Below are 576,716 nucleotides of genomic sequence, written 5' to 3' on the forward strand. Positions count from 1 at the left end.
GAAAGTCCCATACAGGATAAATCCAAGGAGAAACATGTCAAGACACATATTAATCAAACTATCAATATTTAAATACAAAGAAAAAAATTAAAATCAGCAAGGGAAAAACAACAAATAACATTCAAGGGAATCCCCATAAGATTAACAGCTGATCTTTCAGCAGAAGCTCTGCAAGCCAGAAGGGAGTGGCAGGAGATATTTAAAGTGATGAAAGGGAAAAACCTACAACCAAGATTACTCTACCCAGCAAGAATCTCATTCACATTCGAGGGAGAAATTAAAACCTTTAGAGACATGCAAAAGTTAAGAGAATTCAGCACCACAAAACCAGCTTTACAACAAATACCAAAGGAACTTCTCTAGGTACAAAACACAAGAGAAGGAAAAGACCTACAATAACAAACCCAAAACAATTAAGAAAATGGTAATAGGAACATACATATCGATAATTACATTAAATCTAAATGGATTAAATGCTCCAACCAAAAGACATAGACTGGCTGAATGGATACAAAAACAAGACCCATATACATGCTGTCTACAAGAGACCCACTTCAGACCTAGGGGCACATAGAGACTGAAAGTGACAGGATGGGAAAAGATATTCCATTCAAGTGGAAATCAAAAGAAAGCTGGAATAGCAATTCTTATATCAGATAAAATAGACTTTACAATAAAGACTATTACAGGAGACAAAGAAGGACACTACATATTGATCAAGGGATCAATCCAAGAAGAAAATATAACAATTGTAAATATTTGTGCACCCAACATAGGAACACTTCAATATATAAGGCAAATGCTAACAGCCAAAAAAGGGGAAATTGACAGTAACACAATCATAGTAGGGGATTTTAACACCCCCCTTTCACCAATGGACTGATCATCCAACATGAAAATAAATAAGGAAATACAAGCTTTAAATGATACATTAAACAAGATGGACCTAACTGATATTTTTAGGACATTCCATCCAAAGACAACAGAATACAGTTTCTTCTCAAGTGCTCATGGAACATTCCCCAGGATAGATCATATCTTAGGTTAGAAGTCAAGCCTTGGTAAATTTAAGAAAATTGAAATCATATCAAGTATCTTTTCTGACCACAACACTATGAGACTAGATATCAATTACAGGAAAAAATATGTAAAAAATACAAACACATGGAGGCTAAACAATACACTACTAAATAACCAAGAGATCACTGAAGAAATCAAAGAGGATATCAAAAAATACCTAGTAACAAATGAAAATGAAAACACGACAACCCAAAACCTCTGGGATGCAGCAAAAGCAGTTCTAAGGGGGAAGTTTATAGTAATATAATCCTACCTCAAGAAACAAGAAAAATCTCAAACAACTTAACCTTACACCTAATTCAATTAGAGTAAGAAGAACAAAAAAACCACAAAGTTAGCAGAAGGGAAGAAATCATAAAGAACAGATCAGAAATAAATGAAAAAGAAATGAAGGAAACGAGCAAATATCAATAAAAGTGAAAGTTGGTTCTTTGAGGAGATAAACAAAATTGATAAACCTTAGCCAGAGACATCAGGAGAAAAAGGGAGAACACTCTAATCAATAGAATTAGAAATGAAAAAGGGTAAGTAACTACTGACACTACAGAAATACAGAGGATCATGAGAGATTACTACAAACAACTATATGCCAATAAAATGGAGAACCTGGAAGAAATGGACAAATTCTTAGAAAAGCACAACCTTCTGAGACTGAACCAGGAAGAAATAGAAAATATAAACAGACCAACCACAAGCACTGGAATTGAGACTGTGAAGAAAAATCTTCCAACAAACAAGAGCTCAGGCCCAGATGGCTTCACAGGCAAATTCTGTCAAACATTTAGAGAAGAGCTAACACCTATCCTTCTCAAAATCTTCCAAAATATAGCAGAGGGAGGAACCCTCCCAAACTCATTCTTCGAGGCCACCATCACCCTGGTGCCAAACCCAGACAAAGATGTCACAAAAAAAGAAAACTACAGGCCAATATCACTGATGAACATAGATGCAAAAATCCTCAATAAAATACTCACAAAGGGAATGCAGCAGCACATTAAAAGGGTCATATACAATGATTAAGTGGGCTTTATCCCAGGAATGCAATGATTCTTCAATATACGCAAATGAATCAATGTGATACACTGTATTAACAAATTGAAAGATAAAAACCGGATCAAAAACAGGATCATCTCAGTAGATGCAGAAAAAGCTTTAGGCAAGATTCAACTCCCATTTATGATAAAACCCCTCCAGAATGTAGGCATAGAGGGAACTTAGCTCAACATAATAAGGCCATATATGACAAACCCACAGCCAACATTGTTCTCAATGGTGAAAAACTGAAAGCATTTCCACTAAGATCAGGAGCAAGACAAGGTTGCCCACTCTCACCACTATTATTCACCAAAATTTTGGAAGTTTTATCCACAGCAATCAGAGAAGAAAAAGAAAAGGAATCCAAATCAGAAAAGAAGAAGTAAAACTGTCCCTTTTGGCAGATGACATGATACTATACATACAGAACCCTAAGGATGCTACCAGAAAACTACTAGAGCTAATCAATGAATTTTGTAAAGTAGCAGGATACAAAATTAATGCACAATGATATATTACATTAATGATGAAAAATCTGAAAGAGAAATTAAGGAAACACTCCAATTTACCATTGCAACAAAAAGAGTAAAATACCTAGGACTAAACCTACCTAAGGAGACAAAAGACCTCTATGCAGATAACTATAAGACACTGATGAAACAAAATAAAGATGATACAAACAGATGGAGAGATATACCATGTTCTTGGATTGGAAGAACCAACACTGTGAAAATGACTCTCGTACCGAAAGCAATCTACAGATTCAATGCAATTCCTATCAAACTACTGCTTGCATTTTTCACAGAACTAGAACAAAAAATTTCAGAAGTTGTATGGAAACACAAAAGACCTCGAATAGCCAAAGTAATCTTGAAAAGAAAAGCAGAGCTGGGGGAATCAGGCTCTAAGACTTAGGCTATACTACAAAGCTACAGTAATCAAGACAGTATGGTACTGGTACAAAAACATAAATACAGATCACTGGAACAGGATAGAAAGCCCAGAGATAAACCCATGCACATATGGTCACCATATTTTTGATAAAGGAGGCAAGAATATACAATAGAGAAAAGACAGCCTCTTCTTAAGTGGTCCTTGGAAAACTGGACTGCTACATGTAAAAGAATGAAATTAGTACACAACCTGACACCATACACAAAAGTAAACTCAAAATAGATTAAAGACCTAAATGTAAGGCCAGACACTATAAAACTCTTTGAGGAAAACATAGGCAGGACATTCTATGACATAAATCACAGCAAGATCCTTTTTGACCCACCTCCTACAGAAATGGAAATAAAAACAGAAAGAAGCAAGTGGGACCTAATGAAACTTAAAACCTTTTGCACAGCAAAGGAAACCAGAAACAAGATGAAAAGACAGCCCTCAGAATGGGAGAATATATTTGCAAATGAAGCCACTGACAATGGATTAATCTCCAAAATTTACAGGCCACTCATGCAGCTCAATATCAAATAAGCAAACAAACCAATCGGGAAATGGTAAGAAGACCTAAATAGACATTTCTCCAAAGAAGATATACAGATTGCTAACAAACACATGAAAGAATGCTCAACATCACTAATCATTAGAGAAATGCAAACCAAAACTACAATGAAATATCACCTCACACCGGTCAGAATGTCCATCATCAAAAAATCTACAAACAATAAATGCTGGAGAGGGTGTGGAGAAAAGGGAACCCTCTTGCCCTGCTGGTGGGAATGTGAATTGGTACAGCCACTATGGAGAACAGTATGGAGGTTCCTTAGGAAACTAAAAACAGAACTACCATATGACCCAGCAATCCCACTACTGGGCATATACCCTGAGAAAATCATAATTCAAAAAGAGTCATGTACCACAATGTTCATTGCAGTACTCTTTACAATAGCCAAGACATGGAAGCAACCTAAGTGTCCATTGACAGATGAATGGATAAAGAAGATGTGGCTCATATATACAATGGAATATTACTTAGCCATAAAAAGAAAATAAATTGAGTTATTTGTAGTGAGATGGATGGCCCTAGAGTCTGTCATACAGAGTGAAGTAAGTCAGAAAGAGAAAAACAAATACTGTATGCTAACACATATATATGGAATCTAAAAGAAATAAAAAGGTTCTGAAGAACCTAGGGGTAGGACAGGAATAAAGATGCAGACTTAGAGAATGGACTTGAGGACACAGGGAGGGGGAAGGGTGAGCTGGGACGAAGTGAGAGAGTGTCATTTACATATATATACATTACCAAATGTAAAATAGATAGCTAGTGGGACACAGCCGCATAGCATAGGGAGATCAGCTTGATGCTTTGTGACCACCTAGAGTGGTGGGATAAGGGAGGGTGGGAGGGAGACGCAAGATGGAGGAGATATGGGGATATATATGTATACGTATAGTTGATTCACTTTGTTATACAACAGAAACTAACACAACAATGCAAAGCAATTATAGTCCAATGAAGAAGATAAAAATACATAACTAAATTAATTAATTAATAAAAGAGACTGAAGCAGAAAAAAAATCTACCACTAACATCATATTTAATGCTGTGATCCTTGCAGTTTTCCCACTGAGATCAGGAACAAGGCAAGGATGTTACCATTCACAACTACTTTTCAACTACACACTTAAAGTCCAAACTAATGCAATAAGAAAAATAATTAATAGGTATTCCTAGATTGGTAAGGAAGAAATAAGACTGTTCACAGATGACATGATTTTCTATGTTGAAAATTGAAAAGAATTGCCAAAAACTTTCTGGAACTAATAAGCAGTTATAGCAAAGTTGCAGGAAACAAGGTTAATATACCAAAGTAAATTGCTTTCCTATATCCCAGCAGTGAACAACTGGAATTTGAAATTAAAAACATAATACCATATACGTTAGCATCCCCCAAAAGTAAATACCTAGGAAGAAATCTAATAAAATATGTATAATGTCTGTAAGAAGAAAACTACAAAACTCTGATAAAAGAAATCAAAGAATAAATGTAGAACGAGTCAATGTTTATGGATAGGAAAACTCAATATTGTGAAGATATCAGTTCTTCCTACCTTGATCTATGGATTCAATGCAATTCTTTTTTTTTTTTTTTTTGGCTGCTTTGGGTCTTCGTTGCTTCGCATGGGCTTCCTCTAGTTGCGGCAAGCGGGAGCTACTCTTCATTGTGGTATGTGGGCTTCTCTTGTTGCAGAGCACGTGCTCTAGGTTCATGGGCTTCAGTAATTGTGGCACATGGGCTCAGTAGCTGTGGCACATGGGCTTAATTGCTCCGTGGCATCTTCCTGGACCAGAGCTCGAATGCATGTCCCCTGCATTGACAGGAGGATTCTTAACCACGGAGCCACCAGGGAAGTCCCTCAATGCAATTCTAATCAAATCCCAGCAAGTTATTTTGTGGATATTGACAAACTGACCCTAAAGTTTATATAGAATGGTAAAAGACCCAGCATAGCCAACACAGTATTAAAGGAGAAGAACAAAGTTGGAGGACTAACATTACCTGGCTTCAAGAATTCCTATAAGATACAGTGATTGAGAAAGTGTGCTATTGGTGAAAGAATGGACAGATAGATCAATTGAACATAATATAAAGCCCAGAAATAGCCCCCACACAAATACAGGCAACTGGTCTTTTACAAAAGAGCAAAGGTAATATAATGGAGAAAAGATAGTCTTTTCAACAAATTGTACTGGAACAACTGGACCATCCACATGCAAAAAAAAAAAAAAAAGAATCTAGACAAATCCTTACATCCCTCACAAAATTAACTCAAAATGGTTCATATATCTAAATGTAAAATGCAAATCTATAAAAATCCTAGAGATAACATAGGAGAAAATCTAGACCTTGAGTTTTAGGTATAACACCAAAAGATGATCCATAAAATAAGAATTGATAAATTGGACGTCATTGAAATTAAAATTTTTTCTGCTCTGTGAAAGACACTGTGAAGAGAATGAAAAGATAAACCAAAGACTGGGAGAATATATGCAAAAGACATGTCTGATAAGCAACTGTTATCCAAAATATACAAAGTATCCTTAAAACTCAACAATAAAAGCCATCAACCTGATTTTAAAATAGGCCAAAAACTTTAATAGATACCTCACCAAAGAAGGTATACAGATGACAAATAAGCATGTGAAAAGATATTCAATATCATATGTCACTAGGGAAATGCAAATTAAAGCAATGAAATACCATTTCATACCTGTTAAAATGGCCAAAATCCAGAACCACTGACAACACCTAAAGCTGAAGAGGACAGAGAACAGTAGGAATTTTCATGCACTGCTGGAGGGAATGCAAAATAGAGCGGCCACTTTGGAATACAGTTTGGTGGTCTCTTACAGAAAACCAAATATACTCTTACCATGTGATTTGGCAATTACACTCCTTGGTATTTACCCAAAGGAGTTGAAAACATGTCCACACAATATCCTGCACACAGGTGTTCATAGCAGTTTTATAATTGCCAAAACTTTGAAGCAATCTAGATGTCCTTACAAAGTGAATGGACAAATAAACTATGGTGCATACAATGGAATATTATTTAGTGCTGCGAAAAAATAGCTATCAAGCCATGAAAAAAAGGAGGAACCTTAAAGGCATATTTTTGAATGAAATAAGCAAGTCTGAAAAGGCTATGTAATGTAGGATTCCAGCTATATGACATCCTGGAAAAGGCAAAACTATGGAGACAGGGAAAAGAGTAGTCTTTGCCAGGGGATAGTGAGGAGGGAGGGATAAATAGATGGAGCACAGACAATTTTTAGGGCAGTGAAAGTACTCTGTATGATCCTGTGATAGTGAATACATATCATTATACATTTGTCCAAACTCAGAGAATGTACAACACCAAGAATGAACCCTAGTGTAAACTATGGACATTAGCTAATAATGATGTGTCAATGTAGGTTCATCAAATGTGACAAAAGTACCACTCTGGTGGGGATGTTGATAATGAGGGAGGCTATGCATGTGCTGGGACAGGGAGTTTATGGAAAATCTCTATACCTTCCACTCAATTTTGATGTGAACCTAAAACTCTAAAAAATTAAGTCTCTTTTTAAAACAATTAGGGAGCAAAGTCATTGGGATGGTAGTCAAAGAAAGACTATGGCAGGGGTCAGCAAACGTTTTCTGTAAAGGGCCAAGTATGGTCTTTATTGCACATTATTCTTTGTTTTTTGACAATTCCCTAAAAATGTAAAAACAATCGCCCACTGATTGCCTTAAAAATCAGTTGGCAGTTTGGATTAGGTCATAGCTTGCTGGTCTCTGAACTGTGTAATTAGAAACATTGGTCTTTCAGAAAACGTTCTGAATGCTAACTTTGCAAATAGATAAAATGTTTTTGAGTACCTCCTGGTTTAACAAATAATACATTAGAAATGTATATTCTAGTTAAAATGGTATTGTTAAGGGATGCATTGTCCACCTCCCTGAACACCCCCGACATAGCAATGCTAGACAAAATATTTTAAATATATATTTAAAGTATCTAGATGCTACATCACTATGACACTGAGCAAAAGGAGAGAGGAGTCTTACCCAAGAAGAGGAAAACAAAACTTCATGAAAGATGGCTGATAAACTCAGTAAACAGGTGAATTGTCATTCAAAGAAATACAATTACTAAGGCAATCTTCCAAAACAGATTTTCAAAACAAGTGTCTTTGAAATCCTAAAAGGGATATAGGAATAAGTAATATTTACAAAATAAGATAAAGGAATCATGAAATACAGACAGATGTGACTCAAGAATAGGGAAAACTAAAAAAAAAAAAAAAAATAGGGAAAACTAAAAAGAACCAATTAGAGATTCTGGAATTGAAAATTATTGTCATGTTTTAATTAATAGGTGAACATAACTAAAGAGATAATATATTGGAAAACCTAGAACAAAACACTGAAATTTGGGGAAAAAAGTGAAAATAAATTAAAGACCCAGATCAGAAAATAGATTTGAGAAATTCTAACCTATGTTCCAAAAATAAGAAATATAGCCATGGGAAAGAGTCTAGATTTGAAGAAATGAGAGTGTATTCTGAGTTGACGAAAGACATAGATCCTCAAATAGATAGTGACCTAAGTGGTAAATATGAGAAATAAAAATTCAGTCCTATATACACTATAGTGATACCACCACCATGTATGACACTTTCGCATGAAATAGGAAGCAGTACCTTCTGGCAGGTGCTGTCCATTAATTTCGTGATTTGGCTGAGTAGCTCGTGGCCTAGTTTTTGTCTTCACTTGATCCCTTGGCCACATTCCTCTGTGCAGGGCAAGAATTATAGAACTGTACATGGTATGACAGTAGGTGAAAAATAGAAGAATCTAATTAAAAGTTGTCTTATAGATTTCCTACAAAGTAGCAACACTTATGCTGACTGTAGCGTTTTTCTCCACATGTGTGTGATAATGCATGCTAGAAGGCAATAGAATAAACTCTTTAAATGCAGAGGAAAAAGGATTCACACCCTGAGGCACTATACAGCACTAAATTATCCTTCAAGAGTAAGGATGGGGCTTCCCTGGTGGTGCACTGGTTGAGAGTCCACCTGCCGATGCAGGGGACATGGGTTCGTGCCCCGGTCCGGAAGGATCCCACATACCGCGGAGCAGCTAGACCCATGAGCCATGGCCACTGAGCCTGCACATCCAGAGCCTGTGCTCCACAACAGGAGAGGCCACAACAATGAGAGGCCCGCGTACCGCGAAAAAAAAAAAAAGATTAAGGATGAAATAGTTTGGGACAAAATCTAATAGGATTTACCTCTTACAGATTCTTGCTGAGAGAACTACAAAAGGATGGATTCCAGCAAGAGAAAAAGTGAATCTAAGGAATGGAGTGGGATATAAGTAATAGTGGTGAGTACAAAATAGTAGTAAAATGTGTGCATTTAATTCTAATGTAACACACAGTGATTTTATTGAAAAAAGAATGTTAAATTTAGGTCAGCTGAATTTACTTCAATTGGATACTGCTCTCTGCCTATGGTTTCAACTATTTTCAATATAGTGACTCACTCATTTTCAACAATTAAGTGTCCATTTCTCCTGCTAACTGACTACCACTACACTAAGAAAAGGTAAACAGTTGTTATTTCAATAATACAAGGGAAAAAAACAAAGTATTTTTCTTTGTAACCCCTGAGTAAGCTCCCCTAGTGCTTATAAAAGTGCCTATCATGTAAAAGGTACTCAAAAATATTGATTGAATGAATAAATGTATTCTCCCTTATATTTTAAGAATAGTTTCCAGCACTTAGTAAGATTAGTTATTGGCACAGAGATTCATATCCTTGATTTGTTTTTCTCAAAAGACAGTGATAAAAATCACTGTGATTTAAAACACGTTACAAAGTCTACATTTTTAAGAACTAATGGCAAGCTTCAAAGAATAATTTTGGTGGAGATGGTTTTCTGGGTGTTCTATTTTAGGTCTTGAATAGATTAATCTTAGGTTAAAAAATAGTTGTTTTTTAAATTTAATTTATTTATTTTATACAGCAGGTTCTTATTATCTATTTTATACATGTTAGTATATGTATGTCAATCCCAATCTCCCAATTCATCCCACCACCAACACCCCATTTGAGCAACAAAGAAGACTGGTTCTTGGTTGGAAAGGAGATACGTGTTTTTAAAGTTCTTCATGAAGTATTCTTTCATGATATGTCACCCAGTTATTTTTATATGGAACAGGCAGACAAGCTTCTCACCATCATCCCGGAAGCAATTTCTGTGTCCAGGCTGTGTTGCTGCCCTAGTATTCATTTAGGGCAATCTCAAAGATGGGCTGGCAGCTCCAACCTGGTGGTAAAATCATCACCTTGGCAGATTACTGGTCATTTCCTTACACTTTTGCTCCATACTCAGCTTGCCAGTCAGTAGTTGGGTACCTTTAAAGCACCAGCACTAATAGTCAAGGTTCCTCACCTAATTTTCTGATTACCTTAGAAAGAAATGGCTTTTGTCCATATTCTCATGGCCGCCAAGCTATGTGAGGCATTTATGTTAAAAGCCAGACTTTTCATGAAGCAGCTGGTTCAAGTACCAAAATATGCATGTTTTGGTATTTCTTGGTGAGTGAGCTATGAAAAAGTCCGGGTCTTGTATATGTTGTGTTGTTGTTTCATCTGGAGTTTTTGATTCTTAAAACTGGTGATGTGGCTACCTGCTGAGATTGAGCTGCCACAGAGAGCATGTATTTGGACTCAACTATTTAACCACTTAGGGCATCAGGATGAAAGCCACAGCTCATAATCCACATTGAAGTCCCTTCTGCTTTCATGCCTTCTGTCTTTCAGACTACTAACAACTAGTTAGCATCCATTGATTTTTGCAAAAATAAAACATAAACCTAATAAATATCTAATCAGTTTTTGCTCTCTTTTGCTACCTATTTAAAAGAAAATTTATAATTTAGATCAAGAGTTAAAGAAATATAAATACAATTCAACTGAGAGCATCCATTTGATATTAACACTTTCCCAGTCTTGGGTAGAAAAGTACCCTGATTTATTGGAATAAAAAGATTTCCAAAGACACATAGTGAGGAGTTTGGTGCTTTGGGGCTTCAGAAAAACTTGTTTAGAGAAAATTTTTTATGGAAATGCTTTTATTTACATTTTCAAACTCATTTCTTTGAAATTATTAGAGAGAGGGGACCATGTCCATTTTCCTTTAACTGTATTTTTCAATGTTTCAATAAAGCATATAGTATATATTTTTCACATATAATAAAATTAATGGTTATTTTGACAGTAAGACAGAAGGCTCACTGAGCATTTGAAAACAGCCATGATAAGTAGGGAAGTATATTATTCAGAATCCATGTAGTTGATAGAAACCAGAGTAATTTTAACAAGAAAATTTAATATAAAGAATGGTCATCCGGGAATTGGACATCTGATAAAGGGAACACTAAGGTTTCACAGACCGTCCCTAGAACTGAGAAAATTAAGGGAAGAGATTAGAATTATCAAAAATTTAGAATCTTGGCTGAGGGACTCACAGAGCTTGGGCTCAGACTTCTGAGGAGAGGGTGTGGCTGAGCCAAGTTAGTGCCTCAGGAATGCCACAGAGATGCTGCACAGGACTGGGAACCAGACTTTTAAGGAGGAGATACCAACTGGCTTCTGCAGATGGGGCTAGTGAGAAGCCACAGTGATGTTGGTTCTGCCAGTGTTGGAAAAAATGCAACTGGAATCAGCTGCACTTACTGGAATAACCAACCACTGCCAGGTGTATCTTTGTTGGATGGTGATGAACGTAACAGGAATCAAAACAGGAAGAGGAAATAACCTAGAAGGACAGTATCCTTTTTCTCTTCTGTTGTCTACTCTCTCTCTAGTGCCCCCTATTGTCAGAGCCTAATGGCGATCCCGCTAGCCAAAGAGAAATAGTTTGCAGAGTCCCAGCCCCGGAATCGCAAAAAGTGAAGCTAAGAAACGATAGTTTAATAATGAGCACAGGAGAAGCTAAGAAACGATAGTTTAATAATGAGCACAGGAGAAAATAAAATAAAACTGACTTGTCTTGCTTGCCATCTCTATGATTATTTCATGAAAAATAAGTTTAATACTTTTAGCCTTCATATTTTAGGTAAAAATAATCATTTTTGAGAAAGTATTTTTCTTGCTCAATTAACTTAATGGAGTCTGCAAAGAAATTAGTTGGATAAAGATGGTTGGCTCAACATATGCATGTGCTTTCCCACATTTCTTAAAATAGCTGAAGAGGTATTTTTAAAAATAATCTTAATTATATTAAAAATAATAATAATAATTCACGACAGAAAGAAAGCAGAGGGGGGGAAAAAGAAAGCTGATGAATTTGAAAAGGCACATCAACAAAGAAAGCATAATGTCACTGCAGATGTGGGAGTGGTTCCCAGGGAGCTGCAACCCAAAAATCAATGAATATGAGAAGCAGGTAAGGTTTCTGGGACATTGGGATGAGTAATAGGGTAATTTCTTTATGAAGAGGAAAACCAGTCAGTCCCCGCCTTTTATCTCCAAAGGTGCTGAGCAGTGGGCAAAAGGAGTTTGCTGTCAAGATAAAGTGATGTGTGTAGGCTGTGAGGCCAGTGAGGGAGTCCCTTGCATGGCTAGTGACCCCTGGAAGGGGCATAGTGTCAGAGAGTAGAAGACCAGCTACAAACTCACCTACAAAACATGCCCTGCCCTCTTCCCACAAACACCTGAGGTAACTATCTAAGAAAGGAACAGGTCAAACAGTGACTCTGGAATACAAAGATGAACAGACAGTCAAGAATTGCATGAGGAAATCTGTCACTATGGAAGTCACCAAATTCACCAAATAGATGACTTTAGACCTGAAACTTTAATTATTAGAATAAACAAAAGTTAAACTATAATCGTTATTGAAGAGATGATATAACATCTATTTTTTAATTTGAAACATTTACTATAGATATTCCAAAATATGAACAAAGTATAAGCATATGTATATCGACTCATCCATTCCAGGAAGAATTGTAAAAAGACTTTGGGTTACAAGCAGATACACCTGCATTTGAACTCTGACTGCCCATTAATATATGTGTGATATTAAAATCTTGAAAATGACAGTCTGTTATAACATCTATTTGTAAAAAGCCATTATCAGAAGAAAAATGATTATCTTGGTAATTATAAATCATTGTTAATTTTAAAATAATCTTAATTGTTTTGTAAAACAGTAATTCATGACAGAAAGCAGGTGGGGGAAAAAGGAAGCAGATGAATTTAATTCATACAGAACAACACGGAATCAACAGTATTTATACCAATATAAATATCTTGGTAGAAATTTTAAGATCTCATTAGTTAGCTTAAAGGCAGAATAGACACAGCTAAAGAATGAATTAATATTGGGGTGCTTGTATCATTACATAAGTTAGAGTTTTCTTTTTTTCCAGATATATGCCCAGGAGTGGGATTACAGGATCATATAGTAACTCTAGTTTTTTTTCCCCTCCATTTAAGAAACCTCCATAACTGTTCTCCATGGTGGCTGTAGCAATTTACATTCCCATCAACAGTATAGGAGGGTTCTCTTTTCTCCACACCCTCTCCAGCATTTATTATTTGTAGACTTTTTGATCATAACCATTCTGACTAGTGCGAGGTGATACCTTATTGTGGTTTTGATTTACATTTCTCTAATAATGAGTGCTGTTGAGCATCTTTTCATGTGGCTGTTGGCCATCTGTATATCTTCTTTGGAGAAATGTCTATTCAGGTCTTCTGCCCATTTTTTGACTGAGTTGTTTTTTTGATATTGAGTTGTAAGAGCTCTTTGTATATTTTGGATACTGACCCCTTGTTGGTTGCATCTTTTGCAAATATTTTCTTCCATTCCATAGGTTATTTTTTCGTTTTTCTGATGGTTTCCTTTGCTGTGCAAAAGCTTTTAAGTTTGATTAGGTCCTATTTGTTTATTTTTGATTTTATTTCTTTTACCATGGGAGATAGATCTAAGAAGATATTGCTATGATTTATGTCCAAGAATGTTTTGCCTATGTTCACTTCTAGGAGTTTTATGGTGTCATGTCTTATATTTAGATATTTAAATCATTTTGAGTTTATTTTTGTATATAGTGTGAGGAAGTGTTCCAGTTTCATTGATTTACGTGTAGCTGTTGAGCTTTCCCAACACCACTTGTTGAAGGGGCTGTCTTTTCTCCATTGTATAGTCTTGCCTCCTTTGACATAGATTAATTGAATGTAGGTATGTGGGTTTATTTCTGGTCCCTCTATTCTGTTCCATTGATCTATATGTCTGCTTTTGTGCCAGCACGATGCTGTATTGATTCTTGTAGCTTTGTAGTATTGTCTGAAGTCTGCGAGGGTCATGCCTCCAGCTTTGTTCTTTTCCCTCAGGATTGCTTTGCCAATTCTTGGTCTTTGGTGGTTGCATATAAATGCTAAGATAATTTGTTCTAGTTCTGTGAAAAATGTCATGGGTAATTTGATAATGATTGCATTAAATATGTAGATTGCTTTGGTAGTATGGCCATTTTAACAATATTAATTCTTCCAGTCTAAGAGCATGGGATACCTTTCTGTTTCTTTGAAAGTATTACCGTAAGTACATTAATGCTTTAATAGGCTTAGTAGAAAAACATTCAAATTTGGAATCAGAAATAAAGAGTATGAAACTTAGTTCTTTCACTCTTAGCTGTATAATACTCTGTTTGGATTAAACTCCACATACCTCTTTCCTTTTTGTAAATGAGGATTATAATCCCTAACTTGCAAGGTTACGTGTGAAGAGTAAATATAAAACATGTAAATGTGAGGTACACATGAGGGGTATATATGAAGCATAGTCCTTGGAACACAGTAGATGGGTATTTGTTGATTTTTCATTATCTCAGTAAACATTGAGTGCTTGCTCTGTGCCAGACAATTATGACGATTATTATGATGAAAAAGTCCCAAGCCTTAGAATTTTCACTGATAGATGTTTGTAATTTGGGGAAGGATAAAAACAAGGATAAAAAATAAGCATTTTCCTTTACGTGATTAAGAGGTTTGAAGCTCTGGTACACACTATGTTGGAGTAAAAGACATCTCCAGTCTTAAGATGTCTTTTTAATTTATTTGAGATCAAATTCTATTTCATTAAAAAATTATTAAACATAGAGTCTCCTCTTGTTATAAGCCTCAAAATAAATTGAAGAATATATGAATTACTTTTGAGGTCTTGTTAGGTGAAGTAAGCAAAATCTATTTATATAAAGTTTATTAGCATGTGGAGTACAAGAGAAAATCTTGAATATTACATTTACCAAAACAGTATAATAAAACTACATTTTATGACTGCATTTCAGATTTTAAAAATGTTGTCAACCAAACTCATTTAAAAATCAGTCAGCTTAAAATGTATAAACTTTAACTGTCTATCTAATTACTTGAAATAAAATCATGGTGTTCTATTCTGCTTCTTAGGTAGAATGTTTTCTTTTAACAAAACATAGACCAAATAGCAGTATAATGTCTGAAATTTAAGTTTTGGTAATTTACTTTATGTTGCTCCATTTCTGTTACGTAAAATGAACTTTCTTCTTACTCAGCTCCTTACTTGGAAAGTGTATAATCATGATTTTTCACACTGTGTCCTCTTTATTATTTAATTAGGGGCTCAGAAATTTCAGAATGTTGTCAATCATATAGAAGAAAAAAGTGATTTTGGGGTTTATGTAATTTAAGCTTTATATTATAACTTTCTCTTTTGACCCATAAAATCTGTCATTTATATTTTCTCTTTATAAGTATTATGATTTTTTTTACTTTAAAAAATAAAAGACAATAACAGCAAAAAATCATTTTAATTTATATCATAAAAAATATTCATGGCATACTGCCTAATGCCCCTAATATTTAAAAAACATTAGAATAGATTATTTCTGGATATAACAAAACAGCTCGAAGAGAAATTAATTTGATTTCCTTAATTATTTCAATTATTACAATTATTATTTAATTAGTTTAATTAAATAAGAGAAAAGGTAAATCTTCAAAAACATAAGGTTGCCTAGAAGTAAAAGAAAAAATTCACTGATCCCTTTTCAGTACTTCAGATAAACCTATTTTCCTTTATATTACTCAGTGTTCATTTTCACAAGGATTCATAACAATAATGATGATTTCTTTTTAGAATTTTGATTCCTGGAAAATGTGAACTACTTGCTTGTTTTCTTCTCTCATCTGCTAAGATTTCTGCCATCACTTTTTGCACTTCCTTTTTAGCTTTTGTTGTCTAGGAGCTCTCCACTGAACTTAGTATTCAAACACAGCAATTATATTCTCACTGACATAGTTACCTCCTCCTTTTTCCTAAAAGGCCCTTGCTTTTTATCTTTATGTTAATTTCCTAGTGTACTCATGCATTTCACATGTAAATTTCTGAAATTCTTTTAAATGTTATAAATTCATAAATGGCTTTTCCTTAAAAATTCTATTTGTGATTATTTGATGTAGCAGATGAAGAAATGGAAGTGACAGTTAAATCTACACACACACACACACACACACACACACACACACACACAGAGTTTTTATTAAACAAAGCAAAGATAACCTTGTTTAAGTTTACTCACTGGAAAAAAATATTATTATTGTGGTGCTACTGAGAAAAATGGAAGCAACTGGATCATTGAAAACATTTGGCAGTCTGGGGAAGATGGGACAGAGAGAAATAAGGCTCCATTTTAAAGCCAGAGACAAAGGGGGAGAGTATAGGCTGAAAGAGGACTGAGTCCCTGGAATGAACTTGAGTTTGCACTGAGTACATCCTCACAGCTGGAGCACACCTCACAAAATTTTTCTCTTTTTACTTGCGTTGAATACCAGGTATTTTAGATAGATACCACATAGACTTCCGTTAGAGTCTATCTGTTAAAACAAATAGACTTAAAAGTGAAAAATATCTCAAACACAATAGAAGTTAAAAGTTAAGATATTGTGTTTCTTTTGAGATTGATTGGCAGTTAATTTTGTCCTTTAAATGTATTTACAAACAGAATTATGAAAGGTAAATTTAACACTAAAGTAGGATTCTTCATGTCCAAGGGATATTAATAAAGGTAGACCCAAGGATTGGTAGTGTCCTTATTTTAAATTTACCTGGAGAAACTGGTTTATTCTTTGATTTTCAGTCTCTTATTACATACTTGATAGATGACATTATGATCAATTCTGCTGACAGTGACCCCCAGGGTCACATTTATTAGCCTTCTAATTCTAGTGTTTTTCTAATCCAAGTGTAAATTAAGTTTGCCAGTTATGTTTAAAAACTGTGACAGCTAATTAAGAGAAAACTTAGGTTGAGTTGGTTGGCTGAATTTCGTGTAAATAGGAAAGGTGAATCCTCCAGAGCCCTGTTCATCACTGGATGGCTTAATCACTTATCCTATTCTCCAATTTCTAACTTCCCATGAAACTCCTTATTTTTCTGTTAAACTCTTCTACTTGGCATTAGTCTGTTACAGGTACACAGATCCATAGGATAATTGGATTCAAGACTACTAGCATCTGAATTGGCAAAAATATGTTTAAATGAATTGAATTCAAAGTATTGAATTCAAGGCTTCCCTGGTTACGCAGTGGTTGAGAGTCCGCCTGCCAATGCAGGGGACACGGGTTCATGCCCCCGTCCGGGAAGATCCCACATGCTGCGGAGCGGCTGGGCCCGTGAGCCATGGCTACTGAGCCTGCACGTCCGGAGCCTGTGTTCCGCAGCGGGAGAGGCCACAACAGTGAGAGGCCCACGTACCACGAAAAAAAATGTATTGAATTCAGTTAAAACACGTAATTCTATTCCACTGATTTCATTTTTTTTTTTTTTTTTACTTTTAAGACTTGTACTGATATCCCGATGATAAGTAATGTTGCAAAAATTGTGAGAGCCCCACTAACTTTATATTGCCACTGAGAATATCTGTGATTTGGCCACACTTTTCATTGTTTTGAGTAGAAATAGAACATGGCACATTGGAGTAAATTTTTAAGGTAAGAGCCTCCATGGAATAGAGAACTGATGGTCTTGCCTGAATTGGAAATAGAACACACGTCATCAATCCTATTTATTCTGCAGTTATTACATTAAATTTAATTCTAAATAAATGTTATAAAAATGTATAAAATTAATGGTCCATCTTAAATCATGCAGCATTTCCTTCTCTTCCTTTATAAATTATTAAAAATTTCATTAAAAAAAGAAAACTAAATAGTTACTGGTAACCATCAATAATCTTTCCAAATTTGCATATTGCCTTCCAATATGTTCCCATACCTCTTCCCTCTTGCGTCTCCCTCCCTCACACCCTCCCTATCCCACCCCTCTAGGAGCTGATCTCACTGTGCTATGCGGCTGCTTCCCACTAGCTAGCTATTTTACATTTGGTAGTGTATATATGTCCATGCCACTCTCTCACTTTCCAGCTTATCCTTCCCCCTCCCCATATCTTCAAGTCCATTCTTGAGTAGGTCTGCGTCTTTATTACTATCTTACCCCTAGGTTCTTCATGACATTTTTTTTTCTTAAATTCCATATATATGTGTTAGCATACGGTATTTGTCTTTCTCTTTCTGACTTACTTCACTCTGTATGACAGACTCTAGGTCCATCGACCTCATTACAGATAGCTCAATTTCGTTTCTTTTTATGGCTGGTAATATTCCATTGTATATATGTGCAATACCTTCTTTATCCATTCATCTGAAGATGGGCACTTAGGTTGTTTCCATCTCCTGGCTACTGTAAATAGAGCTGCAATGAACATTTTGGTACATGACTCTTTTTGAATTATGGTTTTCTCAAGGTATATGCCCAGTAGTGGGATTGCTGGGTCATATGGTAGTTCTATTTGTAGTTTTTTAAGGAACCTCCATACTGTTCTCCATAGTGGCTGTACCAATTCACATTCCCACCAGCAGTGCAAGAGTGTTCCCTTTTCTCCACACCCTCTCCAGCATTTATGGTTTGTAGATTTTTTGATGATGGCCATTCTGACTGATGTGAGAAGATATCTCATTGTAGTTTTGATTTACATTTCTCTAATGATTAATGATGTTGAGCATTCTTTCATGTGTTTGTTGACAGTCTGTATATCTTCTTTGGAGAAATGTCTATTTAGGTCTTCTGCCCATTTTTGGATTGGGTTGTTTGTTTTTCTGATATGGAGGTGCATGAGCTGCTTGTAAATTTTGGAGATTAATCCTTTGTCAGATGCTTCATTTGCAAATATTTTCTACCATTCTGAGGGTTGTCTTTTCATCTTGTTTACGGTTTCCTTTGCTGTGCAAAAGCTTTGAAGTTTCATTAGGTTCCATTTGTTTATTTTTGTTTTTATTTCCATTTCTGTAGGAGGTGGGTCAAAAAGGATCTTGCTGTGATTTATGTCATAGAGTGTTCTGCCTATGTTTTCCTCTAAGAGTTTGATAGTTTCTGGCCTTACATTTAGGTCTTTAATCCATTTTGAGCTTATCTTTTGTGTATGGTGTTAGGGAGTGATCTAATCTCATACTTTTACATGTACCTGTCCAGTTTTCCCAGCACAACTCATTGAAGAGGCTGTCCTTTCTCCACTGTACATTCCTGCCTCCTTTATCAAAGATAAGGTGACCATATGTGCGTGGGTTTATCTCTGGTCTTTCTATCCTGTTCCATTGATCTATATTTCTGTTTTTGTGCCAGTACCATACTCTCTTGGTTACTGTAGCTTTGTAGTATAGTCTGAAGTCAGGGAGCCTGATTCCTCCAACTCCGTTTTTCATTCTCAAGATTGCTTTGGCTATTTGGGGTCTTTTGTGTTTCCATACAAATTGTGAAATTTTTTGTTCTAGTTCTGTGAAAAATGCCAGTGGTAGTTTGATAGGGATTGCATTGAATCTGTAGATTGCTTTCGGTAGTACAGTCATTTTCACAATGTTGACTCTTCCAATCTAAGAACATGGTATATCTCTCTATCTATTTGTATCCTCTTTAATTTCTTTCATCAGTGTCTTATAATTTTCTACATAGAGGTCATTTGTCTCCTTAGGTAGGTTTATTCCTAGATATTTTATTCTTTTTGTAGCAGTGGTAAATGGGAGTGTTTTCTTGATTTCATTTTCAGATTTTTCATCATTAGTGTATAGGAATGCTAGAGATTTCTGTGCATTAATTTTGTATCCTGCTACTTTACCAAATTCGTTGATTAGCTCTAGTAGTAATCTGGTAGCATCTTTAGGATTCTCTATGTATAGTATCATGTCATCTGCAAACAGTGACAGCTTTACTTCTTCTTTTCTGATTTGGATTCCTTTTATTTCCTTTTCTTCTCTGATTGCTGTGGCTAGAACTTCCAAAACTATGTTGAATAATAGTGGTGAGAGTGGGCAACCTTGTCTTGTTCCTGATCTTAGTGGAAATGCTTTCAGTTTTTCACCATTGAGGACGATGTTGGCTGTGGGTTTCTCATATATGGCCTTTATTATGTTGAGGAAAGTTCCCTCTGTGTCTACTTTCTGGAGGGTTTTTATCATAAATGGGTGTTGAATTTTGTCAAAAGCTTTCTCTGCATCTATTGAGATGATCATATGGTTTTTCTCCTTCAATTTGTTAATATGGTGTATCACGATTGATTTGCATATAGTGAAGAATCTTTCCATTCCTGGGATAAAGCCCACTTGATCATGGTGTATGATCCTTTTAATGTGCTGTTGGCTTCTGTTTTCTAGTATTTTGTTGAGGATTTTTGCATCTATGTTCATCAGTGATATTGGCCTGTAGTTTTCTTTCCTTGTGACATCTTTTTCTGGTTTTGGTATCAGGGTGATGGTGGCCTCGTAAAATGAGTTTGAGAGTTTTCCTCCCTCTGCTGTATTTTGGAAGAGTTTGAGAAGGATAGGTGTTAGCTCTTCTCTAAATGTTTGATAGAATTCGCCTGTGAAGCCATCTGGTCCTGGGCTTTTGTTTGTTCAAAGATTTTTAATCACAGTTTCAATTTCAGTGCTTGTGATTGGTCTGTTCATATTTTCTATTTCTTCCTGATTCAGTCTTGGCAGGTTGTGCATTTCTAAGAATTTGTCCATGTCTTCCAGGTTGTCCATTTTATTGGCATAGAGTTGCTTGTAGTATTCTCTCATGATCTTTTGTATTTCTGAAGTGTCAGTTGTTACTTCTCCTTTTTCATTTCTAATTCTATTGATTTGAGTTTTCTCCCTTATTTTCTTGCTGAGCCTGGCTAATCGTTTATCAATTTGTTAATCTTTTTAAAGAGCCAGCTTTTCATTTCATTGATCTTTGCTATCGTTTCCTTCATTTCTTTTTCATTTATTTCTGATCTGATCTTTATGATTTCTTTCCTTCTGCTAATTTTGGGGGTTTTTTTGTTCTTCTTTCTCTAATTGCTTTAGGTGCAAGTTTAGGTTGTTTATTTGAGATGTTTCCTGTTTCTTAGGGTGGGATTGTATTGCTATAAACTTCCCTCTTAGAACTGCTTTTGCTGCATCCCATAGGTTTTGCATTGTTGTGTCTCCATTGTCATTTGTTTCTAGGTATTTTTTGATTTCCTCAGTGATCACTTCCTTATTAAGTACTGTATTGTTTAGCCTCTATGTGTTTGTATTTTTTACAGATCTTTTCCTGTAATTGATATCTAGTCTCATAGCATTGTGGTCAGAAAAGATACTTAATACAATTTCAATTTTCTTAAATTTACCAAGGCTTGGTTGGTGACCCAAAATGTGATTTATCCTGGAGAATGTTCCATGAGTACTTGAGAAAAATGTGTATTCTGTTGCTTTGGGGTGGAATGTCCTATAAATATCAATTAAGTCCATCTTATTTAATGTATCATTTAACGCTTGTGTTTCCTTATTTATTTTCATTTTGGGTGATCTGTCCATTGGTGAAAGTGGGGTGTTAAAGTCCCCTACTATGAATGTTTTACTGTCAATTTCCCCTTTTATGGCTGTTAGTATTTGCCTTATGTATTGAGGTGCTCCTATGTTGGGTGCATAAATATTTTCAATTGTTATATCTTCTTTGTGGATTGGTCCCTTGATCATTATGTAATGTCCTTCTTCGTCTCTTGTAATAGTCTTTATTTTAATGTCTATTTTGTCTGATATGAGAATTGCTACTCCAGCTTTCTTTTGGTTTCCATTTGCATGGAATATCTTTTTCCATCCCCTTACTTTCAGTCTGTATGTGTCTCTAGGTCTGAAGTGAGTCTCTTGTAGACAGCATATATTTGTTGAAGTTTTTAATAAAGAATTCCTGTTGAATTATTGTCTCTAGGTTAAAAAGTCATGGTCTTTAATCCTGTGATGTCACATAGTTGTATCTTAAGGCCAATTCTAATAAATTGATAGTTAGGGCTCAGAACACTGTGCTGAGAAGGATTCTGAGTCTTCATAAAATCTCAGCAGGTGATTGATTAGCAGTGATGTTCACAGAGGCAGGAGGGTGTTTTGAAGGAGAAAGTATTTATTACTTATTTTTAGAGGTGTTTTTTATATAATATTCTTAACAAATACAAAAATAATTTAGTTTTTTGCCTTTTAAACCTGGTTTTACTGTTTAAAATAGTCCTTTTCTTATGGTGCTGGGCAATTTTGAATTCTTGATTATGCTCTGTTTCTGGGTCAATTGGAGTACCTCTTCATGTACCTTAACATACAAATACTAGATATTATGATCACTCACATGTCTGAGAATAGGTTTCTGCCTTAGTGCATGAAAAACAGATTTCATAGATTTTTTAAAATTAGGCCACAGTCTTATTTTATCATTATTTGCATGTTTCTTTCCTTGACTCATAGTCTATACAATGGTTAAAATATTTGGAGTCAGGCTGGTTTGAGTCCTTTGTGGAAAAACACTTTCTTTTTTCTGAACTAACATATGCAGAATTTATTTCTTCATTCTTATAGCTTTAAAAGTATCAGAATTCCCTTTTTTTCTTATAGTTCAACAATTTATCAATAGGTATAGTTTAATCAGTCTTATTAGAACACAGTGAGACTTTTCAGTTTGCTCAGAAAATATTGATTGTGCTTTTCTCTGACTGCTTTTGTTCTGATCCTTCTGTTCTCTCCTTTAAGAAAATTACTTGTTTGCCTGCTTTGCTCTGTTTCACATCCTCTACCTCAGTCATCTTCTTTTGTATTTAATTTTGTCCCATTCTTCTGAGTTCTGAGAAGTCTCTTGAGTTTTTTATACAGTTACCTGATATACACCTTTTTAGAATTGACACTTCTTGCTACAACACAAATTTTAACTTGTCTATAGCATTATTTTTTAACAATTCATCCTATTTCATTCATTTGACTTTTTGCCTCAACCAGTTATTTATAATAGCCTCCTTTTATTTAATAGCAGCCATGTCTCTTGAATTTTACTGAATATGTCAAACAGTTCCTGGAATTTTTCTTCTGATTTCTACTCGAAATTATTTTCAGAAGTGTCATTTATCTTCTGAATCATTACCTTATTTGACAATATATTTCATAGGTCACATGTCATTTTTTTCTCACTCTCATACTCAAATAATGTAAGTTCAGAATTTTCAACAAACAGAGAAGACTGACCTTGGTCTTGCGCTTTGTCCACAGGTGTGATAGAACGTTTCTATTCTCAGATAAACAAATTGGGTTGAGGAGCAGACAAAGTAGTGTCTACTTAAATTGTAAGATTCTGTCAGATTTTCATATAGTATACTCTCTTTTGCCCAGGTGCCCCTTTTCTTTCTTCCCCAAGGCCTTGTTATTGCTACGATATTGAATGAATGCAGTATATCAAACAGAACAGTTTCCAGAAGAATTAGAGCATTTCTTTATTCAGAGATTCTTCACCCAATAAGACATTGTTCTGAGAAACACTGACCAAAAATGCACTGTGCTACTTACTTCACTGTTGTCAGGAATCTGCAGTCTCAGTTGTATGTGTGTGAGAGGGGAGGGAGGAAGGGTGGCCAAGGAAGCATTCTACCTACCCGGAGGGGTGGTAGCTAGGTATTGGAGCAGGACAGCTGCCAACCTAGTGAATAGTGGGCCTTCCTGGAACTAATGAGCAAAGATGGTCAAGCGCGTCAGCCTCTTCCACTCTTTTTTATGATAATTTTTATATCATGAAGCAGTTCAGAACATTTCATGAGCTAAAGCCTTGAAAGGATTTTCTCAATCTAGATTTTCACTCAGTCAGTTAAACATATTTATGTCACACATGGGGGCAATGGAAAAACTGCTTCAAGTTTCATTTCATTAACTTCTATGTAAATATCAATATTTTTTGAACACTTTATTTTCTAATCTTCTCCCATATGAGAGCAAAGGAGGACACCCAGGACATCATTTCAAAGTCACCCTTCTTCACCCTTCCCTCCCCCAAGGAAATTGAGCTCTGTCTTTCATCAACACATGATTAACCTAACTACAATTCCAAACAAAATAGCACAGTTACTTTCCTGAGCATGTTTATAAAATATGCAAATCCAACTTGTCCTTTGCTTCATTATTGCATTCATTATTTAGTTTCACTATAAAACATTTGAGGGTAAGAAAGGATAATTAATGCAATTAAGTTTCCATGGTTTAAAAATTTCCTAATTTTAATAAATATTTTAATGGAACTCTAGCACAAAAATGAAGATAAAATTCATTACCTTTATTATCACAGCACCAAATAGAACAAAATAATTATTCTGAAACTCAAAATATGCTATAAATGAACATTGATTATTTAATAGACAGCCACTACACTATACCTATAGATTACCAACGTATGCACATTTTCTTTTTCTATGTTTCTGGATGGACAGTTTAAGGAAAGTGGGAGGAATGAGGCTTAGCTAGTTCTTTTTAAAGGACTTACATCTGTATTATCAGATTATAGCATGCCTGAAACATCACTGACTATGCATCTCAATTTTCTTTTCCTTTTGGTCTACTTTGAGATTAAAATTTAACCAACATTTTTTTTGAAAATGTTTAAGTATCAGACCCTATACTAATAATTTTTTTCATTTCCTAATGCTCATGTCAGCGAGGAAGAAATTTTCCTGTACCCTTCTATGTTCTTCTAGCAGGTATAAAAATTAAATTGACATGAGACATATTAACAGAAGAAAAATCAAACAAAAGTTTAATGACATGTATACATAGGAGAGACCCAGGGAAACTAAGTAAGTTGCCAAGATGGCCAAAGCCCTCACCTTAAATACCATCTTCAGCTAAAGGCAAAAGAAAATGTTGCAGATAGTGGTTTGGGACTTCAAAGGGGTGGAAGGCAATTCACATGAAGATAGAAAAACAAATTCTTGGTAAATAAATGTCTACTGGGCCATGCAGAGACAGTAAGACACAGAATGGACTCTGATCTCTAGGCCCTGCTGAGTTTCCCCCACCACTTTAGCCCATATTCTTTGCAGATACCTCTGGTGATAACTCTATTCTGGAAACAGGCCTGGAATCTATCTAAATTCTTTAGACAGTTAAGGGGGAGGTAAAAAGAAAAACTTTCTGAGTCTTCTGTTTCTTAAAAATTATCAGCTTGAATTAATCCTCATGCCAAAGAGACACATTTTGGGGTGGAAAATTTTTCTCCCCTGCACTCACAACAACCAGTGGGGAATCTGGGGTATGAAAACTGGTTAGTCAATGTGCTCAAGATTACCCACCTGGTCAGAGGGGAAACCTAGGCAGAGTGGAAGTACACTATGCTAGTGTTCAGGATGTGAAATGAGAAGTGTGGAGTGCATTCAAAGACTGTTTAAACTATTCTGGTGCCATTTTATCCTCCTTAGGTGAAGTGTATGTTTGTATGTTAACATCCATAATTGAATGGATCATATATATTTTTCTCCTCCTTGAGGCATGAATGTCCATTGTTAATCTTTTTTTTTTTTGCTCTACATGGGCCTCTCACTGTTGTGGCCTGTCCCGTTGCGGAGCACAGGCTCCAGACGCGCAGGCTCAGCGGCCATGGCTCACGGGCCCAGCTGCTCCACGGCATGTGAGATCTTCCCAGACTGGGGCACGAACCCGTGCCCCCTACATTGGCAGGCGGACTCTCAACCACTGCGCCACCAGGGAAGCCCTATTGTTATTCTTAAATTGGCTATCATTTACCATTTGTACTCTTTAGGTCACCTAGAATAGTTCTTTATCTGTCTTTCCAAAAGCTACTGATATTATCAGATAATTGCTAATTTTCCCTTCAATATTTAAACCAAGAGTAGCTAAATGTGTGTTTGGTATCCTTATGGAGGGATAGGGAAGCAAGTTTTGCTTCCTTTTTTGTCCTAAAATCCATTGGAGTCCTTTAACATTATTTTTTTCCTTTAGACCTAAGTCCCAGAATTGAATTCAAATCACAGTCCTGGTTGAAGTCACATGCTCATTGTTGGTCCACATCTATCCGTCTAACTATCTAAAAATAATAAGCACATGTGAACACAAAACATAAGCCAAAGCTAAGACCTTGGAAATAATGACTGGCATCTAACCGTATTCCCTCCATTCCTTTGTCTCTGTTAATCCAGGCTAAATATTATCCTTCCTTTCTATATGTGAAAGCTGTATCTATTGCTTCCATGTATATTACACATAGTCATTTACACACACATACAGAATACACACAAACACACTTATTTGTTGTTTAAACTTATGAGAAAGAATATCATACTATATGTAGTTTTTGGGGGGAATTAATTTTTTAAAATATTACATTTTCAAGATTCATCTGTATTTTCTATGATACTATAGTTTGTTCATTTTAACTTCTTTGAAATGTACCACATCATAGTCATCAACTCTCCAATGGAAGATTACTATTCAAAATAGGTTCTTTCAATAGTGAACAGTGCTGCTAAAATATTCTTGAATGGGAATTCTGTTGTAAATATGCATGTATTTCTCTTGGGAATATATTCATAGAATTGAAATGTCTGGGTCCCAGGAATTATGTGGCTCGTCTCTAGGATATAACGTCAGACTCATTTCCATATGCCTGCAGCACTTCCCATTTCCATTTAAAAATTTTTATTGGTACCTTGGATATATACAAACATTGATGGGTCTTTTGATAAATATGCAACCAGTGAATATTCATGGAGCATCAACAGGTAGTTAGTGGGCTGGACTTCACCCTTGAGGCAAACCAGTAAATCATCATCACAACCCCTCTTCTCAAAAATTTTACCATCTGGTAGAATTCAGCCTTCATTTTATGATGTGTGTTGAAAAAATCACACACACACACACACACACACACACACACACACAGACACACAGAGAAATAGCCCTGTTTTGGCTATGTGTAAGAAAGAACATGGGCAAGACATATAAGCTCCTAGAACTTCTGCAAATTGAGGGAGCTGGGCTAGATTAGTACCTTTCAAACTGTGTCCCATGACGACCTTGCTCTGTATGTCTATGAAAGTGTGGATGTTGGAGATTTTTTGGTAGCTGAAGGTGGAGGTAGGGGAGGGGAATAAGAGATAAGGCTGGGACTCTAGGAGATCCATCAGCACTGCTAACAAAGCAGATTCACTTTCATCTCTAAGTTTTTTGTATTTTATGTGATGAAGTTTTTCTGTTGATAAGATAAATCAAAAGTTTGAAACATGCTGAAATAGGTGATCTCTTAAGTTCCATTCTGCCCTAATGTCCTGTGGTTATGCATTGTATTATTTAGGACAAATGATGCTAGCTGCTACAACTGATAAAGCCCCAGATCTCAATGGCTTAGTCAACACAGATTTATTTTTAACTCACACATAGCATGCTATGGGTTGGCAGAGGCTTTCCTTCATCAGGTGACTGAGGGACACTCTCTCAGTCTTGTGATGCTGTGCTCTCACCCCGTGGCCTCTTAGGTTGTAGCAGCATAGGAAGAGAAGAATGGAGGAAGTACACCCAGCTTTAACTGACTCTGCTCAGAAGTGACATTTGAGTTCACAGCCCATTGGCTAAACCAAGTCACATGGCCCCAACTTTACCCCCAAAACAGCCTGGAACATGTGGGGGAACACATGGGATATTTGGTACACAGTAACTCTAGCTCACGTACCAAGTGCAAGAAGCATAATTCAGATGCAAAATGGCAGGTGATCAGAGTCAGGGTGACATACAGTTAAATAGTGGAGATTTTCTCAGTAAGGTACTTTGTTATCCTCAAATAAGATATTCTTTTCAAAAGATTTCCAATGTGGTCTCCTGTTTTCTGGAAAATATACAGTGTTCCTCTGAGAGCCCATAATTTTCTTGCTTTTAGGGTTGAAAGATAAAATACAAAACTTGGGTTATTGGTCTTTATTGTACTAAAATTCAATTTTAAAAAAAAAGCAATTTCTGGGCTCTACCAGAGGGAGTAGGTACAGCAGTGCATCAGCCCAAGCAATCTGTTTCCTTCTATGCAGATCAAAATGCATGGCCCTTTCCTCATGAAGCATGTGCCTGTTTTTTTCTGTGTTGCTCTGAGATGAAGGAGAACACGGAGTACAAACTGTCTTTCTGACCATGATGTTGTGACTTTATTTTATTTTTGAGCTTGACGATATTGCCTTTATCATCCTGTTCTGCATCTCATCTCTCAGTGGTACAGCATGCTTGATGTGGATCACTTTCTCAAACAACAGACTTAACTTTGATGTTGCTGATGATCAGGAGAGGTTCAAAGATTGCATCAGAAGTGTGTAAATTATTTCAGGAAAGGACCACTGCTGAGTTACTGTGCTCTTTGGAGGGTGATTCTGGTGACTCTGAGCAACAGTTGAGCACAATGAAAAGAAGCCTATGCCTGGTGTGAGGGTATAGCTGACAGGAGGACTGGGAAAATAGTTCACTTAGAGAAGCAAAGATAAAATTATAAACAGAGTGATGTAGGAAATGGCTGACATTAGGGGACATGCTTCAGCTGCCTGATTAAAAAGCAAAAAACAAAACAAAACACTGAAGACTATGAGAAGGAAGAGGGGGGAAATTAACTGGTGTGAGGGAGAGAGGCCAGAGAGGAGATGCTTATTGAAATATTTAGAGAAATATCTTTAAGAGCTTAAACAATTAGTCCTGCAAAGGAAATGACCATTTTGTTTCCTAACCTTATTTTAAAATGTTGCCTAACTGGGGCAAAGCAGATATGGGGACAAAGAAAATGGGATAGGACCTTGTTTTTCTTCCTGTCAGTTGACGGAGCACTCGACAAAGGAGCAAATAAAGCTTCTTGTTTGGGTTCAACAATTTGGATCATTTGGTTGTTTGTCCTATTGCTTCCTGTGTTTACTCGAATCCAAGTAAGAAAGGTGGTTCTTTGCAGTGTGAGCTAATGAAGCAACTCCCCAGTGGTTTTCTGGTAGGATTTTGCTCTTCCCAACAATGTCCTTTACCAGTTTTCTTGAGAAAACCTTTTGAGATCTTCACTTAATGTCCCAGGTATTAAAGCCTTTGAATCATCAGCTGTAAACACCAAACAGACAATGGCCATAGGAGATTTAGAAAGATAATTAGAAATCTAAACTTTTTGGCACATTAGACTGAGATAAATTTATAGCTGAATTCTGACTGAACATTTTTCAGATGTTTGGATTGTGGCTTGGAAGAAAGGTATTGTAAATTCTTAATGGAAAGGAAAAGAAACAAAAACCTACAGTGACATGTAGTGTCAACCACATAACAACAGTTCACAAATATGTCTACTTAGGTCACAGATGACCAAAGGAGGTTTCACTTTGGACAGGAGTAAACAGGAGATGAGCAAGCTTCTATCCAGAGTCCTTTATTGGTATAAAAACACCTTTAAATCCCAGTCTTCAACCACTGCAGCTTACAAGTACAGGACCCCAAAAGGAAGGATTCACTAAAAATAACTACAAGATGAATGTAGTTAATGTTGAATTTCAATGACACCTGACAAACCTAACCTCAGTGGTTGGTCCACTGATATATAAGCACACATGAGGATGCTCCTGAGTGCTGAGTGATGTGGTCATGCAAATCCATCATGAAAAGGCAGCTTCTTAAGAAGCTTCATTCATATCTACTTAGGGCTGTCCCCAAATTCCAGAATTTCCTGAAAATCTGAAGGGGAAGTCAAAGTGACTGCACCATTTTTCTTTTGGAGCAGGTAGTAAACAGAGTCCAGACAGTACCCTGAGTAGAATAATTGGACCTAATAGCGAGAAAGATTTTTTGCTTGTTTCTTTAACAAAGAGAGAGAGAGGGAGAAAAGGAAGTGTGTGGATTTCTCCAGACACTGGTCCAGACATATTTCCTTGCTCAAGTTCTGGACTACAGCAGCAGTTTCTTGGTTTTATATTTATGTCTTTGATTATGCTATCTTCAGCTTTGCTCATTGAGTCTAATACCTCAAGTTATGGGTCCCTAAAGTTGTAAATTCAAATTCATATAGTGGATTGCTTATCACTTAAAATGGTGCTTTCATTTTGGAGCTCCTAAAACTGCTAGATTATTCTGTAACTTAATGATAATTATGCTGGTGAAACCCTTAAATAAAATAAAGCCAAAAGTGTTAATGGCTGTCAAATTACTCAGCATAAAAGCCAAGAAATAATGGGTTTACAATGCATTAAGTGTTTCAAAAGAATTGTCAATTAAAACACTCAGCCAGCTGCAAACAAATTCATCAGACAAAAGCAGGTACTGATAAAATATTTAAATCCTTAAAATAATAAAGGAAGATAAAGGTGTCAAAGTTGATGAAAATAATTATCCCATGGTAAAAGCAGGGTCATTTTCTTCCTTAATCAAAAACTCTGATCCTACAGTCACTCTAGATGCATTTGGTATGCAGGTGAGAGAAGTAGAGAGGAATTTGGGTGTCTGGTCAGACTTAAAGTAGCCCGAATGTTAGCAGGATTATTGATGGATGTGATATCTCTGTAGCCTCATAATAAAACACCTTATATTTGTTCAGCATTTTGTACTTCACCAAATACTTTCACATATATTATTTCACTTAATCTTCTCAAGACTTGTTACTAGCAAGAAGTTCAGAGAAGAAAGATGAATTGCCCAAGTTTACATGGAGACTATATCAAAAGTCAATTTTCTAATTTCTCGCACAGCATGCTTTCAGCCACAGTATAGCTGTCTTTTTGGTTAAGGCAGCTCTGATGAGCTCCTTGCCTGTTTGCTCTAGTGCAACTTATGACTGCAAAATAACAATATAAGCAATTTTCTTGACAAATTTCAATATTCTTTCTCAAAAAAATGAAAGAAAAAAAACCCCACAGAGCTGCCTGAGATGATGTAGTTCAAGCCGTTCATTTCACAGATGAGGAAAGCAAGGTCCAGAATGGCTAAGCAATTGGCCATTGATCATGTTGGAGAAGAGTTGAAGAGTTGGGAATGAACCAACATGCCTTACATACAAAGCCAGGGAGTGTTCTTTCTGCTCTCCTGGGATGCCTCCACCTTGCTCATCTCCCCTCTTGCTCATGCAACCTCCGCTAAAACTCACGGAGAACTCACTCTGAAGGTCAAGTAAGTTATTGTGGCCTCACACCCCTCAGGGATATTGAGGCATACAAACAGATTTCTTAAAATAGAAACGACTTCTTGCTGCATGAGGGTGGGCTCCGGGCTTCGGTGCAGCACCGTGATTTTGATTTCTGGTTTTCTCTGATCTGTTGGTTGAATTGTCCCTGATTTGAATTCCTGCCTTCATGAATGTGAGTAGCTCCTCTATAAAATTGTCTCAGTAAATCCTCATGTATTTTGAGATAAAAGTGTATCTAATACTAAAGAGGCCAAGAAATGCTGTCTTTTTAAAATTTACACTCATAAAAAACACTTACTAAATGTAATTTAGGGTGGTTATATATCCTGTTTGATAAAATTATTGTGATTGCTTTAGGCAGCAAGAGTGGTCTCAACTTTAAGGTAGAGATAAAATGTGTTTTTGAAATTTTAGAAGAGAAACAATGTCAGGGTCGTTTTCATGTCTATGAACTTCTACCTATTGTAATGATGTATTTTGGGCTCTGAACTGAATTGTTTATAGAATAGAATAAATCACTGAGAAACCAGAAAGGCTGTCCAGTGATCAATAATTATGCCAAGTTAAATTAACATTATCATCATATGAAACTAAAAAAATCTAACATTTTGTATTATATGACTGAGTCTTGTATATTTTAAGGCTGATTAAACCGGAGAGCATTTGTGATCATCGTAATCCAAAGCTATTTCCAAAGCCAGTTGGTTTTTAACTTTCAAATGAAGAACACAATGTTACTTTTACTTCATTGATAAGCCTCATTGAATAATGACTTTATCATCTAAATAATTTAATAGGAATTTCTAAAATCTAAATTGATAAATTATTGGAATGCTTTTAATTGATAAAGAAGAAAATAACACCTTTGTTGGAATATACTTTCCCTTATCTGCCTCATCATTCTGAGAACAAAAAATCAAACAAAACTTATGTTATCTGGAAATGCTAAGATTACATCACTGGCTAATGAGTAGTATCACTGATGGGGACTAAAGGAGTAAGAAAGAGCCAGTGCTGGCCCTGCCTGCAAGGGACAGTTCCCTACACCTGCCTGATTCTCTTGTGATTCACTTGAGGGATGAATCTCGGTCATCGTCTGCCTATCAACATTCCCAAAGGTCCATTTAGACTAAAAGACATCAACAAGGCACTATAAAGTTTATTTACATTCAAACTCTGGCTCTGTTATTGGCAAGCACCAAAAAGCTAGCAGAATGCTGAAAATAAGGCCCAAATTGTCCTCCTGTATAACTTCTGAAGACTTTTTAATAAAGGACCAAGATTGCAAAGAGATTTAGGATTCTCTTCCAAGTAAACGGTTGAATACTTAGATCAACTGCAAAACGTCATTAACTCATCTGATCTTTTTCAGTACATTGAACTTGCTAAGAACACGCTAACACAGGCCTTTCCATGATGGGATTTGGCAGGCTATTTTGAGTTCTTATTGGAGTGTAGAGGTAATTCTTCTCCACTGTGCTCCAGCAAGAATGTCTGGAGCAATGTCTCCAGCTGTGGTGCAGGTGTATAGAAAGGATAGTGACTTGATGGCCATGGGGGTAGGTATAGGACGTCTCAGCTCATCTGTACACTGTACCCACTCCAGTTTTCATAAGGGACTGGTAACATAAGCTTGATCAAAACACAGTGTCCTGGTCTGGAAAAGAGGGGCAAAAGGAAAAAGAAAAAAGAGGGCCAATAAAGTATTTGTCATATAGATATCCTCATGACCAGTGGTCCCCAACCATTTTGGCACCATAAACCAGTTTCATGGAAGACAATTTTTCCATGAACTGGGGGCTTAGGGCTAGTTTCGGGATGATTCAAGCGCATTACATTTATTGTGCACTTTATTTCTATTGTTATTACATTGTAATATATAATGAAATAATTATACAACTCACCATAATACAGAATAACTGGGAGCCCTGAGCTTGTCTTCACTTGCCACTCACTGATAGGGTTTTGATATGAGTCTGCAAGCAATTGATTTATTATGGTCTCTGTGCAGTCAAGCCTCTCTACTAATGATAATCTGTATTTGCAGCCGCTCCCCAGTTTTAGCATAACTGGCTCAGCTCCACCTCAGATCATCAGGCATTAGATTCTCATAAGAAACGTGTAACCTGGATCCCTTGCATGTGCAGTTCACAGTAGGGTTCATGCTCCTTTGAGAATCTAATGCGGCCGTCAATCTGATAGGAGGCAGAGCTCAGGCGGTAATGCAAGTGATGGGGAGCGGCCTTAAATACAGATGAAGCTTTGCACACTCACCCGCCACTCACCTCCTGCTGTGCAGCCTGGTTCCTAACAGGCCACGGACCGGTACCAGTGCATGGCCCGGGGTTTGGGGACCTCTGCTCTAGACTAAGGAAAAGGAGCCTATAAATTAAAACAGCAAACTATACAAACAGTACTCACTTTGCACAGTAGTGCAGGACTATAATAATGACTGTGTAATCTGAAAATATACAAAATGATCTTAATAATCAATGGGAAAAATTAGACTGTCCCACGACCTTTAAAAATTTTCGTCAAAACATTAAAAAAATTTCTTACTGTTGGAGAAAAATGAAAAAAAAATAGAAAAACTAATATTTAGTACACTGTAATTTAAAACATTAGAAACATTGAGAATTAAAGTGTTTCAATTCCCTGTATAAAATTTGTTAAGAATAATTTGAACAGTACTTGCCACCTTGTTCTCATCAAATACCTTAATATATGGAACAGCATGTATTCTATGTCTTGTCACACTCCTTTCTAATCATGGATTAGCTTCCAATATTTTATTCTTTGCAAGTGTCACGGGATTGTTCCAAGGCTTCCTTTAATGTGAAGGTTTTTGCTCGTATCACTTCTTCTAAAACATCTTCATTCTTTCGGCTATAAATTCATCTTCACCCAGTTTCTCTGGCTGCATATCAGACTCTCTTGAATGTTGGCACTGCCACCATTCCTATGATCAGCTATTTCTTCTATGACCCCATTTATTTTCTATGCCAAATTCACTTCCTGAGTTACCACTTTTTGTTTCTTTGCTGTGATTTCATCTTTGTTGATCATTTGTTTCCCTCTGTTGATTACCATTTTTGTAAAATGTCATGTGGGTTTATCACTGGGGGGACAAATAAGCAGTGCAACTACATGCTTTGCTGTCTGTGTGTGAACTGAATAACAGATAGGCAGTAACCAATCAGGGATAGGATTTGGAAAAAGAATTCTGTTTGTGGACCGAAGAGCTAGCATCAAAGTTTGTATCTGTGGGGGCTTCCCTGGTGGCACAGTGGTTGAGATCCCGCCTGCTGATGCAGGGGACACGGGTTTGTGCCCCGGTCCGGGAGGATCCCACATGCCGTGGAGCAGCTAGGCCCGTGAGCCATGGCCGCTGAGCCTGCGCGTCTGGAGCCTGTGCTCCGCAATGGGAGAGGCCACAACAGTGAGAGGCCACAACAGTGAGAGGCCCACAGAATGCAAAAAAAAAAAAAAAAAAGTTTGTATCTGTGTACTTTCTCCTAGTTAATATATGGTGGTAACTGAAATTTAAACCCTGTCGTTTTGGAGGCTGGTGTTATTTAACTAAAGCATGGTAACGGAAATGCATGCATGTCTGAACCATGCAAAGTGAAGACCTCTTGCATTACCCTGTAATGTTCATAAAATATATTGGGATTGAGAATGACCCATTACAACAAAGAATAACCATCATGGCAGGGAGCACACTGGGGCACATTGGAGCCCTGGAGAGAAACAATTGCTTGAGTAGCACACAGACTAGTCCATATCTGTCCTGCAGAAGAAGCTGGGAGGGGGCATCTTTCTTGGTAGAAATCAGCTGGACATTGTCCCAGCATAGACATCACCAAAGGAAGAAAGAGAGAGGATGTGAAGAAAATTGCAGACCCTAATCAATACCTGAGAGGGCAGTGTTTGTAAGCACAGGTGAGATGATCCTTTGGAACATCCTAAATCAAGTGTGTGGAGGTCTCTTGTGAAGGTGGATCTCAAAGATCCTGCAGTGGCAGCTGGGGGTAGAGCCAGAGAAAACTAGTTTCTGGCATTGTGACCCAATTGTCCACATCTATTGGTATAGTGAGAGCAATATGATTCCTGATGTCTTGCTTTGGGAGTGCTTAAGAGCCATAGAGAAAGTCTAATCTTAAAAGAATACACTTGAGGTATCTTGGAGGGTGTCTTTGGAGAGCCTCTAAGGGTCTTTTGACTCCTAAATGAGATTTTCTCAATTGGAAAAGAGAAATTTTTAGTTACCTGTTGAGGAATCAAGTGGCTGTCCCAGGCCATAAATACAGAGACAATTCTAGAAAAAGTAGCAAGGGTGTGTAGGGAACTTTCTGGAAAAGGTATTTTGAGAAACCACCTGTCAGCTGCCTCTAGAGAACCATATTTCTATTCATTAACCTCTCAGACGTATAAAAATTAAGCAGGAAGGAAGTACCTTTGAACTTCACCTAATAGTTTAAGTATTGCTCATCTGTGATGTTCACAAAAATTGCCAGTTTTGTGTAAAATCTTATGGGCCCTATGCGCAGCAATTGCTGCAGTGTCTGTTACTGTGGACATTCACTATTATGGCAGTTTTGCTTTATGAACTGGACCACAAAGTGTGAGTAGAATGTTCGCTCTTATCTAAGGGGTAAGGGCAGGAGGTACTTAACACTTAACTATCTAAAAGAGAGCTTGTACAGCTCTGGTGAATTTCAGTGGCTCCAAACTGCATTCCCTAAACCTTCTGTACCAGTTCATACCTTTATAAATATCTGTCCGAGATGGGTTTCTTCCTCTCAACCGAGAACAGGCACTGGCTAGGTTGGATTGCTGCTATGTTATGCTGGAGTGGGCCAAAGGTAACATTCTGGGCTTCCTTCTGAAGCAGCAGGGGCTGGGAGAATCAGGAAGAGGTGGGTAGATGAGGCCAGGTGCACTTCCTGGGATGGTGATGGATGAGTTAAGCAGGAGATTCCTGTGTAAGGTTCAAGATGCCAGGATTCAAAAGAGAACAAGATGCTGGTGCCAGGAGCCAATGTGGCTTTGTTCAGTGCTTTTGTGCAAGCCATTCCCAGGAAAGCTTGGGATGGAGAGTTTCATTGCCTCATTACCTAGTGGCAGTAACTCATCTCAGGAGTGGAAAATTCCAACACAAACATGCACTCGGGTAGATTCTCTATGGCAACATACTTTAGTATTACCACCTCACCCTCCTTTCCATCTAACTCCCAGGCCAAGCTTAGGTTCTGAAGAGGAGGAAGAACCTCCTTCTACCTTCTTAGGGTCTTCAGTTGGGCCTAACAATTAAACTGATATATGACAAATTAACAGGAGAAAAACATACAAATTTTATTTCATATTTGTACTTGTACATGGGGGTCTTCAGAGGCAAATGAAGACCCAGAGAAGCTCTTAGGCCCATAAACTTATATACCATTTTATACAAAAAATGGCAAATTGTGGGGATGCAACAAGACAAATGAACTTGGGCTAGGGGCAGTAAATTGTGGGACAGTGATTAGGAAATATATGAGGGAAACTAACAGAAGATAAGGCTTATTTTAGTAGGTTTGTTTGTAAAGGTCATTTTGCCATTGACTTCCAGGCTCTGCTGATAAGAATGTGCTTTTCTCCGTGGTATAGGGAGGGCACCTTTCTCATGGGAAACTTTATAACCTGCTTTGAGGTGGGATTGGGGAGAGCAGAGAGTTCTTCCTGCATCTGCTCTTTCTCAAGTGCTTTCAGCTCAGAATGATCAATATGCCAAAGGGGTGTAGTTTAAGGTGGCATGTTCTGAATTTCTTCAGTTCCAAATTCCATCATGGGGCAGTCATGGTTCATCCCTCCAGTGTGAACACAGCAGAGGTGCTGCCAAAGGGCCACACCCTCCTCCCCCACCCCCATGGCAGTAAAAGGATCAGGTCCAGATCCTCAAAGAGTGATCTTTTTCTCAGTTAGGTTTGATGCTAGGACAGCTGTAAGCGTCCTACTGGGCACATAATGCTAATTTGCATATCGTAGAAAATATAAGTGTTTTGTAAACTCAGGTGACTCAGGAGACTGTGAGCCAGTGGGGAGATGTGCCCACAGAGTTGGTACAATGATACCTACTTTGCGGGGTGTTGAAATGGTAAAATGATGGTTTTTTTATAAGTCATTCCAAAAATATCTGACTTCTGGGCCTGCCATAGACCTGCAAAATCAGAAGCTCGTGGTGAAGTCCCCACAGACTCTATTTTTAACAGGGGATGGGTGAGACTTTGGTATGTTTGGCTCAGAGTGGGTTGCTTGGCCAGCACTCAGGGACTACTAGAATTTCTTAAGGTACCTGGCACCCTACCTGGCATATAAATGGTAGCTATTGATGCTACTGTTATTCTTATCATTATTCAGTTCAGTAAAGAAAAACAATATTCCAACCCTAAGAATTAGCCAAAAATAGAATGGGTTGCCATTGAAGGTGCTACTATCACTGTCATGGAAACTGAGATATGAATGGGTCTATAGCTTGGTGGTTAAGAGCATAATCTCTGGAGCCAGAGTGCATAGGTTTGAATGCTAACTTTTCCACTTATTAGTTCCTTAACCTTGGACAGGTGACAGTGATTCAGTTCCCTCATCTGTAAGTCAGAGATAGTAAATAGTATCTATGTTCATCATATAGTTGTAAGAATGACCATGTATCAAATTTAAAAAAGCATGTTTAAACAATATTTTACTATCTCTGAAATTAGAGTACACTATATAATCAATGGCGTGTCATAATATAACCCATGGCATTATTCTTTCTTTCTTGGTGGCACACAACATGATTCTTCTTACAATTAACAGTAGCTTAGATTTAATCAAATATGGTAAATTATCTCCTCCATGGAAATTGCTAACAACAGTGTTGACACATAACGAGCACTCAAAAGGGTAGTTACTATTGATTTAATTGAGATTTTTCAGGAGAGGATTACGTTTCTAGTGGGTACCTGGATTTGGTAATATTTACCTCTTCCAAGCTTAATTGGAAGCCCTGGTGTGCTTCTCTCAGTATAATTATTTTCAGAATTCAGTATTGTCTTTATGTTTTCCACTTGAGACTCTGGACTTTCCCTTTCCTTTTGCTTTCCATCTTGATTTAGAGCAGGTCTCTAGGCTCTTCACCAGTTGGATTACTGCTGTGGAAGGTTCACCATGCTTTCTTCATTATTTGGGTTGGGTTGTAGTTGTTTTACTTGAGGGTCTTAGTGTTAGACCTTATTGTATAATACCACTCTTTGTTTCGTCCATATTCTTACATGGACAGGAAAGGGAAATGAACATAACAGGCTCAAAGTAAGTCAGATACACATGGTTTCAGCTTGAGAATGGGTGTTATCCTAATAATGATATTAAGAAAACTCCTCCCCATCCTCAGTAGAATGCTGACCAAAAGTAGTTCCACCACGAAATGGTACCTATAGTACCTCTTTTTTTTTTTTTTTTTTTTTTTTGCGGTACGCGGGCCTCTCACTGTTGTGGCCTCTCCCGTTGCAGAGCACAGGCTCCGGAAGCGCAGGCTCAGAGGCCATGGCTCACGGGCCCAGCCGCTCCGCGGCATGTGGGATCTTCCCGGACCGGGGCACGAACCCGTGTCCCCTGCATCGGCAGGCAGACTCTCAACCACTGCGCCACCAGGGAAGCCCTATAGTACCTCTTTTAATTTATCTCACTTAGAACTGGCAAGGCTAATGCAAGGTTTAGTAATTTTTGCAATATTACATTTAATATAAATGGATACTTGACCAACTTCCAAAAGAATATGTGAGGTAGATGATGATAAAAGGTAAGGCACTTATGGATCAAGGAGCTCAGAGTCTATCTGAAGGAAGCGGAGGGAATAGATGTTTCTAGGCACTTTTGTGAAAAATTGTGTTGCTTATGCAATCCGTTAGGCTTTATTTCCTGGCAGCTAAAGCACAAAAATAAGTGTACATAATTTTGTAGTCTCTGTTACCAAACAGAGAATGTTACTGAATTTATTTACAGAAAAGAAAACATCATCCTGGAAATTAAAGTCAAGCAAGTATTTATCAGGTTGATTTCTGATCATGGAGGGATATACTGTACATTACCTAAAGAAACTATTTCCGATAATTTTACTGGCTCTATGAAAATAAATATATTATTAACAAATACATTTAAGTTGCTCCCATTAACCTATAAGTTACAGAAGGCACTCTGAAAAGAGTCACAGCATGTAGTGACCATTTAAATGAATCATTCAAACTGGAATACTTTTGCGAGTAAAAGGGGCGCTGTTGATAATTATTCCAGGAAAGCAGATGAAAACCAGGACTGTCCTGGCAAAAACTGAAATGTGTGGTCACCCCAGTAGAGGGTTTCCATGCCATCTCTTTAAGATCTAAGTTGGTAGGAAAATTTTAAGAGTACAAGGCAACAGAGACAAAGTTGTTGCATGAAAAAAAGCATGAGGAAAGTGTAGACAATCAGAATAGCAGGACATTATGTGAGTCCTGCTGATGATTCTTAGTTAATGAAACCTAGACATTTATTTTAAGTCTGAAGCTTGAAGAGCTATGGACAACGTTTGTGGAGGACACAGACATGGTACCCTGAAAATTCTTTGCAGATTCCCAAAAGAAATTTTTCACTGACAATATTATAATAGATTCAGATTTACAGAAATCAATCGAGCTATTAAAATAGGCATAAGTTGGAGTTAGGCTGAATGAATAAAAACCTAAACAGTTAAGGATTTTTAAAACATTTCCTAGCTTCCAAAAAAAATGAATGGGAGGCATTTTATTTTGTTTTTCAGCAAGAGGTATGCAAAGCTGATTCTCTGCAAAAATGTAATGGATCTGACTTCAAAGAGAAGAACTGCAGGTAAGATTGCAAATGCTGGAATTTAGTACCCCACTTTTCATGACATAGGTATGGCTTAGTGTCTTGGCGACTTAGAATACATGTAAGGTTCGCCTTACGTGAGCTTTTCTGATAACTCAAATAGAGTTGCCTGGATTCCCTGGTTCCTTGTGCTTTTCATGGTGCTGTATAAAGTTAAAGATGTACATTTCTAGTAAGATCCTGGTATGAGTCTAGGAAAATTGGGAGCAATCTTTTAGTGACAGTGTGAATCTGTATCTTCATTTTCTTTAGTTTTGTAAAGAGAATAGAAATACCAAGTCTAGTGTGAGCATTTTGGGTGAAGCTTTAGTCAAAGGGATATTATATTATAAACAAGCTCCACTGTTGTTTTAACGGATGCCTTTCCCCAAAGGCAGCATAGTTCTCTGTTATCTTAGCAGGTTTGGATTTAGGACTGGGGAACTTGCTAGAGCTGCTTCATCACCACTGGCGTATTGTTGGGTTTCTCCGCCCACACAGAGCCTCTGGAGAATTGGAAGAGTCTCTTTTCTTGAGGAGCAGAGAGAGAGCTGGCTTAGTGTTGCACTCATTTTCAAAGGTTCTCTGAGACCAGAGGTTTAGAAATGAAAGCCTGCTATATCTGCTTTGATGTGTAAGAAAAAAATTAGAGACATTTCCAGTACTTGGATGAAAATGTCAGCTGATAATATGAAAAGGTAGAGTGCACAGGGCATATCTTGGTAAGTCTGATAAAAATGGCATCCAGGAGATGGCTGGTAATTGGATGCTATAAATGTTATAATGAAGTCTGTGCCCCCTGAAGGAATGCAGGCAAAAGTCTGTGAAATGCACAAGCAGGATTTAGAGTGAGCCAGGCCATGGTCTATTTTGGGCCACACTTTGGGCCACACTTAGAGCCACGTGGGTGTGACCGAGTTGCTGCTACTGCCTGAGTTTCAGCCTGGTACTAATTGAAAGGTGCTGAATACTTCTCTCCAGCTCTCCGGAGACCATTCCTTGCCCATCCACAGGGCAGAATAGATTATGATTCCCTGACCACAAAAACTAAGCAGGTTAACTCTGGCTTTAAGGTTTTAAGGACGTATCCAGCCAGATGCTGCCTAAGATGCTGATGTGGTTTGATCGGCAAGCCACATTAGCACCAATATTTAAAAATAGAGTGATTTAAAACAAAAATATATAGACTTCTAAATTATCTGAATAATTGAAAGCTCCTGTAATACCAGTTCCACATTGCATCCTGGTAATGATCAACTAGACTCCTTGTAGAAGTGGGGCAAGTACTCTCTGGATGCCTTTTTTCAACACAGCTGTTGTGCTAGTTGCCTTTACAACCTGCCTTCTTCTCCCATTTTTTGTTGCCTGCTTAGCCTTTTTAAACGTTTTATTTTGTAACCCTGATCAAGACTAATGGGAAGTCACCATGGCTTAATGGAAGGCTCAAAGGCTCACAAACACAGAGAGATCTCAATTTGAATCTTTCTATAACATTTATTAGGTGGATAATTTTGAACAAATAACTTCTGAGTCTCAGTTTATATATTTGCAAAATGGGAGTATTAATGCCTACCGTGAAAGGTTTTTTTGTGGAGTCAAGAAAATATACAGTAAAAAAAATTTTTTAAGATAATTAAAATGTATAGATATAGTGTAGTGCCTGGCACAAAGCAATAGCAAATAAAAACTAGTTGTTATTATTTGTTTCTTTCTACACTGTTGTTTAATAAAACAAATCCATTAAGTCTTTGATAATGTTCAAAACACTCAAAAATAAAATAGCTGTGCAGTAGATATGGTAACATGTGCATTCTACCTGTTGCTGTTATATTTTGCATCTTCTCACAAAAACTACATTGTGCTTATTGGTTATTTTAGGGTTTTTTCTCAGAAAATATAGATTCCTTTACTTTTTCTTGACTCAGCATTTATTTTTTTTATATTTAACAGGAGAAGTAGAATAATATAATAATATAGTTTATTTGTGGATTATATGATTTTTCTGTTTCTTATAATACTTAAAAATATTTGTCTTTAACATGTATTTCTTTATACTCTGAGTTGGGTTGTAAAACAAATGCAACAAAAGTCAAGACAAGAAAAAAAAGAGTAATATAATAGAATGGAGGGAAATCACTATGAAGGGACCCCCTCAGATGAGATGGAAGGTTGAAGTGACAGAGACTTTCCTTCTGCATTTTCTCACAACTGAGGCAATAAGGGAACTTCATCGGGAGAGGGAATAGCTATCATGTTGCAGATACTAGGATAGGTGGCTCTGTATTTGTGTGGATAGATTCCTTCTTGTTTTCTTATACAACCATCAGTTATTATACACGAAGGAGCCCACAATGGAGGAGAAAAGGGCAATGAGGGCTTTAGTTTGATCCCATATGAGGAATTATTTTCTCCTTAACTAACAGAGTAAAACAACTGAACAATAAGAATTCGTAGTTTGTGGAAGTAAGCATCCCAGGAAATGCCTCCTAAATTATTATTCTCTGTTTTTATTAGGCTTGATTGCCAGATCAAGTTCATCCTGAAATAGGTTGGTGTGTTTTCATTGTGGGGGAGGGGGTGTGTGTGTGTGTGAGAGAGAGAGAGAGAGAGAGAGAGAGAAAGGGAGAGATGGATGGATGGATGGGGTGGGGAGAGAAAGAGAAATGGTGAGATGACAAGATGATGTGATGATGTATGTGGATGGCCATGTAAGAGGAGGCTAGGATTGAAGAGAGAAGTGAGCAGCCAGGGCTGTCAGTCTTGCTGATGCCCCCTGACCCATCCCACCACTTCAACAAGCAACTTTGCTGTCACATGCATCTCTTTTATAAGCAGAGCCTTTCCCCTGGCTTGTTAAAAATGACTTTCATCCCAAAGAGCCCTGCTTCTCTTTGGGAGGTAGTATTTTCTGTACACCTCCAGTAGTCAATAGGATCCTTTCAATATTTGCTCAAAGAGGAAACTAGAGGTTTTACACTTTTTGTTTTTTTCCTTAGCCAAACTTCAATGACTGCCTTCCATTCCATCTGGGATGCTGGGGCAATAGACCTAGATATTTTTGGTAGTGACTTTAACCCCTAAAAAATAAGGAGTGTCTGGAATTAATAATTAGAAGGGAGATGAGGCTGCCTTATGGAATGTGTATTCATTGGGAGGAGCAAAGCACCTGGTAAAGTTCCCAGTGAGACTGGAACTAGCTTCCTATCTGAGCAGAGCAGAAGCAGAGAAAAGAGGTGTCATGGGTAAATCGGAGAACTTTTATCTGGATTGCTCACATGAAACTTACAGATATAAACACTGATGATGCAGTCTTTTTCAGTTGTGGGAAAGATTTTATAAATGATACTTTAAGAGGAAGAAGAGATCTCTATTTTCACTCTCGTCTCTTATCATTATAACAATTTCATCTCTATCCTATTTGTACCATGGGCTTTTACAGCTTATGAATCTTTTATAATTATTTTTCAGAAAGAGTTTCATGCTTTTATTAGATAGTTGGATGCTTATTACATCTTTAGTGAGTCCTTATTATGCAATTAATCTGTGAGTCTTGGCACTCTGCTTTAAGGATCTTATTATTTAATAAACAAATGCATAGACGTGTATGTCATCAACATTGTCATTGAGGAAGGCTCAGCAAGAGAAACTTGACAGCACACAGAGATTTTACTTAATTATAAAGTTTTTTTTAACATCTTTATTGGAGTAGAATTGCTTTGCATTGTTGTGTTAGTTGCTGCTGTATAACAAAGTGAATCAGTTATACGTATGCATAGATCCCCATAGCCCCTTCCTCTTGTGTCTCCCTCCCACCCGCCCTATCCCACCCCTCTAGGTGGTCACAAAGCACCGAGCTGATCTCCCTGTGCTATGCAGCTGCTTCCCACTAGCTAGCTATTTTACATTTGGTAGTGTATATATATCAATGCCACTCTCTTATGCCATCCCGGTTTGCCTTTCCCCCTCCCCACGTCCTCAAGTCCATTCTCTACGTCTGTGTCTTTATTCCCGTCTTGCCCCTAGGTTCTTCAGAACTCTTTTTTCTTTTTTTTGATTCCATATATATGTGTTAGCATACGGTATTTGTTTTTCTCTTTCTGACTTACTTCACTCTACATGACATACTCTAGTTTCATCCAAATTACTACAAATAACTCAATTTCATTTCTTTTTATGGTTGAGTAATATTCCACTGTATATATGTGCCACATCTTCTTTATCCATTCATCTGTCAATGTTCACTTAGGTTGCTTCCATGTCCTGGCTATTGTAAATACTACTGCAATGAGCATTGTAGTAAATGAATCTTTTTGAATTATGGTTGTATCAGGGTATATGCCCAAGAGTGGGATTACTGGGTCATATAGTAGTTCTATTTTTAGTTTTTTAAGGAACCTCCATACTCTTCTCCATAGCGGCTGTATCAATTTATATTCCCACAAACACTTCAAGAGGGTTCCCCTTTCTCCACACCCTCTCCAGCATTTATTGTTTGTAGATATTTTGATGATGGCCATTCTGACAAATGTGAGGTGATACCTCATTGTAGCTTTGATTTGCATTTCTCTAATGATTAGTGATGTTGAGCATCCTTTCATGTGTTTGTTGGCCATCTGTATATCTTCTTTGGAGAAATGTCTATTTAGGTCTTCTGCCCATTTTTGGATTGGGTTGTTTGTTTTCTTGGTATTGAGCTGCATGAGCTGAGTGTATACTTTGGAGATCAGTGCTTTGTCCTTTGCTTCATTTGCAAATGTTTTCTCCCATTCTAAGGGTTGTCCTTTCATCTTGTTTATGGTTTCCTTTGCTGTGCAAAATGTTTTAAGTTTCATTAGGTCCCATTTGTTTATTTTTGTTTTTATCTCCATTTCTCTAGGAGGTGGGTCAAAAAGGATCTTGCTGTGATTTATGTCATAGAGTGTTCTGCCTAAGTTTTCCTCTAAGAGTTTTATAGTGTCTAGCTTACATTTAGGTCTTTAATCCATTTTGAGTTTATTTTTGTGTATGGTGTTAGGGAGTGTTCTAATTTAATTCTTTTACATGTAGCTCTCCAATTTTCCCAGGACCACTTGCTGAAGAGGCTGTCTTTTCTCCGTTGTATATTCTTGCCTCCTTTATCAAAGATAAGCTTACCATATGTGCATGGGTATATTTCTGGGCTTTCTATCCTGTTCCATTGATCTATATTTCTGTTTTTTTGTGCCAGTATCATACTGTCTTGATTATTGTAGCTTTGTAGTATAGTCTGAAGTCTGGGAGTCTGATTCTTCCATATCTGTGTCTCAAGATTGCTTTGGCTATTCGGGGTCTTTTGTGTTTCCATACGAATTGTGAAATTTTTTGTTCTAGTTCTGTGAAAAATGCCAATGATAGTTTGATAGAGATTGCATTGAATCTGTAGGTTGCTTTGGGTAGTATAGTCATTTTCACAGTGTTGATTCTTCCAATCCAAGAACACGGTATATCTCTCCATCTGTTTGTATCATCTTTAAATTCTTTCATCAGTGTCTTATAGCTTTCTGCATACAGGTCTTTTGACTCCTTAGGTAGGTTTATTCCTAGATATTTTATTCTTTTTGTTCCAGTGGTAAATGGGAGTGTTTCCGTAATTTCTCTTTCAGATTTTTCATCATTAGCATATAGGAATGCAAGAGATTTCTGTGCATTAATTTTGCATCCTGCTACTTTACCAGATTCATTTATTAGCTCTAGTAGTTTTCTGGTGGCATCTTTAGGATTCTCTCTATATATTATCATGTCATCTGCAAACAGTGACAGCTTTACTTCTTCTTTTCAATTTGGATTCCTTTTATTTCTTTTTCTTCTCTGATTGCTGTGGGTAAAACTTCCAAAACTATGTTGAATAATAGTGGTGAGAGTGGACAACATTGTCTTGTTCCTGATCTTAGTGGAAAGGCTTTCAGTTTTTCACATTTGAGAATGATATTGGCTGTGGGTTTATCATATATGGTATTTATTATGTTGAGGTAAGTTCCCTCTATGCCTACTTTCTGGAGGGTTTTTATCATAAGTGGGTGTTGAATTTTGTTGAAAGCTTTTTCTGCATCTATTGAGATGATCATATGGTTTTTCTCCTTCAGTTTGTTAATATGGTTTATCACACTGATTGATTCGTATATAGTGAAGCATCCTTGCATTTCTGGGATAAACCCTACTTATCACAGTGTATGATCCTTTTAATGTGCTGTTGGATTCTATGTGCTAGTATTTTGTTGAGGATTTTTGCATCTATGTTCATCAGTGATATTGGCATGTAGTTTTCTTTCTGACATCTTTGGCTGGTTTCAGTATCAGGGTGATGGTGGCCTCATAGAATGAATTTGGGAGTGTTCCTCCCTCTGCTATATTTTGGAAGACTTTGAGAAGGATAGGTGTTAGCTCTGCTCTAAATGTTTGATAGAATTTGCCTGTGAAGCCATCTGGTCCTGGGCTTTTAATTTTTGGAAGATTTTTCATCACAGTCTTAATTTCAGTGCTTGTGATTAGTCTGTTTATATTTTCTATTCCTTCCTGGTTCAGTCTCAGAAGGTTGTGCGTCTCTAAGAATTTGATAGTTTCTTCCAGGTTGTCCATTTTATTGGCATATAGTTGCTTATAGTAATCTCTCATGATCCTTTGTATTTCTGCAGTGTCAGTTGTTACTTCTCCTTTTTTGTTGCTAATTCTATTGATTTGAGTCTTTCCCTTTTTTTCTTGATGAGCCTGGCTAATGGTTTATCAATTTTGTTTATCTTCTCAAAGAACCAGATTTTAGTTTTATTGGTCTTTGCTATTGTTTCCTTCATTTCGTTTTCATTTATTTCTGTTCTGATCTTTATGATTTCTTTCCTTCTGCTAACTTTGGGGATTTTTTTTTTTTTTTTGGTTCTTCTTTCTCTAATTGCTTTAGGTGTAAGGTTAGGTTGTTTAGTTGAGATGTTTCTTGTTTCTTGAGGTAGAATTCTATTGCTATATACTTCCCTCTTATAACTGCTTTTGCTGCATCCCATATGTTGTGGGTTGTCGTCTTTTCATTGTCATTTGTTTCTAGCTATTTTAAAATTTCCTCTTTGGTTTCTTCAGTGATCTTTGGTTATTAAGTAGTGTACTGTTTAGCCTCCATGTGTTTGTATTTTTTAGAGATTTTTTCCTGTAATTGATATCTAGTCTCATAGCATTGTGATCAGAAAAGATACTTGATAGTATTTCAATGTTCTTAAATTTACCAAGGCTTGATTTGTGACCCAAGATATGACCTATCCTGGAGAATGTTCCATGAGCACTTGCTAAGAAAGTGTATTCTGTTGTTTTTGGGTGGAATGTCCTATAAATATCACTTAAGTCCATCTTGTTTAATGTATCATTTAAAGATTGCATCTCCTTATTTATTTTCATTTTGGTTGATCTGTCCATTGGTGAAAGTGGGGTGTTAAAGTCCCCTACTATGATTGTGTTACTGTTAATTTCCCCTTTTATGGCTGTTAGCATTTGCCTTATGTACTGAGGTGCTCCTATGTTGGGTGCATAAATATTTACAGTTGTTATATCTTCTTCTTGGATTGATCCCTTGATCATTATATTGTGTCCTTCATTGTCTTTTGTAATAGTCTTTATTTTAAAGTGTATTTTGTCTGATATGAGAATTGCTATTCCAGCTTTCTTTGGCTTTCCATTTGCATGGAATATCTTTTTCCATCCCATCACTTTCAGTCTGTATGTGTCCCTAGGTCTGAAGTGGGTCTCTTGTAGATAGCATATATATGGGTCTTGTTTTTGTATCCATTCAACCAGTCTATGTCTTTTGGTTGGAACATTTAAAAACCATTTAGATTTAAGGTAATTATTGATATGTATGTTCCTATTACCATTTTCTTAATTGTTTTGGGTTAGTTTTTGTAGGTCTTTTCCTTCTCTTGTGTTTCCTGCCTAGAGAAGTTCCTTTAGCATTTGCTGTAAAGCTGGTTTGGGGGTGCTGAATTCTCTTAGCTTTTGCTTGTCTGTAAAGGTTTTCATTTCTCCATAGAATCCGAATGAGATCCTTGCTGGGTAAAGTAATCTTGGTTTTAGGTTTTCCCCTTTCATCACTTTAATTATGTCCTGTCACTCCCTTCTGGCTTGCAGACTTTCTGCTGAAAGATCAGCTGTTAACCTTATGGGGATTCCCTTGTATGTTATTTGGTGCTTTTCCCTTGCTGCTTTTAATATTTTTTCTTTGTATTTAATTTTTTGATAGTTTGATTAATATGTGTCTTGGCATGTTTCTCCTTGGATTTTCCTGTATGAGACTCTCTGTGCTCCTGGACTTGATTAACTATTTCCTTTCCCATATTAGGGAAGTTTTCCACTATAATCTCTTCAAATATTTTCTCAGACCCTTTCTTTCTCTCTTCTTCTTCTGGGACCCCTATAATTCGAATGTTGGTGCATTTAATGTTGCCCCAGATGTCTCTGAGACTGTCCTCAATTCTTTTCATTCTTTTTTCTTTATTCTGCTCTGAAGTAGTTGTTTCCCCTATTTTATCTTCCAGGTCACTTATCCATTCTTCTGCCTCAGTTATTCTGCCATTGATTCCTTCTAGAGAATTTTTAATTTCATTTATTGTGTTTTCATCATTGTTTGTTTGCTCTTTAGTTCTTCTAGGTTCTTTTTAAACGTCTCTTGTGTTTTCTCCATTCTGTTTCCAAGATTTTGGATCATCTTTACTATCATTACTCTGAATTCTTTTTCACGTAAACTGCCTATTTCTTCTTCATTTCTTTGGTCTGGTGGGTTTTTACGTTGCTCCTTCATCTGCTGTGTCTTCTCATTTTGCTTACCTTATTGTGTTTGGGGGTCTCCTTTTCACAGGCTGCAGGTTTGTAGTTCCTGTTGTTTTTGGTGTCTGTCCCCAGTGGCTAAGGTTGTTTCACTGTGTTGTGTACACTTCCTGGTGGAGGGGACTAGTGCCTGTGGTCCGGTGGATGAGGCTGGACCTTTTCTTTCTGGTGCAGCCCAATTTTTTAATGAAAAAAAATTCGCCCATCTTTTTTCAGCACTACAGTGGATTGAGTCTGGTGAAGTTCTCCACATTTTTATGAGGATAAAATACTATTAAGACATGTTTTGTGAAAATATGGCTCCTTTCTTGTCCATATAATTGACGTAATGTGTTGCTCAAGTTTGCACTCTCAGTAGAATTGGGAAGTAAACCGGTCCATTAACGTTACTCCTTTTCTTCCAGTTGTAACACACAGTTCCAGGGTAGAATAGTAACTTCTGGCTAAGCGAGGCCTCTTTGGGGTAGTGGCAGATTTTTACAAGTTTCTCTCCCCTCTCATTCTCCCAGATGGCAATGCTGCAGGCGGCATCTTGCATGTTATCTCGAGGCCTGGGTCTCTGTCCTAGGGAAACTACTGGACATGCTGGGCTCATGCAGCATTTGGACCCCACCGGGGTCTCCCAGGAGCAAGGGGTGACTTCTAGGGTTTCTCCTAACCAGTCAGATGGCCCCAAACTGACTCTGATGCTCCCAGGCTTCCCATTGCCACACACCACCACGCACAACACTGGTCACCTTATCTTTGATAAAGGAGGCAAGAATATACAATGGAGAGAAGATAACCTCTTCAATAAGTGGTGCTGGGAAAACTGGACAGCTACATGTAAAAGAATTAAATTAGAACACTCCCTAATACCATACACAAAAATAAACTCAAAATGGATTAAAGACCTAAATGTAAGGCCAGACACTATAAAACTCTTAGAGGAAAACATAGGCAGGACACTCTATGCCATAAATCACAGCAAGATCCTTTTTGACCCACCTCCTAGAGTAATGGAAATAAAAACAAAAATAAACAAATGGGACCTAATGAAAATTAAAAACTTTGGCACAGCAAAAGAAACCATAAACAAGATGAAAAGACAACCCTCAGAATGGGAGAAAATATTTTCAGATGAAGCAACTGACAAAGGATTAATCTCCAAAATTTACAAGCAGTCCATGCAGCTCAATATCAGAAAAACAAGCAACCCAATCCAAAAATGGGCAGAAGACCTAAATAGACATTTCTCCAAAGAAGATATACAGATGGCCAACAAACACATGAAAGGATGCTCAACATCACTAATCATTAGAGAAATGCAAATCAAAGCTACAATGAGGTATCACCTCACATTTGTCAGAATGGCCATCATCAAAAAATCTAGAAACAATAAATGCTGGAGAGGATGTGGAGAAAAGGGAACACTCTTGCCCTGCTGCTGGGAATGTAAATTGGTACAGCCACTATGGAGAACAGTATGGAGGTTCCTTAAAAAACTAAAAATAGAACTACCATACGACCCAGCAATCCCACTATAGGGCATAAACCCTGAGAAAACCATAATTCAATAGGAGTCACGTACCACAATGTTCATTGCAGCTCTATTTACAATAGCCAGTACATGGAAGCAGTCTAATTGTCCATCAATAGATGAATGGATAAAGAAGATGTGGCACATATATACAATGGAATATTACTCAGCCATAAAAAGAAACAAAATTGGGTTATTTGTAGTGAGGTGGATGGACCTAGAGTCTGTCATACAGAGTGAAGTAAGTCAGAAAGAGAAAAACAAATACCATATGCTAATACATATATATGGAATCTGAAAAAAAAAATGGTTCTGAAGAACCTAGGGGCAGGACAGGAATAAAGACACAGACGTAGAGAATGGACTTGAGGACATAGGGAGGGGAAGGGTAAGGTGGGACAAAGTGAGAGAGTGACATGGACATATATACACTACCAAATGTAAAATAGATAGCTAGTGGGAAGCAGCTGCATAGCACTGGGAGATCACCTCCGTGCTTTGTGACCACCTAGAGAGGTGGGATGGGGGGGTGGGAGGGAGACGCAAGAGGGAGGACATAAGGGGATATATGTATATGTATAGCTGATTCACTTTGTTATAAAACAGAAGCTAACACACCATTGTAAAGCAATTATACTCCAATAAAGATGTTAAAAAAAAGGAAAGATACTGAGTAGTTCCCTGAGCGCTACAGTATGTCCTTGCTGATAGTAGTGTGTATATATATGTTAATCCCAAACTCCTAGGTTTTTTTTGTTTGTTTGTTTGTTTTTTCGGCACGCGGGCCTCTCACTGTTGTGGCCTCTCCCGTTGTGGAGCACAGGCTCCGGACGCGCAGGCTCAGTGGCCGTGGCTCACGAGCCCAGCCGCTCCGCGGCATGTGGGATCTTCCCGGACCGGGGCACAAACCCATGTTCCCTGCCTCGGCAGGCAGACTCTCAACCACTGCCCCACCAGGGAAGCCCACTCCTAGCTTTTTAAAGTGCCCTTTTAAACATGTAATTCAGGTCATGCCACTACCCTGATTACAGTCCTCCAGTTGCATTCCGTTATGCTTAGGTTAGAATCCAAACTCCATCCCATGCCTCCAGCATTCTCCATGTCCCAGCTCCTGCCCATTCTTCTAAACCCACCTCTGCCACTCTCTTTGTGGCTTATGATTGATTATCTAACCACATAGCACCTCCATTCCCTGAACACCTGGAGCGCGATCCTACCTTAGATCCCTTGAAGCAGCTATGTGGAATCATCTTGTCCCAATTGTCTCAAGACTGGATCCTTTTTTAAAAAATTATTCAAATGTCAGTGTAAAAAAACTATCATGTCCTCAAAAAGGTACTCCTGAATCGCCCAATTTCAGTAGATCTGTTATCTTTATCAATTCAGCATGTATGATTTTTTATAGGACTTACCACACTTAATTTTCTTGTTTATTTGTTGTCACTCTGTCCCTCCTCTACATTAGAATATAATATCATGAAAATAGAGATCCTGTCTAGTTGCTTGACTCCTTTAATGGTGGCATTTAATAAATATGTGAAAAAAAAAAAAAGCAAGGAGTCCCTAGGAATGGAACAGGTATAGAATTTTGAGTTCACAGTCAGTAAAGATTATCCAAACGCTAGATAACTGATTGATGGAAATAATGTACAGGGTTTTTATTTAATTGTTCAACTAATATTTATTGATCATTTGTTATATGTCAGTCACTGTGAAAGGCACATGGTTATACAAAGAAGAGAACATCAGTGACTGCCTGTGCCTGCCCTCCAGGAGTTTACAGTCCAGAGAGGAGGAAGATATGTGAACAAGACCTTACAGGTGCAATGCAATGTGGTACTAGAGCCATACACACGGTGCAATGCCAACTAAAACTGGACTGAAAGAGACAGGGTATAGGGAAACTCATCTGACTCTTGAAAGAAAAAGAGGAATTTTCCCAATAGATTAGGTGTTAAGAAAGCTTTCTAAGTAAGACGGCAATATAAAGAGAGCATGGTATGTTCTAGAAAGTGTAAAGAGCTTACTATGGCCTTAATGAAGGATATGCAGAGGTGGAGGGAAGAGAAACACATGATGAGAGACAAGACAGTGAGAGGTAGGTAGGAGCCAGATCAGGAAAGGCCTTGTAATGTTTCTGGAAGGAGTTTGGATTTTATCTGGTAGACAGAGAGGAGCCATTATACAATGATCAGATTTTCATTCTGGAAAGATGACCAGAGCAGTAGGGGAATAGTTGCAGAAGGCTGGGATCGGAGGCAGTTTGGAGTTATTTTAACAGATCAGAGATGGTAGAGGCATAAATAGAATCATTTGGAGGACATGGGCATACATAGAAGAAATTTAGCAGGTAATAAAACCAGGGTTTAGGTTGGCTTCCAACTCTGTGATTCAGAAGTTGTTCAATGTTTTAGCAAAGAAAATAAAATCTACATGTCATCCTTGCTTCCTTTTTTTCTCTCCCAGCCCACATCCAGTTCTTCAGCATGTCTTTTCAGTTCTACCTCAGAAGTTATCCTAAATTTCTCCCTTTACGTTATCTTTACTCCTACCACCCTACTCCAGGCTGTCACCAAAATAGGTACCTTTTGTCTTAACTGCAGTAGTTCCTAATTGTCACCTTCTTTCCATTCTAGTCCCCCAGTGGTCCATTCTCCACACAGCAGCTGGAGAGTCGTTCTGAAAGGTAGATCAGACCATGTCACTCCCCCACTAACAATTTTACTTCACATTTAGCGTTAAATCCTAGAGCCTTTCCCTGGTCTGAGATGCAGAGTCTTTGCCTCCTTCTCTGCCCTAATCTCAAAATTAATCTGCAAGTCAGCCTCGTCAGCTTTTCCCATTTCCTTTGTCTGCATTGTTCTTTTTCCAGATCTTTTCATAGTCTTACCTCTTCTTGTCAATCAGGTCTTAACTTAAACCCTGCTACTCCTGAGTATCTATAATTCTTTGGGTGTGTATAAATTTATATGTGCAGATATTAAATGTCATTTCTCATTGTCATGTAAGATCTTTAAAAGCAAGAATCTTGAGTATCTTATCGAGTACTCAACACAGTGCCTGGAACATAGTAGAATGTGAGTAAACATTTTTGAGAATGAATGAATAAATGAAAGAAAAGAGCCTTTCTTGATGCCTTTAGCTCCCTTCTTCCTGAGAGCAATTTAGGGGAATCCCTCTGCCTTCTTTGTCTGGTTTGCCTTCTTCTTCCAGCCTGAAGTCTCCTCTTACAGCTGAGTGTTCCAGGAGATGCAGGTGGCTTTTGTTTGCAAATGGAAAACTGGCAGTCCTCCCACCTTTCTGTGTTTACAGTGTTTGCATGGAGCGAGGCAGGCCACAGATCTGCTCTAAGCCCGGAGCAGAAGGAGGGGGGGAAGAGAGGGAGATTGTTTTCCTTCAAGACCATGTGGCTTAAGTCTACAACCATGACAACACCACAACCCTGCACTGTTGATTTTCCCAACGTGGTCATGCTAACTGTGATTTAGTTTTCTTTGTTTTTGTTTTTTTAAATTTATTTATGGCTGTGTTGGGTCTTCGTTTCTGTCTTCGTTTCTGTGCGAGGGCTTTCTCCAGTTGCGGTGAGCGGGGGCCACTCTTCATCGCGGTGCACGGGCCTCTCACTGTTGCAGCCTCTCGTTGCGGACCACAGGCTCCTGATGCGCAGGCTCAGTAGTTGTGGCTCACAGGCCCAGCTGCTCCGCGGCATGTGGGCTCTTTCCAGACCAGGGCTCGGACCCATGTCCCCTGCATTAGCAGGCGGACTCTCAACCACTATGCCACCAAGGAAGCCCTGTGATTTAGTTTTAAATAGTTCAGTATAGACGTGTGGTCAACGTAGTGTGTGTAAATTAATAACACAATCTCAGGTGTTTTGTTAACACTGGAAGTGCCCCATCCAGGGATCCAACTCTCCAAAGATGTCTAGAAAAATGATTCTAACATCATTATTTAGAACTATATATCTGATGATTCATGGATTAACAGCAGTGATAATAGTATTGCTTTTTATTGGTGAAATGAGTAATAGTGTTCAAAACTTTCAGTTGGCTAGAAAGATGACACAAGCATGCCCTTTCATGATGAAAGCAAGGACCTGAAGTACCTGCCCCACCATGAACGATGCATCCAGCAAGCCCAGCAGCCCAGCATAGCATGCCAGGTGCAGACCTCAGTTTTTCCTAGTCCTGGCGTCCACTGTCCCTTAATGCAGATCCCGGGCATGTGATTCAGGGAGAAAGCAGGCTGATTTCACAATCAGAATATTGTGTGCTGGCCTCAGAGTGAAGCTTTCTCATATAAAGTACTAATGAGGGCAACCAAAAGGCAGAGAACCCAAGCATCACTGAACTTTCGCGGGCAGGATGCATAACGTGTTTGCACCGGCTTCCTAAGAAATGTTTGTGCTGGTGGTAGGGTTTTCTCTGAGAATCATTTCTAATGCAATTTAGTCATGAGGTTGTTGGGAAGCGGGCAGATAACTCCACTTGTGCATTGTCAGAAGCTGTCTACATTTACTAAAGAGTCTGTTCCTTGTGAATGGTGACATAGGTTGCTTCAGAGGACGTGCCCGGCTCTCTCACATCACCCAGAGACCAGTGGTCCACAGGCTTGACTGAGCGGGGCAGCTGCCATTCAAGAGAGGGCCCGGGGAGAACTGGGCATATGGTGCCTATTGCCTTGCCTGGTCACTGATTAACCGCACATTTAGAAACCTTGCCTGTGAAAACTAGGGGAGGCTGGTTCAAAACAAGCACAGTGCTGTGTACCACAGTGTCACACATTTAAATCCTCATGGTGACACGGCTTTTATTACAAGAGATCTCAGTGTGGGGCTTCAGCGATACATAGACCAAACTTCAGGAGATTTGTGTCTCAGTTTGTAATTTCCTGGTGTCACCAACTTGCTAATGTTGATCTCTGCTTTCCAGTTTGACTTCATTTCTATGCTCGTCCAGTTTTCCTGAACCAGAATTCTCTCATTGCACCATTTCTCAAACTTCTCTGTTCAGGAAAGCAGCCTCCTTCTATTAATAGCTCAACTAGTTTTCTTCTTAGTTGATCCTGAGAAAGTACAAATTTTTAGTATCCTCAGACTGTAGAAAGGGAGAATTATATCTAAAGACCAGCCACTTAGCAAATTCATGTTTTGGTTCATTAAAGCAAATTACAGTTAAAATACAAAAATGTCATATGACCTCTCAAGTTTATATAAGCCTTACCAACATTTTTTAAGAGAGTCAATTTAGCAGAGTGGATAAGAACGACTGTCTGGGAGTGAATCCTGGCTCTGAAACTGACTAGCTGAATGATCTTGGGAAATTTACTTTGCTGTGCTGCAGTTTCCTTACCTGTACAATTGCAAAAATAGTTATAATTTCTTAATGGGGTTGGCTTAATTAAATTTGGTAAGGCCTGAGAAGTGCTTAAAATACTGGCCAAAACTTGTTTTTTAAAAAATTAACTATTATCTGTATTATCAAGGCCATCCTCAATGATAACTTCGATAAACAGGAACTTTGTTGTAATGGAAAAATTGAAAGGATCCTATTTGCAGCATATCCACCCACCAGCTCTGTGACCTTGAAAAGTGATTTGACCTTTCTAGGCTCAGTCCTCTTGTTTATAAAGAAAGGGATTGACCCAGATAATTTCCAAGTTTTCCTGTAATACTAAAATGTTATGATTCTATGACATCGTTCTCCACTCTGAACTTTAAAGAAAATGCTTTAAAGGAGAGTCTCAAAAAGAAGTAATAAAAGCATAAATGGAAAGGAGAGATTGTGTTTAAATGTCTTTTCACTTGGAGTGAGAACAACTGGGTCCAGGCCTGGCCACTTAGTTGTCCTTTCTAATCCACCCCACCTCTTGCTTTTTATTTTTCCTTTTGGTCTGATCTGGCTTTTGACAAGCATGTTGGTAGTAATATGAAAAGAATAAAAAGAAAAGCTTTGATTGAGGATAAACAGTTTGCAGGTGGGTTTGATGTGAGTGGGGGTCAGGGTGGTGGAGATGGGGTGTGTGTAGGCAGACATCTTATCCCAAGAAGCCAGAGAGAAAATCCATGTCCAGAGAAAGTAAATACATGAAGTCAGGCCAGTGGTCTTACTAGAAAGGGACCAACTCCTGTACCTCATGGGATTGGGAATGAGAAAGCTGTTATTTATTTTCTTGTTGTGTTAAAAATATGTAACACATGGTAGACAAGAGTTATTCTGGTATAACAAAGAGCTCTCTTTCACCCTATGATGAACCTATGGATTGGGTTGCCCTCTTCACCTGAGTTCTTGTCTTGCAGCCTTTCCAACTCAGCTCTGCCTCGGTGGCCAGTGCTATCTAAAACCAGGCTCCTTCCTGTCCCAGCAAGACAACTCTATTTCTGATTCTTACAGTCCACTTAAAACATGGGCAATAGATCTGAACAGACATTTTTCCAAAGAAGACACGGCCAAAAGGTGCATAAAAAGATGTTCAACATCATTAATCATCGGGGAAACACAAATCAGAACCACAAGATATTACCTCACACCTGTTAGAGTGACTGTTTATGAAAAGACAAGAAATAGGGAGTTTTGGCAAGGATATGGAGAAAAGGGATCCCTTGTGTACTGCTGGTGGGAAGGTAAATTTGTGCAACCTCTATATAAAGCAGAGAAACCTCAAAAATTTTTAATTTTTAAACCTCAAAAAAAAAATTTTGAGCAGAGAAACCTCAAAAAAATTTAAACCTCAAAAAATTAAATACAACTACCATAGATCCAGCAATTCTGCTCCTGGGTATTTATCCAAAGAAGATTAAAACACTAATTCAAAAAGATACCCGCACTCCCATGTTCATTGCAGTGTTATTTACAATAGCCGACATATGGAAACAAGCTAAGTGTTTGTTGGACAGATGAATGGATAAAGGAATTGTGCATATATATATATATATATATATATATATAAAAATATGTGCAATGGGATATTATTGAGCTATAAAAAATAATGAAATCTTGCCATTTGTGACAACATGGATGGACCCCTTAGGCATTATGCTATGTGAAATAGACAGAAATATAAACACTCTATGATCTCTCTTATATGTAGAATCTAAACAACAACAATAAAACAAGCTAAGTTCATAGATTCAAAGAACAGATTGATGGTTATAGGAGGTAGGGAGGGGTAGGAGAAATAGGTGAACTGTTTTTATTTTATATTTTCAGTTTAAATAAAGTTAATAAATTTTTTTAAATCTTTGCTTATAAAGTACAAACTATTCCATTTTTAGGTTTTATCTCATATGGGGAAATCCTCCCTTTTCTGAAAAGTGATTCTATTTGCTAAAATACTAAGTGATAAAATAATAAAATGGCCAATTTGATCAGCACCTTACAGACTGTGCATTTACCCCTTCCTCTCGCAGAGGAGTTGGAAACTCTAGAGAGATTCTTCTCAGCAAAGGGACTGTTGTCCAAACTGTGCATGAGGTGCATGAGCTCCAGGAGGGGATGCTCAGTCAGATCCCCGCATTCATCCTGAGCTTGACCCAAAGGCAAGCAGGGTCCTCTGAGCTTCTACTCTCTCAGGGGCATGACGAGAATGTTCCCCACCCCACAGCTGTGTAGTGTAATTTAATGAGAAAAATGAGACACTGTCTGTGAACCTGAGTTATGGACAGAAAACATCCTTCCAATTAGGTGATTATTTCAAGCTCCCAGCTAACTAGGCCTTAATGACCTATTTATAGTTGGAAACAGTTCATCTTTCCTCCAAGAGCTGGAAGTCTCCATCTTTTCATCATCTCTATAACCCTATGCATTTTTTCTTACTTAAAACGTCCTTAACAATACTCATTCTCTGACTTTTTCTGTATATAAATTGTAATATGTGCTTTTCATTATCATCTTTCATGAGCCATAATTCCAGTACTTCTGAGCTTTCCTTTTCACAGCACTTAGTTTGTACACGTATGAAACGTGAGGTAAATGACAGAAGTCAACTGATCTCTTTATATAAAGCTAAATTTCATAAAATATAAATTTAAGTGTTGTGATGCTTTTGTCAGAAACTGAATTGAATAACAGCAACAGTTTTTTGTTGCTGTTTAATGAGGAAGTATATGTGAACTTGACTTATGCATTAGAAAACATCCTTCCAATTAGGTAATTATTTTAAGCTCCCTCCTAAATATGCCTTAATGATCAGCTCTACCTTTATAGTTGGAAATAATTCATCTTTTGATGCTGCTGTTGAAAGGAAACAGGGGATTACTTCTTCCCTATTGACAGCACAGGGGAAGCCCCTCTCTTGGTGTCAGTGTATCTTTGTCCATCGTGGTTCTAGTCCTCTTGCCAAACATGGAAAGAATACTCCAGATGATTATTTTGGAATATTAACAATTTTAAGAGCCACAGACTGCAAAGAGTTGGCCTCATAAGTAAAGTGTAAAGAGCACTGTAGGTCTGGATTGGGAGGAAGCTAGCATGTTGCTGGTAGCATTACCATACCATGCATGAATCGTACCACACAAATGGCACCATTAACAGCAGCATTCCACCCAGGGGACCCCATATACCTCTTTGCTCTGTAGGTCATATGCCCTTGCCCTCTAGACTCAGGAACTGCCCTGCTAAAGACGAAAGGGGCAAGTACCCTTAGGGACATAAACACGTCAGATGGATTCTACCTACTGCTTGAAAACCTAACTCCACCCATGAGTTATTTAATGAGAATTTATCTTCTCATTGTATTTACCATTTGATATTTAGTGTCATTTTGTGGAAAGAACGTGGGACTAAGTAACTTTTAACTAGAGCTTGTAGAGAGCTTTCAGGGGACCAAGCATTTTCTTAGGCATCGTTTCCTTTAACTTTCACATTATCCCTGTGAGGAAGGTTCTATTTTTATAATGAGCAAATTGAAATTCAGAGTAAGTAACTTTTCTGTGTTCTCAAACTAGTCATTCATCAAGCCATCTGTAAAATATATTCAGAAAACAAACCTCTTATTCACTAAATTTTAGAATTGTGATTTTTGTGGAAGATTCTATTACAAAATTAACCAATGTTACACATGTTGTATTAGGGTTCTCCAGAGAAACGGAACCAATAGTATGTGTATGTAATATGCGCGTATGTGTGTGTGGAGAGAGAGAGATTTATTATAAGGAATTGGCTTTCACCATTATAGAGGCTCAGAAGTCCCAAGACCTGCAGTTGGCAGTGAGAGAGCAGAGCAGACATGTAGTTCCTGTTTGTGTCTGAAAGCCTGAGAACTGGGAGAGCCAGCAGTATACATTCTATTCCAAAAGCCAGCAGGCTTGAGACCCAAGAAGAGCCAGTGTTTCAGTGTAAATCTTAAGACCAGAGTCCTAGCTCTAGGCAGTCAGGCAAGAGGAGTTCCATCTTACTCAGTATTTTTGTTCTATGCATGCTTTCAACTGACTGGATGAGTCCCACCCACATTAGGGAGAACAATCTGCTTTACTCAGTCTACCAATTCAAATGTTAATTTCATCCACAGACACACCCAGAATAATATTTGACCAAATGTCTGAACGTTCCATGGCCAGTCAAGTTGACACATAACATTAACAGTCACACCTGTGGTATATGGTTCTTTGGCAGTCGGCACTGGTGTTTGTTGACTACCTACGCTGTGCTCAGCTCCCTGCCACTGGAAAAGACTGAAGCAGAGCAAAGCACACTGTATCTACCCTGGAGGAATTGGAGAAAACAGGGCTGATCTCATCATAAAATGGTCTTTGGGCCTCTAGAGACGTGCTGCCCATTAAAATTAGAGGGTAAGCCACAAACACGAGCCATGAGTATGATTTTAGATTTTCTAGCAGCTACATGTTAAAAAGGTAAATTTCTTTTTAATTAATTAATTAATTTATTTTTGTCTGTGTTGGGTGTTCGTTGCTGTGCGCAGGCTTTCTCTAGTTGTGGCGAGCCAGGGCTACTCTGTTGCAGCGTGCAGGCTTCTCATTGCAGTGGCTTCTTTTGTTGCGGAGCACAGGTTCTAGGCACGTGGGCTTCAGTAGTTGCGGCGTGCGGGTTTAGTTGCTCTGCGGCACGTGGGATCTTCCCGGATCAGGTCTCGTACCCATGTCCCCTGCATTGGCAGGCAGATTCTTAACCACTGCACCACCAGGGAAACCCAAAAAGGTAAATTTTAAAACTATATTTTATTTTACCCAGGATTCCAAAATGTTATGATTATAATATGTAATCAACATGAAAATTATTGGGATATTTTACACTCTATTTTTTGAACTGAGTTTTGAACAGTGTGTATTTTGCAGATACAGCACATCTCAATTCAGACCAGCCACAGTTCAAGTGCTCTGTAGCCACATAAGACTGGGCTGCTGAACAGGCAGTGCATCCACAGTGTCTGCTGTGAATGCTCCGTCTCATATATCTTATCACACTGTGTTATGGTCTGAGAACCAAGTAACTGAGAGTTTGGGGAAAGAACCTATTTGGAGGATTTGCTATAACACAAGGGAGGTCTAAATGATATTTCTCAGGACAAGCTGTCTAGGAAAATCAGACCTGGATCATCACCAGTTACTCTAGATCCACCAACTGTCAGAACTACATGGTTACAAGGTTATCTACTTTTTCTGAACCAGAATAGACCGGTTCTTGGCCAGCCTGCTCCTAGATATTACTTCTTATTCTGCATTACTCAAGTCACTTCCCTCCCAAGTCACATTTACTGTCCCATGCCAAATGAGCAACTCCTTGGGCCTGGGAGAGTATAGACTGGTGTAGAAAAGAATAAGCCAAATCACACTTTCCGTGAGTTTCTTATACTGCAAAACAGCCAAGGGTGAGAATACTCTAGTATCATAAGATTTTGCTAACTGATTCCCATCAAATGTACATAATATGCATTCCTCGCACTTACACTTCCCACCAGCAGCCCCCCTTTAAATAAAGATCTGTAGTTTCCCCTGAGGATGCCTTATACATCCCCACATCATACCTTTAAGGTAATATGAGAATTCCGTTTCTGGTCCACCTCTCTCCTTGTCCCGTTTGGGTTACTGCTATCAAGATGCTACCCAAGCACTCTTCCCTCTTTCTTTCTTAATGAGGCTTTCCCAGGCATACTTTCATGTGAAGGCTTCTCTGTGTCTATTTGCCACCCACCCCCATTCTTTACAGGCTGAGTCTTTTCCAGCTCATGGAACTGCCCTTGGTGATGGTTTTTTTTTTTTTTTTTTTTTTTTGCGGTACGCGGGCCTCTCACCGCCGCGGCCCCTCCTGCCGCGGAGCACAGGCCCCGGATGCGCAGGCTCAGCGGTCATGGCTCACGGGCCCAGCCGCTCTGCAGCATGTGGGATCTCCCCAGACCGGGGCGTGAACCCGTGTCCCCTGCATCGGCAGGTGGACTCTCAAACACTGCACCACCAGGGAAGCCCGGTGATGGTATTTTTATGTGTGTATCAGTTTGAGGGTGGACGATGTCACTGATATTACATATCAAGGGAAAAATCACCTCAACTCTCAAGAAACCAGGACCCCCCAAAAGTAGTAGCTGACCCTGAATTTTGAGATAGAACAGATTTAGAACCCAGTGCTCATTGTTCTATAGTGGTGATTTTCTTAGAACATAATATTGATTAATAAAGCAGAGAATAAGTTTGGTTTTTTAAATCCCCTTTGTCCTCTTAGATAAAAATTATTTTATTTTCCCTGAGAAAACAGGATTCCCTAAGTAGTGATTAAATGGTTTTCCCCTTGGGAGAAAAAGGAATTTCATATCCTGTTAATATTATAAAGTCAATTGTTATTAATATTATTAAAGTCAGACTAAGTTATATAAATTGTAGCTAATTTGGGCACTTGGATTTAGATGTAAGGTTTTGAGTCAATTTATAGTTATTTTTTCTTGATGTGGGAAACCAGTGTTTCTTTTTCTCTCTTCAGAAGGTTTGATGACCATTGTTTCTTTGTGGGAGAATGTTACATCCTTTGCAAGGAGCTCTCTCCCAGGCTGTGCCAGAATACCTGAAATACCACTTCCCTCTGACCCCACCCTCAGTACTTCCTACTTGACGCTTCCCAGATCACCTCGTTTGCTCCCTAAATTGCACGTTGTGTACGCTGGCACTCACCAAAACTCATGCATCTTGCCAAACCGCCTAAGCCAAATCAGAGGAAAACGCGAAGAACTGATGAACAGAGAAAAATGTCTAGTCCAATGAGCCAATTCATTTATTGTGCATTCGCTTGCCTTTCTTCATTTTTCTAATTTCTGTCACCAGCTTTTATTATTCATGTACATCTTTATGGTTATTATCCTTTCTATGTAGAATTTCTAGAATTGGATTCCAGTTCTCCTTTCCTAAAATTATCCAGTGTCTTATACAAAAAACAAGAAAAATGGACCATAGAGCTGCAAAGCTAAATGTGATAGCATCTCTTGACTTCTCCCTTACCAGCCTTTTATTTCTACAGTTTGGGCTCCATAGGTTCATATGAAACCACCTTTGTGCAAAGACAAACTTGACTCCTTTTACTTTTCCACAGGAGGGGTCAGGGCTTGTGTACGTGATGCTTGAACCAAAAGAGCAGAGGCAGTGGGTCATGATCGGTGGTGCCTCCTGGGGAGCTGGGGACTTAAAAGACCAGAACCACTCTGCAGAATCTAGCCTGAGGTTCTAAGACCAGGTCTCAGGGGTCATTCCTCTGCCAGATAGAATCAGTTGATCTAGTCCCAGCCAAGCAGCTCTTGTTGATGGTGCTGCCAAACCAGACGACACTGGCTTATTTTAGTTTTACTATCTCAGAGCTCAAGGTGAGGAATTCAACTCAAGGACATGAATGCAGCACAGAAAGGCTGTTCCCATTGGCTAGGCGGAAGGTGCAGAATAGAAAGGAGAGGCAAGTCATCCTCTCTCAGTCTTCCAGCCGTCTGTGGGGTTCTCTACGGATCCCCAGACACTGGAGGCACACAGGACCCTCCAATTGACAAGGTTTGCCCTCGTGTCACAAGCCCATCCATAAAGCTTTGAAAACTTTACGGGCTTCTCTTACAAGCTCTTTTTTTTTTTTTTTTTTTTTGCGGTACGCGCGTCTCTCACTGCTGTGGCCTCTCCCATTGCGGAGCACAGGCCCCGGACGCGCAGACTCAGCGGCCATGGCTCACGGGCCCAGCCGCTCCGCAGCATGCGTGATCCTCCCGGACCGGGGCACGAACCCGTGTCCCCTGCATCGGCAGGCAGACTCCCAACCACTGCGCCACCAGGGAAGCCCCAACAAGCTCTTTTTTTAAAGATATAACTGCATGTACAGAATACTCTCTTTTCCTTAATATGTCTCTTCTTGTCATTCAGGTTTTTCCGAGGAATGGGAAGGCATATTCTACACATACACAAACTGGATCTCAAATACTCAGTTTTCTGCTCATGTTTTCTGATTATTTTGTATTGTCTGTGACTATATGACTGAAAGTTATGGCCTACACTTAACCACATAAGGTTCTCTAAAGGCATTTAGCATGATATAAGTTTCAATTAATTATTCTAGTCTCCTTTCCTAACCTCCAAACCAACTCTATCAGCTTCACACATGGACTTTGCTGAAGGGGACACACTTTCTCTCCAGTTCTTAGCTCAGACTTTTTTACTTGCTAGCTGATTGATGAAGTCACAAGTTTTCTCCCAGTGGTTCTTAACTCTTTTTTTTATGCAGGTCACAGACCCACTCTAGATCTGCTGAATGTTATACACCCACTCCTCATATAACTGCACATGCAAACAAATTCATACTTGCAGGTTATTATGACTCTGTGATCTCTATCCATGAACCCCAGGTCCATCCATGAACCCCAGGGCTAGGATCTGGTGACTGTAAGAAAGTCTTACCTCCCAGTGAAAATGAAAATCTGCCCAACATATGGCAAAATATAAAGAGACAATTTTCATAGTGGAAAATAATTTGATTGCTTCAGATCTTATTTTAGCAACAGTGAAAGTAATAATTCTTATTATTTAATCAGTCTGGATAGGAATATCCACATATTAATTTAACTAAAGAAGAAAAAGAATAAAACTGAAGGTCAGTATTAGACTTTTCCATAATGGCATATGTAGAAGTTATTTTTCTGGTTAATTTTGATTCACTTTCCCCCCTGCGTAACTCTAGGCTGTTCATAAGAAACATGTTAATCGACCAGGAATTAAATGGCTCTTCTTTGGCCTTAATATTTTGAGTGTTTCTGCTATTTTAAAAGCGTCTGATCCAAACAATTTTACCCTGCAACTTACTTTTTATTTCTATTGAGACAGGAAACAGTTTATAGTAATTGTTGGCTATGTGAAGGGTCATAATAATCATATGAGCTCTTATTCAAATTGTAAGGTACTTCCGTTGTCTCATAACTTCAAGCAAATCAGCCTGTGCAGAGCAGTTTGCTTTAGCTATATAACATGTTGAAAATATGGATAATAACCCTTACGTTTACATCAAATTTTAGTCTTCGAGACAAGAATATGATAACATATTATAAAAACTGATTTATTTGGCCTCAGCATTCTCTGGTCTTACTAATACATTTGAAACCACTAATACAAAAACAGTTCATGTGTATGAAGCTGAAGCACAATGGGAATCATTCAGTTATATTCACAAATGTTGTATATGTGTCATGTTTTACTCCCAGTATTTGAAAGTTGGCAATTTATGTTTGCTAGATCTGATAAGCCTGTACTCAGAACACTTTGTAACAGGTTTACTATTAAATAAATTGCATAGACAGTGTAAAAACTTAAAAATACAGAAAAACACAAGGAAGGAAATTAAAAGTACCAATAATCCTATCCTCAGGGTCTATATATAATGAGAGTGGTTTCTGTCCATAGGGAAGTTTAACCTCTATCATGATAGCAGGAATTTTTAATCTTCAGTCATCTATCATGTTGTCTTATGCTTTATCCTTTTCATTGGAATGTGATCATCCTTTTCTAATTCCTGTTTTTTAAAAAATATGGACTACTTTCTGGATTGTATATATGATGTGTAAGACCATTATTATTTAAAGTCAATATAGCATATTGGATAGCAGTTTGGACTTCCAAGTCACCAGTTTTCCCATAATTGGCCTTGGCACTTCGACGCTGTGTGAACTCGAGCAAGTTGCATCTCCCCTTTGTCTCAACTTTATATCCTATAAAATGGGGACAGTTGTCATACCAATGTCATAAGGAGGAACAATTATCCTAATAGGGGGTGCATGAATAAATACATGTGAAGTTCTTAGTGCAGTATCTGGTATTTAATAAATAACTATTATGCCAACTACTACTGGGAATGTTTGTGGTACTTTTGAATAAAAGCTTTTGTTTTTTCTCATCATAAGTTTTTTTAATGCTTATTATAAACAATACTTACATGTGCAAATTAGGAAGAGAAAATACCTTCTTCTAAATAGTTGCTTTCTCCCATCCTCTATCTACCATCAATAGTTTATAGTGTTAAATTTTTGCTATAGCTATAATTACAATTATATATGCATACATGTATGTATGCAAATCCACATAATTTATATAGATAATTTTTAAAGAGATCATACTAAATGTTCTGTTCTATAAAATCTTGAATTTTTCGCTTGATAAATGCCAGAAACCTTTGCATGTTAATATGAGTAAATATTCTCTTCATAAATGTTTTGCACATTTTTCCTGTAATTTAAAGATTCATTTGTATCCTAAAATTTTATTGCTGCTATGAAGAAAAGCTATTAATATTGGTATTTTTGTCTTATATCAGGTTCCCTTAGTGGATTTTCCTGTTTGTTTTCTTAGTTTTATTCAGTTTATTCTTTGGATTCTCTAGATAGATATTATATCAAGAGCAAAAAATAGAATTATGTCTGATCTTTTCTAATACTTTTCATTCCTTTTTCTTACTGCATTGGCCAAAATTGCCATTACATGTTGAATAATTATAAATGCTATCTTCCTTATTACACTCTTGACTTTACTAGGAAGGCTCCATTAAATGCTAAGTTTGTTTGCTAAAACCTTAGAATCATTTTGGTTTCTCTCTTTCTTTCATAATTTACATTCAATCTATTAGCAAATCCAATTGGAAATACCCTCAAAATTATACTCCAGTTACTTTAAAATATCTCTACTACTACTCCCTAGACCAAGTCACTATGATTTTTTGCCCGACACTGCAGTAGCCTGGTAAGAGGTCTATCGGTATCTGTCTTTCCTTCTTTACAATCTATTGTCCCTAAACAGTCAGAATGATCTTTTGAAAATGTAAAGCTAATGTTGTCAATGCTATGGTTAAAACTTTCCAGGCATTGTAATCATCTTTAGAATAAATTCCAAATTTCTGCAAGGTTTCTACATGATCTGACCCCTGACAACCTCTCCAGGCTTATTTCCTAAAACTCTTATCTGTCCCCATTCTGTTCTCAGTCTTGCTAAACTGGCCTTTCTGTTGTTCCTCAAACACACCAACCAGCCTTTCTGCCTCCAGTCCCTTATACTTGATATTTCCCTCCTTATGGAATATTCTATACCCTGATATTCCTGTACCTCCTTCCTCACTTTGTATACATCCATGCTCTAATACCCCCTTAGAGAAATATTTTTCTGAGCACCTTATCTGCAGTAGCATCTCATTAATTGTTCTCTTTGTCCTTTTACTCAGGTTTTAATTGTCTTCCTAACAATTAAAAACACCTGATGTTGTATTACACGCTACCTTATTTGTTTATTGTTGTTTCTGCTGTAAGGATATAGGCAGTTTGGAAGTCTGTCTATATTTTGCTTGTTGCTTTAATCCTCCATGATTATAGTGCCTTGGACATAGTAGTTACTCAATGCATGCTATTTTTAGGATGGATCAATCAATGGTTACAATACTTCCCAAATGCCCCTCATGGAAAGTGACATTTACCTTGGCATTTTAAAGACTCTGAGAAGTCTGAAAATTCTGTTTAACCTTGTTTAAGGCCTTCCTGTTTTACATAATGTTTGAACATGATAAGCTGTTTCCCAATATATTGCTAGTAAGAGCTTATAGAATATTGCTCTGTTGAACCTAGGCTTGGGAACCCCACTATGTTGTTCTCACTCTTTCTCTGTTTTTATGATATCATATCCTCATCAGATTTTGGGATAAGAGTCTTTCCAGCTTTAAAATTAAGTGGAAATTTTAAGTTTATACTTATGATCTGAAACAGCTAACATTGAAATAAAATCATTAATTATTTCCTTGAAGTCTTGAGAGAAATTTAATGTATCTGGATCTGATATCAATACTCAGGGTTATAATTTTGACAGTCTTCTGTGTTTTTCTAAGACCCATTACAATTTTATACCTCTTTATAACTTATTCAATTTACATATTTTTTTCTGGAAATTCACTGACTTAATATGGATTATCTAGTTTAGGTGCCATAATTTTTATTTAATATTCTCATATTTTTAAACCCTTTGTGTATGTGCTTTTATAGTATGTTTACCAATCCAAATGTTTATATGTCTATGTTTTTCAATATTTATCAAATTTTGGTCCTTTGGTAAATATGCCAGAGTTTATATGTTGTATCAGTCTCTATTACTTGGTTTTATTTATTTTAATGCAACTATTTATTTCTTTTGATGGTAAAGAGACTTGGTTCTAATACATTTTTTCTCCTTTCTCATGGTCTAATCAATTCCCCTATGAGGGAAATTTGTTTTTACTTTAGTTGAATTATAGCAAAAAATAAAAAGCTCTAGAAGTCTGTGCTTCAGAATGTATTGAGATTCCCACACAATAGAGCAAGCTGTCTTGTAAACTTTCATTTTATAAATGTTCCAGAGAGTGTATAGAACACAAGTTTTATTTATATTTATAATCAAGCCAGATAATTGTGTTATCTATGTCCTCTTTAATTTTTGATGGTACTTTAAATTATTAGAACAACCATATTGATTGTCCTTTTATTTCTACCAATTTTTGATTTATACATTCTTATGCTGTGTTAACTGAAGCGTAAAACCTTATGGCTATTATATCAACTTTGTGAGATATTTGCATCTACGGTCATGACTGAAGCTAGCCTGGATTTTTGTTCCTTTTGTACTACTTTTGTTGAGTTTTGGTAACAAGGTTTATGTTAGTCTTATAAAAGAAGACGGAGCCCAGGAGAGGCATATCTTCTTTTTCCTATTCTCTAAAAGACTTTGTGTAAGATTAGATTTTTTTAAATACCTTTGATAGAACTTGCTGGAGAAGCCATGTGAACCCATAGGTTTCTTTGTGGGAAAGTTTTATTGGACTTAATAAATGGATTCAATTTAATTTCTAATTACATTTTTGTGAATAAATATTTATGCTTACTTCATACTTCCAATATCAGCCTGTGTTGCTTCTATGAATTTAATCTATTACTCTTTGCATTCAAGATTTTCTTGTTTGTCTTTATTTTCTACAGCTTCACTCTGATGTATCTAGTTATGGATTTGCTTTTACTCATCCTATAAGTATTTTTTTTAAGTTTATTGAATAAGTACTGTTTTCTTTCATCAGTCTGAATTCAAATATCAGTTCACTTTATACACTGCTTCTTTCCTATTTTTCTAGAACTCAAATTAATGTATGTTAGACTATGTCTTTTAATGTCTCTTATCCTGGCCAATGTGTCTCATATTTTTGTCTCCCTACACTTCATTCCAGCTGTTTTCTTCTAATCTATGTTCTAGTTTATTAATTTTCTCTTTAGTGGTGTTAAACCCATCTACTGAGTTCTTAATTTTATTATTGTGTTGTTCATTCAGTTCTACAACTTCCAGTTAATTTTCAAATCTTTAGTGTCACGTTTTACTTTTTCCAATTGCTTATTATAATACTTAAATTCAGCTTATATCTTATTGATCATAGTAACTATAACTACATTACTTTATACATCTGGTAATTCATAAATAGGGATTTTGTTTCTGTTTATGGTTTGTGTTGATTTTAACTATCACCATCTTTCTTTGTGTTGTATAGTCTTTTATTGTTTGCTGAAATTTTTATTTGAAAAATTATTTGGGGGAAATAATTTGAGACAGAATATATCTTCAACCAGAGAAGAATTTGCTTTTAAATGACAGGTACCTAAGAGTGAGAGCAGTCTTGGATCAAGGCTTAGGGATTTTCTGCACTACCTCGTTGACCTGCCAGAGTGCCCTAACTTAAGAGTACAACCCCTAAGTGTCCCTACCATAAATAGAGTATATGCTACATTAGGTTTATACCTTTGGTGGGCACTAAATTCAGACTCATCCTTTCAGCTCCTGAAATTTCCATGAAAGATCTACTTGCCTTTAAGCCCTTAACCCCAGAATACGCAAATTGGTATAAAAGTGACAGCCAGGGAAGAGGGAATATTCTTCAGGGTGTTGACTCCTGACACCTTCAGCACCCTAAACCTTGCTCCCTTCTCAATTTCAGGAACTCCGCCTCTCAGATGCTTCACCTATATAGGTGAGTGTCCCTGGAAAGAAGGTCTCTAGTCAATCTCTTTTTGTGTTATCTTCTCAACAAGAAATTCCGTAATATCTTGTTGGGTCTTTGATGTTAATTAAAATCTTTTCTGGCTTTTTCACCAAATGGTTTAGTGGTCTTCAACAAAGTGGTAGTGCAGATGACCTAGTCTGCCATCATCACAAGTGGAAGCCTCTGTGTATGCTTATGTGTGTGTGTGTGTATAATAATTAGATTTCTTTTAAAAACTCATTTCTAGTACCAGTCTATTTCAGTACAAGATGTTTCTCCTGGTGGCAACTCGTTATTCTCCTTTTACATTGTGAGTTTCCATCATGTCTGATGATTTTTCATTGGTCACTCATATTGAAAGATCTAGACAGTTGAGTACTGGAGACTGATGAAGTCTCCATTTGCAGTCCTGTTGCCTTCATCACTATAGTTTGAAGCATTGCTGGGTGTATTGGATGAAAATAGGTAGGCATGCCCCATTGTGAGACAGTGTATTCACTGCATAGATTTATGGATGAACTTCACCCCCACACTTTGGACAGTTATACCAGCAGTGGGCAGAGAAGTGACATTTTCCATGTTCAGCACTAACTTGCATTATAAGAGATAAGTTGGTATTTCCCTGTATATTGTTTTCAAACTTATGGTTTCCACAGTCCTTTGAAGACTGTTAAGAGCATGGGCACTGAAGCCACACTACCTGAGTTCTGACTTATTAGTTATGTAATCTGGGTAAAGTAATTTATTCTCTCTATATTTCATTTTTCTAATCACTTAAGTGGGATAATAATAGTACCTACCTAATTGAGTTACTATGAGAAGTAAATGAATTAATATATGTAAAACAATTAGAGCAATGCATGGCATTTAAGTAGTAAATGCTCAATAAATGTTGACTATTACCATGTCCACATGTAAGCTTTTAACGCATAGGTTTAAAACTCCTTTTCCTTTATTTTCCATTGCTAGATATCATGACTTATGTGAGATCATTCCAAATATTTATTACAAAACTTTTCCATCCAACTCTTTTGCTGTTATGTAAAACTCCTTTTCTTTATCAATGTCTAAAACAGACCAAAATATTTAACTTCCTTAGACAATTAGAGTAACCTGAGCACCACAATTCTAGATCTTTCTAGATAACAGAAAAATTTCTGGTTTTAATTTACAATTTGATGTCAAATTATTATATTCTAAAATATTCTCTTCAAATTTCTTTATTGTTAGCTTTTGTTAATAAAGTTACATTTAATCAATTAGATACTTGGCACTTGGAAGTTTTGCTGTTCAAAAGAAATGATCTCATTTTGGCATCTAAAACAAAGGATATAATTTGTAGTAAGTAGGGCTTTCCTTGTCTTCTGATGGTAAGAACGTTGAAGCCTGGTAACTTTAAATAACTTATTTAGTTAGAAGCAAATAAATGTGTTAAAAACTCTAGTTGAAAATGTAGACAACATCCATAATCAGATGAGTCATTTCACCAGAGAAGGGAATTATAAGACATAACCAGATGGAAATGCTAGAAATTACATAAGGACGTAATTAAGGTTAAATGAGGTCATAATGGTAGGGGCTCTGATTAAATAGGATTAGTATCTTTATAAGACACAAGAGAGTGGTGTCTTATCTACATGTACATGCACTATGAAAGCCCATGTGAAGACATAGTGAGAAGGAAGTTGTCTACAAGCCAGGCAGAGAGCCCTCACCAGGACCTGAACTGGCCAGCACCTTGATCTGGGACTTTTAGCTTCCAGAACTGTGGGAAAAATAAATTTCTGTTGTTTAAGCCACCCAAGACTTTCTGTTGTTGTTGTTGTTATGGCAGCCTGAGCAGACTCACACAGTTGGGTAGAAGTTATAGATAATTCCAATTAGGAGAGAAAATCTGAACAAATGCATGGAAGAAAGGATAAGGGTAGTCTGTGAAGGTACGTGCAAGTGGATTAGCATTGCTAGAACATTGAAACAAGACTGTGATAAATGAGGAAGAATGGCAATAATGAATAAATAATAATAAATAAATTAGATCATTTCATACAAGTCCTTAAATTCCATACTAAGGAACGTGGATTTTGTCCTAAAAAGCAGATGAGATTTAAGTAGTGAATTCACAAGATGACATTTATGGGATTTTTAAAATTATTTTTAATCAACAGCTGTAGGTCACGTGAATGATGAATTTTTTGTGAACATAAATTAAGGGAGAGGAGATCATTAGGAAGTGTTCTAGTCTTCCAGATAACAAATGATAAAGGCTTAAACTACTACACTGGAGGTAAAGATGGAAAGAGCTGAAATGGATCTAAATACTCTTGTGTATGTAAAATAACATCTCAGTGTTCTCCTTGAGGTAAAATTTAAGAGAAAGAGAGATGTAAGGGATTTTTTGCAGGCAGAGTTGGATCCCAGTTTTTAAGGGCCTGAAGCATAAACAATTTAAGGGATCCTCTTTAGGGAAAACAATGCAAAATTATAAAATAAAAATCCCCCTCCAATTTGACTCCATGATAAATTCATCTCCACTGGCAGATTTTATGCTTGAATGTCAGGGTAGATCTTGTGCCATCAACTCTGCTAACATTCATAAGGAAAGGGTACAGTTAAGGAGGAAGACAGTGAATGGGTTTAGTTTTGGTCATCCCCATGTAGACATCAGAAGCAGTTAGAAATGTTTGAAAGTATGCCAATATAATAGTCTGAATTTTTTGAAATCTGAATTTCAAGAATAAGTATACTAATTTAGGAGTAATCAGAGAATAAGTAGAAGTTAAAACTAAGAAAAAGAATTAGATCATCTTGAGAAGATATGAAGACTGATTTAAAAAAACGGGTACGAAATTCTGAGGAGCACTAACATTGTAGTGTGGGCAGAGACTCAATGAAAGAAAAGTAACATTTTAGTTCGATGGTCTAGATAATAGACCACTGAACAACAGCAGTGGTGAAGGGAATTTGAGGGGAGGAATGTTGTTTCAGAGATTTTAGTTGACAAAGAAGACTAGAACAACAATTTGACAATGGAGGATGAAAAAGAAGAGTGGGATAAGGATGATAATGAGTTTGAAGTGCTTGGGCAAGTTGAGTAGATGAAATTGCCTTTTACTAATATGGGAAGTCAGAAGAACAGATTTAGAAAATATGAAAAATTTTGAAATGACTTCAGAATGTCAGAGATGTCTATTAGCAGTTGAAAATACATCCAACAGTTGCTGGCTTTGAGCTAGATATTATCCTTGTCTTTATTTTCCAAAGTAAAGGGAAAAAGTTCCAAAATATTGTATCACTTGTCTAGTGTTATATGTTAACCGGTGCTCCCATAAGAAGGTGACCTCAGAATCATCAGTCAATCCGTGGTATTCTAAGATTTGAGTGGGGACAGTTACTCCAAGAATATTTGGAAGATGCCCACAGACAGAATCCTAGAGAATACTAAGGGTCAAGAGAATAGAGGATAAAAGCCAACCTAAGAGCCTTTGCTCTCTATTCCTCTCTTCCATCACTTATGGCAAGCACCAAGTTGCTTTCTGTCTCTAGATTTACATATTCTGGATATTTTATACAAATGATATTATACAATATGTGACCTATCGAGTCTGGCTTCTTTTACTTAGCATAAAATTTTTGAAGTTTAGCCAAGTTGTACCATGTATCACTATTTCTTTTTAATGACTGAATAATATTCTGTTCTGTGTCTATACCACAATTTATTTATCTATTCATCTATTGATGGACATATGGGTTGTTTCCACCTTTTAGTTAGTAAAATAGGGCAACCGTGAGCATGTAAACATTATTTGTTTGGATACCTGTTTTCAATTATTTGGGGTATATACCTAGGAGAATTGTTGGTTCATGTAACAATTCTTTGTTTAATTTTTTGAGGATTCACCAAATGATTTCCACAGTGAGTGAACCATTTTACATTTCCACCAGTAATGTATGAGTTTTCTAATTTCTTCACATCCTTGCCAACACTTCTTATATCTGTTTGCTTGTTTATTTGATAACCACCCTTGTGGGTGTAAGGTGGTATCTCATTATGGTTTTGATTTGCATTTCCCTTATGACTAATGATGTTGAGCATCTTTTCATGTGCTTGTCAGCCATTTGTATATCTACTTTGGAGAAATTTCTATTCAAGTCTTTGTTCATTGTTTTAGTTGGCTTGTTTTTCTTTTTGTTATTGAATTGTACATGTTTTTTGTATTTTGAAGACTAAACCCTTGTCAGATATGTGATTTGTAAATATTTTCACCCAATCTGTAGTTTGTTTTTTCACTTTCTTGATAATGTCCTTTGATGCACAAAGCAATTAAATTGATGAAGTACAGTTTATCTATTTTTTTTCTTTTGTTGTTTGTGTTTTGGCGTCAATCTAAGAATCTATTGCCAAACCAAGGTCATAAAGACTTACTCCTAGGGACGTCCCTGGCAAGCCAATGGTTAAGACTCCATGCTTCCAATACAGGGGCCATGGGTTTGATCCCTGGTCAGGGAACTAAGATCCCACATGCCGTGTGGCCAAAAAAAAAAAAAGAAAAAAATTTTTTTTCTAAGAGTTATATGACTTTAGTTGTTAATTTAGGTCACTGATTCATTTTTAGTTAATTTTTATATATAGTATGGGGAAGGGGTCCAACTTCTTTCTTTTACATGTAGATATTACTATACAGTTATCCTATTACCATTTGTTGAAAAGACTGTCCCTGTCCCCATTAAATTATCTTGGTACCCTTGTTGAAAATTACTTGGCCAAAGAGTAAGGATTTATTTATAGACTCTCAGTTCTGTTTCATTGGTTTATATATTTATGCTTATTATAGAACCACACTGTTTTGATTACTTTAGCTTTGTAATAAGTCTTGAAATAAGGAGTGAATCCTCCAAATTTGTTCTTTTTTAAGATTGTTTTGACTATTTAACCAGTTTCAAGATTAACTTGAAATTTCATATGAATTTAAGAATTAGCTTTTCTATTTCTGTGAAAAAGGCTGACGGAATTTTGAGAGAATTGCTTTGAATCTGTAGATCACTTTGGGTAATATTGCTATCTTAACAATATTAACTCTTCAAATTCATGAATATAGGTTATCTTTCCATTTGCTTAGATTTTTAAAAAAGAAAATTTCCTTCAACTTTCTTATAGTTTTCAGTGTAAAAGTGTTTCACGTCTTTGGCTAAGTTTATTCCTAGGTTTTTTATTCTTTTGAATACTACTGTAAATAGAATTATTTTCTTAATTTCCTTTTTGGATTATACATTGCTGGTGTATAAAACACACCTGATATTTTGTGTTGATCTTGTATCCTGCAACTTGTCGAATTTGTTTATTATTCATAAGGATATTGGCTCATAGTTTTCTTATCTTGTGATATTTTTCTCTGGCTTTGGTATCAGGGTAATACAGGCCTCACAGAATGAGTTAGGATGTATTCCTTCCTGCTCTATTATTTTGGAATAGTTTGAGAAAGATGGATGTTAATTCTTCTTTATATGTTTGATAAGAATCACTAGTGAAGCTCAGTCCTGGACTTTTCCCTGTTGGACGGTTGATTACTGATAAAAATCTCTTGATGTAGGTGTATTCAGATTTTCTATTCTTCTCAAATCAGTTTTGATAATTTTTGTATTTCTAGAAAATTTTATTTCTCTAGGTAATCTAATTTGTTTGTGTACAATTGTTTATAGTATTCTCTTGTAATCCCTTTTATTTCTGTAAAGTCAGTAGTAATATTCCCACTTTCATTTCTGATTTTAGTTTTGTGCATCTCTCTTCTATTTTTAGAAGTAAGTCTAGCTAAAAGTTTCTCAATTGTTGATCTTTTTTAAGAATCAATTTTTGGTTTCATTGATTCTATTATTTTGCTATTCTTTACTCCATTGATCTCTATTCTTACCTTTATCATTTACTTCCTTCTGCCAGCTTTGACTTTAGTTTGCCCTTCTTTTTCTAATTCCTTAAGGTATAAAGTTAGATTATTGATTTGAGAATGTTTCTTTTTGTTAATGTTGGCATTTACAGCTATAAATTTCTTTCTGATCACTGCTTTTGCAGCATTCCATAAATTTTGGTAATGTATTTTTGTTTTCCTTTGTCTCTATTTTCTGATTTTTCTTGTGATTACTTCTTTGACCGATTGGTTATTTGAGTGTGCTTTTTAATTTCTGCATACTTATGAATTTTCCAGTTTTCTTTCTGTTATTGACTTCATTCTATCGCTTTTAGAAAAGATAATTTGTATGATTTCAACCTTTTAAATTTATTGAGATTTGTTTTCTGGCTCTATCCTGGAGAATGCTTCATGTGCACTTGAGAAGAATGTGCATTCTGTTATAACCATGTTTCTGTGCATAAAATAAGATATATTGGGTTATAATGGAAAACAGTTCAGTTATTATCTTCAAATGTTATTGTATAGAAATATGTGGGATTTTTAATTAAAACAGTGAATAAGGTACCATAATCTCAAAGTAGTAATGCATATAAACAATATTTTAAGATACCTACTTAATCTAATGTGATATAAAAATATCTATCATTTGGTGACAAAGTTGGAGGTTCTTTTTTACATCTTTATTGGAGTATAATTGCTTAATAATGGTGTGTTAGTTTCTACTTTATAAAAAAGTGAATCAGTTATACATATACATATGTTCCCATATCTCCTCCCTCTTGCATCTCCCTCCCTCCCACCCTCCCTATCCCACCTATCCAGGTGGTCACAAAGCACCGAGCTGATCTCCCTGTGCTATGCAGCTACTTCCCACTAGCTATTTTACGTTTTGTAGTGTATATATGTGCATGCCACTCTCTCACTTTGTCACAACTTACCCTTCCCTCTCCCCATATCCTCAAGTCCATTCTCTAGTAGGTCTGTGTCTTTATTCCCGTCTTACCCCTAGGTTATTCATGGCATTTTTTTTCTTAGATTCCATATATATGTGTTAGCATATGGTATTTGTCTTTCTCTTTCTGACTTACTTCACTCTGTATGACAGACTCTAGGTCCATCCACCTCACTACAAATAACTCAATTTCGTTTCTTTTTATGGCTAATATTCCATTGTATATATGTGCCACATCTTCTTTATCCATTCATCCAACGATGGACACTTAGGTTGTTTCCATCTCCCGGCTATTGTAAATAGAGCTGCAATGAACATTTTGGTACATGACTCTTTGAATTATGGTTTTCTCAGGGTATATGCCCAGTAGTGGGATTGCTAGGTCATATGGTATTTCTATTTGTAGTTTTTAAAGGAACCTCCATACTGTTCTCCATAGTGGCTGTACCAATTCACATTCCCACCAGCAGTGCAAGAGTGTTCCCTGTTCTCACACCCTCTCCATCATTTATTGTTTCTAGATTTTTTGATGATGGCCATTCTGACGGGTGTGAGATGATATCTCATTGTAGTTTTGATTTGCATTTCTCTAATGATTAATAATCTTGAGCATTCTTTCATGTGTTTGTTGGCAATCTGTATATCTTCTTTGGAAAAATGTCTGTTTACGTCTTCTGCCCATTTTTGGATTGGGTTGTTTGTTTTTTTTGTTATTGAGCTGCACGAGCTGCTTGTAAATTTTGGAGTTTAATCCTTTGTCAGTTGCTTCATTTGCAAATATTTTCTACCATTCTGAGGGTTGTCTTTTGGTCTTGTTTATGGTTTTCTTTGCTGTGCAAAAGCTTTTAAGTTTCATTATGTCCCATTTGATTATTTCTGTTTTTATTTCCATTTCTCTAGGAGGTGGGTCAGAAAGGATCTTGCTGTGATTTATGTCATAGAGTGTTCTGCTTATGTTTTCCTCTAAGAGTTTGATACTTTCTGGCCTCACATTTAGGTCTTTAATCCATTTTGAGCTTATTTTTGTGTATGGTGTTAGGGAGTGATCTAATCTCATACTTTTACATGTACCTGTCCAGTTTTCCCAGCACCACTTATTGCAGAGGCTGTCTTTTCTCCATTGTACATTCCTGCCTCCTTTATCAAAGATTAATTGACCATATGTGCGTGGGTTTATCTCTGGGCTTTCTATCCTTTTCCATTGATCTATATTTCTGTTTTTGTGCCAGTACCATACTGTCTTGATTACTGTAGCTTTGTAGTATAGTCTGAAGTCAGGAAACCTGATTCCCCCAGCTCCGTTTTTCTTTCTCAAGATTGCTTTGGCTATTTGGGGTCTTTTGTGTTTCCATACAAATTGTGAAGTTTTTCGTTCTAGTTCTGTGAAAAATGCCAGTGGTAGTTTGATAGGGATTGCATTGAATCTGTATATTGTTTGGGTAGTAGAGTCATTTTCACAATGTTGATTCTTCCAATCCAAGAACACAGTATATCTCTCCACCTATTTGTATCATCTTTAATTTCTTTCATCGGTGTCTTATACATACATGTATAATACATACATACATGTATGTCTTCTGCATACAGGTCTTTTGTCTCCTTAGGTAGGTTTATTCCTAGTTATTTTATTCTTTTTGTTGCAATGGTAAATGGGAGTATTTTCTTGATTTCACTCTCAGATTTTTCATCATTAGTGTATAAGAATGCCAGATATTTCTGTGCATTAATTTTGTATCCTGCTACTTTACCAAATTCATTGATTAGCTCTAGTAGGTTTCTGGTAGCATCTTTAGGATTCGCTATGTATAGTATCATGTCATCTGCAAACAGTGACAGCTTTACTTCTTCTTTTCTGATTTGGATTCCTTTTATTTCCTTTTCTTCTCTGATTGCTGTGGCTAAAACTTCCAAAACTATGTTGAATGAGAGTGGTGAGAGTGGGCAACCTTGTCTTGTTCCTGATCTTAGTGGAAATGCTTTCAGTTTTTCACCATTGAGGACGATGTTGGCTATGGGTTTGTCATATATGGCCTTTATTATGTTGAGGAAAGTTCCCTCTATGCCTGCTTTCTTCAGGGTTTTTATCATAAATGGGTGTTGAATTTTGTCAAAAGCTTTCTCTGCATCTATTGAGATGATCACATGGTTTTTCTCCTTCAATTTGTTAATATGGTGTATCACGTTGATTGATTTGCGTATATTGAAGAATCCTTGCATTCCTGGAATAAACCCCACTTGATCATGGTGTATGAACCTTTTAATGTGCTGTTGGATTCTCTTTGCTAGTATTTTTTTGAGGATTTTTGCATCTGTGTTCATCAGTGATATTGGCCTATAGTTTTCTTTCTTTGTGACATGCTTTTCTGGTTGTGGTATCAGGGTGATGGTGGCCTTGTAGAATGAGTTTGGGAGTGTTCCTCCCGCTGCTATATTTTGGAAGAGTTTGAGAAGGATAGGTGTTAGCTCTTTTCTAAATGTTTGATAGAATTCGCCTGTGAAGCCACCTGGTCCTGGGCTTTTGTTTGTTGGAAAATTTTTAATCACAGTCTCAATTTCAGTGCTTGTGATTGGTCTGTTCATATTTTCTATTTCATTCTGATTCAGTCTTGGCAGGTTGTGCCTTTCTAAGAATTTGTCCATTTCTTCCAGGTTGTCCATTTTATTGGCATAGAGTTGCTTGTAGTAATCTCTCATGATCTTTTGTATTTCTGAAGTGTCACTTGTTACTTCTCATTTTTCATTTCTAATTCTATTGATTTGAGTCTTCTCCCTTTTTTTCTTGATGAGTCTGGCCAAAGGTTTATCAATTTTGTTGGTCTTCTTAAAGAACCAGCTATTAGCTTTATTGATCTTTGCTATTGTTTCCTTCATTTCTTTTTCATTTATTTCTGATCTGATTTTTATGATTTCTTTCCTTCTGCTAACTTTGGGGATTTTTTGTTTCTCTTTCTCTAATTGCTTTAAGTGCAAGGTTGTTTATTCGAGATGTTTTCTGTTTCTTAAGGTAGAATTGTATTGCTCTAAAGTTCCCTCTTAGAACTGCTTTTGCTGCATCCCATAGGTTTTGGGTCATCGTGTCTCCATTGTCATTTGTTTCTAGGTATTTTTTGATTTCCTCTTTGATTTCTTCAATGGTCACTTCGTTATTAGTGTATTGTTTAGCCTCCATGTGTTTGTATTTTTTACAGATCTTTTCCTCTAATTGATATCTAGTCTCATAGCGTTGTGGTCAGAAAAGATACCTGATACAATTTCAATTTTCTTAAATTTACCAAGGCATGATTTGTGACCCTGGATATGATCTATCCTGGAGAATGTTCCATGAGCACTTGAGAAAAATGTGTATTCTGTTGTTTTTTGATGGAATGTCCTATAAATATCAATTAAGTCAATCTTGTTTAATGTATCATTTAAAGCTTGTGTTTCCTTATTTATTTTCATTTTGGATGATCTGTCCATGGGTGAAAGTGGGGTGTTAAAGTCCCCTGCTATGAATGTGTTACTGTCGATTTCCCCTTTTATGGCTGTTAGTATTTGCCTTATGTATTGAGGTGCTCCTATGTTGGGTGCATAAATGTTTACAATTGTTATGTCTTCTTCTTGGATCAATCCCTTGATCATTATGTAGTGTCCTTCTTTGTTTCTTCTAATAGTCTTTATTTTAAAGTCTATTTTGTCTGATATGAGAATTGCTACTCCAGCTTTCTTTTGGCTTCCATTTCCATGGAATATCTTTTACCATCCCCTTACTTCCAGTCTGTATGTGTCTCTAGGTCTGAAGTGGGTCTCTTGTAGACAGCATATATATGGGTCTTGTTTTTGTATCCATTCAGCCAATCTGTGTCTTTTGGTGGGAGCATTTAATCCATTTACATTTAAGGTAATTATCGAAATGTATGTTCCTATTCCCATTTTCTTAATTGTTTTGTGTTTGTTATTGTAGGTCTTTTCCTTCTCTTGTATTTCTTCCCTAGAGAAGTTCCTTTAGCATTTGTTGTAAAGCTGGTTTTGTGGTGCTGAACTCTCTCAGCTTTTGCTTGTCTGTAAATGTTTTAACTTCTCCATGAAATCTGAATGAGATCCTTGCTGGGTAGAGTAATCTTGGTTGTAGCTTTTTCTCCTTCATCACTTTCAATATGTCCTGCCAGTCCCTTCTGGCTTGAAGAGTTTCTGCTGAATGATCAGCTGTTAACCTTATGGGGATTCTGTTATGTGTTATTTGTTGTTTTTCCCTTGCTGCTTTTAATATGTTTTCTTTGTATTTAATTTTTGACAGTTTGATTAATATGTGTCTTGGCGTGTTTCTTCTTGGATTTATCCTGTATGGGACTCTCTGTGCTTCCTGGACTTGATTAACTATTTCCTTTCCCATATTAGGGAAGTTTTCAACTGTAATCTCTTCAAATATTTTCTCAGTCCCTTTCTCTTCCTCTTCTGGGACCCCTATAATTCGAATGTTGGTGCGTTTAATGTTGTCCCAGAGGTCTCTGAGACTGTCCTCAGTTCTTTTCATTTTTTTTTTTTTTTTTCGTTTTTCTGCTCTGCAGTAGTTATTTCCACTATTTTATCTTCCAGGTCACTTATCCATTCTTCTGCCTCAGTTATTCTGCTATTGATCCCATCTACAGTATTTTTCTTTTCATTTATTGTGTTGTTCATTGTTGTTTGTTTCATCTTTAGTTCTTCTAGGTCCTTGTTAAATGTTTCTTACATTTTGTCTCTTCTATTTCCAAGATTTTGGATCATCTTTACTATCATTATTCTGAATTCTTTTTCAAGTAGACTGCCTGTTTCCTCTTCATTTGTTAGGTCTGTTGGGTTTTTATCTTGCTCCTTCATCTTCTGTGTGTTTTTCTGTCTTTTCATTTTGATTATCTTACTGTGTTTGGGGTCTCCTTTTTGCAGGCTGCAGGTTCGTAGTTCTCATTGTTTTTGGTGTCTGTCCCCAGTGGCTAAAGCTGGTTCAGTCGGTTGTGTAGGTTTCCTGGTGGAGGGGTCTAGTGCCTTTGTTCTGGTGGATGAGGTTGGATCTTGTCTTTCTGGTGGGCAGGTCCACGTCTGGTGGTGTGTTTTGGGGTGTCTGTGTACTTATTAGGCTTTTAGGCAGCCTCTCTGCTAATGGGTGGGGTTGTGTTCCTGTCTTGCTAGTTGTTTGCATAGGGTGTCCAGCACTGTAGCTTGCTGGTCGTTGAGTGAAGCTAAGTGCTGGTGTTGAGATGGAGATCTCTGGGAGATTTTTGCCGTTTGATATTATGTGGAGCTGGGAGGTCTCTTATGGACCAGTGTCCTGAAGTTAGCTCTCCCACCTCAGAGGCACAGCCCTGACTCCTGGCTGAAGCACCAAGAGCCCTTCATCCACACGGCTCAGAATAAGAGGGAGAAAAAGTAGAAAGAAAGGAAGAAAGGAAGAAAGAAAGAAAGAAAGGAGGGAAGGAGGGAAGGAAGGGAAGAAAGAAAGGAAGAAGAAAGAAAAGATAAAATAAAAAATAATTATTAAGAAAAAAAATTTTTAAGTAAAAAAGAAAAAAAGAAAAAGGACGGATAGAACCCTAGGAGAAATGGTGAAAGCAAAGCTATACAGACAACATCTCACACAGAAGAATACACATACACACTCACAAAAGAGGAAAAGGGGAAAGAATAATAAATCTTGCTCTGAAAGTCCACCTCCTCAATTTGGGATGATTCGTTGTCTATTCAGGTATTCCACAGATGCAGGGTACATCAAGTTGATTGTGGAGATTTAATCCGCTGCTCCTGAGGCTGCTGGGAGAGATTTCCCTTTCTCTTCTTTGTTCTCACAGCTCCCAGGGGCTCAGCTTTGGATCTGGCCCTGCCTCTGCATGTAGGTCGCCGGAGGGCGTCTTTTCTTCGCTCAGACAGGATGGGGTTAAAGGAGCAGCTGACTCGGGGGCTCTGGCTCACTCAGGCCAGGGGGAGGGAGGGGTGCGGATGCGGGTCGAGCCTGCTGCATCAGAGGCCTGTGTGACGTTGCACCAGCCTGAGGCGCGCCGTGCGTTCTCCCGGGGGAGTTGTCCCTGGGTCACGAGATCCTGGCAGTGGCGGGCTGCACAGGCTCCTTGGAGGGGAGGTGTGGAGTGTGACCTGTGCTCGCACACAGGCTTCTTGGTGGCGGCAGCAGCAGCCTTAGCATCTCATGCCCGTCTCTGGGATCCGCGCTTTTAGCCGCGGCTCGCGCCTGTCTCTGGAGCTCCTTTAAGCAGCGCTCTTAATCCCCTCTCTTCACGCACCAGGAAACAAAGAGGGAAGAAAAAGTCTCTTGCCTCTTCTTCAGGTCCAGACTTTTCCCCTGACTCCCTCCTGGCTAGCCGTGGCGCACTAACCCCTGCAGGCTGTGTTCATGCCGCCAACCCCAGTCCTCTCCCTGCGCTCTGAGGAAGCCCGAGCCTCAGCTCCCAGCCCCGCCCGCCCCGGCGGGTGAGCAGACAAGCCTCTCGGGCTGGTGAGTGCCGGTCGGCACCAATCCTCTGTGTGGGAATCTCTGCGCTTTTCCCGCCGCACCCCTGTTGCTGTGCTCTCCTCCGCGTCTCTGAAGATTTCCCCCTTCGCCATCCGCTGTCTCCGCCCGTGAAGGGGCTTCCTAGTGTGTGGAAGCCTTTCCTCCTTCACAGCTGCCTCCCACTGGTGCAGGTCCCGTCCCTATCCTTTTGTCTCTGTTTATTCTTTTTTCTTTTGCCCTACCCAGTTACGTGGGGAGTTTCTTGCCTTTTGGGAGGTCTGAGGTCTTCTGCCAGCGTTCAGTAGGTGTTCTGTAGGAGTTGTTCCACGTGTAGATGTATTTCTGGTGTATCTGTGGGGAGGAAGGTGATCTCCCCGTCTTACTCTTCCGCCATCTTCCCCCTCTTTCCAGGCTGCATTTCTATCAAGTTGTAAGTTCTTAGTGTCTTTAGTAATTAAAGGAAATAACATATTTCAGTTAAAGTTTAGTGTAAATAAAGATGCCACTTTTTTCTCACTGAAGCTCATAGACATACTGAATTCTAGCCGCAGACCCTCTGGAGGCCTAAGGACCCTAGATGAAGAACTCTCATTTAATGGGTTTTTCTTCAATTTCAAAAACACTGCTCTAAGCCATTGGGTAAACTCTTTTTCTGGGGTTAAAGGAAGGAAAATGGGCAACCCCACATAGCCCCTACCACAAGTCATCCCCATCCTAGAGAAGAGCCTTACTGTTCCCTTCTGGTGATATCTTGTCCCAAAATGGAATAAAATCCCGGTGTCCTGATGGAAGGAAAAGGCTGAAACTCTTGTCTCTGCTGCTGACGTCATTGCTTACACTTATAAAATAGCTTTGGGCACAAATCCTTAGGCATTTAGTAAGACTAGAAAAAAAAAGTCTCATTTGTGAGGCTTAATTAGTATTAGCAGCACCAAGAGGTCTCTGTAGAAATGGCCTTGGGTAAGAGCAAATTAGTGTTTTTAATTATTATCGTTAAAAATGAATATTTACAGGAAATTGGGCTGAAGGCCATCTGGCCCAAGCACATTCCTAAAGAAGGCCATGAAACACTAAAGGGGTGGAGGGGGGAGCGTGGTGCAGAGTGGATAGAACTATTTATAGCATCTCAAGGCTCTAGTTTAAGTCATCAACTGGAAAGGACGTTTAAAAGTTAAAGTAAGCATCAAGAGACTCAACCGTTTCTTTTTAAGAAATATTTTCATACCTTAACATTAAAATGTGGTGATATATATTTCCTTCCTTCCCCCATGTATATAATCTTTGTTATTTCTTTTAATTGAGAGGTGTAAAGTAAGCCTGTTAGACATTATTCTGTTTACATGTGGCCTTGGCAGGTCCATTTATTTCAATGTCTCTCTGTGAATAATATTCCATCCTTAGTTACCTCCTTGGTGTTATACTGAGGAAAGAGTTAGTATTGATGTAATTGTGCACTCTTTGGATTCTTTTTAAACATAACTAATTCATTATTTCACTGATACAAAACTCTGTTTTAAATATAGGATTGAATTGTAAGGTGTTAACTTTATTAAGTCATTTCTTTTACCTACATTTCTTAATTGCTATAAAAATATTATTTGCTTATAAAAACAAGTCATAAAAAAATGATTAGATATTATTCTTTACCGGTCATGACAGATTGACAAAAGAATACTGTAAGACCTAATGATAGTGAGAGTTTGGTGAAAGAGGACTCCCTTCTACTTTGCTGTTGGGCAAGTAAATTGCTGCAACACTTTTGGGAAGTAAATTGCAATTTACCTCAAGAACCTTAAAATATATGATTAGACTTCATAATTCCACATTTGAGAATTTATCCTGGAAAAAAATCATAAATACAAAATATCTTTCTGTGCAAATATATTCACCACAGCATTATTTATGAAATTAAAAATTAAGGCAATCTAAATATTACATAATAGAGGTTGGGTTACATACAGGATGTAATATATGGCCATTAAAAATAATATATATTAAGTGTTTCTAATAACATGGAAAATGTTCAAGAAGTTGTGCAGTATAGAACAACGAGGTGTGTTAGTACAGTGATAAAAGCATAAGCGCTTAGCTATGTATTTGGGCAAATTGTCTCAGTTTTCTTATATGTAAAATGGGAATGATAGAACTGTGAAATGATGGTAGCTCCTTTGTACAATGACCATGAAGATTAGGAGTTAGTATGTTACCTAGTTATGTCCACTGCTTAAACAGCACCTAGCACAGAGTCAGTGCTCCACAGATACTAGCTCCTGTTATTATCATCATTACTGCCAGCTTATTACAGTAGATTCAGGGAAAGAAGCCAGTAGACACCAGCAAAGATACAGGTTCTTTAATGTGGCAAAAGATCCCACTTACTACACAGAGACGGCTCTGCTGGTTAAGAGACTCAGAAATACTCTCTGTCAGAGGGCCAGGCTTCCCTTGCCTTCCACCTCCATAAAGACCAATTTCGACCAGCTCACCAAACCCAAACCATGGTAGTAATCCCAGCATACTCCTAAGTGATCACCAGATGATCAAAAGTTGAATTTGGGTTCGTTTTCCAGGTATATCTTCCCCCTAGTACGCCCAGGCTTTGGGGCTGTGCAGCTTATTCCTGCGATTACATATTAAGTGAATAAACCAAGAAGAAAAATCATGATATCAAATATCATCATAAATATGCTATAAGAAATAATCCTGAATAGAAACCAAGGATCAAATCAAAGAAACCAAAATGTATCCAGAAGTTGGTCTTGGGTAGTAAGATCATGGGTGACTTACTTTGTTCTCTTTCAGATTTTCTGTTTTCTAAAATTTTTATAATTTGAAGATACCGTATGTAAGCTGAGAGGAATGATAGTAGTAAAGCTTTTGTATCATGTGTGATACCTCTATTTTGTGGACTCACTTCAGGTGTACAGTGTTTTTCATGGAGAATTTCTGTAATAGGCTGGTAACATGTAGCCAATCCACATTTGGCCAATATCAGTATAAATTAGAGTGCTTTCAGCTGAAAGTATCAGAAACATCTAGTCAAACCTGAATAACCAGAGGGAAGTTATTAGGAATAATCCAAAGGGTGAAGGTTAATTTAATGGCTTAAAAATGTCATCAAAAAGTCCTTCCCTCTCTCTCATTCTTTTTTGTCTTGTTTTCTTGCTCTTTCTTTCTATCTCTGCTTCCATGAGGATGGTTTTATCCTAAGGCTGCCTCCTCTGTATTTGTCAGCAGCGACCAAGGCTACAGCCCTCTTCATTCACACAAACAGAAATGTCCTGATTGGACCAACTTAAGTCACATGGTCATTCCTGAACCAGTAACTTGGCCTGGAAGAATGTCATGTACTCGTTGGCTTAGGCCTGAGTTTCATCCTTATTCCTGAATCAATACTGAGCCAAAGGAGATAGAATTATCCTGATTCATTCAGAATGCAGTCAAAATTTGCTTACTTAGTAAGTTCTTACTTTCAAATGTTTAAAAAAAATTTTAGAAAAGGTGAAAAGCTAAAACACAGACGTTGTGAGGCTGTCTTCAGACCTACTCAGTCATTACTCTATACACAAGGCCATGTTGGAAAGTAACCTCTGCCATGAAGCTTTCAGTTTCCCTGGTTATATTCTGAAAAGCCTGGTGGTGATTTAGCGAAACATGGGCTTTTGTTGTCCACCCCATTGCCTTTACTCAGCCCTCCTACTCTCTTCACACTCAACATTCCTTCTCCTTCTTACATCGCCATTAATTCTCTCTCTAATATTTTATATTGGGATAAACTTTATGACCTCTTTCTTGGGCTTTGGCTCTTGGTTTCCAAGTAAAGTTTTGAAAATTCCCCAACTTTTTCACTCTCTTGCTCAGCCTCTTGCATTTAAAAGTGACTTTCAGAACTGTTGTCTCTACTATAGGTTTTTAAAAGTCTAATTTGGAGTTCAAAAGCCTGGAAATCCACTCTTTGTTCTCATTGAGTTCTTTTATGTCTTTTTTCCCTGGAGCCATAGATTTCAGTCTCCAAGTCTAATTTTAATTGCAGAAGGGCTTTAGGGCAAAATACAGGCTTAAAGCAATTACACTGAGGAATATTTCAAAACGTTGTCTTGCTGCCGTAATAAATGCCAAGAATCATGCAGACATTAAACACTATAGGGGTTCAAAGAGAAGAAAAAATAAGTTCTAGCAAGGGAAATCAGATATTATTCATGAAAGTAGTGGGAATTGAGCTAATTCTTGAAGAATGAGTAGAAGTTTGATAAGACGAAAAAAGAAACGCAGTTATTTTTGGTGGCTTGCCTTTGCTGTAGTGGATTATATAGTGCACGATTCTCTATGATGAGCTTCTCCTTTAGTAAAGATCAGGCAGGAATTGATCCATATATTTGTAGGTATAATTATTGGTTACATATATCATTTCCCTCAAAAGACTACTTGTTTTAGCCTGCCATAACAAAATAGTAGACTGTGTAACCTATAAACCATAGAAATTTATTTCTCAGAGTTCTGGAGTTTAGGAAGTCCAAGATCAAGGTGCCAGCAGATTTAGTTTCTGGTGAGGGCTTGCTTCCTGATTCATAGAAGGCTGTCTTCTCATTGTGTCCTCGTGAGGTGGATGGGGTGGGGGAACTCTCTGGGGTCTCTTTTATAAGGGCACTAATTCCAATCATGAGGGCTTGATCTCAGACTCTCATAACCTCATCACCTCCCAAAGAGCCCTGCCCCCATCTCCAAATGTCATCACTTTGAGGGTTAGGTTTCAACATATGAATTTTGAAGGGACACAAATAATCTATAGCAGCACTTCACATAATTCTCATCACTTTCAGAAAGCATAAAGCACACATATGCCTTTCTAAGTTAACTTTCCTAAATTTCATGCCTCCTGTTGTTATCCAGTACAGTTTGTATGATTGTATTGGACTGCACCAGTACCTCTCAAAATGGGGGTCATAAGTGTCAACCAAAAAACGTAGAAGAATACTAATAAGTAAAGAGTTTTTTGGAGGTCTTAAGAACTATGATTCTGGAGACACAGATTCAGGTAAAACCAAAAGAGTGTTCCAGGGAAGAGAAAGAGAGGTTTATAAAGGCAAAAGCTATGAGCCTGTACTCTGACACAAGAAAGGAAATATTTGTCCTTAAGGGATTGCTCTCATGAGTTGTTTTACAGTAAAGATCTGATAAGTATTATGAGTTTCTGGAACACTGGGCAGATGCTCTGGATGCCTGCGTTAATACCATAAGTGGTCAAAAGGTTAGATTCCATCTGGCCTGAGAAATGCGTAAGCCATACTTCCTCAGTGGCCCCCAGACCCCATTTTAGAGAGCTCTCTTAGCTATACAGACTCCATTTTGATTTTACCGTCAGACTCCATTTTGATTTTATCGTCACAAAAGAGATCTTTTTTCATTTTTCCTTTAGGTGATAATGTTAAAAAAAAAAAGAAAAAACCGAAAGGTAAATTTTCTATTTTTAAATTTTCTATTTTTCCATTGTGATGGAAAAACTTCTATAAGAAGTAAAATTTTAGTTCTTAGTGTTTTGGTCTGTTTTTATTTATTTGCTCTGCTTTCAAACTAGGATGTATGGACTGTTTTTGAGAGTTCTTACATTACTATGTAAATAAGTTCCCTACTGAGTACCTTCTACCTGGAACTGTACTTACTGATTCCTAGAGTTGAAATTTTCAGCTTTACTGCAATTATTAGCCCTATAACCTTGGACATTTATTTAACCCCTCTCTGTTTCCTCATCTGTAACATGGGAATGATAAACCTTATCTTACTGTTACTTGCAAGGATTAAATGAGAAAATTATGTAAAACCTGGTAGCTACTTTCATTATGATTAGAATTATTTGATAGCTCAAGTGAAATTTCTATATTGTCATTTCCCTCATCCTATGTCTGCTGAGGGCATTTTCTTGGGCCTTTTCTCCATTTACAAAAAGCTCTCTTGTAACCTATTTCTACTCTAATGCTAGTGCCACGAAAGACCCTTGTAGTGTACATGGGCTTGCCCTTCTCCTGGTCTTCTTTGTGGTCCCACTTTCTGAGAGATTGGAACTGTTTCCAGCTCCTCACACACCACGTTTTTTTCACAGCCTCCTCCTAAGACATCTGCATTGAGCTCTGAGGAAAAGGCCGGTGCAGGAGCCAAGCTGACACAACTTGACATTGGCTGCAGTAAACACTCCCCAGCCTGACAGGGCTCTGAGCCCTCTTTAGCCTCTTGACTGAGAAGTTATTCTGTAGAAGCCTACAGAAGAGGATAAAACTGATCTCCTTCATGTGGGACAGTTTCTAGCCCACAGAGTGATAAAGTTTTTATGCTGGGGTGAAAGCAGATTTACTTCTTTGACCAAAGCAATTTAACAAAGAAGATGCGTTATACAACTAGTAAATGTAAATCAGTTTACATATTGATATATTATCTCAAACACTCCCTTCAAAAAGTCCTGGTGACGGATGTATTACTATTTTAGATCTGAAAATACTGGTACTCAGCATTAGGTAGCACCCCCAAAAAATTACAATCCATATCTGTCAAGTTTCAAAGCTTTCCACCTTCCTAAGAATTGGAGAGTGTTTTTTGGAACTGCTTTAGGTAGAGGGCAAGCTGCTGATTGAAAATGCTCTTAGCTGGGAGCTGATGTCTCTCACAGCCACTTCTTTTTGTACTATTGAACTTGTTATCATGCTTGAACTTGCATAGTTATTGCGTTCGTTTGTAAGTAACTTATATCTCCCACTGAAAGGTAAATTCCTTGTGGATTGAGATCTTGTCTATATTTCTTTACATATATAGACAGTGAACATTTGTTCCAAAAACATTTATTTAAAACCTACTACATTCAAAACACCATATTAGATATGTAAAGAAATATAGACAGTGTATTTCTATATATAGACAGTGAACATTTGTTTATTCCAAAATATTTATTTAGAACCTACTACATTCAAAGTACCATGTTAGATAGATGCTACTGTAGACAAAATATAAAAACATGAGGTCGCTACTCACAAGGAAATTCTTCATCTAATAGTAGGGAAACTAAGATAATTGGAATAAGAGTTAAAACAGAAGAGGATGATAGGTCTTAACTTTTGGAAGTAGTTAGAAAAATGAGAATGGATGGTTGGCAAAAGAAAGAAAGACAAAGCAAATGGCAGGATACAAATAGATTTTTTTTTCATTTTATTTATTTGACATCACATTCCTCTGAGAGAAAAGGCAGTAAGAGGAGGGTTTTCTAGGTCTTTGATTCCACTTTGCATCTGAGAGTTCTGAGACCATTAGACTAAAGCAGAGCATTCTGGAGGATTTGGTGCATTCTGGCATGAGGTCATTGTAGACAGTTTACAACCAAGCCTGGACTTGGAACAAGGTGTGTCTGAGGCTGCTTGATAGCACAACTGCCATAAGAATGTTAAATAAGTTACCAAAGCACGTGCCACTCTGCATTTCAGGGGCTACATTAGTTAGACTCAGAAGGTGAGTGATGACACAGGCAAGCCCCTATGGAAGTTCAAATGTAAGAGACAAGACTTTGTGTGGAAAGGACTAGAAGAGGCCCCATAGATGGTAACATGAGGGCAGGTAGAACAATCTTAGCAAAGTACAGAGGCAGTAAACTTGGACATATGTCAATGTGCCGAAACCAATTTGCCAAAAAGTCAATTCAGTTTGGCATACCAGCTATTGGGCAAGTTGACTTTTGGCGAATTGGCTTGCTTCTGGAAATCTTGGAGCATGTATAAAAAAGGAAAAGAGATGAACGAAACAGTATTTATTTCTCTCATACTAGGTGTTGAACACTGTGCTCTGTGCTTTGTATATATCATCTTATTTCACCTTTTCAGCAAGGCTTTATGGTACATATTAATTATACTAATTTTTCAGAATAGAAAAACTGAACATCATAGAATATAGAGGGTAAAAGTTTGTCTAAAGATCTCCCAGTCACTTAGTTGAAGACCTACTACTGAACACAGATTTTCTTGGTTTTAACACCCTTTAGTTTCTGCTTCAACACACAGCCCAAGTTAGTGCTGAAGTAGACTTTGGGGAGGGAAATTGGTGGAAATAGCTCTATAGGCAGAGGCTAGAGCTTGAATATCAAACCTGAGAACTGGGAACCATTGATTCACTAGAAGAAAGAGAGTGACAGTACCTTATTTGTGCTGGAAGAAAATTAATCTTATAATCAGTGTATACAGTGTCAGAGAGACACTTAAAAGCCTGTTACAATAGATCCTATAAGAAATAAGAGCCTAAATAGGATTACAATGAAAATTGGTAAAATCAAACAGATTTAAGAGAGGTGGAATAGCAAGTCAATAGAAATTAGGGATTTATAGTAGGGCACTAGAAAAAGAGAGGAGATTGTGACAAAAGTATTGTTATTGAATGAAGTTTGAAAGCCATTTTGAAGTGCACACTCATGAGGAAGGATGATGTATTATATTGTTGACATTGAGAAATTGAGGTATCAATTGAATACACAAGCAGAGAAGTCCTTCTGGTAGATGGAAATTTGTGACTTGCCCTTGGAGAAAGTTTTGGCTGAGATGTGATTTAGGAGTCGGTTTACATTAAAAAGAAGGTGATGAGAAACAGTGCCAAGTACTGTTAGATATTTTATTTTGAATCAAATTACTTAGGAAGGAAAGTACAGTTAGAATAGTCAGGGGCTGAGAACTAAGCCTCTAAGTACCTTTGATCAATGAAGAGGATCCCTAGAGGGAGAAACAGAAGAGAACACTGAGTTTCAGAGGACAGTGGCAACAAAGGAGGAAGGGGTCTATCAATAGAATCAACAGTTCAGAGAGCTCAAGGAAACGAAGATGAACACCATTTAATACTTTAATAAATGAAAAAGTCACTGGTAACCTTTAAAAAGTAATATGATGTAGAATGATGGCCAGGAACACTATATGACCAGATGTTAGGGATTGAGGGGAGGATTAGCTGTGGGGAAGGAGGGTCAACCAAAGTACACTCATCTTTCAAGAAGGTGAAAATAAAAGAGCAGGAATCTAGAGGCAAAGAAAAGTCTAATGTAGAGCAGAAACCTGAGAAGGTAGTCTACAGAGTAGAATCACGTGGAAAGGAGTAATTGAAGATAAAAGGCAGAGAAGGGATGCTTGATGGAGCAAGTTCCTGAAGGGTATGGAAGGTAATAGGATTGACAGTACAAATGGGAAACTTGATCTTTGGACATGAGACAAAACTCTGCCATTTGAGAAAATAAAAATTGTACGTTGGATTGCAGTATTTAGAAAATTTTGGAGATGGGAAATGAGGGTGCCTACCTAATGTCTTGGGCAATTTGACCATAAACAGAGCCAAGGACAAAGGTTGTTTGCAGGTATACTATTTGGAATGTGATGCCAGGAATAAAGATAGAGGGGAGATAAGATAGGAAGGAAAGGGAACAAATACAAAGATGCATAATCAGGTTGGCCACCACTGCTCAGTCCTGCGGAACTTTCAGAGGAGATTTGTGTAGTGATCAAAGAAATACCCCCATTGACCTCATGGGTGTTAACTCCTCCACACCCCTAGTTTGTATATGTGTGAGTATTAGTTGGGTTTCCACTCGTTGGCATCAGAAGCCCCAGAGCAGGACATAAAAGGATACAGGTAAGATGAGGCCATAGAACACTGTGCAAAGCTGTGTAGACCTGATCTCCATGGTGCTGGGGCTGAGGGAAAGCGAAGTAGTGCATGAGAGACATTCAGTATAGTTCAGCCCTCTCTTTACTCGAATCCTCTCATGGCCAACATCAAGACCTCTTTAAGATCTGTCACAGAATCTTATTTAAGGTGGTAGCCAGCCTCAATCTCTACAAACTTCATACCTTAGAGTCAGTGAAACAGCACTAGTGATTGTAAGGCTATAATTGATATTAATCATCACCCTGGGCTATTCCACACATTCTCTGTTTCTCTAACCCTAAATCATCAGTTCAGCCGATCTAGGTTGCTTGTAGTGAAGTAACCCAAACCTTTATTTCCAGGGTATCTAAGCCCTTGGTTGCCTTGTCAAGTTCAGGCTGTGGTTGCTACAGTTGGCTGTTCGCTATTATCACCATGCAAGGAAGAAATAAAAACCACATTGAATCCTCTGTGCTCCAGACATACCCTCCAATCCTAACTCCAAATGCTAAGCAGGGAAAGTTATCCCACCAGCATAGTAATCCCTTTCTTTGCCCACTGGTCTATTGATATTAGAAACCCAGAGTAACCAGGTGTTAGTCAAAATTTCAATTTCAGTGAATCCTTACCATATTCCTTGGTGAAAACTTTCCCCTACATGCTACTGGGAATCAGGACTCTAATCCACAGAACTTAAGTTTTCTGAATGTGAAGCATATACACTACAGGTAGGTCACAGGGATCATGGTAAATGGGGCAAGTTCTTTGCTGGATTTGTGTATTCTGACTGTTGGGTACACATTTGCGTTTATCAGCTGTTGGTTCTCTCAATCTCTCTCTAAATGTATATGTGTGTATATATGTGTGTGTGTATATGTATATAAATGTGTGTGTATATATATGTGTGTATACATATATGTGTGTGTATATGCATATATGTATGTGTATATATATGTGTGTATATATATGTGTGTATATGTGTATATATATATGTGTGTATATGTGTATATATATATGTGTGTATATATATGTGTGTGTATGTATATATGGGTGTGTGTATATGTATATATATGTGTGTGTGTATATATATGTGTGTGTGTGTGTGTGTGTGTATATGTGTGTGTGTGTGTATGTATGCATTTTATCTTAGAGCCTAATCATAGCTTCTCTGGTGCCAAGGAGTGGAAACCCAGTCAGTGTACATGAGCAGGAGCAGTAGCTAATGTGAGACTAAGCTTGGTGAGCAGTAGCTTAGTGAGATGGAATGACCCAGACAGGGCTAGCCTCCATCTTGTCTATCATATCCCTGTCATTCATGAGTCCACTGGGACATCATTGGAGTATCTGAAAAAATATGCTGTTTGGCATGTAAAAGGCATGTTCTCTGGCAGACATTAAGAGAGAAGAACGAAAATCCATTCTTCTCCCATAGGTCCATCTATGTACTTATTCTCCAGAATTTCTTATCTCCAATTCTCTGATAATATTCATTCCAGGCCCCTGAGCAACCAACACAACCATTTGCCATTGCCCAGGAGGCCATACATATCCATACTCAAGCTACATTTTTCACAAACAAAATGAAAACCAAGTATACTGATCAAAGCTCTACCCACTGGAAGAATTTCCCTTCATCACTGTCCTTTAGAGCCACCACAGAAAGACGATATAGACAACGGCAGTCTGTTTTCAGCTGGTGCTAGTATATTGAGCCAACCAGTCTGTGAAGCAGGCTTGAGACTTTCTGCTTCCATCAGTTAGTCGCATGGAATTTCTCATGGGGCCATTGGCGTGAGTTGTTGGAGAAAAGTTGGTGCAACAGAGGCAGATGCCATGGGAGTCTGGGCCATCTTATCATGAAATGTTTTTAGGCCTTTTGGACCTATTGGATCTAACCTTGAATGTACCCTTTTTTACCATACAGTTGATTGTTATTGAGCCTGCCCATACTTAGGATTTTGGTGAATTTTATGAAACCAGCTTGTGATGGAACTTTGGTCATACAGTCACTTGGTGGTTCATAATCAAATGCTGCATCTCAACTAGGGACAAAGGGCATGCCAGAAGCTGTATGGTACCTTCAAAATCCAGAGAGACCAACCAAGTGGTATGCCTGTTTCTTAGTATAAGGGTTTTGTCTTTTACCTTAGAGAGTATGTCCCACCATGCCACAGACCATTAGACTCTTGAAGTATTGACCAAAGTAGCAGATCCTGATTTTTTGTGAGATTGTATCTGTCAGGGTATAATCATAAGATAAAAACCCAAAGTTTAACATCAAGCATTAACTATAACAGGAGAATGACTATCAAGATTTAAAGAAAACTCTAAAGGCTACCCTAGGATTGAGAGAGAATATGCAAGGAAGGAACTAACTTACCTGGAGGTCCCCTCCCCAAGGCTGGGGTTCAAATTGTGAAATACATGTGGTTGCAGCCCACTGGATGGCAGAGAATTCACTGCTTTGCCTGGGCAAATTGGAAATATCTCTTCAGGATGCTGGCAGATCAATGCTAATGGGTGGGCTGACAGAGGAAGTCGAGGCATCAGCGGCTTGCTCAACAGCAAGGTAGTATAAGGCCCAGCGTGCTTGTGTCCACATCTAGAGGGCATCAGCCAGGTCGTCCTTGGGCCAGGGCTCGTGCTGCAAGCTCCTCAAAGGATTGTGTGCTCTGAGCTTGAAGCTATGGCAAAGCATCTCTGGATGTCTCCATGCATGCATTTCTGCTAGCTGCAGAATAGGAGTAAGAAGCATCAAAACAGCGCACCTGAACCAAAAAAAAGCCCCTTTCTCTGCAATGTCTCTCAAGTGCCCTCTATTGACAAAGATTAATATTATACTCACTGCAAAGGGAGTGTAAGTTCCCAAATATTCCCACAGAAGTAGTTCACAAAAGGTGGATTTGGAGCTGAGGTAATAAACTTGTAACTGTCAGAGGGATTCAATCCCCATGCTTTGGCATGCATGTTTCTATTAGGATAATTGTTGTATCCTGATCGTCAGGTCTAATAACATGATGTCATCAATATATTGAAACAGCATGATCTTCTGTGGTAAGTCAAGGTGAACAAGGTCTCTACAGCTTGTATTGTGTCAAAGAGTGGTCATAGTTCTGGAGCCAAACAGTGAATGTAAACTGTTATCTTTACTACATAAAAGCAAACTACTTCTGATATCCTTACTGATGGGATGAAGAAGGATGCATTCACCATATAGGCTTCACCTATGAAGATCTATGGCTGTATGCCCTGTTCCAGAGTCTGTATTTATCCTCCCAGTAGCATACCTCATTCAGCACAGCAGCTCTGATTAGGGCTACAATTTGGTTGACTTTATGGGTGCCCACTCTCATGCCTCATACTACAACTGCTTTTGCAGGGGACAAGCAGATAAATTGAATGGGACTATATGGGGGATATTTTCATCCTTTGAGTCTTTGACAGTTATCCTAATCTCTGCAATTCCTCCTGGAATATGCTATTATTTCCATTTACTATTATGACAGGAGGTAGTTGTTGAGGCTTACATTTGACTGCTGCTACAAAAATGATTCATATTTCACTGGTTAGAGAACCATAACAGGGGTTCTCCTAGCTACTAATCATTGGTAGCCCAATTTATATACCTAGGGCCCAGGAAAATAACCACAGGATTGGTCTGAGAACCCAACGAAGGTGTACTTGGGGCAGAAATACATTTAGCACCAAGGGACTGTGATGATGTTTTGGTACCCCTAGTGTCAGTGGTAGACTCTGTGTCCAGTGATCCTTGAAAAGTCTGAATACTATCTTTTCTCCAGTGCAGTTACCAGTAAATGGCTGTAGATACATTAGGAGAAGGACAATGGGAATATTTATTGTACACATTTCTGGTGACACCGCAGGATTATCCCATCAGTCATTGGGTGGTGGGTCTGTTAATTGATTTAGATCTGGAGACTGGATAAGGAATCACAATTTGTTCCACTGTAGCAATTGACGTCAGAGTTCTGCTTGCTGGTTCCTGATTTTAAAAAAGGAAGTAACATTCGTCACTGTTTATGTACATATTGCTCCCGGCAATGCTAGGTCCTATGGGTCTGATAGGCACTCTGGCCTTCTTGCCCATTGTGGAAATTACGTCAACTTCTGACGGTTAAATGCCACCCACCTTACTTCTGTCTTTCTAGAATCCTGTCATCCTCACTGGTATTATGAAACTCAGTCCCGTGGTAGAACCTCTTTCTGTAAATTCTGTCCTATAGAGAGCAGCCACCACTGTGGTTTTCAAAGATATCAGTGTTTCCTCACTAGTGCGTTTTTATTGCCTTAATGAAGGGACTGTTCTGGAAAAATAGTCAAGGGATGAGTTCTCTGATTATATATCAACATAATCAATACATTCAACATTTCTACCTCCTCAAGCATCTAACCTCCATACTCTACCAAGACAACTTCAGCATCTCCACATCATTTACTCTAGGCCATCATTCAGGCCAGTCTTCAAGGAGCAATCCTAGTAGCATATCAGGAGTGGATCTATGAGGGCCTGCAAGGACATTGACCATCGGTCATATTCCTCCTCATATCCCCTATTCAGGTTTATTCCTCCCCATACCACAGTCCAAAATCCTCATGTTCCATACCCACATATAGTTTGCTCATACCTCCTGGTACATATTAGCTGATTCCTTCATTGTATAAGTATCTCCTTCTGGAGAAGAAACTGTATTTCCTCTGTCAGGCTTGGTTAACACTTTCTCCTACCCCATCCTAATCTATCACATCTGAGAATAATTCTGATGCCACTGCATACTAGGTATTACCACGACCCCTGCTTACCACCAACAATGGGTCCTTACTGCTATTTGTCTGTTAAGGGGTCCAATTCCAAAATCCCATCATAACATTTTTCTCCAGCCAGTCCTGGTAGCAACCATTTTATCCTTGGTCCCCCTGAAAGGTGAGCTTGAGATGAAGGCTTGAATGCAGGTAGTTTATTTGGGAAGTGATCCTGGAGTTAGGGACTTGGGAAGAGAAGCAGAGAAGGAGAGAAAGATATACAATATCACACTAGCAAGTTGGCCACATTGCAGATGACTGATGCTTGAGCCTGAATTCATCAAGAATAGCCTCATGTTCATGAACTCCCCTGAAATTCTAGGTTACATATATGTGAGTATCAAGTGTATTCCCACAAATGTCCTACATGCCAGTATCAGAGAACTCCTGGAATAGGAAGTGAGACCACACTGTTTGAGCTGAGGTGTTGTCATGGCATGAGTGAAGGCGGTCAAAGCCAACATGGGCCATGTGGTAATAATAATGGCTCTAGTAAGAGCTGGGGCTGAAAGGATGTGAAATGATGCACAAGAGGTATCCAAATCACTAAGGGAGAACACAGCAACGGCTCACACCAAGATGGATGAATGAATTATTACTATGGATGGAAGGACTAAATAAAAAATAAACAAATCCCTATTTCTCTGCTTCATGTCTTGACATACAGAACGAAAACTTAATGCTACATTATTCCCTTTCTGAAAGGGAAAGTGAAATTTTGCCAATAATTGTAATTTATAGAAAATTTGTTTTAATGTTCTAACAACTCTTTGTCGAAATTGGTTATTGTACAGCTATCTTTACTCCAGGACTCCAGTTGAAAGAAACTCGAATGTTTATTCTAACACTTGGTTTAGGCCTAAAGGGCTGAAAATTAAATTAATCTTGATGTCTGATTTATTTTCTTACCATTAGTAAACTAGTTGCAAATATATTTAATTTAGGGCATGTCAACACTTGTACTCATTCACTTGTGTCCATTTAAGAGTCTGCATATTACCTTTAAAATACTTTATATGGGCCAACAGTTTTCCCTGAGGCAGACAAAATTAGGGCAGTAGGTTTCAGAGAAAAATAGCAATTCAAAGTTAAAATCAGGGTCCATAACATAACATAACTAGACACAGTCATCAAAGGCAAGTCCAGCTTTCAGCTTAATCGTTCATGGGAAGCTGTGTAATAATACAACATTGGGGTTTTTAGACTGGCTTTTCCTTCTTACAAGATCGTATGTAACTCAGGACATACGACTGTATATTTAAAGTGACCTTGTGTCTCTGCATGGAGTGCATTAGTTAGGCATCGGTAAATTTCCTCCTCAAAAGATAACTGCACTGACTAGAGATGACTTAGCCCAGATATATTTGTGGTCATTGAAATAAGAGATAAAAATAGAGGTAAAATTGCCTTTGGTTTACCGTCTCGTTTGTGGATTCTGGAAATTAACGTGACTCTATTAGCAACAACTGATTTATAAAATAAGAATCTCGGCAGTTTAATAGCCATGACCGTGAATGTGGGATCTATCCAGTGAGAGGCTGCTTTTGGCCAGCACCCCTTGGCAGACACTTCTTCATTTAGAGCTGAATGAAAATTAAAATTTTCCTTTCAAGAAGTTTATTTTCTCCGCCTTTGGCAGGCTCCATCTCTCCCGGAAAATCATTCTCATGTCATCTCTATCCACGTTGTGCCCTGCCTTGATATGAAGATGATTTTCTCTCGTTTTGCTTTGTTTTATGATGGTTTAGGAGTCAAGCATGCAGAGTACCTAGCACACAGCCAGATGTTTACTAGGTGCTCAGTTTCTTATTGTTGTAACTAAGAAGGTCTTTCTGCATGCATTAGGAATGGACCTTTGGTTCCGTTTTCAGTGAAATCCACTTAATCTGAATTTCCAAATTCTTGCTCTACCATTTATCATGTTGATACATCGAACCACTTAGTTACAATTTCCCTGAGCCTCCGTTCCTCACCTCTAAGTGGGAAAAGTCATACCATCTCACAAGGTGCTATGAGGTTCAATAAGATGCTAAATGCTGTAACCACAATGCTTTGAATTCTGTGACGTGCAGTACACACAATAGCTATTAACGTTGAGAGGAAAAGAAATCCAGATCTCACAATGAATTATTTCCCTTTGTTATCTACTCCTATTTATATCAGTAAATCAGGGACCCACTCCTAGAAAGTGATACAAATGAATGGAAAGGAAGATCTTAGGAACTGACCCACTATGAAAATAGTATCCCTGGCTTTCTCAGACCCAGGGGGAGTAGGACCATTGACATGCTAATTCACAGGAGGGGGGCTGAACCAGCCCTCTCAGTGCTTCTTGGCCTGAGTTTCTGGCACAGTCTCTCCTCTTCCTGCTGCTGGCTCTTTGAACAGGCTGTCCAGGCATTTTAAGTTTGTCAACCAGTGCAATGAACTGCTTCTTCTTAAAATAACTCAAATCATTTGATTTGGCTTGCCACTAGGCCTTTTCCCCCTGGATTCATTCTGTAGAAACAGAAGGAGAAGATGTAAATGTCCACACAGACCAGGCCTAGTTCCATCTTCTGTTCTGTACAAACCCCCATATGGTCAAGAACCCAAGTGTTGCCCTTTTCCAAAACAGCTATCCTGCCCAAAATTCTTAGCACTAATGCCTAAGGCCTTCTAAGGATCGAATGGAACCCCTGGAAAATTTATATTTGCTGAGGTATGTAAGCTATCCTCGTGTAAATTCCTGTAGGGGTTAAGCCCTAATGATTGAGGAAGATATAAAATGGAAAAATCAGACATAACTGGAGAGGACTGCATTTGACATAAGTCCCTGGCGATCTCCCAGTTTTCAAGGCAATGTTTATTTTATATGTGGTGCTTTTCAAAGTAATGCCTTGAATGTTATAGCTATGTAACATGCTAATTTTCTCAGTAACATATGTAGCTCAAAGAAGATCTGTGATAAGACTGAAAAACACAAGTTGTCAGTAATTGCAAAGTGCCTGGTTAATTATATTTTGAGCTAGAAACATTTTTTTCTGATTCGCTCTACTGATATTACATTTATAAGCTACCCTGCCTCTCTGGAATCTTGTTTTGATCTCTATAGAAAAGTGTATACTAGCCTGAGTTGCTTTTATATGTTTCTTTTGTTTTTGTTCATATGGCTTCCATTTGCATTGCTCCTATATAGTTAGCTTCATCATTCAAACATTTATTCTGAAATTCAATAGGATTTTCACTTTCCTTCTGCCAGGGCACTAAATGTTCTCAATTCTTTTAAATTAAAACAGACCTTCTCATTCGAAAGGGAACCTTCCCAAGGCCTTCAAGAATCCTCAATGGATTCATTTCAAGGAATATTTCATTCCTCCCCTCCACAAAACATTAGCTATAACTGAAAACTTTAACTGAACTCTTCAGACCCTGAACAATTCTGGATATATGAGCTTAAGTCATTTGTATGTATATAGCTTTAAAGACTAAAATAAACCCAACCCTTTACTACATTATCATCGTTTGCTAGTAACGTAAATCAGCAAAACTGCCTCAGTGGTGATAAAATGTGCTGAGGTGTGGATAAGGGTGAAGAGGAAGACCAAATGTATTACACAGAAGTGTGAAGTAAGTCACAGCAGCTCGGGAAGGTGACCCTGAGTCCTGGGGTGTATTTGCTAGATATCAGAGAAGACGGTCTGCCCTCAGACTCTTTAGATTCCAAAATTACTTCTTCCTTCCTGGTTATGCACATTTGCAAAAGGCATCTTCCTTTAATAGGTGTCCATTCCTCTCTTCAACTCTGAAGACATGTTTTTGCAGCTAAGCGGCCCTCTCCTATTAATTTCGCAGCATAGAACACTTCCGAAAACAATTCCTAAATTTTACTCATGGGAAAGGTCAGCCTGGTTGTCTTACTGGTTGCTTCATAGAAGTACTTGTACGGGCTTTTGGCTTATTCGAATATCACTGTTCAGTTAAATTTTTTTTAACATAACCAGATAACAATTTATTTCATTTTGATAAACATTTCGTTTCTCATTTGCACGGCGCACAGCCCTTCCTTAAATGGTTCCATGGACCACTTTTTCTGTTTCTACAGTACTTATGTAGTTGTTCCTGCTGTGTAGATCTGAGCTACCTTCTGATACAGTTTTTTTTCATGAAAACACTTTATTTTTAGGACAGTGTTATGTTTATAGAAAAATTGAGCAGAAAGAGTTCCTATGTGCCTCCTCTTCCCCACACAGTTTTGCTAGGATCATCTTGCATGGCTGTAGTACATTTATTATAATTGATGAACCACTATCGATACATTATTATTAGCTGAAGTCCATAGTTTGCACTAGGGTTTACATTTTGTGTAGTTCAGTCCTATGGCTCTCGACAAGTGCGCAATATCATACGTCCAACGTTACAGTATCATACAGAATATCTTCACTGCTCTAAAAATGCCCTGTACTCCACCTATCTGTCCCTTTCCCTCACCCCTTCCCCCACCCCAGCAACTCCTGGCAACCATTGATCTTTTTGCCATCTTTATAGTGTTGCCTTTTCTAATACTGTTCACTGCTCAAAAGTACTTTATTTTCTGGCTGAGAACCATGCCTTGGGCCTACGTTATTCCCCTCATTTTCATCACTGAACAAGCAGAAGATTTTCTTTACAAGAAGGATATGAATTTTACCACCAAAACGTATTGCCAAGGTAGCAAAGGTATAGAACAAAAATGACCAGCCTGAGCTATCAGTATTTAGAGACCACCTAGGCCTAGTAAACTTGCTAAGTGACTCCTTCTTGCATATTAAGCTTTGAAGCCTGAGAGTCAAGTTTATTCCTTAACAAAATGATAAATTGCTACGTGGCATGGACCTTCAGGTGCTCTAGGGAGGCCTCAAAATCCTGAGGGTTAAATCCACGAGTGCCAAAAATAAACTGAAACCAGCAGGCTGGAGCGTGACACCAAGGCTGGTTTCTAGCAAGATCACACAAGTTTGATTGCTGGCCTGTACCCCTGCAGCTAAGCTTGATTTCTAAGATGCTAAATCAATGGAATTAAAAGGTCTCAGGGACCCCAACTAGACCTCTTACAACAGGAAGAAATAGGAATCAGAATGCTCTCAACAAAGCTTCACTGCTCTCAACTCTCTTTGCCTCAAGAAGGCATGAACACCTACCGTTCTCCTGTCTCCTTGTATGTTGTGTGGTGGGTTACATTTCTCAAAAACTGTTGTACCCGGTGAATCCAATTAATTCCAGCAACACTCTCACCAGTTACAGGCCCCTAATAATCTGAGTTCTTTAGGTATCTGGTGGAATACAGTGCCAGCATTTATTTTACAGAACTGTCAAAAGACAAAATGAATGCATTCCATGGTACACAACTAAAATAAACAGCTTTATACAATGCCACCCATGGAAAGCAGAAACTTTTTTAATATATCTCTCCCTTCTATGTCTAAAAAAATGGGTCTTTTTTTCATTATTTATGATTCATCTCATATTTTATTGCTTCTTCCGGGGTTTAGATGGTTTAAAAATGAAATATTTTGCTAGATTTTCACCTTTTGTGAAGTAAGAAACACTGATTTAACATAGACTCCAATAGTTGTCAGCTCCCATTACTGCAAATTCAGAGACCCATTCACATTTCTTTATTGTATTGGGTTTGGGCTAATCAAATATTTTGATTGTTGGAATGTGTTTCTTGAAATAAAGTAACCCTGTTAAGACATCTAATAAGGTGATATCTAGAAAGATGTAATAGAAATACATGAAGAACACTTACGAGTTCTTTAGGTGCTTGGTAGAGGAGCTTTCCTGTGGAGTAATTTTATGGGAATATTCCAATCCTAGAAGTGAGGGTTATCTAAGACTCGCAGATACATAGAGAAGGGAAGTTGGCAGGAACCAGGTATTACTCTGAGAGTGTGATTTGGAGGGAGACAAGAAAACCATTCGGCCTTGTCCTTATATACCAAGGGCCTCAAATTGACAGGCTGTCTCCAAATAAGTTGACGCACACAGGAGCGAGAAACACTGCCATCACTGAAAGACGTTCTTCACATACCTTATGTAACTTGTCATTTTTGGAATCTTTTTTAGCTTCTCTTCATCAGGAGGCCCCAAAATGGAAGTGGCCATGAGTTCTCCTAACTTACAGAAGGTGTGATATGGTACCTTACAGAATTTACAGGTCTGGATTATGATACATTCTTCTTTAGCAATAAATGGTTTTTTTTCCATTGACAGCCTGTGCAGGGTCCCAAGATGTAAGACAAACAGAAGCAGAACTGCTCTCTTAAAATCAGAGGTCACCTGAGCCTCCTCCTGGCCCTCGAGGTAGCACCAAAGATACCTCTGAGGAAACTTAAGACTTCAGAAAACAAGACTTGGAAACCTCTAGGTTGGCTTAACCCCCTTGATTTACAGATACCAAAATCTAGGCTCAGAGAGATTAGGTATGCTGTTGAAGATTGCCCATCTGGGGGGGGGGAAGTATATCTCCAGATACACGATGGAGCACTTTTTCCCCAGTAGGAATTGCTGAAAAAGAAGGGAGTAGTTTCACTTTGATCCCATGTTATTCTGAGTTCAGAAGGCCAGGGTCCTCAGGAATGATGGTGTATGGTAAGCTTTAACCTGGGCCCAGAGAGAAATCCTTATAGAAATCATACCACAACCAATGATGTTAAAACACATGTGTGTAGAAATATTTAACACATATTACTGTCTAGGTCAACCATTTAAGACATGCTCCAATGAAGTCATAGCATTGAGGCTTGTATGTATAATTTATAAATATGCTCATATTCACACAGGAGTGTAGTAATCACACCTGAGTTCATATACACACATGCACAAAATAAAAGTCAGGGAAAGGAGCAGGGCAGGGTGCTCTCTCTGAATCATTGCATTTGCTTAGTAAATGTTTATGTAATAAATTCCAGGTTCTGGGCTCATGCTAAAGCCCTTTGAGACCAGCAAATGCCTTTCAGAGGGGATTTTCAGAAGTGGCCTCCTTGCAACCTCTTCCAAGATCATTTCTTTTTTTTTTTTTTTTCACTTGCTGCATTCTGTCATCTCTCTTCCTAGTGAGTCTCGATTGATTCTGCTGCTACCATCACTTTCTGCTTTTGAGACAGAGCCCCTTGAGATCTTGTAGAAATAAAAAGAAAATAGAGGCTTCTCTGGACTGCAGAAATTTGGAATTACTGATTTTTTTTTTTTCCAGCAAGCCAGCTGTGTAATATCTCAACTCCAGCTTAAAGGAATACACTTTTTACAAAGCTTACATCACCTGGCCTTCAGGCTGAGTGAAGTGTTGCGAGCGCCACACTTCTCAATTCACTTTCAGTTAAGCAATCCCCTTCCAAGGTAATTTTGATTTTAGAAATCCAAGCCCCTTAATTAAAAGATCCCAAATGGTTCAAGCCAATTTTATTCCATCATTGTTGAAAGCTTGCAACTATAGCAAAAATCATCTCTTCTCCCTTAGACTGTAATTGTTGAGCTCAAACCTGTGTTGACTTGAATTAACCTTTTTCTGACTTTGATTCTTCTTGGGGTTTTACTTTCGTATCTGATACCCACTCTTCTCTCCTGGTTTTGGCTTTAGCTGTCTTATGGTGGTGTTGACCACTCTGCCTTTCTGTGAGGTGTGTGCTGTAGCAAGTCTTCGAGGGAACAGGAATTTTGGAGATTATCTCATTGCTAATGCCATTTTTCAAATGAGAAGTAGGGGCTCAGGGAAATAAAGTGCTTTATACAGTCAGGAGGCTACTGGTGGTATCAGTGGTATGGAGTTGAAGTGATGAGAAAGGCAGCAAGAAGCAGATCTCATGTCAAAGAACTGAGGTGACCATTCAGAACACAAAGGAGAAATACCAGTAGAAATGAGTACTAGTAGCTATTGTACTCAATTCCCCAATAATCACATATTGAGCAAAATGAACATGATGTGTTGCCAAGGAACTGCCCACCATGGCCAGTGTGCCTGCCGAACTTCACAGCGAATGTGACCATGAAATGGGTTGTAAGACACTGAGGAAAACAGAAAAGGGACCAAGAAGGGCCAGAGCTAATGGGCATACCAAAGCCACAGACCAACAGAACACCTGGATATTTGCTACCCTGTATTAGAACTAGAAATCGATGTGTACCCCCTAAGCTTTTAGTTCCATCTCTGCATTGCTGCAATCAGCACTATAGTGCTCATTGGTTGCTGCCCAGCACCTGGCAGTGTCCTGCTCATTACCTGCCTTCTCTTCAATTGCACTGATTATGTTTCTACTCTCTAGAATGCTTCTTAATTTAGATTCCTTTTTGCTTGGGCAAGATAAAGCTGTGTTTTGAGGAAAAGGCAATACAATTTAAAGACAGGTTCTCTAAGTGCCCTATCAGCAGAGGTTGCCTAGAATTCATGTTAGAATATTTGAAGTCCATTGCCAAATTCTTGTCTTCACTCATTTTTTGTTTGATGTTCTCAAGTAACTTCTTTCCTAGTAAAATCCGAAGGATGGCCCCTTATGTAGCTATCTGTAAAGTACATATTTTGTTTAATGGGTATATTTATAATCCCAGATCTGAAAGAGCTGAGACTTCAAACAATACATAAACTATAGTTATAGTTTACTATATTATCATACAATATATATATAATTACATACTTATAATAATAATTGTAATTTAATATAATGCTGGATTGTATGAGAATATAGAATTATATGTGATAATTTTTTATTGAGGTATAGTTGATTTACAATGTTGTGTTAATTTCTGCTGTACAGCAAAGTGATTCAGTTATACATATATATACATTCTTTTTTTAATATTCTTTTCCATTATGGTTTATCATAGGGTATTGAGTATAGTTCCCTGTGCTATACAGTGGAACCTTGTTGTTTATCCATTCTATATATAATAGCTTATATCTGCTAACTCCAACCTCCCCCTCCACTCATCCCCCAACCCCCATCCCCCTTGGCAAACACAAGCCTGTTCTCTATGTTCCTGAGACTGTTTCTGTTTTGTAGATAGGTTCATTTGTGTCATATTTTAGATTCCACATATAGGTGATATCATATGTGTTTGCCTTTCTCTTTCTGACTTACTTCACTTAGTATGATAATCTCTAGTTGCATCCATGTTGCTGCAGATGGCATTATTTTGTCCTTTTTATGGGTGAGTAGTATTCCGTTGTATATTTGTACCACATCTTCTTTCTTCATTCATCTGTCAGTGGACATTTAGGTTGTTTCCATGTCTTGGCTATTGTGAATAGTGCTGCTCTGAACATAGCAGTGCATGTATATTTTTGAATTATAGTTTTGCCTGGATGTATGCCCTGGAGTGGGATTGTTGGATTATATGATAATTCTATTTTTAGTTTTCTGAGGAACCTCCATACTGTTTTCCATAGTGGCTGTACCAACTTACATTCCCACCAACAGGGAATGTTGGTAGGAGGGTTCCCTTTTCTCCACACCCTCTCCAGCATTTGATACTTCTAGAATTTTAAATGATGGCCATTCTGACCAGTGTGAGGTGGTACCTCACTGTAGTTTTGATTTGCATTTCTCTAATAATTAGCAATGTTGAGCATCTTTTCATGTGCCTCTTGGCCATCTGTATGTCTTCTTTGGAGAAATGTCTATTTAGGTCTTCTGCCCATTTTTGGATTGGGTTGTTTGTTTTTTTGTTGTTGAGTTGTGTGAGCTGTTTATATATTTTGGAAATTAAGCCCTTGTTGGTCTCGTCGTTTGCAAATATTTTCTCCCATTCTGTAGGTTGTCTTTTCATTTTGTTTATTGTTTCCTTTGCTGTGCAAAAACTTATAAGTTTGATTAGGTCCCATTTGTTTATTTTTGTTCTTATTTCTGTTGCCTTGGGAGACTGACCTAAGAAAACATTGGTACGATTTATGTCAGAGAATGTTTTGCCTATGTTCTCTTCCAGGAGCTTTATGGTGTCATGTGATAATTCTTATAATTATTACATGTCAGTTGTTATACCATATTACTATTCACTGTTTGTTAGGCACTAGAATTACATTATTTATGTAATATAATTTTACTCAATGTTCACTGACTAAATTTAGACACTATGGGTAAAATCATAGTTAGGTTTTAAATTCCCTTCCTTCATAAACCCTTTTTCATACTCCCTGGAATGTGTTCCTTCCATTTCCATTATAAGCATGTGATATTTCAGTGTTTTAGTTGTGTTCTATTTAACCATTCTCGTTGAACAATTTAAGTGTTAGAACTGAAAGATACATGGAGAACCAGGATTTAACTGTGGGTAAACTGATGTGCAAAGATATTGAGGCATTAGTCATGCCATCCTAACTTTTATCATTCTAGTCTTCATTGCTTTCTACCCTACCATGTGCAGACTTTGGAGATATATTCAGAAATCCTTACTCCCTCCCATAGTTGACTTGCCAAATATAGGGAACACAAGACTCCTTGTCTGGAGAAGATGAAGATGGGAAAATGTTTGCAAACCCTCAATATAAAATAAGAAAAGAGGACAACAGTGGGGGCAAACTGCACTTCTGTGGTTTGGAAAAGCAAGAGTTTCCCAGCAAGCAACTCAATACTAAAGAAGGTAACTAGGATCAAGGTGCATTGAAAGCACTGCTCTGTGCAACGATGTGGGGAAACAGAGGTGTACCAACTGGGACAGGAGCTGGGGAGGAACTTTATGGGTTCAGCTGGAGACTATGTCACCCCATCAGGGACTTGTGCAATATAGGGGACCCTGTGAAGTGGGTATCCCCTCTAGTGAACCTCATGAAAAAGTTGTATTTCAGTGCTTGCCTTGACAGAGGATATTTGACACCTAAGAGAACTGAGAGAGGCAGCATCAGCTGAACAAACAAACAACAACAACAACAAAACTCTGCTCCTTTACTTTTACTGTCTCCCACTTCATACCTTCTCTTAAAAGAGTGGGGAAGGAGATGCATCAAGGATGGAGAGGAACAGACCATGCCCCCCCCCCGACTTCCAATCCTGGCTATGGAATCACTGGTTGGGCCAGATCTGGTGGGAAGGGAGAAGCTTGGAATTGGATGAATTCTTTATAACGTTCTATTTAAATATGACTCAGTTTTTTTTAACCCTAATATTCTATAGTACTCAGAAAAGGTATGGGATCTGAGAGATCATCCAGATTTAAGGAAGGACAGGAATTATTTAAAAGAAGTGGTAGGGAAATAAAGCTCTTACCTGATTTCACCCTATGAAGTTAACCCATTCAGTACATCAGTTACATGATTACCCTTGAATCTTTTCTTCCTTTATGATTACTCGTTCATTTTGGGGGGTGTGGGGGAAATGGGGAACTGTTTCTACATTTGTGTTAACACTTCCATTCAAGAAGAAGACTGTGGAGTATCATTGTTGACCATTTTCTCCATAATTCCCATGAGCTTCAAAGAGGGAAAGAGGTTGGGATGGAAATGGGAGGTCTTTCTCTGAGCTCTGTGTCAAGGGAAACATTAGATTTCTTCCTTTGACTAATAACCAGGAGAAAGATGGAAAGTTTCTATAAGCAGATTATATGTATCACAATTATCACATAGAAACATTACAGAGTGAGATAGAGGATGGGTTGGTACAAAGGGTCTTTGGTTTGAATTTCTTTTAAAAAAAGGGAAAATGATGGCATTTTGGTATGATAATGGAACATTGAGTAAGGTATTATAAAACATTATATTTTATAAGGTTTGATTTAGGAGCAAGAAATAATTGTGTTATGTTACATTTTGTTTAACCTGAATGCAGCTTAAGTCAGACTTTTTCCTGACTGTATAAAGATTTATTTACAGCGAACAAGAAATATAATAACCATAGCAGAGTAGATATTTTCATGTGAAACAATGACTTTCTATCCAGCAGCTCATCTCAGATTTAAATATATTTATGGGTCTAAAAAGATTCCTCTTTATCTCTCTGAGCTTCAGCCTATATTCTAAATTGCTGTGTATGAGAGAGTAGATTTCAACTATGAATTTCCACTGTGTTGAGGCAAATGGCCAAATGATGACAGCAGGGCAGCAGCAAAGGCTGAGTCTGAGCTGCATGGAAACCTACCTACGTAGTGTCTTCTTACTTACCCTTGCAGGGCCCTTCAGGGAAATACCTCACCCCCTTAGGAAAGCTCCCTGTCAGGGAACTCAGGGTGTACACAGCAATGAAGAGGGGCTGGAAGCCCCATCCCACCAAAGAGAACATAGTAGGAGCCTGACTGTGGAAGAGGTCAGTGGACTTCTCTGCCTTCCCACCCAGAATGTAGTCTTGCTGGTGAAGGTCACCCTTAATATACTTTATTTTCCCTATTCTTGTGAAAGTAAGGGAGGAGAGTTTTGTTCTGTCTTTGTTTGTTTGTTTAGCTGATGCTGCCTCTCTCAGTTCTCTTAGGTGTCAAACATCCTCTGTCATGGCAAGCATTGAAATGCAACTTTTTCATGAGGTTCACTAGAGGGGACACCCACTTCACAGGGTCCCCTATATTGTACAAGTCCCTGATGGGGTGACATAGTCTCCAGCTGAACCCGTAAAGTTCCTCCCCAGCTCCTGTCCCAGTTGGTGCATCTCTATTTCCCCACGTCTTTGCATAGAGCAGTTCTTTCAGTGCACCTTGATCCTAGCTACCTTCTTTAGTATTGAGTTGCTTGCTGGGAAACTCTTGCTTTTCCAAACCACAGAAGTGCAGTTTGCCCCCACTGTTGTCCTCTTTCCTTATCTTATATTGAGGGATGTTTCAAACATTTTCCCACCTTCATCTTCTCCAGGTGAGGAGTCTTGTGTTCATATGTGCTCCCAAACTGCAAGACCCCTGAGCTCTGCCAAGAACTCTGTTATGCTCCTCTTCTCTGGTGGCAGCATGGGTAGGCCTACTGTTTCTATGGGGACTTTGGTGCAAGTTGGGGGATGAATGAAATAAGATTTTCCTCTTCTGGAAAACAACTGTTCTTTCTGAGTAGCTGTGTTGCCTCACTTGACTTGGTGGCAAGGAATTAAAAGCACAGGGCAGGAAGGGTAAATGCCACAATGTTTTCAACTATGAAAGATCCTTCATGAAGTTTCCTCTCTGTAATAGATCTCTTGCCTTCTCTTATATCAACTCTTAGGTCTGATTGTCACTGGAAGTTTTATAGAGGTTTGTAGAGAGTTATCTAGCTTCTCCCTTCAGAATATGATAGAATTTATTGCCCCCTGTTTCCTCAGCTTAGAGGCTTTAAATGAAATTCTAAGACAACTGGAAGTCCCATTCGATATCCTGTTACGATAAAACCCACAATTAAGCTGAAATGACATGAAGACTTAACAGTTTGAATTTCCCATTTCTTGGCTGTATTTCAAAATTAGTTTATTTGTAGAACCCGCTGTAGTATGAGGTACTTACCAGAGAATGATAGAATGTTGGTTCTTGAAGGAACTTTGAAATTTTCTTAGTTCAGTCACTCCACTTAGCATTTAACATAACTGAAAAAAAGAGATGTTAAATAGCTTAATTAAAGGCCAAAAATGTAGGTTTAGTAGGTTAAAAGAACTTTTTCAAGTTTTGGAATTTTTAAAATCATCATTCAACTAAACACCAGGACTTTTCTTAATGTAATCTCCAAGTTCCACTTGGAGGCTGAATTTTCAAAATTTGCTGGAAACGTAAATCTCATGTAGTCATATCCATTTATTTGGCAAGTCAGATTTGACTCCAGGACAGCAGAATATCTTATAGATGCTTGAGGCCACAGCTAAACATGTGAGAGACTTTGAGAGTGAAGGAGACAGGCTTGAGGAGCACCTTGGTGATCTTGTGCAATTCCTCCTTTGTTACTTCCTTGAGAGATTGAGTATACTTGAGATTTTGATGGTAATGTGTTTAAACACAATAAAAAAATAAAATTACTATTCTTCTTTTAAATGAGTCCATGCATAGACTGGACAATGAGGAACCCAGCTTACATTAAGGTTACCTAATTATTAAGCCACCGTTAACAGTACATCTCATTAAGAAGCTGCAAAGGATAGTGGTTAAGAGCATAGGCTCTGGAGTCATACTTCCTAGGTTTAAACCTGTATTTGCTACTAACCAGCTATAAAATTCTAGCAGAGTTGCTTGAAGTCTGTGTGCCAGAGTTTTCTTATCTACCAGTTGGAATTAATAGGTGTACTCATCTCATTTTGGTACCATCATAAGCACCAGATGCTGCATCTCCCTTGAGTTAATAGTTAGAGTTCAACCACTTAAGCTTAAATCATTAAAGATAATAAAAATGAAAGTTAACTTGGTAAGCAAAATATTTATTTTGTCATTTATGGTATAAATTACATTAACTTAATGAACATTAATGTTGCATTCACTGTATGATATTTTGTGACTTGTTCTTCCTGTCTGGATAACGTGACAGAAAATATGTTGAGCATCGGGAATAAATATCATGATATTAATATATCAACAGATTTAATCAGTTAATCAGTGAGATCTGAAAGCACGTTGTGTACTATAAAGCCCTATAAAATATAAACAATAATTATTATCATAAACCCAATCTTGCTAGAATCCAAATTAACCTGTTAACAGGTGTTCATTGAGTATGAGCTAAAATGCAATGCATGAAGATGATTGCTAATTTGATCAACTTTTTGTCAACTTCATTAAAGAATAACTTTTATTATGATATATTCTTCACATGCTGTACCAAGGCCCATGAAATGTGAAGTAAGTACTATGTAGTAGGCAAAATTATGGCCCCCTAAAGATGTTCATGTCCTAATTCCTATGAGGAAAAAAAAAAGGTCTTTTCAGATGTGATTAAGGTTAAGCACCTTAAGATATGGAGGCTGATCTGAATTATCACATAGGACTAACCTAATCCCTTGAGTCCTTACAATGAAAAACCTTCTTTGGCTGTGGTCAGAGTCAGATGCAGATGTGAGTATGGAAGAAGGGTCAGAAATATTCAATGTTGCTGGCTTTGAAGTTGGAGGAAGAGTGTCAAAGCCAAAGGATACCGTGGCCTCTAGGAGCTGGAAAAGGGAAAGAAACAGATTCTCCCCGAAAGCTGCCACAAAGGAACATAGCCCAGAGAAACCCATGTCAGATTTCTCACCTACAGAACTGTACAGTAAGATGATAGAGTAGTTTTCAGCCACTAAGCACGTGATAATTTGTTACAGCAGCAATATAAACTAATACAGACTTTGCTACCTAGAAGAAGGATGGTGCTGTATCAAATAACTGAAATGTGGTGGTGGCTTTGGAATTGGGCATTGGGCAGAGGCTGGAAGAATTTTGAAAAGCATGATAGAAAAAGCCTGGATTGTCTTGAATAGGCTGTCAGTGGGAATTTGGATGTTGACTCAGCTAGTGAGGACTCAGAAATGAGGAACATGGTAAAGAATACATGAATTGCCTTAAAGAATACTTAAATTCTTGTGAAAGTAGTGTTGTAGTAATATGGAAGGGAAGGTAACTAACTATTAGTGAGAGCTCAGAACGAAATGAGGAACTTTTATTAGAAATGGAAGAAGAGGGGATCCTTGATATGTGGTGGCAGAAACCTTAGCAGAATTGTGTCCTTTAGGTATGTAGAAAGCATATTTTGTAAATGATGAAGTTGGCTCTTTACCTGAGGAGGTTTTCAAATAAAATGTTGAAGGTGCAGCCTGGTTTCTTCTTGCTACCTACAGTACAATGAAAGAAGAGAGATAAATTGAGGGGATGAACAGAACCAGGGTGTGATGATTTGGGAAATTCTTAGCCTATACAGTTTTCAAAAGGTGCTAAAAATAAGAGATTCAATATCGGGAAAGTGTACTCTAAAGAAAAAACCAAGGGTATTGCTGTACAGCCTTTGCTAATAATTCAGAAAATATTGAGATTAAGAAATACCCTCATTCAAACCAGGAACATTTAGGAAGCTTAAGGGCATCGACCCTCAGCCATCTCAGCAAAAGCCTATAACAAAGATGGGATTATCTAGAAAAGACCTGCAGATAAGCCTGACTGTGGAGTGAAGTGCTGTGACATACACAGGCATCCTTGGGCCACTTGCTAGACTCCACAGTGCCCCAAAGGAGAGAAATGAGAAGGGCCCCTGTGGGTCTGGATATGGGCCTGGGCCTTTCCCCCCTGGACTTGCCGCCCCAGCTAGTTCTTTGTATCCAAGAGGAGGGAGTATATGGAAAATTTCCATGAGCACTTCTGGTTCTTGGAACCCACATAAGTCTTAGAGAAGTACTGCATACAAATATGATCTAATACTTTCAGTGAGGTCTGGAACAGCAGTCTGTGGTCAAGCATATGTTTTATTTATTTTGCGGGGTGGGGGAGGGTACAGAAAATGCATGAATTCTCATAATAGTGAAGTAAATCAAGATTATAAGTAAATTCAATTCCAGTGTTGCCACCAAATGTATTATGAAGAAAAACTTTCAGCTTTCAGAATTTGGAAGATTTGGGAATTGCAGAGCAAGAGAGAGCAAGTGAGAGAGAGAGAGAGAGGGTGTGTGTGTGTGTGTGTGTGTGTGTGTGTGTGTGTGTGTAGAAAGAAAGAGGGTGAGAATGGGAGAGGAATAAAGAGAGAGAGAGAGAAAAAAAGCAGAGATAGATATTCAGCCATACTGAGAAATCAAAGCGAGTGTTTTGGGGTGAAGTATTAATTCTGTCTAAGAGAGTCTGAACTGGACCCAAAACAGTGGGTAGAGTTTTATAGAGGGGCCATGGGAGGTAAGGGAACATTCTAGGTAAAAGAAGCAATATGGACAAAGTAGCCAAAGACTGAAAGTGAGAGGTACACTCTGAGGGCAATGAGAAGAATGATGTGGCTGGACCGTGGGTACTCAACAGAGAATGGTAGGAGAGAGAGCTCCTGCCAGACTGGGAAGGCAAAAGAGTGTGTGCTTTATTCTGCACCAACATAAGCCATCAGAGGCTTCCAGGAAGAGAGTACCATGGCCAGGTCTTCCTGCGGCCCTGTGGTAAAGCATGGGTGCATCTAGAAAACTGTGCTTCTCCACAATTTCTCTGAAAGCCCATGAGAGACCAAACCTTGCCATACCATGCCTAGAATCCTTGATGCCCTCTGGTCCAAGTTCAGCTCTCTTCCTACATCAGGTTGCCTTCACAGCCTTCTGGCCTCACTAGGTATCCCAACAAAGAATCTTTAAGGATGAGATTTCATTCTTAAATAAATTACATTTTTTAAATCTATTGTGTACTCCAAGTCCTTGGTCCTGTTCTTGCCTTTCCATTTGGCAAGTTTCCTCCTGGCTGTAGCAGCCATTTCTTCCTGGGTCCCACCAAATTCTGTTCTGTTAGCAACAGTGGACTCTGACTTGGAACAGAGAAAAGATGCTGTTTACAAGCTTAGGGAACATACTGCCAAGGTGAAATATTCTCCTTCCTCTACCTAGTTCCTCCCACCCAATACTGTTCAAAATATAGAGGAATTAAGAGGGCAAGAGCAAATTACACACACACACACACACACACACACACACACACACACACAAATATAAGTTAGAGGTGAGGTGGGATGAAAGCAGGAAAGAAATGAAAACAGTGTGTTGTGCTGTCAATAAAATGGCACCTTTTCCCTGCAATCAAATGAAAACAATTCTTGATTTTGATACTATGAGAAGATACTATGAGAGATATTAATGATCCCAGCATTCACCCTACAAGACACATTTTGAACAGTCATTTGAAATAAACTCTTGGTGAGTACTAAAGCATCACTGGTTTTAATTTTCTCATCTGTCTCTTGAATTAGATGTTTGAAAGTTGGTCCTATTTCAGATTGTTGTATGCAGGAGCAGAGTCCCACAGCTCCCAGAACCAAGGTGTCCTTCTGAATGTCCTTCACTTCACAATGGGATTTGAGTAAACATTTTTGGTGAAGTGCTTTTTGATCTATTAACACAGCTACCATAATTACATCACTTCAAAGCACAGGCAAAAGTCACAAATCTATCCTGAAAGAAAATAATTATCTTAAATTGATTTTAACTATATTGTAAGAGCCGAGGAGTAACTGTCCCACACAAATAAATAAAATTGTGTAGGGCACAGAAGCTTGGAATTAGAAAAATTATTAAAATTTAGATCAAACTAAATTTATAGAATCAACAGGGTGATTTTCTGATATTGGCAGTGAGTTGGTCATAATTGTCATTTAAAGAGTCTCCATCCATGCTTTCTTTTTGTGACTTCTCTTGGACCAACAGTGAGACAGAACTTGGGCAAAGATGTCTTCATTATTCACTTCCCAAAGGAGAGTTCAGCTGGTTCAGTTTTATAAATCAAAATGGTATATGAAAATGTAATAAGGGCAAGTAGTTCGTACTCTCGTAATTTTAATTACCTTCTAAAAATACTGTTACCTGAATCAGCCAATCTGTTGCTTGACCTCTGACTCTACTTTCACTAGAAAACCTATGGATATTACTTATTGAAGGGGCAAGTGGCCTTCTATAAAGATGTAGATCCTAAAGACTTTGAGCACTTAATGTATGGCGTGTGTTTCATCGAGACTCATCCTGATTGCTGTGGGAGCTCTTAGAACCTTTTATTCTGTACCACTGTCAATGTTTTAGTCAATTTGTGGTTGGCTTTTATTTATATTTTTTGGTGAGTCTCCAGTCTAACCACAATTTTAATCATGTTATATGCTCTTACTAAAATTTATAACCCCCGGATGTGCCAGCTGTGGTTGAATCATTCATGAGACTCTACCCTGGGTCATGCTAGGTGAATCCTTTAATGGACCTGTCATTAGTTGTCATACTGCAGGGTCTGAGACAAATTCTCCAGCAGCACAGTACCATGGGTTAAGGAATAGACTTTACTGAGGGCAGGAGAAACTGATGAAGACATGAAGTAGCAAGAAAATGGGAGGTACACCACCCCCACTACCCTGCCACCTTCTCACCATCCCAGGATGCTTTGCTGGGACAGTTTATGTTCCTGTTCTTTCCCCCCTCCCATTCTCTTTTATGATGGTTCAAGTACTAATGCAACTTTGCTATTGAGGGATAAACAGAGATCTTGATGCCATGTTTGAGGGACAGCTGTTTCGAGATGTGGTTTTGGAAACCAGCTGCCCAGTGCCTGGTCACTTTGGGGCCTACCTTGCAGACCCCTTCTTCAAAAAAGAAGTCACTGTTCTGTGGGAAACTGAGCTTTGGAGCAGCCCCTCCTATAGGAAGAACACTGCCCCCAACTCATCTTAGCTAGGTCATTGTAAGCAGTGCCAAATGGACACCAGGGGTCAGTTTCTGATGCTACAGATAATTGCACCTCACACTGCCAGCCCTAGGATAGCAAATGCCACAAGACATTCAACAACAGTCCCTTCAGCTGGCCAAAAAAGAATATACTTCTATCTCATACATTCCTTAATTATATTCCTATATCCTCAACGCATGCCTGCCCTCATCATTGCATACTTAGAAAGTTCCAATAGCCTTATAGCCAATCTTTGTGTCTATATTTCCTTTCCTGTCTTCCCAGTTAACTTCTTTCTGTAGCCTAAATAGCCCTTCTGACTTTCCTCTCCATGGATACTAATAGTGTCCATCCATCCCTGAATGTCCTTGGCACTTTACACCCATCTACTGTTGCAGGATGCCGAGCCCCCTGCCAAGTTTAGCTCCCTCAAGAATCTGGAATCTCCAGAAGCTCTCCCCATGTCTTCTCCTGCCTGCCGATACTGCTCTGCTAAGCGTGGTGGGGCCCTAATATTTCTCTGTCCTGCTCATTAGGATGCCATCATTTCTCCTGATGTTCTGTGGAGCATAGTATTTCTCTGCAGGCAGCAGCCCTGAACTCCCTTGTGAGAAGCACCCTCTGTGGAGTTTTGCAACAGAGAAGGGAAAATGTACTCTGTCCCCTGTGGGCCCTGCTCTCTTACACGGCTCCAAGGCTCCATTGTGTTACAGAGCATGTTGGTGCTACCTACGTTGGTACTATGTACAATTCATTCTCCTATTAGGAACTTGACCTTTATCTAGTTGCCTGCAATTGACGTGAATTCTAGCATGAGCTACAAAACTGATGCTGTACTCAGATTCTTCCATCTTCTCAGCTAAGCAGTGGCCTTTCATCAGGCTTATTGTGCCCAGTTCAGGCACTTCAAGAGGTCCCAAGTGTCCCAGGCCACTCTTTATCAACACTCTTACCCACCCAGCACCCCTTATCCACATTCTCTCTCTCTCTCTCTCTCGCTCTCTCTCTCTCTTCTAATGGAGTACTCCTCACATTTCCCATTTACGTCCCCTGACCACTTTTGAATTCCCAGCAATGTCTATGCTCAAATTAGGTATTCATCACATTCTGAACATAATGAATGCCTTCATATTTTAAGACTTTTAAAGACTTTCCATTATATGCAACATGACAGTGCTCTTAGAGTGGCCCATATCATGCTGCACAAATTTTTTTTTGCCTGATTTCCTGCTACCTGTAAGCACCCCAACCTCTACATAACAGTCTAATGTTTGTGTTTCTCAATGTATTTGATTCTCACACCTCCAAGGGCTCTACAAAGGATGCATCCTTTCTTGGAGCAAACTGACCTCACTCTGTCTATTTGACAAATGCTCACTCAATCATTAAGATACAGTTCAAAAGTCACTTCTTTGTGAAGCTTTCCTTGATAGCTGTAGTTGCTTCTTCCTCTGGGCCCCATGGGCACTTGTTCACACTGGAGAACTTGCTTCTTGTGTGGTAATTACCCATGAGCAGAATCTTTCTCTCACATTAAACCATACATCCCTGCTGGACAGGATGACCGTGGCTTACTCAATTGTATATCTCAGTTGAGTGCACAGCAAATTAGCAGGCACTCAATGTTAATTAAATGATGGCAAAGTGGGAAAAGAACACTAATGATTATACATACATCTTTATTTACAAAGCACATCTACCTGATCATCATGAATGAACTCCCCACCAAATTTTCCACCTCTCTAGTGGATTATTTGTTGTGTTTCTGTCACTGGCTGAAGTGTTGTAGAGCCAACAGGTTGCTTGATGGCTTTGCTACAACAATTGAAGGGGTAACCCTGTTCTGAGCATAAGCAGGTAATAAAGATGGCAAAATTCTGAGGCATGGAAAAAAAGCTAAATGATAGCTTAGAAGGAAAAAGATGGAAATGAGTAGAGGAAAGTTTGGGAGGAAAAAGAGCTAGATGACCTCACAGTTTGGAGACACAGAAAGAGTAGTTGATGAGCTAGAAATGGAAGAGCTGGGGACCACTGGACAGGGGTGCTGAGTAAGGGAAGCTGAGCTGTTCTATGAAGGTTCTGTTCTCCCCTCCCAGTCTGCAGAAGGCAGTGTGATGTGAGGTAAGCCTCATTCAGCAATGCTTCAGCCACATGAAGGCCAAGAAGACATGTTGGTATTTTATTAATATTAACAAAACATCAGGAAACAAAGAAGTCTCATTAATTTGAATTTTACTAAAATAAAATTTGTGGTATTTTAAGAGAATGTGATAAAATAAAGCTTTATGCGCTGTGCAGAACTTACTATGCAAATTATAGTATAAATAATTAATCTACTTAAGAAAATCAACTGCTTTCAAGTACCCTCAAGTACTTTAGAAGCACTGATTACATAAAAACAGTGATTAATTTTCTTCTTCAACAAGTGACCCAGTATGTTCTCCATAAACATCTATCAGACTACAGTTGGTATAACATATTTTAAATGATAAATGTGTCTGTAAGTAACAGGACTGCATTTCTTGAAAGGTATTACAACTTTTCTCCCACGCAAAATCACACTCTGCTCGGAAAACACTCATTCGTAGGTTTAGCCCCTTCATTGTTTTAATATGTATTGAACCCCTGCTCAATTCCAGGACTTGTGCTTACCAGCTGGGGCTGCAGCAGAACCAAGCTCAAATCTATTTGCAAGTTGCTAAGAGTTTAGTTGGGAGTTTTATGTATGCAAAAATGTCTCTGATACAAAAGCTAAAAACCTAAAAGTTCCACGAGGGAGAGGTATGCACGAGCTCTTTGGGAGTTCCAAGGAGGCAAAGATTGGATTAATTAATTCATTTCCTTTGTTTATCCTTTCTAGGATTTTGAATTTCAGGGGCCATACAGATTAAAAGTATAAGATATTCTCTACCCTCAAGGAGTTTACAGTCTAGAGCAGGGTTGAGTAGAAGAGATTGAGAGCATGTGACAGGGACATGCTGATAATTAATTAGTGTAAGAAGTGGATGATCTCCTACTGCCTGAACTGAGTATTCCAGTCTCCTCAGCAGTAAGGCTGTGTCTTGAGGGATAGATAAGAATTTATCAGACATTGGAGAATGTCTCCTCCACTTTCCCCATCCCCTGCAAGGAAAAATAACCCAGTGAAAGGAAGTAGCATAGAAGATTCCAGAAATATTTAGTAGATGGTGAAGCCATATGATGGGGAAATGAATGGTGATTTGATAAGTAAAGCTGGAAATGTCTCAGTTTTCATGATAGGAATAGATAGTTTGTTTGGGGTTGTTATTCAACCAGATCTGAGGAGAATAAAATCTGAGGTGGTCTCGGGCTTCTGCCCAGCTCCCCCATAGTGACAGAACTGTCTGTATCCAGCAAGCCATGAGCACAGTTCATTCATCACGACACTTGCTGAAGTAACCTCTCATACACTTGCCATTGACTTTGGGGGTGAGGACATCAGCTGAAAACCATGGAGGGGCACCTCATAGTAGTTTTAACTGCTTGGTAAATTGAATTAAGCATTCACAGAATCCAAAGAACCATTCTTCCCTACATTTCCCTTGACTCATTCAGATGTTACCCTTTCCCTGATTTTATTGGTGGTGACCCCAAATATGAATTGGGAAGAGTACTCTCAATGTCAGAGTCACCTAACTCCTCCTTGGGGAAATCCACTTCTCCCCACCTGCACTGATATATCATCTGGCCTTGCCTCATAATAATACAAGCCTTGCTCACTTTAGTGGGTACTTTTTCTACCCATAAAAATCATGTTTATTGGGCAACATATGGTGATTCATACCCTTTAAAAGTTTACAGTCTGAAAGAAGAAATGATGATATGAGTGAGAATAAAGAGAGCACCTGAAGGAAGAAGTGGCACATTTTTTAAAATTTTAAATAGAGTATGGAGAAGGAAGAGGGGGGGAATGCGATGTGGGGATAAGGCATGGAGGGGACACGTGGCAAACCTGCCACCAAATGAAAACTGCAGTAGGGATTGAACAAGCAAAAAAGCTAAAAGCAAGATATAGATTTGAACACAAATGAGCTTTCTTTATCCTTTTTCTTCTTTATGCCTTAATTATAGACTGAATTTTATTCCCACATATGCTGTCTTGGTATTTTTACACTGAAGGTTATCATCAACCAATATTTCCTTTCCAAAATAATGTTTCCTGTAGAAGTTTACAACAAAGACATCCTTTCCCTTTTTGGGGTGGTTTATTCTGAATGAATAAAATATATTTGATTTGTGCTGGGTTTCACAGGTGCTGGTGTCATAGCTGTTGGGCATCGCAGGTGCTGACTTCTGATATTTTCCATGCAGGTGATTTTATAAATAGTCACCAACTGGTGTAGTTCTATATTTCTGTAGATTACATTTATTATTGTTGTTGGGATATTTTAGTAAAGGAAAATATTTGGGGAGATTCTTGGCTGTCTTCTAACACTTCCATTTTACAGATGTATTATAGTTTCTTCGATTTATTCGCTTAGTAATTCTGGAAACATAAGTCAATGTTTTAGATATTTTATCACTATAATCCTTCAAGGCCCACCAGGTCCTGGGTAATGTAGATACATACAAAGACAAAGTCCTTCCTTTATACACTGTCCTGAAACATGGAAGCATGGAGTCTAGGGCATTTCTTGTAACATTATAATTTTATGAGCTTGTCTGTTATTTACCAAGTCTAGAAAGAGTAAGATATGGAGCCAGTTAACTTGGAGGCAAAAAGTGGCAGGATAATTTACTGAGGTACTCAGTTGTGTTTTGTTCTTTCTGCTGTAAAAATGATGAGTTATTTTTCTCTTTACCATCCCAAGAAGCTTACGTTTCTCATTCCCTTGCCTGGTCTTCAAACAGCCTTGTGATTGTAAATGTATCTATCTTATTGGACTGTCACAAACATTATTTTGCATCACTTAGTTGCAAATATGCTAGTGAGATTGTGGTTTCTATGGTGGTCCCTCAATATCTGAGGGGGATATTTGTTCCAGGACCCCTGCGGATACTCAAATCTCTTATATAAAATGGCATAATACAATGAATATAGTCAGCCCTCGGTATTTGTGGGTTCCCCATCCGCGGATATGGAGGGCAGACTATATTTGTATAATGAACCCATCCAGCACCGCTGTTTCTCAAGGTTCAGGGAAGCAGAATCACTTCTACACATGTGGGAGCAGTTTTACCTGCTGGCACCCTCTAGCAGAAACCTTCTTCCATTTTCCTGTACTCTCCAGACAGTCTGTAAGAGGGGTAATCCCATGGGTGTGCTGCAGCTTCTATTTTTGGTTCTGTAACTGAAACCGTTATTGACCACCTTAGACTTTGGAACCTAGATTCAGAACATGAAGCTTCTTAGAATGGGGGAAGATGAAATATCTCTCCTTCATTTCTGCAGTAAATGCATAAATAAAACATAAATATCTCTGTATAGTATCCTTACACAAAAACAAAGGGAAGGTACGGCACAGGGAATACAGCACAGGAAAGATACAGCACAGGGATAATAACTATAAATGGAATATAATCTTTAAAAATTACAAATTGCTATGTTGTACACCTGAAATTTATATAATATTGTACATTACCTACACCTCAATTTTTTTAAAAAAAAAAGCCAAAAAATAAGGGAAAGATAGTACAAAAGAAACAGAAAGTAAGGTTCTACATAAACTATCAACCGTGTAGTTATAACTGGGAGACTGAAGTTAAGCTGGTCACAGTGACATTTTTATGTGCAAGGGAAATTTTTGTGTACAGGAAAAAATTATTTAAAGTTACTTGAATTTGAAGTTAATACTGAATTTATTAAAGTATAAATTTTACAATGTAGTTTTCCTTAACCCCTTAAATTAAACTTACAACTATTTTTATTTATAATTCTCAATCATATAAAATAAGAGCAATTATTTTTAAGTGATCCTTTGAATAATTTTTGCTAAATTCAAGTTTACCAAATCTAAGTGCAAACCCCATTAAACAATTTGCCCTATTTACTAGCTTAGTTAATCCCCTTAAACGTTAAATTGCATGTATAAATTTGCTACAATTAATTTAATGTTTAAACACTTCACATGTCTGATTTGGTGGATTTAGAACCCTAACAAGCAAACCCTTCCAAATATGAATATGCAATTTCTTATAAATCTAGTTATTTGTAAGTACATATCAATAGTTTTAACAGAATTAATAAATTTTATTTTAACTTTCAACTTAAAAAAATCACAAGTAAAATTATTTTTACATTTGGAACTGGATTTCAGATTAATATGTTGGATTTTCTAACATTGCTAACTTTTCTCACACATTACAACCATTAAGAAAAATCAAATATGGAAATTATCTTGACTTTCACACTAAAGTACTAGTACTATGCATTTAATTTATTTCATTTCTATATTCTAAACTTTCCCATGGATAAAAACTATCTACTCATGGGGCTTCCCTGGTGGCGCAGTGGTTGAGAGTCCACCTGCCGATGCAGGGGACATGGGTTCGTGCCCCGGTCCGGGAGGTTCCCACATACCGTGGAGTGGCTGGGCCCGTGAGCCATGGCCGCTGAGCCTGTGTGTCCGGAGCCTGTGCTCCGCAACGGGAGAGGCCACAACCGTGAGAAGCCTGCATACCGCAAAAAAAAAAGAACCAACTCTCTACTCATAAAGAGAATAATTTGACTCATGTGAGTGATTTAAGGCTTATTATTAGCCAGTGATATTTGAACAGGATAGAGGTCTCAAAAGTCATGTGTTTTTAGAGTGTTGCCACTTGTGGCACAGATGGGCACATTGTGTACTTCCTATGATCAATATAACTGCTGGGGACTCAGATTCCTTCCATTTCAGTGAAGTCTGGTTTCTCCTAGATTTAAATTCCCCCTGCATACATCTTCATTCCTGCAAAGGGTGCAGAAAGCATCCTTCACTACTAGATTGGATTCTCCCTGTCTAGCTTTCAGGACACTTAAAGGCCATTTAATATTTCTCTTTTGTAGAAGAAACCCTGCACTCCTTACACAATGACAGTTAACTGTCTCACAAACCTCTTATATACTTTCTGAATTCTCTATTCTTATTTTTCCACATCTTTTCTCTCGGGCTAGGCCCCATCCCTAAGTATTTTAATATCATCCATTGGGTTGTGTATACCTCACTACCATCATCTGACTCAGAAGTCACCTGAATATACTCACGCTACTGAAAAATAGAGAGGTCTGGGGTGGTCTTCATAAACTGTGGGTGAAGTCTATATCCATAGAAATGAGTTTGTGGGAATATTGTTGGTAAGAATGTAAATTGGTGCAGCCACTATGGAAAACAGTATGAAGGTTCCTCAAAGAAGTAAAAATAAAGCTACCATATGATCAAGCAATTCCACTGCTGGACATATATCTGAAGGAATATAATCACTATTCTGAAGAGATATCTGCACCTCTGTGTTCATAGCAGCACTATTTACAATAGCCAAGACATAGAAACAACTTAAGTGTCCATTGGTGGATGAATAGATAAAGAAAATGTGGCAAATATTTACACTGGATTATTATTTAGACATAAAAAAGAAGGAAATCCTGTCATTTGCAATAACATGGATGGGCCTTGAGGGCATAATGCTAAGTGAAGTAAGTCAGACTGAGAAAGACATATATTGTCTAATTTAGACATATGCAGAGTCTAAAAAACTGAGCTCATAGAAACAGAGTTCAGATCCATAATTGCCAGCCAGAGGTGGGGAAAGTGGGGTAGGGCAATTGGATGAAGGTGGTCAAAGGGTATAACATTCCAGCTATAAGATAAACAAGTTCTGGGGATGTAATGTGCAGCATGGTGACTATAATTAACAATACTGTATGTACATTTGAAAGTTGCTAAAAGGATAGATCTCAAAATTTCTCATCACAAGGAAAAAACGCTTTTAATTATTTGAGGTGTTGGATGTTAACCAAACTTATTGTGGTAATTATTTTTTAATACACACCCACACATATATCAAATTGTACACTTTAAACTTACACAATGTTATATGTCAATTATATCTCAGTATATAATTGATATATATGGGAAAAAATGAAAGAAATAAGTGCATGTGGAAATGAGCAGAGCAAATGATAGAGCCTTGAATGTTGCTGAAGTTTAAAAGTCAAGAGAAGGAGAGGGCAAAAGAAACAGAAAGAGAGGTTAGAGATCATGGGAGAAGGTCCAGGATTCACAAGAAAAACAAGAATGGAAAGAGCTTCAGGAAATGGAGGCAGATGAATAGTTGCAAAGAACTAAAAGTCCTGTGAGATTAAGAATGAGAAAAAGTCTTCAAGATTGGAAAGAACCTAATTGAGAACTGGTCTTGATTTAATTGATGTTCCTGATATTATTGCCAAGTTACCCTCTCAAAAACTAAATGATGGAAATGATTGAAAGTTGACTTCTTGAAGACATTCTAAAGTAATTAGTTGATATTGTTCAAGGTTGAAAGGTGGTCGTAATTGCCTTTAAGCCTATGAATAAGAATGAACAGTTATTCACCAAGTTTTGCAAAGTGCTTCATGAAAGCAAACATGTTTAAAGCACTTACATATAAGAAAGAGCCATTAAACACAGAGAAGAACACCTTAGAAGCTGTGGAGTATCTGGCCTTAGATGTCTTCAAAAAAAAGCATAGAAAATCACTATAAGTGTATGTGTGTACATGTATGTATGATCATTTCAGGAAAGCAGGAAAGTGAAATGATATCTAGATTCTTTTAAACGCCTTATTATTAATTCTTACTTGTAAAGGAATTGAATAATGTATCTGAAATGCCAACCAGAATTCCTAGAACACAAAGAGTACTCAAGTAATATTAGTCATCTTGTCACCAGTTCTAGATATTCCTTCATTCATTTCAAAATTTATGTGCATCCACTGTCCTAGGTACTAGGGATAAATCATCGAACAACGTATTATACCAACACTCCTTATATCCTAGTGAAGGAGACAGATTGAAAAAGTAAACAAATATATGAATTAATTACAATTTGTTAGTTGTTATGAAGAAATCAAATAAGGGACAGACATGAAGAACCCCTGAAAGGATAGTGAGGACGCCTCCTTCAGAAAGATCTTTAAGAGTGATACAAACTGATATTTGGTATAAAACCACCTTGACTTCTGTATAGGAATAGATTTGAAAAGGGCACAAGTGGAAGCAGGAACACTAGTTAAGGAGCTGTTCTAACGATCAAGTTGAGAGGATGGCCACCAGAGCATAGATGGAGAGATTTGAGTTAGATTTGGGAGGCAATATTGACAGAACCTGTGAAATACTGCATGTGATGAAAGAGAGAGTTGAGGAAAAGAGGTTTATGCCATAGGCAACTTGGTGCCATAGACAGACACAGGCAATCAGGCAGTAGACAAGATCTAAGAGGAGTGTGGGATGAATTGCTGAGTTAGCATTTGCGCTCACTGAGGTTGAGGGACCTGGAAGACATTTTTGTTGTGATGTCAAACTAGAAGAAAGGTGTCCTATGGAGTTAGAGACAAGAACATCTGCATACAGTAATAGAGCAACTTGCAGGTATTCATAGAACAACATGTCAACATATGAAAAAGTGGACACAATCTATTTATGTAACAAGAGTACACAGAGTAAACATTTTCTTATCTTGTGTTCTCTATGGCAGTTTAGCACTAGTTACAGCTAAACTGCCATAGAGAACAAATACACAAAGTTTAAGACTGTAGCCAGAGCTCTCCTTATTCTCCTTTTGCCAGGACAAGGCTAGCTGATTTGTAAGAATTTCAAGTTGCTCTTAGTGAATGACTATAGTCAATAGTGCTTTCATCTAGGAAAAAAAAAGTCTACTCTTGGCTTGTGTTGAATTTTAACATACAGAGCCCAGCATGTATTTGTAACTTTAGTCCACTAGATTTTTTCTCTTTCTGGTACAAATAAGCTCACGTATTAGAAGTTTTATTTACATTTGACTTGCCTTCAGTCGTTAGACAGAAAAATTAACTAAGGCTCCAAGTCTGAATTGCACCTTTGATAAATGTAGTCACTGGGAATAAAAGACTAGATATAGTGAATTTATACCAGCTAGAGAGGCTGGCTATGTTTTCATTTTTCTCAAGGCTTTCAAATCATTTCCTTGAACAAAATCAACCAGCTATGCACTTTGAGCACCTTTTGCAGTACTTTTTATGAGCACATTTTTTAAGGTCCATTAAGCCAACGTTGTACTTTTACATCTGTATTTTAAGTTTTCCTTTCCTTTTTATTTTTCATGCACAGTTTGGTAGGTAAACACAAATTATTCAAGTGCTGTTTCCATCTGAAATCCTAATACTGAAAACTGGTTGGAGCTAAAAGGACTTCCATGAATCAGTAATAAGCACAGGGAGGTGATGATAAAGTAGATCTAAGATGCCACCAATCTTTTCTAAATAGGCATATATATCTAGGAACAAGGAAAGATAATAATCTTGCTATACATGTAAAAGAGTTTATATATTTCAGATCACATCTAACTTGCATTCTAAAGGTCCTTTTGGTACCTTTAGTAAGTACCAGTATGAGTCAATCTCATGACATTCCACAAAGGCAAGCACTGTCCTCACTTTACAGATTAAAATGCTGACATTTGGAAAGATTAAGTAATCTGACTAGAAAATGAGTGGAGCAGGATTTAAATCTAGTCTTCCTTCCTCTATAGCTTTTTTAGTTACTCTACATTACTGTATAGGGAGGCTAGATACCAGCACCAGCCCATAGAATTGGATATAATCCATGAGGGAATTAACAATAGTACTACAGTTACAGCTTTGGAAAACCTAGCTTTATTTCTGGGTTTGGGATTTCCTTGTGGGAGTGGGAGCTGGAATTTCTCTGTCCCTAACCCCTGTTGTGACCCCAGCAGCCTGGGACAGCATATCCACTGGGGTTGAAGGTAGACCAAGTGAAGGGTTGACTAATGAGATAGGAGACAGATACCTATTGATTTCCAGCACACCCTTTCTTAGAAGTTACTGAAGAAGATGTTCCTGCAAAATAAGGGAGAAAACTCAGTTCCCATCCAAGAACCCTGGGACTTATGGGTCAGTCCTTCATGCCAGTGTCTGCTGTTGCTTTGTGCCTAAGGCCCTTGGCCTATTCAGAGTAGGGCAATTCCACTGGTGGTTCTTTCCTTCCCTGCCCATTCCCAGAAAATTATCACAAACGTTCTCCAAGCAACAGTACACAGTGTGGTTTCTCATTGTCACCTAGGCAGCCAGCTCTTGCTGGGATCTTGCTGCCCCAAGTAGTGTATTTCAGAAGGCTGAGTTCTTGGCCACTCAGAAAACCTGTAACCCAGGTCCCCTTCCCAGGCTACAGTTTTTGGTTCATTCCAACCTCTACACCTTGTCAGATCATGTCATTTCAGTCCTTTATGGTCCTGGCCTCAAGTTGCAAACTGGTGGTATTAGACTAGCTCTCAACAGAAAACATTCCCACCTACTGCCTTGTGTTTAAAAAAAAGTTTAAAGCTACAAATATTTAAAAATTAGGAGAGTTAATGTAAAATGTTGGGTTTCATACTTCTTTTAAAAACACAGGAACTCTGGCAATATTAAGTCCTCAGACCTGGATGGCAACAGCTAGATTCAGCTGAATTGGGTGAGCTTCCTTTAAGTAGGGCAGATACTTCCCAGTTACCACAGTATCTACAACTCCCTATTATCTTATACCCTAAGGTCTCTACTCACTTGTTTCAGGCAGGGCCCTGGAGGTATTTGAGTTTGCAACCTCTCCCTAGACCTTCAATCCACAAAGCCCAGTTTATTTGCCTCCTACCTGGTGGATAAAGAGTTCAGTTTGAGATACAAAGTCCTCGTTTCCTCTTGAGAAGGATAAGAGAAGAAAACACACCCATTACTTTTCCACTCCTCCTACCACATACAACAGAAGAAAATTGCTTAGAAAAGATGAAACACTTGCATTATGGATACATAACTCAAGTGACAGTTTGAATTCAGGACTTTCTGCCTCCAAAGTCCAAATGTTTTCCATTAGACAATGAAAAAATGCATTATGAAATAAAGTAGAAGTTAACATTTTTCCCAAAAAGATTTTAGTGATTCTACCTGCAAATATTTAAGTTCACCTACAAAAAGAGAAATTCAAATGATTACTTGCCAAGAGATTGAGCAGACTGTCAAAGCTTGTGGTCTTTTTAAGTTGTCCCAGCCTACCACCTGACAACCAAATTATAATGGAGTCTACAAATATTTTCATTATCTATATCCAATTGATTATATTCCAAATGACTATAATCTGAAGATCGCTGTGTGTATGTGTGGTATCAAACACACACACACATAAATCTTTCCCATGGTTGATGTTGCTTTCCCAAGCAGGTGTTTTCCATTAAAATGAGCAATAGCCAGAGTATAATATAAATTTCTCTAAAAATATATCATTAGAGAGATTTTACTCTTAAAATATTAATGATGAAGGATTTAGACTTTTATATTCGTAGTTTTGGTTTTATGGCCAAAATATAGAAGTTTTAAGAACTTTTAATCTTTTCAATTTTACTTGATAATGACACAAACCTGCTATTGGTTAAAATAAGTCACAAAACAGAAACTAAAACATTTTCATAATATCTTAAAAAGTTCCCTCCAGAAAGATTTCTTCATTGTTAACAATCAATGTTTCACCAAATACCTTGACAGTTGACATACAAAATTTATCATTACAGATGGTAATCCTAAGTAATCAATAAGACTTTAAATTGTGTACATCATGGTCTATTTAATAAAGTAGGGAAGTATACAACTCATTTTAGAAAGAATTAACTATAAAATCATTAAATTTGTCTCAGCACACTGATTTTCTACAAATAATTCTAGCTTTCTAAGAATTCACTATAGTTGAGGTTGTTAAGAATTTACTATGACACACTTACTTTCAGGTCACATATGTTGGTTTGACTATTAACAGCGACGAAATCTTTCTGGAGGGAACTTGCATCTACATTCCACAAACCCCTCCCCACATACATCACATGGCTTGTATGAGATTAGACACCTTCTGCAATTCTTGATATTCTGTGCCTTTGCATCAACTCACTGATGCCTTTATAAAGTATGCTCTAAGGGACAAAGAGTCAGTTACAAGGGAACCCCCATAAGGCTATTGGTTGATTTTTCTACAGAAACTTTGCAGGCCAGAAAGGAGTGGCATGATATATTCACAGTCTTTAAAGGAAAAAAACCCTGCAACCTAGGATACTCTACCCAGCAAAATTATTATTTAGAATAGAAGGAGAGATAAAGTATTTCTCAGACAAGCAAAAACTAAAAGAATTCAGAAATACTAAACCTACCCTAAAATAAATATTGAAAGGTCTTTTCCAAATAGAAAAAAACCAAGAATCTATAGGAAAGGGGAAATCACAATAGGAAAGGCAAATATATAAAAGGATTGAAGATCACTTAAATAATAACATAGATTAAAAAACAATCAAAAGACTTTGTAAAAGTGATTATAACTACAATTAACACCAAAAGGATAAATATGAAGATGTAAAATAGGACATCAATATCACAAAATGTGGGGGAGGGAAATATAAAAATGTAGCTCTTTGAGAATGTGTTTGAATTTATGTAACTATCAGTTTAAAGCACATAGATATAGCTGTGGGTCAACATACTTGAAAACCAGGGTAACCACAAATCAAAAACATACAATAGATTCGCAAACACCAAAAAGAAAGGAATTCAAGGCATACTACAAAAGAAAAACATCAAACCACAAAAGGAAAAACAAAAAGAAGAAATAAACAAAGGAGAAGTACAAAATCAAGTGGAAAACAAGGTTTAAATTGGCAATAAGTACAAGCCTATCAATAGCTACATTAAATATAAATGGACTAAATGCTCTGATCAAAACACATAGAGTGGTAGATTGGATTTAAAAAACAAGAATTGACAATATGCTGCCTACAAGAGACTCACTTCAGGGCAAAAGACACACAGATTGAAAGTGAAGGCATAGAAAAATATACTTCATGTAAATGGAAATGACAAGAAAGTGGGGGTAGCAAAACTCATATCTAACAAAATAGACTTTAAAACAAAGGCTATAAAGACCAAAGAAGGACATTATATTCAATACAATAACAAAGGGATCAATACAAGAAGAGGATATTATAACCATTAACATATATGTACCCAGTATAGGAGCACCTAAATATATAAAGAAAGTAATAACAGACATAAAGGGAGAAAATGACAGGAATACAATAATGGTAGGAGACTTTAACACCCCCATTGACATCAATGGACAGATCTTCCAGACAGAAAATCAATAAGGTGACAGAGGTCCTCGATGACACAATGGGCTAGTTTGACTTAATTGATGTCTACAGGACACTACATCCAAAAAAAAAAAAAAGACTTGGAATACATATTCTCTTTAAGTACACATTAAATGTTCTCTAGGATAGACCACATACTAAGTCACCAAAAAAAAGCCTAAACAAATTTAAGAGTATAGAAATTATCTGAAGCATCTTTTCTTACCACAATGGAATGAAACTAGAAATCAACCACAGAAAGAAAAACAAGAAAAAAGCAACGAACACATGAAGGCTAAACAACATGAGACTAAAAAACCAATGGGTCACCGATGAAATCAAAGAAGAAATCAGAAAGTACTTCAAGACAAATGACAATGAAAACACAACCATACTAAATCTATGAGATGCAGCAAAAGCAGTGCTAAGAGGGAAGTTCTTAGTGATTCAGGCCTTCCTCAAGAAAAAAGAAAAATCTCAAACAACCTAATCTACCACCTAAAAGAATTAGAGAAAGAAGAACAAACAAAACCCAAAGGCAGCAGAAGGAATAATAAAGATAAGAGATGAAATAAATAAAATAGAGATTAAAAAAATAGAAAAGATCAATAAAACCAAGAGCTGTTTTTTTGAAAAGATAAGCAAAACTGAAAAACCTCTAGCCAGGCCCACCAAGAAGAAAAAAGAGAGGATCCAAATAAAAGAAGAAATGAAAGAGGAGAAATAACTGATACTGCAGAAATATAAAAATTCATGAGAGAATACTATGAACAGTTATATGCCAACAAACTGGACAACCTAGAAGAAACAGACAAGTTTCTAGAAACATACAGCCTACCAAAATTGAGTCAAGAAGAAACAGAGAATTTGAACAAACTGATCACTAAAAGTGAAATAGAATCTGTAAAAAAAAAAAAAAGCCCAAAAGAAACAAACAAACAAACAAACTCCCTGCAAACAAAAGTCCAGGACCAGATGGCTTCACTGGGGAAGTCTACCAAACATATAAAGAAGAATTTATACCAAACCTTTTCAAATTACTTCAAAAGACTGAAGAAGAGGGAACACTCCCAAAGTCATTTTATGAAGCTACCATCACCCTTGACACCCAAACCAGACAAAGACACTACAAAAAAAAAATTACAGGCCAATATCTCTGATGAACATAGATGCAAAAATTCTCAACAAAATATTAGCAAACCAAATCCAACAGTACATAAAAAGGATCACTGAAGAAATCAAAGAGGAAATCAAAAAATACCTAGAAACAAATGACAGTGAAAACACGATGACCCAAAACCTATGGGATGCAACAAAAGCAGTTCTAAGAGGGAAATTTATAGCAATACAATCCTACTATAAGAAACAAGAAACATCTCAAATAAACAACCTAACCTTACACCTAAAGCAATTAGACAAAGAAGAATATATAAACCCCAAAGTTAGCAGAAGGAAACAAATCATAAAGATCAGATCAGAAATAAATGAAAAAGAAATGAAGGAAATGATAGCAAAGATCAATAAAACTAAAAGCTGGTTCTTTGAGAAGATAAACAAAATTGATAAACCATTAGCCAGACTCATCAAGAAAAAAAGGGAGAAGACTCAAGTCAATAGATTTAGGAATGAAAAAGAAGTAACAACTGATACTGCAGAAATACAAAGGATCATGAGAGATTCCTACAAGCAACTGTATGCCAACAAAATGGACAACATGGAAGAAATGGACAAATTCTTAGAAATGCACAGCCTGCCGAGACTAAACCAGGAAGAAATAGAAAATATGAACAGACCAATCACAAGCACTGAAATTGAAGCTGATTAAAAATCTTCCAACAAACAAAAGCCCAGGACCAGATGGCTTCACAGGCAAATTCTATCAGACATTTAGAGAAGAGCTAACACCTGTCTTTCTCAAACTCTTCCAAAATATAGCAGAGGGAGGAACACTCCCCAACTCATTCTACAAGGCCACCATCACCCTGATACCAAAACCAGACAAGGATGTCACAAAGAAAGAAAACTTCAGGCCAAGATTACTGATGAACATAGATGCAAAAATCCTCGACAGAATACTAGCAAACAGAATCCAACAGCACATTAAAAGGATCATACACTATGATCAAGTGGGGTTTATCCCAGGAATGCAAGGATTCTTCAATATATGCAAATCAATCAATGTGATACACCATATTAACAAATTGAAGGAGAAAAACCATATGATCATCTCAATAGATGCAAACAAAGCTTTTGACAAAATTCAACACCCATTTATGATTAAAAACCCTCCAGAAAATAGGCATAGTGGGAACTTTCCTCAACATAATAAAGGCCATATATAACAAATCCACAGCCAACATCATCCTCAATGGTGAAAAACTGAAAGCATTTCCACTAAGATCAGGCACAAGACAAGGTTGCCCACTCTCACCACTCTTATTCAACATAGTTTTGGAAGTTTTACCCATAGCAATCAGAGATAAAAAAGAAATAAAAGGAATCCAACTTGGAAAAGAAGAAGTAAAGCTCTCACTGTTTGCAGATGACATGATACTATATGTAGAGAATCCTAAAGATGCTACCAGAAAACTACTAGAGCTAATCAATGAATTTGGTAAAGTAGCAGGATACAAAATTAACGCACAGAAATCTCTTGCATTCCTATACACTAAGGATGAAAAATCTGAAAGTCAAATTAAGAAAATACTCCCATTTACCGTTGCAACAAAAAGAATAAAATATCTAGGAATAAGCCTACCTAAGGAGACAAAAGACCTGTATGCAGAAAATTATAAGATACTGATGAAAGAAATTAAAGTTGATATAAATAGATGGAGAGATATACCATGTTCTTGGATTGGAAGAATCAACATTGTGAAAATGACTCTACTACCCAAAGCAATCTACAGATTCAATGCAATCCCTATCAGACTACCAATGGCATTTTTCACAGAACTAGAACAAAAAATTTCACAATTTCTATGGAAACACAAAAGACCCCGAATAGCCAAAGCAATCTTGAGAAAGAAAAACAGCTGGAGGAATCAGGCTCCCTGACTTCAGACTATACTACAAAGCGACAGTAATCAAGACAGTATTATCCTGGCACAAAAACAGAAATATAGATCAATGGAAAAGGATAGAGAGCCCAGAGATAAACCCACGCACATATGCTCACCTTATCTTTGATAAGGGAGGCAAGAATATACAATAGAGAAAAGAAAGCCACTTCAATAAGAGGTGCTGGGAAAACTGGAGAGCTACATGTAAAAGAATGAAATTAGAACACTCCATAATACCATACACAAAAATAAACTCAAAATGATTAAAGACGTAAATGTAAGCTAGACACTATAAAACTCTTAGGGGAAAACTTAGGCAGAACACTCTATGACATAAAACACAGCAAGATCCTTTTTGACCCACCTCCTAGAGAAATGGAAATAAAAACAAAACTTAACAAATGGGACATAATGAAACTTAAAAGCTTCTGCACAGCAAAGGAAACTATAAACAAGATGAAAAGACAGCCCTCAGAATGGCAGAAAATATTTTCAAATGAAGCAACTGACAAAGGATTAATCTCCAAAATCTACAAGCAGCTCATGCAGCTCAGTATCAAAAAAACAAACAACCCAGTCCAAAAATGGGCAGAAGACGTAAGTAGACATTTCTCCAAAGAAGATATACAGATTGCCAACAAACACATGAAAGAATGCTCAACATCATTAATCATTAGAGAAATGCAAATCAAAACTACAATTAGGCATCATCTCACACCAGTCAGAATGGCCATCATCAAAAAATCTAGAAACAATAAATGCTGGAGAGGGTGTGGAGAAAAGGGAACCCTCTTGCACTGTTGGTGGGAATGTAAATTTATACAGCCACTATGGAAAACAATATGGATGCTCCTTAAAAAACTAAAAATACAACTACCATATGACCCATCAATCCCACTCCTGGGCATATACCCTTAGAAAACCATAATTCAAAAAGAGTCATGTACCAAAATGTTCATTTCAGCTCTATTTACACTACCCAGGATATGGAAGCAACCTAAGTGTCCATGAACAGATGTATGGATAAAGAAGATGTGCCACATATATACAATGAAATATTACTCAGCCATAAAAGTGAATGAAACTGAGTTATTTGTAGTGAGGTGGATGGACCTAGAGACTCATTCAGAGTGAAGTAGGTCAAAAAGAGAAAAACAAATACCGTATGCTAATGCATATATATGGAATCTAAAAAAAAAAAAAAAAATCCAGTGTCAGCTGGATGATTTAAAAAAAAAACAACAGAGAGCCTGGAAATAAGCCCACACATCTATCGTCAATTAATCTACAACAAAGGAGGCAAGAGTATACAGTGAAGAAAAGACGATGTCTTCAACAAATCATGTTGAGAAAGATGGACAGCTACATGTAAGTCAATGAAATTGGAACATTCCCTCACACCATATACAAATATAAACTCAAATGGTTTAAAGATATACAAAAATAAACTCAACTGGTTTAAAGACTTAATATATGACATGACACCATCAAACTAGAAGAGAATATAGGCAGGACATTCTCGGACATAAATCGTAGCAATGTTTTCTTAGATGAGGCTCCCAAAACAAGAATAAAGAAATAAAATCTAAAATAAACAAATGGGACCTAATCAAACTTAAAAGCTTTTGCACAGCAAAGGAAACTGTCAGCAAAATGAAAAGAAAACCTACAGAATGGAGAAAATATTTGCAGACATTGTGACCGACAAGGGGTTAATATCCAAAATATACAAACAGCTGATACAACTCAATATTGAAAAAAATAACCTAATCAAAAAATGTGCAGAAGACCTAAATAGATACTTCTCCAAAGGAGACATACAGATGACCAACAGGCACGTGAAAAGATGGTCAACATTGCTAATTATTAGAGAAATGCAAATCAGAACTACAACAAGGTATCACCTCACACTGGTCAGAGTGGCTATCATCAAAAAAAATCTATAAATAATAAATACTGGAGAGAATGTAGAGAAAAGGGAACCTTCCTACACTGTCGGTAGGAATGTAAATCGGTGTAGCCACTATGGAAAACAATATGGAGTTTCTTTAAAATCTAAAAATAGAGCTACCATATGATCCAGCAATCCCACTCCTGGCATATATTCAGAAAAGGTGAAAACTTTAATTTAAAAAGATACATGCACCCCAATGTTCATAGCAGCACTGTTTACAATAGCCAAGAGACGTGGAAACAACCCAAGCACCTATCAACAGATGAATGGATAAAGGAGATGTGTATATATACAATGGAATATTACTCAGCCATAAAGAGAAAGAAATATTGCCATTTGCAGCAACATGGATGGACCTAGAGATTATTATACTTAGTGAAGTAAGTCAGAGAAGGATAAATATGTGATATCACATATGTGGAATCTAAAAAATAATACAAATGAATCTATATACAAAACAGAAACTGACTCACAAATGTAGAAAACAAACTTGCAGTTACCAAAGGGGAAAGGGGAAAGGGAGGAGGAGGGATAAATTAGGAGTATGGGATTAACAGATACAAACTACTAATAGTACTTAAAATAGATCATGCAACAAATGTTTGCTGTGTAGCACAGGGAACTATATTCAATATCTTATAATAACCTATAATGGAAAATCTGAAAAAGTATATATATATATATATATACACATAACTGAATCATTTTGCTGTATACCTGAAACTAACACAATATTATAAATCAGTTATACTTCAATTAAAAAAACATATATTCACCTTATTTTGGATTCAAGGAAGACACTAGGGATTATTCAAGTATGGAAGACCACTTACCCCATATTGTGTTTTTTGAGTCCTTATGTTGTCTGCCTCTTAATGTGTGTTAAGTTTTGTTTATAAATTGACTATTAGGTAGTTTCCCAAGCAATTAGTTGTCACCTCTCAATTTCTTGCTATTTTCAATTTATCAGACTCAATAAATCTTTTTTCTTAGTCTTAAAGTTTTTTTATATGGAAATCAGACAATCAGGATTACAGAAAATCTGAAGGCTTGTTTAGGAATAACCAGCACAGGCTTTCATTTTGGCTCCTAAAGGCTGTAGTTTGTTCCTAGTCTTTGGCTAAATTCTGGAAAGATGGGTTGCTTAGTAAGAGAGTGCTGTATAACTGACTTGTTATCTGTATTTGGTTACAATGTGTATGTTATGTGTATTGAGATATAATAATTAATATTTCCCTAATTCTAAAAGTATTAATGCATAAATGTACATAAGTAGAAATGAATAAAAGGAAGCTTGTGACCTGAATACACTTTTTTCAACTGTGACTGAAATAAGTAGGACAGATAGGATTTGGAGGAAATCTCAGGTACAAAGTTTCTGGATTGGTTCCTGGACCATAAAAAAAGGTGATAATTGTGGAAAAACTGATGAGCTTAAATAGGATCTTAGCTTAGTTAATAGAATTGTGTCAGTGTTAACTTCCTAGTTTTAATAAGCATATTTGTTGTATAAGATGTTAACATTAAGGGTAGCTGAATGAAGAGTAGGTAGAACTCTATACTATTTTTCATAAGTCTAATATTATTTCAAAATAAAAAGCTTAAAAATCATAATGATAACTCTCCAGGAGAGAGTTTGAAATTTAAAGCATGATTTAAAAAACTTAATGATTTAATAAAGTGACTTAAAGTAAGAATGTGTATGATGAGTATCACACTAGCATCCTGGAAGATTAAATGGAAACTGTATCTCAAAACAGGCAAAAATACAAAAAAATTGGAACCCTGAGTGAAAAAAATAAATGATTTGGAAGACATATCTAGGATACAAAATATGTTATTAATTAGTATTCTAGAAAAAGGAAAAATAACAGTTGAAGTATAAATAATAGAAGAAAAATACCCTGAGCTACAGAATGGCTATAGCCTTTAGACTGACTCATCAAGTGGTGGAGAAAATGGTGGAGAAAACACACATGCATCTAAATATACCCCATCAAAATTTCCTGAACTCCAAGAATATAAGTAAATATTGCAAGATTCTAGATAAAGGGACTAATGGTTATTTTCATTAGAAAGGAAAACAAACTAGCATATGAATTCTCAATAACAATGCTAGAAACTAGAATATAGTGAAATAACATATGTCGGCTACTTAGAGGAAATGACTCCATTCTAAGAACCTATAACCAGAATATATTGATATTTTATTCATCTGAAAATAAAAGGACATCTCAGGCATTTAAGGATTTTGAGAGCATGCCCCACTAAAGGGAGTTTAAATCAAAACAGCAGTTGAGATAGGGAATGATGAAGACTGCAAGAAATTGTGATAAACAATGATATTCATATATGATATATATACACACACATATATCAAAATTCACTGGAGGGGGTGATGAAAATGTGAGTAGCAGTTGCATTATGAATGTGTTTTAAACTTCTTTAATCAAAGTCCTATTATGTCAGGAGATATTTGTGAGCAAATGAAGTTAGAAGAGTAAAAAAAGTGAGTCTAAAATACATTTAATTAAGGAGTACAAAATTCCTCACAGGTATTACTTGGAAACATTATATTTGCAATGATTATAGTTTTGGAAAGGTTGTTTGTTTATTACTTCCATGTGGCCTTACTATTTTCAGCTCCCTGAACTATCAGTTTTACCTTTTATATTTTATTTTCTATAAGACTTTCTTGATTCAATTTCTATATTTTTGTTGATTTCTTGAAAAGCTAATCGTGTGTGGTTTTTTTGCCCATAGTTCTCATTTAGCATGAATTATAGAAAAAAATGATTTTTTTATACTTGCTGTTCACATAAAATAAAGGCAGAAGATTTTTAACCCTATAGAGAGCCTCTGTTGCCACATGACCGTGACCACCTCCATCTCCCCCTCAACAGTGATAGATGAAATAGTTCCAGAGCGTTAAGTGGAATTAACTTTTTGTAGCAAAGTTTAGGATATTGTTACTTTAGTTTTCCTGAAGGCCAAAAAGATCATTTACCCCAAAAAGGTAAATACGCAGCTACCTCATTGGTAAAACTGGGCCCAATCTGTGGTTCATCTCTAGTTTTGCTCTTACCCTATAAAAATCTGATAGCTAGAATCTGATTCTGGCACAGTTGTTGCCCACATGATTACAACCATTTCCATTTTGGAGACATAGAAAGACTTCAGTGGAGGCCTAATTAACCCTGGGATGGAAAATGCCATCTGGAGTTCATGGACAACCAACGCAGGGCATTTAGAAACCTTGATTAAAGACCACGGTAGAGTTTCCTTTCCATGAAGCAAAACAAAGCAAAGCAAAAATTAAGTTCACATCTATAAGTTCACTAGTTAACTTAATACATCAGTAAATAAAGAAACAAGACTGATTCTTGGATGTTTGCACAGCCTCTAGGTTTTACTTTTTTTTCCTAAGGCAACAACTTTAAATTTATGAATTTAATTAAGTATTAATTCAACAAACACTTACTGGACACCTCCCATGAAGCTTATACTAATTGGGATGGGGAATCATTTGTTGCAATATGGGGAAATACAGTGGTGGGCATGTAAGAGATTGGGAAGGGATAGGTCCACATGCCTGAGCAATATGGGCTTATTTTCCTTTCTTTCTTTTTATTGTATTTTCAAAAATGTATTCATTGTTTAAGATTCACCCAGCAAGCAACACCTAAAAACTGCCCTCATGCCCACAGCCACATGTACACCTCCACACTTACCACTACAATCCTGATGGCCTCCATCCTATGAATTTATATACAGATAGAAGCATATAATTTTTATATTTGTGATCATACTGTATGATTTGTTCTGTTTGATTTAATGATAAGAGTACTGGTGATAATTCTATAGGTCTTATTCATCCTCTACGTATAGGTCTTATTCATCCTTTAAAAAGAAACTACTATAGGATGCTTTTTGATGGGCATTTATTTTATTCTGTTTTGTTTTCCTATAATGTACATCATTGTAAATATATCTTTGTGCACACATGCAAATATTTTTAAAGAATAGGTTCCTTTTAGTGGACTTGTTAACTGAAAAGATGTTGTTCATTTAACATTTTGAGGGGTCTTGTCAAATTGGTTTCAAACAGGCTTTACCAGTTTACACTTCTATCTATGGTGTATGAAAAAGCTGGTGTCTTGCATCCTTACCAATGCATTATACAGTATTATTCAGTCTAACGGAAATGCAAATTGTTTCAATTTGTATTTCCTTGATTATTCAGAGGTCTTTTTTGCTTTCTTGGACCATTCATATTTCATCTTCTTTGAATTGCTTGTTCATATCCTTTTCTTATTTCTCCGTCGTTTTCTTTTCTTTTTCTCGTATCAAATTCTTAGACCTTTTTTAAAAACATATTTCTCAATATTAACCTTTTGTCTGTTAAATATGGCACTCGTCTTTTTGATTTTGGTCCTTATGGATGTCTTGTAATGCTATAAGAAAATCAGTTGTCTTTTCCTTTATGGCTGTTGCGTGTAGGCAATTGTTTAGGAGAACCTTCTCCATCTTAAGATCATAAAACTGTATCTCCTTTATTTTCTTCTTACGTCTAGTGAGTTGTGTTTTTAAAGAGTAGTTAGGTCAGCTACATAAAGAAGGTTTAGAAAGCTTTTCTGAACATTTATTTGAAGCAAGTTTCCTTGTTTTTAGAAATTGAACAAGAAAGAAAGAGAGTACCTTGTCCTTTTAGCTTCTTGAGGACATAGTCTGTGTCATATCCATTACTACATTTAAGTTTGAACTAATGTTCCCTCTTCTTACCAATTTCCTCTTCCGGTCTGCTGGGAATTGAGGGTTCTCTAGTTAGTTATCTGAAAGATTTCATCCTTCTCGCATTTTCTGACTTCTCCTGAAGATTGTGAGACCATGATCCTCTTTAAACCTTCGAGAATGAAGCCTGCTTCCTAGGAAAATCCACAGTCCCTTCAGGGGGAAAAAAAAATGAGAAAAAGAAAAGAAAACATCATAAGGGCCTCCTAAGGACTATAAGTCTAAGACATACAAACATAAGATATTTTCTTTGCTACTTGTTAAAGAAAGGGACAAAAGTGAAGTGAAAGACCCTTCCTTGCCCCGTTTTAGCGAATCCAAGCAAAACTAACTTCTCTACCCCTCCCTCTGAGTGGAGATCTAATAAAAAAAGTCAACACTCAGGCATGCTAAAGTAGCAAGTGGCACCCCATCAATTATGTCAGAATTTACTACTTGTAGGTAAAGCTCATTTTTAAAATTGTTGTTCTCTCTGTTGTTCTCCAAAGTCCTGATCTTGAGATAAGCAAAATACTAAAATCTAGAACAGGAAATATAAGAGTCCTTCATCTTGGAACTCTGCTTAATAACCTAGAAAAATCTTCTTGATTAATCTCATTTCAACGGCTTAGTACACTTCATTTAATTTATCTTCAAGAACAAAGTGTTCTGTTTTCTGCATCTTTTTTTCCATCATCTATGGGGCCACTAAAATAAAGGGGAAGAAAAACTGTTTTAGCAAAGTATTTAATAAATTTAAACAAAAACATGACCTTTATCTTGTCTAAAGACACGAACAAACAAGAAACTCCATGAACAAATCAGTTCTTCATGTAAGAATGGGAAATCGTCAGGAATATTGCATTCCCCTGATTTAATACCCAATTCTGAGCTCCTCTAGACAACCATTCATGAGACAGCTTTGAGCATTGGCTCGGCTTTCATAGAGGGCCTCTGACTCTTCTGGTCTCTCTTTAAAAATGAGCATTGAAGTAAGTCTGATCCTGGTGTTACAGTCACTTGTCAATATCAAATGATACCTCTCTCACCTACACAGTGTCTGCCTTGTGCTATGTCTTCCTGACTGCTGAGTCCTTTAAGCCATTTGCTTCAAACAGCTGAACCACGTGCTGTGGGCTGGGTGCAGAGTGCACTTTTGCTGCCAACCCTCAAGACTAAGAGTGTATACTTCCCAAATTGTCCCAGATAACCTCTTAAAAACGGCTTTACTCTCATCATGCTATAAGTATTTGTCTGAACTACTGAAGGGTGATGGAGCTAACACATTACAGAGAAATTAATTAATGGTCACAAGTAACCATTACGAGTCATCTTCAGAGAATGCTTTAGTCTTAGTTCCTTTACACTGTCTGTTAGAATCATATGATGACAGTGATTTTTAACTGTAGAATTCAGTACAAAATATACCTGATCTATTACTTATATGTAAGAGAAATCTGCATCCCACAATTAAAATAATAATGCCACAGCTCATTTTTCTCCTGAAATTCTTCTTGGATATTTATTGAATCATGATACTGTTAGGATTTTTAAGCCATTTAGATAGAGGCTCAGAGAAAAAAATTTTGAATCCTCAAATTCCCTAAAATTCATAGATAATAGTCACTCATGTCACTTAGGAAACTTATTCCTGCTCCTCTCTACTTTTATGTAATGTTGCCTTGGCACTATTCATTTTAAATTGATACTTCCATTTTAGCATTCAGTTTTGTTTGGGGATTTATTTCTCTCATCAGTTTTTAACAACTTTCTTGAGATACAATTCATATACTGTACAATTCACCCATTCCAAGTGTACAAATCAATGATTTTTAGTATATTCACAGAGTTACATGACTATTACCACAATCTAATTTTAAAATATTTTTACTAAATCAGTAGGAAACACTGTACCCATTAATAATGAATCCCCATTTACTGCCCCTTCCTCATTCCCAGCATAAGACAACCACTAATGTGACTTTTTGTTTATAGCTTTACCTATTTTGGACATTTCCAATAGATAGAATCATACAACATGTGGTCTCTCGTGACTGGTTTTCTTTCACATATTTCAAGGCTCCTCCATGTTGTAGCATGTATCAGTACTTCATTTCTTTTTACTGATGAATAATATTCTATTGTAAGAATATACCACATTTTATTTATACACTCACCAAGTTGACAGACATTTGAATTCTTTCCAGTTTTTAGCTATTATAAATAATGCTGCTATAAACATTCATGTGCAAGTTTTTGTGTAGATGTATATTTTCATTTCTCTTGACTATATACCTAGGAGTGGAATTGCTGGGTAATACGGTAACTTTACATTTATTATTTTAAGGCACTTCCCAACTGGTTTCCAAAGCTGCTGTACCACTTTACATTCCCACCAGCAGCGTATGAGTGTTCGAATTTCACCACATCTTCTCCAACGTTTGTTATTATATGTCTTTCTGATTAAAGGCATCCTAGCGGTTATGAAGTGGTATCTAATTGTAGTTTGGATTTACATTTTCCTAGTGCCTAATGATGTGTATTTATTTTCAAGTGCTTATTTATCACTATTATATCTTCTTTGGAGAAATGTCTGTTCAGAGACTTTGCCTTTGGGGTATTTATTCTTTTCATTATTGAGTTGAAAGAGTTCTTTATATTTTGGATACAAGTCCCACACATCTATGATTTGCAAATATTTTCTCCCACTCTGTAAATTGTCTTTTTACTCTCCTTTTGGTGTTCTATGAAGCACAAAATTTTGATGAAATCCAATGTAGCTATTTTTTTTCTTCTGTAGCTTATGCTTTTAGTGTCGTGTCTAAGAAACTATTACTTAACCCAAGATCGTAGTGACTCACCCATATGCTTTCTTTTAAGAGTTTTATAGTTTTTGTTCTCACACTTAAGTCTTTGATCTACTTGAGTTAATTGTTATGTATGGTATAAGGAAGAAGTCCAAGTTTGCTTTTTACATGTGAATATCCAGTTTTCCTAGTATCATGTGTTGAAAAGACTGTTTTTGTTCCCATTGAATTATCTTGGCACCCTGTCAAAAGTCAATTGACTGTAAATGTAAAGGTTTATTTCTGCACTCTCAATTCTGTTCCATTAATCTATATATCTATCTTATTCCATTATACATTATCTTGATTACTATAGCTTTATAGTAACTTTTTATTCAGCAAGTTTGAGTCCTTCAACTTTGTTCTTTTTCAGGATTGTTTTGACTATTCTGTGCTACCTGTATTTCCATTTGAATTTTAGGATCAGTTTGTGAAGTTCTCCAAAAAAATCATCTAGTATTTTGATAAAGATTTGAGAGAATCTATAGATCAATTTGGGGAGTATTGACCATATTAAATCTTCTGATTCATTAATATGGGATGTATGTCCATTTATTTAGGTCTTCCTTAATTTCTTTCAACAATATTTTTTAGTTCGTGTATAAGTTTCACATTTCTGTTGATATATTCTTAATCTTTTTTTATTGTATTGCACATTAAACTTTTTTTTAATTTCATATTTAAATTGCTCATTGCTAGTGTAGGGAAATACAACTGACAATTTTTTGGGTTACAATTGACATTTTAAATATTAATCTTGTATCCAGAAGTCTGCTATATTTGTCTATTAGTTCTAATATATTGTAGTGGATTCTTTAGGATTTTCTAAATACAAAATCATGTTATTGGTGAATAGAGATAGTTCAATAGATATGTCAAGAGAGTTGTTGGAATGTTGGGACAGGGGTGATCTGCTGCCCTCTGGATAGCATGGTTGTGGATATGAAGCCTAGAATTGCTACAGCCATTTTTCCCACCATAAAGTAAATTAGTCTGATCAATATATATGAAGGAGGACAATGACAAGAAAGTTGCTGGAAACCTGACGATGTCTTAACCTCTGAAACAAACAGCACTGAAGTCTTCCCTAATCATGATATTTGCAGTTACAAGAGCCAAGAAATACCCCTTGTTAAGAGAACTTGACTTGTGAACTTTTGAACAAAAGTAACCAATAGTTTTGAGAAGCACTCGTTCTAAGGAACAAGGGTAAAACACTGTGTCAAATAGTGTGTTTTGTCATTATATTTGTGTAGTATATATCTGTTGTGTTTTTTTCTGTTGTATCATGTATGTCATTTTGTAGCATATGGATAGAAATAATAGAGAAAAAGTGCTACTAAATTTATAGCTAAAAAATAAAACATCAACAACACAGAATAAAAGTCATTTTTAAGAAAAATCTGGTTTATTGGATGAGGATGAATATGTGGAACTTCAAGATTTATCAACATTTAGAGTATTTTGTTGCTGATGATATTATATTTAATTCTACTTAGAAAAGCATGCTTTTCACCTTTATATGAGTGGGCACCAGCTCTCTCCTTGCCCTAAAGCAATTATTTGGGAGTAGGAATTTACAAATAGTTCCAGAAAGGGAAATAGTAATATAAAGATAGACAAAGGATGATTAATTGATTTCCTGAGCCTGTTTGGCAAGAGGTAGAAAAGAAAAAGGAAAACATAGAGGGTTGATGAATAACCTATGGGAATGGAATTAACAGGAAAAGAGAAAAAAGAGCTAATTCATCATGGATCCTAATCCTGTAAGAGAAGAGAAAATAATGATGGGACAATACATTGGATTTCAGAGGGAAAACAAACTTCAAGAACTTTTGTAGCATCATTATGTTTGAGCACTGAGCCACCATGAAACTTCGGGGATCACCAAGTGGAAGCTTTGACTTCCATACTTAGGAATGGTTTTGCATATCCTTGATCCCACTTTTGGTAACTCTCTACTCCTGCTGTAAGACACACTGGTTTATCTCTGCCTGTGGCATAGAGCCCCACCTCCTTTCTCTGGTTCCCTGCTCACTCTTTGGCACAAAGGGAGATGCAATGAGAAGACAACTCTGCCAGAGCACAAGAGCCGAGAGCCAGGCTGGATCCCTGCAGGACTGCAGGAGAGTTCCTCTAAGCCACAGGGCAAAGAGCTTGTGACTGTTTCTTCTCACTTATTACATAAAAAGACAAAATGGACTCTGTTAGTGCTAATAAGTAGTCTTCAATGGCCTTCAGCTTTTACTATGGACATTGGCAAAACTGAGAAATGCCCAGGCTGCCAGCAAAGTCAGCAGAAGACTGTGTCTGAATAGAGTAGAATCTTTATTTTTTTAATACTTTTTAATTGGGTACCTTGGACCTGCATGCATACAGCACTGCCATTTCATCCACACTTGTATTAGATCCTCATGAATTATTCTGTTGATCAAATGAAGTTAACGAAAGGGGAGTAGTTAAGAATCTCAGAATCCCAACCAAGCCAGTGAGGATATGTTCATGAGGTCATTCAAAGGCAGTGAATGGTAATGATGAGCCACTGCTGTCCATTCCTTGACTATTAGTGGAGTACCAGCCTGTATGAGTTGATAGAGTCAATAGGTAATTTTTCTGCTATGGAGGAAAGGCTAGAGGAGTGTTAAACAGACTCATCAGACAGACTCAGAAGAATGTACTTGAAGTCTGGCTTTTTCTTGCTACTCACCAGCTGTGTGACCTGGGGTAGCCCACATCTCAGGATTATCCTTACCTGTAAAGTAGAGATGATCATAAAAACTTCCCTACCTTGCATAGGGTTCTTGAGAGATGCAAATAAAGTAACACATGAGAAACTGCTTTATAAACTAGAATGTGCTATCCACTGTCTTTTTTATGACTTTCTATTTAGATTCAGGTGTGTGTTTCTAGTTGCCAAGGGATATTTGTTTATGTAATCCGTAGACTATTTTAAAAAGACTTATAGTCAATAATTTCAACCTGTTCACCTATTTAATTGTGTAACATAGTTCAGTTCTGCTAACAAAACTAGTATAAGTTCTATCTTTTTTTTTTTTTGCTGGCACTACTGAGACTTTTATAGATATGCTAATTAGCTGAGAAATGGTAGGAGGCAAGGATAAGGGTAAAACAAATTTGGAAAAGTTAATGAATAGGCCCTAACAGGATAATTAATCCCTGCATAATGGTGGTATTACTTAACAAGACTATCATCAATAAGCTCATTCAGGTCTTGATACTTTCTAGTAAAAATGTGGAAGCAAAAGAATACGTGTAACAATGATATCCTAAAATGTACATTTCTTATGAAGTTAGGATGACAATACATGGCTTAAGAAGAAGTGTTTTTCATGAGACATGTCGGGAAGCAAGGAGCGACTCTGACATTATCCCGAGTCCCCATTTGCACTGACTGCTAAGCAAACTGAGTTCAGAGAGGCTGTGTCTTGTCACAACCCCTGTGCTTGGCACCACCAAATAATTTACTCAACCAGGCAAAGAAAAAAGAAAATCCCAGAAAAACATTTACTGTGTAGGTCAAAGTATCCCTCAGAGCACTCAGTGTGGGAAACAGATGCCCTGGACCCCTGCATCAGCTGTTCTGACTGCCTTTGCAGATAGATCAGAAACATCCAAATTCAAAAGCAATCTTTCTAATCCATAAGGAAAAAAAAAACAGGGAATTTTTACAAGAATGTGACACTGGAAATAAAGGTATTTAACTGATAGTATTTGAAATGTATTTTGTGGATGAGTATGACCTCTGGTGTTAAACTAGAGAAATTCCAGCACTTATATATCTTAATGACAGAAAGAGAAGCACATGCAATTTTCCAAGAGCTTATTATTGGAGGTTATAGGCCCTTGTATTGTCGCCTTTCAATCTTTCGTAATTCTCTTCCTCTCCTTCCCTCCTCACTCTCACAAATATAAATGAGTGTTTACTATGTGCTAAGTACTATCCACATGGAAGAATATTGTCTTTGTTGTTCTAACTGCTTAACTTTACATGTCGCATCTATAATCCTATATATGGGGAAAAAAGCAAAATTATGGTATGCTATATGAAAAGTTTACATATAAGCTTAAAATCCATTTGTTAATTTTATAAAGAAAAGAGGATTGATGAAAAGGAGAACTTCTTAAATGTGCGCCTGTCATAACCCAATAGTGTAAAATGCCCCAAACAATAAAGTTATGAGGATTCAGGCTAAAAGTAAAACAAAGTTGTCGGGGCATCTTGTCGCTTTTCATCACCATACTAATAGTGGATTATTGTACTCCAAATACAGACATTTATTAGCAAGAAGATTTTTTGAGTGTGTGTGATCAGATGATTCCCTGAAACAGAAAGATGATAAATATCTGACTGACTTGCTCTCCTCTTTCTCCATCACAGTGGGTTTTACATAACTATATTATTTCATGAGCTTTTGTAAGGCACTGACTAGGTGGAAGCACTGGTAATCTGAGTTTTGGTATTCTGACAGCTCCTCATTTTGTTTGCCAAATCTCCATTTCTTTCTTACCTTGTGCACCCTTTCCTCCCCTGATCCCCCTCTGTGAGCAGTGGTTAACTCCATCATTGTCGTAAATCTCAGCAAACACTCTGTTTCTACATGACTAAAGGCACTGCACCTAATCCGGTACTAAGGCATAGAGATATACATGGCAAAAGATACAATAATTTTTTCCCTGTTATTTTATCTATGGAACTTCTTTGAAGCTTTGAATTTGCTATTTGAGAAAGTCAGTTTGACAATAGAAGATGCAGCCATTACTTTTTTGTGTTTTTTTGCAGCCATTACTTTTTAGAATGACATTTTAATAACTTTAGAACCTTATATCTAATTTTGTGCTGGTAACAATTATTGTGATATTTGGAGAGGGGATTGATGTAGTCGTTCAACAAAATTTACCAAAGGCTAATGAAAGTATTAATTTACCATGATAAATGTATTTGATGTATTTAGGTTTGGAAGGATGAGTCAAACTTTTTCACTTAGTCAGCTATGCGTAGCAATGAGAAGAAGCTCATATAATTTGTTATAAAGTGAAAATGAATGTATTATGGATTTTGTGCTTGAGTTGAATTTTGTTTCACACCAGAAGGTGAAAATATTTTAATTTGGAAGCTTTCATTGTAATTTCAAATTACTCATTAGAATTGTTTTTAATAGTCATGTTCACCACACAATTCATGCAGAGCTACTCTGCTACCACAAAGATTCTATGATCAAAATTCTAAACAAATTTTATTAAATTACCAAAAATCATCATGGAATATAAAAATAAAATGCTGTCTCCAGTTTTTAGCCATTCAAATTCTATTTTTGACCAAGACTACAGAGAAATGCAAGTTCTGTGGGACTAAAAGCAACCCTCTCCCTTTTTTTCTTCTGGATCTGTTTACTTGCATGCACAAAAAATTAAAATTGCTTAACTCATATCCAAAGGATATCCTAAAATGAATTATTCACTCCAAGGCACTGAAAACGCGAACTCTCTCTTAGGAGCAGGTACGTGGTAAGCAACTTCAGGGTAGCTGCCGAGTAGAATATCAAGAAATTGGATCCAGCTGAGAATTCCAATTACCTAATGAGGGTGATCCGCTTTCACTTTAATTTCTAACTCGTTGTAACTTCTATCATACAAATCATGCTCTAAAATCACGATTTAAAAGGGAAACAAATATTCAACTGGCCAGTGTATTTCATTCCCTTTTCTGGAGACGGGAATCTCAACTTACAAAGAAATACAAACGATAATGACTTAAGATGGAGCAGTAACAACGAACCCTTGAAAGGGTTCCCTACCGCTTTGTGTTAGTATATCGCCCAAAAGAAGGACACATCACAGGAAATTTGTGAGACATAAAGCGTAATTTTTATTAGTTTATTAGCAAATAAATAAATATTACACCTAACTCTAGCAAAACTCCAGCACTGTCCCCAGGCAGCTATTATTCAGTCCGAGTTATTATTAATAATTTCCTAGCCAGGCTATGACTGCCGGTGTGAATCAGCCAGCGCCAGGCCCCTCTCCATCCGCCGCCCCCGCCGCAGTCAGGGCTTGGCACAGAAGATGCTAGGTGTTTGCGCCATAGTGATCCGCCTTTGCTTTGTGTCTGTGCTGCAGGTGTGGAGGAGGAAGAACAGAAGACAAGCTGGTGGCCGGCGGTCGCTGAGCATTCCCCAGACTCTCGAGCAAACCTCTTCTTCATGGCAGGAAAAGCCCGCGGACCTACCCACTGGGGCGGCCAGAGAGCCTGAGCGCCGTAGCCCAGGACCTGGCGGCCGGGGGCGCCAGCCCCTCATGTTCTGCAGAAGGCGCAAATGTGAGCAGGCAGTGGCGGGGAAAGCCCTCCGCCCCCGCCAGGGGGACCCGGGAAGCCCGCGCGGGCTCCTCCCGCGGACGAAGGGGATCCCCTCCTCCGGCCCCGCCCCCATCCTCCCCAGGCCCAGGCGCCAAGGAGGTTAACCCTACCCGCGCCGCAGCGCATTAGGGCGAGAGCACCGCGCAGCCAATCCCGACTCCCCGGCGCCAGAGACCAGCGGCGTGGGGAAGATCGGTGAGCCGGGCCCGTTCGGGTCTCGCAGCGGCCAAACAAGGGCTCAGTCCCCGGGGTTCTCACTAAGCCCTGCTGCACTGGCTTAGCTAGTCGTCAAACTTTTTCTCTCCAAAGCGGGTGCCCCCGCAGTTATTTGGCGGGCAGCCGGCAGCCCACTCTCAGCGGGACAATTAGGGAGAAGTGGGCGTGGGGCGAGGAGGCTGCTGTTCTGCAGCTCTAAGAGGCGTGCATGCCGGTGGAGGAGTGGCCCGGGTTCCGCACTGTTCCCTCGCCTGACCCCCTGGCTGGGGTAGCTCAGCGTGCTGCAGTGCCCGGTGCAGGGGATCTAGACTGCGCGTCCGGCACTAGTTAGGGGGGTGGTGGCACGGGAAGGAGGGGACGCCTGTTTTTTCCTCCTTCCTCTGCAGACCCGCTGCACTACCTGGTGGTGCTCACGGGTGCTCCCAATCAGCAGGTGGAACCCCCGCCCTCACCCTGTCCTGGCCTGCGCCTCCGAGGGTTTTCATTCTGCAGATTCTACCCCCCCCCGCCCCCATCTCTCTCCCTCTCACACGCTCCCCTAAACCGCGCGCACTGCAAACTCAGTCTTGGTCCCCGCAGGTGATGTCATGCCCATTGTTTTGGTGAGCCCAACCAATTGGACGCGCCGCCTGGATTCTACCGGAGCCGGCATGGGCCCTTCCTCGCACCAGCAGCAGGAGTCTCCGCTCCCTACCATAACGCATTGCGCAGGGTGCACCACCGCCTGGTCTCCCTGCAGCTTTAACAGCCCTGACATGGAAACCCCATTGCAGTTCCAGCGCGGCTTCTTCTCGGAGCAGCCGCCACCGCCACCGCCACCGCTCTCCTCACACCTGCATTGCCAGCAGCAGCAGCAGAGCCAGGACAAGCCGTGCCCGCCCTTCGCGCCCCTCCCGCACCCTCACCACCCCCCGCACCTCGCGCACCAGCAGCAGGGCAGCGGCGGCAGCAGCCCATGCCTCCGGTGCAACAGCTGCGCCTCCTCCGGTGCCCCGGGGGCGGGGGCGGGGGATAACCTGTCCCTGCTGCTCCGCACCTCCTCGCCCGGCGGCGCCTTCCGGACCCGTACCTCCTCGCCGCTGTCAGGCTCGTCGTGCTGCTGCTGCTGCTCGTCGCGCCGGGGCAGCCAGCTCAATGTGAGCGAGCTGACGCCGTCCAGCCATGCCAGTGCGCTCCGGCAGCAGTACGCGCAGCAGCCGGCGTCCGCCTCCCAGTACCACCAGTGCCACAGCCTGCAGCCCGCCGCCAGCCCCACGGGCAGCCTCGGCAGCCTGGGCTCCGGGCCCCCGCTCTCGCACCACCACCACCACCACCACCACCCGCACCCGGCGCACCACCAGCACAGCCAGCCCCAGGCGCGCCGCGAGAGCAACCCCTTCACCGAAATAGCCATGAGCAGCTGTAGGTACAACGGGGGCGTCATGCGGCCGCTCAGCAACTTGAGCGCGTCCCGCCGGAACCTGCACGAGATGGACTCCGAGGCACAGCCCCTACAGCCCCCGGCGTCTGTTGGAGGAGGTGGCGGCGCGTCCTCCCCGTCTGCAGCCGCGGCCGCCGCCGCTTCGTCCTCAGCCCCGGAGATCGTGGTATCTAAGCCGGAGCACAACAACTCCAATAACCTGGCGCTCTACGGAGCCGGCGGCGGAGGCGGCGCTGGAGGCGGCGGCGGCGGTGGCAGCGGGCATGGCAGCAGCGGTGGCACCAAGTCCAGCAAAAAGAAGAACCAGAACATCGGCTACAAGCTGGGCCACCGGCGCGCCCTGTTCGAGAAGCGCAAGCGGCTCAGCGACTACGCGCTCATCTTCGGCATGTTCGGCATCGTGGTCATGGTCATCGAGACCGAGCTGTCGTGGGGCGCCTACGACAAGGTAAGTGCTCAGCCCTTTGCTCACCGTTCCCGGGCCGCAGAGCCGGACACCGGGTGGTTGGGATGGGCGCTGGTGGGAACTCTCTGCCTGCCAGTTACGAGCTTTTCCCGGACAATTGAAGGTGCCCGCCGGGACGGCGAGCACCGCTGAGACTCGCTCCCCTAATCCGCAAGGCAACTCTGGAGAGGAAGCTTTTCCGCGCGCAAAGTTCTGGAGGCAGTGAATGCCCAGCGAGTTTGGGCACGTTAAAGAAGTGATTTCAGGAGTCGGTGAGGAAAGCATGCTCTGTTCCTCTCCTGGTGCTCACGATGTCGGAGGCCCCTTTCAAACCCAAGCGCTTAAACTCAAGGATAACTTCCTCTCAGGTTTTGAGAGCCACGAGCTGCGCTTGGGTCTGTGGTGTCGAGGACCCCGCTGCTTGGCCTTCCGGGATCTCCTCTCTCACTTTCCTGTGAGGCCAAGTGATCTGACAGATCACAGAGCCGAGACAGGTGCCCCTACCCCCATCCTCCTACTGGGAATTCAGGTCCCCTTGCTGGGGATTGACCGACCCCCCGGATCTTAAAGGTGGTTAAAAGTGCTTCTTCTTTTTTTTTTTTTTTTTTTTAAAGTGCTTCTGTCTGTGTTGCAGGCGTCGCTGTATTCCTTAGCTCTGAAATGCCTTATCAGTCTCTCCACGATCATCCTGCTCGGTCTGATCATCGTGTACCACGCCAGGGAAATACAGGTAACTTCGGGGTTCTGCTGTTTATGAATGACTTCAGCTGGGGGAAGTGCAAGGCAGCAAACGCTTTTTCCAAGCTCTAGTGTCCTTGCTTGAGGTTACAGAAGACACACGCTGTATTCTTACCTTAGCACCTGACTTGTTCTTTCAAGAAGTTAAAAACAAAACAAACAGTGCAGCATGTAAATGTGCAGTGGTTTCCAGGATGTATTTGTTAAACCTTTCAGATTTTCCCCTCTCTTCTTTAGGTAGATCCACTTCTCCATATCAGGCACTGTATTTGTTTTGCTCAAGGCCAGTTATATACTAGCCTTAGTCCGCCAGGTAAATGTGTATTCTTGTCTAATAAACATTTAACAAGATGGGTGGGCCATTATGGAAGATTGTGCCCATGTGTATCACCTTCCATAACTGTAGCTTAGAGAAGAAAATAGGCCCGTGATATTTCTTGCTACTGTATATCAATAAGACAAGAAGAAAACTCTAACCTTTTCTATATCTTACTGTAAAGTTGAAGAAAAAAATCTGTTGTAAATTAAGAATACAAATTCTGTATATCTAGTAGTTTGGTAGATTTTCAGGTACAATCGTTACATTATTTATTAAAAATGTCACTTAAGAGCAAAGGCCACTGCCCTTGTGAGTGAACTTGTTAGGAAAATGTTTGTTTTGTTTAAATGTAGCCAGGAACTCTATTGTTAGATTTGACTGTTACTGACCATTTCAGAATAGTCCGTCTAAAATTCATGGGTTGTCTTTTAAGTTGTTTATTTTGCTGTAGCTTTCAGTTAAAGGAATATTAAGGTTTGGGAATAAAATAACTAGAGTTTTCAAAAATTAAGAGAGATTGAGATTTTCCAGTTTAGAACTTACACTAATATGCATTTTCTGATTTTTTTGGATCAGGTGTTAGGCATTTGGCAGAACTATTAAACCCTCGAATTTAGGCTGCTTTCCTTTAGGAGTTGCCGTTGAATTTAAATAACTTAGCATTAATTATAAGTTAAATTAATTTTAAGTTAGTAATTTGCAAAAACATACTAAATATGGAAGAAACCAATTTTAGCTATTGCCCAAGCAAAATAAAGATACACATGACCCCACATGAGGGGGGAGAAATTACTTCATCATGCTTTCAAATTTGCAAAGACTTTGAAAAGTGTGATTTTGAAGGAAGGAGGATAGAGAATGAGAATTAGAAAGAGTGAGAATATTTAGAGTTAAGTAATAAAACTGCACTGCCAAAACAAGGCAAACACATTTGGACCCTTTAAAATTTTAATAATTCACACATCTTTAATTACTTCTCAGTTTACTATTAAATAATTACACATCTTTAATTCAGCACTAATGATCGTGGGCTTTTGAGATTCTTTCAAACATTTTAAAGTAATACTAAAATGTAACTTAAGCATCATGAGAGTATCTTTTCATTTTGACTTGAAGGGTAGACACTTAAGGCTAGGGAACAAAATAGGTCTAATGGCCCTTTGACTTGGTTTACAGATGAGGTACCTGCAGTCAGAAGAGGTGACCAGCTTGCCAGATTCCATAGCTAGACAGTGCAGAGCGTGACCAGGCCTGTCCTCCTAGCTTCCACCCAGAATGCTTCCTGCTGCACTCTGCTACTGCTTGTTAGCAACCCTGAACATGGACATGTCTTTGTCTGTGGTTCCTCTCTAAATCCAAATGTTTGGTATTTGAATAGGATTAGACTTAAACGGTTTTTCTAAAATCTTCTTAGGTATTTATAAAAATCAAGTAATTTAATTTTTTTTTTTTGGCTTGAAGACCAGAGTAGTTTTATTTAATCCACCCTAGAAAGAGACCTTGCTGTTTTTTTTTTTTTTTAAATTAAACATCAGCTTTCGTATTATTCCTGTTCCTTCTGAAAAACACACAGCAAAACAAGCATTCAAGGCAGAGGACATTTGATGGTATTAACACCAAGAACAAAGTGTCTTCCTGAAAATGCTAACCTTTTAAGAATTATGGGGAGATTTTTTTGAAATAACTTATAGGAGTTTGTGAGGACCAAACATTGGCCATTAACATTGGCCAGATGTTAATTACGTGGTGTAAAAAATTTTTGATACCATATTAGGACTCTTAAAACTTAGAGAAAGTAATACAAATAAAAGAAGTCATATTTTTAAAGATCATTTCACACTTGAAAGAATTCCACCCCTGGCTAATTTTGAGGACCATTTCTGTTATACAAATGCATAGATATACTGATTAGAGTACGAAGAGCACGGGTGATAAAAATGAAGACATGAATTCCCCCTCTAAGGGTTATAAGCACAGTGAACCTCTTTATTGTTGGGGCAACATAAACATCACAAAAAGTTATATTTTTATAATTGGAATTATCTGACTTGATACATGGTTTCTGCTAAACCAACCACACTTAAGATAATTTCAAAATGGATGCTCAGGTAATATCATTTAGTTGTTTTGGATGTAGCTTTTACATTCAGTGTTTAATCTAGAGTGATTTTTGTTTTCCTCAAGCTGAAGTTCCAAATTCTTACCTGAGATGCTTTTTTAAAAATATGAAATGGAAAAGGACCAAATAAATGTGGAGACCCTGAGCTGGGAATCAAGAACCAGAAAAAACATGTTCTAATTTATCCAGAGAGTAGTCAGTGATTGCTGCTGAAATAGTTCACTCTGAAACACAGGAAAATCAAGTGCATAGGCTAATGTATCCATGTGTGGAAAATGATGAATTGACCCCTTTTTAACTTATTGATGTCACTGCTATAGATGTGCTTCTTTCATAAGTTTTAAGCAAATAGGTACGTCTCAGTTTACTATTAAGAATTCTAAGTATATAGATTAGCTTTGAGTTAAGGAACTCAATGCGGGGGTTATGCTGCTGTTCAGAGCATGTTCTTGGGCATAGCATGCAGTCTAATGTGACACTTCCTCTTTTTCTTTTTAGCATAGCAGTATGATGATTGGATAGTGAGAGCTAGCTAGTATGGGTTTCTGGTACGTGGTAGGATTTCTTACTGCATTCAGGAAAAGTAAGTGTTATAGCCAATGTTCTGGCTCTCTGCCCACCGGAATTGCTTTAACGAAGCTTGGGGAGGCCCTGACATTTCCATGGAGAACCTTGGAAAGCAAGTCAGTGTGACCTTTTATAAAATGTTTATACACAGTCTATCAAAATAGATGGTTCAGGTGAGTCATGGACGGAAGTGCTTGAATTAAAATAGTGTGATGGAGAGGCTTTGTAAGAACTTAGCTCAGTACATTTCAGCTTTGGTGTCATTTTTTCAGTACCACAGACAGCTCAATGCACCAGACTATAGTTTGCTCATTTCACTAATTACTTTTACATCCCCTCAAAACAAAAATGAAATTACTTTTTTGGGGGGAGGGATCAGAAAGCTTATATAAAATCAGATTTAGTGGGAGCAGATTTTCAGCTAAGTAGATATTAGATTTTTTCAAATAGACATTTGGCCTTACTTTCTGTATTCATCAGTAAAGTCAAAAAATGATGAATAGATACATAAAATAAATTTTAGCAAATGCCTTTGTATCACAACCTTCTGACAAAGGAAAAGTACTATGGGGATTGTTTTATACAGTTTGGAAAGGTCACTTGATACTTTAAGTAGCTTCCCCACCTCAAGTCCAAGGTCAAATAATAGGAAAAACAAAGGCATGATTTCCTGTGACTTTTCTTTTTCTCCCCACTCTTCTGTAGGGTTGGAAGCATTTGTTTGATGGAATAAGAACAAAACAATGTTCAAGTACTCTTTAAGGTCTTCAACATCGAATAAGTTGAATGTAGATTGCACTTCATCTTTTCAACTTTAGTGTACTCGACTTTCTCTTGTGGAAGCAATTTTAGTTGAAAGAGTTGTTTAGTATTTTGAGATAGGCAAATACAAGATTCTAAGTTGGGAAGAAAACCCCTTGGACTGTGATCTTTCTGGTTCTCATGGGATTTGGCAGAATGGAGAGTGCTATACTTTAAAGTTGAAAATGGTTTTATTTCCTTGGTTTTGTTTTGGTAATAATATACTTATAGAATAAATAGCACTAAGGGAAACACTGATTTTCCCCGGTATCTCTTGCAGTGGAAGAACTCTACACATTCTCCCTTAAGTCAGCTTTTCAGAGATGGATGATATACATCTAAAAGTGGAAGAGCAGAAATGAAAATTACCCCTTACCTGTGCATGTAGGCCACACAAAGGGGGAAGGAGTGAGTGTGGGCAGGGACCTCAGCAACCTCTGAAGTCTCCTGGACTGGTTGAGGAGGGGTGGCTACGTGCCCACTGAGTAGACTCTGGCTCACCTTGTGGAGAATGGAAAAGAATGCTCGCTCTCCCACTCCTGCAGAGAGCAAGTAGATGCTTCCAGACCATGCAGAAAATACTGCATATAGTTATTATTCTTATTAATAAAATAATAATGACTACACACAGTGAAAATAACTAGTCCAGAAGAGCTTAAAATAAATATGATAGTCACATTCTCAATCCAGTGTTTCAGAGACAACCACTTTTAAATTTCTCATACATTTCTCCAGAATTTTCAAAAATGAATATTTAGTTGTGTTTAGAGACACACATACTGTGCTTTTTTTGCTTAATATATCTTGAAGGTTTTTTATTGTCAGCACATGGAAAACCATCTCATTCTTTCTTAGCAACTGTTTATTATCCCATTTTACGGATGCACTGTGGCTTACTGTTAAGCTTTTGCTGGTATAAGCCATAATAAAAATGAACACTCTTGTATACTATTTAAATCTACTAATTAGAGGATACACATATGGCATATATCCAACGGACAGATTGCTGAATCAAAGGGAGTTTGTATTTTAAATGGAAAGTACTGCCCACCAGCCCTTTAGAAAGGTCTTCAGAGTTCTCATTCTCGGCTTCCCTACACATTATTTCCCCACAGCATTGTTAACACTGAGTGTTATAAAAAGGAATTTTAAATATCTTTGGCTTTGTAAAGTTTACTATCTTCCTGAAAAAACATTTTATTTTGGTGAAAAATTCAAGGATAAAGCTCATGGCCTCATAGGCTTATTAGCAACATTTTGGAATATCTAGTGGTGCGTTATCTAATCTGCTGACAAAATGACCAATCCTTGTAAAGGTGCCATCAGAAGCAAGCATTGGCCATATTTTTGGGTTTTTTACTTTAAAAAAAGTTAGAGATGAAGGAAGCTAAAAGAGTAGAAGGAATGGTCTTCGACTGGTCTTTAGGTCTCTCGTATATCTATAGTATGAGGGAGAGAAGAGTTAACTCTTTGACTGTAAGACTGCAGAAGATCATGAAGTGGATACCTTGCCTGAATTGCTTTGTTGTGTGGTGGTCAGCTCCACAACCGCTGTCTATATTGCCAGCAACTTCTACAGAGTTGTAATGAGACTCTCAGTCCCTTTGACTTCGTGTATACCCTGTAGTAACGAAATCACTCAGGGCCAATTTTCTCTGCCTGCCTGTATAAAGATCTCTGCATTATTAATGGATGTGACACTAAATAAAGCGATCCTGGTGTGTTTACAGAGCAGCATCACAAATGAATGAAGAGTGGAACTTTAGGTTTACTGCGAGTGGGTTCGCTTGATCTGCCAACTCGTTTCTGGGCCACGTTTTGTACAGCTCGGAAAGGAGACCACTGTGGGCTGTCATTGTCCCAAACCACATCTGGCAGGGTGGACAGAGGGAGCCTGCACTGATTTAACTTCAGGAAGTTACTTTTGGTCAGGGTACAAAGTGGTTTCATGGGGCCGTTTTAGTGAGAATTTCCTCTCATTAGGAATTATGATGTTTGCTACTTTGGGAGTATATGTTTAACCTGAAACTCCTTTAGAAACTCCTTTAGAATTATAGAACTGGAAACTGTGTGGAGAGGACCTGAATTGTTATCTTGCCCAGGATCCCACCCAGCATGGAAACTCCCTTTATGTCATCTCAGATAAAAGTGGCCACCCAATTTCTGCTTGATCCCTCTTCCCCTGATGGTCAGTTTGTCTGTACAAGGCTGTCTATTCCATTGCCAGACAACTCTTAATTTTAGGAAGATTTTCCTTATGTTGGGAGTGAAGTCTGGTTTTATTCCTTCCCATATTCAACATTGAAAAAGTTTTTGAGCTCTGCTAATACAATGAGGAATAAGACAGTAAGGTTCCTTCCCTCTTGGAACTGACATTCCAAGCAGGCGGGGTTAAGGAGAGAGACAAAAATTAAGTAAAGGAAGAAAATCCTTGGAAGTTGTGATAAGTGTCATAAAGGGGCCATGAAAGGCTGTGATAGAAAATAATTGGGGGCAGAGCGTTGTACACATCAGACAGGGTGGTCCTGGGAGCAGTCTCTAAGGAAGTGACTTTTAAGCTGAGACATAAAGGAAAAGAAGTTACCAGCTATTGGCAGAGTCTGGAGGAACAAACTTTTCCAAGCCCTCGTGGCTGAAAGGAGTTTCCTGCACTTACACAATTGAGAGCAAACCAGTGTGGCCCAAGCAGGGCGACGGTGGTACTGGATGGGGTGAGAGTGGATAGGCAGGGGTCTGATACTGAAGTATCCTGAGACCATTACAAGAATTTTGTGATGTTTTCTTCAAAGTGCATGAGGCCACCATTAAAGCACAGAAGAGTCCTGATCCAGCTTATTGTTTAAGCAGACCTTTTGTTGAAGCTCTGAGGAGATTGGTCTGCAGACCCTTGGCAAGTCACATTTAGAGATGACGCTCACTTGGCTTGGGTAGTAGTGGTGGAAGTGAAGAGAAGTGGTCTGATTCAAGACCCAGGTTGGAGGTAGAATGGACATCTTAGTGATTGGGTATGACAGGTGAGGGCAAGAGGTGATGCTAAGATGATTCTCAGGGTTCTGGGTGGAGCATCTGAGTGTGTTATGCTGACAGGGGAGAACTCACATTGAAGGGTAGCATGTGGAATCAGGAATGCTTCTGGTGGAAATGCTTCTGATTATACAAGAGAACCCTGAGTTCAGAGAAAAGGTGTGGAGTGGAAATTTAAATTGGCCAGTAATCAGCGTAGAGACTATTTAAACCCACAGGAATTGATAAAATCACTGAGAGAAAATAGAGGAATGAGAGAAGAAGGTCGAGAGCAGATCAACCTCTGACATCTAGAGGTTGTGTGAAGCAGGAACTAGAGAAAAGAGATAAGAATGACTTGTCCTAGAGGTGGTAATGGGAGTGTTGGAAGGAGGGCACAGAGCTGTTTACTGAATGCCATGAAGTCAGTTAATATCGGGTAGGGAGGTGCCTTTTGGATTTGGCAAGTTCAAGGTCGTTGCTGACCTTGATGAGCAGTTTCAGTGGAATGGTAGAAACAGAACACAAACTGTAATTTCCAGTATAACAGTAATTTGATTCCCCCTCTTCCCAGAATTACAGAGCAAACATTTAAATATTGGTTAGGTCCCTTTAAATGCCCACCTAATTAAATAGTCCCCGTTTCTTTGAATTTTCCCAATCAGGCTTAGAATGTCCCTGATCATATTCTTCTGGACTTAGTCTGTTTTGTTGAATTCCCACTTTGAGTAAGGTCAGAAATGTACTCAGTACTTTCAGATGGGATCTGCCAGTGTACTTGTTACCTCCGTTCAACAAAAATCCTCCATTGTGCTGACTGTTATTTAGTCTAAAATGGTCATTGCGTCACCCAAACTGTTGCCAAGTACACTTGTAAAATTGTTACTGAACTGAATGTAGGGCTTTACATTTACTGACTCTGTTAAATAGCATCTTGGTTTCAGGTGAGTGTTTTAGCCTGTCAGAATTATTTGAATCATAATTGTGATGTTTATTTGACAAACACTTACTTAGGTTTGGAAAATGCTGTGTGTGGAGGGGGCTCTGGCATTGGAAAGACCCACATCAGTGCTAAATTCTGTTCCAGAAACATGGTCAATGTTAGTGGCTGTTACCCAGTTTTCACACATCCAACTCTTCCTAGCTTCTCACTAGCCATGACTTTGAAAAGTGTAGCTTGGGTACCCATGCCGAAGGCACGGTCAGAGCTGAGAAGTAGGACCTTCTTTGTAGTTAGCCATCTGTTCATCCATGATATTTGGTTCAGCTTTTCACGTACTAACAACTCTCTGAACCCTGACTATCAGCCAGCCTACGTTTCTCTACAAGAATGTCATGAGGACTGTCAGATCCCTTGCTGAAATCCATGTATTCTGTGCAGTCTCATGATCTGCCAGTCTATTCATGATATCCAAGAAGGAAACAAGACTGATGAGCTTATCATTTTAAGCATTATAATGTATTAGGCTTCATGACCAAATGCCTTTTCTCTTAAAAATTTTGTTTTTTTCTCCAGATTATAAAATTAGTAAACATTTATGTTAGAAATCTGTAAAACATAGATAACATGAAAAAGAATATGTTAGTTTAATCTCACCACCCAGAGATAATTATTATTGTGATATAATGTATTTATATGAAGTAGATGGACCTGATATTTGCTATATATCAGGATAAGGAAATTTAGTGTTCTTTTCATGTAATTTTCTATTCATTTCCCCATGCCATTAAACATTCCAGTTTTTTTTGCATCATATAGCTATAAGCAATTTAATCCTTTCCCTTATTTTTGGACCCTTAAGAAAAATTAGAAAGACTCTATTTAAAATATTTGTGTAATAAATACCTTTGCAGATGAACTTGTGTAAGCATCTCTGATGAGTTCCTAAGGAAAAATTGCCAAGGCAGAAATTACTTAGTTAAAGAATATTATTTAAGGCAACTGAGAGTTTGTCAAATGGTCCTTCCAAAGGTTTATATCATGCCTTTCATTTTTAAAGTACTTACAAACCACTTTGTTAAATAACTGACTTGATTATTTTCTGGAGTGTCTAAGATCCATTTCCTGATTAGTATTCTGAGTACTGTCCTCCTTTGTGAATCTAGAAATGTGCTTCTCTGGAGTCTCCTATAGCTTCCTATTTCTCCATGATTTTGGTTTCTAAATCTTGGCTAACCAGGTTTGTAAAAGGGTATTCTTGCTTAATAATTAAAGTTTATATAGAAATGATGCAAAAGCAGTATTGGAAGATAACTTTGTCCACAGATATTCCCAGTCTTTGTTATTATAGGAAGCTGTAAAAACCATAATTTCTGAAATTTTTCTCTACAAACTTTCCTGCTGAGCAAAGCAAAGCAATCAGACTCTCCTTTGAGTTGTTTACTGTTTTTGCAGCATTGCCTCATGGCTTTGTGTGCTGCTTCTGGAGCCCAATCTGTCTGGGCTTGTACCCAGCTCTGCCACTAGTTAGCTGTGTGACCTTGGACATATTACTTAATCTCTCTGTACTTCACTTTCCTTGTCTGTAAAATGGGGAATATAGAGTACCTCTCTCATTGGGTTGTTGTGAGGATTGAGTGTATATATTTGTGTGTATATATATATAAAGCACTTAGAATGCTGCCTGGCATGTGGTGAGGGCTATTTAGGTGTCAGCTGCTGGTTATTGTTAGCTATTTCGGGGTTCGTTGGGGTGGAAGGGGAGGAATTGGAGCCCAGCTTCTCTGGGCTCTGGGCAACAGTGATATTTTTTTCTTCTTTTACAAATCGTACAGGAGGGAACAGGAAAAAAAAAAAAAAAAAGGTGTGCATTCAAACAGTGTTCATTAGTTCACTCACACTTAATCTAGAATAGGGGTATGTGTGTGTGTGTGCGTTCTTTTTTTTTAATAAAAGCTTTGATCTCCATTAAGGACAGCCAATATTTTTTTAAACTTAGTTTAGATTTTCCCTGGGGCAAGTTGGCTGTCTGAGGAGGTAAGTGTTCATTTTGGTTGTCAGGTTTCAGATCAGTAAACTAGTGTTAGAGTACTATAATGTTAGGGGTCACCATGTTTTACCAAAATAGCCATTTCCCCTATAAACACACCATAGGTGTGGCTTCTGCTGGAAGCTTTGTGAGCTACATTAACTCCTTCAGACATCCAGGTCACAGCCGATGGCATCTCCTACTAATTAGGACCCTGGTGACTTAAAAGAGTTAAGTGCAGCGCCCTGAAAAGTAAGCAAAGGGAATAATTTGATAATGGAAAATTCTGGTATTAAACCCCTGCTGAAAGGATGAGAGGTAATAAACAGTCACAGGCATATGTATAAAGGACTGTAACTGACAGCATTTTCTGTCTGTATTCATTGTAGGTCTACAGGATATTTAAATAAAAAGCATTTTTTTTCTTTTTCTGGATTAGGTTTATCTCTGGAAAGAGTTTTGTTTAGTATGCCACCACCCTCAACCATGCTTGGAGTACCTTGATTGGAAAGAATTGAGAAGAATTTTCATGTGTCAATATGACAAGTAACATCTCAAAATATACTTGGTTCAGTGATTGGGTTTACTTTTTATCAGACAGCTTATATCTTCTCTTGTGTTTCATTTCAAATGACCATTAGTTGAGTCTGTATTATCTCTCTTTTTGAACAATGTGTTATTGTTGGGTGAGTTTTTTCTTTGCTTTTTGACTTTATAAAACACATTGAGATTCAGACAGTATAAACTTTGAACTGAACTGTGTAGACAAGTGTTAACAGCCAGTGTTTCACATCTATAATTTTATCATGTGCTTTCTTGAATATCTGAGCATCTTTACCTAGTTATGTATCTGTCCATAATGGTTATCAAGAAGGTGTTAAGATGGGGTTGTTTCCAAGCAATCTGACTATTGAAATTTGGATATGCATCCACTGTTGGTCTTATTCACTGAGATAGTCTTCTTTCTATCAGGAAGTTTTGGTCTTCCAAGGAAATTTCATTCGATATTTATATATTAGTTTTGACACAAGCATACTGAATTTTGGGGAGGAGGCGTTAAGCACCATAATGTGGTTGTCGTGGTCTTGGGTAGTGCTTTTTTGAGGATAGCGTCTGCTGTCAAGAGGAGTAAAAAATACACAGGTGCTAATCTTTAAACTGCTTAAATTTTTGTTGAGTGAGTAAGGGAAATTATATCCTAGTATTGGATTTATTTTTAAGGTCAAAGGTCATTTAAAATATTGAAAGATAATAATTAGGCTGAATATTTATTCAAGTTGCATACATATAAAGTGATGTAAAAGTGATGGCTGCGGGCTTTATTATAGTCACCTCATGCCTTTTCACAGGTATATCTAGTACTTCCAGACATACACCCAAGCAGAGTTATTGACTGAACACTTAATTTCTTTTATGTGGATTTAGCTATGAAATTTTAAGACGAAAAGTCTTGGCTTCTAGAAACTTACCTTAGGTCAATTTTCATACTGGTAAATCCTCCCATATTTGGAAAAAAATGTTTTTATATCAAAGAGCATGAATTGCTTTCTGTCCTTCGAAGCAAAAACAACTGAAGATATATTTATTTAGTGAACATGCTGTTAGTTTAAAGCTTCAGCTTCTTGCTTAAACCTGTGGGTAATATTGTAAATTTTAATGCTGTCGTTGAAAATTATTTTGAATAGAATTTTACTTCTTTCCCTTTAGTATTTTAGTCAAGAACCCTCACTATTTGTTCGCATTTGTCAATGTCAGAGAGGGTACTTAATGAAAATGCATTTGGGCAGACTTTCAAAAATTAAGCAGTAGTGATACAAAGAGAAATCTCTAATTTGCTTGTTTTGGGGGTAAAAAGCAACAATACTGTATTAAGGCTGAAAACTATTTTTCAAAATATCTTTGATTTGGAATCCGCTGGCTCTTGTAGATTTTTTAAATATCATTTTTTAAAGGCTTAGTCTTCCGTATTTTTTTTTCTTTCAGCATATCTGCTTTACACAGTCTTTTTTATCCTTTTTGACAACTATTCCTATTTTTTGGTTGTTACATTTGGGCCATGTTTTGCTTCACATCTCAGAATGTGTCCCTTGGGTGCTCCTTACATTGGGGGATGAAGATCCATCCCACTCACTGTCATGTTCACTGTCTCGCTTAGTCTGATGCTGTATACACAAATTACTTCAGTGGCAGCTATTTCGAAATCATGAATCCATTAAGTGTGTCTCTTTGCAGTTTTATACAGCTGGCCACAGAGGGAAAGCGGATGTGTGTTTAGGACTTAGTCCCTCAAGCCCATGTCAGAACGTCTTGAGCAGGGACCACACAGCACAATCAGTGGTGAGCATTTTCTCTGCAGCGTTTTCCCAAAAACAAGAGGTCTTTTCTGCACTGTTGTGCAGGAACACACGTCACCACAGCAAGATGATTGATGTGATGGAGGGTGGGATGAGGGCTCATCTTCAAGACCTGAATTATGATATGTTGCCACATGGGAACCAAATTCAACAAATACAAAGGAATAGGATCAGATCGGGTGGCTGACGGGGTGGAGGTGACGAGCTCAGATACCCCGGTGATATGTGCTCTAGCTAAATTCCCAGGCTGAATACAAATTTTTATTAATTGGCTCTCATTTCCTCTCTCCTCTCTTGGTATAATGATGACCTGTACATTTACAGTGGGATCAAAAAAGTTGATGACTTTCACCCTTTTTTCTTAAACACAGTGGGGAAAATTACAATGAAGTGCTACAGGTCTGGTCCTCTTTACCAAAAAGATAAGAACAGCAGGATTTTCAAATCATCTCATTGACTTGTTTTAAATTTGCCCATTGGTTCATTTCTTCTGAGGAGCAGCCCTTCCTACCCAGCAATCTCTGAGGTCCCTGCTGGGTGTGTTAACATAACCCATCCCTCTCAGCTCCTCCAGATTTTTTTTTTTTTAACATCTTTATTGGAGTATAATTGCTTTACAATGGTGTGTTAGAGGTTTCTGCTTTATAACAAAGTGAATCAGTTATACATATACATATGTCCCCATATCTCTTCCCTCTTGCGTCTCCCTCCCTCCCACCCTCCCTATCCCACCCCTCTAGGTGGTCACAAAGCACTGAGCTGATCTCCCTGTGCTATGCAGCTGCTTCCCACTAGCTATCTATTTTACACTTGGTAGTGTATGTATGTCCATGCCACTCTCTCACTTTGTGCCAGCTTACCATTCCCCCTCCCTGTATCCTCAAGTCCATTCTCTAGTAGGTCTGTGTCTTTATTCCCGTCTTGCCCCTAGGTTATTCATGACCATTTTTTTAGATTCCATATATATGTGTGAGCATACGGTATTTTTTCTTCTCTTTCTGACTTACTTCATTCTGTACGACAGTCTCTAGGTCCGTCCACCTCACTACAAATAACTCAATTTCGTTTCTTTTTATGGCTGAGTAATATTCCATTGTATATAAGTGCAACATCTTCTTTATCCATTCATCTGTTGATGGACACTTAGGTTGCGTCCATGTCCTGGCTATTGCAAATAGAGCTGCAATGAACATTGTGATACATGCCTCTTTTTGAATTATGGTTTTCTCAGGGTATATGCCAGTAGTGGGATTGCTGGGTTGTATGGTTGTTCTATTTTTAGTTTTTTAAGGAACCTCCATACAGTTCTCCACAATGTCTGTATCATTTTACATTCCCACCAACAGTGCAAGAGGGTTCCCTTTTCTCCACACCCTCTCCAGAATTTATTGTTTGTGGATTTTTTGATGATGGCCATTCTGACCAGTGTGAGATGATATCTCTTTGTAGTTTTGATTTGCATTTCTCTAATGATGAATGATGTTGAGCATTCTGTCATGTGTTTGTTGGCAATCTGTATATCTTCTTTGGAGAAATGTCTATTTAGGTCTTCTGCCCATTCTTGGATTGGGTTGTTTGCTTTTTTTGATATTGAGCTGCATGAGCTGCTTATAAATTTTGGAGATTAATTCTTTGTCAGTTCCTTCGTTTGCAAATATTTTCTCCCATTCTGAGGGTTGTCTTTTGATCTTGTTTATGGTTTCCTTTGCTGTGCAAAAGCTTTTAAGTTTCAGTACGTCCCATTTGTTTATTTTTGTTTTTATTTCCATTTCTCTAGGAGGTGGGTCAAAAAGGATCTTGCTGTGATTTATGTCCTAGAGTGTTCTGCCTATGTTTTCCTCTAAGAGTTTGATAGTGTCTGGCGTTATATTTAGGTCTTTAATCCATTTTGAGTTTATTTTTGTATATGGTGTTAGGGAGTGTTCTAATTTCATTCTTTTACATGTAGCTGTCCAGTTTTCCCAGCACCATTAAAATTCAACACCCATTTATGATAAAAACCCTCCAGAAAGTAGGCATAGAGGGAACTTTTCTCAACATAATAAAGGCCATATATGACAAACCCACAGCCAACATCATCCTCAATGGTGAAAAACTGAAACCATTTTCACTAAGATCACGAACAAGACAACGTTGCCCACTCTCACCACTATTATTCAACAGTGTTTTGGAAGTTTTAGCCACAGCAATCAGAGAAGAAAAAGAAATAAAAGGAATCTGAATTGGAAAAGAAGAAGTAAAGCTGTCACTGTTTGCAGATGACATGATACTATACATAGAGAATCCTAAAGATGCTACCAGAAAACTACTAGAGTTAATCAATGAATTTTGTAAAGTAGCAAGATACAAAATTAATGCCCAGAAATCTCTTGCATTCCTATACACTAATGATGAAATATCTGAAAGTGAAATTAAGAAAACACTCCCATTTACCATTGCAACAAAAAGAATAAAATATCTAGGAATAAACCTACCTAAGGAGACAAAAGACCTATATGCAGAAAATTATAAGACACTGATGAAAGAAATTAAAGATGATACAAATAGAAGGAAAGATATACCATGTTCTTGGATTGGAATAATCAACATTGTGAAAATGACTCTACTACCCAAAGCAATCTACAGATTCAATGCAATCCCTATCAAACTACCACTGGCATTTTTCACAGAACTAGAACAAAAAATTTCACAATTTGTATGGAAACACAAAAGACCCCAAATAGCCAAAGCAATCTTGAGAAAGAAAAACGGAGCTTGAGGAATCAGGCTCCCTGACTTCAGACTCTACTACAAAGCTACTGTAATCAAGACAGTATGGTACTGGCACAAAAACAGGCATATAGATCAATGGAACAGGATAGAAAGCCCAGAGTTAAACCCACGCACATATGGTCACCTTATCTTTGATAAAGGAGGCAAGAATATACAGTGGAGAAAAGACAGCCTCTCCAGCTTTGTTTTCATTGGGGAATCTTCTGTGGGAACACATGCTGTGTTTTGAGATTTCCAGTCGTGTCAAGATTCTCTGTCTGACTGTGAACCTAGGGAACGAGTTGAGGGTACGTGCTGATCTCTAATACCCTTGGGTGCATCACTGTTGTTGGAGGGAGGACAAATAGGCACAGATATAACATTTTCCGGTCATGGTGCATCATATCTGGCACTTGTACTTGAGTTTATGTTGAATGTTAAAACTTTATGTAAAGTAGAAGAGCCACTGCCTCGAGGTAATAGATGTCATCTGTCAGGGCCTGTCACTGTCCACCAGAGTGTGGGTGGCAACACAAAGTATGCCCCACCCCCCAGAGGAAAGTGTAGGAGGAGTGGTCATATAGACACCTTCTAACTGGACAACCACATGTGCTTCTGGGAAGCAGCCCAGGGTGGCGTTTAACTCTGGCTGTGGATCCAGACAGATTGGGGTTAGAACTCAGCTTCACCCTGGGTGACCATGAGAAGAAAATTTGACACCTCTCAGGCTCATTTTCTTTATTTGTAAAATGGAAATGAGAATTATACCTATCTCACTAGATTGCTTTGAGGATTCAGCGAGACAGTCTTTATGAAGAACCTTGTGTGATACCTGGCACATTGTAAATGGCACATTCAATAAATGTTAACCCCTTCTATTACTACTCTTCCATCATTGCTATTATTAAGCAAATATTATAGCCCAAGCAGGGAAGCAGAGCCTAGAGTCTAGGAGGATCTCAAAGTGGGAAGGGGGTTGGATAATAATGTATAATATTTCAAGGTAGTTGAACCACGTTCTGGTTAAGAGGGAGGTTGGGCAGAGAAGGCAAATACTTGATTAGTTAGGGCAGGGGGTTGGCACACTATAGCCCTTGGGCCAAATCTGGCCTCCTGGGTAAATCCAACTTGTTTTTATAAAGAAATTTTTATTGGCACACACTTGTTTACGTGCTGTATACAGCTACTTCTGCACTACAACTTGCACTACGGGCAGAGTTGAGTGGTTGCAACAGAAACCATTTGGCTGCAAAGCCAAAAATATTTACTTTACAGAAAAAGTTTGCTGACCTTTGTGTTACAGCCCAGGATGGTCAACAAAGACAGAGAGAAATACACATAGAACTGTCTCTTATGCCTTTGTTTCATAAGTTACTTTATTCCTTGCTCCAATTTTAGGCTTCTTAAGGTATGTGATGAGCAGAGGTTCAGGTAGACCTGCTCGCACCTGGGAAGTGCAGATTTCTGTAGGGTAGAAGTCTTGTGCTGTGATACAAGCCCTCAGTCTACCTGTAGGATCTGCATTCTGGGATTGAGGTGAATGGCCTGTGGGAATTAGAGTTACATCATCACAACTGAGGAAAATGGCTGTGGTAGGAACTATCAGTACTTTCATGGAGAGTCTGAGTGGGAGCCTCAGAACTCAGAATCCTTTCTGGTGGAGGCCAGTGATGAGACATTGGGCCTGTGTGATCCTTGGTGCTTTGTAAGTTAGTCTCTGAAAAGCTAGGCTGGGTGTGGTTTACATTCTTATGACCCTGTCGGTGTTTGCTGACCTCAATTAGGAAAGGAGGCTCATTTGTTTCAAATTTTGAAGAAAGTGTTTTAACTCCACGTTTTATCAAAAAAAAAAAAATCACAAATTAATTGGGGGAAGCCATATAGAATATTGGCTTTTTTCTTTAGGTCTGGAATTGTGGCTGTATGTATAATTTATTAATTTGTGGATTTCTGTTCCCCAGTGATTAAAGTTATAATATATTTCATGTGGATCACCTCCATTCTCAGCTGCCTGCTGGACAGCTCCCCTTGGAAGCCCTGCACGCCCTTACCCCCTTACCGTTCGCCCAGTCCTCCCTCTTGCCCTCTCACGCTTGCTATCTTCCAGAAGGCGCTACCAACCACCTAGGGCCCCACTGAGGACCCTTGCTCTTTCCTCCACTCCTCTCCCCTCCCCACTCCTCACCCCCAGTAGAGTCACCGGGTCCTACAAGTATTTCCTCCATAGTGTCTTTTGAGTTACCTCTGCTTTCTGGTAACATTCTCAAGGGCCTAGGTTTTGTGTTTCCTGAACTTCAACTTTTCCCAGATCCTCCTACAATCTCTACTTTGTTTACATATCATTAATATTTTATGTTTATATTATTTATAGTATGTATTATATATTATCTGGTATATATTATATACAATTACATGTACATATATAATTACATATATTGTATATTGATATGTGTATAATATATACTTATATTATGACAATAAAATATAGAATATAACGTACATATAATAATCTAATATATTAGAAAATATAATATATAAATATAGTTCAATAATATACATTGTATATATATTATATATTATAATATAAATATATAATATATAGTTATATATAATTTATATAAATATGTTTAAATAACATATAGTATATATAACACATTATTTATTCATATTTTAATATTTGTATTATCTTATTTTTATACTATATTAATATTTTTCTTTCAGCTCCCTTCTTTTAGCCTCATCTTAAGTAATAATATCTATGAAATTATGTTATAGTATAATTACATATGTGTTCTAATACATAATGAATTAAAACTGTAAGTGAACAACACACAGTCTAGAATCATCTCAGAGGAACATGTCAGAAGAAACTCCTTTTGGGAATTTCTGCCTTGGTTGTTACCCTTATTGTTTTTAATGTGTATGAATGTAGCCTCTCCTCCCACCCCCCCGCTTCTTTCTGATGGTCCATTCCCCCACTGCTACATGGATGTCTGTCCCAAACATAAACCTGATCCTGTCACAACAGTTCTAAAATCCTTGCATGGCTCTCTGTTGTTGTCAGCGGGGACATTCTTTAATGCAGATACTTCACAACACGGTTCTCGTGACGTGGCCCTTGTCTGCCTGTCAGCCCCACTCAGCCCTGTTTTTATCGCCCAAATAGACCACTTCTGCTCCAGCAAGACTGGATCACTTACAGTTCTGAAGGATATCACACTGTTCCATGCCTCTGTGCCTGAAATGCCTTTCCAGTTTATTTTCCTGAATCCTGCTGGTGCATGAAAATTCAATTCAAGAATCATCTCTGCCAGGAAGCCTTCCCTGCCCAGCCCCTCACTCACCTTGACTTGTCCTCCCTCCTTATTTTTCTGGCTGCCCCTACTATTTAACACAGTGATAAAAGCCCTGATGACAAATGGAACTTGATTCAAACCCAGTTTTCCCTAACTTTTACCAGTTCCCTCTGACAACCTATCAACAGCTCTGAGCTTCAGTTTCTCATCTGTAAAGTGGGGAGAATAGAGCCTATCTCGTGAGGTTATGCAGAGGATTATGCTGAGATTACGTGCTTTGCCCAGAGCTGGACGCATAGTAATCACACAGACTGTGGCATTATTATTGTCTTTATTGTACTTGCCATCACTAATCATGACCTCTGTGATCCTCAGTCTCTCATGTGTCACTGGGGATAAGGCATCATGGAGTTTGAAGAGGCAGTCAGGCTGGGAGAGAACTGTGAAGTGCCTGGCACAGCATGACCTTCAGGATCCATTCATGGGGGTCATTATAACAACAGCATTTATCAGGTTCTGGCTCAGACCTTGTTGGCTCCCTGAGGGCAGATGTCGTGTCTGATTCTCCTTCCCAGGGCTGAGCAGCCCAGTGAACAGACCTGCAGTGGGTGCATCTAGGGTTCATACATCTTGCTGAGATCCCTATGATAGTGAGCTAGGGTAGTCATCTCATCTGTCCCTGTAGGGTCATCCGTGAAATGGGGATGGCCATCACTACTGCTTTTCAGTTCACTGAAGGATAATTGACCTTGTGTGTAAACCAACCAGTCTTAGAAAAGATGGTATGGCGATCTAATACTAATAATAGTTTAATTAATGTGTCTTATCTTAGCATAAGCTCTTTCTAATCTATTGTATTTTCCCACCATAATTTCTATATCACAAAAGAAGTTTAGCTTTCACTATTTGTAATTCATTTTGACTTTAAATTATTAAAACCAGATATTAAAATGAGCACAAGTGTAGTTAGATATCATTGTGTGAAGTTGTAGCAGTGCATTTGTTTCTATTCCTCATAACTCTATCAAAAGAGACAGGTTTTGTACATTTGGCTGAAAGAAATGTGAAAATGAACCTATCCAGACACAACAATGCTGTGCTTAGGAAGCACTGGTCCTTTTAGGAGGGGATTGTGAATCACGAGGCTCTAAGAGGTGACAGGTCAGCTTCCAGTACTTCTGTTTGATGGCAGAACCCTCCTCTTTGGGTCTCCCTCCATTCCCTACAAGACGGTGGTGGTGTCTTCCGCTATGCTTGTCCTCTTTTACTTCTTGATCCTTACGAAATATGCTCTGACTTTTTCAGTTTATCTCAAATACCACCACCTCTGTGAAGCCTTGTCTGATTATTTCAGACACTTAATTTTTTTCTTTTTCTGAGCTATGTTTGTATTGATTACCATTCTGTATAGTTGAGGATTTAAGCCTCCTCGAGTTGTTTTCTGTGGATATGCTTTACCTTCTCACGGGCAGTTACACAGCTGTTTGCCCCCAAGCTGCTCCATTGTGTGCTGTCATCCGAAACTCTTGTGGACCTAAACCAGAGGAGGAGCGGGGCGGGGGCTAGCTTGCCTCTGCCATCCATGTTTTCTCCTGACAGTGCCAGGCCAGTGCTGGCCAATGGTAGGAGGTGGTGGTACCTATCCTTTGATTGTGTCGATTTCTCTGTAATCTGATATAATGTGATCATGGTCTTGGATCTGGAGACCTGTACTTGCAAGAGAATGCCAGGTTATCATCCTATTAAAAGGTGGGCCATGAGGTTAACGTCCTTTCATGTATATAGCTTTTCCCATATTTTAGTCATGGTTCAGAAATAGGCTTGGAAAATGGTTGCACAGTGGGAAGCAACTTAGAAGCCCAGGGTATACGTTTCCTTTTGGTTTTCCTTTATTAATAATCTGCAACCCTTGCCTTCCATGACTGTTAAAACACGTTTTCCAGCTTTTCAGTTAGTCTTACTAGGTGACCATCTCCAAGACAACTGTCAGTTCTGATCCTTCTATGATATACAGCCACTTGGGAGCTTTAGTAACTTAAGTAAATTGTTGTCTGTAGTGGATGTTCGCCAGCCTGAACTCAAGTTATAATTGTTCGATGTATAGGTATCTACACACGATGATTGCTACCTCTGGGGAAAATAGTAAATCTCGTCTTATGTTTATTCTCGTGTTGGCATTTATGTGCTCCGTTTCCATAGGATTACATTAGGAGACTGCTTTCTATGCAAGCTTTCAGGTGCTTGCATAGATGCCTCTTTCTCTGGATGTTAGAGACAAAAAGAGAAAGTTAACACAGAAAAGTCACCTAGGGGAGAATTTCTTTCCCTCTCAGGAGTCAGTAGTTCTCTTGTCTAATGAGAGACTTTTGTTCCCCTTGCCCATTGGTTCAGCTTTCTGCCATAAAACTAAAGGACAGCTGGCATCTGCTCTCACATTACTGGTCATATGTCCATCCCTGGAAGTCGGCCACTCCCGGGATTAGCAGCTCACTCTGTTAACCCCATGCGATTGGACTTGTTCATGTTCAGAGCTTCTCTCTGGGCTGTTTGTGTTTAATATCATGTTCCCTGGCTTTAAAATGGTTGGAATAAACATTTCATGAATGTGTGAACCTCCTTGAGTGTAGCCATTGAGGTCAATAGGAACAAATAAGTATCTCAGAAAAGAGTTTTCCAAATTGCCCAGGTGTTAAGCTGTAATAACCAATCTGTGACCTTTAGTGGAAGAACCATTTAGTTGAGTTTCATGCAGTTATTGGAAGGGTTTGGATAGGGTTTTTTTTAATCCAAGTCTCCTGTTTCTGAATTTGAGCTTCCAGCCTACAAAAGTCTGTATGTTTTGGCCCTGTATTTTATTATTGTTCTTGCACTCATATGATATTTGATGATTATATCAAAAATTAAATATGATGGCTAAGTTACTGATGAGATGAAAGCAGTATTCTTCAAGGAATATGCAAAAAGATTGACTGCCTGAGGATGAATATGGTCTTAGAAGGAAAGACAAGGCAAAGGGGAGATATTGGAAGACTTAATACTTAATCCTTTTGAGTGGATATGGGGTAGGAATAGAAGACCATGATTAATGTGGAAATCGTTGAGCTATGTAAAACAGAGGTCAGGGTTTGTTAGCTACATGCTTAATAGCTATTCTTTGGAGAGGTCAAATAGCTAGTATGTATCAGAATAACCAATATGTGCTCCATACCTACTATGAACAAAGACTGTGCTGAGTATATTTATATGCATTGTCTCATTTTATCTAGATTATAATTCTTATCCAGCTAGTGAGTAGCAAGGCTGAGAATGCAATTCAGATCTAGGACTTCAAAAGTTCTTTTCTTTTCTTTTTGCAGCATGGCCCTTACTTTTAGTTGTGATTTTATCTGAAATATATGAGAAAAATACTATTTTCTGTGTCAACTATAACCATGAAATAAAGCAACCACTTCTTGAAAACGTATGATGTTCAAACATTTGGTTTACTTTAATGTAGATAAGGGAGATTTTTCCTCTGAAGTTTACATTGTGTTACTTTCACTTCACCATAGTTGATACAAGGAGACTGTGGTAGAACAATCTTTATCCATAATTAATCGTTCTAGAAAATATGTCTTATTTAGTATTTTTCATCTGTCTCTAGGGGTTGTTCAGAAAGAGCCACAGTGTTGGGATAGAAGCCAGTGTTCAATTATCCATTAAAGTGAAGTAAAGGATGGGAAAGAACACTGATGAATGTAATAAAATTTTATGATATCTGAGTCTGTGCCTTATCTGTGCTCCACTCTGGGATTCCCATCTTAATGCCCTAATTCAGGTCTCACAACTTTTTCTTTGACATATTTCCCAAGTGTAGCCCCATGTTCAACCAAACTAAGTGGCACAGTAGTTCAGGGAAAGATTTCTTGGGAAGCAGACATGTATTCTAGTTGCATGTGGCCAATAAGTTTCCTCTCACACATCAAGTCCTATGAGTTGATTGTCACTGTAGGACAGCTTTGAGATTGATTCTTGAGGCCACAAAAGGGCTGTACTGGTGAGGATCTGGATTGATTAATCATGTCTGCCATGAGTATGGGATGGGGAAGTGAGTGGTGGCCTGTGTGACACATACATGCCATCCCGTCTCAACAATTTTAAATGTATAACTTATGTTCACTTCTCTGTACAAATAAATTATGAATCTCTGAGTAAAGAAGCTATTCAGGGGCTTCCCTGGTGGCGCAGTGGTTGAGAGTCCGCCTGCTGATGCAGGGGACACGGGTTCGTGCCCCGGTCCGGGAAGATCCCACATGCCGCGGAGCGGCTGGGCCCGTGAGCCATGGCCGCTGAGCCTGCACTTCCGGAGCCTGTGCTCCGCAACGGGAGAGGCCACAACAGTGAGAGGCCTGTGTACCACACACACACACACAAAAAAGCTATTCAGTTTCAAAAATAATCATTAGGGAATCTTAGTTATGCTTTTTTTACATGCACAGATTTTTCACTATCTTAGGAAGTTTATTTTCATAAATGTGGAATGAATTTGGTGTGGTGAAATGCTCTACCTCATAATATTCAAGGTGTGCAGATATGTTGCCCCATTTGCTATTGTGGAAATTGGAGTCTGATTTAATCAACTGTCAGGCAATTGGTGTTCTCTCTCCTGCCTGCCTGCCTTTGTTTCCTTCCTTCCTCTTCTTCCTTCATTTCCTTCCTTCCTCTTCTTTTTTCTTTTCTTCTTTCCTTCCCTCCCCCTTTTTTAATCTTCTCTCTCCCTTTCTCCCTTTCTTTACAACATTGAACAGAAGTTAAACCCTGGTCATTAAAACCTTAAATTTTTTTTCTTGTACTGTTTCTGATTTGAAATGTACAAGTACATATTCATCTTGATTTATATAACTGATACCAACCATGAGAAGCACCTTCAATGCAAATAGCGAATACTGTGGAAGGAAAGTCAAAATCCTCATGGCCTGTAAGTTTCTTCGCGATCTGATCTTTCCCACCCCTTCAGCCCCATTATTCATTAACAGCACCCCCCCACCTCTGTACACACACACACACACACATAAATGCAAACACACACATCAGTGGAACCGTCCCAAACTGTTTGGAGAGCCAAAGCTGTGCTATTCTTTCAGCTTTCTGTGCTTCTGTGTGTTATGTGCTACACCTTTTGCCTGGAACATACTGCTTTCATCCATCTGCCTTTGGACCCAGCTCAGTTTTCCCTCTTGTGGCAAGCTTTTCCTGACCTCATAGGCTGACCTAGTTGTCCTTCTGTATTGCATCTTTCCATGATCCTACTACTACGTAATACTATCATAAACCATGATGACTCACACAGGTAATATGTGTTCAGCCTTTTCTGTGTGCCAGGGACCATGCCAAGGGCCATACTTGCATTGTCTTATAGTCATATGATAACTTAGTGAAATAGCTATTATTGTTTTATTGTGGAAAGTGAAGTATAGGGAAATAAAGAGACTTGCCCAAGATCACAATGCTTGAGTGCAGTGGAATCCTTTGAACAAAATTTTAACTGCTGATTTATACAGATTTTTCTCCCCTGCATTGTTGTGAGTTCCTTGATGTCATGGGCTGTCACTGATTTCTGTGTCTCTGCTAGCAGCTGGCATGTCATATAGGCTCAAAATGTTTGCTCCATTAAATTTGATTGACGTCTCATTTGTAACAGACTATCCCATCATTCATCTCTGCAAATTTTAGAGTGTAGAAACATATAGTAAACTGGTTTTCTTTCTTTATGTTTCCTCCGATTTTTGTGTATTCTCTGAACATCTAAAAATCATGTATCCTCAATTTCACTTATTGGCAATAACCTCAAGTTTTGAATTTAATATGTTCAGAAGAGTTATGGAACTGTAAAATTCCTGTCATCTGAAAGATTGAGCGAGATTGTTTTTCTCATTCTTAATTTCTTTGTCTCTAAAATAACCGCCTAAGGAATATAAGGAGGGACAGCTGATATTGTGTAGAAGGCAAAGAACTAGTTGGCTAAAATAACAGATAATATTTTCTTTCTGCCTCTCAGATTTATTTTGTCAGGAATTGGTTCTCTATTTACCACCACTGATTTATCCACAAGGTTGGTGGTTCTGCTTTTTGATAGAGAACCTCCCTTAAGAAGTAGGTAGGTTTTTATTTTTACCTTATTTTCTACAGCCTGCCTTTATGATGCAGTATGATGTTAGGCCAGTTGGCAGTCATGTAATAAGTCCTGAGTATGTGTCATTCCCCAGAGCATTAGAGTGAAATGGACCTAACAGGGACTCTGGAGAACACCAACTTCATTGTGACCCCTCTGGTTATTTCATCTTTATTGGAGCACTAAACAAGAATATTTGTCTGATTTGAATCCAAAGAATACAAATGTATAGTCTTTATTAAAAATCACCAGTACCAGCCGTGACTGACTGTTCAGAGCTAGTCCCCATGATTCGGACTTAATTACAGGCGTGGCTAGTTGTGACAGACTTGCCACCTAAGGTCTACCTTGTTATGTTTTCAAATCAGGAAAGTAACTTTTTTTTTTTTTTTAGGTGCTAAGCTCTTTTTTTTTTAACATCTTTATTGGAGTATAATTGCTTCACAATGGTGTGTTAGTTTCTGCTTTATAACAAAGTGAATCAGTTATACATATACATATGTTCCCATATCTCTTCCCTCTTGCGTCTCCCTCGGAAAGTAACTATTAATATAACAACAGTCATGAAAGAGTAAAGTAGAATGTTTTAAAAAGGAAGTTTTGAGAATTCAACACTAAGCTACAATTAAGAGCTTTTTTGCTTAACCTTGAGTGTCATCAGACTGGGTTTAACGTGTTTCATAAAGCTCTGTGCAGCTAACTTTGAGGGCTGAACTTAGAAAAATAAAAATAAATAACAACTAAAAAAGATTCTTCCTTGTGGTTTGTACTCAGACTTGGGGCTCTTGTTTCTTACACTGCTGGGATGTGTTCCCAGTTGCCAGGACTCTGAGCAGCCGAGCGTGTAGAATCTTGCTGGTGACTTTCTTCTGTCACAGCTTCTGCACTGGTTTCAGCTCCAACAGAGCCTTTTGTTGTACATGAGAAAGGAAAGAAGAAAGGACGCACATCCCAGCACTGCGAGGGAGACTCTGAGCCAAGATTCCCCAACATTTCAGAAGGGATTCTTCCCAGAGACTCTCTAGGTTTTGCCCTTCAGCAGTAGAAGTTTTTTGTTTCTTTTCCCCCCAGATTGTATTTATCATAGGTGAAACAGAACATTACAGCCAAACTCAAAATATTCTTTATTTTCTTCCAAGTCTCATTTTTTTCCCCTTCCTTCCATAGAGGCAAATGCCATTCAGAAATGTGTCTACATATTTCCAGTCCATGCTTTGATGTGTGCACTAAATATACGTGTATTTATAAACAATCTATAGTAGTTGGAATTATTTAAATTTCACAGAGATGCTATGCTGTGTCTATCATTTTACCACTTGCTTTTTTTCACTCAGCACTGTATTTTGGATGTCTAGTCTCGTTCAGCTACATTAATTATAGCAACTGTTCTTTTTGTACCAATTTCTGACATTTACTTTGAGTTCATAACGTTTTTTCATGACTTCTGTCTTTCTCCTTTCTTTCCTTATGTTGGGCGATGTGAGGATTTTTAAAAATTTATTTTTTCTCTAATTTTTTCTTAAATTTGTAGCAAATATATATATTTCATGGTGTCTGAAGTCAATCAGAATTTCTCTCCTTTCATGCAATGTAATGACCCTTGGAAGCCTTCATTTAATCTCCCTTCCTCCCTCCATCTATGTCATTGGTGTCCATTTTTTTATTTATATATTGCTGTTCCAACCTCATCAAAATTAGTCATTATGATGATGTTGATGACTCTAAGTATTTATAGCCAATTTTTTATTTAGATTTACTAGCATGCTTACCTGTTGCTTCCCTCTTCCAACTCCTTTCTGGGTCCTATTTCCAGAGCTTGTAGTAAATCCTTTAGCAGCCATTCTGCTCTTCATCTTTATGTCTGAAATGTCTTTCACCTTTTTTCCCCCGAAAGAGATTTTACCTATGTATAGAGGTATACAGGCTGACTCTTCTTTCTTTTAGAACTTTGAAGGACATGATAATCCCTTATTCCATACCAACTTTTATTGTAACAGTTTAGATAGAAATTTTTCTAAAATTTAGACAGAGGTATAATGATTCTACATACTCCTGCCTTTCAAGAGAGCATCAGTTAAATCTCAGAGAGCCTTTGTTCAAGGAAGCACAGTTATCTGGAACGTGAGATTGTGTGTGTCGTAATGCCATGATGTCCTTTGGGTGATTGAGCTGTACAAGATTGTTTGGTCTTTCATTAAATGAGTTAAGACTGTGGGGTCTTTTAAGACCTTGTGTCTGCTTCGTGTGTGTGTGTGTGTGTATTGTGTGTTGTGTATATCTTTCCTCTCTGCCAGGACTTCTTGCTACAACTGATTTACTAAATATAATAATTCTCTTCCTTCAATATGCTGTTTCCTTCCTTATTGTATATTCTTTGTTTCACCTTAGTTGGATGTTAGTGCCCTAGATAACCAGACTTGTCAATAATACACGGGTTTGTTTGATATTGTTGCTAGCATTGTCTCTGTTTTCTTCCTAAAAATTGTTTTATAACTGGGTAATTATACGATGCGCAGCAGTCGTAATATAATGGACACAAATTCTGAAGCGGGAGTGCTTGGGTTCATATCTCAGACCCATACCTCAGCACCATATAACCCTGGCTTGCTCCCTAGCCCCTCAGTTCCCTCATTCCTAAGAGAGAAATGAAAATTTTATCTACCCTTTTAGGGTATGTATTTAAGGTGAATTAATACACGTACAGGTTAAAGCAGTGCCAGGCCCTAATTAACATGTGGTACGTTAAGTACACTTTAAAACAACTTTTAAGTTTCATCTCAAGTACTGTGTGCAATTTGAGGTTCTATACAACCAAAGTTACAACCAAAGTTTTTAATAAGTATTCTGGATGAAGAATATCTAACTTGGAGAAAAGCTAAACAAGGAAGCAGTCTATTTCTGTTACCACAGGGCATTGAATGCAATGTGCAAATTTATTTAAGTATTTGCTTCTGCCAGTGAAGCAGGGGGTCTGAGGAGCTACTGTCACCTAAGATCATCAGGGAGTTAAGATGTGACACTTTCAAAATCATAATGTAAATTAATGGGTAAGCGTTTGCTTTATAAATGTTTGATTTGCATCTAACTTTTCAGTTCAGCCTGATGCCCCCATCAAATAATGTGGATTCTGGAGGACTTGAACTTTAACTCCAGGCTTTTCAGTAACTCACCATGTGACTATGACCAAATCCTTTCAATTGCTTGTGCTTTAATTGGACTGTTATAAGGGCTAATGGGCTAATACATGTGAATGGGCTTTTAGCTAGTTTTTTAAGTGCTTGAAATAACTAAGGTGATGATGCTACATTTTAGCCATGTAGCAATTAATTGCTGTAATGCTTCAAATGAAAATATACAGGTTTTATTTCAGATTAAATTTTTAGAATCAACTGATTCACTCATATTCAATTATTTCATGGCTTTAGGACATAACACAGTTATTTTATTTTACTTGTGGTTTGTCCCCTATCAACTCCCAAAATGATTTCAGGATGCTTACAAAAATTTATGGACAGTTAACATAAGCATGTCAATGAAACGTTAGTAAAAACTTGACCATGGAAGAATTTTATTCCAGTTTCTTGTTTGCTCTAATCTTGATTTTCCTCCTTTCCAATACTATAATCAGTGATGTCAGTGTCTGTGTCCACCTCTTCTTACTCTTCTTTCAGTTAGGTAAGAGTACATTCATTGGAGGCCACCTGTTCACCCAGTACTGAAATGAATTATGAAAGAAACTAACATTTGTTGAGCACTGTCTCATCCAGTTGTCCTTCAGTCCCATGAGAGAGAGTCTCTAATTAGATCTTATCAGGTGACGAAATTCAGGCTTAGAAAGTTTAAGTGGTTTTTCTGAGGTCAGAGCTAGTCAGTGGTAGAAGGTCAGAGTGAAGCCTAGATCTGCCTGAGTCTAGCCAGGTTCTAGAGCACAGCCTCCCAAGCAATACACCTTTGTGCTTTCTGTCATATCACTTCGGCTGAGAGAACCAAAAGGGGAAAAATAATTATTCTATCTTTATGGAAGTTCAAAAATAATTTTAGACACAATTTGCATGAATTTCAAGACAGTGTGACTATAATTACCCAATGATACATGAGCATGTGTAAAATGCCTGAGTGGCCCGTAGAAGATGTGGGCCCATTTGTGAGAAGCCACGTGAAAGGGGGTTAAGATTTTAAACAAGTTTTAATAGCAGTAGGGCATGGGTTTATGATAACCTTATATCACTGGACCCCACTGGACAAGTCTAGGATCTTGGTTTGTAGACAAAGCCCTAGTCTAAGTCAGAAGAGGATAATTTCAGAAACTTGTAGCTGGATAAAAATTCTTTCAAAATAGGTACAATTGAAGTTTCTAGAGCTCCTCTCAAAAATGACTTTGCTCTAATCTGTCTTTCCTTATGAACTTCCCTTCCTCCTCTTCCATGACTTTCTCATTTTCATATCACAAGTTAATATTTAATTCATGTTCTTGCCCCAATTGAGAATCTGTGGAATATTATTACTTATTCATGGGGTCATTTTTACTGGGGACTGCAGAGTGGGTGATTGCCTCATAATAATCATACAAGGTTGATTTTATCTTAATTTTTTTTTTGTAGATGAGCAAGCTGAGGTTTAGAGAGATTAAGTATCTTGCCCCCAAATCACTAGCTAGTAAGTGGTCAAGTCAGAAATTAAATCCAAGCTTCTCTGGCTCCAAAACGTGTGTGTGTATTTCCTATGAGTCACACTATATGATATTCTGAGCAGTTGGTTGATATTTAAAAGGCATGAACAAAAGCCTCCCACCCAGAAATAACGCTACCACTCAATAATTATTGTGCCTTAAATTCCAGTATTTGAGATGCATCCCTTTTGAATTATTGGCTGCTCTCTCTATTAAGTGTTTAACATAATGATTATTCTTTATTTTTATAGACCTTTACATAGCACTTTAATGTATATTAAATTAAATGTAGCATACTTTTAGCTGCTCAAATAACAGAAAACCCAGCTAACAGTGGCTTAAACAAATAGGGTACATGGTTGCTGGCTCAGTGGCTTAAGATATCAGGGCTGCAATAACCATGATCCTTTTGGCCTTTTTCTTATTGTCACAAGATAGCTGCTGCAGACCCAGGTATCACCTCTATTTAGGGACAGAGGAAGGGAACAAAGAGTGCTTTGCCAGCCAGATGTCATTTTTATCCAAAAAAGCAAAGACATTCTAGTAAGTCCTCCAGCAACCTTTGGCTTATAACCTCTGGTCACAACTACATCTCACAGCTACACATACCTGAAAAGAGTCTGGGAAAGTGGATATTTCTAGAATGGAGATGGGCAAGAGAGAAGAGGGAGGGGAATGGCACTGGCTTAGCCAGGGAACAGTGTTGGCCACAATGTATGCTGTGTGTTCATTTCATCATTATAACACTTTCAGAGATGGCTAATAACATTATCTCCATTTTACCGGTCATGGAAATAAGTCCATGAAGTTTGGATAACTTCCCAAAGTCATATAACCAGTTAGACTCTCTGGAATCTGAGCCTTGGTTTCCTGCATTCCGGGCAAGTTCTTTACACTCTTCACCCAGGAAGGAGTTAGCAATTCAGTGATTAATATTTTACTGTATTAGTTTTGAAATCCTCCTCCTTGGATGCAGAAAACTCTCAGGGCAGCATGAGTGCACAGGGCTGCTGGAATGAGCAAGAGACTCCACAAGTGAGGAAAGACCACAGGGTGGGTGATGAGGGAATGACAGACATCAGCATTGCTTGTTTCTTCCCAGTTGGCTCAGGAATGAACATTGAATGTGCATTCTGGACATAGCTTTTCTGTTTTTTCCTCCCACAGTCCTGGGCTGAGAGCCTTGTAGGAAATCTCAGTGAAACCATGGACATCTTCTCTCTTCCCCTGTTTGTCCTTTGACCTACTCTGTGGAAGGCAGTTGTGGTCTGAATTCTGTGTTGACTTAGTCTTGGCAATGCCTTAATGAAGAAATCCTCATTATTTGTCTTGCCTCTCTAGTGGCTTTTCACTCTATTTCATCCAAAAGCTGTTTCCTGAGGAAGGAGCTTCTTTTTTGGATGAATACATTTTGTGTGTTTTCTTTTGGGCCATTATCCCCCAAATATCCTAGAACTCAACTTGGAAGTTCATAGTCCTGAGTTATATGAAGAGTCCAGGCAATGGCAGTGGAAGGGAGGGGTGGGTACTGTGTACTAGTCTATGATGGAGCCTCCTCTGTATTTTCTCAGTATCTTCTTCACACCTTTGTTCTGGCAATTTCCACCAGCACTGTAGTCATTCATTTATATTTCACTTCCTCATCAAACACCAAGAGGCTTTTTAATCTTTGTATTCATAGAACCTTACAAATAGAAGCATTCAGTAACTGAATGGAAAAGAGAGCTCGGTTTTATTGAATATTTGGTTTAAAGGTTAACCAAGAAATCTTATCTTTGTTCATCCTGTTGAAAACAGTTGTGTGAAGTAATGGTTCAGGGTCTTGCCTTGGTAAGCAGAATATTTTAGATAAAAACTGTATTCAGTGTATTTGGTTCTGTAGATTGCTGTTTTGAATGTCAGTTACTGTTCTTTAGTTTAGCAGGTTTGCACATGTAAACTATTTGTTAGGGTGCATTTGAATGTCTCATGACCTCAGTCATCCTCATTTTCCCTTCCTCTCTTCTTTAACAATCATTTTCCCTTATTTTTTTATTAATTAACTTACATTTATTTATTCACATGGTTCCAAAATGAGTATTAAAATTAATTAAAAGTAAATAAAAAAGTAAAATAATTAAAAGTCTCCCTTCCATCTCTCATCCCCAGCCACTCAGTTTACCTCCCTTAAGCAACACGTCTCATTAAGTTCTAGAATATTCTTTCAAAGATATTTTATGCACATACAAAGATGACTATATGTTCTTCCCTTAACAAAGCTATACAATTAGTAGCATATAGAATGCCTTTTTTGTTTGTTTGTTAAACTGAGTGACTTTAAGAAAGTAGACCTGCTTTTGCTGCATCCCATAGGTTTTGGGTCGTCGTGTCTCCATTGTCATCTGTTTCTAGGTATTTTTTGATTTCCTCTTTGATTTCTTCAGTGATCACTTCGTTAGTAAGTAGTATATTGTTTAGCCTCCATGTGCTTGTATTTTTTACAGATCTTTCCTGTAATTGATATCTAGTCTCAGCGTTTTGGTGGGAAAAGATACTTGATATGATTTCAACTTCCTTAAATTTACCAATGCTTGATTTGTGACCAAAGATATGATCAATCCTGGAGAATGTTCCATGAGCACTTGAGAAAAATGTGTATTCTGTTGTTTTTGGATGGAATGTCCTATAAATATCAATTAAGTCCATCTTGTTTAATGTATCATTTAAAGCTTGTGTTTCCTTATTTATTTTCATTTTGGATGATCTATCCATTGGTGAAAGTGGGGTGTTAAAGTCCCCTACTATGATTGTGTTACTGTCGATTTCTCCTTTTATGGCTGTTAGTATTTGCCTTATGTATTGAGGTGCTCCTATATTGGGTGCATAAATATTTACAATTGTTATATCTTCTTCTTGGATCGATCCCTTGATCATTATGTAATGACAATGGAGACACGATGACCCAAAACCTATGGGATGCAGCAAAAGCAGTTCCAAGAGGGAAGTTTATAGCAAACAATCCTACCTTAAGAAACAAGAAACATTTCAAAAAAACAACCTAACCTTGCACCTAAAGCAATTCGAGAAAGAAGAACAAAAAAACCCCCAAATTTAGCAGAAGGAAAGAAATCATAAAGATCACATTAGAAATAAATGAAAAAGAAATGAAGGAAATGATAGCAAAGATCAATAAAACTAAAAGCTGGTTCTTTGAGGAGATAAACAAAATTGATAAACCATTAGCCAGACTCATCAAGAAAAAAAGGGAGAAGACTCAAATCAATAGAATTAGAAATGAAAAAGGAGAAGTAAGAACTGACACTGCATGAATATAAAAGATCATGAGAGATTACTACAAGCAACACTATGCCAATAAAATGGACAACCTGGAAGAAATGGAAAACTTCTTAGAAATGCACAGCCTGCCGAGACTGAACCAGGAAGAAATAGAAAATATGAACAGACCAATCACAAGCACTGAAATTGAAACTGTGATTAAAAATCTTCCAACAAACAAAAGCCCAGGACCAGATGTCTTCACAGGTGAATTCTATCAGACATTTAGAGAAGCGCTAACACCTATCCTTCTCAAACTCGTCCAAAATATAGCAGAGGGAGGAACACTCCCAAACCCATTCTATGAGGCCACCATCACCCTGATACCAAAACCAGACAAGGAGGTCACAAAGAAAGAAAACTACAGGCCAATATCACTGATGAACATAGATGCAAAAATCCTCAACAAAATACGAGAAAACAGAAGCCAGCAGCACATTAAAAGGATCATACACCATGATCAAGTGGGCTTTATCCCAGGAATGGAAAGATTCTTCACTATATGCAAGTAAATCAACGTGATACACCATATTAACAAATTGAAGGAGAAAAACCATATGATCATCTCAATAGATGCAGAGAAAGCTTTTGACAAAATTCAACACCCATTTATGATAAAAAAACCTGCAGAAAGTAGGCATAGAGGGAACTTTCCTCAACATAATAAAGGCCATATATGACAAACTCACAGCCAACATCGTCCTCAATGGTGAAAAACTGAAAGCAGTTCCACTAAGATCAGGAACAAGACAAGGTTGCCCACTCTCACCACTCTTATTCAACATAGTTTTGGAAGTTCTAGCCACAGCAATCAGATAAGAAAAAGAAATAAAAGAAATCCAAATCGGAAAAGAAGTAAAGCTGTCACTGTTTGCAGATGACATGATACTATACAAAGAGAATCCTAAAGATGCTACCAGAAAACTACTAGAGCTAATCAATGAATTTGGTAAAGTAGCAGGATACAAAATTAATGCACAGAAATATCTGGCATTCTCATACACTAATGGTGAAAAATCTTAAAGTGAAATGAAGAAAATACTCCCATTTACCATTGCAACAAAAAGAATAAAATATCTAGGAATAAACCTATCTAAGATGACAAAAGACCTGTATGCAGAAAATTATAAGACACTGATGGAAGAAATTAAAGATGATACAAATAGATGGGGAGATATACCATGTTCTTGGATTGGAATAATCAACATTGTGAAAATGACTCTACTACCCAAAGCAATCTACAGATTCAATGTAATCCCTATCAAACTACCACTGGCATGTTTTACAGAACTAGAACAAAAAATTTCACAATTTGTATGGAAACACAAAAGACCCCAAATAGCCAAAGCAATCTTGAGAACGAAAAATGGAGCTGGAGGAATCAGGCTCCCTGACTTCAGACTACACTACAGCGCTACAGTAATCAAGACAGTATGGTACTGGCACAAAAACAGAAATATAGATCAATGGAACAGGATAGAAAACCCAGAGATAAACCCATGCACATATGGTCACCTTATCTTTGATAAAGGAGGCAAGAATATACAGTAGTGAAAAGACAGCCTCTTCGATAAGTGGTGCTGGGAAAACTGGACAGGTACATATGAAATTAGAACACTCCCTAACAACATACACAAAAATAAACTCAAAATGGATTAAAGACCTAAATTTAAGGCCAGACACTATCAAACTCTTAGAGGAAAACATAGGCAGAACACTCTATGACATAAATCACAGCAAGATCCTTTTTGACCCACCTGCTAGAGCAATGGAAGTAAAAACAGAAATAATCAAATGGTACCTAATGAAACTTAAAAGCTTTTGCACAGCAAAGAAAACCATACACAAGACCAAAAGACAACCCTCAGAATGGGAGAAAATATTTGCAAATGAAGCAACTGACAAGAGGATTAATCTCCAAAATTTACAAGCAGTTCATGCAGCTCAATAACAAAAATCCAAACAACCCAATCCAAGAATGGGCAGAAGACCTAAATACACATTTCTCCAAAGAAGATATACAGATTGCCAACAAACACATGAAAGAATGCTCAACATCATTAATCATTAGAGAAATGCAAATCAAAACTACAAAGAGATATCATCTCACACTGGTCATAATGGCCATCGTGAAAAACTCTAGAAACAATAAATGCTGGAGAGGGTGTGGAGAAAAGGGAACACTCTTGCACTGTTGGTGGGAATGTAAATTGATACAGCCACTATGGAGAACAGTATGGAGGTTCCTTAAAAATCTACAAATAGAACTACCGTATGACCCAGCAATCCCACTACTGGGCATATACCCTGAGAAAACCATAATTCAAAAAGAGTCATGTACCAAGATGTTCATTGCAGCTCTATTTACAATAGCTAGGACATGGAAGCAACCTAAGTGTCCATCAACAGATGAATGGATAAAGAAGACGTGGCACATATATACAATGGAATATTACTCAACCTTAAAAAGAAAAGAAATTGAGTTATTTGTAGTGAGGTGGATGGACCTGGACTCAGTCATACAGAGTGAAGTAAGTCAGAAGTAGAAAAACAAATACCGTATGCTAACACATATATATGGAATCTAAGAAAAAAAAATGTCATGAAGAGCCTAGGGGTAGGACGGGAATAAAGACACAGACCTACTAGAGCATGGGCTTGAGGATATGGGGAGGGGGAAGGGTAAGCTGTGATGAAGTGAGAGAGTGGCATGGACATGTATACACTACCAAATGTAGGGTGGATAGCTAGTGGGAAGCAGCTGCATGGCATAGGGAGATTAGCTAGGTGGTTTGTGACCACCTAGAGGGGTGGGATAGGGAGGGTGGGAGGGAGGTGGTTGCAAGAGGGAAGAGATATGGGAACATATGTATATGTATAACTGATATCCTTTGTTGTAAAGCAGAAACTAACACACCATTGTAAAGCAATTATACTCCAATAAAGATGTTAAAAAAAAAAGTAGACCACTTTCTTAAATAGTATATAACAATTTTATCATCTTTTTTTTAACAGCGTACTATTCCATTTTGTAGACATCTCTAATTTGTTTAACCCTCTTTCCTGTTAGTGGATATTGAGATTATTTCTAGTCTTTTGCTAATATACAATCAGTGCTGTAACAAATGATCATACATGTTTGCTCTCACATGGGTAAATATGTCAACAGGACAAATTTCATCTAAGGAAATGAAATTGCATGATCAAAGAGTATGTATATTTATGACGTGATAAATTGCCCTCCCAGGGTTTATACCGATTTACACTTCCACCTACAATGTATGAGATTTCCTGTTTCTCCACACCTTCACTAATATAGTATGTTATAAAACGTTTAGTATTGTTCAATATGACAGCTCAAAAACATGGTATCACATTTTCCTCTTATGATTGAAGTTGAGCATCTTTTTTTAATATAGGTTTAAGAGCTATTTTTAGTTCCTTTTCCATGACCGGCTGTTTGTATCCTTTGTTTATTTTTCTGTTAGGCTGCTCATCTCTTTCTTTATTTATAAGCTCATCTCTTTCTTATTTATAAGAAATTTTATACAGTTGGGGAAATTAGTTTTTTGTGGTAACAGTTGTGAAGAGTTTCTGCATGGTTTGGTGTTTGTCTTTTTTATTCTCTTTGTTATAGTTTTGGCCAGGTGCAGAAAGCAAAAGATTAGTGTAGTCAATCCAAAAATGTATCAGTATTTTCTTTTAAGACTCTGGTGTTTTTGTCAGAGTTAAAAGGCCTTCCTAACCATAATAGAGAAGAATATGAAAAAGAAAATACATATGTATGTATAACTGAATCACTTTGCTGTACTCCTGAAACTAACACAACATTGTAAATCAACTATACTTAAATAAATAAATAAAAAGGCCTTCCTTTTAGTGAGCTTGCAAAATAATTCTCACGTGATTTCTTCTAATATGTTAATAGTTTCATTTTTACATCTAAATCTTTCCTCCGCCAGGAATTTTTCTTGATGTATTTGCTATGAGGCATCCTTTCAACTTTATGTTTCTCTAGATGGCTGTTTAGTTGTCCCCAAATCATTTTTTAATAAACTGTGTTTTCCCCACTGATTTGATTGTCTGCCTTTATAATCCTGTGAAGTCCCCAGTGTGTTGGGTTTAGTTTGAACTTTCTTTCCTGTCCCACTGGCCTCTCTGTTATTTTATGTGCCAGTACCACATGGTTTCAATCATTAATTTGTCTAATAATCTATCAGAGCTGCTTCTCCCTATTACTGTTTCTTTTCAGAGTTTTTTTGGCTATTCTACCTATACTTACTTTCTTAACAAATACATGCCTAAATTTATTTTATTCAGAATGATTTTCAAGCACCACTATTTTGCTGAGCACTGCTGTGAATTCTCTACCAGAAAGGAAACTCAGGATATGTAAGACACTGGCCCAGATCAGACCATAGAGCTTTCAGCCTCATTGAAGAGGAAAATCATATGTCAAAGGCAGCTGAGGCTTCTGCAGCTGAGCCCCTTGCTCTCCTGAGCTGGCTGAGCAGAGTTTCCCATGCCAGCATGTGACCTGATCACTACGTCAGACCTCTCCCACCTTCTTCCTGCTGATGACTCTCACTGCCAGTTCACCTTGGACAATGAGCTTGAAGTAGATTATTTTTGGAGTATCTGAGCAAATGTAAAGCAGTTGCACTGGAAAGTTCAAGCTTGTGGTGGGATATATTCGTAGGGCATATTCTGTTGTGCCTACAAGTTACTTTACTTTGGCAAAGACCATTAACCACAGCCCTAGAATTAAAGTAGATGAAACTGTCATGCTTTTGCCCTAAAATCTTTCTTCTTTTATCAACATCAAAATGATAAATGAATATAGAGATGGTTTCATGTGTCATTTTGATGACTTTAACTCCCCCACAAGTTAGCCTAAAAGAGATCATATATATATATATATATAATATGGATCATATGGAATGTAATGGGAGTATTTTTACAGTTGGATTTTAACTCGACATGGAATCAGATGATGAAAAACTGTGATGTTTAGAGTGTTTTCATTTTCTGTATAGAATATTAAGTACATTAACATAGCTCTGAATTTGGTAAATATTATTTTACAGTTAATAATTGACAGCCCTCACCCTTGACTCCAAAAATAACACTTTCTTTTCTTCCTACTTCACAGAAGGGCTTGACCTTCCAGCTGCTCTCCACATTTGGGGTTCCTCAGGACTTGGCCTTGTGTCCTGTCCTCTTCATTTTCTCTAATTTTTCTTTTGATCTCATAAAACTACCTAAATATTGACACCTTCCAAATTTATTTCAATAGTCCAGACTTCTCCTCTGAGTGACTTGCATATCCTGCTGCCTACTTGGCATCTGTACTCAGATGACAGTGGCCAAAATGGAACCTCCCCACTCCTTGCATCCGACCCATTATATTCAGGAAGTGGCACAGACATCCACTGTGTTTGACAGAGTAGAAACTCAGTTGTCTATGATTCTTTTTTTTCTTAATCACTCCCACATTCAGCCCATCGGCAAATTCTAGCAAGATCTCCAAACTATATTTCTAGTGCACCCACTATATGCATTTCCATGGCAACCCCTACTCACCCTGGTCTAGGTCAGGGAGATGCTAACTACAACTAATCAGATGCAGTAGAACTTCCTAACTAGTATCCTCCCTTGTAAACTCTGGTTTTCCCACAGCAGTAGGATCAGCCCTTTTATCTGTAAATCACATCATGTCATTCCTCTGCTTAATACCTTTCAGTGGATTCCCGCTGCACTTGGACTGAAATCCAGTCTTGACCCTATGGCCAACAAGGTCCTGCATGTCTGGTCCATCTTTGGCTCTTCAAGCTCATCTCCTTTCACTCTTCCCCTTGATCGTTAACTTTCAGCCACTCTGGTGTTCTTTCATTTCCTTAAGCATGCTAAGCTTTTATAGCCCATGGCCTTTACATGTGCTATTTCCTCTGCCTAGAATGTTCTTCTCCTGGCAGTTTATATGACTGGCTTTTCTCTTTGTCCAGGTGTTGCCTTAAATGGTACTTCTCAAAATGTCTTCCCTGGTGACCACATCTGCTGTCACCACCATTTATTGTTCTTTATTTCATCTCTTATTTGTTTCCTTCATCACAGTGTCCACAGGCATAATTACTTCATTAAATTGCTTTAGGTCTGCTTTTTTGATTTTGTCTTTCTTTCCTGGTGAAAGTTAGTTCCATGGGGCAGACTCTCTGCTCTAAATCCTACTGTGTGGCTAGTACATAGCACAGTGCCTGGCACATAGTGAGTATTCAGTACACTGGATATTTAGTAAATAAATGAATAAACTAAAGGAGTAAGCAGCCATTAAGGGTGGGGATTATGTGAAGAGTAGAGGAAATATTTCTTTCTTAACTTTGGCATTGAAGTATGTGCTGTGATAAAACCAAGAATTAAAATCATTTTAGGTGTTGATTAAACCCCTGATAGTAGAAAGCAACTACATGATAGAAATTTTCTCTGGGGATGTTACTGAACTTGTTATGGAATTGCACAATTATGCTGCTGCAATGCCTGAACATTTAATAGGATGTGTTCTGTATCACTTTGGAAAATGTCATAGATTTATTTCACTTATGTTCTGCATTAGTATTCTCATCTCCCATGAGCATGTATCATTAGTGTTAGGACCTGTCCAGTGATTAATCAATATTAACTGAGAAATATCAAGGTAGTTCATTTTCCAGGTGTTTATTATTCTCTACTAGGTAGATGTGGATCATGTCCTCAAGGAGCCTCACAGACAAGTAGGGGTGACAGTCTGACAAAAAAATCCTGTTGTCCTCTGTGGCAGCATCAATAAGAGGCACATACAGGGATCATGGTGTAACAAAGGGGAGAGTTTTGCAGATTTGTCTGGGGCCTGGACAGTGTCCCAAAGGAGGAGGCTGTGGAATTGGTCTTAAAGGAATAAGAATTTGCTAGGTGGAAAGACTTTCCAGTCCTTAAGACAGAATGTACAAGGACATAGAGGCACAATTAAGGTAGTATGTTTTGAAATCTGCAACCAGAGGAAAATGTAAGAAGAGTAATGGGCAATGAGATTGAATAGATAGGCAAAACCAGATTGCCGAATGGGGGGCTTGGAATGGTTTTAATCTTGACGGCAAGATTATATAATTTACATTTTCAGAAGGTCATTGGAGGATGGAGGATGGCTTCCAGTAGGAGGAATCTGGTGGTGGAGATAAAAGGCAGGGAAGGGATCACCTAGGAAAGTACAGAAAGAAGAGTCAGAGATGGACCTCAGTAGAGCAGGGGCACTTGAATGGGGAGGAGGAAGGTGCTTTTTAAGGAAACTGAGATGGATTCTTCAGCATGGCAGCAGATGAAGAAAGCAATATGTCACATAAGCCAAGAGAAAAGACCTTTTTTAGGAAGGAAGGAGTGATTTATATCAGATCAAGTGAGATAAAAATTAAGATGGAAGGACCAGATCTCATAATTAAGGTATTTTGAGTGACCCTTAGCAAGAGCTATATTGGTGGGGTGATGAGGATAGAAGCCCCATGGGGGTGTTGAGGCATGAAAGAAAAGTGAGAAAATGAACACCGCTTAGGGCAGACATAGAGCCAGTGGGAGTCCTTGTTTGTTTGTGTTGCTTTGATTTTAATGAACAGTACAGATTTGAACTTGCTTGTATACTCTGCTGAGAGAGAGAAAGCACAGGAACTAGGCTGTCAGTGCAGGAGAACTGGGTTTTCGTGTAACATTGCTTTAAATAGGTGGAACAAAAGAGAAGGGAAATAAGGAGAAAAGGTGAGATGTACTTGAGTTTGTGGCTGAAGTATAAAGTAGAGGTATTTCTGATACTGGGGGAAAGTGTACTGACAGGGGAACAAAATTGGCTCTAGAGGAGAAAGATGATTTTTCAGGGCAGAAGCTATAGGGAGCTGGGGCATGATCACAGGGACGCTAAGTGTTCAGTTGAGTTTAAAGGCGCAGGCATGTGGTGACCCCAGCCCACCTGCAGGTCTTAGATGTAAAGTTACCAGGGCAGGTCCACCAGAATATAAAGGAGAAGGCTGCTGAGAATACCGATGACATAATGGTTGAAGTGATGGTAAAGAATAGAGAGAGCCAGCCTAGTTAGGGAAGTGAGCAGAGGGGTCAATGCAAAGGGGCCTGGAAAAAGAGAGTAGCCTGAGGTCAGAGGAACAAGTGCTCTTATCTAAGTGATGGGAGGAGGGCCAGGCCTGGAAAGGTATGAGACTGGAAGTAATAGATGAGAATTATACATTTCTTTACCACTTACCTGGGAAGGTACTTATTCTGCCCTTAAGCTGCTGTTGCCCAGAATGGTGTGGGCAAAGCCTGTCTTGGAATTGTGCTCAGCCGGAGTCTTCGTGCTTGGTACTCCTTTTGGGGGTGGATTTGATTTTTTGCCAAGTCGTTAAGAGCCATGTTTGGTGAAGAAAGTAGACAAACTGGGTAATACCATTTTTGGTAGAAATGGAAATGTAGATTTAAATAACAATACTGTTTTTCTTACCTGACTTATACTAGGCCCTGATAGCAATTTACAAAGAGAGCAGTGATAGCATCTCTAGAATATACAGAGCCTCTCAAAGTAACTAGTTGGAGGGATACATTCTTTTGGACATAAACACCTTAAAAGATTTGGGGGTCACATTCCTTTAGAGTTATAAAGTACCCAGTAAATACTTACTGATATAAAGTTTAGAGGATGTCTACCATTTTTTCTATACAATCTTTTGTATATCTTTATTAATGAAATCCTTTATGCCAACGTGGTATTGAAAGTGGTGAACTGAACAGGAATATTTATATAGCCAACTTGGCAGCTTTATTTAGGATCTGTTTCTTTATTGGACACTGGAAAATCTAATTTGTACTGTCTGTTAGCATTTATTTATCAAACACTTTGAGGTCCCTAGATGAAAAGATACGATAAAGGCATACCCACAGCCATTATGTTGCCATAACTTAATTTGTTAAAATTTTGACAAGGGATTCTGCTTATTCTCTAACTGTTTGAAGTACCAGAAAGAAGTGATCATTTTTGTCCTCAAATTCCTGTCCTTGCAAAGTAGCGCTGATGGCAGTGTTTGAATAACAGCATGGGCAGTAGCTAGGACCTGCAGAATAATTACCCTAGAATGGGAATTTGTAACCATTTAAGTGGTGGGAAAATGACTCTCTTTTGACCCCAGAGGAGCAGAGATCATAGAATCTAGTCATCCTGGGGGTCTGCTCAGCCACCTTCCTTTGCGACTCACTTACCTGAGAACACACTGTTCTCACTTGGGTTGCTTTCATCTCATGCTTTCTACATAAGTTGGCTACTTACCAAAAGGCAAAGAATATGTCATCTTTCTCAGTGGGGGAGCACTGTCGGCATTCTGGGCAGACAGGTCTTTTTTGTGCGTGGGACTCTTAGAATCTCAGCCTGCTTGGCACCGCTGGCTTCCTGGCTCTAAATGCCAGTAGCCTTCACAAGTCACTGCGGCAGTCAGAAATGTCACCACACATTTCCAGATGCCTTTGGTTGTTTATGGACTAGAGCCTGGGGGACTTGTTTACTGAACAACCAGCAAAGACAGGAAACATTCTTTTCTGTTCCTTTATGGTTGGTTGGTCTATCTATCTATCTCCTTTTTCTTTCTTTTCTTTTCGTTTTCTTTCATTGTGGAGTGAAGAATGACAGAAATAGGAAAAAGGAAACTTTTTTGGAGAAAGAAAGGTGGAAAACAAATTAATAATCCAAGGGAAAGCTATGGGAGAGCAGAAGAAAAGAGATAAAAAATAGAGCAGGAGCGAGGAAGCTGGAAGAAATGTTTTTGCCACATTTGACTGTGGTCCCTTGTGATTTCCTCTCAGAAGCCAAGAATAAGATTTCCTTTAAGAACATTCAGGCATTGTTGCATTATAGGGTATAACTGATTGCAGAGGCACTGTAAATAGATTTCACTGAGAATATGGCTAGAATTGTGCAAGGTTTAGATCCAGACCCTGAAAGAGGAGAGCAACTTGTTATAAGGAAAGACCTTCTGACTTCATCTAAGGAGGAGATACATTACTGACAGGCCCAAGCCCCTTATTTTAAAATGATGTCACTAACGTGATTGTCCAGGGGCATGGACTCCAAAATATCTTCGGCTCCTGTATAGCAAGTTTGTAATTTTAATTGTTAACAAAATAAAGTTCTCCTTTTGTGCCAATACCAATTTCTTAAAATAGTGTACCTGGCTAGCATTTATTTATTTATTATTTTTAAATTTATTTTTTTATTTATTTTTGGCTGCATTGGGTCTTCATTGCTGCACGCGGGCTTTCTCTAGTTGCGGCGAGCGGGGGCTACTCTCCGTTGCGGTGTGTGGGCTAGCATTTAGAAGTTATGACCTAGAGCTCGCCATGATTGCTAAAAGTCACCTACCTGTTATGTATTTTAAAAATCTGCACTAACACTTGTGGACCATTCATGCCATACTGAAGCTGATTTTCTACTTTATTTTTTCAGTTGTTCATGGTGGACAATGGAGCAGATGACTGGAGAATAGCCATGACTTATGAGCGTATTTTCTTCATCTGCTTGGAAATACTGGTGTGTGCTATTCATCCCATACCTGGGAATTATACGTTCACATGGACGGCCCGGCTTGCCTTCTCCTATGCCCCATCCACCACCACTGCTGATGTGGATATTATTTTATCTATACCAATGTTCTTAAGACTCTATCTGATTGCCAGAGTCATGCTTTTACACAGCAAACTTTTCACTGATGCCTCTTCTAGAAGCATTGGAGCACTTAATAAGATAAACTTCAATACGCGTTTTGTTATGAAGACTTTAATGACTATATGCCCAGGAACCGTACTCTTGGTTTTTAGTATCTCATTATGGATAATTGCTGCATGGACTGTCCGAGCTTGTGAAAGGTAAGTTTGTTTCTTTTCCTGAGAACATAATTTGTCTTATGGTGTCCTTGAAAGTGGGAGAGAGAATGCATTTTAGACTAGAGGTACGTAGAGACTCACTCTTGAAAATCTGAGGTTCTCTAATGTGCTTCTTTTAAATGAGTGTGACAGAACTTTTCTTAAGATACCTTGCATACAGCAATGTCTTGATGATTATGTATTTTCTTTTCTAATTTAATCAGTTTTCAGTAGAGGGCTGCCTTTATAATCCTTGTCAAAACTTGGAGACCTACAAATTGCATAGGAGACTTCCATCAGAAACATTTGTTTAACGGTAATGCTGAATCATTTTGGCACCTCTTTGGTTATAGTATTGATTATTGTTGAGACAGAAATCCAGTGGAAAAGTGGGGATGCAAGACGTCTGAACTTTAGGGAATGTCTCAAAGTGGTTTGTTGGTTGTAGTGCCTATTTATAACAGTGTTCACGTGATTACCGGTAAGGGGCTTATAGGTGTATATTTGGTTTTATTGACCTCTCAACAGTTAGTGAAAAGAGACTGTGTGTATTTGTTTTATTGTCTGAAGAGTTCTGGTGGTGTAGAGCCTAGACACGGTCTCAGAACTCAGAAACTGTTCAGTGAGTCTAGGTTAATCAGTTAGAGCATCTGTGATGTTAACCTTGCCATTTAACAAACAAGCAAAAATAGATTTGTTATGTAAACAGGAGGAACTCTACCATAATGAGGGGGGAACCTCTTGTGACCTTGGTGAAGAAAATTCCAGTTGAAATTAGCAATAGACATACAGGAATGACTTAGGAGTTTATAGAACTGTTAAATATTAGGATGTTGGTGTTTGTAGTAGCTAGGTATTTTTAAATTTAGTTTTTGAAAATCAAACATTCATATACACACACACAAATAGTTTAACAAAGGAAATATCTGTATGAGAATTGTTGCAAAAATAGCAAACTCAGAACACACCTCACCCATTTCTACTTTCCAGAAGCAATCACTTTAAATTCCTTCAGCCATTTCTTTAGTAATTGCTTTCCGTATTTCTAAATGGCATTGCTTATTTGCTACCTTTAGATTTTTCATCTAGATTTTTAGGGAAGTTGGAGTTTTAGTTTTCTTTCACTTTCATGTACACACTTTCCCGAATCTACCCCCCAAAAAAGTAATTTTTCTTCTCGGTAAGTTATGTAAACACCAATAATCCATATTGCGTATTTACATTATTATGACTATGCAAACTGCACTTGTAGTTGAACTATGTAGTATATTATAAACATTTTGCCTTTTCTACACATTTTAAAAATTTTCTCTGGAATTAATAATTGCCTCTTTTTATTTGCTCAGTTTTCTATATTGGATTTATATATTGGGGAAAATCTATCCATTTCACCTTGAACTTGAATTTCTGGAGACTTTGTAAACTGCTTCTCCATCGTATTGGGGATTTCCTTTGCCTTGTTTGTATGTTGAGTACCTTTTTTCTTGAACCTCATTTCTCCCTCTTTCTTCATTTATTCCCTCATTTTGGAAACTCAATCTTCCAGTAGCTTCTGAGGAAAGGTACTGGGTAAGAGAGATATTTTTTGAGACCTTTCAGGTATGGCAGCATTCATTCTTGTCTCTTGCTTCATTGATCACTGGGCTGGATAGAAAACTCTAGATTGAAAAGCACTTTCTCGAAGAATATTGAAGACTTCATTTTCTTCTGGCATCCAGGGTCCAGTAGTCTGATGCTATTCTCATTTTTTAATCCCCCCCTTTTTTTTTCTGGAAGCTTTTAGAATCAGTGATCTAAAATTGCACCAGGGTATATCATGGTGTTATTCTGTTTTAATCCAGTGGGCCTGTTCAATCTTGGAATTAATTTCCTTCAGTTCTTGGAACTTTTCTTGAATTATTTAATGATTCTTGTTCCTGTTTTTTTGTTTATGGATATCGGCCCTCCTCTATTAGTTTTTTCTTATTTCCTTCTGTATTGTCTTCCATCTCTGTTTTCCCTTCATATATAGAGATTAACTTCAATTTATCTTTCAAACGCTTTCTTTTGGAATTTTATTTCTTCTTTACTGTGTATTAATTTTCAAAGTCTCATATTTGATCCTCAAACGCCCATTTTTTAAACTAACATCATGCTTTTTTTTCATAGATGTACTGTTTTATTTCTCTAGAGATGTTAATGATAATGTTTGAAATTTTTCCCTTTGTATATTTTTTGTTTCCCCAAAGATGTATTTTTCTGGGTTTTTTTTGTTTGTTTGTTTTTGGCTTCTGTCTGTTTTAGAAGCTTTCTTTAAGTATTTAAGTAACCTTAGCTGTCCACTCATACTTAAGATTGAGGCACTAAAGACCTGATTAGAAGCTTTCTGTACACATCTAGAACTTGTTGACTGTGGACTTCACTACAGGGTAATTTGGGTGGGTGCATGGAACACCGGTTTCGGTATCTTTACGTATTTTTATTCTTTTCTGAACAATCCGACCGGCTCATGGGAAGTGTTTTTACTGTCCTGCCATGAAAGTGGATGCTTGGGTGGCAGTGTTCTGGGAACTGAAAGATGGGGCAAAGAAGGGGTTTCAGCAGTTAATATGTGAATGTGTCTTTGTCTTCCTAGTTGCAATGGAATAGGCTTACTCTCTCCAGTGCTTAACGCCCTGCAGTCAGCCCATAGACCTTGTGTTTTACCTCTCCAGACAATATATTTGCAGACTTCTTCCAGGTTGGCAAAAGGCATTACCAGTTACACAGAGTGGAAGAGGGAATCTAGATGTCTAACTGCTTTTATGCAGTATTTGAACCTGTCTTCACGTTGAAAGCTCTGTCATTTATCTCCTCTCCTAGAGGTACTGGTGCCGAGAATTCCTGAGTCTTTGGTGTGTGTGTGTGTAGGCAGGGGCAAGGTTGCTGGTTCTCAGTGCAAATATGGTTGCTTCCTGACTTTTCCCCACTGCTGGTCTAGAATTCTCCTTTCTCAAGCTATCACTGGTCAGCTGGCTTTCTAGCTACTTTATTACGGTATTGGCACTCATAACCCCTGTGGGGTTGTGCTTTTTTTGTTTGTTTTCTAGTCATTTTAAGGGGGTCTAGGGAGGGAGCTGAGGCCAGCATGTTTGGTGAGTCCATCTGCTTTTATGAGAAATTTTGTAGTGACAAGTTTTTAACATTATGTACCTGAATCTCTTTTAGAACTTCTCTACATAAATATGGCATTTGAGGGATTAAAGTTTTTCCTTTTAAAGAAAGGTAGACTGCTTATGGTAATGCTTTGTTTCCTAGCAATCATGGTATTTAGAGGCTTGTCATATTTTCTGGAGCAGCTGTACCTATAAAGTTTCAAGAATAAATATGGAAAACCTCAGTTGATACACCTATTTAGTTTATGAAGATTACTCTTCCTTAAATGTTGTGCGTAACAACATAACAATGGAGATAAAAGCATAATGGAATAACACATACACTTATGTGGGTGGTCCCTAGTGCATATGCTTCCCAAGGGCCAATTCAATAACACAGCTTCAAAATCGTGCACATGTCATTCATTTTCTTTTCAAAATCGTTCATCTTAGCTTTTTAACCCATTGTCCCTAAACACAGAAAGACGGAGGCAAGCTGTGCCAAACCTTCTCACATCCCAAAGTGTGTGTGCTTTTTAACGCGCTGAGATCGTTAGGTGACGTATCATCCTTGTCTTCATATAGAAAGGCATGAGAAAGTGAAAATTGTCTGTTTCATATCAAGAATGAGAGTCTGCAGCCAACAGTTACCTAAAGGGAACAAATCCATGGGTTGGGGAAGGGAAAGAGCCCACAGCCATGATTGGGACAATCATGGGATTCAGTCCCAGTAGAGCAATTTAGGGGCTCGGTGACCTCGGGTCAACCAGCTTGCTTCTTTTTGCCTTGGATTCTTCATTGCAAAACTACATGGATTGATAAGCTTTTCTCTTCCAAAGACAACATTTTATAATTGTACAAGTGTTGAGAAGAAAATCATTAACCAGCATTGTGATAGTAGGAGATTTTCCACATTCTGTTTTTCATTAAACTTCCCATTTTGCTACACACAATCTCTAGACTGTAATGTGTAAGATACAAAGATATTTTTAAAATTTACTTTGTTTTTCCAAGTTAATTTTGAACATGCTGTAGCCTGCATCTTTCATTTCCTTAGATGTTTACTCTCTGGCCTTCCTTCTGGCCATCCATCCTTCTTTCCTTCCTTTCCTTTCTTTGTGAAATCTGCAATACTTAAATATAATACACAACTCACTTATTATTTGGTTTGGAATTTGGATTTGAATGAGCTCCACCAGGTCCATCTTTGATTCATCCAAATATTCTTTCCCTATAAAAGGGGATTCACACCTGACAGAAATTTTCTTCTTAGTTTATTAGAATAACTCTAAAAATATTTTTTAAAGGAGAGAGATTTTGAGAGGGAGAGAAAGGCAGATGGCTTTCTGGAGCAGTTTGTTTGGCAAACCTATCTGTCTCCTTCTACTGAGCACAGCACATCTAGAGGTTTCTGGAAAATATTATCCACTAATGAGGAGGGCATCCTATAGGAGGCATCTATTCCTGACAGTATTACTTTCCCTGGCAGATCATGTACCTCTGATTTACCTATAAGTTATAAGAACTCTTTTTTTCTTTTCTTTTTTTTCTTTTTTCCCTCTCTCCCTCCCTCTCTCCCTTCCTTCTCCCTTTCTCCCTTCCTTCCTTTCCCCCTTCCTCCCTTCCTTCCTTCTTCCTTTCTCCCTCCCTCCCTCCCTCCCTCCCTTCCTTCCCTCCCTCCCTCCCTTCTCCCTCCCTCCCTCCCTTCCTTCCTTCCTTCTTCCTTCCTCTCTTCTTCCTTCCTCCCTCCCTCCCTTCCTTCATCTCTCTCTCTCTCTCTCTCTCTTTCTCTCTTTGATAAGAGGAAGCAGAGCAGGAAGTGTCTGGCATTATTTCTGTGCCCTACATTTGTCAGGAGGAGGCTGTCCCAGACCAGATTACAATATCCCTTCTCTCTCTGATTCTGGTCTGGCCTTGTGTTGAGGTGACATCAGGCCTGCAAAGAACACTCCCTTTTGAAGCAGCCTGGGAAGTGTGGCCTGAGGCTGTTCAGGAGAAACTTCAGGAACATTTATATCTTAGAAGAAGTCTGACTTCCAGAGCTTGTGGTCCTGAAAATTAGGAATTACCCTATCCTGACCTAATCTTTTTGAGGCTTCACTGGCTCTGTAAAGATGGCATAGGTGAGTTGTTCATCCCAAAGTGTGTTTCACTAGACACTGTTTTGGAGGAAGGTTAGTAGCTGTTTTACAAGGGGTAGGACTGGATACCATGGGCCAGTGCTGTATTACATAAAGAAAAGTGTTTTTTTTTTTCTTTTTTACTTCTCAGAGCATTTAATATGTGAATGTGCATTGAGAATATCCAAGAGGGGAAAAGAACATTTATTTGGCCAACATAGTACTATGTCAACACTGAAGTTTCCAAAGGTTATAGAAAGGGGTTGTAACTTTCTATACAGTTTGAGAATTTTTAGAAATGTTTCTTGGTTCAATATATTCTTTTTATTTTTGCTACAAGTTTTATAATGTGGGAGAGGAGCCAACTTTAGGATGGAGAGGAAGAAGGGGAAAGAAAGGCAAACTGGGAACTTCGTTGGCAATGTTACCAAGCAGAAAAGTGACATTGTAGAAATGTGTAATAAACTAGACATGCTGGCACTGTTTCTGTGTCTGGAAAAGATTCCTTTAGTTAAGACATTAGTAGCTAAAAACACTCTTTTTAATCATCTCATTGTTTTAAACTATGAGCATTTGTGTGCATTAACTAATAGGCAGTAGTTAGAGTAAATTTTCTAAAAATGACTTAAGAATGCTTTGCTTTTTTTTCAAAGGGGGAAAATTAGAGAAGCAAACAATGAAATTTATTTTGAATAGCTTCTAATAATCTAAACTGCATTTTAGGCGGATTAAGAATAAATTCTTTCCACCACTAAAAACAGATGGAAACACATTTGGTATTTATTTTTTAATTTTCCAAGGCAACCTGAGGAGTGGAGTTTGAATTGTGTTTAGAATCTACTATTCAGTGTCTTAAAAGCATGTTTCATTTCTTCTATTAATCAATTTAGCCTTTTTTTTTTTTAACTCTGTCACTAATGGTCACATTGCATTCTTATTAATTGTTTGGAAGGTGATTTCTGAAATGCAGTTGAAATTTATTTTATTATAACATAGAATGTTATATCCTATGTCAAATCATGCCCCATAATGAAACTTTATACAACATATATTTCATATAAAATAGCTGTTTTTAGCACAAGAATTGGTTATGTCTTCAGACATCAGTATTATGAAGGAGGACTTGCTAAGGAAAGTCCCTGTAGGATTAGAATATCTTATTTTGTAACTAAACAGGTTTTTACACTTTTAGCACCAATTCATAGAGGACATCTGATTTAGGCCTTCATTTTCTATTGAATATGGGCCCTGAATATCATCTAAATTTTGTACATACTAAGATTAAATGAATACCCTTATTCCTCAGAACCAATAAGGCCAAATTATAGAATGGTAGTTATTTACATCTAGGAAATTAATTAACCATTGTGGTGGTTACCATTTTATAAGTAGGTGTGAACCTGTTACTCTCAAATCATATACATTTGTGACTTCCTCTATATAGAGGACAATTTTACATAAAACTGAACTTTAAGTTTCACTATGTGATAAACTATTTAGGATGATTAAATGATGTAAGTTCTAACTTTCAAGTTTCACGTTTCAAAAATGTTTTCATTTGCTTTATTTTTTTAATGTGATATAAGCCAGTTTTTCAAGGAGGAGAGGTAGCTGGGATCTGAAAGTTTCATTTGTTCTATTTATTTTTTTATTATTTATATAGGATCACATGTAGGGGGATGCGAAAGGAGAGGCTACACTTCTAGAACACGAGCTTGTTTTCTTGATCTGCCGTCTATGATTTATTTCTTACATTTTTAGGAGACTCACTCAAAGGCCTGCCCTTTTTCAAGCCCTGATCCCCAGAGATGCCTCACTTCCTGTTGATTTACTTAAATTTGAAGCATGTTACTTGTCATCAAGTTTCTTCAGTAGTTGTAAAAGTAGTCATAAACTATGCCTCCTGCTGGCACCTTGCTTTATTACAGTATCCTGGATAATTAGATTATTTCTTACCACTTCAAGTTTCAGCTGTTGCTAGGTAAAGTCTACGCGTTTCATCAATGGCTTTGTAATTTGTGGATGATGGTCATGTAATACCTTGTAAACTTATACTTCCAGGGTCTGATTCATACATACAGATGTAGCATTTTCAGGCCCATAAATGAGTCACAACTTTAAAATGGGCCCTTTCAAGTTATAAAAGTCTGCAGTTTGAAAGCATTCATCATGCATCTGTGCCTTGCAAAGCATCAGTGCTCAATGTAATGTTTGCCAAATAAATTGGTTGTTAAAGTCTTACAGAAAGCAAGCCAGTGCTCTCTCAAGTGCGATTTTCTCTTCATTCCTATGTACATAGGGTTTGTTTTTTGGTCTACCTCCTGAGACAACAATAAGGATTAATATTTGTTGCCAAGATGCTTTGAGATTCTGTTCCCATGAGTACAGTTTGAAAATACCAGCAATGGTTATGTTCAAGCAGAAAAAGTGAGAAGCCGAACAGCTTAGAAATCCAACTTCGTTGACCTAGTCGGTTCATCACAGTCCTCCCATCCTGACATCCATGCCAATGTCCAGATTTTATGCAGTATGGGTTCTGAGAGTCTTCCCATTTTGGAAAACCCTTTAGGTCATCCATATAGTACATTACACAGGGTGTGTGTATGCAGTTCTGGGCAGCGTCCTCCTTCTCTCCAGCTTCAGAACCACTGTGCCAGATAAAAAGAAAGAACATAAAGTCTAAATGTAGAGGTCCTGACATTCAAGCTATTTTGTCTTTAAGAAAATTAATATATGTCTTAGACATCAATGGGGCTTGATTGGCAAAAACTCAAGTGTTCCCTACTTGCCTGAAGGATTTTCTACGTTCTGTTTCTTTTTAAAGTTTATATCCTTTATTTATTTATTTTTACATCTTTATTGGAGTATAATTGCTTTACAATGGTATATTAGTTTCTGCTTTATAACAAAGTGAATCAGTTATACATATACATATGTTCCCATATCTCTTCCTCTTGCATCTCCCTCCCACCCTCCCTATCCCACCCCTCCAGGCAGTCACAAAGCACCGAGCCGATCTCCCTGTGCTATGCGGCTCCTTCCCACTAGCTATCTACCTTACGTTTGGTAGTGTATATATGTCCATGCCTGTCTCTCACTTTGTCACAGCTTACCCTTCCCCCTCCCCATATCCTCAAGTCCATTGTCTAGTAGGTCTGTGTCTTTATTCCTGTCTTACCGCTAGGTTCCTCATGACATTTTTTTTTCTTAAATTCCATATATATGTGTTAGCATACGGTATTTGTCTTTCTCTTTATGACTTACTTCACTCTGTATGACAGACTCTAGGTCTATCCACCTCATTACAAATAGCTCAATTTCATTTCTTTGTAATTTTTATTTTATATTGGAATATAGTGGGTTTACAATATTGTGTTAGTTTCGGGTGTACAGCAAAATGATTCAGTTATACATATATCCATCCTTTTTCAGATTCTTTCCCCATATAAGTTATTACAGAATATTGAGTAGAGTTTCCTGTGCTTTACAGTATGCCCTGTTGATTACCTATTTTATATATAGTAGTGTGTACATCCAAACTCCTAGTTTATCCCTCCCTCCCACCTTTCCCCTTTGACAAGCATAAGTCTGTTTTCAAAGTTTGTGAATCTGTTTCCATTTTGTAAATAAGTTCATTTGTATCTTTTTTTAAGATTCCACCTATGAGTGATAGGTGGAATCTCTGTCTGTCTTACTTCACTTAGTATGATAACCTCTAGGTCTATCCATGTTGGTGCAAATGGCATTATTTCATTCTTTTTTACAGCTGAGTAATATTCCATTGTATATATGTACTACATCTTCTTATCCCTTATATCATTTATTTTTAATGTTACTGTATTGCAAAATAGCACTAGAATAACAAAAGAAATTGAAGAACAAAAAAGTGCCTTTATATGTGATAAAATGTACAAATTTTGAACATTTACAGAGTTTGGACAAATCTGCCTTCTATTATAATGTTAAACTTTTATAGCCTTAGTACAGTTCAGTGGGCTTGCTTAGTGTTATGAGAATTCAGTTAGGGAATGAGGTGGGTGTTAGAATTGTATCCCAGAGCTGGTGTTGTGGTATAGAGCACCTACTGTTCACAGGAGGGCTGCTTGGCTTGACTCCCTTCAGTGGGACTGGATGAACTGTGTCCCTCCTGCTTGCCAACCTGCCCGACCAGAATCTGGTCTATTGATGCTTCCTGAGGCCCCACAGAGGGGATTGTCAATCCTTGAATTCCCCCAGTCTGCCATTTTCAGCCCTGTTTTGTCCCTGATTCAGAATCCCATGGATTAATAAATAGTCTGATCACTGCCAAATTCCTAGGGATGTTGGAAAAGGCCCAGTCATCAAATATTTTAAAGGTAGCATGGTGGTGAAGTCAAAGCCATTTTGAGTACATGGCCATTATTCAATAAATGTTTGGTGAATAAATAAAGGAATAAAAAAACTTCACACAGAGTTCCGCCATAATTTTTGGCTAAAGTGTAAAAAGAAAAGAGGATTCTTGTCATGCTTGTGGGTTTCTTTTTTAACAACTTTACTGTGGTGTAATTTATATACATATTTTAATTGTACAATTCAATAGTTGTTAGTAATTGTTTACACCTATGCAGTCATCACCACTATTGAGTTTTAAAACAGTTTCATCACCCTCCCCAAAATCTTGTTCCCATTTACATTAAGTCCCTGCTCCCTCCAGTTCCAGGCGACCACTGATATGCTGTCTGTCTCCATAGATGGGCTTTTCTGAGTGTTTCATAGAAGTGGAATCAGATAATATGTAGTTTATTTTTGCATCTGGATTCTTTTACTTAGCTTAAAGATTTTAATGTTCAGCCACGTTGTATAGTATGTATATAGTTTGTTCCTTTTTACTGATGAATAGTATTCTGCTGTAAAGATAAGCCACATTTTGTTCATACATTCACCAACTGATACACATTTAGTCCCTGTTAGGGGCTATTATGAATAGGATTACTGTGAACTTTGGTATAGAAATCTGTGTATGAACATATGTTTTTGTTACTCTTAGGTAAACACTTAGGAGTGGCTGCACCATTTTACATTCCCACCAGCAATCAGTAATATATGAGGGTTCAAGTTTCATCACATTTTGACAACATTGTCAGTCATATACATATACATGGATATATAACACTGTCAGTCATATATATACATGTGTGTGTGTGTGTGTGTGTGTGTGTTTGTAGTCTTATATAATTATATAACCATTCTAGTGAGTATAAAGTGGTATCTTATTGTGGTTGTAATTTACAGTTCTCTAATGACTAATGATGATGAACATCTTTTCCTGCTGTCATTAGCCATTTGTGTGTCTTCTTTGGCAAAATGTCTATTTAAATACTTTGCCCATTTTTAAATTGGGTCATTTATCTTATTAAATTTTAAGAGTTCTTTATGTATTCTAGCTACCGGTTCTTTATCAGGTATATGTTTTGCAAATATTTTCTGTGACTTGTGTTTTCATTTTCATTCCTGTTTGTTTGAACATGTAGAAGCCATGTATACTTGCCTTTCTCTAAATCAGCCTTGTCTCCCAAAGCCATACAAGAAGAAAGCCACCTACACACACATAGGGGTCTGTGAGCTCTTTGAAGAGACTTGAATCCCTTAAGTTTGCTGCTTCATATGCTTCTCCTTCCTGCCCTTTTCCTACCCTGAAGTCTTGCTTTTCTAGTAACCACTATTTTCTAATAACAGGAAGAGAGGAAGAAGAAAGGGAGATGGTTTTTCAGCTCAACTACCTTTGTAGTTCTTACATTGCTTTAATGATTGTAGTACTATGAAAAATTAAGTCCAGACACTATCTGTCATTTTTACACTTAGGGTGAAGATGTTCCTGACTTGCCTCCCACAGGGATACTTAAGATTCTTTCCCCCCTCCTCCAGTTGAGGCAATAATTTGATTTAATTGATCCACAGCTCTCTTCATGACCAAGGGCAAACATTTGTAACATGTCTGATCCCGTTTTAGGGATGAAGGTAGAGACTGTTAAAAACCAAGCTCCCTCTCTTCTTTGTGTAACCTCGCTAGATTTTATGACAGTCCACAGTCATGACTTTGGAAGAGTGATGCTCTAGCCATGGGCTACCTGACCAGATGACCCTTGTTTGACTATCCTTCATAGGACGCTTTGTATCACAGTGACAGGATATCATAGTAAAAATCACAGGGACATGGCAATTGATATTTGACACTCAGTATTTCACATTGGCTCAGGGGCAAAAGATTTTTGAGTGACTAGTACCTAATATCTTTGTGTTCATGTCTCTTCTTATAGATTTCATGTTCTAAAAGCTATCTGTGTTACATAAAATATACTCTTCTAGTTTATCAAATTGTATTTAATATTCTAACAGAAGATGCAATTTAAAAATAAGTTTTAGCAGACTTTGTGATATCTCTTGTTGTAGCTTTAAAACCTCTTAGGAAACGTCATGCAAGAATGATGGCCTGTAAGTACAAAAGCCACAATGTAAGGCTCAAAGTATTCAGCTTGAGTTGGATTGGCAGAAAGTATCTTTTGCCAGTGAACATAGTGGAAACTTAAATTTAGTAACCTTCTTGATTTAAAGAAATGGTTCCCTACCATTGCAACAAAAAGAATAAAATACCTAGGAATAAACCAACCTAAGGAGGCAAAAGACCTGTATGCAGAAAACTATAAGATACTGGTGAAAGAAATCAAAGATGACACAAACAGATGGGGAGATATACCATGTTCTTGGACTGGAAGAATCAATATTGTGAAAATGACTCTACCACCCAAAGCAATCTACAGATTTAATACAAGCCCTGTCAAATTACCAATGGCATCTTTCACAGAACTAGAACAGAAAATTTTACAATTTGTGTGGGAACACAAAAGACCCCAAATAGCCAAAGCAATCTTGAGAAAGAAAAACAGAGCTGGAAGAATCAGGCTCCTGGACTTCAGACTCTACTACAAAGCTACTGTAATCAAGACAGTATGGTACTGGCACGAAAGCAGAAATATAGACCAATGGAAGAGGATAGAAAGCCCAGAGATAAACCCACACACCTATGGTCACCTAATCTATGACGAAGGAGGTAAGAGTATACAGTGGAGAAAAGACAGCCTTTTCAATAGTGGTGCTAAGAAAACTGCACAGCTATCAATACATGTAAAAGAAAGAAATTAGAACATTCCCTAACACCATACACAAAAATAAACTAAAAATGGATTAAAGACCTGAATGTAAGGCCAGACACTATAAAGCTCCTAGAGGAAAACATAGGCAGAACACTCTTTGACAAAAATCACAGCAAGATCTTTTTTCACCCCACCTCCTAGAGTAATGAAAATAAAACCAAAAATAAACAAATGAGACCTAATGAAACTTAGAAGTTTTTGCGCAGCAAAGGAAACCATAAACAAGACAAAAAGACAGCCCTCAGAATAGGAGAAAATGTCAACAAATGAAGCAACTGACAAAGGATTAATCTCCAAAATATACAAGCAGCTCATGCAGTTCAATATAAAAAAAAAAAAAACAATCTAAAAATGGGCAGAGGACTTAAATAGATATTTCTCCAAAGAAGACATACAGATGGCCAACAAACACATGGAAAGATGCTCAACATCACTAATTATTAGAGAAATGCAAGTCAAAACTACAATGAGGTATCACCTCACACTGGTCAGAATGGCCATCATTAAAAAAATCTACAAGCAATAAATGCTGGAGAGGATGTGGAGAAAAGGGAACCCTCTTGCACTGTTGGTGGGAATGTAAATTGATAGAGCCATTATGGAGAACAGTATGGAAGTTCATTAAAAAACTAAAAATAGAACTACCATATGATCCAGCAATTCCACTAGTGATCATATACCCCAAGAAAACCATAATTCAAAAAGACACATGCACCCCAATGTTCATTGCAGCACTGTTTGCAATAGACAGGACGTGGAAGCAACCTAAATGTCCATCAACAGAGGAATGGATAAAGAAGATGTGGTATGTATATACAGTGGAATAATACTCAGGCATAAAAAAGGAATGAAATTGGGTCATTTGTAGACACTTGGATGGACCTAGAGTCTTTCATACAGAGTGAAGTAAGTCAGAAAGATAAAAACAATTATCATATATTTACGCATATATGTGGAATCTAGAAAAATGGTATAGATTATCTTATTTGCAAAACAGAAATAGAGACACAGACGTAGAGAACAAACGTATGTACACCAAGAAGGGAAAGGGTGGGGTGGGATGAATTGGGAGATTGTGATTGACATATATACACTATTGATACTAGGTATAAAATAGATAACTAATGAGAACCTTCTGTACAGCTCAGGGTACTCTACTCAATGCTCTGTGGTGACGTAAATGGGAAGGAAATCCAAAATAGAGGGGATATATGTATACATATAGCTGATTCACTTTGCTGTACAGTAGAAGCTAACACAACATTGGAAAGCAACTATATTCCAATAAAAATTAATTTAAAAAAATAAAGAAGTGGTTCCCAATATTTCATGTGATTGGGTATATTAGTGATCATAAGCTCTCTGTTTTTGAACAAAACTGGGGACAGGCTAGGTATCTATGGAGAATTATCCTGAATCTCCACTTGCCATTATTTTGAGGTAGTTTTATGCTTGTATCTTAGAAAGCAGCATGGAATGAAGCATCCAATACAGAAAGATCAGCTTTGGTTAGTAATTTTAATCTGGTTTAGTGGTGGCCAGCCCTTAGAATTTCTGACTTGTTCTAAGTCTGGAAAGGGATGAGTTTCTGAGATTTACTACTGTTATTATGGTAGTGTGCCTACTGTGCTTTCTAGTAGTAAGGTAGTTTTTTTTTTTTAATAGTTTCTAAGAAGCTCAGGATTGTCAGTGTGAAGTGAGAGGCCACTCTGTCAGGTTTTGTATTCCTGTTTAAAGATTCTCCATTTCTGAAATACTGATAGCTTTTGCTCCTCTTCTCATCCACTATTCACCTCCTGTGTCATCTGGATCCCTGTTCTTTTAGCCCTACTAAGGTCATTGGCATTTCTCATGAGGGAACAGGTGTTTGGGGTAGGGGTGTGATGGTGCATGGTTGGATGGTAAAGGGAATGAAGGTGCCACGATAGGCAGGTTTGATGTGGTCTTGAGGAAGAACCAGGAAGGCAATTGTAGTCATTTGTCACTGGCATAATATGCTCAAAACTCTTATCTGATCCTGGTGAGGTGAGGGGATGAGTCTTCTCTCTACTTTAGAGGTATTCTTTGAGTGTCTGTGGTATTCTACACTCTGTGCAAATGGGGATATGAAAGACCCACGTGAACTCAACTCCTCAAAGATAAAAACGATATCTAGTACCATCTGGAGCCCTACAGCCCAGAGACCTTTAGTATCTGGGTCAGATGAGACCCTACAAGTCATCTAATTCTGTCAGGTCAAGAGCAATACCACTATCATAGCTCCATGAGGACCTATCAGGGAAATAGTTCCACACAAATGTGTACCCATCAGTCAGAAAAATAGAAGGCTGTTTTGTAACAGTTCACGAGTGACTTCATGTACTAAAGTTGAACCCTACAAGAGTCATTATGAAGAATACTACTAATGGGAATAGTGTATGTTAAATGTGGAAAGAAATTCTTACATCTTTATTTTATCATCTTCTGGAAACTGGTTCGTTGGCAAGTAATTAGAGTTTTACTGTTTAGTAAGTTAACAGAGGTTAATGAGGAGCTCTGTGTTAATTTAAAATTTCTTTGAAGCAGGGGTAAAAGTAGCACTCGGTGAACTTTTGGAGTGCAGGCACATTGGTCTTGGAAATCTGAAACCTTCATTATGCGCTGGACCGACAGGCAGAAGGCCTCAGGGAAACGTGACAGGCATGGTACAGCACTGCTTGAAACGCTTCTCAGTGTTCAGCCTGAAAGTATTTCCATTGACTCTGCGGGAGCACACAGACTTCTGACAGAGCTTCTTGGTCTTTGATCTTGGGCGTTGCTTTATGGGCTCTCAGCGTCTGTGTGGCTCTGATCACTGACTGGGGTTTGCAAGGGGAAGGCAGAGGGAACCCCACCCCGAGGTGACATTAGTGAGGGAGCTCCACAGTGCAGAGAACCATAGGGACAGAAGTTAGTGCCCCTAAAGCAGCATTCCACCTTTCCTTTCACGAAGCTTCCCATGTTCTAAGATCACTGGTGTTGTCCCCTGTGCCACTCAACTTCAGTCCTGCAGTGTGTTTCATGTCACAGGTACTTCCTGAAAGCCTCCTGAACAGTAATAGATAACCTAGCACTACTCCTGTGAGGAATGTACACAGCAAGTACTGCTCCCCTTGGTCTGCAGAACTTCCCAGAATCCTGACCACAGCCTTCTGGATAAAAAGCCTCATGAGTTTTAAACGACCAGGATTCACTTCCTCATACGATCATATCACATCCTTCAGTGCTGTGCTTACTTAACAAGTCCAAGTAGGCTCTTTGAAAGATAGCAGGAGATTTTTTTCATGACCCTTTAACCAGTTTTACTTTTTATTAGAGGTCTTATCTGGATTAGTCTTTGTCTTAATTGGTGGTTCTTACTGACCAGTTGTTAGAGCGACAAATATTAGGTTGAATGGAGGAAATGAAAATATTCTTTTCAGGATCCTGAGATATCTAAAGCAGGGCTTTGTAAACTGTGGCCCATGAGTCAGATTTCACCCATGCTTGTTTTCAAACAGACCACAATAAGAACAGTTTTTACCTTTTTAAATCACTGGTTGGGGAATATTGTATGAAAGAGACCATATGTGGTCTGTGAAGCCTAAAATATTTACTATCTAGCATTTTACAGAACAAGTTTACTGACCCCCAATCTTAAAGAAACATCATTTTTGTCAAGTTTGTTTCAAGCACAATGTGATAGTATCAATTACAAAGGACTTTTCTAATTTTACTTTGAGGTTCAGACAATGAATTTATATTTGCCACAGCTTAAATCAGGAAGGTTTTTTTTTTCAAATAATCTTTATAAAATATTTAGGACTAACTATAAACTACTTCTGGTGACCAAGGATCAAACATCGACATTGGCTCAAGTATTAGGTACCAGTATCATACAGCTGTTAGTCAGTGACCCAAGCTATATTGACCAGTACTAGGTAGATGCCAGCATAGTTTATTTTTAATGTACGTTAAAAAAAAAAAAACTACCTCCAGTGTCCACCTTCAGATAAGGCAGCAAGATGTGAAAGAAGTCCTTTGATTTGTCATGGGGTCTAGTCTCCTGGGTTTTGACTTCACTGACCTTGGGTAACATCAGTAGAAACACTGAGTCATTAAGAAATCTAATCTGGCCATTGTGGAGGAGTGGATCTTGAGACAGACTTAGAATTGAAGCTGTTAAAATGTGGTCCTTGGCATAATGACTTTCCTTTGCCTAAGAAAATCATCTAAAGTCTTCTTGCAGTACTGTTCTCCACAACTTGTAAACTGAGCCGTGGGTCCAGCAGTGGCTCCATGCTGCCTACTGTTGGCACCTTTAAGAGTCAAACAGTCTTTATTCTGTTATATAATGGAGGATCATCATAACAAACCATGATTGCCCTTGTTTTACAGTCTCTGCTTCCAAATGCAGGACTGGTTCTATCAAGTCAGCTGATGGTACTTAACATGGGTCTTCCCATTTGACTTTCTTATACGAATCTCTTCTAAGCCCTCTCATGAGGTTTGTTTGCTATTTCTCTTAAGCTATTTCTCTTTTCCCTAAATATCATATGCATTTCTCAGGAGAATGTAAAGGAAGAAGCTATAATTTGGCTAAGATACCAGCTATCTGGGACAATATCATGGTTGTGATAACATTTTTATATTAAATTAAGAAAGCATTCACAAAACGGGTTTTATAGGATATCCAGAACTTTAATGGCATTTTAGCCTGACAAGAATTTCATATTAGTGTCAAATCACACTTCCCCCCTCCCCACCTCCTCATTCCATGTGATCCTTCACAGTGGCTGTAGATCTATCTTGTTTTGGCTGCACCTGCTCTGGCCCCAGAGGACTATCTTTTTCATAGCAGTTTTCAAGCTAGGTAAAAATAATGTTCCTCTTCCTTACCCAGTGTTTTTGATGGGCAGTTTTTTTCACATTCTGAAGACAGATAGGTGGGATGTGACTAAAAATTGCAACACGCTTCTTTCTCCAAACAAGTTTATTTTTTGAATGCTGCAGATTTTTGTACCTTTCCAATACAGCCTTAAGTTTTCTTAAGCACTTTCCAATCTATTTTGCACATAGCCTTGGATGTTCTGATTTAAGCATATATTACATTTCCTTTTTATAGACTGTCTTTCTTGCAAAGGAAGAAATCCTTTATGGTTACTAGTCAACCAGCCTATGTAGGTGAAATTGTAAAAAAAGAAGAGAAAAGAAAAAAAGCTAACATGTGGGTTAAGTCTTGTTAAGGTAGATTGCATTTTAAAATAAGTATCTGTAATTTGTCCACTTTTATTCAAATTGAAATTAATTTTCTTGGTATGTTTTGAAAGACAGCACAGTGTTTGAACCACCTGTATGCTTCCCAGTTTTTCATTATCAGTATTTAGTCACTGGCAGTCTACTAAAACCATTCCATTCTGCTAATGAGTCTTTTCTAAAATCACGACTGGGCACGAAGGGAAAGCATGACTCAATCAGAAGGAGAGCTCTTGCTGCTCCAGTTGGCATCTCCATATTAAGGAGATTGTTTAGATGTGTCTTAGTCTTCCATAAAGCATAGAAACAGGCTGTGTGTGTGCAAGACTCTTAAGAACCAGGAATGGCTGAGTCTTCGCAAAATAATAATAATCATCAAATTATATACATTTATAATTTGAGTACCATCTTTTCAGTACCCTTCGGATCAGTGTGAGGTCGGTCCTTCTTGTCATTGTGGCCTCCATGGTGATGAGGCCAAGTCACTAAGCCTGACTGTGTCGGCCCCTGGAGCTTGCTTTGGGCACAGGCATAAGCTCTTTTCTCTGAGCAAACGTGAGCGTCATGAGATGGGCCATCATCAGAGACTTATAGATGGTTGGCACAGAACTGACTGGAATGGTTCAGAAAGCAAGTGCTAAGGCCAGTTGGCGTCTTGCCAGGCAAATGATTAGCGCTTTTATAATCGTTAAGAGTCCATGGTTCTACGAGTCCATTATTTAAAACTAATGGAGCTTATTATTATTGATTGGCCAGATACTGTCTTGGGGGTGAAAGTCACAAATCATACACTGTGGCAAATACAGTTGAAACAGAGAAGTACACACATCCCCAGTACCCGGCACACGAGCTGGCACACAAAGCTGGTGTCCAGTAAGTTCATTTACTGTCAGTTGCTAGTCACCTGAAGCAAAGCAGCAAGGCTTGTGTCCCTATTTTCACGGAGTGTGGTGAAACTGATCACAGCTCAGCTCCTCAAGGGCAGAATGGTGGCTTTGATTCTCTGTGTGCCTGGTACCAAGCATAGAACCTGGAACCACACCAGCCATCAATAAATAGTTGTTGGATAAAAGAATAAGTGGTTGATTCTAATTTTTAAGGTCCTTTCTTCAAGTCCCCAGACTTAAGTAGATGGGAACACAGCTCAGCACCTACTCATCCCCACCGAAAAACGACACACACACACACAAAACAAACAGGCAAAAAAAAAAAAAAAAAAGCCAGAATCATATAAGTTTAAATGAGGAGACTAATAAAAATCTATTCTCTTCAGGGACTTAGGAAGTGTTTCATAAGTTGTTTACCGCTCAATGAGCTCGAGTTACTCTTATTTATATTAAGACCAATTTCTAAAGCTACTCATTTATTAAGAGAAAAAAAATGCTACCTATGGGTTCTGGAGCAGACAATGAGATAAGATCAAAAATCCCCACTCATTACTCATTTACAAATATATATATATATAGGCATTTTCAATATCTATATTGGGAGCAGAAATATATAAATGGCATAGTTTTCGCCCAGGAGGAATTTACAATATAGTAGGGTAAATGTGTGAACAAACTCTAACATGAGAGAGAATAAAATAAGCACCCTAGCCGAAGGACAAGCACATGGATCAGTAAATGAGAAGTTAAACACTTACGGGAAGACTTCCCAGAGAAGAAAACATTTGATTCGGGACTTCAAAATAAATAGAATTTCAGCCGGTCAAAAAGTGAGGAAGGCTAGTGCAGATGGAAAGAACAGCATAAATAAGGGTACGGAGCAGGGGAAGTACAGGGCAGAGAGGCCTCTGAGTCCACAGCAGAGGATTTATGAAGAAGGGCTGTGGTTGGAGATTAAGCCCATTTGGGTCTGAGGCACAGGAGAGTGAGGAGTCTGGATTTTCGTCTATAGCTCTGTTCCTTTATACCTCCTTTGTAGTGCTCTGTCCCCTGTATTATTTTTTATGAGAACCTTTACTAAATCGGCATTTATTTTTCTTGAGTACCTTTACTTTAAAAGGAAATTTACTATCACTATGGTCAATAGTAAACCCATATTACTTGCTCTAAATAAGTCCAGAAAACTCAATACAGTTATTAAATTCTAATTTGACACTGTTCCTTCACTACTGCTCTGAGCTGAGCCTATAGGCTTGTTAAAAAGAGATCAGCAAATGTCCAAGGCCTGATCTTGACTTACTGACGCTAACTGATGCTTTTTCTTAGACTTATGGAAAGGATCACAAGAAGATCCAAATGAAAGTAAATGATTAAAATGATATTCCTGAATCCCGAGTCTCTGTGCTAGTGAAATTCATCTCAAGTACCTCCTAAAACTTTGGCCTGTGTCACTGCCTACATCTTACACTTTCAGAAACTCTGCTAGAGACACTGGAGAGGGCCTGACATGTTTAGGTATCTGAGTAATGTAAACGCTGCCTGCACTTTAGTAGGAAAACCCTGGCAGCCTGTTGTAAAGGGCTCTGGGAACAGGAAAACCAGCCAAGAGCCTATCACGGAATCTAGGCCAGAAGCAAGGGGCCCGGACTAAGAGACCATATTCTTCCCTGTGCCAGGTGCTGAGAAGGTGGTACCCAGTGATGTGTGGGGGTCAGGGAGAAGGCTGGGAGAACAATCTGAGGTTCTAACTTGTGTGAAGTGGTGAATGTTGTGGGGATTTACAGATACACTGAATACAGGAGGAGAAAGTTGAAGAAGCAACGAAGGGGTTTTTTTTGGAGATGCCAAAAAGATGTCGGAAGAAGAGAATAAGGTGGTTAAGACCAGCCTGGTCTTCAACTAAAGAGATGGAAAAAAGGGAAGAGGGGAAAAGAAGTTAAGGCTCAAAGAAAGGAAAATTAAGGGAATTCTGATCAGATGACCTTTGGTCTCTGTGAAATGGAAGTTAAAGCTACGTGTGGAAAGCAAGCTTGGTGGAGAAATGACAATAATCTAAACTCAGTAAGTGAAAGATAATGCAATCTGTTCTACCCAAGGCCTAGGTATGAATAAGGAGCTTTACTGTCATATTACAAACTCTGCATAGATCTCAAAATATTACAACCTCAGATTCACATGACAACTCCTTAGGACATTCAGCTAGGAATGAATATGCTCTGGTTCTTGCACATGTCTGAAGGGTCCCACCTTCCTAATTCTGAGTGACGTATACCAACAATCCAAAAATGTACACATCTATGTATCAGAGTCACAGGATTTTGGAATTTGAGGGACGGGATGGACTTTCAAGTTTACCTTGCCAACTATTAATTTAATTCTTAAATCCTGCCAACCAAACAAAGGGTCATTCAAGCCATGCTTGGGACCTCAAAGGATATCCTTATCAACTCCTGAAAAAAAACCAAAAAACTATTCTATCCTCGGACCAACTTATTCTATTTTTAAATATACCAAAATTTGATAAAACAATTTTAGTGCCTTTACTAGCTGGCTAAATCTGAGTTTCTTGGTGTCATCTCCTTCCCGACCCCCTGCCGCCCCTCCATCCCCGCCTTCTTGAATCCCACTAGAGCAAGAAGTAAGACTCATGCTATGCTGACACCTTGTTTCCTAGCAACAGAGTTTATTTGATACAAATATGGGGTTGTTTCTATTTGATGATGTTTGGAGTATTTTAATTAAATATTTATAGTGAAATACCGTTTGAATACAGAGTTTAAGATGCATTGTGTTTCTCTCTTCAAAGCTTCTAAAACGTTTTCGTCTCTAAGCTTCTTAAGCATCTCTCCTCATTTTCTACCTGGGATGATACTGCTATGGCTATTCATGTTGGACCCATCAGACCGTGAGCTCTCTAAGACACTTATTTCTCTTTCACGCATTGCTTCAATTATCCACCCGTCAGCTACATATGACGGCCCGTGCCGTGCCAGGGTCTCGTCCAGGGCCAGGTTGAGAAGGGTGACAGGTTCCTTACATTCTTCTCACTCCTCTGTGGATAAATCAGTAGGCCTTGCCCAGTGCTGGGCACACTGTACCTACTCCATAAATAGCTGACAAATCAGTAGAACGTGTTGGAGAGCAGTTTGGAGGATGATAAGCTCTTTTGCTTCTGGGTAAGAAGCGGGAGACAGGTGCTGCAGCCCTACCTCCTATCTCAGACCTCACAGAATTTAAGGTTTTGACACACATTGAAAAACAAAAAGTTGTGCCCCGTACCTAGCCTTGGGGATGTTTGAGTGCCACAGAGATGAAGAGGTGGCTCAGCAAGCAGGGGGAAGGAGCCAATGCTGATCGCCCTCGTCCTCCATCCTGCCCACCAGTCAGCAGCCCTTTCAAGTTCTGCCTTTTACTTGCCTGATGAGCACATGATTTCTGCTTGAGGTCACCTTGACTTGCAGCGCAGCTGAGGCTAAAAGAAGAAAAACTGGTGGTAAAACACTTATTTTCAAAAATATTTGAAGGGACGGCTGAACTGGGGACACAAGTGTGGCCAAGTGCAGGGTTGAACTCTCTCCTCTAGAGCTGTAGGAAGCGGGGGAAGTTGGTCCACGTGTATCCCTGGGCCACCTGTCCTGAGCATTTGTCATTCTCTTTCTACCCCTGCTGCTTGCACACCATTGGCAGCTCGATGAGACAAATTCCAGAGCTAGACTGTATTTTCTCTCTAACAATAGCATCTGCTTCAGACCTGTCACAGGGTCCCTTTCCTATCTGATGCCACCTTCACTCTTCATTGTCCTGATAGCAGTAGTTCTGTCTGTTGACTCCTCAGGACAGAGTTGTGCTTTATTTCACAAAGGGATGGAAGGACTTGCCGTGCTCTGAGGATGAGTCTTCAGTCTGCTTATTCAGCCTCTGTAAAACTTAGCAAATAATGCTTTTTCCTAAAAATAACTGGAAAACAAGGATTTTCTTATTATCCTCAGTCAGGAAGAACTAACCCTGAACTTTGATTTACAGGGAAAAAAAGGAAAGGGTCACATCCCTTTGGTTATGCCCATCAAATGATTGTATATGGCTGTATGTAAACTGTCCTCTCTTTAAAAGAGCTACTGCGATTTGATTCCATAACTTTATTGAAAAGTTCAGCTAGTAGAAGAAGTGGAAAAAGCAATAAAGCTTGTCCCATAGCCACTTCTAAATGTATAACAGTCTCTTTTGCATTAAATATTATTGCATTAAATAATAATAGTCTCTTTTGCATTAAAGGAGTTTTTAAAAAATTCATCTTGAATTATGTTAAGGCACAGTGGTAGAGTATGTTTTGCTTTTCCTTAAATTTTCACAAATTCAAAAGAGTGTATACATTTTTATAAGGATTTTAGCTGGACATACTACCTATCAATACCTAAATATGCTTGTAGCTCCATTCAGGGCCTCCTTCCTGAGAACTGAGGTTAAAAAAAAAATACACGTCGAAAAGAGATCTGATTTGCTCATGGGCAAACTCACCAGTTCAGTCCCTCCCAGCTCCAATACTGTGCTTTTTGCTCTGTGACGGTTTAGAGGCTGTCAGTAGGAGCTCTAGAGATGGGTTCTCAGTACATTGATCAAGTTTTGTTGCTCCATTTACATTATTTAGCCCAGTCTAGCTACATGTGGTACAGGGATGCGTTATGATAAAGAATAATAGTTCCCATGTTCTCAGGGAAAGGTGCTTATACATAGATTAACTACTAAGACGTCAGCACCGTAAGAGAAAGATCTTGATGATGCCTGGTGCCCAGTCATGCTCATTAACTCTTTGCTTAACAACCCTAGAAAACAGACATCATTATCCCGTACACCCTCAGTAGGGGTGATGGCACCTTCAAGGGGGTGAACATTGGTTCTTGGGGGATGAACAAATTCTGCTCTTTATGTATAAAATTCAAATATACATGAAGTAGAAAATCAGATCTATAGTAACCTGTGTTATTACAATATCATGTGGGTGATTAGGTTAAAAAAGGCTTCTTGATGTATTGAAATGCAGATTATCCTAAAGATGGAGCTAGACAGTCTGTAACTCAGAAAGTTAAGGTGGTCTGACTTTGGTTGAATCCACACTGACTGATCCCGAAGACCACTGTGCATTGCGAACTTGTTAGCTGGCTTTGTTGGCTGTCTGGGAGGGGTTAGCAGCGCAGGCTTTAGCAGCTTTGGATTATTCTGTTATGTTCAAGGAGTTTACCCAAATGTTGATAGAGGCACAGAAGAAGCAAGGAAGGGAAGCTCCCAGTGTTTGTAAGTAGGTTGTTGCCATGTGCAGATAAACGTCCTGCAACGGTGCTCATGCTAAATTCACTTTACTTGTTTCTATGATAGCCAGGGTGGATTTTTAAAAGGCATTTTAGGGATTCTGAATCTGCATTGTAGATTTAAGGCCCCTGTACACACTTTCGGCCTGTCATTGGTGTAGGTTAAATCCACGTAGGCAGATCATTGTACACATTTGCTTTCTTCTCCTCATTCATTAATTCTCAACCCTTGAGACACTTAATGCACCCGAACATAGGAGCCACTGAATTCTTTTTTCTTTAATTGAAGTATAGTTGATTCACAATATTAGTTTCAGGTGTGCAGCAAAGTGATTCTGATATATATATTCAGAAATATATATATATATATATATATATCTTTTTTTAGATTCTTTTCCATTCGGTTATACAAGATACTGAATATAGTTCCCCGTGCTCTGTAGTAGGTCCTTGTTTATTTTGAATATACTAGTGAATTCTTATCATTGATTTCTTGTGATAACGCTATTCTTATCTCTAGCTAATGACACAGGTGGAGGTGATTTGTAAGAATGTCATTGCAGTTTTGGATCCTCTGTGTATATGTAGCCAGAACCTCTGGGTTGTGTTTATTGAGAGTGAGACCCAAGAACAGCACACCTCCTTGGTGACACGTGCTTGTCCTCAAAGCCTCCCCACGGAGGTAATTTGCACTCAAGTCACATAAGGACACTCGGTCACAACACCTTTGATGTCCCTGGCTTCTAATGCTCCAAGTTAAGAGCAGATTAGCAAGGGAATCGCAGTTAGGGCATTTTGGACGTAATAATGAATGTAATGATTCAGCACGGGAAATTTCTAGGATGTGCAAGGAAAAAAGGGCAAGGGGGGGTGGCCCTGAAATGGGATGGATTTAAAATTTCAGAGCCTACCAGGCTGATCTTCAGAGAACTGCAGAGGGGAAATATGCTTACATTGCAGCAGCAGTGTTCCAGGTTAAGTTGAAGAATACCGTGGCAGTCGCAGGTATCCGACATTGGAATCAGTTATCAAGGGAAGTAATGGCATGGCCTCTTGAAGGCTCTTTAAATATAGGATTGATTTCTTATCTGTCTGGAAAGACGTTGGAATAAGTCTACCTTGAAAATAAATACAATTTGCTGAAGGTTTCTTATGTCCAGTGAGTCTCCGATCTTTTTTGAAGAAACTTATCTGTATTGAGTTAAAGAGAAGCAACATGGTGGTTATAGCACAGAACCTGGAGCTCCATGGACTGGCTCTGAATCCCAGCTCTGCTGTCTACCAGCTGTGAGATCCTGAGGAACTTACCTAAACTTCTCTGGGCTTCAGTTTACTCAACTGTAAAGTGGGGGTAGAATGGTACTTACTTCATACAGGTGTTCTGAGGATTCAACAAGTTAATATTTTTAAATGCCGTATAAGGGTTTATTAAAATAAAAACTTTTGAAGACTTATTGTGTGAAGAGTTTAGGTATCTTCATTTAAGAAATTAGAAAGACACTTTTATCCGTGCTTTTGAAGTTGTATGCATATATTACTATCTCCTATCCACTAGCAAATTATTTAAATAAACTTTGGCATGCTTTTAAAGCGTGTCATGTTTAGAGATGCAGATATTTGCACAGTGTGTTTGAATTGTCAGGAGAACCCCAAAACACAAAACCTGCCCCACTTTGATACTTTTGGCGCTTTGACAGCTATGGGTCAGATGTTGTGTTAGTGTTACATTTAGTAACCTAAGCAGGCTGCCTCTGAGGATCCTGCTTTTCTGGAAGCTTTCTTATGTGTTTTCCACTCACACACCTCAATTACCTTCTCACTACAACAGTTGCTGGGGTCCTTCTTCTCCTGGTTTCTGCTCCCAGACCAGTGTTTCTCTCTCCTTGCTCCTTAAAAGACCCCAGCACTTTTTTGTTTTTAACATCTTTATTGGAGTATAATTGCTTTACAATGGTGTGTTTCTGCTTTATAACAAAGTGAATCAGTTATACATATACATATGTTCCCACGTCTACTCCATCATGCGTCTCCCTCCCTGCCACACTCCCTATCCCACCCCTCTAGGTGGTCACAAAGCACCGAGCTGATCTCCCTGTGCTGTGCGGCTGCTTCCCACTAGCTATCTATTTTACGTTTGGTAGTGTCTATATGTCCATGCCACTCTCTCACTTTGTCACAGCTTACCCTTCCCCCTCCCCATATCCTCAAGTCCATTCTCTAGCAGGTCTGTGTCTTTATTCCTGTCTTACCCCTAGGTTCTTCATGACATTTTTTTCCCCGAAATTCCATATATATGTGCCAGCATACAGTATTTGTCTTCCTCCTTCTGACTTACTTCTCTCTGTATGACAGACTCTAGGTCCGTCCACCTCATTACAAATAGCTCAATTTCGTTTCTTTTTATGGCTGAGTAACATTCCATTGTATATATGTGCCACATCTTCTTTATTCATTCATCCAATGATAGACACTTAGGTTGTTTTCATCTCCGGGCTATTGTAAATAGAGCTGCAGTGAACATTTTGGTACATGACTCTTTTTGAATTATGGTTTTCTCAGGGTATATGCCCAGTAATGGGATTGCTGGGTCATATGGTAGTTCTATTTGTAATTTTTTAAGGAACCTCCATACTGTTCTCCATAGTGGCTGTACCAACTCACATTCCCACCAGCAGTGCAAGAGGGTTCCCTTTTCTCCACACCCTCTCCAGCATTTATTGTTTCTAGATTTTTTGATGATAGCCATTCTGACTGGTGTGAGATGATATCTCATTGTAGTTTTGATTTGCATTTCTCTAACGATTAATGATGTGTTGAGCATTCTTTCATGTGTTTGTTGGCAGTCTGTATATCTTCTTTGGAGAAATGTCTATTTAGGTCTTCTGCCCATTTTTGGATTGGGTTGTTTGTTTGTTTGTTATTGAGCTGCATGAGCAGCTTATAAATTTTGGAGATTAATCCTTTGTCAGTTGCTTCATTTGCAAATATTTTCTTCCATTCTGAGGGTTGTCTTTTGGTCTTGTTTATGGCTTCCTTTGCTGTGCAAAAGCTTTGAAGTTCCATTAGGTCCCATTTGATTATTTCTGTTTTTACTTCCATTTCTCTAGGAGGTGGGTCAAAAAGGATCTTGCTGTGATTTATGTCATAGAGTGTTGTGCCTATGTTTTCCTCTAAGAGTTTGATAGTTTCTGGCCTTACATTTGGTCTTTAATCCATTTTGAGTTTATTTTTATGTATGGTGTTAGGGAGTGATCTAATCTCATACTTCTACATGTACCTGACCAGTTTTCCCAGCACCACTTATTGAAGAGGCTGTCCTTTCTCCACGGTACATTCCTACCTCCTTTATCAAAGAGAAGGTGACCGTATGTACGTGGGTTCATCTCTGGGATTTCTATCCTGTTCCATTGATCTATATTTCTGTTTTTGTGCCAGTACCATACTGTCTTGATTACTGTCACTTTGTAGTATAGTCTGAAGCCAGGGAGCCTGATTCCTCAAGCTCCGTTTTTCGATCTCAAGATTGCTTTGGCTATTCGGGATCTTTTGTGTTTCCATACAAATTGTGAATTTTTTTGTTCTAGTTCTGTGAAAAATGCCAGTGGTAGTTTGATAGGGATTGCATTGAATCTGTAGATTGCTTTGGGTAGTAGAGTCATTTTCACAATACTGATTCTTCCAATCCAAGAACATGGTATATCTCCCCATCTATTTGTATCATCTTTAATTTCTTTCATCAGTGTCTTATACTTTTCTGCATACAGGTCTTTTGTCTCCTTAGGTAGGTTGATTCCTAGGTATTTTATTCTTTTTGTTGCAATGGTAAATGGGAGTGTTTTCTTGATTTCACTTTCAGATTTTTCATCATTAGTGCCTAGGAATGCAAGAGATTTCTGTGCATTAATTTTGTATCCTGCTACTTTACCAAATTCATTGATTAGCTCTAGTATTTTCTGGTAGCATCTTTAGGATTCTCTATGTATAGTATCATGTCATCTGCAAACAGTGACAGCTTTAATTCTTCTTTTCCGATTTGGATTCCTTTTATTTCCTTTTCTTCTCTGATTACTGTGGCTAAAACTTCCAAAACTATGTTGAATAAGAGTGGTGACAGTGGGCAACCTTGTCTTGTTCCTGATCTTAGTGGAAATGCTTTCAGTTTTTCACCATTGAGGACGATGTTGGCTGTGGGTTTGTCATATATGGCCTTTATTATGTTGAAAAGTTTCCCTCTGTGTCTACTTTCTGGAGGGTTTTTATCATAAATGGGTGTTGAATTTTGTCAAAAGCTTTCTCTTCATCTATTGAGATGACCATATGGTTTTTCTCCTTCAGTTTGTTAATATGTGTATCACATTGATTGATTTGCATATACTGAAGAATCCTTGCATTCCTGGAATAAACCCCACTTGATCATGGTGTATGATCCTTTTAATGTGCTGTTGGATTCTCTTTGCTAGTATTTTGTTGAGGATTTTTGCATCTATGTTCATCTGTGATATTGGCCTGTAGTTTTCTTTCTTTGTGACATCCTTGTCTCGTGTTGGTATCAGGGTGATGGTGGCCTCGTGGAATGAGTTTGGGAGTGTTCCTCCCGCTGCTATATTTTGGAAGAGTTTGAGAAGGATAGGTGTTAGCTCTTCTCTAAAAGTTTGATAGAATTCGCCTGTGAAGCCATCTGGTCCTGGGCTTTTGTTTGTTGGAAGATTTTTAATCACAGTTTCAATTTCAGTGCTTGTGATTGGTCTGTTCATATTTTCTATTTCTTCGTGATTCAGTCCTGGCAGGTTGTGCATTTCTAGGAATTTGTCCATTTCTTCCAGGTTGTCCATTTTATTGGCATAGAGTTGCTTGTAGTAATCTCTCATGATCTTTTGTATTTCTGCAGTATCAGTTGTTACTTTTCCTTTTTCATTTCTAATTGTATTGATTTGAGTCTTCTCCCTTTTTTTCTTTTTTGTTTTTTTTTTTTTTGGTCCCTTTTTTTCTTGATGAGTCTGGCTAATGGTTTATCAATTTTGTTTATCTTCTCAAAGAACCAGCTTTTAGTTTTATTGATCTTTGCTATCGTTTCCTTCATTTCTTTTTCATTTATTTCCGATCTGATCTTCATGACTTCTTTCCTTCTGCTAACTTTGGGGTTTTTTTGTTCTTCTTTCTCTAATTGCTTTAGGTGCAAGGTTAGGTTGTTTATTTGAGATGTTTCCTGTTTCTTATCGTAGGATTATATTGCTATAAACTTCCCTCTTAGAACTGCTTTTGCTGCATCCCATAGGTTTTGAGTCGTTGTGTCTCCATTGTCATTTGTTTCTAGGTATTTTTTTATTTCCTCTTTGATTTCTTCAGTGATCACTTCATTACTAAGTAGTGTATTGTTTAGCCTCCATGTGTTTGTAGTTTTTACAGATCTTTTCCTGTAATTGTTATCTAGTCTCATAGCGTTGTGGTAGGAAAAGATACTTTATACAGTTTCAATTTTCTTAAATTTACCAAGGTTTGATTTGTGACCCAAGATATTATCTATCTTGGAGAATGTTCTATGAGCACTTGAGCAAAATGTGTATTCTGTTGTTTTTGGATGGAATGTCCTATATATATCAATTAAGTCCATCTTGTTTAACTTGTCATTTAAAGCTTGTATTTCCTTATTTATATTCATTTTGGATGATCTGTCCATTGGTGAAAGTGGGGTGTTAAAGTCCCCTAGTATGAATGTGTTACTGTCAATTTCCTCTTTTATGGCTGTTAGTATTGGCCTTATGTATTGAGGTGCTCCTATGTTGGGTGCATAAATATTTACAATTGTTATATCTTCTTCTTTGATCGATCCCTTGATCATTATGTAGTGTCCTTCTTTGTCTGGTGTAATAGTCTTTATTTTAAAGTCTATTTTGTCTGATATGAGAATTGCTACTCCAGCTTTCTTTTGGTTTTCATTTGCATGGAATACCGTTTTCCACCCCCTCACTTTCAGTCTGTATGTGTCTCTATGTCTGAAGTAGGTCTCTTGTTGTAGACACCATATATATGGGTCTTGTTTTAGTATCCATTCAGCCAGTCTGTGTCTTTTGTTGGGATCATTTAATCCATTTACATTTAAGGTAATTATCGATATGGATGTTCCTTTTCCCATTTTCTTAATTGTTTTGGGGTTGTTATATTAGGTCTTTTCCTTCTCTTGTGTTTCTTGCCTAGAGAAGATCCTTTAGCATTTGTTGTACAGCTGGTTTGGTGGTCCTGAACTCTCTCAGCTTTTGCTTGTCTGTAAAGGTTTTAATTTCTCCATCAAATCTGAATGAGATCCTTGCTGGGTAGAGTAATCTTGGTTTTGGGCTTTTCCCTTTCATCACTTTCAATATATCCTGCCAGTCCCTTCTGGCTTGCAGAGTTTCTCCTGAAAGATCAGCTGTTAACCTTATGGGGATTCCCTTGTGTGTTATTTGTTATGTGTTATTTTTCCCTTGCTGCTTTTAATATGTTTTCTTTGTATTTAATTTTTGACAGTTTGATTAATATGTGTCTTGGCATGTTTCTCCTTGGATTTATCCTGTATGGGGCTCTCTGTGCTTCCTGGACTTGATTAAATATTTCCTTTCCCCTATCAGGGAAGTTTTCAACTATAATCTCTTCAAATATTTTCTCAGTCCCTTTCTTTTTCTCTTCTTCTTCTGGGACCCCTATAATTCTAATATTGGTGCATTTAATGTTGTCCCAGAGGTGTCTGAGACTGTCCTCAGTTCTTTTCATTATTTTTTCTTTATTCTGCTCTGCAGTAGTTATTTCCGCTATTTTATCTTCCAGGTCACTTATCCGTTCTTCTGCCTCAGTTATTCTGCTGTTGATCCCATCTAGAGTATTTTTAATTTCTTTTATTGTGTTGTTCATCGTTGGTTGTTTCATCTTTAGTTCTTCTAGGTCCTTGTTAAATGTTTCTTGCATTTTCTCTATTCTATTTCCAAGATTTTGGGTCATCTTTACTATCATTATTCTGAATTCTTTTTCAGGTAGACTGCCTATTTCCTCTTCATTTGTTAGGTCTGGTGAGTTTTTATCTTGCTCCTTCATCTGCTGTGTGTTTTTCTGTCTTCTCATTTTGCTTATCTTACTGTGTTAGGGGTCTCCTTTTTGCTGGCTGCAGGTTCGTAGTTCCCATTGTTTTTGGTGTCTGTCCCCAGTGGCTAAAGTTGGTTCAGTGGGTTGTGTAGGCTTTCTGGTGGAGGGGACTAGTGCCTGTGTTCTGGTGGATAAGGCTGGATCTTGTCTTTCTGGTGGGCAGGTCCAGGTCTGGTGGTGTGTTTTTGGGTGTCTGTGGACTTATTATGATTTTAGGCAGCCTCTCTGCTAATGGGTGGGGTTGTGTTCCTGTCTTGCTAGTTGTTTGGCATAGGGTGTCCAGCACTGTAGCTTGCTGGTCATGAGTGAAGCTGGGTGTTGGTGTTGAGATGGAGATCTCTGGGAGATTTTTGCCGTTTGATATTACATGGAGCTGGGAGGTCTCTTGTGGACCAGTGTCCTGAAGTTGGCTCTCCCACCTCAGAGGCACAGCACTGACTCCTGGCTGTAGCACCAAGAGCCTTTCATCCACACGGTGCAAATTCATGTGAAGTTGTTATATTCAGAAGTCCGTGGCACTGCCCCTTCGGCCTCCGTGCAGGCTATGGATTTGCGGCCGCAAACGCGCAGTTCACTCACCGACTCTGGTTTGAGGAGTCACTCAAAACCTTTGCGGCAGAGCCCGTTACCACTCTTGGCAGGGCTCCTGAGGCGAGGCGGCTGGTGCGAGGCATTGTGGGTTGCTAGACAGGTGGCAAAAGCCAAACTCTTTACGGACAAGCCTGGAAAGCGGGGCCGCTGCCACACGCTGCACGCAGGTGTTTCTCCGACCCCAGCGCTTTTGCAGCACCTGCTTTAGATGCTCCTCCTGGTAGCAACTCTCTCCTTTCCTCTTGGCCACTCCCCCACGCACACTGAAGATTTGTTGACTTTCTCTCCACCACATGGCAGTCGTCATTCCTGACACTGTCAACACCCACATAGATAGCACATCCATTACCCTGGACTCCCGGGTTCTTGAGCTTCCTGTCCTTGTCCTCTATTCTACCTCATTCACCCACGCCTGTGGCACCACCCTAGACTAGTGCTTTTCAAGCTTTACTGTGCAGATATATCACCTGGAGATCTTGTTAAAATGCAAGTGATATTCAGTAGGGCTCGCCTGGGGCCTGAGATTCTGCACTTCTTACAGGCTTCCAGGTGTTACTGATGCTCCTGGTCCAAGGACCACATTTTAAGTAATAAGGCTCTCGACTGTCAAAAGCATCTCACCTGCAAATCCTGTTGGCTCTCCCTTCAAAGTGTTATCCAGCATCCATTTACCTTCTAGTAGCTGCCTGCTACCAGTCTAGTCCGATTCACCCCCATTTGTCATTCTTGAGGGAAAATAGTTTGTAAAGAATGATTCACACTGAAACACTTTGCTATACACCTGAATAACATATTATTAATCAACTATACTTCAATTAAAAATTTAAATAAAAAGAAGAATGACTCACATAATTGCCTACTACCTGGGCTTTCTGTGGCCACTTTGCCCCTATATCAGATTCCCCACCCAGCAGCCAGAAATCCTTCAACATGCAGATAAGATCAGGTAACTTTCCTCACCAAAACCCTCCAGGAACTTTCCATTATACTTTGAGCAAATCCAAAGGCCTTTCCTTCTGGCTGCTTCCCACTGACCTCGTCTTCCTTACACTCCTCAAACCTGCCCCCTCCTCAGGGCCTTTGCACTTCCCTCTTCCCTGAATGCCTTCCCCACTTTTGCATGTGCTTTTCCTCACAACACTCAGCCCCTGGATCAGATATCACCTCTTCAGGGAAATGGGTCCTGACAACACAATGAAAATTGTCCCCTCTCCCTTCCCAGATGCATTGCTGTCTGTTCCCTTACTCTGCTTTATTTTCCTTCATAGCACTTATTACCTGACATTCTGTATAACAAAATCCATAGTGCATTCTGCATACCAGACAATGTTCTAAGTGCTTTACGTCTATTAATTCATTAAACTTCTTAATAACCCTATGCGGTAGCTATATTACTATCCCCCGGCCCAGTTTATAAATGAAGAAACTGAGGCACCAAAGGGTTAAGTCACTTATTGAGATCACACAGCTGGAACATAAGGGAGACAGCATTTGTGCTTGGCTATCTGACTTCAGAATCCATGTTCTAAGTCATCCTGCCCTCCACTCTTATGTATGATATAAATATGTTTTTAGAAATATTTTTTGTTATTGCCGATCTCTCCTACTGGAACATAAGCTCCATGCAGGGCAGGACTTGATTTCTCCTAGTTTCTTCTGTATCTCCAGCTCTTAGAACCCTGCTTGGCTCGTAGTAGGCACTCCAGAATATTTATTGAATGAAGGAATTCTGCTAGTTGTACTCTCTGTAATTAAAAGCATCATTGGGTTATTTAAAGAAATTTATGTAAAAATTAGTATTTTAATGAAAGTCTGGGGCCTTTTCTACATAATAAGAGTCTATGTTACTTAGGTTGTAAAATTTTAATAAATCTACTTAATGTTACATATTTGAAACCTAGTCTCCCTTAAGAATTTAAGCTCAACTTATGAATCTCAATATATTGTTGATAAATATAGTAAAATGAAAAACAGGCAGCTTTACTGTTTCTTTTATTATTGATTGATTAATTCAAGTTGATAAACAGTTGTTCTCATTTACAAGCTTGGTTAATTAAATTGCCTTCACTGTTTTAAGTTCTGTTACAATTTAATATCTTCATTTTTGTTTTTAAGCCTTTCAGATGCCTGGCAAAAAACATTTATAGCACAAACATGCCAAGCTTCTCAAACCCTTAAATTACTTTTATTAATCTAAGAAACTAACCTTAGAGCAAATCAAATTCCCTTAAACTTTCTAACACTGTTTTATAAACTTAATCAAATGATTTAGTATCTCTTAGCATAAAATCACAACTCTGGTCAAAATAACAGATTATTAGGGTTGTTTTATGGTATTACTTCTGATAAATTTTGAGCCTAGTTAGTGTTTAAACATTTAGCCCGCTTTGGGGAGAGTTCTTTCCTCCCAGGAAGTCTGAAGTAGTGACCCAGCTATTCACTGAGGATGCACACAGGACATGGAGACTGTGCTCATCTGTTCACTAGATCTACCCACACTGCAGATGGACATGCCAGCCCTTTTCTTCCAGTTGTTCCAGAAAGAGGGAATTCAGAAGCCTCCTTCCTTAGATGGAATTGATTCTCACCCCCAAGTCTCACCCTCATGTCCTTTCCTTACCTGCTTCTTCTGCAATTTTTTATTCAACTTTTAGGCTTGATTGTAACTACTTCCCTTACTGTGATTAAATTCTTCATCCTTTCCCACTGTTTTACCTCATACCCTTGGTCATGCTGACAATGAACATTTGTTGAACTGTGTGTATTTCAGTTCAGTGATCTTTTTTAAAAAAAAGTAATAGTTTTATTGAGTAACAATACACATATATCAGTAATTATAGCATATATCAATACTTCATTCCTTTATATGACCCAGTAATATTCCACTCTATGAATACACCACATTTTTTTCTTTTTTCTTTTTTTTTTTGTGTGGTACGCAGGCCTCTCACTGTTGTGGCCTCTCCCGTTGTGGAGCACAGGCTCCGGACGCACAGGCTCAGCGGCCATGGCTTACAGGCCCAGTCGCTCCGTGGCATGTGGGATCTTCCCAGACCAGGGCATGAACCTGTGTCCCCTGCATCGGCAGGCAGACTCTCAACCACTGCGCCACCAGGGAAGCCCTACACCACAGTTTTTTAATCCATTTGTCAGTTGATGGACATTTGGGTTGTTTCCACCTTTAGGCTATTATGAATAATGCTGCTGTGAACATTCATGTATAAGTTTTTACATGCACATATTTTTCAGTTCTTTTGGGTTTATTCCTAGGAGTGGAATCGCTGGATCATGTAATAACTCTGTGTTTAATCATTTGAGTAGCTGCCAAAGTGTCTGCACAATTTTACATTGCCAACAGGAGTGTGTTAAGGTTTCCAGTTCCTTCACATTCTCATCAACACTTGTTACTGTCTGACTTTTTGAGTCTAACCAATCCTACTAGGTGTGAAGTGGTGTTTCATTGTGGATTTTATTTGCATTTCCCTAACAGTCAGTGAAGATGTACATTTTCATATGTGCTCATTGGCCATTTATATACTTTGGAAAATGTCTAGTCATATCTTTATCTCATATTTTAATTGGGTTATTTGTTTTCTTAGTATTGAACTGAAAAGTTTCTTTATATATTCTAGATACAAATCTCTCATTAAATATAAAATTTGCAAATACTTTCATTCTGTGTGTTGGTTTTTCACTTTATTGATGGTGTACTTGGAAACATAGAAGTTTTTAATAAAGTCCAATTTATATGTTGTTGTTGCTTATGCTTTTGATACATATCGAAGAGTCCATTGCCAAATTTAAGTTCAGACAGTTTTACCGCTAAAATTTCTTCTAAGTTATTTGTATAATTCTTACATTTAGATTCTTCATCCATTTTGAGTTAATTTTCATATATGGCACTAGAAGAGATTCCTAATTCATTCTTATGCATGTGACTATCCAGTTGTCCCAGCACCATTTCTTTCTTTTTTTTTTTTTTTTTGCGGTATGCGGGCCTCTCACTGTTGTGGCCTCTCCCGTTGCGGAGCACAGGCTCTGAACGCGCAGGCTCAGTGGCCATGGCTCACGGGCCCAGCCGCTCCGCGGCATGTGGGATCTTCCCGGACCGGGGCACGAACCCGTGTCCCCTGCATCGGCAGGCAGACTCTCAACCACTGCGCCACCAGGGAGGCCCCCCCAGCACCATTTCTTCAAAGACTCCTTTCCTCCACTGAATGCTTTTGGCACCGTTGTTGAAAATCAGTTGACCGTATGGGTTTATTTCTGTGCTCTCTATTTCTGTTCCATTGATCTCTATATCTATCCTTATTTCAATTCTGTTTTGTTTTGATTGGTAGTTGCTTGGTAGTAAAATTGATTGATTAATTGATTATTGTTGCTTGGTAGTCAATTTTGAAATTGGGGAGTGTCAGTCCACAGCTTTGTTCCTCTTTTTCAGGATTCTTTTGGCTATTCTGAATCTCTTGAAATCCCATGTGAGTTTTAGGGTCAGTTTTGTCAGTGTCTATAAAGAAGCCAGCTGAGATTCTGATAGGGATTGCATTGAATCTGTGGATCACTTGGGGGAGTGTTTCCTGTCTTAAGAAGATGAAATGTTATGATGTATGAACACTACATGTCTTTTTATTTATTTAGTCAGTTAGTTATTTTAAAATTAATTTTTATTGGAGTATAGTTGTTTTACAACGTTATGTTAGCTTCTACGGTACAGCAAAGTGAATCAGCTGTACGTATACATATATCCCCTCTTTTTTGGATTTCCTCCCCGTTTAGGTCACCAAAAAGCATTGGATAGAGTTCCCTGTGCTGTACAATAGGTTCTCATTAGTTATCTGTTTTATACATAGTATCAATAGTGTATATATGTTAATGCCAATCTCCCAATTCATCTCACCCCCCTTTCCCTCTTGGTGTCCCTACGTTTGATCTCTACATCTGTGTCTCTATTTCTGCTTTGCAAATAAGATCATCTATACCATTTTTCTAGATGCCACATATATGCATTAATATACGATATTTGTTTTTCTCTTTCTGACTTACTTCACTCTGTATGACAGTTTCTAGGCTCATCCAAGTCTCTACAAATGACCCAATTTCATTCCTTTTTTCTATTTATTTAAATCTTTAATTTCTTTCAGCAACGTTTCATACTTTTCAGAGTATATGTTTTGTACTTCTCTTCTTAAATTTATTCCTAAATATTCTCTTTGATGCTATTTTAAATGGAATTATGTTCTTAATTTCATTTTTGGATTGTTCATTACAAATATACAGTTGATTTGTGTATATTGATCTTGGATCGTGTCACCTTGCTGATTTTATTAGTTCTAATGTTTTTAGTGGATTCCTTAGGAATCTCTACAAGATCATGTCATCTGCGAATATAGTTTCACTTCTTCCTTCCCGATATAAATGTCTTTTATTTCATGTTTTGACGAACTGCTGTGCTAGAGTGTCTAGTACAATGTTGAGTAGAAGTGGTGAGAGCAGACATCCTTGTCTTGTTCCTGACCTTATAGGGAAAGTATTCAGTCTTTTACCACTAAGTGTGATGTTAGCTGAGGATTTTTCATAGATTAGATGGCCTTTTTCAGATTGAGGAAGTTCCCTTACATTCTTACTTTGGTGAGCATTTTTATCATGAAAGGGTGTTAGACCTTGTCGAATACTTTGTCTATTGAGATGATCAAGTGATTTTGTTTTTTATTCTGCCAGTGTAGTATACATTAATTGAGTTTTGGTTGTTAAACGAACCTTGTGTTCCTGGGATAAATCCCACTTGATTACGTTGTATAATTATTTTTATATATTGCTAGGTTTGGTTTGCCAGTATGTTTTGATAATTTTTGCATCCATATTCACAAGAGATCTCGGTCTATAGTTTTTTTCTTTTGATGTTTATTACTGATTTTAGTATCAGGTGAATACTAGCTAATAGAATGAATTATGAAATATTCCCTCCTCTTTTTCAGGACTGTTTATGAATAATTTTTATTCTTTAAATGTTTGAAAGAATTTATTGATGTCTTTTTGGCCCTCTCTGACTTTCTGCCCCATCTTACTTATTCTTAAAATTTCTGCCAAATGTGAATACTTGGAATATCAATGGTTATTTGAACTAAGTTTTTAAAACATGGTAGCACTTTTCAGTGCTGTTATGGGATGAAGAATAGCACCCAAATGAGATTTTTTTTAGACTCATGTATTGAATCGTTTCATATTGAGAAGGGAGGAAAATCACCTGAATTGTTCATTTCACATCATGTCTAGTATGTGCTTTTTAAGGTTATAGTTTTACCTTTCCAATTTTTCCCTCAGTTTGTAGGCAGATTTTCTAATGGAAGTACATAAAATTAAGTTCTTTCCATGGGTTGAAGCACTATAAGGCTCTTAAAGGAAAGGACAGTTTCACATTTCATAGACATTTTAATGATTCTTTCCAAATAAACCACGTGGGAACATACTTGTTGCCAATGACCTTAAAGATACTGAAGTCATCTCTGTCCTGCCACTGCACACACCTGTTTCCCTTACTGTTCTCTTCTTACCCTATACCTTTTCCCAGAGCAAACTTGGCCTGGAACTTCTTTGACTTCTGCCTCACCAAGGTCTCTCCTTTCTGCTCGCCATGTACTTTAGAAATCTTGCCATTTCTTGGAAAGATTTTCCGATTAACAGTATCAAAAAAATTGACATGTGGGTGCGGTGGGAGTGCTCAGACTACAGGGGAGAAAGAAGAGGAGAGTCATTAAATAGGGCTGGTGGAGGAGGAGGGGGATTGGCCAATGTGAGGATTGGCCAATAGGGTGGGGATGGGGAATTACAGAGGAGGACACCAGCTCAGGTGGCTCTGTGGGTATTTTTCTGGCTTATAAATTCCCACCAAACTCATCCCACTCTTGTTCATTAAAACCTGAATAATGTTAATGTTCGTCTCAGGGTTTATAGATTCTCTTCTTGGAAGTTGCTTTATTCCAGCTGGTGATAAATGCACTATATAGAGAAGACTGTTCCTCTTGTGTGCTGATTTCTCCTGGAATATTTCCTCATAGCTTTTAGTATAGGGGTCTTCCCCAGATAAAGAAAGCCTCTTTCTTGAAAAAGTTTTGGAGATTGGTTTGGATGCTATGAGAGAGCCTTATTAATAAGGTGGGGAATAAACTAAATCACCTATAGGTCTTTGAACAGTTAAGTGTTTTATTGTGCTTAATTTTTTAATGGTGCCTTTTGCCCTTCTTAGCATTGCATCGTAACAGTGAATCCATCATAGACGTGTATAAATAAATTAGTAGCATTCATTTTTTTCCTATTAGAGATTGTTTATTCATTCATATTGATGCATATATCTGTGGTTTGTTTATTTTCTTTACTGTATACTATTACATTTTGTGACTACATCATGATGTCTGGTAAGGAAAGTTCTGTTTTGCTTTTGTTCAGTAGCATTAATTTAAAAGTGCTATTTCAGACCTAAATTGTATGTGCCTTTGTCTCTTGTGAAATTGGAATGCATTGTAATGGGCATTTGCTCTTATGAAAGGGCCATATATGCATGAGAAGATAAGGAAGAGCGGAATGTAATGCCTCAGGCCTAATTCTGTCACAAGTTGGGAGTAAGCTGTATTTATTTCAGTGCATTTAAGGGCTGCTCAATGATTATTCCCTCTTCTGTTTCTTTATATCTTTCATATTTATTCAATGAAAAGATGATAGCTCTTTTATCTGTATTCAATTTTACAAAGTAATTTTGTTAGACTGTGGTTTTTCATTTCAGTCTCATTTTTATGAGGATTTTCTCATTAGAATAATGAAAGAATGTTTTAATAACAAATATAAAAAGTAATAAACGCTTTAAAGGAACAAGCATTAAATGAATCCACTACACCCTTTAAAGGGAAATATTAGCTCTTTCAGACATATTTGCAATATGTTGTTATACTATGGAATAGTTGATATCTCCTGAAGCATAATTCTAATTATGTTCCTTGAACGTATAAAAATATTAGTTTTGAACAACTTCAAAAAACATGTTTTCAAAATAACCTGCTTTTCTATCTATACAATATTTATTGTATAGATAAATATTTATCTTTAAATATTTAGGTATTTATTTTTAAATACTTTAAGTATTTATTTTTAAAGTATTTTTAAAACACATGTAAAATTTTTATAAGATCACCTAAAATAATTTCATCCAAATGTAGTCAGTGTTAATACTCTGTCTTTTCTAATTTTTTTTAAAAATTTCATTCTGTTTATTGGCTTTTCACTTCTCAAGACTCTGTAACCAGGATGTAATCCAAAGCCCCTGATGAAGTCTCGAGGACACACTAGCCTGGCCTGTGCTACCCCCATAACTGCATCTTTAGCCACTCTCTCCTCCTCGCCCCTCTCGTTGATCCAAATACCACACAAGTCTTTTGTTTGGGCTCCTCAAAAAGCCAAGACTTTTCTTGTCTTGGTGTTTTGGAATGTGCTGTTTCCTCTACCAGCATATTCCCCTTCCAATGTCTTCATTTCTTGTTCTGTACTTCACTTGCAGAATTGAGTCTGTCATACTCTGCCATTCATTCCATCTATATTAGTCTTTATTAGTTTTATTTTATTATTTTTTTTGTCTTCAGATCCCATGCCTACTCTCCCCTTTCCCTTTCCCACAAAAATAGCCATTCAGTTTTATTAAGTATGTGTTTAGAGATACGTCCATCTTTGAAAGATACATCGTGTTTTCTGTGAGTGCATGTGTTTTTAAGTTTCATTAATGGTATTGTGTGATAAATCTCATTCAGTTTCTTTTTCCTTCCCAACACTGTTTTGGGATCCATCTATGTTGCTGTTTGCAAATCTAGCTTATTCATGCTAGTTCTGGGTAGCACTTCATTACATGTGTTTACCATACTTATCTTCCTCCAGTGATGGGTACCTATACCATTCTGGGAACAAACATCCTCATACTTGTTCTTTCATCCATCTCTTCACAAGGTTAATCCCTACTCCTCTTTTAGGTCTCAGTCTTAATGTTACTTCCTCAAAGTCACATTGCCTGGCCTTTAGTACCATGCTACTCCCATTTCCTATCTAAATTAGGCCTGTGGTGGGCTCCTGGGACATTTCTTGAAAGTAGTTGTTATAGTTTGCAACCGTATATTTATTTGCATGACCTTTTGTTTTGATGATTGTCTTTCTCACAGACTGTGAGCTCTTTGGCTGTAGGGACTGTAATCTGTTCTCTTCACTTTTTCCTAGTATTTAACATAATGACTTTCACTCAATTGAGGTCATACTATATATAATATTGTACCTTTTTAACATTATACTATTACAGTTGTGATATAGAAGCATGTTTTAATATTAAATAGACTTCATTTTTTAGAGTAGTTTTAGATGCACAGCAAAATTGAGAAGAAAATAGAATTCCCACATACCCCCTCAACTCCCCACACATAGCCTTCCCCACCATCAACATCCAGCACCAAAGTGGTATCCTTGTTACAGGTGATGAACCTTCACTGACACATCACTATCAAGCAAAGTCCATAATTTACATAAGAGTTCACTCTTGGTGTTGTACATTCTCTGAGTTTGGAAAAATGAATAATGACATGTGTCTACCATTACAATAGCATACAGAGTAGTTTCACTACCCTAAAAATTCCCTGTGCTCCACCTATTCATTCCCACCTATCTATTCCTCCCTTCCTACCCCAAACCCATGGCAACCATTGATCTTTCTGTCTTCCCACTTTTGCCTATTCTTTTATTCAGTGTAATATAGTTAGAATCATACAATATGTAGCCTTTTAAGATTGGCTTCTTTCATTTAGCAATATGCATTAAGGCTCCTCCATGTCTTTTAATGACTTTATAGTTATTTTGTTTTAGCACTGAATAATATTCCATTGTCTGGATGTACCACAATTTGTTTAGCTATTCACCTATTAAAGGAAATGTTGGTTGCTTCCAAGTTTTGGCAATTATAAATAAAGCTTTTATAGATATTTTGTATGCAAGTATTATGTGGACGTAACTTTCAACTCATTTGAGTAAATACCGGGAAGTGTGATGGATGGATCCTATGATAAAGGTATGTTTAGAGTTGTAAGAAACTATCTTCCAAAGTGGCCATACCATTTTGCATTCCTCCCAGTAACTAATGAGAGCTCCTTTGCTCTACCTCCTCCCCAGCATTTTAGTATTGTCAGTGTTTTGAATTCTAGCCATTCTAATAGATGTACAGGAGTATCTTGTTTTAATTTACAGTTTCTAATGACATGATGTTGCGCATCTTTTCATATGCTTATTTTCCATCTGTATATCTTTTCTGAAGAGGTGTCTGTTCAGATATTTTACCCATTTTTAATTTAATTTTCATATTGTTGAGTTTTAAGAGTCCTTTGTATATTTTATGTGCCAGACCTTTACCAAATGTGTGTTTTGCAAATATTTTCTCCCAGTCTGTGGCTTATATTGATAGTTTCATTCTTTTAACAGTGTCTTTAGCAAAGCAGTCATTTTTCATTCTAATGAAGTCCAATTTATCAGTATTTTCCTTAATGGATCATGCCTTTAGAGTTGACTACAAAAGTTCATTGCCAAGCCCAAGATCACCTAGATTTTCTTCTGTGATATCTTCTAGAAGTATTAAAGTTTTGCATTTTACATGGAGGGCTACAATCCATTTTGAGTTATTTTTCATGAAAGGTGTAAGGTCAGGGCCTATATCATCTTTTTTTTTTTTTGCATGTGTATATTCAGTTGTGCCAGTACCATTTATTGAAAGACAATGTTTTCTCCACTGATTTGCCTTTGTTCTGTTGTCAAAAGTCAGCTGACTATTTGTGTGGGTCTGTTTTATGGCCTCACTATGCTGTTCCCTTGATCTATTTATCTAATCTTTCACCAATACCACATGTCTTGATTACTGTAGCTTTATAGTCTCAAAATCAAGTAGTGTCATTCTTCCAAAGTTTTTCTTCTCCTTCAATGTTATATTGGCTATTCTGGGTCTTTTGCCTTTTCATAGATATTCGTGAAATAACTTGCTGTGATTTTGATTGAGAATGTATTAAATCTATGGATCACATTGGGAAGAACTGACATCTCAACAATATTCTGTTTTCCTATCCATGAAAATTGAATATCTTTCCATTTACTTAGCTTTGCTTTGGTTTCTTTCATCAGAGTTTTGTAATTTCCATCATACAGATCCCATACATGTTTTGTTAGATTTGTACCTAAGTATTTCACTTTGGGGAGTGCTTATGTAGATGGTTTGTGTTTTTAATTTCAAATCCAATTGTTTATTGCATGTATATAGGAAAGCAATTGACTTTTGTATGTTAACCTTGTATACTACAATCTTGCTATAATTGCTTATTAGTTTAGGAGTTTTCTTTGTTCTTGGAGGTTTTCTACATGTAAAATCATGTCATCTATGAACAAAGACAGTTTTATTTCTTCCTTCCCAGTCTGCACACCATTTGTTTCTTTTTCTTATCTTATTACCTTAACTAGAATTCATAGTACAGTGTTGAATAGATGGTAAGAAGGGACATCCTTGCCATGTTCCTAATCTTAGCAGGAAAGTACCTAATTTCTCACCATTATGTGTGATTTCAGCCATAGAGCTTTAGTAGATTTTCTTTACTAAGTTGAGGAAGTTCCTCTCTATTCCTAGTTTGCTGAGAGTTTTTACCATGAACAGGTGATGGATTTTGACAAGTGCTTTTTCTTCATCTTTTTATAATATCATTTAATTTTTCTTCTTTAGCCTGTTAATGTGGTTTCAAATGTTGAACCAGCCCTGCATACCTGAAATAAATATCATTTAGTCATGGTATGTAATTCTTTTTATACATTGTTAGATTTGATATGTTATCATTTTGTTGAGAATCTTTGCATCTACATTCTTGAGAGATATTGGTCTATAGTTTTACTTTCTTGAAATGTCTTTGGTTTTATTATTAGGGTAATTTTGGCCTCATAGAATGAGTTAGGAAATATTTCCTCTGCTTCTGTCTCTAGACAAGATTGTAGAGTATTGGTATAATTTCTTCCTTATAATGTTTGGTAAAGTTCATCTGCAAACCCATCTGGACCTGATATTTTCTATTTTGAAAGTTATTATTTATTCAGTTTATTTAATTGATAATAGTCCTTTTCAGGTTATCTTTTTTTTTCCTTCTGTGAGTTTTGGTAGATTATATCTTTTAAGAAATTTGTCCATTTCATCTAAGTTATCAAATTTGTGGGCATAGTATTGTTTATTATTTCCGTTATAATCCTTTTAATGCCCATGGGATCAGTATTGATGACTCCTCTTTCATTTCTGATATTAGTAACTTTTGTTTTCTCTCTCTTTTTCATTAGCCTAGCTTGAAATTTATCAATTAATTGATCTTTTCATAGAACAGGCTTTTGGTTTTGTTGATTTTTCTCTATTGATTTCTTATTTTCAATTTTATTAATTTCTTTGATTTTTATTATTACTTCCCTTCTGCTTATTTTGGACTTAATTTGCCCTTCTTTCTCTAGTACCCTAGGGTCGGGTCTTAGATTATGTTTTTAGATCTTTATTCTTTTCTAATATAAGCATTCAGTGCTATAAATTTCCCTCTAAACACTGCTTTCACTTCACCCTACAAATTAAGATAAGTAGTGATTTCATTTGCATTTAGTTCAAAATATTTTTTAAATTTCTCTTGAGAGTTGTTCTAGGACCTTTGTGCTATTTTGGAGTATGTTGTTTAATCTACAAATATTTGGAATTTTCCAGCTATCTTTCTGTTATTGATTTCTGGTTTAATTTCACTGTGCTCTGAGAGCATCTATAGTATGATTTCTATTGTTTTATATTTTTAAGGTGTGTTTAATGGTCTAGAATGTGGTCTGTCTGTGATCTTGAGAAGAATGTGTATTCGCTGTTATTGTATAAAGTATTCTATAAATGCCAGTTAGATCCAGTTGATTGATCATGCTGTTCAGTTCCACTACATCCTCACTAATTTCTGCCTGCTGCATCTTTCAGTGACTAATAGCAAAGTGTTGAAGTCTCCACCTGTAATAGTGGGTTTACCTATTTCTTCTGCATTTTTACCAGATTTTGATTCACATATTTTGATGCTCCATGGTTAGGCCAATACACATTAAGGACTTTTATGTGTTCTTTGAAAATTGACTCATTTATCATTATATAATAACCCCCTTTTTATTCCTGATAATTTTCCTTGCTCTGAAGTATGCTGTGTCTGAAATATAGATACTCTGGCTTTCTTTTGATTAGTATTGCCATGATATATCTTCCTCTATCTTCTTACTTTTAATTCATATGTATCTTCATTTTTAAAGTGGGTTTCTTGTAGACAACATATAGTTTGCTCTTGGGTTTTCATCCATTCTGAGTCTCTGTGTTTTAATTGGTGTATTTTGACCATTGACATTTAAAGTGATTATTAATATAGTTGGATTAATAACTACCATATTTGTTGTTGTTTTCTTTTCATTGGTCTTATTCCTTCTCTTTTTTTTTTTTTTTGTCTTTCACTCTTTTTGCCTTCTTTGGTTTTAATTGAGCATTTTATGTAATTCTCCTTTCTTAGCCTATCAATTATGTATTTTTCCCTCCAGTGGTTGTCCTAGAGTTTGCAGTAGACATTTACAACTAATCCAAGTCCACTTCCAAATAACACTACATCATACCTTGTTTTATTGTACTTTACTTTAGTGGACTTCACAGATACTGCATTTTTTACAAATTGAAGATTTGCAGTAACCCTGTGTCAAGCAAGTCTTTTGGTGCCATTTGTCCAACAGCATTTTCTCACTTCATGTCTATGTCTCACATTTTGATAATTATCACAATATTTCAAACTTTTTTATTGTTATTTGTTATGGTGATCTATGATCAGTGATCTTTGATGTTACTGCTATGATACACTAAAATCTCAGATGACAGTTAGCATTTTTTAGAACAATGTATTTTTAAATTAAGGTATGTACATTGTTTTATAAACATAATGCTATTGCACGCTTCATAGACTACAGTATAGAGAAAACATAACTTTTACATGCCCTGGGAAATAAAAAAATCCATGTGACTTGCTTTTTTGTAATATTCACTTTATTGCAGTGGTCTGGAACTGAACCAGCAATATCTCTCAGACATGCCTCTGTATCGCTTCACTGGGTGGTGCAAGTCTGTTATAACAAAGTATTCTTAATTCTTTCCTCCCATCTCTTATATCATTGCTGTCATTTATTTCATTTATCCATAGTATATAATGACCATATACATTGTTGCTGTTATTATTTTAACAAAACTATTGTCTGTTAGATCAATTAAGAATAAGAAAATAAATTTTTTTCATTTACCTTCACTTATTCCTTCTCTAATGCTTTTTATTTTCTTTAAATACATACAAGTTTCTAACCTGTATCATTTTCCTTCTCTCTGAAAAACTTCTAACATTTCTTGCAAGATCACTGACAACAAATTCCCTCAATTTTTGTTGGTCTGAGAAAGTCTTTATTTCTCCTTTTCTTTTGAAGGATGGTTTCTCTGGATATAGAATTCTAGGTTGGTGAGTTTTTTCCTCTTCAAGACTTTAAATGTTCAAATCCTCTCTCTTGTTGCTCGCATGATTTCTGAGAAATCTGGTGTACCTCTTATTCTTTCCCCTCTATAGGTAACTTTTTTTATTTCTAAGTCTTTTTTTCAAGATTTTTCTTTATTATTGATTTTCTGTAGTTTGAATATGATGTCCCTACGTGTTGATTTTTTGGCACTTATCCTGCTGAATGTTCTCTGGGCTTTCTGGATCTGTTGATTAGTGTCTGACATTAATTTTCGGAAATTCTCAGTCATAATTGCTTCAGATGTTTCTCCTTTTCCTTTCCCTCTTCTCCTTTTGGTAGTCCCATTACATGTATGTTATTCTGTTTATAGTTGTACCATAGTTCTTGAACATTCTGTTTTATTTTTTTCAGTGTTTATTCTTTTTGTTTTGTTTTTCTTTTTCTTTTTTGAATTTTATTTTATTTATTTTTTTATACAGCAGGTTCTTATTAGTTATCTATTTTATACATATTAGTGTATACATGTCAATCCCAATCTCCCAATTCATCCCACCACCACCACCACACCCCTCCCCCTCTTGGTGTCCATACATTTGTTCTCTACATCTGTGTCTCTATTTCTGCCTTGAAAAACGGTTCATCTGTACCATTTTTCTAGATTCCACATATATGCATTAATATACGATACTTGTTTTTCTCTTTCTGACTTACTTCACTCTGTATGACAGTCTCGAGGTCCATCCACGTCTCTACAGATGACCCAATTTCATTCCTTTTTATGGCTGAGTAATATTCCATTGTATTTATGTACCACATTTTCTTTATCCATTTGTCTGTCAATGGGCATTTAGGTTGCTTCTGTGACCTGGCTATTGTAAACAGTGCTGCAATGCGCACTGAGGTGCATGTGTCTTTTTGAATTATGGTTTTCTCTGGGTATATGCCCAGTAGTGGGATTGCTGGATCATATGGTAATTCTATTTTTAGTTTTTTAAGGAACCTCCATACTGTTCTCCATAGTGGCTGTATCAATTTACATTCCCACCAACAGTGCAAGAGGGTTCCCTTTTCTTTACACCCTCTCCAGCATTTGTTGTTGGTAGATTTTCTGATGATGCCCATTCTAACCAGTGTGAGGTGATACCTCACAAATCAAAACCTCATTAGTAGTTTTGATTTGCATTTTTCTAATAATTAGTGATGTTGAGCAGCTTTTCATGTGCCTCTTGGCCATCTGTATGTCTTCTTTGGAGAAATGTCTATTTAGGTCTTCTGCCCATTTTTGGATTGGGTTTTTTTTTAATATTGAGCTGCATGAGCTTCTTATATATTTTGGAGATTAATCCTTTGTCTGTTAATTTGTTTGCAAATATTCTTTCCCATTCTGAGGGTTGTCTTTTCGTCTTGTTTATGGTTTCCTTTGCTGTGCAAAAGCTTTGAAGTTTCATTAGGTCCCATTTGTTTATTTTTGTTTTTATTTCCATTACTCTAGGAGGTGGGTCAAAAAAGGTCTTGCTGTGATTTATGTCAAGTAGTGTTCTGCCTTTGTTTTCCTCTAAGAGTTTTATAGTGTCCGGTCTTACATTTAGGTCTTTAATCCATTTTGAGTTTATTTTTGTGTATGGTGTTAGGGAGGGTTCTAATTTCATTCTTTTACATGTAGCTGTCCAGTTTCCCAGCACCACTTGTTGAAGAGACTGTCTTTTCTCCATTGTATATCCTTGCCTCCTTCGTCATAAATTACTTGACCATAGGTGTGTGGATTTATCTCTGGGCTTTCTATCCTGTTCCATTGATCTATATTTCTGCTTTTGTGCCAGTACCATACTGTCTTGATTACTGTAGATTTGTAGTATAATATGAAGTCAAGGAGTCTGATTTATCCAGCTCTGTTTTTTTCCCTCAAGGTTGCTTTGGCTATTCAGAGTCTTTTGTGTCTCCATACAAATTTTAAGATTTTTTGTTCTAGTTCTATAAAAAATGCCATTGGTAATTTGATAGGGATTGCATTGAATCTGTAGATTGCTTTGGGTACTGTAGTCATTTTCACAATATTGAGTCTTCCAATCCAAGAACATGGTATATCTCTCCGTTTGTGTCATCTTTGATTTCTTTCATCAGTGTCTCATAGTTTTGTGAGTACAGGTCTTTTACCTCCTTAGGTAGGTTTATTCCTAGGTATTTTATTATTTTTGTTGCAGTGGTGAATGGGAGTGTTTCCTTAATTTCTCTTTCTGATCTTTCATTGTTAGTGTATAGGAATGCAAGAGATTTCTGTGCATTAATTTTGTATCCTGCAACTTTACCAAATTCATTGATTAGCTCTAGTAGTTTTCTGGTGGCATCTTTAGGATTATCTATGTATAGTATCATGCCTCAGTGTTTATTCTTATCTGTCTTCTGTTTTGAAAGTTTCTGTTGACATATCTTCAAGCTTCAGCCTTATCCAGTCTTACAGTGTTTTGTTTTGTTTTGTTTTTAACCTCTGGAATTTCTGTTTGGTTCTTTCTTACAGCTTCCATCTCTCTCTCCTTATACTGTTAATGTGTCTTGCATGCTGTCTATTTTTTCCATCAGATTCCTTAGTATTTTAATTATATTAATTTAAATCTTTGTCTGAGATCTCCAACATCTCTGACATGTCTGATATCTGAGTCTGGCTGCTGCTTGCTGCTGCTTCTCATTTTTTTTTTTTTTTTTTTACTTTTAGCATGTCTTCTTTTTTTTTGTTTGTTTTTTGTTTTTGTTTTTGTTTTGGAAATCCAGACGTAAGATATTGGGTAAAAGGAACTGAGGTTAAACTGGTCCATTGTAATCCCCTGTTATTATACAGAAGCCCTATTGATGTGGTAGTGAGGTGTGGAGGAGGGAAGCATTCTATATGCTATGATTAAGTCTCAGTCTTTTAGTGAGCCCAGGTCACTGGGCTATGATCTTCACAAATGCTTCTCAGGTGCTTTTTTCCCCCTTTAGGTGATATAAGAAAGCTAGAGGGGGCTGGAGTTAGGCAATTCCCTTCCTCCAAGTCAGACTTTGGGGACAGTTGGGTATTGCCCTTTCCCCACTTGATTAGACTCTGGTAAAATAGTCATGAGTGCAGCCTTTTGTTAAGGGAAACAAATTGCTCTGGGCTTATTGTAAAATGGTTATTTTTCCCTTCTTTCTGTAAGCAGGATGGAATTTTTCTGTGATCTTTCCCCTAAGATCCTGGTGGGGCTGCTGGTTGTGAAACTCACCAACTGTGTTTGGCCACTCCCACCCCAAGCTGAGGCCTCCTGGAGTTGTGTTTATCTTTCAAGCTAGTTCATGCTCAGTCTCCAGCAATTAGTCAATTAGCCTTGAAGTGTTCCTATCAGATACTGGCTTCAGAGCGGGTTTCTGAGCAGTTTCTGTGCCAGGTAAGCTTTGGTTTTCTGTGTCTGCTCATGGCTCTAGTTTTCAGTGTGGTTATCTGTCCAATGACCTCCCCTGGATCTAAGAAGAGTTGTTGATTTTCAGTCTTTCACCTTTTTATTGTGAGAATGGGAGTGACAACTTCCAAGCTTCTACGTGTTAGACTAGAACCCAAAGGTCTAGAAGCATTATTTTTAATTGCTGAATAGTATTTCATCATGTGGATATATGTCTAACTCCTGACAAAATTTTGTTTTGAAAGAAGAAAAGATCTTTTAGTTCAGTCAGAGACCCAAGTATAAATATCACAGAATTTTTTGCTTTTTTACCCTGGGAATTCATTTTATTTTACATGTTTGTAATTCTATTTATTAACTTAGGCTTTTTAGATTCTTCTTCTTAAGTCTTCCCTTCCATACCTTCAGGAGTAAATATGAAGTATTTGATGGTAATCGTTTTGGAGGCTTTCCATTTTAAATTTTTACATGAATCTAAAAGCAAAATTTAGTCATTTCTTCTACAAGGAAACTATCTTTATTTTGTGTTATCTTCAAGAAGGCACAGTTCATTAACTAAATAAATTAATGAGCATTTGAACTTTTATTTTACTTTTAGTTACTAAGCTTCTTAGTAAGGATTGCCTTAAATTCTGCTAATCCCCCAGGTGTGGGTCCTTATCACTGAATACATGGAACTGGGTAGCAGGGTAGGTTGCTTGCTTTAATCTGCTTGTGTGTTCTCAGGAAAGCAGCATTTCACTTTTCCCACTCTAATGGAGTAGTCAACGTCATTTCATTATAGGTGAAATATGAAATGACACTGTGCAGCTCATCATACTCTAACTTAAAACTTTTAAAAAAGCTGTATCTATTGGCTGTAGTTTATAAATATCAAAATGGTTAGGCCATTCAGGATGGCTGTTATCTTGCTCTCTCTACATCCCCAGCTCCACCAGTCCCTGTTCATTCACATGACTAGCCAATTCTTTTAATTATAGGGCTCAATTATTCCCTGGTAACTGATGAGCCCACCTGACATCAATTCCTCCCAGAATGGTAGCCTCCTTCTCTCCCAAGGAGCAGAGCCTGCTGCCATGTCTTCTCCACCATCTGCTGCACCTGGTAGGGTGTGGCTCCAGCACCCTTTTAAGTTCCCCCTGTCCAATAAGCCATTGATGTTTCTGTTGCTGTCTCTGGGCTCTTTCTTCAGTCTCAAGGCTGGCCCACTATAAGGCTTGTAGGCCTGCAAGGTGCAACCGACACTTTATATTGTTTTTTTGTAGTATTTTTGAGGTTTTCGATGTTTGGTCAGTGTAATAGCTTTAGGAATGGTTTTCTATCAACCTTGAGATAGTCAGTAACACACTGTGTTGGACCTGAGTGTATGAATATAGTAATAAACAGTTCAGATGGTTGTCTTCTTTCTCCTATGGCAAGGGTCCCCAATATTGGTCCAAGGCCTGTTAGGAATGGGGTCGCACAGCAGGAGGTGAGCCGTGGGTGAGCAAATGAAGTTTCATCTGCCACTCCCCATCTCTCCCCATCACTCGCATTACTGTCTGAGCCATCCCCCACCCCATCCTTGTCTTCCACAAAACCTGTCCCTGGTGCCAAAAAGGTTGGGGACCACTGCCCTATGGAACCATTAAACTATTAGGAGAGCAGAGAATGTGTTAATATCAACAGTCTTGATTTTGCTTGTATAAATATGATTAGGTGGATAAGGCCTTAGAAAATCAGCCCCCCATGAAATCTGCATTCAGAATCCTGACTTTTGACCTTGATGCTTATTCTGAAACTCACTTGGACTGGGGGTTGTTTATTTTTTATCCTCATAATATACTTTATTTCTCCATTTTTGGACTGTATCTAACATTGACATTTAATGAAAGACATCTGTGTAGTTTTTCATTTGGTTAAAGGAAGGAATGTAAAAACATGAAAAAGAAATCAGTGAGTCATGTATTTCAGTTTTCCAGTGTTTTTGCAAATTCTGTAGACATTTTAAAACAATGCTGTCCAGTCGAACTTTCTGCAGTGATGGCACTGTTCTTTTGTGCTATTCAGTATGATAGTCACTAGCCATATGTGGGTATTGAGCCTTTGAAATGTGGCTAACATTTTTAAAGTACAGATTTTAAAATTTTATGTAATTTTAATTAAACTTAAGTAGGCACTTTTGGCTAGTGGCTACCATTTTGGGTAGCACAGACTTAGACTTTTGTTTATTGATTGGTTGGTTTTCTTAATGTCTATAAAAATGGTTGTGTGTACCTTGTTGCAAGAAAAGTTTAAGGACAAGTCTTTCATCCAAAGAAAGCTATCCAAAAGAGAAATTGGCACAAAAACTATAGACGTGGTTATATATAGAACCTGAAAGAATTGTCCAAGAGATAGTTTAAAGTATAATAAATTTGGTACACAGATTAAATGGACTTCTTCCCAGAACAGTGGAACAGCAGTCTAGGAATTGAAAACAGTGTCTGCTAACAGGAGGGAGAAAGAGAGGGAGCCAGTGGGGGGAGAGAGAGAGAGAGAAAGGGAGGATATGGATGAATGTAGGAGTTATTTGTTGAAATTTTAGAAATTCTAAACGAGATATTATTACTGCACTGGCTTTCTAATACAGTAGGGGAAAAAACTAATCTGCTTTCTATAGTGAACACTCATGAGTTACAGGTAAATAAACAATGCTCTGCAAAATCTACTTATTCCTCCATGACAATTAACTTTCAGATTAAAGATGGAAAGACCTAAAAGTAGAAAATAAAAAGTTAAATTTACAGATTTGGATACTACTGAAAGTGTTACATAATTCAGATCCTTTATGATAAACTCAGGGGTTTTTCCAATTATTGGTGGTCCTAAAATATAATTTGAAATTAAAGAATCTACCTTCCTGTAGTACAGTCCAGTGTAAGGGGATCTCCACCCTCGTGGGAAGGTGGCAAATTGTGATGCTGGGAGAGGAGGTCAAGCAGCAGTGCCTGGGTGATGTGTAAGGAGTAAAACCTCATCTAGGTGGGCAGTAATATTTTTTTTCTCTCCAAAGCTTTATTTCTCTCTTACTTTCTTTCCTTCAACATTTATTTTTCTCTGATTACATTTCTCTTGCTTTTTATCTATCCCAAAGTATTATCATCCAGTTCTATGGGCATAGTAACATATTTAAATGTTTTGACCAGTTAAACCCAAGCAAAACAAAACGCAAAGCCTCATCTTACCTCAGTCAATCTGTTAATATATTTCGTTTCACCTTTATCTACTTCTTAACATTTCTAAAGCAACTGTGCAGCTGTTTACTTCCTTGGAGAGAAAAAACAGATTGCCCACAATCTGCCAGATTTCAGTATTGTGGTCTGGGTGTGACATTTCTTTATATAATGATTCCAGGAGAACATACTTACTATATTTACAGTTTAAAATGTAGGAGCACCACAACAGTAACAAAGAAGGAGGTTGAAAGTTTTAGATAATGAGATGCTTAGCCTGGTTTGGACAGACTGCACTGGAAACTAATTCCTAAAACCCATGTGGGTGGATGGAATTATGGCCAGGTCAGTGGCATTTGGGAGGATTAAGATAGGAGGAAGTGTTGAATTCCAAAGGTGGGACATGGCAGTATTAAAAAAATATTTCTGTTGCATCTTTTGATGTGCTGGGGACAGAATAGTAAAAGGGCTTAAAAGCAAGAATCCTTAATCTCACACCTCACATTATTTATTTTTAATATCTTTATTGGAGTATAATTGCTTTACAATGGTGTGTTAGTTTCTGTTTTATAACAAAATGAATCAGTTATACATATACATGTATCTCCATATCTCCTCCCTCTTGTGTCTCCCTCCCATCCTCCCTATCCCACCCCTATAGGTGGTCACAAAGCACCGAGCTGATCTCCCTGTGCTATGCGACTGCTTCCTGCTAGCTATATATTTTACATCTGGTAGTGTACATATATCCATGCCACTCTCTCACTTCATCCCAACTTACCCTTTGCCCTCCCCATGTCCTCAAGTCCATTCTTTACATCTGCGTCTTTATTCCTGTCCTGCCCCTAGGTTCTTCAGAAACATTTTTTTTTATTCCATATATATGTGTTAGCATACGGTATTTGTATTTCTCTTTCTGACTTACTTCACTCTGTATGACAGACTCTAGGTCCATCCACCTCACTGCAAATAACTCAATTTCGTTTCTTTTAAAGGCTGAGTAATATTCCACTGTATATATGTGCCACATCTTCTTTATCCATTCATCTGTCGATGGACACGTAGGTTGCTTCCATGTCCTGGCTATTGTAAATAGAGCTGCAATGAACATTCTGGTACATGACTCTTTTTGAATTATGGTTTTCTCAGGGTATATGCCCAGGAGTGGGATTGCTGGCTTGTATGGTAGTTCTATTTGTAGTTTTTTAAGAAACCTCCATACTGTTCTCCATAGTGGCTGTATCAATTTACATTCCCACCAACAGTGCAAGAGGGTTCCCTTTTCTCCACACCCTCTCCAGCATTTATTGTTTCTAGATTTTTTGATGGTGGCCATTCTGATTGGTGTGAGGTGATACCTCATTGCAGTTTTTATTTGCATTTCTCTAATGATTAATGATATTGAGCATACTTTCATGTGTTTGTTGGCAATCTGTATATCTTCTTTGGAGAAATGTCTATTTAGGTCTTCTGCCCATTTTTGGATTGGGTTGGTGCTTTTTTTGATATTGAGCTGCATGAGCTGCTTGTATATTTTGTACATTAATCCTTTGTCAGTGGCTTCATTTGCAAATATTTTCTCCCATTCTGAGGGTTGTCTTTTGGTCTTGTTTATGTTTTTCTTTGTTGTGCAAAAGCTTTTAAGTTTCATTAGGTCTCATTTGTTTATTTTTGTTTTTATTTCCATTTCTCTAGGAAGTGGGTGAAAAAGGATCTTGCTTTGATTTATGTCATAGAGTGTTCTTCCTCTGTTTTCCTCTAATAGTTTTATAGTGCCTGCCCTTACATTTAGGTCTTTAATCCATTTTGAGTTTATTTTTGTGTATGATATGACAGAGTGTTCTAATTTCATTCTTTTACATGTAGCTGTCCAGTTTTCCCAGCGCCAATTATTGAAGAGGCTGCCTTTCTCCATTGTGTATTCTTGCCTCCTTTATCAATGATAAGGTGACCATATATGAGTGGGTTTATCTCTGGGCTTTCTATCCTGTTCCATTGATCTATATATCTGTTTTTATTCCAGTACCATACTGTCTTGATTACTGTAGCTCGGTAGTATAGACTGAGTGCAGGAGGCTGATTCCTTCAGCTCTGTTTTTCTTTCTCAAGATTGCTTTGGCTCTTTGGGGTCTTTTGTGTTTCCATACAAATTGTGAAATTTTTTGTTCTAGTTCTGTGAAAAATGCCAGTGGTAGTTTGATAGGGATTGCATTGAATCTGTAGATTGCTTTGGGTAGTAGAGTCATTTTCACAATGTTGATTCTTCCAATCCAAGAACATGGTATGTCTCTCCATCTGTTTGTATCATCCTTAATTTCTTTCATCATTGTCTTATAGTTTTCCACATACAGGTCTTTTGTCTCCTTAGGTAGGTTGATTCCTAGGTATTTTATACTTTTTGTTGCAGTGGTAAATGGGAGTGTTTCCTTAATTTCTCTTTCAGATTTTTCATCATTAGTATATAAGAATAAAAGAGATTTCTGTGCATTAATTTTGTATCCTGCTACTTTACCAAATTCATTGATTAGCTCTAGTAGTTTTCTGGTAGCACCTTTAGGATTCTCTGTGTATAGTATCATATCATTTGCAATCCATGACAGCTTTACTTCTTCTTTTCCATTTTGGATTCCTTAATTTCTTTTTCTTCTCTGATTGCTGTGGCTAACACTTCCAAAACTATGTTGAATAATATTGGTTAGGGTGGACTACCTTGTCTTGTTCCTGATCTTAGAGGAAATAGTTTCAGTGTTTCACCATTGAAAACGATGTTGGCTGTGGGTTTGTCATATATGGCCTTTATTATATTGAGGTAATTTTCCTCTATGCCTACTTTATGGAGGGTTTTTGTCATATATTGATGGTGAATTTTGTCAAAAGCTTTTTCTGCATCTATGGAGATGATCATATGGTTTTTCTCCTTCAGTTTGTTAGTATGGTTTATCACATTGATTGATTTGCATATATTGAAGAATCCATGCATTCCTGGAATAAACTCCACTTGATCATGGTGTATGATCTTTTGAATGTGCTGTTGGATTCTGTTTGCTAGTATTTTGTTGAGGATTTTTGCATCTATGTTCATCAGTGATATTGGCCTGCAGTTTTCTTTCTTTGTGATATCTTTGTCTGGTTTTGGTATCAGGGTGATGGTGGCCTCGTAGGATTAGTTTGGCAGTGTTCCTCCTTCTGCTATATACTGGAAGAGTTTGAGAAGGGTAGGTATGAGTTCTTTTCTAAATGTTTGATAGAATTCGCCTGTGAAGCCATTTGGTCCTGGGCTTTTGTTTGTTGGAAGATTTTTCATTACATTCTCAATTTCAATGCTTGTGATTGGTTTGTTTGTATTTTCTATTTCTTCCTGGTTCAGTCTCGGAAGGTTGTACTTTTGTAAGGATGTGTCCATTTCTTCCAGGTTGTCCATTTTACTGGCACAGTGTTGCTTGTAGTAATCTCTCATGATCCTTTGTATTTCTGCAGTGTCAGTTGTTACTTCTCCTTATTCATTTCTAATTCTATTGATTTGAGTTCCCCCTTTTTTTCTTGATGAGTCAGCTAATGGTTTATCGACTTTTTAATCTTCTCAAAGAAGAAATTTTATTGATCTTTGCTATTGTTTCCTTCATTTCTTTTTCATTTTTTCCTGATATTATGTTTATGATTTCTTTCCTTCTGCTAACTTTAGGGGATTTTTGTTCTTCTTTCTCTAATTGCTTTAGGTGTAAGGTTATGTTGTTTATTTGAGATGTTTCTTTTTTCTTAATGTAGGATTGTATTGCTATAAACTTCCCTCTTAGAACTGCTTTTGCTGCATCCTATAGGTTTGGGGTCATCATATTTTCATTGTCATTTGTTGCTAGGTATTTTTTGATATCCTCTTTGATTTCTTCAGTGATCTCTTGGTTATTTAGTAGCGTATTGCTTAGCCTCCATGTGTTTGTATTTTTCCCATATTTTTTCCTGTAATTGATGTCTCATAGCATTGTGGTCAGAAAAGATACTTGATATGATTTCAATTTTATTAAATTTACCAAGGCTTGATTTGTGACCCAAGATATGATCTGTCCTGGAGAATGTTCCATGAGCACTTGAGAAGAAAGTGTATTCTGTTTTTGGATGGAGTGTTCTATAAATATCAATTAAGTCCATCTTGTTTAACTTATCATTTAAAGATTGTGTTTCCTTACTTATTTTCATTTTGTTTGATCTGTCCATTGGTGAAAGTGGGGTGTTAAAATCCCCTACTCTGATTGTGTTACTGTCTATTTCCCCTTTTATGGCTGTTAGTATTTGCCTTATGTATTGAGGTGCTCCTATGTTGGGTGCATAAATATTTACAATTGTTATATCTTCTTCTTGGATTGATCCCTTGATCATTATGTAGTGTTCTTCTTTGTCTCTTGTAATAGTCTTTAAAGTCTATTTTGTCTGATATGAGAATTGCTACTCCAGCTTTCTTCTGATTTCTATTTGCATGGAATATGTTTTTCTATCCCCTCACTTTCTGTTTGTATGTGTCCCTGGGTCTCAAGTATGTCTCTTGTAGACAGCATATATATTGGTCTTGTTTTTGTATCCATTCAGCCAGTCTATGTCTTTTGGTGGAGCATTTAATCCATTTATATTTAAGGTAGTTATCAATATGTTTGTTTCTGTTACCATTTTCTTCATTGTTTTGGGTTTGTTATTGTAGGTCTTTTCCTCCTCTTGTGTTTCCTGCTTAGAGAAGTTCCTTTAGCATTTGTTGTAAAGCTGGTTTGGTGGTGCTGAATTCTCTTAGCTTTTGCTTGTCTGTAAAGGTTTCTGTTTCTCCATCGAATCTGAATGAGATCCTTGCTGGGTAGAGTAATCTTGGCTGTGGGCTTTTCCCTTTCATCACTTTCAATATGTCCTGCCACTCCCTTCTGGCTTGCAGAGTTTCTGCTGAAAGATCAGCTGTTAACCTTATGAGCATGCCCTTGTATGTTATTTGTTGTTTTTCCTTGCTGCTTTTAATATTTTTTCTTTGTATTTAATATTTGGTAGTTTGATTAATATGTGTCTTAGCATGTTTCTCCTTGGATTTATCCTGTATGGGACTCTGTGCTTCCTGGATTTGATTGACTATTTCCTTCCCCGTATTAGGGAAATTTTCAACTGTAATCTCTTCAAATGGTTTTTCAGTCCCTTTCTTTTCCTCCTCTTCTTCTGGGACCCCATAATTCAAATCTTGGTGCATTTAATATTGTCCCAGAGGTCTCTGTGACTGTCCTCAATTCTTTTCATTCTTTTTTCTTTATTCTGCTCTGTGGAAATAGTTATTTCCACTATTTTATCCTACAGGTCACTTATCCCATCTTCGGCCTCAGTTATTCTGCTATTGATTCCTTCTAGAGAATTTTTAATTTCATTTATTGTCACACCTCACAAAAAAAAAAAATTGTCCAAAAGAGCTTGGGAAGGTGCTTGAAAGTTCGCAATGGCTAGTTTAGCCATGCTAACAGCAGCAACAACAAACACCATGTCTCTGATGCCTCCCTCATTCCAGTTTATAGAGAAGTGGTAACATTTCTATGCTTCAGACGTGCCCTTCACATGTGGTCACTTTGCCCACTGGTCATCTTACTTTAGCACTTGGTCAATAAGAAATTCTACCCTGGTTCTTCCTTTTGAGTTCTGTCTGTTTTCTCTTATTTCCCCTTCTGAAAACTCCCATTGGTCTCGTGAACTGGGCAACAAAAACTCCAAAGCCCTGATCTTACAGAATCTTCCTGCAGATCTATCTATGACAAGCTTGGTACTGTGGTGGGTGTGTTGTAAAGGCACACCACATCACTTTCTGTGATGTCTTTGTAGAATATATTAATATCCATAGAGTATAATTAGAGCACATTTTAGGTGTAAAATTAGACATCATAGTGTGTGTTTTTGAATAAACTTCAAAGACACCAGAAGTATATAAAGAAATGTGAAATTCCATATTCAGCAATATGGTAGTTTTGATATCCTGATAACCTTTTACCAAACACCTGGAGGAGCTGGATGAAATGGAAATGTACAGCTGGATGTCCAAGAAAGTTAGGGAAATCTGCACATACCAAAAAAAAAAAAAATTGCAGTAGGAATGCAGGTAAGAAACTGGCTCTCATGCTTCAGCTATTCTGAGGACAGCTTCTAATCTTGGTAACCAAGAGGCTTAATGTTTTTAGGTTCTTTTTTTTTTTAAGGGAAAACCACAGTAAAGAATACAGTATGTATTAGAACATGATACATTGTCACACACACACCACTGAGCAGCAGCTCTTGTAGCAACGTGCAGAGTTCTTACTAAGGATCAATGCTAATGTACTCTTTGTTCTGTTGTATTCCACTCTGTTTTATTATAAAATGCTGGTCATCGTGGTGGTTCTCAATCTTGGCTGTTCATTCAGGTCACCTGGGAGCTATAACAATATACGTTGCTGGCTCCCCACCCTCTGTGATTCTGATTTAATTGGTCCTGGGTTGTGGCCTGGGAGTCAGGGTTTTAAAAGCTCCCTGGGTGATTCTAACACATAGTCAAGGTTGAGAACCACAGCACTAAACTGATTTCACTGTCTACTAATAGGGCTTGACAGTGGTTTGAAACACACTGCTCTAAGGGGATATACGTTTAATGAAATGGTAGACTAAATAGAAAATCTCCCACCACAGAAGGAAACCAAACAAACAGAAAACATACTGTCTCCCAGCCTGGGTGGTATGTTGGGGTCCAAAGTGGTCTCCCCTGAAGAATATATAACCACTGGCTAATCATACATGCTTTTAAATTTACACTACTGCCCGTTGAGAGACCAACATTTTAAACCCCTGGTATGTGACGCTCTGAGTCACCTGGCAGAGCAGATGCAAACCTCTCCAGAGGGGCACACCTCAACCCAGGTCCAGCAGGAGGTCTTTCCTAACCTAAGATATACATCTTTCCCCACCCCATTCTCAATCATCCAAGGCTGCCAAATGCATAAAGATACAAACCACCAAGGGAGAAAGCAGAAATAACAAACAGAAAAATTGAACACCAGGCCCCTCAAAACTTCAGATATGCAGAATAAGAAATAAATATGTCTAAATTGATTGAAGAAAGATGAAAGCATTAAGCAGAAGTACACTGTCATAAAGACTGGGGAAAACTTTAAAAGTACCAAACAGGAATCTCAGTGGTTAAGTAGCAGATTAGACACAGGTATCTCACAGAGAATTAGTAAACCGGAAGATAGAGCTAAAGAAATATTTCTTGAATGGTGTATATTCTTTATGTCTAGAATTAGATAGAAAATATGAAAGAAATGAAGAGACACATGGGTACAGTGAGAATGTACAAATACCTCAGATTAGACTTCCAGAAGAAGAAAATAATGAAAATGGTGGTGTGGCTTAGAATTTTTAAAAACTAATGAGACATGAATCCTCAGATTCAGGAAGCCAAATAAATAACAAGAGGGTAAAGAAAAACAAATATATATGTAGACATATTGTAGTAAATTGTAGAACATCAAGTAAAAGATCTTAAAAGGAATCAGAAAAAGAAAAGAAACTTGTCACAGTGATTGCTATCCCTATTTAGGTAGACATCCCAACTTCAAAAAAACAGAAGCTGAAATACAGTGGCATGTCCGCGAAGTGTTGCAAGAAGGTAATCTTCTTGACAATCTAGAATTTTATAACTACCTAAATTCCATTTAAAAACAAGGTCAAAGTAAAGGCATTATTAGATAATCCAAAGTAAGGGTATTTACCACCGACGGATCCTCCCTAAAGGGACTTCTAAAGGATGTCCTTCAGAAAGAAGGTTTAGATTTAAGTTCTACAGTCCATGTAGCACTTGGGGAAAGAGGGTTATTGAACTTAAGGTCTAAAGTTCTTGTTGAAAGTTGTAAGGATAACTAGTAAAAGAAAACTAGAATGCATATAACACCCAAGCAAATGGAGGATAGAAAAATGTGTGGTATGGAGGAAACATATAACAAATAGGGCAACTAGAAATTCACAATAGTATGATAGAAACAAACCCACAGATACTAGTAATTGCAGTAAATGAGATTATTATTTTTCTTTTAAATTCTACCTATGTAAAGTTGACAAGAGATATATCTAAAGTGCATGAACAGGTTGAAAATAAAAGACTGGGAAAAGATACATCAGGCAAATACTAATCAAAAGAAGGTTGGTATAGCTTTGTTAATACCAAATGAAAATAGTGTTTAAAGCAAAAACTTTATTAGGAGTGAAAAAGATCATTACATAACATAAAGGTACAGTTCACCAGAAAGATTTAAGAATTCTAAACTTGTCTGTGTATGTCTAATTATATAACTTCAAAAATACATAAAATAATGAACAAATTCTAAGCAGAAGTTTACACATGTACCATCACAGAGGGAGACTAATACACCTCAGCTTTTAATAAGTCATGCAGACCAAAAGTCAGTAAGAATATAAATGACTTATACATGATATGAATAACAATTAATAACCCCGATCTTACAAACATATATTCAGCCCTGTACCCAGCAATTAGTGAATATACATTGTTTCTAATTTTCATAAACTTTTTCAGTAATTGACCAGATGTGATCTGAGAAATATGTCTTAGTAGATTTCCTAGACTTAGCATCATTGTATAGTCTGTGTTTCTGGACAGTAATGCAGAGAAGTTAGAAATCAAAATTCTAAAGATAACAAAATTTAAACCAGAAACATCCCACTTTAGCCTTCCTGCTCCCTAGCAATAACGACTATTTCCATAGCAAAAACTCCATGATAATAATAGGTTTGTATTCTTCCAAACTGTATATCAGTATAGACTTTTAAAATAGATAACTCTTATGATTACAACATCCTGTGTGTCTTTTAACTCAGCAGGCTATCACAGATAGGCTTCTACGGAAGTACCTACAGGTGTCCTTCTTTAATAGATTACTGATATAACTTTCTATCTAAAAGAAGAGCTTCATAAAAGAGGCGCATGACCTTGGGTGGACTTTCTTTGCTCCCAGTGAACTATTATCTAACAGCCTGTCCTTCCAAAATTCAACTGAGAAAAAATCAAAACTGTCAGCGAGTAGCCAAAAATATAGGTTTTAAAGCTAAAGTGTGCTTTATTCATAGAAAAAATAATTGGCAGTCTCAATGAGAGATTTTTGCCTTTCATTAGACTCTATTTTAGTGCAGCTTGGAATCCCGTTTCTCCAATAGCTGCAAATTAGAAAGGGAAGGACACTGCTGAAGTGGGATAGCAGCAGTTAGTGACGACCTGTCTGCATGGGAATAGGACAAACAAAGCAATGAGAAAGCTACTACATTAGACACCACAGTCTAATGCTTTTTCATTTGGGGACAAACGTCGCTGCTCAGTGCAGTGTCACTATCACAGCAGAACAAATACCTAGAGTCAATTAGAGAGAGAGACAAGTTTTTTTCATGAGTCAAAAAGGAACTCCTGTTCTGTGTAGTCAAGTCAGGAGTGTAAGGCCAACTGGCCCGAGGCAGGGGAACGCAATCAGACTCACAGGTTGCATCAGCCTGGAACGTTCCACACAGCCAGTTCTCGGAATTGACCTGGAGCTCTCAGCCACCCAGTTCCAGGAACTGACCTGGGAACTTTCCACCCGGCCCAGCCTTCCCGCCTTTCGAGGGGTGGGACAAACGGTCCCAAGACTGATGCAACCGGCACCAGATATTGCCACGATACCCGAAGAGACCACCAAGTAAGGACTACCCTGCGCCCTCCCAGATTCACCACACCCCTTTCCCTTCTTCCCCTATAAATTCTGCCCAAACCCTCGCCCAGGCGCGACTTCTCTGGCCCCTTTCTCTCGGACCAGTGAGCCTCGCCCGGGAGCGTTCCCAAATAAAGCTTGTTTAAGCTCTCTACCATTTTTGGTGCCGTTCCATACAAGGAGGACTGGGACGTTTAAGTAGTGAATTTTAGAAAAAAATATGTAAGCAGTCAATATGATTTGATGCAGAAAGTTAGATGGTTATTTGGGATTCAATGATCAGAAATTCCCCTATGTGGGCTTTGGCAAGACTCCACATCAACCTGGACTTCTGCTTCCTGGGATTCAGCGGCTGCGTCTGTGCTTCTCAGCTGAGGTAGATTCTTCTCCTTCCTGCCGTCATTCAGCAACATCCTCCTTGAGTGCCTTCTGGAACAGGCCTTGCCAGATGCTGTCACAGCTGATGGATGCAATTAAAGAATACTTGGACCAAGGACCCAGCTCGAGGGCTCACAGTCTAGGAGGAGAGCAGGAGGATGTGCAGCACCAACAACAATCTAAATTGGAAAGGGACACGTGCCCAAGAAAGGGACAGAAAATGCTATGATGGTATGAAAGTGTCATTTGAACAGGACCTTAAGAATACGTAACAGTTGTGAACCAAGGGATTGATGTGGGACAGATTGAAGAGAGAATACACAAGTTAGTTGTTCTGTTTGGGAACATAGTGTGTAAAGTCAGAAGGGCAATTTGGAGACTCATCTAGTGGACCCCAAATGCCAGCATAAGAGATTTTTAAAGTGCTTTCAAGAAAAGAACGACTGATTATTTAAATGCCCGAGCACATGGGGGTCTTTAATATAGTACTAACAGTCGATTTAAAATGTTTCTGCTTCAGTGGAAGTCTTGTAGGTTATTTTCAGCATTTGGTCACATAATGTTCATTTTTCTCATGGAGAAAGAATTTTAAAATCATTATGAGCTGCTTCATGGGGACTATGTAAGGAATGTCTTGCTTCCTGAGTCTACATTGGTTTGAAGAGTTAAAAAGGAACATGAACACAAGGATCTCAAATTATCCATTGCATAAAATATTTAATTTCTTATGAATAAGTGGATTTTACTAAAATTATTTTTCTGCCCTCAAGGGCTCTCAGGAAAGCAGTTTAATGAAGGGTACTGATTTTAGAAGCTTTTAAAATTTTTGTAGTAGAAGTAATCTGTGAAGACCTGTGAAATAAGTCCATGGGTAGCAAGTCTTGAAACCTGGATGCCAGTTGGCAAAGCTCAGATTTACTTAAGAGGGGAAGCCTGAGTGTGTGGTTGGAAGTAAGAAGACCTGGGTTCTAATTCCTGTCTGATGATCATTACTTTTCTCACCTTGGACAGTCAGTTCACATGTCTAGGCCTGTTTCTTTAGCTATTATTGAGACGGTTGAACTGGATGGCTTGTAAGATCCATTAATCAGTTCATAAGTGTAGGAAAGTAAGACAATAAATAAGTAGAGAAAAAACTTCAGAGAGAAGAAATTTAAGTTTTAGTCATTAGTGTATTCCAATTTTCTTTAAACTGAAAGTAACAGAGGGGATTAGTTTCTTAATTTAATTATTAAAAAATTTTTATTGAAATATAGTTCGTTTACAATGTTGTGTTAGTTTCAGATGCACAGCAAAGTAATTCAGTTATACATATATAGATATATATTCTTTTTTTATATTTTCTTCCGTTATAGTTATTACAAGATATTGAGTATAGTTCCCTGTGCTATACAGTAGGTCCTTGTTTATTTTATATATAGTTGTGTGTATATATCATTCCCAAACTCCTAAGTCTAAGTTATTTCTCCATCTTTTTTTTTTTAAACTTCATTTTTTGGCTGCACACGCAGCTTGTGGGAGATCTTAGCTCCCCGACCAGGGATTGAACCTGCTCCCTCAGTAGTGAAAGCACAGAGCCCTAACCGCTGTACCGCCAAGGGCACATCCTGTTTTATTTAATAAGTGTTTTGTTGATTGCCATTTAAAATCAGGTGACTGTGTTACTTCCCAGCCTTATCAACTAGTTCACGTTCTTCAGAGGCCTTTGTTACCTTTTGTCCTGTGGATTTTGTAATCAGACCCTTTGGAGCTAAGCCGTATTTCCATTTATCTGTGGCATACATACATGGTAATAACTTGGGGTATTAAATACAGCAATAACAGCTGTTTTGAAATTGTTTTCTGTTGCAGTACATAATCTATAAGCTATTTACAGCATTTTGTCACTTAATCTTCATTTTCCACAAACGGAAAGAATTTTAGAATCATTAGGTGCTGCTTCATTGGGATTGTGTAAGAAATATCTTTCTTCTAGAGTCAAAGTTGAACTGAAGAGTTAAAAAAAGAACAAAAGCACAAGAATCACAAATTAATATATAGTATCCTACACGTTAAGGAATTTGTCATTTTATCTTGGGAAAAGGGGTTAATAATTTTAATTAATTTGATAGGTTTATAATTATAGAACCAAAACCAATAAAAATCAGATTTTCTTTGCATTCACTAAATTTCATTAATTTGTTAATGTTGAGACTCAGAAGCAACCAGCAAATTGCCACCTATTACAACACAAAACAATACAAACTAGAAGTGAGAACATGGGGATAAATATTCTCAGTAATGTGTTTATCTTACTATTTGGCTACATGACAAAATGCACCTGTATTAAGTTTGATTTATCCTGCCTTTATGTTCCTATTTAAAGCAAATAACTTCCAAAATTGAAATCCTGTTAGTGATTAAGCATATAGAATTTAAACTTGTTGAAATTTAGTGTTCAAACAATTATTGGGCTCCTACTGGAACCAAGTATTGAGCTAATCAGTGGGATTTAAGAGACTTTCCCCCTTTGGATTCTTAAGGACCAGTGGAAGAGGCAAATAAATAACAAAATAAAATTACAGTTTAACACAAATGCTGTGACATCTGTAAGGACTTGTGCCTCAGGGAAGTAAGGGATACTTCTCGGATGGGATGGATGTTGAAGATGGAGAAGTGAGATAAGGACAATTAGAAGCCAAGGGACAAAAGCAGCAGAGTTTGGCATGTAGCTGGTGATGGGAAGAAATGGCAAGAATGGTGGGTTGGACCAAGTTGTATATGGCCTTGGATATTATGCTAAGGAGATGGGACTTTTCTTTTTAACAGGGAGCCATCCAAGGTTATGAGACAAAATAGCATTGTTAGATTTATGTTTTAGAAACATAACTCAGGGACCAGAGAGAGGAGGAGGATGCAGAGAGAGAGGCTGGGAAAATGTCTATTGTAATTGACTAAGCCTCCATCATCCCAGACCTAGAATACAATAGTGGGAATGGGGAATCTTTCACTTGTTCATTCACTAAGAAAATCTATTGTTTATCTACTATGCATCAGTCACAATACTAACCAGCACTGGGCATGTAACTTTGAACCAGAAACAGTGTGCACCCCTATGGACAAGTGGTAGGTGGTAAAGTGCAGTGCAGGAGCCATGAGCCCATCCAGAGGAGGCTGCCTGACCCACTCTTAGGAGGAAGAGGGGCATAAATGTTAAGACATGACTTTGTAGACTGGATTCGAAGGACCAGAAGCCAGGCTAAAAGGGGGATTAAGGTATAAGAAGAAAGGACAGCATGTGCAGAGGCCTGGAGGGGTGTGAGCAACGTATATCCCATGAATTGTGAAAGTTTTTCAGCTGGAGTTAAGAATCCAAGTGTGAGACAAGCAGGAATTAAGACCGGAGAGGCCAGGTGGAGAAGAAATGGCTCAGTTTAGGAATGTTTGCAGGTGGATGCCTCAGAACGTCATGGTTCCTTGATTGTAGGGATGAGGCATAAAGGTCACCCCAACTTGTCTGATTCGGGGCAGCTTGGTGTCTGGAGATACCCTTGACAGAGAAGAGGGGTCTGGATGGAGGACAGCAGTGTGTTGCAGAAATGGCACAGATTGGAAGCCATACTATTTATATGTCTCAGTGCTGACTGACCTGAGCTTCCCCAGAGGCTGGTGTGCACCCCAACTGTCGTGGTGAACACTGTACTTCTTGTCTCTCCTTGGAGCCAGGGGGATTAGGACACAGACCTGCAGGAAGCCCGCTGCTCCTCTTAGCCAACCCCAAAATAGCCCCTGAAATAGTTTTCTCCCTTGCACCCCACATTGCACTGAGCTCAGTGTGTGTCTTCATTACCTGTACATCACATTCTGTTCGTAAGCCACCATATGTCTGTGCTGGTCATTCTCAGAAAACAAAGTTCAGTGGTTCCTGAGCTGAATATGATGGAGGTCACAATTCTGAATACAGTAGTAACATATATATATATATATGTTTGTAGGTTTGAAAGATATACCCTGGACAATATATGAAGTGACACCTGCCAAGTGATTGCAGGATAAGCATACCTTATATTAATAATGTGTGTATATAAACTGAGAATCATATAATCCTTAATATAGAAAGGAAAATATCCCACAGTAAACCTTATCTCCATTGACTAACTCAGAAAAAAAAAGGTGTGGCAGTTATTCCTGATTTCCTCTTTAATTTTAGAAGTCAACACTTGTATAATGTGTTCAGCTGACTTTACATCAGTGAGAGATTTTTATGAAAATGTTATTTTTAAGTAAAATGTACAAGTTCAGAAACAAACATTCATTAAATCAAATGAAGCAAAAGAAAACCGTTGTGGGTTGCATGATTCTTCACACTGCTTCAAAACTATTTCTATGCAAGCTAAGTAGCTGCATAAATAGAATATTCACACCATAGAAACATCTGTTTTGAAATAATGTCGATATATATCAAAAGATACAGAGTAGTAAGAGATCGTCTATGCACCCATTCCCATGACTTTTTTTTTCTTTATTGGCTATCAGTATACATACCACTAAACAATATGCAGGATTATCTTGTAAATACATATGGAGCCTGCTTCTGTCATTTTTTCAATAGTACGCCATGTGGGCAGAGTTTGAATACTGACAATGAGAGAAGAACTCTGGTGTTCAGGTTGTCTGATTTGGAAAGCAATCAACCCAAAAGACACCTGCCCTGATATAATCTTTTTGTGGATTCCTCCTGGGGTACCAGCTGAGTCCCACGGTATGAGCAGTATCATGCAAAGGGACTAAAGTAGGTCTGATAGAAAGAACAGGGGTGCTTTGCCCGCCAGTGGAGACTAGGGGTAATCCTTGACTCCCTGTGGATTTCAGAACTGTTGGGTAGGGTACTTGGCCTGCCCTGCTGGCCCCAGCACCTGGCACAGTCTCTCTGAACTTGGGGAGCATTGCATGTCTGAATGAATTAATATACACAAGGTAATCCAAATTCAATGTATTTCTTTAAAATACTTCTTTATCCAAGAAGCATAACAAGAAAATAAGTAACCAAATGACGATGGAACATGGAATATCATGTAAACATATATATATATAGTTTAAGGTCTTGGAAGTCAGGGAATATATTGTACTTCTTTACCCAATTTCACTTTGGTGGAGAGAGAGTTCAGTGTGAATGTTACTGCTGAATTAAAACAACTGTGTTATTAAAGCATGATTATGTGTGTTCTGTGGCTCTCCTACCACTGTGTGGCCTGCTTGTCCTCACCGTCCAATATGGCAGCCAGACACCCCACATGGATATTTAATTTTAATTTTAAATTGGTTAAAATGAAGATTAAAAACTCAGTTCTTCATTTTCATTAGCCACATTTCAGATCTTCAGTAGGCATCTGTGGCTAGTGGCCACTGAATTGGACAGCACAGATAGTGAACATTTTCCCATTTTTTGCAGAAAGTTCTTTTAAACAGTGCTGTAATATAGTTCATGCTTCCTATTCTAATTTGTATGTCTTCAGGTTACATATTTCCTATATGCTGCCTCACAGCGAATGTAGAACTCATGCAAATACTTTATCCCCTGGGGCACTCTATGGTTACCAAACTATGCACACGGTAATTTTTAACCAGATTTGTTAGGATGGAAGAGAAAGCTAGTGATGAACTATTGACTTTTACCTCCATAGCTACCCCTTCATCATCTAAGTTCATCACACACAGTGCTCTGCTTTTAGATCCAGCTGTTGCACTTGGCTGCTATAAGCCCAGTTTTGTCATTTTAGCAGAGGGAAATGTTTCTGGCTTGGTAGGTTCACATTTGGCTAGTGCAGTTTAACAGGAATAGAGTTTAAGGAGAACATACCATTGCCATGTGATAGTGCTGTAGAGATGAAGAGATGACTGACAAGCATTACACTCCTAGGCTTAAGCTCATGGGTTTGTTTGATTGTTGTAATTTTGATCCTTGATGGCTTTTGGTTACATGCGCACAGCCCAAGTGCAGAGGTCATTTTCCACCCAGGTTTCCATTTGCAGTATTCCTTTTTATTGATTCCTGAATTCTCTGGTTAAAAAAGTGAATCTCACCCATTTGGCAAGCTAAAATTATGATTCTTTAGGGGAAAAACGTCTGCTTCTGTATCTGGCAACAGCAATCATCTCCAGTGTATTTGGAGAGCTGAGTGTATAGCCCACTTTACTGAGTGTACACATTACGTGCCTTGCTTCTGCAGGTGGTACACATACAGCCAGGAGGGGTTTTGATTACCATTTTAAATTCTGAAAATACTAAAAATTGAAGGATAATGAAAGACTTTTGAGTTGTTTTTTCTTGTTTTTCTTTTTCTGGAGTAGTTGGAAACTATAGTAGGAACTAGTGAAGGCTATGGGATCGATTTGTGCATGATGCTAGAAAATGAGGCTGATTTTTAATTTTTTTAAGTGAGTAAGGTTTTTGAGTTTTCCTGGCTTATGTAGTGATTTTTCTCCAATCATTTATTTACGTTTTCCCTGTAGAGCTTTACATGTAATAATTTCCACTATTTTTTATTCACTTTTGTCACTTTTGGCCTTTCTTCTGTGTTACCCCTCTCTCCTCTCTTCTCTTCATCTCTTTCCCCTTTTATACTCTGCTTGTAAAAAAGTATGGTTTCTAGGCTTTAACAAGACATATCATTTCTTTTTTTTTAATTTAACATATTTTGGGGGGTATAATTGCTTTACAATGTTGTGTTAGTTTCTGCTGTATAACAAAGTGAATCAGCTATATGTATACATATAACCCCATATTCCCTCTTTCTTGCATCTCCCTCCCACCCTCCCTATCCCACCCCTCTAGGTGGACACAAAGCACCGAGCTGGTCTCCCTGTGGTATGCAGCTGCTACCCACTAGCTGTCTATTTGACAGTTGGTAGTGCATATACGTCCATGCCATTCTCTCATTTCATCCCTACTTACCCTTCGCCCTCCCTTTGTCCTCAGGTCCATTCTCTACATCTGCAACTTTACTACTGTCCTGCCCCTAGGTTCTTCAAAACCTTTTATTTTTTTTAGATTCCATATATATGTGTTAGTGTGTAGTATTTGTTTTCCTCTTTCTGACTTACTTCACTCTGTGTGACAGACTCTAGGTCCAAACACCTCACTACAAATAACTCAATTTCGTTTCTTTTTATGGCTGAGTAATATTCCATTGTATATATGTGCCACATCTACTTTATTCATTCTTCTGTCGATGGACACGTAGGTTGCTTCCATGTCCTGGTTATTGTAAATAGTGCTGCAATGAACATTGTGGTACATGACTCTTTTTGAATTATGGTTTTCTCAGGGTATATGTCCAGTAATGGGATGGCTGGGTCATATGGTAGTTCTATATTCAATATTTTAAGGAACCTACATACTGTTCTCCATAGTGGCTGTATCAATTTACATTCCCACCAACAGTGCAAGAGGGTTCCCTTTTCTCCACACCCTCTCCACCATTTATTGTTTGTAGATTTTATTGATGATGGCCATTCTGGCCAGTGTGAGGTGATACCTCATTGTAGTTTTGATTTGCATTTCTCTGATGATTAATGATGTTGAGCATTCTTTCATGTGTTTGTTGGCAATCAGTATATCTTCTTTGGAGAAATGTCTCCTTAGGTCTTCTGCCCATTTTTGGATTGGGTTGTCTGTTTTTTTGATATTGAGCTGCATGAGCTGCTTGTATATTTTGGACATTAATCCTTTGTCAGTTGCTTCATTTGCAAATATTTTCTCCCATTCTGAGGGTTGTCTTTTCGTCTTGTTTATGGTTTCCTTTGCTGTGCAAAAGCTTTAAAGTTCATTAGGTTCCTTTTGTTTATTTTTGCTTTTATTTCCATTTCTCTAAGAGGTGGATCAAAAAGGATCTTGCTGTGATTTATGTCATAGAGTGTTCTGCCTATGTTTTCCTCTAAGAGTTTTATAGTGTCTGGCTTTACATCTAGGTCTTTAATCCATTTTGAGTTTATTTTTGTGTATGGTGTTAGGGAGGGTTCTAATTTCATTCTTTTACATGTAGCTGTCCAGTTTTCCCAGCGACAGTTATTGAAGAGCCTGTCCTTTCTCCATTGTATATTCTTGCCTCCTTTATCAAAGATAAGGTGACCATATGTGTGTGGGTTTATCTCTGGGCTTTCTATCCTGTTCCATTGATCTATATTTCTGTTTTTGTGCCAGTACCATAATGCCTTGATTACTGTAGCTTTGTAATATAGTCTGAAGTGTGAGCGGCTGATTCCTCCAGCTCTGTTTTTCTTTCTCAAGATTGCTTTGGCTATTTGGGGTCCTTTGTGTTTCCATACAACTTATGAAACTTTTTGTTCTAGTTCTGTGAAAAATGCCATTGGTAGTTTGAGAGGGATTACATTCAATCTGTAGATTGCTTTGGGTAGTATAATCATTTTCACAATGTTGATTATTCCAATCCAAGAACATGGTATATCTCTCCATCTGTTTGTATCATCTTTAATTTTTTCCATCAGTGTCTTATAGTTGATTCCTAGGTATTTTATACTTTTTGTTGCAATGGTAAATGGGAGTGTTTCCTTAATTTCTCTTTCAGATTTTTCATCATTAGTGTTTAAAAATACAAGAGTTTTCTATGCATTAATTTTGTTTCCTGCTACTTTACCAAATTCATTGATTAGCTCTAGTAGTTTCCTGGTAGCACCTTTAGGATTCTCTGTGTATAGTATCATGTCATCTGCAAACAGTGACAGTTTTACTTCTTTTCCAGTTTGAATTCCTTTTATTTCTTTTTCTTCTCTGATTGCTGTGGCTACAGCTTCCAAATGTATGTTGAATACTAGTGGTGAGAGTGGGCAAACTTGTCTTGTTCCTGATCGTAGTGGAAATGGTTTCAGTTTTTCACCAGTGAGAACGATGTTGGCTGTGGGTTTGTCATATATGGCCTTTATCATGTTGAGGTAAGTTCCCTCTATGCCTACTTTCTGGAGAGTTTTTATCATAAATGGGTGTTGAATTTTGTTGAAAGCTTTTTCTGCATCTATTAAGATGATCATATAGTTTTTCTCCTTCAATTTGTTAATATGGTGTATCACATTGATTGATTTGCGTATATTGAAGAATCCTTGCATTCCTGGGATAAACCCCACTTGATCATGGCGTATGATCCTTTAATATGCTGTTGGATTCTTTTTGCTAGTGTTTTGTTGAGGATTTTTGCATCTATGTTCATCAGTGATATTGGCCTGTAGTTTTCTTTCTTTGTGACATCTTTGTCTGGTTGTGGTATCACGGTGATGGTGGCCTCATCAAATGAGTTTGGCAGTGTTCCTCCCTCTGCTATATTTTGGAAGAGTTTGAGAAGGATAGGTGTTAGCTCTTTAAATGAAAAAATTTGCCTGTGAAGCCATCTGGTCCTGGGCTTTTGTTTGTTAGAAGATTTTTCATCACAGTCTCAATTTCAGTGCTTGTGATTGGTCTGTTTATATTTTCTGTTTCATCCTGGTTCAGTTTCGGAAGGTTGTGCTTTTCTAAGAATGTGTCCATTTCCTCCAGGTTGTCCATTTTATTGGCATAGAGTTGCTTGTAGTAATCTCTCATGATCCTTTGTATTTCTGCAGTGTCACTTGTTACTTACACGTTTTCATTTCTAATTCTATTGATTTGAGTCTTCTCCCTTTTATTCGTGATGAGTCTGGCTAATGGTTTATCAAGTTTGTATATCTTCTCAAAGAACCAGCTTTTAGTTTTATTGATCTTTGCTTTTTTTTTCTTTGTTTATATTTTATTTATTTCTGCTCTGATCTTTATGATTTCTTTCCTTCTGCTAATGTTGAGGGGTTTTTTGGTTCTTCTTTCTCTAATTGCTTTAGGTGTGAGGTTAGGTTGTTTATTTGAGATTTTTCTTGTTTCCTGAGGTCGGATTGTATTGCTATAAACTTCCCTCTTAGAACTGCTTTTGCTGCATCCCATAGGTTTGAGGTCATCATGTTTTCATTGTCATTTGTTTACAGGTTTCTTTTTGATTTCCTCTTTGATTTCTTCAGTGATCTCTTGGTTATTAAGTAGTGAATTGTTTAGCCTCCATGTGTTTGTATTTTTTACAGACTTTTTCCTCTAATTGATATCTAGTCTCATAGCCTTGTGGTCGGAAAAGATACTTGATATGATTTCAATTTTATTAAACTTACTGGGCTAGATTTGTGACCCAAGATATGATCTATCCTGGAGAATGTTCCATGAGCGCTTGAGAAGAAAGTGCATTCTGTTGTTTTTGGATGGAATGTCCTATAAATATCAAGTAAGTCCATCTTGTTTAATGTATCATTTAAAGCTTGTGTTTCCTTATTTATTTTCAGTTTGGATGATCTGTCCATTGGTGAAAGTGGGGTGTTAAAGTCCCCTACTATGAATGTGTTACTGTCGATTTCCCCTTTTATGGCTGTTAGTATTTGCCTTACGTATTGTGGTGCTCCTATGTTGGGTGCATAAATATTTACAATTGTTATATTTTCTTCTTGGATTGATCCCTTGATCATTATGTAGTGTCCTTCTTTGGTGTAATAGTCTGTATTATAAAGTCTATTTTGTCTGACATGAGAATTGCTACTCTAGCTTTCTTTTGATTTCCATTTACATGGAATGTCTTTTTCCATCCCTTCAGTTTCAGTCTTTATGTGTCACTAGGTCTGAAGTGTGTCTCTTGTAGACAGAATACATATGGGTCTCTTTGTATGCATTCAGCCAGTCTGTGTCTTTTGGTGGGAGCATTTAATCCATTTACATTTAAGGTAATTATTGATATGTATCTTCCTATTACTATTTTCTTAATTGTTTTGGGTTTGTTATTTTAGGTTCTTTCCTTCTCGTGTTTCCTGCCTAGAGCATTTCCTTTAGCATTTGTTGTAATGCTGGTTTTTTGGTGCTGAATTCTCTTAGCTTTTGCTTGTCTGTAACGGGTTTAATTTCTCCATCAAATCAGAATGAGATCCTTGCTGGGTAGAGTAATCTTCATTGTAGGTTATCCCTTTCATCATGTTAAATATGTCTTGCCAATCCCTTCTGGCTTGTAGAGTTTCTGCTAATCCCCATAAGGTTAATCAGCTGTTAACCTTATGGGGATTCCCTTGTATGTTATTTGTTGTTTTTCCTTTGCTGCTGTTAATATTTTTTCTTCGTATTTAGTTTTTGATAATTTGATTAATATGTGTCTTGGTGTGTTTCTCCTTGGATTTTTCCTGTATGGGACTCTTTGCACTTCCTGGACTTGATTGACTATTTCCTTTCCCATATTAGGGAAGTTTTCAACTATAATCTCTTCAAATATTTTCTCAGACCCTTTTTCTCTTCTTCTTCTGGGACCCCTGTAATTCGAATTGGTTCATTTAACATTGTCCCAGAGGTCTCTAAGATTGTCCTCAGTTCTTTTCATTCTTTTTTCTTTATTCTGTTCTGCATAGTTATTTCCACTATTTTATCTTCCAGGTCACTTATCTGTTCTTCTGCCTTAGTTATTCTGCTATTGATTCCTTCTAGAGAATTTTTAATTTCATTTATTGTGTTGTTCATCATTGTTTGTTTGCTCTTTAGTTGTTCTAGGTCCTTGTTAAACGTTTGTTTTATTTTCTCCATTCTATTTCCAAGATTTTGGATCATCTTTACTATCATTACTCTGAATTCTTTTTCAGGTAGACTGCCTATTTCCTCTTCTTTGTTTGGTCTGGTAGGTTTTTTCCTTGCTCCTTCATCTGCTGTGTGTTTCTCTGTCTTCTCATTTTGCTTAACTTACTGTGTTTGGGGGTTTCCTTTTCGCAGGGTGCAGGTTCATAGTTCCCATTGTTTTTGGTGTCTGTCCCCAGAGGCTTTGGTTGGTTCAGTGGGTTGTGTAGACTTCCTGGTGGAGGGGACTAGTGCATGTGTTCTGGTGGATGAGGCTGGATCTTGTCTTTCTGATGGGCAGAACCACATCTGGTGGTCCGTTTTGGGGTGTCTGTGAGCTTATTATGATTTTAGGCAGCCTCTCTGCTAATGTGTGTGGTCGTGTTCCTGTCTTGCTAGTTGTTTGGCATAGGGTGTCCAGCACTGTAGCTTGCTGGTTTTGAATTGGAGCTGGCTCTTAGCATTAAGATGGAAAGCTCTGGGAGAGCTTTTGCCGTTTGATATTACATGGAGCTGGGAGGTCTCTGGTGGACCAGTGTCCTGAACTCAGCTCTCCCACCTCAGAGGCACAGGCCTGACACCTGGCTGGAGCACCAAGACCCTGTCAGCCACATGGCTCAGTAGAAAAGGGAGAAAAAAAGAGAGAAAGAAATTGAGAAGGACAGGAAGGAAGGAAGGGATGGTGGGAAGGAGGGAGGGAGGGAGGGAGGAAGGATACAAGGGAAAAATAAAAAAAAAAGAAATAAAATTATTAAAATAATTTTTTAATTATTAAAAATAAAAACATTAAAATGTATTTAAAAAATAAGAAAAAAAGAAATAAGAGAGCAACCAAACCACAAATCAAATCCACCAAGGATAACAAGTGCTAAAAACTATATTAAAAAAAAGAAACAGACAGAACCCTAGGACAAATGGTAAAAGCAAAGGTATACAGACAAAATCACACAAAGAAAAGTGAACTATATATATATATTTTTTTACATCTTTATTGGAGTACAATTGCTTTACAATAGTGTGTTAGTTTCTGCTTTATAACAACGTGAATACATATACATATGTTCCCATATCTCCTCCCTCTTGCGTCTCCCTCCCTCCCACCCTCCCTAAATATATCTATATATTTTAAAAAAAGGAAGAGAGCAGCCAACTCAATAAACAAATCTACCAATGATAATACACTCTGAAAACTAAACTATAATAATAAAACCAGAAATCAGTCAATCGCATACAGCCAGCTCCAAGTCTACAGTTGCTCCCAAAGTCCACTGCCTCATTTTCGGGATGATTCGTTGTCTATTCAGGTATTCCACAGATGCAGGGTACATCAAGTTGACTGTGGAGACTTAATCCCCTGTTCGTGAGGCTGCTGGGAGAGATTTCCCTTTCTCTTCTTTGTTCGCACAGCTCCTGGGGTTCAGCTTTGGTTTTGGACCGGCCTCTGCATGTAGGTCGCCTGAGGGCGTCTGTTCTTCGCTCAGACAGGACGGGTTAAAGGAGCAGCTGACTCGGGGGCTCTGGCTCACTCAGGCCGGGGGAAGGGAGGGGCATGGAGTGCGGGGCGAGCCTGCGGCGGCAGAGGACAGCGTGACGTTGCACCAGCCTGAGGCACGCCGTGTGTTCTCCCGGGGAAGTTGTCCCTGGATCACGGGACCCTGGCCTTGGAGGGTTGCACAGTCTCCCGGGAGGGGTGGTGTGGAGAGTGACCTGTGCTCGCACACAGGCTTCTTGGTGGTGGCAGCAACAGCCTTAGCGTCTCATGCCCATCTCTCGGGTCCATGCTGATAGCCGCGGCTTGCGCCCGTCTCTGGAGCTCATTTAGGCGGCGCTCTGAATCCCCTCTCCTCAGCACTGCGAAACAATGGTCTCTTGCCTCTTCAGCAGTTCCAGACTCTTTCCCGGACTCCCTCCCGGCCAGGCGTGGCGCACTAGCCCCCTTCAGGCTGTGATCACGCAGCCAACCCCAGTCCTCTCCCTGGAATCCGACCGAAGCCCGAGCCTCAGCTCCCAGCCCTCACCCGCCCTGGCGGGTGAGCAGACAAGCCTCTCGGGATGGTGAGTGCTGGTCGGCCGTGATCCTCTGTGCAGGAATCTCTCTGCTTTGCTCTCCGCACCCATGTTGCTGCGCTCTCCTCCGTGGCTCCGAAGCTTCCCCCACCCCCGCCAACCTCCGTCTCCTCCCGCGAAGGGGCTTCCTAGTGTGTGGAAACCTTTCCTCCTTCACGGGTCCCTCCCACTGGTGCAGGTCCCGTCCCTATTCTTTTGTCTCTGTTTTTTCTTTTGCCCTACCCAGATACGTGGGGAGTTTCTTGCCTTTTGGGAAGCCTGAGGTCTTCTGCCAGCGTTCAGTAGGTGTTCTGTAGGAGTTGTTCCACGTGTAGATGTATTTCTGATGTATTTGTGGGGAGGAAGGTGATCTGTACGTGTTTCTCCTCTGCCATCTTGAAGGTCCGCCTCCCTAGAGAATTTGTAATTTTATTTACTGTGTTGTTCATCATTGTTTGCTCTTTAGTTCTTCTAGTCCTTGTTAAACATTTCTTGTATTTTCTCCATTCTATTTCCAAGATTTTGGATCATCTTTACTATCATTACTCTGAATTCTTTTTCAGGTAAACTGCCTATTTCCTCTTCATTTGTTTGGTCTGGTGGGTTTTTACCTTGCTTCTTCATCTGCTGCATATTTCTCTGTCTTTTTATTTTGCTTAACTTACCGGTTTTGGGGTCTCCTTTTCACAGGCTGCCGGTTCATAGTTCCCGTTGTTTTGGTGTCTTCCCCCAGTAGGTAAGGTTGGTTCAGTGGCTTGTGTAGGCTTCCTGGTGGAAGGGACTGGTGCCTGTGTTCTGGTGGGTGGGGCTGTATCTTGTCTTTCTGGTGGGCAGGGCATCGTCCAATGGTGTGTTTTGGGGTGTCTGTGACCTTATGATTTTAGGCAGTCTCTCTGCTAATGGGTGGAGTTGTGTTCCTGTCTTGCTAGCTGTTTGGCATGGAGCATCCAGCACTGGACCTTGCCAGACGTTGGGTGGAGCTGGGTCTTAGCCTTGAGACCGAGATCTCTGGGAGAGCTCTCGCCAACTGATATTACATGGGGCTGGGAGGTCTCTGGTGCTCCAATGTCCTGAACTCGGCTCTCCCACCTCAGAAGCTCAGGCCTAACACAAGGCCGGGACACTAAGACCCTGTCAGACACATGGCCAGGTCCATGGGGATTTTCTTGCCTTTTGGAAAGTCTGAGGTCTTCTGCCAGCATTCAGTAGGTGTTCTATAGGAGTTGTTCCACACGTAGATGTATTTTTGATATATTTGTGGGGAGGAAGGTGATCTCCATGTCCTACTCCTCTGCCCTCTTGAAGGTCCCCCTCCTCCTCTTTCCCAGCCTCCAAGCCCCAAAGAGGGAGGAAGAAGACGTTTCCAGTCCTAGGGAAGGGATTCTGGCTCAGTCTTCTCGAACCAGAGTTGGCCAGTTGGGGCACCATCCAGCGGTGCCCTGGCCCTTTTCCAGACATACTGTTTCAACTTCAGACCTCTGAGGACTTTACACAGTGGAGGATTGACAGGCCCTTGGTGACAGTGGGTTGGGTTTGAGGAAGGTCTGTTCCCCACGTGTTCTCCTTCATGAACCTAGACCTGGGTTTTAATTCCGTTCACGACGTTTTGGTGTTGCAGTCTATATTTAAGCTGCTCGTGCTCAATCAAGCAAGATGCAATTAGCAGGCCCTCAAAGATGAATTGTTAGAATTGAAATAGGAAAATTTAACTGGTGAACCCTGCAAATGACCTTCTCAGAAAGTGTACGATCCATCACCTCAGACTTGCTGAAGTCACCTTCAGCTCAGTGTCCCTGAGAGCTCTCTCTGCTCTCTTCTTGGTTTGGTGGCTCAGTTTTCTGACTCTCTGCTGCTTCTCGTCTCTCTCTGAGAAATTAAAGGACATCCAGGAATGTTTTGCTTCCCTAGAAACATAGCCTGGAACTGTGAAGTGCTGGAGGCTAAAACTTCTTGTCATCATAGATTCTAAGTTGGAATTTTCATTTGCTGTATTTTGAAAACTCAAGCTTTAAAATCAGTTCATGATAATTGCCTACTGTTGATGGACCCCAGTAGGCATGGACCCCAGAGATGGGCATGAGACGCTAAGGCTGTTGCTGCCACCACCAAGAGCTGGGCTGATTGGAATCACTAGGGTATATTCTTTTCCAGTTGACTGAGAGCCCTAAACAGATGTTAAAAATTTCTCAGGAATGCATGATAGATGCTGGGACACAGAAATGTACCATCCCCGTCCCCTGCACCCCTGAGGATTGAAGTCCTAGTGTCTGTGGGAGGCAGGGCAGCTGAGGAGTAGGGGAACAGTATGGCATAGAAAGGTTGCGATATTTCTCTTTTTTCTTGTTTGGACTTCTTGTTGCTGAACAATCCGTCTTTCTTCTTACTCTCTTTATTTTGTTGACTGATCTACCCTCACCCCCTACTACTTTTGCTGTGCCAGGATAACGCCCGACTTACTGCTTCCTCTCCCTCCTTCCTTTCCCCAGTCCTCTTTCCACTCTTTCACGTCTCAGTGGTACCAATCACTGTACTCATTGACAGTGACAACAGAAGGGAGCAAACCCGAAAGCTGCCTATGCTCGGAAAAGCCCCAGTGTTTGCCACCTCACCTGCGTGCAAGAAGGCACACTTGCAAAAGCAGTGACTTTTCTTTGTGTCTGCTTTTCCATAAATAGAGAGGGATTTGGTCAAGTAGAACACAAACACAGTCTTTATGTACTGATCCAGTAGCATTTGGCTAGTACTTCGTGATCTCAGTGCTGGCAGCCACCTGGGAGGTAGATGGGTGAGTCTCACAATAGAAGAAAGGGAGGCTCAGACATTAAGACTTGCTGCTTTGGGTAAAGAAGCTAAGGGAGGCGGTGGGCGATCACTGCCTCTGAATATAGAGCAACCCTTCCTGGACTCGATCTCAGAGTGAGTAAACAAGACCCTGACATCTATATCCTCAAATGCTGGTTCAATTCCAACATGGCCTGGTTAGAAAAATCCACAGGGACTTTTTTGTTCTTACAGGTTTACAAGGTATGTTCTGGTATTTGATCTAGAGAACCTCAGAGGGTTGCAATGTGAAGATATGCAGCTACCTTAGATCTATATTAATTGGATCTAGAATGGAATGCATGTCCAGACCCACACATATACATACTCTCTCACCTCAGATGATACCCCTAAGATGCTTGGTAACACCTGAGGCTGCAAGTGTAGGAGTGGCCCTGGGCTTGTGTGTATCACTTGTAGTGGCTGTTTCTTCAGTGGAACAGTCCATTCTTCCAGGATGCCCAGGAGAGGGGCTTTTGCCTGAAGGTATTCTCAGGAAAGTCCCCTCACAAGCTGACTCTGGCACTGGTCGGCCCAAACTCAGCCAGGCAGCCATGGGGATAAATTAGTGTGGCACTGCCACCTAGTGACGGTCTGCCCGCCGCTCTTCCAGAAGGGAAGTAAATAGCTCTGCAGGCTGTCACGCTGATGGAAAATCATGGAGGGTTGAGGGTAGAGGGGCTTCTAAAACCACAGCCCGCCAGGCCAGTGTAGACATGCTCTCTCTGCTATTAGTAGAGCCTGGTGTGTGTCAGACATGAATTGTACTAAGTGATTTTGGTAAGGGAGTGCTTGAAAAATTGACTTTCTGGTAAGGAAATCTGGGGCCTGACCAAGTGTGTCTCCAGGTCTGTCTCCTGGCTTCCACCTTCCCCTTAGAGGAGCAGTGTGTGGAGGATGCTTGGCACATAGCAGGAGTGGAAGGAATGGACCTCGCTCCAGAAAAATTAAAATAACTGTTGGTTGGGAAGTTAGTAAAGAAACAAAGAAGGAAGAGAACCTTGGTGGAAATGCAAGCCGTGGTTATAACATTGCTCTGGAACTTGGTATTTTTTTGATAGCCTGGGGAGTAGCCGGGGCTTAAGAATATAATTTGTGCCAAATTCCATGGTTTTCTAGTTTCACTGCACTCCAGATGTGTTGAAATGAAGCTAGCTCCAGATTTTCTGATGGCTGTTGCACAGTGCCAGCTGCCCTGAAACTCTGGACCACTGGTTCTCACTGGGGGTAGTTTTATTCCCTGGAGCCATTCCAGAGAAGGGGTTTTTTGCTGTCAATCAGTGGGGCCAGGGATGCTCTGTATTCTGTTTGTATGGGACATTCCCACCCAACAAAGAACTGTTCTGTATCCCATTTGACCTTAGACTCACCTGGTAGACACTCTGTGTACTAAAAACCTATTTATAATCTTCTTAGTTTAGACCTAAATCCATTTAAAATATAAACATAAAATATTTTTGCTCAATTGTAACATATGCTTGATTTTTAAATAATGTTATTTAGTGTATAAATTGAGGGAAAATTGTCATTTGTTTTATTTGGAATTTGACCAAAAGTTTTTCACATTTTAGAAAATCACATTAGGTATGACCATGCCCCTGTGGCATTTGAATTCAGAACCATACACTTTCATCAGACTGAACTGTATTCAAGTGCTTTTACATATAGGTGCAAACAACTGACTGCTTCTTAAATCTTCTAGGTTAGCCTTGCCCGAGCATTTAGATATTGAAATACATTATTTATTATAAATTACTTCTCTCTTATTTTTCTATATTACATTTAGGATATTATATTGATTTTTGTTTTATAAATCATGTGTATAGATAAGTTGTATTATTTGAATTATATTTCAAGATCTTAAGCAAGAGCATCTTAAGGTGCACTAGGATTGAGAACTGCTGCTTACATCGAGTTCTGCATTCAGGAAATCTCTCATGATGGACACTTATGCCCTGGGCTCTTCCTCCATCTTCGTTTTTAGGAACCAGACTTAATCTCCATGGCTCTCTGACCTGAAAGTTCTTTCCTAGAGCTGGGCATATTTCACTAACCCCCTTTATCAAAGAGAGCCTGAATGCTGATAAGTCTTTTCAGGTCTGTTTAGCTTATGTTGATGTGATACCATTGTGTTCCTATAGGTCTTTAACATAGATAATCGTCAAATAATTATATAGGTATGCGATCTAAGACTGTTAGCTTATTGACAGATGTCATTTCTGAACTCACTTATTCTAACAGAAATGAAAATGCATAAATGAATAATAGAGAGTCAGACAATAAAACATTTTGTCATCTTTTTAGGGCAACATAAGGAATGTAATTCTTCAAATTTGAAAATCTATATATGTTCTGTTACACACTCTTTTCCTTTCGGGACTTTGAGCTGTATTTCATAGGAAGCTTATGCCCTTAGACATACCCACTGATGGTCTCTACCCAAAGATCAATCTTCTGTGTCTGTATTGTGAATGAAACACACACACACACACACACACACACACACACACACACACACACACACACACACACACACACACACACACACACACACACACACACACACACACAGGCACGGAGGAAAGAGAAAGGGAGAGGAAGGAAGAGGGAAAGTGGAAGTGTGGGGGAAAGGAGAGAGAAAGAGAGAGAAGTGTTTAGTTTTTTGACTTTTCTAAATTAACAGAAGAGAAGAAAAAATTCCAAACGTGCAAGGTTTAAAGGAGCAAAATAAATTTAAAGTAGAAAACTCATTTTGGTGTTTTAGAGTTAAAGAATTAAGCAGTTAATAAAAATTGAATCTGGCTTATGCCCAAATGAGTTAGGTTTTATAGGTAACATTACACAGCCTGTCTCTGCTGCTTTTCTCTGGATACTTGTTGGTATTGAAGGAAGTCTATATGGGGATCCCCAAGGTCCTAAAGTCATGTCTGTGTTTTCATAACTCAGCGATAGGGAAAAAAGTAGGAGTATGAAGAAGGGATTAGGAGAAAGTCACACAGATTGGGGCAATTCAAATTGAGCTGAAGGGATTTCTGTAAATTATTTGAGTAGTTTTATACATATAATTAAAGTGTTTTCACTTTAGAGCACCCTTACTCAGAGAGGTTTTTAGTAAAGGGTTTGGACCTACAAAATTTTACATTTTTTTTTTTTTAGTTTAAAACTATAATTTTAGGTGTCAGTGTTATATTGGACACTCGTGTGGTTACTTCTAATCTATTATATACATTTTTTCTTGATCTACCTTTGCCGCTCATATTCACATTTATTACAACTTGTATATTACCTTATTATTTCTTGCAGTTTTCCCCCTTTCTGCATTTTAGGTTTCTCATGAATGCTTACTGTTTTTTATCCATCTGCATGTTCCCAGTGCCTCCGAAAGTTCTGTTATACATATAGAAGCTCAACATGTTACTGAATGAGAACTTCTGAAATAAAGCTAATAGTTAGTTCTCAGCTTTGACAACACATACAAATTACCAGAGGAGCTTTAAAAAAAAAAAAATCTCTGTCATGACCCCACCCCAAGAGTTCTTGGCTTCATTGATTGAGGATGGGGCTTTTGCATAGGTAATTGTCAGTGCTTCCCAGGTGATTCTAATATGCAGCTACAGGTGTGCCCCTTTGATATGGATCAGTGGCAAATAAGAGATATATGTTACCCCTCCTTTCTGAGCCATTTGGCACTCAGCACTTTTCTCCTTTGAACCTAAATATGTCCCTTCATTGGACTTCTTTGTATATGTTTTAATTAATTGGATCAGTTATTTTATTTGCTTTTGCTTTAGGTGAAAACTCCATGCACATATTTGGAGCTTGGAGAGAGATAATTTATCATCCTTCTCTGGGTCTTCAATTGGCAGACAGCAAATTATCAGCTTCGTTACTGATGTGAAGCAGATCTGGATACCACCACTTGACCTATATCCCAGTGGGCTGCCTGGTGTTCTGATGATTCACCACTGAGTTAGATGGAGTCATAGCTGAACCTTTATACCCTGTATTGGATCACCCCTGGCCTGGGCAGCTTACCATATAGAGAACCAAATACACCTGTTCTGTGGGCAGGCAGAGCAGAGAGAGGGCTGGAATTACTCCTGTTCAGTTCCTTCTCCCAGATTCTCCATCCTTCCCCTCTACAAATCTGGGAGAAATAGATTGCCTCCACCTTCCTCTCCCCCCCACCCCCCCACACACGTGAATACAATTAAATAATGTTAGAGGCAACCATTTTTAGTATTTATTTTTTTAACTTTATTGAAGTATAGTTGATTTATTTACAATGTGTTAATTTCTGCTGTACAGCAGAGCAACTCAGTTATACATATATATACTTTTTCATATTCTTTTCTTTTATGGTTTATCACAGGATATTGAAACCATTCCCTGTGCTATATAGTAGGACCTTGTTGTTTATCCGTCCTATACATAATAGTGTGCATCTGCTAATTCCAAACTTGTAGTCCTTCCCTCTCCCACCCCCTCCCCCTTGGCAACCACAAGTCTGTTCTCTATATCTGTGAGTCTGTTTCTGTTTCATAGATATGTTCATTTGGGTCGTGTTTTAGATTCCACATTTAAGTGCTATCAGATGGCATTTGTCTTTTTCTTTCTGACTTACTTCGCTTAGTGTGATAATCTCTAAGTCCATCCATGATGCTGCAAATGGCATTATTTCATTCTTTTTTATGGCTGAGTGATAGTCCATTGTACCTGTATGTATATGTATGTATATATATGCCACATCTTCTTTATCCATTCGTCTGTCAGTGGACATTTAGGTTGTTTCCATGTCTTGCCTATTGTAAATAGAGCTGCTATGACCATAGGGGTGCATGTATCTTTTTGAATTATAGCTTTTGAAAATTATAGCTTTTATATAGTCTGGGTATATGCTCAGGAGTGGGATTGCTGTATTATATGGCAACTCTATCTTTAGTTTTTTGAGGAACCTCCATAGTGTTTTCCATAATGGCTGCACCAGTTTACATTCCCAACAACAGTGTAGGAGGGCTCCCTTTTCTCCACACCCTCTCCAACATTTATTATTTGTAGATTTTTTTAATGATGGCCATTCTGACCGGTGTGAGGTGGTACCTCATTGTAGTTTCGATTTGCATTTCTCTAATAATTGGTGGTGTTGAGCATCTTTTCATGTGCCTCTAAGCCATCTGTATGTCTTCTTTAGAGAAATGTCTGGTTAGGTCTTCTGCCCATTTTTGGATTGGGTTGTTTTTTTGTTATTGAGTTGTATGTGCTGTTTGTATAGTTTGGAAATTAAGCCCTTAACAGTTGCATCATTTGCAAATATTTTCTCCCAGTCTATAGGTTGTCTTTTCATTTTGTTTATGGTTTCCTTTTTGGTACAGAAGCTTGTAAGTTTGATTAGGTCCCATTTGTTTATTTTTGCTTTTATTTCTATTGCCTTGGGAGACTGACATAAGAAAACATTGGTACAATTTATGTCAGAGAATGTTTTGCCTATGTTCTCTTCTAGGAGTTTAATCATGTCATGTCCTATATTTAAGTCTTTAAGCCATTTTGAGTTTATTTTTGTGTATGGTGTGAGGGTGTGTTCTGACTTCATTGATTTACATGTGGCTGTCACACTTTTCCAACACCACTTGCTGACAATACTGTCTTTTCTGCATTGTATATTCTTGCCTCCTTTGTTGAAGATTAATTGTTCATAGGTGTGTGAGTTTATTTCTGAGCTCTCTGTTCTGTTCCATTGACCCATACGTCTGTTGTTGTGAGGCAACCATTTTTAATGTTTATCTGTGATCTATTTTTCCCCTTTGAAACTTTCAAAGATCATCTCTCTATTCCTAGTATTTAAAATTTTACGATGATCACCCTCGGCACAGGTCTTTCATTATTCTCTGTGCAAATACTAAGTAGAACTTTCCTTTAGAGATGCCTGCCTTCCAGTTTTCCTGGAAAACTAAAGAAATAAAAAAAAATTATCATTTCTTTCCTTCCACTTTTATGTTCTCCTTTTGAAGTTAGTTGTTAGACGCTCTGTGTTCTCTGAGAATATATCTTCTTTGTTCTCCCTGTTCCCTTCTTTTTTTGTCTTTTTGTTCTACTTTCTGGGAGATTTCTACCAATTTATATTCTAATTGTATTGCAATTATTTTTTTATTATAATTTTAAGTTTTTTAAAAGTCCCTCTTTTTTATTCTTTAATTGCACTCCTTTGTAGCATCCTGTTCCTTTTATGGATGTTATATTTTCCTTTAGTTCTTCCATGATATAACTTAGAAAGTTCAGGAATCCCACACCCCATCACTCTCCATTGTCTGGAGATTATTCTGTTTCCTCCCTTTTCCCTTCTTTCTTTCCTTTCTTTCCCATCCTATTTTTGTCAGTATCTTTTTTATAGAACGTATACTTCCAATGTGTACTGATCATTTGCTAGTCTTTCACGTTCAAGAGTGGGAATTGGAAACTTTGTATGGAGAGAGGAGCTTAGTGTCTGGTGAAATTCACTATGGGTGGATAAGTGGAAAGCTGCATTTTTCATTAGAAAATGCTTGCTGTTAGTAATGAATGTCTTTTCACTGAAACTATTCTGTTTCTCCAGAGAGAAATATATTCTTTCTCTGTATTAGTAAGTTCTAATATAGGGTCAAGAACAGGGAGTGAAGAAAGTAAACTGGGAATGTTGTTGTTCAGCTTGGAAACTTGAATTTAATTACCACATTTTCAGCCCCAAACATCTTTCCTGACCTTAGCTGGGGCCTGGATCAAAATCTCCAGTGTTTCCTCAGTGAACAAACCTCTATCTCCTGTTAGTTGTCTAGCAATACCAGGCAGGGACAAGCACCTGGGCATCTATTATGCCATATACTTAGACATCATAATTTCTCCTGTTTTCAGCTTTGGACTTTACCCACTCATTGCATGACATCTGGTTTCTCCAAGTTATGAGCCTTCCATGGGTTCTATAATAATCTATTCCTTTTAATTTTGGGTATTTAGGCCATTTATATTTAATGTGGTTACAGATACGCTTGGGTAAATCTGTCCTCTGGCTACTTGTTTTCTATTTGTCCTATCTAGTCTCTGTTCCTTTTTTCCATTTCTGCCTCCTTTTGGATTGCTTATCTTTTTTTACTCTATCTTATATCCTTTATAAGATTATCACTTATTACTCTTTGATGTATTATTTTAATGATTCTTTTAGGAGTTATAGCATACCTATACATTTAGGTATACTATAACTAAATTGTCACAGTTTTATCTTCCCCTGACACTGTATCACTTACTACAGTCTACCTTCAAGTGATAATGTACCACTTTACCTATAGTATTTTCACTTCTCCAACCTTGCCGTTTTACTTGTGCATATCGATCAGTAAGTACTTGGATGAATAATCAAGGAGACCTTTCTACAGATCTCTGGATCTCTCTCTGTGCAGATGTTTCCTCTCTGGTTTTTCGCCCTATAAACTCATGGCTTCCCTGTATTCCCAGCTCTGTCCTCAATTTGGGGAGACCTCTGGGCTCTGCTGATTTCCATACCTGAGCTACATTCTGGAATCTTTCTTGAGGCATTAAGCTGGGGCAATTTTATGACTCGCTTTGGCTGTTTACCATCTCTCAGGGATCATTGTTCTTCGTTTCTAGATTATCTATGTCTTGTTCACTATTGTTTCAAATATTTGTCTGGTTTTGTAGTTGTTTCAAGAAGCAGCATGAATTCGTCCTTTGTTGTTCCATCTTGGCTGGAAGCAGAATTCCCCATGCCCTTTTGTTTGTATAAAAATGTGTTATTTTTCATTCTCTGATTTCTCTTTTCTTTCTTTTTTTTTCTTTTTTGTTATTGTGGGCTTATACCTTTTTAAAATTGCCTTACTATCATTTTAGCAATATTTCAGGAGAGAATGGTGGATTCAGGAGAGAGAATTGCTGATAGATTGATCACATGCATTTGAATCTCCATAATACTTTTCACTATATAACTGAGGCTGACATTTGAGATCAGAGCTGAAAATTAAGGTATTTTTGCTATTCATAGTATTAATAGTATGTTTAATGGAAAAGGATTAATAAACATAGTTTGTCAGCTGTAAGCTTCCATTGTTGAATATTTTTTACATGTGTAAAAATAACTTATAAGTTGCCTACAGGTCTTGGAACATAACATGACAAATCTGATTCATATTGATTGATGGGAAAGACTCATTTCTGTCCCTTTTTTGTACTTCTATATTTGTGATCCTGAAGGCCTAACATGTGGCCAAGGGCCAGTCAGTTTGAGAAAAAATGTTTCATATTGTCATATTAATTAATTCAATAAACACCAATTCCCTGCTCTATTCTTCTAAGTGAAGATAAAACAATGAGTAAGGCATAATCTTTGTGCTCAAATGCTTTATAATTTAGATTCTCAGGGCATGTTTGATAAGCAAAGTATACATTATATGTGTTATGACCCATGTTGACATTGACTGATGGCATGAGATATATCTATAAGAGGCTCCCAGGATACAGAGAAGGGACCTATGGTCCAGCCTAGAGTACCATGCTAAAAATGCTATGTGGAGTCTGGAAAAGGGGAGTTATGAGCAGATTCTCAAAGTACAAATCAGGGTTAGGAAGGTGGGGGAGGGTGATTTTAGTCAGAAGGAAATGTACCTGTAGAGAAAGAGCTGGTGAAGAGGATGGCATAACTGCCAGCTATTACTGTGGCCAGAGCTCCTGTTACTTATGGAATGGTGCTGTGAGAGAGGCAGGAGTGATGGGCAGAGGCTGCTTCATTGAGTGGGAAGAATTCAGTAATGCTCTTGGAAAGATCACCCTTGTGAATTTAAACAAATATTATGGAAAGCTGCCATATTTGTGATTTAAGAAACAGTGGTATACCCACAGTCAAGAATGAATGAAGAAATTAATGGAAACTAAGAAAAGGAACGTTTTACTTCTTTTAAAACATTAAAGCTGATCTTACAATCTTTAAGTCTCTAAAACATGCAATGCTGTAAAACAGCAATAAGTCCTCTCCCTAAACGCTAAAGTCCTTTTTTTAAAAAGCTTGCGATCATTAGGCATTCCTTACACTAATTTTAATCTTCTTTAATATATTTTAATTAAACAAGCATTCATATTCATTAGAATTTGAATTTTGCCATGTAAGTCATTTCTTCAAGTCTTTCCCAGAATAGCTCCCCTTGTGGAGAAGGTCGGAATTGTCTGAGTAAGTTTGTGACGTGAACTTAAACTGTAAGAAGCGTTTTGAAAATTTTTAACCATTTAAATTGTATATACTAATCGTTCGCAGTGGTGTGACTCTGGCATAAATTCAAAACCTGGAAGTGTTCTGAGTGAAAACGTCATCCTGTTGATAAGTCTAATATTTGTTTCTGAGTTGCCAAGAAAGAACCCTTTATTGTTCTAATAGTAGGTAATGTGGTCCTAATTACCTGCCTCTTCTTGACTAGTCATGACTAAGTATACCTGAATGTAACAAAAACATGAGTATGAAATGTTATTTTTCCATTCTGAGCCATTTTTCAGGTAGGTTAATTATTTATTAAGCAAAAAAGATAATTTACCATTGAACCCCAAGCCCTTAAATACCAACTCCTAGAAAGATATTTGTTTCTAATTAGGCCCTTCAATACAGCTTTACAGTATCTGACCCAATATAACATGCATAACTGTAGGGCGCGGTCAGCTAACTGCCACGCAGCAGGAAGCTGAAGCAAGCTGAATCATCCTTCCTGTGGCCACTGCGCTTGCGCTAAGTATACTAATGAGGTTTTAAAGTAGCGACCTATCCGATGCTGGCTCACAAGTCGCACCATCAGCGAAAGCCAATCACAGAGCGACACATGTTCTTAATCCCTATATAAGCAGACTGCTATAGGATTGCGGGGTCTTCCTTCCATCTTTTCTTTAACCAAGCTGTGCTCCAATAAAGTGTGATACGAGAAGAATCTTGCGTGTGGCGACTCGTCATTCTGCTGGTCGGAGGCGGCTCGCCGCACATAACATATAACAACTGAATGATATAATGGCATAATACTTGAGAATGGTGAAGAGTTTAATGAGGATGGAAGCAATTTGTATTTAAATTGTATTTAAAACTTGTGTACTTATCAAATGTAGGTAACTAAAGGAGAGTCAGTGAATGCTTTTTATTGTAACTTTCAAAGTCATTTACTGCTCTAAACTTTGAAAACCAAATCAAAGTGCTTCAGGAAGAACAGATGAGAAAGACTTTCACACCCTTGCCAAAGTTGAGAAGATTTACCTGTGGGCACCAGCAGTGAAGGTGCCCCTTTAAAGACCTTTGTTTACAATATGAAATCTCAAACTCCTCTTTGTAGTTGCTCTACCAAAGGAACACCATGTGCCTAGAGATGTGTTCTGGTCACTAGCGATGTAGCAATAACTTGAGGTTATCACTCAGACGTGGTCACATTTTCTAAGTGGGTAGTGATTGAGGACACTTTGTTGATATAGAAAGGGTGAAGAGTATAGTTTTTTCAGCCGGAAAGGTTGTCCATGTCTTAAAACATCAATGTAAAATGAGAAAATGAAAGTCAAGTGTTGAACACATAGTGAGGGCTCAACACATATTTCATATGCACCAGGGAATTAGGGCCATTGGCTCTTATACGTATCAAATCTTTGTGTAAATCATGATTTGTTAAGAAGAAACTTTGTCTCACAATTAAAGGTTGAATAGGCCATGAAACTTTTGCCTCCCCTCTCTCACGTAGCCCACACCCACACCAGGGTAATGTATTCCCTGTTTCAGGCAACTGCTTGATGAGGACTATTCATAGAAAGCCCCAATACCATGAGTGGGTTATTCATCCAAAGCTTACTTCTAAGGGTCTTGTTTGAAATAAAAACCACATGGCCCCATGGAAGCCTCATCACACAGGCATAGCAGGCTCCCCGAGCAGTCCACAGAGCCTGGTAGCTCATGTTGTAGCCGAACTACAGCATGGATCGTGTCACCCTAATCCTATGTGCATGTTATTTAACAGTTTCTCAGAGGAAATGCACTCATCTGGCTTCCTTAAAAGCTAGGAATTGATCTTGTTTTTAAATTATAGTTGATTTACAATGTTTTGTTAGTTTCAGGTGTACAGCGAAGTGATTCAGATAAATATATATTCTTTTCATATATATATACACACATATCTAGATTCTTTTTCAGATTCTTTTCCATTATAGGTTATTACAAGATATTGAATATAGTACCCTGTAGTATACAATAGGTCCTTGTTGTTTATTTATTTTATGTATATTAGTGTATATCTGTTAATCCCAAACTCTTAATTTACCCCTCCCCTTTGTTAACCATAAATTTGTTTTCTATGTCTGGTTTTTTTGTAAATAAGTTCATTTGTATCATTTTCTTAGATTCCACATATAAGTGATATCAGATGATATTTGTCTTCCTCTGACTTACTTCACTTAGTATGAGAATCTCTGGGTCCATCCATGTTGCTCCAAATGGCATTATTTCATTCTTTTTTTAAGGCTGAGTAATACGAGTACATCTTGACCTTCCTTTTGGCAATGACAGCCTCTCCACCCAGCCATCCTGGGAAGAGGGGACTCTGCATCTAAGTCATAGTGGCAGTTCCCTGGGGTAGAATGGTGGAGGTTGCTGCCCTCCCATCACCAGGGAATCACAGGATGCCCCTCAGCAGGGCTGGCTGCCTGTGTGTGTGCCCTTCCATTTTCTTTTTGAAGATACGGTGATGCCGTCACTCTTCCTTACTCTGGGGTTCCACTCACTCCAGGCAGAGATTTCTCTTTCCCTAGACCAAAGTAGCAAAAAATACCATTTCTTAGTTCTCTCTTCTTTGTTAGAAAACAAAGGTACCAAAGTGTTAAGCATAGGCCTTTCTGTATCCAAAGACAGAGGCAAGATCCACAGTCTCCCCTTCAGAGGTATGATACTGCAGAGGAAAGCTTATACTCTATAAACTTCCTGCACTTTGGGCTATAGATGCAGAAGCCTTGGAATGATATGAAGAACAGAAAAAAAAAGAGGGAGAGAATGCACTGGCCCAATGCAGGTTGTATATGGGATCAATCCTGGGGCTCGGGTCATGGGGCAGCCTCCTTGCCTCCACAGCTCTGGCTACACAGACATATCGTCGAGCTGAAAGGCAGGACTGAGTGAGTGCAAGCTAGGGGATTATCAGCATGCTTTGGAGAGCAAGAAATAAGGAAGGGAAAGCCATCCCCAGTGGTATCTGAGAGCTGGGAAGAAAGGGTGGTCCTTACAGAAGTTGGATGAAGAGCAGGGAATGTCTCTAGTGACCAGAGAGAGTCTGGCGTGTGACTGCCATGGAGGAGGGCTACTCTGCCCCATGACTACACAGAGCATGCATCCAGGGCAAGTTTCTCTAAAGTAACAACTTGCATGGCCTCACAGTTGTATGCATGGTGGATAATAGTGCCCCACGATGGGCCAGGGTTACTGTTTCACATTGATAATTCAAGCAAAATTTTATATCTGTTTCTGATATAAAAATCCTTCTTCTCATTAGAAAAATTTGACACCTCATAGAATAATGAGGATAAACTGCATCCCTCTCCCTCTTTTTGACTATAAACTCTTTGTGTGTATCTGGTGAGGTAATAACTTGTATTAAGCTCCAGTTCTGGGCATGGATTATGCAATCAAAGGTACATTTTCCGTCTTCAAGGAGGATGGCTAGTACAGGACCTCCAGGTAGACAGTTACAATGTAGTCCTGTGATGGAGGAATAAATGGGGTACTGAGGGAGCCCCAGAAATGGGCTGGGAGGAGCGTAGATAGAAGAGGCTCCCACCTGAACTTATTTTGAAAGATGACTAGGAGTTGGCCCAATAAGAAATAAAGGTAGCAAAGGGAACACCGAGGCTCCTTTTGGTACAAAGGTGAGGAGGGAGATCGGGGCACTGCATATTGTTCCACCAGCTGGGCACATCAGTGGGCATCAAGGAAGGATGAGATGTGAGCAAGGCCAAAGCAGGATTCAAAGATAAATGTGCGTTAATCAACTTAAACCAGTGAGAAAAGCAATTTTCATATTTTACAGTTTCTCTTTCAGATTATTTTTAAAGTTGAGAAATTCTGATGTCTTTCAGATTGCTTAGGTAGAACTCCAATTTTATTTATAATAATGAGCTTTGAAAACCTCTAAATACAGCATTTTATAGACGCTATTAGTAAATTCACTGTATTGAATCAAACTGCCCTTGGAAGCCCTACTCTAGATTAATTATGAAGGACTGGCTTTGTTTGCTATTTTTCAGGTACCATGATCAACAGGATGTTACTAGCAACTTCCTTGGAGCAATGTGGTTGATATCAATAACTTTTCTCTCCATTGGTTATGGTGACATGGTACCTAACACATACTGTGGGAAAGGAGTCTGTTTGCTCACTGGAATTATGGTAAGTGTCTTTTCACTTTCTGTCTCTTTGATGAACACTCAAGAAAGTACTTTAGACCATTCCATCCATGTGCATAAGTCATAGTATGCTACTTCAATTTCCAAACATCAGGAAGGCAGCATCAATAAATCAGTTCTCTGTTCAGAGAGAACATCAACAGTTCTCATCCTAATTCTCTTCATTGTGAAGCTCCATTGAGGACAGAGTGCTGCTAGAATGCTCTTTGTGGGCTGTGTGCTAATTTGATGAGCAAATCTGATCTTAGAGCTTCAGCTTCAAGGTCGGAAGTTCTTTGTTTAAGTCTGAGTTCTGCCATTTCCTATTAGCCATGTGAACTTGAGTGAAATCCTCTTCTCTGAAATGTACTTCTCTCATCTGTAAAATGTGGACCATAATAACTATCTTGCAATGTGTTGAACGGTTGAAGAATTACATTTTTTTTCCAATTATATAATTAGATAATATTTATCATTTTAACAAATACTTGTTGAGTGCCGATTATGGCGCTGGCCTAGCAACTGAGAATATAGCAGGAAAGGGATGAACTGTTTCTGTCCTGCCTTCATGGAGCTTACAGGGGAATGCCTACTTTTTAAAATAATTAACAAATCATTGTTATTTACATTTGTGACAAGTATGTGAGGAAGTAAGATTTCTGATCAGATTCAGGGGGACTGAGGGAGAAGAATGGGATCTACTAAGAGAAATAAATTCCTGGAAAGTTGACTTTTAAACTGAGGTGGGAAGGGTAGGTAGCCAGGCAAAGTGGGGGGAAGGCAGGGCATTCCAGGAAGAGGAAATAGTTTATTTGAAGAGAGTGAGGCAAGGAGGAGCTTGGTACGTTGATGTAAGGCCACCAGGCCAGGAGTGTACAGAGTAAAGAGGAAAAGTGGCATGAGGCTGGGTGTGGGAGGCCAGATCTTGGGGATCTCTTGAGTGAGGTTTGCTGCCTGTGGTGATGTGTCACTCTTCTGGGACACCTAGCAGGCTGAGACATGTTCCTTGCCCCTTACACACTATGATGTGGCCAGGGTTGGTGTGTACCGTTTGTTTTAGATGTCTGAAAATGAAAGGCTAGCAAATTGTCTAAAATTTATTATTATGTGGTGTGAACTTTGAAATGTCTAAGCCAGATGCACCACTTTTAGTGACCTAGGTTCTTATCTTCTTTTTATCATTGGATTACAGCAAAGAGCATTATCCTGATACTTGTTTGGTTCCTGCCTACAGAAGGATGTGAACTAGTACTGGAAGCTCCTTAGTCAGGAAATTCCCAGAATGTCTGAAGTTAGGCATCTCTGCCCAACGCCTTCATTGTGTCCACCCACAAGTTGGCAGGAGAGGAACAGGCTCCCCATGCGAGGGCCTTTGAATGGTAGCCAGGGCAGCGTGTACCCTTGTAGCAGCTGCCTAGGAAGATTGTTCCAAGAGTCAGAACTAGCTGGAAGGACTGAGTGCCCATGACATACATAGAGTGGGAACATTCTTCTCCCACTTAGTAGCACTGAATAGCTAGATGTGAAAATAAAACCTGGGGGGCTAATTTTAAGGTTACAGTAGTAACAAGATGACCATTCGTGGAAAATATAATGTGGGGTCATAATATAACATTGTTTGCTTGTAAAAGAAAAGTACAGTTTTGTGAATTTTAGTGATTTTTTTTCATTAAAATTGGTATGGTCCTTTATGTTTACTCTTGGATCACTTCCTTTTTCCTCAAAAGATAGCATTTTATTATATAGTATAATGCTTTGGGAAATAAAATTTGCATGGATGTATTTTTGGAGGGCCCATAACAAGCCCACAAGGGACATGAATGATGCTATTTATAAACACAGAACTGGTAATTGCAGAGTCTTTCCCCTTATGCTTCTTAGAAACAATTTCCTTGGTTTTGCTTTTTGGCAAGATACCTCCCTTTTATTCTTGAATCAGGTATGACTCAGGGTTTATGCAAACCTCTTCATTTGCCACGGATCAGAGCCAAGTTTGAGGTTAACCTTGCCTGGATCTTGTAATACTTTTATCTTTCCTTGATTTTTTTCTCTGTCCCTAATGTCTCAAGAACAGCTCCTGCAAAATCTCATCTGATGGCACAAATTTTATATTTAGTTCATTGAACTACTTCCTTGCTTAGATGTCACTGGTGATCCTAGTTTATTTTTAGAAAATATTTTATAAGCCACTTTTAATCTATATGGACACAAAAATGTTATATGCAGTGAAATTTACAGTGACTTCACTGCTGTCCTCTAAGCTCATGGTGAAAACAGTCCCTCTGTCCTTAAGCTGAGGAGCTCCATTCCATCTCCCTCTTAAGGAACAGACATTTCTTAATTGACCCAATCAAAAATTGTTTACTTGCATATAGAGAAATTGGGTGCTCTTTGACTAGCCTAATTGAAATACTGTGTAGAGTTGCATTGTCTCTATCCATCGGCCAAATAAATTCCCACAGAGGCAGGCCACAGAGCAGTCTTCTGGGGGTGAGCTTCTGGGAATTGGTTATATCCCATGTAAATTTCCTGGGGATGAAGAGCCTATGTATTGCAGTTACCTAGAAACTATTACAGAGAGTGGCTGACGAATATAGTTTCCTAAAACATAAATTTTTTTCAGAGTCTATAGAAAAGGTTAGTTTCCTTTAGATGAACTGTGTTTCTCTTTTGTGAGACAATTTTTTTTTTTTTTTTTTTTGCTTTTGATATCAGGAAGTTTAAATACCCGTTTGTTACTTTGGGATTGTCTAAGCTAGATATGACTTTTTTAAAAAAATTTCAGGCTTTTTTTTTTTCTTTTTCCTTTTTTTTTTTCCTATCTTTTTCCAGCCTATTCTCCCCGGGACTTTTGCAATGCATGTTTAGGTAAAATACATATTGTCACATTTCTCATGAGTCATCTCTCTGGCCTTTAATAAATTGTGAAAAAGAAACGCAATTCACAATACTCCTGGGAGAGCACAGGGTCATCCCTGAATCATCTTGTGTATTGTCTCTGAAGTACTATGATTCTTTGTGTTCTTTTATATTTCAATTTTCTTGTTCTTGTGTTTAGGAAATTTTGATAGAATTTATACCTTTATGTGTTTTTTTTTTCACTTTGAAGTAAAATACAGTTGATCTGAATGCTAATACCTACAAAGCTTTCCTATTTCAAAAATGTAGACATCAAGAAATTAGCACTGCATTATTTCTTCATAAAGCTAATGAATTATGTCATAGGATCATCTTAGATGTTCACATTTCATTGGTAAAAACTCAAAATTAAAATGTAATTTAAAATTTTTAAATAGCTTAATTTATGTCATGAGTTATATTTTTGGGAGCCAAGGACATTAAGATTTAGGACATTTCAGCCATGGTCTTGGCAGAAATATATTGTTAAACCATGAGGAGAGAGAGTTTTCCAGAATATTTCTAAGAGAGAAACAAATGGTCTTATCAAAAAATAACTTCTCCTTGCCTGAAATGTAAATTGTAAATCCAAGACAATCATGCAAAGCTTTTTAAATGAGTTTTAGGTTGTGTTTACAATGCTATACATAGGTGATTATGAAAATACTAAAACAAGTGGACTTCATATACTGAAATGCCTGAACAAGAATTCCATTGTGATAGATCAAACAAGTCAAGTAGAAATTTTTCTTTTACCAAGACCTAACTAATATTAGAGCTTAAGAGACAAAGATCTCTTCCTTTCCCCTGGGTATTATTTTAAAAACCTAAGATCATAGGATTGCCTAATAGACAAGGTCCCTCATTACCCTTCAAGAGAAAACTATAATGGTTGCAATTACTTACTTTTTCCTTATTCTTCTATCCTTCCTCTTTTTTAAAAAATGTTATTGAAATATAGTTGTTTTACAACGTTGTATTAATTTCTTCTGTACAGCACAGTGACTCAGTTATACATAATATATATTTTTTTCATATTCTTTTTCCTTTATGGTTTGTCACAGGATATTGAATATAGTATAGTTCCCTATGTTATACAGTAGAATCTTGTTGTTTACCGATCCTATATATAATAGTTTGCCTCTACTAATCCCAAATTCCCAATTCTTCCCTCCCCTATCCCACCCGCCTTGGCAACCAAAAGTTCGTTCTCTATGTCTGTGAGTCGGTTTTTGTTTTATAGATATGTTGATTTGTGTGGTATCTTAGATTCCACATGTGGTATCATATGGTACTTGTCTTTTTCTTTCTGACTCACTTTGCTTAGTATGATAATCTCTAGGTCCATCCATGTTGCTGCAAATGGCATTATTTCATTCTTCTTTATGGCTTAGTAGTATTCCATTGTGTGTGTGTGTGTGTGTGTGTGTGTGTGTGTGTGTGTGTGTGTGTATATACCACATCTTCTTTATCCATTCATCTGTTGATGGACATTTAGGTTGTTTCCATGTCTTTGCTATTGTAAATAGTGCTGCTATGAACCTAGGGGTACTTGTATCTTTTTGAATTATAGTTTTGTCTGGTTATATGCCCAGGAGTGGGATTGCTGGATCATATGGCAACTCTACTTTTAGTTTTCTGAGGAACTTCCATACTGTTTTCCATAGTGGCTGCACCAACTTACATTCCCACCAACAATGTAGGAGGGTTCCGTTTTCTCCAGACCCTCTGCAGCATTTGTTATTTGTAGACTTTTTAATAATGGCCATTCTGACTGGTGTGAGGTGGTACCTCACTGTAGCTTTGATTTGCATTTCTCTAATAATTAGTGATGTTGAGCATCTTTTTCATGTGCCTGTTGGCCATCTGTATGTCTTCTTTGGAGAAATGTCTATTTAGGTCTTCTGCCCATTTTTTGATTGGGTTGTTTAGTTTTTTTTGGAGATTAAGCCCTTGTTGGTGACATCATTTTCAAATATTTTCTCCCATTCCGTAGGTTTTTTCATTTTGTTTATAGTTTCCTTTGCTGTGCAATGGCTTGTAAGTTTGATTAGGTCCATTTGCTTATTTTTGTTTTTATGTCTTTTGCCTTGGAAGGCTGACCCAAGAAAACATTGGTACAATTTATGTCAGAGAATGTTTTGCCTATGTTCTCTTCTAGGAGTTTTATGGTGTCTTGTCTTATATTTTAGGTCTTTGAGCCATTTTGAGTTTATTTTTGTGTACGGTGTGAGCGTGGGTCCTAACTTCATTGATTTACATGGGGCTGTCCAACTTTCACAACACCACTTGCTGAAGAGACTGTCTTTTCTCCATTGTATATTCTTGCCTCCTTTGTTGAAGATTAATCATTTATAGGTGTGCAGGTTTATTTCTGGGCTCTCTATTATGTTCCATTTATCTGTATGTCTGTTTCTGTGCCAATACCTTGCTGTTTTGATTACTATAGCCTTGTAGTATCATCTTAAGTCTGGGAGGTTTATGCCTCCAGCTTTGTTCTTTTTCCTCGGGATTGCTTTGGCAATTCTGGGTCTTTTATGATTCCATATAAATTTTAGAATTATTTGCTCTATTTCTGTGAAAAATGTCATGGGTAATTTAATAGGGATCACATTGAATCTGTAGATTGCTTTGGGTAGTATGCTCATTTTAATAGTATTAATTCTTTCAATCCAAGAGCATGGGATAGCTTTCCATTTCTTTGAATCATCTTTAATTTCCTGTATTAATGCTGTGTAGTTCTCAGCATATAAGTCTTTCATGTCCTTGGTGAGATTTATTCCTAAGTATTTTTTTTGGTGCAATTTTAAAAGGGATTGCTAGTTTGCATTCCCTTTCTTATATTTCATTATTAGTGTAAAGAAATGCAACCAATTTCTGTATGTTAATGTTGTATCCTGCTACCTTGCTGAATTAGTTTATCAGTTTTAGTAGTTTTTGTGTGGAGTCTTCAAGGTTTTCTATATATATTATCATGTTATCTGCATAATGACAATTTTACCTCTTCCCTACGAAACTGAATAACTTTTATTTCTTTTTCTTGTCTGATTGCTGTGGCTAGGACTTCCACTACAGTGTTGAAGAGAAGTGGTGAGAGTGGGTATCCTTGTCTTGTTCCAGATTTTAGCAGGAAGGCTTTCATCTTTTCACCATTGTGTATTATACTGCCTGTGGGTTTGTCATAAATAGCTTTTATGTTGAGATATGTTCCCTCTATACCCACTTTCATAAGGGTTTTTATCATGAATAGATGCTGAATTTTATCAAATGTTTTTTTCTGCATTTGTTGAGATGATCATGTGGTTTTTGTCTTTTCTTTTGTTGATGTGGTGTATCACATTGATCGATTTGTGTGTGTTGAACCATCCTTGTGAACCTGGGATGAATCCCACTTGGTCGTGGTGTATGACATTTCTTATGTGCTGTTGGATTCACTTTGCTAATATTTTGTTCAGAATTGTTGCATCTATATTCATCAAAGATATTGGCCTGTAATTTTCTTTGTTGTTACTGTTTTTGTCTGGTTTTGGCGTCAGGGTAATCCTGGCTTCATAGAATGTCTTTGGGAGTATTCCTTCATCTTCAATCTTTTGGAAGAGTTTGAAAGGAATCAGTATAAGTTTTTCTTTGTATGTTTGGTAGAATTTCCCAGTGAAACCATCTGGTCCTGAACTTTTGTTTGTAGCTAGTTTTTTTATTACTGATTCGATTTCATTTCTAGTGATTGGTCTGTTCAAGTTATCTATTTCTTCTTGATTCAGTTTTGGTGGGCTGTATGTTTCTAGAAAGTTGTTCATTTTTTTGAAGTTGTCAAATTTGTTGGCATATAATTGTTCATAGTATTCTCATGTTTTTTTGTATTTCTACTGTATCTGTTGTGATTTCTCCTCTTTGATTTCTTATTTTATTTATTTATTTAGGTCATCTCTCTTTCTTCATGGTGAGCCTAGCCAGAGGTTTGTAAATTTTCTTACCGTTTCAAAGAACGAGCTCTTGGTTTTATTAATTTCTTCTATAGTTTTTAAATCTCTATTTTATTTACTTCCTCGCTGATCTTTATTATCTCCTTCCTTCTGCTGACTTTAGGTTTTGTTTATCATTCATTTTATAATTCTTTTAGACGGGTTAGATTGTTTGAGATTTTTCTTGTTTCTTAAGGAAGACCTGTATTACTATGAACTTCCCTCTAAGAATTGCCTTTGCTGCATGCCATGGATTTTGTATGGTTGTGTTTTCATTGTCATTTGCCTCAAGGTATTTTTTAATTTCTTCTTTGATTTCATCATTGACCCATTGGTTTTATAGTAGCATGTTGTTTAGTCTCCATGTAATTGGTTTTTTTTCTCATTTCTGTGGTTGATTTCTAGTTTCATGCCATTATGGTCGGAAAAGATGCTTGAAGTCATTTCTGTACTCTTCAATTTGCTGAGGCTTGTTTTGTGCCCAAGTATGTGGTCAATCCTAGAGAATGTTCCATGTGCACTTGTAAAGAATGTGTATTCTGCTTTTTTTGGATGTAATGTCCTAATTAAGTCTAACTGTTATGTTGTATCATTTAAGATCTCTGTTGCCTTATTGATTTTCTCTGTTGAAGATCTATCTTTTGATGTGAGTGGGGTGTTAAAGTCTTCTACTATTATTGTATTCCTGTCAATTTCTCCCTTTATGTCTGTTAGTATTTGTTTTATGTATTCGAGTGTACGTATATTGGGTGCATATATATTGACAAGTGTAATATTCTCTCCTTGTATTGATCTTTTTATCATTATATAGTGTCCTTCTTTAGCTTTCTTTATAGCCTTTGTTTTAAAGTCTATTTTGTCTGATATAAGCATTGTGCCCCCCCCACTTTCTTGTCCTTTCCATTTGCATGAAATATCTTTTTCCATCCCCTCACTTTTAATTTATCTGTGCTTTGCCCTAAAGTGTGTCTCTTGTAGGCAGCATATTGTAGGATCTTGTTTTTTTATCCAGTCTACCACTCTGTGTCTTTTGATTGGAGCATTTAGTCCATTGACATTTAAGGTAATTATTGATAGATATGTATTTATTGCCATTTTAACCTTGTTTTTCCATTGATTTTGTATTTCTTCTTTGTCCCTTTCTTTTTCTTTTTGTTTTTCCTTTTGTAGTTTAATGATTTTCTTTTGTATTATGCTTATGTTCTCTTCTTTTTGGTTTTTGTGACTCTATTGTATGTTTTTGATTTGTGGTTGCTGTGTTTAAGTATGATAACCCCTTCCTATATCTACTTGCTTTATACTGGTAGTCATATAGCCTCAAACACATTCTAGAAAAAAAAAATCTACATTTTCTTATTCTTTTCCCACACATTTTATGATTTTGATGTCCTATTTTGGATCTTCATTTTCATCCTTTTTCTGTTCATTGTGGTTATTGCTTTCACAGAATTTTTTTGATTTTTTTAATCTGTGTACTGTCTTATTTAAGTGATTTACTTTCCAATTGTGATTTTCTCTTTTCTACAGATTCTTGCTACTTTTCTATTTAAAGAAGACCTTTCCATATTTTCTTTAGGGTAGGTTTAGTATTGCTGTATTCTTTTAGTTTTTACTTGTCTAAAAAATTCTTTATTTCTCCGTCTATTCTAAATGATAATCTTGCTGGGTAGAGTATCCTAGGTTGCAGATTTTTCCCTTTTAGGACTTTGAATATATCTTGTTACTCCCTTCTGGCCTGCATCATTTCTGTAGAGAAATCCGCTAATAGCCTTATGGGGGGTTGCCTTGCAATTAATTATTTGTTTTTCTCTTGCTGCCTTTAGAATCCTCTTTAGCTTTTGCCATTTTTATTATAATATATCTTGGTGTAGGTCTATTTGGGTTTATCTTGTTCAGGACCCTCTGTGCTTCCTGTATCTGGATATCTGTTTCCTTCTTTAGTTTTGGGAAGTTTTCAGCCATAATTTCTTCAAATACATTTTCAATTCTCTATTCTCTTTCTGGGATCTCTATTATGTGTAGATTGGCATGCTTTATGTTATCCCATAGGTCTCCTATACTGCTTTCTTTCTGTTTTCATTTGGGTTTCTGTCTGCTGTCCTGATTGGGTGATTTCCATTATTCTATCTTCTAGATCACTAATTTGTTCTTCTGCATTATGCATTCTGCTATTCATAGCCTTTAGTTCAGCTTTTGTTTCTTCAAATGAATTCTCTAATTTTTCTTGGCTCCTCCTTATAGTTTCTAGTTCCTTTTTACAGTAATCTGCATTTCTGTCAATAGCCTTTCTTAATTCCTTCAGATTTTTCATTATCTCCTTTTTGAACTTGATGACTATTAGACTGAAGAGAGCTGTTTCATTGTTTGTTCTTTCAGGGGAATTATCTCGACCTTTTAATTGGGAGTGGTTTCTCTGCTTTCATTTTACTTATATTTCTGTTGCTCTATGAGTTTAGGAAGAACAATTATCTACTGTGGTCTTGGAGGACTATTTTTATGTGGGAACGTCCCTGTGTAGCCTGCATGTCAACTCATTAATATTTTTCGATGTGAAGGCTGTTTTTAGTATGGATGACTGCCACCTCTTTCCTGAGTGTACTCTGGCCATTATCCCCTTGATAGGAGGTGTGACTGACGTTGTGGTGACCAGAGCCTGCACTGGATATTGAGCAGGGCCTCCTCTTTGCTCTGTGGCTGTCACTGACCTGTCCAGGGCAGAGTCTGCTCCCTAGTTGTTGGAGTAGAAGCCCCCAGCTCCATTTCTGAGCTGCATTTCTGATATGCAGGGTGAGGTGGGCGGGATTGGAGTGCTCCCATGGGGAGAGAAGCCACTGAGTATTCCTCCACTGGGCCTGTTCACCTGTGAGCGTACTCTGCTATGTCACTTTCATCCATTAAGCAGGCTCACAAAGCACACTGTTGTTAGCACTGCCCTTGGCCCCTATGTAACCATGGGTATGCTGACTATCAGCCCTGGTGCTTCTCAGTCTTTGTTTTTCACAAAGCCACCAGCACAGGGCTGCTGAAGTCAGGTCCCAGGACTGCAGTCATCACACACCTGGACCCACTGTGGGAGCTATGGAGGCATCTCAGACCCTGGCCCAGCCCAGCCCCCATGTGTACGTGCCCACAAAGCCCACAGCTGCTAAGGCCAGACCCGTCCCAGCCATGGGAGCACCAGTTGTCCGTTCAGATGTTCCACAGGCACTGCATTTACAAAGCCAGCTGCGGAGGTGTGAATCTGCAGTTTGCATAGCCGTGGGCAAAGATTTCAGCTCTGCTTCCTAAATTGCACAGCCCCTTTCGTCCTACCCCATTACTTGGTGATCTTTCTTGTCCTTTCAGATGTTTGATGTGTTCTGCTAGTGTTCAGTAGGTGTTCTGTGAGAAATGTTCCATTTGTACATGTATTCTTGATGTATTTGTGGGAAGAGATGAGTTCCATGTCCTACTACTCCACCATCTTGATTCCGATCCCCTATCCTTCCACTTTTTGAGGAGGTGCTGAGGATTTATTGTTTTGGATGTCATGATAAACTCTGGGATGAAGTTTAAATGGCTTTATCCTTTTGGTTGAAGGCAGGCAAATAACAGTGTTACATCATGGTGTCTTAGCTTTTTGTCAGTACCAGCTAGTTTCTCAGTATCTCCAACTTTATAATAAAGTAATTGATTTGCTTAGCATTTAAAAAGTTACCCTATCTACCATTTTATATCTGTACATAAAGATACAACACAAGGGCTTCCCTGGTGGCGCAGTGGTTGAGAGCCCGCCTGCTGATGCAGGGGACACGGGTTCGTGCCCCGGTCCGGGAAGATCCCACATGCCACGGAGCGGCTGGGCCCGTGAGCCATGGCCGCTGAGCCTGCGCGGCCGGAGCCAGTGCCCCATAACGGGAGAGGCCACAACAGTGAGAGGCCCGCGTACCACAAAAAAAAAAAAGATACAACACAAGCTGAATGCTATCATTTTTCCTTACCTATGGGTATATATGTTTGTTTCAAGAGTAGAATACAGCCTCATTAGTAAGAGTATCTCTAGTCTTATATTAAAATGAAAATCATTCATTTTTAATTTTTGCTTCTCTACTTTTGTAAAATTATGACATCTCCTGTTGGCCCTTTAACTATTTAGAGTATGGATGACTGCATTTTTTGGCATAAATTATTTTTAAATATGGAGTAATATCTGCACAGTCCTAGGGATACTGGTTATTATCTGATAAGTGGTCCTCTACTGATAGTGACCTGTAAACCCTAGATTTCAACAAGTCCACTATGTATTCCTCAACAAAAGTGAGGTGACTTCAGATATGACCAATTTAAGCTTCTTCCATCCCATCAGTAATTCTGTATAAACAAAAGCAATGCATAAAGGTTTTCCACTTTGTAATAATTTAAAAATCACACCAGTTAATTTTTTTAATTTTATTCAGGGAGCAAAAATAAAACAGTAATCACTTTTTTACACCACATTAGGATAAGAACACTTCATAATTGTCATCATCAAATTTACCAGGTATCAAAGAGTCTTGATTTAAGGTCACATGGCATCTCAGTCAATTGTCAGAGTTCAGTAGTTTTCACCCTGAAGGGTAGTAACACTACCGTGTTAATTCAATCAGAAGATATTCCAAAAGAGAGCCATAAATTAGCCAGAGCTTATAGTAAGAGAATGACTGGTATTAAAGAAGGCTAAACCTAAAGTATGATTATATTCCTGCTACTTCCTGTCTTTGCATTTAAGGATTACTTTTACCCTGCCAGTAGAAGTAGGAGCCCTGAAAAACTAGACTAGAGCCATTCCTTGGTGTTGCATGTGTGAATAAGGAAAAAAAAAAATCTCAGGATCTTTTATATGTCTTGTACAATTTGATATGAGGTGTTTAATATCAAATAATAACCTTGAAGAGGTTTTTACCTTACTTTTTGTTTTTTGGTACTTTCTGGCATGTTCATTGAATCTCATCAAATAAAGCCTCACTGAAGAGAGCGTATCTTTAAATTCTTAGCATAATTTCTGTTTTGTGCAGAGCAGCTGGAGGGGATGATGGGCCTTTTCAGTCCTAAAGCTAAATTCCCCACCATTGCCCTAAGCAGACCTTCACTTCTCCCCAAGAAAATTTCTGAAGAAATAAGACAGCTGCTTTTTTCCAGGTACAGGCAAATATAGCTGAAAGTTGTTGTGACCTTCTAGTATTCGACTCATATTGTCTCTACAATTCCACCTACATTTTCTAAACTATCAGCACTTTGAATTGGCAGAGCTGCCCTTCCTGTCTCTGAAACGCGTGTGCTCACATTGGCACCATTGCTAATAAGGAGATTTAAACCTGAGGATGACTCATTGTTAATGACCCGTCTTATGTACCACTTCCTCTTTCCAGCCACCAGAGCACACAAGGAGCTAAACAAGCAAATGACTCTAAAGGAGAGTTGGGGTTCCTAAACCCAGGTTTTATCACTGAACTCAAAAACCCACACACACCTTCTCCCCTCTTCCTTAGGATGAGAACGTTTTAACTGACCTCTGCCCTCCTATCAACAATACAGTTGACCCTTGATCAACACCAGTTTGAACTGCCTGGATCCACTTATTGCAGATATTTTTCAGTAGTAAATTCTGTAGTACTACACAATCCATGGTTGATTGAATTCACAGCTATGGAGGGCCCACTGTAAGTTATACTCGGCTTTTCAACAACAAGGAGGGTGGGCATCCCTAACCCCCTTCTTGTTCAAGGGCCAACTGTATTTGAAGATACTCAGAGGGAATTTATCTTCAAAGTTATCTTGAATGTTGTTTATTTTCATAACCTAAAGAGATCTTGTAAAACTCCAATGGGATATTATAGTGAAGCTGAATGTTTTATAGAATCCTTCTTACTTGCCAGAAATGCTTGTTTTATGTATCTTTATGAAAGAATAATTGTCAGGCAAGTGCACTAAAAAAGGTATTTATTGTTCTAGGATATTGAATCAGTCAACCCCAGGGACAAAAACATGGGTAATGTTTTCAAGTACTCATTTTACCTTCCCTTGGAAGAACAAGTTAATATTTTAAAATGCAAGTTAATCTTTAACTTAGGTGCATTTTCAGTAGAAAGCATGATTTTTTCAAAATATGTTAAGAAATTGTCATTAGTGCTAGGCAATCAATCAGCTATCAAACTAAAGTTTGGCCTTTTAAGAGCTATTGTAAGACCCAGGATGATAATTAATTTAACACTGGAATAATTGGAACTTTAGCAGTTTTTGGCAGAGTGCTTCTCTGTGATGGTGAGTATTCTGGAATTTCCCCCCAAATTATAAATTTTATTATTATTATGTTGAATCTTTGGCAGATGCTTTTTTAAATAAGAAAAGAATCAAAACCTTTCCCCGGTGTGCTATTAAAGGAATTTCCCTCTCCATAGCCTTGTGTATTAAGTTATTAAAGCTTGATCCTAAAGTGGTATTTCAAAATCATTCTTAAAAGTGTTAGTAGGATCAGCATCACCAGTGATCTAAAGTAAAAATATGTCACTTCTCTGAATTTTTCAAACACTGTGTGATGAATGATCTTGGGGAAAACGAGCTGCTTGAACTTCTTTTAAATTCTAGGGACCGACATGGCTTTCATTGTATGTGCTATATTAGAGAAGAATACAACAGAGAAGGGCACTACATCTTAATTTATTTTTTTTTATTGAAGTAGAGTTGATTTACAACGTTGTGCTAATTTCTGCTGTACAAAAGTCACTCAGTTATACACGTATATACATTCTTTTTCATATTCTTTTTCATTATGGTTTAACACAGGTTATTGAATATAGTTCCCTGTACTATACAGTAGGGACCTGGTTGTTTATCCATTCTAAATGTAACAGTTTATATCTACTAAACTCAAACTCCCAGTCCATCCCTCTCCCTCCCCACCTCCCCGTTGGCAACCACAAGTCCGATGTCTATGTCTGTGAGTCTGTTTCTGTTTTGTAGATAGGTTCATTTGTCCCATATTTTAGATTCCACATATAAGTGATATCATATAGTATTTCTCTTTCTCTGTCAGACTTCACTCAGTATGATGATCTCTAGTTGCATCCATGTTGCTGCAAATGGCATTATTTCATTCTTTTTTATGGCTGAGTAATATTCCATTGTGTATATATATATATACCACATCTTCTTTATCCATTCCTCTGTCGATGGACATTTAGGCTGTTCCCATGTCTTGGCTATTGCAAATAGTGCTGCTGTGAACATATGGGTGCATGTATCTTTTTGAATGTAGTTCTGTGTGGATACATGCCCAGGAATGGGATTGCTGGATCATATGGCAACTCTAGTTTTTTTAAGAACCTGCATACTCTTGTCTGTAGTGGTTGTACCAATTTACATTCCCACCAACAGTGTAGGAGGGTTCCTTTTTCTTCACACCCTCTCCAGCATTTGTCATTTGTAGACTTTTTGGCCATTCTGACTGGTGTGAGGCGATACCTCATTGTAGTTTTAATTTGCATTTCTCTAATAATTAGTGATGTTGAGCATCTTTTCATGTGACTCTTGGTCATCTGTATGTTTTCTTTGGAGAAATGTCTATTTAGGTGTTCTGCCCACTTTTTCAATTGAGTCGTTTTTTTTTTTTCTTTTGGCTGCATTGGGTCTTTGTTGCTGTGCATGGGCTTTCTCTAGTTGCAGCAAGTGGGGGCTACTATTCATTGCAGTGCGCGGGCTTCTCATTGTGGTGACTTCTCTTGTTGCGGAGCATGGGCTCTAGGCACGTGGGCTCAGTAGTTGTGGCTCGTGGGCTCTAGAGCACAGGCTCAGTAGCTGTGGTACATGGGCTTATTTGCTCATGGCCAGTGGGATCTTCCCGGACCAGGGCTTGAACCTGTGTCCCCTGCATTGACAGGTGAATTCTTAACCACTGTGCCACCAGGGAAGTCCCTGGTTTTTTGATATTGAGTTGTATGAGCTGTTCGTATATTTTGGAGATTAAGCCCTTGTCGGTCGCATTGTTTACAAATATTTTCTCCCATTCTGTAGATTGTCTCTTTTTTTTACAGTTTCGTTTGCTATGCAGGCACTGCATTTTAATTTCGCAGCATCTAAGACTCTCCAGGTGTTGGGATTCAACTATAGCTTATGCGTTCTGATTGTCATTTGTCTGTTCACTTTGATCTGGCACAACGAGCATTAATACTTACTTATCTTTTCTAAGGACAAGGCCTCTCTCCCCCCCTCCTCCTCTCTCTCTTGCAACATCTAATTTGTTAGAAGGAAAGATGATAAACTAGCCAAGGAAAACCTAAACCTTTGACTTTAATGTATTGGCGTCATAAACACCATGTTTTGTTTTGTTTTTTATTTAGTTTTTCGTTGTCTGAGCATCTTGAAGTGGCAAGTTAGTGATTTGCTTAGCTTTTTCTTAATAACATAAATGAAATGAGAGAAAAGTAACCAGGATACATTTTCTGACTTTGGTAAAAGGACTATGACTCATCTTGTTAAAGGCATGCAGGGATCTTAATTTCAGAGAATAACATATGTTAGTCCCAACTGTTTCTATATCCATTGTGATCATGACAAGATTTGGAGAAAATGTTGTAAAAGCATATTTACTTTCATTCTATTCATTTTATGGAACAGAATAGTCCAGGAAATAGACACTGAGTGGACAATAACATCATGCCATTACTTAAATTACTATAACAATTAATGTGTTGGCAGGAACTTACCTTGCACCTTTCAGGGGTAAGCCAGCTTCATTTTGCATAACTCTAAAAGTTTTTTTTTTTAAGTTACTTTTTTGAAACCTGATTCTATACATATCAAGTCTTCTTATGATTTATTAAGAACCTGGGGAGGTGTAAGACTTACATATAGGGAGTAATGGACTTTGAAGAAAAAGAGGTTTCTAAGTGGCTCTTGGGGTACAATTTAAAGGGTACAGTTAAGATAATGGAGTGAGGGATATAGGCAATGGTTTCACTAATTACTTAACTGTCAGATTCACTTGCTTCTCTAGTTTACAACAGAGGTAATCATTTAATACACAAGACTTTGGTGAGCTAGAGAACACTCAGCAAGAAATGGGCTGGCAGTGGGAAAAAATATCACTCAAGAATAAGCACAAATAAAAAATCAACTTCCAAAGGCTCGTGATACCAGTGATTTTCCACTCCTGTTGGGATTTTGATTTCTTTCCAGAAGAATTGCAGCAGTGGCCTCCTGCCAAAGGAGAACAATATTCAGCTTATAGTGCCAACTGCCACTTATAGCTATCTCTCCAGTGGTAGAAGCCCCTCAGATTTTTATATCTGCTGCTTATTAAAAAGCTCTTGACTTTCCCTTGGCTCACTGATCGAGGAATGCCTGGGAGCCTACATACAACAGGTGATCCCGTTTCTGTCAAACAAATGCCATCACACTGTGGGTAGGTACAGAAGGCTAGCCTGGGTGGCCACTGATTCCTTCCACCAATTCAGGCTAGCCTCTCATCAGTATACTGTAACTTATTTAGATTTTGCGGCACGTGTCTGAAAGTCAACATAATAGGTGTAGATGCTTCCAAAGGCCATTCTTTTCTTTCATTGGTATCCAGCCATAAAAATCACTTGCTTTCATTGTCTGTACACAGCCCAAAATATCAAGATAGCTATCACACAGCCCATACATTTCTGACCTTGTCCTCTCTGTCCTCTTCCTTTATGCTCCTTGTTTATCAGAATGTCTTCATAAGTGAAATGACTCTGGTAAGAACCTTTACCTCGTGTTTAAATGAGAAAGTAAGTAATGGAGTTTGCCATTTCCTTTCCATATCATCCTTCAGTTAAAGCAGTGACTTTGTGTTGGAATCACATGGAGAGCTTTAAAAGATTCTAGTCACATTTAAGTTTAAAAAACACTGATTTAAAAGTTGCACCAGTTACAAAATAAGAATAATGTTTTGCCTTATTTTGGTAACCATATTCCTCAATTTTTAAACATTCATACTCTTAAGAGTATTTGTTTTGCTTTGAAATACAGTGCTTCATATTGTGTCATGAATATGGAAGTGACCACAAGTAAGAATATATGTGATCTTACGTATACAGAAAAGTATTACGAGATGAGGTGAAGGGTGGGAAATATACCAATGCTACTCTGAGTTCATAATTGAATAATCACTTACTCTGCCTTAATTGCCTCATCTCCAAAATCTGAAGGTTAAACCAGGTAGGTCTAATACCTTCTGGCTTCTTTCTCTGATCCTATCATCAGTACCACTTCATTTCTGAGGATACTGATTTCTCCATAGAGCTAGGTGGAAGGGGATATTTAAACCCTCTGGAAATATTATATTTAAACAGTATCAACTTACTAATAAGGCCATGTTTCTATGATTGTAATTATCCGGTTGTAGCAAGACAGGGCAAGTGTATTTATTTTCTCCCTTTCTCCTCAGTCTTGTCCCTCCTGCCAGATTTGTTGCAACAACTCATTCAGTGAGACCAAAAATTCCTTCTTTGGTTAGTAACTGAATGGCTGAATTACATTTATCAATTCAAATGGAGATGATTATAATTAATTATTTAATAAAACAAAAGTAAGTACGAAGAAAGATCATTTTCCTAGATTGAGTTTTTTTAAGGTTAATAAAGATATGTAAAGGTTAGGTTAGACGTTTTCTTAAACTACAAACTGTTGTCATTTTTGAAATGTGTAAGCATTTGTTTGTATAAGTAATATGTATTCATTGTAGAAAATGTGGACTCTTCGGGAAAGCACAAAGAACTAAATAACTTACTGGTATTCCAACCACTGAGAGAGATGCTCTTTTCACAGCTGGGCTTATTTCTTTGCTTCACAAATATGAATTCCTTTTAAAAAATAAAATTAGGAGCAAATTATGTATACAAGTTTCTGACTTGCTTGTTTAAATATCATATTGTCTTTAAATATTATAGATATAAAAATATATTCATAATATATTAGGGAAATGCTATAAGTAATAACCATTCCCTCAAACTTAGATATAACTCATGATTTTGAGACCTATTGGGAATGAGGAAAACCAGGTTACCTTGTGCGAATTTGAGACTCTTGGATGGCTATACAGTGAGCATCCTAATCATCTTAGCTAACATAAAAGGGATGCTATTTAAAAGTAGTTGAAAAGGATTCCAGTCTGTTGAAAGATCCCCATATATTGTAAAGTCTCATTGTTTGCGGCCCTATTCTGTGGGTCCTGCCTCTGCCCTGTGGCTCGTTGTCTGCCTACTGAGATGGCTAGGCAATCTTGATTCTCTGTGGTCCTCCCAAGGTTGAGATTCTGTCTGGAGATCTGGACTTCCTCGCCTGGACCCTCCTGTAGGTGCCCCAGCCTTGCCTCCTGACCCTGCATGTAGTCACTGGTCTTTCAACCAAGAAGACCCCATACCTCACAACTTGGAATGCATGCACCTTGATCTTGGAGCAGGAAGGCTTTAATCTCTGGGGCACCATGCAGTGTCACACGACTCTTCCTAAGAGATCAGCACAATAGCCTATAATTCATAAAAGGACCACTGTTGAGTTTTTCAAAATAAAGGTAGCCCATTCCTTTCTTCATGCTGGTAAACCTCTGGAACAGTAAGGCTGTTATCCCTGACCTTCAGCACTTCACGTATGTCTGTTGTCCAGGTTCAGATCACTGTGATCCTTTCTGTTCTGCATGTGAACACGTTTGAAGTTGTGCACATAATGCATCAATTTCCATCCCTGGCTTTTCACAGTTGATTGCCCTGAAGACCTGCTGGTCTTATCTTCACAGAAGATTATAGAATATTATTTTTAGAGAATAATTATTTCCTCTCTGTGCATTTATGCTAATCACTAGTTTGTATATCCATGTATAACTGATTTGCTCTGTTTTTAAGTCCCTGAAAATTCAGCAAGTTGCTGTTTTACCATTTATTTCTTTTGATTAAAATGTGTTTGATACAAACACATTTGTTCTTAGTTCACCTATTTTAAGTTTTTTACCATCAAGCTAAAGGCATGTTACTTGTTCGTATTGGCCATGCGGTTTCTGTCATATTGATGGAAGACACTGATAACTATCTGAAGATTAAAAACTGTAGTAATGTACTTAGTACAAAACATTGTTTAATGTGCTTGAGACCAAAAATAATAACTCTTCAGGGTTCTTTTCTCTCCTGGTTTTCAGGGTGCTGGTTGCACAGCCCTGGTGGTAGCTGTGGTCGCAAGGAAGCTGGAACTTACCAAAGCAGAAAAGCACGTGCACAACTTCATGATGGACACTCAACTGACAAAAAGAGTAAGTTACCACCCTTGTATCTCCAAGGGGAATATTAGTGTTTTTTCTTTCTTTGGTTTAAATTTTCATTTTATTTTATGTTGGAGTACATAGTTGATTTACAGTGTTGTGTTAGTTTCAGGTGTTCAGCATAGTGATTTAGTTATACATACACATATACCTATTCTTTTTCAGATTCTTTTCCCACATAGGTTATTACAGAATAATGAGTAGAGTTCCCTGTGCTATACAGTAGGTCCTTGTTGTTTATCTGTTTTATACGTAGTAGTATGTATATGTTAATCCCAAACCCTTAATTTATCCCCTCCCACCCCTTTCCCCTTTGGTAACCATAAGTTTGTTTTCGAAATCTGTGAGTCTGTTTCTGTTTTGTACATAAATTCATTTGTATGGGGGCTTCCCTGGTGGCGCAGTGGTTGAGAGTCCACCTGCTGATGCAGGGGACGCGTAACGCAAAAAAAAAAAAATTCATTTGTATCATTTTTTTATATTCCACGTATGTGACATCTATGGTATTTGTCTTTGACTTACTTCACTTAGTATGAGAATCTCTAGGTCCATCCATGTTGCTGCAAATGGCATTATTTCATTCTTTCTTATGGCTGAATAATATTTCATTGTATATATGTACCACATCATCTTTTTTTTTTTTTTTTTTTTTGCGGTACACGGGCCTCTCACTGTTGTGGCCTCTCCCGTTGCGGAGCACAGGCTCCGGACGTGCAGGCTCAGTGGCCATGGCTCACGGGCCCAGCCGCTCCACGGCATGTGGGACCTTCCCGGACCAGAGCACGAACCCGAGTCCCCTGCATCGGCAGGCGGACTCTCAACCACTGTGCCACCAGGGAAGCCCCCACATCATCTTTATCCATTCATCTGTAGATGGACATTTAGGTTGCTTCCATGTCTTGGCTATCGTAAACAGGGCTGAAATGAACATTGGGGTGCATGTATCCTTTCGAACCGTGGTTTTCTCCAGATATATGCCTAGGAGTGGGATTGCTGGATCTTATGATAGCTCTATTTTTAGCTTTTTAAGGAACTTCCGTACTGTTCTCCAAAGTAGCTGCACCAATTCACATTCTCACCAACAGTGTAGGAGGGTTCCCTTTCCTCCACACTGTCTCCAGCATTTTTTGTTTGTAGATTTTCTGATGATGCCCATTCTGACTGGTGTGATAACTCATTGTAGTTTTGATTTGCATTTCTCTAATACTTAGTGATGTTGAGCATCTTTTCATGTGCCTCCTGGCCATCTGTATGTCTTCTTTGGAGAAATGTCTACTTAGGTCTTCTGCCCATTTTTGGATTGGCTTTTTGTTGAGTTGTATGAGCTGTTTGTATATTTTGGAGATTAAGACCTTTGTCAGTCGCATCATTTGCAAATATTTTCTCCCATTCTGTGTGTTGTCTTTTCGTTTTGTTTATGGTTTCCTTTGCTGTGAAAAAGCTTTTAAGTGTAATTTGGTCCATTTGTTTATCTTGTTTTCATTTTCATTACTCTAGGAGGTGGATCCTAAGAGATATTGCTGCAATTTTTGTCAAGGAGTGTTCTACGTTTTCCTGGAAGAGTTCTATGGTATTTGGTCTTACATTTAGGTCTCTAATCCATTTTGAGCTTATTTTTGTGTACAGTGTTACAGAAAGTTCTAATTTCAGTCTTTTACATGTAGCTGTCCAGTTTTCCCAGCACCACTTATTGAAGAGACTGTCTTTTCTCTATTGTATATTCTTGTCTCCTTATTGTAGATTAATTGAACATAGGTGTGTGGGTTTATTTCTGGGCTTTCTATCCTGTTCTGTTGATCTATATTTCTGTTTTTGTGCCAGTACCATACTGTCTTGATTACTGTAGCTTTGTAGTATAGTCTGAAGTCAGGGAGCCTGATTCCACTAGCTCCATTTTTCTTTCTCAAGATTGCTGTGGCTATTCAGGTTCTTTTGTGTTTCCAAACAAATTTTAAGACTTTTTGTTCTAGAACTGCAGAAAATTGGGAATTTAAAAGGGATTGCATTGAGTCTGTAGATTACCTTGGGTAGTAGAGTCATTTTGACAGTAATTGATTCTTACAATCCAGGTACATGGTATATTTTTGCAGCTGTTTGTGTCCTCTTCAGTTTCTTTCATCAGTGTCTTATAGTTTTCTGAGTACAGGCTTTTTACCTCCTTAGGTAGGTTTCTCCTAGGTATTTTATTCTTTTTGATGCAATGGTTAATGGGATTGTTTCCTTAATTTCTCTTTCTGATCTTCAGTTGTTTGTTAGTGTATAGGAATGCAAGAGATTTCTGTGTATTAATTTTGTAACCTGAAAATTTACCAAATTCATTGATGGTCTTCTGGTATCATCTTTAGGATTTTCTGTGTATAGTGTCATGTCATATCATGTTTACTTCTTTTCCAGTTTGGATTCCTTTAATTTCTTTTTCTTCTCTAATTGCTATGGCTAGGACTTCCAAAACTATGTTGAATTAAAGTGGTGAGAGTGGACACGCTTGTCTTATTCCTGATCTTAGAGGAAATGCTTTCAGCTTTTCACCATTGGGTATGATATTAACTGTAGGTTTGTCATATATGGCCCCTATGTTGAGGTATATTCCCTCTCTACACACTTTCTGGTGACTTTGGTGAGTTTTTATCATAAATGGGTGTTGAATTTTGTCAAAAGCTTTTTCTGCATTTACTGAGATGATCGTTTGGTTTTTATTCTTCTGTTTGTTAATGTGGTGTATCACACTGATTGATTTGCAAATATTGAAAAACCCTTGCATCCCTGGGATAAATCCCTCTTGATCATGGGTGTATGATCCTTTTAATGTACTGTTGGATTCAGTTTGCTAGTATTTTGTTGAGGATTTTTGCATGTATGTTCATCAGTGATACTGGCCTGTAAGTTTCTTATTTTGTGGCATCTTTGTCTGGTATCAGGGTGATTATGGCCTCATAGAATGAGTTTGGAAGTGTTCCTTCTGCAATTTTTCAAAATAGTTTCAAAAGGATAGGTGTTAACTCATCTCTAGATGTTTGATAGAATTCGCCTGTGAATCCATCTGGTCCTGGACTTTCATTTGTTGGGCATTCTTTAATCACACTTTCAATTTCAGTGCTTGTGACTGGTCTGTTCATATTTTCTATTGTTTCCTGGTTCAGTCTTGGAAGATTGTACCTTTTCAAGAATTTTTCCATTTCTTTCAGGTTGTCCACTTTATTGGCATATAGTTGCTTGTAGTAGTCTTATGATCCTTTGTATTTCTTTGGTGTCCATTATAACGTCTCCTTTTTCACTTCAATCATTTCATTTATTGATGTGAGCCCTCTCTCTCTTTTTCTTGATGAGTTTGAATAAAGCTTTATCAACTTTGTTTATCTTTTCCAAGAACCAGCTTTGAGTTTTATTAATCTGTGCTATTGTTTTCTTTGTTTCTATTTCACTTATTTCTGCTCTGATCTTTATGATTTTTGTTTGTTCTTTCTCTAGTTGCTTTAGGTGTAAGGTTAGGTTGTTAGTTTGGGATTTTTCTTGCTTCCTGAGGTAAGATTGTATTGCTATAAACTTCTCTGTTAAAGGTTTCCCATAGCTTTTGGATCATCATGTTTTAATTTGTCTCTAGGTTTTTTTTCATTTCCTCTTTGATTTCTAAAGTGATCCATTGGTTGTTTAGTAACACTTGTTTAGCTTCCATGTGTTTGTGTTTTTTATAGTGTTTTCCCCCCCTTGTAGTTGATTTCTAATCTCATAGCATTGTGGTCGGAAAAGATGCTTGGTATGATTTCAGCTTTCTTGAATTTATCAATGCTGGGCTTATGGCCCAGTATGTGATCTATCCTGGAGAGTGTTCCATGAGCACTTGAGAAGAAAGTGTACTCTGCTCTTTTTGGATGGAATGCTCTATAAATATCAATTAAGTCTATCTGATATAATGTGTCATTTAAGACCTGTGCTTCCTTAATGATTTTCTGTCTGGATGATCTGTCCATTGCTGAAAGTGAGGTGTTAAAGTTCCCCACTATTATTGTGTTACTGTCGATTTCTCCTTTTATGGCTGTTAGCATTTTCCTTGTGTACTGAGATGCTCCTACATTGGGTGCATATATATTTATAATTGTTATATCTTCTTCTTGGATTGATCCCTTGATCATTATGTAGTGTCCTTCCTTGTCTCTTGTGAGTCTTTTATTTTAAAGTCTATTTTGTCTGATACGAGAATTGCTACTCCAGCTTTCTTTTGATTTCCATTTACATGGAATATCTTTTTCCATCCCCTCACTTTCAGTCTGTATGTGTCCCTAGATCTGAAGTGAGTCTCTTGTAGACAGCATATAGGTGGGTCTTGTTTTTGTATCCATTCAGCCAGTCTGTGTCTTTTGCTTGGAGCATCTAATCCATTTATATTTAAGGTAATTACCCATATGTATGTTACTGTTGCCATTTTCTTAATTGTTTTGGGATTAATTTCATGGGTCTTTTTTCTTCCTTTCCCCCTTTGTTCTCTTCTGATTTGATGACTGTCTTTAGTGTTGTGTTTGGATTCCTTTTTCTTTTTTGTGTGTATATCTGTTGTAGGTTTTTGGTTTGTGGGTACCATGAAGTCTTGATATAGCAGTCTATAAGATTGTTTTAAGTTGCTGGTCTCTTAGTTTCAAATGCATTTCCGGTATCCTGCATTTGAACTCTCCTCTTCTCACACTTGCTGGTTTTGATATCATATTTGTGTGTGGATTATTTCCTACCTTTACTGTACGTTTGCCTTTACTGATGAGCTTTCCCATTTGTAATTTTCTTGTTTCTAGTTATGTCCTTTTCTTTCCCACCTAGAGTTCTTTTAGCATTTGTTGTAAAGCTGGTCTGGTGGTGCTGAATTCTCTTAGCTTTTGCTTGTTTGCAAAGCTTTTCATGTCTCCATTGAATCTGAACGAGAGCCTTGGTGGATAGAATATTCTTAATTGTAGCTTTTTCCCTTTCATCACTTTGAATATATCATGACACTCCCTGCAGAGTTTCTGTGGAGAAATCAGCTGATAACTTTATGGGGATTCCCTTCTTGCTTTTAATATTTTCTCTTTGTCTTTAATTTTTGTCAATTCAATTACTATGTGTCTTGGTGTGTTTCTCCTTGGGTTTATCCTGTATGGGACTCTCTGCACTTCCTGGACTTCAGTGAGTGTTTCCTATGTTAAGGAGGTTTTCAGCTATTATCTCTTCAAATATTTTCTCAGGGTCTTTCTCTCTCTCTTCTCCTCCTAGGACCCCTATAAGGTGAATGTTGGTGCATTTACTGCTGTCCTGAGGTCTCTGAGACTGTCCTCATTTCTTTTCATTACTTTTTCTTTATTCTGCTTTGACGCAGTGATTTCCACCATCTGTCTTCCAGCTCACTTATCTGTTCTTCTGCCTGATGTATTCAGCTACTGATTCCTTCTAATGTATTTTTTCATTTTAGTAATTGTATTATTCATCTCTGGTTATTTGTTCTTTGTTTATCTAGATCTTTGTTAAACATTTCCTGTATGTATCTTTTAGGTTTGTGCCTCCACTCTTTTTCCATCATCTTGGATCATCTTTACTATCATTATTCTGAATTCTTTTTCAAGTAGCTTGCCTATCTCCACTTAACCTAGTTGTTCTTTGGGGGTTTTATCTTGTTCCTTTGTCTGGAACATATTCCTCTGCCATCTCATTTTGTCTATCTGTCTGTGTTTGCAGTCCCACAGGCTGCAGGATTATGGTTCCTCTTGCTTCCGGTGTCTTCCCACTGGTGTGTGGTGCTGGGTCTTGTCCCTCTGGTGGGCAGGACCATATCAAGGGGTGTATTTTTAGGCAGCTGTGCACTCAGGAAGCTTTTAAGCAGCCTGTCTGCTGTTGGGTGGTGCTGTGTTCTTGCTCTAAGGTGTCCCAGCACTGGAGCCTTCAGGCTTTTGGGTGGGGCAAGGTCTTGGCATCAAAAGTGGCAGCCTCCAAGACAGCTCTCACCTATGAGTGCTCCCCAGTACCTCTGCCACCAGTGTCCTTTTTCCCTGCAGCGAGCGACAGCTGCCCCTCCACCTCCCCAGGAGACCCTCCAAGAGCAGCAGGTAGGTCTGCTCTAGGCTCAAACGAAGTCACTGCTTTTTCCCCTGGGTTTCAGTGTGCACAAGACCTTGTGTGCACCCCCCCAAGAGTGGCAGTTCTGCTTCCCCCAGTCCTGTGGAGTTCCTGTGATCAAGTCCCACTGACCTTCAAAGCCAAATGCTCTGGGGGCTCCTCTTCCTGATGCCAGTCCTGCAGACTGGGGAGCCTGATGTGGGGCTCAGAACCTCTGTGATATGATTATGTGGGAGAACCTCTGCAGTATAATTATTTTCCACTTTGTGGGTCACCCACCCAGTGGGATTGTATGGCAAATGCACCCCTCTTACCATCTTGTTGTGGCTTCCTCTTTGTCTTTGGAAGTAGAATATCTTTTTTGGTAGGTTCCAGTCCTTTTTTATTGATGGTTGTTCAGCAGTTAGTTGTGGTTTTGGTGTTTTCGTGAGAGGAGGTGAGCTCAGGTCCTTCTACTCTGCCATCTTGTCCGGGGCGCCTGGTTTCTTTCAGTGTTGGACAATAATAGTTTTTACTTTGAAGCTGAAATGATATGGTTTAAAGTGAAGGCATTCTTGGAGTCAGTTCCATTTCTTCACATTGAGAATAAACTCTTCCTAACTTTAGGTCAGTCAGGAAGTAATTGGAAAACCTTGGTATTTACTCAAGTATAAAAATAAACCACATAAAGCTAAAAGAGGCATACTTAACATTTAAGTTTGCAGCCTGCAAGAGGAGACCAATATTGGATTGAGTAGGAAAGAATATACCATCCGTGTATTATAAAAAATTGTATGGGAAGGTGATTCAACTGATATTTTACTGAGCTTCTGTGAGACAGTCACTGTTGTAAAGACTGGGGTTGCAAAGACAAAAAAAAACCACTACCTTTAGGACCCCAAGGTAGGGGTAGAGAGATGTTGAAAATGGTATGGCATCCAGACAGGAGAAAACAGTCATCACAGGTTTTTACAGAGCCCTCGCTCTGTGCCAGCCACTGCTTTAAGCATGTCACCTTAGAGCGCTGGCTGGCACACTTGTTTCATCCTTACAACTTTCTGAGTGAAGTGCTAGGATCATAGCCATTATACAAATGTGGAAGCCAAGACCCAGAGGCTAGGTATCCCATGTACAAAGAAAAAGATTTGTATCACGCTAAATTTTTAGCCTCTCTTCATAGTCACTTGAGACACCAAAATAACAAAATTATTTTACAGCAGTCATCTTGCTATATAACCACTCCTCAACATGGAATCTGATCGGTCTGCCATTGAAATAACAAAATACGTTGTCATACTTTACCCATAAAAGAATCAAGAGAGGTCTCAAGCAGCATTCTAATTGTAGTGTTTTTACTCACTCTACATCTTATCTATCAGACACTATTTTGAGACTTCATTGCAGTTAGTAGGTCCACACAATTCTAGATGATCAAAGACACTTAGTTGCCACCATGCTTTCAACCTGGATTTACCACTTTGGAATGTCTTCTACTTTACACAGGTTTCTCTCATTTTCTTCAGTTCCTGAATTCATTCTCTAAATTCGTGAACATTTCTAAATGTTACAGGGAAGCACACAGAGGGTGGAAGGAGAGAGGTAAAAGAGCTGAGTTGAAGGTTGGGGTTCTTGTAACCCTCAAAGATATCCTAGGAAACGAAAATACGTGCACATTACATTATTAGTCCACATCTAATCCAAAATTGTAGCACATGTTTCGTGTATCTTAAGGATCAGAAGTTGTGCAATATCAAAAAAAATCTCTTCCATAAAGTCCCTTGTATAAGCCAGATAATTTTATCATGAAGATTATGTTTTCACAGGAATTAAGTTAATGCCACACTTAAGATACTATGTAGAAAAATACCTTACAACAGCGTATAATCCACATATATCCATGTATTGAGAAATCTTTTCAATAGAAAAAAAAACTGGTGACAAAATCCACATAATGAAAACTTTTTAAAAAACAACTTAGCACATTTAGACAGATTTCCCCATGTTTTATTTTGAGAAGGAAAAAAAAGTAATTTCTTTACATTTACCTTGGGATATTGATATTCTATATCTTTATTATTGAAACATTTTAGCAGTTGGAAAAGACAAGGGCTTTGATTTAAAAATCTACCATTTAACATTGTTGTATACTGCTTTTGATGAGGATGTATGTGAGAATCACAGAAGTCTCCCAGTTTCTTTCAGGAGACACTCCAGGTTGATTTTACAGTTTAGCTACTTTAGCTGAGGGTCCCTCAACCTCAGCACTATTGGCCTTTTGGGCTGGGCATTTGTTGTATGGGACTTTCTTGTGCATTGCGGCATGTATAGCAGCACCCTTGGCCTCCACTCACTAGAAGCTAGATGCCAGCAGCACTTCCCCTAACTAACTAACTTGTGACAACAAAATTGCCTCTAGACTTTGCCACGTGTCTCCTAAAGGGACAAAACGTCTACAGTGAGAACCACTGGTTTTGCTCGTTATTCCCCAAAGATTTGGAGACGGGGACAAGTCCCCTTAACAGATACTCTTTGACCATCCTGAATTTATTGTCATCTTCTTCCTGGGAATAATGTATTCATTTCACAAAAATATACTTGGACCTAATGTAGTCAGGGTTCTGAGTTAACTGCTATATTCCAGGGATCAGATAATTTTAAGCTTTTATAATGCTGTTCCTTCAGTAAATCAGATGAAAGTTCTGTTTCTACCTGCTTGGCGGGAAAGATCTATGGATCTAGATGACCTTCCTTTAGTTCTTGGGACTAGAACTCACTTCCCCAATCAATCATCAGGTTTTCTGATGTTACTGCTTTTCTGTCGTAAGTTCTTGTATACATTTGATAAACTCCCTGTAGATGATGTTGAATTAGGAGTCATATTGTTGGTAGAAAGCTTTTTCAGTAAAAAGTACTGTTCTAGTTTCAAAATTCACATTCTCCATCATGCTTATGATGCTTTATTAATTCTGTTATCTCACTACTATTGCTTAAAAGCGCAGCTCCTTTGAAGTATTTCTTGCGAACAGGGTCTCTAATAGGTCTGAGAAAGACACTCGAGCAGGCTTGATGACAGGTCTATTTTTATAGGCAAAATGTCACTAAGTACCAAAGCAAATGTTAAAATGGCATTAAAATCAAACATAAATTTAAATCAAACATAAATTTCTGGTTTACGATTCCCATTCCGTTATTATACTCAATATAACATGAAAATAATAGCCCTTTTATGGTTCTCTCTGTATTATTTTATACATTGATTCCATTTGGTTATTTATGGAATTTTTGAAGAAAAAAAATCTAAAATAATTTCTGGATAATAACCAAGAATAAACAAGGACCTAAAAGCCATACATAGTTACTAAGAGGACAGATTAAAAATGAAAATATCCCCTGAAACACTACATCGAAGTTTTTTGATGGTCAACAGGAATAGTGGTCACAGACATTCTGAAATCTTAATATGACTTTTTTAACATTCATATTGCTTTTCTTTAAATGATAGATTATTCTTCCAGGAAGAAATGGAACCTTCCAAGCCTTCTAGTGTGTGTTTTAACTAAACTGAACAATGTCCATGAAAAATTATCCACCATGTACAAAGTTTGAGGAACAATTTTATACAGAAATCATTTCTCTGTGGGACTACATTAACCACATAAAATACTATGTTTGAAAGTAGAACACACAATTCACTGGGCACTAGCATTAATGGAGGATTGTCCTATATAATTCCAAAAGTTTACATGACACTGCAATTCAAAAATGGCCAATAGGTCCATGCAACCTAAATAATCTAAGGATTCCAAAATCAAAGCATAATAGCAATAACTTATCAGTAGGCTTAGTAAGACAGAGCCAGCTATTTAATCGATTCATAGCATATGACCTTACAGCCGCAATGTGTTTACCATGCTTAAAGCTTCAGGAAATATATTATTATTACTATTCATTCAGGTTTGAACCAAAAAGAAATCTTGGAGTTTGGCTCTCTGGCTACTTTCATTTTGGAAAGAAACTTTGAGAACCCAGGCATAATATTTAAAGTTGCTAGATGTACCATGAAGGATAATTATACATATTAATGTCCACTGTGGGTGTTTCCAATCCTGTTAAGAATTCTCAATAAGATCCATAATAAGAACACTATTATGTAATTATATGTAATTATGTAATTTTGTTTCTTGCATATCTCTTAACAAGTGAACAGAAATTCTAGAGGATTTACTGTGTAACTTTTATATCCTGCTTGGCTACATATCCCAGTGGGTTAAAATATAAATGCATGGAACCCTTGACCTTGCCTTGTTCCATCCACCCCGCCACAGGTACCTGGTCTCAAGGAGAACTGGGCTGGCAAGAAAGGTTGGTGCCCTGAGCACATCCAGCCCCGCTGCTGCAGGGGCAGTGAGAGCACATGATGTCCTACTAAGCTGCACAGGCTTAGTGGCCTTGACTTTGTCCCCCAGGCATCACCCACAGCATATAGAGCAACATTTTACTGTAATTATCAGAATGAGAGGCAAGAAACTCTTCTGCCTCAGAAAAGCCTCTGAAGGGAGAAGCAAGAGGAAGAAAAAGAAAGTAGTAAAAAGCAAAGGAAATCTATAAACAAAGTAGCCTGCTAAATAACTCTAATTGTATGTATCATAATCAGCTTTAAGAGCTTTTGTGGTTTAGAAAGTATTGTTTCACATAAAAAATATATTTATTTTACCTAGGAGCCAGCAATATAACATGTCATGTCCTTTATACCTATGAAAGAGGGTTGAAGGCATCTAGTGACTGTTACTACTTTTAATAGTATAAATGGCTTATAGGGCCTTTGTTTTCTCAAATATTCCTGATTATTTTATGCCTTTCAAAATTTTTCTGATAAAAGACTTGCATTTGAGTTGACCACTAATATTTTTTTTGCGGTACGCGGGCCTCTCCCCTTGTGGAGCACAGGCTCCGAAACGTGCAGGCTCAGCGGCCATGGCTCACGGGCCCAGCCGCTCCGCAGCATGTGGGATCTTCCCGGACCGGGGCACAAACCCGTGTTCCTTGCATCGGCAGGCAGACTCTCAACCACTGCGCCACCAGGGAAGCCCATAATTTTTTTTTTTAATTTTTATTTTATATTGGAGTATAGTTGATTGCAATGTTGTGTTAGTTTCAGATGTACAGCAAAGTGATTCAGTTATACATATACATGTATCTATTCTTTTTCAAATTCTTTTCCCATTTAGGTCATGACAGACTATTGAGCAGAGTTCCCTGTGCTATAGTAGGTCCTTGTTGGTTATCTATCAATATTTTAAATATAGCAGTGTATACATGTCAATTAGTGAGGTAGAACAAATGTTCTTATTTTCCTTTTTCCCTGTTTGTGTCTTTGGGGGTACAGGAAATGGAGAGAGGAAGAGAAGGTTCCTGTTAAGAAAGGGCCCACTTTTCACTTTCCTTGTTCTGTGAAGTAGAAGAAATAAGTTATTATTTCAGAGTAGCACTGGGCCATTAATTGGCAACATATAACACAGCTACTAATTATTGAGAGATATCTGTGAATCCTTCGTACCAACTCTCATGTTATCTAGCAAGTGATAGAGACTCAATAAATTTGTTGAATTAATAAATGGAAATGCTCTGTCCCCTTTAGATCCTAGGTCTCTTCTTTAAACCTGTACACCCTTCGTATCAGGAAGGTCCTTTGGTTGATAAATATGCATCTATGGTTATGATTAGAAGTTTTTATGATACAAATTACTGTGGTGCCAAATTTAACACCATAGACACGTTTTAGTACCAGCTATGCCAAAAGCACTGAGCTAGGGAGAAACAATGACGTGACCTCTAAAACTTTGTAAATGCCCTGGAAAGTGGAGCAGGGGCTCCAGAGTTACATTGTTACATGACTATAGAGCAGGGTTCTTAACTGCAAGTAAACTTTCACCTCAGTGATCACAAATGCGCAGACCTACTTCTCCTCTCCCCTGTTTTTCCTGTAAGTTTGGATTAGCATTTTCATGTAACAATTCCCGTCCTTCAAACCTGTAAAACACTGAGGTGTTTCCACACTGTCTTCTGTTCCCTTTCAACCCTGTGAGTAACCGAGGGAAAAAAATCTACTATTATCAGTAGAGGATAAGTTTTTCTATGTTTGGATGTATTGTTTTGTTTCTGCTGTATTGAAAAGTAGCAGTTAAATAAGATGCTTTGAGAGATTTATTCCTGTATTTGAAAGGGAGTTTTCGTTAGAAAGGGGATGTTTCGCCATAAATGGATATATTTCACAGTTCTTAAAAGCAGCTGTAGGGATTTCATTTTCAGATGAGGAGTCAATTATTTTTCAGCCTGTCATCTACATTGCATGTTTAGTGAATACGAATCCTACAATATAAGGTCCAGGGGTTATCGCCCACTGCAGTACACTCTGAAACTGAGGTTCCCTACGCCCTTCCAGTCATTCCCCCACCATCCCAAAGAAAAAGAATCATTTAAAATACATTAAGGACAAGCATTGGATCACCTTTGAAAATTTTATAGACTTTAGATGAGAATCCAAACCAAAATTAATTGCTGTGTTGAACTGCTGTGTTCTTGTCTCATCACTTCTTACCCAGTTTTCTCGGTGCCTCGTTGGTCTGTGTTCTAGGTTCTTACTCTGTGTCTTGAGCGGATAAAACCAGGGAGGGAGGATATACCAGGGCCCTTACCAGCCCTCCAGGCAGTATATCTGCTCAGAGAGCTGAGACCTCCAGTAGCCAGCCCTTCTCCTTGCTGGCAGGGAAGGGCCTGTCCCAACCCCAGGCAGTGCTGGCTAGTCACTTCCCACTCCTCTCTCTTTAAAAGCAAGGTCCTCCTACAAAGCTACAGTCATCAAGACAGTATGGTACCGGCCCCAAAACAGAAATATACATCAATGGAACAGGATAGAAAACCCAGAAATAAACGCACACACCTATGGTCAATTAAGTTATGACAGAGGAGACAAGAATATACAATGGAGAAAAGACAGTCTCTTCAGTAAATGGTGCTGGGGTAACTAGACAGCTACATGTAAAAGAATGAAATTAGAACACTCACTAACACCAAAAATAAGCTCAAAATGGATTAAAGACCTAAATGTAAGCGCAGACACTGTAAAACTCTTAGAGGAAAACATAGGAAGAACATTCTTTGACATAAATTGCAGCAAAATCTTTTTTGATCTGCCTCCTGGAGTTATGGAAATAAATAAACAAATGGGACCTAATTAAACTCAAAATCTTCTTCACAGCAAAGGAAACCATAAACAAAACGAAAAGACAACCCATAAAATAGGAGAAAATACTTGCAGACGATGCAACTGACAAGGGATTAATCTCCAAAATTTACAAACAGCTCATGTGCCTCAATATCAAAAATAAACCAAACAGCCCAATCCAAAAGTGGACAGAAGACCTAGATAGAAATTTCTCCAAAGAAGATATACAGATGGCCAGGAGGCACATGAAAAGATGCTCAACATCACTAATTATTTACAGAAATGCAAATCAAAACTACAGTGAGGTAGCACCTCACACGGGTCAGAACGGCCGTCATCAAAAAGTCTACAAACAACAAATGCTGGAGAGGGTGTGGAGAAACGGGAACCCGCCTACACTGTTGGCAGGAATATAAATTGGTAAAACAGTGGAGAGTAGTATGGAGTTTCCTTAAAAAAACTAAGAATAGAGCTACCATATGACCCAGCAATCCCACTACTGGGCACATACCCAGAGAAAACCATAATTCAAAATGATACATGCACCCCAATGTTCATTGCAGCACTGTTTACAGTAGCCAAGACAAGGAAGCAACCTAAATGTCCATCAACAGAGGAACGGGTAAAGAAGATGTGGTACAGATAAACAATGGAATATTACTCAGCCATAAATTAAAAAATGAAATAATGCCATTTGCAGCAACATGGGTGGACCTGCAGATTATCATACTAAGTGAAGTAGTCAGAGAGAGAAAAACAAATATCATCATATGATGTCGCTTATATGCAGAATCTAAAAGACAAATGATACAAATGAACTTATTTACAAAACAGAAACACTTACAAAACAGAAACAGCAACTTAGAGAACGAATTTATGGTTACCAGGGGGAAAGGGTGGGGGTGAGGGATAGATTGGGAGTTTGGGACTGACATGTACACACTACTGCCTATAAAATAGATAACCGCCAAGCACCTACTGCATAGCACAGGGAAGTCGGCTCAATATTCTGTAATAACGTAAAAGGGAAAAAAATTTGAAAAAGAATGGATACTTGAATGGTTATAACTGAATCACTTTGCTGTACACCCATAACTAACACATCATTGTTAATCAACTAACTATACCCCGATATAAAATAAAAATGTTTTCATTAAAAATAAAAGCAAGGTCCTCCAACCTCAGCAAATTACACTACATCCAGTTCCTTACCTTTGCAAAGGAGACCAGTGTCAGATGGAAGAGCCTTCTGAATGGTGACTCTTACCTTGTGAGGAAGAGAAATGATTCCATAAGAACGAAGAGCAAGAGTTCACTGGAACAAGTCACTTACACTTCACTGCGGACAAGTCACTTACACGCACCGCTGGTGCTCAACACCCCGTGTTTCGTCTTTCTGTTGGTTGGAGAATGTTCTCCATGCAGAGTCTAATGAATATCCAGAGGAAGTCACAACTAAAAGCAGTCTTCAGAAACCAGCCATGTTCTTAAAGTGGGTTCTAGCCATACAATTTCACTCAAAAAGAAAACTCAGCGCCATGAAAAAGGGTTCACCCTCAGCCACCCAACCTGATGTTTTCTCTGCTAAAGTGAAAAAATACACATACATACTTGGGCCATAGTTTTGGTAAATTATAATACTCTTCCTTATTGTAAATCTAAGTGCTGAAAAGGAATTTAACAATAATTCTCTCTAACCTTCTCATGTTAGGGCAAACTAAAATCCTGCCGGGTTAGCTTGTCTCCTTGACCTGACTTGGTTGGTCCACAGTCAAGAACTTAGAACCCATTTCTGCAGCCCAGTTCACTGTTCTGTCTTACCCCACCACACTGCCTGTCTTTAAAAAGTTGTCTTCCTCCACCCAGCCCCCCTCTAGCCTGCAGCTCCCCTTGTGAGACACCCTTTATCGATCACTCAAAAGAATTAAATGACTCAACTTCCCAGAATAAGTAGCTAACAACAAGCACAAGTGAAAGCTCTGGGTCATCAGTTCTTGTCTTGTGAGCAAGGAAGAGGACTTACCAACTTGCAGGAATCTTTGAAGACTTGAAAGTGTCAAGAAAGCAAGTGACTGAAGTCTCACTAGGAAGTATTCACACCTTCCATCAGCTGCAGTAAGTCTTGGCAGTGTTACTTTCATGCCTTTATCGTTTAGGTTTGTCCTGTCCATGTGAAACGCAGTGTACTTAAATTACCAACAAAATCATGACAACACAGACTCTCTGTCAGTTGATTAAAGTGTGCTAACAAGCAATTTGCTAAGTCACCCTGGGAGGCTGGATGACTGGGTCTTCTTGTACATTCAGCAGGGGAAACATGCCCTTCCTGTAGTGCACAGCCAGAAATGCCGAGCAAGCTTGCAAAGGACAGGGTTAACCTTGGCCTTCTGGCACTTTGCCTTTCTCCAGGAAAACGAAGAACATGGAGAGAGCAACTGCGATACAAGGTGAAGAAAGCAGCACCTCTTGATTTAAAAAAAAAAAAAGAAAGGTTCCTCATGGGGTAGAGTTAGAGTAGAAGTTAGCCGTGAAAGAGATCATTAGCCCCTCATACTTCAAGGTAAGCATTCCCAGACAGATACAGGTACTTTTAGACAGGCACAGAGTCAAGAAAAAAATTTTTGAGATACAGTTACTAAACAGAGCTAGAGCTTACCATGTTCATTGGGATGAAGAGCATGACAGCCAGCCAAGTTGCAAAGGATTCTGCTCTGGAATTTATCAACTGCTGTGTTTGTTTCTTTTCCTAACAGGTGAAAAACGCAGCTGCCAATGTACTCAGGGAAACATGGCTAATTTACAAAAATACAAAGCTAGTAAAAAAGATAGATCATGCAAAAGTCAGAAAACATCAACGGAAATTCTTGCAAGCTATTCATCAGTAAGTACCATTCTCCTCTTTCATTCTGCATTTGTATCTCTGGGTTTTAATTCTTGCACCTGCTTATTCTTCTTTCATGCGGGAGGGAAAAAGAGAACATTATCATGTTTGTTCCCAGAAGACGTTATTTGGCATTTTAATAATTCCATAATTTTTCTCAGGATTTCATTTGTCAGTTCATTTGATGGTTAAAAATCATTTATTATTGGGAGAATAGCCGCATAATATATTAATTAAAGGGTCTATTCAGTTTCTTTTTTTAGATAGAAGCAATAATTTTAGTTAAAATTGTATTTCTTGATTTACTTACTCATATAGTTTGCTCTAAGATGTTTAGTTTGTATCTACTACAGACTCTTTAAAGAAATTAACATACTGCCAAGCATCTTTATGTGAAGGTAGTACGTACAATTGACTTAATACTCGAATTTTTAAATTAGTTTTCACTCAGAACTTGGGGGATTTTCTAGATGCTATGTGTTCATTATAGAGTTTAGAGTTCCTATAGGCCTTGCAGTCATTATTCTGACTTCATCGAGGCCACTGTTATTCAATTTGTTTAAGTCCTTCGTGCCATTTTATTGTTATTGTTATACCTACCATCATAGATTTGTAAAATACAAATCTCTATCTAGCAAGTTTCAATGATAATTTGAAAGCACCAGGTCTTTCTCCCCCAGGCTGGCAGCATCCTTACCGTAAGTACATTATGCGGGTGTCAGTTATGATGCCATGCAGCCTTGCTCTTAATGCCATTTCTGTATGGGGCAGGGCAGACGCATCACATTTTGAGGGTCAGAAAAGTGGCTTTTCTCATGCAACCTACCAGGGTAATCGTGGAAAGGTAGGTAAATACTAGGTATCCTGATTATAAAGGGAGATGTGTTTTCTTAGAGCTAATTAGTACAGCAGACAGGAAGTTCTGAGGCTGAAGTGTTAATTTTACATATTTAGGGAATTCATATGTATATTACACTCACATCCCGTTGAAAATCACCAAGCATTCATCTTTCACCTCTTCATCTGCCATCCACTCTCCTTCTTAAATAGGTATCACTGAAAATGTGGAATATGTCTATAATTATAGACATACATGTACTTGTATAGAAGTTGCTACCTTTCTTAATGAAAATAAAATCCAAGCACCCTGAGCTCTAAAATAGGAGACTCTGCATATATGGTAGAGTAAGCTGGTCCTCATTGCTACTCTTAGCAATTCACACATGTTCTTTCCCTTGCTGCCACCAACACCAAAGTGACATTATTTCTCCTTTAGCTCTGTGACTTGACTGGACACACAACTATGCATTTTCCCCATATAAGGAAAAGAATTTTAAGCGAGTACTCTTTCAAAGTCTGGGAGAGAGTAAAAGTGAAAAACACAGAGAGCAACATTGTGTTCGATCTGGCTCACAAGCAGGAATTCGCTCCCTGGAGCTCACAGCTACCTTTATAACCAGGTGCCACCACCTAGGACCACTTGCCTCCACATCTTGACTCCTTGAAGCTTAGACCTAAGAGAGTGGGTCCCCTGAGAGATGCTGAGCCTTTACCTCTCCCTCAAGGGTCACCTGGTAAAATTTCCTGGTAGAGTGATCATTCCTACAGCCCCCAAACCATACAACACAATAACCGCAACATTCATACAAGACGTACACATGGTATACTGTGGAGAAATCATTCTTTGTATGTTTCGATACTAACCTATATTGTTCAGATCTATTAAAAAGAATACTTACCTTTGCGGGTGTGAGAAAATGTGGTGTCCCAGGATGGAAAGGATGTGAGATGACGTGGAAGTAGGCAAGTGGGTCAGTCTTTGGGTTGAGCATCCACACATCCCATTTCCTCCAGGATTGTATTTGTGTCCCTTCCTGTTAGTGTAACTTACCTGGTCAATATGTAATGAAACGTGACTTGCCTTTGATGCCATTGATAAATTTCCTTATAACCAAAAAAAAAGCAAACGCTTTGACAATTTTTGTCATATAATTCTGTAGCCATGTGTAAATAGTGGGTATTTCTATATTTATATAAATTGTCATAGAACTCTTAAGTGTGGAATACATTCACACTCAAAACCCTGGGGGACAATTTATGGGTGGTCATTATAAAACTTTTTCAACTTTGCTTTAGGTTTGAACATTCTTATAATAAAATGTTAGGCAGGGGCTTCCCTGGTGGCGCAGTGGTTGAGAGTCTGCCTGCCGACGCAGGGGACACGGGTTCGTGCCCCGCTCCGGGAAGATCCCACATGCCGCGGAGCGGCTGGGCCCGTGAGCCATGGCCACTGAGCCTGCGCGTCCGGAGCCTGTGCTCCACAACGGGAGAGGCCACAACAGTGAGAGGCCCGCATACCGAAAAAAAAAAAAAAAAAAGGCAAAAAATCTTTGGTGAAACTCAGTGTAAAAACTGTCCCTAGGCCATTGGCATATTGCTACAAGCTGTACTGACATGATCTGAAGGGTTTCGTGGTGTAGGTTACATGGGTTGTTCAGCATGCTGTTTTTGGGTAGAGTAACAGAGGAAACCACACGTGATTCTTCTGCTTCTTTCAGACATTTCTCATTGTTTCTTCTGTAGCCTTGTGTACTTCTAAAGTAGATGAGCTTTAAGCAACGCAAAAATGTTCTGAATTGTTTTATAAATTAGTCTTGGGGCTGTTGGGTTTCCTTGAGGTGGGAGGGTACTTATACTTTGTGAAAAGTAGATGGGCTGGGTGTGGATAGATTATGCTAATTATGCATAATTATCTTTCACTGAACTTAATGAGTGAAGCCATACATGAAAGCACACAGGGCTCGATTCCTAAGGGCAAGGCCTTTACTGCCTTTACTGCCCCAGCCTTGTCAGGCAGCACCAGGTGAAATCGGACCTTGCCACTTGAGGGAAAATGTACCAGTTGACTTGCTAGAGCTCTCCTGGCCTCTGCTCTCCTCTGATTTGTCCAGAGAGCTTTTGCAGCAGCTCTCTCCCCCTTCTACCAGCCTCCTCTATCTCAACTCTCCTTCTCTTTTCCCAGCCTCTCTCCCGGACACATGACCTTGCTAGTCTCTGTTGGATGCCTAACTCTGCAGGCCTGTGTCCTCTCTTCAGTAACGTAGCTGTCTTTGGGGATCGTCACTTAGTGCCATGAAGCATTCTGTTTCTGTAACTTTTACCACTTTTTCTGGTATCAACTTTACAGTTTCTCATTCTTCGGTCTCAGCTAGAGACCCATCAATTAACATGAACTTGTCTCACAGCCAAGAAATCCAATAAATGTGATGTCTATAACAGAGAGTGTTAGGTTAACCCCCTGTCAGAAGACCAGGCTCTTCAATAGCCCCGGCTTCTCAAAAGACCAACTTGGAAAAGACGTACCCCCCTCCAAAAATTATAATCCTATTGTTTAGAATATTATCTTTTGATACTAGGCAAAAATGTCTCCTATTGTTTACTTGAACATCATGTTTCAAAGAGGCCAAGATGACTTTACACAACTTCTTCCTTCCGAACTCTAGTTCTGGAGGAAGCTATGTGCTTTCAGGTGGGGAAGTAGAGTAGCGATGCAGAAGGATGATAACATAATGGAATAGCATTTCTTTCTGATCGATATGCCAAAATCCTGCAGAATCTTAACAGGACCTTCCAGCTAATGAATCGAGCCCCCTGTGCATGAATGAACACCACTCTGTGTTATTTTGTTCCAGAATATTTTACAGTTTCTTTTCTTTTGTTTTGTCTTTTTATTTCAACAAAATGAAAATAGAGCTCGGAAGTAAGTTGTGTGAGCCGCTCCTCTCAACATTCGCAGAATTTTCTACTGGCTGCATGCACCCAAGCGGATCCTTTATTTGTGAATTTTAGTAGTCTGATTGCTGCTATGGAAATGTGTTCCAAAATCATGATATTTTCCTGTGATAAGTGAAGTTCACAAGGAAGAAATCAACATATGTTTCTTATTCTTCTTTTTTGGGGGTGAGGGCGGGTGGGGGGAAGAAGTGAAAAACACAACTGCATGTTACCTTTTATTCTGGCAGCTGCAGCTTACGTAGGCTTTCTGTACCAGTTCTCCTACCTTTCAGGCAGTTCAACCAGGCTAGTAGGGCTCAGGGCCGTGCTGCCCTCACGAGTTGCTGGAGGCTTCCGCTCCGGTGTCCCCGAACTTCATGTGCCAGCTCTGCTATGACTTACCTAAATTTGAAAAGAAAGCTTATGATAAATCCCTATCATAAGTGGATTTAAAAATATATCACTCCCAGCAAGGAGAGTGAGGTAAAGGGAACATCAGTCGACAATTGAAACACTGGTATTGAATTCTAGCCACAAGCTGTTGCCTGCAGAAAGCTCTGAGCTGAGATTCTCCTCCCTCTTTTTTTAAAAACAGGGGAAGAGCAGGTGTTTGTTAGGAGATAAAAACAGGATAGGACTAGCCTGAGACATTTTTCTTATAATAATCAAGAATTGGAAGAGAATTAAAGGGAATAACTCTCTCTCCATCTGTTCTAGTATTGGTTAATGTCTTGTTTGAGTATCATTTAGTCATCTAGAACACCTCTGTTGGTATAAATCCAGCACTTCAAAAACAAAGTCCTAATCTAACTCTCTTCTTTTCATACATGAAGAAACTGAATGTCAGGTTAGGGCCAAGGCGGACAGAATACATGTCTGACACTTAGTCTTTCTAGTACATTTCTCTGTAATGACCCACACATGTTTAAAGTTGCTTTGCTTGTTTTTTTTTTGTTGTGTTTGGTTTTTTTTTTTTGACTTGTTTTTAAAAGGCACACATCAAGAATTGTAACCCTTGTAAGTACTTAGAGAAACATTTCTCAACAACATATTAGATTTAAATATATGTTTGTAAATTTCTTTTAGACTGAAACATTTTCCATCACTATAATAACATAAAAAGGAGCCAGTTAAATTAGTTCCAAGTCTTCTAATAAAGAAACACATAGTCACAATCACAAGTTCTAACCTTAAACTGTTTTAGACTGTTAAAGATCATGTTGTAAGCAGGTGTCAGTTCAACTCTTACTGGCAGAAGGCACTGTCTCTTCACTGTGGAGCAGATTTGGTGACATATTGGATATCCACATTTCAGAACAGGATCACTGAGCATCGTGAACATGTGTTACAAAAATCTCCCTGGCAGGAAAATCTTGCCCTGTGAATTTTTTTTTATCCCTTTAACCAATTACCTTTCATTTAAATTGGGACATACTCAAGCGTACTCTCTCCAACATTAACACTATACTTTGCAAAGGACTCGTCATCAAAGTGATAAGGTTAGCGTGGGTTTTTCACAAAGCAGCTCAGAGAGACCTGCTTCTCTTTTGGAGCATGGCTTTGAATTGTTGGCTTAAAGGACAATCAACTACTTTTCTCTGGTTGGAAAATCTTAATTTCTTGCTACATAACAAGCACTGAGTAAATGTTTGTTGAAATATTACTGTGAATAAGTTAAGGAATAGTAGGTACTCATTCAGAATTTGTCTTTAAGAAAACCAGCTTTTTGACTGTCAATCAGATACACACATTGATATTTAAAAGTTTCTAAAGGTAACTTTACCAGTAGAAGAGATCCCACCTGTCGGACACTTTAATTGTCCTGTGCCTTTATCTAGAATAAAAATTAAAGGAAGTTCTCCCAAGGAAATGGTCTGGCTTCCCTTCAAATTCAATGGCAGTTTAAGGTAAAAGTCAAGTGAAATACAATGACGAATAAGAGAATTATGTGTTTTGAGTTATCTTGCTGCTGGTTGAATAAAAGTTTTATTTTTGCTAATGAGAATCTCACTTATCACTGTGTTTCATCAGGTTCAAATACCTAACCCAATCCATTTCAGACTAAATAGGGCTAACACCTGTATCTAGTCACATAGGCATAGGAAGGTGCTTACTGCTTCCAACATTGATAAAATTCCAGTTGCTTTGCATTTTTCTTCCTATGTCTATTTGTCACGATACTGGGTCTTTAAGGAATGTTTTGGTTTTTCTCATATGGTTAAAGCCTTATGAGCCTTTCTCAGTTGAACTTTAACTACCTAGTAAATAGTTGTCCTAAGGACACCTCATCTCTTTCTCTCTCCCTTCCTTTTTGCGGTGTTGGGGAAGCATGCTTCTCATTGTACCAGATACATAACCAGTTTGGACTTTATGCCAAATATTCAAGGCATTATCCATGCAGTTATTTGCTCTTGTCAATTTTGTGCATGCTCTTTGGAAGGCTTACGATAGTCGTAGGGAAGAAAAGGAACCTTTCTGACTTCAGATCCTGTCTTTTAGATTAAGAAGTGTAAAAATGGAGCAGAGGAAACTGAATGATCAAGCAAATACCTTGGTGGACCTGGCAAAGGTAAGCTGGGGTCTCAGCCCTCATGATTGCATCTATTGGAACTAACCACTGCATAGAAATCAATAATGCTTCAGGAGGAGGCCACCCCAAACTTATTTAACAAATCAACCAACAAACTATGCTGACATGATGGCCCAACTTATAAGAATTCTTCTGAAACTCTTACTTAATATGCACTTTCCCTACCTACATTGTTCAACCCCATTCTAAAAGCTTTCCTACTTGCAGTGATTTGGAAGTTCAGTAAGAAACGTAAGTGGACTATGAGATAGTACTTTGGGAATGCTTATATGTAGTTTAGTCTCATCTCTATGAGAGCAGAACCACATTCTAGGCTTTACTATGAGGTTCAGGGCTAAATAGGACTCATCAATAAAATTATTTTTTATATATTTTAAGCAACAGGCTTTCTATCCTGTTCCATTGATCTACCTGTCTGTTTTTGTACCAGTACCATACTGTCTTGATGACTGTAGTTTTGTACTATAGTCTGAAGTCAGGGAGCCTGATTCCTCCAGCACCTTTCTTCTTTCTCAAGATAGTTTTGACTATTCAAGGTCTTCATACCACTTTTTAAAAGGACATTAATAATCCCCAATTCTTCTATCAGTTATACGCTTTATCTGGTTTATTTTTGGTTGTTCCTCTCAAGTGAAGTCCACTTTCAAAATGTGAATATTTGTCAATAATGACAACGTTACCTTTCAATGTTCTAAATTCTATAGGAGGCATTAGAATAGATTTATATGTAAGTGTTGAGCCTGTTAACATGAATCCTTTGAAAGAGGCAACTCTCTGTTGGACCTGTGTTCTGCTGTTTGTTTGCTATAACTGCTATGTCCTTTATAAAGCCTCCAGTATATTCTCCAAAAATTACATCCATTTGTCCTAGTCCCATGAAATAACGCGCTTAATTATATTCATTTTTTAATGTATATCAATAATACATACTGTATAAATATGTTGAAGATGAATATTTGATATCTTATACATAGAAGATGATAAGTGAAGTATTTAATGACTTACCCCTGGGAGATCATATATCATTCATTTAGGCTGGGCAGCACACACATACGAGGCCTGAAGATGTGCTCAGTATTTACACACATTGTTCTCACTGGGACACATCATGGACAAAGATGGGGCAGGTTCTTCCACCACTCCTAGATCGAATGATAAAAGAAATTGGGTATTTTTATGAAAAAATAAGAGACCCCTTGAAAATAATATATATATTATATATCATTTCACTATATGTAATATAGCATATATAAATACATATTATATATACTATTATATATAATAGATAGTCTCTTGAAGTAAAATTATATATCTATGAGGCAAGATGCTGTATCTTTTAATTATTTTTCATTTTGACTGTGTTGGGTCTTCGTTGCTGCGCGTGGGATTTTTTTCCTCTAGTTGCGGCTAGTGGGGGCTACTCTTCGTTGTGGTACATGGGCTTCTCATTGTGGTGGCTTCTCTTGTTGCAGAGCACGGGCTCTAGGCACGCGGGCTCAGTAGTTGTGGCTCACGGGCTCTAGAGTGCAGGCTTAGTAGTTGTGCAGGCTCATGGGCCTAGCTGCTCCACGGCATGTGGGAACTTCCCAGACCAGGGCTAGAACCTGTGTCCCCTGCATTGGCAGGCAGATTCTTTAACCACTGCGCCACCAGGGAAGCCTCTCAATTATTTCTTTAGCGCCGTGCTTATTATTATGTTTGCAGGACTATCCATGCCATAAGGGTTTCTGAATGAATGGATGTTGCTCATATAGTCTCAAGACTATGTATCAACAGTAAAAATAAAGTTAATGCACTCTGTCTTCCTGGCCAAACTCAAAGGAGGTGCCTGTGTTCCGAACACTAACTCCCTTATTTAATCAGTTCATCATCATTTATCACCATTAAGAGGTTGTTAAGCAGGATAAGAGCACATATTATAGAGGGAAATAAGACAGGAGGGCAGGCTTAGCCAAAGGGGTCTAGGCTTGGGAAAGGCTGCACTGGGCTAAGGTTAATGTCTCCAGCCTTCCCTTCTTGAGCACCCCCTTCCCTCTCTGGCTCTGAGCTGATCAGCCCTGAGGTCTTCTTTCCCCGTCTCCTGGCTATTTCCGGAACTATAACTGGGTGTCAGAGTTATGAATACCCTTTGATAAGGACAACCAATTGCAAAATTCTCTAGGGCACCAAAAGCATTTTCCTATTTCAAACCACTTAGTTCTGATTCAGCCATAGCCAACAAGGTGGATTGGTAACTTTAGTGTCTCCCCTAACTTTTATTCTCTCAGCAGTTATCTATAAAAATGCTATTTGACCCAATGGAGAGCCTGTAATTTGGAACATAGGAGAGCAAAAAGATATTAATTGCTTTAAGTTACTAAATTACTTGATCAAATCAGTTTGTCCTAAACTTCATTCATATTCCACGCTCAAAATTTCTGCTACATCCTAATACCATCTGTACTATTATGTATTGTTCTTTAAATCGGCTTGTTTTTAAAAATCAGCCTTGCCCTAATTAGTATTACATGTTGCAAAATGAATTTGACATGCTAACTTTTCTAACAACCATTAGAATATATACATAAATATGAAATCAAAACGTGTTTGTCTACCTGCACACCACCTAAAATCCTTGGACATACCACCAGCAGTACCTGCACACCATTTTCTGCAGCTGGATCAAATTAAGGCCTAAGATCTTTTCTTTCCTAAATCCTGGCATTGAACGGACACACTGAATTTGCTTTGCCAGGTCAAGTGTTCAGTTAGCTGACCCCACTGCTGCATTGCATGTCACCGAAAGGAGACCAGCCCTCAAGCTCTGAGAGTTGATAGTTTGCTTCGAGGGCAAGTGAATTAAAACTTCGCTCTTCATCTCTCTATTCTCTCAATCCTGTTTTCTAGACCCAGAACATCATGTATGACATGATTTCCGACTTAAACGAAAGGAGTGAAGACTTTGAGAAGAGGATCGTTACCCTGGAAACCAAATTGGAGACTTTGATTGGTAGCATCCATGCCCTACCTGGGCTCATAAGCCAGACCATGAGGCAGCAGCAGAGAGATTTCCTTGAGGCTCAGATGGAGAACTACGACAAGCATGTCCCCTACGATGCTGAGCGGTCCCGGTCCTCGTCCAGGAGGCGGCGGTCCTCCTCTACAGCACCACCAACTTCATCAGAGAGTAGCTAGAAGAGAATCAGTTAACCACAAAATAAGACTTTTTGCCATCATATGGTCAATATTTTAGCTTTTATTGTAAAGCCCCTATGGTTCTAATCAGCGTTATCCGGGTTCTGATGTCAGAATCCTGGGAACCTGAACACTAAGTTTTAGGCCAAAATGAGTGAAAACTCTTTTTTTTTTCTTTCAGATGCACAGGGAATGCACCTATTATTGCTATATAGATTGTTCCTCCTGTAATTTCACTAACTTTTTATTCATGCACTTCAGACTTTACTACTACATTATATGATATATAATAAAAAAAAAGTTAATTTCTGCACATACTTGTTTGGTCACTTGAGATGTCTAAAGGTTCACTCTTCACATTATTTTCAAGGTGAAATGACTGATTATCACCCGATGCATGTTGATCGTTTTTATTTCCCACTTTGCCAATTGGAAGAAACTTTTCCATTACTCCATACCCTAGTCACTAAGACTTTTCTCTCATTATGAAATATTATAGTCAAAACCATTTGACCCAGCCAGCTTACTATTCTTTTTGAGTCCCCCATGTCTCATTTCTAATTCAGTTTGTTTCCAAATTATGTGGAAAGTGATGCTGTTACATCAAAGCCTGTATATAAACTAGGGGCACAGATGCTTTCAAGAATTATTTTATTCCCAGTTTACCAGCAAATTTACTTGAAGAAAGTATCAGGGTACACCACTGTCTATGAACTAATGTTGCAGAAATTTAGATCTAAACTACTTATTTCATCTCTTCACATGTATTTATTTATCATGAGGGACCCGTGATGCACTCTAAGCGTTTGGATTACACACATGCTTACTCACATATACACGTGATGGCGCAGCTCCTAATAGCATAATCAACATAAATGAGTGTAACTCTTAACATGTCACATACCACCTGGCAAATGGTCTGTACTCTTGGTCTGTGCATGTTTGGTACAGGGAGGTGAATGGCAACTAGTAAATTTCACAAGTTTTATTAGGCTTGTTTCACGGGCACTTAAGATGGGTTTCTGTGAAAGGGAACTGGTCAGTTACTGCTGCAAACACATCTCTTTCCAAATTTACTCTAAGAATCCAGTGGATTTAGAAAAACCACCTTTGAGGTGACAGCAGTGTGGAAGAGCTGGTCAGTGGTAAGGGTAACACATCATAAAAATAAGGCTTCATTTGGACAGCTCTTAAACCAACCCTCTTGGGTTGGCCTAAACTTAAAAATGACTCCTTCATTTTCAGAGAAATCTGCTTTTGCCCTCTTCTCCTTTATTCTGCACCATACCCTTTGGTGTGTACCTTACGACATTGCAAGTTGCTAGTATACCAAGTATTTTTCTTCTTTAACACAAAACTAGAGCTATACATTCATCACCTTGCATAATTTAATGAACAAGATCACTTTCATAACTATTCTCTATAACTGAGGCAAAAATCAAACATTTCCATTCAACATCAAGGACATAAAAGTATGATTCCTGTAGATTGCTTGAGAATCACTTACCATTTATTACCCATCCAGAGTGGCTGAAAATGAAGCTCTTTCACACGTCTTATATATGTCAGTGTAGGACAAAGCCTGGAAATAAGTGAAAGAAAAACTATTAGAGCACTGCTTACCAGAACATACTGCTGAGTTAAACGAACTGCAAAATCCTACTCCATCAGGATTTCTACTTCATGGATGAAATAAAGAAATTTCTTTTATTTATTCTGGGTAACATACAAGAATATATCAAGTATTTGGTGTGAACACTGGATGTAAGGAAGAGATATTGTGAAAAGATGATTAATTTCTTGCAATTGTTGCAGCTAGTTCTTGTATATGCTATCTCTACTGTGACGGAAAGGCCCAATAGCAGAGAATTCAGTTTAATTATCATCTTACTGATCAATTAGCCCCACCATCCCAGAACACTAGAAGATTAGGGCAAGAATAATGTATTGTTCCTCTGGCTGAAGAAGAGAGAAGAGAATGTGAGTTTTAATTTAGATTTCATTGTCTGCTGTTTATTCTCCTATTCCCAATTAACTGCAGCTCATGTAGGATGTAATTCTTTAGTCCAAAATTGATCTTACTTTTCCTGTTTCTTTGTATATGAAGTATACAAAGTATATGTATACAAAGTATACAAAGTATATGAAGACTGGTGATGATTCAACAAAAGTGTATGATCTCTTGTTTCTGTATTTTAAACAATACCAAATAACCACAGTTTTGAAGAGGAGGTGAGGACTCATCTGTTGCATAGACCTTGTGGTCAGCAATTTGCTGAATGAACCCAACTCTACCTGATATTACCAAGCCTCTCCCCACATGGCTTTTAACATTAAGAAAGATCCTCTGAGCGCTCCTTAGATAACCAGTCTTTAGTGAGATCTATGACTTTCTCTAATTTATACTTTGTTTTCCAAAATTTCTAATGTTAATTGAGTCTGTTACACTTCAACCGACCACATCCTAGCCTGTCTTTTCTCTGCAGCCAGTACCAGAACATATGACCACCACAAATCATTGTGAATTACAATAGCACCACCTTCCTCAATAATTTTCTTCATTTCCCCTACTTATACACAGTGTCATGGGTTAGCCACTAGAAAGAAGACTCTATGCTCTCAAAAAAAATGATGAACCAAAGTCATAACAGGTAGTAGATCTAGGAAATTTCATATGCTTTCTCCCTAATTTCACCTCCATTGGCAACAGTTTTCCAAGAGACTCTCCATCAAGGTATCTGTAATGATCAAATAATTATATTCCAAAACAATATGGGAACTGGGAGAAAAATCTGTTGGTTAGGTTTCATTCAAATCTTGAGAGATGGATTAAAGTTTTACATCCCTACTGTCTTTCAACTTTGCCCAGTCTTGAGAAGTAGAATGACAAAATGGAAAGAATAGGGGGTTAAAACAAGTCAGAATTGGGTTTGGAACTGAGATCTGCTTCTTGCTATAGCTCTATGTACTTGAACAGCCTTAATCTTTCTGAGCCCCCTTTTTCTCATCTACAAAGGAATATAAAAAGACACAGATATCAGTGGAGCTCTGTAACACCTTGCATCTATTTTACCAAATGATGGTAGATATTCTTAACGCCATTTCCAATATAAGGCAATTAAATATTAAACACCCCTAAAATATTACCTACCTTATTATAATTTCAATACCTCGCAGTAGAAGTTATAAATTCTCCCCCTCACCTAATTAATTCTTAGAACAAGTTACTGGACTCTGGATTCATTTATTAATTTCCTGATGCTATCACTGTTTTTTGTTTAATGTGGTCCTAGAATATCAACAGGTATACATGCTCTTTGTGATTCTGTCATACACTTACTTCTTCTTGCCATCCCAGAAAATCTCTTCACAAAAATGATCCAGAAATGCTGATGATGATTGTGCCCTATGCTTAGGACTTGGAATACTTGATTACGGGTGTGCTGGTACCATCAACCAAGACTTGGACCAAAGGGCTCACTTCCTTTTCCAAATCCATCCCTATAGGCTCAAGTCTACGAGCCTTCACATACTTCTCCCTGTCTGTGTAACCCTCCCTGACACAGCGTGTGTGTTCTCACTGAACTGTCAAGGCAGTCTATTCAGAAAAAATGATCAGACTGGTGGTTTGACAAATAGAGTCCTGGAAGATGTGAGACTTGGAGCACCTGCATCAATGAGGATGACACACGGAATTCTTTCCTCACTGTCACTGTTGTGAGAAGCCCTGCTGGGCATGCCCTATTTCAGTTTCTTAGGCCAGGAAGCAACAACAACAAAAAAGCCCTGTCAGTGATGCTTTCTAATACTTCTTCTATTAAATATGTCACAAGTCAGTGAACCCAGAAATGGAAAATATAATGTCACAGATATTTCTTATTTTGAACTGTTAGAAATACTTTGAATTGTTTTCCCCCCAACCTATGCTTTTCTCCAGTTATGGGTTTTCCTCTGAGCCAATGTTCTTGCTGTCCCTACATGGTAGTGGGGGAGGGGAAGCAGCTACAAAAGTAATTAGAAACCAGTGGGCCTGCTCATCCTGGCAGTGTTAGGACCACTGGATTGGAGCTTGCTCAACTTCAGATCTAGCTAAAAGTAGAGTGTGAGGAAGGTAGTGGTCCACAGACCGCAGCCAAGTAGGAAGCTGAACAGAGGGATACTTCCACTCCAGGCCTCCCACTTTCTTAATAACTTGCCTCCTCTACTCCTTGTTAGGAAAGCAACTCTTGCCTCTCTCCATAGCCCAGCTATTTAGTTATCAATTTCCCTGTGGTCATCTACCGTGGCCAAAAAAAAAAACAAAAAAGAAAAATCTGGAAACAAGATATATCTTGTTAATCAATCCTAACACTTAAAAAAAATATTTGGGGACAGGGAAACCTAGTGCCCTTAACTAAGGTGAAAGAAGGAAAATACTTGAGGACTTTAACTCAAAGAAAAAATGAACATGCACTGTGGGATGTTTTGCAGATATGAGGGACAAGGGACTCAGGTCACAGAACAAACTGTGTTCCCACCCATGCTCTGAGGCAAGGCCACCTATCACCTCTGCTAAAACTGGGCAGTTACTGAGCCCTCAGTCATGCAGGCCAACACCTCACGTGCTTATAGAGACTGTGGCCACCAGCCCTCCTCAGATGGAGGGTGAGGGATGAGATGTGACAGTAAAATAAAGATATTGGCATCTTCACTGTAAAGAAAGAATCAAAACTGCTTTAGGAAGAAGACATTTGGTACAGCATACAACAAAAATCTAACACCTTCTGGTCATAACATTCTAAATCTACATTATTCTGTCTAAAAGCCCAGAATCTTCACCATGCCACCAACTATCCCTTTCAGGGGCCTAGAGTAGATGCAGCCTGTCTCTTCGGTTTTTACACACATAATGTGATGACGTGTCACTCTGAGTCTGACTACCTATCATCCCTCTAGCTCATTCATTCTCACTTTCATTTGTTATACTGCTTATAAATGGAATTGTTAGGTCAAACATTCATATTTTGGGGAATATAAGTCCAAAATTAGCCTTTCTGTTGGATAAAACCACGGTGCTTCAGAGAGAAAACTGACAGTGACTAGATAAAAGGCTTTAAGTGAGCCAATATTTTTATTTTTGAATTTGTAGAGGGAAAAACATATACTGTAAAGAAGTTTTGGCATCCCTTAAATATGACTGCAATAGGGCATTTTCACTTACTTTCTTTAAAACCTTAATTCTATATTACTTGTATATGTTCTAAACCATGTTCAGGGAGTTTGAGGATTATAATTAACAGAGAGCACTGGCAACAAAGGTGTTATTGCTCTTAAATCAGGCTGCAGTGGAGAACAAAAAGGTAACAAAAATTTTCTAGTGATTGGGCAATATCCCCAGTGTGAAATCCTTTGTACCTGCATTAGATTCCTGTCCCCTCTCTTTTCTAGAAAGAATCACATTAAGAGGATACTTTTTCTGTATCAATAATAGAGAGGATCTGAAAGATTAGTAAAAAGCCAAATGCTGCTTTTTAAGAAGCAGTGTTTGATTTTATTTGAAGATTAAATGTTTAGAGGAAAAACTCTTTGCAACAGTATTTAATGAAAACTTGTTTATAAAAAGGATGAAAATAAAGGTATAACATGTGTTTTCATTTCTGGCTTTGATAATTAGAAAACTATAAATTAAAATGATTTTGGAAAAACAAAAAACCCCAGCAAGAAAGCACAAAAATGAGAAAGCACAAAGCAAGCAGTCCAAAGTAAAATGTAACATGACAGCCTGACAAGTGCACAAGATGGTTTAATTTATACTCATCAAGAACAGAAACTATAAGATTGAGTTCAACACAAAATGCATCCATGTGCTTTTTAGAAAAGACATAAAATTATAGAAAAAAGTTAAAACCCAAATTACAGCAGATAATTTAGGCTAGTGCAAACAAACAGAAACAGTGGTAGCAATATTCATTTCAGATTAATGGAATTTAAGAGAAAAAATAAGAAGTTATAAGAGGAAGACTATGTTAGATTGATCACTGAAGAGAAAGCTGACATGAATTGTATGCACTAAAGAGCAAAGCATGTAAAGGAAACCTATCAGAAATAAAAGAAAAAACAATTGTGGTAGATTTTAAGATCACTTTCAGCCTGGAGGGATGAAATGAACCAAAAATTAATAGTCATGGTATCAAGAAAAATAAATATCAGAATTGGCCTAAGAACTAACAGAAACATGAAAGATGTACTTTTTAATAAATGACCTGGAGGAACTAGGTAGGCATTTTTAAAACGATAATACTAGTTCCATGCTTTACATCATAAAAAAGATTAAACTCTAAATGAATCAGAGAGCTCAAAGTGAAAACTAAAACTACTCAAGTAGTAGAATACAACATGGATGAATTTCTCTAAAACCTAGGTATAATGAAAGGTTTTCTAGACTCCAGAGGCAATAAAAGACTGATTAATTTGGCTACATAAAAATAAAAGAACTATTGCATAGCAATAGAAGAAAAGATGGTAACCAAACTTAAAAGAAGGTGATTAAACTGGAAGAAATATTTGCAACATTTATCACAGACAGAGGACCAAAATCTCTAACATAGAGAAAGAATTCCTAAAATTGAGAGAAAAAGTTCTAAAACCCTGATAGAAAATAGAAAAATGGGCAAAAAACAGATGACTTACCAAAAAGGGATATAAACTAATTCTTAAACAGATCACAAGATATGCATTTCATTCATAAGAGAAATGCAAATTTAAACTACACTGATATACCACTTCTCACCCATTAAACTGGCAAAAATTAAAAGTTTGACAACCTAGTTTTCTGGGAAGTGGGTATACAAGCACTTCAATACTTTGCATGTGGGAATGTCAAAGGGTCCAACCCTCTGGAAGGAAATTTGACAGTATTTAAGGAAACTACAGTGGATTTCTTTTTGAACCAGAAATCCTTCTTTTAAGTTTTTTCTCTGAAGATTTAACTTCAACAGTATGAAAGTATATACAAACAAGGTCATAAGTTATAGCATTACTTGTAATTGCAAAACATCAGATACAATGTAAATGCCGACATTTTAAAATGGTTGTTCAAAATGGAATACTATGCAGCTGCATAAAAGACCAATGAAGATCTCACTGAACAAATAGGGAATGACTTCCAGGATTTACTGATAAATGTCAAGAAAGCGAAGTGTAACCGTATATATATGTAACGGTATATATATATATATATATATATATATGTATAAAAAGAAGGAAAAATAAGAAAAATACACCTATTTTTGCAAAAAGAAATACTGGAAGGATGAGCCAGAAAGTAATGAAACTATACCTACAGGGCACAGGTGGGAATAGGGTGGAAGGGATGGGGAAGAGTAGCTGACACTTATCCGTGCATATTATTAACAATTTTTACTTTTTGAATCATGTTAATATTTTCGTGCTCAAAAAATTCTATCAAGAAGAATATGGGAAAAACCCTAAAACGGAACACAAACAAAATAAACCTCATTGTATTTCAAAAGAAAAATAGAACCATATCAAAGTGCGTGTGTTGAGGGGGGAAAAACCTTAGTAATATTTTACAATTTTTTATTTTGTACTAGTCATATATTTACAGAAAAGCTGCAAAAACCAAGAATTCCCTTATATCCCTTACTTTGCTTTCCCTAATGTTAACACCTTACGTAACCAGAGTATACTTATAAAAACAAATTAACGGGGCTTCCCTGGTGGCGCAGTGCTTGAGAGTCCGTCTGCCGATGCAGGGGACACGGGTTCGTGCCCGGTCCGGGAAGATCCCACATGCCGCGAAGCAGCTGGGCCCGTGAGCCATGGCCGCTGGGCCTGCGCGTCCGGAGCCTGTGCTCCGCAACGGGAGAGGCCACAACAGTGAGAGGCCCGCATACCGCAAAAAACAAACAACAACAAAAAAACAAATTAACGGGCTTCCCTGGTGGCGCGGTGGTTGAGAATCTGCCTGCTAATTCAGGGGACACGGGTTCGAGCCCTGGTCTGGGAGGATCCCACATGGCGCGGAGCAACTGGGCCTGTGAGCCACGACTACTGAGCCTGCGCATCTGGAGCCTGTGCTCCACAACAAGAGAGGCTGCCATAGTGAGAGGCCCGCACACCGCGATGAAGAGTGGCCCCCGCTTGCCACAACTAGAGAAAGCCCTCGCACAGAAACGAAGACGCAACACAGCAAAAATAATTAATAAACTCCTACCCGCAACATCTTCTTTAAAAACTAAACAAAACTAAACAAATTAACATCGGTACAGTATCAACTAATCAACAGACCTTTAAGAACCTCAGTCTAAAGAAATTTATTAGGTTTGCTTTTCACAGTAGAGTGGGTTAGCGTTTCTGAAACTATTTTCTGTGTAGTGGAAGGTTGAGAAAATGAGTAAATCATTGAGGACAGTGGGACCAGGTTTCTCACTGTTGAAGAAGGGGAGTTACCAGTGCAGAATGGCATTAGGCTGGGAACAACCTTGTGCCACTGCAACAGAGTTCGAGGCGTCAGTATGGACTCATGGATACAGAAATAGATAGAGATATATTTTTAAATAAACATATGTTTGTGTGCTTGTTTCCTAATTCTGTTTACCGAAAACACCTAGAAGCAAAAAAAAAAAAAAAAAAAATCCCAAACCTAGTGCTCCAATCTTGTATTCTTAAAACAAGTCTCTGCTAAACACTGAATACCATCCTCCTTGTAGAAATGCAGATTCCAGGAATAGGGCAGGGAAGTTTCAGATAAGCCTGGACATTTTATGCCTGAGAGTAAGAAATATTCAAGTGAGAACATGAGGACATTAAAGGCACAAAGGCCAGCCTGAATTTATTTATCATAAAATCATAAAATAAAATCAGATTTATCATAAAATCATAAATCTGGGATAACTGGAACATCAAAAATACTGAATATTAATAGTTTATAACCCATCAAATTAAAACAGAATGCATGAATCCATGCTTAATAAATAAAAAAGCAATACTCTTCCTTATAGTGGGTGAAAGTTTGTGGAGAACAGTGTGGATTTTTACAAAGAATCAAAATATCTCCCAATACATTATTCTACTAATTACAAAGGGTTAATTGTAATTTTACTGTTGAAAGAAAAAAAGTAAAGAAAAACCTACTGACCCCTTCCTTAACCAAGGAAATGAAGTAATATCACCAATAATGGTTCAGGCCAATGTCATATGCCTCCCTATATGATGCAATAAGGAGGGTGCATCATGTGTGTGATATTCCTGCCAAAAATGCACACCTGAATTTAGTGATGAGGAGCTAGCAGACAGTCCAAAAACACCCCCAAAAAAATGCAAATTGATTTTTTTAAAAAACCAAACTATACTCTTCAAAACTCTCAATTTTTAGAAAAGACAATGAAAGCCTGAGGAAATATTCCAGATTAAGAGAAACTGAATATATATAACAACTAAATGCTAGTCATGTTTCTGGATTTGATCCTGGACCAGGAGAAAAAAATTATGAAGGACGTTTACAGGGAAAACTGGCAAAATCTGAATACGGACTATGGATTAGGTAATAGTTTTGTATCAATCTTAAATTTTCTTATTTTGCTAAAGATATTGTGATTATAAATGACAAGGCTTTGTTCTTAAAAAATACACGTTTAAGAATTTTTCATAAAGGAGCTTAATGTCTTCAGCTTACTCCCAAATGATCCAGAAAGATATCACCTGTCGTGAGGCAGAAAACGGGGAGGGAGTGGGGGGTTGAAGGGAGACTGATAAAGCACTATGGAAAAAAATGTTAACAATTAGGGAATTTAGTTAAAAGCTATACCAAAGTTCTTTGTATTATCTCTACAACTTTTCTGTAAGTTTGAAATTATATCTCAATTCTATCAAAAGGAAAGTATATCAATAGGGGGCAGATATAATAAGAAGAGTTCTTTACAGAAAATAAAAAGAATGGGATAGGTCTAATACAGTCATGGAAAGCTCTCCAAGGCATAGTATTATCGTTTTCTTTTTAAACTTGGAAAACAAATTCATTATCACCCCACTTACGTCACACACAAAACCATACATGTCTCTGCATTCGTATTCATATGTGCAAAGGCTATTAGAATGCTACCTCTCCTCTGGGGCTCAGTTTAAATACTCCTTCCTCTGTAGCCTTCCCTGCTCATCCCAGTTGAAAATAAATGCTCCTTCCTCTGGGCAGACAGTTTCCACATTTTCCTCGTGTGCTTAACACACCCTGCCTCTTGCTGCAGCTGAGACATACAAGACCCCTCACCCATGAACGGAGAACAGACTCGTGTTTATCTGGGCACCCCTCAAAGAATCAAAGCCTGGTGAATTCTACGTGCTACGTGCCCATGAATGCTCGTTAACTGAACAGAAATATGTTGGCCTTGCAGCCAGTATCCTAGCAAGGATCCTCGATCCTGATTAGAAGAAAAATATTCCTTGTCTCCTATCAGTGCGTTTGGAGTTCTAAGTGTTCTCAAGATATTATCTTGAGCAGTCAGTTGCTCTTCACCTAGAACTTGATCTGGAGCTCCTGCTGCTTGGAGCCCTCCAGCAGGCTGAACGCGGCTGAACCACACCATGGCCAGGCTCCAGGGATATTTGCTTTCAAGCACTTAACATTTGCTTTGTGTTACCCTTTTATTAGGAAGATTAAAATGGAAAGGGAAGCAAGTGAGGCAGGGCTTTCTTCTTTTCTCTCTGCAAGAACAGCTTGTTTCCATGACATTTATACAGGGAGCTTTTTCTAAATGACAAGCAGATTGTTAGAAGATGTTATTTTCTGTCTCTTTGCTTTGGATCTTCACGTAGTGGGTGTAATGTAAGAGAGACAGCCTCACTAGGAGGGTGACTGTCAGGTATATGGATTCAGCAGGGGATCGGGTAGGGGTTTGTTGAATCTATTCTGTTGGGGTTGCTATAGCAGCAGCCTAACAGATTCTGGCTAGAAGTTGTAAGATGTATTCGTGTTGTTATTTTTTACATGGAGTAACATTTCTGCAGATATAAGTGTCTGCTCTTTTTAGCCTTTTCTCTTAGTGAAGAAAATTGAAGGCTCAAAGAAGAAGCCATCCGGGGGGCAGCAAGAGGTCTGAGCACCCAGACCCAGATGAAGTGGCCAGGTTTAGGCTGAGGTCCGGGCCTGTCTTCTGCACAAAAGAGGTCAGCCTGGAGGCCATGACAATGGACGAAGGGAACGCCAGTCCCTCCCCGCCTGACCCCAGCCACACTCCATGCATGTAAGGGGTTACCATCACCTCCCATGCGCATCACACTGTGCTGGTTACAAATTTGCTTTCCCTCATGTCACCCTTTTGAGAGAACTCAGGAGACCGGCTTTATTTTACATCACACATCTCTCCTTTTACTAAGCCCATCACCATTCTCACTGTTACTGCCTTGGTTCAGGCCTCATCACCATTCCCATGGGTTTGGCCACTGCCTTTCTGAGATCTTGGCATCCTCTGCGGGGGTGGGGGCTGGGATGGGGGAGGGGGGAGATAAACTACCCTACAAAACAAACTTTCGTATGTCATTCCTCCTCATGGAAGAACACAATTGGCTCCCTGCTGTCTACAAGACAAATCCTAAACTTCTTAGGCTCTTCACACCTAGTTCCAAATGTCCTTTCTCCCTTGCACTTTCCCTGACTGTGCTAGCTGCCCCTACCCCCGAGCATCCTACAGTGTGTTCCTCACACACATTATGCATGGAATTACCACTATCTGCCCACAGATTTTTGTTAGTTTGGTCAGCAGAGCTTTTAGAAAATAATTTTGAGCTTGAATAACTCTAAACAGGCATACACTCTTCCGTTTACCACAGGCTCCTTTGGTATCTCTGCCTACCCCCGCTCCTCTTGGCTTATTTATATCACTTGCTTGGCCCCTGAAGGCATTGAAATTTATGCCTCTTGATCCAGAACTGCATTTCCTTCCTGGGAATTAAATCCCCACCATCATGATCTAGAACAAATATCACCTACCAATTTAAAACATGGCACGACTTGCCCAGGAAGGTGGGCTGCTGCATTTGCTGGGCTCCCTCCCACTCTCCTCATTCCTCTACAACAGCACTGATGTATTATTATAATTAACATAAAATTATGTTTATGTCCTTCTACTCAAACCATATTGTCAGCTTCCTCAGAAAAAATCAATCTTAAACTATTCTATATACACACTGACAGGCAGAGTGCTGGACTGTGTGAAAATTTGTTAGATAAATGAACACCATTTTACAGGTGGCAAAACCAGGTCTCAAGCTGGTTAAGCATATTCAATGGCACAGACACAGTAATGGGCAACGCCTGAAGTTGAGTCCTGGTCTTCTAACTCTAAGACCAGGTTTTTCACAGGTTCCCACACTCCCAGAGCCTCAGAAGCAAAAAGGTCACCATTCCTTTGTTCTAGTTAATTGTCTTCACCGTGTATAGCTGGGTCCTTATATCAGGGAGGTCTCTAAGCTAAAACATTAAGTCCATCTGACATTTGTGGTAGAGAGACTAGCAATAAAATATAAATATTGCCAAACATTCTCCTTCCCTCACCTTCTAAGGAGTAGTTTGGCTCTGGGTCTACTGTTGTATCTTCAAGGACAATGGAATGAAGCAGGAATGAAGGAACAAGCCCAAAGAAGGGGGTAGATGGTTCTAAGAGAGTAACTTGAGGAATGTGGAGTAGAAAAGATTGAGGAGTGAAGAAATGAAAAGATGGGAAGGGAAATAAGAGAAGCTACTAAGTCATGTGAGACTTGGTAAACCATGGCTCAAGAAAAGTTTGAGGAAATTTTGCTGCACATGGAGTTGTTTAATTTTCTGCCTCACCTCTCCCATGAAGAATGCCATCTTGTAGAGGTCTCTATGACCTCTCCTCCAAGCCCTCGGAGTCCTATTTGTGTTTGTCTGGGATATGCCACAGTGCTGTGTTATGCAAAACAATAGCATCAAATCTCAGAGCCATTCGTAACATATTTACTTATTGTCTCATGTCCAAACTTAAGAATGAAGTAGAGAGGAGGTGGTATGTGAGGCAGATACCATCAGGGTCAGATTAATGTGGTCTTCTTGAGGAACTGACCTTTTATCATTATGAAGTGACCCTAATCATCTCTAGTAATTCTTCTTGTCTTGAAGTCTTCTTTGTCTGAAATCATTCGAGCTAATCTATCTTTCTTATGATTAGTGTTTGCATGGATATCATTTTCCATATTTTTACTTTCCATTTGTCTATGTTTTTGCTTCTAAAGTGAATCTCTTGCAAACAGCAAATAATTGGGTCTTGCTTTTCATTTTTATTTTATTTTATTTTTTTTTTTGTGGTACATGGGCTTCTCACTGTTGTGGTCTCTCCCGTTGCAGAGCACAGGCTCCGGACGCACAGGCTCAGCGGCCATGGCTCACGGGCCTAGCTGCTCCGCGGTATGTGGGATCTTCCCGGACTGGGGCACGAACCCATGTTCCCTGCATCGGCAGGCAGACTCTCAACCACTGCCCCACCAGGGAAGCCCCTTGCTTTTCATTTTTAATCCAGTCTAATAATCTCTGCCTTTAACTGAAATGGTTGGTCCATTTACATTGAATGTAATCACTGATGTGGCTGAGTGTAAGTCTACACCTTGCTGGGGGTTTTTCTATGTGTTCTATCTGGTTTTTGTTCCTCCTTTCCTATCTCCTTTTCAGTTAATTGAATAAATTTTAGTATTCCATGTTAAAAAAAAAAAACTTAAGAATCATCTTATTAGATATTAGAGCAGAGGTCCAGAAAAACCACATGATTTGTTGAGTTTCTTCCAAAGTCAGAAGAGATAATAAAATAAAAAAAAAATTTTTTTCAGACATTGAGAAAGGGCAGCCTGAAGATAAAATAGAAGAGCTAGGATCCTCCAGGATGCTAATAAATAAATTACAAGCAAGGTGAATTAAAGAAAAAAAATCTTTTGTGTGAAAAGCCAAAGTTTTCAACCATGAAACACATTGCTCTTCTGTTGGATGGGATTTTTAAACCACGTTTTATCAACCCCCTGCATCTCTCCTCCTCTATCTAAAGTAGGAACAAATGAAGCAATGCCTAAAATTCCTGTGTAGACAATAAAACTCTTCACTAATATGCACAGAACCATTACTATTTGTTTCACCAGCTTTCTCCAGTCTATCCATTTTTTAATCAACTTAAGATCATGGCAAAGACATCCTGATACCCACGTTTCTTGAAATCTTTCACTCAGTAACTACATTTTCCCTCCTTTACATATCATACAGCATAGTGCAGCTGCATAAAGAGAAAACACTTTTGCATTAAAATTGAAACGATGTTTCAGACATGGCTCAAAGAGGTGAGGAGAAATACTCTGAGAGGCAGGAGGTGACAAAACATTCAAATCAGACATGAGCCAGCTGAAGGCATGTATGGTATACACACATTTAAGGATGTTGGGTTGAATAATTCAGCAATATACCGGTTGGCTAGTATGCTTGACTTCCTCCATTTCTGCCATCAACTGACTGTGTGACTGCCCAGAGTATTCAAGCTTTCTAGTTCTCTAATTTTTCAAGTATACTATGTTCATACATTAGAGTACTTAATATGTGTTAAGGCATTAATTCTCCCTGAATTGATCTATAGACTAAGGTTATCTCATTAAAACCTCAGCAAGTATTTCTGTAAAATTTGACAGGCTGATTAAAAAATGGAAATGCAAATGCAAATGAACTAATATAGCCAAAACAACATTGAAAAAGAAGAAAAGATCTGGAGGAGTCAAAGTACCTGATTTCAAGATTTATTTGAAATCAGTGTGATACTGACATAATGGTATAATATATAAATCAAGGGAACAGAAGAGAGTCCATAAAGTTACAAATAAATTTATAAATATTCAGAGAGAATATATGTAATGTATATATGTGTGTGTGTGTCTACACATGCACCAAGATAATTAAACAAGGAAAGGGTAATTTTTCAACAAGTGGGACTGAACAGTTAGATATCCATATTTTTTAAAAGTAAAACTGACCCTTATGTCATAACACACATAAAAATTGGGAACTAGAGCAATTGTTTTTAGTTTTCCAAAATGCCACGGGGTTTGGTAGTCCAAAGACAAATTATCTATCCATAAGTTTCTGTATGTTCTCTAATGGGTTTCCTGACAATTCTGTTCAAAGTAAATGAACACTACCATGAGTCCAATGCCCTTCTTAGAGAAACTAATTTCTGTGAAAACATCAATGGAGATTCTATTTTTTATGCTACATACATTTTATAAAGAAAAATGCCACTGTTATCCAGAGAAAATGCTTTTCAATTTCATGAACTTATTATTAAACCCACATTTGCTATTTATTCTATCATCATAGTCTTTAAGCAACAGTGAAAAGCTTTAGAAGTGTTTGGGTTTTAATGTTATTTTTGTTATCTTCATAAAACTAGCAATTTAGGACACTTTGGCACCCAAAGAAGCTGACAGCTACTGACATTGCAAATTTAAGAAATGCTGTACTTGGTATAGTTAAAAATCATCCAAGCATGTAAACTTTGCTGAATGACCATTCTGATGTGCTTAACTATGCAAGTGATTAGCTTCTTTATTGCCATAGTCCATCATTTTCAATTATCTCTAAGAAAAAATAGACTGATTTGCTAACTTCATGCAAGGCAGCAAGAGATAGTCATGGATCAGTGATTTAAGAAAATATTGGCAAAAGTTAACAACCATTTATTAGGACATTCCTATGTGCTTGATACTGTATTGGATGTGAAATCCAAAAATGGGTAAGACATATTCTGTTATGTAGGAATCCAGACATGTGTCTCTGCGGAGTTCAGGTAAAATGTACCTGTATTAGCTTAGATTAATTCTGTAATTGCTTCCGTTTTCTACTCAGGCTCTAACAATGTGATCTTGATCTGACAGATAAAGTGAACTACTGGGAATCAGATCATCTAATCAGGAGTTTGTATGACTTTCTTGTCACATCACAGCTTACCTATCTCCCTGACTAGAATGTGGGGCCATTCACTGAGGAAATAGCATCGTTTATCTCTGTATTCCCAGGCTTTAACAAAGTACCTGTCACTAATTGGCACTAAACTAACACTGTTGAATGAATGAATGCTATACTGTAACTCCAACCATCTAAGAAGTTATAGTTGTGGTTCTTAGTCTTTTCTGATTCATGGACTCCTTTGAGAACTGTAGGGAAGAAAACATTTTTACCAGAGACAAATGCATGTAATACAACATTATGTAGGTGATTTTAGGGGTACACTGAAGCTCACTTCTGGTATACATATTAATAATTTTATAGAGAATTTTAAAACTACTAATGTCTTCCTGTCTATAAACTAATAATTTGCTATTTAATCTTCTGATTTATATATTCATAGTTGCATTTAACTTGTTAGATCTCTTAAAATCTTTTTTGGAATAAAAAATGCTCTAGAAGGCTACTATCCAAATTATATTGGTTATACTTCCAGCTCTGTCATTAGCCAGCTGTGTGGCTTTGGATAAATTCCATAAATAATCTGGGCTTCAGTTCCAGACCTGTAAATTAAGGAGGTTGAACTAAGATGATTTCTAAAGTTCCTTACAGTTCTGAAATTCTCAGTTCCAAAGCATTGGAGTTTCCCTGATGAAGAAAAGGACATGTGCATTATAAATCTGCCTCGACGGGGAAGCACTGAATATCATAAATACTCAATGATTTTTAAAAGGTTTTTAAAGTAAACTCTTTGCAGATATCTGTAGGAGTCCAAGAATCAGATCTATAGCTTAGACATGTATCAATTTTCAGGACTCTTGAGATTTCCATTGTGTAAGGGAGCAAATACCCTCTCTCCCAGTGGTTATTTGACTTTTAACATAATCTATATACTGGGACTAGTTCATCAAAATTACTTCTGAATCCCAAGTCTAAAATAAGGGATGCCCTATAGAAAATAAGGTTTGAGCAAGAACAGTCACAAGAACTGATGATGGAATTCAAAATATAGTGTACTTCCTGTGAGACTAAAATCTTTTCTTGGCATCAGATACAATATTTTGTGACATCAGTGCATGCAGGACTGTATGCTGTTAAATTCATTTTTATAAAATGCCACTTACATTACTTCTCTCCTTAACTCCAAAATCCTGAGTGTCTTACCACTCTCCCACAGGATAAAGTCCTAAGTTCTATCTGTGCACATGAAACCCACCCACCATCTAGCCCTAGTGGACACTGGCTCTCCCTGTTCTCCCTAAACAGCATTCTATTTTAGATAAGTTAATCAGCCAAATCCTGCCAGTAAAAACTCCAATCTTGATTCCCTCCATGCCACACTCAGGCTATGATCCTTTCTTACAGTCAAAGTCCTATTAAACACAGAGTTCTGTTTTCACTAATGGTAGACAAAGAAATTTGAGCAACCCTCTTACTGAAACTATAACTAGAAAAAAAATATTTAAAAAATCCATTTGAAGTTCTTACAGAGTTAATCAATCAATCAATAAAATTTTTAAAAGTGAAGAATTACAAGTCAATATCTGCAAGACAAAGGAAAGCTGAATAATTGAGTAGAGCACTGGGAGCTACTTTTGCCCACATTATCTGCCAATTCTGTAATTCCACACTGAGAAGCTGAGCAGAGTTTTGACAATCACAGTAAAAAAGTAACAGGGATTAGAGTTCAGGGCATACAAAGGAAGAGGGCGAGATTGACATCTTAGCAATAGGGGTGGGCTAGAAATTGACCCTGTTTCAGAACCTAAACCTCAGATGGATATCATTTCTGATTCTAACAGAATTAAGGTTATCCAGATTGTTAGTACCCATCCTTTCTGTGATAAAAAAAAAGTAGCTCTTCTGCAAGGGATGATAAAACAGAAAGCACAACTTTAGGCTCACCATTATCTCTAAATCATTTCACATACTATATCCTAAAGCCAATTATAAAAATCACCAGCTATAAAAGAGAGAGAAAAACATTTTACAAAGCCAAGAAAAACAATAAATTATAGAAATAAACCCATAGGAGATCTTCAAAATGGAGTTATCAGACATAAATTTTAAATGAACTCCATACAGTTGACCCTGAACAATGCAGGGGTTAGGGGCACTGACCCCCAGTGCAGTTGAAAATCCACACATAACTTTTAACTCCACAAAAGCTTAACTACTACAAAAAAACAAAAACAAAAACACCTTAACTACTAATAGCCTACTGCTGACCAGAAGCCTTAACAGTAACGTAAACAGTTGATTAACACATATTTTGTATGTTATATGTACTATATACTGTACACTTACTATAGAGTAAGATAGAGAAAAGAAAAGTTTAAGAAAAACATAAGAGGCAATACATTTACAGTATATATATATGTATTTATTTTAAAAATTCACCTATAAGTGGACCCACACAGTTCAAACCTGTGTTGTTCAAGGGTCAACTGTATGTTCAACAAAACAGAAGATAGAATTTCTTCATAGAAAAGAAAGAAAAAAAGAATCAACTGAAAATTCTAAAACTGGAAAATAAAATAACTGATATTAAGAATTAAACAGATAAAATTAAAATCAGATAAGACATCATGAAATGGAGAATTAGTAAAGTGGAAGAAAGGTCAGAGAAAATGTCCATGATGCAGGGTTAAAAAAAGTTTTTAAGATATAAACACAGAAAAGAGTATAAGACACAAAAATAGTATGAGAAAAAGAAATGTAATAAGAATTTAGGGAGAAAATCTCATACACACATAATTAGAACCCCAGATAAAGAGAGTTAATGGAAAATTGGAGAGAAACAATATTTTAAAATATAATGGATGAGAATTTTTCAAAACTGAGAAACACATCATCACAAATTGATGAATCCCAAGCATGATGTACACAATTAAAAAAAAAAACAACACTAAAATACATTACAGAAAACTGTAGAATTTTTTTTAAATGAAGAGTTTTTTTTTTAAACTAGAGGAATAAAAGATTTTACCTCCATAGAAGCAAAAATGCAATTGATAGCTAACTTCAACAGAAGCAAAGAAATGATAACAACCAATCTAATATTCCATAACCAGCAAATATTTACCTCCAAAAAAATGTAAAAGAAAACATTTTTCTTGAAAAATTAAAAGAGAAGTATTTTAATCAAAGGAGTACTATGGGGATTTCCTTAGGCAGAAAAAAAAAATTATGCTCGAGGGAAGCTCCGACATCTAAGAAATGAAGAGTACTAATCTAAAGGATTGATGAATGGGAAATTTAAATGAATGCTGACAGTAGAAAATATTAACAAAAATGAATTATGAGGTTTAAACATATGTATTTCATTAATATACACCCTGAAACAATAGTGTTTAAGTAAGAAGTGGGATAAAGAGAATTTAAGAATTTTAAGGTCCTTACATTCTCAGGAAAGGGATAAAATACAAATTTATAGTAAACATTTAGAAGTGAAGGACACATAATCACTAGGATAACTATTAAAAGTAAAATAAAAAATGGTGTACAAATGACAAGTTAATAGAATATAAAAGGATAGAATGTAAAAATTAATCCAGAAGGCAAGAAAAGAGAAAATGATAAACATCATTAAATATAAAGAATGTTAAAGTAGATTTATAACCATATTTATCAGTATTATATTAAATTAAATGTACTAAATATCCAAATTTTTAAAAATCATCAGAATATTTAAAAATATTAAACCAGATAGTATGCTACTTCTAGAGACAACTCAAAAATATAAGAATACAGAACATTTGAAATTAAAGGGGTGGAAAAGGATATCATAAAGAATACTGAACCAAAAAAGCCTATGTAGCTGTATTAATCAAAGAAAGTAGAGATTTTTTTCACACTTCTCTCAGTTGTCACTGAGGTCAAGCAGACTAAAAAAGAAAAAAAAGTCAGTATGGCTGTAAAAGATTTGACCAACATAGCAGCAAGGCAGACACAAATGAATGTCTAGTAAGCTACTGACGAATACATATTATTGGCAAGGACACACAGAACACTTACAAAAATTGATCTTATACTGCCCACAAGGATAGTCTCCAAAACTGTCAAAGGACTGAAGTCATACGGAACATGCACTCTGACCACAGTGGAATTAAACTAGAAATTACTTTTTTAAAATGTAACTAAAAGTCTCCACATCTTTGGAGGTTAATCAAAACACTGCTAAACAAACAATGAATCAAAGAAGAAATCACAATGGAAATAAAATATATGTGAAATGAATGGTTTTTAAAAGGGGCAAAATTTTTAGGTTGCAGGTGAAGTTATCTAAGAGAGAGAATTGCACCTTATCATTTATGCCTTACATTGCTTTCATATATTAAAAGCTCTTACTAGAAAATTAAGATGCTGAAAAATCAACACTACAGTTATCTATCTTAAGAAATTAGAAAAAGAAATGCTAATCAAATTTAAAAATAATAGAAGGCAGAGCATAATAAAGAGCAGAAAGAAATAAAAAAGAATCAAAATTACAGTGAAGAGAATCAGTTAAAAGATGTTTTTTGAAAGGATCAATAAAATTGATAAAACCTTAGTGAAAGTAATTTAAGAAATATGAGATAAAGGATAAATAAGCAATATAGAGAATGAAAAAAAAGGTTACATGTCATATACTATAAACATTTATGTCAATACACAACAAAATTCAGATGAAATAAAAATCCCTACAAAAAATAATCTACCAAAACTGACTTGAGGAGACACAGAAAAAAAATTACTACCCTAATATATAAGGGAATTGAATCTATAATTAAAAACATATCCATGAAGAAATACCCAAACCAAGATGGCTTTACCAATGAATTCACTGAGTACTTATGGAAAAATTACCACCAATTGTCCTTAAACTTTTCCAGAGAATAGGAAAAGAGAAAAACTTTCCAGATCATTTTATGAAGTTAGCATAATCTTGAGGTCAAAACCTGTCATGCATATTAAAAAGAAGAAAAAGTATAGGCTGATTTTAAAGCAATAGGTGAAAAATACTTTTAAAAGTATCAAATTCAGCAACATATAAAAAGGAAACTCTATCATGAAGAGGTTGAGCTTATTATGGAAATGAAAAGATGGTTCTATATTTGAAAGCAATCAATGTAATTCACCTCACTAACAGAATAAAGGAGGAAAAATATACTATCATCTCAATTGATTCAGTAAAATCATTTGATAAAATCCAACTTCCATTCATATTAAATTAAAATATAACTACTAGCAAGCCGGGAAAAAAATTTCTTGAGTTAAAATGTTAGAAAATTTTCTTTATAACATCAGAAATTATACAGGAATGCAGACTAATACCATCATTGTATTAAACATTGAACTGGATGTCTGCTAAGTGTTATAAAGCAAGAAAAGAAGAAAAAAAGTTAAAAGAATCAGAATAGAGGAAATAATACTGTTATTTTTTAAAGTCATAATTGCATACATAAAAACTCAAAGGAAAATACAGACAAATCATTAAATTAATAAATGTACTCAGTAGAATTGCTGGTCACAAGGCTAATGTCTAAAAATTACATTTCTTGTACCAGCAACAAATAATTAGAAAATGAAATTTTAAAATAGATATAATTTACAATAGTGCCAAAAGTATGAAATACCTAAAATAAATCTATAAAAACATATGTAAGAACTCTAATAATAAAGTCAAAAAACATTATTGATAGTAATTTAAGAAAAAAAAACATGGAACAGGAGAAATATTCTCTCTTTATTTTTAAACCAGTTTGACTCTCTTTTTTCAGTGTACAAAGAACTTTTTTTTTTAAAATTAATTTATTTATTTTTGGCTGCGTTGGGTCTCTGTTGCTGCATGCAGGCTTTCTCTAGTTGCATCGAGCGGGGGCTACTCTTTGTTGCCGTGCCCAGGTTTCTCATTGCCGTAGCTTCTCTTGTTGTGGAGCACGGGCTCTAGGTGCACGGGCTTCAGTAGTTGTGGCACGTAGGCTCGGTAGTTCTGGCTCCCAGGATCTAGAGCGCAGGCTCAGTAATTGTGGCGCACGGGCTTAGTTGCTCCGCGGCATGTGGGGTCTTCCCAGACCAGGGATCGAACCTGTGTCACCTGCATTGGCAGGCGGATTCTTAGCCACTGCATCACCAGGGAAGTCCTGATAGTAATTTTTAAAGGTCTTACGTAAGTGAAGAGATATTCGTGTTAATGAATTAGATAACTCATTACCATGAGGATCACTGTCAGTCATCTCTCCTCAAAATGGTCTAAGTTTCAAAGCAATCTCAATAAAAATTCAAGCAGCCATTGTTTGGGGGAAAGTGACAAGCTACAGTTTACATGAAAATTAAAATGGCCAGGAATATTCAAGACATTTCTGAAGAAGAAGAGATTATTTACCCTATCAAGTTTTAATTTTTTAATGTAAGAAAACAATGTGGCATATAGAAGATTATAATGGAGTAGAATCTCATAATTTGAATTACAAAAAAATCATAAGCAGAATAAAAGTACTACCCATAAAAGAAAAGATTGCCAAATTGAGCTATATCAAAATTAACAAAATCTTTAAAAGATATCATTAAGATAATGAAAAGGCAAACCACAGAATAGGGAGATAACATTTGCTGTACTCATAACCAGCTAATGGTTCACATTCTGAATTTATAAAGACTTCCTGCCAATAAAAAAGATGACTGGGCTTCCCTGGTGGCACAGTGGTTGAGAGTCCGCTTGCCGATGCAGGGGACACGGGTTCATGCCCCGGTCCGGGAAGATCCCACATGCCGCGGAGCGGCTGGGCCCGTGAGCCATAGCCGCTGAGCCTGCACATCCAGAGCCCGTGTTCCGCAACGGGAGAGGCCACAACAGTGAGAGGCCCGCGTACCGCCAAAAAAAAAAAAAGATGACTGACATTCCAATGGAAAAATAAAGAAGACATGAATAGGCACTTCACAAAAGAGGATATTCAAATGGACAATACATATTCTAAAAGGTCCTAAACCTTAGATTTAACAGGGAACTGGAAATTTAAAATGCAATAATATTACAAGTATACATACACAAGATTGCCAATAAAAATTATTGATAATATCACAAATATCATATGCTATCACTTATATGTGGAATCTTAAGAAATGATACAAATGAACTTATTTAAAAACAGAAATAGACTCACAGACATAGAAAACAAACCTATAGTTACCAAAGGGGATGGCGAGGGTTGGGGGGAGATAAGTTAGGAGTTTGGGATGAACATATACACACTACTATGTATAAAATAGATAAACAACAGGGACCTACTGTATAGCACAGGAAACTACATTTAATATCTTGTGATAACCTATCATGGAAAAGAATCTGAAAAAGAATATATATAAGTTGGTACAGTCACTTTGGAAAACATTTTGTCAGTTTTTGCTTAGAAATAACGTTGCTCTAGGACTAAGCAATTCTGCGCTTTGGTATATATTCAACAGAAATGCATGCATACGTGTAACAAAAGACTTTTGCAAGAATATGCATTGCAGCATTATTTATCCTACTTATAAATTAGAGATAATCCAAATGTCAATCAACCGAAGAATAAATTGTGGTGTATCCATACGAGATACTATCAAAATGGAAAACTACAGCTACATCCAATAACATTGATGAATTTCAAAAACTTGATGTTGAGCAAAAGATGCCAGCCACAAAATAGTAAGCAGTGTATTACTCTTGCACATAAACTTCAAAAATAATCTGTGGGAGTAGAAGTCATGATAGCAATTACTAAGAAGAGCTGTATATTAATAAGAAGAAGCACAAGGAAGCCTTCTGTGGGCTAACATTCTATTCCTTATAACATCAACCCTGAAGATGGAAGAGGCTCTCAGGGCCTGCCATATATTGAATACTGATACATGAAGGTTCTTTACCCCTGCATGCCTGTCAGGACTGTTCATTGTAAAACTTGTATAAGTTATAACGTAAGGACAAAAGAATGGTACTGTATGGCTGGCAAGGTATTTAAGGTAAAGGTCCCAGGCTTGGTTGCCTCCCATGCTGATATGATCTAGTCAGTCTTTGTCAAACTTGTAATCAAAATGCAACTCTGTGTGGTGCTTTGCGGCATCAGAACATGCATCTGAGTATCTGAGGTCTCTGTGATGAAGCTGCAGTTACCCTCTGATCTGAATTCCTCTTTAAATCTGGGTAAATCATTCATTTGCATACTTTTCTGTATGTCTTTTTACTTTACTTTTACTATGAAAAAGTTTAAGAAAACTAACCCCCCTGTAGGTCCTAGCTTTAAATATATCTGTAGTTTCTAGCTTTCTCCCCAATTCTATTTCTTTGGGAGTTTTACATTTCCTGTGTCCATACCCACAGTACAAGTTAGCTATCTGTACAGCTCTTCATTACAGTTTTTGTCACTTGGTGGTCACAGTTTTCCACAAGGAAGCATTTTTCTTAACTCACAAGAGTTATGAGAAATTCAAAAAGAAAAGGTCACGTAGGCTGAGTTGAGTAGGAGATGCAAGGCGGTTGGCTAGGCTCACTCACTAAGTATTAATTCCTTCTGCATACCAGCCTAAAGGTACAAACGATTCTAAACCACGTTCCTGCAGAATTTCAAATTTCTACATGTCATGGACTTGGTTGCCTAAACAAGTCCTAACACTGATCGTAAAATCCCCAAATGCCAATTGCCTATATGATCATAATAATTTTTCTATTTCTTATCTTCCCTAATCAAATGTAAGCTACTTGCCATCAGTTTGGTTCCTAGCAAGCACTGAATAAATTTTAACAAAATAAGTAAAATAGATAAAAATGGAGTATGTTTATTTATTTTTAACTTACTTAATTCTGACACATCAAGAATTCTTCTAGGGTTAATGAAAGCTTAGAGATCTTTACGTTTAGGGTGGTCATACATCTTGGTTCACCTAGGACAAGTCCCAGTTTACATATGCTGACCCATGTTCTTATTATCTATTTCACTTTTAAAAATCTCAGTTTGGACAGACGTTTAAGTGGTTACTCTGCTTAACCAAATGGTATGTATCAGCTAACTATAGCCACAATAATATTATTTAACAACCACAAAATGTCAGTGCCATACAATAGTAATGTCTAGCTCTTCAGTATGTGCATTGGTTAGCAGTTTGCTAATTTTTGCTGGGATGACTCATCCTCTTTCTCAAACCCAGTGGCTAATATTGTCATCTTCTCATGGTGAAGGTAGAGAGCACAACCAAATGCATAATACTTCCCAAGCTTTCCATCATGCTATACTCAATAACATTCTATTGACTAAAGCAAACCACGTAGGAATTCCAAGTTAAAGGGCAAAAAAATATACCCCACCTCTTGTGGAAGGAGCTGCAAGGTCATATGGTAAAGAACCTGGACACAGGGAGAATGCAATCTACTCTAGCTCTCCATATTGCAAATATTTACTACCATGCTTGAGAGATCCATGAATGAGACCTCCTACACTGCAAGCTTGTCACCTTGCATATTGCTGTATTACACTCCAGTGTCTTTCATATAACTATGTGTGAGGAACTTTATCACAAGCTGAAGCTATCTGTTTTTTAGAAAGCCTTTAAGCTTTATAGATAACAGTGACAGTGGTAGATGTGTAATGTTTTCCTCTGAGAACCCTGTCTGTAATTGTACACCAATTGCATATGAATGGGGTTGACAAGTCCCCGAACAAGCCCGATTTTTCTTCTGTTGTCTATTCCAGAACATTCACTTTCCCCTCAGCCCTTCTGACAAACAGAATCACAGCCAGAAGTAACCGAGCACAGCCTGAAGTACAAAAAGTAACACTTTTCCTTCAAAGCAGACCAGAATTGGACAGCATTGATGGATTTCTCCTAATCTGTATAAACCACTGTTCTACTGATAACTGAGGAAAATTTCATGTTCATTTCACTGAAATGTACCAGAGACCAGCAACATCCAAGACCCTATACTCTCCCTTCCAGTGTAAGGAGCTGGATTTACATAGTTTCCCTATGCCCACTCGCTGTATGATTCTTATTTGGTCCTTCAAGTGGGAGACCATCTAACAGGGAGGAACTTCTCTAGCAATAGCTACCATCTTTTGCTCCTCTTCCTATTTCCTATCCATGGGGAAGATAAAAGGATGTGTGTACCTCCAAGATGTCAATTTTCAAGGCTCTGAAAAATTAGCTAAGTACATATTGGCCCTCATAACTGATCATTCTAGCTCAACAGAGAGAAGCAATTACCCAGAACCTATCAGATCAAATTAGATGGGATGGTTAGAGCACAGCACTGGAACTGGCAGATAAGTAATTAAGTTAGGTTCTACCATTAAGTTGATGTGAAAAGTGAGGTCATGAGGCCTCCATTTCCTCATCTGTATCAGTTTGTACTGAACAGTTTTCATGATTCCTTTGAATTATCTCTGAATTTATGGAGTCACTGATATACTCATCACATAGTGCCAAATGTGGATGCCCTAATTTCACTGGGAAATAAATACCCAGTCATTATGATATCCTGGACAAGCAGAGAGATACTAATATTTCTTAGAAGGAAAATTTTCTTCCTTCTCATCCTGTTTCCATTAATTAATTTTCTAAACAAATCCCACAACTCTCCAATTAGAAGCATGTTGTTTCCTGTTATTAGTCAAAATACTAGCCCCTTCACTTACACAATTCCTTTGGGAGGTTGGAAAATGGAAAAGACTGAATGGATAAATGAACATTGACCGAAACAAGAATGGTGTGCCAAAATCCTCTATCCCCTACCTCAATACTATTCATTCATTCATCCAAACATTTCTGGAACTAGGCGGCAAATGAAGATTGAGAATGCAAAGATGAATAAAGAAAAAGAGAAAAGCAATTCTTTCAAAGAGTACAGAATCCAATAGGCAGATAAATTCACAAATAATGACCAGTGAACTATAGCTGTCATACATATTGTTATAAAGATTCATAGAAACGTCATGGAGGTCCAAGGAGTGGAAGACCTAACCACAAGTAATTTTTCAAGCAGTTATTAACACTCTTATTTTGAGTTATGCTTCACAAAGTCTTTGACACCAATTATTTTATTCTCCAGCATCCTCTGGTGGAGATATGATGCTTTCATTACAAGTTTCCTACCTGTGCAGAAAAAGAAGCCAAGGCCAAGAGAGATTTAATATCTTGCTTTTAAATATTACTGGAATTATACAGATACTACACTATAAAAAGGTTATAAAGATAGTCCTAACTTTAAACTAGTAATCACACACCTAAGAATTTAGCTGCTTTGACTCTCCCTCAAGACCAAAAAATAGATTATAAACATTAAAAAGATTTTCCTATAAAGATAAACATAAAGGATTTCCTGTCATTAATAAAGATAAATTATTATTGTGCTAAGAAAAATGCATTAACCAAAAATCTGGATTCCGAAAACAGCCAGTTTAGTCACATGTTGTATTAAATTTAGAACAAAAAATAAAGAATATTTTAGATAAAACTGTGTTCCAACTTGTGTATTTATTTTTCCCAACTTTTTATGTATTTTTTTCAGATCTCTAGAAACTTGTCTTCTTGGTACTGTGCATGGGGAGCAATCAGATAATTTGATTATTGACCTCTTCTCATAAAAAGTATACTTAACTTCTTCCAGTGCATCCTCCCTACTCCAGATTTTAACGATAACTTGTAAAATTTTTGCAAGAAAAATCGCAACATTTTAAGAGAAAAAGCAAAACTTTGTGTTGCTTCCATAAATGGTACAATCCTAAGAATAAGTGTAAGAAATACACTAAATATATTCATGTTTGATGCCACAGTTTTAAGCATAAGCCAGAGTAAAGGAAACATTATTTGCGAAATGCATTGGTGGTTCCTGCTTTAAGTAAATCTGTGGATATAAGGTCATGGTTTGCATTGTATTAATATTTTCCACTCTAAAAGAAAACATCCTAACTTCACTGGAATGATGCTGTACAGTAGATACTTAGCACCAGACAGAATAGGGGAGGGCAAAAATTAGGGTGAAGTAAGATAAAAGCCACACATTATTCAAAAAAGATAAATATTCTCTAAAATTACAGTATAAGTCAATAAGAAAATGATATCCAATTGACAAACACGTACCCATGTACAGAGAGAGAACCTGCTTTACTCCAAATTTTCAGGCCTTTTTCTGTTAGAGGAAGTGAGTGACAACTTTGTAAATAGTTAATATTACTATTTTTCAGTAACTTCAAAGTATTATTATTAATTGCAATTTATTAGGTGCTTATTTATGCCATGCATAGTACCAGGCACTTTATATATCATTGGATTTTAATTTGATTTTTTCACAATTATCATTGTAACAGAAGAGAAAATAATCACAGGTTAATTGATGTGTCCAAGATGACATAGCCAATAAGAGAGTTAGGATTTGAATTAACTAATTCTAAATAGTTTGTTATTTCCACCACACTGTACATCTCTTTTGTTTGAATGTATGCGTATATATGTGTGTATTTGTATGTGTTTTTTCCTTTAGTTGCCTCATCACAGACTATAACTTTAGATTTGTGTGATTATTTCATTAATATCTGTTACCTTTCTAGTTTTGAAGATTGACAGGAGCAAGGATATTTCACTTACCATCAGGCCTCTACCATCTAGTATATTGCATGGCACATGATAACTATTCAGTAAGTATTCTTTCATGATTGGTCCTTAAGATTCAGGCCAGTATTCTATGAACTATGTCATGATCCTGCTGTTGAAACACTACAAACCATTCAAGATCCTACAGGAATGCTACCTTTACTCTCAAAAGAGCTCGGACGATGCAATGACAATGAAAATAAATCACCACCATCATGGATTAGCAAGAGAATTTTACCAATATCCGGGGAATCACCCTGAGAAAACACAATTCCAATACTTTTTCAGTTTTAAGAAATAAAGTATTGACTTCTCAGTGAGCAGATTATTTCCAAATTTCCAAACTGGGTAACCACACTCACCAAAAGATATTAAAAGCTTGAAAATCAGAGTTTAAAAGTTCAATGTATCAGTTTCCCTGATTCATGTCGCCCTTTGGCATAACATAGTATTACCTCCATGCTTTATTCTTTTCCAGTCAGATTGGAAGGAAGAATGATTTAGCCATTAAATATAATGCCCACTATCAGAGTGAGGTCAGTCACAAAAGGATATACGATTGAGTGCCAGTGGCCCACTTAACTCTGACAGCTTCTTTCTAGGTTCTTAATGTGGCCATGGCTCCCCCAGTCTGGTACCACTTTGGCAGTGATGGTTTTTAAACAAGACATTAATAACATCCTCGACTTTTGACAGTTCACCTATTCGAAAAACCATACATTCACTTACTGGCCCGGACATAATGAATAGCACTTTGCAAACTTTCTGGTAATGAATTCTGGCCAAAAAAAGGAGAAATATCTCCAGGAAATGGATTTACGTTCCCTTTACAGAGATACTAGGTACCTGGCTATAATTCTGCTCAAAACTTAGTTTTGAGTTTACTAATATGACCATACATATAGAGAACATTTCCACCATAATCTATGCTATTGGGGTATAAATTACTTTTTTTTGGAAATAGACCCAAAGGTAAAGAAAATGGACTATTTTATTGAATATTCTTAGATATAGCAATATTATCTTATTACTTTAATTCCTCCAATAATCCTGGTAGGCATTCACTATTATCCCATGTTACAGATGAGGAAACAGATTCAGAGAAATGAAGAAAATTTTCCAGTTTACTGATATGTTAAGCAGTGAAGTCCATACTCAGTCTAAAATCCTAGTTCTTTTCATGAACCAGGTTCTTTCTTCACCTACTCTTTTCTTCTGGACTAGGTTTGCAAACCATACTATATTCCCATCTCACACTGCCCTTTACTGTGGTCACTTTTGTAAGAAGCTCTCTTTCCTCAGGCTCCACTCTGCCAGGACAGAAGAATGTAGACTTCTATGTAAGGGCATTTGGCAGGGCTTTTTCCCATAAAAAAATCTTTGTAGGGGAGCATGAAGCTCAGTAGCCATGATTACCATGTGCTATAGACAAAACTATTCAAATTGTGGTGCTTTGGGAAACTCAAGCAGGAAGAACTGAAGCATTAAATAGGGAATAGGATAAGGATTAATGAGGGGCATGGCAGCACTGTTCATCGTTCTAAAAAATAATGGAACTAACCAGATGTCTATTGATAGTAGATTGAAGAAATAAACTGAAGTACATTCATTTAATGGAATATAATACAGGAATAAATATGAACCAAATACAGCCCACCACATTAAAACAAACTGATGGCAGTTAGGGTTATTTTCTAGCATGACCACACATTCATGGATTTACTCACAGTGATGGTTAATTTTATGTGTCAACTTGACTGAGCCATGGGGTGCCCAGACATTGGGTTAAACGTTATTCTGGGTAAGTCTGTGAGGGTGTTTCTGGATGAGACTAACATATGAATTGGTTGACTGAATAAAACAGATTGTCCTCCCCAAAATGGATGGGCTTCATCCAATTTGCCGAAGGTCTGAATCAAACACAAAGTTGAGTAAGGGAGAATTTGTTTTCTACTTTGCCTGTCTTCTAGCTGGTACATAGGTCTTCTCCTGCCTTCAAATTTTAATTCAGATTAGAATTTACACCATTGGCTCTCTTGATTCTCAGGCCTTTGCACTTGGACTGGAACTATACCATTGGCTTTCCTAGGTCTCCTGCTTGCCAAATGCAGGTCTTGGGACATTTTAGCCTCCGTAATCAAGTGAGTAAATTCCTTACAATAAATCTCTTCACACACACACACACACGCACGCGCGCGCACACACACACACACACACACTATTGGTTCTGTTTCTCTGGTGAACATTAACTAATACACTCACATAGATGTTTTCTGGACATCTGTCAGAATCACCATCTAGAGGAGGATTTGGTCCATAGCCCTGGGTCAGGGGGAAACCACAGAACTCTGAAGCACCTGGATCTCTAATCCCACGAAAAAAGAAACCAGAGGGAAAGGTTTTGAAAACAAGGGAAACAGTCTCCAACAAATAAACTAAAACTAAATCAGCATACAAATTAAACAAGCAAGGAAAAATTGCTAATAGAGAAACAGTCCCAGCAAATCAGTCAAACAAAAGGAGAATAAATGCAAAATCTTACAACAATCAACTTCAATGGTGAGAGAGAAGTAGACGATAACAGTATAACCATGAGGAAGTTGTGAATGTAACAGAAAGACAGAAGGCATGAGACCTTCAATAAGCATTCATTCATTCAACAGATATTGAGTGTGTGTTAACTAGAAGGCTCTACTAATCCTGGAAGGGCACTAGTGAATAAGAACACACTAGAACTTGCTTCCCAAGTTTTGAAACAAGATGGTCAGTTTGGTTTGAGACAGGTCTAATTTAATTGAAGGTGAATGATAGTATCCAGGTGAAGGTGTCTATATACACTAGGGACTGGATTCTGGGAGAAAGATAAAGAATAGAAATTCAGATTTTGGAGTCCCTAAAAAATGAAAGTTGAAATCATAAGAGAAAAGATAAAGGATTCTCTGACAGGAAAATAAATTAGAACTGAGAACTAAACATTAGAGAAGGTCTGCAAATTAGAGACAGGAAGAATGAAAGGAGTCAAGGAGAAAGGAAAAAAAAATCTACCAGAGACACAGAAAACCAGGGTGGACAAGCTGGCAAAGAAGGCAAAAGAGGAAAAACTTTCAAAGGTCAGAGGATGATGAGGAGAGTTTTCCAAAAAGCAGAGAAGGAGAAGAGTGGAACAACAAAGACTTAGATGCCAGGGGATCTCTAAGAGGCAGTGTTACCCTCTGCCATGTGACTCATGGGAAAGCCAACCTGCCACCAGTTATGTCCAGAAATTCCAGAGTGGAGGGAAGTTGTGTGGCAGTTCCTCTGAGGGGTCTGGAAGGTAGATGGCCTTGCAGAGTTTCAAGGTCTGCATGCTGCCCTAAAATAGAGGTGGATCAAGAGAGATGGGTCTGAGAGGAAAGCACAGAGATCTCTGAGCCTCAGCAGAATGTATTCCTTTGACAAGATACTGAGGGGTGACAAGTCCAAGGTGACAGGATGCAGTATAGAGAGCCGTGCAAAGGGGTAACAGTGACCACAAACACTGAGGTTAATATCCAATGCCAGCATGAACTGGTGGAGAATGAGAACGAGTTGCTCACCACTCCCTCATGCCCTGACTTTATGTAGGACTCCATGAAACCTGAAATCTAGAAGAGAAGGAGAAGATGGGGAAGAGCTCTGATTTGATTGAGAAAATACGAATTTACCACAAATTAGGTTGAGTTAAGTTTCCATGATTTGGCAGAATTTGGCTCACAGAAGAAATGAAGGGAAAAAATCACCATAACGTAGAGGATAACACAGAATCTAAAGACTGGCTGCTTGAGTTCAAATCTCAGTCCCATCGCTTACTAGCTGTGTGAACTTGCACAAGTCACTTAACTTCTCTATGCCTCAGCGTCTTCATTTATAAAAAGGATTAAGAACAGATGTATCCCATAAAGCTTTTTATGAAGATTAAGTTAATAATTGTATACTCATAGACTCGTTCTTGGAAAGTAATGTGCTTTTTATGTGTTTGATACTATTGCTATTACAAAAGCACTGGCATTTTGTTTATTTCTTACATAGCTAATTAGAAGAGTAGTAGTCAATAATATTTAAAAAAAAAGAGAATGAGCGATGAGAGGAATCCACTAGATTTAATGGTGAGAAAAATCCACATGGACTTTGAGACTCAAGCTGCAGCCAATTGGTAGAGGTAGAAAACAGTTTGCACAGGTTAAATGGGGAGTATAGAGGATGAACAGGTAGAGGCACAATAGAGCTTAGTCGTTGGACATGTCTGTCTGTGGAAAGAAGAGAGAATGTTTCTAAGCCAGCTTGGTATTAGATTTTGTGTTTATCATAAACATTTCCCAGCATCCTGGTCCACAGGATAATAATGTATGTGTATTACATTATTTCTTACATGCATAACCCAAAGGGTGCCTTTCTAATTATTCCAGGATTGGGGAATTGGAGACAGACTATGATGACTGCCTTAACATTTAGGTACCCACAGTGGCAGAGTTTGCTGGCTGCTCCCTTTTTTTCTCTCATGGTCATAGGTAGCCTACCCATTGCAGTCTTTCTTGCAGTCAGCTGGGTCTCCTGAGTGAGTTCTTGCCAAAAGCATATGAGGGGAAGAGTTCTGTGTTGGATTCAGGCCTGGCTGACAAAACCTAACATGGTCTTTTCCTCTGGCAGCTGCCAGGAGTGAAGACAACTCCCAGGGCTGGCTTGAAGCTCTGTGTGGAAAATGGCAGAGCCCCTCCAAGTTACCACCCTGAAAGATGGCATGAAGGAGGGTGGCCTGCCAACCTCTTCCCCTGCTCGTTCCTATTACAACAGTGAGAAGTAAACTTCTATTGTGTTTGGACAACGTACAATTTGTCGACTATCATCAGTTATTACACTCTAACTAGTTAGTGAAAGTTAAATAGAGAGATTTCTACCTATGTAGTATTGATACTAAAAAACATTTTATACAAGTTAGATTTAGTCATTCTGGTTGAAAATGAAATTATGGCTATGTGTGTTTTCCAAAGTTTTCCCGAACTTCAGTAATTTTTACAGCAGCTTCACCATTTTTGCTGGATTGAAGTTATCATTTTTATCCCCAGCCCTTGGAACATCTGGCTCCTGGTAAGTACTCGATAGTTATTTGTTAAATGGAAAAAAAAAAATATATATATATATATATATTTCACCTGTACTTAATATTTTTCTTTCAATAGGTTTACATTTTGAATTGAAATACCCACTTTAATATTGTATAAGCAAAATATGTATGTGTTTACAAATACATATATGTGAGAATAAGTGTATACACAGATGTATATACATAAACATAAATATATATGAAATCATGGGTTTGCTATTCCAGTTGTTTCTTCCAGTTCATATTTAAAAATCTAAAATTCTAGTACAATTAAAATTAAAAATCTGTTCTTACAACCAAATTGATTTTGCGCACTACCAGAGGGGGATGTACCACACTTTCAGAAACACCAATTTAATGTAATTAACTTACTTACTGTGCAATCTACAAATGCATTCTCCTCCTCCAATGTCATGGAGTAGACCCATCCCTATGAGGTAATAAAGTTCACTTCCAGAGAGAATGTAACCATCAGAGGGAGGTTCAGTGAATTCCTTAGTATGATACCACCTACTCGCTAATAATAAGTGTGGATGTGATATATACTAATGTCTTGGAATCAGGTACAGCATTTACTAATTTGTATTTAGTTTGATGAATTTTATGAATCCTGAACCTTATTTTTTGCATGTTTCCAGGTAAAATGAAGTATCCTAAATCATGATTATAGAACTTAATTTTGTACATTTCTAGATAGGTCAGGTGCTTATTTTAAAAAAACAACACTAAAAATAGATTTCAGAGAACAGTATCATGGAAGTTAGGTTTATATATCATGTTGCTTTGAAAAACAACTTTTTTAAATGGTGATCTCTTCAAGTAACCTAGACTTATTTGAAGAATTTAAGAAAGGAGAATGCAGCTCTACTGATACCTTGATTTTAAGCCACTGGCAATGACCTTCTGAACTACAGAACTGTAAAATAATAAATTTGTGTTAAGTCAAAAAAAAAAAAAGGAATTAGTCGGAAAACTGCCTGCTATTATAACATTTCAGGATATTTTAAATTTTATAATTTTGTAATTATTTCAGAAGAATATTTTTAAATGTTTAAATATTTTTAAAATGTAACATTTTTAAATATACATTTTTTGACCCAGACATTCCACTTTAGAAATTCTTAGAGGGGGAAGAAAAAGTGCCAATGTATAAAGACAAAGGATATTTATTGAATCACTGCTCATAGTGGGAAACAATCTGAATATCCAATACTAAGAAAACAGTTGCATAAATTATGTTATATCCATCCTAGAACATATAATGCAGGCATGGAATAACAACAAGTTAGATCTCTATCCACTCTCCTGAGGGCTCTCTATTATACATGGATAAATGAAAAATGCAAAGAGTAGAAAAACATGTACAGTTGGCTCTCATTTTTATAAAAAACATTGTGCCTGGATTTATTTTCAATGAGTAAGAATAATGGTAAAGCTACATACTAGGTTATCATAGGGAAGACAAAGGAGAGAAAATAATTTAATTCTTCATACATTTTTATATTATTTTAGTTATATAATAACCATATATTTTTTTAATGAAAAAATCTGACATTAAAAATAATTTCCTTTCCAGTAGCAAGAAAAGGCCTAATTGTTTTTAGGGATGCCTTTTACCTTTTTTCCTTGCTATTAAAAAATAATTTTGTATAATTAGGAAAGTTTATTTTCTAGTAATCATATATTCATGCCTATTTAATATTTACTATGTACTTTTTATACATGTGTTATTTATTAAATGCCACAAATTTACAGGTTTACCATAAGGGTAACAAAACTATTGAACAAATGTAAGTTTATACTCACTAAGTTCATAACACAGTTTGGAAAAACAGCCAAGTGTGCTGCCACTACACTAAAGCTGCTCTCGTTGACTTCTAATCAATCCTGTTGAGTGAAGCTAATTAAAATATCACTAGCTTTAATGGATCTAAGGGGACCTTAAATGATGCTCTCCTAACAAACCAGCATTTCAAGAGGGAAACTCAAGTCCAAACTGGATTCGTTTTTAACAATGCCAGAGCCAGTTCAACTTAGGGCCTTTTATTATGGATGGGTGACTGGTCTGGGAAGTGATAAATGAACATTGTAAAAAAGAGCCAAAGTTTGAAAAGGTACGACTCCATTTAGACACACTCAGAAGTGCAGGAAATTATAACTGTTTATGTACACATATAGCCACTGAGAAAAAGTATTTGGAAAGAGAACATAGATTTGGAATGCAGCAAAAAACTGGATACCTTAATTTGGTTTGAAAAGTGCTTATTGAGAGCATAATACATTCATTCACCTGTTTATCCCACAAACATGTTTAAATTTCATATTACCTTGTCCATTTCTGTACTACAAGGATAAAACAATGAAAAAGATGAGCTCTGTCACAAGTCCAAATGCCGCCACTTAAAGAAACACAAAGTGTCACCCCTTTCCCAAGATGCTTTACTGCCATCCACCTGAAAGCTGTTATAAGAAATACACAGATCTAAGATGACTACAAATATGAATGGTTACCCTGGAGTTGTACAGTGTCCAAAGTATACAATATCCCAGGAATTGAGGGTACAGAGATACATAAGATAACAGATATACCATAAGACAATTTCAATACAATGGTGAGTGTCTAAGTCAGAGATATATACCAGGGGCTAGGAGGGTCCAGTCTAAAATTCTGGGAAATGCTTTCTTGAAGAGATGACAATTGAGTTGGGCCAACTTTTTCAATTTTAACACACTTTTATTTAAATATGAAAAAATGGTGGGTCTCTGATGGATCTGGGCCAGAGTAGCACAGGGTCCTTGAAGAAGGTCTTTAGGTTAGAGAGTGGGTAACTGTGGCAGGGAGGTGCCATCTTATCATGAGAAAGTGACTTACTTCAATATAAAGAGCAAGCCCCAAACATTCTCTTTTTCTCCTTCTCTTCTATGAGAAGTCTCAACTTTGGGGGAGCTACTCCATGAAGATTCCCCAGATCTACCATATTAATACTATCCTCTTTGGGAATGACTGGGTAGCTGGGAGGAGAGAAGGGGAAGGCAGGAGTTTGCAGAATAAGAACTTTGTGCCTCTGCAGAGAAGAAATTGTAACCATGCCTCAGTATAACACAAGTGACCTCTACTTTTAAAAGTTGGCTGAGAATGAGGAAATTCATTTGTTTAAAGAGATATTCTGTGAAAGCAAGGAGGACGTGAACAAGAGCATTGCTTAACAAGAAATGTACAATTTTTTTCCCTAGCATGATCCAAGTCAAACAGTTTTAGAGCATCAAGCCTCTGTTCACAGCTCAGAGACTGGAAAAAAAAAAAAAAAAGGGTGGGCTTCCCCGGTGGCGCAGTGGTTGGGAGTCCGCCTGCTGATGCAGGGGATGTGGGTTCGTGCCCTGGTCCGGGAGGAACCCGCATGCCGCGGAGAGGCTGGGCCCGTGAGCCATGGACGCTGGGCCTGCGTGTCTGGAGCCTGTGCTCTGCAACGGGAGAGGCCACAACAGTGAGAGGCCCACGTACCGAAAAAAAAAAGGGTTTTCTCATTTTTCTTATGCTTTTCCACTTAGGAACATTTTTTAAAATATCGTTCCAATCCTAACATAAAATCATTTATTTCTTTTATTCAGCAGCTCATATATCACCAGAAGAAAGGGGAGCACTTGTTTTGGGTGGACTCAACCTGCTTGTTGATATGATTATCGACAGCAAATACATTGGAGCAGAACGTGTATGGGTGCTGCGCTGGATTTCAGTCACTGTGGGCAAGAATCTTACCAGGAACCAGGAAAAAAAACATGATGAGGCTTGAGGAAGGAGATAGGGCTATGTTTCTATATCACTGCTCTTAGAGGTACTCAAAGTGTTGGATTAAAAAAATGTAGGATGATTTGGTGAGAAGGTACAAGACAGAATTATTTGTATCAGTTTTACAGCTGCTGGAAATAAAATACTAAAAAAGAGGCTAGTTTAGTCACAGAATGAGACACTAACAGGAATATGTCTTCCTCCCCATATAATCTCACCTCCCTCTGTCAGTTCACTGGATAATACTATTTTTAATTTTTTTAAATATTTTACTAATTTATTGATAATCCTTATTATTTTTACAGGAGTTTTAAATAGTAGTGAAAGATTGAGTTGCTGGGAAAATGTGAGGCCTACTATACTTGATGACTAGTGAGAATTTAGCCACATTTTCCTTTCATCAACTAAACACATCTTATATTTTTCTAAGCACTCATTCATTCCATTGGTGATCATCAGCAATTATATATATCGAACTATAATTGTACAAAGACACTCGACATATTGAGGACGCCATTGCCCCAAGATTTTCTGTAGAGTTATTTTGATAAGCAGATTTTGGCCATAATTTTACTAATTGTAAAATCATGTGCTGTGCCAGGGATTAGGCCACCAAACTCTTATGAGAGCAGCAGTACCTGAATGGTAACCACTGTGGACTTGTGCTCTTAACTCTTCACAGGGAAGTGGAAAAAAAGTGCCATGGGAGAGAGAAACACAACCAAGGCCTCAACTATGACTGAACAACAAGTTTTACCTAAATACAAATTCCTATCTAGAACTTAAGGTTTATAAAGTTGTCTTTATTTTTTTATTTTTTTTGCGGTACACGGGCCTCTCACTGTTGTGGCCTCTCCCATGGCGGAGCACAGGCTCCGGATGCGTAGGCTCAGCGGCCATGGCTCACGGGCCTAGCCGCTCCGTGGCATGCGGGATCTTCCCCGACCGGGGCATGAACCCGTGTCCCCTGCATCGTCAAGCGGACTCTCAACCACTGCGCCACCAAGGAAGCCCTAAAGATGTCTTTAAATATCTTGTTTTGAATCATCCAAGAGTGACCTAGTCTAGAGCCATCATGAAAAGGATGCTCCCTTCCCAGTCTGTGTATAATCTGTAAAGCCCTAGTGGCCAGAACTTTCCCAAGCTTGTTGTAAATATCTCCTTTATGCTGGAGGAAAAACTACTTCCAGGACTCTAAATCCTTTCCTGGGTATCTCAATGCTGGAGTGGATCCAGTGTTTTGTGAGAGTCTGGCTAACTCTGAATGTACCAGGAACATACCTCAGGATAACTAGAGTGGCAGGTAGAATAAGTCCGAGAGGAGCAGCAAGTGCACTTCATCTGGGGGACAGAAGAGAACACTCTGGGAGAATTCTAACTTCAGTAATAAACTACATATTAAAAAGTTATATATAGGGACTTCCTGGTGGTCCAGTGGTTAAGACTCCCCACTTCCACTGCAGGGGGCACAGCTTCAATCCCTGGTCGGGGAACTAAGATCCCACAAGCCGCGCAGCACGGCCAACGTAAATAAATAAATAAATAAAATTTTTTAGAAAGACACCTACATTTACCGAGGGCTCGATTATTTTTAAAAAGTTACATATAAAAAAATTTACTAGCAGGCTTGTGATCAACCAAAAGAGCAAAATGAGGCGTTCATAGAGTGAGTTTCCATAATCTCATCTAGAATTGCTACTCCTCCATGTCACACCACCAAATTATAACCAGAAGAGGGACGCGGGTTTTTTTTTCCTTTCCTTTCCTTTTAAATGGGCAGATTCCAGCCTTGGAAACACCAGGGAAATAAAGAGCCCATCTCTGAGTGTGGAGTTTTGAGAAACTGATTCTAACTTAAAAGCTTTAATTAATTGTCCCACATCAGGCTACCAATAGATTAATGCTTTTGTTTTTGGCAACATCACCTTTATAAAAAATACATGGTGGAAAATGTGAATAAATAAACCAGAATGATGAATGTACTCACATTTAAAGGTGGAAAGAAGAGAAACATTTTCAAATACCACATGGGAGAACTTAGTATTTCCCATTCAGAAGGTTCTTATCATATATCTTGCCCATCTGATCAGCTATGTTTACTATTTTAGTTTTCATTAAGTCTTAACACAAAGCTACTTGGGCTAAATATGCAAACAAAGTTCAGGATGATTTGCTGCAATCCCAGTAATCGCTTTTCCCATTTTTTTGAACCAAACATAACAATATAACCCCATGGTTCATATTGAGGGGCTTTTAAAACAGACTTTATTTTTTACATCACTTTTAGGTTCACAGAAAAATTGAGTGGGAAGTACAGAAAGCTCCCATATACCCCTGCCTTCACATATGCATAGCCTCCCCCATTATCAACACACCACATCAGAGTGGTACTTCTTTTTATAATTGATGAATCTACATTGACACATCATTATCACCCACAGCCCATGGTTTACATTAGGTTCAGTCTTCGTACTGTATATTCTTTGGGCTTGGACAAATGTATAATGACATGTATCCACAATAATGTCATACAGAACAGTTTCACTGCCTTAAAAATCCTGTGTTCCACTATTCATCACTCCCCTCCCCCATTCCCTGTAAACATTGATCTTTTTACAGTCTCCATAATTTCGCCTTTTTCACAACGTCATATAGTTGGACTCATATGGTATGTAGCCTTTTCAGATTGGCTTCTTTGTCTTACTAAGATGCATTTAATGTTTCTCCATGTCTTTTCATATCTTGACAGCTCATTTCCTTTTAGCACTGAATAATATCCCATTGTCTACATGTATCACAGTTTATTTAACCATTCACTAACTGAAGGATATCTAGGTTGCTTCCAGCTTTTGGCAATTATGAATAAAGCGGTTACAAACATTGGTTTGCACGTTTCTGTGTGGACATAAGTTTTCAACTTCATTGGGTAAATATCAAGGAGTGTGACTGCTAGATCCCATAGAAAGAGTATGCTTAATTTTTTTAAGAAACAGACAAACTGTCTTCTAAAGTGGCTGTACCATTTTGCATTCCAACCAGCAATCTATGAGAGTTCCTGTTGCTCCACATCTATACCAGCATTTGGTGTTGTCAGTGTTTTTGAATTTTGGCCATTCTAAATAGATATGTAGGAGTATCTCATTGTTAATTTGCAATTCCCTAAATACATAGGATGTTGAACATATTTTCTCATGCTTATTTGTCCATTATATATCTTCTTTGTAAGGTGTCTATTCAGGACTTCTGCCCGTTTTTTAACTGGGTTCACCTTCTTAGTGTTGAATTTTAAGAATTCTTTGTATATTTTGGATAAAAGTCTTATCAGATATGTCTTTTGCAAATATTTTCTCCCAGTCTGTGGTGTGTCTTCTTAACCTCTTGACACATTGAGTTTCATTTCTCATAGAAAAAGGTGCTCATTTGGGAGAATTGGATATTTCTTTGGCAGTCTGTCTCTTCGAGTTACACTTCATATATCCAACTGATAATTCTAGAAGTCATATTTTCTGACTCCTCCCACATCCAGAAAGCAGATATTTTATCCAACCTCTAGTTATCCTGTTCACAAATTAATTTTATTAGACTTTTCCTTCTCAAACTCTTTTGTTCCTCAACCACTTCATTTTCTCTTTTTCTACCCATTTCAAAATTGACAGGTTTTAACATCCAGCCTACATTTGCCAAAGATCAGCAGTAGTTTGATCTTTGCCAGTGAGGAGTAGGAGAAGACAACGAAGTTGGAAAGAGAATTTCTGTCTACTCTTTCAGATGGGGTACACATCACCTCAAGCTGCCCAGCTATATTTGACCCTCATGGCAAGATAAGTTCTTATGGTTTATTACTGGGAAAGCCACAAAGAAGTATCACTTTAGCTTTAAAGCTATGGATTCTAGAGAAAAAAAAAGCATACATCTCTGATGGGGAAGAGAACTGAGAGTAATTCTTCTTTTACAATGCCTCATTAGAGCATGAGAGAAGGCTTGACAGAGAGCAATGGCAATGACCACAGGAAGGAACAACACAATTAATTAAAAAAAAAAAAGATTAATTCACAGGGGGATTCCATAGCCTGGGCGAGGTAGGATAGAAGATAACCTTATATTAGTTTGCCTAGAATGAAAATCAACTGTTTTTCTTTACTGAATACTCACAAGGTTTCAGGGCAAGCTGCTACAGTTTAGAGTTAGGTAAGCAAAGCGCAATACTTACCATTCCCTAGAATAAGTGGGTGAAGTCCAAAAAACATCTCTGTCAGGTCTGAGATAGTTTAAATGAGTTCCTGCTTGAAACAAAGAAAGCTGATCTTCCCTGCCAACTCTACTTTTCTTTGTAAGAGTGTGGTCCTTCGTTATGCTTGTAGTTGAACACTGAATATTTCAAGAGAGAGCGCTTTGGCTGCTAATGGCAAAGAATTACCCAAAAACTCACATGCAAGATCCCATAAGAATTAAATCATCATCTTTCAATTGCTGACCCTTTCCAGAATTGTATTATGTAACTACTAAGTTGATGAAGACACACAAAATCTTGCCCAGGTCTACATAATCAGACCATATTGAGAGACCTATAGGTAGGGGTAGAAAGAGGAAGTTATCCAGAAGCAACCCATGTTTCCTGTCAAAAAATTCCAGAAGGATAGACCTCCCCTTCTGAAAAATGAATTAAAAACAAAATTCCTAATATAGGGCTCATAAAAAGTTCCCCCCACATAACAGATAGAGGACAATTACCATGAAGAAAAGCATTTGGCTTAATATAACTTTCTCTAAGAAAAAAAAAAATGAAGACAATGCCTAGCTCATACCATCATTAATAATTAATAAGAGACACAAGTCTGTGACCTGATAGTAGAATCTGATCCACAGAAGTGTGCCATTAGGCTTCATGAAATAACATATGTAATATATGTAAGGACATTTCCTTTTTAAATCTGAATTTCTTGCTTATTTCAGTAAACTGGAAAACCTGGCAATATTTGGTCCCTATTTCCAAGTGCAGACCAATGGGCTGGACCTGAGAAGGAGCCACTCCCTAAGGTGGGCTTATGGTACCCACCATCGCTCCCTATATTATTATCACAAGCTCATTCTCTCATCTGTGGCACCCACCTGATCCCTGTAGAAATTTGGATCTGTAATTCCTAATATATAAGAAACATGGACTTGATGAAGCCACAGAAGTCTTAAAAAGTGATTTATAATTAAGACTTTTTAAAAAATGCAAGCACTGGGACTTCTGGAATGGTAGAATGAGGACCTCCATAAGTCTGCTCTTCCATAAAAATCAATAAAAACACATGCAAATTTTTCAAAATCAACCTTTTAGGAACTATGCAAATTAACCAAAGGCTCGCAATAATGTGAGGAGCAATTTGTTCAAGAAAAACTGTAAAACTTCACTAAGAATGGCAGTGAAGTTAGGGCATATTAACTTGGCCTACTCCCATCCCTCTCTTGTAAGTTCCATGTAACCTTGAAAACCAGTAGTATTGCATCTGCAGTAGCTGTAAAACCTGCAGTCAGGCTGCCATCACAGGGGGATTAAGGGGCCTTGACACTCCTCAAGTCCCATCACCAGGGCATTGGTGCTATTTGGTTTATCTCATGGCTTCCCAGAAAAAAATTTTTAAATAACTTTTCAGAACATTGTCATTATTTGACGTGACTTGAAGTTTACTCTGCAGAAAAAGCCGCATCCCTAGGGTGTTTGTCAAAAACAATATATGGCAATTGTTTAAAAACGCAGCTGCCTAAAGCCATGATACTAGTTGAACAAACAAGAACCTGACCCCAAAACATTTGAAAGGAAGATCTGAGTAATGAGATATCCACAGTTGACTTTGAGAAGCTCTGACGTATTTCTGGAGATCTACAAGACCACACAAATGTTCAGGGCTATGCATATGACCAGGAAAGACCTGATAGGGTGCTAAGCTCTTTCTTCTAGTGGACCTTGAGACCCTGCACAAGCAGAAAGTAAAGGTTAAGGTAGACTTGCAAGCTGCCTTAGTGTTAAATGCATGGTCCAACACACACATGCAAAACCTTCAACAAAGACTAAAAGACTTATTGATTCAAGGCATTTAAGAAATCTCTATTCAATCATTAACTGACTGAGTAGAGACTTCAGTGGCCACAATCTACAGGGAATATAGACTTACAGAATAAATTTTGACCTTGGAATCCTTGTTTTTTTCTGAGAACGGGGTTTAACCAAGGACTTGTTACTTAAGACACTTGGTATTAAGACAGAGGTTCTTCTACATGTATTGTGACTCCTAGTAAACATTTGCTCTGATTTGTGACAATTGCATAAAAAGGTTTATTTAGCATTATTTGTGGAATTGGGGACTTGAGGAAATTTAGATATTTGTGTGAGGGAAATGGATAAATAAACTATGTGAAGGCATTCTACAGAAGTACTGTGCAGCAATTAGAAGCAACAAGCTAGATGGACTTAGATAGTAAAATGGATGTGTCATAAATGGCCAAAAGGGCATGAAAAAAATAAAACAGATTGAGGATTGAGGGCTATAAGCCCTCACACATGCACAAAAATAACAGCATTTATTTTGCAATAATTTACACAAATAAAGGATTTACATAAAACACTGAAAGATGATGTCTATAGAGTAGAAGTGGAAAATGAGAATGGAAAATAAATACGGGAGAATGTTCAGGGACCAGTCAAGGTCATGAGTAATGACCTGAAATATCTGATTGACTCAACCTCTGTAATCAAGGAAGGAAAAAAGAAAGAAGGAAGAAAGAGGAGGGAAGGAAGGAAAGAAGAAAAGGAGGAAAGATAAATATTGAGAAAAGAATAAAAAATAGAAAATACTGAAGGAAAACAAAAAGGCATGATAGGAAAAAAAATCTACATTTGAGGTCATAAATCTTATAAAATTTTATAGAAAATCAAATCAAATCAGAGTTAGAATACCCTGGGGATATGGGGTTTCTGGACATCTGGAAAGCTAGAGGCAAAGATATGATCCATGGACACCTGGATGGTGGGGTTACCCTTTATCCTTGTCTGTTTCCCACCTCCAGTGATAAGCATATGGCCTTCCCTGTGCTCAGTATGGTTCAAGAACAAGGAAAATCCCATGTGTCAAACTTTCCCTTGAATAAGAGTGTATAATTTTTACTGTAAACAATTTTGATAGTGGTGATATAAGCCTGAATATAAAAGGGAATGGCCTAATGAGAATTCTAATTTTTGTTAACTCTGTCAAGATTTTGCCTTCATGGAATACCTCATTGGGAAAGTTCGTACCAAGTTAAACTTCACATTAGTAAAATTTATCAATATTTTAAATGATAGGTTCTGCCTTCTAAAATTTTTTCTTATATCAAGATTGTTAAAAACAGTTACAACATGGAAAAAATTTTAACACCTTATAGGTATTGCTGCACTGGTCAAGTTATTTACAAATTGTAGGGAGAAAATGTTATAATCCAGTATACACTAAAATATGGATTGTATTTGCTCATTTGGTTGAGAGTTTGGCTACAAACAGGGTCACTAATTATTATGAGAGTGAGTTTTGGCCTTAGAATCACATGTACCCTTCTGAGAATGGCCTTATTCTTTAAGGTATTTTGTACTAGACAGAGGTCTTTCCTGTGTATACTACGTATCATGATTCAGGCCAACTGCTTTTCAAATAATGCACTCTCCTTTACCTCTCCAAATAAATGAAAACTTTGAAATACTAAAACTTGTACCTACCCATTTTACCATAAGCAAAAGCATAAAAATATAGCGAAAGAGCTATAGTGACAATCAGCTAGGAAGATAAAAAGCTAAATGGAGTTTTCAATTTATTTTATGGGCAGGTATCACGTGCTCAGGAGCAAATAGAGGAAGACACAAATGAAGAAAGAAAAAAGAAACTTTGTGGAGGAAGTAGGCTCTCAAGAAACTCACAAATGAAGGAAGAGATAGGGCTTGGTCAGAGAGATGTAACAGTGTTCTAAGTCAGGGGCATAGCAGAGATGTCTCTGGAAGAGTAATATGTTGAGTAAACCAAGATGGGGGTTAATAGGTGAGGCTAGAAATAGCATACAGGCTAAGCTGGTGACTAGGAGGGGTAAAAAAATTCAATAAATGGACCAAGTTAGCCCTAAGCAGTCACCACAGACCACAGACCAAAGAAACGGGTCAGGATCTTGAGAGGCTTTAGAAATGACTGATTGGAGTGGACAATTTGGACTGAAGCCCAGGTTGCTGGCTGTAAGCAATAAAAGGCCAAACAGTCCAGTAAAGAGAAGATTTAGTCAATAAATAGTAAGAAAAGAACTTACTAAGTGCTGAGAACCCCTGCAGCTTACTTATGTTTTCCAAAAGTCAGAGCTTGGTTCGATATTTTCTCACCAATATACATAGATGTCTGTATCCTTGAGGAAGACTTTATTTCTTTGTAGTTAGCAAAATTACCATGGTGCCTACTAACAGTGCCAATGCATTCATTATACTCAGTTGGTGCAGTTTGAGTTCCAGAATGAATTTACCACATTTTACTAAATTTCCTGAGCTAAATGCTGAATACTTTCCTCAGGCCAAGCCTTCTTTAAGTATCATGAGAGTGGACTAAAGTACTGTAAGCATTCTCAAAGCCTCAGTATCAGAGACTTCTCAGACCAAAAGAAACAAAAATTGTTTTTTACACAAAAATATATATTCCAAGCTTCATCCCCATTCTTTGTTCTGCCTAGGTTTTTTACAGCTGCATCACCAAGCTATAGCATAATCGTTAATTCAATGTGTGTTGGTAAATGCAAATACACTTTTGAATAATGCTGTTATTTTTGAAGCATAGCTGCTCAGTAAATTCGGTGTGGAATGAAACAAGTATGCCCTCGGAATTTCTAATTAAAAACACATACACAACATACATACTCACATTTATTTATATATGGGTAGGGAGGATTGATTGTGCCTCTTTGGGGTCTAACTACTGTGAGCTTAGTGAAGTAAACCATAAAGAAGAAACTTTCAAAACCCATACTTAAGACTTTTTATGTTTCTATTTCTGGATCTCAGGAGCTTGGAAGTCACCACTCCGTCCTAACAACAAATAGAAAGCTAAGCAAACTGAAAAATCAACAGCTCTTCTTAAATACCTACGAGTGGAGAGGACACCAGGCAAAACATTGCCCCAAGACTGGAGAGAGAGACAGGCAAATAGAGTCATGGCTTATCAGAGCAGAGGCTCATGAGCAGAAACTCCCATGGGAACAGGTGCCAGGGTAGGAAAACCTGAACTGTAATTGATGAATTGTTGGGAGGCTCAGTGAGGACAACTCTGAGAATTAAAAACTTCAGGGGAATCTGGTCATGGGGGTGGAGGGCACACAATATTGTACGATTTACCTGCAGGAGCTTAACCAGGTTCTCATGTAAATACCAAAGAAAAAGACCTCCTCAGCCTTCAGGCAGGGGTAGGAGAAAAGGGGCTATTTTGACATATGCCACAGCACTCCGTTCTTCTTAACAAGGCCTGACCTCAGGGGAAACTAGTTAACCAGAGCCTAACCTGCTGGGGTCTTATCAGAGCCTAATGACCTGGGGAAAGGAAACACCCAACTTCAACCCCCTCTAGCCATCCTGTCCCCCTTAAGGGAGGAGAACAAAAGTGAGAAACACTTTTGAAGTTCACTGAAAGACTGAGACAATTATAGGACTTTAGAACATTTCCTCATCCCCCACACCATACCACCACATTACTAAAAGCCTATTACAGCATTTATTTTACCTGTTACATCATGTCTGGCTATCAAAAAAAAAAAATTACAAGGCATACCAAAAGTCAAAAACACCATTTGAAGAGACAAAGCAAGCGTCAGAACCTGACACAACAGTGATGTTGGAATTACCAGACCAGGAATTTAAAACAGCAGTGTAAAGGATCTAATGGACAAAGGAGACAGCATGTAAGAAGAGATGGGTAATGTGAGCAGAGAGATGGAAATCCTAAGAACGAACCAAAAAGAAATGCTAGAGATCAAATACACTGTAACAGAAATGAAGACTACCTTTAGGCTTATTAGTAGACTGGACATAATTGAGGAAAGAATCTCTGAGCTAGAGAATATAGCAACAGGATCCTTAAAGACAAACAAAAAACAAACCAGAATATTATATCCAAAGATCGTGGAACAACGGCAAAAGGCGTAACATACACATAATGGGAATACCAGAAGGAGAAGAAAGAAAGGAACAGAGAAATATTTTAAACACTAATGCTGGAGAATTTTCCAAAATTAATGTGAAACACCAAATCCAAGATCCAGGAAGCTCAGAGAACATCAAGCAGGATAAATGCCTCCCCAAAAATGAAACCAAGGTATATCATTTTCAAATTACAGAAAATCAAAGCTAAAGAAACATTCCTGAAAGAAACAAGAGGAAAAAAACACCTTACTTACTCATAGAGGAACAAAGGTAAGAATTACATTCGGCTTCTCAGAAATCATGCATACGAGAAGAGAGTGGAGGAAAATAATTAAAATTTTCAAAGAACAAACCAACCTAGAATTCTGAACCCTGTGAAATTATCCTTCAAAAGTGAAGGAGAAATAAAGACTTGCTTAAACAAATAAAAATTGAATTTGTTGCCAATAAACCTGCCTTGCAATAAATGTTGAAAGAAGTTCTTTAGAGAGAAGGAAAAAATATAGATTAGAAAGACTGACCTACATAAAAAAAGGAAGAGCATTGAAGATGGAATAAGTAGAAGTAAAACAAAATCCACCCTTAGACCTTGAGTAAAATGAGAAGTATGAGTGTGGGGATCGTCCAACGATACTGAGAAGCAAGTTTGTCTACTTGGGTATCATTTAGATGTTAGGAGTAACCGTCATTTCCCAAGTTGTGGCAACAATGTGGAAGGATGAGCATAAGCAAAGGAAGAGAGATGAGAAAGAAGCTATTTCTACAAAAACTGTCTACCCTTTCTGTAGTAATAGAAATTCTAATTGATCTTCCTGTTGCTACCTTTCTCCCAGTTCTACTTCATATACATTATGCATTCTGACTTGATCCACATTCCATACGCTTATAAAAAAGAGAGGAAATGTGGTAACATGAGAAGACAAAAAAGGAACCTTGGTTCTAATCCATGCTCCATCTCTAACTTGGTCATTTACAAGAGACACAGGTTACTTTGCTTCTTTGGGCCCGAGTTTCTTCACCTATGAAGTGGGGGCAGTAAGTTAACCTAGATAATAGTCTCTGAAGACCCCTGTATGTCCAAGATTCTTTGTTCTGTTCTAATTAGGAGAAAGTCCAATGCTTATAAAAAAAAAATTAGGAGAAAGTCCAATGCTTATAAAAAAAATTCTTATAAAGTGTTTCTCTACTAGAATTCTGGAATTGATTTCACAGATATCATGAAAATATTTATGAGAGAGAAAAGGGTAGTAAAACAGATCTTTGTTCATATAGATTAATTGCAATCAAGATGCTTTGGTCTGATTAAGAGAATAAAACATAAAAAATCCCCTTATGGGGCTTCCCTGGTGGCACAGTGGTTGAGAGTCTGCCTGCCAATGCAGGGGACACAGGTTCGTGCCCCGGTCCGGGAAGATCCCACATACCGCGGAGCGGCTAGGCCCATGAGCCATGGCCGCTGAGCCTGCGCGTCCAGAGCCTGTGCTCTGCAACAGGAGAGGCCACAACAGTGAGAGGCCCGCGTACCGCAAAAGAAAAGAAAAAAAATCCCCTTATGAATTCAAATAGGAAGAGAAGAACAAATTATCTCAGGCTATCAGCATACTAAATTCCAGCCCCTGATATATTTCTTATTTAAATCAATTTTTTTCTTCACCATAAAACTTTTAGACTTCTAAATAAAGATATGAAGAGTTTCCTGATTTTTCTCACTAGAAGAGACTTCTCCATCTTCTCAGTTCCTGCTGGCCCTCACATCACTCTCATGGCCTGTATCACTTTCTACATTGCATTATAATTATATGAATACAAATATGATCTTTCTTGGTAGGCTATGGGCATCTTTTGCTTCTTATTTATCCCTGGTGGCACATTACCCAATGTCTTGCAAATAGAAAAGAGTCATTATGAATGAGTGAATGAACAAATGAGGAGAGGAAAGGAAGGAAGGAAGGAAGGAAGGAAGGAAGGAAGGAAGGAAGGAGGGAGGGAAGGGAGGGAGGGAAGGGAGGGAGGAGGAGAAGGAAAGGGAAGGGAAAGAGGAAGGAAGGGAGGAAACAATAACCACATATGTAGTAACGAATAAGATGGCATCTAGTTCCCTAAAAGAACTAATGACTTGTAACCATAGGAACAGTGCGAATAGTGAGGAGAACTGCACCCAGTAGGATGCTCAGCTGATTAAAAAGACAGGACTTGAATTTTCTCCTTGGAGAAGAAATGATCAGGCACATGTTGAGCCTGGCCTGGCTTATTTAAGATGTTAGAATGCCTTGACATGCCTGGTAACATCTCAGGGATAGGGGTTCTTATATTTAACAGTATTCAGTAGGCATCTCAACCCACCCTCTCCCCTTAGACTCCAGTCATGAATATCGCACCTCAATAGTTCTTATTCTTTCCTCTCAACTCACCAGCATTTCCCATCGTTCTTCCTTAAAGACAGTGTTTAACCAGAGCAGGACAAGATTTAGACTTGATAAAAGCTGAACCTCCCCACCACTATATCTCTTGGTATCAGAATCTGCAAAAGTAAAACCTATTTAAACTAAAAACAAAGCAAAAACACCTTAAAATTATAGTTTCTATTTCTCCAAACAAGTATTAGTGTAACTGTAAAGATCAGCAATGTGTTGTGCACAGGAAAGGAAGAAAATAACCGTAAGGGTTAATTCTTAAAGACAAACCTTAAGATTTAATTCTTAAAGACAAATCTGTCATTTATGGATACAAACTAAATAATAGCAACTTTCATTGCAGAGAATAGAAAAGAAATACTAAAATGCAACACCTTCTTGCCCACCTCTGTCCTTGCCATGTGACTAGGAAAGAAAGAGGAACACTATTAACAATAAAATTCAAAGTTTACCTCGCACCAAAGTCAACTCAAATTACTAAGTTCTGCTTTGACCCAAGAACGTATGGTATTATGTTCAATTACAAACTATTAAATGATTCTTTTGTGGAAGAAAATCGCTATTCTAGGCTAGAAACACTCTAAAGTTGGCAACATCTCAGAGGACAGAACCACTATTTTGTACCCCAACTCCCCCTTGAGTCCTCCACACATTAGTTTTGGTTATCAAGCTGTCACAACAATGAGCAAGCTGGTATTCAATGTAGACATCTCTAGACAAGGAAATTGAACCTCTAGTGAAATTCAGAGTACCTCTTGAAACTTAATGAACACATTACCCATTCGAACAAATGAAAGCTTAAATTAGGTTGCTCCAGGATCTCAATGTTAAGTATGTGTACAATTCAATTACTCACCCCAACATTGTCCCCATAACATTTTTCATTCCACTCCCTTCTCAAAAAACCAAGCCCTAGGCAAATGAGGTAATGATGGAATGTTATGTGGGTTTTTAGTTGGAGCATTTAGTCAGCACATCAGAGGGAAAGATCAGAGGAGGTCAGAAGCAAGACTTCTTTGCTTTCTGAATGCAGCAGCTGCTTACAAGGGCTGGCTGGGACCTCAATGAAACTTGAACCAGTGGACAATAGGACTGAAGCTGAAAAGCCCAACCCCAAGAGTTATGTCTGGAGCTCAGAGAATCACACTGTTGGACCCTGCTTCCTTTGCCATATATCAGCTCAAACTTGGTTCATGTCATCGGACAAATTTTGTTCTATTCATTTTTGAAAGACCTCAGCAAGGGATCTTCCAGGCAGATTCCAGCAGACTGCTGGATTCAGGACTACACTAACACATGATACTAGAGACAAAAACAAAACCCCAGACCTCCAAAATCAAAAACATGAAAGCCAAGCACATTTCTTTGGCTTAAATTATTTGGATAATGTCCTGGATTGGCTAGTCACTTACCAGTAGACACTAACCAAAAGTACATCCATCAATCTTCTTGAACTCTGAGGTGTCAATACTTGACCTTCACTCAGAGTGACTCAGCTGTCACTTTTCAAAAATCCAAAGGGCTTTGTGTCGGGTCAAATACATTTATACATAAGTATTTGAGGAGACATAGAGACTGACAGTGGCCATCTGCAGGCATATAAGAAAGCACGGAAACTGGGTAACTGAACAAGTGAAACTTCCTTATTGAAAGCAGGATTAATCAATCACAGGATGACTCAATATATAAAAGTATGGATGAAACCAAGCAGACACAACATAGAGAATAAAGAAGAAACCTGGGTTCTGATCCCATGTTTGTTACTGTGGTGAGATCATTAGAACTCATTACTCTCTTTGGTCTCTAGTTTTTTATGTGTAAGAATAAAGAAGGTGAGCTATTAGTATTGATGTAGTTATGTTTTATGCCTAACCAGCTCCAGAAATGGAATTGAGGTTGACAGAAGTTGGACTGGAAGATTGCTAAATTTACTTTTAGCCCTTATATGATTTTAATTTAAAAAAAACAACAAATTGAGAAAAAATAGTTCTGGAGACAAGACTTCTATAACAAGAAGTGAGATCTTCAGTCACCGAGCACATACCACCATAGCAAAATGTCTTGGGATATCAGTTAGGATGAGTTTGACCTCAAGAAATAGAAATCCTCAATACACTTTATTAAATAGGAAGGAAATGGTTTCTCTCACACTGGAATGGTTTCTCTCTTTCTCAGATTTTCAGAAGTCATGCCACTAAAAAATGTTCTCCAAGACCCAAGTTCTCGACACTCTGCCACACTGTCACCTTCAGCAAATGGGCCTTTTCTCCCACTAGCTCTTCTTATGCTTACCAGGTGGCTGCAGCAGATCTAGGAAATATGTCCTCACGACCACGTGCAGCAGGAAAAGAGGAGCCATGTTTTCCCTATTTTGTGTGTCTCATACCAGCTAGGAAAACAATTCCCAGTAATTCCAGCAGATTTCCACCAAGTCTCAGGATTTTTACACATGCCTTTGCCCACACCAACCATTTGAAAGTAAAAACAAGACCACCAAGTTTGACCTAGTATCAGTACGATCATAGCTTCAAGCTTTGGCCTTGGAAATGTGTCTGGATGCCCCTGAAGGACACGGCTCTGGGAAAATGGGGCTATTAGCAAAGAATTGGGGAATGGCTTTTGAGAGGGAACCAAAACTGCCACAGAAAAGGTCTCCAAACCATCATAATAATGCCTTATTTTAAAGGAATTAGCGAGATCAATGATCCATTATTATAAAATTGGATACTGCTCAAATTCACCACTTATCTAAGAAGGATGTGCTTCACAAATTAAGTATAGTCAGAAGGAGGATTGCTGCCTCTTAACAGTCTCTGATGGATCAGTAGGAAAATTTTTAAAAATAACATAATAGATGTCAACTTGATCTTTCCTACATAACCGTCTTGCATCTTATTGGAACAGAGGCATGAAGAGAACGGAAGAGAGGAGATTAAGTAACACAGACTAAAGCTAAAGGAGTCCTGAATCAAGGTAGATACAGAGAGAATAATAAAGGGGAGGAAGATTCAAAACATGGGCAGCAGGCAGAACTGGCAGCTCCTAGGGGGAGACTGGATATGATGGTAAAAGAGGAAGGGGTCTTTAAGGCAATGGAAAAGGAGAAAGAAAAGGAAAAAAGAGAAGAAAAGAAGAACAACAACATTTCCAGGGGAGGAATGAGAGAAGATAATAAATCCAAGTTTGTGGACTGTTAAATTTGAGGCTGTTTGAGTCTGTGTTTGGAGTTCAGCTCAGATGTACCTTTAGACCAAGCATCTTTCTATAGGAACAGAGTAAGAGAAGAGAAGAATGGGTAAGGACGAAACTCTGAGGAAGACCTACACTGAAGCAATGAACAGAGGAAGAGAACTGTTCAGAGAGAGATACAGGAACTAGAAGAGAAATATGTCATGAAAGTTAAGGAGATAAATCTTTAAAGAAAAAGAGTAGTATATACGAATTGAAACATGGCTCCAAAGTCATCAACTGATTTTAGCCATAAAAAAATAGTTTAATGGGATCTGGCATTATAGATGTGGAAGTAAGACCTCAGTGGCTTCAGGAGTGAATAATATAAGAGAATGAGGACTAGATATGGAGTGGCCAGAGGGAGTCAGAATTAAAGGAGGACATTTTAAGAATGGACAAACACAAGCATATATATAGGCTGAACCCAAGGAGCCTTAGAGAGAAAGAGGTCTAAAGACCCCAGGAGAGGAAGTAATGATCACTTTCCATAATATAGGAAACATTTTTAAAAGTCACTTCTAACAGACATTGATTCATTCAACAAATTCTGTTTGAGTCCCTATTATCTCAACACTGGGATACAGCAGGGAATAAGCAATAAACAGTAATTTCCTAGTAAAAAGATCATAGTGACTCAAATTCATTCAAATAAGAAGCCGACAATACAAATCTTTTCTTTACAGTTCTAAAACTTATGGATCTTGCTAGGAAAATGTGGTAAAGCGTAAGCATTGTCTCACTGGAGAAGCCCAGAGAATGAAAATATATTCATTCTCTGTTTTGAATACCTGTTCACAGTACAGTTCTTTGAGGCACAAGCATCTCTAACGGCCTCTTTCCTGAGGGCAGTGGAACACTGGGTCCATTTAGACCAAGCAGAGGGGCTTCTTTAAGACTAGGAAATCTGAATTGGACTAGACAGTCTGATCCTGTGACAATTATTCTTGTTCGGAAAGGCAGAGCAGGATCTTCATGGTAGCAGTTACAAAGCCAATGGCAAAAACTAAACACAGTGGTCAAGCCTCCAATGCTTCCTGTGGGTGTCACCCACCTGACTAACAACCTCAGACCAAGAAACCTTAGGAGACCTTGTAACAATTGATGCCACCACCTCTCACTCTTGTCTTCGTCAGGTCCATCCTAAAGGCAGTAACACGAGCCCCTCTAAGGAACTACACTCCTTATTCTAAGCCCCTGCTATTCTGACAATGTTCCCTTCCTCCCTCCTCCGTGACTTGACAGCCTCAGCATCTTTTCTCAAGGACTTCTTCTCTCACCCGAATCCTCACATACCAGTGTGTCACTTCTCTAAACCCAGGGTTATTCACTGCCCTGTTCCCACCCCAGGCATTTGCCCTCACCATTGCTTATGCTCAGAACACTCTGCCCTGAGAAAGCCTCAGGGCTCACTCCTCACTTCATTGAGGTCTGTTCTAATATCTTCTTATCAGAAAGGAATTTCCTGATCTTTCTGTGAAAAATAGCAACCCAGTTGGTCTCCATCACCTGCCAGATTATTTTCTTCATAGCACTTTTCACTACTTATCACATCTGTTTTCTATCCCTCTCCTGCATCCCAGCATTAGAATATAAATTCTATAAAGGCAGGGATTTTTTTGTTGTTGTTCACTGCTGTATCTTTAGGGCCCGTACTGGAGCCTGACACATTAGCAGCTGCTCAAGAATTATGTATCAGATGATGCTGCCACACCCCAGGACATCACTAACACTTCCATGGGGCTCATTCTTCCTCTTCTTCAACATCATTTCCTCCAGGATGATTTGCCTGCCCTTTTCACTTTTACCTGCCTCCAAATCCAGGCTCAGTCCAGGACCTCTTCATCCAAATCACCTGGTCACTGAGTAAAGAAAAAGATCACAACTTTCAAAATGTACTGTGACTCACAAAACAGGTGATCTGTACCAAAACAAAATTTCAAGACAAACTAAGCTGGAAATGTTTTAACATCAGCCCATTCAGATTCATATTTTATAAGACACCAAACTGATTTAAAAGTAAGTCCAAAACACGGGCTTCCCTGGTGGCACAGTGGTTGAGAATCTGCCTGCTAGTGCAGGGGACATGGGTTCGAGCCCTGGGTCGGGAAGATCCCACATGCCATGGAGCAACTAAGCCTGTGTGCCACAACTACCAAGCCTGCGCTCTACAGCCTGCGAGCCACAACTACTGAGCCTGCATGCCTAGAGCCCTTGCTCTGCAACAAGAGAGGCCACCACAATGAAGCCCACACACCGCAGCAAGGAGTAACCCACGCTCACTGCAACTGGAGAAAGCCTGTGCACAGCAACGAAGACCCAATGCAGCCAAAAATAAACAAATTAACTTAAAAAAAAAAGTAAGTCCAAAATAAACACTACCAAAATGGAAATCCACTCTAAAACTTTGTTCCTTCAAAAAACAATGGGAATACTGGCAAAAATGATCAGAGTCAACTTCTTTAGAACCCTGGAAATTAACCGAAGCCCTGCAAAAACTTCAAGAAGCGTTTATTCAAGAAAAACGTTTGAATCCCAGTAAGAACAACAAGATTTGTGACTCCCTACCCCTGTCTTCAGCTCTGTGTTAGTTTGAAAATCAATAGCTAGGAAAATCACAACCACATAAGCTAGGAAAGCCATCAGCCTAAAGGATGCTGGCCGATCACCTGCACCAGGTGAATTATAGAAGGTAAGACCACTCGGTGGTCCAGCAACTCACCTAGTTTGCAAATGTCAAAGAATCTCTGCCAGATCCCACTTTCTAATTTCTGCCTTAAAACCACCTTATGACAAATCCAAGTACTCATACCCCTCTCCCACCACCACCAGTTCAGTAAAAAATATTATTCCAACTTCCCCTTTTGTAGACATCACTGGGACTCAGTCAACGTAGTGCTCTCCTAGTTCATCAAGTCCAATAAACCAAGCTTTGCATGACCAATGGGCTTCCCTGCTGGTCTTTGGCAGAGCCTTGGACTTCACCCTACCGGATATTATTTTCTTGTCTCTCATTCTCATCAGCCTGTCAGTCAGGGGGTACTTTTCTATCTCTACATCACCACGTGGAGCACAAATCCTGGAATATAGTAGACACTAAGGAAATGCTTACTAAATGACTGAGTTTATTCAAGACTGAAAGTTGGGAGATTTAAAATGTAGCATCTGGAGTTTAGTTTGCATTTTGTTTCAACAAGAAATTAAATACCTTAGCCCACATGTCTTTGCCTACTCAGTGAAAGAATAGAAGCAAAGGCAAAGAACACAGAAACAGAACAAAATGCCAACAATGTTCGCTTGAAAGAATACAGAGCAGCATGCCAACAGGACAGACCTGAGCCCTGCTGCATGGTGTTGGGCAGAGACCGCATCAAACCCTCTTGCAGACATTGGGTCACAGGATTCACCTCATTCACCCCAATGACACTGCACACATTGAACATGGGCTAAATTTGACACACTTATGATGTCTGTTTCTTGGGAGGCAAACATTATAGATGCGACCAAGTTAACAGAGAAGAGAGAAACTGGAACACCCTCTCTCACCACTCCTTTTTTTTTTTTTTTTTAATGCAGACGTTATGGTCTATCTTTCATTTTCACCCTTTTTAAAGAGACATGGGTAAGAAATGCATTTCTCTATCCAAGACAAACAACAGTGTAGTGATGAACACAGCTGACATTAACCGTTAGGGTTGGGAGTCAGTAGGCAGTGACAGAGACATCACAGACCCCGACATGCCACTTCTAATGGGACACAGGTGCCATCCAGATCTGGTGCCACCATCCCTCCCTGGTTCCTAAGAGAATCCAAACAACATACAAAATAGAAATAGACCCACAGACATGGAAAACAAACTTATGGTTACCAAAGAGGAAAGGAAGGAGGGATAAATTAGGAGTTTGGGATTAAAATATACACACTGCTATATATAAAATAGATAATCAGCAAGGACCTACTGTATAGCACACGGAACTATACTCAATATTTTGTAATAACCTATAATGGAAAAGAATCTGAAGAAGAATAGATACATGGATACATAGATAGATAACTGAATCACTTTGCTGTACACCTGAAACTAACATGATTGCAACACTTCAATTAAAGATTTAAAAACAAATAAGCAACAAGGATAATTGTACAGCACAGAGAAACATAGTTGTTATTTTGTAATAACTTTAAGTGGAGTATAATCTATTACTGAATCACTATCTCATACATCTGAAACTAATATTGTAAATCAACTAGACTTCAATAAAATAAAATAAACAACATATATTGTTATATGGGCTTTCCTAATATTCAGATTTTATCTTAAATTTGATGGAGGAAGGGGAAAAAGAAATTAAGAAATGGGTGGAGAAAGCAAAGGGAAGAAAGAAGCATCATGAAAGCCAAATAAAATGAATAAAATGTGTCTGTGGACCACCAGTTCCCACCCTTGCTCTAGTCTACCTACTGCTCTCACAGACATGGAAATTCACACTAAGAGAAGAAACATGACTGGTCAGTATCAGGAACGAGAACCCAGGTTGCTTTCCTCCTAGGCATCTCCTTTTAATACATCTTCCTAGTCTTGTTTTCACATAACCATAATCTCAGTCATGCGAACATTTTCTTTTGGCTCTTTGTAACCCATCTCCAGAAAGGCAGCATGCTCACAGAGTAATGCCACTCTCTGATATTTAAGGAAAGAAGAACAAAAGTGGGGAATATATTTCTCTCCATGTGAAAGTACTCAATGAATGCTCAGCTCCTAACAGATCTACTTCCTGAATCTTTTACAATATGACCCAAGGGGCTGGAGAGTGCTCCTAGTGAACAGTTTTTATTACCCTATCTTACCATCAAGCTCAGCCTGGCACAGTAATTTTCTTCTGAGCCTCTCACAGCATTTTTGAAATTTCCATCTCATGTGCTAAGTAAGCTTGCACAGGAAAATGTTAGTCATGCTGAGGAAAGTGAGGAGCGGATACTAGAAAACTTTAGACCAGGTAGACAGGAATGAGAGCACAGAGGGGAAAAAAAAGAAAAACAGAAACAAACTCAGTGCATCAGGTCTCCTCTCCTTTTTTTTTTTTTCCTGTAAAAGCTTATTCATAAAGCTGCTTCTGAATACCTGTCTCCCAAGCTTTCTCTAAATAGGGATTATTTTAGCAGGGAGTTTAATTTCACAAACTCTTTCTGAAATTGCATAATCTCTTAATTTCATAGCTCTTTCTGACACTATCTAATAACTGCTTATCCTTTTCAGTAGCTGGGCCCTTTTTGATCCTAAATTAAGTTAAAAGAATTTAGGAGGGGCTGTAATTTTATGTCTGACAGGAAAACAGTCTAATTAGTATGTGGAAGGTACCAAGTTAGAGCCAAAATGTTCTGACCAGGGCTTGTATAAATACAGAGATGAACCCTTCTTCCCAATACATTTTTTTATTTCTCTATTAGTGGATCAGACAACCATCACTGGATCATGACTAACTACTAAATATTTCTCAATATTAGTTAGAGTCATCTGGGGGAGTGTTAAGAATGTAATTTCCTAGGTCTTACCCTAGACCCCATGGATTAGCATTCTCCAAGAGTAGATCTTGAAATACTCCATCAATTTTGAATGAAGTCTTGGTTAAGGAGGTGGCTGCCCCCATAGACCTGTCTTCCAGTTTTTCTATAGAACGCTGAGCAAGTCATTTAACCCCTTTGCACATTTACAGACTGGTTATAAAATAGGTATCACCCACCTCTACTCACCAGCATGTTATAAGGTTAAATGAATAGCTATCAAGTGTTACATACTTATCAACATGCACAATTATAATTTCACATGACACTGAAAGTATCTTTCCATGATTGCTATTTGAGCAATAAGCTTTGATAATTAACCATAAGATTATCAAAAGAGGTAGAATTTAATATTCTGAAACATTTGACTAAACATACAGGGTTCAAAACAAGAAATGAAACACAGTTGACTGAGGACAAGTAAATTAAAGCTGAAAACAAAAAATGCTGCTGCTTTTGATTTGAAAAATTTGTAAATTAAATTTAATTGTATTTTTTAATTTTAAAAGTAGACTTATCCTGAAAGAAGTATGAGCAGAGAGCAAATTGTCCTTACCCTATTTCAAGTTTCTATTTTTCTAAACTTATCTAAGCTCTCCCTAGTGTAGCAGTTTCACATCATTTCCATAAATTGGTCATCTGAACTAGTTCCCATTTTCCAGTCTTCATATATTGTACCTTCATGGATTTCCTAGTAGAGCATTACTCTGTATTACAAAGTTACTTGTCCTGGGAGATTATCTTAATTACTATTTTTTAATTGAAATACAGTTGATTTACAATGTTGTGTTAGTTTATGATGTACACCAGTGATTCAGATATATATATATATATAGATATATCTATAGGTTGGATTCTTTTCCATTGTAAGTTATTGTAAGTTACAAGGTATTGAATATAGTTCCCGGTGCTATACAGTAGGTCCTTGATAATATTATATCTGGTAAGTCTATTTCAAGCATTTCAGATAGACTGTCATGAAAGGAAAGAGTGATACCTTTCAAGAGTTTTAATGTGACATCCATGGATAACATCAGTTCAATTAGTTGGTAATATATCTGTATTGATTACATACTAAATGTCAGTCATTACCTTGGCAATGGAAATAGTCAAGAACAAGGACACCAAGTTCTCTGCTCTCATAGACCTCTCATGTTAGTGGAGGTAGATGATGCACTAACAAAATGAATAAAGAGCCCTATGCAGATAATTAAAATAGGATAATTTAAGAGAGAGAGTGGGTGCTACTACTGTTCAGGTGAGTAGAGAAGATCTCACTGAGGAGGTAATATTTAAGCCAAGACTTAAGTGAAAGGAGGAAAATCTAGGATATTGGAGAAAAAAAGAAACTGCAGGGTAGAAGGACCGGGCCAGTGTAATGCTTTGATGGCTGAAATGAGCTTTGCACAGTTCAGGAAGAGAAAGAAGGTTGGTATGTCCAGATCAAGTTGGGGCCAGACAAGTGGGCAGCTTCTCAAACCAGAATAAATATATATTTTGGATATAGGGAATAACTGTGTGACAATTCATGAAATCTGAATAAGATTTGTTGATAAGATAACAGTACTGTCTTAATGGTAATGTTTTCAGTTATGATCACTGGACTATGTTTATGTAAGAGATAGTCCTTATGTTTAGAAAATACACACGTGTTTAGGAGTACAGGAACATTGACTACAATTTACTCTCAAAATTTCAAATTATGTACACACACACACACACACACACACACACACTCTTAACATTTAAGGAATCTGGGTGAAGGATATACTGGAATTCTTTTCATTCATTTGAGAACTTTTTGAGTAGTCTAAAATTTTCCCCAAATTAAAAGTTTAAAAGTACTTAGAGAAAAAAGTGGGAATGTAACACATATCTATTAGATTGGTTAAAATCAAAAAGACTGAAAGTACCAAGTGTGGTCAAGGAGGTGAGATAATTGGAACTCCTTTTAGAAAAGCTTTTTGGTAATATATATGAAAGCTCAGTATATATGCCTATCCTATGATCTAACAATTCTACTTCTAGGTATATACACAACAGAAAAGGTCATATCTGTTCACTAAAATACATGGATAAGAATAATCAAAGCAGCACTATTACTATTCACAATAGTCCCCAGATCGAAACAACCCAAACATCTCTTAACATGGAAATGGAGAAATTAATCAAAATATATTCATATAATAGTCATACAATGAGTGACTTAGAGTTACACACAACAATTTAGGTGGATCTCATAAACATAATGTTGAATGGAAGATATTAGAAACAAAATAATACATACAACATGATTCTGATAATATAAAGTTCAAAAACAAGAAAAGTACCCCATCAGTAGAGTAGAAAGGGACACAAAGGATCTTGTAGTTGTGCACTTCTTGGTCTGGATGCTGGTTATCTGCATGTGCTCAGTTTGTGAAAATTCATTAAGCTGCACACTTATGCAAACTTATAATACTGAAGTGTAAGAAGTTAATGATAGGACATCCATAAGCAAAATTAAACTTAAAACCAAACTTCACTTTATATAAAACTTAACTGAAAATGAATAACAGACTTAAATGTAAAGCTATAAACTTTTACAGAGCAACAGGAGAAAGTCTTCAGGATGTGGGGACTAGGAAAATATTATTAGACTTGACACCTAAAGCATGATCCATAAAAGGAAAAATTGCTAAGTTGGATCTCATCAAAATTTAAAAGTTGCTCTGCAAAGAGAATGGAAGAAGTGTGAGAAAATATTTGCAAACCACATATCCAAAATATTTGCAAACCACATATCCATATCAAAATTTAAAAGTTGCTCTGCAAAGAGAATGGAAGAAGTGTGAGAAAATATTTGCAAACCACATATCCAAAAAAGGACTTGTATGTAGAATATATAAAGGACTCTCAGAACTCAATGCCGAAGACCAATTAATCCAATTAGAAGAAGATTAAATATATGAATAGACATTTCATTGAAGAAGGAGTACAGATGACAAACAAGCACATGAAGAGATGTTCAAAATCATTAGCTGTTAGAGAAATGCAAATTAAAACCCAAATGAGATATCACTATACATCTAATAAAATGGCTGAAATAAAATTTAGTACTAACACCAAATGCTAGCAAGGATGTGAAGAAACTGAATTATTCATACATCACTGGTGGGAATGTAAAATGTCATAACCACTGTAGAATAGAAAATAGCAGTTTCTTTACAAAAGTAAAATATGCCTTAGCCATAGATCCAGTAACTGCACTTCTGGGAATTTATGCCAGAGAAACAATTACATATGATCACAAAATATCCTGTACACAAATGCTACTGAAAGCTTTATTCATAATAGCCCCAAATTGGAAACCACTCAGATGTCCTTCAATGGGTTAAACAAACAGTGGTATGTACATACCATGGAATACTAATCAAAAAAATATATATATATATATAAGAAAATACTGATAAACACAACTAGTATGAATTGCTAGGGAGTAATGTTGAATGAGTGAAAAAAGCCAATTTCAAAATGTTATACACTGTATGATTCCATTTAAATAACACTCTTAAAATAACAAAATAACAGAAATGGAGGACAGAGTAGTGGTTACAAGCAGTTAAAAAAACAAACAAACCCAAAAGCATGTAGTGTAGGGGGAAATTCTCTTTTAAAAAAGAATTTTGAAGCCGATTAATAAAATTTCTATCAGTTAAACCAGAAGAATTTGTCTAGTTTCAAAGGAAAATGGGTTTAATCCTAGAATTTCATTCCAAGTAAAAAATTATTCAGTTTTGAGAACAAAATAAAGACTTTCACATATACAAAGAAGAAAAGAAAAAACTTACTAGCAGAGAATCTCTCAAAGTTCTTAGAATGTAAAATTTTTGCTTCGTATATGTGAGCAAGATTTTACCTGTACGATTGGTTGATACTGTAGTAATTGTCTAGTCACTAGTACAATTAATAGAAGGGAAACAAATAATGAATTTAAAAGGATGAACTTAGTTGAAAAAAGCTATAGTCATTATTGTTTAGTCTACAGGGTTTATTTGTAAACAAGAACAACCATACTCTGAAGCAAAAATTCCAAAGAATATTAAGATAGTAGATTAACTGGAGGTGAGAGAAGGGGATGAAGAGGGAGTTAGGAGACATACAAGAATGCTGAAATCTTGACTTAATTGGAGGAAAAAAATATTCTAGATGTTGATAGAAAATATAAGTTTATAAGTTTATTTGTGTGCTTTTATAACACTCAAATGTATGTTTCATCAGAGTACAATCCTTATACAATTGCTATAGAATATCATGACCCAGAATTGTATGACACTTAAGGTTTGTTGAATACATGATGAGTGAATATGTAAATGAACATATAAATGAATAAATGTATTTCGGGGTTACACTTAATAGGTTGAAATTATTTCAAACATCAGTAATCAAAATAAATGCCAGTGGGTTTAAATATTCACTATATACCTTATATTTAACAGTCAAGTGACTTCCATGTATCAGTCATTTTGTTAGCACTTTATAAGTACATTATTTAATTTAATCCTCACAACTTATGGAGTACTCTATAAAGTATATTACACTACTCTATAAGTATATTAGAGAGGAGTGCTCTATATTAGTACATTACACATGAAGAAACAGGCTCAAAAAAATTTAAGTAATTTGCACTAGATCTTATAGCTATCAAGGAAAAAGACTGAAAATGCAAATCTGGGGAATCTAACTTCAGAGCACGTGTTCTAGACAAAGAGATATTCTAATCATTAAGATTGAGTTAACATATTAAAAAATTTAACAATCATGAATTTTTCTATGCTTAAAAACAGATATGAAATAGAGAGAGGAAAACAAGACTTAAAAAATACCAGAGAATGTGACAAATCTAAAGATCTTGTTCAGAAATCCCTATCAAGAAAAAAATCAAGACAATAGGCTTCAGTAAGAAAATTTACAAGGCTGGTATTTTAAAGATTTGGTAGAGTGTTCTTGAAACTCTCTGAAGCTGGTACATTTTTAGGTGGGTAGAAATTTGACTATCTTTCCCATATATTTTAGGGTTGTCAGCGTGTGATTCACTAGAAAGGCAACATTCAACAGTCCGCTAGTGTTAACCAAAGGACACAGAATGTAGTTGTTCTCATAGCTGAGACATATTACAGTAAAAGGATATCACCAAGGAAAAGAGGCATGGGTGAAGTCTAGAAAAATCCATCCGTAAGCTTCCTTATGTTCTCTCCTTCCTGGGAGGGGACACTCAGAAGAAGAGAACGTGCTCTTTCCTCCAGCAATGAAAAGTGCAGTCACATGTGCAATGTTTCTGCCTAGTGAAGCCCATTAGAAACTCAGGGTCAAGGTTTTCATGTGGGGGGGGGGCTACTCACGTATCTTCTTTCTAGCACATTCCAAAATTTCAAATTTCCAGATGGAAAGCAGGTATTCAGCATAAATCAGAGTGATTTCATAGTCTACAGCACATTGAACTACCTTTAATAGTGTGGAGGATGGGTCAAGTGCCAAGATCTGAGATGCCAGCCAAGAACCAGCCTGTAAGTAGGTCCTTCTGAAGAGAGCAGCTTCAGCCCTGCTATGTTAACTCTTTTCTGCACATTGGTCTGTTTAGTTTTCTATCTTATTTTTTAACATCTTTATTGGAGTATAATTGCTTTACAGTGTTGTGTTAGTTTCTGCTATATAACAAAATGAATCAGCTATATGCATATGTATATCTCCATATCCCCTCCCTCTTGCATCTCCCTCCCACCCTCCCTATCCCACCCCTCTAGATAGTCGCAAAGCACCGAGCTGATCTCCCTGTGCTAGGCAGCTGCTTCCAACCAGCTATCTATTTTCTATATGGTAGTGTATATATGTCCATGCCACTCTCTCACTTTGTCACAGCTCACGCTTCCCCCTCCCCATAACCTCAAGTCCATTCTCTAGTAGGTCTCTGTCTTTATTCCCGTCTTGCCCCTAGGTTCTTCACGACTTTTTTTTTTCTTCCTTAGAGTCCATATATATATGTTAGCATATGGTATTTGGTTTTTTTTTCTGACTTACTTCACTCTGTATGACAGACTCTAGGTCCATCCATCTCACTATAAATAACTCAATTTCATTTCTTTTCATGGCTGATTAATATTCCATTGTATGTATGTGCCACATCTTTATCCATTCATCTGTTGATGGACACTTAGGTTGCTTCCATGTCCTGGCTATTGTAAATACCGCTGCAATGAACATTATGGTACATGACTCTTTTTGAACTATGGTTTGCTCACGGTATATGTCCAGTAGTGGGATTTTTAGTTTTTAAAGGAACCTCCATACTGTCCTCCATAGTGGCTGTACCAATTTACATTCCCACCAACAGTGCAGGAGGGTTCCCTTTTCTCCACACCCTCTGCAGCATTTATTGTTTGTAGATTTTTTGACGATGGCCATTCTGACAAGTGTGAGGTGATACTTCATCGTAGTTTTGATTTGCATTTGTCTAATGATTAATGATGTTAAGCATCTTTTCATGTGTTTGTTGGCAATCTGTATATCTTCTTTGAAGAAATGTCTATTTAGGTCTTCTGACCATTTTTTGATTGGGTTGTTTGGTTTTTTTTGATATTGAGCTGCATGAGCTGCTTGTATATTTTGGAGATTAATCCTTGGTCAGCTGCTTCATTTGCAAATATTTTCTCCCATTCTGAGGGTTGTCTTTACATCTTCTTTATGGTTTCCTTTGCTGTGCAAAGCTTTTAAGTTTCATTAGGTTCCATTTGTTTATTTTGTTTTTATTTCCATTTCTCTAGGAGGTGGGTCACAAAAGGATCTTGTTGTGATTTACGTAATAGAGTGTTCTGCCTATGTTTTCCTCTAAGAGTTTGAGAGTTTCTGGGCTTACATTTAGGTCTTTAATCCATTTTGAGTTTATTTTTTTGTGTGGTGTTAGGGAGTGTTCTAATTTCATTCTTTTACATGCAGCTGTCCAGTTTTCCCAGCACCACTTATTGAAGAGGCTGTCTTTTCTCCACTGTATATTCTTGCCTCCTTTATCAAAAGTAAGGTGATCATATGTGAGTGGGTTTATCTCTGGGCTTTCTATCCTGTTCCATTGATCTATATTTCTGTTTTTACTCCAGTACCATACTGTCTTGATTACTACAGCATTGTAGTATAGGCTGAAGTGCAGGAGGCTGATTCCGCCAGCTCCGTTTTTCTTTCTCAAAATTGTTTTGGCTATTCAGGGTCTTTTGTATTCCTATACAAACTGTGAAATTTTTTGTTCTAGTTCTGTGAAAAATGCCATTCATAGTTTGATAGGGATTGCATTGAATCTGTAGATTGCTTTCAGTAGTATAGCTATTTTCACAGTGTTGATTCTTCCTATCCAAGAACATAGTATATCTCTCCATCTGTTCGTATCATCTTTAATTTCTTTCATCAGTGTATTACAGTTTTCTGCATACAGGTCCTTTGTCTCCTTAGGTAGGTTTATTATTAGATATTTTATTCTTTTTGTTGCAGTAGTAAATGGGAGTGTTTTCTTGATTTCACTTTCAGAATTTTTGTCATTAGTGTATAGGATGCAAGAGATTTCTGTGCATTAATTTTGTATCCTGCTACTTTACAAAATTCATTGATTAGCTCTAGTAGTTTTCTGGTAGCATCTTTAGAGTTCTCTATGTATAGTATCATGTCATCTGCAAACAGTGACAGTTTTACTTTTTCTTTTCCGATTTGGATTCCTTTTATTTCTTTTTCTTCTCTGATTGCTGTGGCTAAAACTTCCAAAATTATGTTTAATAATAGTGGTGAGAGTAGGCAACCTTGTCTTGTTCCTGATCTTAGTGAAAATGGTTTCAGTTTTTCACCATTGAGAATGATGTTGGCTGTGGGTTTGTCATATATGGCCTTTATTATGTTGAGGTAAGTTCCCTCTATGCCTACTTTCTGGAGAGTTTTTATCATAAATGGATATTGAATTTTGTCAAAAGCTTTTTCTGCAACTAATGAGATGGTCATATGGTTTTTATCCTTTAATGTGTTAATATGGTGTATCACATTAATTGATTTGCATATACTGAAGAATCCTTGTATTCCTGGGATAAACCCCACTGACCATGGTGTATGATCCTTTTAATGTGCTATGGGATTCTGTTTGTATTTTGTTGAGGATTTTTTTTTTTTTTTTTTTTTGCGGTATGCAGGCCTCTCAATGTTGTGGCCTCTCCCATTGCGGAGCACAGGCTCCGGACGCGCAGGCTCAGCCGCCATGGTTCACGGGCCCAGCCGCTCCGTGGCATGTGGGATCTTCCCAGACCGGGGCACGAACCCGTGTCCCCTGCACTGGCAGGTGGACTGTCAACCACTGTGCCACCAGGGAAGCCCTGTTGAAGAGTTTTGCATCTATGTTCATCAGAGATATTGGCCTGTAGTTTTCTTTCTTTGTGACATCCTTCTCTGGTTTTGGTATCAGGGTGATGGTGGCCTCGTAGAATAAGTTTGGGAGTATTCCTCCCTCTGCTATATTTTGGAAGAGTTTGAGAAGGATAGGTGTTACCTCTTCTCTAAATGTTTGACAGAATTTCCCTGTAAAGCCATCTGGTCCTGGGCTTTTGTTTGTTGGAAGATTTTTCATCACAGTCTCAATTTCAGTGCTTGTGATTGTTCTGTTTATATTTTCTATTTCTTCCTGGTTCAGTCTCGGAAGGTTGTGCTTTCCTAAGAATTTGTCCATTTCTTCCAGGTTGTCCATTTTGTTGGCATATAGTTGCTTGTCGTAATCTCTCATGACCCTTTGTATTTCTGCAGTGTCAGTTGTTACTTCTCCTTTTTCATTTCTAATTCTGTTGATTTGAGTCTTCTCCCTTTTTTTCTTGATGAGTCTGGCTAATCGTTTATCAATTTTGCTTATCTTGTCAGAGAACCAGCTTTTAGTTTTATTGATCTTTGCTATCGTTTCCTTCATTTCTTTTTCATTTATTTCTGATCTGATTTTTATGATTTCTTTCCTTCTGCTAACTTTGGGGTTTTCTTGTTCTTCTTACTCTGATTGCTTTAGGGGTAAGGTTAGGTTGTTTATTTGAGATGTTCCTCTCAACAGGCTTCCTGGTGCCTAAGTGGACAGGGAAAGCACTGGCCCCATTCCCTTCTGTTCCTTCAGGCCCCTCCCCCACTTCCCCCCCAAGGGTCTCCTCTGTCGCCGCTGGACCCCTAACTGTGGGTGGGTCCCGCTGCATGTAGGAACTCCTTCCCTCCCCCAGCCACCCTTCAGGGGTGCTGGTCCTGGACGTCTGGCCTTTACTTTTGCTCCCCTTTCCCTCCCTCCCATTCCTCAGGACCTGCACAGCTGGAGGGGGCCTCAGTGGGCAGAGGATCAGGCCCAGCATCTCAGCAGGTTCTTGGGGGTCCAAATGGGCAGGGAAAACGTGGTCACGCTTCATTTCGATCCTCTGCAGTTCCAATGGTTCCCTTATTTCCCTCTTCGGGCATGGGATCCCTTCTCCCCACCCCCAGCCACCCCTTAGGGGTGCCAGTCCTGTCCCACTGCCACTTCTCCTCCCCCTTCATTCCCCCCATTCCCAACGTCCTACCCGGTCGCTTGGGGTTCCTCCCATCCCCTTCGGTGTCCATGGTCCCCCCCACCGGTGCCTGGTAGATGCCCTAGTTGTACAGAGACATGAATTCCGTGTCCTTCTCATCCACCATCTTGACTCTACCCCTCTAGTTTTCTATTTTTGAGCTTGTTTTTATAGTTTATATTTACCTGGAAAATAATCTTTTGCTTGGGCTTTCACATTAAATGTTATATTTTTGTCCATCAAATTACATTTTTGTTCCTCATGTTGTATTTCTCTCATTCCTAAAAATCACTCCTGTGTAGAGTTTACTTATTAATCTTTCCAAGGAACAAGATCTTAGTTTTATTTATTTCCTTAATTTTTTTGTTTTTCTTTAATCTGTGCTTTGTCTTTACCGATTCCTTTGTGTTTTATTTGGCTAGTTTTCTCTGTTCTACAGTTGAAAACTAAATTGAAATAAATACAAAACTGTAAAATCCATGAACAAATTTTACAGCAAAACTAAGTAACAAGGTATCCCCAGGAATCTCAAAAGACATGTGGGGATGGACCAACTACCAGGAGCCATCAAAACCAGCATGAGACCAGCAACTGTGTGGGAGGAAATAAAGGGAAAAACAGAGACAAAGGAAAAGAAGCTTCAGATAAATGTCAGAGGAGGGAACAGAGCCAGGGATTCTCAGAGGAAAAAAAAAGAAAGAAAGAAGCAGAATAACATGCCTGGGATGAAAGCACACCTGAAAGACATGCTCGCAAAACTAAAACCAAGTATTCTATTTTAAAGTAAGATAAAATTAATTTAGAAAATGATACAAGAGGTGAAACAGAGAATAAAGCTGAAATAGTAAAACTTAGAAATGAAGTGACAGAATACAGGAAAAAATGTTAAATATATTTTAACAATGTCAAAAATATTTTAGAAATGAAGAATAATCTAGAAAGAACAGAAGGGCTAATAAAATCAATAGCTTAACATGGAGGAAAAAGGAAGAACATTTTAAAAATAGAAAATAAAGAGATGCTTAAAATTTGTGAATAAGTGAAAATATGTAAGATAAGTAAAGCACATCAAACATCCAGATAACATGAATCTCTAAACAAGTAGAAAACCAAAACAAGAAAACAGCAAAAAAGCATAATTTAAGAAAAACTTCTTTAAAAAAATAATATATATATGCACATGTGAGTAAACACACATATATATGTATACACACATATACATATATATCTACATACATTCTGAAACTATGCATTGAAAGAGTATACTATATAGTGGAGAATGTAGACACAAAATGACAAACTGAATTTCACTCTAGTAAAATTACTAGAACTTAATTTTAAAAAAAATTTTACTCCTTTTGTTAACTGGGCCCAAGAGCCGGTGACTTATAAATAAAATGAAAATGAAATTGGATTATCAGCAGACATTGATAAAAATCCTTCATGTCAGAAGATAATGAAATAACATATTGGAGACACTCAAAAAACAAAAAAGAAAATGTAAGCAAAGAATTGTATTTTCATCAAAATTACTTTCAAGTACAAAGGGCACAAATAAAGTTATCGACGTCATGAACTCAGGGAATATTATTTCCATCCAAACATCAAAAATATCTAGAGAAACATTAACACAAAAGCTGGTGTTGAGCATTAAATATATTACTAATTCTAAATGAGGGTTAAAAATGAAGGTATAAAAACTGATGGCTATGTGTTCTGACAGTACAGATAGAGTACAACTATATCAAACAGAGGGAGACTAGGAAAAGCTTATGTATATAGTTATATTAATCATATCGATGGTGGTAGTATTTGTACTGTTATTCTGAAAGTATTGTGTACATAATGTGGGGTAAAATAATTGAGCAGAATATTCTTAGAGTGAAACAAAGAGATACGTAAGTAGTATAGAAGATAAGTAAAATTCCCATAGTCCTGAACTTGAATTGGGAGAACCAGCATTATTTCATGATCTATTTTACACATGAACACAGGTACACACACATACATTGTAGTTTTGACCACTGGAAAAGCCTAGAAACACTGACAAACACAGTCATATTAAACATCCCTAGTACAGAGATGGTAGTCTTGAAATTCTAGTTCCAATCACAAGAACTCAGGGCTTCTTAGAGAATGGCTGATTCCAGGTGTTGAGCAGGAAATGGACAAGAGAATCCTGGTAAGTGTTGTCATAGTTCATAGGAAAGCAGCTCTCAAGACAGTTCTGGTCACTTCAAGAAACTCAGGGGCTTTCCTGGTGGCGCAGTGGTTGAGAGTCTGCCTGCCGATGCAGAGGATATGGGTTCGTGCCCCGGTCCGGGAAGATCCCACATGCCGCGGACCGGCTGGGCCCGTGAGCCATGGCCGCTGAGCCTGTGAGTCCAGAGCCTATGCTCCACAATGGGAGAGGCCGCAACAGTGAGAGACCCGTGTACCAAAAAAAAAAAAAAAAAAAAAAGAAAAGAAATTCAGGAGCCAACCTGAAGAAGCTTCTACTGGCCAAATATGGGAAAATTGGAATTTCAATGAAGATAATAATTGTGTAACCAAGCAGGACACTATGGGGCCTTCCAGGGACAGGCCTTCCCCCATATCCTCTGCCTTGGCTCCTCTCTGAAGTACCTAGATAATAATATCGAATGCACATTTCCTGAGTTGTTTTACAGATGTGAAACATCCTGTGCGCCCCCACACACACCATGGAAGATGTTAATTACTTGATGACCATGAGCACATAGCCCCGGGCCTTCTGGAACCTGAAGGACTAGCTCACCATCAGCCAATGAGAGAACTATACAGGAGCTGATCACATACCCTGTGACACCCCTCTCTCACCTGGCTTTTAAAAATGCTTTGCTGAAATCCTTTGGGAAGTTAGAGGTTTTGGGGGGCATGAGCCACCCATCTTCTTGCATGGCCCTGCAATAAACCTTTCTCTACTCCAAAGTCCAACATTTTGGTTTGTTTGGCCTCACTGTGCGCCAGGCACACGAACTTGAGCTAACAATTGTGACAGATTAAAACCCATCAAATATGTTTATATTCATGAGTCCTAATGATAATAAAATGAACTACCTGGTTAACTTCAGACAATGATAGGGAACCAATTCGTTATCTAGACAATTAGTAAATAAAGGGAAAGAATCAAGCATCCTCTTGGTTAACTAAGTAGCAGTAAGCATTAGCTAGATTCATTCTTCAGCACCGTCTACCCTAGTAATTATCTCATCTATTGTGTTCATTTCCATTATTATGTTTTCCACACCTAATGTTTCCAATTGTTCTTTAAATATAACTCACTGTTTTTTCATATCGTTTATACTTTATTATCTCTTAAATAGATTTATTATATTTATTTTTAAGCTGTCCCAATAATTCTGCCTCAGGTTGGATATGCTTTTCAGTTTATCTTTCTCTTAGAGCTGAGGTCAGCACACTAATTTTCAGTAAAGTGCTAGATAGTAAGAATTTTTGGTTTCGTGGGCCAGATGGTCTCTGTCACAACTAAGCTCTGCCATTGCAGTGTGAAGCAGCACCAGACAACACGTAAATGAGAGTGTGGCTGTATTCCAATAAAACTTTATTTATGGGCACTGAAATTTGAATTTTATATAATTTTAATGTGTCACAAAATAGTATCCTTCTTTCTATCTTTTTTTCAACCATTTAAAATGTACAAATCATTCTTAGCTCAGGGACCATATATAAACAATAGAGAGTGGATTTGGTCCATGGGCTGCAGTTGGCTGACCATGGCATTGAGGGGTTACACTCTTCAGGCACCTGGCTATTTTGACCTGTGAGCTTATGTTTCCCTCAGTATTTGAGCTACTCTAAATCGTTATACTTCCTGTTTAATGATGATACATGTTTAAGTAAACACTTACTTGGTTAGGAATTAATAATGGGTTTACATGTTACTTCTATTTGTAAATCTTAAAGTCTGACTTTCTTTTAATCTCACTAAAGATCCTAAAGGGACCAGAAGCCCTGAGATGGTGATGATTTTCCCATTGTCCCTCAGACTATTAGAGCAGATCCCAAGGACCTAGTTTTCAGTTGAACCTAAGACAGCCTGGGACCTGGGACCCTTTGATGCAGTGCTTGCTCCTGGACAAACGTCTCCTCAAGCAACAGAATACAAAGACACTATAAGGGACTAAAAATAACTGCACGCATGTGCACTTGGGGCAAATTATGAACAGCAAGATGCAAAAAGGCCAAAACCCAACTGCCGCTTCTGAGGTGCTGGGAGCAAAAGCAGGGTACTGGGCATGATCCCTGCACACAGCACCACCAACGGGGTGGGCAGACCACCTAAGCCACACCTCTGGCCCAACCCATGGATCTGCCCCAACCCCATTTAAGGGACCACTTCTCCACCCCTCTCGGGGAGTGAGCAAGGAAACCTCTTACTTGTTTTCACTCCCTCATGCTACAGCATGAGCCCTAATAAAGCCTTGCCTGAATTTCTTGTCCAGCCTCTTATCAATTTCTATTGATTAAAGAGTCCAAGGACCTGGGTTGATAACAAACCCATATCTCTAATAATTTTACTCACAATGAGTATTGAGAAGATTCTACTTCTCTGCTTTTTATTTTTAAACTGGAGAAATTTTAAATGTGGGTCAAGACTAATCGAGCACCTCCTTATATCTTTCCTTTTGGGGAAAAATACCAAGAAGAAATTCAGTTACCAGTTTAACACCCTGTTGACCTACAGGACGCCTGGAGCAACTAGACAATTTCCAAGTTCTGAGCTATATGACTGTGTTGTCCTCAGCTGAAGTTGTCTTTCCCTGAGTCTACTGAAAGCAGAGAAGCACCAATGACAGTTGAAACACCAAGTTTCAGAAAGACAGACCTGTAAAATCACAGCCCTTTGAACCTCAGCAGTTAAGAGGCTAAGGTTCTTTGGACAAAATTTTAATAATCATTGCTTTGACTCCCTGTCTTGTGCCTGCATCAACCACCCACTCTGGTCTGCCATGACCACCCCCAGGTTGTAACAGGTAAGAACAGCCACTAAGAAGCAGGCTGCAGTCACCTCCAGGCCAAGTCGAGAGAGTGAGCTCCCAACATTTCCCAGTCCCAAGCTCCTCCTGGGCAGTGGGGATGACAAGTAGAAAAGGTGAAACTGTGTGGCTATGCACCCAAATGGTGTCTCATCTGTGGTGGAAATAAAAGACATACCTCCCACACAGAAAGTTTTCACCCAAATGATTACTTCATAGAATGTCTTCCCAGAATCCAGCCTAGGATTTCCACCAAGGTGGAAGCTCTGGCTCTAATTATAATGCCCTTCACTGACATGGGACTTTTCTCATTATGTCATTGTCATGAGAAGAGAGCCCAATTTCATGGGCCATTAAGCATGGTTCAGCTTTAGTTGGTCCAGCTTCAACTGTATTCTTGGCTCACCTTGTTTTGGTCTTTGTGAGGATATACAACTCTCCACCTTACTTTTTTCTGTTTCCCCATTCGACTTTGGTGGCCTATCCTGGTTTCTTCAAAATCTCTGATTTTGTGCACCTTACTTTAGCTTTTTCTTCTGATCTATAATGTTCATTACAATGAAAACTTTCATCACTTGCTTCTGTGCTCTGTATTAAATATTCACATTAAATATTAAAAATATTATTTTCTAGACAGTCCTGAGAGCCTCTTCTCATATGCTCCTCAAGTGCATATACACAATCACTCGTGAATGAATAGTTTCTCTCACTTATTACATCACCTGCTACAATTTTAAAATTCCTGTCATACACCATGTTTTCATGACATATCAGGTCATCTCAATTTAAATTAGGTGAATAATACTAATCTAAGTCTTAAGATACCCTTGGAAAAAGTAGGTTATTTCTCTCTCTACACATCTGATACTCAAAAGAAGTTTATAATTGTATTTGAAAGCATTTAGGGAAAAATTAATTTTCTAAAATGGAATTTGAAGGGTTAGTTTCTACCTTCAAATACCATCAAAATCCTAGTTTAAGACATGTCAATAACCATACTAATCTGGTTCTGAGGGACTGGATACATTCCAGATCTCCTTTTCCACAATCAAGTTCCAATTTTCCCAGGAAGTTTTTCTTAGCACTTCAGCCTACAGTCACTGTGTCTTCTCTAAACTCTTGAGGCCTTAATGTCTGTGGCCTTTGTTTGGCTGCTGAACATAAGGACTTAACTTTCTCTCCCTATTAGTAAGTTATCTTTTCCAATATGGCCCCAGCTGTACACATTAGCTGATAAGCTCTTTACGAGAAGTGCCCTTGCTTGTAAGAAATAGAGATCTGACATATTTGAGTTCCTAAAAGTAATGGGTATATATGGAAACAGGCAGGAAAAAGAATCAGAGCTCTGTAAAAAGACCTTATGGGAATTTAGAACAAGCCACTCAAACATGTCTTGAAAGTAAAGGAACAACAGCATCTCTCACAGGCATCTCAGAATTACTATGTCAAACAGAACTCTTGATTTCCTCCCCAAACATGTTCCTCTCCAATTCTTCCCTACCCTACCCAGTGGCAATACCAAAAAACCAGGAGTCAAGTTTAATTCTCTTCTCTTTCTCCCCACACTGAATATTCAGCAAGTCCTGCTGACTCAGTCTGTAAAACATACCATAAATCCATCTATTTCTCTTTTCCTTCAATGCAACCTTCTTAGTCCAAACCATTATCATTTCTCACTCTAAAACCTTTAAGAGGCACATTGCATAAAAGCCGGGGTAGGTGCTACTTTTGGACATATAATCACAAAATCATGATGCTGCTGGTAATAGTCCACTGGATAAAACTCTTCTAAGATAAAATCATTAGCTATTAAATAGCTCTTGTTGTTTGGTAGATGATAATGTAATCAATCAGCAAAATACCATTTCAGTATTTCAATACTTGCCTCACTCCAGTCCTCTATCATTATTTAAATTAACAGCAAAGGGCTTTCTTGTTATAAATCAATCTCAGATCCCAGGTAAAAAGTGGTACCAAATAGTTTAAGATTTAACACATAGGACAAAATGAAAAAAAATAATTTATAAAGATATTATCCAAGTCACCAATTCTACCACTAACTATTGCATGACCTAGGTAAGTCATTTTCCCTCCCTGAGTATCAAATTTCTCATCTTCACAAAGAGGGAAGTGTCACAAATTATCTCCAGGATATGTCCAGCTCTTAGATTTGGTGGAGATTTACTTACATCCAAGACAAGGCTGTGATAAATAATGAAGCACTCAAGCAGAATCTGTGAGACAGGATCTCAGGCTAAGTCATGATCTAAGAAAAGCTCATCTACTGACACAGGAATAGATTTGGGTGAGAGAGGATTGCCAGGAAGCATTTGGGTTTTTTGCCCATTGAAGACTTGGAATCAAAAAAGAGTTGATTACTCGGTTCTACCTGCCCTGTTTTCACTTGTTTATCCTGGGCATTGGCACCCCAGTGTCAACTTGGATCAATGACACACAAGACACAGTGGCCATACATGTAGTTATTTGTTCATGTGGTACTGTGTACAGCCAAAATGCATTCGAATGCCCTACCGTGTTTTTGCACAACTCTCCACAAGCAAGGGCCGGGAAACTGATCTGTTTATGGGACCACCTGAATGGACTACAGCCCATAGAGACTGAATTATTCGTTGTGTCTCCAGAGAGCCCTCAAATAACCATTGATACGAGTAAATGGTAATACACAATCCTTTTATCTGGAACATCCGTGCTTGTGATTACAGAAGTCCTCATGAACCCACTATTCTCATATATACATCATGAAACCAATCATTTCCTGTTTCTTTAAAACTCTTCCCATTTTGGGAGAGGCTTGGTCTTATTTCTTAGAAGGGCTCTATAAAATGTCTGTGACTGTATCTTTAAGTACCAACCTCTTTTCTTTTTTCAAAGAAATGCTTCCACTGAGCGTAATGCAGTCTTTATGAATTTTTTTAACTGGCATTCTTTGTACATTTTTCCCCTACTGAAATGGAAAATGGGCTTCTCAGGAAGCTTTTCTGAGCCTTAAACATTTTTAAAGAGTATGTTTGCTTTTACCACGTCTAAGTTTAGCACCACAAAAATGAATCTAATCATTTCATGCCCTAATCAGTACAAGATGGTGCATTTCTGAAAACCACCAGGAAAACACCGGCTGCCCTTTGCAGACTTCCCAAAAGAAATGTAACCCTTTAGTGGACCATAACTATTCAGGGGTAATGATATAAAAGAATCTTGCACAGGACTCATTCTCTCAGGAGAGCTTCTGGGTCTTCCTAACACCACATTTCTTCCATATCTCCAGATACTCAGGGACTTTGTGCTGCCACCTTATACTCCAAATTCCAAAAAAACTCTCCTCTCTTTGAGCCCTAACACATGATGCTCAGTTCTCAGAGAGATGTGAAGAAGAGCAGCAACCAAGTAAACAAATTCATAGTGAAATGCAGTGTTGATGATGGTGCCCATACCTTCTTCCTGTGCAGGGCAGGGGAGGGGGAGTGTTGATGTCCTTAGAGTTCTCCAGGTGGCCTGAGAACAGAGAGGCTAGAGCCCAGGTGGGTTTCCTTCCTAGAGCACTACAAGCACCATGGCTACACTTATGTTCACCACTGGTCTTGAGTATATGCAAATAAATAAAAATAAAATACTGATTGAATAAAAGTCTGAATATAATTTGGGATAAGGTGGGAGTTTGTTTATAACTTTCAATACATGCAATAGCCTGGGCAAAAATAACAGCCTATAATAGAATTCTCTCCATCCCAACTTCTCCTAGGTACTCTTCCTCCTCACCACCTTTATGTCATTGGAGTGAAGAATGCACAGTAAGAAATGCATCTCAAATTAAACTAGACCTACTTGCTCCCTCCTGAAGGTTCATCCTAGTATGAAAACACTCTCAAAAGAAAAATGAATCTCACTCGCTTAACCCTAAAAAGCAAAGGACTTCTTTACTGAAGCTTTCTTGAGAAAGCAGCATTCAGGGAATTCATGAAAGAAGTCTTTTTAAAATTTTAATTTACACCGCTTATTTTCTCCCCAGTGTCCCACTTCTTACATCTTCTTTCTTCCTTTCTGTCCTACTACCCCCAGTTTTCCTTGACTCCCTATTTTTTTCTCTCCTCTTATCTGAAATAATTTGCCTTACTCAAAATTTCTATTATCCTCTTCATTTTATCCTCCTATCAGCATGTGAAGGACCCCACTTTTCCTTTTATTTCTCTCTCACATGAGGGAGGGGAGACCTGGGGCTAAAGAGAAGCTGAGACTGGAAGACAGAAAGGCCAGTGGACAAGAGGCAGAGTGAAAGCTTCAATTACCACCATAGAGGTAGAGTCCATGTACAATGGAACACCTGTGTTCCCAGGTGTAGGGTCCAACAGATGTGTTCATCTCTGATTCAGGTAGGAAGCAGTAATGTGGGGTGGGTGAGGGAGGAACACTTTTAACTTGGCAATAGAGAACAGATGTGGAGCTCATATGCAAAGCATAACATCAGATGAGCAGATCCATGGTTGGGGAGAGCAGGTGGTGGAAAGATGCTGAATCCGGCCTCTGGGGAAAAGAGCTGACACAAACCAGAGAACTTGATCAAAATAGGGAGTTAACTGAAGGGCTATACAGAAATGAAGAAAAGGCCTCATGAAGGACAGGAATAAGACAAGCTCCATGGAACCATAACACAGCAACAAATGGATCAACTCTACGGAACCATTAGACAGGAACTAATGGGCAGTGCCCTGAGGGTGCCACCATCAGGACAACTTAATCCCAATAATTTTTCTGCCTTTATTTCATTCACATGAGAATAAGGGTTGTTGTGCTAGAGAAGACAGTCCTGAGGAGAAGAGGGAGGTCTAGAGAATGCTGTGACCTGTGACATGTGGGCTTCAGTGCCACCAGGACTCAGACCCAGGACATAGCCTAGAACTCCTGGCAGGAAGCTTCACTACCAGCCCCTGTAATGAGTGGCTGAGGAACAGAAACAAGCCTGAGCTCACAGAAGGAGCCCAGCAGAGATTTACAGACTTTAACTTCTCTTCTCCGATACCCAGGGGACCTGATGCTGCTACTTCCAGAGCTGCCTGCAGTGTTCTGAGTGCTGCGTGGGAACAGAGAGTGGAGAGCAGCCCTGCCTCTCCTCTTTTCAATAAACAAGATTGCAATGTAAGAGCCTAAAGATTAATGTGTGGTCATGATTCCCTGTAGGCCTGTGAAAATCTTAACTAGTCACACAATTTGATTCAAATCAGAGTTTTTCTTTCCTTCCCATTTCACAGTGCTACTGGGATTAAGGTACTGGAACTGTAATACCACAAACACTGTCAGACACACAAAGATCACATCTGACCAGCCCACAGCATGGACTGGTCCCAGGCAGAAGTTTAAAAATTTGCCCTCACCGTTTCCTCTTTTTTGGTTTGCCTTTTCACCCCGAAAAGTAATGGTTTCTAGTTTCCTCTGATTCTACCACTAGAAGTAAATGGTAACACAAAATCCTTTTACTATGGCACTATGGTTAAATAATTTCCCTCTTTCCAGGGGCATTTGCATTTAACGTAAAATATGCGAGGTTTAAGAATGTGGACACAACAGAAAAATGAGCTATTTGGGGAGGAGAGCTATTCTGGTATAGAAGCACTTCTAAAATTCATCAAAATAGACAAAGGAGCCCTCTTACTCCTCTGGGTAAGCTGATCTTAATTTGTGTGTGTGTTTTATTTCCAGTGTAACTGGAGGTATGGTAAGCTCCTATAACCAATTTCTGACCATTCAGTATTACTGCCAGAAGGACCTCAAAGCCTTTGCCAATGATTTACCAAAATAAACCAAACCAAAAGTTTTTTCTCATGTGGGAACTGAGACTGTGTAGCAGCACTGGATCATAAGGTGATTCATAATATGTCACTTGGAAGTTATTATCAAGAAGAACATATATAATTCCAATAATAGCACTGACGTCAAATGTTCAGCTTCACATCTCGGATTTGCATTTGTGTTCACTTTCCGGGCGGCACAACTGAAGGACAAATGACCTCAGAGCAAGCAATACCTAAGACAGGTTGTGCCCCTTCTCAAAGAGAAAAAAGTGGCCAAGAAATTGAGCCCTCATCAGACAAACAAGGGCGTGCACAACTCGAAACAAACTCACTTCTGACAGCCGATATAACAGGCTGTCACATGGGTCTCATTTTTGCTCCAACAACTTGCCACAGTTCATTACCAGAAAATAGAGTGGTACAGATATATAATGGAAAATATTCAGCAAATGGTACTTTTGGGAATGTATTCTGCAACTAGCTACCATTTCAAAATAATATATCAGTAGTTAAAGATACTCATGTTCAGAAGAAAAACAGGCAACAGTGATACATCGTACTCAAAATAATGAAAGGTCCACTTGACCACAAATAAAGCATCCGATCGGAAAATATATTCTTCTACTGTTATTTCCAGCACTGACAACTTTGCCTCAACCAATATTAACTATAGCGTTGTTAATATTGTTCATTTGAATTTTATAGGTTTTGGAGTTGTTTTTAAATTTTATTTTTTATTCAGTTTTATCATTGTAAAATGCTATAAAGCTAGAGTTCATGTCTAGTTTTATGTATGTATATATTTAAGTAATAGTATTCTAAAAAGAATTTGTCTACCTTGAGAGTTTAGAATTTTTTTTCTTTAAAAGGGGTCTGTGAATAACTTAAGGTGGAGAAACACCACATTTTGCCATAATGAGAAGCAATAAAGTACACTCGGTAAGGTCTAGGTCTAGGTCAAGTTTAAAATCCTGGCCCTATTTCTTTCTAGCTGTGTAATCTTCAAGCAAATGTCCTTATTTTCTTTAGCCTCAAGAGAGTGTAATTATAGTATCTTTCTCATAGTTTGTGTAAAATGAGATAAAATGTAAAAAGTACTTACCAAAAAGTGCCTGCTTCATGGTAAATGGCCAAAAAATATTAGCAATTAAAATAACAATTTCTAGTCTAACATTTCAAAACTAACAGATATCAAGAAAGAGCAGACATGCCCAAGGTTTCCTCAAAATGGCTCTTCCCCATGAACCCTGGATAGGCTGGGTTTTCTAGGTGGCCTTTGACAAATGGCAAAACACAGGGAAGTGGCATTTGGTCAATGAGCCACTGAATTATAAGCCCTGGATGATCTCATTGCCTCTAAATGATATAGGAGATTACTGAAGGGCAAGATCATAATAGAACCGTGTTTACCAACATTCAAGTCCCATCACCTCTCCAGTGTAATTCAAGACCTTTTTAGATAAATGCTAACTTGCCAAAATGAGATGAGAAAGTTGGGTGAGTTGGTCAATTTCAAGAGTGACCAAATAATTCTGCAGACTGCAAGTCTCAATTTTATAAGAATTTCCCATAATTTCCCATAAGATGTTCTTAAGATATAGTAGATCCAATATAGGGGGTTTGTTTTGTTTTGTTAACCTAATTAATGCATTTGTGTGGTACTGTGGATCATCTTTTGCATGACTTTCAATTGACATTGACTTAGCATGCTACTAGCTATACTCTCCAAGCCAACTTTTTAAGAGGAATAAATGATTTCTCTCGCAGCAATGATTCTCACAGTGTGTTCTCTTCTCATTCAGATGGGCTAGAAATATATCTAAAACTCAATCCCTAGTTTGATTTTTATTTGATAGAGAGAATAGGCATAACAAGCGAGGGTTTTGAATGATCCAAATGGCTGAAAACAACTGCTTTGTTTCCACTAGTAATCCAAATGGGGGAAGACCGCCCTGTGTTAGCTATTCCGTAACATCAGTGGGCATTCCATCCCAGCAGTCACCCATATGGATACACATCTTTTAACTCTATTTGAAGGAAACACCACCGCCAAAACAGTATCTTTTTGAGGGCATGGCCAAGATGGCAGAATAGGAAGACCCTGAGCTCACCTCCTCTCATGGACACACCAAAATTACAACTATCTACAGAGCAACTATTGATGAGAAGGATCAGAATCTGCCAGAAAAGATCTTCTACAACTAGAAATATGAAGAAGGAACCAAAAGGAGACAGGTAGGAGGGGCACAGTAGTGATATAGTCAAGACCCATAACCCAGGCTCAGTAATAATTACAGGAGAATAATTACAACTGCAGAGGTTTCTCCCTAGGAGCAAAGGGTCTGAGCCCCACATCAGGCTCCCCAGCCCAGGGATCCTGCACCAGGAACCCAAGCCCCGTGAACATTTGGCTTCGAAGGCCAGTGGGGTTAACTTTCAGGAGAGCCAGAGACCTGTAAGAAATAGAGACTCCACTCTTAAAGGGCATACACAAAATCTCACATGCTCCAGGACCCAGAGCAGAAGCAGTAATTTGAAAGGATCTGGATCAGACCCACCTGCTGATCTTGGAGAGTCTCTTGGAGAGGGAGGATGCAAATGGAGCTCACCTGAGGACACAGACAAGGGCAAGCCATTTGGGGGAGCTTGCTCTACCACATGGACACTGGTACTGGCAAGCACCATTTTGGAATTCTCCCTCTAGATTATTAGGCTTGGGACCCAGCCCCAGCCTCACCCACCAGCCTGTAGGCACTGGGACACTCCAAGCCAAGCAACTAGGCAGATGGGAAGACAATTCCACCCATGAACAGGCAGACTGCCTTAAGATCCCCTGAGCCCATAGCTACCCCTGGACATGGCCCTGTCCACCAAAGGGCCCAGACTTAGCCCATACACCAGTGCACAGACACTGTACCTGGGACGCCCAGGGCCCTGCCAAGCCAGAGACCCCAGGACCCAGCTCCACCCACCAAGGGACACCAGTCCCAGGAACTCCTATGCTTCAAGGCTGCCCAACAGCAAGCCAGCTCTAGCCGTGGGACTGGCCTCACATATTAGTGAGCAGGCACCAGCCCCAGAACCCACTGGGCCCCACCCTGTCCACCAGCTTGTGGACACCAGCCCCAGGACTACTGCTCACTCACCAGCAGGCTGACACCAGCTCTGAGACACCTTGGGCCCCTCAGCCAGCCACCCCTACCATCTGGCTACAATCACCAGCAGGCTGACACAGCTTCAGGATACCCTGGACCCTGCAGCCAGCTGTATCAGGAACTGACTCCATCCACCAGTTCTCTGAAACTAATTCTGGGACCCCTGGGCCCAGTAGCCAGAGGCCCCATGACCTGTCTCTGCCCAGCACTTAGCTGACATTAGCCCCAAGACACAGCTTCACCCAGTGGTGTGTGGGAACCAGCCCCAGGATCTCCTGGACCCCAGCCCTGCCAACCAGCAGGTAGACACTGGACCCAGGACCAGCACAACCTCATAACCTGCCTTGTCAGGACCCAGCAAACATACCAGCAGGCTGACACCAGCCCAGGGACCCCCCTGGTCCTGGACACCTTGGGTGCCTCAGCTAGCAGCCCCAGGACCCAGAACCACCCTAGCAGGCTGACACCAGTTTCAGGACCCCATGAGTCTGGCAACCACAGGCCCCAGAAACCAGCTCCACCCACTAGTGAGTGAGCACTAGTCCTGAGACCTCCCAGGCTCCAGGCCCACCCTCCAGCAGGCCAACACCAGCTCTGACACACCTTGGACTCCTCAACCAGCCACCTTGGGATCCAGCCCCAATCTCCAGCATGCAAGCACCAGATTTGGGACACTCCAAAAGCTATAGCCAGCCAGGTCAGGAACCATTTCAACACACCAGCAGGACAACACTAGATCCAGGAAACCTAGCTCCACAATCACCCACCCAGGACCACAACTCTGTCAAGCATGACCTGGCACTGCTCTTGGGATACCCCTGGGGTCCAAGCCAGCTGCCTTGTGAGCTGGCCTACTAACAAGTGATTGGCAGCCTCCACACAAGGCAGGGCCTGGCAACCAACCAGACTGGGGGCCAGCCAACCTCTCAGACTGCCCGTGGTAGTCAGCCTGCCACACAGAAGAAAACACACAGTTCACAGAAGGGGCAACCCTAGAGAATATAACTTTGGTGATCAGAGGGGAGTGTACTTCTGAGGCTCATAGGACATTGCCTACAAGAGGTCATTTCTCCAAGTACAGGAAATTTAACCAACATACCAGATACACAGAAATAAAAACAGCAAATCAGACAAAACAAGGCAACAGGGGAACACATTCCAAATGAAGGAACAAGATAAAATCTTAGAAGAAGAACTAAGTGAAGTGGCAATAGGCAATCTTCCCAAGAAAGTGTTCAAGGTAATTATCATAGAGATAATCAGAGAACTTGAGAGAAGAATGGATGAACAGAGTGAGAAGTAAGAATTTTTTAACAAAGAGTTAGAAAATATAAAGAAGAACAAGAGATGAAAAATACAATAACTAAAATAAAAAATAAGCCAGAAGAAATCAACAGTGGACTAAATGTTACAAAGGAACAGATCAGCTAGCTGGAAGACAGTGTAGTAGGAATCACCCAAGCTGAACAGAAAAAAGAAAAAGAAAAAGAACTGAGGACAGTGTAAGAGACCTCTGCAACAATATCAAGCATACATAGAGTGGCTGAATAGATACAAAGTCAGGGGATGGAAAAAGTGAGGAGGTTAAAAAAGATATTCCATGCAAATGGAAATCAAAAGAAAGCCAGATAGGAATACTTATATCAGACAAAATACTCTTAAAACAAAGATTGTAAAAAGAGACAAAGAATGACATTACATAATGATAAAGGAATCAATAAAACAAGAAGATATAACAATTCTAAATATATATGCACCCAACATAGGAGTACCTAAATACATAAGACAAATATTAACAGACATAAAGAGATAAATTGACAGTAAAACAATAATACTAGGGAATTAACACCCCACTTACATCAATGGACAGAACCTCCAAAAAGAAAATCTATAAGAAAACACTGGCTTCAAATGTCACATTAGATCAAAAGGACTTAATAATACAAATAGAGCATTCCATCCAAAAGCAGCAGAATACAAATTCCTTTTTACTGCACATGGAACATTATCCAAGATAGATTATATGGTAGGCCACAAAACAAGTCTCAGTTAATTTAAGAAATTATGTCAAGCATTTTTTTCCAACCACAGCTCTATCAGACTACAAATCAACTACAAGAAAATAAACTGCCAAAAACACAAACACATGGAGGCTAAACAATATGCTACTAAACAATGGATCACTGAAGAAATCAAAGAGGAAATCAACAATTACCTGGAGACAAATGAAAACAAAACACAATGATCCAAAATCTATAGGACACAACAAATGTAGTTCCAAGAGGGAAGTTTACAGTTATACAATCCTACCTCACGAAACAAGAAAAATCTTAAATAAACAACCTAACCGTACACCTAAGGGAATTAGAAAAAGAAGAACAAACAAAACCCAAAGTTATTAGAAGGAAAGAAATCATAAAACTCAGAGTGCAAGTAAATGAAATAGAGACTAAAGTAAATAGAAAAGATTAATGAAATGAAGAGCTGGTTCTCTGAAAATTTAAAGAAAATTTATAAACCTTTAGCTAGAATCAACAAGAAAAATGAGAGAGCTGAAACCAATAAAATCAAAATGAAAAAGGAGAGAAGTTACAACTGACACCACACAAATCCAATGGTTTGTATGAGATTACTATAATAAACAGCTACACCCCAATAACATGGACAACCTAGAAGAAATGGAAAAATTCCTAAAATGTATAATCTCCCAAGACTGAATCAGGAAGAAATAGAGAATATGAACACACTAGTTTCTAGTAATGAAATTGAATCAATAATAAAAATACTCCCAACACACAAAAGTCCAGGACCAGTGCCTTCACGGTTGAATTCTACCAAATATTTACAGAAGAGTTAACACCTGTCCTTCTTAAAATAGTCCAAGAATTGCAGAAGAATGACTGCTTCAGAATTCATTCTAAAAGGCCAGCACCACCCTGATACCAAAACCAGACAAAGATATCACACAAAAAAGAAAATTATGGGCCAATGTCACTGATGAACATAGATGGAAAAATCATCAACAAAATACCAGCAAACCAAATGCAACAACACATTAAAAGGATCATAACACCATGATCAAGTGGGATTTATGCCAGGGATGCAAGGATGGTTCAATATCTGAAATCAATATGATACACCATATTAATAAACATTGAGGAATAAAAATCATATGATCATCTCAGTAGATGCAGAAAAGGCTTTTGACAAAATTCAACATCCATTTATAATAAAAACGTTCAACAAAGTGGGTATAGTGAGAACATATCCCAGCATAATAAAGGCCATATATGATAAGGCCACAGTTAACATCTTTCTCAATGGGGAAAACTGAAAGTATTTTCTGTAAGATCAAAAACAAGAAAAGGATACCCACTCTCGCTACTTGTACTGGAAGTCCAAGACACAGCAATCAGACAAGAAAAAGAAATAAAAGAAATCCAAGTTGGAAAGGAAGAAGTAAAGCTGTCATTGCTTGCAGATGACATGACACTATACATAGAAAATCCTAAAAATATCACCAAAAAATGCTAAGCTCATCAACAAATTTGGTACAGTTGGAGGATATAAAATTAATATACAGAAATGTGTTACACTTCTATATACTAAAAATGAAATATCAGAAACAGAAATTAAGGAAACCATCCCATTTACTATCACATCAGAAAGAATAAAATACCTAGGAATAAACCTACCTAAGTAGGTAAAAGACTTATACTCAGAAAAGTATAAGACACTGATGAAATTGAAAATCACACAAACAGATGGAAAGATATATAGTGTTCATAGATTAGCAGAATTAATATTAAAATGACCATACTCCTGAGGCAATCTACAGATTCAATTCAATCCCTATCAAAATACCAATGGAATTTTTCACAGAACTAGAACAAATAATTTAAAAATTTGTATGGAAACACACAGATGCCAAAACACTCTTGAGAAAGAACAGAGCTGTAGGTATCACACTCCCTGACTTCAGACTATACTACGAAACTTCAGTAAAAGAAGGAGTGGGGTACTGGTACAAAACAAAAAAAGACACATAAATAGATGAAACAGAATAGAGAGCCTAGAAATAAACCCATGCACATAGGGTCAATTAATCTAAAACAAAGGAGGCAAAAATATCTGATGAGGAAAAGAAAATCTCTTCAATAAGTGGTGTTAGGAAAACTGGACAGCTATGCGTAAAAGAATGAAATTAAAACATTCTCTAACATCATATAAAGAAATAAACTCAAAATGGATTAAGGACCTAAATTAAGACCAGAAACCATAAAACTCCTAGAAGAAAACATAAGTAGAACACTCTTTGACATAAAGAGTAGCAATATTTTTTTTGGCTCTGTTTCCTAAGGCAAAGGAAACAAAAGCAAAAATAAGCAAATGGAACCTAATTAAACCTAAAAGATTTTGTCAGCAAAAGAAACCATTGACAAAATGAAAAGGCAACCGACTGAATGAGAGAAAATATTTTAAAATGATATGACTGATAATAGGTTAATATCCAAAATATATAAAGAGCTCATACAACTCAATATCAAAAAAACAAACAACTCGATTAAAAATAGATAGAAAACCTGAATAGACATTTTTCAAAGAAGACATACAGATGGCTAACAGCACATGAAAAGATGCTCAACGTCACTGATCATTAGAGAATTGCAAATCCAAATCACAATGAGCTGTCACCTCACAACTGTCAGAATGGCTATCGTGTAAAAGACCACAAATAATAAATTTTGGTGAGTATATAGAGAAAAGGGCAATGTAAATTGGTGCAGCCACTGTGGGACACAATATAGAGGTTCCTTAAAAAACTAAAAATAGGGGCTTCCCTGGTGGAACGGTAGTTGGGAGTCCACCTGCTGATGCAGGGGACACGGGTTCGTGCCCCGGTCCAGGGGGATCCCACATGCCGCGGAGCGGCTGGGCCCGTGAGCCGTGGCCGCTGGGCCTGCGCGTCCAGAGCCTGTGCTCCACAACGGGAGGGGCCACAGCAGTGAGAGGCGCACATACTGCAAAAAAACCCCCAAAAAAACCTAAAAATAAAACTACTATATTGTCCAGCAATGCCACTCCTGGGTATATATTCAAAGAGCGCAAAAACACTAATTCAAAAAGATATATGTATCCCAATGTTCAAAGAGGCATTATTTACAATAGCAAGATATGGAAGCAACTTTAGTGTCCACCAACAGATGTACGGATAAAGAAGATATCGTATACATACACAATGGAATACTACTGAGCCATAAAGATGAATGAAATTTTGCCATTTACAACAACATGGATGAATTTGGTGGGTATTATGCTTAGTGAAATAAGTCAGAAGGAGAAGACAAGTACTATACAGAGCTCCTAAGGGGCTGGTCTATACAGCAAATTCCCTGAACAAAGAAGAAGTACTATGGTGAGGGAGTCAGACTAAGATTAGAAACTTGGGTCTGCTAATTCCTGCCTGTGTAATCCAACAATACAGGATAAAACCTACAGTGCAATGTAAATTTTACTATATAAGCTAAAATTCTGTCAAGTTCAGAGTTGGCTTAATCATGGTCAAAATTAAACAAAATACGTTGTCCAAAAGCACTCTAAATAAATATGGTTACAGAGAATTAGTCTAGGTGAAACACGATTCATTCAGACAATTGGTTTATAAAATGAGGTGAAAAATAGAAGTCTAGAAGAAAGCATATGAAAAATACACTGCATCTTAAAGATTTCTCTCTTAAATTCAGAGTGAAAATCTATAGAATAGGAATTCTTAAGTATGATGTGACCACTTTATCTAAAGGTCAAAATCAGTATCAAGATAGCATCTTCTCCTTGGGTGTTGTATATATTGTGTACAACATACAATCCTGGAACTAACTGCTACCTTTACTAGGAACAGTGTGCTTGGTTACTCAGCCTGCAGTTGTAAACTGATTCTTCATACCATCTACTACAGATAGGGTAAACATACATCAAGTGGTTTAATCAATGTTTTCTCTAATCCCCTCCCACATCCCCATTTCTTCTTTCACCCCTATCTCCTCTGAGCTGCCCAACACTCCATCATATGGGCACTTCCTACTCTGCCAAAGTATTTCTACCCACAGAAAACTCTGTCTTCACATTTTATACCCCATCTGACGATTCTCAAAGATTGACACAGAAGTTCCTAAGATCCCACTTCAAACTGATGTAATTAAAATATGGAATAAGATATGCGGACTTTAAGTACCATACTAGTTTTCTCTTACTGTGTAAGAGAAATTTAAATGTTTAAAACAATACCATTTATTATCTCACAGATTCTGTAGGTCACGAGTCCAAACATGGGTTAGCTGTGTCTTCTGCTCAGCTGAAATCAAAGTGTTCACCTTCCATGTGAGGTGTGGGATCCTCTTCCAAGTTTATTCGGATTGTTGATAGAATTCAGGTCTTCGTACTTGTTGGAGATTAAGCTTCCCATTTTCTTGCTGGTTGTTGGCCAGGGAACCTCTATCAGCTCCTAGTGGTACCCATAATACTTTGCCCTGTGACCCTTGTAGACAGTTCACAATACAGCTGTTTGTTTTCTTCCAGGGCAGCTGGAAAGTTTTTCTCATGCCTTGTATCTCTTTCTTCCTAAATGGCCTGGTCCCTTTCAAGGGATCTCCTGATCAAGTTATGGGCCCTCTCCTCCCCCATCCCATAATCTCCTCTTTTAATTTACTAAAACTTAACTGTTTTGAGATCTTTGATTACATCTGCAAAATCCCTTCACCTCTGCCTTACCATGTAACCTAATTACAAGTGAAATCCATTATATTCACAGTCCTGCCCACATTCAATGGGACAAAATTATGCAGGGCATGTACATCAGCAGTTGGGAATCTTGGGACCATCTTATAATTCTGCCTACCACAGATACCTTCCTTTGCCACTATTCTAGATTTCTATTCTATAGATTCTCAAAAGTTTTGGACCTAAGGTTCTTAAGGGCATCTCTTACTGAACGAGGAAGCATCATAGGCTGCAAAATAAAGAGGATCCCTGTGCTTTATAGGATGTACTGTTTTCCCTATTCCTAAAGGGGACTAAAGGGCATGAATGAAGTCAGGAGAGAATAATTATCATTTACATTTGTTGCCTCTTAGATGATAAGTCAAGATAAATTCTCCATTTAAAATATGTATAAGAATGTAAAAAATTTTAAACCATTTGCATAAACTGTATAGTACAACACAATCATGGATTTAGCCAGATAATTATTAGAATGAATATGTCTCTTAAAATGAAAAGATATACAAATGGCTTATAGAGAATATTTTCAGTTTCAAAGACTATAACTGACAAAATTGAAAAATAAATCCAATGATCAAGGGGCAAATTTTTCATACTGTTCTTAACAACAGCTTTTTCCAAAAGTTCATTGTACCCCAACTGGTTTTAGGATGCCCAAAATAAAAAGTGCAATGAACATCTGGTTCTTTCAGTGTGCATTATGTGTAATAATTTATGGCAAACAATTCATATACAGTTCAGAATTGTGTACCCTTGCCTTGCTCCAAGTATATCCCTGTACCAAAAATACACAGAAATAAATTGCCATTGGAATATACAACATTCTCATGATTTGGGATTCTCTTTCCAACAGCTTATCAACAACAGTTTTCTAGAATTAAATTTTATTGGTCACAAAAAAAGAAACAAGATTCCTATAGTTAACAGGAACTGATAAGTAAATATGAAACAACAAATTAAAATGTATATAAAAGAGCAAATGTAATTTTTAAGTGGACACTTAATCTGGTTAACTTTCAATAACTTGGTTTGCTGATTTCTTGGCTGAGAAGCATATTCCATGAGAGATCAACTGAGAGAGATAGGCTGGAGGCAAGAGTGTATGAGAGTATATCTGTGCCTGGACACAAACAAATGGGGCCATGGACCTTCCATCTGAATTTGAAGACAATACAATCTTAGCACAATTGTAAATCATTATGCTCCACATCCATTTAGTCTTAAACATTTCATTTAAATTTAATGAAACAAATGAACCCTTCTTCTCTACCAAAACCATGTTTCTCACCAGTGGGGAAGGATGAAATCCATGGTTACATTTTCCAAAGAAATTGTTAAAAAAAAAATTCATTATGTGTTTCATTGGCTTCTAATCACTCACCAGATTCAAAGAGAAAATTACTTATAGAAGACTGATGAAAAACTTTTTCTTACTTTTTTTCTTCCTTTTCAAACATATTTTGGTATTATTTCTAAACAGTAAGTTTCAAAGTGTATTTCCCAATAGGACCAGTCATATTAGGTTTCATTAATTAGCAAAGCAGCTATGGGGACCAAGCTGTAGATAGGCCTTAGTAAAACACAGTATGCAACAGCTGAACTTATAAAACAATTATGTCACCAAGCATATAAAGAATATATTCTTCCAATTCACTTTACTACTTAGTTATAAATATTTAATAGAAACCCTGGGTGGAGACTATGAAGAGAGAAATTAAAGTTAGTGTGTTAGAAGTCACTGTCATTGAAGATCAAGCAGATAAAATGCATTAAGAAATTATAATGTAGAGTAAGAAAAGAAGATTCCATGTAAAGTGGCCAATTTACAAGTACATTGTCTAGGGCAGTAATAAAGAGCTCTTTCACTAGAGTTCTTCTAATACAATCAATCAAAAAAAAGTATCTAAACTGCAACTTAAGTCAACTAACATCTTCTAGCATTAAGAATACTTACATATTGAGATTGATACATCTCAAAAATATATAAAATTGGCAAACATTTGCTTTCTTCAAGATTTCTGATCATTCCTAAAACTTACCTCACACTTGGAGAATTCAACACACATTTCACTGGGAAAATGGATTATTACCTCTGTTCTCCACCTTCTCACTACTAGATCCCCTAATTATTTGCTTTTGAAACAAACACATGCATCCTTGTCCCCTCCCACCTCGCCAAAGCAAATCCTTCTGCTCACATACTACACTACATCCCATCTTGCCTCTTCCTGGATGCTACTCTATTAATTATCTACTTTCCCCCCACCTGCCCCCACCTTTGTTAGTGGAACTACATACTAAAATGGCTATCCAGGCAAAAAAGCAGATGGAGTTTTAGAAAGCACTTAACTGTAAGCATTATCCCATTTCGAATATTTCAGACATCTAAGAAAAAACAAATAAAAACAACAGAAAATAAAAAACAAAAAGCTGATAAACCATTAAAAAGATGCTGACTCTGATGACTGCTGGTTGGGAATGGAGACTATGAAAGACACAGAAAGGTATTCCCAGCATTCTCTTGCCTTATGCAGAGCCTGAGCATGGGTTTTACTTTTCCCCATCTTAAGCTCTCTTTCTAGCAACCTCAGAGGCACTGAGAGTCAGAACATACAAAGGAAATGCATCCAAGCAGGTGTAAATAACTTGCTGGGCCCAAGATTTTAAGCCTTTTCCTATTGGTCCACTGGTCTTTATTGACAAAATAGTTTGGCCTGAACAAATTGATGAGGGTGGTGTTAAAGCATCTTCTCCAGTGGAAACTTTTGGTCTATTTTATATTCCAAAAAATGGTAAATTTTTATAATAAGAATCAGAGCTTAACCTGCTGAGTTGAAATATACACTGCTGTGTGGGAAAAAACAGAAGGATGAATCCCAGAGTAAATGGCTGCCCAGTAGGCCCATTCTGAAAGGGCTTTTCCTCCCTGGGTTTTTGAGGTGAGTACTTCACCATGCCGAAGAACATGTTAGAAATGTGTCAGGTCACTTTCATGTTGGAACTTAACTTCAAGCCAAGGACATAACAACCAAAGGCATTAATCCTAGCTCATTTATCCAAAAGAGTCCACATCTCAAGCCCAGCAAAAAGCAACCTTAAAAGTCAACAGCTATAAAGCAGAAACTAACACACCACTGTAAAGCAATTATACTCCAATAAAGATCTTTAAAATAAAGTCAACAACACTAACAGACAATATGTCTTAAATTAAATATGTAATTAAAATCTTTTTTATCTTTAATGATACAAGAACCTGATACCTTAGATAACTTAAAAGTTTCCATGGCTATACCAAACACACCTCTTCCCCCAACCCACTCAGCTCCAGAAAGTCTCAACTGGCTACTACTTACATTGATAATTATGTGTGTAACACCTTGAACATAAATGGGCCCTGAGCATTCTCACCAAATCATCTAGTAGCCCCTCTTTTCCTTACCCACCACATAACAAAGACCGTGACCTGTCAGTCTCCTGAATGTATCAAGCCAATTTCTACCCTATGTCCTTCTCTCATGCTATTTTGGCCTGAAACACTCCTGCCGTTCTCAGAATAACTTGCCATATCCTTCCATTTTTAGGTAATCTTCTCATCCCAAGCTGGACAGAGGAGCCTGCTTTCTGCTTGCAAAATTTCCTACACTCTTTTAAAATCTTATAAAAGTTAGAATATGTAATTATTTATGTAATGTTTTTATCCCTTATACACTGGAAACATCATCAGTTCCGTGATTATTATGGTCTTGTTTACCACTCTATTCCCATATGGCCGGATTGACTACTGCCAAGAATTTCTAGATCAGGCAGTCTAAGCAAATCTCTTGTTGAGGAACTTGTTAATTCTCTGATTCCTTTGGCCATAGTAGACACAGCCTTCACCATTGTAGCTAATTCAGTTCTCATTTTAAGCTATCATTGCTCAGTGACTCACCCTTCCCAAAATCAATTACAGCTATGGACCTGGAAAGAATATTTACTAGCTAGCAATTTTGTGTGTGTAATTCTCAGAACTGTACAGCTCCTTGTCAAAGCTGTGGCATTCTTTTCTGCTGGAAAATTAATTGATGTAACTAGCAACAACTCTTGGGTTACTCAAAGGGCTTTTACACTGGTAGCTTTGTCATGGATCTTACTGACCAGTGTCTGAAAAGTACCGTGAAAAGAAAAGCCGGTAAAACATTGGTAGTAGAAATAAACCTGGGATTTGTATTACATTTAAACCATAAAAGCAGAAACTCAAGGATCCTTGAGCTAACCAAAAAGTTGGTGTATTTAGAAGAACAAAAGGGAAATGCCTCATCTTTAGCAATGCAAAGGAACTTTTGGCAGAACTTTACTGCCACAAAAAATCACCCCTGAAAGGACTATGGCTTCATTGCCACTTGGTCCACAAGCCAGGGAAGGCTGTATACATATTACCTGCCAAGGAGAAAGTTTCTAAGGATGGATATTCTGAAGTCTAGAAGAATTTGTTGAAAAAGTATACTTACGATCTCTATGTACTCTAAAATCCTTTATTTCATATACACGCTCATACAAACACACAACCACAAGAGGATATTAGAATGTGTTAGTGAAGGAAGGGCTAAAAGTATAGAAGAACACATGTCAAACCTCTATATGAGTGTTAATGGGCCAAGGAGAGTCTGCTGAGCCAGGACTGGCACTCAGGAATAACCAGAAGCGTCAAATACAATCAGCTAAGGCAAAGGGAAGCAGGTAGTCATCATAAGCCATATGGAAAGGATGTCCCAAGTCCAGAAGGCCACACAGCAAACAAGAGCACCTAAACTGAGCAGGGGTAAAAAACCTCTACCCAGGAGTTTTCTGCTCTCTGTGCTTTATCCTTTGTTGTGGGTACTCACAGACCTGGGCCCCTGTCACCTATCAATCATAGCCAGAAAAGACACACAAGTCTGCCCTCCTGAAAACATCTAACTTAAAAAAAATGTTTTATGGGATAACATTGATTTTTTTTTTTTTTGGTCGATTGCTTCGTTGACTAACTCATTGATGATGGGGTCAAAAATTTCCTATGTCGGGCTTCCCTGGTGGCGCAGTGGTTGAGAGTCCACCTGCCAATGCAGGGGACATGGGTTCGTGCCCCGGTCTGGGAAGATCCCATGTGCCGCGGAGCGACTGGGCCCGTGAGCCATGGCCACTGAGCCTGTGTGTCCAGAGCCTGTGCTCTGCAACGGGAGAGGCCACAACAGTGAGAGGCCTGCGTACCGCAAAAAAAAAATTTCCTATGTCTAGTTGACTCATGATGGACCAACAGTTGTTCTAAACAAAGCCTTCCATGACTACTTCCCACTCACATCAAGCTAATTTAGTGAGCCTCCTCTGTGATTTCATAAAACATCACACATCCCTCTGTCATAGCATTTACTTCACTGGATTGAAATTATCTGTTTACAGGTCAGTCTCTCTCATAAAACAGGAGCTATTCCAATATGGGGACCTTGTTTTCTTCTTGGTATCACTAGTGTCATTACTCATAAACCACTCAATTTTTTTCTTGTTTTTATTGGGTATGACTTTCCAAAAGTACATGCCTTTTAAAAATTGATATTAATTTCCTGCTATCTATACATTCTGAGAAACCTGCCAAATCAGTAGGTTTATGAGGTTGGTTTTAGATGGCACAAAATACTTTATCTACTTTGTCATTTACACTGAGTCCTTGTAAGAGTGGAATTTCACATTTAGGAGTAGGAAGCTATATGTGATTTATATCCAGGGTGACAGATTTGACTCTAGTGGGCAAGAAGAAAGAGAATGACTCTTTCAAGTTAAATTCTATGTAAACTTTTTTTTTTTTTATGAATAAGGACACAGAGGCCTGAGTGGAAGCCACATCTGAGCAAAGGACTTTAATAAGAACAGCAAATACTTTGTGTTACTTAGACCTAATATTAGCACTAAAGGGATGCTGGGCCAATATATATGGGAAAATAAGTGATTAGAGTTTTTTATCCCAAGAGTAATATGCATTTTATATTTAGTTCTAAGATCCTTTTTGAGTTAATTTTTGTGCAAGGTATAAGGCCTGTGTCTAAATATTTTTTTGGGGGTGTGGGGGGCATGTGGATGTCTAGTTGTTCCAGGACCATTTGTTGAAAAGACTGTCTTTGCTCCATTGTATTGACTTTGCTCTTTTGTCAAAGATCAGTTAACTATATTTATGTAGATCTTTTTATGGGCTCTCTAAAACCTAGATGACCTAGGATATGGTGATGACTTTTCAAATACAATACCAAAGGCATAATCCATAAAAGAATCGAGAAGCTGGACTTCATTTAAATTTAAAATTTCTGCTGTGTGAAAGACAATGTCAAGAAGGTGAGAAGACAAGTCACAGACTGGGAGAAAATATTTACAAAAGACACATCTGATAAAGGACTGTTGTCCAAAATCTATAAAGAACTATTAAGACTCAAAAATAAGACGATGAATAATTTGATCTAAAAAATCGGCCAACAGACGCTTTGACAAAGAAATTAGTTATACAGATGACAAATAAGCATATAGAAAGATATACCATATCAAATGTCATCAGGAAAATGCAACTTAAAACAGCAATAAGATGTCGCTGCACACCTATTAGAATGGTCAAAATTCAGAACACTGAAAATACAAAATGCTGGCAAGGAACTCATTCATTGCTGGTGGGAATGAAAATAGTACAGATACTTTAGAAGACAGTTGGGTGATTTCCTATAAAACTAAACACACTCTTACCATATGAACTGGTAATCATGCTTCTTGGTATTTACTAAGACTTGAAAGCAACCAAGATGTCCTTCAGTAGGTGAATAGATAAATAAACTGGTACATCCAGAAAAAGGAATATTATCAATTATATGGCATTGTATAATAGGGAAAACTATGGAGACAGTAAAAAGATCAGTAATTATTTAGGGGTTGGGGCAGGTGGTGCCAGTGGACAGGGATGACTAGGCAGAGCACCAAGGATTTTTAAGGCAGGAAATACTCTGTATGACATGAAAATGATACATACATATTAGTATACTTTGTCCAAACCCATAAAATGTACAACACCAAGAGTGAACCCTAAGGTACACCATAGACTTTGGGTGATTATGATGTGTCAGTGTAGGCTCATCAATTGTAACAAATGAACCACTCTAGTGGGGGAATCTCAATAACAGAGGAGGCTATGCATGTCAGGGGCAACAGGTATGTGGGCCGTCTCTGTACTTCCTGTTCATTTTTGCTGTGAACCTAAAACTGCTCTAAAAATATAAAGTTTTTTTAAAAAACTAAAAGCTCAATAATAAAAGAAAAATAAGTCAATTTAAAAACGAGAAACATACATTTGCTAATTTGGTTCGGTTGATGGCAAGATCCATCAATAATGTCAATCCAGCAAAATCTTCTGCTACGATCCCACAAAAAAGGGCCAGGCCTCTACCATAGTGCTTCTTCAATAATGGACACAGTTATGTATATTTTGTCTAAAATGTGCAAAGTTCACTAAGCCAATAACAACAATAACTGACAAAATAAAGAAAACAGAACATCTCCTTTAAGCTTTAAACTTTCACTAGCATTAGAAAAACCTGATAGACATTCAGGCCCTAGGGAGACACTTGCATATATTGACTCAAATAATCTACAGCAATATTGTGAGATAGTCAGCAGTACCCCTCTTTATAGATAAGAAAACCGAGGATCAGAGAAGTTAAATAACTTGCTCAAGATAACAGAGCCAATAAATGATGGAGTTGAGATTTGAACCCAGATCTGTATGATTCCAAATTCTACCCATTTCCTGTGTCGTCAGGCTGGTCACCATTCAGAGACTCATATCTGGTCTGGAGAACAACAAAGTTCAATGAGAAGAGACTGGGTAGCTGAAACAGTGGTCAAAGAAAAACTCAGAGTCTACACAGACTAAAGACTGAGTGTCAGGAAAAGAAGGATGCACTGGTGGCGAATACATCAGTTGGAGGAATTGCAATCTCAAGATTTAGGATTTTGCCCTTGGGAAGACAATTTGGCAATATATTTCAAAAGCCATAAAAAGTTGATTTCCTTTAACTCAGATATGACACTTCTGGAAATCTATCCTAAGGATGTAATCCAAGATATGGAAAAGCTATATGCATAAACATGTTCATCCTACCGATTTTTGTAAGAGAGAGGGGGTCAGGGGAAGAGAAGAAAAGGAGGAAAGAGAGAAGCAGAGAACAAAATTTATTTATACTGTGTTTATCTTATTCCATCAGGGAAGTGAAATGGCAAATGCATTTATGAGAGTGTGTCAAGGTAACTGGATACAAAATCAAACAAGACTATGAAAATAATATACACAATATATAAAAAATTAGTCTTACCGAATAATTGGAATTGTAAAAGTTATGGATAATAAAATATCCTATTACAATGCTACCAAAAAATATAAAACATCTAAGAATTAGAGGAACAAATGATATGGAAGACTGTTACAGAGAAAACTGAAAAATATTAGAAAAGCACATAAAACAAAATCCTGTGAATGATAGGATTCAGTATCTTTGAAATGCCACTGCTTCCCAAATTATTCATAAATTCAATGCAAGTTCAATCTAAGTCCCAGTGATAATTTTTCAAGATTATTCTCCAGAAAAATTTACTTCAAGTTTTTATATAACATTCATAACAATCATGTTTATAACAGTAAAAACTGATAAATTATAAGAAGTGAAAAAAAGATATCCTGATCACTAGGGTTATAGCTTATAAGCTAACTGGCAGTATGGGAAAATAAAAGCAATGAAATTTTTAAATTGAATAAAAAAGAAATACTCAATTACACTGATACTGAAAATATTTAATAGTGTACAAAAAGATTCTAAGTATTTACATTAACAGTAAACAAACCAAATACTTGAATTAAAAGATAAAGATTGTTAAATTGAAGAAAAAGCCAAGAAACACTACCTGTTGTTTCCAAGAGACACATGTTAAAGGTAAGAACAACAAAAAGAAAAAAATGGAAAAGAATGGAAAACTATTTAATGAAAACACTAACAGAAAGAAGGCCAATGGAGTGATATAAATACCAGACAAAGTAGACTGAAAGTTTTACTTGAGGTTGAGAGGGATATTTTATAATTATAAACTTGCTCAACTCAGGGACTTCCCTGGTGGTCCAGTGGGTAAGACCCCATGCTCCAAATGCAGGGGCACTGGGTTCAACCCCTGGTTGGGGAACTAGATCCCTCATGCATGCCACAACTAAGAGTTCACATGCCACAACTAAAAGATCCCACATGCCGCAACGAAGATCCCGTGTGCTGTAACTAAGACCTGGCACAACCTAAATAAATTTTTTTTTAAAACCTCTCTTTAAAAAAATAAATAAATAAAAAATAAAATTGATCAATCCTAAAGGAAAAGGTAACAATTCCAATTACAGTTAGAGATTTTAATAACCTCTCTGATAACATTTTTAAAATAGACAAAATATCAATAGACATGTAGAAAACTTTTTTAATATGTCCCCAAACTAGTTTTTATTTTACTGTATTTATTTCTATTTTTTACAGAGGTATAGTTGATATAGAAGACTTTTTAAACATAATTAACAAATGTAACATAATTGAAATAGATAAAATTCTTTGTTTAACTGCTGTAGAATACATATCTCTTCAAAGCACAACTTTAATATTTAATAAGATAGACAATTTGTTGGTCCATAAAGCAAGTTTCAGCAAATTTCAAAGCACTGAAATTCTTTTGAACTTGTTCTCTGACAATTAAGCTAGAAATCAGTAACAGGAAGATAACTAGAAAATTCCAAAATATTTATAATTATCCATTACACTCCTAAATAACCAATGAATCAAAAAAAAGACAATAAAAGTTATGAAATATTTTGAACTGAACAATCAAGAAAATTTGTGAGATTCAACTAAAGATCTGCTTAGAGGAAAAGATACAGTCTTAAATGCATATATCCAAAAAGAAGAAGGGTTGAAAACCAATTATCCCAAGAAGCTAGAAAAGGAATGGCAAATTACACCGAAACAAAATAAAAGGGATGAAATAATAAAGAATAGAAATTAATTAAACTGAAAACTTACAGTACAAAAATTTGACACTTAAAAGTTGTTTCTTTGCAAAGGTGATAAACCCCTAGCAAGACTAGTCAAGAAAAAAAGAGAGAAAAAGAAATTACTACAGATCCTACGTAGATAGTATTAAGATCACAGAAGAATATATTGAACTCTATACCAAAACTGGAAAATTTAAATAAAATAAATAGAAAATATAAATAAAATAGACAAACCCTATTAAAATACTACTTACCAATCTCTAGCATTCCTATACACTAATGATGAAAAGTCTGAAAGTGAAATTAAGAAAACACTCCCATTTACCTTTGCAATAAAAAGAATAAATTACCTAGGAATAAACCTACTAAGAAGACAAAAGAACTGTACGCAGAAAATCATAAGACACTGATGAAAGAAAGTAAAGATGATACAAATAGATGGAGAGATATACCATATTCTTGGATTGGAAGAATTAACATTGTGAAAATGACTCTACTACCCAAAGCAATCTACAGATTCAATGCAATCCCTATCAAACTACCACTGGCATTTTTCACAGAACTAGAACAAAAAATTTCACAATTTGTATGGAAACACAAAAGACCCCGAATAACCAAAGCAATCTTGAGAACGAAAAACGGAGCTGTAGGAATCAGGCTCCCTGACTTCAGACTATACTGCAAAGCTACAGTAATCAGGACAGTATGGTACAGGCACAGAAACAGAAATATAGATCAATGGAACAGGATAGAGAGCCCAGATATAAACCCATGCACATATGGTCACCTTATCTTTGATAAAGGAGGCAAGAATATACAGTGGAGAAAAGACAGCCTCTTCAATAAGTGGTGCTGGGAAAACTGGACAGGTACATGTAAAAGTATGAAATTAGAACACTCCCTAACACCATACACAAAAATAAACTCAAAATGGATTAAAGACCTAAATGTAAGGCCAGACACTATAAAACTCTTAGAGGAAAATATAGGCAGAACACTCTATGACATAAATCACAGCAAGATCCTTTTGTGACCCACCTCCTAGAGAAATGGAAATAAAAATAAACAAATGGGACCTAATGAAACTTCAAAGCTTTTGCACAGCAAAGGAAACCATAAAGAAGATGAAAAGACAACGCTCAGAATGGGAGAAAATATTTTCAAATGAAGCAACTGACAAAGGATTAATCTCCAAAATTTACAAGCAGATCATGCAGCTCAGTAACAAAAAAACAAACAACCCAATCCAAAAATGGGCAGAAGACTTAAACAGACATTTCTTCAAAGAAGATACACAGATTGCCAACAAACACATGAAAGAATGCTCAACATCATTAATCATTAGAGAAATGCAAATCAAAACTGCAATGACATATCATCTCACACCAGTCAGAATCGCCATCATCAAAAAATCTACAAACAATAAGTGCTGGAGAGGGTGTGGAGAAAAGGGAACCCTCTTGCACTGTTGGTGGGAATGTAAGTTGATACAGCCACTATGGAGAACAGTATGGAGGTTCCTTAAAAAACTAAAAATAGAACTACCATACGACCCAGCAATCCCACTGCTGGGCATAAACCCTGAGGAAACCATAATTCAAAAAGAGCCATGTACCAAAATCTTCATTGCAGCTCTATTTACAATAGCCAGGACATGGAAGCAAGCTAAGTGTCCGTCAATGGATGAATGGATAAAGAAGATGTGGAACATATATACAATGGAATATTACTCAACCATAAAAAGGAACGAAATTGAGTTATTTGTAGTGAGGTGAATGGACCTAGAGTCTGTCATACAGAGTGAAGTAAGTCAGAAAGAGAAAAACAAATACCATATGCTAACACATATATATATGGAATCTAAGAAAAAAGAAAAAAAGTCGTGAAGAACCTAGGGGCAAGATGGGAATAAAGACATAGACCTACTAGAGAATGGACTTGAGGATATAGCGAGGGGGAGGGGTAAGCTGTGACAAAGTGAGAGAGTGACATGGACATATATACACTACCAAACGTAAAACAGATACCTAGTGGGAAACAGCCGCATAGCACAGGGAGATCAACTCGGTGCTTTGTGACCACCTAGAGGGGTGGGATAGGGAGGGTGGAAGGGAGGGAGATCCAAGAGGGAAGAGATATGGGAACATAAGTATATGTATAACTGATTCACTTTGTTATAAAGCAGAAACTAACACACAATTGTAAAGCAATTATACTCAAATAAATATGTTAAAAAAATACTACTTACCAAAACTGAAACCAAAAAAAAATCTGAAAATTTTAATTAAATAATTTGAACTCATAATAAAGACTTTCCCACAAAGAAACTCCTGGTCCAGATGGTTTCAAGTGTGAATTCCTCACAATATTTATTGTACTAGGTTGAAAAGTATCCCTCCAAAATTTGTGTCCACGCAGAGCCTTAGAATGTGACCTTATTTGGAAAGAGGGTCATTGTATATGTAATTAGTTAAGATCAGATTATACTGGATTAGGATGGGCCCTAAAGTAAATATGACTAGTATCTTTATAAGAAGAAGAGAAGAGACCCAGACACACAGAGATTGCCATGTGACAATGCAGGCAGAGACTGCAGTAATGTTTCTCTAAGGCAAGGAATGCCAAAGATTACCAGCAACCCCAGGAGGTAGGAAGAGGCAAGGAAGGATCCTCTCCTACGGCCTTCAGTGAAAGCATGGTCTTGCCAACCTTAATTTGTTTCTGGCCTCCAAACTGTGAGAGAATAATTTCTGTTGTTTTAAGCCTCCCATTTTGTGGTCATTTGTTATGGCAGCTCTAGGAAATTAATATTTTTATAAAATAAATAGTTAGGATCTAATTCAAACTCTCTCAGAGTACAAAGAAAGAGAACCATTTCCAATTTGCTCTACTGGGATATGATAAATGTGATATCAAAACGAACGAAGATACTACAAGAAAGTAAAGTTAAAAAACAGTATCACTTATAAATACAGACACAAAAATCCTCAACAAAGTATTATGAAATGAAAATCAGGAGCAACAATCGATATCAATGTATGTTACCACATTAACAGAAGAAAAAAATATGATCTTTTGAAGCAATGCATAAAAGACATTTGATAAAATTCTACAAACATTCATGGAAAAAGTTTTACCAAGCTAAAAATAAAAAATAATATTCCTAGTTTGATAGAAGGAGTTGGAAAGAAAGGAAGGAAGTCTTTTAGCAAGCATTATACTTCATACTGAAAGCTTTTTCTGTAAAATTATAAATGAGACAATGACAAGTGTTTTGACAACTGCTAATGACATTATATTGAAGTGTTCTGACCAGTGCAACAAAGAAAAAAAAAATTAAAAAAAATTAAAAATTCAGAGGATTTAAATGGAAGAAAAAAGTCCTTATTTGCAGATAATATGATTGTATTCATAGAAAATCCCAAAGAACCTATAGATGAGTTAGTGGAATTTAAAATTAATAACTAAATTTAGAAAACATTGCTGAGTTCAAGGTTAAAATTTTAAAATCATTATATTTCTATGAACTAGTAACAATTAGAAAATAAAATTTATAAAATAATAGTATTTACATAACAGGGAAAAATTATAAAATATTGTGATGGTTAATTTTACATATCAACTTGACTGGCCATGGGATGCCCAGATTTCTGGGTGTGTCTGTGAGGGTGTTTCTGGATGAGATTATTATTTGAACTGCTGGACTCAGTAAAGAAGACTGCCCTCCACAATGTGAGTGAGCATCATCCAATTCATTTGGGGCCTGAATATAACAAAAGGCAGGGGATGGAGGAATTTGCCCTCACTTTTTTTTTTTCTGACTCATTGCTTGAGCTGGAACTCAGCTTCTCCTGCCCTCAGACTGGGATTTACACAATTAACTTCATTGGTTCTCAGACCTTTGGCTTGAACTTCTTTACTTTGGATTTAAATTACATCACTGACTTTCTTGGGTCTCCAGCTTGCAGATGGCAGAGCATAGAACTTGCCAGCCTCCATAACTGTGGTAGCCAATTCCTTGTAATATCTTAACATTACTATCCTAGGAATAAATCTAATGAAACTGAACTTTTATCTTATTTTATTTATTATTATTTTATTTTATTACTGAGGCTTTCATTCTGCTTAGAATATAGAAAATAACTAGAGAAATTCACTTGCACCCTGGAATTTCCTGTGGGGTGTCTCTCACTTCAGGAGTTAATACAATAGGTCTGAATTGCTCAAACTTGCATACTCCCAAGCAGTGCCTGTTTCGTGACTGACTCTTAGGTGGTTTCTGAGAATTGACATCTTGAAATGTTCTGATAAAAATATTTTGCTCACTCAGGACTTTGAAACAATTTGTCTAGATAGTTTGTGCAAACACTCTGATTTGTGATAAACACCTGCTTTCCTTCTGGGGGCCTGGAGTACACCAGTTCAGTAACTGCAATTAGTCATGAAGACACTGTATGTCTATGTGGGTGACCTCTGATAAAAACCCTGGGCACATAGGCTCAGGCCAGCTTCCATTTTGCATGTGTTACTCTCAGTTGCTGGAGAAACTAAGCACATCCTGTGCAACTCTCCTTCAGGGGACTTGTGCCTTTTCCTTTCGGTGATTTTGCTTTGTATTCTTTTGCTGCAAAAAACTGTAACCAGAAATTACATAACAACTTCTGAATCTTATGAGGCTTTCCAGTGAATCACCAAACTTGTGTTGATCTCTGGGACCTCTGATGCAGGCCCAAACAGTGAGAATAAACTATATAACTTATAAAAATCATTATTTTAAAAACTCTTAAGAAAGTAAAGGTCACAAGGAAATCTATTGGCTTAAAATCCAAGAAACATCAAGTCCTTTTCAGGAAGAAATAGATCAACAGCTGCTTTTATCTTTGGCAGAACAGCAGAAAGCAGAGAAATCTACCATAGTCATGTTAAAAGAAAACAAAGTTTTAACATGTTTTTACAAGACAAGTTTGGATTGGTATGCTGGTTTACTATGCACTTACCTGCCAACTTGTACCCAAGTTCTTCATCAACTGTTCACAAGAATGATTGTGGACAGAGCATGAGCACTGAGATAAAATCTCCTTGAGTCACAGGCTATAAAGGGCTTACTGATATATGAGGGCAAGGAAGGAGAAACAAAGTACACCCCACAGGTACTCCATGCCTTGTAATGAGTACCAAACAACAACAGTCAATGACTGGAGGAGAGCAGGAGAGATAAGATATTCTTTCAGGCAATCAGATTCCAAGTCCCGATGAAAGAAAGGTTCTGATAACATACTCAGTTACAGCTGGCCCTCAAACAACACAGGGGTTAGGGGTGCCAACCCTCTGCAGAGTCAAAAATCTGTGTATAACTTTACAGTCAGCCCTCCATATACACAGTCCTGCATCCATGGGGTCAACCAACTCTGGATTGTGTAGTACTGTAGTATGTATTTATTTTTAAAAATTGATGTATAAGTGGACCTGCACAGTTCAAACTCATGTTGTCCAAGGGTCAACTGTAATTTTAAACCTGTGATAAATTCAATCTAACTAAAAAGAAAAGCCCAGCATACACTAGACCCAGGTTAACTATAGACTAAATTGGCTTAGCACAGTATAACAGACTCACAGCAGCAGCAGCATGCTCTTTTCTAGGCCTATATTAGTTTCCTAGGGCTACTGTACTAATTACAACAAACTAGGTGACTTAAACAACAGAAATTTATTCTCTCACAGTTCTAGTGGCTAGAGGTCTGAAATCAGAATATTGGCAGGGCAGGCTCCTTCTGAAGGCTCTAGGGAAGAACCTTTTCTCATCTCTTTTAGCTTCTGGTGGTTGCTGGCAATCCTCAGCATTTCTTATTTTGTAGCAGGATAACGCTAGTCTCTACCTCTGTCTTCATATGGCCTTCTTCACTATGTCTCTCTGTTTATGAATCTCCCTCTTCTTATAGGAACATTAATAACTGGAATTAAATCCCACCCTATTCCAGTATGACTTCATCTTAATTTGATTACATCTGCAAAGACCCTATTTCCAATCAAGGTCACATTCTCAGAGACCAGAAACTAGGACTTCACCATATCTTTTGGAGGCACACAATCTAAACAACAAAAAGGTCTAGATATAAATCTCTAACCACTTAAATCTCTGCTATTCTTTTATTCACAGTGTTTTGCATTTACTCAAAAATTATGAGACATGTGAAGAACAAGACAATGTAGCCCATCATTAAGAAAGAAAAGAGTCAAGAGAGCCAGATCTAGAATAATCTGGTGTGTCAAAGCAGACACTTTAAAATAAATATGTATATGTTATAGAATCTAGTGCAAAGTGTGGATGATATGCATGAGCAGATAGATAACTTCAATAGAAAATGAAAACTATACAAAAGGGCCAAATGGGAATTCTGAGATGAATTATTTTTATGGGCTTACATGCATAGTGGATATAGCACAGGGAGAAGTTGTTGAATTTGAAGACAGTTCAGTAGAAATTATTCAATCTAAAACACAAATGGGAAAAAAGTTTTAAAACTAAACATCAGAGATATACAGAACAATAAATTTGTGTTAATGAAGCACAGAAGGAGAAGAAAATAGATCAGAAGACTTTTTGAAGAGATAGTGTTTAACAATTTTCCAAAACTGATGAAAGAAAGCAAACACACAGATCCTAGAAGTTCAGAAAATTCAAAGGATAAATATTAAGAAAACCACAATTAGGTACATGATATTCAACCTGAAAATCAAAGATAAAAAGAAAATTTTAAAGGCATTCAGAAAAAAAAAGACACATTACCCAAAAAGCAATGATAAGAATGAAGACTGACTTCTCATCAAAAACAATGGAATACAGAAAGCAATACTACATTTTAAATTACTGAAATAAAACACCCTGTAAATCTAATATTCTACATGCAGCAAAAATATCTGCTAAAAATGGAATAAAGATTTTCTCAGGAAAAATAGTTGAGAGAATTACTCTCCAGCAGATCTGTACTACAAGAAATACTGAACATTCCTTAGGCTGAAGTTATAAAACAATGAATAAAGAACACAAAACAGAAACATTAAAATGTTCATAAATATATATGATTTTACATCTAAAAATTATTATTTCTATATACACATTAACACACAATATGTGCTATAGATACACATATAAAGTTGACCCTTGAACAACATGAGCTTGAAATGCACAGGAGCACTTGTCCACAAATTTTTTACAATAATAAATTCTATATTACTATATAATCCACAGTTGGTTGAATCCATGAATGTGGAATTACAGATATGGAGGAACCACAGATATGGATGGCCAACTAAAAATTATACAGATTTCGACTGAGAGGGTTGGCACCCTTAACCCTTGCATTGTTCAAGGGTCAACTATATATTTAAAATTCTTTAAAAGATTGTTTGTTTTAAAAATGTGAGAAATGTGGAGTACAGATATATGTGTGTATATGTGCGTGTGTGTGTGTGTGTGTGTGTGTGTGTGTAAAGTATATGGCAGTAAGATTACAAAGATCAGGAAAGTGTTCACTGGAGTATACTTTGTAAGGTCCTGACAGTGTTCATGAAGCAGGAAAATATTTGCTGAAGACTGTACTGCACCATTCAGTGTGGTAGTTGGTGCAGGTCTCTAGCTATTCCGCACTTAACGTGTGCCTAGTCAGAATTTAGATGTGCTATAGTGTAAAATACAACCAAATTTCAAAGACTTGGAAGGAAAAAAAAAAGTAAAGTATCTCATTAAAAATTTTATATTGCTTACATTTGAAATGATAATAGTTTGAATATATTGGTTTTAATAAAATATATTAGCAAGATTAATTCTACCTGTTTATTTTTACTATTTCATTTTTTAGTTTTTGGCCATGCCATGTGGCTTGAGGGATCTTAGTTCCCTGACCAGATTGAACCCGCACCGTCGGCAGTGAAATCGTGAAGTCCTAACCATTCCTAACCACCAGAGAATTCCCTATTTTTACTATTTTAATGTGCCTACTAGAATATTTGAAATTATACTTGGCCCACATTTATAACTCATATTATATTTCCATTAGGTAGTACAACTCTGGAACAACCACTAGAGATAACATAGAAAAGATAAAATTAAAAGTCAGTAGATGGATGGAAAGAAATACTAAAATTATTAAATTTAATGATAAAAGGCAAGAAAGAAGGAGGGGGAAAGAGCCAATGGAACAAATAAAATTTAACACCAAGAGAACAGACTTATCTACAAGTGTGTCAATAATTACATTAAATATAAATGCAATAAAACTTATTTAAAAGCTTAGATTGCTATATTGGACAAAAAAGCAAGACCTAGTCCAACTATATGTTGAGTATAAGAAACATACTGAAGGACATATATCAATTACTAAACAATGGATTTAAAGATTTACCATTTAAACACGAAGCATAATAAAGCTAGTGTGGCTGTATAAATATGTCACAGTAACAAAAGTCACAGTTCATAAAGAAGAAATGTATATGTACCTAACAAAAAAGTACTCAAAAACACGAATAAAAAATTAATAAAAGCAATGCAACAACTCCCCACTGAATGCTGCTGACCTTAAAGCATTTCTGTATTATTTTTAAAAAATTAGAAATATTTTAAAGATTTGAACACTATCCACCAAATTGACCTAGTTAACATTTATAGATTCTAATATCTAATAACTACAGGAGACACATTATTTTCAAGTGTACATGGAACATTCACCAAGAAAAACCATATACTGACCCATAACTCAAGTTTCAATTAATTTTAAAGAATCAAAATCATAGACACACAAAAAATCATAGAGAGGATGTTATCTGATCATGCCAGTATTAAATTAGAAACCACTAACATTAAGATGGCTAAAATATCCCTCAAATATTTATAAACCAAACAAAACACTCATAGATAACTCAGACACCACAATGAAAATAGTTTAGTTCAAAATATATTTTGAACTAAATGATAATGAAAAAACATTATGTCACAACGTGCAGGATGCAACTAAAGCAGTACTTATAAGGAAATTTTAACTTAAAGGCCCAATTTAAAAGCCACAATCAATGATCTATGCTTATCTTTAAGGGTCTATAAAAGAAGAGTAAATTGAACCACAAGTTGAAGAGAGAAAATAACAAAATGACAGCAGAGATCAGTAAAATGGAAAACAATAAATAGAGAAAAATGACTAATGTCAGAAGTGTTTCTATATTGAAAAGAATAATAAAACTGAAAAATCTCTAGCAAGATTGAATGAAATAAAGAGAAACTACAAATTCTAAATATCAGGAATTAAAGAGGGATTATCACCACATATACTACGGCCACTAAAGAGAAAAATATTATGAACAATTTTATGCCAATAAATTTGTCAACATACATTAAATGCATAAATTCCTTGGAAAAAAACTTATAAAAATTGGAACAAGAACAATGTAAGTATCCCTATATCCATTAAAGAAATTAAATTGTAATTAAAAATTCCCCCACAAAGAAAATGTCACTCCAAGATGGTTTCACTGGTGAATACTATCAAATATTTTAGAAAGAAATATAAGTTTTAGATCCACTCTTTTCAAAAATGGAGGAGGATACAATACTTGCCAACTCACTCTATGAGGCCTACATAATGCTGACATCAAGACCACAAAATCATATTAGAGACTGTGTTCCTTATGAGCATAGACTCAATAATAATCATATTAGCAAATAGAATATAGACATAAATAAAAACGATAATATGTTGCAAATAAGGATTAATTTTAGTAATACAGGAGTGACAATTTATGAGATTCAAACAATGCAATTCATCAGAGTAACATATTAAAGGAGAAAAATTATATAATTACATAATAGATATAGAAAAAAATTTTGACACAATTTTACTTACCCATTCATGATAAAAGTACTTACAAACTTAGAAGAAAATTTCTCAAATTCATAAAGAGCATCTAAGGAAGACCTACAACTAATAAGATACCCAACTTTGAAATATTGAACAATTTCTCCCTAAGATCAGAGTAATGCAAAGATGCCCATTCTTACCACTTCTATTCAACATTGTACTGCAGGGCCTAACAATTGCAATTATGTAAAAGAAAGAAACAAAAAATCATATAAATTAGACATAAATATTTAAACTTCCTTTGTTGGTGCAAAAATAGACAAATAGATAATTGGGCTGAATATAATAGCTAGAAACAGATCCTAATTTATGACAAAGTTGTCACTGGAATACAGTGGAAAATGGTTTATCTCTTCAATAAATTATGCTAAAGCAATTGGCTTACATATGAAAAAAAATAGCTTTTACTCCTTCCCTACATCATACATAAAATTTAACTTCACATGGAATCTAGATATAAATATTAAAAGAATAACAGTTTTACAATAAATGCTGGAGAGGATGTGGAGAAAAGGGATTGGAGTGGTTGGAAAGTAAATTGGTGCAGCCACTATAGAAAACAGTATGGAGGTTCCTTAAAAAACTAAAAATAGAGTTACCATATGATCCTGCAATTCCACTCCTGGGCTTATATCTGGAGAAAACCATACTTCCAAAAGATACATGAGGACTTCCCTGGTGGCGGAGTGGTTAAAAATTCACCTGCTAATGCAGGGGGCACGGTTTGATCCCTGGTAAAGGAAGATCCCCCATGCTGCAGAGCAACCAAGCCCACGCACCACAACTATTGAGCCTGTGCTCTAGAGCCTGTGAGCCACAACTACTGAAGTCCGCGCATCTAGAGCCCGTGCTCCGCAACAAGAAGCTACTGCAATGAGAAGCCCGCGCACGCAATGAAGAGTAGCCCTTGCTCGCCACAACTAGAGAAAGCCCATATGCAGCGATGAAGACCCAACACAGCCAAAAATAAATAAATAAATAAATTTATTTAAATAAAAAAGATACGTGTACCCCAGTGTTCATTGCAGCACTATTTACAACAGCCAAGACATGGAAGCAACTAAATGTCCATCAACAGATGAATGGATAAAGAAGATGTGGTATATATATATACAATGGAATATTACTCGGGCATAGAAAAGAATGAAATTATGCCATTTGCAGCAACATGGATGGACCTAGAGATTATACTAAGTGAAGTAAGTCAGACAGAGAAAAACAAATATCATACAATATAACTTACATGTGGAATCTAAAACACAAATGACCTTATTTACAAAACAGAAACAGACTCAGAGACAGAAAACAAACTTATGGTTACCAAAGGGGAAAGTGGAGTGGGGAGGGATAAATTAGGAGCTGGGGATTAACTGAAACTACTATGTATGAAATAAACAACAAGGTCCTACTGTATAGCACAAGGAACTATATTCAATACCTTATAATAACCTATAATGAAGAAGACTATGAAAAAGAATTTATGTATAACTGAATCACTTTGCTGTATACCAGAAACTAACACAACATTGTAAATCAACTGTACTTCAATTAAAAAAAGGAATAAAATTTTTAGAAGGTAACATAGAAGAGTATCTTCGTGACCTTGAGTTAGACAAAAATTTCTTAAACAGGAGGAAAAGACACTAACCATAAATGAAAGATTGATAAATTGGAATTCATTAAAAATATAAGATTCCTGTTTATCAAAATAAGTCATTAAGGAATGAAAAGTCAAGCCTTAAAGAGAAAGAAGACTTTATGCACACATAGCCAAAGGGTCTAAAATATATAAATTCCTACAAGTGAACAAGAAAAAAAGAAAAACAGACAACTAAATTAAAAATGGGGGAAAGGACTTAGATACAATACCCCAAAAAGAATATTTAAATGACCAATAAACAACAGTAAAAATCCCTTAATATCAACTGTGCAAAGATGTGGAGCATCTGAAACTCTCATACGCTGTTGAATATAAAATTGGTTTAATCACTCTGGAAAACGGTTTGGTAGTACCTTTAAAAGATAAATGTTCATGGATCTTGTGCTCTGTCAGTTCCATTCCTAAGTATATCCTAACAGAAATGCAGGCAAACAAAGACATAGGCAAGGGTGTTCTTGGCCAGTACCAGGAGTAGGGTGAAGTAAGGGAGATGCCTAGTACCCAAAATTTGAGGAGGTGCTCACTCCCAGGGTCATAAAAGTGCCAGTGTGATCCTGAGAGTGAGTGCTTCCTCAAATTTTGCACCCCAGGCACCTCTCTTGCCTCACTCTAGTCCCATCCCTGGTCTTGGCAGCAGTGTTCATAAGAGCAAAAACAACCGAATATCCATCAACTGTAGAATAGACTAAGTAAACTGTTATTTAAAATTCATCATACAGCAGTGAAAAGGATGAATAGTAATATGCAACAACACATAACAATTCCACAAACAGTGTGGAGCCTAAGAAGTCTTTCACAAAATAGTACATGATTCCATTCATACGAAGTTCAAAATCAGGCAGAACTGATCAATTACAACAGGGGTCAGAAGAGTAATTAGTTTCAGCGGGAATAATGATTATAAATGCGCCCAAGAGAGGCTTCTAGAGTCCTGGTAAAAGTCTGTATCTTGATCAGCGTGGCAGTTACATGGGTATGTTCATTAGCAAACATCGATTGAGATGGATATGCTCATTATATGTTTATTATCTATCATTATATGTCACTATGATTTGCTCACTTCTGTGTGCTATTCAGTTAAAACATTTACAAAAATAAAAAGCAATGGAAATGAACTTCCATTTCTGGATACTGATATTTTGAAATGGGGACCATAAAGGGGAGAAGGGTACCAGTGGGCTTCCCCTGTATCTGTAATGTTTCATTTATTTTAAATTATACTGAAACAAATATGGTAAAATGATACAATTTGATAGAGGTGAGCAATGGGTACACAGTTCATTGTTGTACTCTTCACTTTTCTCTTTCAAATGTTTTATACTTAAACACACACACACACACACACACACACACACACACACACACAAAACCCAGCAATGTGGGTTATCTGGAGCTGGGATCTGATCTACCAAGAGGATAGTTCAACCGACATAATTAACAATACCTCTTGCAAAACACTATAAAGCTTTGCCTTCCCTAATAGACTTCTCATTCTGCTCCCTGCCAAGGCAAAATATGCTATTTGCAACAAGCCCTTCAATTCCATTCAAGAAAATTTTGCAAAATGAGGAGAGCTTGTTTCTAGCTTTCCTTTAATACTATAGGTTTTGAAACTGAAGCTTCAGAAAGAATATCCTGCCCTTCTTGTGTCTCCATCAAAGTCTGATGCTCCTTGGAAAACAAATTACAAGTGGTTCTGTTCACCTCTCACTGATCCCAAATCACAGAAAAGATAATAAATAAGATTAACTTTACACTCACAAGGTCTTCTGTGTGACAGACTTTCAGATGCAGATACAAAACTGGAAGAGTTGACTTTTCACACTTCCTTTCGCCTTTTAAGCTCAGTTTTATAAGAAAGTACCAGAAGTGCTGGGACTTTCATTACGCTTCAGTTAGCCTTTGCTTACCTCCACTTAAGGAATCGCTTCCTCTCACATTAGAGATAGACTGACAGGAAATACTCTGCCCTCCCCCATGTCCTGGCTGAGAGCGGAAGATACCCATGGTACAGGACAGAACCAACTGAACAGCTTAAACACAGATACAAACCAGCCCAATGTTCTGCATCCAACCTGAGACAGGCTGGATTAGACAGCTCTCTGTAGACCTGTTCCTGATCTCCTTTGATTCCAATTCTCTCCCAGCTCTAGGTCAGTTTTAAAAAGTCGGGGGTGGGAATAGAGGACCTCAGAGATGGATCCAAACAGACATGGTAGTAAATCAACCATATGAAAAGACCAAGGTAGGTATGATATAGTGAAAAGAGCAATAAGTTTAGAGTCAGAAGCTCTGTATTATGATTCTGACTTACTGGGCTGAGCAACCAGTAGCAAGTCATTTTACCCTGAGTCCCTTTCCTCTCTGCAAAATGAGCGAGGTAATGACTCTTTCTTTCAGCAGTTTTGTGTGGTTTGCATGCTGTGAAATATTGAAAATATTACATGGGCATAGACAGTAAAAGAAAATGCCTATCATTGGCTCACCTACTAGTCTAAACCTTGAAAGCACTATCTAATTTATCTTTAAGTCAGCTTTCATTCTTTTCCCTATATGCTCTTTAGTCGTTACATGTTCATTTCATTTCTTCCAGTTCCTTTTACATCTTCTCGACCGGCCATTTAATATCTTCATAACACACTATGAAATGTCAAGGTATTTGAGCTTTTGCACCTCGGAGCTTTTCAGTTTTGATGTGTCTAAATTCTATCTTTTGGTTGAAATGAATATGCGCCATTCACAAGCAGACCACCAGATGATAGACACCTCTCAAAAGACAAGTTAACCAGACATTACTGAGTCATGTAGTCATGCCGTTCATCCAGATGGCACCAGGAAGGGTCAAGTTTTTGAACGGAAGTAATTATGAATTATAAGTAAGGAAGTATTTCCTAACCCTAAGGCTATGCCACAGCCTATGCCAGATTGCATGCTTTGGAACATCATTGCAATAAAACTGACAAATTTTATTTGTTTCTCTTTACAGAGTAATGTAGCATTTGCAATTGGCAGATTGATGTTTCCAGTTTCACCTAATTTGGAGGGGTTTGTAATTTTTTTTAAAGATGTATTTGTGTTGAAAAAGAGATGTTCTCTCCCATCTCATAATTCTACTGACTTTTAGCTCAAACTCCCTCTCCCCACAAGGTAAGAATGTTAGGGTATCCATTCCTTTCTTCTCTTTCCACTCTTTTACTCAGTCCATACCAAGGGAAGAAAAGTCACTGATCTGATTTTTCAGAGCATCCCACTTGACTCTTTGGCATGATTGCCACTTTGGCCATTTTATCTCCTTCTGTCTTCCTTTATGAAGTAGGGACATAGTCCCTAATCAATGAAGCTGGATGAATAACTCATTTCAGGCCAGCACTGCAGGCTTTCTTGTTTTCAACTCAGCAGAAGAGAAAAATAGGTATTTGAATTCAGTGTCAGTCCTCTGCCTTGCCTTCAGTTCAGTTTTACCAGACATCCTTGCATTCGGAGTTACAGGGTACTTGTTTTCCATTAGTCTAGAGACACTGTATATGTTCTCATCAGAAAGAAATCTAAAAGCGCATCTGTATCACCTCAATTTGGGGTCATGAGTTTGAGTATGTGCCCTGTAATTGTGAGGAACGAAGGCAGGCTCATGCAGCCCACACTGCTAGGTCAACCCCACATTGCATTGGGCAATGTTCTTGGATAATGCAACAATAGGATTTCATCAAATTTAATTGTCATCCAGAAGCATCTCTTGAAGAAAATGCCACCTTTTGGTTAGCATGAGTAGACTTTCCTTCCAGATGCTACAGCCTGTAGCTGGGAGTATCAGGTTTCCCTAGCAGCCTACAAAACCCGTTCTGAGGAAATCTGAGAATAGAATGAAACTGTTACCATTTAGGTCAGAACCCAGAATCACAAGACAGAATTTAACATCAGGTTACAGTTGAGCGTCAGAAACTAGGCAACATCTGTGATCAGCCAGCTAGGGGATAACCTCTGACCCACTACCGTGGGTCATAAGGGTTTGTCAATGTCAAACATTCAGGATGACAGTAGCAAGCACTCAATGAGCATGGATATAGGGAATGCAGACCATGGTCAGAAGTTTCTCTGCTTCTCACCATGGAAAGAAGTCTGAAAGGAGAATTCCAGACCTAGGATCACAATGACTACCACTGTCAAGTGACACCCAAACATGCTAGGTGGCAAGACAGACCGTGAAAACATTTTCTTGACATTTTGCTGTAGAGCAGGATATTCAAAAAAGAGAATGAGGAATAAACACGTTTAAAGATCCTTTACTCTTCCCCTCTCCATATGGAAAAAGTACTGATTTCCATAAAAGGTGTTCATCTGATATCCTGGCAGGATATCAATCCTACTGTTCTCTTTGTTCAAGAAATAGTTGATCATAACATCTGCACTTCCTTCACACAAATTTGTAACCGAGTTTCCAACAGTACGTTTCCACACTTCATCAACAACCTCCTGTTAAAAATGGGCAGTGCCCAAAGAATTTCCTATGAAATACGTGTCCCTAGAGATGCTCTTTTCTTTGAGATGAAGGGAGAACTTGCAATGGTCATATATAATTAAAGAAAGCAAAGTAACAAACTTTCCTGGATATTCACAGGCATGTTAGTATATCAAAGGCTCTGAAAAACCAGGCAAAAAAAACCTCTGATTAGCCTTTCCCCCCTAAACCTGAGTGCCCAGAATCTTTCTTTGCCATGTAATAGCTATTAGCATCTCATATCACAGAACTGATATTCAGAAGGGCATATATTGGAAAACTCTGTCCCGTCTGGAAGTATGTGTGGGGGTCTTGACTCTCATTTCCTATCCCCAGGGCAGCTGAGAAGAGAGGGAAAAAAAGAAGAGAAACAAAGGAGCTCTCCTACAAGCACATCTGAGTGGTCCAATGTATTGTTAACATGTAGGAAGAACTGTATTTATGGTTGAGTAGCCAAACATACCGGAAATTAGAAGCCTGCAGCACCATGATACCTAGATGACGCATGCTGCCCTGATTTAATGGAACAGTTTGTAATCTGAACCCCACACATGCAAGAGAATGAATCCTTTTTCACTTCCCTCAGGCCCATTGGAAAAACTCGGCTATGAATTGCTTGAAGGTGACCTCGGCAGCAGCCAGCCCTTTTCTGGAGGATCACTGGCCCATTGCCACCTTCTCAGCTAGGCACTTCCAGCCCCTGGGTCTGAAGGACCTGTGATTCTGTCCAGGCAAGTCCCTGAGGTGATGTGCAAGAGAAGAAGTGAAAACTGCAGGGAATTAGAAAGATCAACCCCTGTCTTAGTCAGCTACTACTGTGTTAAAAGCCACCCCAGCACTTAGAGGTACAAAGCAATGATTTACTATTGCTCCCGATTTTGAGAGTTGGCTGGTCCCTGCTTACAAGTTTTGTGTTCCTTGTGGTGTAGCTGAGGCCACTCATGTGGCTGCCTTTGACAGAGGACTTACCTGGGGCTGGGATATGTAAGGTACCCCTGATCCTCCAGGGTCTCTCACACTATTCCGTAGTCTAGTCTGAACTTTCTCACAGCAGAGAAACTGGGCCCCAAGAGAAGGGGACCGGGAACTCCCGGTTCTCTTGGGGCCTCAGCTCCAAAGTCCCAGAACATCATTTGTGATGCATTCTACTGGTCAAGGCAAGTTCCAAGGTCAGTCCAGATTCAGTGGTCCAGACTTCACCTCTTGATATGAGAAAAGCATTTCACATAGGGAGATGGGAGGGCTGTAGATGGTTATTTATGGAGACCACCTAAAACAATATCCAACATTTCACATTCCATGGCTTCAGTGGGTGGTAAACAGGAAAAAGCCACCACCATCATTCTTGACAAAGCAGCAAATTCAAAATGCAGTCTTTTTTTACCTGGACCTATATGATCCTTCAGAAAGATAAAGGAAAAACATTACAGACCCCTACTTGGCTCCAATCAGAACAAACTCAATGAGCATCTAACTCCTTCTACCCTATTATTTTCTAAGGGTAAGCCTTTTTAGGAGGTGACTGGAATCCTGGATTAACATTAAGTTCCTTTATGGACATATTATATTCCCTGGCTACTCAGTAAATTATAAATGAAACTTCTAATTTGATTCATGTTTTCATTCCTCACTCACAGTCCTTCCTGAGAAGCAAGCAAGTATCCTTCTTATCAACATTCCAACTGACCTCTGAGCCTGGAATATGCCATATCCGGGAAAGAAAAGCTAACTATTTATTTAACAGTATTATCACCCTCCCTTAAAGAAGCCAGCTTTTCTTTTGCCTCATTCACCACTTGAAGCACAAGGGAAAGCTGAGTGGGCTGGGCAGCTGCCTATGTACTACATTCTGAGGGATACTAAGAAGGGGTCCTGTCCAAAAATAATCCTTACAGCTGCCATGACATGATGCCTGAAATTCCACCAGAGAGATTCATTTCATTCACTTATGGTGTTGGTTCTCCCGAGATTCAAGGACAGAATGCAAAGACCCTCGGATATGGGAACGTATGGGGTCATCGTCATCCAGAAAGGTGTGGGTGTCTCCTGTGGACAGGCTATATGTTCCTGGAGGTCTGAGCACCCCAAGGGTAGAGGAAGATGAAGAAATAGGGCACACCTCTTCAATTTCATAATGTTCTGAAGGTTGTTTGTTGGAGGGAAAGGAAAGGCACAGTAGAGAGAAGAGAAGGAGTGGGAGAGGGGAAAAAGAACATATTCCAAAGTTTTCATTTCAAGAATTCTTAAACTAACATTTTTCATAATGATTTTTAGTACCAGGATGAGAAGATATTAAGGAATCAGTGTGCATAGCAAAGAGAGTTAAAAGAAAAACTTCTGAATTAAGCTTTACTCAAGACTGTAAACCAAAAATAGCTAATATTTGTACTGTGCTGCCCATGAGTCAGGTTATGTTCTGAGGACCTGACATAGTTTAGTTCACTTGGTCATCACAAGTCTTGTGATGTAGGTGCTTTTATTATCCCAATTTTAGAGATGGGGAAACTGAGGCCAGAAAGTTAGATTAGCTAGTAAATGGTGAAGACAGAATTTGAACCCAGGCAGTCTGACGGCTAGAAATCAAGGCCTCCACCATTTATCACTGCACTGTGATGCTCACCAAGGACCGTTATATACCTGGGTGCTTACATATTCAGAGAACATGCTACACGGTTAAGATTTTCAGTACTGGCAAAGAAAATTTTGAATCTGGAGTTAGTTATTTCTTATTGAATTTACTATTGGTGTTAGAATTTTTATAGTGTGTGCTTCACATTTATAAAATTAAAAGTAGTATTAAAATGTTTCCTTCAAAAATAATACATGGAAACTATTTTTCTAATGTTTATTCAAAGTGACCCAAAATTTATGGTCAGGAAGGCAGTACTGAAAAAAATACTAGAAAAACAAATCTCCATTTCTGAGAAGCACTGTTTCTTCCCTTATTTTTTTAAACCAAAGGATGTGTCATAAAGTTGTACTGCCTGATGCCCAGGCATACTTAAGACACCCCCATGCACCACAGAAGGTGGGATTCTGAGCAGTCTCACCCTGCCCAATGGGTCAGGTGGCCTCTCTGCCAGGGCCAGAGCAACTCACCACTGTAGAAACTGAGGACCAGCTCTGAAAACATACCTTTCTCTATTTCTTGTTGGTTAGATATTTGGTCAACTATAAATCCCAGAGATGATGTTTAATTTTCACCTACCCATGTTCTCTACTACTCCTCTCACTTTCTTCCACTAATCTTATAAACACACACAAGTTCTCCTTCTCAAGTGGTTGAAGGGATTGAAGGAGTCATTTTGCTGGTGTGAGAGAAGAGCTCAAAGCTGCAAGTGAAATCACTATCATAGACTACCATTAAGTGATCTAGCCACTTAGACTAATTTAATAGAAACTGAAGTTAGCTTACAGCCAGAAAAGACAAGAGTATGGCAAATGTACCACCATAAATTTCTATCAGTAAATTCTTAACGCTTGAAAGCACTAAGTCAGTTTAGGAGGCCTACTTACTGAGAAGGGACTGTCATATTTAGTATTTAAGAATCCAGGGAGATAACTTCCTGCCCTACTCTCTGGCTTTGAGATAACTGAAGTGAATCATACATTAGGAATGAGAAATGTAGTTTCCAAAAGGATACACTAAAAATGCAATTCAACCAGAGGAAGCAAAATCATCTCCATCTCCTGTACCGTCTCCCCCTAGTGGTGCTCAACCCAGCTCAGTACCATGCTCCTCCCACTAGCAGGCAATTGGAAATACTTGAACTTTCGTGAGTGGTCACAATGATTGAGAGGCACTGCTGGCATTTAATGAATGGCAGCCAGTGACGCTAAATGTCCTGCAACGTGCCATAGAAGGGTGCCGCACAGTAGAGAATTTCCTAACTGAAATAGCACAACAGCATCCTTATTGAATACTGCTACTGTTAGACAGCTGCCACACCATCTCTCAGAGCATCGAGTTTCTGACCTACTGTCTACTTGTCTGGAATTAACAAATTAGCTCTCCGTGTTAGAAAGTCATAATCTCCTCCTCATTTTTTAATTAAGACGAAAGACTATAATTCACCTCAGCCCTGTGCTGTTGAAAGGGATCAAAGAAATTACTTAAGTGATATGTACATCTGGTGGATAGAGAATAACAGGAGAAAATCCCTCTTTAAGTACTAGTAAGATCCATGGAATTCTGTGACACAGGAGGACATCAAGTGGTTGGATTCGGAAAAGAGGCAGTAGATGAAGAGAAACAAAGATGTGAGCCAAAGTAGGCTATCACATGTCTTTCCTTCCCAACTTCCCTTTCTCCCCAAATAGTTATTGTGACCACTTTCTATAGGCATTGTGTGATGCAGTAGTGAGCAGGAACTGACATAGCCCTTGGGGGAGACTAACGTTAATAAAATAACCACACAAATAATCTAGTAAATGAGGATTAATGTGATCACCTATGATTGCCAGTTGCACTGCCTCTAGATGCAAAGAGCACCAGATGAGTATTACCTGTGTCACATAGTTCCTGGGTTCTGTTATCAGCAAGTTAGTTAGACCAGCCACTAAACTTTGATAGACTCATTTTTTCCTAGGTATGCAAATGCACATTGCTTTGGACAGCAATGTGAGCTCTTCGTGGCTAAGAGAGAACCTTGTAGATTTTTCAGATTTTAAGCATTACTCATGTCAGCTCAGGATGAGTCATCAGGGATGAGTGACCCTACTTCCTGATAGTCTTAATGACCCCCTCCCACAGAGAGGCCATAGCACTACCAGCAACACAGGTGGTCTTGAGATCCCTCGTGGGGTTTTCAAGAACAGTCAGTATCATTAAACTAATTCCACAAATGCTTATAGAATGCACCTCTGGGCCTTGCTCTGCATAAAGGCCCAAGTACGTAAAGATGAGTAAGCAGCAGCTCTTGCCCTTGATACACTCCAGCTGGAGAAGAAGATATAACCATACACAGTGATGTGTCCAATGAACACTATGGCCAAGTATCATGGGACCACAGAGGAAGAGGCTGTTTACTCCTGCACTGTGTTCTGAGATAAATCTGTCTGATTCTGAGACAGGCTGGGACCTGGGATCCTTTGCTGCAGTGCTTGCACCTGGACAAATGTCTCCTTGAGCAATAAAATACAAAGAAATTATAAGGGACTAAAAATAACTGCATGCATGCACAGTTGGGGCAAATTGTGGACAACAAGATACAAAGAGACACAAAGCCCAGCTGCTATATCTGAAGAGCTGGGAGCAAAAGCAGGATACTGTGCAAGCCCCTGCACTCAACACCACCAAAGGAGTGGGCAAAACACCTAAGCCACCCCTCCAGTCCCACCCCTGGACACACCTCTACCCTCACCGCATATAAGGAACCAGTTTGCCCCTCCTTGGAGAGTGAGCAAGGGAACCTATTGCTTGTTCTGGCTCCCCACTGATGCAGAAGGGGCCCCGAAAAAGCCTTGCCTGAATTTCTTGTCTGGCCTCTGATCAATTTCTATTGATTGGGGAAGACCAAGAACCCTGGTCGGTATCATTTCCAAAGGAGAATGACTGGAGACGGAGAACCTGACTTTCAGCCTTTCCTGATAGAGATACTTAATGTTGTTTGCTTTGGATAGACTATCCCATGACCAAAAGGTCCCACATTTTTATTGAGTCTGGTTTCTCCACGATGTTTCTTGTCCAAACCTGAATATGTAGTGCTACTTTTTAGGACAATTTAACTTAAATTAGCTGAATAAGGAATTGGGAGACTTCCCTGCATGTATCGGTACATGGGGGCAGCTGTTGACTTTCTCTTTACAAACATTATGAATAGTGCCTGCCTCCCCTCACAGAAACTTCTACTCCAGCTGACACAAACTCATCAGTGTAGCTGCTGCTACAGAGAATAAGGAGTTCGGGGATGGCAGAGAACACAAGGCTGCCTTCCCAGGGAGTATGAATTAACAGTGACCCCTCCTCATCCTCAGATCTCCAATACACTGGGAGCCTCATCCTAGAATTGCTACCTTCTAAATACCTCTCCAGTCCACCTCATTCTTTTCATCCCCATTACGTACCTCCCCCCAAATGCCTTCTGCCCCTCCACCCCTGACTTTTTCCAGGACAAGAATGAAGGTCCACCACCACCTCACCAGTACTCAATCTGCCAGCTCTCTTTTTTGAGGCCAAATTAAGGAGAGCTCTGCTGCCTCCCAAATCTGGAGAAGCTGCGTGGTTGACTTTTCAGAATTGGTCTCTATCTGGAAGCAGTAGGAAATCAACGCAAAGGCCTCATTTAGATCCTGGGGAAATCTGAAAAACAACTAAAATGTCCATAAGGGTCAGAGCAGAAAGAATCCCAGAATGTAAGCTCCTCCCAGGAAATAGAAATCCAGGTAATGAAAATAAGAAAGAGTAAGAGACCCTACATTTCCTTAGGGTTTCCTGGGATTTTTTCCCTCACTGCCCCTACCTTCAGCTCATTAGCTTAGTATCTGACGGTTCCTGTTTAGGTAGGCAAACTCAGGTCTGGTTCCACCAGGATAGAGTGGTCCATAAAGAAGCAGTGAACATCATTTAGGCAAGACAGAGTGCATTTCTCCCTGCCCCACCAAACTGAATCAGCTCATACACTTCTGTAAAAATTTTCCACAATTTCCTTTGAGGTTGAAAATGCCTCTGTCTTAGTTTCAGCCCATTTCTTCCAGCTCTCATGCAAGGCGTCAAAATTGGAAGCTAGAAAAATACAAGTTCTTTCTTTAAAAACAAAAACAAACAAACAAAAAAAAACAGTACAGCAGATTATGTCAAAGGATGTAGTGTTATTTACACACAATATAATGGTCAAGATATTTATGTGTAAAGTATACCCCAAAAACATCTGAAGAGAACATGGGGCAACTTTTAATAAAAGGCACATACCGAATAAGGCAGCTGAAATGGGAAATCAAAAGGCAGTGATGACATCTTGCAAGTTGGGCTGGGAGGTGGGCATTACTAACAACATGTTAGAGATCAAGAATGCAGCACTCAAGAGGTGGGGTGATTCCCACTCCACCATGGCTGCCTCCCAATCTTCCTTTTGAGGTGATTCCTGTCTCTCATCTGGGGACCTATGGCTGGTCAAAGTCACCAGCAGCTCTCCTGGAGCAGCTCAGAATGACTGGCCAAGCTGAAATGGGATAATGGGACAACTTCACCAAAATCTGGGAGGTACAATATTACAATTCTGATGCTGATATTTTAGAGGTCATGGAACCATAAATCAATGTAAAACCACCTGATTATCATCCAGGCATAAGAGACTAGTTTTATCAATGCCTATTGTTATTTAGAGGAAATAATATTTGATAAAGATGTGTATCACATTCAGAGGATAAAGCATAACTTTTTTTTTTAATCAACATTTCCAATCAGATATTGTAAGGTTAATTGTGCTAATATTATGACTTAGGGTCTTAAGAAAGATATACTCCAAGAACTCACTTCTAACACTCTGGTGAAGCAAAGAGTTCCGTGGTCAGAGAACTGAAGCAATACAACAGAAACTCACAATGCTGCCATCTCCGGGAATATAATTTTAGAGTGGCCCCTCCTCATCCTCAGATCCCCAAGACAATAGGAGATTCATCCTAGAGTTCCACGTTCTAAATACTTCCCCAGTTCACCTGCTCCTTTCCATCCCAATGGCCACATAGGTCCTCATGAGGCAGGCTATTCCAAGAATCTCCCACCTTGACCCATCCAATCTTAGTCCTACAAAACCACCAATCATCTTTGACAAAATCAAATCTAATCATGAACTCTACTGCTATAAATTATTTAATGACTTTCTATCATTAGATAAAAAGAATGACTTTCTGGCTAGAGGTAATAAAATCTGAACTCCTTAGTTTGACAGCAAGGACTTTAACCAACCACACTCTATCTTCTCCTCTTTATCCCCATCTGACAGAATCACAGCCCTTTTCCCCAGCTCAGCTCACTTCATGCTTTAAGCACCCCCAACACACTCACCCTTCCTCAGACAAGCTCTGTGCTTTTGTGCATCTGTGCTTTTCTATACGCAACTTCCTTCACCAAAAATGCTCTTTTCCACCATCTGTACCTGGAACTCTCATTCAAAACTCAATTTGCCTGAAATCTTTGGGCAAAATTATCTACTGCCTCTGTAGTCACCTCTTTCTGCACGCCTGTCCTCTTTACACGACAAGTAAGTAATTGTGAGTGTGCACTATGTGCCGAGAATATGGTAGTGAACAGAAAAAGAAGAAACCCAGTTCCTGCCATCATGGTGCTTACCTGGAGGGCACAAAGGTTATGAATGTCAAAACTGCTCAAAGTAGTACAGGGGAGGGGCACGTGAGCTTTCAGAATAAATCATAGGTGTAAGTGACTTAGGGAGATGAGGGAAGGCTTTCTTAAATTAGAGATGTTTTAATTGAAATCTGATGAGTACACCAAGCAAAGGCAGGCAGAATTCCACTCACACGAGGGTCTTTTGACCCATTCCAGTCCTTGGACTACTTGTTACCATGCTGCAGCAACACCTGTACAATAATTGAAGGTAAGCATTTAGAAGTTTGGAGCAATTTGACAGAGTCATTTTATGTCCCTTGAATATAATAAAAAGTGAGGCTTTTTTGTGTGTCTTTTTTTTTAGTTTTCTAGTGTTTCATTTTGATTGTCCTTATAAAAATATCAGTCTGTGATGGATTAGAAAATTTAAGAAAACATATCTTTCATCCCAGAGATTTTGAGGAGCACTGCCCCAGTCAGAAGGAAAGTGTGAGAAAAGGGCCCGCACTGGGACAAACCATGGCTCTGGAGGAAGGCCGTGTAAAGTCCCCAGAGCGGGGTGCACAGTGGAAAAGGAAGCGAGGCTGAGGATGTGAATTCTGAGAGTATCAAGCTCACACATGATGACTTCAGTGGTGATTACTGTTGCAACCAACTAGGGAGAGAGGATGGAATCTGAGCAGAAGGGAAGAAGGCCTAGGACTAAGCCCTGAAGAGCTTCAGTCTACAAAGACCATCAGAGGAGCACTAGCCCGTGAAGGAATCGAAGGGGGAGAAGCCAGAGAGGCTGAGTGACAAGAAGTGTGGAGCCTGAAAAGCCAGGAGAAGAGAGGGTTTCAGGTGGGTGGAGTAGTCAGCAGGGTTGAATGCAACCGAGAGGACAAGCTGACTGAAAAATGTCCCTGGATAGAGTGACATAGGAGTCATTGCTGTGCAGAGGCAAACTGGTGGAGAGGTGGGGCAATCCCGAAAGAGTTAAGCAGCGAGGAAGTTGAGGAAAGAGACAGCAAATTGTAGAGCAGTAAAAAAGGAAGAGATCTGGTAGCTAGAGGTAGATGTAGGCACAAACCTTTTTTTCTTTTTTTTTTCGCTTGGGATCATTATTTTTTAATAAGGGAAATGAGCATTTTTTTAAATGATAGGCTCCTGCTGAGAGGGAGAGGTTGAATACAGAAAATATAAACAATAGTTTATGTTTTCTTGAGAAATGGGTAAGATTGGTACCCAAAGCACGAGGAAGTGAACTGAACCCCCAAAAAGACAGGGTTCTTGAAAGAATGGCCTGTAAAATATGACTAAAGAGGGAAAACAGAAAGGAGAGAGAAATGGCGAGAATGTAGATGCATCCAGGAATGGACTGAGTTGTCTGTGAGTCTGAAGGACAGTCATTGTGGGAAGGAGCAAACAAGTCAGCCAGAAAGCAAGAGCATCATAATCAGAGAAAGGAATCCCTGATTTAGCAGCTTGTGAAGAGAACAGATAGCCCTGTATCTTTCCTGTGTGCGTGACTTCTCTTTGACGGTTTACATTTCTTCTTCAAGCTTGTGGTCTTGAATTTCCTTGAGACTAGAGAAAAGCATCTGACTTCTTCCTTATTTTCTAGGAGAAGTCTCCATCTAAGGTGTACCATGCCTCTTTGCTTCTATTCCTTTATTTACGTTAAGCCTGGATGCCTACTTGTTCACTTGCTCATATTTGCTGCGTCTTCTAGTGATTCATCATCTCTGCAGCAGTTCCATCCAGGCCAACAACTGCCAAAGAACAGGAGGGGAAGGGTGAAGAGAACGACGAACTGAAGCACTTCCAGTTTTGCTTTGGGTTCATTTCCAACACCCAACCAGATTGAATGTGTCTTCTGCCACGAGTCACATCTCCCCACAGTGCTCACAGCCTGGGGAGTCAGGAAGTTCACAGCGAAGCCCTGAAAGTCCCAGAAACTGCTGATCAATGTCACGGCTCCCTCTCGCCCTCCTTCCCTAACGCAGTCCCCTTGACTCGAAGCCTAGTCATAAACCAATCTACCTTCCCACCTTGTTACAATGTGGAATTAGACATCTCAGGGATGCTTCTTTTCCACTCCTAGATCTCATCCACCTAATCAAAGAATGATCAGATGGGCCTTTGAGGATTATACCACTTTTTGAACAGGGATCACAGACTGTCAGCCTACGGATGGGATGCAGCTGACAGATAATTTTGTTTGGCCCACACAGTTTTTGAAAGATAGGAACATTTCATATAAAAATCCATCTTCCAGCTACCTTAAAAAAAAAAAAAAAACAGATGATCTGGCAGTCCTCAATGGCAATTTTTCCTCCATGGCAAAATTGGCTGGAACTGAGCTACAGTTGTCCTCTTTATATGGGTGTGCCATTTACTTCCCCCCTCCCTATTCCCTGCTGCCTTAAATTCAGCTCCCTTCAGTATGCTGGTCACCTGGCCCCTGGTTTTAGAGGAGCTATGTGGTATTGTTCTAATCATCTTTCCCCGAGTCCACATTACATTCTGTTTGGCAGATCATTTTTATACCTTATTTTGGGGGTTGTGGCTGGGTTTTTTTTTTTTTTTCTCGTCTTTCAAGGTGAATTTTCTTATTTTTTTTATTTGAGGTATTTTGTAGCCACCTTTTCTATTTATTCTTTTGTTATGCATTTAAGTTTCCTCTGTATCTTTTTTAATTTACTTATTTTATATTTATTTGTTATTTTTAAAATTTTATTTATTTTTGGCTGCATTGGATCTTCATTGCTGCACGGGGGCTTTCTCTAGTTGTGGAGGCGGGGGCTACTCTTCATTGCAGTGCACTGGCTTCTCATTGAGGTGTCTTCTCCAGTTGCTTCACTGCGGAGCACAGGCTCTAGGCACGCAGGCTTTAGTAGCTGCTGCACACAGGCTTCAGTAGTTGTGTCACGTGGGCTCAGTAGTTGTGGCGCACGGGCTTAGTTGCTCCGTGGCATGTAGGATCTTCCTAGACCAGGGCTCGAACCCGTGTCCCCTACATTGGCAGGTGGATTCTTAACCACTGTGCCACCTGGGAAGTCCCTTCTATTTGTTATTCTTTTTATTATTTTGTGTATTTAAAGAGAGGAGAGTATGTAAAAATGTTTTTATATCATCATAAAAATCTGAAGTCTTCCTTACCTGACTTTTTGACATCTTCTACATCTAAAATGAGCAGTTATCAAAACAGACTGCAAAATGTTTGAGCATCAGAAACAATGAAATTGTTGATAAAGTGCTTTAAGCCCTAAAAATGATGTTACTAAACTATCACATACAAAAAATTTGTAGTGGTCTTTGGTTTTCATGTTAATCTGGATATGCAAAAAAAAATGTAAGTACCTTTTTTTGAGAAAACACTTAAACATAGTATCAGAGGTGAAGGAAACTTTTGGCAAATATCCATCCCTAGCTGGAGGCAATCCATGGATTGTCTTCAAGATGTATAATAATCCCCTGAGAATTTATAAGGCTATACAAGTGGATTTCTGCATTTTTCTTGGGAAAGGAGCTGTATCCTCAGAAATTAAAGAACACTAAGTAGAGTTCAACCCTATCACTTGCCCCTGGGATTAGGATGCAAGCCTTCTCATCCAGTCTCCCTGCCTCCATCAAGCCCATCTGTGGTCAATTCTCCCATAGGGCAGGCAGGGGATTCTTTATAAAACATCAGCTGCTAATGTTCACCTGTTTAACACCTTCCAGTGGCTTCTCACACACTTCGAGTAAAATCCTTGGCATGGCTTTCAAGGCCCCACAGAATCAGCCACAACCCTACTCTGACCTCTGAGTCTCCCTTTTTGTCCCCTTCCTCACTGTACACCATGCTCATTGACCTCCCTTCTCTTCCTGAACCACCATGTGTGCTCTAGCCGTGGGGCTGACTCACTTGCTGTTCCAAATGCCACTCCCCCAGCTCTTTCATAGCTTGGCTCCTCGTCATCTGGGTCTCAGTTCAAATGTCACCGTGCCACAGAAGTCTTCCCTGATTGCCTGATCTAAAAGTATCCTTCAGTCCCTATTTGATACATTCTTCTTTTTTTATGATCTTCACAGCACTCATTACCATCTGAAAGCATCTTGCTCATTTACCTGTCTCAACCTCTAGCAATACCATCTCCTTGAGAACAGGGACCACATCTTCCTTCACTACTATATTCTCAGCTCATTGGGTGAATGACTGAATTTTGTGGGTGACAAAGTGGGACTTAGGGAAAATGGCTTATGTGAAGTCCCACAGCTCATGGGAAGCAGAGATCACCATGCAATCCACATGCCTTGAAATCAATTCAGAACCTTCTTCATAAACCCTTAGTTCAGTAAAAGGGAACTTCTACTAAAAGTGGTTAGAAGGTAATGAAAACTACAGATGAATACTGTGGGCACCATTTTATTTTGTCAGTCTTAATGAGATTTTTATTTTGTAAGACTGTACAATAGTATATATGTATATTATATATATACACATTATATATACAACGTTTTTATATATCGATATATACATCCATATCCATATTTGGTGATAAAGTTTTTTCAAAGAAAATGCAATCTCTAATAGATTGTAAAGGCTGCCCACTGATTTCATTAAATTTAATAAGAATTATTTAGGAGCAGTCTAACCAACAGATAGTCATTCAATTGTAGTACATTTACCATTATAACTAAATGCAATGTTCATTAGCTGTATTAATAATATTTATTTTCAAAGAATGGCATCCAATGCTATCATTTACCATTTCACATGGCTCTTCAGCCACTTATAGTAATAAGATTCATAATATATCAATAATAATGCTATTACAGTTAAATGTATATAATTTTTTATCCTCCTAAGAAGTCAAATTGCTAGTGAGTAAATTTTCTTTCTCAGACTCCACCAAATAAGCAAGTAACTGCCAGTGTTGCTAATTGACTAAATTACTCCTGAATGACTCCTGGGTCAAATGAATCCCTGTAAGTTGGTGGTATGAATCTCCCCATTGACAAAAATTCAGAGCTGTATTCAGAGCTGAGAACTATGTCATAGCAGTTCACTAGTGTATCAGTAAAAACAAAAACAACCAAATAAAGTAAAAAAACGAGCTGTTTCAGTGAAGCAAACATGAAAGTTTCCTCTTACAAGAGCCATAAAACATTCTGCTAAAAATAAAACTGTTAATCTTTCTAGGGACATCCTAAAAAATGGGCATTGCAGGGACTTCCCCAGTGGTCCAGTGGTTAAGACTTCGCCTTCCAATGTGGGGAGTGCAGATTCAATCCCTGGTTGGGGAGCTAAGATCCCACATGCCTCGTGGCCATAAAACCAAAACAGAAAACAGAAGCAATATTGTAACAAATTCAATAAAGACTTTATGAATGTTCCACATCAAAAAAAAAAAAAAAAAAAGAAACAAAGAAGATGGACGTTGCATCCAGTTTTGGACAATTCATTCTGAGAACAAAGTAGCAGCCTGATTAAAGACTCACAAGGCTGGAAAGGGTTGGTAATCTCAGACTCAAGCAGTGTTTTTGTCTCTCTAGTTGGAAAAGTCTCCTGGGAAGAGAATGGTCAGCCTCCTCACTGTGCCTCTCATGCTTCCAACACAGCAGAAGCTCAAAGGGAGGTTGACTAACCAAGGAACATCCACAGTACAGAAGTGTTCTCATGCCTTAGTGAAGTTTCAGCAGTGTTAAACTAAACCCAAAACCACATTTTCTGTTTTCAGTCCAGTTGGAGAAATGGGGAAGGGTGTGTAGATTTAGGGAGGAGAGTGTGCACTCAGAAGATTCAGGGTGAGATGCTCCTCTTGAAGCCTTGACTCTCCATAATGCTTCTCCATGGAGAGGCAAAACCACAGAGGCAGGAGCTATGAAGTCGAGGCAAAACTTGAAAAATAAACATTCAGGAACATCACTCTATGTTCCTGGATTGCAATCAGGGGACAATATAGTCTTTAGGACTTGAAAAAAATCTTCTCTTTTTGGACTATAAACCAATTAAGTCAATGAGGTTGTTAGCCTGAGAAATCAGCCCTGATATTTCTAATTTTGAATATTTTATTTTAAAAAGGGAAAGTTTTCTAGTCCCAGCTCCAGACATAATTGTAAACCAGGTGTCCTGAATTCAGCCAGTTAACCACTCTATGCCGCGTCCTTTCTCAACAAACTGAAACCTACTTTGTTTTATGTAATAATTCCATGTAGACCTGGAGACGTATCCTGGAAATGGAGTGAGTTTGCTAGTATGTGAGAGAAAGGAAGAGTTTTGGTAAGGGATGACAATAAACCCAGGGATAACCTGACTCCAATGTACAAATGCTCTAAATAGCAGCAGAGGCCAGGTTATCCGACGTGTGAACACTATCACCAGAATTATTAAACATCAGTAGAGCTCACTGTGTGTAAAGCAGGACTTCCCCATCATTTGACTGAGCTATTTTTCTGTTCAACAACCTTCAATGATACCAACACCCTACCAGAGTCAAATCTGTCTTCCAAGGCCCCTCTGAACCTGCTGGTCTATACAATCAGATCCATCACCCTCTGCTCCTGGAGACATGCCTTCCACTCCAGGGTGGCTGGCTGCCTTTGTCCTACAAACTCTCCAATATTATTTCCTCATCCCATACTTTTTCTTTTCATATAAAACATCCTCTTTCCAAATCCAGAGAAGTACTTTCCCTGACAATCCAAACTTTAATGATTCTTCTGTAACGGAATTCCTTTCCCATCAGGCACCATACTATTTGGTCTACATTTCACATCCTTCTCTATAACTAAAATAAAAATTCCATGAACATAGGATTCAATATCCCCTATTTTCATAAAGAAAAGTATCTTGGCATAATTTAGTGAGTTGTTAATAAATTTTGGTTATTTATTGTCCTTATTTCTGACTGTTACTACATATGCCAAATCCCGTGATAACAAATACAAGTTCATTAAAAATGCTTATGGCAAATTTGTCAAAGCTTGATTAATGGTTCACCTAATTATAATATTAAAGTAACATGGTCAAAAACTAAGCTAATTTATGAACTGTATTTTTAACAACAATCATTCTTATAATAATGGTGCTTGTACCCCTTCACTCCCATGGCATTTGAATTTAAACCCTCTACTTGCTACCATGTAGGTTAACTGTCATATATAAGTACAAGAAAGCCTGGGAAACCCGTTAGAAAAGCCTAAAAGAAATCTTCTCTCCAAATTGTAAGTCAGCCAGCAGGATTCCCAAGCCAGAAGGCAAGAAGGGAAGTGTATTTTTTTCTCTCTCTCAGAACCTGAGAGTCTCAGTTCCCTTTCTTCTTTTACTCTCTAGTTTCAAAATTCATCATTTGAAAGCAGTTGGGTGTAACAGAGAGAATCCAAAAGGACTTCTGGCAGCTTCCTTACCTCTTTCTCCAGTGAGTGCTGTGTGGAAAGGGATGAAATGAGAATTTCTTTATTTTTGAAGAATAGCCTTTTCAGAGCTCTTGACAGGTACAGCTAACTGTGGCTGGTACCTGCAGCTGGTTGATCACTTTCCCCGCAACAGGAGAGGGGGCAGAAAAGGGGATACCTGATCAGATAGCTTTCCTCTGACTTGTGGAGTATCTGCCCTGGGAAGGCAGAGGCTCAAGGTCACACCACTTGAGCAACACATGAAAAGGAGAGGGCTGACTTAGCAGCTTTCTTGCAGAATACAGAGACAACATTACCTAAGGACACAAAGTCCCTGAGAAGCAAAGTTAAATTCAGGGTCCTGTTCAACTATTTTGCTTTAGATTGGCCTTAATGAGTGAAAAATACATGTTCAGTGAGTGAAGTTTTTAACGGAGGAGTTGTAAAAGGCCTGCTTGCTCACCAACACATCTCCTTAGACAATAACTTGAAATTCTCAACTTTATAGTTATTCTTTTGTTTGGAATATTATTTCCAGGAAGCCATGTTTAAAATCAACTGCAATCCAGATGTTAGATGAGAATCCTCCCCATACCAACTCTCCTTAAACCTGGGTGGGATTAGCTTTAATGCAGCCAGAAGAAAAGCAACATTCTCCTAAAGATTTCTATTAATACTCAAAGGGCTTGGATCCTTCTAGCTTTATCTGCCTCACGGCCTGTAGCTAAACCTCCCCTCCACCTCCCACAACAGTTTTCATGTTATTTTAATGATTTATGAAAACACCCATACACAATCCATTCACCAAGCACTTTGAAATTCAGTCAACTTTCACTTGAAGACTTGGGTGACATCACAGAGCACAGAGTCTTCTATTACCTTGTCTCCAGCCCCACTCTTCCTTTCCACCACCTCCACTTCTTTCTCTCTCTTAATTCTTCCCTCTTTCTCTCTCTTTCTCTGGAATAAAACAAATGGCTCCTCTTTTCTTAGTCATAGCTGCTTCCTGAGTACTTTGTGTGGCTTAAACATGCTCTTGGGGTTATACTTTGTTTCCAAGCAAAATATGCAAGTATTTCTTTCAAAGTCCAGGCTTCCTCTAGCAGGAATTCTGGTCATTATTTTGTTCACCTCTTCACCTTCACAGCTTGTGCTAAAGTAAACACTGATATTGACACCTTGGTTGATAAAAATCAGTAAAGAAGAGGAGAGTTGAAAGCAATGGGAGCCTGAGCTTTCATAGAAGAGACAGCCAAGTAAAACACGCCCAACCCAGAGTCTGGGAAAGCTGTGACAGGGTCCTGGAAACACTTGTCGGCAAGCCACCAGAAGCCAAATCCCACCTGCTTCTCAGTTTCACCATTGGATGGTCCTAATTAAGATCCTTAACTTTCTTACATAACATTCAGTCGGTTTTGCACCTTGGTTTTTTAGAAAGGAAAACTCTGCCACTCAATAGAAAGCCAGTACATCTAACAACATCCTCAGCATCTAAGTGAAATAACAGAAATATTTTTCCTAGTTACTTGTGTTCATTTGTGGAGCCTCAAAGCCATTTACAACCTAGCCCCTACCTACCCAAATTCCAGCCACAAAAGCTATAGTGCTTCATGACCCAGCCACCCTACACTAACATTGATCTCTCCAACACCACCTGCTGTCTTGTGACTCCCTGCCTTCACTGTGCTGGGCTTCTACCTGAACTATCCTTTCCTTCTGCCCAGGCTCCAAAACTGAAATCAAATGTCTCTTTTCCTGAGAAGGCTTTCCCTGTTTCAGCACCCCTCTGTGGTGATTTTGGCTCCTCCAACTACCTATATATTTTTCCTGGCTTTGTGCTTTTCCCATGGCATTAGAATTATTTGTTTACATGTCCTTCTCCTCCACTAAAGGGTGTTGCCCTTGAAAGCATGGCTACCATGTTACTCATCTCCACATCCCCAATGCCTAATGCAGACTCTTCCATAGAAAATATCGGATAAATCTTAACGGCATGTACTCTCCCATCTTCATAAGCTTTTTGAAAAAGAACAGCATTTAATCTTTTGCAGTTCCCAATCCACCCAGTTATGGTATTTGTAAATCACTTTTAAATTATTATAGTATCATATAAGGTGTCAGAGAGTTGAAGCAAGACTCCAAGGACACTAATTACAAGTGCACACTCCAGCAGAAGACAGCTTCATTTAATCTGAGAGGCCATATTCCAGAGGTAGCTTTCCATCCCTATCTCAGTCAACACCACAGACTTTTTTCATTAGCATAAGCAATTTCAATATTACATTTATATTGGTGAAAATAGCGATATTAAGACTTGTTATGCAATACCATCAAAATGGCAGAGTAGGAGTCTCCTACCACCTTTCCCCCAAAGAACATCAATTTTGACAATCATCCATGGATAAGAGTGCCTCTGTGGAAGCCTATGAGTCCAATGGAGAAGATCCAGTACACGGTTGGAACAATAACAACAGCAAATTATCCAAGACTGGATTCACTGAAGAGAGTCAGAAGAATGGTTTCACTTTATTCTTGTCATCTCTCCCCTAAGGTAGCACAGCTCAGGGCCACGAGAAACCTTCTCAACCCATGATTCCTCCCACTGGGGTAGTGAGAGCATGTGAGTGAGCCCTCAGCTTCCCCAGCTGTGCAGGATGCTGCCAAAGAGGGCCATTTCTTTCTCACTCCATTCCAAATACTGAAGTGTACTGTGTCACTGGGTAAGAGTGCAGAGAGTGACTAGGAGAACAGCAACCAGGGTTCTTGGAGGGCATTCAAACGGACACAGACCCTACAAACCACAGACTCCATTAGGAAGCTCATCCACAAACCATTGGGGATGCCTTGCCTACAAGTCTGACCAACTGGCCCAGTGACATTCCCAATACTGCACATTACTAACCCATACACACCCCTACCCTGTGGCCAGCTCCCTGTGCACGTCCCCAAGGGCAGTGAGAGCTAGTGAGCACACACAGAAAGCTGATCTGACCCTGCAGGTTTGGGAGAAAGCACACGAACTTGAGTATTCAGTACCACCCTCAAGAAAGTTAACAGGAGGTGGTCAGCAAGTGGCCTGGCTTTGCAGGATCAAAGGAAGACAGACAATCTTAAGAATGCCCCACCAAAGGGAACAGAAACGCAGAGCAGTAGTATCCACAGAAAAGATCTGAGAAAGCCTCAGAATTCCCTAACAGAGCTGACAGAAGGTATTTCTCTCTTGAAGCCCACGAGTAAAGACTAGAGGAGGTGACTGCTTCTTCAAATACAAAGACAACAAAGCAAGACTTCAAGGAACATGAGAAATCGAGGAACCATGATACCAGCAAAGGAACACAATTTTGCAGTAACCAACTCCAAAGAAATGGAGATCTGTGATTTGCCTGATACAGAATTCAGAATAGTTGTTTTCAGGAAGCTCAGTGAGCTATAAGAAAGCACTTAAAGCAAATCAACAAAATCAGGAAAACAATACACAAACAAAAGAGCATTTAAAAGAAAAAAGAAATTGTAAGAAACTAACAAACTCTGAAGCTGAAGAAAACAATGAAGAGAATGAAAAATACAATAGAGAGCATCAACATCAGATTGGATCAAGTAGAATAAAGAATCTGGAAAGCAGAAGACAGTTCATTTGAAATTATCTAGCCAGAGGATAGCAAAGAAAAAAAAAGAATGACAGAGAATCAAGAATATGTGAACTTTGGAATACCATTAAGAAAACCCACCAGAAGTTGTTTGGAGTCCCAGAAGAAATGAGAGGGAAAGGGTGCAAAAGATTATTTAAAGAAATAATAGCTGAGAACGTCTAAAATCTGGGGAGAGATTTGGACATTCATGTCTGGAAGCTCCTAAATCTCCCCAAAATTTCAACTCAAAAAGATGTTTTCCAAGGCACACTGTGATTAAACCAACTAAAATCAAGACAAAGAGAGAATTTTTAAAGCAGCAAGATAAAGAAAATTCTTCACATACAAGGAAAACCCCATAAGGCAGAAAAGTTTTAGGCCAGGAGAGAGTGGGATGATCTATTCAAACTGCTAAAAGAAAATAAACTGCCAACAAAGAATACTTTACCTAGTAAAGTTGTCCTTCAGAAAGGAAGAAGAGATAAAGACTCTCCCAGGCAAACAAAAGCTGAGGGAGTTTGGCAGCAGTAGACCTGATTTACAAGATATGCAGAAGAGAGTTATTTGAGATACAATGAAAGGATGTAAGTAGCAAAAAGATTTTTTACTGGTAAAGGTAAGCATGTAGTCAAACTCAGAATACACTAATACCACAATATGGTCATGTGTTAACCACTTAATTCTAGTATAAAGGTTAAAGGACAAGATTATTTTAAAAAGGTAATTTGTTAATGGATACCTAATATAAAAAGATGTAAATTTTGACATTTTCTTCCTTAATTGCCTGATTAGAACCTCCAGTATATCTTGCTCTTTTCTTGACATTTTAAATGATGTATTGATAGCCAGTCTATCTCCATTTCAATCTACTTCTATTTCAATCTACCTGCTTAGGACACTCCTAACAAAATTGATGCTTGGGAATCATGAAATAAGCTAACTCTTAAAAGGTAGGGAATCAGCTTCTAGGCAATAATGTTAGAATACATTGTTCTGTGCCTGTATTGTCCTTCCCCACCCTACTAGATTCTTAATCACCTCTTCTGTAGAGTTGGGGAATCCAGTTAAATAGTATCTAACACAGTGAACGAGTGAGTGACTTTGACCTCAGTCTAACTTGGTAGGAAACACTGCAGTGTGCTCTCCGTACAGCAGCAGCTAGGGCAGCCTGTGGGAAGAAACTGCTCTAGGGTCCATATTCATTGAGGTTACTGGTGTGGCCTCTCTTGTGTTCACTCTGTTGTGCTCAGCACTCTTAACATATTTAATAAATGTTAACATTCATAACCACTCTCCCATGTATGACACCTAGGGAAGGATTAAGATCAAGGAAATGAGACTGTCACTGCAGGAATGCATTGATTTTAATAAATTATGCAAGGATATAATTGCCTTATAAGCCTCTTATGATCCTATGGAACAAGAAAGGCTTTGACTCATTGGACTCACTTGAAAATCCCTGTTGTGACTTGTTAAAGCCAGCGCACTTTTGCTTAACAAGAGAGCTGGGTTACCTAGGACCTTTTCAAGTTAAGCCCTATGTAGGCATTGACATTTTCCTCTTTTTTTCCAGTTTTTTTCACCTGGATCTGCAGAAAGAGACTGTGGGAGTTTGAGCAGGGAATAGAGTAATATGGTCCATGTAAGTACTGTGGTTTTTACTTAGTAACTTGATGGCAACCTGAGTGAGCTGGAAGTTCTGAGTTTTCATTTCCTTCCAAAACTATGTTGCTGATTTCATCCGGATCTCGAGTTTCAATTTACCCTATTCATGAAGCTTCAATTCTATGGCTCAAATGGTTATTCCAAAATGACCTTAGACAACTTGATCAAGCACAACTTTTAGATTATTTTGGCAAATAAGATGATCTTACAAAAGTCTTAGGTGGATGAGGGTTAGCTCTTCCCCAACAACTTTGCTACCAGGTTACAAAGAAAATATAGAACTAAATATTCATGATTTTGGATTAGCCAAAGCCTTCTTAATTATGAAACCAAAAGCGTAAGCAACAATAAGAAAGTTTATACTGGGCTTCATCAATACTCAAAATTTTTGTACTTCAAAGGATACCATGAAGAAAGTGAAAAGAAAACCCATAGAATAGGAAAAATATTTGGAAATCATTTATCTGATGATTGACTTGTATCTAGGATATACAAAGAATGCTCATAAATAATAAAAAGACAAATAATGCAAATTTAAGTGATCTGAATGGACATTTCTCCAAAGATATACAAACGGTCAATAAGCATATGAAAAGATTCTCAACATCATTCACCACCAGGGAAATGCAAAGCAACACACAACAAGACACCTCTTCACACCCACTAGGAGCCAGCAACAGTGGTGGGAAAACATTTTTATTTAAAAGAAACCATGCTTGATAGATGAAGCTCTTTATCAAAAAGGGAAGCATTGAGAATTCTCTGGCCATTGTTCCTAAAAACTATGCATGTTTAAAGTCCTTAAACGTAATAGAAATTATTCTATTTGAGTGTTTTCAAAAACACTCTGAAATCAACAATGATGCATTACATGTAGAAGGATTTTAAAATTATATAGACACTCACCTTCAATCACATTTCTTTCCAATCATGCAAGTAAAATACTGATGATCACCCTTTCACTTTGGATGGATTTCTCCTGAGTAACAGTTGATGCTGCTGCTACTTGGTTGTCTCAGAGTATAATACATGTCTCTTTGTGGGTTTCTTGACATAGCTTGTTCCTCCAAGAATCTTGTTTGTAGTTAGGATAAAATGACAATAAATAAATGGGTAAATACTTAGCTGTTACAATATGAAGGTCTAACCACCTACATTTCCTGTAATATTATCTAAATGCAGAGAATATGTTGTTTCTTCTCAATTATATCTGCTTCCCTATGATAACTGAAAATAAATCAGCAAAGACTCAGAAAATATCCTTCTTGAAAAGATTCACTTGAACATGATTTTAAGAATATAAATTCATAGGGTATTTAAGATGGCATTCTGTTAACCTTTAATTAGCAATATTCACTATAGAATATAATTTCAAATTTCAAAACCAGAATTGAACTATATGTGTCTTTCTACCTACCCTAATCATTATGCTTCTAGTTAAATATCTTTCACAAGATACATCTCCAGAGTTTATCTATGGTTTTAATTCTACAATTCAGGCCTAAAAATAGCATGTATCAAAAGCAGGCACATTTCTTATCTACCCATCGCTTACTTCAATTCCCCATTGACTGCCTTGAAATGTCACTTCCTTAGCTACGTTTTTATATTTGGCCTTTCTTCTTTTCTAAATTTCTACTCTATTTTTATACCTACCTTACACCTGGATTTCCCCCATTTCATCACTTATAATTAATACATCAGCACACCTCACCTGAATTTTTGCTAGCACATATTTTCATAATTACTCTTTTCTCTCCAGTAATTTGCTAGTATCTCCTTTCTAAATTTTTCAAGAATCGTTTTTACCTTGATCTATAAGGTTCTTCATTTCCACATTACACTGATTAGTATGTGGTTTACATCAATTTATCATTGAGTCTTTTTTCCCTACACTTTAACTATTAAGATTATACTAAATCACTTTTCTGTTAAGAGGCTCAATATTAAAAGTAACTATAAGCTTTACTAAAATGTAACTTTTGAAAATACGTTTAACCAAATTATAACAAAGTTTTAAGAAAAATTAGAAGTGAGGAGAGGCCAAGTTGGCCCTGAGCTCACCATGGGTACACCAAAATTACAATGATTTACAGAGTCACTATTGATGAGAAAGACTGGAATCTAGCAACAAGATCTTCTACAACTAAAGATATAAAGAAATAACCACAGGGAGATGGGTAGGAGGAGTAGAAACACAGTATAGTCAAGACATATAACTCAGGTAGGCAATCCACAAATGGAGTATAGTTGCACTTGCAGAGGTTATCCCCAAGGAGCAAGTGATCTCAGTTCCCATCAGGCTCCTCAGGCCAGGGGTCCTGCACAAGAAACAAGAGCCCCCAGAATACTTGTCTTTGAAGGCCAGGTGGGGCTCACTTTTAGGAGAGCCACAGGCTGTGGGAAATAGAGACTCCACTCTTAGAGGGCACACAAAAAAAATCTCTCATGCTCTGGGGTAGGGAGAAGAAGCAATAATTTGAATGAAGCCTGGGTCAGGTCCACCTGCTGATCTTGTAGAGAGGAAAATGGAGCTCACCCTGGGGACAGAGACACTGGTGTAGCCATTGGGGGAACTCATTCTACCACAAGTACACTGTTGCTAGCAAGCACCATTTTGGAATCCTTTCCTCTAGCTTATCAGAACCAGGACCCAACCCCATCCACCAGCCTGTCACAAAAACTGGGACCCCTCAGGACAAGCAATGAGCTGGGCAGGGACACAGCCCCACCTACTGGTCACCAGGCTGCCTTAAGACACCAGAAGCCCACAGCATCCCCAGGACACCTGGCCACACACCAGTGGGCCGGCACTAGCCATGGGACCAGCCTCACACAACAGTGGGAAGGCACCAGCCCCAGAACCCCCTAGTCCCCTGCCCCACCTACTAGCAGGCCAAAATACCAACTCCAGGACCCGTAGGAATATGGAGCCAGAGACTCTGGGACCTGGCTACACCTACCAGTGAGCCAGCACTAGCCACAGGACCACCTGGGTCTCAGCCCCACCCACCAGGAGGCCAACACCAGCTCCAAGACACCTTGTACCCCTAAGCCAGTCACACCAGGATCCAGCTCCACTCATCAGTGGGCCAGCACCAGTTTTGGGACACCTTGGAACCCACAGCCAGCCATGTCAGGAACTGATCCACCCACCCATAGGCCATCACTTAATCCAGGAACCCCAACCCCACAACCACCCATCCCCAAACACAGCTGTACCCACCAGTGAACCAGTACTAGCCCAAGGATTCCCCAGGCTCCTCAACCATCAACCTTATGACCCATCCCCACCAACCAGTGGTCATTAGCCTTCATACAAGGCAAGACCTGGCAACCAATGAGATGGGGCCAGCCATGTCTACCAGACCATCCACAGTGGTCAGCCTACCACAACAGAAGACTCGTGCATCCCACAAGTGTTCACCTCTAAATCATATAGCTCTGGTGGCCAAAGGGGGTACCAAAGGGATATAGAGGAGAGGAACTCCTACAAAAGGCCCCTTTCTCCAAATGTGTGAAACATAACCAACCTACCAGATAAACAGAAATAAAAATGTAAATTAGGCAAAATGAGGTGACAGAGGAACATGTTCCAAAGGCAGGAAAAAGATAAAACCTCAGAAGAACTAAGTGAAATGGAGACAGGCAATCTACATGATAAAGTATTCAAGGAAATGATCATAAAGATGTTCAAAGAACTCAGGAGAAGATGGTATAACACAGTGAGAAGTTAGAAGTTTTTAACAGAGTTAGAAAATATAAAGAAGAACCAAAAAGAGATGAAGAATATAATAAATGTAATGAAAAAATACACTAGAAGGAATCAAAGGTAGATTAGATGATAAAGAGGAAGAAATCAGTGAGCTGGAAGACAGAGTAGTGGAAATCACCCAAGCTGAACAGAAGAAAAGAAAAAAGAATTTTAAGGATCGTATGAGACCTCTTAGACAATAATAAGTGTACTAACATTCACATTATAGGCACCTCAGAAGGAGGAGAGAGATAAAGGGTAAGGAACATATTTGAAGACATAATAGGTAAAAACTTCCCTAACATGGGAAAGGAAATAGACATCCAGGTCCAGAAAGTACAGAGTCCCAAACAGGATCAACCCAAAGAGGACCACATGAAGACACACTGTAATTAAAATGGCAAAAATTAAAAATAAAGAAAGAATATTAAAAGCAGCAAGGGTAAAGCAAAAAGTTACATAGAAGGGAACTCGCATAAGGCTATCAGCTGGCTTTTCAGCAGAAACCCTGAAGGCCATACAGGAGAAGCACAATAAATTTTAATTAATGAAAGGGAAAAATCTACAACCAAGAATACTCTACCCAGCAAGGCTCTTGTTCAGATTTGATGGAGAGATCTAAAGTTTTACATACAAGCAAAAGTTAATACACCTGAGCACCACCAAACCAACTTCACACGAAATGTTAAAGGCACTTCCTTAAACAAAAAAGAAAAGGCCACAACTGGAAACATGAAAATTACAGAAGGAAGAATCACATTGGTAAAGGTGAATATACTGTAAAGGTAGTAAATCAACTATATATAAAGCTAGTAGGAAGGTTAAAAGATAAAAATAGTAAAATCATCTATATTCACAATAAGTAGTTCAGAGACACAAAATGAAATGATATAAAATATGATGTCAAAAACAGTAATTATGGGGGAAGAGAGTGCAAATTCAGGGTTTTAAAAAGGTGTTTGTAATTAATTGATCAGCAACTTAAAATAATCATGCTTTTATACATAGATTGCTATATATAAACCTCATGGTAACCACAAATCAAAAATCTGTAGTAGATACACACAAAAAGAGAAGGGGATCCAAACATAACCCTAAACAGAGTCATCAAATCACAAGGAAAGAGAACAAAAAACTACAAAAACAACACAAACACAATTAACAAAATGGCAATAATTACCTGGCAATAATTACTTTAAATGTAAATGGACCTAAGGCTCCAATCAAAAGACAGTGTGACTGAATGGATACAAGACCCTTACATGTGTTGCCCACAAAAGACTCACTTTAGATCTAAAGACACACAGACTAAAAGCGAGAGGATAGATAAAGGTATTCCATGCAAATGGAAATCAAAGGAAAGATGGGGTTGCAATACAAATACCAGACAAAACAGATTTTAAAACAGGCTGTACAGGAGACAAAGAAGGATCTTACATAAAAATCAAGGGATCAATCCAAAAAAAAGATATAACAATTATAAATATATAGGCACCCAACATAAGAGCACCTAAATACATAAAGCAAATATTAATAGACATAAAAAGAGAAATTGACAGTAATACAATAATAGTGGGGGACTTTAACACCCCACTTACATCAATGGACAGATCATCCAGACAGAAAATCAATAAGGAAACACTGACCTTAAACGGTACATTAGAGCAGACAAACTTAGTAGATACATATGGAACATTCCATCCAAAAGTAGCAGAACACACAGTATTTTCAAGTGCACATAGAACATCCTCCATGATAGATCACAGGCTAGGCCACAAAACAAATCTCAATAAATTTAAGAAAATTGAAATCATATCAAGCATCTACTGAGCACAACACTGCGGGGGTAGAAATCAACTACAAGGAAAAAACTGCAAAAAGCACAAACTTACAGAGGCTAAACAATATGCTACTAAACAACCAATGAATCACTGAAGAAATAAAAGAAGAAATAAAAATACCTGGAGACAAATGAAAATGAAAACACAATGATCCAAAATCTATTGGATGCAATGAAAGCAATTCTAAGAGGGAAGTTTTTGTGATAAAAGCCTACCTCAGGAAACAAGAAAAATCTCAAACAAACAACCTAACTTTTCACCTAAAGGAGCTAGAAAAAGAAGAACAAACAAAACCAATTAGAAGAAGGAAAGAAATATTACATTGGCCAAAAAGTTCGTTCAAGGTAAGATAGTACGGAAAAACCCAAACAAACTTTTTGGTCAATTCAATAATAAGTACCAGAGCAGAAATAAATGAAATACAGACCCAAAAATATAAATAAATAAAAACCAATGAAACTAAGAACTGGTTCTTTGAAAAGATAAAATTGATAAATCTTTAGCCAAACTCATCAAGAAAAAAGAGAGAGGGCTCAAATCGATAAAATCAGAAATGAAAAAGGAGAAGTTATAACTGACACCACAGAAACACAACGGATCCTAAGAGTTTACTATGAACAATTATATGCCTGTAAAATGGCCAACACAGACAAAAAAGACAAATTCCTAGAAATGTACAATCTCCCAAGACTTAATCAGGAAGAAATAGATAATATGAACAAACTCATTACCAGTAATGAAATTGAATCAGTAATAAAAATACTATCAACAAAAAAAGTCCAGGACCAGATGGCTGCACAGGTGAATTCTACCAAACATTTAGCGAAGAGTTAACACCTGGTCTTTCCAAACTATTCCAAAAATTTGCAGAAGAAAGAATGTTTCCAAACTCATTCTATTAGGTCAGCATCACAGTGATACCAAAACCAAATGAAAATATCACCCCAAAACAAGAGAATTGCAGGCCAATATTGTTGGTGAACATAGATGCAAAAGTCCTAAATAAAATATTAGCAAACCAAGCCCAACAATACATTAAAAGGAGCATAACACTATGATCAAGTGGGATTTATCCCAGGGATGAAAGGATGTTGCAGTATCTGCAAATCAATCAGTGTGATACACCGCATTAATAAATTTAAGATTAAAAATCAGACAGTCATCTCAATAGATATAGAAAAGCTTTTGACAAAATTTAACATCCATTTATGATAAAAAAAAAAAAACAAACTCTCAACAAAGTGTGTACAGAGGGAACATACTGCAACATAGTAAATGTCACATATGGTAGCCAACAGCTAACATCATATTCAATGGTGAAAAACTGAAACCATTTCCTCTAAGATCAGGAAGAAGACAAGGATGTCCACCCTTGCCACTTTATTCAACATATTATTGGCAATCCTAGCCATAGCAATTAGACAAGAAAAAGAGATAAAAGGAATCCAAATTGGAAAGGAAGAAGTAAACTGTCACTGTTTGCAGATAACATAACTATACATTAGAAAATCTTCAAGACAACATCAAAAAAGCTACTATAGTTGATCAAAGAATTTGGTAAAGTTGCAGGGTACAAAATTAATATACAGGAATCTGTTGCATTTCTATATACTACAATGAACTATCAGAAAGAGAAATTAAGGAAACAATCCCTTTTACCATCACATCAAAAAGAATAAAATACCTAGGGATAAATCTATCTAAGGAGGTAAAAGACCAGTACTCATAAAACTGTAAGACATTGATGAAAGCAAATGAAGATGACACAAATAGATGGAAAGATATACTGTGATCATGGATTGGAAGAAGAGACACTGGTAAAATTACCATACTATCCAAGGCAATCTACATGTTCAATGCAACCCCTATCAAAATATCACTGGCTTTTATCACAGAACTAGAAAAATTTCAAAATTTGTATAAAATACAAATGATTCCAAACAGCCAAAACAATCTTGAGAAGAAAGAACAAAGTATCATGCTCCCTGATTTCAAACTATTACAAAGCTACGTTCATCAAAACAATATAGTATAGGCACAAAAACAGATACAAAGATCAATGGAATAGAGAGCCCAGAAATAAACCCAAATTTATATGGGCAATTTATTTATGACAAAGGAGGCAAGAATACACAATGAGGAATACACAATGAGCCTCTTCAACAAATGGTGTTTGGAAAACTGGACAGCTACATGCAAAAGAATCAAACTGGACTACTCTCATGCCATGCACAAAAATAAATTCAAAATGGATTAAAGACTTAAGTATAAGATCTGAAACCATAAAACTTCTAGAAGAAATACGCAGTATGCTCTTTGATGTCAGTCTTCGTAATACGTTTTTGGATATGTCTCTTTGGGCAAGGGACACAAAAGCAAAAATAAACAAATGGGACTATATCAAACTAAAAAGCTTTTGCATGATGAAGGAAGCTATCAACAAAATGAAAGGATACCTGCTGAACTGGAGAAGATATTTGCAAACAATATATCTGATAAGGGGTTAACATACCAAATATACAAAGAACTCATTGAGCTCAACATAAAAAAAACCCCAATTAAAAAATGGGCAAAGGTTCTGAATAGACATTTTTTCAAAGAAGACATACAGATAGTCAACATGCACATGAAAAATGCTCTACAGCACTAATCATTAGGGAAATGCAAATCAAAACCACAGTGAGGTACCACTTCACACCTGTCAGAATGGCTATTATCAAAAAATCAACAAATAACAAACGTTAGCAAGGATGTAGAGGAAGGGGACTGCTTGTGCACTGTTGGTGGGAATGTAAACTGGTGCAGCTAGTGTTGAAGAAAGTATGGTGATTCCTCAAAAAATTAAAAATAGACCTACCATATGATCCAGCAGTACCACTCCAGGTATTTACCTGAAGAAAACAAACACATTAACTTGTAAATATACATGCACCCCTATGTTCATAGCAACATTATTTACAATAGCCAAGATACGGAAGCAACATGAGTACACATCAATAGGTGAATGGTTAAAAAAGCTGTGGTCTATATACGTACAATGGAATGTTACTCTACCACATAAATAGAATGAAATCTTTCCATTGCAACAACAGGGGTGAACCTAGAAGGTATCATGCTAAGTGAAATAAGTCAGACAGAGAAAGACATACCATATGATTTCACTTGTACGTAGAATCTAAAAAGTAAAACAAATGAACAAACATAAAAAACATAAACAGAGTTATAGATACAGGGAACAAACAGGGGTTTGCCAGAGGGGAGAGGGGTCAGGGGAGAAATAGGTGAGGGGGATTAAGAGGTACAAACTTCCAGTTGCAAAATAAATGAGTCACAGGTATGAAATGTACAGTTGAGGTATATAGGACTACATAATATCTTTTCTGTATGGTGACATAGCATAACTAGATCATGGTGATCATTTTGAAATATATAGAAATATGCAGTCACTATGTTGTATAATAGGAACTAAAATAGTGTTGTAAGTCAATTACATTCAAAAAAAAACAAACTCAGAAAAAGAGATCAGATTTGTAGTTACCAGAGGCAGGGATGTGGAGGATGTATAGGGGGAATTGGAGAAGGGCAGTCAAAAGGTCAAACTTCCAGTTATAAGATAAATAAGTACTAAGGATATAATGTACAACATGATAAATGTAATTAATACTTGTGTATGTTATATTTACAATACATGAAAGTTGTCAAGAGAGTAAATCTAAGAGTTCTAATCACAAGGAAAAATTTTCTTCCTATTTCTTTAATCTTGTATCTATATGAGATTATGGATGTTCACTAAGCCTACTCTGGTAATCATTTCATGAGGTAGGTAAGACAATCATTATACTATATACCTTAAACTTGTACGGTGCTGTATGTCAATTATATGAAAGAAAAAAATAGAAGTGTTATGGGGATCGTTTTCTTAGCTGAGGGAACACTGCACCCTTCAACATGGAAGAAGAAATTAAATATAAGTGGCTTGGGATTAAAGAGACAATGACTCAACAGTCATGAGTTCACTAGGAAGAACATCGAAAAAATATACAAGTCTCACTTTAAAGAATAAACACAAGGACTTCCCTGTTGGCGCAGTGGTTGAGAATCCACCTGCCAATGCAGGGGACACAGGTTCGAGCCCTGGTCCAGGAAGATCCCACATGCCCCAGAGCAACTAAGCCCATGTGCCACAACTACTGAAGCCCACATGCCTAGGGCCCATGCTCCACAACAAGAGAAGCCATGGAAATGAGAAGCCCGTGCACCGCAACAAAGAGTAGCCCCTGCTTGCCACAGCCAGAGGAAGCCCACGCACAGCAACGAAGACCCAATGCAGCCAAAAATAAATTAATTAATTTTTAAAAAAAGAAGAATAAACACAGGTAACAAGGTAACAGCAAAATATTTGGAACACATAACAGAAAGGAAGTTTGATATCCTTGATACACAAAGAAGTCTTACAAATCCAAAAGAAGACTATGAAAAACAGGAAAAGGATAATAGGAAAAGCGATACAACTGGTTAATACTTATTCAATCTTCCAAGTACTGAAAGGAATATAAGTCTAAATACTAGGTTTTTATTCTCAGACTAAGGTAAGAAAAATTGAAAGTCATAATCCTGAAGTTTCTTCCAGTTCCTACTGCTGGAAAATAAATTGCCCCCAAATTTGGCAACTTAAAACAATTTAATTCTGTTTAGAGATTCTGTGGGTCAGGGATTCAGAAAAGGCACAGTGGGGCAGTTTGTTTCTGCTCTGTGATATCTGTGGCCTCAGATAACAAGACTCAGGAACTGAAGATGACTGGACAGCGGGGTGGCAGGAGTCACTTGGAGGTGTCTTCACTCGTGGCTGGTTGTTGATGCTGGCTGTCACCTAGGAACTCATCTGGGGCTATGGGCCAGAACACCCCCCTGTCTCCTCTCCATGTGGTCTGGTATGTAGCCCTCACCTTTATTACACAGTGGTGTCCCAGGCCTCCAAAGACAAGGGTCCAAAGGGAAGCAGGTGGAAGCTTATCACCTTTGTGACCCAGCCTCCAGATTCACATAGTATCAAATCCACTGAAGTCACAAACCTGCCCAGATTCACCAGGAGGAAACAAACCCCATCTTTCAATGGGAGCAATATCAAAGTCTTATTGTACAAAGACCGTATGAGAGGGGAGATTTTGTTGTGGCCATTCTCAGAAGATACAGTCTGCCACAGAAAAACTGTAGGAAAATGCATACTCTCATAGAATGCTAAATGTGAACGGGTATCTTTCTGAAGGCTACACTGACAATGTAAACCAGAGGTGTTATAAACGCTCTAATCCTTACATGAAGAAAATAAGATTTTTTTCTCTAAATCAAATCATGTTCTACTTGGGGAATAGACAGACCAATTTCACTTCTCATATACATCAATTAATAATCTTCTAAATATGAATAAAATTTTATAGCACCTTATTTAATGCAGATGTTTTCCTGGAGTGTGTTTCACTGAGTGAATTCAAGACATGAGTCGCACATTCATTCAACAAATAATTACTGAGTTCCTACTAAGTGCCAGGAGTTCTGCTAGATGCTGATTAACATGAACACCATTCCTGCTCTCATGGGTTTAAAATCTACTGGAGAGGTGGATACGAAATAATTATATAATTATAATTAGAGTCTGTGAGAAATGCTTTTAAATAATGTGTAGGAAACTATGAAAGTATTTTCAGGTAGAATTATAGTAGGAATCAAGAACTTGAGATTTTAAATTGAGACCTGAAGAATTACTAGAAATTTACTATTTAGGGGGTGGTGGAAAGATTTCTAGGCAGTGGGGAGAATTTATGTAAAAGCCATGAAGCAGGAAACAGGTTGGCATACTGGGCAAACATAAAGAAGGCCAATGCTTTCCCAACGTACTTATTGAGTGAGCGGAACAAAGGCCCAGGAAGACACCAGACAGGTAAACAGGACCCAGACAAACCCATGGCCCTACGTCCTCATCAAAGATTTTATGCTTTATTATTTGTACATTGAACACTCGTGGAAGGTTTTAAAGCAAGAACACAACATTGTCTCTCTTTTTTTTTTTTTTTTCAAAACATTGTTCTGACTTTTCTCTAAAGGATGGAGACAGTGGGAGCAGAGGAGGAGACTAGTTACAAGTCCATTGCAGAGATGCAGGCGAGAGGTGAGTATGACTTAGACTAGTGTGTTGGCAATGAAGATGAGCTCACTTGGTAGGGAAATAAAGTAGGTTGGGTGTTCAAAACCCAAAACTAGAAATCTATACCACTCATCGCCGTATAAATGGATAAAATCTTTCTATAATACAACTTGACAATATTTTGAAAGCTTTAAAATATTAATATTCCCTTTAACCCAACAATTTCACCTCTAGACATTTATAATAAGGAATAATCACAGATATGTGCAGAGTTAGCTCAAGGGATATTTAGAGCAACAATGTTATAAACTAAGATTGAAAATCATCAAAAGACTGGTGGTTGCTCAGGTCCTGGTTTCTAAATATGATTTTCTTATAAAAGGAATTCGGGATCCTTAAAGAAAAGACTGATTCTGGGTACGGGGCAGAGAAAATACAAGATGAACATGGAGCAAACAGTAAGAAAGGATGAGAGATTATCAAAATACAAAAGGATAAGGCATTATCAAAGGGCCAAAGGAGCCAATCTGAAAGATCTCCCAATGGCCAAAGCTGGAACATTGTGACTAGAAAAATTAATAATAGAGTAATAGATTATAAGCCAAAGTATAAAATAAATATGCACAAGTTCCCACTAATATAAATATATGATTAATAAATATAGAAGGAAAAACAGAAATCTTTCCTTCAGAAGAAGTCTAAAATATTTATGCAGATAACACTGTTAAGGAGACAGACCTTACCCTTCCTAACCCTTCTACTTATGCACCCCACCTTTACTCCTCCCAACCCTCACTCAGTGTGTGATGGACTTAGTGACCTGCTTCTGATGACTAGAGAATGGAAACAGGAAGGAAAGGTAACTTTACAGTGGAAAACCTGGTAAACCCCACCTTGGCTAGGCTATCAAGTTTAACGTTGCCAGTGATAAGGCAGGTTGATACCATGTATTCTCAATGGGATGTGAAAAAAAGGGCCCTTCACTTCTGTGGTATTCTTCCCCAAACCCATAATCCCTGTCTAATCATGAAAAAAAAAAAACAATCAAACAAACCCAAACTGAGAAACATTTACAAAATATCTGACCAGTACTTCCCAAAATTGTCTAGATGGTGAAAAACAAGGAAAGAGACTAAGGAGATTATTCAGTACAATGTGGCCTCCTGGACCGGATCCTAGAATAGAAAAAGGGTATTAGTGGAAACACTAGTGAAATCCTAATGAAGTCTGGAATTTAGTTAATAGTAGCATACAAACGTTAGTTTCTGAGTTTTGACAAATCTACCATGGTTACATAAGATGTTAACAATAGGGAAAGCTGGGTGAGGGTAGATGGGAACTCTGTACTATCTTTGCAACTTTTCTATAAATCTAAAATTATTCTAAAATAAGTTTATTTAAAAAAATAATCTTACAGTATGGTTTAGGAACAGGAATAACACTCCTGAAACAATTACAGAACTACCAGAGGAGGAGCAGAGTTCCCCTTGCTGGTGATTTCCCACCCACATTGGTTTGCTGCCAGCATCTTTATGCTGCTTTCTTATATATGCTCGCCTTGTGGTTGTAATTTTCTTTTGAGACACTGGGAATTCCTGTAATTAAAAAAATGATTCTGTGGAATTCAATTTTTTAAAAGACTCTTGGTTAAAAATTGTGGTATAATCATAAAATGGAATACAGATGTAAACATTAAAAATACTGCTATAAAATAACATACTATACTGATACTGTAAAAGTTTTACAATACATTATTAAGATGAGGTTCCCCTGTTGATGTTCCCATAGTATTCCATACCTCTCTGTCATAGAAATTACTGCAATTGGAATTAAGTATTTTTGCTCTTAACTCTGTAACTGATCTTTTGATTCTCTGAGCATATGAAGGCCTTTTCCATTTAGGACCTGCGCACTTGTCCTTTTGTTTTCTTTTATCTGAATGAGTGTCTCCAAAATTTTCACATGGTCAGACTCTTCTTGTTTGAAGTGTCAGCTCAAACATCACCTTTCTAGAGAGATTTTAAAGACCACGTTATCAAAATAATATTGGCTACCCCCATCACTCTTTCTCAGATCACTCTGCTTTATTAATCTTCACAAACATTTGGCACCACCCTAAATTATAGGTTTATTTGTTTCTTTGTGTATTGTCTGTCTACTCCTTCTAGAATACAACTCTGAGAGAATGGACTTTGCCTACCTCCTAGCCACTCCACACTCAGTGCCCGATCCAGGGCTGCATGCAAAAGGATGCCTGGTAAGTGCCTGTGGCAAAGATGCACAAGTGGGTCTTGGCTGGATACACAAATTTAGAACCCAGCCCACAGAGGTGATGGCTGAAACCGGGAGAAAGGATGTTATTACCTAGGTGAAGAATGCAGGAAGCAGAGGGCTGAAAACTGAGCCTGGGAAGCGGTCATCAAGAAGCACAAAGTGGGGACTTCCCTGGTGGTGCAGTGGTTAAGAATCTGCCTGCCAATGCAGGGGACACGGGTTCGAGCCCTGGTCTGGGAAGATCCCACATGCTGCAGAGCAACTAAGCCCATGCACCACAAATACTGATCCTGTGCTCTGGAGCCCATGAGCCACAACTACTGAGCCCACATGCCACAACTACTGAAGCCCAGGTGCCTAGAGCCCGTGCTCCACAACAAGAGAAGCCACCGCAATGAGAAGCCCACACCACAACGAACAGTAGCCCCTGCTCGTTGCAACTAGAGAAAAGCCTGCGTGCAGCAACAAAGACCCAATGCAGCCAAAAACAAATTAATTAAATTTTTTTTAAAAAAAGAAGCACAAAGTGGAGGTTGAAGAGTTAGTGGAGGGCTTCCCTGGTGGCGCAGTGGTTGAGAATCTGCCTGCTAATGCAGGGCACATGGGTTCGAGCCCTGGTCTGGGAAGATCCCACATGCGGTGGAGCAACTAGGCCCGTGAGCCACAACTACTGAGCCTGCGTGTCTGGAGCCTGTGCTCCGCAACAAGAGAGGCCGCGATAGTGAGAGGCCTGCGCACCGCGATGAAGAGTGGCCCCCGCTTGCCACAACTAGAGAAAGCCTTTGCACAGAAATGAAGACCCAACACAGCAAAAATAAATTAATTAATTAATAAACTCCTACCCCAACATCCAAAAAAAAAAAAACAAAAAACAGTTAGTGGAGAATACAGAGAAGAGGGGATCGAAAGGGAGAATAAGGTCCAGGGGGCCAAGAGAGGAGATCACTTGAAGAAGGAGGTGCAGGTTACCAATGGCAATCCTGAATATGGGGTCAAGAAAAGTTATTACTTTTTAAATAATCCACAGGGCAAGATTGCTGCCATATCATTACACCCTCACTGTAGCAAGGATTAAACAAATCCATGAAGAAACAGCAAAACAGGTTATAGAAGTTTTTAATATATTATAAATGATTTACACTGAACAAATGAATGGTGCCCTCTGAGTTGTGGGGTCATGATTAAATCTTTTTCTACATTTTTATATATTCTGCTTGTTCCAAATTTCCCAAAACATGCATGAATTACTTTTATAAAATCTTTATGTATTTGGCATGCTTGTCCAATTAGTAAAAATATAGATAGACACCTATGAGGCCGTGTATATTGTACCAGGCTGTCACCTTTTCATTGTTCAGTATTAAATGAACAGAAAACCCAATGACACTAACATTATCTGTAGACGTTTTGTGACAGACTAAAACATCCTGTTTCCTCTAAACTTTACACCACCAACCGCACCACGCTCTGACCACTTTATTCCAAAAGAATTTGTGTTAATAGATTAACATTCAAAATGCTGATTTCCACAGGATTGCCAGGTATTAGATAAGGCAGCTTTCACTATAATTCACTTAGATACACAGTAGCTAAAACAAGGGTAAATAAAGCTTTTAGACGATGCCATGAAGTGAGAAAATTTCCTACGAATAAAAAAAATATAATAACAAAAAAGTAGGACAGAGGATTGTTATTTTAGTAGAGAAGTAAAGCAATAGGGTTTTGGCAAGAGGGCCTAGAAGCAAGGCACAAGTGTTAACGCCCAGGACCTATGTGGGATCATCCTAGCTACTTATTCTATTTGATTACACACTCCTACTTCCCTACACACTGCAGAAGTGGCAACTGCCAGAACTCATGTCTTATCTTGGGTTAGATCAGGTCCTCAATGCTTTTTAATTTATGTTTTAAAATATAAAATAAACCTCGGAAACTTGAAGGATCTTCTCATGTTCTAGGATATTTTTAGTTAGTTTTTTTAAAGCCCTCTCCAGAGAAATTCTTTCACATATGTAACTGCACTGCGAAGAAGGGGAAAAGAAAGCGAATTCAAGGCTCATATACTAGAGGCAGTTATCAGAAACCCAAGTGTCAGTATGTTCCTACAAACTATTCAACAACCACGGACTCCACATTTTTTTTCTTTTTGTTTCTCGTTGTTGTTCCTTATGCTTGAGGCATCACCTGTGATGACTCTTAACTTTCCTTATGACAAATCCATAGCTCTCTGCTTGCTTCTCAGCATATTCTGCTAGAACACTGCCCACCTCTACCCCCAGCTCTGACATCTGGATGTTTAACCTGACCCTTGAGGTCTCCTTCCTCTGAAGGTGTATCTCCTTAACAAGAGAACTGGTAATATATTTCAGGTTGACATGGTGAAGGTACTTCAACATGTATGAGCCTTGACACCAATGATCAGACTCTACCATCACACATGATAGCTGATGCATTTACTTACACAACAGAAGTAAAATTTCATTAGAACACAGATTCAGATTTCGATACTCCCAGACATACCTACAGAAAGACCAAATCCCTGAGTGTACTTATTCCTAAATATTAACACCTAATCTATGAAAACAGTGCAGTAATTTGTTAACTAGAGCTGTGTATTTACTGAGAAATATATTTTTCCCATATGGTAGAAATCCAAAAAATTGAAACTATCTGATTGGGTTCCAAATATATTGAGACCTCTCTATCCTTTGGTTCCAAGATATTTCATACTGCTGAAAAGTTAGACTTTGATTTTTTCCAATTCCCCAGTAAAGAAAGAATTCCAGGGGTAATGAATTGTTAGGAAATGTGTGTCTAGGTCCACCTGCAGGCACAATGTTGGCCAACTTTGAGAGAAATAATTTTTGATTGTCTCAAATAATCCCCAACTAACTCTCATCATGGTTCATGCTCCTTTCCATCTCCTGGATCTGAGATCCTCTACTTAGAATTACTTCTCTGACTTAGGTCTCAAGGAGTCACCAAAAAAATTACATAGCATAGAATTTTAGAAATGGTGGGTATGATATAGAGCATCTAAGCTGCTCTTTTTATTTTGTCAGGTACAGAAGCAGAAGTCAAGAGAGGCAGTGTGACCTGTACTAAGTCACCAGGACCGGCAATGGTAAAGATTGCCCTAAAACTCTGATCTAAAGCTTCTAAATGGAGTGTTCTTGATTTATGTACAAGGACCTACCAGAGTTCCTGCCACAAAGCTCCTGTCCAGGGCCTCAACCAGCATAGATTGTTTCCATTGTATCACTATATGCATCACTATATGTCACTGGTTCTTAAAGTGTAATCCGTGGACTAGCAGGATCAGTATCAACTGGGAACTTTTTATTAATGCAAATTCTCAGGCTTCCCCTAGACCTAAATCAGAAACTCTGAGGGTGGGTCCTAGTAACCCATGTTTTAATAAACCTTCCAGCTGACTCTTACACATAAGGAATTTTGAGACCAACTGTTCCATACCAAGCTTTTCACCCTTACATATGTCAGGATACTTATTTTCTATTTTCATCAGAAGCCTGACACAACACAGCACTTATTTTCACTGAAACCTGGTATGGAATAGATCAATTTTTTTTCAAATATTAATATGAAAAATCATTACCTGGGGCTCTTGGTAAAAAAGCAGATTCTGATTCAGTAGGTCTGGGATAGGGCTTGAGATTCTTCATTTCTAATAAATTCCCAGGTGATGTCAATGCCACTGGTCAGTGGACCACACTTTTAGGAGCAAGGAATATAGTTAACAAGCTCCAACGTCAAAACTTGGGACTAATTATCTTGGACTGGGGAAGGGTGAAAAGCGGGATATCCCACCATTTATGTGCTCTTTCATAGAGTCAATACCAGTGGCATCCCAGGGTCCTCTGTAAAAGGCACATAGATCAGTAGACCTTTATCCCTAACACTTCACCAGTTCTTGGGTACTTAGTTGCACAGTTTCAGCAGTGCTTTTAGAACAAAGCATAGGACTGAGGGGGGACTGAGGGACGGCCGCACTGCAGTAAAAACAGCAACCCAAGGGAGCAAGGCTCTGAGGGGCACTGTGGTGGGAGGGCTCTGGGTGGCCATGAGAGGGATCATGCAGACAGACATGGGGCTAAACAAGGGAAGCTGGGAGGCACCGAAAACACACACGACTGACTTCAAAATTTTGAGAAGGCTCAGTCCAGGGCAGTGGTGCCGAGGAATGTCAATGAACTGTACACAATTTAGTCTGAGGGAGGGGCCTGATCACGTCTGATGGGATGCCTTCATCCTCACTAAGTGATTGGGCTTTTATCATAAAACCACCCCCTTGTCTTGATATACAGTACTCTTAGACCTGCCTTTTTTTGTCTTCCTTCTTTTTCATACTGGTAATTTCATCAGAAAACTATTTTCTCCATGCTTGCCATTGAAGAAGAAATAAGCCAAATTTTTTTTTAAATGCTGTTGGACTGTACACAAGGCAATATACAATTGCCATGAATTATTCTGACTGATGACCCAGTGATGGGTGGGTGTGCCCTGTGGTTGGACGCTTAGCAGCAGCGTGACAGCACGGCAAGACAAGTTTCCGCTGCCTAAGGGCTGTTGGCAATAAGGGACTTTTCTTCTCTGATTTACAGGCCTGTATTCTATCATCGGCTTTCACACTCCTCCTTGCTTCTGATTTGGACAACTGGACAGCTCCTGGCAGTTGCACAGTCCAGAGGTCAAATGGACAAGATGACTAAAACCACAGTCATGAGGGAGAAAGGCAGGCCAGGTCCCTGACTCATATTCATGGTACAAATTAATGGCCAAATACTCTGTGCTTCGCTTAGAGAAGATTCGAAGTCACTCAGGCCAAATATCACTGCTGCCCTGGCTGATCCCCTATAATGGATCTTAATACAATTATATCCCAGGGGATATTAAAAAGCACAGCCTCCACCATCCAAAGGAATAAGACTTCTAGTGCCAGGTCATTTCTAATATAGGTTGGGATGGAAGGTAAAACAGAGTCACCTGTCTTATCCTCCAAGTGACTTTGATAAATAATTTCTTGGCACATTAAACTTAGTTGAACTACACTATTCCTATTGCTATAAAACAAAGAAATGAGATAATCAAGACCAAAATATTCCCCTTCTTGGTGATTCTATATTATAGTTGGCTGGTAACTCGAAATTTATTTCTAACAAGCCTTGAACCCTGAAGTCATTCTCCCCAGCAATGGTTCAGCAGCTGACATTTATATCTACACTACATCTCAGGCCAAAAGAGCCTCTTTGCCTTTCCAAATATCCTGCCAGGCTCCACCAGGGAATTCTGGATGGTGTGGAAGATTCAGGAAGTGAATTGAGGCTGCCAGGAATCTTCATCCAGGTTAATCAGCTCTGTAGACTCAAGGAGCAAAGAAGCAAGCTGGCTGGCTGAGTGATGCAGATAAACAGATGGCTTGGGCACAAGTTAAATGAACTGCATATTGGCTTCCAAATTCTCCTGCATCTAAAGCCATCAAAACAACATTACTGCAGATTTCATCATCAACTTGATTTACATTTACCATAATGGGAGAGAGGGGGGATAATAAATTCAACACTTTGTTACCTTTTAAATGTGAAATTCCCTTTGACGATAGATATCAAAAAGAGTTAAGGGAATGAAATGTTAAAGACATTTGAGTATTTACTTAATTTTTTACATAATTCCAAATTCATATTTTTATGATGATTGTAAGGAGTCCAATTTAAAAGTTGAATAATTATTCAAGGCAAACAGGCCCCAACTTTTATATGAAATATTTTATGATACATTTACTAATAGGAAAAAAAAAGGATTGCATCCAGTTGCTCAAAGATTTCATTAACTTAGGAAACAAAAGAAGAATGTTATACTTTTCTGCCACTGATAATATGTGCTGTTTTCTTCCTAGAGAGTCCTATAATTTTAAGTGATCTGAATGAATTCACACATGAAGAATGAATTTAGGGTCATGATTCCTCATTAGATAAACTTAGGTCAAGTTGAAGCAGTGGGTAGCAGGGAGTCATAATTCTCAGTTGGCACTGAGTTATACACAGGATCAGAAAACAATGATGATGAAAACTTTGTGATCTTTCATTGTCCCAGAAAAAAATGAAAAATATCTATTTGTTGGAATTTAAAAAAATCACTTGATGAACAAATTTGAAAACAAAATTTTATTTGGCTGAGTCTTCATGTATATCAGCTCTCACGTTGAAGCACAGAATAGTGGCAGGTACCATAACCAACATGAAAGGATCCAGCACTTGAATACATGCTGAGATATGTTGAAATTTGTAGGTCCTGATGACTCGCTATTTTTAGTACTAGAGAAATTATTTATGTCATTATAAAAGATTAACTTTGAGAGTTCAACATTACTTTTGAGAATTTGTGAAGGCTAGAGCAAAGTGTTTTTTAAAGAAAAATTAAAACAGCAATTTTAAGTAAAATGTTTTGTGGATCAGATAATCCACAGAGCAAATAAAAATCTTCGTGATTTTATGGAGTATGTTGTGTCAAAATAGATTCTACATACCTAATGCATTACATGAAAGCTATCAGCCTTCTTTGATTCCACTGAGTCTTCCACAAAATTTTGCTAAATGCAATATTTACTTTTTTGGATGCTGGAGATACAAATGTATAGTAACATCTATTTTTGCCTACACAGTACACATCTTCCATTCTTTGCTTAAGAGCACCCTCCTGTTTCTATGGGGAACTGCTTCACTTCTACTCTGATCGTCTAGAATGATGGAAACTATCACTGTTCTCCCCCCTCATGAATACAGAGCTGGACACTTGACCCAAAGTAGGCCAACCAGAGCACCCACTTCCCCTGGCGGTAATAACTGGTCTAGAGATGAGCATGTCTCCAGATAGATCAATCAAGAGCCCTGATGTTAAAAGGACACAACTCCTTGTGCAGCTTGTTACCATGGCCACCACCACATGGAAGCATTTGAGAGAACAAAGCTGTCAATCACAGGTAAAAAAAAAAGAGACAGAGAGTGTTGAAGACATTCAAGTCCAACTGAACTGCTTGAAATTCTAAGAGCAGCTGAACATTCTGTAACTTGTCCTTCAGCCCAGTGAGCTACCCTCATAGCTCTCCAAATAATTTCTCCTCGTGTTACACATTAAATCAACCCTTTAACAACACAGGTTTGAGCTGCACCGGTCCACTTCCAAGCAGGTTTTTTTTTCAGGAATGAATACAAATTTATACATGGATTTGCGACTACGTGGAGGGTTGGCACACCTACCCCTACCCCCCATTTTGTTCAAGGGCCAATTGTAGTTTGAGCTGAACTTCTATCTCTTAAAACCAGAAAAGTTCTAGCTTCTTATACTGGGTGGCCAAACACACCTGGTCTGTCCTCTGACATTACAGTCTAGTGAGAAAGAATATCAATCAAATGATAAGCACATCTGTGGTTTCAAGCTGTGTAAGTACTGTGAAGGGATGTGACACAGACTTTAACACTTCAAATAGCATGTTCATCAGAAACCTTGAAAACGAACCCTACATCACTGGCTGAGCAATCTCCAAACCCCCTCAGTTTTGCAATCTGACTTGGGGCATAATTTCAGAAACCTTTTCAGAGAGGGCTGGGCTCAATCTGCTAGGATCAGGAACCCCATGCTAGGTTCTAATCAAGGGCTCACAGGCCAGGTCTACCAGACAAAGAGAGATTGGTCACTTACTTTGCCTGACAGCCAGCTGTGGGTTCTGCAGGGAAATTGTTAGCAGCAAACAGTTCTGAGGGCTGAAGGAGCAATTATTGGCAATTAAAGAATTAAACGTTTATTCCACCTTTCCTGGAAGAACTTATACGTTAGGGGAACCGTATAGTATGTTCAACAACAGAAAAGTTATTCTTTACTGAAGAATTGAAGGTAATTGACATGAAAGGAAAAACAGAACTAGAAAAGCACCATTGTGCAATCCCTTGCAACAGTCACCAATGGACAGAGGCATTAGATAAAAGAATGGGGAACATGAAAATGGAGGGACTAGGTGTTACCACATGAACCAATGATCAATCTTAGCATCTTTAGAAGTGAGAAAACCAGAGACTGTGTGTGTCTCACAATGGGACACAACACAAAGCACATAGCCCTGGCTATGAAGTGTTCTTGTGGAAACAAATGAACTAGAATAAAATCAAGCCTGTAGACATTTCTCATTTACTGGCAAGAGAGGAATAGAAGAGAAAGTTAAACATCACCACAAAGAAGCCAACAGACAAATCCAAAAAAAAAACATTCTAAAGAATGAACTCAGTTTCTGACACATGTCACCTGCAGAAGATAAAAAAGCAGGAGGAAGAGGACTACTCCAGATCAAAAGAGATTCAAGAAGATCAACTACATATTAATGTGTACTTTATTTGGGTCCTGACTCAACCAAACCAACTGTAAAATGACCTTCAGTGAGAAATGAAGAAATTTGATTGTAGAATAATTATAAGAAGTTATCAAGGAATTATGATAGTTATGATAATAAGATTGTGGTTAGATTATGGTCCATAATTTTTAGAGAAGGATACTGATGTATGTAGGAGTGAAACAACATGTTTGTTTTTTAAATACTTCAGCAAAGGAAAATAAAGGATAAATATTGCAAATGGGGCAAAATCTTGATAAATGATGAAATTGAGTGACAGGCAAAAAGATATTCATTGTTCTTTTCTATTTCATGTATATTTGAAAGTTTTCAAATGAATTTTTGAAGTTTGGCTCTTTGCAAAGAAAAATTCTCTCTCTCTTCAGGGAGCATACTATTGAGAATCCCTGTGAGACAAAACACATATTGCAATTAAGGAACTTAAAAGTCAGACAAGAGAAAACAAGAGGAGCCAGCTTTCAAAAATATCTCACTCAATAACAAAATGTGTTTAAGAGCAGACTATCAAAACAAGATAACTGCACTGGTTCATGGTTATAAGTTTTCAAAATTTAGCCAGGAAGAAAGAAACTCTTCAGTAGCAAATTAAAAACAACTTATTTAGAACAGTTGGAGATAGTTCGTTTCCTGATTTTTTAAAAAAAATTTTTAATGAAAATAATTTTTTAACTTTATAAATTGGTCTGTATACAATTTTATTCACCATTTCTTTAATCAATCCAGATTTAGATACTTATTTACAAATATATTTTAAATATTTTAAAGACTGGATTTAAGAGAAATGTATTATCAAATCACAGTAATAGTTACTACTTAGAATCTTAAAAAAATTTTTAAATACCTAGGATATGTTGATAAAAGGAATGGACATGAACAAAATGATTATCACTGAAGGCAAACACAGAATTTAATCAAGAAAGAAACTGCTATCTTTCCATACAAATCACATCAGATTTGAAATAAATGATGTGAGGATTACATCAAAATCCAAGATAAATGTTGTCAACAATATCATAGCTACAAAAAGCCAATAGAGGAGATTCTACCCACCATTTCCCTTGAAATAAAATTTGAAAATTATAAGGAGTTATTTATTTAGCCAAAGGGAAATATTTTTTGTCCAAATGTTATGTAACACTGAAATGTACAATTAAAATATAACACTGCTTTGTTCTTCAAAGTAAAGGTAGATGACTTTCTCCTCCATGACTTATAAACTACCTGCTTAAAGGGAGATTGGAAACATTCTAGGTGTGTCCCCTGCTCCTGCCTTTCTGTAACCTCCCCTTGGATCATCTGGCATCATATATACAATTGTCCAGCTCTCAAAGAAGGCAAAAGGCTTCTTAAAAATCCTCTCATCTTTGAAGTAGAAAATAAATACTCAAAAATGTTTCAAGCAATATCTTAAAAGAGGACATCAAACCTGACTAAAAATAAATTTGGCTTGAATCCCATCACTATCAGAAAAATAAGAAAGAAGTATGTTTTTAAGGCAGACATTGAAGAAAATGCAAATGATTCCGCTGTTTTGTCCTGAAATGTTCTTTTCTTACAAGGGGAGGGTTTTGTCACCCAACTGCTAATGAATAATAATGAAAATGACAAATTATCCCACAAGCCTAAAGTATGATGATATTTGTTCCACTAGATATTGTTTCTTTACAGGGAAAAAGCCTGCTTTTCTTCAAAAATTTTTAAATGTTTTTTAATTTAAAATATTTAAATTTTTTTAATTTAAAAAAATTTACTAAAGCTAAGCATTAAAATAAGAACCTCTGTCATGATTTTCTTTGCTGTGACTACATTATTAGAAAGGGGCTAGCTATCTGCAGGAGAGTTAAAAATACTAGATTTCATTGGTGGCAGGGTTTAATCACATAAGTTAAAATTTCTTATAATCTTCAGGAGTGAGTAGAATTATAAAATCTTCCAAACCTTCTCTCCGCCTCTTCCCATTTGTTCCATCCCATGGGAGAAAGCGACACTAATCTAGTTTCTGGGACTGTTGCTGATATGATACCTATCAGAGCATAGTAACTAGGGGCTAGGGGGCAGGGCAAACTGCTTCTGGCTGCTGTAGCTGCTCTCTGCTCTAATTTGCAGTGAAGCATCTCCAAAGAACTGCCTGAGTTGTGGTCTCCTCCTCCTCCCACATTCTCTTTTCAATCCCTTCCAAACATGCTTCCAATTCTCCACCATGCCCCTGAGACCACAAGGTCACCAGTTGCCTCAATGTCACCAAATCCAGTGATCATTTCCATCCTTCATTCACTCAAACCTCAATAGTCTCTGATTATTTCTCACACTTTAGTAAGTGAACCATCTTTTCTGAGAATCCCTGAGGTCACACTCTCCTGGCTCTTGTCCTACCTCACTGGCCATTTCTGCTCAGGTCCCTGCTCCCTTGTTCCCCTTCTAAATACTAATATTCCTATTGGGAACAAGGCATGAAGAAAGTAGGATTGATGAGAAATTACATTCTTCCCGTTCACTCAGCATGTCTTCTTTTTGTCTCTCTCTTTCCACTACCCTTGCTCTGTTAGACCTAAAAATGTTTTAGAATTTCTTTCACTATTTTATTGAGTTTTAGACCATTGAGATTACCTATGGTCTGTAGATTAGAGTATACTATATAGGTGATGTCACCATACATTAACAATTTCTTAGGTGGAGGCAGAAAAAAACTCTCTGAAATTATTATAATCCCAAAGGATAATGAAGAAATAAAACAGTCTGTGCCTGGGGAACATTATTTCTATGAATTATCTTTGTTCAGAGACTCAGAGAAAAATGGGACCATTTAAAATCCAGAAGAAATGGATAAATTCCTAGGAACATGCAATCTATGAAAAAAGCATCATAAAAAAATAGAAAATCTGATCAATAATGAGTAAAGAGATTGAATCAGTAATCCAAAACCTCCCAACTAAGTGAAGTCCAGGACCAGACGTTTTCACTAATGATTTCTACCAAACATTTAAAGAAGAATGAACTCCAATCCTTCTCAAACTCTTCCAGAAAACAGAAGAGGAGGGCACACTCCCAAACTCATTTTAGGAGGCCAGCATTACCCTGATAAAAAAACCAGAAAAGGATGCTACAAGAAAAGAAAGTTGCAGGCCAATATTCCTCATGAACCAAGAAACAAACATTCTTAATAAAATATTATTGAACCCAATTCAACAGCACATTAAAAGGATCATATACCATGATCAAGTGGGATGTATCCCTTGGATGCAAGGATGGTTCAACATACACAAATCAGTAATTATGATAAATCACATTAACAAAATGAAGGATAAAAATAGTACAATTATCTCAATAAAGGCAGATAAAGTATTTAACAAAATTTGACATTTCATGATTAAAAAACTCTCAACAAATTGGGTATAGAAGGGACATACCTCAACATAATAAAAGCCATATATGACAAGCACACAGCTAACATCATACTCAATATTGAAAAGTTAAAATCTTTCCCTCTAAGATTAGGAAAAAGACCAAAATGCTCTCTCTTGCCACTTTTTTTCAACATAGTACTGGAAGTCCTATCCAAAGCAATTAAGCAAGAAAAAGAAAAGTCATGAATCCAAATTAAAAAGGAAGAACTAAAATTTTCTGTTTGCAGATGACATGATTATAGATATAGATATACTTAAAACCTAAATTCTCTACCAAAAAGCTGTTAGAACTGATAGATGAACTCAGTAAAGTTGCAGGAATAAAGTCAACATGCAAAAATCAGTTGCATTTCTATACACTAGCAACCAACTATCTGAAAAATAAATTAGGAAAAGCCATTTATAATAGCATTAAAAAAGAAAATACTTAGGAATAAATTTAACCAAGGAAGTGAAAGTTTTGTACACTGAAACCTATAAAACCTATGATGAAAGAAATTAAAGGAAACACAAATAAATGGAAAGATATTTTGCATTCATGAGCTGGAATAATTAATATTGCAGACTTGTCCAAAATACCCAAAGTGATCTACAGATTCAATGCAATCTTTATCAAATTTCCAATGGCTTTTTTCACATAAATAGAGAAAACAATCCTAACACTCTTATGGAACCACAAAAGACCCTGAATAGCTTAACGAATCTTGAGCAAGAAGAGCAAAGTTGGGAGCATCATGCTTCTTAATTTCAAACTATATTACAAAACTATAGTAATCAAGTCAATATGGTATTGGAATAAAAGCAGACACATAGATCAATGAAACAGAAGAGAGAGCCCAAAGATAAACCCATGCATATACAGTCAATTAATTTATAACAAAGGTGTCAAGAATACACAATGAGGAAAAGAAAATCTCTTCAATAAATGGTGCTGGGAAAATTGTACAGTCACATGCAAAAGAATGAAATTGGACCCCTATCTCACACAATACACAAAAATCAATTCAAAATAAATTGAGGAATATAACATAAGACCTTAAACCATAAAACTACTAGAAGAAAACATAGGAGGTAACCCCTTGATAGTGGCCTTGGTGCTGACTTTTTGGATTTGGCGCCAAAAGCACAAGCAGCAAAAGCAAAAATAAACAAGTGGGAATACATCCAACTAAAAAGTTTGTGCACAGCAAAGGAAACAATTAACAGAATGAAAATGCAACCTACAGATGGGAGAAAATATTAGTAAACTATGTAATAAAGGGTTAACATCCAATTATATAAGGAACTCAACTCAGTAATAAATAAAATACAAATAACCCAATATGACAAAATACCTGAATAGATATTTTTCCAAAGAAGACTTACAGATGACTAATAGGTATGTGAAAATATGTTCAACATCACTAAGCATCAGGAAAGTACAAATCAAAACATACACCAGTCAGGATGCCTATTATTAAAAAGACAAATGTTGTTGAGGTAATGGAGAAAAAGGAACCCTAGTACACTGTTGGTGGGAATATAAATTGGTATAACCACTGTGGAAAACAAAGAGGAGGTTCCTCAAAAATTAAAACTGTAACTACCATATGATTCAGCAACCCCACTTCTGCATATATATCCAAAGGAAATTAAATAACCATCTGGAAGAATAGTTATACTATTCCCATATACTCCCATATTTATTGCAGCATTATTCAAAATAGGCAAGGTATGGTAACAACTTAAATGTCTAACAATTGATGAAAAGACAAAGAAATTGTAGTATATGTATACAATAAAATATTATTTGGCCTTAAAAAAGAAGGAAAACCTGCCATTTGCGACAACATGGATAAAACTGGAGGGCATAATGCTAACTGAAATAAAGCAGACAGAGAAAGAAAAATACTGTATTTTCATATCTTTTATATGTGGAATCTTAAAAAAAAAGAAAAAGGTGAACTCATAGAAATAGAATGGTTGTGGCCAGGGGCTGGGGAGGAGAGTGGGAGAAATGGGGAGAGACTGGCAAGATGGTGCAAAACATTTAACTATAACATGAATAAATTATGAGGCCCTAATGTATAGTATAGTGACTATAGTAATAATACTGTATTATATACTTGAAGTTTGCTAAGAAAGTAGATCTTAAGCATTTTCACTAAGGAAAAAAAAAAGGGACTGTGAGTTGATGGATGTGTTAACTTGATTATGGGAATTCTTTCCTTTCACAATGTATGTGTGTATATTATCACATTGTACACTTTAAATATATTACAGTTTTGTCAATTTTGCCTCAATAAACCTGGAAAAATGCTTGTTCATGAATATTCATGTTTTATTTGTAATAACAAAAACAAAACAGTAAGCAATGCCAATGTCCATCAACAAGTGAATAGTTAAGCAAATTGTGGCATAACCATACAATGAAAAACATTTTAGCAACAGAAAAGAACAGCTGTCACACCCAACAGCCAGGATGAAACTCAAAATAATCATGCAGAGTATGGGTAGAAGGAGCCAGAGAAAAGAATGATGCATACAGTATTATTCCATTCATAAAATACTCTACAATATGCAAACCAATCTCAAGAGACAGAAAGCAGATCAAGGTTTTTCAGGGATGGGGATAGGTATTGAGGTTAAAAGTGTATATGACAACTCTGTGAGGATATCAATATTTTCATAATCTAGTAAAGCAACTATAATCTAATAAAAAGTATTTTCATTATCTTGATTACAGTGATAGCTTTATGGGTATACACATGGGTCAAAATTTATCAAATTGCATACCTCATACATAACCAATTTAGTGTATATAAGTAATACTTCATAAAGCCCCATAAAAAAAATTAGAGTTAGGCTTCAAAGGAAAAATGTTGAGAATGATATAGTAAAGGGAATTTAGGCAACCTAACTTTAGTGTCTTGCCCAGAGTTAAATGTTAGATTTGAGAAGAAAACATCCTGGTATTCTCAGTCAAGTATAAATCAGCAGAATTTGTTTGAACAAGGGATAATTTTTACAGACCCAAAACTGAACATAAAGCTGAATTAGTGGCCACAAGGTGTCCCACGACAACAAATGCCACTCTGCACAGATGGGAGAAGAACTCCTTCAGTATATCCTTCCAGTGATTGGTCTAGATACAGTCATTTGGCCCCCATCTTGGTGACCAAGAAAGCCTTAACATTTCCTTCTGCTTCACGAAACATCAGTCCACCTGGATTCAAATCCCTATGGGACCACGTACTAGCTGAGTTACCTTGGGAATAAGTTACAACTATCTGTGACTTAGTTTCCTCATCTGAGAAAATGATAATAGCACCCAAGTCGTATAGTTGTGTTAATACGTGTAACACAGATTAATACATGTAAGGTGCTAAAACCATCTATTATTATTTTCATTGTCATTCGCATTTTGAAGATGAGAAACTAAACTTCAAACAGGTAAAATAACTCATAAGTAGATCTAAGAACTGAGGGTAAGATTCAGGTCCTCACTACTAGGTCAGCATTCCTTCCCATACAACACACAGATTCCCTGCAAACAAAATATACTTGCAATCTGCAGGAGTTCACGCTGCTGGTCAAATAAAAGCAGGCAAAACTACTCACCACTTAACAAATTGGCAAACCAAAACCTAGCAAATTTAATCTCTGTGCTTACTGGAAAGATCCTGCCCCCAGCTGACAGAGATCTTGTCTAAGAATGATTGGAAACCCTAACTAGATTGGAACAAGGAGAGGGAAAAACAAGATTGGTGATTACAGACTACTGAAGTGAGCCTGGAGCTAGGCAAAACTGGTCCTTTGACAGTTGATAAAGAGGGAGACAGAGGTCACAAGTTAATTTAAGTGTATTGTCTTTCCTGGAAAGCAGAAGAGGCTCCCTTTCAATTTAACTCCTGTTTTTGGTAATAAAACTCACAGGCTGGCTCCCTCCATGCTGAACCTTCCCAGGATTGCTATGTCACCAGAGCACATGATGTGACCTGATACAGTCAACACTGGAAAAAACAAACTAAAACCCACCTCTTTTTACCCCTCAAGTTTATTTTGCCTCCAGATATTCAAGAACTCAAAATTAAAATAATCTGAGCCTCTGACTTGAATTTTAACTTCCTATGTGTCTATCAGCCTTTCCAAAGGAGCTCAATCTGCTGTTTGGAGTACTAATGCTCTTTCAGGTGCCAGAGAAGAAACTGCGGATGAATAAATCATGTAACGCAGTTCTCTCATTGCATTTCCTTGAGCGGATTAGAGGCCTCACATCACCTCATTTGCCTTTCATGGGTCAAATTCTACACAAAAAAAGCAAGAGCCTTGAAATATTTAGCGTTGGAAGAAACACCTTCTAGCTTCCCCCGCACTCTAAAGCTGAAAACCACCTTCTTTCTCGATTCTTGCCTCTAGTGACCAGTGCGTGTTCCCCCTACTCAGTAAGTTTCCCACCGGGCATTCACGAGCCCTCCTCTCCCTGTCTCCCCTCTCAGTGCTCTCAAACTCCCACTCATTCATTTGTCTCTGAGAAAATGGGCCGTCAGCATTTACCAAGGTCGCTCTGGACCCACCTCTCGCCACACACTCTCACAATAATGCTAATTATAGGACTCCACGCACATGAGCCAGGCAGGTAGAGAATACTTCTGAGAATTCCTTTGTGGAAGACCTCTGGAATCCAGCGTTTATTCTGTGGACAAAAAACAAAGTTGCCTGCCATTTCAGTAAACAAAGAATGTTGCCTACCATTCCAGTAAACAACATCTTATGCCCACCATCAAGCCATCAGCCACTGTAGCTGCCCCAAAGTGGTGCACCCTGAGGGGAATTCAGGGTGGAAAAAAACAGGAGAATGGCCCTAGGTAGTTATGATGCAGATCAAAGGGATAATTTCCGTGAGCCCAGATTCCTGCATCTTCCCATACATAGGAAAGTACTAAAATCGTTAACTTGAGATATCTTGTTTTTGTGATTAGCAGTAATCTTTTGATGTTCAACTACATGTTTGTTTGTTTGTTTTCCAGCAAAAATTCCTATAAATCCCGACTCTTCCCTTACCTCTTTGGAACAGTTCCTCAGAGCTTGCTTTTTTTTTCTTTTGAATTTTATTTATTTTTTTATACAGCAGGTTCTTATTAGTTGTCCATTTTATACATATTAGTGTATACATGTCAATCCCAATTTCCCAATTCATATCACCACCACCACCACCCCCACCGCCACTTTCCCCCCTTGGTGTCCATACGTTTGTTCCCCCAGAGCTTTCTGAGAGGCTGATTTCGTAGGCTATAGTCCTCAGTAACATCCCCAAATAAAATTCTCAGCTTTTAGGTTGTGCATTGTTTTTTTTTTTTTTTTTCAGTCAACAATTTCATTGGCTAAGAGCTTGTATCTGACTTGATTAAGGGTAACAATTCATGGCAAATATTCCAACTGAACTTGAATGCTCAGTTTAATATAAGCATCAATGTTCTTTTTCTTCCAAATGTTGGGGCAGTTTGAGAATCCATGTGATGGTAAGCTCAGAACATCTGCTTTTCATTTTTAGTAGCCATACCCAGTTAGCCAATATGAAAAAACCCCCATCTCAAAAAAAATGGATCAGAAATGAAATGCACAGAAAAAAGAGGATAAAAGACAATCCATCAGATGTGATTCCCATGAAAAGAGGAGTCAACTCTTTTTGACAAAGGAGTTACTCCAAGAGAATGAATTAGTGAATAACAATATTTCGAAAAGCCTTTTTATTTCTTTGAAGCACGTTTACCAATACCTCATTCTTCCTCATAAAGCAGGTAGAACAGCACTGTTAACTCATTTGTCAGATGAAAACACAGCACCAGGGGGGTTCATTAACTTGCCCAGGTTCACACAAAAACAGAACTGGCACTCAGGGTCTCTTAGCTCACAGGAAAATAACCTAAACTAAGACATCTTTTCCTCGTCAAGGAAATTCTCTTTAGATACTAAAGGCCAACAGATTGGAACTCTGCCAATCTTGGACCTGAATTTCATCTCCACATGAGCTTCAAGCCTCTGAGCTTCCCGAGAGACTCTGGCACTGTTCCATGTTCTGAGGCTCAGTTTCCACTGTCCTCTCTGGGAGAGGAGGAAGGTCTTGTGGGGGAGCGATTTCATTCTGATTTCTTCTCAAAGCTTCTGCTCCTTTGAATTATACAACTGGTGAATTCAAAAGGGTACTAATGGGCCAGGAGTAGGTCTATTCTTCCTTTCTGAAGTAGTTAGAACAGGTATTTTACTTTCTCATCAAATAAACTAAGGCAGGACCCGCCTTTCCTCTCCCCATCAGCTGTTTTATTTTAATTAGAAAAATAATAATTTAAGATATTTATATCAAGTTTAGAGGCTTTCTCATCAATCCTGATGAAACCAAGAGTTTATGGGAACATTTCAAATCCACTCATGATGCTAATTAGTGACTTGGTTCAGAAAAGGGAATGAAAATAATGATCTTAAAGAAATCTAAATAAGGAAATAGGAGTTTAAAATCACTGCATTTATTTCTGTCACCTTCCAAATATAATTTAAACAATATTACAAAAATACACATAATGAGCTAAAATAAGAGTCGGAAGACGCAATCAAGAACTGAAACTACTGGATTGTTTAAAACAGAAACTGTCATCTGCCATGCCAACGACTAGACATTGCTTTTTTTTTTTTTTTTTTTTTTTGCGGTACGCAGGCCTCTCACTGTTGTGGCCTCTCCCGCTGCGGAGCACAGGCTCCGGACGCGCAGGCTCAGCGGCCATGGCTCACGGGCCCAGCCGCTCCGTGGCACGCGGGATCCTCCCAGACCGGGGCACGAACCCGTGTCCCCTGCATCGGCAGGTGGACTCTCAACCACTGCGCCACCAGGGAAGCCCTAGACCATTGCTTTTTAAAAAAAGAAGAAAAACAGGCACTATAGTAGAGTTCGGGTTAAATTCAGCTTTTAAAAAATTCCCCAGACATTTTATCATAAGTTAAAAAGATTTGAAAAGTAAGAAAAGAACCAAGTTTCTCCATTTTGTCTTTTCTTCATTTCTGCTCCTTAACCTAAAGGAATTTTTCTTTCCCTCAACTGTCTGATTTTTTACTTTTCCAAATAATGTGGCACTTTTTAATATTTAAGGCAATTTTTTGTTGCCTTTCCCAAAAGGGCTTTTCCTGACAGAAGTATGGGGAAATGGAAGGGTGCTGGAGTAGGATGCAGGAGAGTTGCGTTTAGGCCCAGAATGTGTCCTTAAACTCACATTTGATCTGGGAGAAGTCACTTCACCTGCCTGATTTCAAGTTCCTCATTTGTAAAATAAAGAGAAAGAAGCAGATGAACTGTCAGATCTTTTCCAGCACCAGCATTCTGTGTTTACTAAAGCAAACTTCTGCCGCTGCTCTTTTCTGGAAAGCTATGGCAAGTGTGTGCTCAGTGTAGTCATGAAAATTTTCTCAATGCCCTGGAATTTGAAATAACTTTCCAAGTGACACACATAGGTTAGGCTACCATTTGCAACCATGACCATGATACTAGGAAAACTGCTCTCAGGTAATTAAGTTGTCCCGACATTATCATTGCATTACAAATAGTAGATACTTCTTGTTTTCTCTCATCTCTATTCCTTCTTTTCCACCAACTACTATTGATCCTGATTCTGGACAAGTCAGGATTAGAGAAGAAACATATACAACACTGTGGAAATAGATAAATGGGGTGGGGGTGGGGAGACAGAAAGAGAGATCTCTGCAAGGCAACTAACTGATACTATTGTTATATATCCTAGAAGGGTGTCACATAGCTTCTGGCAGTGCAAACAGTTCTCCAGAGTTCCAGCACCTTCTGATTATGTCCTAAGTGAGTTACATATATGGATTCACAAGAGGTATCAGCATTTATTGCTTTAAACCATGCCAGTCACAGTTTTTTATGACATACCAAATTTTTATCCTTAGTATGCCATTAAAGTCCATTTCTGATCCCTGAAGGCAATTTTCACACCCATTATTCTTTTCAGCAATCAACTAAAATTCTCCTTCTAATGACCCTATTTCTGCAAAATAAACAATCTAAATTTAATTGCTTGGAACCACTGCCTGTTGGAGAGTTTTTTGGCTTTTTATTAAATATCCACATGTGATATGTGTAATGTGTGTCATGGGACAAAGTCCTGAGTATGGTGCCTGCTGCCTCCATACATCTTTTGAGGACTTCACATAGTTCTACTTCAATCCAGAGACTTGTGCTGTGGTGTCAATGGCCCAAAACAGATGAACGCAGTTACTGGTGAACCAGTAACTTCCTAATACCATGAACACTCTGTTAAAATAAAGGAAATTTGAGACTTCTTGATTTAAAAAGCAGATAAAATCTTTTTTTCTTCCTTCATCCATTTATTAAAATATTCATAGAAGCCTGAGGGATGCAAAACAGAGCAACACAGGTAATATTAAACAGCTGCTTGCAATACACCCAGAGGAATTTTGACTAAGAAAAGGGAGAGAATGTATCTGAATTACAAGAGTTAGAAAAAGACATGGAAAATTTCTACCCAACAGTATGGCAGACCCTTACTTCAGACACACAGGATTTCCCTGATCTAAAGGAGTGACCTAACTACTGCCCAAATCAGCTTGAGTCAGACGAAAGCATTTCTTGTCCCTACTACCCTCATCAGTGCTTCTTCCACTGCACCTACTCGATGAACATCCAACTTGATGAATGCAATGCCTATTTGGTTGTGGAAGGAGCAGGCAGACCCCACATCTTGAGGAAGAGCTTGGTGATAGGAAGGGGCAGAAGCAGAGATATGTGAAAGCACTGCCTTCTGAGAGCCTGGTGTGTGCTGGTAATGAGACAGGAGATAGCTGGGCCCCAGGCTGAGCAACTGGAACTTGTCTCCTGTTACTTCAAGATAAAGATAACAGCAGGGGCAGAGCTCTGCTTGAGTAAAAGATAAGGAAGCCACATTTTTCCTGGGATCAAGGCGACCTCCCAGACCACACATGCGCAGAAAATATCCTCAGGAGCCAGGGAAGGGAAGGGGTGCCAGCCCGTACTATGTCCTGCCAACCTCCCAGTGACCCTCGTGCTTAGAATCCATCTTGGCTAAAAGGTGAGTGTGCACATCGAGAAAGGCCCTGAGTCAGACCAGATGTGAACAACGAGCAAGATGATTGGCCAGAAGAAACCCAGAAAACTGCCCCCAAATAAGCTACCCCAAAAGTGCAGCTCACTCTGAGCCCACCAGTGTCCTTTCACACGTACTTAGCTTCTAATAAATGCTTGACAAGCTTCACTACCTTCTTTCTCTTTGCTGAATTCTTTCCTCAAGAAAGACAAGGACCGTGTTCCTGTTTCAAGCCCACTGGTCCTCGTGGTCTAGAGGTTAAGATTCGGCACTCTCATTGCCACAGCCCGGGGTTCAATTCCCGGTCAGGGAACTAAGACCCCACTTCAAGCCACCACACCCCACGGCCCCCAGAGATCGTTCATGACCAGGAGAAAAGGATCAAGTGTGTCCTCTTATGAATAGTCTAATAGCAATAGAAAAGTAGAAAGCAGGAGGAAGATAATATCCCTCCTCAGTCTAGCAGAATCACCCCAGGAAAAGGGCCAGGGATTTGGCGTGGAGCTATGAACACCAATCTGTTCTTCAGGTTAACACCTTAGTGGGGCTGTGTTAACTCACAGATGAAAAGGCAGGAAGGGTGAGGCAAACCTAACCATTTGGTCTGTTAACAAATACTTACCTCTTTACATAGGCCTGGATAGGATAGGAACAAGGATTTCAGAAACTGTCAATGTGGGGTTATATAGAGATTCTACAACTTAAATGAGGACACAACACCCAATAAAGAGAAGAAAAGCTTTCTTCTGAAAATATATTCTGGGTAAGATGATAAAAAAAAAAACAAGAGAACTTACATTATAGAAAAGCTAACTAGAACCAAGATAGAGGCAGAAATGAAAAGGAAGTTGGATAGGATTAAGAATGACTATAAAATTTAAATGCAACATTAGAATTAAGATGAGCAGGCAAAGCAATAAAAAGTATATTTTACATTGCTGAAAATACAATCAGTTATATGGAAGAGAAACTTTAAACCTCTCAGAATGCAGACACAGTGACAACTGAAATTATGAGAGAAAAACAACTTAAATGAAGAGAGAATGAAGTCAGCCTAGATCTTACTGATATTTTTTTCAAAAATAGAGCTGCAAAGCATTACATGCCACATATTCCTTTTGTTAATAATCTTATTTTGACCTCTTTTTTAATGTTTTTCAGATGTCCCTTTTTTCAAAAGCTAATGGATTTAGCACTTACTCTAAAGCCGTTATGTTCTTCTAACTACTATTAAAGGTATCTGCATGATAAGAAAATATATCCTATTCTTTTGCTGCAGCAGAAAAAGCAAATTATTCCACATCATCAACTCTCCTTGCAAAAAGAGTTTTATGAAACACCTAGAATTCAGATGTAATTGCTATCTAGAGAGAGCAACTACCTTAAACCTCTGAAGTGTCTATAATTATGATTAATCATATTATTTACCAATGACTGTGCCTAGGTAATAATATTAACATCTCTGCTACCTCAAATGTAAACTACAAATATGTTAGACGAAAGGTAAGATAAAATACACCAACTCTGGTAGATTTCTCAAAGTTTTTTAGAGTTTTATTACCATTTCTGTTAACAGATAACATCTGGGGGTAAAAAGAACAAAAGTAGTAGTCAAAGTTTACAACACTTGCTTGAGCTAAAAAGGACAAACAATAATTTGGAAGAGTTCTATCAGTGCCATACAATATTGTTTATTAAAATTAACCAAGATATAAACATACCTACATACAATATTGATATGTCAAGCACCAAGAAAAAAAGGAGCAAAGATGAAAAAATGTATTTTCGATGGAAGGAGTTTCTCAAGAAACTGTGCTTTCTTATATACTGTGAAGGACAGAGATAATAAATAAATATTTATCTAAAGGTAATTCTTACACCTAATAATTCTGAGTAGTTAAGCTATAGTCAATGTAAGAAAGCAAGAGTAAATCTTTCTCAGCTAATCAAATACTCAAAACATTACATTAATTTATCTTTACACACACACACACACACACACACAGAGGGATACCCAATTACATGATATGAGAATAAGAATTTTAAATAAAAACCTGAAGAAGTGATGTTTTAAATACCACTTTATAACAGCACTGAACACAGTTATTTCTTTCTGGTCAGCTTAGCAAAGAATGTATACAAAATAAAAGGTGTCTACAATAAGATAGGTTGAAAACAATTTAAGTCTAAAAGTCAGATTATAATAAGATAAATGGGATTAGATCAAAATGGAGAAAATTGTTTCAACCTGTAATATGGTAATATACTTTTATTAGCTATTTCTTCATTGTTAATACTAACAAACGGAGACATCATATTTTAGTGTATTTTTTGAAACCAAAATTTACATTTTAGAGTAGGGTCACAGCTTTCAAATTACTAGAAAAAAAGAACAGTAGAGTTTAAACCAAGTTTGTAAATGTACACATAGAAAAAGACCCAATATTCGCTTTGACAGTAAGTGTAACTCTTTAAACTAGTATCTTCTTACTCTTCCCACAGCTCTCTCCAAGCAAAGAGCCCCATTCCTAATTACCAGTTTCTGTCAATGACACCACTATTCTTTTAATAAGCAATTACATTAGAAACCTTAGGATAGTTTATGATCCACCCCTAAATCTGATAAGGTACCAAAGCATGTGAATTTTTCCTTAGAGATAGCTCTTAAATTTGTCTTTTCCATTCCACCTACGATTAAGGTTACTAAATTTCTCATCCTGTTTGATTCTAAGTTTCCTCTGTTTCATCCTACATATTAGATAACTCTAAAATTCTGCTTCAGTCAGACTATAACCCTGTTGAAGAATTTATAATGTCAAAAACATTCTACTCCAGGCTTCCCTGGTGGCGCACTGGTTGAGAACCTGCCTGCTAATGCAGGGGATACGGGTTCGAACCCTGGTCCGGGAAGACCCCACGTGCCGCGGAGCAACTAGGCCCGTGAGCCAGAACTACTGAGCCTGAGCGTCTGGAGCCTGTGCTCCGCAACAAGAGAGGTCGCGACAGTGAGAGGCCCGCGCACCGCGATTAAGAGTGGCCCCCACTTGCCGCAACTAGAGAAAGCCCTCGCACAGAAACGAAGACCCAACACAGCCAAAGTAAATAAATAAATAAACTCCTACCCCCAACATCTTCTTTACAAAAAAAAAAACCCGAAACATTCTACTCCAAAAGAACTGACTGTCTTACTGTCCCTAACTTCCACCCATTGGTATATGGCATTTATTTTGCCAAGACTGCCTTCCCATCTATCCCCCTTCCAATGATCCAAGTTTTATCTTTTTGCCAAGACTTACTCAGATACCACCTCCTCCATGAATTCTCCACTCAATCCAGTACGTCTTTGAATTTATGTAGGATTTGTACCATCCATTCTGCTTATTGACACTTTTAACATAATGTCATGCGTGGGTTTTATTTCTTAAAGCACACACATCTCTATTCACTTGCTAGCAGGTATTATAAGGTCCTTGTGAACTACTGAGACACATTTCTGTTTTCCAGTATTTTTCACTTAGTAGTTTCCCAACAAATCATATGGAATTGATAAAACGAGAGGATGAAAGCATTACCCATGCTTATTGCCTTGTGCTTCGTTTTTCAAGTCACTGGAGTGGTTCTCAACATAGTGTGAACTCTCTAAAACCTTCACTTGGAAATGCAGTTTGGGATTTAATCCTGGATCTTGTGGTGGTTCTCAACTATGTTAATTTTCTCATTTAAAGTCTATGTCATACCTATATGAAAAAATTAAATTCATGCAGCTGCAAGAAACAGTAAACCCAACCAACTACGGCCAAGTGAGGAAGAGGATTATTCCTGTTACGCAAAACATCCAAAAATTGGCCCTCAGTGGCTGATGTAATGACTCCCGGACTCCACCAGGGACTCAAGCTCCTTCTATATCTGTCATTTCATCTTCAGCCTGAGCATTTCCTCCTTGTGGAGATAAGGTGGCTGCTGCCTCCCGGCAGGAAGGTATTGAAGGGCAAAAGGCCTGAGGCTATTATTAGCCAGGCCTGCCTCTTTTTGGAATTTTTCCCAGAAGCCCTACCCTTTCAAGTTTATCTCAGGCAACAGAGTTGCATTACAAGGTATTTAACCTCAGACCTCCCTAAAAAGTAATTTGGAAAAATGGAAAACTAGGCATTGGGTAGATAGCTAGAAATATCTGTCCTAGGTCATAATAAAGAAAAGAAGCATTAGTAACCTCATTCTACACATTTTAAAATATTTTATTTTGACATAATTTCAGACTTTGAGAAAATTTACAAGGCTAGTCAAAAGAATTCCCAGATAGCTTCACCCAGATTCCCTGCTACAGTTGTTTCTCTCAGATGTTACTGGAAATGCTGCTAGCACTTCCCAGTTAAGGAGGATGCCAGCCTCAGGAGTAGGATATGTATATATATTTTTTATTTAAATCTGTAACAACAAAAAAATGTATACATCAATTCCTATTTGCTTGAGTGTATTTTATCAGGAATCTGTTTTGAAATCTTAACAGATTTAACAGATTTAACAATTTGAAATTTCTAGTATCAGTGGAGATAATCCTTTGTTTTTTCCTTAGACATATTATTTTGGTATATTATTTAGCTATATATTAATGGGCTTCCAAATATTGAACTAACCTCACATTCCTAAAATAAGCTCAGGTCATTGTGTATTGTTTCCTTATAGTAGCACTGGATTCTGTTCACCATATATTATTTTGAACTTTTGCATCAATGTTCATTGATGATATTGGTTCATAAATTTTTTGTACTATATCAAATTTATATGTCAATGTTATACTTGCTTCATTAAAACATTAGTAAGTCTTCCTTCATTTTCAATGCTCTGGAATAATGCATAAAGCATTGGGACCATCTACTCTTTGAACTTTGCTGTGAATTCTCACCTGAATATGGTACTTTTTGTGAGGTAGTATCTTGATAACTTTCTCAGTTTCTTCTAGGGCAAGTTGTTTGAGTAAACATTCTATCTTTAATTGGGTCAGTTTGGTAAACTTTTATCTCCCTAGGAAATTATCTACTTCATCTCCATTTTCAAATGTATTACTTAGGGTTTTGCAAAATAGTCTGATGATATTTTAAAATTTTGTCCAACTCACTCGGGCCATTTCTCCCTTTCCATTTCTTACTTTGTATATTTGTGATTTGTCCCTTTGTTTCTTGATCATGGTATCTATAGGTTTGCCTGTTAATGTTTTCAAATTACCAGGAGTTTGTTTAACTAGATCTGTTTTTCTATTGTCCTCTTTAATTTTTGCTTTCATCATTATTAGCCCTTTCCTTGTGCTCTCTCCTGGTTTACGTTGAGGTTTTTTCTAACTTTTGTGCTTGTAATTTCATTTTTCTATTCTTTCACTTTTATGATAAAGGTATTTTGTGCTGCTGATTTCCCTATTATCACTGCTTTAAACATGTCACTGTTTGAATGTTTTCATTTTTTAAAAACTACATATTTTTTAATTACATAAAATGACAAATTCTATAATTATGTAATTTTTTAGAAGTTATAAAATTTTATATTTCCCTTTCAGGAGCTGTATAACAAAAAGTTAAGTATCCAGGTACAAGTACTTTGGGTATTGTTTTAATAAAAATTTCTAGTTTTAATCCATTGTAATCTAATAGTGTTATTTGTAATATTTAATATTTCTACTGTTGCTTTCTTTGTTATCTAATGTTTTTAGCATTTCACCTGTGCTTCAGAGAAACATGTATCATCTATATTGAGGTATAAAGTTCAATATATCATAAAATCTATCTTTTAGTTATGATGTTTAGGTTTTCCATCCTTGCTTTTGTCAATTTGATCTGTTTTGTGTGTCTTAAAATCCCATATTATCATGCTTTCTCTACATCTCCCTACATTTCTGGTTAGGTTTTTTGTGTTTTTTTTATAAAGATGATTGCTATGTTTTTTTGGTGCATAATGTTCATAATTGTTATACATCATGAATTAGGCCTTTTAACATTAAAAAGCATCCTTCATTTTTACATTTAATGCTTTTGGATTGAATTATACTTTGTATGATATTATTTTGCTAAACCTGCTTTCTTATTGTTTCCAGTTGCCTGATACACTTTGCCTATTTCTTTCTTGTTCGCCTTTTCAAATTATTTCATTTTAGGTGTGTCTCTTACATTTATAGCATATAGGTAGGCCTTCCTTTGAGAGCCAGTTGAACAGCTTTTTCTTTTAATAAGTGAGTTGAACCCATTTACATTTATTGTTAAGACTGCCACATTTGATCTCAACTGTATAATTTTTTTCTCGATATGTTTTTACCTTTTTTGGGCTTTTAAGGTTTGTATTTTTGTTTATACTGTTTTAAATGCCATTATTCCCTTGTTTTCTTAAATCATTACAATCATTTATGAGTTTCTAATGGTATTCTTAACCCCCATCTAACACCTATACAATTAGTGAATTTACTCTATTTTCACCTTTCTAATCACATTATGTCTACTTTATCAGAACACAGAACACATAACATTAGCATATGTCATATAACATTTCATTATTCACTATTTTTTTTTTTTTTTTTTTTGGCTGCACGGCACTGCATATGGGATCTTATTTCCCCAACCAGGGATCAAACCCACGGCACGCCCCCTACATTGGAAGCATGGAGGCTTAATCACTGGACCATCAGGGAAGTCCTTCTTCACCCTTCTTATTCACCTTTGTTTTAGTTTTAGATCTAAGTTATTAAATGATGTCCATCGCTTCTTTTGCTAAAGTTTCCCTCGTTATCTCCTGGTTAAATTGAGTTCATTTTCTAGTAGATTCTTCAAAAAAGCCTCAAGGATACATAATTCCCTGAGCTCTTCTGGGTTTAAAGTTGTTTTTCTATAGCCTTGACACTTGAAGGACAGCTTGGCTGGAGGGAAAAATCGCTGGTTCACACTTTTTTTGAAAATGACGTTCTATTGTTGACTTGCTTTTTCTGTTGTATTTGAGAAGTCTCATACCAGTCTAGTTATCTTCTCTTGTAAGTTACTCTATCTTTTCCCCTGATGGTGCTAAGGAATCTTTATCTTTGTTTAGTAGCTTTATGAGAGCATGACTTTGAGTTGATTATTAAGGGTTAGTTTACAGTAGTGTCAGTGAGCCCTTTCAAAATGTAGACACAAGTCCTTTACATCCAAAAAGGTTTTTTTTTGTTGTTGTTGTTTGTTTTTAATGGTGGTAACTACTAGTTCTGTTCCACTTTTTGTTTTTGTTCCTTGGGACTCCAACTATTTAAATGTTATTCCTTCCGTGGTTGTCTTCCAAATCAATTGCCATCCCTGAGTCTTTTTACATCCTTTGTCACATTTTCTTTGTTGCTTTTCTACATTTTTCCAATGTCCTTTTTTATCTTTTTTAATCTACTCTTCTTTTGCTAACTTATAAGTTAGTCTACATTTCTAATATGATTTTAACTTTTTATTTTATTTCTTCCCTCAGTTCAATAAAGTTGTTTCATTTGGGTTTATGAGCCTTTTGTTCTCAGATTTTGGACTTATAGTTCAAAGCATCCTCCAAAACCACAAAAGCTTGTTTGAGGATATTGAATTCAGTTTGAAGTGTTGCATTTCATTTTCTTTCTTTTTTGCCATTGGTTTTGATGAGGATGAGTTTTCTTTTTTAATATCACAAAAACTTTTTTATTAATTATTATTTGATAACCTAATTTTTTTAAACATTTTTATTGGAGTATAATTGCTTTACAATGTTGTGTTAGTTTCTGCTGCATAACAAAGTGAATCAGATATACATATACATATATCCCCATATCCCCTCCCTTTTGCATCTCCCTCCTTCCTTCCCAACCCTCTAGGTGGTCACAAAGCACTGAGCTGATCTCCCTGTGCTATGCGGCTGCTTCCCACTAGCTATCTATTTGACATTTGGTAACGTATATGTGTCCATGCCACTCTCTCACTTCATCCCAGCTTACCCTTCCCCCTCCCCATGTCCTTAAGTCCATTCTCTACATCTGCATCTTTATTTCTGTCCTGCTCCTAGTTTCATCAGAACCTTTTTTTTTTAGATTCCATATATATGTGTTAGCATACGGTATTTGTTTTTCTCTTTCTGACTTACTTCACTCTGTATGACAGACTCTAGGTCCATCCACCTCACTATAAATAACTCAATTTCATTTCTTTTTATGGCTGAGTAATATTCCATTGTATATATGTGCCACATAGAGGATGAGTCTTTAATCAGCTAAACATTTGGATTGTTCTCATTCTGTATTTTTGTAATAACCTTAAAAACAAGATGGAAACATGCTTCTGCATTTCTGTAGACAGAGCCAGCAGTTTGAGGTGCTTGTGAGAAAGAACAAATAATTTCTCACCACAGTGTAACAAGGAGTAATTTTTCTTTTTAACCAAGTGTTGTATTTTGGGGCTTGGGGGGAGAGGTAAATGAGGGAGGGGTATGGTGTGTCCTCTCATATTTTGATTCTCTTCTGTCCAAACATCCCCATCTTGTTTCCTTTTCCCTCCACCAGACACTTTCCAAGGATGGCTCTCCATTACCTTAACCTTCTTCTTTGCCTATAGTGTTACCACTCAGCTACTCTTTACTCATGTCTCACACATACTTGTAAGTCCCTCCTCTGCAGTCAGAGCTCTGGCCTGCCACCACTACACTTTTTCTGTATTTTCTCAGCCTTTTTCTTTCTGTTGGTGGTTTCTATTGGATTTATTTTCCCCCTACTGCTATCTCCCCATTTTACTTCTTCTGTGTAGTTTTTGCTGAACTACCCATACAGTCTCCCAAAGGCTTGCAGTGGGGAACACAAGAGATAGCATGCTGGGATTTCATATTTATTCTTCCACTTACTGGTAATTCAAGGTTTGGACCAGTCTGACTTATAGTTATGATGATGGAAAAGTTTGTGTGGTTGTGTTTTTATTGCTCTTTATTATTTTGAGAAGTTGGGAGAGTCAAATTTACGTATCCACCCTTGGCTCAGCTATTTTTTTATTTTCTGAGATACTGACACAAAAAAAATGAGGAATAGGTATGACAATGAACATCACCATTCAAAACAGCTGACTAGAGAACCCAGCCTTTAGGTAGAAAAGTGTGTCAAGAAGATATCTTTTAGGAAGTTGAGGCTTTAAGGAATTTACTACTCTCATATTTTAGCAACTTTCCCTTCACTTCTAGGACATAGGAAGTGGGCAGAGTGAGGCAGTATTAAAGGATACAATGGCAAAATTGAGGAAATATGAGTCTTAAAGGACACCACTAAAAACATTATCAGATATTTAAAGATGCTACCTGAGCATGGCACCTATAGTACTGTGTCAGTACAATATGGATAAAAGCAGTTGTAGACAAGGGGTATTTAGGACCTTCAGAGTCTTTAGTTTCCACTGCAGACATAAACACTGAAATTATTAACACACTTCACAAACAAACACCAACTACCTCATCCAAGATAGATGGCTTATTTTACTTTCACAGCAAATTATGCCATAACATTATGTTACATTACAATAGAATCTCCTGCACCACCTCTTCAGTGTGAAAAATTGAACATCTGCTCATATCAGACACTGTTTAATGATGTGTGCCAAACTTAATGTAACTTCCACCTGACACTTTGTCACTGATGCTTAGAGGACCGTTTTATACCACCAGCATTCCTTAGTATTCCAGCATGGTTCTAATCAACTGAGCACTGTAAAAAATTAATGCACTCATTAAATGTTATCATATGTTCTCCATTCTGTGATATATATGGAACCATAAATTAGAAATGCTTCCTCTCCACTTTCTGTGTAAATCAAGATAACAGGGTATCTTTCTCATATCATTACCACTACTTTAATCTTTGCTTTTTCCCTTCAGGGATCAAATATTACTTAAGAAAGGAAAGGTCTTCTCTCTCCTGCTTGTTTTATGACTGAGCTGCTTCCTTTGGAAAATCAAGTGTTTTGGAGTAAACAGGTGGCAGCTTGATTGTCAAAATTCTTTAAAAACTTCAAGAGTTTCCTGGAAAGGGCTGAAAAAAATAGGCTCCCTTGGCTTTTTCTCAAGGATTTCTAGCAAAGCCACATAAAAAGAAGGCATTCTTTCTTCCACATTCATGACACTCATTATGCTTGTAATTACTTATTAGTCTTCCTATATATATTTTGACCCATAGACACAGAGTTCATCTTTTGGAGAGTTTTTTGTTTTAAACTGTATTTTCACTTTCATCCTTATTGCTCTGTTAAAAGCAAGACAGTTATGCCTGCCCACATCACCAAGACTTAACACTTAATTGCAGTTTCAGCATCTCCCAAGAATGGAATCTTAAGCCAGTTAATCTGGAATCACCTGGTCAGCACTAGTGAGGTCATCTGCCTGATAGACCCCTGCCTCCCCTAAAGGAAGGTGACCTTACCACAGCCAATTTGCATTTTGCTAAACTTCCTTGTCCAGCTCCCTTCTGCTTATAAAAGGATTTCATCTTGTAAAATTCTTTGGAGCATCCTCCTATCTGCTAGATGGGACCCTGCCTAATTCGAGAATGGCTGAATAAAGCCAATAAGAGCTTTTAAATTTACTCAATTCAATTCTGTTATGTAGCAGCCCTATTCAGATAAATTGTTTTTTGAGCCAAGGTTAGTATTTTTGATTTTTTAGAAATTCATCCATTTCTTCTAGATTCTCAAGTTTATTAACAAAATGTTAGACATCTTTTACTTAAAATTCCCTAAAATCTTTAATTCTACCACATTTTTAATTTTTGAAAAGGTTCTGGTTCTTTTATTTCTAACTAGATTTCTCCAGAAATCTTCTAGATTCTACTTAAAGGTGAAAAACATCTTATACTTTAATTGATTTGCTTTTTTTTTTTTTTTTTTTTACTAATCCTTGATTTTATCTTTATACATTTCTTCTTTTTAAAAGTACTTTTACATTGAGATCCTAGGTGTCCAATAAATGTACTTAAAAGTGTAATTTTTATCAGAATTCTTTCACTCCAATTAAATGATTACTTCTCATTTTAGTTTTGATTTTTTTAATCCCAGTTCTATGAATATGTATATCTGAGAAGACTATACTCTGTACTCTATAAATTTATATATATAATCATTTGGTCAAATCTGTGGATTATATCACTCTATATTCTAATTCATTTTAACCTACTTGATCAATTTCTGAATGAGGTTTTGGATTTGTTTTTAAGTCTTCCACCTTGATTGTGAATTTGTTCACTTCTCCTTATGACATTTTAATGTTTTGCTTTAATGCATCATAAGTCTATGTTACTAGGTTTATGAAGGTTTGTCCTTCATGTTTTTTAACTGATTTATCTAATTAAAATGTTTTTAGTGCTTCCTACCTTGAATGCCATTTTTGCTTGGTGTTTTGCTTTACTTGCGCTCTGTTGAAAGGCAAATGCTAGGGTATCTCTTTTTATGATTTGATTCCAAACTTACGGCTTCATTTTGTTTTTTAAGTTTCCTGAAATAGCTTGGAGCTTACTTTTTTTAACCCAATCTCAGAATTTCTACCCAGAATTGGGGAATTTAATCTCTTCCCATTTATTAGGATTATCAGTATATTTGGATTTATATTAGCCACCTTATTTTTCTATGTACTGTATTTTCTTATTTCTTTTCCTCTCTGGTATTTACTTAGAGTGAACAAATGTAGATTTTTTTTTTGTCCTTTGTGGTCTGGAATTCAAACATCCTATTTGTATATGAATATCTATATTTATTTTCCTACCACATATAGTTAGTTAATATCACATTATCTCATTGAGCAAGGAATACATGTTAGTTCATACTTTATTCTCTTCTAATTCCACATTAAGGTATATAAATTTTTGTCTAGAAATGAACAATTATTCAGACATAATAGCAATATTATATTCTTGGATTCTTCCTCACCCTGATTTCTTGTAATTATATGGTTTTTTGTTACATATATTGTTCATTTGCTAGAATACATGCTGGTTATTCTCTAACTGGGGTTTGTAGGAAGTGGAATTTATCTTTTTTAAATCTGAAAAAATTTAAGTTTGCTCTTACAGATGAATGAGAATTTGACCAAACACATAAATCAGGATTCAAATCTTTTGTCTTCCTGTATCTAATGTTGCCATTGAGAAATATGATGTCAGTCCAATTCTTTTTCCTTATATGTATCTTTGTGGGTTTGTTTCTTTCTTTGGAAGCATCTGTTTATGATTGGTGCTCTGAAAGTTCTCCCTGGTAAGTTAAGGAAGATATGTCATCATTTTCCTTCTGACAGGCCTCAGCGTGCCCATTCAAATTTAGGTACCATTTAACCTCTAAGTTGTGGGGAATTACCTTCTAGTACTTTAATTATATCCTCTCTTCCATTTCCTCCTTTGGGAGCTCCCATTAGATAGATTTTGGGATTTCCAGGTCTTTTGGTTTCAGCTTTCTTCCACGCTTTTTTGCTTCCATGCCTTTTTGTGGTGGTTCCGGGATAATCTTCTGCTCAGTATCTTAGGTCAATATTTTGGTACATAAATTGTGTTCCTTTTGCTATTCAGGTTAACAGAACTTTTGGTTTTCAATTTGGGTAATCTTATTTCCTAGTCCCAAGGGCTCTAAGGATTTTACTGTATCATGAAACGGATTAATCTTGTTTTGTAAGTATGATGTCATCTCACCTCCTGGAAGGCAATAAATATACTTCTTTTAAACTCCACAGTAACCTCAGATCTTAGGTGCTCTGTTGAGTTGGTGGTGTTTTTTCTTCAAACATTTGGAGATCTGAGTTGCTGGTTTGTCTTTGTGCTTGATTCACTGCTAGCTTATTTGTTGACTTTATTTTTCCCACAGATTTCTCCACTTATTGGGGTGAAATTATGATCTACAAGTAGCTAATCTTCTCGGTGAGAGAACCTCCTACTCCTCCCACTCGAGGCTAGTCCGCTTGTTGATCCATAAACTAGTCCTCTGATGATTCTCTTGGGACCCCTTTCTGCACCTGATACCTAAAACTGATTTTTAGAGAATCTCTAAATTTGTCTCCACAGGCAGTAGCCGTCTTCTCCTCTGCCTGTTTTGAGCTATTTCCCCATCATTTAATCCCACCTGCCTCTGTCTTTCAAGTAGTCTTCAAATTCTGTTTCACTGATGGCTCCTCTCCCTATTTCTTAGTATTGCTATGTATTTATTCATTGCCTTTTGTATCTGTGGTTCATAACCAAGAATCCAACAAAATGAAGTCACCCCCTACCCAGAAAAATACATACGCACCGAGACTTCAGGGCTCCCTGACTCTTACCAATCTGCTAGGGGGAGTAGACACAAGAAAACGTCACTGACTCACTGGCCTCCATTCACTCCAGCTTTTCCCAGAAAATATATTTAAAACCCCACCTCACAGTTTCCCCCTGACCTTCTATCCATTTTTCAAGATCCTTCCTAGACTTTCCGTCAGTGGCTCATCCCTTACCAGGCTAAACTGCTGAGACCACTACGTGAGTATGTCAGATGCTAACATAGATGTACCTTGGCTTTGCATTGCTTTTACAGCCACATGTCCATATTGAAAAAGATGAAAATTTTTCAAGAAAGATCAAAAAGAAGGCAGAGCAAACATGATATTGCTGGGCAACAAAGCAGCTGGGTGGGAGAGGACCCGCAGGCCAACAGCCTCAGCTGCAAACAATCACAGGCAGTGATGAATGGTGTTACAAAGGGTCATCATTACACTCAGGGATGGGGACAGCCTAAGATGATAATGAATATGTTTGGGAAGAATAATATAACCTCATCTGGTATGGATGGGTGGCATCAGCATCTAGGCTGCTGGATAGGAGAACATGTTGACATTATTTATAGCTACAATGCAGAGCTATGACAGAGATCCATTGTAAACAATGCCTTCCAAGGCAGCTGCTTTCCATTAAAACCATATAACAGAAAAGAGTGTACAAAGGGTGCCTTAGGATGGTGGCATTAAAGAGGGCTGTCATCTTAACTAAATCTGGGACTCATTTGCGTTCCTATTTTTATTTCCATTTACATTTTTCTATATCTGAGCAAACTTTCTAATTTTTTTAACCAGTGAGGTTTTTTTTTAAGTATGTTTCTATTTTGAGTTCTCATTACTTGAAAATGGGCCAAACTACACATTTTTCCAAAAGTGAGGAAACTTAGTATACCAAACTCTCCCCAAACTCCCAGAAAAAATATTTTTCTCTATAAAGAGCTTTAATGCACAAGTCTATTAAGGAATTGCCATTCCCAGAGGAGAAGTCTTACTTTATATGAAAATAGGTTAAAAGGTCATTATCAGTTTTAAAAAAAATCTGATTATAAGTGAAAAGAAGCTATTAGTGTCCTGAGGGCAGAATACATTAATCATGAAACATGACCTAGATAAGTCCCCATGTACCTAGTGTTAATCTCTAGTTGTAAAACCACAGAATCTTGACATCAGAGGAAATGAGAGCCCCTAAAGTGAATAATATTGAAAAGTTCTGGTACAGAAAAAAGTTCAGATTTTCAAAACGATTTTGCAAGATTGACTTTGGAAGCCAAAGAAAAGTTTTTATAACAAAATACCTGGAAATCTCTTGTAAGCTCTGCTTTCCTGGTGGCTCCCTCCTGTCTGCTGGGAGAAGCCAGCCCTGTTGCTTTGAGTTCACCACAGGGGCTCGCGCCTGCCTCATCTGTCGGGAATTCTCTGTCTCCTTTGATTTTGTCAAGATGTTTCCAGGAAGCCACAGCCTTTTCTCATTTCTATACCACTTGGCTGATCAACTTGTCCTTTCAGAACTCTCCCATTGTCTCCCCTTGCTTTCTCCCGGTCTAGGATTCTAATCATTCCCCCATCACCTTTACAATCTACACCCACAGTTTATCTCGTTGTGCTCTTTGATAATGGCACTGGAGAGATGATCACTTCAGAATCAGTTCTGCGGTATACAAATCCGTTTTTGTCTCCTGTCCACCCCCAGCCTAGTTTTCCCTCTTCCCCGAAACAGCCAAAGGCCTGAGGTCCATCACCTGCCACTTCCCTATTGCAATGGCTTCTCTTCCTGAGCAAAGCCCAGACAAAGACCTTGTTTCTCTTCATCTCTCCTCTCAGACTGGGCAGCTCAGCAGACCATCTTCAAACATGGATTCAGGTTGTAGTGTTAGAATAGCACCAAGTGAAGGTCCTAGAGTTAGGCTTCCTTCAGTCAATTCTGGGCTCTGTCACCTACTGACCATGTCACTTTCACGAGTCACTAAGCCTAGCTGAGCTGCAGTTTATTTGCCTATGAAAGGTAGAGAATAATGTTGCCTATTTTAGAGGGTTATTGTGAGGTAAGTGAGTTAATCCATATGGTGACTTTATATGATAAATGCTCAGTAATTGTTAATGTATTACTCCCCCTAAATGATCTTCCCTTACACTTAATGGCAAAAAATCAAAGCACAAAGAAAAAGAGGAAAGAATTAAGTGAAGTAAGACCTGTGAAATAAGACCCAACAAAACAAATTGAGGGACTTTTTCTTTAACTCCTCTTCTCAGGGGCTTTTGGTTTTCCTTGTTGAGCCATTAGTAGTTATGGCCATTAACATTACTCATATGCTGTTAAATACTGGAGAAGCCAAGTCCCTCTTGGGACTCATCACATAGCAAGAGGTCTTGATTTTGTTTCCAAGCCTAATCCTCAGGACTCTCTCCAAAGAGTTCTCAACAGGACAAATAGTGGCTGATGCTGCCTGGGTAATCACTACTATCTCAGAACCTTCTAGAACCACACCAGCTGCAAATGATTCATCATCTACCACCCTCTTGCAGAAAACGAAGATTTGTCTTTGCAATATCTCAAACTGATTATTTCCTCAAAACCTTAACAGCATTATCCCTGTTTTTGTTTTGTGTGTATCTATGTCCAATTATAATGGAAAATGAAAGTTTACGGTAAAACATAATCATTTAAAGTATTGATCATATCATTTTTCCCTTCACAGTAGACCAGACCTGCTTTACCAGGAATCTAGTTACTCATCCAGTAGGTGGGTTCTTCAGGCTTCGGAGGGGCAGGAGCTCCTCCCTCAGACAAAGGCAGTAGAGTGAGAACAAGTATTATAGGGTACTGCAGAGCCAGTAAGGAAGTGAAAAGATTCAAATGAAGTGGGATTAAGAGTGATTCTTATACCCCAGGGGTTAGAGGTCAGATTGTGGTTGCAGACACACTGCAAAGAGTTCAAATTTAGAGGAAAGAATTGGAGCACAAAGAGTGCAGCGACAAGTAAGCAGATGGATTCCCAGTGGCTGTTATAGGCCGAAGAATTTAAGTACCACCTTTATCACAGCACATATGTGGATCTGGCTGTTTTATAGGTAGATCCATCATAGCCCCAAACATCTCAGCTGCTTGTTTCAAAATTCACCTCCACTGATCATTCAACTTGAAATTCTCACTATATAATCATTCTGATTAAAAGGTCAACCCATTCATTTAGCCAAGAGTCCAGGGCACTCAGTACATACCAAGACCAACACAGGTGCTGAAGGCATAGAAGTGAATCTCTGCTATCAAGTCTGTTCTTTAGTAAGTTAGATGAATAAGAAAACAGACCATTATGGGGTGATCAGGGGAATGTCTGCAGCATTTCACAGAGGAGACAGCATTTAGGATGTTTGGCAAGGAATGAGGAATTCAGCTGTACAAGTGTTGGGGAAGTTGAATTTCAAGCAGAGGGGCAACTTACAAGAGCAAATGTGTGAAAATCATTTGAGCCATGAGAGAAAGTGTTCAGAGAATAAAACAGTTCAGCCTGACTGATCCTGGGGTGTGTGTTTATGGGTCAGGGCTGGAGTAATGCTGAGGAAGTTAAGCTTGAAAGAAAAAAGTGGGGAGGGCAAACTGTAAAGAACCCTGCCAGACACCATAAAGAGTTTGAAAGACCTTCATCTGGATTCGATCATAGAAAGTCAAGACTGCAAGCAAGGAAAACCAAAGCTATTCCAATAATTATGTATGAAATTATAAGAACCTGATATAAGGCAGAGGTTGCAGACAGAGAGGTAGGGAAGTATTTGAAATTCTTCAAGTGTCAAAACACAGACTGGACATTTCACTCTTGGTATCTGGTAGGCTTTGCAAACGCTGCATATACAGAATGAAACTCATTATATTTCCAACCAAAACTATTCCTTCTCCTCTTTTCTTATACTGGTTAGCGGTTCTTTCATCCATCGACTCTCCCAGCCTAGAAACAAGTGAAAACTCCAACATTCCTCTTCGTTCCTGCCCCTCGTCTCCAGCTGGTCACCAAACACTATTGATTTTAATGGGTGGAGAGGTAAAGTGGGAAATAAAAGGGAAAATTGCTCAAGATCAACATGGAATCACAAGTGCTATGTGATCTTTGATGTCGGAAGTCTGACTGACTACAAGGGATTGACGCTCCACTAAAGCCAAAAAGCCTCTGGTCACAAGAACAGTGGTGGCCCTTTAAGGCCCACCTCTCTCCCCTGCCTAGTGCTTGCACCATTTCCAAACACTCCACTGCAATCCAACAAGGCTGATGACTTACCTCACTCTTCTGTTATTTTTTTCATCTAGCAAACTAAGCTATTTTAAAGATCCTGGATCCTTAACAAGAACAAAGTCAATATTTTGCAAAGACTTGGATAAAACATTCTAATAAAAGCTGTATAGTAATATTTTTCAGATAGGTAGAACTTCAAGGTTAAATCTAAGGGTAGAATTGGTTTGGGAAGGGGAGAGGGAAATACAAACCACTAATCAACCTCATTTAGAATCATGGGGGAGGAAGGAGGTGAAGAGCAAAGAAAAACATATAAACGCAAATAGGAGGTAGAGAAAAAAAATAAAATACAAATTATAAGAGAATACTTTTCAAAGTCTATGCAAATAAAAATAAAAACCAAGAAAAATGGAAAGGAAAATATACATTACTAAAATTGACACTAAAAATGAGAAGGAGTAGAAAAAAACCCTATGTTATCCAAAAACTTCCTCACAAAAAGCACCCGTACGGATAATGTCTCAGGTGAGTTCTAAGAAAACCATCAAGGAACAAATTCAATTGTTTAAAATTTTCCAACACAGATAGAGAGAACACAAACTGCCAATTTTTTTTCAAAAGCCTGCATGATAGTGATACAGAAATCTGCTAAATATAGCAAAAAACCCACAAAACTATAGTCTAATCCAATTCATGAATATTAACAAAAAATATTCTATATAAAGATATAAGCAAATAGAAGCCAGAATCACCCTAAAAGAATGACTCATCACTAACCATGCCAAGGATGATTCAATATTAAGACACACATTAATATAACTCACTCTATCAACAAGTCAAAAGAAAAAAGCACCCTGTATTATCAGCTATCCAGATGCTGAAATGGCATTTCATCTTTATAACCTGGAATGGATGAAGAATTTTAATTTTTAGCAAATGATAAATATATAGAAACTCCGTTGCCTGATAAAATACATATATCTCATGTCAAATGCCAGCCATTCTGAATGCTAAATATATGCAAAATACTTAGAAGAGGTTTTTGGAAGATAATTAGTACCAAACATGTGTTCACTATTATTTATAATTCTCATAACCATTATTAGAAACATTTCCATATTATAAGAAACACATTATCATCAATATTTAACACTGTTTTGAAAGTACTCAAATTAGCTAAGAGAAATAAAAGACAAAACTTGGGACAAAGTTAAACACTCACCATTTTAGAATACACAATTTCATACCTGTAAACCCCAAGAAAATCAGGTGAAAACTAATAAAAATGGTAGTAGAATCCAGTAATGTATCTGGTTATTATAATATATATTTCTTATTTAATATATCATATTTCTTATATGACAACAATGTGCAATTAGAAAATAAGAAAAAATTCACAGTATATACAAAAGGATAAAACATGTGGATGTGAAATTTGTAAGAGATGTCCCCTTTATAGATAAAGAAAACTTTGAAACATTGAAGATAAATATACAGAATGGTGAATAAATAAAAAGATATACCTTATTCTTGGGTTAAAAGACTCAAGTTGTAAAGTTGTAAAGATTTTCGCATTAGTTTTGAAGTTGAACAAGTTGACTCTTAAGATCATACATAATCAAAGTTTTCCATTAAAAAAAAGAGTCATGGGAGGGGACCAGCCTCACCAAATAATAAAACATTACAAACATATCATAAATGGAACGGTTGGTACCAGTGCCTGCATAAAGAGTCTAAAAGAGCAGAGTAGAGCGTTCAGAAATAGGCCTAAATACATAAGGAACTCATGGTATAATAAATTTGGCATTTCAAACAAATTCATGATATTGGGATAACCACCATTCTGAGAAAAGTAAAAAAAATTTTCTTATAAGATTATATTATACTATATACTTTTTTACTAGTGAAAATTCCAAATAGATCAAAGATTTAATCTGTATTTTTATAGTAAAAGTACAGTAAAACTGCAAATTATTAGGCCCATTGTGTTGTATGATATCCAGATATATGTATACTTTGCAAGATAGAGGGCCAACATCTCAGCCACTAGATGCTCCTAAGGAAAACCTCCCTGTGATTGCTGCAGTAGGCATTGATTTGCAATGGTCCAAGTCTGCTTATTCCACTACTCAGAACCATGGCTTCCAGCAACAGTTTCTTTTTTTTTTTTTTTAGTTACATTTCACTCAGAAGAGGAAGTAGTATAAACAATAGAATAAGTTTCCTAAAAGCAGAGACAACGATCTTCCTAGTTCTTGGAACGTAGAGGGTGTTCATTGTTCATAGGTCTGAGCCCCAATCCCACATTCATGCTTCAGGACCCTCTCTAGACCTTTGCCCATCCATCCTCTCTTCCATACTTCCTTCCCATGCACTGTCCTCATCTTCTTACCTTTGCTTGGAAAAGTTGACTTCACTGATTCAGATCCCTGTTTTCTATTCTTGAAACGCCCCCTAGAAGCACCTCTTGAATTGACAGTGTTCTATGCAATGTGTTCTTTTTTCAAATAAATTTCAAGGCACTAAATGTTCTGAAAGTGTTTTTAACTACACAAGAAATCTGTAATCCTAAAACATCGGTTTGAGAAAGCAAACATTAGGAATTGACAAGTCTCTCTGTTTAGGGCCAGTTATAAAATGTTAAAAAGTGATTGATCAGCACAGTTGTAAAACACATGCACACGTAAGGACTAAAACTAGAAGAAAATATGAACATAGGGACACAGTTATGTTAGCACAGTAGGAGGGTGGTTAAGTTTCTTCCTTTTAATTTTTTAGTATTTTGTAGCATAAAAATATAAATGTTTCCATTTTAAAATATCCTCATAAACAAATAAAACATTCAAAGAAAAGTTAAGGAAATCAGTGGTCTCTTACACCATCCTCAAAAGGTGTTACTATTATATTTCCTTTCTGTCTTGTCTTTACCAGTTTATTTCCTGACATATACATTGCATAAAGCATAATGTTCTGTAAACTGCTTTGTTAATTTAGCTTTAGATACTAAGCATTCCACATCACTTCAAATCTTTAAGAATATTTTATTAGCTACATAATAATCCAAAGAAAGACTATATCATAATTCTGTTTACTTATTCCAGAGTTAGACATTTAGAGGTTATAACAGCACAAGATTTTAAACAAATGGAATAGCAATAATAGCATTTCTGACCATTTACTTAGATAATTTTATGTGTAAAAATCTTCTCGTTCAAATTTTTAAGATTTTCTACCTGGATATTTATTAGAAAGTCAGTTGATCAACATTAACCATGCACAATCAAACACAATTCTCACCTTTGGTATTCCTTCTTCACAGGCATGATAGAAGTAGACCATTTTAGTTAAGTCTTCAAAGACTGATAGATGAGGGTTTCAAGAGACTAGTTCACTGGCTTATTCCTAAAAACTTTGATTCTCACATTTTCTAACTCAATCTCTGAGACCTTAGGTGAAAACCTAAATAAGAAAATCTACACTTGAGAAGAACATACAAAAAAGCCACATAAGGCTCCCAATTCTCCTAAAGTTATGGACTTATCAAACCCTTTCTAAACTTAATGTAGACCAGAATCACCTGGGGGACTTGTTAAACACAGACAGCTGGGCACCACCTCCAGCGTTTCAGTAGGTCGGGTAGGATCCCTACAACTTGCATGACTACCAACTCCCCAGCAGCTGATCTGGGGCCTGCACTTTAACAATCATTGCACTGAATTGTTATGTTAAGTGCCTGTTATGGCCCAAGTACTGACCCAGGTGCAGAGACTGCAGTAAACAGACAGGCAAGGTTTCTGCTCTCATGAAGCTTATCATCTAATAAACGGACATCAGGCAACAAGCAAGTATGCAAATGAGAAGAATTTTCTGGCAGTGCTGTGTTAAATCCACTTAGAAATTCTCTAGGGTGAGAAATGGCATCTCCAAAGACAGAGTGCTGGTACCTACTCTTCACCTGTGTCCTTTTTCTCTGGCTGCTATAGGGTTGAATCCAGCAAAACCAATCAAACTACCTGTTTATGTTTTAGCAAATCCCTTCTCAAACTAGGCAAAAAGACCCACCCTAGGCAGGCCGTTAGAGAACAAAGGGAAGAATATATTTGCTGTTCACAGTTCTGGAAAGCGCTTTTGTATCAAAAAAACTGAATTCTCACTGCCACTCCTACTCAAGGCCTAATTATACCTAAAAAGACTATATCGATGAATAAAAGGAAATTACACATGGAAGTTATATATACAAACCACCTGACTTAGCAGAATCAATGGAAATGCTACCAGTAACTCTTGTGCTAAATCTGCTTCCAACAAAATGGAAAGAAAATACTTAAATGTAATTAAATGCCATGTTATCTATTTGACATTTACAAAATGCCTTCTTCTCAAATCCCTTTGCTGTTAGGTATTAAAAGACATTAGGGCTTCCCTGGTGGCGCAGTGGTTGAGAGTCTGCCTGCCAAAGCAGGGGACACGGGTTCATGCTCCGGACTGGGAGGATCCCACATGCCGCAGAGCGGATGGGCCCGTGAGCCATGGCCGCTGGGCCTGCGCGTCCGGAGCCTGTGCTCCGCAACGGGAGACGCCACAACAGTGAGAGGCCCGCGTACCGCAAAAATAAAAAAAAAAAAGACATTAGATAACAGAGATCATCCCCATCACACTTATCCTGTCCCCATAGATCACTACAGGATTGCCTTAAAGATCTCCTCTTAGGGAGGCCAAATGCCCTGTTCCCTTCTGCATCTACAGGCAACATTAAAGTAAGACTTGATAAATGGACTTTGGTATAAATAACTAAACGAGCTTCTTCACTTTTACTTGCGGCTTGCCATTGCTTTAGGCCCTAAGAGCCTAAGAGCTTGCCATTTCAGAGTAAAATACACATTTTTACACAGTGAACCAGTATACCCAAATATGTACACATCTCAAACAAAATTTTGCAGAATAATATTCACTCCCACTACACACAAAGCATGATGACATTTTCATTCCATTTCCTTTAATGCCAGTACAAGCCACTAAATTTATTTCACAGCCTAATGGGTCATGGCCCATAGTTTGAAAATTTCTGTTATAGGATATCTATAAAATTCTACAAACCCATGCACAACAATCCCTCAAAAGAAATAAGTTAGGTTATTCTTACCTCAAGTTTTCAGAGACAGAAGGGGAAGAGAAAAACTGCACCATCTTGGTGATGCAGCTCAGGGTCCAAGAACCACCCCTTCTTCCCCGCTCCAGGAAGTGCGTTTAAGTACCTAATCTGTGCCAGGTGCATAATTTCCACCTGTGTCTGTCCTTCCTTTAGTGGAAACAGAAAAACGTCAGCCAATTTCATGATCCAGGTCAAGTCTGACCAATAGAACTTTCAGCAAGGATAGAAATGTTCCCTTTCTGTGCTGTCCAAGACAGTAGCCATTAGCCTCCAGTGACTACTGATGACTTAAAATGTGCCTAGTGTGACTGAGAAGCTGGATTTTTTATTTAATTTAATTTAAGTTACTTTTACATAGACACCTGAGTCTAGTGGCTCCCATAGCGGACGGAACAGATACAGATTCTCCTTAAAATATGCACCACATCTCTGTAGTGAAGATTTTTGCCAGACAAATTAATATTGAACTTTCTGCCCTCCCAGAAACCTAGTAACCTGAAAATGTTGTTTCCCTAGGATTCTAATTCATTTCACTTAGGACTGCTCCAACAGGCAGGACTTGTAGAGATTTCTTCCGTGATCAAAGGACATGCCTTTTGTACCAATTTGTTCTACACAGTGTGCAGATTTAGCTAAATCATGGGAAGGTCTTGCCCCTTTTGGTATGTGTCCCTGCCCACGGAGGTTCACATTCTCCTCCTGACGCTCACACTAGCTGATTGCCTGGGACATTTAATTTATCTCCACCTGTGACCCTGCTACCAGCGAGAGGCCAAAGAAACCAGTCCTGCTGTGAGAGCTTATCCACAAGCATTACCATTCACCTTGTTTGCTCCTTTCAGCAACTTGAACAGTATACACAAGCTACAGAATGGTAATGTTCAACAAAGACATGTCCTCCCTGGAATTTCTACCAGGGAAATTTCCCTTTGATCTCTCAATAGTGACATGTGCTCTGGTGTCAGCTTTTATAAATGGCTTTGACAGCTGGAGCTCTGATCTGAAGGTGGCCAGGCATGTTTGCACCATGACTTAACCCTCTGCTACCTGGCACAGCATTGGACGTCCAGTAGCCCTTTGCATTTCATGGCAAGTGCAGGAACTGTGCTTTTCAGCTGAGTGTCCCAACCTCCTCTACTCCCTAGGTTTCCACTGGGAGCCATGATCTAGGAGGACAAGACAAGGTATGATTTAATTTACCTCTGGAGCAAGCAATGCATGTTGATCAAGTCTGGTTTAAGACAAAGTTTTAAGCAAGCGAAGCTCATCTACCACTACATCCATCTCCTCTGCTGTCACCTCCAGTCCCATTAAATGTTGGTCTCCAAGTTCCCAGTTACGTCCTACCACCTACATTCTCATCTGAGATACAACAGCCCAGGCATAACATCCTAGCTTCAATGGGCGGCTCTCCGTTTAGAAACTCTCCCCAATTTCTTATTCTCAAAACTTACCTACTCCAGGTGCAATATTTAGGACCTTGATAGATAAGGTATTCGAATAAAGAGCATGCCCAAGCGTGAGTCTAAAAAAATAAGCATGAACTGAGCTACAATGGCCTTATAGAAATAATGCCTTAACTCATTTTATTGTTAAAATTTCATGCCTTATAGCAGAAGATATTTTTTGACTTACAAATATTTTGGAGCTCTTCGATCATATAGAAAGAGACTTCTTATGTCTATAGCTACAGGGATATCAGTAATATATCAAAATTCACTGCCTCGAAAATCCAAATAATTGATATATCTCTGCTATGGAGTAAATAGTAACTCTGCAGGGTAACGCTGCATGAACTCTCTTGGGTTTCCAAGGTGTTGTTAAATTTATCTGATCCAAGTCAGAAGGATGTTTTAGGTAAGAAATTTCCAAAGAAAGAAAAAGGTAAGAAATTTCCAAAACTCTGCCTTGTCGCATCCTGTACCCCTTTACCATTAATCCAGTCAGACTCAGTGTCCTCAAAATACTATACAAAGCATAGCACCAAATCATTCAGTTCACCTTTTGAGAAGGTGACAACCTATTTAAAGGTAGAAAGGAGAGTAAACAGTAAAACCAGTTCTATCAGAAGTCTTAACACACAGACCAGCTCAACCTGAGCAACATGCATAATAGACTATGACTGAACTTGGATTTTCAGATGGTGAAAATCAAGGATGTTCTCTAAAGTGTATTAACTGGTTGCAAGCTTCAGAAGGGTTACCTGTACCACAGAGAAAGGAGAGGAAAGACTGTCCACATACGTAATACTGATATTTCTTTTTTTAGATCTGCAAGTCCCAGGCATCACTTCTCAAAATCACGTTTCTGGGGATACACCCTACTCGCCACTCTGCTAAGGAACTTCCCTGCAAAAGATCTTCCCCACCATGAATTCATCAAAACCAGAACTTGTAAGCAACATCAGTGACATGAAAATGCAAGAATTTGCTTTGTCACCTCGAAGAATTTTCAATACAGTTTTTACTTTCTTTAACTTGATTCAGTTCAGAGTACTCTACAGTCTCTTCAGGTCCTGGGCACACATGAGCACGTATCAACACTTGGATGTCTAACAGGCTCCCAAGTTAACATGTTCAAGCCTGAGCCCTGATCCTACAAGCCACAAACCTGCTCTGCCCAGGCATCCCCATTGGAGGCTATGGCAAGACCACTCTCTCACAGGCTCAAGACAAAGACAGAATTCATCCTAGACTCCTTTTCAGCTCATACCCCACATCCAACTCAGCAGCAAAACCTGTTTTCTCTACCTTCAAATTATATGCCGAATCTGACCACAACTCACCATCTCCACCGCTACCACCTTGGCCCAATCCACCATCACCTCCCACCTGATTATTGTATAGCCTGTGTAACCCACCTGCTTCCTCTCTTGACCCCCTATTTTCAATGCAGCAGCCAGAGTGATTCTATTATCACGTAGATCAGATGATGCTCTCTCAAGGTCTTGCATTAACTTCCATCACTCAGAACAAAAGGAAAGATTCTTCCAGTCATTGCTGTGAGCCTACCTTGTCTGCCTCCTGCCCCTACTTCTCAGACCTCCTCCCCTGTGATCCTGCCCCCAGGCCACCACAATGGCCTCCTTGCCATTCCTGGAGCATTTACATTTGAGTATTTACACCTGCTTGCTGTTCTCTACCTCTCATCCTCTCCCCCCAAGTCTGCGGCTCATCTCTCACCTTCTTCACCTGGGAATGTTTGCAAATGTCACATTTTTAGTGAGGCCTTCCCTGGACTTCCAGTTTAAAATTTCAGCCAACCCCCCCCGCCCCCCGCCTCACACACACACACAGAGTCACAGACACACACGCACACATACACACACACTCTCACTTCCTTTCTCCCATTCCTGCTTTCTCTCTATGCGGAGCACACATACATATATTGTATTTTACTAGTCTATCTTCTTTACTGTATTTCTTCCCTATGTGAATATAAGTTCTGTGAAGATAGGAGTTTTTGTGTGAGCTGTTCCATTGTTGAATCCCCAGCTTCTAAAACAACACCAGGCACATAACAGGTGTTCAATAAGTACTTGGTGAGCTGGAAACACACTGATACGTATGCAGGTTTTGTGAGCTTGTGGCCCCCTCCTATATTCTTTTAGGACCTCCCCTTTCCTCTCCTTCTATCCGGGGGTCCCGGCAGGTATATTATGTGAGCACGTCCTTGCCACAGCTGCCCGCCTCCCCTGCTCTGCTCCAGTGTCTCCTTCATTGCCACAAGAGGGCCAATGCCTGTGCCACTGCTGCCACCTCCATGCTCCTCACTGTGCCAGCTCCCAAGGCCCACCTCCAGCTAATGTCCACAGTTTCTGGTCACTACTGCGGGCCTGGGCCACTGCTGCCAGCATCCCCCCTGGCATGAAGGCCCTGCCCTCCCCTTAATTCTCCTGACCCAAGCATGACCACAAGCCTTTTCCCCAATTCCTTGGGGCAACTTCTTTACTTACTAGTGTAATCCTGAGCGAATGATTGAGCTTATCTACTCCTCAGTATTCTCACCTATAAATGCAAATAATACCCATCTCATTGCATGGCTAGAAGACTGGAACTAATATAGGCAAAGCACTGAACAGCACTGTCTGCTGGAGAAGTGCTCGATAAGTATTAGCTATTATCATGATGATGACCTTGACTGGCCCAAATGGTGGCGATCACAATTATTATCGTTCTTTAGAACAGCTCTTCTGGGAACCCACAGGCCCTGACCTGTGATCCAGGCTCCTCTTAGGGCCAACTTCCTGATGGACTCCCACGCTGCCTTGGGTAGCAGCCCCACCCTCTCCTATGCAGGAGCACCCTGAGTTGTATCTGGGCATGGATGAGTCCAAGCACAAAAGAGTGACCCACGGGAAGCAGCTGCATAGCACAGGGAGATCAGCTTGGTGCTTTTGCGACCGCCTAGACGGGTGGGATAGGGAAGGTTGGAGGGAGGGAGACCCAAGAGGGAGGGGATATGGGGATATATGTATGCATATAGCTGATTCACTTTGTTATACAGCAGAAACTAACACAACACTGTAAAGCAATTATACTCCAATAAAGATGTTTAAAAAAAAAAAAGAGTGACCCATGGAAAAGCAGGAATGTCCCTTCCTCTGAATCTAAGCTCTGCCTTCCTTCAGGACATTGACACCTCCCCAAATGAGAACCAGGGTCCATATCCACGCCTTTCAAGGGCAGCCCTGTGCCCAAACCACAACAGTGTTATCTATCTAATCACAACACATTAATCAGTATCAGTAGCAGGGACTCATTTTCCTCAGCCACCCTTTCCTCAAAAAACTAGACAAATTGCTTAAATTCCGGGTACCTGATTTTCTCAACTATAAAAGTAGACACACTGTATCTGCCTCATAAGGTTGTTGTGTGGCTTAAATGAGTTCAAACATATCAAGTGCTTAGAACAGCGCCTGGCACATGGTAAAAGATTAGCTATTACTATTCTCCCACAGCAATAGTATAAAGACAGTCTTTCTCTTCAAGCATTCAGTCCATCATAAGCGTTGCCTGGTTTATCTCTTCAGTGCCTCTTCAAAACTGGAAATCCTGAGGGCTAGAACTAATTTTTCTTCACATTTCTATTTTCAGTGCATAGAAGGGCTAGCGCAAAGTAGACTTTCAGTGCATTTTTATTGAGTAAATAAATGAATGGATACATGCATTCACGAATGAATGATTTCCTTATTCAGGGTCACACTAAAGCCCAGGTTACTGAAGAAAGATAATCCTTGCAAGCAAGAAATAGAAAACAAAATAAGGAGAGAAAAAAGCATCTCAAAGAATCAGGCTCTTCCTTGAGGAGGTGGCAGAGTATTCCGACTAATGATGGATTGGGGCCCCTGGGAGGCATCCATCACTTCTAATCCTGGACTCTGCTAGAGGAAATGAGCCCTGCATGCATAAATTAGTGAAAGGCATAATACCGATTCGTGTTCCTTTTGCAATTTCCTCTTCTGCACAGCCGCTTATTCAGATTGAACAAGATGTCACTGTTACATCAGGAACCAAGTGACATGCGGAAATTGATCAAAATAAAGCCTTATCCTGGAATATATCCCTTCCTCTGAATCTAAGTTGTGCCTTCCTTATTATCATTCTTTAGAACAGCTCTTCCGGGAACCCACAGGCCCTAGCCCCTGATCCAGGCTCCTCTTAGGGCCAACTTCCTGATGAACTCCAGGCTGCCCTGGGTAGCAGCCCCACCCTCTCCTATGCAGGAGCACCCTGAGTTGCATATACATATGATATGTGTGTGTGTATATATATATATATATATATAATTTAAAAACCAGGAGAAAGAAAAGAAAATAGAGAGACAGAACCTAAGCAGAATTCCTACAATTTAAATGAACATCTGAGCAGTGACAGAGGTATTAGAGACCACAGCCTTGGGAGCAGGAAACCCAAATCCTTTGGGTAGAAATTTTTTCTTGCTGCTGTGAGGAAGTATTGAGTTAAGCAATGGGCACTTTGGGTTACTAGACAGATCACTAGCAAAGATCACTAAGGCTCTGAGCCCAATGTAGCCAAACAAATACAAGTAGTTTCATATAAGGATTTTAACTTAATACTCTCAACTAATCCACAGTATGGAAGTTCAAATTATTTTCACTTTACAGATAAAACTGAGAAACACAAAGTGACTTTCTCAAGATCAGACCACCAATAGACAGTGTGGGTCGGACTTGGCACTCAGGCCTTCTTCCCTAAGGCTTCAGTCTCTCTTCTCTGTCATGTGTCCTGCACATTTAAACCATGTTTAAAGTGACAGAAACTCATATATGAAATGTACTTCAATCTTCAATCAGTAAACATAAAAGAAGGAAAAGATGGAATTAAAGGTAACTGATGGAATATAATACAGAAAACATCTGCTGGCACCAGGAACCCCACTAAACTCCTTTAGTTATTATTATTTTTGGAAAGGACAGAGAATACTATCTCAACAACTTTGGAGACAGTGATTCTAACCACCTTGGCTGCCGTGAACTGAAGCAACACTAACTCAAGAAGCTGTGAGGACAAGATTTTAGAAAAAAACCACGTGATGTCCTGAAAGCCTGCGTTATGATAAATATATCAATCTAATATGGGAAAAGTGGTGAAAATAGTCATTCTATTGACTATTTGAAGAAGACCACGTTTTCAGGAAACTGAACACGTATTTCTGTAAATTTAAGTGTTTTAAGTAAATAGTTGAAATTAAAAGACTCAAGTAGAATGTGAATATGATTATCATATTCATAGAATTTAATATTCTGTAAAACATTTCACAATCGTGCTGATGGTCTTCTTTAAAACTTTCCCCAGATTGGCTGGTATTTCCTATTGTTGTCTGAGAAAACCAATGTTTACACTAGGTTAAAACACAGATTAGGAATTTGTTTTTTCTGAGCTGGCTCAACTTTGAGGAGAGAAAATGGAAAAGCAAACAAAATCTTTAAAAGCCTGACACAGAAGGCCTTGACTCAGACAGCCAGAGAGGGAACACACACTTCTGCTCCGCCTGGAATCCCAGTTCTATCGACCTCATCAAACAAGTGGGCAAATTGTCCACACCTTTGTTTACTTCCTGAGCTGGACTGCCCAGGAAATACTTTGCATTTTTTTTCTCTGTTTAGAAAATCCCATGTTCCCAGGAGGCCAATTAAGAAAAGTCAGGCTGGGATGCATACAGAGCAAGAACAAGAAAGCATAACCCCCAGAGCATCGTTTCCGGCCCTCCCTGCCCTATTGCGATAGGATGGTCCCTGTACCTCTTTCTAACATCTCAGTCACTTTCCCTTCCTTTGCACTTTTGGATGGACTCTTTTCATTGTATCTCCGTGAGGTAGGTGCTATTATCACACCCATTTTGAAGTTAAATAAATAGAGGCTCGGAGAGTTTGATCAACTTGACCAAACTCATAAAGCTAGTGAATAACAGAGCTGAGATTTTGAACCCAAAAAGTTGAGCCCACTGTGTTCCCCACATCTTAATTGCATCTTACTACAAATGTCCTTGCACTGAGAGGAAAGGGGCATGGAGCAGGACTTGCCATCTTCTGTATGTTTGGAATTTTTCTGTTTCTGTTAAATTAAAGGCAACACTCCTGAAAGCTCTTACTTCTATAAACAAACTATTATTATAATCAACCCTGAGGTTTCCTTTCCTAGAATTCATCCCAGTAACAAAATCATTTACCCAACTACCGATTTGTCAGTTCGTGAGAAAAGTGCCTCCCCCACTCAGAATTCCCCAGGATCCTGGATGGATTAACAACAAATGGGTCATGAATATGATAACTCCTGGATAGCTGCAGGAAGGGTACCCCAAACCTGCAATTACATGGGGTGACATGACTCCCCCAATTGCTAGGTGTTTTGGGGAAATGAATCCTAGCAGGCACACACATATTTTCACAGCATGTACACATTCAGTACAGAAAGAATGCATTTGCAGAAGTAACAGAAGTGTGTTCACTAGCCAAGGGAAGAAGAACTATAACTCTAGGTTTAAAAGGGGGGAGGGGCTCTCTTTCTTCTGCTTCATAACATCATAATTCAACCTTTCAGCCATGTGCGGCCATGCTTGATCTTTCCCCTTTTAATTTATTATTTGTAAGGCTGCCATCGGGAAGCTTTGATGTCAGGGACCTGAGGGAGGCGAGGATGTCATCTCGGAGGAGCGGGGATGTCACTTCAGCACCACGATCTCTCTGCCTCACCTGGTTGCCTTCCAGCTTACCCAAGTTGCATTATGCAACAACTGTAAGGAGAACGAATCTCATCTCAAGGGTGTGCAAAGCCCTGGGACAAAGAGGTGAGAATGTGGAAACAACTCCCTATAAAACTTAGCTCTGTCTGTAGAGGTGCTCATTCACCCTCCTATTGCATATGTCACTCACCATTCATCCAACTGGTGTTTACTGAGCACCGAATAACTACATGGACTGTGGAAGAGACAGTATGTGACAGATACTGCTGATTGCTTACCCAACAGCCATTCCTTCCAACTTCCTAGCCTAGAGAACACTAATTTTGTTTACGTATCCAACCCCCAAGGAAGGTAGCCCTGTCTCCACTCCAGCTGATTAGTTTAAGTCAAGAGCCAGCAAACAATGGCTCGCAAGCCAAACCCAGCTCATTGGCTGTTTCTGTATATAAAAATGTACTACAACCATGTTATCATTTACGTATCATCTATGAATGTTTTTCTGCTACAACTGCAGAACTGAGTAGTTGCAACAGAAACCATATGGCCTGCAAAACTACAATATTTGCCATCTGACCCTTTACAGAAAAATTTTGCTAAATGCTGGTCTAAGCCAATTAGTAATACCATTCCCTTTGCCAGAGTTTGGTTTAGTTTACAGGTGCACAAGTGTTGACCCAGTGTTGATAAATGACACTTAAGGAAAAGTCTGCTGAGGGCAATTGGGAAAAGAAAGAGTTTCCTTTTCTTCCTCTGGATGCAACTCCTAGAATGATGGCAGCCATCTTGCATTTATGAGGGAGGCCAGTCTAAGGACCAAGTTGACATTCTAGGGATAGCAGAGCAAAAAATCAGAAATAACCTGAGTCTTTGACGTCTTTGAGCTGTTGAACTAGCCAACCCTGGAACCAGATACCTCAGCATTCCCTGTCATGTGAGATCATGTGTCCTCATTATTTAAGCCAGAGAAGTTAGGATCTCCCCTTGATGAGTCAACCTCTAAGTTTAAGAAATGACCTTCTTTTATCCTGGTAACATTTTTTGCTCTAATATCTACTTTGTCTGATATTAATATAACCACTCCAGCTTTCTTTTGGTTAGTGTTAGAACAGAAATCTTTTTCCATTATTTACTTTAAGCTATTTGAGTCCATATATCGCAATGTGCTTCTTGCAGGCAGGATATAAAAGTAAGTTCCATCTTACTTTTTTATACAATATGGCAATATTTTCTTCTTCATTATGTTATTTAGACCATTTACACTTAATGTGATCACTGATATGGTTAAGTTTGAATCTATCATCTTGCTATTTGTTTTTCATTTGTTTCATCTGTGCTTTGTTTTCTTTTTCTGATTCTTGTAATTAATTATTTTATGATTCTATAATAGCTCCTTTACTTAGCTAATTTTAGTGGTTGCTTTAGGGTTTGTAGAACGTACCTTCCAGTGATCTTATACAACTTCATGTATGGTATATGATAACAATATACTTGTATTGTCCTCCTGATAATAAGATATGCAGTCACTTTTAAATGTTATGGAGAGATATTTAATGATGTAGAAATACACTCTCTATATATTAAGAAAAAAATGACAGAATGTATATAATGTAATCCCTATTTTATTTTTTAAATGTAATGAATATACGGATAACATCTAGATACTAGATAGATAAAGAGTAAAAGATTATACACTTTACTGTTAACTGGTTATTTCCATGTGATTAAACAACAGATTTTCTTCTTCCATTTGCTTATTTGTATTGGTTTGATTTTCTATAATAAATATGTATTATTTTCACAACTTGCAAAACTCTTAGCTATTATTTAAGGGCCAACCTTCAAGCAGTCTCCTTTTTGGATATCAGAGCAATCATTTATCATTTATGTCACCTAGGAGCTCATATCATACACATCTCTGTGTGTGTCTCTATTTCTCCTTCATGAGCCTCAGCTACGTGATGTCATGGAGCATGTCCTAAAGAGCCATGAGCCCTCCAGCATCACAAGGGCTGGGTGCTCACTAACATGAACCCTAACAGAATGGATGTTAGGCAGCAGTAAAGAGCACAAAGTCTGCAGATAAAAAAGACAAAGCTAATGGCTGATGCAAGTGTTATATTTAGTTTATTCTTTGGTTTTCAAACCTACTTCTTTAGTTCTCCCACTACCTCTGGAAATTTTTTCTATTTGTTCTTTCTTTTAAATTTTAATTTATTCTACCTTTTTAAACTTAAAATATTATTCCTACTGTAGGAAAATATAATGGCCAACATTTCAGTTCTCCTTTTCCAAAGGAAAAACATCATGGAATATTTAAGAATCATTTGATATGTTAAAACGTTGCTGACCTACAACATTGGCGACATATTTTGTAGCTGATATCACCGTAAACTCTCTCACAGGAAGGTGGTTTCCACTCCTTCAAAAACACACTTACAGCTTGGCAGATTAAAGGGTCATGAAAAGCTGAATCAGCCTGATAGACTTTCCCTGGGAGAATAATTACTAACTGACACGCAGCCTACAGAAAGAACAGGGGTGGAAACTATTATTTGCATGGGACCTAATCTCAGGAGAAACAGAATTAAACATGGTGTTCTAAAGTTCTGTTCCTGACGGGATCCAGAGCTAACACCTGCCTAGACATATACAAACTCAAATCAAAATCTGAGGATAAAGTTGCCCATCATGGAGCTTTCTACCTGAAGGAACTGCTGTCCAGAATTGTTTTTCCAAAATACTTGAAAATGTTACATCTTCCCTACTTCTCTTCATCCTTTTCCATGACATACCTCAAAAATGAGAAACAGAACCCTTATTTCTACTTCAGATGGACATAGTTTACTTCTAACAAGATTGTTTACAGTGATGAAAGGTGTACCTCCCTGCCTCTGCCTGGAACTCTATCTGTATAACCAGTAAAGTCTTCAGCCAGGGTTGTCAAATTTTACTGAAGATGAGATTTACCTGGGGAGCTGTATTAGTTATTTAATGCTGTGAAACAAATCACCTCAAAACTCAGTGGCTTAAGGGACAAGAATTCAGAAGTTCGGCTGGCAGTTCTGACTCAGAGTCTCGTTGTAGGCAGACGTCCGCTAGGGCTGCTGTCACTGGAAGGCCAGACTGGGGACAGAGGTGCTGCTTCCAAGGTGGCTCACCCACAAGGCTGGCAAATTAGAGCTGACTGTTGTTGAAAACCCTTGGTTCCTCTCCATGTGGGCCTCTCCATTGGGTTGTTGGGTATCCTAACAGCATGGGGGCTAGCCTCCCCAAGGGCAAGCAACAGGAGACCAAGCAGAAGCTGCAATGCCTTTTACAACCTGCCCTTAGAAGTCACACACTGTCCATTCTGCTATATTCTTTCCATCATGTGGGTCAGCCAGACCCAATGTGGGAGATCTCACAAAGGCATGAATACCAGGTGACATGAGGTTCATGAGGACAGACAATCTTGGAAGCCACCTACCACAGTCCACCCTCTAGTCCCCAATCCTGAGCCAGATGCTGTAATGGGATGAGGCTTGGGGGTCTCAGGGGAGGGGATGCATGTATTCTACACATGGAGAAATATGAATTGTTGTGGCCATCGAGTGCCCTGAACAGAGTAGTCTCCAAAGATGGCCACATCTATATATTTATCCCACCCCACAGGCTCTTTTTACTGAGTGAACTCCCCCCACCAGGAGGTGAGGTCTATGTTTTGTTCCTTGAATTGAGGGAAGGGAGAGGGGAGGAAGTGACTGCCCCAATCAGTGGGGAAGTGTATATGGTCAAAGTAATACTATGTAAATTTCTGAGACTAGGACATACTAAGGATAAAGCTTCTGCTGTATTTCCTCTCCCCTTCTCTGAGGATAATAGTCCTTGAGACAGAGACACCATATTGTGAGGAAGCCCAAGCCACTCAGAGAGGTCATGTGTGGGTGTTCTTGCTGACAGTTCCTTTTAGGTGCTCAGCTGACAACCAGCATCAACTACCTGTGACTGAACAGTCTTCAGTGCTTCCTGTCCCAAACTGAGTCTTCCAGCTGAGTCCCCAGATATCATGAAGAAGAGAGTAGCCACCTGCACTGTGCCCCATCTGAGAAACTGACCCACAAAAATCATAAGAGATAATATCTGATGATGGTTGTTTTAAGCCATGAAGTTATGAGGGATTTTGAGGTAACAGTTAACTAATGTAGTAAATTTAAATATACTTGTTGCAGCTACAAATCTCCAGACCCACTGAATGAGATTTCCTAAGGTAGAAGAAGCCTGGGAAACTGTTGATTTATGAAGTGTCTCAGTGGATTCTTATCATCAGGGATAGTGAGGAAATTCTGATGGAGTATCTTCCATCACAAGTCTCAATGGAAAATCTACTCTTCTTTTTGTTTTTTTTTTTTGACATCTTTATTGGAGTATAATTGCTTTACAATGGTGTGTTAGTTTCTGCTTTATAACAAAGTGAATCAGTTATACATATACTTATGTTCCCATATCTCTTCCCTCTTGCGTCTCCCTCCCTCCCACCCTCCCTATCCCACCGCTCTAGGTGATCACAAACCACCTAGCTGATCTCCCTGTGCTATGGGGCTACTTCCCACTAGCTATCTATTTTATGTTTGGTAGTGTATATATGTCCATGCCACTCTCTCACTTTTTCACAGCTTACCCTTCTCCCTCCCCATATCCTCAAGTCCATGCTCTAGTCGGTCTATGTCTTTATTCCCATCTTATCCCTAGGTTCTTCATGACCTGTTTTGTTTTTTTTTTTTTTAGATTCCATATATATGTGTTAGCATACAGTATTTGTTTTTCTCTTTCTGACTTACTTCACTCTGTATGACAGACTCTAGGTCCATCCACCTCACTACAAATAACTCAATTTCGTTTCTTTTTATGGCTGAGTAATGTTCCATTGTATATATGTGCCACGTCTTCTTTATCCATTCATCTGTTGATGGACACTTAGGTTGCTTCCATGTCCTGGCTATTGTAAATAGAGCTGCAATGAACATTTTGGTACATGACTCTTTTTGAATTATGGTCTTCTCAGGGTATATGCTCAGTAGTGGGATTGCTGGGTCATATGGTAGTTCTATTTGTAGTCTTTTAAGGAACCTCCATACTGTTCTCCATAGTGGCTGTATCAATTTTCTTCTCGGTTTTTATTTTTGATTGTCTATGTGTTTCATCTACTTAGTGAAAACCACAACTAGAAATTGAATCTAAATCTGGCTCCGGATGAGATGCTCTTGAATTTCTAACTCTCAAATTTTATATTAAATCTTCAGAAGGTAGTGCTTGGAGAAGAAATACGGAAAATACGAGGCAAAAGTTTTATAGAGTTTTGGGCAGATTGTAAAGTCCTCTTTCTTAAATCTTTACAGCTATTCAACTATCAGGAAAAACAGAGGACAGAAGACAAAAATATCATTTTCTGTGGCAACTCTAAATGTACCAATATGGTGTGGAATCTCGAAGTTACATAAGTGGGGAAAAGACAAGATGCATAACAATATTTATATCTATATCTATCTATACATACACGTATGTATATTTAAGTGGTAAATGCATAAAACCACCTCTGTAAAGATACACAGGGACTTCCCTGGTGGTCCAGTGGTAAAGAATCCGCCTTCCAATGCAGGGGAGGCAGGTTTGATCCCTGGTTGGGGAACTAAGATCCCACATGCTGCGGGACAACTAAGCCCATGTGCCACAACTACTGAGCTCACGCACCTCAACTAGAGCCCATGTGCCGCAAACTACAGAGCCCATGTGCTCTGGAACCTGTGCACCACAAGTAGAGAATGCATGTGCCCTGGAGCCCCTGCAGCACAACCAGAGAGAGAAAACCCACACGCCACAACTAGAGAGAAACCCAAGCAGACCGCGTGCCGTAACCAAGAAGATCCCACATACCTCAGAAAAGATCCCATGTGCCGCAACTAAGACCCGACGCAGCCAAAAATAATAATAATAATGATAAAGAAAATAAATAAGTAAAATAAATAAATATTTTTTTAAAAGTTACACACAAAACTGGTAACAATGGTTGCCTTTGGAAATAACTGGATGGCTGGGCTAAGATTATAAGAAAGACATTTTTCACTGAATATTTTTTGTAACTTTTGAGTTTTGTACTGGGATCACGGAATACTTTACAAAAATAGAAAAATAAAATGTGTTTACAACACCTTTTCTCTTTGAGGACCTTCTTGGGAGTCATTCCAGAACATGAAAGTGTGACCCCATATTATTATTGGTTACAGTTAATTACCTTTTTGGTTTGTTTGTTTCACAGTGAAAGGAAACTCAAGATCCATCAGGACCAGGGATCCTCATAGGTTAAAATCTAGCCACTGTAGAGTTGATAGCTCCATCCTCGTATCTTACTGGATCTCTTGGGTGTCACTGCCCAGCCTCCACCTCTGACACAGACAGCCCTTGAACTCTGCACAAGTGGACACTTGCCCTGGGTGTCACTCAGAGAACGCTGCTCTGGCCCTTCCCTGGCCTTGCCCAACCCACCCACTAAAGAGCTGCGGCCAAGGGGACGTGTCCACCAGGGTCCACAAACTAGGGGTTTAAGAAAATCTAACATTTGTTTTTGTGAAAGAATATGCTAGGAGATGTTTTTATTTTAAAAATAAATGATAGCCATCTTGTTGTCCTCAGAAATACTGGTGACTTCTGAATTGTCCTCCTTCATATTCTACTTATTAAAACATGTTGTTAGTCTTAACTTTAGAAAAAAATCAATATTGTACATTAATAAGGATTTTGATGTCTTTAAAATGATGTGAACATATTACTTAAAAACAAATTTTTAAAAATTTTAGGCATGGACATATATACACTACCAAATGTAAAACCAATAGCTAGAGAGAAGCAGCCGCATAGCACAGGGAGATCAGCTCGGTGCTTTATGACCATCTAGAGGGGTGGGATAGGAAGGGTGGGAGGGAGGGAGACGCAAGAGGGAGGGGATATGGGGATATATGTATATGTAAAACTGATTCACTTTGTTATAAAGCAGAAACTAACACACCATTGTAAAGCAATTATACTCCAATAAAGATGTTTAAAAAAAATTTTTTAACAAATTTTAGGATATTTTTTCAGAAGCAAATTTATCAGTGGGAGTTACTCTGATGGTCTCTTGTGTTCAAAGATCATTCATGTTAAAGGCCAAATATCCTGATGCTGCTGATGATTGTTGGATAGGAATCTAATGGAAAGAACATTAGAACCAAGGGGTCAAAAGAAAAAAGAAGCCAATAATTTGTCAGCACATTGCTTTTTAAGCTTTGTATGAGGAATTTGATGTTTAAAACATAGAAGAGCAGATAGCCAATCAAAGAGAAACACATTATAGCTGGAAATGAAAGGAAGATAAAAAAGCAAGTTATATATTAAAACTACATATAGTTTACACTTTTAAGGCATTTTAGTTTGTATGCTAGAATGAAAAGCTTTTTTTTTTACTAGGAAAAGTATTTGTAAGGACGCATGAGCTAATGTGGAATTTCTCACTATTTTTCATAGCAGCAGAGCTTACAAATCACTAGAGATGTCATTTAAGTGGAGAACTGGATTGGATCATGAATGGACTGCAAAGGAGAGGAAGGGGAGGCCTAGCTTTACCCAGAGATTTGGAAAGGCTGACATTTGGCAGTGACTTAAAACACAAGGATGGTTGTCCAAAATGTGCTGGAAGATATAAAGAAGTAAGTGGTGTGGAATGCCAACCTCCCCCATCCCCTGCAAGAAAATACATAAACTAGAAAGATCTGAAACGGTTGTATTGAACATGGTATGACTTTGTATTACAATCTCTGAGAACTCTGAGATGTAAAATAATTTGCTTCTGGACTATATACATGATAATAGAAGGAGGGTAATTGTGATCTCTGGGAGGAAAATGCTGATGCGGTTGTAAGATCCCTCCAGACGCGATGATTCACTGCAGGACAGTCACCAGAACAGAACCCCTCTCAAAGCAGTGACAGAATCCGTCAGCTTGTCCTGACGATGGACAGTGAGTTCTCAATGTCTCCCTCACCTGAGTTTCTGTCTGATGAGGTCCCTGAGAAAACTGGCCACGGTATAGAATTCTGTCAAAGAAATTATTTTTATTTTAGTGTTTAAAAGGTCTCTTTCTCCACATTAAATTGGTGAACAAATGAAATTTCTAAGGAACCGGGACTTCTCCTCCTAACTGGCACCCACACGGGCACAGAGTGGCTGAGGGGAGATCCCCAGCTGTGGGTTCCTCTCCACATCAACCCAGCCAGCAGATCCAGGTCATTTCCTTTGTCTTGCACACAGCTCGCACACGCTCACCAGAGCTGTCGGGTAAGTTGCAGACGTTATTGAACGTTGAGAAAAAGGAGGGGGATTACAACACACCAAGAAAAACAACTTAAATATGAGATACGTTTCCAGTGTCTCCTGGGCCCTATTTAGCAAGACAGGCATTTGGTGCCCAAGATGTGGTTCGAAGCCCTATTTCTGTCCTGCCCCCTCAGTCCCAGCTCATATTTCTTCTCTCCTACCATCCCCTAATTTATGTCCATTGATGTAAAATAGTACAGTTCTCTGTCTCTTTAAAATGCATTCCCTTGGGGCCTTGCCTTCTGTCCCTAAACCCTTGACAAAGCATTTAATACATACATACAATTCCTTTTGTAAAAGAAACTCATGCCTGTTAGTAAAATGATCAGACTTTTTATGCCTCAACATGAAGCTCTTTGCAAAGCATCAGGCAAGTAGAAGGCACCATTACTGGTCACTGCTGTTACTCTTCACACCTCCATGGCCAACAGGAGCTCTCTGTCTGTTCAGGGCCCCCTGGACCCTGCAGGGCTCCCTGATGTTGGCACACCTGCCTCGTCAACCAGGCCTGGCACCGCCCATCATCGTCCCAATGGTCTGAGTCTCTGGAGACTGTAGCCAAACGTAGGAGGAATTCACTTCTAGTCATCTCTTAGAATGTCAGGACCTTGGCCTTGGGTTTCCCCAATACGTGAAGCCGTCTACTTCCTAGCCGTTTCTGAAGCCCACTAGTTCCACTGCCACACGCACTTCATGTGGACTCTGTCTCTTGCCTCTGTGCCATTGAAGCTGGGCCATTTCCTAAACCTCTCCCAAACATCCAAATACTTTTGTTCCTGTTGGTACTCAGACCCAGAAATCCCCACCCTTGAAGCTCATGGTGATTTAACGTTGGGGACCAGTTAACTCCAGGGTTCAGATCCTTGCAAAACACACACAGACCCCATTCTTCTGGGGGTGAGGGGAGGTTGAGCTGAGCTCACCTCTTACTTCCATGTTCTTTCTTCCTTCTGAAATTCATGGATACTTGAGTCAGTGGGTTTCCTTTAGGCCCAGGGAAGTTTTTCCTACTATATCCTGAGAGACCAGATTGCTTGCTGGTTGAAGATGCAGAGCACTCCAGGGCTGAGAATTCCAAAGGAGTCTTCAAACTACAGTCCAGACCCTTCACTCACCAGGAGTCACAATAATAACACCTGACATTGAAGGAATGCCTCCCATAAGCTAGGCACAAGGTTAAGCACCTCATATACAGTATCTCATTTAATCACCCTTAACACCCAATTTTACAGGTATTTTTATTATGCCCATTTTACAGATGATGAAACTGCAGTTCAGCGAGGTAAAACAACTTGCCCAAGATCATAGAACTAAGGTGTCAGAGTCAAGTCTGAATGCTCTTAACCACTGGGCTATACTATCATTGAAATCATTTCATTAGTTAGCCCTCTGAAACCAACCCTAATGTGCTCCCTGAGCCTCCTACACATAACTGAGTTGTGCACTTATAAGCCAGTCTCAGATAAAGCTTGGGGGCCCAGCCTAGAGAAACTGGTTGAGAACTGCTAAGCAGAGCTGGAAGCTCCCCTCAGCAACAGCTCACAGGGAAAGTTTTATGTGAGGCCCTAGGAGACGCTCTGCAACTCTGTAGACACTGACTGCCCAACGTCATCCCTGAAGAGTCAAGGTCAACCCTTGGAGTCACCGCCTATTAACTATAGTTAGCATCCCCACTTCCCCCGGAGAAGCCCTCCAACTCTCAAAGTAACCAGGCTTGGCTTCTGACCAGCACAAGGAATTAACTAAGGCCCCAGAGTCTTCTCTGGTATTACCTGGTGGTTCAGTGAGACTCCCCAAGTTCACCAGGCTGGTTTCTAAATCTCCAGTCAGGTAACCAAGGCAACAGATACGTCTGACCTAACACTGTAACATATTGGCCAGACGTGGCGGGGCGGGGATGGGAGAGGCCTCACGGGACCATTTTAAAATTCTTAGGTATGTTACAGCTACACGGAGCACCCTCAGTAGTAGCCCCCAAACCTGCACCCCCGCCCCAAATCCTGAGCTCCACCTCACACTTAAGGTCCCCAGGAACTCCCAAACATCTAAGAACTGCAGTTGCACAGCCTCACTATTGGAGTTTTGGCTTATCGTCCTTTCAAATGTCCTTTCCATCATATATTCCATCTTAGACACTTGGTTCCAAAGCATCTATTCCTGGACGCTGCTTCATACTCAAACCATTGGTGTCCAGCTTCTACATGCAATCCTGGCTTCTCTTTTGCCTGTAACATGGGTGCCCCCAAAAATTAGTATATCCTTCTCTCTCATTTATTTTTCCATGAGGCATTGACAAAGCACTTTGGTATAAAACACAAACTAAGAAGCACGGGTGGTAGTCCCAGGTGTCTCACTAACTGGCCGACTCATTGACCTTTGCTGTTCTCCAGTCTCCTCTCTGGGATGAGCATTCTGAATGATTACTAAGCTTCCTTCAGCTCTAACTTTCTGGATTTTCCCTTCCAACGTTTTACTACCATTTAAAATTAGTAACAGCTTGTTCCCTTATTATCCATCTTCTGATCGTACCCCTAATGGCTGGCATTTCCAGTTTGTTCCCTAATGTCTTAACCTTGGAGATGATCTTGATTATTTTGCCTGCAGAACTAGCCTAACCAATGCCAAGTTCTGCTGAATAATAGCACTTAAATGTGTTCCTCTATTTCCCTTTGTTTCAGCCTCCATCCATGTCATTTTTACTTGTGCATAAATTTTTCCAGTGTAAACTTCTCCACTCTTGCTAATGTAGTCTCCTTACCCTTTTTTCCTTTCCCATCCTCTATATATAATTATACAACAGGAATCAAGTCTTTCATGTGTTATTTGACACTTTTACTTCTCGTGAGAGGCTTCCAACTGCCTCCTGCATTGATTTTATACTCTTGATTTTATACTCTTTCAACTAGTCTCCAAGCATATGTATCCCAGGTTACCTCCAGGCACATGTCATTTTAAATTTATAGAGAGAAAACAATAATAATAAGCAACCTTTCAAATAACGGCTGCTGTTTCTTTCAGGCGCCTAAACTTAGAAAAGGTCATAGAAAGTTATTTGCTTCTTATTAACATCTAATAGCTGTGTTATTCCCATAGGCAGAAACGAACAAAAAAATAGCAATTGCAATTTGACAGTGACATAAACACCTGTCTGGCTAATGAATTCCTTGCCAAATGCATGTTCCAAAAGAGGAAGCAATGTCACCTTTAACATAAGTGACTTTTCCCAAAATGCTGGAGTTATACTGAGGGAAAGTAAGATCTGGGAAGAGCATAAATGAAAAAAATATTGGAGCTATGTCTCTGGGAACATTAAAATGAAAACTACCACGTGGTTCTGATTCACCATAGTGTATTTCCCATCTTTCTCATGAACAAACATGCTGCCGATTCCCATTAAAACTTCACAAGAACTCTCAGGTCCACTTATTCAGGTATGTCCCTTGATGCCCAATAAAGTGCCCTCTTTTCTAATCCTAGGAGCAAACTACCCAGATAATACAAAAGTGCATCTTTAAGACTAAAATTACTAGGCTATCAAAGTTGTTAAATATAATCACTAAGAAAACAGGCTTCCCAAAAGCTGATCTATGCCGAGGACCTTGTAGGTTGAGACTCTTCCACGATATATCATACATGGAAAAAGGAAGCAGATATAGGAAGTTATTGAAAATTTCAATCAGAACCTTGACTGCATTCGGGATGCCTTTTGCCATGCAAAAGACAGCCTCCATGTGTAAGTCCAACTTTGAAGGAAACGCTGTAGGTGATCTGTAGCAGCAGAGACAAAAAATAGACATGCCTTCTGAAAATGAGATCTCCGTAGGTGAGGCCAAGATGATAACATCACTCTAGCATCATATTTGGCCCTCTAAAAGCTGATATTAGAGCAAGACTTCAGAAATTTGAGACGTCTGACCTAATTTTAGGTAGCTGCATTCGGAAGAGCTATTTTCCCAAACATGTTTCAAGGTAGATAGACCAGCCATTGGAGTTTTGCTGCATATTTTAGACAGACACTATTGATGGTAACCTCTGGAGAAGATTTACATTTCTTTTCACTTTGCACGAATGTTCTGACCCAACTCTAAATGTTCCTCTCGCAGTAAGCAGCACGTCCCCTTTAGACTCCCCGTGAGCATGTTATTAAAGGGGAAGAACGGAGCCACTGCAAGATTTCTCTAATCACCCAGCCTGATTACAAAGAGGAAAAATCACTAAACACTGCACCTTAAACATAACAAAAAGAATAATTTAGCAAACCAACAGGAAGCTTCATCCTCAGCAGGATAATATATCAGTTTAGGTCCAGTAAACACACCTCAGTGCTTACTATCTTCATTATGCTGACCATTACTTATTATTTATAGGTCATGTTAAGCACTTTTGGAGAGTTTCACAGGACGCACAGACTGTTGAGTTGCCCGTGCGGGTCCTACGCACAGGTGTTACTGGCCAAAGAATCACAGGACTTTAGAAAAATGTCGATCGTATTCAGTTGAGCCAGGTACATTTGTCACTCTCAAGATAGGACGTTGCTCAGAACCCAAAAACATTTTCAAACTGACTGACTTCTCCCCTCAGAAATGCAAGGGTAAAGTTCTTGTTACTTCAGATTCCGTGTTACCTCCCAGTGAAGTCCTGCTCTTTACACAACACTGACGGGTGGCTCAGCCTGCCCCTGAGCCCAGCCCCCTTCCTGAGCCCTCCCCTCCCCAGTTATGACAGAGCCGTGCACACTGCCTCTGCCTCTTCAGAGCTACAGCAGTTGTCACAACTACCCCTACCAAGTGGAGACTCAACTGGCTCAACTGCTGAAAGCCTGAGGTTAATGAGGCCAAGGCCAAAAGTACTGTTTGAACCCATTACTTGTGCTCTATGTCATGCTGACGGACTGCTTTCAACTCTAGCCACCTGCCCAGCAAACGCAGGAAAATGATCATGGGAGGGGTGGGGAGAAAGGGTGAGGTGCCCTGCGAACCAATCAGATTTTCCTCTTCATCTAAGACAGTGTGAAAAGGGTAAAAGATGGTCATTCCAAAGAGAAAAACTTTCTCTGTTTTGTAACAGAGTTGTACCAAACTGAGCACCTGCAAACGATATTTAAGGGAGCCACGTTATCCCCAAAACTCAACCTCTATCTTCTCTAAGTCCTTTAGCGGCATCTCTTGCAGTGTCCATCCTTCAGATTCAGGCAGCCTCAGTCCCTGATCCAATCACCAGATAGTTGTGGCCAGCCAAGAGGGGTTTGAACTGTAACTAGAAGCCCCATCAAGACAGCTGGGCTTTTGTTTGGCCTGCCAAGCAGACCCCCAGCCAGGCAAACAGGGCCAAGCCTGGGCTCTCCTGTGGCCCCTAAGCCAGCTCTGTTAGCCCTTGGATCCTGACAGGCAACAGGGACTGTTCCTCCTTTGTACAGCCTGCTGCCCTGTGTAATGCCCAAGCCCAACCCAGGACACAGTCCATTTAGCTGGGTCTGGACACCTGGCCTCTATTACTGTCTTCCGGAACCTTCTCGTAAGATGAGATGCCACCCTCCAAGCTGAAGGCAGGTTGCTCCTGTTGCCTGGGAACAGCAACCACAGCCTGCCTGATCCCTTGGTTTGCAACCATCCCCACATCCCCTGCATCCCCCTCTGCTAGGCCCATTCCCCATTGTGTATCTAGGGCTAAAGGCTTCCGGACCCTGTGACCGGGTCCACCCTCCCCCTACTCCTCCTCCACACACCCTCGCACCCCGAGTTGCCAAGGACCCAGCAGGCCTCACACCTGAGCTACGACATAAGGGCTAATACTACCAACTTAACTTTGCCAAACTGCAGAATTGGAGAGCAGCTGAATAAGCACATGTCTTAAAATGGTAATGAGGGGATGTTCGAAAGAAAAGTATATGGGAACAGTTGGCAGAATATTCCTTTCCATGAGGGTAAACTGTTGTCATCCTGATGCCTGATTTTACTTTCTAATCCACCCCACTTTTCTGTACTGTGTGTTCTGGGCCTAATGATTTCTTTTCAAGTTGTCTTCAAGCAAATGGCACTGTGAACCATTTAATTTAGAGATGATAAAACACAGACCCATGAGAAACCTTTCTCCAAGGATATGGGGTGAAAAGCAGTCCTGACAGCTCTTGTGTCTGTTCAGTGTAGGTCAGAATCAATGAAATGATGTTCTCCCACCCTGTGCTCGGGTCATGCCATGGCCCCACAGCTGGCTGGACCTTACCTCTTGCCATAGATTCTCCATGACCTTCCTGACATTCCTCCAGCCTGGACCCCTCTCTCCTCAAGACCGCCAGGCAGGGCAGCAAATGCTCCATCGCCCACTTCCCATTCTGGATGGAGGCGAGAACCACCACCAAACACCTCTCTGTTTCAAAGCCCTCCTTCAGTAAACCCTGAATTTGTTTAATTCCTACCCCTTGGGGAAGCTTATGAAGGGCTTTTTTTATTTCCAAAGACCAGCTTTTGGTCTTGCGATGCTTTGTTGATAGCAGGCCCTAAGTTAGTCCAGACCACTTTAAGGGAAAGATTCAAGAGATGATCAACAGATAATTTTTCACAGGCAAAGGGGGAAAATGGCTTTATTCATTCTCAAATGATATCACTCCATGTTTACGTGGCATTTTATCACCATAAAAGTATGGGGGCAGGTACTGTTGGGTCATTTTGTTTTCAATGGCCTCAACCTCATAACTAGGTCAGTCAATATGACACCATCTATTCAAAAGATGAAATTGAGACCCAGGGGAGTCAAATGACTTGATCATGTTCACACAGCTGATGAATGAGAGTGAGGTCTACGAACAGGTCTCCACTCAAGGGGTGAGAGATGAAAGTCTCAGAAACAAACCATGTGACAGGCATCAAAGGGTGAAAGGTGACAATCACACAAACATTTAAGGATAAACTTAGGTAGGCCTATTCGGATATCTAGTGAGGCCTGGGCCACTTCCACACCTGTATTTTAATGATTCGGTTGATTATATACATATACATATATACATATACATATATATACGTATATACACACATATGCACATACATATGCATACATATATGCATGCATATATACACATATTTACATATATACATACATATATGCATACGTACAAATATGTGTACAGATGCATACATATATGCATGCATATACATATATATTATATACATACATATGTATAATTTTCATACACTCATATGAAATACAACTGAACATTGAGGCTCATTTGGTTACAAATTTGAGGTGTGCATGAAAGCTACACAAGAAAGTTGCTTCCCCTCCGCCCATCACCATGCCTCCCACTTCTTGATCAGCCCTGACCTTGAGATTTTCCTACTGTCATTTTCATTAAGAGCTAAACATTAGTTCTCTGTCCACCTCCACTTTTAAAAGGTGGCTGTCAGTGAAGGAGGGAAGGCATTGCTTCATTTTAACCATTTGTTTTTCTGCTCAAGGAACACCAAACCAAGAGAGCAGACGTGTGGGGATCCACAGAGCCTCGTGGAGCCTCTGCAGCTCCAGCAGGACCATCCATCACAGAGCTGCCTGGCCAGGATGCGCCCTCGCTAGGCCACGTGACTCGAGCGCAGCTGGACCCTTGCAGCCGGCCAGGCACTGCTGGGCCTGGGCCGGGAGATGCCCAGCCACCTGCGGGCTCCTGGCCGGCCCTCGCAACTGTTTCATTTACCGTTTGGGACAATTCTCCACAGGGCTCAGGAAAACACATGCTGCTGCCACACTCGGCTCCACTTCCCCTTCCAAGCCCTAATGAGGTGAGATAATGGATGCAGGAAAGTGTGCACATGCAAATCGGTATGGAACATATGCTCCCGCTACCTCTCTTCCCTCCAAGCCAGGCTGGGCGAGCAGAGGAAATGCTTTAGAAATAGTTCTAGACCTGGACTCCTTACTCTCCCCTCAAGAGGACAAAAACCGTAAGGTTACAGCTCCCTGGCCCCGTGCAGCCCCGACCCAGGAGCAAACTGCCAAGTTCGATTGCTTCTCGGGAATGCCTTTTCTACCCAGTTGGCTTTACCTCACACCACAAAATAAAACCGGCAAGAGAGAACGAGGAGAAATGTGGCACCAGTTCCCCCATTTTGCAAATGTCCCATGCATCCCTCTGAGTCCGGTGAGGCAGACTCTGGGCTGAAGAGAAAGAACAGCAGCAGGCCCTGGACCTCCCCAGCCAGGCCTCCCGGCTCCTGCATTTTGGCTCAAGCAGCCCAGGCAAAGGGCCAGGCAGAGCTGGGCCTTCTGCCCGAGCCACTGCGTCAGCGAGCTCAGCAGGCCACACTGCTGGCCAGGGAGGTCTCCGCTTTCCGGAGTCCAGGGGACGAATACGCTGGCATGACACCCTCCCCGCTAGCCAGATCCCCAGTACAGGGAGCTTTCTACAGGTCCTTTCAGAGCTCATGTGAGTCTCTGAATGAAGAAAGGGGAAGGAAACCAGCACGCGTATGGGCTGCCTTCTCTATGCCCTGCCCTCACCTCCACCCACGCGGTCAGTACCACCATCCCTATTCTACTCAGGAGGAAACAATGAGACTCCAAGCAGATCAAGTAAACAATGAAGGTAGAACCCGACCTCAGGTCTGCCACCCTCCAAAACCTGGGCCCTTTCACTGTACCATGAGGCATTCCACTCCATACGACCTGGTTCTCATCAAGCCATATGTCAACTGAGCACTCAGACACCAGTCTCCAAAGTCATGAGGCGGCAAGGGCCATCATCTCCCCCCAATGCCCATCTTTCCTCCTCACAGATCTCAAGTGCTTTGCAAAGCTATCACAGGACCTCCTCCAGACCATCTGTAGGCCTTCATCCTACAGTCATTAGAGAGAATGGAAATGACACAGTGACCAGATATCCACTATTGTCAGTCTTTCAATATGCAGCAAAGTCCTGTGGATCCAGAACTCTCAGAAAAGGGGTGGAGGAGCTCCACAGTCCAGGTGATTTAGTAGACAGGGCTCAAGCTCCAGCACCTTTCACCAGCTATGCAACCTTAGCCAGGGAAGCTGGAGAAACTAGAGGGCTTAGCATCAAAGTCTCTGTGAAATGGATGATAATAATGTCTGCCCGAAGAGAGTTAAATATATTAGAACTGGACCCTGGAAGCAGGCTGCCCCAGGGCATGCCCCTAATCCACCGCCTACTAGTTTACAACCTTGGGCACTTTTCCTAACCGCTCTGTGCCTCAGTTTCCTCAAATATAAAACGAAGTTAACATTGTGCTTACCATATAAGGTTGTTATCAGGATTGTATGCATTGATATTTTAAAATGCTTAGGTCTGTGCAGGCTCAGAGTCAGGTTATGTGAATTTAAATTAAAATAAGTAAACAATGACGATGACGCGCTTAGCGGCACAGAGGTAGCTCTCCACAATGGCGACTGTATTTATGACTGACTTGCAAAGATTCTGAATATCCTATCTTTAACTCCCCACAGTAGCCACAGTTTGGATGGTGAATTGAGCCATCTGCCGTGAAGATGGTGAGTCAACAGGCATTTCTCCAATGTATGGTGTGCACCCAGACGTTGTCATGATTGAGGAGCTCTGGTTCCGCGCGTCACTCCTCTGGGTCTGATAGTCTCTGAATTAACAGGCTTGGCTTCCCTACAAGCTGTAGATAGGGCAGTGGCCCTGCCCTGGGGCTGCCATATCTCTGGACTAACGTATGGGAAGATTCCAGCACCAATGCAGACAAACACTCCGGATATTCCCAAAAGGATGACCACTCTGTGTCCACCAGCTCAAAATATGGGCACTGGCCCAGTTGAGTCACACTCAGGGAGGGGTTTAGTGACCCCATAATAACTACAGTGACTTGTAAAGTTCTTTGATATGATGCCTAGACACAAACACATTTATTTTGCTAAGAACTCACAATGTGAGTTTAAGTTTCTAGATAACAAATGACTAAAGACAGAGACCGTGGCTCACCAGGAATATTCCAGTGCTAAAGGTAGCCAGCAGGTCTACAAACAGTTTTGGACAAACCTGCCCCTAATATCCATGGGTCCACAGACAAGAGAACAAATGGAGCCCCACTATTTAAAAATATATATGTTCTGTCTTTTAACCCTGACAACAATGAGGTGATGGACTAGAGAAGGTCAGGTTCGAACTTAGCATTCTTAGATTCCTCAGAGTTTGGTGTAGGAATAATGTCACATGAGGACAGTCACCAGGGTTCCTGACTCTGTCTGCACCACAAGGAACCTCATGTCTTTGAGCATAAACACCACAGACCACATGTCCAAGCTCCATTCACACTCGCTTCAAATAGTCAACCCTTCAGCCACCCCTCAGACTTAGGGTCACACACTGGTGCCTGGGCTACCCTCAAGATAGGCTCAGCCTGGATACAGGATGGGGCTGTTTGTGCAGAGAATTCCAGGAGCCTTGAACCCAGAATGTGGCCAACCAGTGAATAGCATGGGCTGAGTGTGTGAAAGTTCCCTTGGCCCTGCAGATTCTGGCCCTGTGTGCGGGGAGCTACATGGCTAGAGCAGGCTAGCTTGTGGGCCTCTAAAACACAGGGCTCTTCTTCCCCAGGTCTATGTTCTGAGACCTTGATCTCTGTTGTTTAAAATGCTAGTAACTCTGGGTGAAGAGTCACCCTCTTCTCTGCCACCTCCCCAGAACCCTTCTGCTTCTATTCCCCAGCAGCCCCCAACAATTCTGCGTGACTTGAAGCTTACCACCACTGGTCCTTGAAAGTTTTTGATTGGCTGAACCTTCTTGTGTCTCTGACAAGGACGTGGCCTGCAGGAAACACGTTTTAAAGCATCCTGTGCTGCTCAATCACATCTGTCTCAGAACTTGGTTGCAGCAGGTCTCATTTCTGTAGTCACCTGGGCTGACAACCAGGACCTCGGACTTCTGGCTGCAGCGTAACCACTCACCAGCTCAAATTACCATCATCTGCCCATTTTTCTATGGGCAGATGATGGTAATTTCTATTACTCCTTCTTTGTTGCTGTTGTTTTCTTTTGTACTTTTCTAAAAAGACAAGGGACTGATATGCACAGTGAAGGTTTTTAAATTTAGAATAATAACGTAAATCACTTGTTTCTGGTAGGTTGCACCATGTCATACATTATTCAAGCTTAGACTCTCCACTGATGACAACTGCACTGCCAGGTCATAGAAAGACTCAACTGAAACACTTCTACCAAAGAATTGTTTCTGTGTTTGATTTCTGTCTGAAAGCGCTTTCTTCTGCAAAAGAAGCACTTATCGTCTATATTTTGGCAACTTACTCTAGTGATGTTTAATGTCCCATCTTTTAATGTTGTTCTTGCTTCAGTTTCCCCATGAGAACAAAGAGACGATGGGCTGGAGCAGCGGTCCTCAGCCTTTTTTGGTCTTAGGATCCTTTTCACTCTTAAGAATTATTGAGGAGCCCAAAAATCTTTCATTTAGGTAGACTACATCCATCAATATTTAATATATTAGGAATTAAAACTGGAAAGTGTTTTAAATCAGTAGCAGTAAACCCATTACATGTTAACCTACAAAACATATTTTTGAAAAGTAACTGTTTTTCAAAACAAAAAATTAGAAGAATAGGATTGTTTTTACAATTTTGCAAATCTATTCAATATCTGGCTTGAGAGGAGACAACTAGATTTTCACATCCGCTTCTGTATTCAATCAAGTGTGAAATGTGGCTTAGGTTGAAGTATATGAAGTAGATCCAACCTCACACAAAAATATAGTTGGAAAAAAGGAGGGGTATTTTAATAGCCTTTCCAGATAATTGTCATTCGTCATCCATGATTCGATACTGAACTTCATAAGTTATAGTTTCTTAGATCATTTACAAAGCAAAAGGCATATCAGTAAACTTTTTGTATTCTGTTACATCCATGGGCTCGTCTTGCACTTTGAATGTATCTTTTACTGGTACATGATTTTTTTTTTTTTTTTTTTTTTTTTTTTTTTGCCATACGCGGGCCTCTCACTGTTGTGGCCTCTCCCGTTGCGGAGCACAGGCTCCAGATGCGCAGGCTCAGTGGCCATGGCTCATGGGCCTAGCTGCTCTGCGGCATGTGGGATCTTCCCGGACCGGGGCACAAACCCGTGTCCCCTGCATCGGCAGGCGGACTCTCAACAACTGAGCCACCAGGGAAGCCCTGATACATGATTTTGTAAAAGCATGCATTGGTCACTTGGAAATATTGGTTCACTGCCTTATTTCAGATCTTTCAAATACTGACACATTACTTTGTATGACATTTAAAAATCATATTCATTAATATTACCACAATCTCATAGGAGAACATTTCAGTATTAGGAAGGTATTAAATATTGTAGTAGATTGAGCATTGTTGGACTGGATTGATACTTGCATCCCTACCAAGTCTAACATTTTATGATGTGCTTATTCATGCTTCTAATGATGTTGTGGATCTCATTCTTCTCTCCTGTACCCTCTTCCACTTCAAACCTAACTTGCCAGAAGCCTTCTTGCTTTACGTGCTTTGAGTCAACTGTTTCCTCATTTCTCTTCACTCCTATTTCTCCTCTCTGGAAGAACTACTCTGTACAGGTGTTTCCATAATCTCCTTGCGATAAATTCATTCACTCATTCCTTCATCAATAATATTTAATAAAAGCCCACTATGTGATTGCCACTCTTCCAGTCAATGGGACACAATAATAGGACACAGAGCTTGTCTTCCCAAGAAGATTCCTTTTTCTCCTTGCAGAAATGTACATGTAAGTAGAGGATTGCTGTGGAGAGATTTTAAGACTGTGTGTACCAGTATGGCCCAGAAAGAAATCAGTCCCATTAAAATGGTGTTCTATAAAGGCAACTGGGGGGTGAGAGGTTGTATACCTGAATACCACACTACACACCAGAATCTTAATAACCAGAGAATGTTTATCCTGCCTGGTATCTGTACATGACAAAGGAAACAATATCTAGTGGGGTTTTTCAGCTCAGTATTTTAGGAATATGAGAAAAGGTGTCCCCCAAAATTATTGAACCCACAACCAATAACAGTAGTTCTCAACCCCAGAAACATTAGACTTACATGTTGTGCTCTGTTTAAATACCCTGTTTAAATGCCCCAAACTCCTCCCAGTGATTCAGATTTAATTGTCCTGGGCCAGGTTCAGCCTTTTTTCAAAGTTTCCATGGTGTTTGTAACATGCATCCAGGGTTGAGAATCACTTTATAATGAGATTCATATAAAATTTCATTTGTCAAGGAGTTGCTAGCTGATGATACAAACAAACCCAAAATCTCAGTAACAAAATAGAAGGTGCTCCCAGGCAGCCAGGAGCTATCCTCCAAGTGCTGGTTCAGCAATGCAGGCTCTTTGCATCCCGTGGCTCCACCATCTTTAATTCATGGCTTCCTTTTCACTAGGGAAGAGGAAAGAGCAGGGAGAGGGCACAGGGCAAGTCTTTATGGGCCAAGAATTAGTGGCTCCCATCCCTTCCACTCACGTTCCATTGGCCAAAACTCAGTCATCTGGTCACATCTGACTGCAAAAAAGTGTGGGAACACTGGTTTAGCTGTGTGCTTAGAAGGAAAAGGAAGCAGGATTGGTGAATGTCTAGCCAGTCTCTGCCACACAGAGTCTTACATCCAAACAACTTATATATAATAATATAGTTGTCTCCCACAAATTCATTGTAAGGAATAAACAAAAAAAGGGAGTGAAGGGGTCCTGTAGAATTTAAAAGACCAAAAGATACATAAGCCAATCACAATGAGTACACCTTATTTAGATCCTGGCTTAAACAAAAAATTATAACAATTATGAGATACTTAGAAGTTTGAATGCTGATTATGTATGTGTATTGAAATATTTACAGACAAATAAATATACTGTCTGGATTATGCTTCAAAAATAATATGGGAGCAAAAAGGATACAGTTGAAGCAAAATTGGCCATGAGCTGATCATCGTTGAAGTTGAATTATGGGTATACTAGTCTATTTTTATAGATGATTGAAATTTTCCATAATATATATGTATGAAAAAATATACCTGTAATTCTAGTTACAGTACTCAGCCCCTCCTCCCTGTGGAACTGCTGCCAGGCCTGCGCTCAACCTAAGGAAACAGTTTCTGTGCTGTTCTATCTGCAAATTTTCTGAAAAGTTCAATTTCTCCAGGGTAGTTCCTTACTGTTTCAAAGCCTTTGTAACTAAATCGTGGTCTTTGCTTATATTTGCTCAGCATATAGAAGAGTGACTGATTTCTGCTGGAGGCTTTGTTTGCTCAACACTGTCAAGGTGCCAGCCATGCCAGGGATGCTGCAGCTCCCTGCCTCTCTCCTCTGAGTCCTCTGTGTGAGCATAGATAGGCAAGCATCCTTCAGTGAGGGATGTTTACCAAAAGTCCCTTTTGGTAAAAAGAATCATTTCCTGATAGAAAAATAGAAACAAGAAGCTGAATTCATACCAGTATTTTCTTTGTGTTATGTGTAAACGGGTCCCGAGAAGCACAGCTTGAAGATATAACTGCATATCACTTTACAGGTAATGTTGGAGAGTAGAGGATAGGCTTAAATTTGCAGTGATAAAATTTAAGAACTGTTTATCCTTACTCATACTTCTCCTCTCCTTCTTACTAAAAATCACATCAATAGTCATTACATTCTCCTGGACCGGGCCCCCTCAGTTCTCCTGATTCCAGGATGCACCATTAACAACTCTTCCTGGGGGATTCCCAAAAAATCTCCCACTGCCAAGGGGCATGTGTCTCTACTTATCTGCTGTCTCCTCCTCTCTATTTACACAAAGACTCAAAACTAGAAGCCAAGCTTAGTTCTTCACATCCATTTACTCTGCATAGCCAGATTCTCACCAAATCCCAGCTTTCTTCTCCATCCCCAAGACTTTCCCTTCTTCCTCATCTTAACAGCCATATTCTTTGGGTCCCAGCCATTTCTTGTCTCTCTTGCAGGAAGCTTCCACTTAGCCTCCTATCTTCTTCTTGCCCTTTTAAACTTTCACGTTTAGGGCTTGAAATGAATTTGCTATACTGCTTTTTAGTTCCCCATGTGCCCCACACTTTGAACGTGATTCCTCTGGCTCCCTTCAACCTAAACCTATCTTCCCATATACTCCCTAGAGGGACACATTCTACCACCTTGATTTCTCTAATTTAGCAGCTCCCAGGTTCTGGAGCCCTCTGTCCAGCTGCAGCAACTGGAAAAGAACCAGGGTAGATTGGCTCTGTGAGCTGCAGACACTTTTAGTTATTCTTCTATCTTTGAAAATTTAAGTACAGTCTTCCGCCTTAACTCCACTGTGCTATGGGGTATTACAAGGAAAGTATGGTGCTTGCTCACAGTAGTGTTAAAGGGGAAACAGTGCCACCTAGAGGTAGTGGCAGAAATAATTAACTGAAGATCTTTAGGAGGATGACTAATCTCAGGACATAAGTTAGGGTTTCTCCAAATCTCTCTGCAATCTGAATTGCTAACTCTGGAGGATCTGTGATTACCTTTAAGTGAATGACTGTCTACAGTTATTACTTTTTCTCCAAACTTCTCACACAGAATTATCATAAAAGGAGCATCTTTGGAGGCAGATGGAGGTGACATAGCATATATAAGAGAGAAACAGAAAAATACAGGTGGTCTAGGAATTGAGAAATTCAGTTCCAGTGCTGCTTCTGCTACCAACAGGTTGTGTGGAGTCACCTAACCCTCTGAAGCTGAAAAAAGATGATCTCTGAAAAAAGATGATCTCTGAGCTCCCTTACGATACCCAGATTCCATAGTTTTAGATGCCTATGTGAGTGAACATGTGTGTGTGTGTTTGTGTTTGTCATATGGATATACACAGCCACCCAGACATACAAAAAACACACCACAAAAAAAATAGGATACCTTCCTAATTTGTTTCCTATATTTCTCCCTCCGGGGAATATGCATAACAGCATCCAGCAATATCAGACCCTAGAGAAACAGATTAACTTGTGCTTAAAAGCCACGAAATTCAGCATGCTTTTATTAAAGCTAAACGTTCAACATGAGAAAACGATCCTAATTCTTATGGTATTTTCTTCTATTCTGTGTAATCTAGTGATTGAAAGCATCTATTCTGAAAGCAGACTTTCAAGGTTCAAATCTTATCTTTTACCATCTTTATATATTTTTATGCGTGACATATAAAACTACGACAGATATTTAGCCTCCTAGTACCTCGGTCTCCCTATTTGTAAAATAGAAGGAGTAAGAGAACCTACTTAACATGGTTACAGAGAGGATTAAATGAGGAAATATTTGCAAAGTTCTTCAAACAGTGACTGGCACATCGTGACAGCTATGTGAACGTTCACGGTGATTCTTATCACTACAATTGAAGAGAAAATTTCAGGGATGAGAAACGTTTGTAATATACCTCCTTCTCTTTGTCATGACTTTCTTCCATGCCTGAATGGAATCACGTCTTGCTAAAGGAGATGGAAATCTTTGAGAACCTAACCCAGGTATTCAATCAGGACAGGTTTGTGGAAGATGACACACATATAAGTAACCCACATATTTCTTCCTACTTGTCAGGAGAAACCTATAGATCAGATTTCTCAAAATGGTGGTCCAGGAATTTCCCCTTTCCCCATAATACATACAGGTCCAAACTTTTCCGCACCCAGCATACCCCATTCCTGTCGTTCCTGATCACAAATGATCCTAAATGGCAACACCTGTTTGCCTAAGGCAGGACCCAGAAGTCACGCTTGAGTCTTTCCTTGCCCTCATCCTCCACATCCAATCATCCAGCAACTGCAGTCATTTCAATGTCTGGAATATATCTGGACTCTGTCCACCTCTCTCCACCTCCACCATGTGATTTAAGCTGCCATCATCACTCGGAACACTCCAACAGCTTCTGCCTGCGCTCTCAACCTCTCTTGCTCTCCAACGATTCAATCAACCTGAGAGTCACAGACCCTCAGAAAACGCAATCAGATCACCAGGTGCTTTATATTTGTCATCCTCTATAATTCTCACATCAGTGTAGAGCACCTGGTATTTGCCCAATATTAATTTCTTGCCCGTCCCTACTCTGATCCTATTTCTGATGAGGCTACCATTTTCCACATGTTCAGATCTTGACGTCCTATATATTTCTCCAACTCCTTTCTTTGTTCAAGGGTTTTATCAGCCCTGTGTGCTGAAGCAGTGGGGTGAGGTAGCATGTTGTATTAGCCAAAGTTAGCTTGTTAGAAAGAGTTTGCCACTTTTTGAAAGAATATTTGACAGACATTCGAGAATTAGCAGCAGGAGACCCATGAAAGCATAGCTGCTTTTCCTTCCCTAAACAATCTTGAATCAGAATTCTTAGAAGGTACCTGGAATTGCAGTTTTTCAATAAACATGGGTTGGATTCATGCATGAACTAATGAATGATTGAACAAATGATTGACCAAACCTAACTGCTGGCTGCCCTACCTAAAGGCAGAGAACTAGACTGTCTAAGTCTATGGGTCCTCACAGGCATTAGCCATAAAAAACACACTGGAGATACTGAATGTCCCCAAGCAGAGCTGAAGCCATGTAGCAGGTTCAAGTCTTCCAAGAATGTCACCAGTGACAAATGTCTCCTCCAAGCTATTCAGAGCCCAGAAAGCTATCATGACAGCTCACCATGACTGTGTGTCCTGTCACTGCACCTAAGTCTCAAAGTAAGAAGCAGCCTGTTTAAAAACAAACAAGACAAAAACCCACTTCTCCTGGAGAACTGGAATCATCAGAGAAGAGAAGCACAGTAATAATAACTTATTTCATACAGAGTAATTAATAGTCTCAAAGCGTTATACACATGGCAAAATGCCCGTCTCAAAGGGAGAGGAGCATATGGTATCACTAAACACGTTCATAACAAAGAAGCAAAGAATAGTTAAACAGAAGGCTTCAGTTCCTAAAGCCTGTATATATGGACCGTCCCCCACGGTAGTCTAATTTTAAACCAGGACAGGTTTTTTAAGATGGGCCCATATTTGAGCAAGGTCAAGCACTACCAATGACTATTGTTAGAACACGAGCTCTCCCTTCTTCCCCGGGTCCCTTCCTTTTCTTCCTTTTTTCCTTCCACTCTCCCTCCCTCCCATCCTGCCCATGGATGGAAAGTGTCCAGTAAACTCAGTATTCACTGAACTAATATTTACCAATATACAGTGGCATTTTTTAAATGATAGATACAAATGGCAAATAAATATATTACAAAATGTATTATGATACTAGTTATGAAAGCCATGAAAATGGAAAAATAATAGGCACCATTTTCTATCTACTAAGATCACAAAACAAATTTAAATAATAGTAACACCAAATTCCAGCATCATCATCGTGAAACTGTTGTTACATGTTGGAATATATCTGACAAACTGTTTCAAGAGCTATAAAAATAATAATGTCCTTCAATCTAATAATCTCACTCTTGGGAATGCCTTCTGATTAAATAGAACAGAAAGTAGAAAAGCATCAGGTACACAAGAAAAATTTTAAAATATTCATCACTGAGGAATGGTTAAAAGGACCGTAATACATTAGCTCAATGGAGTTTGTCATAGCCACTAAAATTTGAAAGTCTTTTTATATAACTGTCAGTAAGAAAGAAGAAGACAAAATAGTGAATTGCCAAAAGAAAACCTAGTTGTTTAAGAACGATTCATGTTCAGGTATCATAAGGCCAGGACACTTAACCATAGTTAGAGGGTTTAGGATCAAGACAGTAAGGGAGGAATCTGTCAGAAGCAGAGAAAATAATCTTTCTCAACAGGAGTAGCAGCTATAGTTCTCTAATATGAGAGAAGTGGATTAAGGACAATTAGGACATTTGGGTAACAAACCCACACAGTGACACTGGCACATATTTTTGGTTTTGTTCTGAGAAGGCATTGCAAAGAAATGACCAAAATTAGGTAGAGAACAAACATTTGCATGGAAAAACAACTTAAATAAAATAAGTTGCAAAGACAGCCTCAAATACCTCCCAAAATAGCAGACTACAAAAGAAGCAGCATTCATCTCCCGATTTTTTCCTTCTTGGGGTGAGAAAAGCACAGCTGGAAACTGAGTGACGTAATTCAAGAAAACAGGAGAAAGGAGTTGAGGGTAGGCATAGGCACAGGAGGCTGAGCGGTGGACAGAGTCAAGAGCACAGCCCTACTCAACTTCCTGCAAGTTTCTCAACTTTCCCACGTCAAAGCACCATGTCATTTTCTGCATGAAAGTCAGATCTTTTCAGTTCTCAAAGAAGCCTGCTCTTTTATGGTAAATTTTGCAAGTGAATGTCCTAAGATTTCCCAGACTGTTTATCAAATTTAATCATGCAAGCTGTCAAGGGGTCTTTTTATGCGGCTTCATTTTATTCCAGTAATTAAAAAATACTTGTTTGGGATTCTCCTTTTTCTGTTTACCTGAATGCATTCCTCCTCTCTAAGTTTTCAATGAAAGCAATAAATCACAAATCAGCGTGGACAATTATCTCTGGAGGTGTAGGGAAAACAACATACTGCTTCCTTCCCCTCAATGGTTTTTACGCTGTAAATGTTTGGCGGGGCTCCTGCAAATTAAGTCAAGGAGAAGTTGCAGTTTAAAAGGTGATTTCCTCACTTCAGCCTTTGGTTCCTTTGATCAATTAGTCATTCTTTCACGGTATGTTTCTTAGTTATGCTGCCAGGATCTCACACCTTCTCATCAGCAAATGGCCACTGAAAAGGGGAATGAATCCATGTAAACAGAGTTCTGCCTGTGACTTTTAGTCTTCCTTGAACTAAGGGAAAGGGAGATCAGAGAGACTGGGGCGATTAGTAAGGAGCCAAGATTACAAATGAACCTGCTATGAAGGACACGGAAGACTAAAAAAAACAACAGAAGTGCTACAGACACTCCGAGTTGGGATAAAAACCAGCATCATCCACTGTGTAGAATAATGATGTTATTGTTTAAGTATTACACTATTGTGTATACACTATAAGTATTACACTATTGTGTATACACTATTGTGTATTTCAGAAGACTGGATTTCACCCATTATATAACCAAATTTATGCATCATAACAAATTGTAAACTCTACATTTGTTTACAAGGGAAAATAAATTAGCAACAGATGGACGAACTGGTAGACATCCTTAGTTCTTTCTTTATAAATTATGTTTTGCTGAAAACTAAATACCTTAAAAAAGCACGGCCACGTTCAAATATTCAGGTTTGTGTGTCCTGAGCCTGCTGGAATGTGGAGGCCCAGCTAGCTTTCGGTAAGTGCATGAATGCTCCTGGGGTGTGGCTGGCCTCAGGCCTTACCGCCTGAGCATCACCCAGAGCCCAGTGAGAAATGAGAATTCTCGGGCCACACCCAGCCTGCCTGAATCAGAATCTCTGGGCTCAGGCATTTGAGTCTTTACAGGCCCTCTGGATTCACATGTGAGCTAGTTGGAGGATCACCAGCAAACAAAGCATTATTCACAAACAAAATTCCACTCACACAAGATTGGAATTCTATCCAGTTTTGCAAAACATCTTATAACTCTGCTCATGCTGCCTGATGTTCCTCCTTAGAGTATATGTAGCCACAGCGTTTAGAGTCATCCCAGCTCTGCACCCTGTCTGGGGAACAGCCACATTTTCCTGGATTGTGGAGGCAAATTCCTGAGCGCCAGAAGAGTTCTTACAGAGAGAGACAACTCTCCATCACTTACTCCCCTGCCTTCCGTAGAGGGATGGGAAGCTCCAGGCACCAGTCTGCCCAGCACAGTTAATCACACAGAGGTGAGTTCTGTCAGGCGAGCTGTCCAGGAGAGCAGAGGGGAGACTGTTTGAACTGGAACACTGGAGCCACTGATGGGGCAGGAGATGGAGGGGAGGGGGGGAGGGGAAAAGTGGGGAGAGGAAGAGGGAGGGAGGAGGGAGGGGGAAGGGGAGGGAGAGGGAGAAGGGGGAGAGAGAGGGGAGAATACTGGCTTCCCGGCCTCAATCAGCGTGCCTTAAGTTCAACCCAGCTTCTCCAAACCTCGATTGCATCACTCAGAAAATGAGCAAGTTGAGCTTCATAACCTCCAATACCCTTCCCAGATCTCACATCCTGTCAGTGAGCCTTGGCCAAGTCACTTGTTGAATCTCGTGTTCTCCCCACATGAGAAAAGAGCAGCTGCTTTCCAGGGTGGTGAGAGTGTGGCCATCCACACCAAGCCTATCTGGTTCAGCTCATCCCTATGCCACCTTTGATCTGTGATGACTTGGAAAAAGTCATTTCATTTCTCTGAGCATTGGGAACTTACCTACAAGTAGGGGTGAAGTACCTCCCTCATAGGGCTGTTGGGCAGATGCAGTGAAATCATCTTTGTCATCTTCCCAGATCAGGTCTGATAGCTGGTGGCTAAAGAATAAATATTAGTGTCAATCCTTTCTACCTTTCTGTAATGTAACAATCACAGAAGATGTACACAAAGCATTATATAAATGTGGCGTGAAGGCCCTGCAATAGGACGAGCTAAATGACCTCTGAAGTTTCCTCCATCCTCTAATTCTACCACCACAGACACACAACAGCTTTTTGACATGACGCTCTAATTGCAACCCGTGTTAGCACTCGCTTTTACATCTGCATGCATTGTAATTAAATAGATTGCAATTAGCAGCGAGCTAAATTACCTTCACATGGTTTAAAAGAAAAAACTGAGAAACTGATTGATCTCTGTAAGCTGCTGGGTTGGTTCTAATTCCCAGGCGGTATTACTTAAAATAATATTGTTAATTTTTGATGTAATGACAAAAGAACCAAAAATCCCCTTTGGGGGTGGGAGCTTTTTCAAGGAAAGGGTGTGGAAATGGTGAAGAATCTTTCTACTCTGTTAGGAAGAAGAGAGTTCAGGTTTGCCCTAGAGAGGCCAAGGTTTGCATAGGGTCCTATTAGACACTTAGTAAATATTTGCTGAGGTTGCTGAGGTCTTAGCACTTTGCCATGACTTCTGACTGACGCCCAGGTGAGGAGGGCTGCCTCTTCTCGTGGTGTGCCAAGTACAGTGGTTCTCCTTGGATACGGAAAAATGAAGAAATTCAGGTTTATTTATTCTATACTAAATTTCGTGTAAATAGAAAGCAGCAATCCTAATTTGAGTCTAAGCTACAAACACTGCTGAGGTTCAAAGATGGCTAAGTGCTCAGGCCTCTGAGGAACCCCTCAGAAAGGGATGCAGGCTAAGGGAGCTGTGAGGATGGTCAACTGTCCCAGTTCACCGGGGACTGCCCCGGTCTTAGCAGTGTGGGTCCTCAGTCTAGGAAACTCCTCCATCCCAGGAGACCAGGAAAGCTGGTCATCTGTGGAGCACAGCATGCTCGACCCAAGAACAAAGCCTCAGCCTGGATCTGAGTATATGGAGGTGTTTCTCATTTGACTTAGCCTCCCTACCTCTTTCCCAACATACAGAGTTGGATTCCTATTTGGGAACAAGAAACAATAAGGAAAATTCCAGAGTACTGTCTCACTGTCCAGAACCAGCAGCCCCATATAGGAGCCTCTGGAGGTATGTAGTACCACAAAGGATTCTGCCTCACTTTGTCTAAAAGCAAAGGCAGGGCGGCAATGGAACCAGGGGCTGGGGCACCTCCTGACACAGCAATACCATCTAAGTGATAGCAGTGATCGCTAGACAGTGAAGGTGGGCAGCTGCCCAGCTGCAGGGTGACGGCACAGGAAAAGGGCAAACACCAGGACTCCTACAGGCAGCTGCCTGGGAGACCTCGCAGGCCTCTGGAAGCCTGCCTTAGTAGATGCAAGCGAGAGCCAGGAAAATGTTTATTTAAAAAATTATTTTAATTGACTTCTAATTTTAAATACCATGCAATGCTATAAAGAACCAGAAGGAGAGGGGGAGAAATCACCTTTTTAAGTACAAAGGTATATTATCATTTTTCAGCTCAGAATGATGAAAACCTGGTTCCATCCAATTATTTTGTTCATCGTTGTGTTACGGAGTGCCTCAGGCTTTTTAGCAGTTTTGGCAATGTCTGTCCAAGTTTACTTTTCCGTTATAAAATCAAAACTTAGAACATGGAGCCCAGAGAGGCCCTCAAGGATCCAGTCTCCCTGCCTTGAGGCAGATTCTACGTTATTATTATTGATATTGATAGTCAACAAACCATTATTTTATGAGTAACTCAGGCCCTAAGATGTTTGTGAAGTCATTTGCTCCACGCTACCCAGCTAGCATTTGGAGCAAAGCCTGGAATGTGGTTTGGGTGGTAGTCGAAATGGTTATTCTTTCCTACTGCCTTCACGAATTAAATTCCAGCTATTAAACACCTTGCCTCATTTACATCCCTCTTTCTTAAAGAAGCAAACATCCCCAGCACTTGCTTAGGTTCCCCAAGCCTGATTCTTCCCCATCTCCCAGAGTGAAGGGCCGCAGTACAGCTCTCACGGTCCATCCCTCTCTTGCCTCTTCCTTGTTGTGTTCTGAGATAAAAGTACAATCTGACTGTCTGTACTTATGTTTTGGAGGACTTCTTATTACTTCTTACAAGAAGAATCATGAGGTCAAAGCAAGAGAGAAATTATGGAACACAGTAGAGAGGCCCAACCCTAAAGATGCCTTCAGCGTTTTAGCCACTAACTGTGCAACCTTAAGAATATCACTTAACCCTTCTGATCCTCCATTTCCCTATTGTAAAATAATGGGCCCTAAGAAACAGAGAAATAAAATAAAGGTAAAGACGGATGCTTGAGGAAAATGAAGAAAAGGAGGAGAGAGGGATGAGGAGAAATAGGGGAAGGGAGTGAAGAAGGGAGAAAGGAAAGCAGGGTGGGAGGGAGAGAGGAAGGAGGGAAGGAAGGAAAAAATAAGCTTGGGGCTTCCCTGGTGGCACAGTGGCTGAGAGTCCGCCTGCCGATGCAGGGGACACGGGTTCGTGCCCCGGTCCGGGAGGATCCCACATGCCGCGGAGCAGCTGGGCCCGTGAGCCATGGCCGCTGAGCCTGCGCGTCCGGAGCCTGTGCTCCGCAACGGGAGAGGCCACAGCAGTGAGAGGCCCGCGAACCGCAAAAAAAAAAAAAAAAAAAACAAAGAAAAAAGAAGCTTGAAAATTCCGAAGTCCAGTTAAATCTTTGTCAACCAACACAGAGAATGGTAGGCTCTGAGGAATGGGAGAGAGTACAGAGTTCCTTTAAATCTGAAGCTCTTGTGTCACAGGTAGGAAGGCCCAGGCCCAGGGTGGAGTGACTGTCCCAGGTTTACACAGTGGTTCTCCGCACAAGGAGAGTAAGGTACAGGCGTGCCTCATGTCTCCCAGCCCAGGGTGCCCTCTACCACACGGCACCTCTTTTGTTCCACCGGAAACTTGGTCTTAGAACTGATTTCAAGCAATAGCCAACACAAATAACATTTCCTCAAAATGTGGTCCTTCTGCTGGGCTGGAAAATCATCCTCAGGGAGATTGTTGCCATAACAAAATTTGACCTATAATATGTAAACTTTAAAAAAAGACAATTAGTGTTTCTTCCTACTTCAAAAAAAAAAGGGAGGGAGGAAAGGGTAGGAGGGAGGGAAGGAAGGAAGGGAGATGAAAGCCTTAATACCTAAATAATTTCATCCAGCACCTTTACATCTGCAGAGAATGAGCCAGAGGGCAAGACCTTGCGGGATCCAGATACATACTTACAGAATGTAGATGCTTACTTCTCTCTTTAGTGATTAAAGTGTCTCACTTCAGCTTAGAGCTTGAGCGGCAAGAGGAGAAACATATAGGACCAGAGCCAAGTACCAGGGTCTGAAGAGTCTTAGGCAAGGAGAAAACCCCATCCTTTAAGGTAAAAAGAGGATAGATGGAACTCTGTGCCTCGGATGAGTTTGAGGCAAAGACAACATTCCAGTAGTCCAGTTATAGATGAAGATGGAATATACCCATTAAAAATAAAATGCCAGGGCTTCCCTGGTGGCGCAGTGGTTGAGAGTCCGCCTGCCGATGCAGGGGACACAGGTTCGTGCCCCGGTCCAGGAAGATCCCACATGCCGCGGAGCGGCTGGGCCCGTGAGCCATGGCCGCTGAGCCTGCACGTCCGGAGCCTGTGCTCCACAGCGGGAGAGGCCACGACAATGAGACGCCCGCGTACCGCAAAAAAAAAAAAATTAAAATAAAATGCCAGTGAACAATAGGTAAAACCTATGTAGTGCAGCAAAGTTATTTATGTCTTGGATTTTTAGAATGATCCCTTAGTGTCTTGTGTTTCTCCCAGTACTTTTCATAGGACTATTTCCTGCGATGTTTGCTAGTGAGGAATACATTCACTGACCTTTGCACAGAACTGGTACCCTAATTTCCCAAGAGCCTACATAATTTTTTTCTCATTCCTATATAATTCTTTCCTCATAATTTTATCCTCATTCTTCCCTTGAAAGATATGGTTTTTTCCTGAAATAATCCCACCATAGTTAACGGAAGCCATTCTGTACACAAACATTTAATCCTCAAAGTTATAGGAAGATCAGCATTCTGTCATTTCAAGAAGCGCTTTCCCCCAGCCTAACAGTACATTTCTGTTGTCATGCAAAGCAGTTTCACCAGGCTACAGCAAATATATAAGAAAATAAATCCTAGATTTCCAGAATGAATTCTTGCGTTTTATCTGGAATTAGCATATGCAACAAATACAAGTGTGGATTTCAAGTTAATATTCGCCCTGAGCGGCAGAGGAAAAAAAAAGATCTGGAAAGGTATTCATATTGAGGAAGTATTTCCAAGTTTAGCAATGCTTTCTGTCATAGAAAGATCATACCAAATCATCATCTAAGACTGTTTCTTTTTGTTCTATAGAGAAGTGTGGATTCCACCTTAAAGTTGCTAATTGACCTGGTGGGAGTTTCCCTCTACTTGGATTCCTACTCTGCCTTCCCTTTAATATTCTCTCCAGCCCTCTGAGAGGACACAAAGAGGGAAACCAGGCCCTGTGGACCAATAGTATTCTACAAAATAGTTGAAAGCAATACTTCAGATGGTCAGTTCAAAAGACAGAAGTAGAAGCTTTTCATTTCTCATTATACATGATGTACTCCTATCAGGCACAACCTTTGACATTATTTTCCCTAACTCAGCTAAAATAAGGTCTCTCCCCACTGTCTCTGCAGCCCTGCAGCCCTGTCAGATAAAGTCTCAAGTTGGGCTGCTGCCCAAGGAGTCCTTAGTTAATTGCGTGTAATTATGCTGCATCCTACTTTCCAATGCTAGAGCTGTTTACTGTATCTTTGTAACACAATATGACTGGGCGCTCTGACTGTGGCTGAGGCTCTGTGAGTGACCCCCCTTGGCCTGAGCAGTTTATAATCCCATAGCACTTGGCTGAGTCGTGGTGATCTTTAAATACAATGCAAGATGCCAACTAAATTAGTAATAGCTGCTGCTGACGATGCTCCCTGGGGCCCTGGTCAGCGCTGCCAAGGGACTCCATTGCTGAGCCAGGGACACTTCTCATTCAGACATTAAAGATAAATGATCAGGTCAGTCAACTGGCAACCGTCATGTTCATCCTACCTAGTAGGAAGGCTTTTATTGCAACAGAAACATCAAAAATAAAAAATCGGAAGTCAGCTGGAGCCAGAGACTAGTTTTTGGAATTTCTTGAATGGTGGTGTAATGCTTTTAGAGTGTTCTCTTGTTTTAAGAGGTATAGTGCTTTCTAGCAGGTTGGAAAGGCTCTTCAGTTAATTCAAACCTTATAATACTGGTGATAGAATCCTTGAGCACATCTTGGTACTTACTGGTGTTCATCATACCAAACAAAGCAGTCTCTAGATATTTTGAAGGACTTTGAATTGTATCTGTATTTTGGGCTGGGAAGCAAAGGGAAATCCATTTCTCTTTGAGCACTTTGAATTTTTTTTAACCTAAGCAAAAAGTTAATAATCCTAAATCATTCTGGCAAATGGCTTGTAGAATCCTGAGGTCAGAAGAGACACGTTACATCATACTCATCACGACAACTCACTAACGTGCTATTGAGACATTATTACCCCTTTGGAGGTCAGGATTGACAGCCCAGTCCTCGGCTAGACATTTAGTTTCTCCTGGCAACTTCCTGTTGGCCTGCAATTAGAGGACACCGCCGGTAGGTAGTGGTGTTATTAGGCCCAGATGTGAGCAGTCGCACAGACCAGATCAAGAGCCAGACAGGGCCAGGATCCCAGGGTTGAATCCTGGCTTCACGTGGATGACTTGTGTGACTCTGGGCAAGTGGTGTACTGTGTATGAGCCTTGACTTCCTCACCCACATTGTAGAGTTAAAAACAGGGCCTACTTGATAGGACTAAATGAGACATTATCTACAAAGTCCTTAGCACTCCATGATTATAGCTCGTCTTATCATCATGGATAGCCTTTTCAACTTTTAGGTCAAAAGTCCTTTTCTGCAAGGGTCAACAGCCTATGGTCAGTTGTTCTGCTGCCATAGACAGAACCTTTAACTCCTTTACCAAAGAAAGCTTAAGTGCCTATTACAACTGAGTCCAAGAGCAGGGGACAGCCCACTCCTTTTGGGGCTCCTCTGCTATCATGTTGCCGCTGACTACTGGTTCATCTTTTCTACTGGATGCTGACTCACGTAGGGTTGATGAAAGGAGTCAGATTAAGTACATTTCCATGTTGGTCCTGTTAGCCTCTGGGAGTACTTCTTCAGAAGCTTACGTATGATCACAGTACCAAAAAGCAAGTTGAAACGCTTTCTCAACTCTCTGCATTAACTCTATCAGCACCTCCAAAGCCACTCCAAATAAATGCAATAAAAACAAAAAACTGAGTGCATTTTATGCCAAGAGAGTTTTTAGACCTGTCCTGAAGCCCTCCCTTCCAACCAGAATGTCTTCTCCAAATCCCTCCTATGTAGACACTCCAGAGCCTCCAATGCCTGTAAGGAATCTGTGCTTGTTATCGATCAATTAGCAGAGATGCTCCCTAGCATTGGATACATTGTCCCTCGTCAGTACTCTGATGTGTGAAAAAGGACACATTCATTCAAGTGTTCGTCAAATTAATGGAGTGCTATGGTATGCTAGGCATGGATTCAAAGATGAGTAACATACAGTGCTAGCCCTTCTAGAAACATACATTTCAGTGATGCAGAGGTATCTTAGAAATTCAATGGAGTAAACTTTGTGATACTCTTTACAGACAGCCCAAAGCAGGAGCTTAACAAACATTACTTTCTTTACTGTTCAAAAAGCACACTTCTTTCAGAAGAATCTGTTTCACTGGTATTCATACCATAGACTCATCAGGGTTTGAACAGATCTGAAATGGTTTTAACCACACTATAACAGAAATTTCAAATCTCCAAAAACATGCCACCTATTTCTAAAACTTCTGCCTGAGTATTTTAAGAATCCAAACACCCAAGAAAGAGATCAATGACCCCCTACTAAACCTGGAGAACAAAAAATCTGAGTTAGAGAAACTGAGGAAAATCGACTCCAGAGGCCTTTAGTTCTAAGTGGTGTCTTAGCATCCACATATATCAGTAGTGACCACTGGCTTTGAAAAGACTCCTGAGAAATGCTCTGTGTCATTCGCATTTCCTTTTAAACCCAATCTCACAGCCCCATTGGAGAAACCAGATGCCAGGAGGTGACTCATTGGCTCCAAGTCAACCAGAATAATCAGAGGCCTGGCGTGAGGGCTGGAGAACAGGTGAAGATAGAACAGGGTTACTTCTCCTCTTTGCACGATTGTGTGGGCTCAGCAGCTAGACAGTTCTGCCTAGTCTAGCTGCGTGACACTGAGTAAGTTATCTAAATTTCTAATTCTCAGTTTTCTCATTTCTAAAGTGGGGATAGTAACTGTATGTTCTTCAAGGTGTTACTGGAAGGAGAGTAAGGCTGAGTATCTGCCTGCCATACACCCGCTTATTCGGAGCTCTCATAAAATCCCTATAGGCTTGTCTGTCATTCTGTGTTCCCTATAATGGTACCCTTACATCATCATCATCATCATCATCATCATCATCATCATCATCATCACTGCCATCATCATCTACATGCTCCAGACTCAAGATTCATTGAATGCCTTTTTGGGAGAAAGGAGAACCAAGCATAAAGAAAAAGGGAACTAAGTCTGAGCCTTTCTGAAGCAGATTAAAAAGTATAATAGAATAGAACTAATAAAAGTGATCATTAATTGGGTATTTATTGTGTGACAGTCACAGAGCAAAACAATTCATCCACAAGTTCTCATTCGGACCTCTCACCAATGATGGCTATTATGACTCCCATTCTAGAGATGTGGAGACTGAGGCATGAAAAATGGAGTCACCTATTTAATGTCACACAGCCAGAAGTGGCAGAGTTCTGAGTGCCAGCCACAACTTCCACAAAGGGAAAGTAACAGCATACCTCCCTACTTCACCCAAACCAGACCCTTCACATGCAGGACAGGCTAGGAAACTTGCCAAAAGTCTGCTAAGTCAAGGACACCTCATTTTCTGATTGTTGTATTTTTTTTCATATAGACTTTATAGTTCTCCTCTCTCCTTTTCCTCACAAAGCATCCTCACCATTTTCTCAGAAGATAAAGATAGTAACGACTAAAAAAAAAAAAAAGTTAGATAAGTAAACTGTAAAAGAATGTGGCATTATTTTAATTATTTTCCTTTGTGTTTATGGGCACAATCTTGACCTGGGAATAATCCTACATAATTAAAATACCCTTGCCCGTTTTTTTTTTTTTCATTGTATCAAAGACTGTAGATGATGATCTTTTTCAACAAAAGAAAGACACTTAGAAGATGCCAGCTGCCTGTCTGTCAGCAGCCTGACTGAATTGCAGAAGTCCAGTTACAGACAGTGAGTGTGGTAGACCATGAAGACAATATCTTGTCTCGTTGATGTGAGGCCACAGGCAGAGGAGTTCCACGGGGAGAAAAGGTGGGGGCCAGGTTTGCCTTAGATAGACAACAAAATCTGACGAACAGCCGAAGGTGCCTAACCCTGGCAGAGGACGTGCCACAGAGAGGCCTCCGTCACAGCGTAGCTGCGTACCACACAGAAGGCTGCCTCTTTCAGAAGAGACAAGCTTATGTTGCTGGCAACTGCCAAAGGGAGAAAGGATGTTTGTCCTTAAGCTGAAATTGAAACAAATGTCCATTGTCTGCTCTGAGGTTCACTCAGGAAAGACACTGGGATCTTCTTTCCACACACGTGGAGAAGAAAGGGGAGCACAGAGACGGTAGGATGTTTGTCCCAAGCTCACACAGCAGTCAGAGTCAGGGAGGCAATAAAAACACAGCTGTCTTTGACTCCCAGAATACTGGAATGTTTGCAAGATAACTAGGCAGAGTTTGCCACCTATTTCCTTTCTATGAGTTTAAAATAGAAAAGCCCTCACCTGAAACATTGTAAATCAACTATATTTCAATAAAAACAATAAAATTGTTTAAAAATGGCTTTCCCAAGGAGAAAAAAAATCCAAATTGTGACATGGACTCCATCCCAATAGTATAAACATCAAACCTATTTTTCGTATTAAAATTAAAATTTAAATAAGTTTTAATTTAAATATTTAAATCCCCTATATGGATTACCATGTGAAAGATAGATTTAGAGGTACTAATGCATGATGTAAGTAATTGTAATAATTTTCTCAGTATGATACTTTCTTATTTATTTTATGATCCGATCCTTCTGGTGACTGTCTAGCCTACTACGTATCTTCAGTGTAACAGTTTTAATTAGCTATTTATTATCACATAATCACTCATAATAAATATTCACTGAGTACTTAATATGCACCAGATACTGCAATGGATACCAATCTACTCACTCTGCTCTGAAATTTCTTGAAATCAAAAGTCTTCAAGGTGACATAAATTGTATGATAGAAAAATCTAAAAATTATATGATTCCTACAGAGGCCCAAATGGCTAGTCACTGTCCTTCAAAAGTGGTGTTGTGGCTTTGAGGTGAAAAGGAATCCCATAGTTATGGCCACTAGAGTGAGTGAGAAACCTGAAGCATCCCTTAAAGTGTCTTGTTCCAGGCCCTGAATTTTGAGTTCCAATGGCTAAGAGCCATCGAACTTTCAAATTGGAGATCAAGTGGCGATGCCTTCAAAGAACAAAATACAGAAGAGGAGAATTTCAACATTTTTAACAGTTCTCCAAGAACTAATTTGATCATAAAATAAATATATCAAAAAGGTATGTTCCTTCTTAGGCATTGAATCTACTCAAACAGCCTGAGGTTTTAAAAATTGACTGAAAGATTGTACAAATAGAAAGTAGAGTGGTTGGTGCCACAGGTTGTGGGGAGAGAGAAATGGGTAGTTGTTGTTTAATGGGTGTAGACTTTCAGTTTTCCAAGATGGAAAGTTCAAAGATCGGTTTGAACTTGCACAACAATATGAATATACTTAATGCTACTGAATTATACACTTGAAAATGGTTAAGATGTGTAAAGTTTATGTTATGTGTATTTTACCACAATTTTTTTTAATGTTAAGTAAAATTTTTCTTTAGTTTTTATTGGGGTATAGTTGATTTACAACACTGTGTTGGTTTCAGGTGTACAGCAAAGTGAGTCTGTTGTACATATACATACATCCACTCTTTTTTAGATTCTTTTCCCATAAAGGCCATTACAGAGTGTTGAGTAGAGTTCTCCTTGCTATACAGTAGGTTATTTCACCACAATTTAGTTTTTAAAAACTGGCTGACAGAGAAAGAGAGAAATTCCAGATGAAGGTCAGAAATTACATTCGAATGTCTGTTTTCATTTTTTTCCCAAAAGGTTTAGATATTCAAATGGGTTTTTAAAGTTTAGAGTATTTTCCAGAAACTAGTCCCTTCAAGCTTCCTAGCAAATGAGATATTTGTTATAATACCTTGAATAGTAACACTACTGAGTATATTACTATTGGAATAACACTATTTTTCACTTAGTTCTACTGGACCAGAGCCTTCCTAAACATTGTCCTTCTCTAAGTTCCTCTCCCTTCTATAACTCTGATGTACTCTAGAGAAAGGCACCAGGGTTAGAGAGTTACCGTCATAATCCTTTGTTTTGTTATATCACTTCACCCTTTACAATGCAACTTTACATACAATTTCTTTACATCATAACACATCTGTAACAGGAAGACAGAGGGAAGGGTAACTCTTTTTAAACCAGCTATTGTTGTAACCACTCTACACATCCTCTTTCATCCTCACAAGAGGCCTGAGAAGTAGATATTACTACAAATGATTAAAACTAAGGCACTGGGGTTAAGAAACTTGCTAAAGTCTTAGAGTTAGAAAGGTGTGGCCCCACAATTCAAACCCAGAAGTCTGACTCATGTATATTCTAACTCCTCTACAGGATACCACTGCTGATGAGAGTAAATGAAAAGCTAGGTAGAAAAGAATTTCATAGACCTG

At 38.3% G+C, this 576,716-nt stretch overlaps 1 protein-coding gene across 3 annotated transcripts; it reads left to right on the top strand.

Annotated features, from left to right (window-relative positions):
• Nucleotides 1–8,918: 8,918 nt before the first annotated feature.
• On the top strand, nucleotides 8,919–334,196 carry KCNN2 (potassium calcium-activated channel subfamily N member 2). 3 transcript variants are annotated; one of them, XM_060296128.1, is made up of 11 exons: nucleotides 8,926–9,002; nucleotides 39,967–40,034; nucleotides 149,972–150,170; nucleotides 151,005–152,293; nucleotides 152,925–153,020; nucleotides 195,844–196,262; nucleotides 288,899–289,040; nucleotides 308,069–308,179; nucleotides 324,218–324,345; nucleotides 330,619–330,688; nucleotides 333,596–334,196. In XM_060296128.1, exons 3-11 carry the CDS (start codon nucleotides 150,149–150,151, stop codon nucleotides 333,881–333,883), a joined length of 2,565 nt encoding a protein of 854 aa, XP_060152111.1. In that variant the 5' UTR covers nucleotides 8,926–9,002; nucleotides 39,967–40,034; nucleotides 149,972–150,148; the 3' UTR covers nucleotides 333,884–334,196. The 3 variants fall into 3 exon arrangements, with proteins under 3 accessions (XP_030725719.2, XP_060152111.1, XP_060152112.1); XM_030869859.2 differs by lacking the exon at nucleotides 39,967–40,034 and having other exon boundaries at nucleotides 8,919–9,002; XM_060296129.1 differs by lacking the exons at nucleotides 8,926–9,002; nucleotides 39,967–40,034; nucleotides 149,972–150,170; ... (1 more) ...; nucleotides 152,925–153,020; nucleotides 195,844–196,262 and adding an exon at nucleotides 272,787–272,806.
• The last annotated feature ends 242,520 nt before the right edge of the window (nucleotides 334,197–576,716 follow it).

Source organism: Globicephala melas, chromosome 3 (assembly GCF_963455315.2).
Source record: "Globicephala melas chromosome 3, mGloMel1.2, whole genome shotgun sequence".
In the NCBI taxonomy this organism is placed as follows: Eukaryota; Metazoa; Chordata; class Mammalia; order Artiodactyla; family Delphinidae; genus Globicephala; species Globicephala melas.

Coding starts and splice junctions, on each gene's coding strand:
- KCNN2 (XM_030869859.2), top strand. CDS start 150,149: ATGTTCTGCAGAAGGCGCAAAT. Junction 152,294..152,924: donor CGTGGGGCGCCTACGACAAG/GTAAGTGCTCAG, acceptor TCTGTGTTGCAG/GCGTCGCTGTATTCCTTAGC. Junction 289,041..308,068: donor GTTTGCTCACTGGAATTATG/GTAAGTGTCTTT, acceptor CCTGGTTTTCAG/GGTGCTGGTTGCACAGCCCT.